The sequence below is a fragment of the Ursus arctos genome, unplaced genomic scaffold, assembly GCF_023065955.2.
Source record: "Ursus arctos isolate Adak ecotype North America unplaced genomic scaffold, UrsArc2.0 scaffold_12, whole genome shotgun sequence".
Lineage (NCBI taxonomy): Eukaryota > Metazoa > Chordata > Mammalia > Carnivora > Ursidae > Ursus > Ursus arctos.
In genome coordinates this window covers 5,620,062-6,196,777 of record NW_026622786.1, presented here as the reverse complement: position 1 = coordinate 6,196,777, position 576,716 = coordinate 5,620,062, and the positions used below count along the sequence as shown (strand labels likewise).

At 43.8% G+C, this 576,716-nt stretch overlaps 6 protein-coding genes, 3 long non-coding RNA genes, 4 other non-coding genes and 5 pseudogenes across 16 annotated transcripts; 10 read left to right on the top strand and 8 right to left on the bottom strand.

Moving 5' to 3' along the window:
- LOC130543486 (notch homolog 2 N-terminal-like protein A) overlaps positions 1-1,783 on the top strand; it is an 8,138-nt pseudogene extending 6,355 nt beyond the window's left edge.
- Positions 821-155,904, top strand: LOC125281757 (myomegalin-like). Its single transcript, XM_057310761.1, is given in 52 exon segments — positions 821-912; positions 30,441-30,534; positions 34,064-34,210; positions 39,767-39,860; positions 43,387-43,533; positions 61,002-61,175; positions 66,437-66,529; positions 66,669-66,881; positions 67,739-67,897; positions 68,812-68,925; positions 69,110-69,247; positions 69,945-69,990; positions 69,993-70,123; positions 71,983-72,177; positions 74,848-75,015; positions 75,180-75,261; positions 78,565-78,656; positions 82,045-82,161; positions 82,532-82,669; positions 83,488-83,600; positions 84,771-84,898; positions 95,465-95,553; positions 100,945-101,177; positions 104,600-105,035; positions 105,885-106,077; positions 106,961-107,077; positions 107,687-108,197; positions 109,837-110,072; positions 111,099-111,150; positions 112,204-112,427; positions 113,079-113,203; positions 113,205-113,235; positions 115,168-115,353; positions 118,613-118,864; positions 119,817-119,948; positions 120,644-120,763; positions 122,387-122,576; positions 124,064-124,188; positions 127,188-127,412; positions 129,819-129,935; positions 130,508-130,734; positions 131,885-132,028; positions 133,082-133,220; positions 133,518-133,564; positions 133,822-133,848; positions 134,592-134,643; positions 135,313-140,496; positions 141,307-141,505; positions 142,312-143,419; positions 151,978-152,103; positions 153,356-153,777; positions 155,741-155,904. Coding segments are annotated over 42 exon segments (6,297 nt in total). The 5' UTR covers positions 821-912; positions 30,441-30,534; positions 34,064-34,210; positions 39,767-39,860; positions 43,387-43,533; positions 61,002-61,133; the 3' UTR covers positions 135,411-140,496; positions 141,307-141,505; positions 142,312-143,419; positions 151,978-152,103; positions 153,356-153,777; positions 155,741-155,904.
- On the bottom strand, positions 12,290-12,500 carry LOC125282165 (small nucleolar RNA U3). Its single transcript, XR_007189323.1, has one exon. It is a non-coding gene; the product is annotated as a small nucleolar RNA U3 (small nucleolar RNA).
- Positions 26,070-62,699, bottom strand: LOC125281759 (neuroblastoma breakpoint family member 6-like). The gene is made up of 21 exons (XM_057310742.1): positions 62,539-62,699; positions 60,505-60,581; positions 51,974-52,177; positions 49,977-50,073; positions 49,008-49,210; positions 47,926-47,977; positions 46,934-47,107; positions 44,160-44,335; positions 43,060-43,111; positions 42,111-42,301; positions 41,005-41,056; positions 40,040-40,230; positions 37,526-37,765; positions 35,772-35,823; positions 34,837-35,012; positions 33,736-33,787; positions 32,783-32,973; positions 31,677-31,728; positions 30,714-30,904; positions 28,214-28,453; positions 26,070-26,182 (listed from the first exon to the last, which is right to left on the bottom strand). The coding sequence occupies exons 3-21, from the start codon at positions 52,149-52,151 to the stop codon at positions 26,070-26,072; spliced, it is 2,673 nt and encodes an 890-aa protein (XP_057166725.1). The 5' UTR covers positions 52,152-52,177; positions 60,505-60,581; positions 62,539-62,699.
- Positions 63,475-65,291, top strand: LOC125282163 (ATP synthase-coupling factor 6, mitochondrial-like; annotated as a pseudogene).
- LOC125281923 (U1 spliceosomal RNA) lies at positions 141,231-141,394 on the top strand. Its single transcript, XR_007189004.1, has one exon. It is a non-coding gene; the product is annotated as a U1 spliceosomal RNA (small nuclear RNA).
- On the bottom strand, positions 150,890-153,833 carry LOC125281899 (ATP synthase-coupling factor 6, mitochondrial-like; annotated as a pseudogene).
- An 8,693-nt stretch (positions 155,905-164,597) lies between the features above and the next one.
- On the top strand, positions 164,598-193,734 carry LOC125281913 (neuroblastoma breakpoint family member 6-like). Its single transcript, XM_048215821.2, has 22 exons — positions 164,598-164,950; positions 166,857-166,953; positions 167,720-167,934; positions 168,965-169,016; positions 169,835-169,950; positions 171,792-171,843; positions 172,605-172,780; positions 173,892-173,943; positions 174,704-174,879; positions 175,991-176,042; positions 176,803-176,978; positions 178,090-178,141; positions 178,899-179,074; positions 180,186-180,237; positions 180,993-181,168; positions 182,216-182,267; positions 183,053-183,225; positions 184,281-184,332; positions 185,107-185,297; positions 187,767-188,006; positions 190,225-190,439; positions 192,520-193,734. The coding sequence occupies exons 1-21, from the start codon at positions 164,773-164,775 to the stop codon at positions 190,428-190,430; spliced, it is 2,712 nt and encodes a 903-aa protein (XP_048071778.2). The 5' UTR covers positions 164,598-164,772; the 3' UTR covers positions 190,431-190,439; positions 192,520-193,734.
- A 62,645-nt stretch (positions 193,735-256,379) lies between these two features.
- On the top strand, positions 256,380-328,000 carry LOC125282145 (notch homolog 2 N-terminal-like protein A; annotated as a pseudogene).
- A 10,696-nt stretch (positions 328,001-338,696) lies between these two features.
- On the bottom strand, positions 338,697-338,909 carry LOC125282167 (small nucleolar RNA U3). Its single transcript, XR_007189325.1, has one exon. It is a non-coding gene; the product is annotated as a small nucleolar RNA U3 (small nucleolar RNA).
- An 11,355-nt stretch (positions 338,910-350,264) lies between these two features.
- On the top strand, positions 350,265-461,322 carry LOC125282155 (myomegalin-like). Its single transcript, XM_057310760.1, is given in 48 exon segments — positions 350,265-353,681; positions 354,379-354,445; positions 355,567-355,660; positions 359,179-359,325; positions 365,104-365,197; positions 368,709-368,856; positions 386,334-386,506; positions 391,786-391,878; positions 392,018-392,230; positions 393,087-393,245; positions 394,156-394,269; positions 394,454-394,591; positions 395,286-395,465; positions 397,317-397,511; positions 400,174-400,341; positions 400,506-400,587; positions 403,518-403,609; positions 407,003-407,119; positions 407,490-407,627; positions 408,445-408,557; positions 409,728-409,855; positions 420,359-420,447; positions 425,831-426,063; positions 429,463-429,898; positions 430,747-430,939; positions 431,823-431,874; positions 431,876-431,925; positions 432,536-433,034; positions 434,674-434,909; positions 435,936-435,987; positions 437,040-437,263; positions 437,915-438,070; positions 440,003-440,188; positions 443,431-443,682; positions 444,641-444,772; positions 445,468-445,587; positions 447,214-447,403; positions 449,069-449,193; positions 452,132-452,182; positions 452,185-452,355; positions 454,760-454,876; positions 455,449-455,675; positions 456,828-456,971; positions 458,025-458,163; positions 458,461-458,507; positions 458,765-458,791; positions 459,534-459,585; positions 460,255-461,322. Coding segments are annotated over 42 exon segments (6,348 nt in total). The 5' UTR covers positions 350,265-353,681; positions 354,379-354,445; positions 355,567-355,660; positions 359,179-359,325; positions 365,104-365,197; positions 368,709-368,856; positions 386,334-386,386; the 3' UTR covers positions 460,353-461,322.
- On the bottom strand, positions 364,308-368,712 carry LOC130543489 (uncharacterized). The gene is made up of 3 exons (XR_008958868.1): positions 368,381-368,712; positions 367,431-367,603; positions 364,308-366,375 (listed from the first exon to the last, which is right to left on the bottom strand). It is a non-coding gene; the product is annotated as an uncharacterized LOC130543489 (long non-coding RNA).
- LOC125282153 (putative neuroblastoma breakpoint family member 5) lies at positions 373,120-378,346 on the bottom strand. Its single transcript, XM_048216403.2, has 3 exons — positions 377,337-378,346; positions 375,335-375,431; positions 373,120-374,568 (listed from the first exon to the last, which is right to left on the bottom strand). The coding sequence occupies exons 1-3, from the start codon at positions 377,512-377,514 to the stop codon at positions 374,226-374,228; spliced, it is 618 nt and encodes a 205-aa protein (XP_048072360.1). The 5' UTR covers positions 377,515-378,346; the 3' UTR covers positions 373,120-374,225.
- Positions 384,578-388,764, bottom strand: LOC130543487 (uncharacterized). Its single transcript, XR_008958866.1, has 2 exons — positions 387,874-388,764; positions 384,578-385,914 (listed from the first exon to the last, which is right to left on the bottom strand). It is a non-coding gene; the product is annotated as an uncharacterized LOC130543487 (long non-coding RNA).
- Positions 390,011-390,623, top strand: LOC125282130 (ATP synthase-coupling factor 6, mitochondrial-like; annotated as a pseudogene).
- Positions 461,323-463,799: 2,477 nt separating the features above from the next.
- On the top strand, positions 463,800-497,190 carry LOC125282148 (putative neuroblastoma breakpoint family member 5). 4 transcript variants are annotated; one of them, XM_057310766.1, is made up of 14 exons: positions 463,800-464,019; positions 465,181-465,328; positions 466,256-466,454; positions 467,261-468,368; positions 472,168-472,485; positions 476,997-477,122; positions 477,743-477,846; positions 478,386-478,790; positions 480,800-480,876; positions 489,834-490,037; positions 491,958-492,054; positions 492,821-493,035; positions 494,066-494,117; positions 494,933-495,411. In XM_057310766.1, the coding sequence occupies exons 10-14, from the start codon at positions 489,860-489,862 to the stop codon at positions 495,183-495,185; spliced, it is 795 nt and encodes a 264-aa protein (XP_057166749.1). In that variant the 5' UTR covers positions 463,800-464,019; positions 465,181-465,328; positions 466,256-466,454; positions 467,261-468,368; positions 472,168-472,485; positions 476,997-477,122; positions 477,743-477,846; positions 478,386-478,790; positions 480,800-480,876; positions 489,834-489,859; the 3' UTR covers positions 495,186-495,411. The 4 variants fall into 4 exon arrangements, with proteins under 4 accessions (XP_057166749.1, XP_057166752.1, XP_057166751.1 ...); XM_057310769.1 differs by lacking the exons at positions 463,800-464,019; positions 465,181-465,328; positions 472,168-472,485 and adding an exon at positions 497,120-497,190 and having other exon boundaries at positions 465,896-468,368; positions 494,933-495,048; XM_057310768.1 differs by lacking the exons at positions 463,800-464,019; positions 465,181-465,328; positions 472,168-472,485; positions 480,800-480,876 and having other exon boundaries at positions 465,896-468,368; positions 494,933-495,412.
- LOC125282171 (U1 spliceosomal RNA) lies at positions 466,180-466,341 on the top strand. Its single transcript, XR_003313939.1, has one exon. It is a non-coding gene; the product is annotated as a U1 spliceosomal RNA (small nuclear RNA).
- Positions 497,191-518,248: 21,058 nt separating the features above from the next.
- LOC125282160 (uncharacterized) lies at positions 518,249-521,825 on the bottom strand. The gene is made up of 3 exons (XR_007189319.1): positions 521,605-521,825; positions 518,730-518,814; positions 518,249-518,472 (listed from the first exon to the last, which is right to left on the bottom strand). It is a non-coding gene; the product is annotated as an uncharacterized LOC125282160 (long non-coding RNA).
- Between the last annotated feature and the right edge of the window lie 54,891 nt (positions 521,826-576,716).

Below are 576,716 nucleotides of genomic sequence, written 5' to 3'. Positions count from 1 at the left end.
TTATTCACTCAGAAGACATGCTTTGAGAGCCTACTACAGGGATCCAGCCCATGCCCATGTTATGGGTGATATAAATGGAAACAGCAAATTTGGGCTGTGTATATACATGTGCAGATATGTGTGTGAGAGAGAATAATTTAGGGAGCTGAGAAGGGCAATAAGGTAACTTATGAGTAGAGTTGTCAAGTGGAAGTTCATTAGGTAAACAAAAAGGAAGATGGCATTCCAAAGAGAGGCGCAGCTTATGCAAAGACAAGGTGTGAGACAGTAGGGAGATCCAGACCCTTCTTTGCCCCTGAAGGGATGGCTGGAATCCTGCAAGGATGGGCTTCATATGACTAGCCTACAGTCCCTGCAATGTGCTCCACTAAGTCTTTGTATTTGCCCGAGGGTGCCAGGGAGTGACTATGTCATGTGATCTTGAGGAGGCTCTGATTTGGGCCTCCTGTGAAGTTCAGTGAGTTTAGGGAGTCTCCACACAGTAGAGCTGTTGGATGGGTGGGAGACGTGGAATGTTGAGGCTGAGGCTGGCTCCCACTTCAGTGGGGAGCACTGAGTTCTGTTCTCCTTCCATAGGTAAGCTGTGCCAGTGGACTGATGCCTGCCTGTCTCATCCCTGTGCAAATGGAAGTACCTATACCACTGTGGCCAACCAGTTCTCCTGCAAATGCCTCACAGGCTTCACAGGACAGAAGTGTGAGACTGATGTCAATGAGTGTGACATTCCAGGACAGTGCTAGCATGGTGGCACCTGCCTCAACCTACCAGGTTCCTATCAGTGCCAGTGCCCCCAGGGCTTCACAGGCCAGCACTGTAACAGCCCCTACATGCCCTGTGCACCCTCCCCCTGTGTCAGTGGTGGCACCTGCCGGCAGACTGGTGACTTCACGTTTGAATGCAACTGCCTTCCAGGTAAGGAGAACCCCTAGTGTCTTGGGGTTGGGGGAAAACACCTTCAGTGCAGAAGGAAGGTGGTGGGAGTGGCTCAGTTGCTCCTTTAGGAAATATCCTTCTGAGCAGGAAGAAGGGGAAGTAAGGATTTTGTGTGGGGTGGGTTGCTGGTGAGGGAAGAGTTTTATGAGCTAATAGGGTCCATAAACTGAGTAGGGGGTAATTTAACGTGTCAGAGTTTATGATGATGAGTGGCTAGGAAATTGTTTATTGTCCTTTTTTGGAGGAACAGCAAGAAATAAGAGAAACAGCTCTGAGAAAGAGACAGATAGGCCTATGGAATGGAAGGGAACACAATGAGAATTAGCCGTTGAAAAATATGTGTGATTAGTAAAGTGCTTTAAACTGAATTGACAATAATAGTAGGTGATCAACTTTCCTATATGCTTTCACCTCTGAAGGAATAATAGATTATTTTCCTACCTACCTAAATGCACCCTCGTACTCTTTTGTAACGTTCCCTGGGCTCCTGGCCCTCTCCATGTACCCTCTCTGACTTTGAGTAACCTTGTTCTGACGTTAAGCTAGAGAATTTTGGAACTGGGGTAATGCTGTGTTACTCAATGGGTACTTCTTGATGCATGCTGATAGATAAGGTATGGCACATCCAGACATAACTACAAGATAGAAGTCAAGAAAAGAGCAATACATGGGAGCTTGGAGCCCAGGATTCTGTAGAGATGGAGAAAGGAACAAGCCCAGCCAATTCGCTAACCCCTTGTAAAAATGATGAGGAGGTTGAAAACCGAGAATTTTGACTGGGAACAGAACACAAGCAGCTGGAGCAGATGAATTACTAAGCAACAAAGATTCCATTTTTTTTTTTTAAAGATTTTATTTATTTATTTGACAGAGACAGAGACAGCCAGCGAGAGAGGGAACACAAACAGGGGGAGTGGGAGAGGAAGAAGCAGGCTCACAGCAGAGGAGCCTGATGTGGGGCTCGATCCCAGCACGCCGGGATCACGCCCTGAGCCGAAGGCAGATGCTCAACCGCTGTGCCACCCAGGCGCCCCCAAAGATTCCGTTTTTATACAAATATCCTTAGCTCAAAAACAAAAGAAGGAAAACTGTAGGGGGGAATAAAGTGCTAAGTAAGCAGAAGTGCCTCAGAAAGCAGTTGTTCTAGCTGCTCTTTCAGAAAATGAGAATCTTAGATTCTGGTGTCATGGATGTGTTTCACATATAATGGGACTGCGTGTTTTATCTTTTGGGGGTTAAAGGTCGTATGTTGGTTCTTGGTATAAAACCCAATGGTAATTAATTCATTTCATTCACTAAAAATTTATCGACTGCCACTTGTTTTCTGGGCACTGTGCTATGTGCTTGGAAAAGAGTGATACAGGATGCTGCCACATAATAAAAAACTTCATTCCATTTAACTGTAAGCCGCAAGAACAAGCTCTTAATTGTATTGCTTTCGGTTTCTCTTTCAATGAAGACTAGGTAACGCTATCATTGTAGACACTAAGTGAATTTTATTGACTGAGTATTATTGTCATCCACATTATCTTGTAGAAGAAATAACTAAAAGATATCTTTCTTCACTCCCATATTTGTTGGCCATATGCTAAGGGTTAAAGATGGAGACAAATGTAAACAATTTAATTTTACATGTATAATAATGATCTTAATAGTCTAAGTGGCTAATAATTGAGATTAGCATGATTTATTATCGAAAGCTAAATGTGTTTTTTCATTTCAAGAAAATTATTTTTAATAGTTGCCCAGAACAAGAGGTTGATTTGGCAGAGAAATACGGTCGGGAAGTCAGAGAAGTCAATAAAGGAAGTTTTTAGCTAAGAGAGAGTGATTGTTCACTCCCATAATCTCTGCATTGTTATCCATTAGCCACGATAAGAACTTTAGGGAATTCTGAGAGTGTGTCCAGGAAAGGATCTGTCAAACCAGAATAGTATCTCCTCCTTGAGAGAGGAAATAACCAGGGATTCCACAGCTGAGAGGCTGCCAGGGCTCGTGGGATGAAAGTAAGGAGATCTTGGCTGTCTTTTACGCTCTGCTTGTACTTTAAAGCAAGACATTTGTTTACTCACTAATGAAGTGGGCCTGTGTGTGTGTGTGTATGTGTGTGTGTGTGTGTGTGTGTGTGTGTGTGTCTGTGTTGGGGTTCGGGATGGGGATGTGGGGCGGGGGAGAAGATTTGGCAAAGAGAAAACTAACATTTATCCAATGCCTTTTATGAGTTAGGCCCTGTGCCAGGTACTTCTGCCTCCATTAGCTCAATTATACAAAAACCTTGGGGAAAGGTATGATTTTTCTAGTTTTCCCAGGTGAAATAGCTCAAGTTTGGAGATGTTAAGTGATTTACCCATAGTTCAAGTTTGGAGATGTTAAGTTTTACCCAAAGTCGCACAGCTAACATGTGGTTAGGCTGAGGCCTGAAAACCAGAGACGTTATTTCTAAAGCCTCTACATCTTACCGCATCGTAATGCACTGCTTGTCTATCCCTGAAGGTACTTTGAAAATGTGTGACACTTTTTGTTAAATGCTTTGACATGTTTGGATTAAAAAAAAGAAGTAGGAGATACTTCTAATTATGATCAAATACTCTTTGTTACATATCAGCCTATATGGCACCATGCAGACATTTAAGATACTTAAGTAGACTAGTTCTTGCCTTTTGGGGTCGCATGATCTAAAACAGATGACATCAGCTTAGACAATGTATACAAAGAAATTTAAAGAGAATTCAAAACAATAGACGATGCAGTATGTATTTACACAGTTTGTAAGATTTTATGCTCATTGTTTTTATGTCCCAGGTGGAGTTTGGAAAGTATTAACTTAATTTCCATATAGGGAAATAGTGCCTGGAGATTATTTTTTCTGAGAAAGTCCTTTTCATAATGCAATACCATTCTCCTTGCCCCTCCTTCCATTGTGCTGCACACTATTCAAGAGACTAAAATGTTACTTAAAATAATAATCACTATCTCCATGTAAATAACACCCTTATTTGAAGAGAATCATAGTTTCAGTTCTAAAAATGGAGAAACCAAGTCAGCAGGAGGGATAAAGGCTTATTATGGTCTTGAGCAACTCCCGTGTGTGCTTCCTGCCACATTTCAAGTCGTTGCACTTTTAATTGAGGCCTACCCTAATCACCCTATTTCAAATAGTAACCATCTCCCTCCCCCCTTCATTATTGGCCCTGGTCTACTTTTTCTTTTCTTTTTCTGTAACACTTATCATCTGCTTAGTATATAATTTGCACTATATAATTTACTTCATTATGTCTATTGTTTATTGTCTGTCTTTTCCAAATTCTGCCGCCCCTTCCCCTCTTCAGAGTGAAAGCTAGAATCTTTGTTTTTGTTTAGTGATGTATCCCAAGCACCCCAAAACAGTGCCAAGTTCATAAGAGGCACACAAATATTTATCAACCAAGTGAGTTTAGTGTAATATCATAGTATTGAGAATGTAATTTTGGTCTTCTCCTTTTCTTCCTGGTACCATACTTCCTAGACTTAGTGTGGCTTCTCCTTTAGTTCTTGTGTACTCTGGTACTGGATAAGAATTTCAGAGTCCTTTTCAACTCTGAAAGTCAGTGAACCACACATAAGTTAGTGACTATTCAAATGGTCACGTTACACTTGTTTTCCTGCAAAGGACACTATAGTTACTGTGAGTTGATTTTTAAATTTTTATTATTGAAGTATAGTTGACATACAATGTTATATTAGTTTCAGGTGTACAACATAGTGTTTCGACAATTTTATACATTATGCAGTGCTCACCACAGTAAGTGCAGTCACTGTCCCCATACAACACTATTACGATATTACAGACTATATTCCCTCTGCTGTTCTTTTCACCTCCGTGATGTATTTATTTTATTACTGGAAGTTTGTCCCTCTTTATCCCTTTTACTTCTTTTGCCCATCCTCCCACCCCTACCTCCTTTCTGGCAACTACTGGTTTGTTCTCTATATTTAAGAGTCTGTTTTGTTTTTTAGATTCCACATATAAGTGAAATGATATGATATTTGTCTTTCTCTGTCTAACTTATTTCTTTTAACGTATAATACCCTCTAGGTCCATCCATGCTGTCACAAATGGCAAGATTTCTTTCCTTTTTATGGTTGAGTAATATGAGTGTAGTATCTGAGTATTACCGTAAGACTCATGGAGAGGGAATTAAAACTGCAAAAGTGACTCATCTTGTGTAACAGAGAAGGAAGTGTTTCTCCACAGAGGGAAGAAAAAAGGAATATATTCAAGAGGGAACTAATCGAATCAAACCAAGGAACCATATTTCATTTTCTCCTTGGATGATCAGCTGTTAATAATCCAGATCCTTTGTGGGCTACCATTAAATAAGTCTTTAGCAGAAGCCCTGAAGAGGGACACTCAGCCCGAATAATTTTAATGTAAGAGCAACATAGAAAATAAATTATTGGATCATCGATTCCCAGTATTTTTGGGTTAGGGCCGAATAGAGGGGAGAGAATGAATTAGGCTGTTTTTGTGTTTGTGAATATTTTAAAAAGTAGCACAGATGGTCAGAGAACAGTAGATTGTTTGGATCTGTTGGCTGTGCCTTGTGAGTTCGCATTTGGGTTGGCCAGTCCTCAATGTACTTTACTTTTCTTTCTCTGCTATACCTGTCTATTCCTTTATGATTTTTAAAAAATTTCCTAAGAAGCTGTCCGATCTGTCCTCTCCAAATAATGGAGGCTTATTCTTCGTGAACTACCTCTGTACTTTACAGGCTGATTATACGTGATACCCCTATATCATTAAAATAAAGCTTAAGCCTATTTTGTGGCTTTTGTGTCTGAGCTTAAAAACTGTTAGAAACAATTCCCTTTTGTATTCTCATATGCAGGGGCATGTAACTTTCTCTTGGGTATTATACTAGTCATATTTTGGCAGATTTCTCTGGAGCTGATGCAGAAATGATCATACCACTTTCCAGGGTGCATTATTTTAGTGCCAGTTTTAGTTGATGTTCCTGGAAGTCTTTCCAATTCTCCTATGCTCAGTAGTTTGGACCATGCTATCTCCTTAGCTTTCTGTCACCTTCCCTGCCCACCTTGCCTTTTTATATAGAAATTATTCTTTTGTAAAAAAAAGATTTTATTTATTTATTTATTTATTTAGAGAGTGTGAGTGGGGGAGGGGCAAAGGGAGAGAGAGAAAGAGAGAGAATCTCTAGCTGACTCCACCCGGAGCACAGAGCCTGATACGGGGCTCCATGCCACGACCCTGAGATCATGACCTGAGCCAAAATCAACAGTTGGATGCTCACCTGACTGAGCCACCCACGTGCCCCTAGAGCTTATTCTTTATGATGTGTCAAAGGCACCTCTTTCACTGAAATGCCTTCTATGTTCCCAATCCCCATGGGGATTGGAGACTTTCCCCAAGGTCTTTTGGTAACTTGTATACCTCTAGCACAGCACGTATCAAACTGATTGTTTATTTGTTCATCTTTCCCAGTAGACGCTCTCATTTTAACTCTTCCTCCCAGTACCAACTTAGTGTGTGGCACAAAATTTAGACTCAGTGAATATTTGACAAATGAATGAATTGAATGTGATAGAAAAGAGAATGTATTCCATAATTTAAATATATATACCGAATTTCTTTCTTTTGATTCACTTTATTTATTTCTTTTACTTTTTCGGTGATGAATTCAGAAGAGTGGAGATCATTAGGGAGATATCAAGAGAGGCATGTAGAGCAGCAGCCTGGGTGGGTGGTAGGGCCCAGGGATACATGGGCCAGTCATGAGGTCAGCAAGCTCATCTGGGCCCATTTGGAGAATGGAAGATGTTGGCCAAGAAAACCAGCTGGACAGATATGGGAGCAGTTTGCTTTTGTGTCAGATTTCTTCTTGGGGGCTTGGAGGAGAAAGTAGACTTGTAGCTTTTTTTTTGCCTTTGTCCAGTTTCAGACATTCCTGTTTTTTTCCCTCACTCTTTCATCGCTGTGGACTAAAGCTCTTCCGGAGGACTTTTAGCCTAGTTTAAGAGAATCCTAGTGTGTCATCTTATCTTCCTCTGTCTGCTCTCTTCTTTGTGTCTCTCCGTAAGGCTTTCCATCCTCACACATCCCGGTGTATGAAAATGGAAAGATGTGGATGCTTTCTTGAGAGATGCTGTTCTCTGTGTGGGATGACAAGTTCAAAAGATTCTTTTCTGCTCTCCACCCTCACTGTCATCATTTATCAGTTACGTGGGCCATGGTTTTATAACAGCACAGTCTTAAAATGTTCCTTCTAAGTTTAATTTCTCTCCTTTTGACCTTTTAAGGATGTGAATTGGCTTTAAGCAGTAGACCTTTTAGTATGATCATGTGAGCCTCTTTGTAAGTCTGCTACACCCATCCCACTCACAGGTCTGGAGACTTGCCTGATTCCCTTTCCCCTAGAACCTTAAAATACATTTTTAAGAAGTGATTGCACTGTAACTTATTCATATAATCCTTACCACCACCTCCCCTCCTTGGGCGGACTTTCTTACAAGAATTTGCTAGCTATTTCCAAAAAGAGGTCTGGATCTCTATTTTTAAAGCATAAATCTTGTCTTAACTCTGGAGGAGAACTGATTTGGCCTGAGTTTTCTCAGACATGGGAGATTTTATCCTTAGGTTAGTTTTGCAGATTTTTGCTAGGGAACTCTGGGGTCCCAGACAGCATAGTGATTAAAACTGGTTCAGTACTGACTCCTACCTACTAGCCATGTAAACTTGATAAGTCAGCCATATGGCCCTCAACTTCTTCATCTTTAACATGAAGGGATTAGAGTAGATAATTTCTAAGGGCTGTTTGGATTCTACTCATATGTAATACTATTAGCTAATATGTATAGATCACTTATTATGCATCAGGCATTGTTTTAAGTGTATTCCCCCCTAATGTAATAGCTTTATTGAGATACAATTTGCGTACCATATAATTTGCTCTTGGAAGTGTACAATTCAGGGGTTTTCAGTGTGTTCACAGATATGTGTAACCATCACCACAATCAATTTTAGAACATTTTTATCACTCCAGAAAAACGCCTGTACCATCAGTAGTCACATTACCTTGGTCCCTAATTCTCCCCCAGCACCAGGGAACTACTCATCTACTTTCTGTCTCTATAGATTTGCCTGTTCTGGACATTTCATATAAATGGAAACATATGTGATCATTTGTGATTGGCTCCTTTCACCTAATGTTTTCAAAGTTCGTTCATGTTATAGGAGGTATCAGTGCTTCACTCCTTTCATGGCTGAATAATATTCCATTGTAGATTTACCACATTTTCCCCTACTTTCAAAAATTGAAGTATGATTAACATACAATGTTATATTAGTTTCAGGTGTAAAACATTGGTTCAACAATCCTATGCATTACTCAGTGCTCACCACATCTTTTTTTATTTTAATGTTTTTTTCTTATGTTAGTCACCATACAGCACATCCCTGGTTTCTGATGTAAAGTTCGATGATTCATTAGTTGCGTATAACACCCAGTGCACCATGCAATACGTGCCCTTCTTACTACCCATCCCCAGCCTATCCCATTCCCCCACTCCCCCCCCCCCTGAAGCCCTCAGTTTGTTTCTCAGAGTCCATAGTCTCTCATGCTTCATTCCCCCTTCTGATTACCCCCCCTTTCTTTATCCCTTTCTTCCCCTACCAATCTTCCTAGTTCTTATGTTCCATAGATGAGAGAAATCATATGATAATTGTCTTTCTCTGCTTGATGTATTTCACTTAGCATTATCTCCTCCAGTCCCGTCCATGTTGCAGCAAATGTTGAGAACTCATTCTTTCTGATAGCTGAGTAATATTCCATTGTATACCTGGACCAGAACTTCTTAATCCAGTCATCTGTTGAAGGGCATCTCGGTTGCTTCCACGATTTAGCTGTTGTGGACAATGCTGCTATGAACATTGGGGTGCATATGGCCCTTCTCTTCACTACGTCTGTATCTTTGGGGTAAATAACCAGTAGTGCAATGGCTGGGTCATAGGGTAGCTCAATTTTTAACTTTTTAAGGGACCTCCACACTGTTTTCCAGAGTGGCTGTACCAACTTGCATTCCCACCAACAATGTAGGAGGGATCCCCTTTCTCCACATCCTCTCCAGGAATTCTTGTTTCTTGCCTTGTCAGCTTTTCCCATTCTCACTGGCGTAAGGTGGTATCTTAGTGTGGTTTTGATTTGAATTTCCCTGATGGCTAATGATTTTGAATATTTTTTCATGTGTCTGTTAGCCATTTGTATGTCATCATTGGAAAAGTGTCTGTTCATATCTTCTGCCCATTTTATGATTTGTTTATTTGTTTCTCACGTATTGAGTTTGAGAAGTTCTTTGTAGATCTTGGATACCAGTCTTTTATTTGTAGCATCATTTGCAAATATATTCTCCCGTTCCATGGGCTGCCTCTTAGTTTTTTTTGACTGTTTCCTTTGCTGTCCAGAAGCTTTTTATCTTGATGAAGTCCCACAAGTTCATTTTATCTTTTGTTTCTCTTGCCTTTGGAGATGTGTCATGAAAAAGGTTGCTTTGGCCGATGTCGTAGAAGTTGCTGCCTATGTTCTCCTCTAGGATTTTGATGGATTCATGTCTCACATCGAGGTCTTTCATCCATTTGGAGTTTATCTTTGTGTATGGTGTGAGAGAGTGGTCAAGTTTCATTCTTTTGCATGTAGCTGTCCAATTTTCCCAGCACCATTTATTGAAGAGACTGTCTTTTTTCCACTGGTTGTTTTTTCCTGCTTTATTAAAGATTAGTTGCCCAGAGAGCTGAGGGTCCATTTCTGGGTTCTCTATTCTGTTCCATTGGTCTATGTGTCTGTTTTTGTGCCAGTACCATGCTGTCTTTGTGATCACAGCTTTGTAGTACAGCTCGAAATCTGGCATTGTGATGCCCCAGCTTTGTTTTTCCTTTTCAACAGTTCCTTGGAGATTCTGGGCCTTTTCCGGTTCCACAGAAATTTAAGGACTATTTGTTCCAGTTCCTTGAAAAATGTCATCGGTATTTTGATCGGGATAGCATTGAAAGTGTAGATTGCTCTGGGTAGCATGGACATTTTAACTATGTTAATTCTTCCAATCCATGAGCATGGAATTTTTTTCCATCTTTTTGTGTCTTCCTCAATGTCTTTCAAGAGTGATTTGTAGTTTCTAGAATATAGATCCTTTACGTCTCGGTTAAGTTAATTCTAAGGTAACGTATGGTTTTTGGTGCTATTGTAAATGGGATGGATTCCCTAATTTCTCTTTTTTTCAGTCTCATTGTCTGTGTATAGAAATGTAACTGATTTCTGAGCATTGATTTTGTATCCCGCCACATTACTGAATTGCTCTATAAATTCTAATAGTTTGGGAGTAGATTCTTTTGGGTTTTCCATATAGAGTATCATGTCATCTGCGAAGAGAGACATTTTGACTTCTTCTTTGCCGATTTAGATACCTTTTATCCCTTTTTGTTGTCTGATTGCTGTTGCAAGGACTTCTAGTACCATGTTGAATAATAGTGGCGAGAGTGGGCATCCTTGTCGTGTTCCTGATCTTAAGGGAGAGGCTTCCAGTTTTTCCCCATTGAGAATGATATTTGCTGTAGGCTTTTCATAGATAGTTTTCATGAGATTGAGGAATGTACCCTCTATCCCTACACTCTGAAGGGTTTTAATCAGAAAAGGATGCTGTATTTTGTCAAATGCTTTTTCTGCATCAATTGAGAGGATCAAAGGGTTCTTGACTCTTTTCTTGTTGATATGATCTATCACACTGATCGATTTGCGAATGTTGAACCACCCTTGCATCCCAGGGATGATTCCCACTTGTTCATGATGGATAATCCTTTTCATGTACTGTTGGATCCTATTAGCTAGGATCTTGTTGAGAATGTTGGCATCCATATTCGTCAGGGATATCGGTCTATAATTCTCCTTTTTGATGGGGTCTTTGCCTGGTTTGGGGATCAAGATAATACTGGCCTCATAGAATGAGTTTGGTAGTTTTCCTTCTGTTTCTATTTTCAGTGTAATGTTCTGACACATATTGTGTCCGATAAGACAAAGCAATAAGAGAACTGGTCAAAAGATTTGAAGAAGAAATGATTCACCAAAGAAGATGCACAAATGGCCAAAAAGCACTTGAAAAGATGCTCCACTTAAACCACTTAAAAGCATAAAGTTGAACAAAAATCAAAATGGCTGCATTAATGTCTCTGCAAGGCTCAATTGTGAACTAGGTAGCCTTTTTCTTCTCTTCTGCAAACCTCTGCTCCTCCTTTCTTAGCCTTTTGTTTCAGGAACCTGGTACCACCCGAAAAACATGATGAAGGAGCTGCCAGCACCCACATAATTTCTGTCAAAACTGGCTAGATCCTATATTTCCCTATAAACCCCCCCTCTGCCCCTTCCTCCAAGGGGACTAGGCTAACAGTTTGTTTTTGTTGTTGTTGTTGTTTTAAATAATGATTTTTTTATTATGTTAGTCACCATACAGTATATCCTTAGTTTTTGATGTAGTGTTCCATGAGGCTCCCAGTTTATGAGGGCCTTAGCCTTCTGTAGCCTCCTTTGCCCGGGACAGCAATGAAGCTGTTGTTCCTCATTTTTCCAAACTCTGTGTTTGTCTTATATTTTGGCCGTGTAGCACAAAGGTCAGTTTTGCACAGCACACTCAGTCATCAGGAAGATAAATGAGTAAGACAGTGAGGTACCATTACACATCCATCCCCGTGCCTACAATTACAAAGGCTCTAAACATATGTGGTGAGAATGTAAAGTACCTAGAAGTTTCTTACACTTGTGGGAATGAAAAATGGTCCAGCCACTTAGAAAAGCCGAACCACAGATAGACATTTACCAATCACATGAACAGCCATTCCTCTCCTAAGTATTTACACAATATGTCCACACAACAAATGCACATGAATATTCCTCACAGCTGTATTCACAATGGCTAAACCCTGGAAACGACATAGATGTCCATTAATAGGTGAAGGTACAGACAGAATATATCCATACAGAGGAATACTACTACCAATGAAAATGCCTGAAGTGGTGATGCATGTAGTAATAGGGATTGATTTTCGAATCCTTAGGCTGCACAAAGGAATGTAGACATGAAAGAGTTCCATTTACATAAAGTTGTTAAAAATGCAAGGCCACCTATGATGCCAGTGGTTGCCTAGGGCTGAGGATGGAAGCAGTGATGGGCTTCAATGGTACCACCCAAGGGAAGTTGTGACCTAGAGGAAATACCCTGTGTCCTGAATGGAGCAGTAGTTTCCATTGTATGTCCCTCTGTGAAAATGTGTTTAACTGTGCAGTTAAGTTTTTTTTTTATTTTTTTATTTTGTGAAAGCACTCACACTGCATCCTCTTCTTACTCCTCCAAAGGAGGACAAGAAGGAGCATCAGTGGCAATTGGCAGTTGTGGAAACAACACCTAAAGCTAGCCTCTGGCTCAGGAGAGAACCTTGTGCCTCCTCCTCGTGGTTTCGGGTACTCTACACGTTCAGAGGAACTTCTCTAGTAACAAACTATAGAAATGATCCCTGAAAGTATAGTCTCAATTGTATACTTTCAAGTGATGCAGTCTACTGTACCTAAATTATACCTCAGTAACAGGTAACAGTAACAGGTAATCCGTTTCTCCATACTAGCAGTGGACATTTAGAAAATGAAATTTTAAAAAAAGGAAATGAAATTTGACAAACACAATAGAGATTCATGTCCGCCATCATTAAATGCATGAGAACACATATAACAAAGACCCCTGAAAACTACTGCTGAGATAAATTAATGGAAATCTAAATAAATAGAAAAACATATATCACATTTGTAGATTAGAAGACTCAATATTGTTGGAATATCAAATCAGCGTTATTCTGATTCATACTGGACATTCTAAGCTGAACTGCAAACCCAAACTTCCAATGTTTCCCCATAACCTGTCTTAAATACCAGGGATTTTTTTCCTGCTTTGTCAAAGATTAGCTGACCATATAGTTGAGGGTCCATTTCTGGGGTCTCTATTCTGTTCCATTGATCTATGTGTTTGTTTTTGTGCCAGTACCATACCGTCTAGATGACTACAGCTTTGTAATGCAGCTTTAAGTCTGGAATCGTGATGCCTCCAGCCTTGTTGTTCTTTCTCAGGATTGCTTTGGCTGTTCAGGGTCTTTTGTGGTTCCATACAAATTTGAGGAGTGTTTCTTCTAGCTATGTGAGAGATGCTGGTGGTATTTAAGTAGGGATTGCATTAAATGTGTAGATTGTTTTGGGTAGTATAGACGTTTTAACAATATTTGGTTTTCCAATCCATGAGCATGGGATGTTTTTCCATTTCTTTGTGTCCTCCTCAGTTTCTTTGCTTAAGTGTTCTGTAGTTTTCAGAGATCTTTCTTCTCTTTGGCTAGGTTTATTCCTAGGTATCTTATGGGTTTTGGTGCAATTGTAAATGGGATCGATTCCTTGATTTCTCTTTCTGCTGCTTCATTATTGGTGTATAGAAATGCAACAGACTCCTATGTGTTGATTTTGAATCCTGCAACTTACTGAATTGGTGTATCTGTTGTAGCAGTGATGTGGATGGAGCTAGAGTGTATGATGCTAAGAGAAGTACGTCAGTCAGAGAAGACAAATACTGTATGATTTCACTTACATATGGAATTTAAGAAACAAAACAGATGAACATAGGAAGGAAGGAAAGAGAGGCAAACCATAAAACGGACTCTGAACTATAGAGAATAAAGTGATGGTGGCTGGAGGGGAGGTGGGCAGGGGGATGGGTGAAATGGGTGATGGGCATTAAGGAGGGCACTTGCTGTGATGGGCACTGGGTGTTTGTCGTATGTAAGTGATGAATCACTAAATTCTACTCCTGAAACTAATATTATACCCTGTGTTAACTAGCTGGAATTTAAGTAAAAACTTGCATTAAAAAAAAAAAATAAAGCCTTTGCTGAATCTCACACAGCAGTATCATTATGCCGTATGGTTGGAGACTAGAATGGGGTGGGGAGATGATGAGCTTTCAGAAGTGGTTGATCCAATCCCATGTCTTCTCCCTTGAATGCTCAGTGCCACCTGGCCACACCCATTGCACCTTGATCTCAGCCAAGTCCAGCCACTAAGTTGAAGAGCTTGATGCTGTCAATGCAAAATAGATGAACCTTTAAGAATTTCTAAAAAACCAAGGAAGAGAGTTCTATTTGAGCCCAAATTAAGACAGCTGCCTGGGATGAGGCGCCTGGGTGGCTCAGTCATTAAGCGTCTGCCTTCGGCTCAGGGCGTGATCCTGGAGTCCTGGGATCGAGCCCCACATCGGGCTCCTCCACTAGGAGCCTGCTTCTTCCTCTCCCACTCCCGTTGCTTGTGTTCCCTCTCTCACTGGCTGTCTCTCTTTGTCAAATAAATAGATAAAATCTTAAAAAAAAAAAAAAAAGACAGCCGCCTGGGATAGGCAGTCTTCACAAAGAAGGGAGTGTTCTGGCAAAGGAACATTTGGTGTAGGGTTGTATACATTTTTACATGAAAAGTTACAAACTGTCAGACAAAAGACATTGTAGAAAGACACTGCAGTTCCAGATCTTAAGTTTCTAGTATATGAAGGGTGGTATGACTTCAATCTTATGAGAACCAGGGAAGTGTCTTCCTTTTTCTTATCTTTTCCGGAATGCTCCTTTTGGGTTATTTTCTTTAAGAAAGCAGAGGTACAATGTGTGCTTGGGGCAGAAATAGAGCCCATGCTTCGAGTTTTTGTAGATTCATTTTGACCTTGGTAAATGTGAAAGCATAGCTTCCTTGGGAGCCAGGAGCAGGACCCACAAACAGTAGAAGTTGAAAATTTCCTGTATTAGTGCTACAGTGACCTCCTAAGTCTCTGGCTCATAAGATCTAGGTGGGAACGTGTGCTGAAGAAGTGAGGAGGTGCTTCAGGGCATCCTTTTCTCCTGCCTCCCTGTTTCTCTCTTCTCAACCTCAGCTTCTATGTCACTGAACACCACTGCACACATCCACTGTGGATATCATCCATCACTGACCCATGACCTGGAACTTCCCATGCGTGGTTAGAGAAATACAACCACAGGTCAATGACATGAGGTCAACCCAAAGAAATCTATCCAATGCTGTTCCATCTTTTTAAAATTGTTTTTATATTTTTTAAAAATTTAATTTTAGTTAACTTACAATGTGACATGAGGTTCAGGTGTATAATATGGTGATTGAACATTTGTAGACATTGCCCAGTGCTCATGACCACAAGTGCACTTCTTGATCCCCATCACCTTTATCTATCCTCCGGCCCCACTCCCCTCTGGCTGCCACCAGTTTGTTCTCTATAGTCTGTTTCTTGGTTTGTCTCTCTCCCTTTTCTTTTTCCTTTGCTTATAGGTTTTGTTTCTTAAATGCCACATGTGAGTGAAATCATATGGTATTTATCTTTCTCTGACTGACTTATCTCACTTAGCATAATACACTCTGGCTCCATCCGTGTCCTTGCAAATGGCAAGATTTCATTCTTTTTTTAATGGCTGAATGAAATTCCATGGTATAAATACACCACATTGTCTTTACCATTCATCTGTCAATGGATATCTGGGCTCTTTCCATAATTTGGCTATGCTGCTGTACTTAGGGGTGCATGTATTCCTGCAAATTAGTGTTTATGTCTTTTTGGGAGTAAATATCCAGGCATTAAATATGAGGGTAAACCAAATAAGCATAGCAAAATGGCAGTAAGGTTACAAATCTTTCCAAAATTGGTGTTCATTACATGTATGATGCATATTCCTAAGCATAAATTAACCATTTGACAATTTCAAAAGAGGTCTTATGAGAGGCAAATGAAATCCATAAGTGACCTGAAATGTGGTGTTTAGTGACATGATAAAAACAACAAAGAAAGCAATTCACACAGAGAGGAGGCGTCTAGGACATAGGGATGTCAAGCATCAGTTTAATGACAAGGCAAATGGTGTCCCAGTAAGGCAAAAGAAGTCTCCTAACATAGGAATACAGCCAGAAGAATAGTGAGTCAGGACAAAACATTTTGAAAAATTAATAATGTACTCACTTAGTTTTATACTCTGCCCCTCACCCTATATTTTTGAATGGATAGAGAAAAAAAGTTGAGAAGAACATCATGACAGTCTACGACTCTGTACGACTCTGTAATTGGCAGTGTTTGTGAATGTCTGTGAATATATGAATATATATGAATACAAATATGCCATTTCCCAGCTCTGTCCACTACAAAGGCCTGGAAATACCAGTTGCAATGAGAGCCTAAGGATACACGTTATGATCTGGGAGCATGGTTTCCCATGAAATGAACCACAGATTCTTAGAGAAATGGCTGAGGCCAGGCCAGAGGCAGCAAATCTTCAACATGAGACAGAAACACCTCATCATACAGATAGCAGGAAAGGTCTCAAAAGCTATGAGGGTTTTATTGAAAGGCTATGGAAGCCAACCTGAAGTCACTTTCACTGTTGAAAGAGAGGTTAAATGGAGCAATCATAAGACCATAATACGATGGTTTAAAACACTTGGATATGATTGCATCCTTGGTTTCATATTAACACAGAAAAAAAAAATGAAGAGGAAAAGAAACTTATGGGTTACCATTAGAGATGCTAGAGGACCAGCTCCTTTAGCTGCAGTTTTCCTACAAACTGTACCACCAGGTAAATAGTATTTGGGGAAATTTCTCTTAATACAAGTGTTTATACAAGTCTTCTAGGACCCAAAACATGATGATGGAATATCATCACTGTGCTCCACAGAATCAATTGATGGATAGGCCTTGAACATGAGGGCGGCCAGCATCATTAGAACACCCGGATACGAGGTGCATCCTGATGGAAAAGCACACAGCACTTGAGAGGAAGTCTTGCCAATACGTCCAACCTCAGACTGATCAGTTTCTACATCTGCCAGGTCCAGCACAGCAGTCAGAAACAAGGGGCTACCGAATATTTGGATGAGGTTAGAAGGACCTCTTTTGTCAGAGCTGCATTTTAATTATATTTCATTTTCAGCTCCCATAAATGTAAACTTAAAAACTGAAGAAATAGTGACTATTTTTCTATTAAACACAACTTTATTTATTTATTTATTACTCTGAGGGAATTCTGTTTCCCTTAATGTGAAGCATTAAGCGGCAATATGCAAGCTTATTTTTGATTGTTGTGCGCTATACTTACTACTTTTCACTGTTCCAGCTAGAAAATCTTAAATTCCATGTGGGCCTTGCATTTTCTCTCTAATAGCACTGTTTCATAATCCACCATGAACTGAGAGGACGTATGGTGGATTGTGTTTAAGTCTATCTGGCTATAAATGCAGTCTGTGGGAATGCTCCAGAACAAACACCTCAGTATTTCCAAGAATGGGTAACAAAAAAGGAGAGAGCAATACCTGGAGAGAGAGAGAGAGAGAGAGAGAGAGAAGCAGGTTGAGAGCCAGAGGGAGAGAGAGGGAGGGAGGAGGAAGGAAAGGGAGAAACTGAGGAGAAATCTACACATAGCTAGGAGGCTTCAAGACAGGTCCTACTGATCACAGTTTGTGCATTTTGTTTGGATCCTGATCTAGAGAAAACAACTTAAAGACAACAATGGGGAATGTGAACACTGTGTATTTTATGAAAGTACATATTGTAAATTTATTGATGAATATACTTCGAAGGTTACAATGATAATCCTTTCAAAAAGTGTTCTCATTTAGGGAACATACAGATAAAACTGCAAATGAAATATGATGTCTGGCTTTTGCTTTAAATAATATAGGAAAAAGTAAGTGGGTGGGATTGTAGTAAAACAAGTTCAGCCATAAATTGATAATTGTTGAGACTGGCTGATGAGGATGGGGATGTTCTGTTATACAATTCTGTCTACTTGTGTGTACTCCCGACATTCTGTATCTAGAAAAGAGTGATGAAGAGTACAAGTCCACTGAGGATAATGGCAGCTGAACCTCTCAACACATACTTTAAAGGGTTAGGGATTAACCGAGAGAGTCAGTAACACCACTCATAACCCTGCCCCCAAACAGCCAGGGGCCAGCCAATACTGCAGACTCCGGATGGTTAGTATTTAGCCAGGTCTGGGAGCCAGACACAGCAGAGGGATTAGCACAGACCATGCACTTAGAGCAGAAGACTTCAGGGAGGGCATCTCAGCAGGGAACACAGGGGCATTATGGCAGAAAGAGAGTGCGAATGGCTCAGAATATGCCTGAGGCCTGCGGACTACAGCTTCAGCTACTTGGATCTGAAGGAAAGGGGCTGCACGGTGTAGAGGACCAGAGGTGGCACCTGGGGGAGGCACAGTCGTTGGTGCAAAGGGGCAGACCTGGAAGAAGGTAACGTCCTTTGGAGGCTTGTGGTAAAGAGAAAGAATGAAGCCACTGATAGAAATGAAAGGACCTATTGGAAGAAAACAGGATCCCAGAAGCAGAAGACACACCGCGCCTCTCCCCAGACCTTTACATCTATTAGAATGATTACACCAAAGAGAGGATCCAGACCTCCGAAGTCCACCAAGCTACTCATAGCACTCATTGTTCCTACGTGGAACTTTTGTTTCTCGTTCCACCAAACCCAGGCGTGTTAAAAAGAAAATGATAGAGCAGACCGGTATTCCAAGGTGACAGAAGAAAACAAAACAAACAGAAATAGAGAGTCAAACATTTCAGCTCACTGACATTACCCCTTAAAATCAATCACAAAACATAGGGAAACTGTAAAATGACATCCTGACCTGAATTAAGTGTACCTAACAAAGCATTTGTAGACATGACAAAGGTAAGAGTTCGCTTAACACACACACAACTCCAAAGAGAAGTGGGCAAGAAATAAGAAATGAGAATCTAGAATTGGCAGAAGTAGGAAAAAACTGAAGAAAAATACTCTGGAAAAGAGGCTGATCAACAAGATTCATCAGGGCAACAGTTGTGCAGAAGGATAGTGGACACTGAATACAGAAAAGAAAGCAGCCAAGAGAACAGAAATGAATAAAAGATACTGAGAAAGGATCAGAGAGAAAGTCATGGATGCCTGGGGGAGACAGAAGCAGAGGAGCCAACACTAAAACCTATCCTCACAGAACTAAAAGATTTTAAAGAAGAAGAAGAAAACTCCTCTGAAGCTACGGACCGGTCCCCCCAACCACCAAAAAAGACCAATTTATATCCAATGGAAAGAAAATCAATTTACATTCTCTATCCCAATCAAACATACAAAGCAAGGCAATATATATTTTTCTTTTAAAATTTTTAATTTAAATTCCATTTAATTAGCATATACTGTATCATTAGATTCAGAGGTAGAATTCAGTGATTCACGGTGCCTGGGTGGCTCAGTCAGTTAAGCGTCTGCCTTTGGCTCAGGTCATGATCCCAGGGTCCTGGGATCAAGTCCCATATCGGGTTCCCTTCTCAGCAGGGAGTCTGCTTCTCCCTGGCCCTCTCCCCCTCCCGCCTGCTTGTGTTCTCTCTCTCTCATGCTTTCTCTCTTTCAAAGAGATAAATGTTTTTTAAAAAGAATTCGATGATTCGTCAGTTGCATATGACACCCAGGGCTCATGACATCAGATGCCCTCCTTAATGCCCATCACCCAGGTACCCCATCCCCCCATCCACCTCCCTTCCAGCAATCCTCAGTTTGTATTCTGTAGTTGAGTCTTTTATGCTTTGTCTCCTTCTGTCCTTTTCCTCTTATTTTTCCTTGCCTTTCCCTATGTTCCTCTGTTTTGCTTCTTAAATACCATCTAAGAGTGAAAATACATGGTATTTGTCTTTTCGTGACTGACTTACTTCACTTAGGATAATACCTTCTGGTTCCAACCAGGTCTTTGCAAATGGCAAGATTTCATTTTTCTGGTGGCTGAGTAGTATTCCATTGTATATACCACATCTTCTTTATACATTCATATGTCGATGGACTTCTGGACTCTTTCTGTAGTTTGGCTATTGTGTACATTGTTCCTATAAACATCGGGGTGCAGGTGTCCCTTCAAAACAGTATGTTCGTATCCTTTGGATAAATACCTAGCAGTGCAATTGCTGGTTCATAGGGGAGCTCTATTTTTAACTTTTTAATTTGTTTAAAAGATTTCATTTATTTGCCAGAGAGAGAGAGAGAGCACAAGTAAGGGGAGTAGCAGGCAGAAGGTGCAGCAGGTGCCCTGCTGAGAAGGGTAATCAATGCGGGACTTATTCCCAGGACCCTGGAATCATGACCTGAGCCAAAGGCAGACACTTAACCACCTGAGCCACCCAGGCATTCTTATTTTTAACTTTTGGAGGAAACGTCATAGTGTTTTCCAGAGTGACCGTACCAGTTTGCATTCCCAGAAGGAACGTGATAGGGTTTCCCTTTTCTGCATCCTTGCCAACATGTGTTGTTTTCTGAGTCATTAATTTTAGCCCTTCTGACCACTGTGAGGTGGTATCTGGCTGCGGTTTTGATTCGTATTTCCCTGATAGGGCAATATACTTAAAAAACTCAGTAAAAACTCATTGTGCAAGTACTTTCTATTCAGCCATGATGTCCGTGTGTGCAGGTAGTAGAAAAAGAGTATTCAATACACAACACTCAGGGAGTCCTGATTCCATCACTAGGAGTCTTTGAAGGTGAACTTCATCCAATGAGAGATGACTGGGAAATTTTGGCTTTCGAACAGCTGGTCACTGTTGAATAGACTCAATTGTAGATGTAAAACAAAAGTCTGGGAGTGGAGCAGGTGGGAAAAATAGGAATAAGCAGCATCTGTTTCAGTGGGTGGAAACAATAGTATACGAAGAGTCAGGTTAAGACGGAGGTAAAGAGAAAATAGAATAATGTCAAACGTTTGAGGTTGAGGGGTCACTTACAACTTAGAAACTGAATGTGAAAAGTTTGACAAGCTAATACGGAACCAAAGATGTCCAAAAACTTTTGGTGCAATGTTCAGCCCTACCTCTACAACCTTCTTAAACACCACACTCACATATAGGCACACATAAGAAGAAAAGAAAGCAGGGGCGCCTGGGTGGCACAGCGGTTAAGCGCCTACCTTCGGCTCAGGGCGTGATCCCGGCGTTATGGGATCGAGCCCCACATCAGGCTCTTCAGCTATGAGCCTTCTTCTTCCTCTCCCATTCCCCCTGCTTGTGTTCCCTCTCTCGCTGGCTGTCTCTATCTCTGCCAAATAAATAAATAAAATCTTTAAAAAAAAAAAAAAAAGAAGAAGAAAAGAAAGCAAATACCACAGAACAACAAACAGATAAAATTTCTCCCCCATAAGTTAACTATAGCCTAAAAGAGATGGAGACTCAGTGTTAAATATGGCGAGAAGAACCAAGACGATTTACTTTACTGTATACCCTGATACATCAAATCAACATGATAGTAGGGATTAGAGCACCAGATGCAAAAAACACACGAGTCGAATCGTTGAACGCTACATCAAAAACTAAAGATGTACTATATATTGGCTCTTTGAACATATTAATTAAATAAAATTCACAAGTTCACAACGATTGTCAAAACAAATACTTTAATGATATAGAATGGGGAGGAAATATTCTTTTCCACAGCACAATGCCAGCAAATACACATTGTATAGGAAGGATAAAGTTAGATAGAATTCTTCCAATGTACAAACACAGATGCGGTTATGATGCACCACAGGGATCATTAAAGATGGCAAAATTTTAGAAAAAGACTTTAGAGAAGAAGATCTTCATACATTCTCAGAGAACCCCTTGCCAAAAATGCTAATTTTAGAAGAAAATCATGTGTCCTGCTATGAACAGATCTGATAGGCCCTCCATAGCAAAGTAACCAATGAAGCTGTCACAAGAATGGTGATGGGCAAACTTGGATCCTCTTGGTCTCCGGGTGGGCTGAGCTGGGACACACACAGCGTTAACTATGGAGTGTCCTGGCCAGAGGGTTAGGCTGAATTTAGTCAGGAGGAAATGATCAGACAACTTCAGGGTGTAGACCCTTAAGCCAAGACATCTGACTGTCCCCTACAAACAAGGAAATGTCAGCACCAGCAGACACAGCCACCTAACGGTGAGAAGATGTTTTGGGTTCAAAAGGACTAAAAAAAAAAAAAAAAGGAACACATTCTTTTTAGTCCTTTGGAACCCAAAATATCTCTTCTCGCTTGTGTTGTCTCTTCTATGTGGTGACACTGACTGTTTGAAGAAAGTCCAGTCATCTTGTTCAATAGTCTACATTCTCAAGTTGTCTGGTAACTTCCTCATGCTCAAATTCAGGCTAAACCTTACCAGCAAGAACACCACATAGTTAATGCTGTCTGCTCCTAGCACAGCCCATCTGGTGGCCCAGAATGTCCAGTTTGACTTGTGATCTTTTTCCATGGTGCTCCTGACTCAGGTTCTCTGCAGGGTGGAATTGAGAGCAGCAAGACTTAAGGTCTGTCAAAACTGTGTCATCTAGTCAGGCATTGGTCTCCTGAGGGATTTCTCACAACTGGAGCTGAAGGCTAGAATATCTCTCATCAAAGCAGTCTTTTGCAGTCAAAATCACAGAGAATGGCTTGTGATTGTGATGTTGATTCTCAGCAAAGGATCCCACCTGTGCTGTGTTTGGGCTTTAAGTTGATTTGCTGTTCTAGATTTCTTTTCATCAAGTGGAAAATGATGGGGTTTTGTGGTGGGGTTTATGATGGGGTTTTCTTTACATGAGGAATCTCTTAGTTTCTGAAGTGCTCCTGACTCAGGTTCTCTGCAGGGTGGAATTGAGAGCAGCAAGACTTAAGGTCTGTCAAAACTGTGTCATCTAGTCAGGCATTGGTCTCCTGAGGGATTTCTCACAACTGGAGCTGAAGGCTAGAATATCTCTCATCAAAGCAGTCTTTTGCAGTCAAAATCACAGAGAATGGCTTGTGATTGTGATGTTGATTCTCAGCAAAGGATCCCACCTGTGCTGTGTTTGGGCTTTAAGTTGATTTGCTGTTCTAGATTTCTTTTCATCAAGTGGAAAATGATGGGGTTTTGTGGTGGGGTTTATGATGGGGTTTTCTTTACATGAGGAATCTCTTAGTTTCTGAAGTGCTCCTGACTCAGGTTCTCTGCAGGGTGGAATTGAGAGCAGCAAGACTTAAGGTCTGTCAAAACTGTGTCATCTAGTCAGGCATTGGTCTCCTGAGGGATTTCTCACAACTGGAGCTGAAGGCTAGAATATCTCTCATCAAAGCAGTCTTTTGCAGTCAAAATCACAGAGAATGGCTTGTGATTGTGATGTTGATTCTCAGCAAAGGATCCCACCTGTGCTGTGTTTGGGCTTTAAGTTGATTTGCTGTTCTAGATTTCTTTTCATCAAGTGGAAAATGATGGGGTTTTGTGGTGGGTTTATGATGGGGTTTTCTTTACATGAGGAATCTCTTAGTTTCTGAAGTGCTCCTGACTCAGGTTCTCTGCAGGGTGGAATTGAGAGCAGCAAGACTTAAGGTCTGTCAAAACTGTGTCATCTAGTCAGGCATTGGTCTCCTGAGGGATTTCTCACAACTGGAGCTGAAGGCTAGAATATCTCTCATCAAAGCAGTCTTTTGCAGTCAAAATCACAGAGAATGGCTTGTGATTGTGATGTTGATTCTCAGCAAAGGATCCCACCTGTGCTGTGTTTGGGCTTTAAGTTGATTTGCTGTTCTAGATTTCTTTTCATCAAGTGGAAAATGATGGGGTTTTGTGATGGGGTTTATGATGGGGTTTTCTTCACATGAGGAATCTCTTAGTTTCTGAAGTACTTGGTATCTGAGAGAGAAAGAGAGAGAAATCAAATGTGAGTCTTGGTCAGATGTCACCTGGTGACAGAGGCCAGGAGCAAGCTGAACCCCTGTCCAGAGAAGGAGCCTAAAGGGGGGAGCCGCAGGCAGCCTGAGGGGGAGAGTGAGAGCCACAGGTCAGAAGTAATACCTCGCTAAACTGAGCGTCACCTGTGTTGCAGGATCCAGGGACCCCTGTGCTCCCCCACCCCCCAGCGGGAGCCTGGTGATATCCCAGCTCAAGGCTGCTGTGAGCTTTGGCCAGATCCCAACTACCCCTTCCTCAGTAGCCACTTCACTCTTGAGCCCCCTTCATCAGAATCCCAAGTGATGGCTTTCTCACGCCTCCCAGAGAGGGATGCACCTAGCACCCAGCACACATGTTCAGAAACAGACTGCTGTAGGAAGGAGGAGATCCTTGGCTGACAAACACACCCCCTTCTCACCGTTGTCCCAGTCTTCTGAGGAGGAGGCCAGGCTATGGAATGAGTCCTAGAATGTCAGAGTCAACAGGAGCCTCAGCCTATCTCCAAGTTCCTTTCTGCCATGTGCAGATGAGGACCTCTTAAAGCCATGTGACCTGTGTCTGAAAACCCTGGACTGAAACCCTGGCTCAGGCCTTGTGCAAACATGTGGGGGAAGGGAGAGGAAAGCCTCTGATCTGGAGGTGTAGGCAAGCAGTAGACATTCTTGGTCACTTAGCTGGAGAGGAACAAGCCCAAAGGGGCAGAGGGAAGAACTCAAGGAGGAGAAACTCAAAGGGGAATTCACAAAAAGAGAGTAGGGGTGTTACCATGGCCCTAGTCATTTTCACTCAGGGACACCAACATTCTCTGAAGGTAATCTCACACAGGATAGCCCTTGGGGCATTTCTAGGACTATTCTCAATGCAGAGACTCACCATACTCTGAAGTGAAAATGAAAAGGCATTCGTTTTAGCTCTCTAGATTCTCATCCCTTCTTTTCCAAAGTTTCCCTAAGGAAAGAGTCTCTCAGTGTTTACCCTGGTATAAAGAAGGACCTGCAAATGGGTTAACATAGGAGAATGAGACCTAAGGTTCTTTACTGAGATGTTGTATAAGGACAAAATTTGATTAAAATGTTCTCTTTCAATCTGCAGTGAACCTGCAGGGGGCTGTGAAATCCACTCAGTGACTAGTGAACTGTCGATTTCATTGGCATAGGAGTAGAGCACTAAATTCTTTGACCTTTGATCAGGGAAGAGATTATGTTTTGGACTCTGGGTATCTATGTAATATTTATTTTTTTCTTGTCTTTTTTTTCTTTTTTTCTTTCATTTTCTTTATTTTACTTGTTTATTATTCTATTTAGTTAGCCAGTGTATGGTACATCATTAGTTTTTGAGGTTGTGTCCAATGATTTATCAGTGATGTATAACACCCAGTGCACATCACAACACGTGCCTTCTACATTATAGGGGCTGAGGAGAAACCTAACTCCAGGCAGTCCGGTGTGGCACTCCCAGCTGTGACAGGTTCTCATTTAGTTTCTCTCATGGGGGCTCTTTCTCCTCAGCTTTAGCACTTCTTATTCACATGGAGAAGTTGAGGGTTACGTGTCCTCCTAGGTCAGATTCCCTGAAAGACCCAGGAGGTGAGTCCTTTTGCAAGTGACTCATTAAGACAGTGCTCCTGGGAGGATGAGGCCTCAGAGTTGGGCAAGCAGGGAAGGAAGGCAGAGAAGCCGAGAAAGTGTGTGATTTCTGGCAACGTTCGCGTGTTTGGCGACATGTGTAACTGATGCTGCTCTGCCGAGGAGGGCCATGAGGCCTGCTTTCCGTGGCCATGAGTGGAGGGGAGAGGGGATCTCAGGACGGCCCCAGCAGGAACACAGTAGAGTTCAGATGCAACCAGGTGATGGAGATGGCAGGGCCGGCAGAGTGGCAGTCCCTAGGGAAACAGACGGAAGCCCAGACAGAGGTAGCACTAGCTGTGGGAGTGACCAAACGAGGAAGACAAGGCAGTGTGAGTGTGTTGGAGGGGTGCAGCTATCATCTGAAGGACAGCAATAGGAATCCCTGTTTCCACGAGCCACAGGGCGTATGATTACCTCCGTTCCCTAAGCCAGAGGGGCATGGAATTTGCATGCGAGTCTCCACCGGCCAAACTGCAGTTTTCTCTTGGGAATCTTGTCTTCCATGACACCTAGGGCTTTCCTGTGACCAAAGACTTGACACTCACACTGGCTGTCCCTCGAGGCCTCAGCGGCATCGCCCTCCAGCTTGGGATGGTTCTTCACGCAGAGGGAAGCATCCAAACCCAGCTCTGGATGGAAAAGCACATCAACAGGATCTGCTGTTATTCAGGATCTTTCTGATCCTCCACCCACACTGACCTCAAAGGACGACATCGGACAGAAGGAGCAAGGCCATCCGAGTGTTCAGAGGGGAGGGGAAGCCAATGGACATGCTTTGATTATTTCCTGTTTTGTTCATCTCTCTCACACAACCTGCGTGGATAAGAATGCCAGAAGGCCAAAGTGCTTGCAGTTGACAAAAGTAAAATCAGAGAAGCAGAATTGGTAAAAACAGAGTTCCGGAGAAGAGAAGACAAAGGCAGAGCAATCAGGCTGGAAAGAGGCTGTGCTATTGGTGGGAAGAGACTGTAGACATCAGCTAAAGTGAAAGTTGAAGGGAAGCCTTTGGGGAGCAACCAGGGAAGAGAAAGCTGGGGAGCTGACACAACACGCGTCAACACGTGGTGCACTTCATACGTGTACACTCTGGATAATACACACACGGATTATACATCGTGTATGTGACCTGAGATACAAATGTGTGTGTCTGTATGTATGTATGTACCTAATTCAGTAAATGATTAAATAGGGATCTGGGGGACACGGAACCTAATATTCTAACCTCCCTTCTGGTCAGTTGAAATTGGAAAAAATACACAAATCCAAGGACAATGAGAAAGGGGGTGGAAGAAACAGGTGACTGTTCAACACCACGGAGGGATTACAGGGGGGAGCAGGTGGGAACAAAACAGAGTAAAACCATCTGCCATGGCGTGACAGTTTGTATTCGCCCCCAGTTCATAGGGGTGAATCACAATCCCCAATGTGATGGTTTTGTGGGGTGAGCATCTGGTCGGCATCCCCCCTAGAAGGGATCCGTGCCCTATAAAGGAGACCCCACAAAGCTCCCTCGCTCCTGGAAGGACAAGGGAGTCAGGCGGCCACCTCCGAACCAGGAAGGCAGCATCACCAGGCCCTAAATGTGCACCTGTTTGATTGTGGTTCTACCGTACCTACAGAACTGTGAGATCACAACTTCTGTTGTTGACAAGGCAGTCTGTCTGTGGCATTTTTTTCTCAGAGCCGGAATGCACAAAGAACCCGGCATGGAGCCTGGTTTCCCTCTTAGTCCTCTGTGGAAGTTGAGTCACAGAGAGAGGAACTGAGCAAGCGGGGTGAGTCGGGGCCACGACAGTGGGAGCATGGAGAAGTGACAGAGAGGCTCGAGGGGGAAGACAGTAAGTACGTCAAGTTCTAAGGCCCTTGTCAGGGCTGTGCTTCCCCGAACACTCCCTGAGCTCTTTCTCTGGGGCCTCTCCCCGGTGCCACATGCTGCTGCTTATGTCACCTCCAACTGAGAACTGCGTCTCCTCATTTCTTAGTTAGTTCTTACAGAGGAGCCCCAGGCCACCCCAGGCTCCAGGAAGGGACACTGAATGCAGGAGGGAAAGGAACACATGACCCAGGGGAGGGTTGGAAAGCTCAGTCTTCAGGAAATCTGAGCAGAGGTGGGTCCTGATGAAGAGGAAGCTGGGGACGAGGCCCCGGAGATGAGGGGAGATGATGAACTAGACGGAGTATCAGAGGAGAGAGTGACGTGTGCATTTCATGTAAGAAAGGGGCCCTTTATGTTCTTAGAAAAGGGAAAAAAGAAAAATAAGTGGGAGACAGCGTTGTGAGACCAGTATTACCATTGTGACTGTGAGCACCGAACAGGGAAGATTGCCTCGAAGGTGTCGTAGGAGAGAAAACTGGGCACAGGAGCCTTTCTGAGAAAGCTAGGGAAGATGGGGTCTGGTGAAGGTGGGGCCACTGACAACTGCCCCGCCCCCCATGAAACAATGCCCCGAAACCATTTGCTGAGTGCTAAAGCCCCACAGCGACCCACAAATTAGACATGACATATTCATAGATGTTGTCAAGCAATTTCTGTTGAATCAGGCCCCCTAGAATTTATGCCGTTTCTTCTTCCCCGCATCGATGGAATGGAGATACTAGTTTTGCGCTTTCCGATGAAGGGGCAGAGGGGAAACTAGGTAAGAGGATGAATAAGTTGGCCAGTTATAGAGCCAGAAAGTTGCAAACCCAAGACCTGGGGCAGAGCTGATACTAAACACCTGGCTCTTGCTGACCTCGCTGGATTGGAGCATCATGGGGTTCGACCTCACCCTGTTGCTGCCTCCAGCCACAAGCCTGTGACAACCAACACAGGGACTAGAACTTCCTACTCCCCGTCCCTCTCACCTTGGAAGAGCGGCCATTGGTTCCCAGAACCTATCTTGGCGTCCAGGCTCCCGATGGCAGAGGAGAGGCCGAGCCTGGCTCTGTTGTCACCACAATCCAACTGCTGTTCCAGCCGCTGTTGCAGAGAATTGGCCACCTGGGTGCTTGGCTGTGTCTGTGCTCCTGACATTTGCACCTCTGCCCTTTGGAAAGTCACGTTTTCACTCGATGGGCCCTGGTGACGGGGAGCCTGCATCGGGGCTGAAGCAAGAAGAGATTTCAATGGGACCCACCCCAGGGCTCCTTAGCTGAGCACTCCCAGAACACCCACGTCTGATGTCCCTTCCGGTCTGAGAGACCACCCTGCGAGCAGGTAGAAAGGTAGACACCATGTGTATGAACGAGATGTCAGTGTTATGTCCGAGCCTAGAGTTGCTGGAACGGCAGGTGCCCAGCCTGCAATGTCCCTGAGGTGAAAATCACCCCCTTCAGTCCACCAGGCGTTTGGATGGGCTCATAAGTTCATTCCTATCATTCCGTTAGTCGTAACCTTCTACGTACAGCCTAGAAAGAGTAGGTCCTAGAGAGTTCTTAGGGCATGGGGAGAAGGAGTTGTCAGTGGGAGCTGTGCAGCATTATAGGGGTGCCAGGCAGCCAAGTGAAGAGCCTCCTGGGCACCCCTCATGACAACAGAAAAGGCCTGGGAACTCTCGACTCTCATTGCTTTTGGATGAAGCCTCATGGAGACATTGATCTCTCAGAGGGGCTGCTAGACCACTGGCTCTGCTCACAGGACAGAGTGAATCACAGGATAGGAGTTGGCAGATGTGTGGCAGGGTCACAGGGATCTTTGGGGGCAGTCTTGCAACCTTTTTCTTTACATTTACAACTGTTTCAAATAATTTGGTACAAAAAAAGAGGGCAGGGCCAACCCCATCCCCACACAGGCCCTGACAGGACCGAGTGGAGACCAGTAGGCAGTCTGAGCTAGTGAGGGTCTGAGGTCCCATAACCACTGGCCGGTGTCCTGGGCAAGTGATATGACGTTGCTGAGCCTCAGCACCCTCGGCTCTCACAGGAGATGCCACACCGACTGGAGAGTGACCTCCGAGGACACGAGCGGCTCCAGCACAACAGCGCTGCTGCTGAGCGGGCACGGAAAGGGACGTGGCGGACAAACGAAGTAAAGTAACTGTGTGTTTCATTTCTGCTTCCTGAATTGCTGTAATCCTGAGGAGGCCTTTGCTTCTTGGCCCCTCCGAGAGGAATGGGAAACAGGGGAGAAGGTGGTCCTAGGGTGGAGAGACTGTTAACTGACCAAAAAGATGAAGGAACAAAATGTTTCATGGCCAATTTCACTAGACAACATTGACACAGTGAGGAACATCATACACTCCTACAAGGTGATTTGATGAAAAAGGAAAGTCGGCTAACAACGCGAATGCTTCTCCTAGAAGCAAAGTCCGAAATGTAGCCTGAGTGGGAAGAAATGAGAATTGGGTGTTAGCCTGCACTCCTGTGCGAGTGTGACCCAAGGGGGTCTTGCTGAGCAGGCAGCACTTTTCTGAAGATTCTGGAGAGGGGAACAACTCTGCTTTGCTCCAGAATGAGGCCAATACCCACGGCAGGTGCATGGACCATTGATCCTTTACATGACATTATGCTACTGAGAGCAACACTTGACGGGGAGAAAATCACTGAAGCTGCACACAGGGTGGAAAGGACACCATCCGTGGAGGATGGAAAACCAGGGCTAGAGCTTCGGCTTCACTGAAACCACGGGGTCCAGCTAGGACTGGGTCTCAGGATCTTCTATCTAAATGCTGAGCATTCTGGGCTCCCCAGAAGCCAAAACTTTGAGCTCAGCAACAATATCACAGGTGCTGCAAATATGGAGCACATGCAAATCTGTGTGGAGAGCCAGAGAGTTTGCAGGATGCTACACCAGATATACAACTGGCAATAGAATCTCATGAGTAGCAGAAGTCGGTTCTTACAAAAAAGCAAGAAAGCAAGAAAGAAAAAGGAGAGAAAAGAAAGAGTCCTGTTACCCAGATATCTACAGTTGACATAGTGGTGGCTGAAGGTTTGCTCTCTTCCGTGCATTTCTCCTCTCTAAACTGACTTGGTACCAAGGGCCTGCACTTGGGAGGGGGCTTGGTGGCAGAGGGAAGTCTGGGACAGAAGGAAAGGAAAATTGTCTGACCCACATGATGCCTTTTCTTTTTTTTATACACTCCCTGCCCAGTGTGGAGCCCAACGTGGGCCTTGAACTCACAACCCTATGATCAAGACCTGAATGGAGATCAAGAGCTGCATGCTTAACCAACTGAGCCACCCAGGTAACCCAGTGTTTTTGAAATGAAATCCAAGAGCAGAGTTCTAACCAGTTTGAGTCTCCAGGATCTGTTGGCAGGGATGCACGTCTCAGCCGATTTAGGTTGTTGGATACAGAGAAGACAGGCTTCCTGACCTCCCCTCCACCCAGGAATGTTGTGCCCCTCACAATGGGAGTACTTACCATCCACATCCGGACCCAAGAAGGTTTCCTGCTTATCAAATGTGAATGAAGCACTTGTGTAAGGTCTGCAGGTGTCTGGCGGGTCATGGCCAAATGAAGAAATCAAATAACAGTCATCCAGGGAGTCCTGCGGGTCTTCATTCTCTTCTGCCACTGGTAGCTCCCTCTGGAGCCTCGTGTGACAGGCAGGACTGGAGATGCAACAAGAAAGTTGAGTCAACATGGAGTCCCAGCTGCTTTGGGCGGCAGGGAGGAAGCACTGGGCACAGAAAAGAAATGCGAAATCTTCTTCCCATGAACCATTCTGCCTCCATCTGGGGCCAGAGTGTGGATGTACCGGGGATAGATGAGGCAGGCAGGGAGGGAGCAAGAGCTGGAGGGGCCCAGAGCATGGCCAGAATGGGAGACTAAAGGGAAGGAGTCTGAACCACCCCAGCACACACAGTCACAACACACAGCACACTCAGAAAACAATAAAACCAGCATCAACACTTTTGCATACGTTTTGTTGACATTTACAGAAAGCACCAAGACAACCCCAGACTGGCAGCATTGTAGTTTCCTAGAAAGCTCGTGTGTCCGAGGCCTACTTGTTTAAACACTGAGATATGAATTTTTTACACACTTTTCTTGCCATGAATTCCTGCCAGCGTCATAATGCGAAACCAGCAGAGACAGATGTGCATCTTAGGCTGGATTCAACACAAAGAGAGACCGTGAGAATGCAAGAAATCCTGTGATTGGTTAGTATACCTGTGTCAATGGCCTGAGCTTCCAAATTTGGGACGCATAAAGAAAGGGGCCTATATGAGTACAATAGTGAAACAGAGAACATTGCTAATGGACCATTTTATGGGTGTCTGAATGGGTGAAATAGGTACATCTAGCACCTTCCAAATTTGCCGAGAGCCAAGATCCCCAGACATCACCACTGCATTAAAGCCCATGATTCTTCAGAGTTACCTGGGGCATATCCGTCCTTGGTCTTCTTCCTCCACAAGATCATTATGACTGTCTACAAATAAATACAGACAGGGCCAGTCACGCTCAAAAACACCATGTGTACATTCCAATTAAGTATCCGATAGAACTAGCACACGGACTGTGCGCCGCTTAGTGGGGCAGCAGGATATTGGGAGAGTAACCATCCAGGAGGCCTCAGGTAGTGTCTTGGGAATGTGCCTTGGTCTGCTTTCCTGAGCCATTGGGCATGAGCTCCCTGCTGTGGTAGAGGCACATCTCAAGAGTCTGTGTACAGAGTGAAACGTGTGTTTTGCCACAGATTCTGGGGAACAGCTTACCTACATTCTAAAAACTTAGAGCAACCTTCTCTCATTACCTTATGCCATGAGATAAATGGTTTAAGGGAATTTAGACACAGAGACCAGACTGATGGATGGAATCTGCAAACCCTCATGTCAAAAGAAAGCTTTTGTGTACAATTCTTTGTGCTTACAGACATATGAGCCATGCATGGGAGGGGCAAACGCCAGAATCAGCTGTGCTTCAAGGAAACCTGCAGCAAGCTGATGGTAGAGGTGCTGATGTCCTGATACTCTGATGACAACTCAGTGTAGACAGCCAACATAGAGGACACAGACGCTGTGAGTCAGAGCAATCAGGCAGGGAAACAACAAATCGAAAGATGTAGGTAAGGCTGCCAACATCTTTGGACAGGTACAAAAATTCAAGAGACAATATTCAGCTATGAAAATGAGAGCATTGCAGATGAAGAGAGATATTTAATGGAAATCAGGAACAAAGACAGAGACCTCTGCATGTGGAGTACAAGTGAGTGTGAGCTGTCACATCTGCCTTGAATCGAATGTCCTAACTTTTGTCAGAAGCCATAAGCATGGCCTGAGATGAGGAACAAAGGGCAGGTGCCTGACTCACCTGAGGTTTGTGCTAAAAAGTGTATCCTAGAGCCTGACTCAGATCCTTATGTCTACTGGGCTTCTACAGAGCGATGACACATTTCTGCACAACCAGAGGTTGGGATCCCAAAAAGAGGGGGTCAACTTGGGAGTCCAGTTGGAGCTTTATCACCTTGACAATGGAGGACTCACTAGCTACTTCCAGAGCAGAACAGATGTCCAGATCTTCTAATGAGGTGATGTCAGCCTTGCTACAAGTCCCGAGGGAGTCAGACAGGTCAGGAAGGGCCGAATAAGTCAAATAGCATTCATCCAGGGAGTCACATGGGGTATCCTCTTCCACCTCTGGCAGCTCTGCGGTGAGCCTGGGAGGGTCGGGAGATCTGAAGTTCAACACAAGAAAAGTAGACACCCCAGCATCCTACTGGTTTTGATGGGAGGCCGAGAAGTATACTCATAACAAAGGGGCACAGCCGTGATTAACAGCAAAAACTATCCTGTTACAGGGTCAGAGTGTGACTGCTGTGGGGGCAGTAGAGTCAGAGAACAAAAGGTGCTCAGGATAGTGGCCGCAGAGCTAAGCTTCTGAGCAACAAACTGAACGACTATGGAATGGAACACATAGCTCCCAGCGCACATGGAGAATCCTAAAGGTGGCTTCAAGACTTTTGCATAAATATTGTTGATACTACCTTGGGTGACCAAGTGAACACAGGCTTTAAAAGACAATATCAACATGGAGAGACCTTGTGTCGTCGGTGCCTCTTTCTCATCCTGTGACATTACGTGAATTTTTTTTAGGTATTCTTTGGCTATAATATATCCTCGGTGTGGTAACACCAAACAGGGAGAGGCAGATAGGCCTCTCACTCTCGTTTTAGCAAAAGGAGAGAACAGGGGAATGCAGAGAATGCCAGTGACTGCTAATTCACGAAGTTCCACCCCCTGCAGGTTATTGAAGTGAAGGGGTCAGTAAATGGAACTTAACCATGTAACATGTGAAGCTACACTTCATGGTTAAACAAAGGTACTTTGTGATTGGAGAACGGATAAAACAGGCATGTCTGGCAGTTTCTGTTTCTGCCTTGAAATGCAATCCTTCAGTTTAACCACTGAAATAACAACCCAGGATTCTTCAGAGTTACCTGGGGCCTATCGGGCCTTGGTCTTCTTCCTCCTTATGAGAGATTTGATTTTCTGTAAATACATAAAGACAGGGCAGTCATTAAGCAGATCCTGCTTGGTACATTAATAATCTAGTGTCTAATGCTAGCCGGGCACTCAGATATGCTCAATGTGAGAACAGGTTTAGGCAGAAGAATATTTCAGGGTGCTTCTGATATTGTCTTATGATAAGTGGCTTGATTTCCTGGCCTGAGGCATTGGGAAAAATCTACTTTTTCTAGGAGATCATCATCACGGTTGCCCTTGTCTTAAGTCTGTACAAACACTGTACTTATCTTTTTCATACAGATTCTGGGGATCCAGCCTCTGATCATTCTAAAAGGAGTACTACAGAATTCAGCCTTCTCTCATCAGAGAGCCTGCTTGTTGAGACTTACTGGAACTTATACACTGAGAGTGAACAGATGGAATGCAATGACAAAACCTCAAATGAAAGTGAGTCTTTGGTGCTACAGAGAACGTTGGCTCAATTCGTGTTGTGGGGGAATGCAAAGCACAGCTCTGCTTCGGGAAACACACAAACAAGCTATCACTGGAGGCACTGAGGGTGGGTTTTCAGACAACTGTTTAGGAAGACAAATCAACCCAAAGGGGAGACACAAGCGGGGTTTAGAATAGCAAAACCAGTTAACCCTGGATAAGAATGCCAACTGACAGTGGCAGGCATAGATTCGTAAAGGACCTGGCTCAGAGATGAAACGTAAAGCTTATTGAAGGTGAGAAGAGAGGTTTTGTCCAAATTAGGTCTGACAGATAACTTCTGTGGTCATGTTGCTGAGGTGAGTTGAGTTTGTCCTGCCTCCTTTGGCCCAATGACCTGACAGAGAAGCCAACATGACATGGGCATGCCCTGGGACTAGGAAGAGAGCAAAGCTCCCTGACACACCTGACATCTGTGTTTAAAACTCAATCCTAGAGTCCAGTTCAGATCAATATGTCTCTACAGGGTCTCCCCACAGGGATGACCTCTCTCGGCACAGCAGAGGTCTGGGGTACAAAGAACAGGAGATCTATGTGGGTATCCAGTTGGAGCTTTATCACCTTGACAATGGCATACTCACTGGCCACTTCTAGAGAGGAACAGACTTCCAGGTCCTCAGGTGAGAAGATGGCGGTGCTCCTGTAAGGCCAGTAGGAGTCAGACAGGTCGGGAAGAACTGAATATGTCAAGTAGTGTTTATCTGGAGAGTCCCGTGAGACGTCCTGCTCTACCACCTCCAGCAGCTGTCCACTGAGCCTCCAGGGTGGGGACAACCGAAGATTAACCTGAGAGGGATCTGAAATCCTATGTCCTGTCTGACTTTGATGGAAGGGACAAAGGAATGGTCAAGAAAGCAGAGAGACTGACCCATTCAAGAGAGAAACAACTCTTCTTGTTTGAGTGGGACAAGCTCTGTTTGTCACAGGAGCAGCAGATAGAAAGGACAGTAAGTGCTCAGCGCACAGGCCAAACAGCAAGCTTGTGAGGAAGGAGCCTCAATTATCTCTGTGCCATCCAATCATGACTCACTACACACAGAGTCTCAGAATGGTGGCTTTCCTCCTTCCTGTCATTTGGCATCGAGTTCTGCATTTTGTGGCCATACGACTGTCCCAGCTATCTCATCCAGAAAGGCCTCTTTCTCTCAATATCTGGCATGATAGTATATGTTTGTCTTCTCGCTGTGATATGTTCTTGCTAGGAACACATGTCAACATGATCAATCTAACAGGCAGAAAGAAGACGTGCATCTCTCAATAAAGCATGGAGGACAGAATGAGCGAGCTCAGCGATCCCTGTGACATATTAGTTTACCTGGGTCAGCTGACTTTGGGTTACTCAACTAGAGAGGTAATTAAGAAATGGCAAGCAATCCAAGAAAACAAAAAAACAGAAAACATGGTGAAAATGGATAATTGGTCATCGACCGAATAGATAATATAGTTCTCTTCAGCACTTTCTGCTTTTCCCTGGGTGCCACTTTTGAATTCACAGCCCCCAAGTATTCAGAATTACCTGGGGGCAACTGACTCTTGTCCTTTTCGTCCCTCCTGATCAATTTGGTTTTCTGCAAATAAAGGAAGAGAAGGAGTTACATGAAGCAGATTCCCCTTCACAAATGTCCACTCTTAGGTCCCATGTAGCACAGGAGAGCAACAGAAGCAGAGTGAAAATGGGCAACCGTGAGAGAACTCATCCAGGAGGGCTTAGGAGGGCCCTGCAAGCAATCACTGGCATTGCTCTCTTCAGCCATTAAATGTCCCTGATATGACAGGCCATCATCACAGCATCCTGTCTTGAGTCTATGCCAACAACAAGTTGATTCTTTTCCCCCGAGATCCTGGGGAAGAACCCGGCTGCTTCCGATAGGGTTGCTGCAACCTCTACGACATCGGCCACAGCAACGTTTTTCGTGACACATCTCCAAAGGCAAGAGAAACAAAAGATAAAATGAACTTCTGGGACTTCATCAAGATAAAAAGCTTCTGCATAGCAAAGGAAACAGTCAAAAAAACTAAGAGGCAGCCCTGGAATTGGAGAATATATTTGCAAATGACACTACAGATAAAAGATTGGTATCCAAGGTCTACAAAGAACTTCTCAAACTCAATACACAAGAAACAAATAAACAAATCATAAAATGGGCAGAAGACACGAATAGACACTTTTCCATTGAAGACATACAAATGGCTAACAGACACACGAAAAAGTGTTCAAAATCATTAGCCATCAAGGAAATTGAAATCAAAACCACACTGAGATATCACCTTACACCAGTTCTAAGGCCCTTGTCGGGGCTGTGCTTCCCCGAACACTCCCTGAGCTCTTTCTCTGGGGCCTCTCCCCGGTGCCATAGTCTACTGCTTATGTCACCTCCACCTGAAAACTACATCTCCCCATTTCTCAGGTAGTTCTGACAGAGGAGCCCCAGGCCACCCCACGCTCCAGGAAGGGGCACTGAAGGCAGGAGGTTAAGGAACACACGACCGAGGGGAAGGTCAGAAAGCTCAGTCATTAGGAAATCTGAGCAGAGGTGGGTGCTGATGAAGAGGAAGCTGGGGTCGAGGCCCTGGACATGAAGGGAGATGATGAACTAGACGGAGGATGAGAGGAGAGAGTGACGTGTGCACTTCATGTAAGAAAGGGGCCACTTATGTCCTTAGAAAAGGGACGAAAGAAAAATAAGTGGGAGAAAGTGTTGTGAGGCCAGTATTACCATTGTGACTGTGAGCACCGAACAGGGAAGATTGCCTCGAAGGTGTCATAGGAGAGAAAACTGGGCACACAAGCCTTTCTGAGAAAACCAGGGAAGATGGGGTCTGGTGAAAGTGGAGCCGCTGACAACTGCCCCGCCCCCCATGAAACAATGCCCCGAAACCATTTGCTGAGTGCTAAAGCCCCACAGCGACCCACAAATTAGACATGACATATTCATAGATGTTGTCAAGCAATTTCTGTTGAATCAGGCCCCCTAGAATTTATGCCGTTTCTTCTTCCCCGCATCGATGGAATGGAGATACTAGTTTTGCGCTTTCCGATGAAGGGGCAGAGGGGAAACTAGGTAAGAGGATGAATAAGTTGGCCAGTTATAGAGCCAGAAAGTTGCAAACCCAAGACCTGGGGCAAAGCTGGTACTAAACCCCGGGCTCTTGCTGACCTCGCTGGATTGGAGCATCATGGGGTTCGACCTCACCCTGTTGCTGCCTCCAGCCACAAGCCTGTGACAACCAACACAGGGACTAGAACTTCCTACTCCCCGTCCCTCTCACCTTGGAAGAGCGGCCATTGGTTCCCAGAACCTATCTTGGCGTCCAGGCTCCCGATGGCAGAGGAGAGGCTGAGCCTGGCTCTGTTGTCACCACAATCCAACTGCTGTTCCAGCCGCTGTTGCAGAGAATTGGCCACCTGGGTGCTTGGCTGTGTCTGTGCTCCTGACATTTGCACCTCTGCCCTTTGGAAAGTCACGTTTCCACTCGATGTGCCTTGGTCACAGGGAGCCTGCATCAGGGCTGAAGCAAGAAGAGATTTCAATGGGACCCACCCCAGGGCTCCTTAGCTGAGCACTCCCAGAACACCCACGTCTGATGTCCCTTCCGGTCTGAGAGACCACCCTGCGAGCAGGTACAAAGGCAGACATCATGTGTATGAACGAGATGTCAGTGTTATGTCCGAGCCTAGGGATGCTGGGACGGCAGGTGCCCAGCCTGCAAAGCCCCTGAGGTGAAAATCACCCCCTTCAGTCCACCAGGCCTTGGCATGGCACACAAGTTCATTTCTATCATTCCATTAGTCGTAACCTTCTTCCTACAGCCTAGAGAGAGTAGGGCCTAGAGAGTTCTTAGGGCATGGGGAGAAGGAGTTGTCAGTGGGAGCTGGGCAGCATTACAGGGGTGCCAGGCAGCCAAGTGAAGAGCCTCCTGGGCACCCCTCATGACAACAGAAAAGGCCCAGGACCTCTCAGCTCTCAGTGCTTTTGGATGGAGATTCATGGAGACATTGATCTCTCAGAGGGGCTGAAAGAGCCACTGGCTCTGCTCACAGGACAGAGTGACTCACAGGGTAGGAGTTGGCAGATGTGTGGCAGGGTCACAGGGATCTCTGGGGGCAGTCTTGCAACTTTTTTGGTTACATTTACAACTGTTTCAAATAATTTGGTACAAAAGCAGAGAGGACAGGGCCAACCCCATCCCCACACAGGCCCTGACAGGACCAAATGGAGAGTAGTGGGCAGTCTGAGCTGGTGAGGATCTGAGGTCCCATAACCACTGGCCAGGGGTCCTGGGCAGGTGATATGACGTTGCTGAGCCTCAGCACCCTCAGCTCTCACAGGAGATGCCACACCAACTGCAGAGTGACCTCCGAGGACACGAGCAGCTCCAGCACAGCAGCGCTGCTGGTGAGCGGGCACGGAAAGGGACGTGGCAGACAAACGAAGCAAAGTAACTGTGTGTTTCATTTCTGCTTCCTGAATTGCTGTAATCCTGAGGAGGCCTTTGCTTCTTGGCCCCTCCGAGAGGAATGGGAAACAGGGGAGAAGGTGGTCCTAGGGTGGAGAGACTGTTAACTGACCAAAAAGATGAAGGAACAAAATGTTTCATGGCCAATTTCACTAGACAACATTGACACAGTGAGGAACATCATACACTCCTTGCTGCTCCTACAAGATGATTTGATGAGCAAGGAAAGTCGGCTAACAACGCAAACGCTTCTCCCAGAAGCAAAGTCCGAATTGTAGCCTGAGTGGGAAGAAATGAGAATTGGGTGTTAGCCTGCACTCCTGTGCGAGTGTGACCCAAGGGGGTCTTGCTGAGCAGGCAGCACTTTTCTGAAGATTCTGGAGAGGGGAACAACTCTGCTTTGCTCCAGAATGAGGCCAATACCCACCGCAGGTGCACGGACCGTTGATCATTTACATGACATTATGCTACTGAGAGCAACACTTGACGGGGAGAAAATCACTGAAGCTGCACACAGGGTGGAAAGGACACCATCCGTGGAGGATGGAAAACCAGGGCTAGAGCTTCGGCTTCACTGAAACCACGGGGTCCAGCTAGGACTGGGTGCTCAGGATCTTCTATCTACATGCTGAGCATTCTGGGCTCCCCAGAAGCCAAAACTTTGAGCTCAGCAACAATATCATAGGTGCTGCAAATATGGAGCACATGCAAATCTGTGTGGAGAGCCAGAGAGTTTGCAGGATGCTACACCAGATATACAACTGGCAATAGAATCTCATGAGTAGCAGAAGTCGGTTCTTACAAAAAAGCAAGAAAGCAAGAAAGAAAAAGGAGAGAAAAGAAAGAGTCCTGTTACCCAGATATCTACAGTTGACATAGTGGTGGCTGAAGGTTTGCTCTCTTCCCTGCATTTCTCCTCTCTAAACTGACTTGGTACCAAGGGCCTGCACTTGGGAGGGGGCTTGGTGGCAGAGGGAAGTCTGGGACAGAAGGAAAGGAAAATTATCTGACCCACATAATGCCTTTTCTTTTTTTCATACACTCCCCGCCCAGTGTGGAGCCCAACGTGGGCCTTGAACTCACAACCCTATGATCAAGACCTGAATGGAGATCAAGAGCTGCATGCTTAACCAACTGAGCCACCCAGGTAACCCAGTGTTTTTGAAATGAAATCCAAGAGCAGAGTTCTAACCAGTTTGAGTCTCCAGGATCTGTTGGCAGGGATGCACGTCTCAGCCGATTTAGGTTGTTGGATACAGAGAAGACAGGCTTCCTGACCTCCCCTCCACCCAGGAATGTTGTGCCCCTCACAATGGGAGTACTTACTATCCACATCCAGACCCAAGAAGGTTTCCTGCTTATCAAATGTGAATGAAGCACTTGTGTAAGGTCTGCAGGTGTCTGGCGGGTCATGGCCAAATGAAGAAATCAAATAACAGTCATCCAGGGAGTCCTGCGGGTCTTCATTCTCTTCTGCCACTGGTAGCTCCCTCTGGAGCCTCGTGTGACAGGCAGGACTGGAGATGCAACAAGAAAGTTGAGTCAACATGGAGTCCCAGCTGCTTTGGGCGGCAGGGAGGAAGCACTGGGCATAGAAAAGAAATCCGAAGTCTTCTTCCCATGAACCATTCTGCCTCCATCTGGGGCCAGAGTGTGGATGTACTGGGGATAGATGAGGCAGGCAGGGAGGGAGCAAGAGCTGGAGGGGCCCAGAGCATGGCCAGAATGGGAGACTAAAGGGAAGGAGTCTGAACCACCCCAGCACACAGCAGTCACAACACACAGCACACTCAGAAAACAATAAAACCAGCATCAACACTTTTGCATACGTTTTGTTGACATTTACAGAAAGCACCAAGACAATCCCAGACTGGCAGCATTGTAGATTCCTAGAAAGCTCGTGTGTCTGAGTCCTACTTATCTAAACACTGAGATATGAATTTTTTTACACACTTTTCTTGCCATGAATTCCTGCCAGCGTCATAATGCGAAACCAGCAGAGACAGATGTGCATCTTAGGCTGGACTCAATACAAAGAGAGACCGTGAGAATGCAAGAAATCCTGTGATTGATTAGTATACCTGTGTCAATGGCCTGAGCTTCCAAATTTGGGACGCATAAAGAAAGGGGCCTATATGAGTACCACAGTGAAACAGAGAACATTGCTAACGGACTATTTTATGGGTGTCTGAGTGGATGAAATAGGTACATTTAGCACTTTCTAGATTTGCCGAGAGCCAAGATCCTCAGACATCACCACTGCATTAAAGCCCATGATTCTTCAGAGTTACCTGGCATAAATCCGTCCTTGGTCTTCTTCCTCCACAAGATCATTATGACTGTCTACAAATAAATACAGACAGGGCCAGTCACGTTCAACAACACCATGTGTACATTCCAATTAAGTATCTGATAGAACTAGCACACGGACTGTGTGCCGCTTAGCGGGGCAGCAGGATATTGGGAGAGTAACCATCCAGGAGGCCTCAGGTAGTGTCTTGGGAATGTGCCTTGGTCTGCTTTCCTGAGCCATTGGGCATGAGCTCCCTGCTGTGGTAGAGGCACATCTCAAGAGTCTGTGTACAGAGTGAAACGTGTGTTTTGCCACAGATTCTGGGGAACAGCTTACCTACCTTCTAAAAACTTAGAGCAACCTTCTCTCATTACCTTATGCCATGAGATAAATGGTTTAAGGGAATTTAGACAGAGAGACCAGACTGATGGATGGAATCTGCAAACCCTCATGTCAAAAGAAAGCTTTTGTGTACAATTCTTTGTGCTTACAGACATATGAGCCATGCATGGGAGGGGCAAACGCCAGAATCAGCTGTGCTTCAAGGAAACCTGCAGCAAGCTGATGGTAGAGATGTTGATGACCTGATACTCTGATGACAACTCAGTGTAGACAGCCAACATAGAGGACACAGACACTGGGAGTCAGAGCAATCAGGCAGGGAAACAACAAATCGAAAGATGTAGGTAAGGCTGCCAACATCTTTGGACAGGTACAAAAATTCAAGAGACAATATTCAGCTATGAAAATGAGAGCATTGCAGATGAAGAGAGATATTTAATGGAAATCAGGAACAAAGACAGAGACCTCTGCATGTGGAGTACAAGTGAGTGTGAGCTGTCACATCTGCCTTGAATCAAATGTCCTAACTTTTGTCAGAAGCCGTAAGCATGGCCTGAGATGAGGAACAAAGGGCAGGTGCCTGACTCACCTGAGGTCTGTGCTAAAAAGTGTGTCCTAGAGCCTGACTCAGATCCTTATGTCTACTGGGCTTCTACAGAGCGATGACACATTTCTGCACAACCAGAGGTTGGGATCCCAAGAAGAGGGGGTCAACTTGGGAGTCCAGTTGGAGCTTTATCACCTTGACAATGGAGGACTCACTAGCTACTTCCAGAGCAGAACAGATGTCCAGATCTTCTAATGAGGTGATGTCAGCCTTGCTACAAGTCCCGAGGGAGTCAGACAGGTCAGGAAGGGCCGAATAAGTCAAATAGCATTCATCCAGGGAGTCACATGGGGTATCCTCTTCCACCTCTGGCAGCTCTGCGGTGAGCCTGGGAGGGTCGGGAGATCTGAAGTTCAACACAAGAAAAGTAGACACCCCAGCATCCTACTGGTTTTGATGGGAGGCCGAGAAGTATACTCATAACAAAGGGGCACAGCCGTGATTAACAGCAAAAACTATCCTGTTACAGGGGCAGAGTGTGGCTGCTGTGGGGGCAGTAGAGACAGATAGAGAACAAAAGGTGCTCAGGATAGTGGCCACAGAGCTAAGCTTCTGAGCAACAAACTGAACGACTATGGAATGGAACACATAGCTCCCAGCGTGCATGGAGAATCCTCAAGGTGGCTTCAACACTTTTGCATAAATATTGTTGATACTACCTTGGGTGACCAAGTGAACACAGGCTTTAAAAGACAACATCCATATGGAGAGACTTTCTGTCGTTGGTGCCTCTTTCTTATGACGAGAATGGTTTTTTTAGGTATTCTTTGGCTATAATATATCCTCGGTGTGGTAACACCAAACAGGGAGAGGCAGATAGGCCTGTCACTGTTCTTTTACCAAAAGGAGAGAACAGGGGAATGCAGAGAATCCCAGTGACTGCTAATTCACGAAGTTCCACCCCCTGCAGGTTATTGAAGTGAAGGGGTCAGTAAATGGAACTTAACCATGTAACATGTGAAGCCACACTTCATGGTTAAACAAAGGTACTTTGTGATTGGAGAACGGATAAAACAGGCATGTCTGGCAGTTTCTGTTTCTTCCTTGAAATGCAATCCTTCAGTTTAACCACTGAAATAACAACCCAGGATTCTTCAGAGTTACCTGGGGCCTATCGGGCCTTGGTCTTCTTCCTCCTTATGAGAGATTTGATTTTCTGTAAATACATAAAGACAGGGCAGTCATTAAGCAGATCCTGCTCGGTACATTAAAATCTAGTGTCTAATGCCTGCCGGGCACTCAGATATGCTCAATGTGAGAACAGGTTTAGGCAGAAGAATATTTCAGGGTGCTTCTGATATTGTCTTATGATAAGTGGCTTGATTTCCTGGCCTGAGGCATTGGGAAAAATTTACTTTTTCTAGGAGATCATCATCACGGTTGCCCTTGTCTTAAGTCTGTACAAACACTGTACTTATCTTTTTCATACAGATTCTGGGGATCCAGCCTCTGATCATTCTAAAAGGAGTACTACAGAATTCAGCCTTCTCTCATCAGAGAGCCTGCTTGTTGAGACTTACTGGAACTTATACACTGAGAGTGAACAGATGGAATGCAATGACAAAACCTCAAATGAAAGTGAGTCTTTGGTGCTACAGAGAACGTTGGCTCAATTCGTGTTGTGGGGGAATGCAAAGCACAGCTCTGCTTCGGGAAACACACAAACAAGCTATCACTGGAGGCACTGAGGGTGGGTTTTCAGACAACTGTTTAGGAAGACAAATCAACCCAAAGGAGAGACACAAGCGGGGTTTAGAATAGCAAAACCAGTTAACCCTGGATAAGAATGCCAACTGACAGTGGCAGGCATAGATTCGTAAAGGACCTGGCTCAGAGATGAAACGTAGAGCTTATTGAAGGTGAGAAGAGAGGTTTCGTCCAAATTAGGTCTGACAGACACCTTCTGCGCTCATCTTGCTGAGGTGAGTTGAGTTTGTCCTGCCTCCTTTGGCCCAATGACCTGACAGAGAAGCCAACATGACATGCGCATGCCCTGGGACTAGGAAGAGAGCAAAGCTCCCTGACACACCTGACATCTGTGCTTCAAACTCAATCCTAGAGCCCAGTTCACATCAATATGTCTCTACAAGGCCTCCCCACAGGGATGACCTCTCTCGGCACAGCAGAGGTCTGGGGTACAAAGAACAGGAGATCTATGTGGTTGTCCAGTTGGAGCTTTATCACCTTGACAATGGAGTACTCACTGGCCACTTCTAGAGAGGAACAGACTTCCAGGTCCTCAGGTGAGAAGATGGCGGCGCTCCTGTAAGGCTGGTAGGAGTCAGACAGCTCGGGAAGAACTGAATATGTCAAGCTGTTATTATCCGGAGAGTCCCGGGAGCTGACCTGCTCTACCACCTCTAGCAGCTGTCCGCTGAGCCTGCAGGGTGGGGACAACCGAAGATTAACCTGAGAGGGATCTGAAATCCTATGTCCTGTCTGGCTTTGATGGAAGGGACAAAGGAATGGTCAAGAAAGCAGAGAGGCTGACCCATTCAAGAGAGAAACAACTCTTCTTGTTTGAGTGCGACAAGCTCTGTTTGTCACAGGAGCAGCAGATAGAAAGGACAGTAAGTGCTCAGCGCACAGGCCAAACAGCAAGCTTGTGAGGAAGGAGCCTCAATTATCTCTGTGCCATCCAGTCATGACTCTCTACATACAGAGTCTCAGAATGGTGGCTTTCCCCCTTGCTGTCAAATGGCATCCAGTTCTGCATGGAGTGGCCAAGCGACTGTCCCAGCTATCTCATCCAGAAAGGCCTCATTCTCTCAATATCTGGCACGATAGTATATGTTTGTCTTCTTGCTGTGATATGTTCTTGCTAGGAACACATGTCAACATGATCAATCTAACAGGCAGAAAGAAGACATGCATCTCTCAATAAAGCACAGAGGACAGAATGAGCGAGCTCAGCCATCCCTGGGACATATTAGTTTACCTGGGTCAGCTGACTTTGGGTTACTCAACTAGAGAAGAAATTAAGAAATGGCAAGCAATCCCAGTACCACAAAAAAACAGAAAACGTGGTGAAAATGGATAATTGGTCATCGACCGAATAGATAATATAGGTCTCTTCAGCACTTTCTGCTTTTCTCTGGGTGCCACTTTTGAATTCACAGCCCCCAAGTATTCAGAATTACCTGGGGGCAACTGACTCTTGTCCTTTCGGTCCCTCCTGATCAATTTGGTTTTCTGCAAATAAAGGAAGAGAAAGAGTTACATGACGCAGACTCCCCTTCACACATGCCCACTCTTAGGTCCCATGTAGCACAGGAGAGCAACAGAAGCAGATTAAAAACAGGCAACCGTGAGAGAACTCATCCAGGAGGGCTTAGGAGGGCCCTGCAAGCAATCACTGGCATTGCTCTCTTAAGCCATTAAACAAGTGACCCTGGTATGACAGGCCATCATCACAGCATCCTGTCTTGAGTCTATGCCAACAACAAGTTGATTCTTTTCCCCCGAGATCCTGGCGAAGAACCCGACTGCTTCCAAGAGGGTTGCTGCAACCTCTACGACATCGGCCACAGCAACTTGTTTCATGACACATCTCCAAAGGCAAGAGAAACAAAAGATAAAATGAACTTCTGGGACTTCATCAAGATAAAAATCTTCTGCACAGCAAAGGAAACAGTCAAAAAAACTAAGAGGCATCCCTGGAATTGGAGAATATATGTGCAAATGACACTACAAATAAAAGACTGGTATCCAAGTTCTACAAAAACATCTCAAACTCAATATACAAGAAACAAATAAATCATAAAATGGGCAGAAGACATGAATAGACACTTTTCCATTGAAGACATACAAATGGCTAACAGACACACGAAAAAGTGTTCAAAATCATTAGCCATCAAGGAAATTGAAATCAAAACCACACTAAGATACCACCTTACACCAGTTAGAATGGCAAAAATTGACAAGGCAAGGAACAACAATTGTTGGAGAGGATGTGGAGAAAGGGGATTCCTCCTACATTGTTGGTGGCAATGCAAGTTGGTACTGCCACTCTGGAAAACAGTGTGGAGGTCCCTTAAAAAGTTAAAAATGGGGCTACCCTATGATCCAGCAATTTCACACTGGGTATTTACCCCAAAGATACAGACGTAGTGAAGAGAACGGCCATATGCACCCCAATGTTCATAGCAGCATTGTCCACAGTAGCTAAATCATGGAAGAAGCCAAGATGCCCTTCAACAGATGACTGGATTAAAAAGAAGTGGTCCATGTATACAATGGAATATTACTCAGCTATCAAAAAGAACGATGTCTCAACATTTGCTGTAACATGGATGGTAGTGGAGGAGATAATGCTAAGTGAAATAAGTCAAGCAGAGAAAGACAATTATCATATGGTTTCTCTCATCTGTGGAACATAAGAAATAGGAAGATCGGTAGGAGAAGAAAGGCATAAAGTAAGGGGGGTAATCAGAAGGGGGAATGGAGCAAGAGATTATGGACTCTGAGAAACAAACTGAGGGCCTCAGAGGGGAGGGGGTGGGGGAATGGGATAAGCTGGGGATGGGTAGTAGGGAGGGCACTGGGTGTTATACGCAACTAATGAATCATCGAACTTTTCATCAAAAGCCAGAGATGTACTGTATGGTGGCTAACATAATATAATCAAAAATATCATTATATAAAAAAAAGAGATACAGTGAAAATTAGGAGGTCTGGAAGTGACCTCCTGTGCCTGGGCTGGAGAGGTATATGAGTCTGGCAGGGCCACCTTGAGAGCAGTGATTGACAGTGGCCCAGACATAAAAGTGCTGTGACTTAGACAGGAGTTGAGCAAAGCTCGCTGACTCATGGAATGTCTTATATCAAACACAGTCCTACAGCCTGGATCACAACAGTTTGTAAGGATAGGATCTACTTATGGGGATTAAGACTCTGAGTCTACACAGGGTGTGAGGAACAAGGAATAGGGACACTACCTGGGGAACCACATAGACTTTCATCCCCTTTGGTATGGGACCATTCTCTGGCTAAATCCAGAACAGAGCCAATTTCCTGTTCTTCAAATGGGAACTCACCATCACTGTAAGACTGGTTGCTGTCACACCCTTCTTCCAGAACTGAAGGGGTCAAATCGCAATCATCCACTCTGTCCTGTAGGACTTCCTTCTTTTCGACTTCTTCCTGCTCCACGCTGTGCCGTGTGAGACAGGAATGACAACAGATCAAACCGGGGGGATCAGACATCATGGCTTCCTAGCTGGTTTTGATGGGAGTTATAGGGAATGGTCACTAGAAGCAATGGGCCATCGCCTGGAGAGGGAAAAAGCTATCCATCCTACAAGAGGCAAAGTGTGGCAGCCAAGATGGGGGATGAGGGGAGAGTAGCAGCAGCAGATACGCAGAGCACTGCCCACAGCAGGGCTGACGAGGAATGAGACTCTACCACCCCAGTATGGTTCAGGCACGGCATGAAGCACAGAGGGAAACCAGGCCCGGGGCAGCCAGCACGTGCCTGAGTCGTGTTGACTTTAACATAGATTGACCAAGTGGTTACAGCTCTGGAGTCACTGCAGACTGCAGAAATGTGTGGCTGCTAGGCACCTTTGTATTAATAGTGTCACATGACACCCCATGTGTTTGGTTTTGGTAAGTTACTTCTCTTGCTGGTTAATTTTGCTAGTGTCTGTGTACCAATTCCTTTGCTGGTCACCTTCCTACCAAGGCCCTTACAGAGCTGTGTAGGAAGTAGATACGCATCTTCTCCTGGTGTCCAGTCACAGGAAAGAATGGGTATTTTGTCCATATGGGGAGTCCTGAGGCTGGTGAATCCATCTTGGTTTACAGCACCACAGAGACAACAGGCAACAGGGCCATTCTTTGCTGACCACCTATAGTTTTGCTAATCCTTGCATCTGACATCTGTGACTCTCTTGACCTCACTTCCTTTTCTTTCTGAGACCCTGTCCATTTTTACCCACACATTACTGGTTACTGAACATTCATTGTCACCTGGGGGTCCATGTTTCTTCTTCATGTTCATCCTCCTCCTCGTCATAATTTTCTGCAAATAAATTCAGAAATGTCCTGTCAGCTGTTCCCACATCACCACTATGAACACAGTGGCCTCTATGGCCCGAGAGACATAAGTGTCCTTGCATGACTAGGCATCCACTGCATTTAGGGCACTGTCCTTAAGAATTGCTGTGGCATGGCTTTCTGATGCATCAGGCAGTGTGTCTCTGATTCTGAGGATCAGCATCACTGACCCTGGGCAACAACTTCTACTGTCTCTTGTTGTCCATATCAGGGGATGCTTGTCCAGTTTCAATCTTGACTTCTGCAAATTGTGTCTAGCAGCGTGCCGCGAGTCGCGCCACAGGCACAGGCTCTCTGTGCATTCACAGCTCTCACATAGAGCCTCCTCCTTGTCCTGAGGACAGGACAACCACCCTGTCCCATATGCAACCACCGGGGACTTCATGGGCCCCCGCATGGGCTCCAGTGTTACTGAGGGGTCATCTAGGAAACATGTTCCAGTCTAAACAGCGTTCCCACCTCCAAGTCCTACTGCATCAAGTTCCTCATCCAACTCCACACGGTCAGGGGCTCTACTTTGTCTAAAGTGCATTCATGAATTTTCCGTATCTGCTCACTACAGTGACAACAGGTTATTTCATATACATTACAGATGAGGAGACAGATATGGACGAAGTAAACCTCACTCTCTCACCCACAGTTCATACAGACTGGGCTGAGTCCGGGAACCTCCCACTTAGGCGGGGATCCTAGCACACTAACTAGCTGCCTCCTGTCACAGTCTTCTTTCCGGGATCTAACACTGGTGGATGCTGCCTCCTGCCCCAAGGGCTGCGTTCTCTCAGGGAGGAAGCAGACATGTGGAGCACTATGACCTCCAGCCTGTGCATTTCTCCTCTCTGTTACCACCTTCTAGTCCTGGTCCTCTCATGGCCTTGCGCACAATGGGGAACAGAGGACAGCTGCTACAAACAGTGTGAGGGCAAGTGGGAAGACTCTTGTGAGCCCAGGGCCTTGCAGCAGCTCAGTGCAATCAGGGCCTCTGGCTGCCTTACCTGAGCTGAGCTTTCGGGCAAGGCACTTGGCCAGCCTGCGTCCCTCAGCCAGTTGGTCTTGGAAGCCCTGTCCTTGGTCATCATGGGAGAGGAGGTCCTCGAGGTGTTTATCAAGGAGTTGGCAAACATCTCTCCCTTCGCGTAACTTATCATATAAACGGGTCAGCTCTTCAGTCTGGTCTTTGATCAGCAGATGGCACTGTCTACGGTGGGACAGAGAGAAAATTTAACAATGCAGAGAGTGGATCAATAGATTATAAGAGCTTTTGGGGAGATTTCTGGGAGAATTTCCCACAAGCAGCCGCCGAAACAAATTTGTGCACATGTGTGGTTACCTGCCTGTGGCAGAGAAAGAAGAAGGTAAAACAAGGCCTCCTCTGTATCAGAGAGTGTTCCTGTGAGCCCCCTTGACATCCCTTGCATCTTTTCCTTCTGGAAACAGACCCAGGGGTCCTCCTAAGCACACGTCACAGACATGTCCCTCAGCTGCTCACTCTGGGCACACCCATTTCCCTGGAAAACTCCATATAGTGCATCGTGCAGCGAATGGACACACTGGCAGACAGAGAAGTGTGGACCGTAGGGCTGGTGTTAAGTCCTGAGCTCAGGAGAATGGCAGGGTCAAGAGGACAGCATTTGCTGAAGGAACAGATGACAAGCTGTAGTCAGCCAGGTCGTGACTGTGTGAAAGGGAAATGAGGTAGTGATCTCACAACACTGTGAATGTGCTAAATGCCACGAACTGTTCCCTTGAATTTGGCGACTTTGATATTTTTTTACAAGAGAGAATGAGGCTCTGAGTCATTGGAGTCCATCATTTACCAATCACTGTTGTCTTAGTTGTTTTAGACATAGTTGTGGAACGTGCCTGCCGTGAGGGTTTCTGCCCTTCTGGCCCAGACTTGTTGCTGCCCCAGGTCAGAGATGCCCACAGCTTCCCTCCGGCCTCCCACACAGAGCCCTGCTTACCTGAGCTTCTCAGCCAATGTGTCTGCCCGCTCTCTCTTCTCCAGCTGCCCCTTCTCCCCCAGCACGGATTCGATGATATCGCTGGACTCTTCGCACTCTGAGAAACAGAGATGCCTGTCTCAGTGGAAAGCTGGATATGCTGCGGTGCTCGCTGTCTTCAAGGGAGGAGATGGGGTCCATTCCAGCGCAAATGGAACCCTGGTAACCAGGCTCTGCACGGGAAGCTCCACTTCTCATTCCTCAGCCTCCTAACTACAGGGCATTCGATTCCTCCCTGTTTCAGAGCCCAGGAAAGAACAGCCCCAAAGCTCAGAGGGGAAGTAGACGCGGTGAGTAGCAGGTATTTGGCAGAGTCAGGATTCGTATCCCCTGACACCGACCCTGATCATGGCCATAGCAAGTCTTGTGGCCTCTTAAGTAAAACACTAAGCAGGGACATGACGTAAGGCCCCCAGGACTCCAGGACCGATGGGTCCCCTGAACTAGGATTTCTATACTGAACAAGTATCTCAAAGGTAAAAATTCACCCGATACACTCGTGTGAACTAGAATGCATAAAACCAGAAGGACCTGGAAGGAATATGGCCAAATCCTAATAAAGTGTGTGTTATTAGAAGCAGTAGAATTATGAACAGAGTTTACACGGTGCCAGGCTCTGTTGTTAGAGCTTCGCAAGGAACTACTCAGTATTCATTTCGACTCAGAGAAGTAGCACGCACGATAGTAGTAGTTTAACAGAGGAGGAATCTCAGGCACAGGAAGATAGGCAGTTGGATTTGAGTCCAGGAAGCCTGGCCCAGAGCCCATGCTCTTCACCCCTGTGCTGTGTTACCTCCACCGCAAGCCCTTGGGTGATACCTGATTTCATAATCTTCACAACTGTTTTCCCAGTTAATGGGATGATTATCGGGAAAGTTGTAAATAAAACTTTGTTTGTCCTTCCCTGAAAGCTCATCATCTCTTCACTTTCCTAAATAACAGGCTTCAATTTTTACTTTTGTCTGCATGAATCATTTTTAATTATACCTCCCCTTGTTATATTGGAAGCAGATTGTGAGAAAATGAGAAAACTTCGGGCTAAGAGTTGTCAGGATTCCTTCCTATCGCTCGGCTGTGACGTGCCCCATTCTGCACCGCAGCCCCCTCTTAAAGATAAGGCCACCGAGCAACTCATTTCAGGCTGACTGTGGGGGAGAGCCTACCCCACGCACTGGCTTGGGTGGTTCCTGGGGCCGTGGTCTCCATACTCACCCTCATTCTCTCTTGGCCACATGTCTCATGGCCCAGGCCTCAAACTGTTGGGCTCCCTACATCATTGAAGGTTCCCCAGCTCAGGGAGATACAGGGGAGGTAGCAGAGGTTGTCTGATGTTCCCGGAAACACGCTCAGCCTTATCACAGGGTATCAAATGGCCTCTGTGGAGCCAGGAAGCAGAGCCTGCATGGGTTCCCTCTCACCAGGGGAGTCACTGTGTGGATGGCGTCACTCATGGATACCACAGTTTCGGAGAAAGCAGAACCCACCTCTATCTCCTTGAAAGCAGGTCATGTAACCTGCTACCCTCCCCCCATGTATACCATCAGCATGTTTCCCTAGTGTCCCTAGCTCGGTGCTTTGCCAGTGGGATATCAGAGGAACCTGACCTGATGGAGTTCTGCAGTCACTGTGATGCAGGATCTGATACAGCACAGAGACAATCCTGAGAGGACCAGGCATTTCTGTGTCTGCACCATGAATCAATAACTGGGTTGTGAACTCTAACCCCACCCTACTTGTCACAGCTAGCCTGTGGAGGTTGCTAACCTATTTGTCTTCAGTTTTCCCATCCTCAGCAAATTGAGGGTAAAATACCCACCTCTACTATTCCTGGATTGTGGTCAGAATGAAATTTATCGTGACAGTGGAAATAGAAAGGACAACATCTGGAGAGGGTTTTAGTTTCTCAGAAGGAATACAGACAGCCATCGCTTTGTTGAGCATGACCTTGTAGGACTTACTGTATTTCTGCAGCTGGTTGGCCAGGGAGTAGGCAGTAGCTTCGGATATAAGGAATTTCTCCTTGAGGTCTCGGAAGTCCTGCTTGCTTTTCTCCAGCTGGGACTGAAGGTCCTGGTTGATTTTCAGGAGGCTCTTTTCTGCCCCAGGATCGGAAAGAGGGCCAAGAGGTGCTGCCATGGTGACGTGTGGCAGAAGAGGTAGAGCTGGGGAATGAGCAGAAGAACCCCAAACACAGGATGGGTTAAAACCCAGTGAAATCAAGTAGGTTTAAATCAGGACTGAGGGTTGAGGATACAGGAATTCTCTACTTACTGTTGGGAACAATTTGAACAACACCCCACAGCACTTGAGACTCGGTAACCACAAAAACAAGGTTCAAGATGCCAGAGCTGATAGCCAAAGGCCCTGCCCCAGCTCAGACTCCAACCGGAATGACAGAGGGAGCACCCAGAATGCCAGGTAGCGGTCTGCACTTGCAATAACAGATTTGGAACATTGGGCCTTTCAATGGAACCCGGGGAGCCACTGCCTTCCAGTTGCCGAGGCCGTGCTGATACACCAGGCTGCCTGGTCTCCCCTGAAGGTCATCACTGATGGGGACCCACCCTCAGTGGCCACTCTCAATAGTTGTCCACCTTGTGCTGAGACCACAGTGCCCATCTCTTTCTAAAAAATGATGTCAGCATAGTTCTCATTCTTCATTCTTATGTGTGTATAAAATCATCAAGGCACAAATAGCTTCCCAAGAAATTTCCCTTTTTTTTTTCTTAAAGATTTATTTATTTGAGAGAGAGAATGGGGGCATGGGTAAAGGGAGAGAGTGAGACAAGGGGCTCAGTCTCACAACCCATGAGATCATCACCCTAGCCTAAACCAAGAGTCAGATGCTCAACTAACTGCACCCCTCCCAACAGGTATTCTTAAGGGCTGTCATGAACTCATCCCACTTGTCTTTAAGGTAAAACAGATCTTAAGGGAAAGATTCCAAAGTCGCAGACTATCACGATGTTCTTCTCTGTGTCTTCTCTAGTTTTTTTTTTTTCTCTAGCCATTAAAAACACAAGAAACATGCTAGTGCTTTAGTTATCTTTAGTTGCTTTGTATTTGAAAAGCTTTTAAATTTATTTAAATTTATTTAAATTTATTTAAATAGCTTCCTCTATTTACATCACATTTTTAGGATATATGTAGTAAATAAAGTTTTCTTTAAAGCAAAACAAAGAAACAAATGACAAAAAACCAAGAACATAAGAGAAAAACCAGAGTTAATCTATGCAATGAAGTTTGGAAACTGTTTCCTGTCCCTGCTCTCTCAGTGTTCTTCTTCCTGCATCTCTGTGTTATGTAGGCTACTCTTCCCCTTCTGTGGACATGTATTTTCAATTTTCTTAGCTATATACCTAGGAGCAGAATTGCTCAGTCATATGTAACCCTATGTTTAACTTTTTGAGAAACTGCCGAACTATTTTCCACAGCAAAGCGATGACACCATTTTACACTCCCCCTAAGAACTTGAAAGAATTCCATTTCTCTACAAGTCATACTAGTGGGGTGAAGTGATATCTCACTGTGCTTTAGATTTGTGTTTCCCTAATGACTGATGATACTGAGCACCATTTCATGTGTTCATTGTTGCATTGGTATTATCCTTTAGAGAAAGTCTACTCAAACTTTTTCCCATTCTTAAGTTGGCTGTCTTTTTATGGCTTAGTGTAAGAGGCTTTTTGGGTTTTGGGGTTTTTTGATTTTTTTTTTTTTTTGTATTTTTTTGTATTCTAGATAGCAAACCTCCATCAGATATACAATTTGTAAATATTTCTCCCATTGTGTGGATTGGCTTTTCACTTCCTTGATAGTGTCCTTTGAAACAAAAACCTTTTAATTTTGATGAAATCCGGGTTATCTATTTATTCTTGGGTTGCTTGTCCATTTAAGAAACTGGCTTCTAACCCCAAATCATGAAGACTTATAACTACATATTCCTCAAAACATTGCTTTTGAATGAGAACTTTCCTGGGTTTTAGGGGGTGGTGGACATTAGTTAATAATGTTTCTTGTCTCTTGATTAATTGTCTGTTGATTGATATCTCAATTGATATTCTTGTGCTTGTTTTCCCTCCTATGGAGCATGCCGTGGCCTATAACAGAGATTTTGGAAATGGTATCTAACGATATCCTGACCTTGATTCAGGGGAGAGTCCTGGTTATATAGTTGAGTTGGTCTACACCTCATGCATAGTTTCACAAATTGCCAGGGCCTATAGTGGTGAGTAGTTGATTATTTTTCTGAGGAACACTTGTCCGGTAGTCCAGATCATTCTAGGGCTAGGGTGGACTTTCTCAGTCCCCTCCAGACCGAGAAGACTGCAGGGGTTGGACCTAGTCAAGAATTTCATCTCTGGTCTTCGTGGAAAGTAAACATGCCTCAGGGTTTGGGGAAAGTTGTTCAATACAAATTGGTTCCCCTCCAATCTTCATATTATATACATGATTTCTTTGTAGAAAAGGTAAAAGGTGAAAAAAACTAAGAGGCAGCCCACAGAATGGGAGAAGATATTTGCAAATGACACTACAGATAAAAGACCGGTATCCAAGATCTATAAAGAACTTCTTAAACTCAATACATGAGAAACAAATAATCAAATCAAAAAGTGGGCGGAAGGTAGGAACAGACACTTTTCCAATGAAGACATACAAATGGCTAACGGATACATGAAAAAGTGTTCAAAATCATCAACCATCAGGGAAATTCAAATCAAAACCACATTGAGATACCACCTTATGCCAGTTAGAATGGCAAAAATGGACAAGGCAAGAAACAACAGATGTTGGAGAAGATGTGCAGAAAGGGGAACCCTCTTACACTGTTGGTCGGAATGGAAGTTGGTACAGCCACTTTGGAAAACAGTGTTGAGTTCCCTCAAAAAGTTAAAACTAGAGCTATGCTATGACCCAGCAATTGTACTCCTGTGTATTTACCCCAAAGATACGGACGTCGTCAAGAGAAGGGCCATATGCACCTGAATATTCATAGCGGCATTGTCCACAATAGCTAAATTGTGGAAGGAGCCGAGATGCCCTTCAACAGACAAATGGATAAAGATGTGGCCCATATATACAATGGAATTTTACTCAGCCATCAGAAAGGAAGATTACCCAACCTTTGCAGTACCATGGGGTGGACTGGAGGAGATTATGCTAAGTGAAATAAGCCAAGCAGAGAAAGACAATTATCATATGGTTTCACTCATTTATGGAAGGTAAGAAATAGCAGGGAGATTGGTAGGAGAAGGAAGGGAAGAATGAAGGGGGTGTAAACAGAAGGGGGAATGAACCACGAGAGACTATGGACTCTGGGAAACAAACTGAGGGCTTCAGAGGGGAGGGGGTGGGGGGATTGGGATAGGTTGGTGACGGCTATTAAGGAGGGCACATATTGCATGGGGCACGGGGTGTTATGCGCAAACAATGAATCATGGGATGGCGCCTGGGGGGCTCAGTCGTTAAGCATCTGCCTTTGGCTCAGGGCGTGATCTCAGAGTCCTGGGATTGAGCCCCACATCAGGCTCCTCCTCCGCTGGGAGCCTGCTTCTTCCTCTCCCTCTTCCCCTGCCTGTGTTCCCTCTCTCGGAGCCTCTCTCTCTGTCAAATAAATAAATAAAATCTTAAAAAAAAACAAAACAAAAACAAAACAAAAAAACACACACACAAAAACAATGAATCATGGATCACTACATCAAAAACTAAGGATGTACTGTATGGTGGCTAACACAACATAATAAGAAAATTTTTTTAAATAGTAAAGGTGAAAGGATATTTATTTTAGAACAACTTGTCTATTGTTCACCAATTGTCCGTCTGCGCTTTTAAAAATGTGTAAAGGATAATTCAAGGTCAAATACATTCTTAGCAAAAGTACAGTTCTTGCACCCTACCAGGTGATTATACTGAATCCTATGAATTGTCTTATTACTTAGATGTTATCCTTTTCCTGATGAGAAAAAAAAAAGAAATCTGAGAAATAGTACAAAGCTTCCCAAGGCCACATATCTAGTGAAGAGAGGTGGCAGCATTAGAAACCATTTCGGGGGAAACCATCCAACTCTAGACCACAGCTTAGGTCTTGATCTCAGGGTCATGAATTGGAGCCCTGTGTTGGGGTCCACTTAAAAAAAAAAAAGGCAACCAATCTAGCAGATACCCCATTGGGTTTTCATATGCTTATTATCATTTGGATGTTTTCTTTTGGGATGGGGTTTTTAAAATATTTCTGCTCATTAATATACTAGGTTGTTTCTCATTTTCTTTGTGATTTCTTAGAGTTCTTGATATATTTTGGATGAGTGTTTTGTCAGATATATGTATTGAAAATAATCATTTCTGGTCTATAGATGGCCTTTTCATTTTTGAAGAATGTCTTACAGTATACAGAAGCCTTAGGTTTCATGAACAACAATTTAATTGAATTTTTTATGGTGAGTGCTATCATGTCCTGTTTTAGAAATATTTGTCTATGCCAATATTATGAAAATACTTCCTATTTTTCTTTTATAGGCTTTGGAATTCTTGCTTTCATATCTCCAATTAATTTCAATATGTAGTGGGAAGTGTTTGTTAATATTTACTTTTTAAAAAACAAATCATCTTTTGCTCTATTGCCTTTAACAGAAAAGTCTTCCACTTCCCCAGTAAACAATATTAACATATACACACACACGTATACAAAATCAAATAGCTGTGCATATGTGGGTATATTTTTGAATCGCTGTTCTTTCACTTTGATATATTTATGTCGGTTAAGTGTCTGACATTGATTCCGGCTCAGGTCATGATCTCATTGGTGGTGAGATCCAGCCCCAAGTAGGTCTCCATGCTCAGCAGGGAGTCTGCTTGATATTCTGTCCCTCTCCTTCTCCCTCTACTGCTCCCCCACTCACTTTCTCTCCCTCTGTCTCAAATCAATCAATCTTATAAACAAAACAGAATTTCCAAACTATTTTCTAGAGTAGTTGTAAAATTTAACATGCCCATCAGCAGTGTACGAGAATTCTAGCTCCTACACATCCTTGCCAATACTTGGAATGGAGATTCTTTTCATTTTTGCCATTTTAATTGGCAGATAGTGGTTTCAATTTGCATTTTCCTAAAGTAATGATGTAGATCTTGTCATGTCCTTATATGCCTTCCGTATATATGCTTTGCTGAGCTGTTCACAAATCTTTTACCCATGTTATCGTTTTATTATATTTTTTTAAAGGTTTTATTTATTTATTTGAAATAGAGAGCAAGAGTGGGGGGGTGTGGAGGTGGGGTGGGGAGGGCAGAGGGGGAGGGAGAAGCACATTCTCTGCTCAGTGGGGAGACTGACAGAGGGGGTAGGGGCTAGATCCCAGGACCCTGAGATCATGACCTGAGCCAAAGGCAGCTGCTTCACCAACTGAGCCACCCAGGCACTTTTCTTTTACCCATTTTTCAATTGGATTGTTCGTCTTCTTCTTAACTTTTGATAGTTCTTTCAACGGTTCTATTAGGAGATCTTCACCAGATATGTAATTTATAAATATATTCTCCTTCTATTTTTTCCCCTTGACTTTGCATTCTCTCACCAATGTCTTTTGAAGAGCAGAAATTTTCAATTTTGATGAAGTCCAAAATTGTTCTTTCATTGATCACAATTTTGGTATCATATCTAAGAAACCATTATCCAGGGGCACCTGGGTGGCATAGTCAGTTAAGTGTTGTGATGCCAGGGTCCTGGGATCTAGCCCCACATCGGGCTCTTTGCCCAGTGGAGAGCCTGCTTCTCCCTCTCCCTCTGCTGCTACCCTGCTTGTGCTCTCTCACTCTGTCAAATAAATAAATAAAATCATAAAAAAACAAAAAACAAAAAGAAAGAAATCATTGTCCAACTTTAGGTTCTAAACACTTTTTTAAAGATTTATTTATTGGGGTGCCTGGGTGGCTCGGTTGGTTACTCATCTGCCTTTAGCTGAGGTCATGATCCCAGGGTCCTGGGATTGAGCCCCCTGTCGGGCTTCCTGCTCAGCAGAAAGTCTGCTTCTCCCTCTCCCTCTGCCTGCCTCTCTGCTTGTGTTCTGTCTTTCTCAAATAAACAAAATCTTTTTAAAATTATAGATTTATTTATTTAATTTGCGAGAAAGTGACAGAGAGAGAGCAAGTAGGGGGAGGGAAAGAGGGAAAGAAATTGAAGCAGACTCCCCACTGAGTGCATAGCCAACGCTGGGCCTGATCCCACCACCCATGAGCTCAGGACCTGAGTCAAAATCATGAGTCAGATGAGCCACCAACTGTGTCACCCAGGTGCTCCTAAAGACTTTTCTACTACGTTTTCTTCGAAAAGTCTTAACATTTTAAGGTTTCTATTTAGGCCCATACTCTGTTTTAGGCTAATTTCTGCATGGTGTGAGTTATGGATCCAATTTTATGTATTGATTTTCACATGCATATGCATAGGTCATATCCATATTCATGTGCTGAAAAGATTACAATTGACCACTTACTGAAAGATTATACATTTTTAAAAGATTTATTTATTTATTTTGGGGAGGGAGGGGCAGAGGGAGAGAGAGAGAGAATCCCAAGCTGACCCCCTGCTGAACATGGAGCCTGATGCAGGGCTAGATCCCAGGACCCTGAGATCATGACCTGAGCCAAAATCAAGAGTTGGACACTTTACCAACTGAGCCACCAGGACCTCCAAAAGATTATACTTCTTACAATGCTTTGCTTCTCACATTTATCAAAAACCTCTTCTCCGTATAGGTATTAGTTTCTTTTTGGAATCCGTAATCCATTTTATTGATCTGCTTACCTGTCAAATGCCAATACCAATCTGTTTCGATTACTATAACTTCAGAATAGTTCTTCAAATTAGGTACAGCTAGCCCTCAAACTTGGTTCTTTGTTTCACATGTGTTTTGGCCACACTAGGTCATTTACAGTTTTCTATGAATTTTAAAATCAACTGGTCACTTTCTACCAAGGATACAGGCTGAGATTTTGAGAGTGATTCAATTGAATGTATATATATCAGATGGGGGAAATTGATGTTTGAACAGTATTGAAGCTTGGGACCTATGAATAAGAATTTCTCTTCATTTTCTATGGCTTCATTCATTTCTCTGTGAAATATTTTGTGACTTTCACTCAGATCTATCCCTCAGTATTTCAGGCTTCATGCTATTATCAGTGGTATCACTTTTCACATTTCAGTTAGGCATTGCGATCACATAAAACACACCTGAGTTTTATATGTAGATTTTTTTAATGTTTTTTTATTATATTATGTAGTCACCATACAGTACATCCCCGGTTTCCGATGTAAAGTTCGACGATTCATTAGTTGCGTATAACACCCAGTGCACCATGCAATACCTACCCTCCTTACTACCCATCACCAGTCTATATGTAGATGTTTTATCTTGATACAAACAAATGCTTTTCAGAGTCAAGCTAGATCTGCCAGTGACCATATCTTTGGAGACTTAGGTATTTGCCAGGTGACAAGAATCTTATTCCATTCACTTGGAGTTTTCTCAGCAGCCCAAAGAAATGGTAAATAGCTCTACAAAGAGTCTTGTGGACCAATGCATGTGAAATGCTTTGTATGTTCATTAATAAACTTTCCTTAAGAGTAACCACTCAGTTGGTAAGGCTGCTAATCTATCTTGTGTTTAGATGCGATACCACAGTTGCGAAATTTAAGGGCAATGTTTTCTCTTATTATTTTACTTAGTCTTGAATAATCTACTGCCAGCATTATGTACTACCAGAAGCCTTGGGACGGTATGCAATGATATATCCATCAAATACCATGAATAGTGCCCAAATCTGATTCGTCTTCTTTCTGATGTGATCTATTATAAAATGACACCAACAGCATTAAAACAATTAATAGTGGCAGACTGAGGGCTGTGTGTGACTCAGTTGTGTGACTGAGTTACCATTGGAGACAATGGCTCCTACTTCAAATCTGAAGTAGGTGTCCACTCCCATGAGTCTGTAAGCATCAGGTCCTGATTCTGCAACAGAAGCTGTAGTCCTTTGCGTCAGCTTCATTCCCCCAAGGAAGAGAGAAAGATCTTTGGTTTAAGTTGTGAGTGGTGTGTGTAGCATATTTAAGTTACCTCTTTAGGCTTTGAACTTAACATCCTATCAGGCAAAGCTTGCTCACCTCTGTGACTCACAAGTTCAAATTCCCAGTGGCTCAGGTGACATGTCTCAAAAAAACCAAAGCATCCATTCAGTATTAGGTGTCTCTCCTAAAGTTCACCCTTGATGGCCTAAAATGTGGCACACAAACAGCTTTATATGTGTTTGATTGATATTTGTCTAATGGTTTTCCAAAGTGTAAGTACGCAAATGACTTTCGGTCCAGTTTTTGTTTCCCAATGCTCTGCCTATTTGACAGGGCTCAAGAGTCAATATAAACACAGATTTATTTCAATTTATTTATAACCAACCAATCATTGTGTACATCACATATAGTTCTATACATTCCTTCTTTTACCTGTTTACTTTTGGATTTTGAGAGGATAGGACGTTACTCGCCTCTTCCACTGACATCCTGAATTACAGTTCTGCTCTCTGTTAAAAAAAAAACAAAAAGCTGCTTGACTTGTTATTCATCAAAGTCATTGTAGGATGTGTTTAAATCTCATTATTTGTGAGCATCATTAATTTTTAAAAGATTCTATTTATTTTAGAATGAGTAGTGCGAGCTGGGAGAACAGAGGGGCAGACTCCGAGAGGGAGCAAGAATCTGAGGCAGACCCTGGGCTGAGCGTGGAGCCCAACTCGGGTCTTGACCTCACTACCATGAGATCATGACCCGAGCTGAAACCAAGAGTCAGACGCTTAACTGAATGAGCCACCCACGTGCCCTTTGGTTTTCTAAGAATGGAAAAGTCATTTCTGGCTCAAGCCAATAGTGGATAATCTGTGAAAGAACGATTGCAGTGCTCAACTTCAACCTACTCACATATTATTTTAATCTGATTGTTTTAGGTGCCTTCCCCAGACATTCTCAATTGAGGCTCTCCTGAAATCAATCTGTCCTTATGGGAAACATCAGAAATCTACGCCCAAGTAACAGGCAGAATTTGAAGTTTGTTTCACCATTCTGTACCATCATCTAATATGCCCAGAGAGAACTGTCAACAATTCTGGATACACCAAGAGGTAACTTGTACTTATCCTTACCTAGCTAATCCAGTCTCTATTCCTACCGTATTTTCTTCTTTTTTAATAATTTTTTTATTATATTATGTTAGTCACCATACAGTACATCCCTAGTTTTTGATGTAAAGTTCCATGATTCATTACTTGCGTATAACACCCAGTGCACTATGCAATACATGCCCTCCTTCATACCCATCACCAGCCTATCTCATTCCCCCACCCCTTCTCCTCTGAAGCCCTCAGTTTGTTTCCCAGAGGAGAAAATTAACTAGATACAAAGAAGTAGAGTGAATTGATGACCTTCTTCAGTACCAGTGAACAGCTTCCAACAGTAGACCTTGACTCTTTGCATTTAAAGCATATTTGTATTTGGGAGTTTTTAATTTGGGAGGAACATTGTATGCATTTTCACTTTAGCATGTTTGTGTTCAACTTCCTTTATAGTATATAGTTAACAAGGCTTCTGGACTAGTCAGTATCCCCATAATTTCATGTTGAAAACTAGTACAGTTTTATAAATCAATAACCAACCAATACACAAGGCTACTATGGTTTTCTCATTGCCCTAAGGAACCGAAGTATACCGTGTCAATTACGTACTTCAAATCTTAGACTGTCACATAAAAAGTATTTAAGATAATTAACTTATGAGAAAATATTCAACTTCGACAGTAATCAAATAACAAAGTATAAAAATTAAAATAATCATTGCATTAAAAAAAAGAATTATTGCAGACCGTGGACTAAATTTTTAGTGTCCATCGAATCCAAAATTTTGCTAGATATGTTTTCTCAAGATGGTGTAATGTTACTATGAGCCAGCTCACCTGTAACTTCAAAAGCCCCAACCCTTTTTCTCCACCACCTAAGGGATACTGTCACAAACTCAGCCCAGCCCTTTCTTCTGCCAGCGGCCAGGTCATCTGTTTTATTGCTTGACCCTCCTGGCAGAGCAACTTTCCAGCATGTTATGTGCATTAAGGGCTTCCTGTTTCTCTACGACCAATGCAAGAAAGTGGTTTGCTTTGTTATTTGGCATCTAGAGCCATGATTAGCGTCAGCTTTGTTTCCCCGGAAGTCATCAGGTGCTGTTAAATGCAATAACTTTTCTCCCACTACACTACACTTGACTCCATTCAAACATTATATTCCCTAAACCTTCACTTTCTGAGTAGATCCTTGACCCTTTCCATTCATGACCCCCAGGCAGCATTATTAAGAATATTATTAATATCATGTGGCTTCAGATGCAATGGTCCCCTACCCTGGGCCTCCCTGACCTTAGGGCAGAACTATCTGCAGTGAGAATGGACATTTACAACCCTTATCCAAACATCATTGATCCCTCTAAGCCCACACTTACGTGGAGGACATCGACCGTGAGGGCAGCTCCAAGGTCGAGGCTAGGCGTCTGGGGCAGAGCCTCATGGTCACATCCTCCTCCTCTTGGAATTGGTGCTTCCCAGCAGTTCAAACCAAGCCCGCTCCATCCTGTGGGGCTCCTCGGAAGGTGTGCAGGTTCACTGTGGCTTAAGTTACTCTCTTAGTCCTCGTTCCTCAGCTCAGGCACCTCCTTGCAGAGTCGGAAGCTGCTGTATGCATTCCGTGGTCTCCCCTGATTTCTCTGAACTCAAGTTGTCCTTCTTCTTACCTCCTGCGCCAACCACCTGCTCCACCATTGCCTTGCCCATCTTTGGGTTATTCTCATCCTCCAAACATGCTGCTTTTCTGTCTTCCATCGGCTCCCTCCATTCTCTGTTTTCAGTGTGGGCTCAGCTCAGGCTCCTGCAGGAGACACGCAGAGAAGAGACCAAGTCAGGTCTCAGCTGCAGTCCCCAGGGCTGTTTAACAGGCACCTCAGTCCCTCATGCACTCACAGAATCTGAGCAGGAGGTGACTTTGGAGAATTTGAATAACAACCTTATCTTACAGATGAGAAAACTGAGGCCCCGGGAGATTAAGACATTGCCCCAAACTCCTTCATCACTTGATGGCAGCAGAGCCCCCACAATGGCCTTGGCTGCAAGCTTCCCTGTCGAGGCACCTAACGCACCCTCCAGAAACCCACAACAGAATTTCAGGGGACACTGAAATTAAAAGTTCCCCTTAAAAATGCATAAGTAATTTTCAGGAGACCTCGGATTAAATGTAAGCATTTCCACTGTTAAAAACACCAGAAGGCCTATTTGGGGACAAATCTTTTCTCACAGCGATATAGTTCTCTTCCTTTTATTCACTTTTAAATCACTGGCTAATAGACCAGGATCACAGCACACAAGTGTATTACGTAACACTCATCATGATCACAAGTAAAATGCACTTACGTGATTATCGATCAGATATCTGACTCCTGTGCCAACATTCATTTTCCTGAGAGGTGGCATCAGTCTTCCTTGCTCAGCCATGTCCCCAGTGCCTCCATGACGGACTGCCAGGTGAAACATTCAGTAAATACTTGTCAAGTGGATAAATAACAGTTATCAGGAATGACGAACTTTTACTGATCTCCAGTCCCAACCATATTTCCATTCCAACCCTATCCCGGGTCTGTGCTGAAGCAATAAAAGCACAGCCTTCAGAGAAGCTGTCCAAGAGTCCGATAGCAGCTTCACCACAGGTCACATACGCTTTACTGGATCATTTAATTATCTCTTTGAGCATATGTATCTCGCTGTATGATAGAAAATGTATACTATAAATTAGGAAAGCCAGCATGAGCCACTGGAAAGTTAGATGTGAACTGGGACATCATGTAGCAGACAGGGCTCCAGTCCCTGGGCACCTGCTGCAGAGCTAAAGGACACCTACATCAGAGTCACTGTGGTGCTTGTTAGAATCCCCTGGGAATAAGGCAAAGAAGCTGCATTTCAGAGAAAAACTCCAAGGAGATTCTCATGTATGAAAAAAAGCCTATTTCAAACAAAGAGCCTAAGATGGAGAATCTGACGCCCCAGTGCTCACAAGACTGACTCCGCTTTGAGCAGACCAAGTGCCTCATCCAAGGTGGCTTTCAACGGAGAAAGGGGACATTTCCAGGAAGGGTTCCTACCTGATGTGGGTCCTGCTTCCATGACTTGGGTTTTTAGGGCATTTCCTCCTCGACTCCAATTACTGGGGGATGTCGGCCCTCATGGGAGTCATTTCTTTATGAAGACCTCTGTCATTTATTCTCCCCCTGGAGAAGAGACAGCAGAGATCAGTTCTGGGCTCCACAGTTCTAGCCTTCCTCCTAAGCCACCTGGGTAAACTGAAAGCATCATGACAGACACAAATCAGGGTCAGGGAAGAGGATCCCAGAGGAGTGAGATGGTGAGGGCAGCCCCTCCTGGGAGAGAGAACCACAACAAGGTCACTATCAGACCGTTTCGTGTGGGGATGACATACTGACCAATTCTGTGAGCAGAGAACCCCGCCTCGTCATTCCAGACTCCTGAGCCATAGGACTGTGAGGTAACAAATGCTCTTCGTTGCTTTAAACCACCGGTTTTCTAATTTGTTAATATGATGAGTAGAGAACTACTTCAGATGTTATCTCTACTCTCCTGGGTTTTTAATCTTTAGAAACATGTAGGCTTATCTCTATAAAGAAAAAAAATCGGTAACGCCTTGAGATCCTGGGAAGGCGGGTGAGGGCTGAGCCAGGGCCGGAAGCAGAATTGTGGGAGCAGCGGAAGCTCTGGCCTCTGCGGACTGAGTGCAAGGAAGACAATCTCCCTGATTTTTCAGAGGCTCTTCAGGTTCTCTTCTCTCATTCGGTCTACAGGCTCAGTGCATTTGAGGAGCAACACTGGTGTTCCAGCAGTGGCATCTGATAAGGAGCTTGATCCTGTACAGAAACTCTTTGTGGACACGGTTAGAGACTACAGAACGAAGCTTCTGGAGGACACGCTGATACTGGCCCAGAGCAGCAGCAAGACCTAGAGAGGGAGCTCTTCAAGTTTAAGCAAATGTATGGTGGAGCAGACATGAATACATGCCCGGACTTCAAATCTGAAGATCCTAAATTTGAAGTCATCGAAAAGCCCCAGTCCTGAAGAAGTAATGTAACATTTATTTGGTAATTTGAGCTAGATTCATTGTACAACTGGATCAGAATAAACATGCATTTCTGAACTGTCACGTGTTCTTTGAGTTCTGATTCCAAATGAATGATTTGGTGATGTTGGGTGTAAAAAAAAAGAAAATCAAAGAACCACAGTAAAAATCTGTTTGACACGTTCACATGATGTTCCCTTACCCTTGTATCATGAAGGACACTGTGAAGGGCATTTCCTATCTACAATAGGTTCTTTCTAACACTCTCTTCCTGATACCATTGGGGGTATTCTTTCTGGCTGCAAGGAATAAAAGCCCCAACTTGTTTCATGGGAGGTGTGTTCCTGGCGATTTGAGTTAAGGGAATTGTCATCGGCTAAGGCCATGCCAAGGATCAATTTTTCACTGAGACGTGGTGTGACAAATTTCCCAAAAATGAACAGAGCGTTTCAAGGTAAGATTGCTCCCTGTACTTCATCTTTTCTTATCCCTGCTGTATTTGTAACTATGGGAAATTGTATAAAACAAGATAGAAAGTTATGATAGATGGCATGTGGGATTTAATAAGAGCTGTTGGAGTGCCTGGGTGGCTCAGTCGGTTAAGTCTGCCCTCAGCTCAGGTCAGGATCCCAAGATCCTGGGATGGAGCCCCGCATTGGGCTCCTTGCTCAGCGGGGAGTATGCTTCTCCCTCTCCCTTTGCTGCTCCCCTGCTTGTGCTCTCTCTCTCTCTCTGTCTCTGTCAAATAAATAAATAAGTAAATAAAATCTTTAAAAAAAATAATGAGATCTGTTATAACACAAAGCAAAACAAGTACTCTCCGAACAGACTACTATTGGGCAATTATAGGGTCATGGATGGAGTGCCCTAGGAATCTGATCTGCCTTTGCCTTCATTAAGCCTTGAGGTAGTGGTTTACTTTGACCGCACTGTTGAAATTAGAAAAGATTGGGGGGCGGGGAGGGGGCGTCCAACTGTACTTGTCACCTGACTTCATGGTGTGGTGGTGGCCAGAATAATGCCCCCTCCCTAGGAGGTGCCCATGCTAATGCCAGGAACCTGGGCACCCTGGAATGACAAGGGGGCCTTAACACTGGAAGAGGCAGATGTTAGTCTAGAGAAACTGTAGTGTAATATAAATTGGTATTTCTAAAATCTGTACAGATGAGATCATGGAATTTATTTTCAGTTTACTAATGTGTTCGGTACTCCCTGTCTCATTTCAGACCGAGGAGTTGTACCAGGTGATTGAAGGTCAAGATGACACAGTTGCAAAGCTTCGAGAAATGCTGCACCAAAGCCAGCTGGGACAACTTCATGTATGTGAGGGTGACATAGGGCAGGAGGCGAGACTCTGTTGAGGAAGTGCCCTTTTCGGTCACAGTTCTGATTTTGTTGGTCTTCTCAGCTGCTCGGCGCTTGTCCTCCTTGTGATTATGATTTTTACTCTTTTTCCAGAACTCAGAGGGTACTGCCCCAGCTCAGCAACAGGTGGCTCTGCTTGATCTTCAGAGTGCTTTGTTCTACAGCCAGCTTGAAATACGGAAACTCCAGAGGGCAGTGTGTCAAAAAGAACGCCAGCTGGCTGATGCCAAACGATGTGTGCAGTTTGTAGAGGCTGCAGCCCAAGAAAGAGAACAGCAGAAAGAGGCATCTTGGAGACATAACCAGGTAAATCAGCAGTCGTTCTGTTGTCAGAGATGCTGACTTTGCCCTGATAATAACTTTTTATCAGGACAGTTTGTGTTGAATCCTTGAGTCACTTGCTTAATCTAAGTAATTCTGTTTGACATTTATTGCCCTCATACCATGTGCGAGAGACTGGGCTGTGTTCTGGAAATACAAGAGTCAATATCACAAGCTCTTTCCTATTATTTGTAGTGAGTATGAGACAGTCACATAAACAGAATTTTAGTGTAAATACCGAAATGAGGTATATTTGGGTCCTGTAGGAATATACAGGAGGGGCTGAGGAAGGGAAGCAGGGAAAGCTTCATGAAGGAGGAGCTATCTGGGGTTATTCTTGAAGGGTGGGTAAAGGTTAGCAAGACAGAATAGTGGGGAACAACCACCAAGGGCAAAGGAATGGCATGCACAATTAGCCACATCTTTTTTAAAAAAATAAAACAATTCTTAAGTGGTTCCTTTATCTTATTAGGTTAGAGCATATGCTATCCATTTTTTTTTAAGATGTAAAAGGATGATAGGAATATTCTATCCTTGAGCTTATCCATGGTTACAGTGGAACAGAGTTCTGCTTAGTAGTTATATAGATCTATGATTTTTAAACTAGAGAGTAAGTATTGAACTATGTAATATGAAATTTACATCTTCTTGCCATTCACCATTCCCACAATTTCCCATATCCTATTTGATTCGTGTATATTGTTTCTAGAGTAACTGTAAGAATGGCACTTTTCTGCTACTTTGTATTTTATTCCGTATGCCTTGAAAATTTTAAGGCCTCCCTATCTAGTAACGATGTGAAAATTTTAGATTGTTTGCAAAAGGGAATCTGTTTAATTCAGGAATTACGAAAAGCCTTGCTGCAGCTCCAAGGAGAATTGCAGAGTAAGAGCCAACAGCTTCGTACCCTGGAGACTGAAAAATACAATGAGATTAGAACCCATGAGCAACACATTCAGCACCTAAACCACAGTCTGAGTCACAAAGAGCAACTGCTTCAGGTGAGTCTATGTAATGATTTTAACTGAAACTGGGCCCACAGAGCTCTGAAAGTTCTGTTCATGTAATCTCAGATTAGTCCATCTGTGTTGAGTACCCGTTACATGTAGAACATTGAGAGATGGGAACCAGGAGGATTCAAAATAAGTAGAAAGTACAATTCATGAACCGCAATGCTAACCAGCAAGTGTAGGAAATAAAAATTGAGACCTGAAAGACTTAAGCAATAAATATTCAGCGAGTAGTTACTAAACACCTCTGTGAACCCGATAATATGCTGGGTGCTGGGAAGACAAAAGATATGACCACTGTTCTCAAGTCTAGTAAGTGAAGACATCTGTATAGAAATTTCCAGTTACTTATGTGATAAAATGAATGTTGGAGGGAAAAATGGAACACTGAAGACTGTGACCGGTCTCCTGCCCTAAGCTTGTCGCATTGAATCCCTTACATTCTGATGAGCATACAGTTTTTTCATAGTGTGCATGTATTGTGCATACATTTTCTCTCTGATAGAAATACTGCCCCCCCCCCCCCCCTGCTCTTCACTTGGGAAACTCCCAGTCCTTTAAGACTCTGAGCAAATGTAACCTCTTTTGTGAGCTCTTTACTGACACCTTCAGGTAGATTTAGACAGTGCATCCTGTATTCCCCTAGTAGCTAGCTAGCAGACCTGCACACCCATATATGCATAATGTGTATATGCATACTCATATGTATACACACACACACATATACACACGCGTGCAATAGTTAACAATTTGTGTGTATGTCTGTTATCTCTGCTGACCTGTGTTTTCCTTGAGCGTGATCACATTTTGTTTTATATCCTGAATAACACATTGTTTGGAGAAGTGGAGGAATTCAGTGCATATTGCATAAATGAATAAAGGGAAATATTTTTTGGTCTCATTAGGAATTTTGGGAGCTCCTGCAATATCGAGATAAGTCGGACAAAACCCTTGAAGCAGAGGAAATGTTGCTTGAGAAACTTCGGCAGCGAATACAGGACCGAGACGTTGCTCTAGCGGTATGCACCTTAATTTTATTTACGGCACTGTGGATTACTCTCTGCACATAGGTGCTTAGAAATTTGTGTCTACTTCATTTGCTGCTTTTTGGAGTTGGTCTTCCCTTCTTTTCTATTTTTATTGAATAAGTGTGATCACAATAGTGAATCCTAAGGAGCTTTAGGATCCTTGCTTTCCTTGCAGCGGGCTATAGATGAAAAGTTCTCCACTCTGGAAGAGAAAGAAAAAGAACTGCGTCAACTTCATCTCGCCGTGCGAGAGCGAGATCATGACTTAGAGAGATTGCGTGGTATTCTCTCCTCTAATGAAGCTACCATGCAGGTAAGAGCACAGTCTGCCATGACTTGATATCCCTTGTCCCACTTGGATGCTAAGCCTGAAGCATCAGCCCTTTCCCTCATTTTCTGAAAACCAAGGTATTTGCTTTATAAGGAAAAAAATATGACAACAGCAAACGTAGTTATCCGTCATTATAGATGAGGAAGTGAGAAGAGCTAGTACTTCTGCTGTGGACTTTATAGTGAATATGGATTTCTAGACCTACTTTCTGATTTGTTTCTAATCTTTGTCAATATCTATATACTTTTACAGAAGCATTGTCAGGGTACAGCTGTTACACTGTTGTTTTCTCATTAATATTATATGCATATCCCTGTATAGTCACAGAACACTTGATTATTAATATTTACTGTGGACTATATTTGGTTATGTATTTTAGAGCTTTTATATTTAACCATCTGCCACTTCTTAAAGAAGTCCTTCACTTCCTGTGTAGCATAGCCTGCCTCCTCAAAAATACTGCATTTATAATATATTTATTTTTCTAAACAAATTAGAGGAGAGTTTCTAAAACCAAAGAAAAGAGTAGTATGGCATTGTTAGATTAGATACTAAGTTTTCTACTTTTGCAAAAAATTGATACTTTATGAGATGATTTGAAGGCGGATCAAGTTTCTTGTTCATCCTATAGAGTGTGGGGTGGTCCTTTGACTTACAGTTGCTTTCTTTGTTACTGTAGAGTATGGAGAGTCTCCTGAGGGCCAAAGGCCTGGAAGTAGAGCAGTTACTGCCACCTGTCAAAACCTTCAATGGCTGAAAGAAGAAAGGGAAACCAAATTTAGCCATTGGCAGAAGGAACAAGAAAGTATCATTCAGCAGTTACAGACATCCCTGCATGACAGGAACAAAGAAGTGGAGGCAAGGCTTTAGTTAATTAAAGGCAATTTGTTCAGTGATTACATTATCTCAGTCTTGGATTGGGACTCCTTAGGTCTGGGGTGCCAGTGACCCAAGTCTTAAATTCCATCCTGTGCCAGGGCGAGTCATTGGCTTTTACTGGGACTTTTTTCCCTCCACCTCTAAACTCAAGGTGACAATTATCTTTCTCAAATAGGTCATGTGAAAATTAATGAGAACTAAAACATGCACCTATAATATGATGGCTAACTTTTATTACTGATGGTGCTCACGCTTGTTAGGCACTGTTATAATTGCTTGAAGAATGCTAACTCATTGAATCCTGACAAGTCTATGAGGTATATGTTATTATCCTTCATTGACAGACAAGGAACAGACTTCTGAAATGAAATAACTTGTGCAGAGTAACATAGTTAATAAGTGACAGAGCAAGTAAGCCGCCCAGGCACTGGGGTTCCACAGTTTTAACCACCAGCTACAACCCCTCAGGAGAAAAGTAGGAACTTCATCACCATACTCATAAATATAGTGCTCATTATTCTTTCTCAGCTTATCATTTTGTGTTTCCCCTATACAAGTTATACTGGGGAGAAAATAAATACATGGATTGTGTATCCATTTATCTTCATCTAATATTAATTATTATGTACCCCGAGCAAATAGGGAAAGGGCCTACTTCAGAAAACAATATGTGAGTTGCCATTATAAGTATTTTTCTGTATTGTTAGTGTTCTTTTGTTGAGCATGTAGCCTTCTTCTTCTTCTTCTTTTTTTTTTTTGGTGAAAATCTTGTATATTGTTCATGGCTCAAACTTGTTTTGAGGTACATTCTATTTATGCTTTGGATGAGCCTTTCAGCTCTATTTTTAAAAAACATCCATTTATTTTAGAGTATGCACGTGAGCAGGGGGAGGGGCAGAGGGAGACTCCCAGGCGGACTCCATACAGCATGGAGCCTCGATCTCACTACCTGAGCCAAAATCAAGAGCTATCAAGAGCCAGAGGCCCCTAGCCCTTCAGCTGTATGGAAAGATGGAGGGATGAACTTGTTACTTTACCAAAGTTAAATGAAGCAGATTCAAGTTAAGTAACTGGTATTTCCCATACCAAAACCCAACTTCCCCGTGCTGGGTGCCGGAGGCAAGAACTCCAACAGGGAAGGGGTGCCTGGGTGGCTCAGGTCATGATTGATTGAGCCCCCATCCGGCTCCCTGCTCAGTGGGGAGTCTGCTTCTCCCTCACCTGCCACTCATTCTTTCTCAGACAAAATCTTAAAAAAAAACACTCCAACAGGTAAGTGCCTCAGGTCAGGAAGGGGACAGAGCCTACCTGGAGAGCAGAGGGCCTGGAAGTTTCCACAGCCTGATTCTACGCATTCACTTAGCTCCCCTAGAAAACAGGAACAATTACAATATTGTACAAGGTCTCCTACTCGTGTTTTCCTAAGCATCTCAGAGTAAATTACTAGCCTGAATACAGAGTATTTAATTTGGGGTCAGACAGCAAATCAGGGTTGTGGAGCACTCCCATCTGAAGAATCTAGGAAACCAAACTCCATTTGAAACATTCCTTGTGATCCCCACCAGGAGCACAAATGCACAACTTAGACAAAACAAGAAGCCCACGGAAAGAAACCATGGTGTAGACAGAAGCAACTTCAGGACATAGGTTAAGCAGAGCATGTAGTCTTCTGTGTGCCAGGCCTGCGCTTGATCTGGGGAAACAAAAGTGAATAAAACATGATAGCTGTTCTCCAGACTCTCATAGCTCCTTCTTCTATAACAGATTCTTATAAACTCCTTGATATGTAGTAGGGGGAATTCTTTCCTCCAGAACTTACAGTGTCCCTTCTGTTTTAGGATCTTAGTGCCACGTTGCTCTGTAAACTCGGACCGGGGCAGAGTGAGGTAGCAGAGGAGCTGTGCCAGCGTCTACAGCGAAAGGAAAGGATGCTGCAGGAACTGCTGAGTGATCGAAACAAACAAGCAGTGGAACATGAAGTAGAGATTCAAGGCCTGCTTCGGTCTATGAGCACCAGGGAGCAGGAGAGCCAAGTAAGGACTGATGCACAGAGAGTGTCGCTGCATTTATAGTCTGAATAGGGAGCATTTGAACATTGTGGCGTGTGTGTGTGTGTGTGTGTGTGTGTGTGTGTGTGATTTTACAGTCCGTTGTGTTAGGGTTTCTTCCTTCAGTCTGTTACCTAGCCTATACTTTTACCTCCGTCCTCAGGAGCATGCAATATTTTTAGAGCCTCTGCATTGAGAAGGGTGCCTAAACAATACATGTACTCATTAACTTCATTCTGTACATTTTCTTTCCTTAATCTGATAACTTTGACAGAAGGGAGTACAGGGTTCTAGAGTGTTTTGATTTTGATTCTAAATTCTCAAGACTTGAGAGGTATTTTCTATTTTTTAGCCAAGGTATGAGAAACCTTACACTTGACATATTTTTTCTTAATTCTTATAAAATCTGAATCATCTTAAGAGGAAAAAAGATGGTGTTTTTTTTCAAAGGCTGTAATTAGAATAAATAATCTTATAGTAACATGGAATATATTAATCTTAAAATACTGGTACACAGGTATTACAAAAGCCAATTCTTTTTTTTTTTTTTTTTGAAGATTTTTATCTACTTTTTCGAGAGAGAGAGAGAGAGAGAGAGAGAGAGCACATGAGCGGTGGGGAGGGGCAGAGGGAAAGAGAGAAGCAGACTCCCTGCTGAGCAGGGACCCCCCCCCCGCCCCCGATGTGGGGCTCGATCCTAGGACCCTGGGACCATGACCTGAGCCGAAGGCAGATGCTTAACTGACTGAGCCATCCAGGTGCCCGTCAAAATCATTCTTAATTTATCTTCATTCCCAGGTATCTTTCTACTCAAGGCTAGAGATATGTGCTGTATTTCAGAGGCCAGATGCTCAGAATCCCCACAGCCAGTTTCAGGGAGGACTAGATTCTTCTCATTTGCCTTTTTTTATTTGACCATAATATTCTCTAATGCTTCCTTTATATTATGGGATGGTTGTCTCTTCTAGTCCTCAGGCCCACTGAAGTGAATATACATTTCCTTAGAAACATGCTGCCATGAGTTGCAGAAATTGCTTCTAGAGTAGACCTAACAAAATCACTGTGAATTATTTAAGTCTTTGGCAGAAGGCTAACAAAAGTCTTTGTTTGAGTGTTCATTTTAACCCCTTTGTAACTTGAAGGAGCTAGTTTATTTCACCTCCAGAAAGAAATATTATACACTGCTGATAGTAAAAGAGTAGAAGCTAGCAGATGACTGAAATTACAAAAGATTGATTTAACTCAAGAAAAAGAGTAATGGTTGTATTCTTCTAGATCTGCTTTTTAAATTTTATATGCAGGAGAAATTCCCCTGGATAGCTTTTTAGAAATGTAGATTCCCAGGCTTACTCCTAGGGGACAGAAATTAGGAGGTATAGATAGCACTCAAGAATTTGCATTTCTTAAAAGGTCTCAGGTGATGGTGATGCTACCAGTTCATGAGCCACACTTCGAGGACCACTGCTACAAACAACACTGCTAGAAGAAGAATGCCAAGCCAGATAGATCATATATAAATATACATAAGAGATCGTGTGTATTATTTATTACGATTTTTACCCTAGCAACTTCTACAGATTTTTATTCAGGCAAATTAATAATGTACTGTTATCTCTAAGATGGTTGTGTCCAAATCCCTAAAGGGCCCAAATTTTACTTACTAAAAATGTAAGGTTATTCTTTTATTTCCCTTAGAAATTATGACAAGAGCTCAGCTTCTCATTAAAACAGTAGTGATTGTCCCCAGTTGATGCTGATACGGCTAATATAGTCCTGATTCATCATCTTTTCCCCCTAGTAATTTTAGTCTTAGTTTATTGTTTCTGGATTTTCAGATTAAATGCAGACTTTCTATGTGGTAATGGTCACAAATAATGTTCTAGATCTTTTCCTTATTGCGCTATATCGTCTGTCTTAGAAAACTGGGACTTGAAATTAAATAAATTGGGTTTGGTGGTTTTGAGGTTCAGATTCTCCTGATTGTATGTATGGTCTGATAAAAATGTTTGCGTGTAATTGACTCATTCGATAAATATGCATTGAATGCCTACTATGTGCCCGACACTGTTCTGGGTGCTTGTGATTTATCCCTGAAGAAATATCATAGAAACTGCCCTTAGGAAACTTACACCCAGTTGACAGACAATGAACATACATCAGATAACGGTAAGTGCATTGTAAAAACTTAGCAGGACAAGGAGAACTGGGAGTAGAGAAAAGACAGCTGTTTTAGATAGGAGATGCAGAGGAGGCCAATCTGATAAGGTATCAGTAGGCAAAGATATAAAGGGAGCAAACCAAATGAATATTTGGGTAAAGAAATCCAGGCCAAAGGCACATGTATCCCAGAGTAAAGGACATCTGCTATCCCACTTCAAACCAGAATCTTAATACCTTAGCCTGATAGAGTTCTGGCAGGGCCAATTTCGGATTGTTTCATCTGTAATAGATATGTTTATATTCAGTTTCTCCAGTGTTCTTCCTCTGAGAGACTCTTTTCAGCTGTTTTTCCCTGTAAACTGAAAGCAAGGAAACTATTTTTGGTGGGGGGGCCACTGGCTTTTCATAAACAGTTGACTTTTAACGAATGACTTCAGAACACAAATTTTGTTTTATAGAGTATCTTTCTAATGGTATGTGTGATTTCCTTACTAGGCCGCTGCAGAGAAGATGGTACAAGCCCTAATGGAAAGAAATTCAGAATTACAAGCCCTGCGCCAGTATTTAGGAGGGAAAGACTTCATGGGGTCCCAAGCACTCATCTCTAACCAACCCACTGAAGTTACATCCAGCAGCCCCCACCTGGGAGAGCAGACTGATCAAGTAAGAACTGTGTGGATGTTCATGCCAACTGCCTTTTCTTTCTGTGTTTGAGGCATAAGTTTGATCATTTTAATACCAAATTGTGTGAGAACATTCCAGGGTCCTTGTCATTGTGATCATGGTTCCTGTACCTTTCTAAATCCCCTGACTCTTCCAATTTTTAGGGTTTGGTGCATATACCCTCCAAAGATGATAGCATTTCGTTGACTGCCAAAGGGGATACCAGTATACCCAGGTCCTCATTAGGTAAGTATCAAATTTAATTTCACTAAGGAATCTTCTGTCTTTCTTTCTGTAATTCTGCTAATAGGTTTGGCCAAGGCTCTCTTTTCCTACTGGAAAAAAAATAAGCTTAGATTCCCCTTGAAAGGCTGAAGACATGTCTATGCTAGAAAGAACTACCCTTATTATGTTGAATTGAGACTGTTGTTCTGGGTACACAGTTTGGCTCAGGGAGACTGCCTCCTGATTATACTTTCCAGATAGCTTTGCAGGGGTTCAGAAATGCAGGAGGCTATTGTTTCCAAACCTATACAACAGGACCATGGGGCTGACACCTTCTCCTGGGTATCTTTCAAGCGGGCCGAGGCTACTTATGGTAACTTGACATAACCTGCATTACAGTGTTGGGAGGGGGAGGCAGTATACATTAAGTTATTTGCCAAGATCACAGCCATCTAAGAGATGATTGTAGGCCTTGAACTCCCTAAAAACAAATGAATTCTGTGAAGAGTCAGAGCAAAACTTAAATGAGTGCTGGGCATTAGAGTCTCTGACTTGCACAGAGCAAAAGGTTGGGATCTAGGGTGGCTTCAAGGAAGAGATTTACCCAGTGAGTTGTAGAAATAGGGGCTCACCATTGTTAATGAAGTGGTGATTATAATGGTATAAGAAACGTTATGGACTTGGAGAATTAACTTATGATTTTTTTGATGATATTAAGAATGAAAGGGGCACCTGGGTGGCTCAGTTAAGCATCTGACTGTTGATTTCAGCTCCAGTCTTGATCTCAGGGTCATGAGTTCAAGCCCCGTGTTGGGCTCCACGCTGGGCTTTACATGGAGCTACTTTAAAAAAAAAGAAAAAGAATGTAGAAAGTTTGTGTCTGTGTTATAGTATAAGGTGTTATGGAATTCCATAGGTAAGTCATGCGAGTAGTTATTTTTTCATAGGAAAACTTTGTCAAAGAGTAAAGAATACTGGATTTGTTTAATTTACTCCCTCTTTACCTTTTTTCAAAAATTACTTTTCCACAATTTTTTATTTTGCAAATTTCAAACTTCTAGAAAAGTGGCAAAAATTGTGCAGTGAATACCCATATAGGCTTTTATTAAGATTCACCACCTATTAACATTTTGCCACATTTACACCATTTCTTCACATGCACATGCACAGATGGAATGTTTTTTCTAAGCCATTTAAAAATTACTTAGATATCATGACACTTCATTTCTAAATGCTTCATTATGTATTCCCTAAAAGCAATGGCATTTTCCTACATAACTACAGTGTAATTATCATGTTCAGGAAATTTAACCTTGGAATAGTCCTGGTACCTAATGTATAGTTTATATCCAGAGTTCCTGTGTCGCAGGAACCTTCCAGATGGTTGGGTCTCCCCCTCCAGGACCATGCATCCATTTAGTTGTCATGTCGTGTTAGTCTCTTTTAGTCTAGAAAAGTTTTCTAGCCTTTTTTGTCTTTTTTGACATTGGCATTTTTGAAAACTCTGGGCCTAGCGAATGGCCCTCGATCTGGCTCTGATTGTTTCTTCATGGTTCGATTGAAGTTAAACATTTTTGGCAAAAATACTTACAAGGGTGAGGTCTTTCTCAGTGCACCACGTCAGGAGCACATGATAGCAGTTTGTATTTTCCTTAGTTAAGGTTGTATCTGCCAGACCTCTCCATTGTGAAGGCTCATTCCTCCCTTTGTGTGGGTGACCTGCCGCCCAACACCCTGAGACGTTGACCGTCTCCCTACAGCCACTCACCCAGGGGTTCTAGCATCCTTTCAGCCTTTCCCGAAGCAGCTGTGAGGTTGGTAGTTTAAAAAAGTGATTTCTATTTTTAAAATTTCTTCCTTGTTTATTAGCACGTGTTCTTTCACAAAGAGCTGCCCTTTCCCTATTCTCCCCCACTCCATTTTTTTATATCAGTGTGTTGTAATTACACATTGTAATGTATTCTTTTTTTAAAAAAATCATTTTTTTTGCATTTCTGTTTTTGTCATTATTCCATTTGATGCCCAAGTTACCCCCAATCTGGCCAATTGGAACCCCTTCAAGCTGTTCCTCTGTCCTTTGAATATGTCGCCATCAGTTTTTCAGCACTTCCACACTTGCTGGCACAGTAAGATGTTCTGTGATTACCTTTCCCTTTCCCTGCCTCAGCCCTGGAACTGCCCGTTCCTTCAAGGAGCTCTGGTTCCCTAAAGTGGGTAATGACATTTAGGTAGGTACTAGTAATCTGGGCATGAGATGGGTTCATAGCCATACGTATGTCATTTGCTTCTAGGCCCTTTTAGGTGAACAGAGCTAAGGGAGGGGGTAATGTGTGTGTGTACTTGATACTCATTTCTCTAATTCTAATTTAACACCACAAGTTCTTTCTTTCCCTTATTTTCTATTTGTATCTGCCTTTTTTTGACCTTGAGAAACCTGGTTACCTCTAACATGAATATATGAACCTATTCACACAATATACAAAAGTAGTTTAGAATTGCTACATGAATACCACTATCAACAGTAAGTCATTTATAAATAACGTTTAAGATTTTTTATTTTTTTTTTAATCCTTAGACTATTTCCCACTGAGGGTATACAGTTAGAACAGTGAGTTCAAGAAATCATTTCAATTAATTTTTTTATTTTCTGGGTGCTTATATTATCTATTTATTATATAGGTTCATTTATTTATGTTAATACTCAGTTTTAGGCTTTTTCTTCCCCATTATTATTGAACTAACTTTATACATTAAAAATAAAACATTAACATGGTTCAAAACTCAAATATATAAAGTGTGTTCAGCAGACCCATCAACTTCCCTAGTATTTTTCTCTGGTTTTCACCCCTCCCTTGAAGGCAACCAATTTCATTTCTGGGTTATCCTTCCTATGTTTCTTTTAGCAAAGTCAGGGAGCAATCCTGTGTCTAAATGTGATGTGTATGTGTGTGGTCTTACTTCCCCCTCTCCTAATATAGGACAGACTCCACTAGATGTATTCTTTTGTACCCAACTTGTTTTACTTAACAATATATCTTTGAAATTATTCCGTATCAGTTCATAAAGAGTTGTTTCCTCATTCTTTTTGACAGTTGTATGTAGTATTTCATCGCATGGATATACCATAGTTTATTCAGTCTTCTTTTTACAGGCATGTAGATTGATTGTATATTTTGCTATTACAAATATTGCTGCAAAGAACAATCTGGCACATATTTTCGTTGTTGTGAGATTGTGTATTCGGATTGAATTCCTCAGAAACCACGCACCAGAGGTCATATGATGTTATAGTGATGAAGACGCGTGCTATGTGTTCATTTTCAGGAGACTTGGAAACAGTTGCAGGGCTGGAAAAAGAACTGAGTAATGCCAAAGAGGAACTTGAGCTCATGACTAAAAAAGAAAGAGAAAGTCGGGTGAGTGTTCTAGTGAGCCTACTTTCAAAATTCCTATGATTTTCTTCCAACATAGTTTATCTTTAAAAGAGTACACTTGTCCACGTATAATATTTAGGTCCAAATGCAAAGTAAGTCTTTTTCTTTGTGGAGAAAATTACAAATTGCTTTATGTACACATTTTCTCAAAAGTTGCTTTTATTTTTATAAATGGAGACCATTAAACTTTTTAAGTGCTGGAAAGACAAAGGCCACTTTCTCTGCTCATTGCTAACTGGAATAATTGTAAAGGACTTGTGAAAAAATGAGATACTGTATAATCGCTGCTTGGAATTATGATGTTAGATCCATGAAATTAGTTTTAGAAACATGGAACGGAAGAATTTGGGGAATGATCAAGAATGTTCATTGAATACTTGCTACTTGCAGTGTACTGTACTGGGTACTTAAATTAGCACTAAGGCTTACAGCTCTGCAAACTAAGTGGTATTGGCCCTATTTTATAGATGAAGAAGGTGAAATGCTGATTTTTTTTTTTTTTAAACATGGAGGTAGGAAGGGGCGCCTGGGTGGCTCAGTCGGATAAGCGTCTGACTCTTAGGGTCAGGTCATGGTCTTAGGGGCGTGAGATTGAAGATTCTGTCTCTCCCTCTGCGCCCACCCCCACCTGCTTACACAAGCTCTCTCAAAAAACAAAATATAACAAAACTGTGGAGGTGGGGAATTGTCATATAACTAAGACATACCAAAGCTAAGATTTAAATTTAGGTCTTTTGTGACTCAGAATACTTGCTAAGAAGTCATTACTTGGAGCAGATCATATTTGCATTATGCTGTATTTCTAGCAATAGAGTTTTCATGAATTTTCTTAGAAGAGGCCTTTTGGCCTTATAGAATCCCTTCTCTTTTTCCCTCCCTTTACAGCAGATTTTATGTCCAGCTGTGATATGGAAGAAGTATTAGGGCCACAGAACAGAGTTACCAACTAAAACCGAAAGACTTTATGTTATCATGACATCTATTTTAGGGGGTCAGCGGTATATTAAGTTTACCTGGCTAGTCTACTTGGCTTCTCAGATTCGTTCCACCTCTTTGCCAGAGTTAGATCTAGAATGTAAGACCTGTATTCATATTTGTGATAAAATTATCTTATTGTACCTCTTAATTTCTCTTCCCATTACTGTATTTCTTCTTACAACCAGACTGCTGTTATATAACTCAAGTTTTGAGGATATGAAATTGTGTGGCATTTTAAAAATACCAGTTTTAAAAATCCCCTGGCTCCCCTCCCTTGTTTTGGGTTCCACCCTAGCCATTATCTGATTACTCATGTCAGATATTTCCGTTTCCATATGCTGTTCCTGTTTTTCTCGTCTATACTTTATTCAGAGTAATGTTACTTTTGGGTTCTGTCCTGTTTGGGGGATCATAAAATTAGGACTATGAATGGTTATTTTGAGTGAGGTATATTTAGCTATATTGCTTACTTTTGTGTCCTTAATCAATTACCAGCCTCTCAGTTCAATACCGTATATATTCATTGTCGCATTCCCTCTGATACTAGGTTTATACCAAAAGCCATGTCGATGTTCCTGAATTTTAAGCATTCCCTCTACTGTCTTGAAATCATAGCAGTAGTGGTAAGAATAGTTAACATTCACTGATTGGCTACCAGGCACTTTTAAATATATTTTCTCTATTCTCACATAGCCCTAAAAAGGAGGTTTTATTTCCGTTTTACAATTCAGGAAATGAAGTTCAGGTTAAATGCAATGTAGAGAGATTATGCCAAGATTTAAAACCCAAAACTCATGTCTGCCTGACTGTAAACCTTTAGCTTGCTGCACTAATGTTTTCCTCGTGTTTGAGTTTTTCTTCCATGGAGCCGATACCCGGCTATATAATGATAGAGGTCTCTGAAGAGGGCCTCATAAGTAGCACTCCATTTCCCGTAACCAAGATCTGAACAAACGGAGAAATAAAGTAGTGGCAGAGAGTTTGGTATTTCATTGGCTGCATTACTGATAAAGGCTTAGGTAGAGAACCTAATGCAAGAATCAAGGGGCCTGCTAGCCAATCCCCAGAATTAGGCAGACTTACCTACCTAGTCACAGACGACATTGGGCCTTGGCAGACCACTCCACATGGTGAGGAAGAGCCTGCTCTTGGAGAAGCAGTGCCAAAAACAGGCTTCCTGCAGGCAGGTGCCTCCTAGAAAGAAGGAAGATGGAGCCAAGTCAAGCATGCCTGGTTTATTCCTCCCCAACATACCATTAAGATAAGTCACTTTACCTGCCTGGGGCTGACTAAAGGGGTGGAGAAATGTCAGGAGTCACACTAACTGAGGTCCTTCAACATGGAAGGAAATGGAAGGAGAAGCATTTCTTCCTAACATGCCACAGGAGTCCAGAGCATCAAATAACTTTGTGGAGTTATAAGTCATCACCACATAGTGAGCTATCAGCATTGATGGAATTCGAAGTAGTTTTTACTGCTTCTAACTTACATTTTATATCTTAAAGAAACAGGTGCTGCTTTCTTTAGGAAGCTTGGCTATACCTTAAACTAGGTTTGTGACATCTCTCTTCTTTGTCACACCTATTTCCTTTAATTATCTCCAGATAGTTCCTTACGTGGGGGTCCTGGCTGGCTCAGTCGGTTAAGCATCTTCCTTCAGCTCAGGTCATGATCTCAGGGTCATGGGATAGAGTCCTACATTGGGTTCCCTTCTCAGCAGGGAGTCTGCTTCTCCCTCTGCCTGCTGCTCCCCCTGCTTGTGCTCTCTCTCTCCCCACCCTCTGACAAATAAATAAATAAAATCTAAAAAAAAAAAAAATAGTTCCTTACAATGTGTATTTACAAATAACTTGCCATCACGATAAAGAATATATGGATGTGTTAGAATCTGCAGGAAAGGGATTGTAACCTCGTGTTCTGAGTCTGCTTCCTTGAGTTCACATTCTGGATCTCCCCCTTCCTCACTCTGTGACTTCGAACAGGTTTCTTAATTTCTCTCTGCCTCAGTCACCTCTCTGTAAACTGGGGAATAGAAGAGTAGTGATTCTGTTGGGTTGGTGAGGATTCACTCGTCTGCTAATGGTGACCCATTTTGTAAGCAACGCAATAAACTCATTCATTAAGCAAATTTGAAATGTTTCGTAGTGCTGACTAAAGTGGAGGACATCCTTAAGGCTACCGTTACAGCTTCCCATGCAACACCCTTTGGTACCACACCGTGTGGTTTATTGATGTGATCCACCAGAACACTGTAATTCAGCTTCTGGTTGGCACTCGCATTCCTGGCTGATGGTGATACAATATGGAAGAGCCTTGGCCTAGGGGTTCAAATATGAATGTGACAGATACTGTGTCCTCTGCACACTGACTTCAGGACTTCTTCTCTCCACAGATGGAACTTTCTGCACTACAGTCCATGGTGGCCGTGCAAGAGGAAGAGCTGCACGTGCAGGCTGCTGACATGGAGTCCCTGACCAGGAACATACAGATTAAGGAAGACCTCATAAAGGTCCTTCAAAGCTCTTTCAAGATCCTTGGAAATGATTACAGCTCAGAATACCTGCAGGGCATCTTCAGACAACATTTAGATATCCTGAGTCCCTTGGCCAGTACTTATTTCCTTGATGCACTGTCGGTTTGAGCCTCTTCATATCACCGTATTCTTTTTGACTTGTATTAGAGTTGCTGAGATTTCACAAAGAGTGTATTATTTCATATGGCTTATCAACATTCCACTTGAAAGTACAGCAGACTGTTTCAGGGACTTCTGCTCCTTTGCTCCTCTGCTAAATAGCAGTTTGTAGCCCCGAGATCAAGACTTGCATGCTCCACTGACTGAGCCGCCCCACATTTTTATTGATTTTTTTCTTGACCTTTAGGACCTGCAGATGCAGCTGGTTGATCCTGAGGACATACCAGCTATGGAACGCCTGACCCAAGAAGTCTTACTTCTTCGGGAAAAAGTTGCTTCAGTAGAGTCACAGGGTCAAGAAACTTTAGGAAACCGAAGACAACAGGTAAGTCATTGGACTATAAACCTTATTTTTACTGTGAAACAAACACTGAAAAAGCTGTCGATCTCAGTGATCTCTGAAGGGGAGAGATCTCTGTGCTCTAAGGTTGCCTGCCTTGGTCAGCAGCAGCAAGAGATACCCCTAACATTTGTCATTCCTTTCTAGCTGCTCCTCCATAGCTGACCTCTCTTCAGTGCCAGATTTAAAAACGACCTATTGCCTGTACTCCCTGTTATCATCTCTCTCACTAACTACTCATTTCACTCCAGTCCTGGCTTTTAACTCGAGCAGTTCAATTAAACAGACCTCTCTGCTGGTTGCGTACGTTGTGGCTCATGTTCTTAACAGCACTTACTGTATAGCTCTCTGCGACACAGGTCTGTGATTGATGGTGTCTCCTCCACCCACTAGATAGTAAGCTGATCCCTAGAACAGAGCCTGGCACATAGAATGTGCTCAATAAATATTGACTGAATGAATGAAGAATACCAATAAGTCCTACTGTATGTGTCCTTCTGGCACTTCCTCTCTTTCCCTTCCACTCCCTTCTCTTAGCTCTTTGCTGTGCTTCTGGCCTCTCTCTCCTCTTTCTTCTTCTTGCTTCCATGTTTGACTTCTGCCCTATAGAGTTTTAAAGATTAAAAAAAAGATAATGTGACATTGATTTGAAAACTGTATAATAGGAAGTTTAAGCAAGTAGTAAGATGGTGAGCTTTTTTTGGTCATAGTACATGCGAGTACATTCCTTTGGCTGCTCTCTCAGGATCCCTGTGGCTTCATGTCTCACGTCCGTTTGCGTACTGCTTCTGTTCTTTCTTCAGTTGCTGCTGATGCTCGAAGGGCTGGTGGATGAACGGAGTCGACTCAGTGAGGCTTTATAAGCAGAGAGACAGCTCTATAGCAGTCTGGTGAAGTTCCACGCCCATCCAGACAGGTAGGAGAGTGACGGCAGTGTTTACCCTTCCATTCTTCTCTAGGAGCAGGTGCTTCTGATCTCAAAGCAGGGAGAAAAAGAGAGAGAGACAATTACTAGGATTACTCAGTTTGTCATTTGTGGTGTGTGGATCTCTCAGAGCCCAGTATTTACATCTTGAGTCAGGAATAGTGCCTATCTCCTATAGCTACACAGTGATCAAATGAGAAGACTTGTCAGGAAATCAAAGACAGCAAGTAAGTCGTTGGAATATAAACTAAAATAATGCCTTGCATATAGTAAACACTCAGTGTTTTCCTTTCGTTCCTCTGCTCCATGTCCTGGGTAAGGGCTGTTCCGTTCCAAGAGTGAGGATAGAAGGGTATTGATACTCGCCAAGTATCATTGAAGAAAATATATTCACCACGATGGCTAGTATCAACCCAGGATCACTGATAGCCATCATGGTGAATATATTTGCTGGTACCTCTTGACTTTTGGTCATGTGTATTATGTCGTTCTGGTTCATTTCATATTCCCTTTATTTTTTTTCTCATTCTGCCTTCTCCCCTTGTCCCTTTTTCTCTTTCCTAATTTTTATTCTTTTACTATTCATTTTCTTCTAGTTTGTTGTTCAGTTTAAGCATCGTTTTTCTTTCTACTTCAAAGAAATGAAGGGAGAGGAAAGATACAAGAAGGACCAGTTGATTGTATTACTTTTTAAAGAATTTCTGGATCTTTAGTCTCTCTGAACTGGATTCCTTTTCAGAGCTTTGTCCAGTCTGGTTACCAAATGAGAGAACATATCTTCAGTAGCCATCGTACTTGGCTCAGTATTTCTTCGGTTTGCATTTAGCTCTTCCTGGGTTTTGTTTTTTCAGAAATTAATACTTGTCAAAAAGTAAAATTTCTCTTATGTCGGCTATAAGGGTATGAGATAAGTCTTAGGAACTATAATTTTTATGTGACATTGGCTCACAATCTAGCATAAAATGACAAGCTTTAAAGAAAGGAGCAGGCCTTGCTGATCTGTCTGCAGTGAAGGATAACAGTGCCCAAACAAAGACCGTGCTCAATTACTGTGTCCTGGAGAGCGTCCTTTAGAAAGTCTCATGGCTCTTCGGAAGTATACGTAGACTCATTACAGTTGATGGCTAATCCGTTTTCCTTCCATGTGGGATGTTTACTCAGCTCTGAGAGAGACCGAACTCTGCAGGTGGAACTAGAAGGGGCCCAGGTGATACGCGGTCGGCTGGAAGAAGTTTTTGGAAGAAGCCTGGAGCGCTTAAGCAGGCTGGAGACCCTGGCCGCCATTGGAGGTGGGGAACTGGAAAGTGTGCGAGTTCGTCACAAGCATGCCTTCTGAGCACTGGCGGGTCATCCTGCAGCCCAGGATGGAAAACCTTGTTTGCACTAACCCGAGAGCCTTGTCTGACTCTGGCAGAATTAAAATGGTGACTTGCTAATGGTAGAACTGTTGCAAGTAGCATCAGCTACAAAGTGAAACTTACTTTAGTCTACCTGTATGGCGCTGTACATATCTATCTCGGAGTTGAATGGTGGAGGTTACAAAGTGTATGTGCACCTTTTAAAGCATTCCATTTCAGTTTTCCCACCATTTCACTCTTTTCCCTGGCCCCTCCCTGTTCCCCCATCTCTTCCCATGGGCCAATGAAGTTTATTACTCCCTTGCTCTCACCGTCCATTTCATATGTTCCATATCATGTCATAAATGCATGCACGTGTATTATTTTTGCCATCTGCCAACTCCTGCTCTTTGACTGAGAGAATTAAGCTTTGATTTGACTTGATTTTTTAATCAAATAAAAGTTTCAGGGTGAAAGAGAGAGAGAGATTAAATGTCTATAAGAATGACTTTGCAAAAGTGGTATAATCCTTATCAGAAGGTAATCAAAGCCAAGTCTTGCCATTAGCAGACTCCAAGTATTGGAAGGGTCAAGTCAGAGAGAGGAGGCAAAGATAGTTGAAGTGTTCACAGTAAACCTTCTCCTCTGAAAGTGTTTCAGACATGATAATTCAGTAATAGTGATAGTGAAATTAGATTAGGTGCAGATTAAATTCCATTAATATTTTTCCTTTAAACCAAGGGTTTTATGTAGTCAGAACACGATTTCAATAAAGACTCCTTTCAGTTTTGAAACATGGAATTTGGTGAACAGGGATTGAGGCTTTCCCACATGTCTTTCAGAGTCATGATTCTTTATGTAAAAAGATAATTTCAAATGTAATGTTTCCCTTTAAATTCAGCATTTCACCAAATTGCTTATTGCAGTCAGAGGAAAGTATTGCTTCTGGTTTTTCATTTGGTAGTGGCACGAGGTGGAGTCCTGTGTTTTTCATGTTTTAGTGCTTAAACATTACTCCATTAAAATAAGTAATAAGCTTTGAGGTGTTTGAATAGTTTAGGAAGAAATGTTGTAGATCTGGGTTGGTAGGTTTGGGCCGTTGTCTCGGTGCTTTCTTATGGCAGCATGACAGGCATAAGAAAGGGGTCCTGGAGATTGTATTTCTGCTAGCTAAATGTCAAGAGTATAAAAAGTAATCAGGATTACTTTGGAGCTTTGCGGTTCAACACCATGAGGTTTCAGATTTCTGTTGGTTATAAATTTCCTAGATTAGAAGCTGAGATTTCAAGTTTGAAACATGGACTTTGCTGAACAGGGATTGAGGCTTTCCAGCATCATAAAGGTGACTGAGTACTCTTTCTCAAGGAGGGGGCGCACAATGAGTTTTCTGTTTTCCCTCCATTATTCACATGACACTTTAATTTCTTTCACATTCATCTGTTGACATGGGTTGCCTTATATTCTAAATTCTGTCCAACTTTCTGTAACCTTACCCGTGCCTGTAACAACAGATAGAGCATCAGTCAGACCAAAGTGGATAGGGAAGAAAATATTCTGCTGGAGAAGCACCCTGGGATTTTCTGATGAAGTATTTTGTAAAAGATTGATAGCCATAAGCCTTCCTCTTAATGAAATGCTTTCCAGTTTTCATGGGCTTTGGGGTGGGGAGTCATTTAAGGAGGGGGATAGGAAGTATAAGCAGAACCGTCCACTTTCTTCATCTTCCAATCTTGAGAGACGCTTTCCTACACAAAGCTTTTTGTAACTGGAAAAGGATAGAGGGAGTGATTGAACTTACAGAAATGTCAACCCGGCAAAGACTAGTCTGTCATATGATTACACGGCATTTAGGAAGTGTTTTCCCTTTATTTTGCTAACAGACCAAGGAAGCTTTATAAGTGTCCTGTTAAGATTCAACCATTGGTGATTCTTGGATTCTAATGGCTTATAGTGATTATACTAATTTCTAATTATAATCCTGCTTCTATCATCCTCCAAAAGTAGGAATTTCCCGTGGTGTCTTGAACTGTTACTAAGTGTTAGAAATTTTAAGGTAGCTGCCCGAATAATGAGGAACCCAACTTCCTATTGAAAAATGATCAAAATAGATTAGTGGGGAAAAGGAAGTGAATGCTGGTCCTGATTTGGATCCTAAAGAGACAGACTGACTTGTGCTACGGTTAATCACCTTTAATATTGGTCCTTGGGAAACATTTTAGATAAGTAAGTGATTTTTGTGGCAAAAGATAAACTTAAGAGATTGATCCTGACACTATAGATGTGACTGGAATGTGCTACTCATGTCCTGGAGTGAGGCTTGTGAACAGTGCTGCCTGGAGAGAGCTGGCCAGCCTAACAAGTTTGTGTGCTAATGTGGCATCTTATTAGAGAACTAGACTCTGATGAATTTTGTTCTATAACCCACAGACAGATGATGCTGTGATTACCCACATCACTCACAGAATTCCATCTACCATGATAGCATATGATTCCATTCTCTCCTCAGGAGCACAGACCCTTTCTCTTATGGGATTATTTGACCTTTTTCAGGCATTTTTCAGACTTAATAATTTTAGAGAAAGCATCATGGGCTTGTAGAACCTTGTGCTTGAATTAAAAAAAAAAATCTTGAATGAATTAAACCCAGGCCATGATTAATTAGGAGCATAGAACTTAATTTGTGAAAAATTCATATCAGTAGATTTGTTTTTACTTACATTTCCTTTTTGGATAATAGCAAATATGCAAAGTAATGGTTGTGAGAGTCAGGGGAGATGAAGTCTATAGTTCTTGGAGCTGTAGACTTGAAAAGGACCTCCCAGAACATTTATTTTAATAAATGAAATGGAAGTCCTTTTGATAGATATTTCCCTTACCCTTTTCTGTTGCAGAAGTCTGACGATTATTAGTGCCTAGTAAAAGTCAACATTTTTCTGGTGTTTTCTTCTTAGCTATTTAGCCAAGGTATCATTTTTTTTTAAAGGCACAACTGGGCTCTTTTAATATTGTCAGCCTTTTGCTCTGAGAGGTATGTGCTTATCCTGAATGTCACGGACCCCTCTCTCACACCCACTTCTCTTCATTCACTGCAGACAGCAGGGGTGTTGTTGGTACCTCTACTTCCCTATTCATATTTTTAAAAGATTTGTCAATGTCATTATATACAGTAAGAGATATGTAAAGATTAAGAAAATTGTGACCTGTATAGGATATTAGATCCTAGCCACAAAAAGTTTCCTGGAGGGAAGCTACTTGCATAATTTATACCTAAGTGACCTCTGGCACCGATACACATAAAAGACCTTTCACTTTCATGCTTATTTGTGCTAATTTGGTATCTGGTCTTGGGAAGTTTGGTTCACAGATTCAAAACAGTTCAAGAAAATTGATGTTAGTTCTGTCTCTCTTCCAGTTTAATCTAGGGTTTTCTGATGAGGGAAAGGAGAAGCAGGTCAGACTATACCAAAAAATTGCTCCTTTCATTGAGGAATAAAAATTGACCTACCTACAGTCACTTCCTTTTAGACTGCTAATCTTAAAGGGACAATACTTCAGTTCCTTTGCTTTCCTTGAGTAACTAATATTAACAAACTCTAGTTCCTGTTTCTTAGGATAAAGTTGTTGTTTTCTGGTTTCATGGTCTTTTTTTTTTTTAAGATTTTATTTTTATTTATTTATTTGAGAGAGAGAGAGAGCACAAGCCAGGGGAAGAGGGAGAGGGAAAAGCAGACTCCCCGCTGAGCAGGGAGCCTGACTTGACTTGATGGTTGATTCCAGGACCCTGGGATCATTACCTGACCTAAAGCAGACACCCAACCGACCGAGCCACCCAGGCACCCCTCATGGTCTTTTTATATGAAAAAGACATAGAATCTCCACATTTGATGTCCCTGAAAAACTCAAGTTGCCTCTTCAACGAGGGCCCCAGTAGTAATTCCAAGGGTCTGCAGCCAATGCCTTGGGACAGTCGTCCTATGAAGCTAGGAGGAAATAGTAGTGACCCACGCCCTGACAGTCCACTTTCCATCTTGCCTTGTAGAGATGGTAGAGGTAGAATAAATGAAATTAGCTTTCTTTTTCAGATGCTAACATCCTGTGAGAACCAAGCATATAAAAGAAAAGCATCCTCTTTTCTTTAAGGTTAAAATTTAGAGAGCTTTTCTTCTCCCTTTGGTCCTGAAGAACCATCGGTACTGTAGAAAGAGTAGTTAGGAGTATGGAGCTTATATGAGGCAACCTGGTAATAAAAAATAGAAGGAATGAGTCATTGGGACAGCATGTCAGAGTGATTTCTGTATGTTAATAATTTTTGAGTCTTAGAACATTTTGGAATATGGATTTAAGGCACCTTTTCACTAGACATTTAGAGTAATAACTTTGTTAAACAACTTTTTTATAATTAGAAGACAGGCATGTTGCTTTTAAGTAGTCTGAGTATTGACAAAAGGTAAGTCGTCAACTTCTTTCTATATAATCACATGAGCCAGGACGAGTTTCCCAAATAAAAAATCTGTGTTGTAATTTGCTTCCAGTAGAGGATGAGAAGTGGAAGGGAAACATAACATGTAAAGCTGACAATACCAATTTTACCAGATTTCAAAAAAGAATGATTAAACTTACGAAGTGATGTACTAATTCTTTTTGCATTACTTTCCCTTTATGTTGTTTAATGCCAAATTCCAGAAATAAAATTTTTTTACTTATCATACTGTTTTCCTTTTGCTAAGCCTGGAAGGATAAAGTAGGAAGTTCAGCAAGAAGATGTTCGATAGAGAATAATATGAAGAATAGGGGTGTTAAGTAGATGAACTAAGTTGGCTTCCTTGTTCCCTTTAAAAACTCATAATTGTCTAGCATATGCATGTAGCTTTGCCTTTCGTATATAACATGAGTATTGCTTCCTTTTGCAATTACCAAAATCATTGCTCTAAAATACCAACCTCTCAATCTGTAAACGTTAGAGGCATGTGTGTGTACAAGTATGTTCTATAATTCATGAATTTCTGTTTCCATGAAGTATTCAGTTTGACAATAAAAGCAGTTTTACTTCTATCACTTAAAATTTTGGTCCTAGGGCCGTTGAGAAAAAGTAAAGTGATTTCCTACCAATTTAAATGAAGAAGGAAATGACAAGTGATCCAATAACTTGGCATTAGATTATTTATAGGACTATATTCCCACCAAAATAAGTTGTATATTTTCCTCTGGAAATTCATTTCTTCCTGGCACTGTGCTGTGTTAAACTGTGTTAACATTTGTGCTAAAATGGAGAGTGTTCTTTTTAATACATAAGTGTTAGAATTTCAGCTACTTTAGTTGAGACACAGAAAATTGTTACGGATCCAATAAAAGTATCAAAGGCCAAACAGTAACCATTTGGTTTCATTCTTGAAAAGATTGATGAGAAGTAGAGAAAGCTCATGTCTTTTTTGTTTGTTTCCTTATAGGAGAACCAGTGTTATTGATCATTGTACTAAAAATCCAAGTGGAAGTGAAGGCTCCAGAATGAGTGAATGCTTTTGTAATTTATTTAACTAGAGGAGGGAAGAGGAAGAAACTGCATTATTCTTCCCTCAAAGAAGTGAGACTAAAGAAAGCATTACACTTCCCCCAGAAATGTGAAATGAACTCCTTAGGCTTAAAAACTCTTTCTTGTTCTCCTTGCTGAGGGAGAGCAGTAGCAAGCAGGACGGAGATTTGAGGAGCCACCTGTTACGGTCAGTGGTGCTACTCCCATAAAATGTTCCTGGAAAGGCCTGCTGCTTGTGTTCTTTGAGGGAAAAAAAAGAGGCCATGAGCAGGAAGAACTCCTTGACATTACAGAATTTTAAGTCCCTGGAAAATTGCTTTCTGAATAAAGTACAGGCTGGAAAGCTGCCTTAGAGATGTTGCAATATAAAGACAAAGATACACCGTAAAGGGGCTTGACTGCTGACTGCGGTTTTCTTTCCTTAGCTACCTCTGTTCCCGGAGCAGAATCTGTCTAGTGGAAGAATTTTATTTCTCAGCAGAAGCTTATGGAGGACTATATGAAATCTTAAAGTTCTTTTATGGTCCAGAAGGGAATGGATGCAGAGTTTGACAGGAGACCTTTTTTGTTTGAATCTGTCATACAGCATCATACTATTTAAATCAGGGATAGTTTAGTTGGTTCGTGACATGAACGTGTGAGTGTTCTTGTAATAATGAGCACATGGCAGGTCCCTAAGAGAGAGTGGGAGATGGCCCAGAGGATCTGGTTTGAGAGCCTGGCCCTGAGGGGAAGACCAGCCGGGAGCTTGGCACCACATGCTTACCCATGCTGTACAGTTTTCGTTCTTTGAATCCCCTTTCAAATTAGTCAAACAGGACTCCTGCTATGTTCTGAGTAATTATATGGGAAATATCACTCCTTTTCTGTTGGTTGAATATAAATAGCTAAAAGGGGAAACAATAATGACTAGAGTAGAATTCAGGGAAAAGGGTCTTGTCATAACCCAGTTTGGGCTCATTATTGAAGAATTAGCATAACACTATATGACTTTTCCTCTAAGGCTTATTCATACATGATGGAGTTTTAAGGCAGTCATAATGTAGTAACGATGAATTCTGTTTGTAAAACACCTGTTCAAAAGAATTCATCCTACTTTACTGACAACTCTGTTTTTTCAACAGTCCTGTGAAGCAGAGAGACCAAAAAGTATTATTTCAAGCCTCCTGTTGGGGGAAACAGATATTCAGAAGGAAGGCAGTGCAGATAGATGCAATCGAGATCATCCAGTTATAATGTTAGGTATTAAATTCCTCTCTGCCGATTACACTTAGGATCTGTGGACACCTTTTTTTTTTTTTAGCTCATAGACCATGTCTGCTTACCAACAACAATAATAATATTGAGTATACACTGTGTGCCAAGCACTGTTCTAAGCACTTCAAATGCAGTGAAGCCTTTGAAGTTCACTAGTGAACAACTGTATGGAGTGGATATCACTGTTAACCCTAATTAGTAAGTAAGGAAACTGAGTTACAGAAAGGTGGTGGCTTGCCTAAAGTCATATAACTAATGACAGAAGCAGAAACCAAACCTAGACAATCAGGCTCCAGGGTCCATGTTCTTAATAATTCTGCCTTCCTCAACTAAAAATCTCCACAAATTATCAATTTTTATATCAATGATTAAAAGAAAACATTTGCATAACACTTAAATTTTCACAGAAGGATTTGTAGTGTTTTAGAGGCTTTTATTTCTGTGTACTTTATCAAGTCAGATAGCTGGTGGAAAATAATTTTCTAAATCTAAAAGGGATTTGGGATACCACCTCCATTATATATATGGCTCCAAGCCTAGAAATTTGCAAGAACCACAATTTGGGAACCACCATCAAAAACTCAAGTAAAAAAAAAAAAATTTAATAAAATTTCTAGTCTAGGTGTGCCTGGGTGGCTCAGTCGGTTAAGTGTCTGACTTTGGCTCAAGTCATGATCTCAGGGTCCTGGGACTAAGTCCCCCATCAGGCTCCCTGCTCAGCAGGGAGTCTGTTCCTCCCTCTCCAACACCCCCCCACACTCATTTTCTCTAATAAATAAATCTTAAAAAAAAAATTCTAGTCTGACTTGTAAAACTTAATCTGGAGATAAAACCTGGAAACGAGAAAGTGAAATTTGAAGCGACAGGCTCTTAGTTTCCAGAGAATCTGAAATAATAACCAGAAGACCCACCAATATAAAGCATAGTACCTTTTTTTCTAACTTTTTTTTTTAGGATAGTACCTTTAAATTATAAATTTGGAACATTACAAGTTAGTTTGGAAGATAGCATTTTGTTGCCTTGTAAAAGCTTAGAAAAGGGTATTCCCTCACAAAAGAGAAATTATTTTATTGTCATTGATTTTAAAAAAATGGTAACAGAAGGGTGTCTAGTGTCAACTTACAGGGCTTCATGTGGGATAACTTATTCATTCCAATGTTTTCTATAAGATTTTTTCAACTTGATTCTAGCCGCCTCCCCCCACAGCCTTCAGCATTCTAATTCACATTGGTGAAAGACTGAGCAGCTGTTGAACTCCCCTGAAGGAGCTACAGCAGACTAAGCTAGCTAAAAATAGATAAGGAAAGCAAAACTCCTACATACTAGAATGTTGGGATGAAATGGGCATTCTTAACTTGGTCTCCATTTAACTCCTGATGAAGTCAAAACCATGGTATTGTGTCCCTGAGTGAATTAAAGAGAGAACATTATCTAAAAATGCAGATGTGGCATCAGAAAGCTACAAAGGTAAGTGGAGGGCAGAACGTATGAGATGAAAGCCTTCAAGACCAATGACAGTCACTTTTTCCAGTCATCCATTACCTTACTCCTGGAACCTAGCACAGGAATCCTCTTGGGATGTGGGGCAGCCTGGCCACACAAGCCACTGAGAATGATAATGGAGATGAGTTCAACTCATCCAGCTGAGCTTTCTTCAACCACAGGATCTTGCTCTAGCCCAGATCTCAGGGGAGAAACAATGTGAAAACTATGTTTTCTTAATCTGTCATTGAGTGGGACAGTCATTTTCTTTGCCAGAAAAAAATGAAAGATTCTGATCTCTACTGTTGTGCAGGGAAAGATTTTCCAAAATAAACATAATAAGATATGGAGGTCCACAAGTGAATTGGCATCCTGGATTTCAGTGAGTTACCAAAGCTTAGGGAGTGTGTTCATCCATCTCTCTGCAGCCAGTATTGTGAATGAGATGGTTCTGGGGCTTGTTTGAAAAAGTGTGGGAAACCCCTATTGTACACTGTTTGCCAGGGAATTCCTAAGAATGCTGAGTGGTGGAGGTACCTCCTTGTAGGTAGGACCTTATTGAAGAGGGCACAGGAACGTGGTGCAAAGTTAATACAACATTTGTGGAATGAGTCATAATATTAAGTTGTTAGGGCAACATGCTTACTACCTTTTAGTACTTTAATAAGATTGGCCTTGGTCATTGCAAATACTCTGGCATGAACTGGCAGATGACAAGAGATGGAATGAAGGTGTGAGCTGCTCCTGTTCACCTTACCTACAGAGAGGGTAGTGGATGCTCATTATTCATCCACGGATGTCTCAGCTCAGGAGCAGGTCTTTGGTCTTGGAGGAAGAGACAAAGATAAAGATCTGATTTGTCACCAGAAGGAACAGTGAGTTGCCTCTGTCTGAAGGTCAAGAGACTTGACTCCTTGGCACAGCTCTTGTCAGGACTAGCTGTATAACCTTGGACAAACCACCTAATTTTTTCGGGCACAGGTTACTCAGTGGTCAGAAGAGGAGTTTTAAAAGTTGGTTGCTGAGGCCAGGGTCAGAACTAGAGCTCAAGCTTCATTAACTTGGGCACGTTCTATAAGACCTGTTCTGTAGAGTGTCATGGTGGATTTTCTTTGGTGTTAAAATGAATTAACCATCATAAATTCCTCCATTTTCAGAAGAAATCAGTAATGTGGGCCACAGGTCTTAACCTAAAATCCGATGGACAGTCTTTTATTGTAACAGATGTGGAGAGGAAGAAATGCCCCAGCTTTGTTCTGTCCAATATGGTAGCCATGAGCCATGTGTGGCTCGTTAAATTTGAATTTGAATTTAAATTAAATTAAATTAAATTAAATTAAATTAAATTAAATTAAATTAAATAATTCAGTTCCTCAATCATCCTAGCGCATTCAAGTGCTCAGTAGCCACATGTGTCTACTGTATTGGGCAGCACATGCATAGAGTTGCAGAAAGTTCTTTTGGTCAACACTGTCTCACACCTTTGCCCAGACCACAAACTGCAGTTATTTGTCCTCCCTGAGTGCAAGACATAGATATCTGTGCCCTTGGGTGACTGTGTCCATCTTTAAGGAATGAAAGAATGTATTAAAACTCATTTGGACAAAGAAATACAAGACACCCTTCAGGCAAAAGATGTTGGCATTGAACAAGAGTTTGAGAGAGATGGGGAGGTTAAAGGAAGGAATTAGGAAACACCCAAACCATTCTGTGCCTTGAGTCTTAACTAGTCCTGAGCTTCCGTAGGACACAGAGCCCCTAGAGAGGTAATGTCACCCCATGATCCCGGAGATGGAAAAGTATGAGAAAAGGAGGTCTCCCTTAATCCCCAGGAAACCAGGGACCCTCTCAGTACTTGATGGTGGGGAAAAGGTTAGTCATGTTGGGCCCATGTTTCAAAAGAGAAGGTCGTGACAGCCAGATTGGCAGGACAAGAAATAGTTCAGGCTTTCTGGAAGTAGGTGAGAGGGGTAACCACTCTAACAGCCAGCTCCTTAGTGCAGGTCTGTGCAGTCAAAGCCAGTGAATGTTCTAAGGCTTAAGCTTCAATATTAGTAAGAAAGTATCAGTGATATAAGGCTTTTCTACAGATCTGGCACACTGGTTCCACCTTCAGCCCTACTGGCTAGGGGGCCATGCATATGGGGAAAGGAAGAAATCAGAGGCAGATGGCAAAAAGTGTAATTTTAGCTGCTGTCTGGAAGCCACCTGTAAAGGGAATCACCTTTCTCTTCTGGACTCACTTCCAGGTGCTGCTGCAGGGGACGATACCGAAGATGCTAGCACCGAGTTCACGGACAGCATTGAGGAGGAGGCTGCACACAATAGCCACCAGCAAGTAAGTCCAAGTCAGGTTCTGGGTTCCCAGGGTGGAAGGCTCATAGCCCTTTGGGGTCTGGTGGTCTCCTGTAGCCCTTGTGAGCCTAGAGTAAGAAGCTATCTTTTTATAAAAACCACTTCCCAGTCTTCTTTCCGCCCTCCCTGAGCTTCCCAGCCACCTTACCAGCCAACCCCTATCCTTACTCCACTTTTCTCTCCAATCCACCTTTTTTTTCTTTTTACTCCTTCTATCTCTTGTTCCTCCTTCCCACCTTTGCCCCTATGTACCATCTATAGCTATAGCTTCAGAAGAATTTTCACTTACAACAAGACCATGGACAGTTCCCCTCTTGGGCTTTTGTATTTGAAACACACCACAGAAGCCAGGGAGTCATCGGAGGGCTGCTTGGGGAGGTGGCAGGCCTAAGACCTGCTTCAGGAGAGTGCTCTCTGAGAGCCTCCAAGAGGACTGGAATGCTTCCAAAGCAGGGATCTGTCTTGGTGAAATCTCGTTACACAAAAGAGAATTCCGTTGGGCAACCTGACAGACCACCCAGGTTGGGACACATCAGTGACCAGCGGGTGACACTTCAAGAGCAAGCCCCCATCAAACCTCAGAACTTGGTACCCAAGGCTGAAACACTGTTCCCACCAGCCATCAGTGAAGGTGTAAGCAGCATGTTCACAAGCTCAAGAGTTGAATATCCTGGACCTCAGAGATTAAGTCACTGACATTGATCCCCTTGCACTCACTGGCACTCCTATGTGTCTCCACCTTGCCCAGTGACACTTAGCAATCATGTCTCCTGGATGAATCATGCCTGTGAGTCTCTGAGTTATGAAGGAGAAAGTGGATCATTGGTATCCATTCTTCTGCAGAAGTAGCTGGGGTTTTCCAGTAATAGCTTCCTTGGAGCTATTAAGAAAACTGCTGGGAAAATGAGGCTTTCTGGGTCTGCCTCTATACCTCCTGTAGAAGAAAAAGAGGAGACCAACAAAAAGAACCTACATGAACATTCCTTAAATCTCATAGGACTTGGCACAGTCTTTGGCTCTTGAGGACATGAGTAGTTAGTTGTCTGGGATACCTCACGTCCTCAACACCATTTCTTTACCTTCTACCAAGATCCCACTTTTGTTGCTCTAGCCACACCTGACCCTTACTTCTCCTTAAATTCTTACATGAGTTCTACTTCTCTTTTTGCTTGAACAGCTTCTTCTAAGTCCTCCTAACCAATGCTTGTGACTTTAATTATGTAAACTACTACCCCTCTGGACAGATCCCTCTGCCTCGCACTCCTTAATGTTACTGAGGAGCTTTGGGGAGAAGAGAGGGATCTGCAAGATAAGCAAATGTCCACTCCAAGAGTTAGATTGGGATGTCAGTGGTCACTGGTGGTTATTGCTGCTGTGGACAGGATTAGCTTCAGAAAAAGTGAACAAGAGACACAGATGTGAAGCATCTTCCTATAGCGTAGCATGGAGCAAATGCCCAGACCACATTTTGAGAAGGTCAGTTCAACCCTGGAATAAACCTTTACATTGGGGCATGTGTATTTCCCTTGCAATGTCTGCCCTATTACTTGGCCGAGATACTTAATAAATTATTAGTCCACCTTTCTATGAGGGCTTGACTCATGATAAACAAATTTAGGTACCTGCCAGATGAAGAATATCTTGGGGAAGCATCATTTTCTTTCCATCACCTTTCCTTGAAAATCAATCTCTAGTTTTGGGTAGGAGGAACCTTGGTGTATGATATCATTGTAAATTCACTTCAACCTTTCTGGAGTTTGAGGGCGTGACTCTCCTGCTGCCAAATAAATAAAGCTTGTTTTGCTGTAACTGTTTTGTGTCCAGATTCTCAAAACTGTGTGTGCTGGTTTCTGGGGAAATAGTCCCTTACAATCAGGCTCTGAGTTCCTCCTTGCTGTGTCCTTGGAAGGTAAACTTTACTCAACACCAAGCTACCTTCCTACCTCGGGCTTACCCAGACTTCCCCTCACAAACACATCCCACTTGGTGTTCCTTCCACAGCAAGAGCTATCTTTTGGCCAAAGCAAGTTGCTTCATCCCTATTTTTTTTTAATAATAATTTTTTATTATGTTATGTTAGTCACCATACATGTAAAGTTCCATGATTCATTACTTGCGTATAACACCCAGTGCCCCATGCAATACGTGCCCTCCTTATTTTTAGATTCATTTACATGAGGAAGTCTCAGGTCTGGCTATGTTGGTAATTTTCCCTAAGTATCTCCCAGAAAATCCCATTCTCAAGCAAATGTAAGGTCTGTAATAACTAGGAAATGCCTGTGTAACGAATCAAGCATTGCCTTTCTTCTTTTGAACTTTTTCAGTGGAAAAAAGTTAATCAAGAATCAAGATTCAAATGCAATGAAGGAGAAAAAAGTCAGTAGACTTAGTGTGAAGAACTTGAGAAAAAATCATTAATGACCTTCATGGGTGTGAGAACTGATTTACATTTACCTATGTCATAGGGTAAAAAGAAAACAACTCAATTCAAATAAGAGATCAGACATGTAGGGTCAAAGGAAACCCAGTACACACAAAAAAGGTTTAATTATACCATGGAAGCACTAGAACAGATGAATTAGGAAATGGCCAGTGGGGAGGAACCTGTAAGAGATATGATTAACAATAGACCTAAAGGATTCATCCTACCACCACATACTGAAAGCCCTGGGGTTTTATTTGGGGAAAATGTAGAAATATCGACTTTCCATGGATGAGAAAGAAAAACTGATTAAAAGCTAGATTCTGAATCATTTTTCATGCATTTACATTTTAATTTTAAAGATAGCCAAAGTAAGCTCCCTTTGACACAGAACCCAAATTAGCTTGGAAACAAATCATAGCTCTATTTTCTAATTTTAAAGTGGGAAATTAGACCAGGTGTACGTTCAGGCCCTTTCTGGTATTGACATTCTGTGGTTCTTATTTTTTTTCTTTTTAAAGAAACTAGGTATATTTAAATCAATAGAATATCACATAGATGCAGAAGGAAGTTTAAAAATAGATAGGTACAGCTGGGGCACCTGGGTGGCTCAGTCAGCTGGGCAGCCAGCTATTGATCTCCACTCAGGTCTTGATCTCGGGGTCATGAGTTCAGGCCCTGCGTTAGGCTCCTCACTGGGTGTAGAGCCTACCTTAAAAAAAAAAAAAGATAGGTATCATTAAAGTGAGGGGTTTTTTTTTTTTTAGATTTTATTTATTTATTTGAGAGAGAGAGAGAGAGCACGAGCAGGGGGTAAGGGTAGGGGGAGAGGGACAAGCAAACTCCCCTGCTGAGCAGGGATACCGACGCAGGGCTCAATCCCAGGACCCCAGGATGATGACCTGAGCCAATGGCAGACGCTTGACCAAATGAGCCACCCAGGCACCCCGAGATGAGATGTTATTTTTAAAGAGAAGGAACACTTAGGTTTTAGAGAGATATAAAGTGCCCATATTCAAAGCTGATGGCAATGTTTATTTATTTATTTATTAAAGGTTTTATTTATTTATTTGAGAGAGAGAGAGCACAAGCAGGGGCAGAAGGGGAAGCAGACTCCCCGCTGAGAAGGGAGCCCAATGTGGGGCTCAATCCCAGGACCCTGAGATCATGCACGACCTGAGCTGAAGGCAGACACTTACCCGACTGAGCCACCCAGGCGCCCTGGCAATGTTTATTTCAGTTAAGTTAGTTGGAAAGGGTTTATACAGAAAGGTGACATCACATAGTTTTAATGAGAGGTTGAGGTCCTAAATTTTCAAAAGTGGTTTTATCCAGTCTCCCGTTCTTTGTTTTGTCCCAAGTGCTTGGTGGCACATATGGAGATAGGACAGTGTAACTGAGCCCAGCAGCAGAGCCAGGGAGACAAATGTCAGGCTCAGAGCCCTAAGAATGCCTGGGAAATGAGCAACTGTGTCTATGCATCTTTCTTCATTCTCTTTCTTTGCAACCTCAACTGCTGTGCTACTAAACGCCATGGCACATACATGCCATGAACCAACTCCACCCATACAGCCTACGTCTTACTACACTCAGTTACAAGCAAAAGTCTATGGCTTTGTGCCAGGCCAAGCAGCTCTGTCAATCATAGATCCGTTTAAGCTGCTCTGGGCCCTGTTCTGTTCAATATATTTGTGACCTGAATGAAGATACAAAGCATATAATTAATTCTACAAATCATCCCCAACTGAGTGGGTACTACTTGATTTATGGAGAGCCACATAAAATATTTTGAGGACTTGGATCATTGAGAAATGATTCTGGATAGCCAGAATGCATTTGCCAGCAACAAGTACAAGTCACACTATTAATACAGATAGAAGGAACAGCAAGAGCTAGAAATATATGTGGGAGAGAGGTGGAAAACTGGGAGATCAAAATAGACCCGAAGCTAAGTAGAACCCCAAAGTGCAGTCACAGAGCGGAGAAAGAAGCCACATGGCTTTGGGATGTATTAAATGTATTAAAATTCATATTGGATGGATGGACAAGAAATGCTTGCACCAAAATACTTAGTCATACAGTGAGTGCGTTCTCATACTCAGGTTTTAGTTTCTCATACTTTTAAAAGTGTGGGGGAAACTGGAGAGGAGCCCAAGATGAACAATAAGACAGTCTTAAAAAAATTCTTTGAGGAAAAGCTACATGATCTCCTTGAGTTGACGCACTGAAGAGTCACTTCAGGAGTATCCCCAAAACATAGAAAGGTGTTGGGAAGTTATTTCCGCCTTGTTTTCTTCTCAGGTGCTTAGATTTGTAGAGAGAATTTGCCTGGCAGCGTCAGCACAAGGGTGATAACCAACACGTGGGCAGGTGGCCTCACTTTACCTTCTCTGTAGTTATAGGGCGTGATTCTCCTGCTGCCAGTGAAATTAAGCTGCTGTTTTACTTGTAGCTGAGTGCCTTCTGTCTTCGTCTTCCTTTTTAGGGCCTGAGGGGCAGACATGGCCTTAGGCTTTGAGAGCTGGTGTCTCAAGCCGAGGTCTTTGTAGTCAAGGACTCAGATGTTGTGGAGTCAAGGAAGTTTCCCATCTTGTAAGAAGCCTCTCAGGGGACTCTGTCTCCCAGGAAGAGAAGAATCACAGCACCCACACTCTCCAGTCCTGTGTAAACCTCATGTGTTTGCACTGGGTTTTGATATATGATGTGCTTGTGTTTTTTTCTCACCAACATCTGGATGCTGCTCTTCCTGCCCATGGCAGCAATCCCCCCTGCCCTCTTGTGTCCTCCCCACCCAGACCAGTCTCCAGAACCCTTATGGCTGAGGAAGTCCTTAGGGCGAGCTCATTTTAGGGCTGCCTTTTTTGTTCCTATTAAAGGCTGCCTTTGCAATCTGATGTTCCTCTTGGATCCTCTCTCCTGACCTAACTTCTTTAAATTATGATTTTCTTTCAGATCATCAAGGTGGCCTTGGAGAAGAGCCTGGCAGCTGTGGAGACCCAGAATGTATGTCTTCCCCCTCCTTCCTCAACAGGAGGGGACAATAACAGAGGTCTTCAGGAGGAAATGCTCCACCTGAGGGCTGAGATCCACCAGCACTTAGGGGAGAAGAGGAGAGCTGAGGGGGAACTGAAGGAGCTAAAGGCTCAAATTGAGGAAGCAGGATTCTCCTCTGTGGCCCACATCAGGTAGGACACCACCCAGAGAAGGAAAGCCTGTCCACCGAGAGGCCACCATAGCCAAGGAGTTCACCTTGCTGCAGCCAAGGCATTTGTGCTGCTGTAGGGCTTCTTGGTCCACATCAAGCTCCATGTGTTAATGGTTCAAATTCTTTAGAGAAAACTCAATAATATTGGATAATGGTGATCATTCAAATTATTTAAATCTGGTCTTAATTCAGTACAATAGTGCCCATTATTAGCCATGTATTCATGAGTGAAAATCTCCCAGTTGTATGACAGGTGTTGCTCTTTTGCATTGACTGGAACATAGGAGAAATCTCCTACTACCCATGATGCTTCACTGCTGTGTGTGGAACCCAAATAGTCCATGAGGGAGGAGGATTTTTACAGGGGCCCCTTTGTTTCCACTCAGCTCTCTCTTAGCAGCATGAATCCCTAAATCATGGAATAGCAATGTTAATAATCTCTGCTGTTTTGTTAACTTTACAAAAGTGGTATATAGCTGATTCATTGGTTAGATTGGCCACTCTGTTTTTTTAAAATATTTTATTTATTTATTTGAGAAAGAGAGAGACAGAGATAGGGTGAACAGAGGTGGGGAGGAGAGGGAGAAGCAGACTCCCTGCTGAGCAGGGAGCCCGATGTGGGGCTCAGTCCCAGGACCCTAGGTTCATGACCTGAGCCGAAGGCAGGCACTTAACCAACTGAGCCACTTGGGTGCCCCTGGCTACTCTGTTTTTAAAGGCATTTTTTCAAAAGATGCTTGGGGAGCATGCTGATAATGTAGGGCTAATCCATTCACTCCTTCATTCATCCCTGAGGGTCATAATCATTGTGGCCTGTTGTTTAGAACACAGCAGTGCAAAAGTACAAATTTAAATCCATGCCCTATTGTTTCCCTTCCTATTATGTGCCACGTAAACATCCCCACGTCATAGAATAATCTTAGCGCTGAAGAGGACCTTGGCGTCTAGCCTAATCCTTATTTCAAAGTCAAGAAAACTCTGGTCTAAAAAGTTCTAGCAACTTGCTCAAAGTTGCATATTAGTCCATGGCTAGACCCCTGCCTCCCAATTTTTAATATCTAAGCCTATTCTTCTATGCTATATACTTTGTCAAACAATCTTGGAAGTATTCTTGTGATCATCCTTCATGCTGGTTCTTTCACTCTGAATTACCATGATATTTCTCCTCCTCCTCCTCCTCCTCCTCCTCCTCCTCCTCCTCCTCCTTCTTCTTGTTCTTCAGAAAGAGAGATCAAGTGGGGGAGGGGTGGAGGGAGAAGGAGACAGAGTCTTAAGCAGGCTCCATGCCTGGTGTGGAGCTTGATGTGGGGCTCAGTCTCACAACCCTGAGATCATGACCCGAGCTGAAATCAAGAGTTGGACGTTTAACTGACTGAGTCACCCAGGCACCCCCATGATATTTCTTTCTACTGAAGTGAAATTCTACTTAAGCGAAAGCGTAAGGTTTTTGTTTTTGTTTTTAAAATAAGCTCTATGCCCAACATGGGGCTTGAAGTCATAACCTCAAGATCAAGAGTTGTGTGCTCTACTGACTGAACCAGCCAGGTGCCACAAGCAAAGTTTTGCTTCACTTTTTTTATGTGTAAACTTGATTAAGCTCATGGGTAAGAACAGTACATCTCTTTTGATCATACAGCTGAATATACAATCAAACCAAATGCAGATACCTCCATGGACTATTTTCTTTTTTCTCCGGAGTTACTAAACTGAAACTCTGAGCTCTCCACACAACCTTAAGAATCACAGATACTGTGGAAGACAGAATCTATCAAACGAAGAGCCTATCTTTTGAGGACACTTTGTTGAGCTTTGCTTTCATCGGTTTGTGTCGTGAAAACAGTGGAGTTTTTCCCCAAAACATGAAGCTAGAACATAATATCAAATATTCTTTTCCATACTACACATGTGTTGCCTTCTCTCCATCTTACACCTCAGTTTTGGCAAAATGTCGCCCTTCCTCTCCATTGAGGAAACTCTCCTGGATAGTCTATCTGATTCCTGTGTCCTAAAGTATTTTCTTCCTTGATTCACACTAGATAAGCCCTGCTCTTGGTTCCAAGACTTCAGGATTCTAATCTAACTGTGCATCCTTCCAGGTGTGAATCACTTGTTTTCTTTGCCTCTTCTAGTCAGCGGTTCTCAAAGTAGCGTGCTAAGGATCACCCAGAGAACCTGAGTAAAATGTAGATCCGTAAGCCTTAGCTCTAAAGTTGTTGTTTTTTTTTTTTAAAGCACCTCATAGGATTCTGATGGTAGTACTTTTCAAGTCTGAAGCTAGTACAGCAGAATAAAAGGACTGCTCTGTTGAAGACCCTGAGCTTACCAGACCATATATGCTAGTTCATTTAAGCATCCAGTAACTCTACTAGGTACGAGTTATCCTCATGTTATGTAAAAGGAGACTGAGGCTCAAAGAGGTTAAGCAAACTGCCTACTTAAATGAATTGCCTTGTTAAAGCCATGGTTGTTTTTTTTAATCATTTCCATCCAAACTTGGTGAAGGGTATGGTGGGAAGTAAGGATGGAATCTAGAATGTCTTGGTGAAAATTAGTTGTTTATCCATTTTATTTCTTCTGCAAATGTGAATGTTCTATGTGGCAGGATTTGTGAAGGCTCTGGGGATACAGGTGAACAGGACAGAAAGAGTCCCTGACCTCATGAAGATGATCCATCACAAGAGCCAGACATAAAGCAAAGAATTACAGAAGTGCAATTGATTGTAGTTCTAGATTGGTATTATTTAATTCTTTTGTTCCTAGGTCCCACTTTCTCATCCAGTGGTTGAAAACTGACTGATGATAACTAATAGAATTGTAGAATCCATAATAAATTTGTCTAGGCAAGGTCTTTCTTATTGTTTTGTCTTCCTTAACACTGTAAGTACCCTTGTTTATTCCAGAAGCCACTGAAAATTAGAACATGAGGCTGAGGGGATGCCTGGGTGGCTCAGTCAGTTGAGCATCGATCATCAGCTCAGGTCATGATCCCAGGGTCCTAGGACTGAGCCCCGCGTTGGGCTCCTGCTCAGCGGGAGCCTGCTTCTCCCTCTCCCTCTGCTCCCACTTGTGCTCTTTCTATCTCAAATAAATAAAATCTTAAAAAAAAAAAACAAAAAAAAACATGAGGCTGAATGACCAGGGTAAAGACAACTAGACCGGGTGTGTTGAGTCCAAGATTTTTAGGGACTGTGTTGTCACCAGGTGGCTATGGAAGTGTGGGCAAGTCTCTCCTCTTCTTGAGTTTTGGTTTCCTTGTCTATCAAATAAGGGAGTCCTTGTTGGTCTCTGAGGTGGCTTCATGCTTTGGGGGTATCTCTGAGTCTCTGCTGGACCAAGATGGGGACTACAGGAAGCGAGGCCGAGAGCGGAGCCAGCCCCTCATTGTGTGTGTGTTTCCTGCAGGAACACCATGCTGAGCCTTTGCCTTGAGAATGCAGAGCTGAAAGAGCAGATGGGAGAAGAAATGTCTGATGGATGGGAGACCGAGGAAGACAAGGAGAAGGGCGAGGTGACAGTGGAAACTGTGGTAGCCAGAGGGGGTCTGAGTGAGAATAGCCTTCAGGCTGAGTTCAGAAAGCTCCAGGGAAAACTGAAGAATGCCCACAACATCATCAACCTCCTCAAAGAACAGCTGGTGCTAAGCAGCAAGGACGGAAATAGTAAACTTAGTCCAGAGCTCCTTGTGCACCTGGCCCGGGAGATTGACAGAATTAATACAGCGCTGGTCTGTTCTCCTGAGAAGCCCCAACGCCAAGAAGAGGAGCCCGTGACCATAAGGCCCTGCCCCAGACCCCAGGGCCTTGACCTTGGGGCTGCACTCATAGTGGATGGCCACCAAGTAAGTGCGGGATTAGATGGAATGAAAGACCTGTGGAGAAGGGCTGGAGGTAACAGTGTTTACCTTAAACAGTTCTGCCCCATGGGTCATGAGGGTCTGAGGAAGGGCACCTTTGCCCCCAAGCAGTGGTAATAATATTGTATACACATTCAGCCTTTATAAAAGCTTTTACAACCTTATCTCATAAATATTAATTGGGTGATTACTTTTTCATAAATATTTCTTCAGCACTTAATTTTCCAGATGACACAGTAGGCATTGGGCAGCAGGCAGTAAGACCTGGTCTCTGCCCTGTAAGTACGCAGTACGGTGGGGAAAGATGGCACGAAACAGATCATTTCAATAGGATGTGGTATAGGGATGCCTGGGGGTTAAGGCAGCCCAGACAAGTGGTGTGTAATGACATCTCTCCTTATCCCTGCCATTTTCATCACAGCTCATCCCAGGTGTCTGTTCCTGAGCCACAGGAGGGGCTGTCAGGATCCTCATAATGGGAGGGGCTTTGCTGAGTATTGAGTAAATAGGGAATATAGAGGATTTGGGGGGGGGGGGACAAGGGTGGGGCAGGAGCACAGGGAGAGATGAGGAGAGGTGTCTACCCTTCTCTTTTCAACCACTGCACCAACATATACTGAGAGCTCCTCACTGGACTCTACTGGCGCTGTAGTATGTGCTGTAGATACAGAGATGAATAAAACACGATCCTAGCTCTGCAGGAGCTCGGAGCTGGAAAGCAAGCCACTACCAAAGGCTGTGAGGAATGCTGTAACAAACCCATGAGTAAAGTCCACAGGTTCAGAAAGGGAAGGAGCCGTGACTGGCTGGTCCCTGTGCTGGCTCTTTTCACAGCTGGATAACTGGCCCCAGGCCCGAGACCCTGGGCCTCAGTCAGAATTTAGCCTTCCTGGATCCACCAAGCACCTGCACTCCCAGTTGGCCCAATGCAAACAACGCTATCAGGATCTCCAGGAGAAGCTGCTGATATCAAAAGCCACAGTCTTTGCCCAGGCCAACCAGCTGGAGAAATACAGAGTCATGCTTAGTAAGTCTTAGGTTCACCATCACCAAGGTGTCTGTCTTCTCCCTGAGAAACTACATGCTTTGCAGACTTCCCTTTTCTTTCCCAGCCTCAAAACAAATTTAATCCTGACCAGGTCCTAGAACTGTGGAAATGCATATTTAACTTCAGTTTTTGCACCTGGCAGAGAAGAATAAAGAACAAAGCAAGTTTGCAGTGACCATATAGGGAGGAAATGGGCCAACATTTGGGTTTGCTGATTTCTGGTATAGTCAGCAAAATGCTTTACATCTCTCAACATATACTGATAGTTCCTCTACTCCTCTTGGCACCAAACCATATTCTTCAAAAATATGTCATCACCATTGGTTTAGAATCCATGCTTTCTAGTAGAGCTTCCTGGGGTGATGGAAATGCTTATGGGGCACGTGAAATGTGGCTAGTTCAACTTGGGAGTTTTATTTAATTTTTATTAATTTAATATGAAGTAGTCACATGTGGCTGATAGCTATCTTATAGAACAGTATGGATCTCGATGTTTTAGGACTCTAAATTAGTTCAGCTCCATTCACGTATTTACTGAGCCTCTGTGGATAAAGCAGTTGCTGGTTTCACTGGGGCTTCTAGGGATGATGATTTGTATAATACCCAACTTAAAGATGTCTGGTCCCTACAAAGTCTCAGTTGTTGGAGGTGAGATCATCAGTGGCAAACAGGCTCATCCTGGTGCAAGGAAGTCCTGCCTGGAGTGGGTGGTCTTTTCTCCCACTTGAGTCCAAAGAACCATCCATCCCACTCTGGCTCTGACCTCCCTGTCCCCTGAGGGCTAGGGCACATGCCACTGAGGTTGAGGGGGTACGTGGGACATTCAGAGCCTCCGTGACACCCTCTGTCTCTTCCCACGCAGGTGAATCCTTGGTGAAGCAGGACAGCAAGCAGGTGCAGGTGGACCTCCAGGACCTGGGCTATGAGACCTGCGGCCGAAGTGAGAATGAGGCTGAGCGGGAGGAGAGCACCAGTCCTGGTAGGAACACAAGGGAAGGGCTCACCTGGCCTCCCTGGAGTCGGCCTTCACATCTAGGAGCTGTTAACCAGTCCCACACCTGATGAGGAGTAGGGCTGAGGGGGTGCTGTAGACTGAAGGGGACCCCAGGACTAGCAAGGCACAGTAAGTTTGGCAGAGAAGTCTTATCCAATCTGAGGCTGAGTGTGAGTTGGAATGTCTCTAGTTTTCAACATACTCTGTTAATTAAGAGAAGAAAAGTTTTATCCAACAGATGATCGTCTAAGGCTGACTTTTTCATGAAGAAACCAGATGAGCTTTCGGAGATATGCAAACCCTCAGCTAAAAAGACCTGTTTTTCCATCATTAAAGGACTTTGACTGTAGGGACACCCACCAAACTAAATCGAGAAAAGAAAAAACACTCCGTGCAGTAGAAGGTGACTGTGCCTCATCTGCAGGGCTGTTGAGTGGATAAGAAATACCAGGTTTGAATGCTAGTAAAGTGCAGGGCTGAATAAAGTCCCGCTTCAACTTTTTCTCTAGGACTTCTTATCCCTAGCACCAAAGCTGCTCCAGCTACAGCAGCATGCATAGCTTTATTCAGGAGGATGTCTTTGTCTTTTCTCAGAGTGTGAGGAGCATAACAGCCTCAGGGAAACCATCCTGATGGAGGGGCGCCTGGGCTCCCCAGCGGCCAGCTCCCCAGGGAAGAAACCCTTGGAGAGCCCTCGAGGGAAGCAGGAGGAGTTCCAGGCATATGGAAAGTCGGAAGACATCTCTGTCCTACATAAGGACAACAGAGACCTGAAGGCCCAGCTGCAGAATGCCAACAAGATCATTCAAAACCTCAAGAGCCGGGTTCGGTCCCTCTCAGTTACAAGCGATTATTCATCTAGTCTGGAGAGACCTCGAAAGCTGAAGGCCGTTGGCACCCTCGAGGGATCCTCACCTCACAGTGTCACTGATGAAGATGAGGGGTGGCTCTCTGATGGCACTGGGGCTTTCTACCCCCCGGGGCTTCAGGCTAAAAAGGATCTGGAGAGTCTGATCCAGAGAGTGGCCCAGCTGGAGGCCCAGCTCCCGAAAACTGGAGTGGAAGGGAAGCTGGCAGAGGAGCTGAGATCAGCCTCATGGCCTGGGTAAGAGGGGCACTCTTTGGACCCTTATTTGATTGATGATGTCTAAGTTTGTGTTGGAGGTGGGCTAGCCCAGGCAGGTAGAAGAGAGAACCTATCAGGGCAATCAGAAGAACACCCGCTTAAATGCTAGGCCTAGATCTGAAGACAGGTCAGTAGGCCCTGCTGGGAGACACCAGGTCTCTGAGATCTCCTCTCAGGAATCTATTAGTAAAGCGACCGGATATGTGGTGTCGTAGTAAGACTGGAGCCAGACTGCCTGGGTCTGAATCCTAGCTCTGACTTCCTAACTGTATAACTTACTTAGACTTTCTGGGCCTCTTTCCTTACCTATTAAATGAGGAGAGTAAGAGAACCTATCTCAAAGGGTAGTTATTGGGTTTAAATGAATTAGTATAAGTGCTTATAATTGCTTAACATATATTAAGCTCTCAGTACTACTTACCATAACTGATACTGTTATTGATACTTTGTATTGAAAAACACTGGGTAGACTTCTATCTAGGTATCTGTCCTTGTTATTTGCACTGAATGTCAAACCATCCAAAAGCTTAGTGGCCTCAAACAATAATTTATGTGGATTGACGGGGCTCAGCAGAGTGGCTCTCACTTGGGGGTCTCTCATGGGGCTGCTGTCCAGTGGTGGCTGGAGATGGACATAGCTTCTTCCTTGATGTGTCTGGCAATGTGGTGCTCCTTGGCGTCTCCCTTTCCACCCTTGGCTTCTCGTCTTCCAGGGCCTTTCTTCCTGGGGTGGGCCTCTCACAGTATGGTGGTCCCAGGGTGGTTCCACTTCTACATGGCAGCTGGCTTCCAACTGACAGGAAGTAGAAGTTGCCAAGACAGTTAAGAGCTACTCCTGGGCTTGGCACAATGTCGCTTCCATCATTACCTCGGTCGTGGTGGTCACAGAGCTTGCCCAAATTTAAGGAGGTGGAGAACAGCCTCTACCTGCTAATGAGAGAAGGGACAAAGGCACATTTACAAAACATCATGTGGAACAGGAACTTGCGTAACAGCCATCTTGGCAAAATACAGTCTGCCGTAATATAGACGGTCTTCCAAATAGAAGGCACGAAAGATCCTATCTAGACTTAAGGATTAAGTGATTCCTTCCCCTCCCCCCATGTTGGTTTGTTTGTTTATTTTACATATGCTCTCCACCCAATGTGGGGCTTGAACTCACGAACCTGATATCAGGAGTCGTGTGCTCTTCTGACTGAGCCAGCCTGGTGTGCCAGGATTAAGTGATTCTAATCGCTGAATTTATTTTTATTTATTGTGTTTGTTGAGTATCTACTCAATAAATACATTTAGTGTTTCTTGAGTATCAACGGTGAATCTACACTCTACTAGTCCTGTGAGGAATGTAAAATTTGGCATTGTATTTACATCCACAGGACTTAGGATTCTTCTGGACATATGACTAATACGTATAAAACAGCGTAAGAACGATGGCACACTAAATTGATGTCGCGTATCAGAGCAGGATTTACTCTTAAATACCTTCTTTGGTTTCTGTGCCAGAATTTGGCGTGGGGGACCTCCTTAGAGATGTTCTCACGGAAATCTCTATTGAAGGCCCATAATTTAACATTCACTCATTTTCCTTCTTATTTTTTCCTCTTGTCTCCTGTATTAGGAAATATGACTCCCTGATTCAGGATCAGGCCCGAGAGCTGTCGAACCTACGCCAAAAGATGCGAGAAGGCAGAGGTATCTGTTATCTTCTCACCCAGGATGCCAAAGATACAGTAAAATCTTTTAAGGACCTTCTTGGGAGCAATGACATTGACTACTACCTGGGGCAGAGCTTCCGGGAGCAGCTCACCCAGGGAAGCCAGCTGACAGAGAGGCTTACCAGCAAACTCAGCACCAGTAAGTTGACCATACAGCTTTGGCACACACTCAGTCACTCCCACAGCTCCAGGCCCAGGTGGCCACCACACCTCCACCACAGCCTTTTCACCCAGGTCCTGCTTCCACTTCATTTCCTGGGGCCATCGCAGGATCAGGACTGGCTGGTGGGGAGCACTGAGGAGGAACACAGGGTTGGGGAGTTCATGATTGCAATGGCAGAAACTGGAGCACTCGTGGCAAGTGGCCTTTAGGAAAGCAGGCTGTGTCCATCCAGTGCTAAGGGGGAGAAAGGGAGAAGAGATCGGAGGACCTCGTCATAGTGAAAAGAGTCTGACCTGAGAATTGCAAGACTCAAGCTGTGCCCTGGATGCCGCCATTAACTTGCTTTGGGCAATGACTTAGCCTTTCAGTGTCTGTCTCTTTGTTTATTTCATGGTGTCGTACATGAATATAACCCCAATATAGTGAAAGCACCCTGCCCTTTGGATGTGATTTGGACACTGAATGTCATAGTGCAAGGGCTAGGAATGTTGGTTATCATTGGAGCTCTTTACTTAGAAAACATTTCCTGGGAGTAACCCAGGGAGTACAGCAGGATCCGAGTTGGGGGCCAGACATCCCACATGCTGGTGGCAGGTGCAGAGGTGGGACAGGGCGGTTTGTCATCTCCTCGGAGCAAGAGTGGGTTCCACATGAATGCTGTGATGGGACACACAGCATACATCTGCGAGTCAGTCTGTGGCAGGCTTGGAAGCTGGAATGGTCCAGAGAGAAGCTGGGCAAGTGCCTTTTAAACTTCTTTGCATTGATTTAGGGCAGAGGAAGTCATGATGCTGTTCACCAGGTCAGGGGAGGTCTGCCTGGTGAGCTCAAGAGAGCCTAAAGGTCTCCCCTCCGAGGATACAGTCTGCAGCCTTCCCAAGTAATTCTCCTACATGTCCTGGACATACACAGAGGAGTCACCATTCTGTACTTGTGCATTTATAATGTGGGAAGTGGGACCTGTTTAATTTCTTACCATTTCTTTCTGAATTTGGCTTACAGAGGATCATAAAAGTGAGAAAGATCAAGGTGGACTTGAACCGCTGGCCCTCAGGTAATTTGAAATAGGATCAGGAACAAGGCCCAAGGGGTCCAGGGTGGCTGCAACTTCGCAGATCAGGGAGGGGAAATGCTGATTATAATGAATTCATTTATTCATGGAACACCTTAGCCTAATTCTTTACGCTCTTTTGCCATAATTCTGTTGATTTCTATTTGCATATTTATTCTCCAGGCTTGGTAAACTAGAGTTGGTCTGACCCAACAGTAAACTAACCAGGGTCCAGGGGCCCTTGGCACCCCCAGAGTTCTCCTCTGCTTTCCTCCTTTGTGCTACTAAGTTGGCTTACCCTGAGTTGAGTTGGCAGCTAGTTTAATAATCGTTCAATTTCCTTGGGGGAAAAAAAGAATCAAAGAACCACAGTACAGTTCCTAGGGGGGAAAGGCCTGGACGTTGCAGATGCCTGGGAGGCTGCAGTATCTCAGGAACCAGTTTTCCATGAATCACTGCATAGACTCTTATCATGTGTAGTAAAATACAGGCTCAAAATCTGTTGTAGCCACCAGTTCAAGCCCCTCTGTGTCAGAAGTGTGCTTTAGACCACTTTTTAGACCATTCTCAGAATACCTGTCATGAAGAGCAAAGTGTTTTGGTTCTGTTTTCATTTCTGATCCATCACAGACACATACGTGGGCTGTACCCTCAATCAGCCAGATGATTCCACGCATCCTGCTCTTGGTTGTCAGTGGCAATGCCAAGATGCTGTATGTTTCTCACTGCTCACCTTCAGTTACTGTACTTACCTTCTTGGAGACTGATAACCAACAGCTCTGCTGGGGCCACACTTGGAGCAGCTGTGCTTTAGAGGGCTGGCTGGGGCTCCGCTAGTCCCCAGCATCTCATGGGGCCAGTGCCCTGGGTGGCTATTGCACCTCCTCCTCCCTCTGCACCCCACCTACCCTCCGCCCCTAATCAGTGATAGGTTACTTTGATCGTTCTTTGCCAGAATGGTTCCCTTGACTCCTGCAGCTTTTCCCGTGTGCCTTAGTCAGGACTAGTTGGTCCGGTGACCTTGGCTTCACCTGTTGTCCCCCTTCACCCTATTAGGCTCAGCAGGGAGCTGCAGGAGAAGGAGAAAGTGATTGAGGTCCTGCAGGCCAAGGTGGATGCCCGGTCCCTCACGCCCTTCAGTAGCCATGCCTTGTCGGACTCCCAGCGCTCTCCCAGCAGCTCCTCCTTCCTGTCTGATGAGCTGGAAGCCTGCTCTGACATGGATGTAGCCAGCGAGTACACGCACTATGAAGAGAAGAAGGCTCTGCCTGGCCACTCAGGTAGCCTCTGCTTTCTGGGTGGTACCACTTTTCTCCAGGCGGAGAGGAGACTTCTGTAGCCAGGCCTTATAGCTCCACCTCGGTGTGTATCAGGCTGAATGTGGCTCTGGGACCAAGCACCAAGCACACACCCCAGTGGCTCAGGATCTTTGCTGTGCTCCTGACTCCACAGGGTGTCACTGGGTCTCCACTGGATGTGCATGCTGGTAGACCCAAGGGGAACTGCAATAGGAAGAAGGAGAAGATCCTGGAAGGCTTTTCTTCCCCATTGCTTCATGAGCATAGACTGCTGACTTCCTTCTTAAAATGGGACATCTTCTCCCTCCTGCAGTGGCCTTGCTCACTCCATTTCCTGAGCCAGTATCCCCTGAGTATCTGTCAGTGGCCACAGATGGTGTCAGTTCCACCTGGTATTCTTGGAAACGCCATTTCCATGGGTTTCCATGTCTGGGCCCCACTCTCACCTCTAAGGTGGTTTGCTTCCCTCAAGAAGCTATCTGCAAACAAGGAAATGAACCCTGCTCACAGTGCTTGTGCTTGGTGCTTTCCCAGAAAGCAAGGCTCTGCCCTGGTACCGCTGGTTAAATATAAGGCCAGATTCCAGTTCTTTGTCGACCACCAAACATTTTCTTTCATTCATGGGTTTTGTAGATTCCATCCATCATTTGAGTCATTCCGCTGTACTGTCTTCTAAGTCATCAGCAACCAGTGCACCTCAGGGGGTTAAGGCCGAACCCAGCAGCAAACCCATCAGCTTGCCAGCTCCCCAGAACCCCCCCCCCCCAGGAGGCCAGCCAGGCCCATCCAGGTATGCGACAGCCAACACGGCCAGAGCTTTGTCTCCTCTTCCTCAGCAGCCTGTTTGACTCTTCTTCAAGGACGAATGTTTCCACTGTCAGGGGCTTCTCTGCAGCAAATCCTAGACGAAATCAAGAGGCCATCATAGTTCACCAACTGTGTCTGCATTTTCTTTGTTTTAAATATTGTAGACAAATCAGAGATCCACATAGACTTGGATCTGCATCCCAATTTTGACCAGTAGTTGGCAAATCATTTTAAAGTAAACATTTTCATTCTTTCATTTCACTCTGGGGAGCAAAATGTTTCTCCCAGGATTGCAGTAGCCAAAGAACAAAAAGAAAGTCCCTTCTGCTGCTCGCCTCTAAGAATTACCCATTTTATCTGCACGGTGGGTCTCTGCAGCAGCTTGGGATGTCCATGTCCTCAGACTAGCTTCTGTTCACATCACACGATCACTCACGGATTTATGAACTGGCTGGCAGCCCTTGGTATGTACCTAGTGCATGTCCTGCACCCAGTTGGAGGGATACATTTCATTTACCTGCCCCAACCTAATTGCCAGGGGTTCTGCTGTTAATTAGGGCCCCACACCAGTGATGGCAGGGCAAAGGCAAACCTTGTCCTCGCCTCCTACCTCCTGCCATCACCAGCTGGCTGCCTTCAGTGTGGCTTGTGGTAAGGTGCCCGAAGAAACACGGTGCTTTCCTTCTGCTGCCCCTGTCTCTCCTGAGAACAAGTCAACCAAAATCTTAAGAAGGGGTTGTGTCTGGCTCTTTCTGAGCCGGGGCTCAATGTTTCTGGGCCAGAGTAGACAGCAGCTGGCCCAGGAAGTCATGGGGAAAAGCTATTTGCCTAGCCCTGTAGACATCTGTGTAAATGCTTTGGGGTCAAACAGGGCAGAAGGCCAGGGATTTTAAAATCAGAACGCCTCCCTGAAGGATGCCTGGCCTGTGTTACTTGGCAATGTGGGTGTCCTTGCCATGCTGCTCTGATAACGTGTCAGCATTCTGGGGCGAGGGATGTGATTAGAATGTATTCATTCTCTTCCTTGGAAGGCATTCTCCGCAGGTCAGCCTTGGTTTCTGCTCCCTCCGTGGGCTTCCTGCCATATAACTGTTTTTAGGAAAGAGGAGATGGATTCAAACATCAGAACATTGCAGGGTCCCTAGAGACCTGTCTGTAGATGGGCTGTATCATGCTCATCTGTGAAGATTTATTTTAAATGCAAATTTCTAAGCCCCCCTCCCAAAGTTTATGACTTAGTAGATCAGGGCCTGAAGAATCTGCACGTATTAAGAATTTTTCCTGAGGGATTTGAATGCCCAGCAGGCATGCAAGCTATTGTGTCTGAGTCACTGCAGCAAGACCTTTATTTTTCATTTGGTGAATGAACCCATTGATTTGAGATTCTGAGGTTTGTTTCCATGATGCTCTTGAATTACATGCATGAGGAATGCACATTTCCCCACAGTGGTAGCCCGCTCCTGCCCTCCTCAGGGTGAGCCTTCATGCTCTCAGAGGAGTTCTAGTTGTCGGGAGTCTTGTCACAGGAGCAAGGACCGACTCATGCCCGGGGCACTTGAGAACACTGAGGCACAGCCGTCCTGACCCATCTGTACCTGGGATGGCTGGGAGTGGCTCCCATAGCTGCCTGGGTTACAGTTCTGCCACCTTGCCTTCTAGAGCCAGTGGTTTCCAAGATGAGCATAGAATATGTATGCCGGATATCCCTGGCAAGGGAGAAGGAGGAGCGGTCAACTAAGCCAGCCTCTTGGATAGCAATGCTTGCCTTTTGCCTTGTCCGCCAGCACCACGCGTAATGATAGCCACCCCGCAGGGAGACATCTGCACAAGAAATAGTTTCATCTTCTCCATCTTTTCCCCGTTCCTTTCTCTCACTTTCTTTCTAATGACTTGTCTCCTTTCTTCCCAACTCTAGGCCTTCATTGTCCCTCCATACCCACGCTGGTTAGACTTCCCCAGGCAACACTGCCCTCAGCTCCCCCCAGCTTCCTGCCTTTCAGCTCCACTGGCCCTCCCCTCCTTGGCTGCGGTGAGACACCCGTGGTCTCCTTGGCAGAGGCTCAGCAGGAGCTGCAGATGCTGCAGAAACAGTTGGGAGAAAGTGAGCACTTCCTGCTGCATCTGTGTGCTTGGGCATGGCAGCCCCACCCTGCGTGGCTCTGCATGGCTTTGGCTTGGTGGCAGAGTTCTTAAAAACAACATAGGGTGTACACGTTGCCAGCAGATGGTTGACAGATGGCCCAGTGCTTTTTTTGGGAAATATATTTACTGTTGTCTTGCTGGTGTGTGTGTCTCATCGCTTCACCAGGCCCTAGAGCTGCTCCTCTCCTGCTGCTGACAGTGTGGGGTACCAACGAGTATGCTGAAGGCCTGACACGCCGGTGATGTGTTTGTAGGCAGGGCATGGGCCACAGCTTTTGTGTTGCCTATGTGAGACGAAGAGGCCATGAGAAAGACGGCCACTTTCCGGGGAATCCTTTCCAGGCCTGTTATATTCTCCTCCTGTGAAAAATGTTCTTAATAAAGGTCAGATCCTGACATCATCAGGTGGAGAGCCAAAAGGGTAGTAGTAGTAGTAGAGGATTCAGAAGAGGTGACTAAGCCCCTCTTCCTATGGCACAAGGTTCATTTCCACCCCTGGACAGGTGACACGTGGGCGGCTAGAACCAGAAGCACAGACTGTGATACCTGATTGTAAATTCTGTCCTCTGACTCCCAGAGATCATTGATCTTATCAGTTACAGACTATGTGCAGTCAGTCAGCTTTTTGGAAAGGCTTTGATATATGTATGGGCTGGATGCCTCATAAAGATTTTGTGTGTGATCAATTATAGCTTAGAAAAAAAATAAGGAAAACCCTCACATGAGGAATTTGCTCTCTAGTAATGCTAAAACGAAAACAAAAACAAAAACAAAAACAGCACCTAGAAATCAGTTCGATGTTACCTTAAAACCACATTCTGTGCCTTAAAAAAAAAATAACTCAGGTGAGCCAGAGATTGATGGTAAGGGTCACCAGGTGCTGTGTTGAGTAACCTAAGACCACAACTGAGAGTCATACACCTGAAACCCCAGTTGTCATTTACCCCACCTTATTTCTTTTGTCAACGCTGAAAATGAATACACTGTCTAGTCTACTCTGTTCCACTTTGATTCCCAGAACCAATTAGGTAAAACCCTTTTTAGGAGAGTTTGCACATGTTCCTTTTTTGCAGGCAGGGAAGTCTAGAAGACTGCCTCCTGCTTATTGCAGCTTCAAGCAGGGGTAGCAGTCTAGGCTTACCCAGCAACACGAACCTGGTCTTCCCTGAGCCTCACACCACTTGCGTGATAGGTAGAGTCAGAGTAGGGGACTAAGGCTTAGGGGAGTAGAGCTACTTGTTGAAGGTTACTAGTAAGTGGGAGAGACGGGCTTGAATCCAGGTCCTCTGCTCCCAGTCCTGTTTTTCCATGATACCTTTTCTGTCTAGGATGGTTTTGTTACCATCCTGCTCAGAGCTAAGCTCGACAGATTCTGGAAGCCCCTTGTAACAACCTTTTCTGTTTCTCTTTAGAGATCAGTAGAAGGTTCTGATGTCTCTGATCTAGAACTTGTTATTTTAGCAGTTCTGGAACCAACAGTTGATGGATAACAAACTTGTCCCATATCAAAAGGGCAAGAATGTTCTCTAGCTTACTTTTCTTTTCCTGTACCTTTCCATACTTGTCAGTTTGTCTTTGTCCCAAAGGAAAAATAGGACACATCTGTACATGATAAAGGGTCTGTTGATATGTGTTGAAGTCATACCTAGTCAGAGCCATTGACCAGAGTTTGGATGGTCCCAGCTTTGGTGAGCAAGATTATAGCCCTGTCTTGTCTGTCTGACCTGAAGCACAGCTCTCTCTGAGGGTCTACAGCTTACCAGTGTTCCTTGTTTGCTTTGAACAAAGCTTCCATGTGGACAGTGGTGCATGGCGGCTTCTCGGGTCACCGTGGGGCAAAAATCTCCATGTGCTAGAATCTGTCCAGTGTCTTTGCATGGTTTAGGGCATGTGCTCTATGTTGTGTGACCAGGGCAAACTGGAACATGAGAATACTGATTGCTGTTACTGATAGACTTGGAACCTTCTACGACCTTGGTTAAAAAGTAAGCTGTCAACAACCCCTGATTTCCCCCTTTGCGTTGTGTTGGGCTGGGGAGGAAGGGGGTGTGGAAGAGGTAGGAAATCACATCTTTACTGAATCCCAACTAAAATTTAGATGCTGAGGGGCGTGTGGATAGCTCAGTTGGCTAAGCATCTGGCTCTTGTTCTCAGCTCAGGTCTTGATTTCAGGGTCATGGGTCCAAGCCCCACGTTGGGTTCCACACTGGGCATGGAGTTTACTTAAAAAAAAAAAAAATTCAGATGCTGACATTTCTCATCGCTCTCTTTAATTCCCAGTGATCCTAATGAACATCTAGTATTTTGCAAATTGTGGAGGGAGAGACCCAGGACAGTACTGCTCAAACTTTGCTGCCTATTAGAATCACCTGGGAGAACTTTAAACCATCCAGTGCCTAAGCTGTACCCCCAGTTAAGTCAAAATCTCTGGGAGGTCTGGGCTTCAGTGTATATTTGTTTACATTTTCCAAGGTGACTCTAATATGTAGCCAAATTTGAGAGCCAGTTACAACTGGAGATAAAAATTGACAAGTGCCAGTTGCATTATCCCCTCAGAGGAGTTTGGCTTGGTTGGAAGGAATGATGACCTCTTCCTCTTTGCTTCGGGTGAGCTATCTGTTTACTCTGCTGTCCATGCTGATAATCCCTAAAAGAAAGCAGTCTTCTGAATGTAAATATCCTAAACTGCAGCCCTGCCCATCTCTCTCTGTCTCTCCCAGAGACTTCTTTTTACATAGAAGCAGAGATGATTTGGCTTAGGGGAAGGCCGATGATTTCCCAAGATCTATGAAAGCATAAGCCTATGTTAAATGAAAGGTCCTACATCCCTCCATGGATGCTAGTACTGAGCACATCTGTAAATAGGAATGTGCTATATCCCCTGTCTTTGGGACTGAGTTCTCCTGGAATTTTCCTGGGCTCTATCAGGAGGAATTATAATAGAAGCCAGGAGTGGGGCCGCTGGACTTTTCCTTTTCCTGGTGACTTTCAGATACTTTATCCATCCTCTGCCTCTTGGTGTCTCATGCCAGCAAACACATGGGGTGAAAGTTATGGCCTCTAGGGTATGGTCTTCATCTAACTGGTATTCTGCAACATACTGGGATCTCTGACATTGCACATGTCCCCTTTAGTGTCCATTCTTAACAATCCCACACTTCCTTGCTGGTCCTTCCCTTCCAATCCTCTCTTCCTCACTCCGGTTTCTTTCTGCCCAGGTGTCAGCACCGTCCATCCTCCTTCCCCAGCTGCATTGCCAAGCAACCATTTAGAAGCCACCTCTTCCCACTATCTGAACCCCGCCCAGCCCCACTCTCCTCTGAGGGGCAGCACAGAACTGGGCAGAATCCTGGAGCCTGGCTACCTGGGCAGCAGCGGCCAGTGGGATGTGATGAGGCCTCAGAAAGGGAGTGTATCAGGCAACCTGTCCTCAGGATCCTCTGTGTGTCAGCTTGACTCCAAACCCACAGGTAAAACATGAAGCTGAATGGGTCAGCCTATGAAACGAAATCTCATTGAGAGTCTACCCCTCTCCTACCTGGGCAGGGGCATTTTTCATCTCTCTAGTCCCCGGCTCACGGAGTGGGGATAAAATGAAAGGGCTGGACCTTTCTAAGTGGCCCCCTTCGGCCACCCTGCACAGGGCCTCAGTGCTATTCAGGGGACTGGGAAAGTCTGGGACACATCCTGTGCTCTCACACTCATGTCATTAGCCACACGGGAGAAGTTCATGTCCATGGACTTTTATCTCCTCTCTGAGGCTGGAGGAAGGGCTTGATGCCTCATTAAAGAATGTTCAGTCAAGAGTCAGTAAGAGGAACGGTATCAGGGCAGAGTGAGGTCTTCCCTAATGCACTCAGGAGAGAAAGTCACACTTAGGTCACCACACCTTTCCAGATACTTCAGTTATTTCTCTAAACCATGTGGAACTCCCTCGCACCAGTTACACTGGTCACTGCACACTTATATTTAAAACTCCCTCACACTTTCGGGTGCCTGGGTGGCTCAGTCGGTTAAGCATCTGCCTTCAGCTCAGGTCATGATCCCAGAGTCCTGGGATCGAGTCCCACATTGGGCTCCCTGCTCAGCGGGGAGCCTGCTTCTCCCTCTCTCTCTGCCTCTCTGCTCTGCTCATGCTCTCTCTCTCAAATAAATAAGTAATCTTTAAAACTCCCTCATGCTTACTGTGTGTAGGAGGAGGCTTTGCACCAGGCTGTCCTGGGGCAGAAAGCCAGTTTGGTCTTAGAGCAGAGTCGCCATGTTCCTGAGTGCCCATGTGAGAGAATGCAGTTAGTGGAAGGATGGGGATGTTTAGGGATCCTGCTGAGGAGCTGCTGGCTGAGCCCCACCCCCACCTGGGCCCCACTAGCGACCAGGTTCCCCACCTCCCACCTCTTCCATGTCCTGGCGGGATGGTTGCAGGGGCTGACCTGCTGGAAGAACATCTTGGTGAAATCCGGAACCTGCGTCAGCGGCTGGAGGAGTCCATCTGCATTAATGACCGCCTGCGGGAGCAGCTCGAACACCGGCTCAGCTGCACGGCCCGTGGGAATGGTAGGAGAGGCCAGAGCTGCCCACTTCTGTCACGACTGGGGAACTTCCGAAGGGAGGGCCCTTAAGCTGAGCTTCACGCTTTTCAAAGCACCGTGCTAGGATTTTCTCTACCTGCCCCTTCCAAACAGTCTGCCAAGGCAGGTGGGGCCCGTCCTCTTATCCTCACTTTGTAGATAGACTGGAGCTAAGAGAGAACTTTCCTGATGGCAGAACTAACAAGGTGTGTCCATAGTGTCTGACTTCTCATCCCATCCTTAATCTTCTCATATAAGTGCCTACTGACCTCCCTGTGCCTTGCCATGTGATTGGCAGGTGGTAGAGCCAGGTCAGCGGGCGCCCTCCCCCAGCCACTCACTGAGGTGGCCTTTCTCCCGCTACTCTCCTCTCTGCTGTCCCTTGGAGGCCATTCCTTCTACACACCCTCATCCTGCCCACAGCACAGAAGCTGCTATTGCAGGGCCAGAGCCTCTGGAACAGCTGCAAGCTAGGGCACGTAGTGGGGCCCGCACAGAACCCACTGGTAGGAGGCACACAGAAACCAGGCATTTGGCCCACCAGGCTTGGGGTCCAGGCCTCGAGTACCCAAGCACTGCTGCTGGGTTGGGACAGTATTTCTGGAGGCACAGAATGGGTAGCTTCTTGAAAGTGTCTCTTACCCAAATGTGTAACTTGTCTGCTTGCACTTTCTGGGACAGGATCCAGCTCTAATTTCTACGGTCCTGGCCTGGAACCCACATCCCAGCTCTACAACGAGAACAGAGTCCTTAAGGAAGAAAACCGGAGCCTTCAGGCTCAGCTGAGTCATGTTTCTAGAGGTGGGTGGTAAAAGCCACACACTGTGCTCATTCCCGGTCCCTTTCCCCCTGGGCACACCAATCATGACTTGAAGCCAAGAGAAGAAGGTGGAGACAACAGCTAACCAGATCCGCCAACCCAAAGTCCCATGGCTGTCCTCAGTCTAGAAGGGGCTGCTTCCTGAGAGGTCCTAACCATGGGCCCTCACACTCCGAGTCTCTAGGGACAGAAATAGCTCTGGGAAATCCACAACCTCTGTGCAACCCATAGATACTCAGATATTCAGTCATTAGTTATGAAACTGGATACTAGTTGGGTGTCTGTTCTACCTGTCCAGACTTCACTGCAGCCTCATGTGTCTCTCCCGGTACTGAGCTGCCATCCCCATCTCCTCACTACCTCCCCTTACTCACCCACTCGGGCTCCTCTCTGCTCAGTAATCCTCAGGACTTTGTGTCTGGAGGCACCAGCCAAATGTCCTCCAGAGCTTTCCCAGCACTATTCGATGGGCATCCAAGGGGGAGAGGGCATCATTTCCTCTGTGACCTGGGGGGCAGCTGACCTTAGTGTCAATTGACTTGATCAAATCAATATATGATCAATAACAAATTACATTTATCTGCAAATATTTATTGAATAGCCATAAAAGACTAATAGTTTCCTAAAGGATTAAACCCAGAATGAAAGAATGCTTGTGAAACGGGAAGAGACATCAAGTGGTATTTCTAAATTTGCCTCTTCAGAGCAGGAAGATGTGAGGGGAAAGGTCACTGATGGGGAAGTAACGAGTCGTCACAGATAAGAAAGAAGGCACAACTGCTAAACCACCATTGCATGCCGGGACAGGCTAGCACAGACCTCACAGGGGAGAAGACACTAAGATGTGAGCAAGCACAGTCGACCAGGCCCAGGGACTTCCCGCCGGACCACTGACAGCACCTACAGCCTGATTCTCAGCGTGCCTGTCCTTAGTCTCTGAGAAATCATGTAGATCATTGAGATGCCACAAGCCCAGAAAAGAGCAGATGTCCCCATTTTCAAATTGACGAACATAATACATTCTAAAAACCGTAGACAAGAAATCTTGATGTTGCTCTTTGGCAAAATTCAAGAACGGATTATCACACAGAGGGTGTGTGAACTTAAAAACAGTGAGCATTAGAAACCACAGTGTTTTTGGCGCTTGGGTGGCTCAGTTGGTTAAGCATCTGTCTTTGGCTCAGGTCATGATCCTGAGGTCCTGGGATTGAGCCCCGTGTCAGGCTCCCTGCTCAGTGGGGAGGGGAGTCTGCTTCTCTCTGTCCCTCTGCCTCCTCCTTGCTGCTCCTGCTCTGTGTCTGTCTCTCTCAAATAAATAAATAAAATCTTAGAAAGAAAGAAACTGCAGCATTTTCTCCAAAAGCAGGGTAGACCTTATAGACCTTATGAAATCAGAAGATCAAGAGCATTGCCCAGATGGAGGCTCCCCATTCCCCAGGGAGTGTGGATGTAGTGACCTGACACCCTCTGCCTCCCTAAGCAGCTGCAGCATTAGCTGCCCTCCTGTTGCCTTAGTTCTCTGTGTCAGGATGGGTGAGCCTGGGCTTCTCTTCCTGATGACTGTTGGCCCCACGGTAGAAATCCTCCTGTGTTCTGCTCACCAGAGCGCTCCCAGGAGACAGAATGCCTGAGGGAGGCTCTGCTGTCCTCTCGATCACGGCTTCAAGAGCTGGAGATGGAGCTGGACCACCAAAAGGGGGAAAGGCAGCAGCTTCTGGAAGACTTGAAGGAGAAGCAGCAGGAGATCTTGCATTTCCAGGAGGAACGCCTGTCCCTCCAGGAGAAAGATTCCAGGTAAGAGGGAGCCCAGTAAGAAGGAAGGTGGCCCTGTTTGCAGATTTAGAAGAAGGGATATTGGCAAGACAGGTATTGGCGCCTTTGGGGACTCTCAGTTTCCCCTCTGCTAGTCCTGATTTATGGATGACTTTGAGCAGAGGGAAGGACTTCTCTGGGAATGCCTTTTTCATGCCAGAGTTGGGAGAGTAACACCCTGTTTTAGAAGGCTTCAGCATATCAGGGGCACCTGGGTGGCTCCGTCAGTTTTGTGTCTAGCTCAGGTCATGATCTCAGGGTCCTGAGAACGAGCTTGGTGCTCAGCTTGGAGTCTGGTTGGGATTCTTTCCCTCTTCCTCTCCTTCCTCCTCTGCCCCTCCCACTGCTTGCAAGCATGTACTGTCTCTCTCAAATAAATGAATAAATAAATAAATCTTTTAAATCATAATAAATGTTAGTAATGTGAAAAAAAAAAAGATTCTCTCTCCTTCTCCCTCTGCCCCTCCCCCCAACACTTTCTCTCTTAAAAATAAATAAAAAATATAGATAGAGGTTTGAAAATTTTTCTACTGTTTTGTGATTTTTGTGGCCCAAAGTAATGGCAACATGCCCATATATCAAAATCTCTTATGTGTGAACACTTAAAATACTTAGAAATAGAAAAATCTAAACTGTTAAAAAAATTTCCAAATAAAGAGTTTCAGGGCTTTTGAATTCATTTGTTAAAAGAATAAAGAATTCCCATTAGAAGAAAATTTGCTAGCCAAATTTCAACAAAATTTTGGCATATTTGGTAGATAAGATAGAAAAAATTGGAATCATAATTCAGTTAATAGTCAATGATGAACTACTATTTAGAGCTTTGAATTTTTGTATTACACCTCTTTCTGCTATATTAGCCATAAAACCCAGATTCTAAGGAAATTGAGCTTAAAAACCAGACCATCAGATCATATTATCAGAAAGGGTTAAGCAATGATTACAATAAAATGAAGCTTTTTGCTTCCAAAAACTGTGTATTATCTTGTGCTATTAATAGGCTTTTGTATTTAATGATAACAAATAACAATAAATAAAAAATTTTAACAAAGATTAAAAAAAAAGGTTTTCAGCATATCAGATCCTGGAGAAAAAAATCCTTCCAGTTAGTTTAAGGATATTAGTCTCACCGTGGTGTAGGAAGCATCCACACCCTCTGTCATGAGCATCCCCAGCATAAACCCTAGAACTGTCTGTCACTGTGAGAAGAGCACCAAGGGGCAGTAAGAATACAGGGCTAGTGGGTCTGCTCTCAGCTAATGTAGCTAATGGCATGACTTCAAGCAAAGTTACTTCACCTCTCAGAGCCTCTGTTTCCATATCTGTAAAGTAAAAGTAATGGTCTTCATGACCCCTGCGTTGGCATCTAGGGCTAATACATTGTGATGCAAAGGCTGGCTGACAGCTGATTGTCCTGGAGTGGCCCAGGGGCCCTGGCCTCTCAGCAGGCCCTTGTCTCTCCCCTGCAGGCTGCAGCATAAGCTGGCCCTCCTGCAGCAATGATGTGAAGAGAAACAGCAGCTCTTCCAGTCTCTCCAGTCAGAGCTACAGATCTACGAGGCGCTTTATGGCAATTCCAAGAAGGGGCTGAAAGGTATGTGTTCTCCCTATTCCCCTCCCCCATGAGCTCCCTGCCCTTGCTTAGGATATTGGTGAGGTCTTTACCTTGGGAGTTGCAGAGCTCTGGAAAGCTACAGAGTTCTGCCTCAGAAACTCCCAGCCAGGTCTAGGGCTCCCAATAAGAAGAGAGGGGGTTCTCTCATGTGCAAAGCCCAAGGTTGGTGACATGAGCAAGATCCAGCCAAGACATCCTTAAAAGTAGGCCACAAGAGTCCAACTCTACCTACCTAGATGGCCAGAGAAAAGTTGATCGAAGTCCAAATTATACAGTGATTTTTATTTTTAATTCAGAGAACTGTTCTGACGGCACCATCATGTGAGAAGGTCTGGAATATTGTGAATAATCATATTGGCCACCCATGCAGCCAGTACAGCAGGCAACCAGCTCCCACCCTGACCCATTTTCTCCCCCAGGGAGAAAATTAAAAGATGCAAAACAATTTACAGAAATGCCTCTAATAGGATCTAAATTTCAAGACTGGATTTAAATTTTAAACCGTTATATTGAGGACTTTTGCCACCTGCTAAAATACTGCTCTAATGTTGGAAAATCTGCTTCTATTTCCCCCTTGTTGTTCAAATGGGGGGGGGATTCTAAACATCAAGTTAATAACTCCAGCCAGGCTGGAACTGAGGATTGAAGTCAATATGATGAAATTTAGAAAAGATAAAACAAAAAAACAACCCTGAGCTTGGTTAAAAATATCAGTGGTAGAGGTAAGGGGATGGGGAGGCCTGAGCCATTCGTGGGCTTGAGGATGCGGAGTTAGTTAAAAACCCGCTGGGACAAAGAACTTGTAGGCAAAGGTTGCTACAAAAGGCAATTCAACTTGAGACCGCAGTAGGGTAAGAGTGGTGTCCATATGGAGAGACCATGTTGGAAATATTGTTAGATTGTGGGGCACCATCTTGTAAAAGAGACATTGGCAAACCAGGGACCATAGTGAAGGAGGTCCCTCCACGCCAAGGGACCAGAAATCTTCAACTGTCAAAGAAACTAACAATTTTAGGCCTGGAAAAGATCACAAGGAAATGAGAACTGGCTTTAAATATTTGAACAATTATCAGGTGAAAAAGAGCTGATGTGTTTGGTGTCCCTTTAGAAGGCTGAACAAGGGTCAGAGGATGAAGGGCAGTGGAATTTGGACTTAATAATTAAGCCTTCCTTACCACTAGAGCCTTCGAGTGATGGATTGCTAGTTTGTGAAGGAATAAGCTTCCCATCCAAGCCTCCTTGAAATAGAAAAGGATGACTTGTCAAGGATCCCATAGAAGCAGCTCTTGCTTTGGATGGGATGTTAGCTCTCTAAGCCTTTCAATTGTAATTTTTTTTTGATCATATGTTTAAAAATTCCTTAAGCAATATGGAATTTTCAGTATTCAGCCAAATTTGAATTTTCATAAAACCTGATTGGATTTCCTAATTTGCTGATGAGAAGGTGAACCAGAACTTGAAGAAGTATCAGGTGTACCATATGGGTTTCCTCATTTGCTGATGAGAAGGTGAACTAGAACTTGAAGAAGTATTAGGCTTACCGCAGACTGAGAGAATAGCTTACTTGGGCTCCTGGGAGCGTCTGGTTCAACCTGCCTGTGAGAGAGCTTTGTAACAGGGAGTGTGAGAAGTCAGGTCAGTTGACGAGACAGCCGCCAGCATATAGAGGACCTACGAAGTACGTTGAAAGTTTGCAAGCCATGGAAAATGAGTACGTTTTTCCAAGCAAAATAGGTACTTGATGGGAGCAGAACTGTCAGATGGTAGGACTACTGGGACACGCTGGAGTCAGGAGACATTCGAATCAGGGAAACCACAGAATGGGTGCAGTTATAGGGCATTTACGTGAGGAGACTCTGATCCAAGGTGCTGTTGGGAAGATAAAGAGGAATGGATAGATGGACAACATTTTTTAAAAATAAGCAAAACTTTGTGAGAATTTGGATATAGGGAAAGAAACAGGAAGGAGCTTCATGGAGCTTTGGGGTTAGTGTCTAGAAACCACTTTATCCTGACTACATCTTCTTTCATGCCTTTCTCCTTTCTTATAAGTGTTTTAGGAGTCATTTCAAAACTACTACCACTAAAGCCCCATGGTGTCTTATCCTTAATTCTATAATCGCATGAGAACCATGAATTCTGTGATATCTCTTTCATATACTCATTTGGTCACTAAAGCTGTCTGAACTGACCAGAAGGGTATTCACAGCCGTCACTTACCCCGCTCAGTGATAACGTTCACCCAGCTCATCACAGAAATAGGACTGTATTTGACTAAAGGCCTGTGGCCCAGGTGCATCCCGGTGCGTGCGCTACATGATAGATGGTATACGGATCCTGCTGCCTTCCTAAATGCCAGAAAAATTCTACTTTTTGAAATACATTTGGCTTCAAGATTTCAGAAAAGATATATGGTCTTGTAGAGTATTTCTTAGCTCTCTTCATTCCCAGTATGAAGAAATGGACTGTGTGTGGCAAATGGAGGTAAAAAAACATGGTGAAGTGGAACAATTCAGTGAGTTGTGACCCTGGCCTCTAGTGGAGACTCCCGTTCCTACACGCTGCCAAAGGCCTGGTGCCTTCGTCTCCTCTCCGTGGGGACTCCTGAACATGGGGGCATCAACTCTCCTTCTCCCTCATCCCCTGCCCTTCTCTAGTCCAGTGCTGACCCCCTATCTCGGAAAACCTTGCTCGCAGGCCTGTAGGACTAGGGTTACCGTGGAAGTAGAATACTAATAGGCCTTGACCCCATCTTCTCATCAAAGGCTCTCTAGATGCAGGTGAGCCTCAGGGAAATTCCAGTGTGTGGTATCTCACTCAGTGTGCGCCAGGCCCCACACAGGGAAAGTGGCAGCTCTATCCCAGGTGGGTTGCCTGGGACCCTGAGAGGCCAGTGGAATGTCCCAGCGGAGTGTTCTGACCAATGCTTGGAAAAGCTTGGATCCGAGCCACCAGGCCCCACCTCTCTCTTCTTTCAGCTTCCACCTGGGATGCCTGTCACCAGGTCCCTTTGAGCAGTGACTTGAGCCACCTGGTGGCAGAGATTCGAGCTTTGCGAGGGCAGCTGGAGCGAAGCATCCAGGTGAACAACTGTCTGCGACTGCAGCTGGAGCAGCAGTTGGAGGGCGGGGGGAGCAAAGCCAGCCTCAGCCCCTTTTCCGCCAACCAGGAGGACCCCGGAAACAAGCAACCGGTCTTCCAAGGTAGGAAGGACAACGGGACCAGGAAGCCCGTAGCCAGTGGGGTGGTGGCCAGGATGTCTGTGGTGGAAGGGACTGTCTTCCCTCTTCCACGCTCCTTAGGGTCAGGGTGAAATCGGAGGCCTTTCAATCTACAGCCTCGGGTGAGAGGGCAAATTTTGGGTCACAGCTGGCTTGGGCTCCAGATTCGGAGTCTGGGCATATAGGTTGCTTGCCTTGGGCAAGGTGTTTGAAGTCTCAGGTACTTAAGCCTTACTTTCCTCATCTTCAGGGTGAGGATAATAATCATATAGATGTTGTATGGTCATTTGGAGCATTAAGTGAAATAATTTACAAGTGTCTGACACGATAAGGATGGCTCAACAGTTAATAGCTGTGTATGTTAATATCTATTCCTTGTATTTGTGGAGTGCTTTACAATTTACCATGAATTTTCAAACAATTTTTCAAACTGTTTTATCCGAGGTAAGGGAGGTTTTATTCTCGGTATTTCAATGTGGGAAAACTTCGGCCTTGAGACATTAACCAGGACACTAAAGTTTGCAGCAGCTAAGACACCGACCCAGGATTCAAACCAGATGTTTTGGTTTCCAGCCCCTGTCCCTCCTCCTCACTATGCTCTTGCTCTGTCTCGGTCTCGCTGGCCTTCCAGATTCCCATTCCCTGATTTGAGGGGAACTCAGCTGAGTGGAAACTGTTCCTGTCCTGGAGGCAGTGCTGGCTGTGGAAAGCAGGGGGGGAGGGAGGACAGCCTCGTTTATTCCCCTTGGCTGTCATCCCCTTCCCTGCCCTCTTTGTCAGTCCTTCCAGATACTGCCTTGCCTGCTCTCTCCCTCTCTTCTCAAAGTCCTTCATCCAGCCCCCTTCGCCTAGCTTCAGTCTGAATGTTAATACTGCCCCCCCATCTTGACACACTCATTTCAACTTCCTCTTCTTTCTTTTCTTTTTTTAATTCACCATCTCCTCTCACCTCCAGAGCCCTATTTTCAATTGTGTTTCAATAGGAGGCATTTCTGCTCAGGATTATCTAAAGCGGAGTTTCAAACGCGTTCATGCCTGCTTTTCCTGGGCATGTTAATCTTAGTTTGTCCCCCTGGTCCTGCTAGATTGTCATTGATTAGACAATGACCTCACTTGTCAAATGATGTGAGGCTCCCAAGATCCAGTGTTGTGGCCATTAGATAAGAAAGTGTCCCGTGGACTGTGGCCCATAGAAACTGCTTGACCACAATAGGTGGATGCCAGGCTCCACCCGGGCTGCCGTGATGCTTGTAGTGTTCACTTAGGACTCCCTGCTCTGCCATCCTACCCGGCTTTCCCTTTTCACTGCGTCCCCACGACCCCAGACAGGACTCAGCCCCGGTGACTCCGCCACTGCTCCTGTTCCTCGCCCACCAGAGAGGCCTGAGCTGGAGAGCTGGTTCTAAGCCACCTTTGCCTGAGCGGGATTGTTCCTGTCTTCTCTGGTATTTTCCAATACCAGGTCTTGGTATTGCTACCTGGTCTGCAGGGGGACGTCTCTAACCCTCCACGCCCTCTGTCTCTACTCTTCTCCTCCTACTACATTTTTTCCAGCACTAACTCATCAGAATGGTGATTGGAATGCTAGTTTAATTGTCCACAAGTCCATTCATCCTTTGATTCAGTATTTTTGACACATATACCCACATATGTGATGTGGAAATATTGGGGTTCAGAGCTGACGGCCAAGAAAGAATGTCTTGAGACATTTTCGGTGCGAAAAGGGCTTTTTATTATAGCACAGGGACAGGACCTATGGGCAGAAAGAACTACACTGGGGTGGTGAGGAGCCATTGATTACATGCTTTGGAGTTGGGGGAGGTACAGGCAAAGGGAAGTTTCCAAAAGGACTTTAATATGCTAAAGAAGATTCATGGGATACTGGAAGCCTGGCTGTTGTCAAGCTAGGACTGTTTTTCCCTCTAGTAGGTCATAAGACAGTTGGGAGTTCCTGAAGTAATGTCTTACTCTGCCTGCCTCAAGTATTTGTCAATGGGTTGTAGGTTATAAGGAAATTTAACTTTATCTACATTTCCTTTTGCCTTTGTTCTCCACCTCATGGTATGCATATTTATATTTAGTTACAAGGCATTGTATTAGAAATTGCCCACATAATTATATTCAAAATGCAGGTTAGAAAAATGCACCTAATAATTTTTCAAACCAAAAGTTGCTTCTCATGGAACACGCTTCCGTTAAAGGAACATGTGTTTGTTCCAAACTAAGGGATGTGTTTGCTGTTGCTTACAATCACAGTCTGGGAGTGATGATTGTGTAAGAGACAAACCACGCTGCCTTAGATCTCTGCTGGTGAAGACTAAGCTGTGCATGGGCTTGGTGAGCAGTGTTCCAGGGTTGCTGAAAATTGTTCTTGTCTTTATGCCCTAGACTCCATTGCTTCCCCTCCAGTCCGAGATGTTGGCCTGAATTCTCCAGCGCTCGTGTTCCCCAGCCTTTCTCCTGCTGCTCCTGGCTCAGAGACCGCCACTTTCAATAGGACAAATGGTTAATATGGCAACTGAACGATTCAGGGACTGATGATGAAAAATTACCAATGCAAGTAACCTTTGGTTACTAATGGACACATTATCTGATTGTAGACATTTTTCTCCCTGGGTCCCAAGGTCTTTAGCCCTACTCATTGCACCTTCTGTGGCCACCTTTCTTGCCATTATTCTTCCTCCTGTGGTTTTCCTATTGCTCTGTTGTGCTTCATTGCCCAGTGATCTCTCCCTCCTTGGAAGTGCTCTCTGTGTCCAGCTTAATTAATTTCTTTCTGTGTCTTCTTAACCGGAAATTAAAATTTTTTTATTAAAATAATATTTGTCCTGGATATTTCATTTGTCAGTAAGGATAAAATTTGCCTCCTGGCAATTTTGTCATTATGAGATGATGTAAGAAAGATTATAAAAACATAGAACCCAGCAATCTATGGACTTCACACCTTGCTTGTACTTTCCCAGGGTGCCTTTCCTGTTCCTGGCCTCTTTCACTATTTGATGTCTATTTTAGAATGAAGTGGACTGAGGGTATGCTTATCACTGTGGATTCTACGTTGTTCTGGTTTTGTTTTTCAGAGCTGGATTTGGTGGCTTCTCCAGTAATGAAGAACCCTCCCAAGCTAGAGGGCGAAGCTACTGATGGCTCCTTTGCCAATAAGTATGGCCGCCATGTCATTGGCCACATTGATGACTATAGTGCCCTAAGACAGCAGATACGGGAGGGCAAACTGCTGATCAAAAAGATAGCAGCTCTTGTGAAATCAGCCTGCACCTTCCCTGGCCTGGAAACTCAGGGCACAGAGGTAATCATGCTGTAGGTCTTAGGGGCTCCTTTTCCTTGTGCCCTTTCTCCTTCTGATTGTAGCTTCTTCTCCCACTGGCCATCTCCCACAGCTGAGGCTACATCTTCTGCTTATGCCCAGCCAGGCCCTTCTTCTCCATCTCCTGTTTTCTCTGTCCACTCTGCTCTAACTGTTATTTGCTCTCAGAAACACAGAAAAGCCTGAGGAGCATTGTCATCCTCATATGTAGAGCATTTGCTGAGTATTGGCTTATGTGTCGTGCTCTTCTGAGTACCCTTTGGTCACTTATTATCTGGTCCCATCACCCCGGCACATGGTCATCAATGGGCAGAGTAAAGTCACTTAATCATGTGGCTGGAAATTCAAGATTTGCATCCAGATGAACCCCATGTTTTGGAAGGGCTGAGAAGCCTGGCAGCCATGGGATTTCTCTGTGCAGACTGAGCAGGGAAGACGAGTGGGCAGCATGCCTTCTCAGAGTATTTCCCCACTCAGAGAACAGCTACCAGCTGCTGTGCTGAGCCACTGGAGATGCATGGACATGCAGGGACAGCCCTGCCCCAAAAGCCCCCACTCCAGAGAGAACCCCACACATCCAAGGAAATAAGGGCAACAGGGGTCTGGGCTTAGTACCAGAAGCCATCCTCTGAGTTGTGAGTGCACAGACACAGAAGGGGTCATTGTGCCAGGCCAGGAAAGTCCCAGAGTCCTTAGAGGAACCACTAGGGGGACATGCAGGCTCTGAGTGATGGAGGAGAGCGTTCCAGGTAAAGGGAATGGCTTCTCAGTCCTTGGAGCTACAAATGGTTCAGCCCAGTTGAAGCAGAAAGTAGGATTTAGAGATTTGCATGGGGGTGCCAGTGCAAAAATCAGGGACCTTAGACTTGAGAGCATGGAGTAGGACTAGAAGCTTACGGAGAGTATGAGAGAAGTCAGAATCTAGTGATTCTTGCAAGTTGGAGGTCACTGCTGAGGTGGAGATCTTGGGCTTCCAGGTTAAAAAAGGGTTTCACAGGGTCAAGCAGGCCCATGCCTGTGCCTCACTCACCAAGGAAACCTGAGCCCTGTGCTGTGGGAGCGGGGGGTGGGGGTGGGAGAGAGTGATCTCTCAGCCTCGGTGGTGTCCAGGGCTATCTCCCCCTTCTCCCAGGTGCCGGGCAGCGAAGGCATCCATGAACTTGGGAGCAGTGCCCAGGCCCTGCTGCACATGCTGGAGGAGTCAGCCTCCCTCCTCACCATGTTCTGGCGAGCAGCCCTGCCAAGCTCCCTGAGCCCTGCCCTGTCTGGCAACACGGTGAGTGGCAGCCTCCTTCACCGCTTCTGCCCCAAATGCCATTCTGCCTCCTCCATCCCACAAGTCCTAAAGGTCAGGAGCCAGAGAGTTGAGTTGGGACAGAGGGGCCTCAGGGGACTGTTCCCAGAGGAAGACCTGTCATCCATGCTGGCGGCTGGCAGTACAGCTCTGATGACATCCCTCCTCCCACCCCCAGCAATGAGGGAAGGACAGAATATGGAGAGGGAAGACACATGAGAACCCTGGCCACCAGGAATGTTCAGGTTCTTTCACTTTCTGAACTTAGCTGAGCTGAAAAATTTAGGGACCTGTGAAAGTGTTAACATGTCCTTTCCCCCTATGTCACCCCCACAGAATGTCACCATGAGATGACCAGCCTCCTTTAGCCACCCACTGCATCCCAACACACAGCTTCCCTCCACATCTTGGGGCCAGGCCTGGGAGAGTCAGCCTCCCTACCCATCAGGTGCTCTCGGATATGAGGCCTGGACTCTGGTTGATGGGAGCCTGGACAGGAAGTTTTCTCAATCTGCCCTCCTCCCCCTCCACACCCCCACCCCCAGAATTCTAGGCCAGATTAAAGTCACTGACACCGTATGGGCCCAAACTATGCCAGTTCCAAGGGAGAGGTGGTTTTGCCATCTTGAAGTTGGTCCCAAGATTTACAACATGGCAGACTGTCTCCCCAGGCATAACATTCCCAGCTAGAAGTCTGATCTGTGATGCCAGGGTGCTAGAACTGATGGGGCACTACATGTGAGCTCTTGTTCCACCGCTGGGAGTCCTGGTGCTGCCCTGGAGTCAGGTTCTCTTCCGCAACAGGAGTGGAGGCCTGTGTCCCTCTGCATGGGGGCTCCCAGGTTCTCCGTGTTCCGACCGAATGGCCTCATTCTAAGCTGGCCTCAGCTGGAGGGTTTTAGAGGCTTTCATGGAGAGACTCCAGTCCAGAAATAGTGCAGAACATTGTAGAATCCCACTTGTGACTTTCAAGAGCCACAGAGCATGGGGTGCTTTAGACCTTCTGACCTTTGACAGCCTGTTTCCCTTCCCCAGGGACAGTCCATGAGAAGGGAACTTCTGGAACTGAGAACCAAATTGTCCAAACAGGAGAGTCTCCTTCAGAGCACAGCAGAGCGTCTGAAGACTGCCAACCAGCAGAAGGAGAGCATGGAGCAGTTCATCTTCAGCCAGTGTGGGTGCCCCCGAGCCAGGGGATGGGAGAGGAAATTGGGGAAGGGGGGGGACTTCCAGACTGCCCACTTGTGCTACAGATGGATGGTGACCCGACAGACCGGAGGTGGGGGGTGCACACTGATGTCATGTCCCCAAACCTCCTGTGCCCTGAGTAATTGTGGATGCAGAGGGAGGGGCGCATGGAGGCAGCAGGAGACCCTGAGCTGAGCGGCCAATAAGACACACTTTAGAACACACCAGGCAAGTATGGGCCCAGCTGGTCACTGCTGCCTGTTGGGCTGTTTTATTGTTTCAGTGACCAGGACACATGATGTTTTGAAGAAGGCAAGGACTAATTTGGAGGTAAGGAGACCACTGCACCCACCAGAGACCCCAGCCCAAATCCAACCCCACCTGTCTTCAGAGTCTGCGAATATCGCCGACCCACTCTGACCTTCCAGGAGAAGATTTCCGGTCCACTCCTAGGACTCGGGTCCTCATTAAGTGTCCTTCTGCTTCGCTCCCCATCCCCTCTCCATCCCAGTCCCTCCCCTGCCATCTCATCTCCCTGTCACATCGTCACCCTCTTCTCTCCTCACCCCACTTCTTCCCTCCTTTAGGCCAAGGCAGGAGTCCGAGGAAAGCAAGTGAGTAGATTCCCAAGATCAGAAGACATGGGGAGTCCGCCTCTGAATTACCTTCCAGGAAAGGGTCTCTCTGGCCAGCTCTAGTGTCTCCTGTAGCACTTTTCAGTTCAGGAAAAAATAAACCCGAGATGCAATCTAGTTGGTTGATTCTACTGCACACTCAGAGAAGAGCAATTCAATTTTCACACATCTTTCTCCAAAGAAAACCACTGGGTCTTCTTGACCTAAAGGAGAATTTGATAATAAATAAAAATGAAACTTGAAGGGAAACATTCTATCTGTATGGCAGGTTTTCTGTACTTTTATGTATAATACTAACACTTTCCCTAGCAGTAAGCTGAAGTGTAGCAAATAGCTTATAAATCAGAAACTAAACCTTTCGGGCCACCTGGGTGGCTCAGGCAGTTGAGCATCTGCTTGATCTTGGCTCAGGTCTTGATCTCATGGTTGTGGGTTCAAGCCCTGTGTTGGGCTTCTCGCTGGGCATGGAGATTTCTTTCAAAAGAATAAAGAAAGAAACCAAGCCTTTCACTTGGATTTTAAAGCTCTGCCCTAAGCAGTTGGGCCTATTCCTGGGAATGTTCCTCATGTAACCTGAGAGCGTGTTGATCCCACAGCGTGAAAACGGGTCGGACCATGCCTTCACCCTCCTTTTCTTTTTCTTTTTCTTTTTTTTTTTTGGGGGGGGGCTAATTCCCTTTTGTTTTTCTCTGATGATTCCTTTCTTTCCTGAGCCTCTTTAGAAGAACACTTACAAGATGGCCTCTGTAAAGCCTTATTCCTGTCCCAGCAAAGGTAACCCAACAGCCCCACACACCCACTGGCTTCCCTGTGTTTGGAAGTTTCCTCTGCACTTCCCAGAGACCAATGGAAAGGGCCTGAGGCCTGGGTTCTAATCCCGGGCTTGTCACTAACCGACCCTGTGGCTGACCCCTCAGGGACGATGAGCCCACCACCCCTCATCTGAAAGAGGTGGCACTAGACGCAGGGAGTCTCTGAGCTCGCTGCTGCCTGGGCCCCTCCCTCTCCACATCAAGTAAGGGGGACATGAACTTAACAGGGGACTTCCCTGTACAATGTCCTCTCCTTCCTGCAACAGGCTGCTTCTACGTGGGCATGTTTCATACTAAGCGCTTCGGTTCCTGGGAGGTCACAGAAGCCATCATTTTGCTCTGAGTGAACTGGGGAGTGACCTGGCCCCTGAAGAGGGCGTGTGGGATGCGGGCACCTCGTGTGCAGTGGCTCTGAGCAGGGCCGTCACCCGCCCGACGTGGTGGGGAACTTTCCTTCTCACCTGGTGGCACCAGTGGCTCCTCAGGACTGCACCCCTTCCCCTGGGCGCATCCTCCTGACAGGCTCTCCTTGAGCTCCTGGCTCTGCCACCGCCCACTGCTCACTGCAGCTCTGGGAGCCACCAGCAGGGCCTGACAGTAGCCTCTCACCTTGTTGCATTTTTGTCTCCAGGTGAAGTCCTTAAGGGCCCTGCCCTGCACCGCAGTCTTGTGACCCTTGCCTTCCACGAGCCACGCAAGAAGAGGAGCCACCAGAGGTCCTTCAAATAGCAGGAAGGCTGGGCCTTCCCCCCTTTTGTGCAGACCCCAATCTGTTGAGGAGACCTGGACCCCACTTCTCCACACCTGCTGGAGTGTCCAGGAGGAGTCAGAGGCCGGCCTGGTGGAGGAGGGCGAAGGGCAGACAGCCTCTCCTGCGGCTGAGGAAAAGCATCCGCCAGGGTCTGCTCAGCCCAGCCCTGAGCAAAACACGCAGGATTTGTAGAGGAGCTCGTGACACTGCTTCTAAGCACCGCACTGGGCTGGGAACTGCAAATGGCCATTTCTCGCTCTAGCGCCTGTCCTCAGATGGCCAGCTCGGGGGACACAGGACCCTGCTTCCTACAGATGGGACAACTGGTCTCCACAAGGTAGCTCCTGGGCCCACTCTGAAGCCCACGAGTGACAGCAGTGGCCTGAGGGCCAGTGGGGCTCAGCCCGCACCACCCCCAGATCCACGCTTCGCCGGGGCCAGCTCAGCCGGGCCACCGTCAGCCTGGGCGTCAGTCTACACCGGGGCTCCTGAGTGCTTTGGATCCACGTGGTGAAAGTGGTGGCTCCCCACATGCCATCTCCTGCTTAGCCTAGCACCTCCTATTTCCATTCTTTTATGCTCTCTGAAGTGTGGCCACCTCAGTCTAAATATGCTGTCCCCTCGCATCACCCTAGCTCCTCTCTGGGGAACTGGGGCTCATGGCCAGGCCAAGGCCAGTGAAAGTCCTGTGTAAGACAAGCCAGCGATCATTTTGAAGTGGCACCTGAGAGGCCCCCAGATATGGGAAAGCCTAGTCTGTGTCCTGACAGTGTTTTGAGAAGGTGTGTACGTGTGTATAAATGTACGATAGATATTTTATCTATGTTGCTATGGCAGTATGTCAAGGGCAGCATAACTGGTGGACAGGGTCTGTTAGAGAAAATGAAACACAGTCGCTTTGGTGGCTATGAAAGTAAAATGTGTGTAAAGAGATAAAACGTTCTTCCTCACCTGCTCTGCTTCTGATTTTGGCACCAGTCTCTAGGCTGAATGTGTAAGAGTAGGAAAGACACCCTGTCCCTCAGAAGGTCATAGTCTAACGCTTCAAGTCTAACTTTAAAAGGAGAACTTTTGCCTTCTCTTTCATTTTGTAAAAATCCCCAATCTCAAAATATAAGAGAGTGGTTCTTAGATTTGGAGAGCCTTAGAATCAGCAGTGGAGATCACAGAAGGCACTTCCTGGGTCCCAATCCCAAGAGACTTCCTTGGTGTGGGTGCCCAAAATCTGCATTTCTTACGTTAATACCCTTGTGATTCTGATGCAGGTGGGCTGCAGACCACGCTGTAAAACTGTTGTGCTCTAACAGTCACCCAAAAGTGTAAACACAGGTTTCTTTTTGAAGATTTTATTTATTTATCTGACACTGAGAGAACACAAGAAGGAGAGAGGCAGGCAGAGGGGGAAGGAGAAGCAGGCTCCAGCTCTGTGGGGAGCCTGATCCCAGGACCCTGGGACCATGACCTGAGCCTAAGACAGACACTTAACCAACTGAGCCACCCAGGCGTCCCCAGTTGTATTACTTTGATCGATAACCTTTCATTGAAAGTGTAGGGGGCTCCTGGGTGGCTCAGTCATTAAGCCTATGCCTTTGGCTCAGGTCATGATCCCGGGGTCCTGGGATCAAGCCTGCATCAGGCTCCCTGATCAGTGGGAAGCCTGCTTCTCCCTCTCCCACTCCCCCTGCTTGTGTTGCCTCTCTCCCTGTCTCTCCCTCTGTCGAATAAATAAATAAAATCTTAAAAAAAGAAAGAAAGAAAGAAAGAGAAAGAAAGAAAGAAAGAGAAAGAAAGAAAGAAGAAAGAAAGAAAGAAAAAGAAAGAAAGAAAGAAAGAAAGGGAAAGAAAGAAAGAAAAAAGGAAAGAAAAAGAAAAGTGTGTAAGTCCTTCCATAAATGTTGGCATAGAGATCTGCAAATATTCCCTGGGAAGTGGCCTTACTTATGTCCTTTTGCCTTCCAAGAATTACTATTAAGCTATCAATTATTTCCTAGAAAGTGTTAAAACCACGGCCAATAACAACAAACAAAACCCTCAAACACTCTCCTCACAACCATCACCACGACCACCAGTAACAAGAAGACCCAAGAAAAGACCCATTTGAGGGAGCAATGCCTCCTACTTTTCTAGTGGATGGAGTGACCCCACATCTGCCCTAATGCTCTGTTGTTCAAGTGTTTCCACGAAGGCCTTTGGCTGTCCATATAGAGGAACTCGCTGGCCCGATCAGCAGAATGGATGAATGTCAGTAAACTATTAAGGCAAAGAAAGCAGGCACCTGGGTGGCTCAGTGGGTTAAGTGTCTGCCTTCAGCCCGTGGTCCCGATCCCAGGGTCCTGGGATCCAGCCCCACATTGGGCTGCTTTCTCAGCAGGAGCCTCCTTCTCCCTCTACCTCCTGCTCCGGCTCCTTGTACTCTCTCTCTGTCTATCAAATAAACAAATAAAATCTTTAAAAAAAAAGGTCTTAAAAAAAAGATTTTATTTATTTATTTGACAGAGAGAGACAGCCAGCAAGAGAGGGAACACAGGCAGGGGGACTGGGAGAAGAAGAAGCAGGCTCCCAGAGGAGGAGCCTGATGCGGGGCTCGATCCCAGAACACTGGGATCACGGCCTGAGCCAAAGGCAGATGCTTAACGACTGCACCACCCAGGCACCCCAATAAATAAAATCTTAAAAAAAAAAAAAGGAAGACAAGGAAACCAAGTGGGAGACCATGTTGCCCTGTGCTTATGCCAGCACCCCAGCAATTCCTCCTCCATCCCTGTGCCACCAGGGCTGGTGCGCCCTGATGGGATCGTCAGTAATCAATGGACAACACAGATAGTGCTTCTACAAAATTCATTTGAGGTACATAACATTTAGGAAAGCAATAGCATATGACATCATATAAACCTCACTCTGCTCAGGATCCAGTCACAGCTCTCTTTTGGGGAAAAGCCCTAAAACTGTTGCATTTCACCCTTTGTGAAAGGTGGAACAGTGGGTCTGTGCCTTAAGAGACCTCGTTGCAACAAAAATGGACCTTTGAGGGGAGAATCATCCAATATTCACCTTTCTGTAAGGTCTATCCTACCCCTCCCTGTGAACAAAGCCCACTCTTAAAAATTAAAAATCCTTCTGGGTGACCACCAATGGCTTCCACTTTGCATCATTCACGTAAGAAGCTTGCTGAGCCCCCGCAGGGAAGAGACTGTGAGTCCCACAGAAAAGAATGGAAAGAAAAAAGACGGCAGGTGATGGGGAGAACAAAGGCCAATGAAATGTAGAGAAAAGTAAATGTCCTTGGCACCTGCAGCCCATGAGTACAAAACCCAGACAGAGCAGGACAGTCTTCCAGGAACTCACAAGTGCACTACTGGTAATGCTTTGCTGGAGGTAAAAAGTAACCTCTGCTGGACAGAAGCCAGACCTCCAGGACCCTGGAAGTCTCCTTGAACACCTAGAAATCCCTTTGGAAACCTCCTTATCTCTTCCCTCCGCCCCCAATGTACAGGATATGATCATTCGCTCCTCAAAATCCCAGGGCAGCTCTTCTTGCCCAGGGGTCCCATCCCGGAGCTTCAGTACAAACACCCTTTTGCCCTGGAGACCCCTCAAGAGCTCTTTGCTGACCATTCGCTCCTGGCCCACATCACATCAGCAGGTACCTAAGCGTAACACGTAAACACTAATTAAACTAGCCCTTGACCTGTAGACCTAAGACAGACAACCTGCAGAATTTGTAGAGAATTTATTGCCTCCCCCAGATCTATTTACCGCTGAGCTGAAGGAGGTAGACCCTTACATTGGTTTTCTATTCCTGTGATACTAAGTCGCCAGAAACGTAGCGCCCTAAAGAGAACACATTTTTTATCTTCCAGTTCTGAGGGTGCAAAGTCCCAACAAGGATCTCACTGGACTAAAATCCAGATGCCCACAGGGCCACCTTCCCTTCTGGAGGCTCTAGGAGAGGGTGGAAATTGGTCAGGGGAAGCCTCACTAACATGCAGTTGGGAGGTTTTAGCAAGGGAGCTCCTCTGCCCTCCTTACCTCCTAGGGCATTGCAGCCCCAAGGGGAAGAGACTGATCTGACCTGACAGGGACTTGACATTGCACATGGATACGCCCCCACTAACCCCGCCAGAGGAAGAAACGCTAGCCTCGTCCCCCAAGGAGACACCAGCACACAGCACACTTGCAACTTACGGTTTACCCCCATGGACTTTTAGAACAGCCTTCCCAACTGACCCCTTTGCTCCAAAAAGAAGAGCTTACCTCCCCTTTGTTCTCCGAACTCAAATATGGTTTTGCCACAGCTGGTTTGTCCCAGATCGCCTTTCCCTTTTATTCCCCACGAATCGACGCGGTGTCCATTCTTTAGGTTCACAAGACAGTGTGTCTCTTTGCCTGTTGCATCTGTTAGAGGCCCCTCCTCCATCCTCAGCCCCAGCCCCAGCCCCAGCCTCAGCAGGCAGGGTCCTCCTCACACAGCATCCTTCTGACCTCCTTCTCTGCCTCTTCCAGTGTTAAGGCTCCCTTGTCATTCCAGGGTGCCCAGGTTCCTGGCATTAGCATGGGCACCTCCTAGGGAGGGGGCATTATCCTGCCCACCACCACACCATGAAGTCAGGTGACAAGTACAGTTGGACGCCCCCTCCCAGCCCCCCAATCTTTTCTAATTTCAACAGTCCGGTCAAAGTAAACCACTACCTCAAGGCGCAATCAAGGCAAAGGCAGATCAGACCCCTAGCGCACTCCATCCATGACCCTATAATTGCCCAATACTAGTGTGTTCAGAGAGTACTTGTTTTGCTTTGTGTTCCAGACCTGGCTTTTTTCCCTCGAAAGGCCGACTTTGACTGCAGAAATCTCATCGAAGGGGAAGCGCCCAGCGGTGGACGGACAGAAGGCAGTGGCAGAGTGGGGCGCCTGGGACCCCACCAAGCCCCTGCTGTGAACTCAGCCCTGAGGAAGTGAGCAGAAGGAATGGTTTCCTCTGGCCCTGCCCTGGACTGCGGAATCCTTGGGCGCCTACCCCGGGCGGCCAGGAGGGGGCGCCGAGACCCTGCCCTAGGAGCCCTCCAGGTGAAGCAGCAGGCCCGGGGATGTTTCCAGCCTGTGGGATGTTGCCGGCAGGTGTCAGCCCCAGTGCCCAGAGGAGGCGGACCTTTGTTCCCCAGGCCCCCCACCCCCCGGGGTGTCCAGACCTGAAGGGGGGTGGCTGGCTTGGAGGCTGAGCTCCTGAGGTGCAGCCATCGCTCTCGGTTTCCTCCAAACCAGGTTCTGAGGAGAGGGAGAGAGGGCGGGGGGAGACGTATCGGCTCTTGGAGGGCTGGTGGCAAGTCCTCCCTCTGTTCCTCCCAGGCTGGCTCAGCCTTCCCTGTGCTGGGCGCTGGGGGGAGGGGTGTGTGTGTGTGTGTGTGTGTGTGTGTGTCTGAATGGGAGTGTGGAGGGGTCGGGAGCCAGAGCTGCAGGGAGAGGGTGGAGGAGTGGTAACCAAAGCAGGGTGGAGGGAAGGAGGCGGAGGAGACTGTGAAGGCGATGACTGAGGGGAGAGCCGTGACGTCACGGACGGGGCGTGTCCGATGTAAATCAGGCAACGTTTAGGTGCGGTTCTGTGCGGTTGTATTGCCAGGGCTGTGGAAGTAGCAGAAGTAGCAGCGCTGTTGTTTCCAAGGTATTAGGAAGAACTGGGTGGAGGGTGAGGATGCTTGGGACAGGAGTGGGTGCCGAGGGTTTTGGGGTGTGGCTAGGCGAGTGAGCTTGTGTGTAAGGTGAAAGGCGGGTGTGGCTGGAGTGGGTTGGTGGCAGCGGGAGTCATACTTACCTGGCAGAAGAAATACCATGATCAAGCATTTAGTTTTCCCAGGCTGAGGCTCACCCATTGTACTGCAGGTGTGCTGACTCCTGTAACTTCCCCAAATGGCAGAAGCTCGGCTACATAATTTGTGACAGTGGGCGACTCCATCCGCGCTCTCCCCTGGTGCTAGCTCTGTAACAGAAGTTTTTTGTTTGTTTGTTTGCTGTCTTGTTCTGTTTGGTCTTCTGGTCAGACCAAGCAGCGGATTCTGGAGACTTCAGACCTCAGTGTTGGGTAATATTCTCTTTTGCTGTTGCTCATCAAGAGTGCATGGTGGTCAGTGACTGTCCACAGCTCTCACTTGCCTGACATTTTGGGTGTTGGGTTTTTCATGTTGTTGTTCCTCCTGCAGCGAGGTGCCAGGTGCCCACCAGTGCTCTTTACTATCTCTGCTTATACAGTAGCTGGCTTGCAGTCCTGTCATCCTGCAGAAGTGCTTTCTTTCACTTCCCATGGAACACTGGTCAGTGTTCCTTCTCCTTTCTGCCCTTCCCACATACCTGGCCAGTCACCCTACAAAGCCTCATCCAATGCCCAGACTGCCTGACCTTAATGAGGCCACGTTGTAGCCTACCAAGATAAGCCTTCCTCCCGAGGACCCTTCGGAGACTAGAGATGGTCCAGCTTGACCTACTTCGTTTATTGTAAGTTTACTTGTGGAAGTGATCTCTACACCCAAAGTAGGGATTGGGCTCCCGAAACCAGCTCCAGAGTTCTGTGCTCTGCCAATGGAGCCAGCTAGGCGCCCCTTGAGGGGCTTTGGAAGAGGCAAGTCTGTGCACTTGCAAAGGACCCATTGGGGTGGCACCAGAGACGTTTCCCAAGCAGCAGGCTAGCTCTTGGGCAAGGGGCCATGGGGCTTCTGCATGCTCTCGGGCTCAAGCAAAGACTGTCCTTAGAGCTGTACCTGCATTGTTGTGCAATTCCAAGCTGGAAGAGGTTTCTGGCTTCATGCTTTCGCCAGAGCTGGGGCTTTTTCTCTACTCAGTAAAAGCCTCTGTTCAGAATCTACACTGACCTGTTCCAACTTTTTCTCTTAGCAGAGCCACACCAATAGGGACTCACAGGAACTGGGTTACTCTTCTACCTGAAGCAACAAAACAACACTGCAACAGCACCACACAAGATGCCCGAAATGCAGATTTCCAAGATCCTGGGCATCAGGTAAAGAGGACAGCCATCCCAGACACGTGGAAACACCCAGGGAAGCGGAGCCCTACAAGTGCTCCAAGGTACTGCCTCCAGAGAGTTTCCAAGCAAGGCACCGGAGGGAAAGGCTGCTGAAGAGGAGCCCTGCAGACCTCGTAGAGTTGAGGACACTGGTCTGAGAGACCCCTGGACAGAGGAGAGACGGGGAGGACAGGGCTGTGCAAAGTCACCTAGCCAGAGCTGTGTTGGGGCCCTAGGGTGGTGTGCAGTGAGGTCCTGCTCAGGGCCTCCATGGAGGCAAGGCCAGCAAGTCAGGCAGCCATCCTTTGCACAGGGCCTGGTGCTCACACAGCGCTGGGAGCAGAGCCTGTGCCCCAGAGACAGACTGAGCAAAAGGCGAACCCTCCTAATTCCCAAGGCATAGGGTGGAGGACTCAGGGAGGACTTGCAACAGTACTGGGAGCTCATCGTTAGCCCTCCACGGAGCACTGCTCTGGACCACTGAACTAATCGTTAAAGCAACACCAGAAATGACCACACTGTTCCCAAGTAATTTAAATGCATCTCTGAACAAAGCTCGATATTATAGAAAACACAAAAATAGCCAGCAACCAACAAGGTAAATTCACAGTGTCTGGCATTCCATCCGACAGTCTGAGGTATGCAGAGAAGCAGGGGAAATGAGCCTCCTGGAGGAGACAGATCACTCCTCTGAAAATGACGCAGAGCCGACACCAAGGTGAGACTCACCAGAGAAGGACCAGAAAGCGTTTGTTTTAACCGCATCCCATCGGTTCAAAAGAGTCATCAGATTCATGGAAAATGTAAAAAAAAAGATCTAATCTCACGTTAAGAGATGAAAACCACCCTGACTGAAGGAAACATACTGCAAGGGGCTGACGGCGACTAGAGAAGGCAGAAGAAAAAAGTTGGATAGGAATCCTGCGGAGTCTGCAGTTGGTGGTGTTGCCATCTTAACCACCTTAACCCTTCCAATTGGTGAGCACAGGATGTCTTTCCACTTGTTTAGGTCTTCTGGAATCTCTTGCAGCAATGCTGTGTAGTTTTCAGTGTACAGCTTTTGTGCCTCCTTGACTCGACTATTCCTAGATGCTATTTTCTGGTGGGTCCTGTTGGAAATGAAATTGTTTTCTTAATTCCCTTTTCGGATTGTTCATTGCTAGGGTATAGAAGCACCTGATTTTGTCTGTCTTGTGCTCTGCAACTCTGCGGAATTAGGTTATGCACTCTAGTAGCTGGTTGTGTGTGTGTGTGTGTGTGTGTTTGGATTTTTCTCTAAATAGGGGCATGGTATCTGCCAATACAGATACAATTTGACTCTTGAACAACCTGGGGGTTAGGGGTACAGATTCTCACACTTGAAAAATCTGTGTGTCACTTTTGACTCCCCCAAAACATAACTACCACTGAAGCCTTACTGATCACAAAACAGTTGATTCACACATATTTTGTGTGCTGTTTGTATCATATACTTTATTCTTATACCACAGCGAGTTAGAGTAAAGAAAATGTCATTGAGAAAATCACGAGGAAGAGAAAATACATCAACACTACTATACTATATTTATCTAAAAAAATATTCCACCTCCAAGTGGATGCACGTTGTTCTGTTCAATTGAAACCCACGTTATTCCCCAGTCAATGACAGTTTTATTGGTTCCTTTTCAAATGTTTTCCCCTCACCTGCAGGGTTTTTTTAATTGATTTATAGTTGATACAACATGTGACGTCAGTTTCACATGACAACACAGTGATTGGACAGCTCTACAGATTATATTATGCTCATTAGATGTGTAGCTACTCTTCGTCACCATGCAGAGCTGTTCCTGTACCACCGAGTATATAATGTGATCTCTGTCCTCTTAACATTTTTTAAAATCCTCACCGTGGACGATGTTTTGACAGAGTGTAGAATTCTATGCCCTATCCCCCCAACCCACCACTACCGTGGGCCACCTGTGGACTTTGCCAAAGAGAAGCAGTGACAGACCGGAGGTTCCTTATGTCAGGTCATGGCAGGCCCTGATCTTGGACGAGGATGCTCAGCCTAGGCCAGGGAAATACAGATGAGCAGGAACCATTCTTTGCAAGCCCAGCACCAATTTGAAAGACCAGGGTGACCCTTCTAGACCCCTGCAGGGATGGCTCAGCACCTAGGAGCTGGCCCTATATAGATGTCCAGAAAAAGGCAGGTCCCCAGCCTGGTCCCAACTCCCTGACTTAGACATAGGAGAAGGTTAATGGTGCCACAAGCTCTTTTTCCTACGCTGATGGGGGGAGGGGAGCCTCAGTGCCAGTGCAGGAGGGAGCATCAAAGGGAACCTTTAGCTGTTGACCTAAAGGTCGGTGGGAAGAGCCCACCCAGGGGACCAAGTGTACTTAAGATCCACCCAGGGGACCTGGGTGACTCAGTCGGTTAAGCGTCTGCCTTCAGCTCAAGTCATGATCCTAAGGTCCTGGAATGGAACCCCCCATCACGCTTCCTGGTCCACAGGAAGCCTGTTTCTCTCTCTCCTCTGCCTGCTGCTCCCCCTGATTGTTGTCTCTCTTTGTTTGTCAAATAAATAAAGATAGAAATGTTAAAAAAAAATCATCCAGATCTTGCCAGCTGCTTTCCTGTGTCCTGCAGCTCTCACTTTCTCCCCGAATCTCCAGCCAGCTGGGTATCCCCTGTCTTTGCCTTCTGCCCCCTGGTCTCCTTGTGCCACCTGGAGGTCTCCTCCCTTAGGTCGCCTGCCCCCTTGTGGATTCCAGGGGAACTGCCAGGGCCAGAGGCTGAAGGCATAGGCCCTGAATCCCTGACTCCAATGTGAGGTCAGAAACCAGGCTCTAAGTCACCCCCTGCTGGGACTCCAGGATGTGGCACCTCACCAGGGAGTGTTTGCCTGGGGACACCAGGACCCATTGATGTGGGACTGTTACCTTTTTTCTTTTTCTTTTTCTTTTGGTGAAATTTACATGCAATCACGTTCACCCATTGTGGAAGTCCCCTAGGATAGCACAGTTGTTCAGCTAGTACCCTAGTTTGTTTTAGAGTCTCCTTCCCCTTCCCACACCCCCTCCAGCCCCTCTGCAGACAATCTCCACTCCGTCCTCCAGCCCCAAGCAACCTTGATCTGCTTTCTGTCTCCATACAGTGCTCCTTTCTGGACAGTTTACAGAAATCGAAGGAGACAACACGTAGTTCTTGGTGACTGGCTTCTTTCTCTGAGCATGCTTGTAGGGTTCTTCCACGCTGTTGCTTGGACCAGATTTCTCTGCCTTTTGTTGCTGAATAGATTCCATGGTACAGATAGGCCACATTTTGTTTGTCCATTCACCAGTCGATGGCACTTCGTGTTGCTGTCAAGTTTTCTCCTATTGTGAATAATGCTGCCCCGAATCTTTCTGAATGAGGCTTGCATGAACAACTGTTTTTATTTCTCTCAGATAGATTTCTAGTTGTGGAATTGCTGGGACCTATGGAAAGCTTGTGTTTCACTCTTAAGAACTCTCAAGGTGGCTTCCAAAGCGGTTCTTTTATTTTACGTTCCCACCAGCAATATAGGAGGGTCCAGTTTCTCCACATTCTCAGCAACACTTGGCACTGTCTTTTGAACATAATCGCACTAGTTGGTGTAAAGTGGTACCTGGTTTTACTGGCATTTCGTGAGGACTAATAAGGTTGATTACTTTTTTGTGTGCTTATGAGCCATTTATTGGTCTTCTTTGGTAATGTGTGTATTCAAGTGTTCTACTGGCTTTAAAAAGTGTGTAGCTTCTGCCCATTGAGTGAGTTCAAAGTACTCTTGCCTCTTGTGAATGTGAGTCCTCATTGGGTATTTAATCTGCAAATATTTTCTCCTAATCAGTGGCTTCTCTGTTCCTTTTCTCAGTGGTATCTTCTGATGCAAAGAAGTTCATCTCAAGCTTTTCTCTTCCATACTGTGCTCTTGCTGTAGTGACTTAGAACTCTTTGCCCAATGCAAACTCCTGACCATTTTCTCCTATGTGTGCCCCTTGAATGGTTGTTTTGGCTCTTACACTTAGCTCTGTGGCCAGTTTGAGTTCATTGCTGTGTATGGTGTGATCTCCAGCAACAGCCGTGGGGGAGCTTTGTCCTGCCAGGTGCAGGAGAACCTGGAGGTAACCTGGAGGTAGCTTGTCTGTACAGGGCAGTCCTACTCCTCTCCTTGGCCCCACCTACAGGTTAATCTCCCCCAGGCCAGGAAAGGGGATTTCACCTTCCCACACCTGTTAGTGATGGGCTGAGTACCTTTGGGGAGGCGAGATAAATGGGGCTGGTGGTCCCATACTACGTATACTCCCCATTCTCTGGGACTAGGTACAGAGGAGCTCCAAGAGCCCCAGGGCAGTCCTAGTCAGAGGTGTCTTTAGGAGCCCAAACACACTGAGAGCAGGAGAAGATTACACAGAAAGGATACAAGGGATCCCAGGGGATCTGGGTTGGGTTCCTAGAGGGTCTTCTATGGGTAGGTGGGAAAGAGGACTCGCAGACAGCAGGAACTCAGGAAATAGGTCCAAAGGGAGTGGAGCAGATTGGAGGCATTTCCCAGAGTTTGAACTATTTTTGCCAACCTGAAATTCATGGTGTGTGCTGGACCATCAAAGGTGCCTGGAGGGACACATGGCTGGCTCCGTGGGGGAAAATGTGCAACTCTTGATCTCAGAGTCATGAGTTGGAGCCCATGTTGGTGATGGAGCCTAGCTGAAATTTAAAATAATAATACTAAAAAATAAAAAATACGCAGGTGCATGCATCAGGAATCCAGAGTTACTCCCTCTAAGGAAAGGATGGGACAGCTACCTCGGTCCTTGCAGATCAAGAGCCATGCTGAGCTGGAGAATCCTCAACGTTGCCTGACTTTTCCCAAGATCAACCCAGAGACTCTGCACTTTTAATATTTGTTGGGTTTCCCGTGTGTGGCCTGAGGTCCACTGGCAGACAAAAGTTGACACCCTAAGTACAGAAGTAGACCAAGAAACGGAAGAGTACCTGGATGCACCACATTACTCTCTGCCCGCACTGCAGCCTCACTGAAAACGGGAATGGGCATTCGAAATCCCTGGTATGCAACAGAGGTTATGAAAAAAATGGAAAGTTTGGGTTAACAGTTTAAATGATTGTGCCCTCAGACTGAATTTGATGGCAATTGCAGACTGTTGAACATTTTCTAGGTTCTGCAGGTGGAAATGGGAGACTACGGGACAAAGCAATTATACAACTCAGAATAACTTTGGTAACTTAGTATCTTCATACTTGACACAGTTTTGGTATTTTGTCTGATCCGAGGGTCTCATGCTTGAATCTAAGCATATTTGTACAAGGAAGTGAATATCAATACCTCACCTAAAATCCATACCACTAAATGTGCCAGTGCTCATTCCTAACGGTAGTTTAGGCTCCTTTCTGACTGCCTGTATTTACCTTGACTGATTCTGAAGGCAGCCCATTCTAGCCCCCTGTGTACTTCTCCTTGGCCCCACGTACAGCTTAAGCAGAACATCTGAGCAGGCTCCATCAGTGAGGGAAGGATATAGGTCAGACAGGTAACAAAGAGAAATGGGGGCACTGGGGTCCGCAGAAAGAAAGTATGCCTATAAGTGGGTTGATTCCAGAGAGGGCCATTTCATTGCTTTTTAAAAAATATTTTATTTACTTATTTGAGAGAGAACATGAGAGAGAGCAATGGTGGTGTGGAGGAGGGGAGAAGGAGCGAGAGAAGCAGACTCCCCACCCAGCAGGGAGCTGGACTTGGGGCTTATCCCAGGACCCTGGGATCCTGACCTGAGACAGAGACTGACTCTTAACCAATTGAGCCACCCAGGCACCCCCTAAAATAATTTTTAAAAAATTCCGGTGTACTTAACATATAGTGTTACATTAGTTTCAGGTAAGATCATGGTATTTATTTTTTAACTTCCATTTTTTAAAGATTTTATTTCCTTATTTAAGTAGAGGAAGGGTGGGGGCAGAGGCAGAGGGAGAAAAATCCCAAGCAGACACTGCAATGAGCATGAAACCGAAACTGGGGCTTGTTCCCACGACCCTGAGATCACGAACTGAGCTGAAATCAAGAGTCAGAGGGTTCAACAACTAAGCCACCCAGTTGCCCCTTGGAATTTCTAAGAATAATATGTTTAGTGTTCTCTCTGAAATGGGCACTGAGTATTGAGCAATGCTGAGAGAAACCATGGTACCCATAGGCGCCAAGGTCAGATGGGCCAAAATGTAACACAGTGGCATATTGATTATTTTGAATTGAAGCTACTTGAAGAGCAACTGGTGCAAGGACACTCGAACCCTCTTCTGTCTTCCTGAACGCAGGAAACCAATCTCCCGTATGTAAAAGGCACCTCATGTACTAAGAAGTAAAAAAACTTCCTTCTCACCAGGGACTTTAAAGCAGAGATTCTAAATTCTGCTTAGAACTCCCTTCAAATTAAAACTCCCAAACATCCCTCAGAAATGTACTGTGTCCTTGTCTAAAATACATAAAAACTGCCTTAATACTTTATATTTCTTTAAAGGTCTCCATTTCAATATCAGTTCTTCGTAGGCATGCAATGTCTCAGATAAACTTAATTTTTAGTTTAGCTGGAAGACCTTGAGAGGTAAAGGAGGAACTTTTCCTTCCTTACATACCTTTGCCCAGGGAAATGAAATTGGGCTCTTGCTGATTTAGAAGTTACACCTACGCAATGTGGGGAAAAGAAGGGAAACAGCGTTCCTTGCAGCTACTCATTTCCCATCAGTGGAGGTGGCCTGGAAAGAAAGAAAGAAAGAAAGAAAGAAAGAAAGAAAGAAAGAAAGAAAGAAAGAAAGAGGAAGGAAGGAAGGAAGGAAGGAAGGAAGGAAGGAAGGAAGGAAGGAAGGAAGGAAGAAAGAAAGAAAGAAAGAAAGAAAGAAAGAAAGAAAGAAACCAAGCAAGCAGGAGAGAGAGGAGGGGAGGGAGGAAGAAAGGAAGAAGGAAGGAAGAATGAATGGATGCATGGATGGAAGGAAGGAAGGAAGGAAAAGAAGGAAAGAGAGAGAGGGAAAGAGGAAGGAAAGAGAGGGAGGGAGGAAGGGAGGGAGCGAGGAAGGAAAGAAGGAAGAAAAGAAGGAATGTATCCTGGTCAATTTTCCTAGTAAACATCTAGTGAAGAACCAGTTGGTAAACACCCAAATGGTGGTGACTGTTCGGAGGGTCCCTCCATGACATGCTTTCAGGAGGGTGTATCTGACGTGTATAAAACTATTTAGAGAACCAAACCTAGAATCTGTGGATTAATACAGCTTCATTCCCTAGAACTGGTCCCAAGAGCTATGTAAGCATAGCCATGGGAAATCACCCCAAACAGCTCCACTTTGTGTGGTGAGCTCACACATCACTTGAGACCATATATGTTTCGTCTGTGCCAGAACATGTCCTCATGTGGGAAGCAGGTTCTTGCAGTTAGTGTTGGTGGTCTCAGTTGCTTTGCTGGTACCTCATAATTTTACCCTTGAAAATGTAAGTAAAACTTGATAGTGCTTAAGATTTATGATTTGGGGCAACTGATTTGGCAAAGCAACCCTTTCTATCATCCCCATATTTGTTGGATGTGCTCTTACGCAATTCTCTGGTCTTTCTTGAAATAGTTGCCATTGGCCAAAGTTAAGGCAGGATAATCTGTGTACAGCGTAACTGTTGGATCATGGATTAAATGTTTCGTGGCCATTATGGCCAAATTTTTTGCTAAGGTATCTTCCAAAACCATGTATCGTTCTTTTGCACGTGCCCATTTGCAACTCCAAAAGCCCACAGGGATGTTTCCCTGCTACCTTGTAGTCCTTGTCATCAATTCCCTGTTAGTTCAGGATTATAACAGATCTCATTATTTTTTTTAAAAAGATTTTATTTATTTATTTATTTGACTGAGACAGAGAGAGAGAGAGAACAAGCAGGGGAGCAGCAGAGGGAGAGGGAGAAGCATACTCCCCGCTGAGCAGGGAGCCCAATGCGGGGCTCCATCCCAGGATCTTGGGATCCTGACCTGAGCTGAGGGCAGACTCTTAACCGACTGAGCCACCCAGGCGCCCCAACAGCTCTTATTAAATCCCACATGCCATCTATCATAACTCTCTATCTTGTTTTATACAATTTCCCATAGTTACAAATACAGCAGGGATAAGAAAAGATGAAGTACAGGGAGCAATCTTACCTTGAAACGGTCCGTTCATTTTTGGGAAATTTGTCACACCACATCTGGGTGAAAAATTGATCCTTGGCATGGCCTTAGCCGATGACAATTCCCTTAACTCAAATCGCCAGGAACACACCTCCCATGAAACAAGTTGGGGCTTTTATTCCTTGCAGCCAGGAAGAACACCCCCCATGGTCTCAGGAAGAGAGCGTTAGAAACCCCCCATGGTCTCAGGAAGAGAGCGTTAGAAAGAACCTATTGTAGATAGGAAATGCCCTTCACAGTGTCCTTCATGTTATAAGGGTTAGGGAACATCATGTGAACGTGTCGAACAGATTTTTACTGTGGTTCTTTGATTTTCTTTTTTTTTTACACCCAACATCACCAAATCATTCATTTGGAATCAGAATTCAAAGAACACGTGACAGTTGAGAAATGTATGTTTATTCTGATCCAGTTGTACAATGAATCTAGGTCAAATTACCAAATAAATGTTACATTATTTCTTCAGGACTGGGGCTTTTCGATGAATTCAAATTTAGGATCTTCAGATTTGAAGTCCGGGCACGTATTCATGTCTGCTCCACCATACATTTGCTTAAGCTTGAAGAGCTTCCTCTCTAGGTCTTGCTGGAGCTCTGGGCCAGTATCAGCATGTCCTCCAGAAGCTTCGTTCTGTAGTCTCTAACCCTGTCCATGAAGAGTTTCTGTACAGGATCAAACTCCTTATCAGATGCCACTGCTGGAACACCAGTGTTGCTCCTCAAATGCACTGAGCCTGCAGACCGAATGAGAGAGGAGAACCTGAAGAGCCTCTGAAAAATCAGGGAGATTGTCTTCCTTACACTCAGTTCGCAGAGGCCAGAGCTTCCGCTGCTCCCACAATTCTGCTTCCGGCCCTGGCTCAGCCCTCACCCGCCTTCCCAGGATCTCAAGGCGTTACCGATTTTTTTTCTTTATAGAGATCAGCCTACATGTTTCTAAAGATTAAAAACCCAGGAGAGTAGAGATAAGCATCTGAACTAGTTCTCTACTGATAGTATTAACAAATTAGAAAACCGGTGGTTTAAATCAACGAAGAGCATTTGTTACCTCACAGTCCTATGGCTCAGGAGTCTGGAATGACAAGGCTGGGTTCTCTGCTCACAGAATTGGTCAGTATGTCATCCCCACACGAAACGGTCTGATAGTGACCTTGTTGTGGTTCTCTCACCCAGGAGGGGCTGCCCTCACCATCTCACTCCTCTGGGATCCTCTTCCCTGACCCTGATTTGTGTGTATCATGATGCTTTCAGTTTACCCAGGTGGCTTAGGAGGAAGGCTAGAACTGTGGAGCCCAGAACTGATCTCTGCTGTCTCTTCTCCAGGGGCAGAATAAATGACAGAGGTCTTCATAAAGAAATGACTCCCATGAGGGCTGACATCCCCCAGCAATTGGAGCCGAGGAGGAAACGCCCTAAAAACCCAAGTCATGGAAGCAGGACCCACATCAGGTAGGAACCCTTCCTGGAAATGTCCCCTTTCTCCGTTGAAAGCCACCTTAGATGAGGGACTTGGTCTGCTCAAAGCGGAGTTAGTCTTGTGAGCACTGGGGCGTCAGAATCTCCATCCTAGGCTCTTTGTTTGAAATAGGCTTTTTTTCATACATGAGAATCTCCTTGGAGTTTTTGTCTGAAATGCAGCTTCTTCGCCTTATTCCCAGGAGATTCTAACAAGCACCACAGTGACTCTGATGTAGGTGTCCTTTAGCTCTGCAGCAGGTGCCCAGGGACTGGAGCCCTGTCTGCTGTATGATGTCCTAGTTCACATCTAACTTTCCAGTGGCTCATGATGGCTTTCCTAATTTATAGTATACATTTTCTATCATACAGGAGATACATATGCTCAAAAAGACAATTAAATGATCCAGTAAAGCGTATGTGAAGCTGGTATCGGACTCTTGGACAGCTTCTCTGAAGGCTGTGCTTTTATTGCGTCAGCACAGACCCGGGATAGGGTTGGAATGGAAATATGGTTGGGACTGGAGATCAGTAAAAGTTCGTCATTCCTGGTAACTGTTATTTATCCACTTGACAAGTATTTACTGAATGTTTCACCTGGCAGGCTGTCATGGAGGCACTGGGGACATGGGGTGAGCAAGGCAGACCGATGCCAGCTCTCAGGGAAATGAATGTTGGCACAGGAGTCAGATATCTGATCGATAATCACATAAGTGCATTTTATTTGTGATCATGATGAGTGTTACGTAATACACTTGTGTGCTGTGATCCTGGTCTATTAACCAGTGATTTAAAAGTGAATAAAAGGAAGAGAACTATATCGCTGTGAGAAAAGATTTGTCCCCAAATAGGCCTTCTGGTGTTTTTAACAGTGGAAATGCTTACATTTAATCCAAGGTCTCCTGAAAATTACTTATGCTTTTTTAAGGGGAACTTTTAATTTCAGTGTCCCCTGAAATTCTGTTGTGGGTTTCTGGAGGGTGTTAGGTGCCTCGACAGGGAAGCTTGCAGCCAAGGCCAGTGTGGGCGTTCTGCTGCCATCAAGTGATGAAGGAGTTTGGGGCAATGTCTTAATCTCTCCGGACCTCAGTTTCCTCATCTGTAAGATAAGGTTGTTATTCAAATTCTCCAAAGTCACCTCCTGCTCAGATTCTGTGAGTGCATGAGGGACTGAGGTGCCTGTTAAGCAGCCCTGGGGACTGCAGCTGAGACCTGACTTGGTCTCTTCTCTGCGTGTCTCCTGCAGGAGCCTGAGCTGAGCCCACACTGAAAACAGAGAATGGAGGGAGCCGATGGAAGACAGAAAAGCAGCATGTTTGGAGGATGAGAATAACCCAAAGATGTCCAAGGCAATGGTGGAGCAGATGGTTGGCACAGGAGGTAAGAAGAAGGACAACTTGAGTTCAGAGAAATCAGGGGAGACCACGGAATGCATACAGCAGCTTCCGACTCTGCAAGGAGGTGCCTGAGCTGAGGAAGGAGGACTAAGAGAGTAACTTAGGCCACAGTGAACCTGTGCACCTGCCGAGGAGCCCCACAGGATGGAGAGGGCTTGGTTGGAACTGCTGGGAAGCACCAATTCCAAGAGGAGGAGGATGTGACCATGAGGCTCTGCCCCAGACGCCTAGCCTCGACCTTGGAGCTGCCCTCACGGTCGATGTCCTCCACGTAAGTGTGGGCTTAGAGGGATCAATGATGTTTGGATAAGGGTTGTAAATGTCCATTCTCACTGCAGATAGTTCTGCCCTAAGGTCAGGGAGGCCCAGGGTAGGGGACCATTGCATCTGAAGCCACATGATATTAATAATATTCTTAATAATGCTGCCTGGGGGTCATGAATGGAAAGGGTCAAGGATCTACTCAGAAAGTGAAGGTTTAGGGAATATAATATTTGAGTGGAGTCAAGTGTAGTGTAGTGGGAGAAAAGTTATTGCATTTAACAGCACCTGATGACTTCTGGGGAAGCAAAGCTGACGCTAATCATGGCTCTAGATGCCAAATAACAAAGCAAACCACTTTCTTGCATTGGTCGTAGAGAAACAGGAAGCTCTTAATGCACATAACATGCTGGAAAGTTGCTCTGCCAGGAGGGTCAAGCAATAAAACAGATGACCTGGCCGCTGGCAGAAGAAAGGGCTGGGCTGAGTTTGTGACAGTATCCCCTTGGTGGTGGAGAAAAAGGGTTGGGGCTTTTGAAGTTACAGGTGAGCTGGCTCATAGTAACATTACACCATCTTGAGAAAACATATCTAGCAAAATTTTGGATTCGATGGACACTAAAAACTTAGTCCATGATCTGCAATAATTCTTTTTTTTTAATGCAATGATGATTTTAATTTTTGTACTTTGTTATTTGATTACTGTCAAAGTTGAATATTTTCTAACTTAATTATCTTAAATACTTTTTATGTGACAGTCTGTCTAAGATTTGAAGTACGTAATTGACACAGTATACTTCGGTTCCTTAGGGCAATGAGAAAACCATAGTAACCTTGTGTATTGGTTGGTTATTGATTTATAAAACTGTACTCGTTTTCAACATGAAATTATGGGGAATTGACTAGTCCAGAAGCCTTGTTAACCATATACTATAAAGGAAGTTGAACAAAAACATGCTAAAGTGAAAATGCATACAATGTTCCCCCCAAATTAAAAACTCCCAAATACAAATATGCTTTAAATGCAACGAGTCAAGGCCTACTGTTGGAAGCTGTTCACTAGTACTGAAGAAGGTCATCAATTCACTCTACTTCTTTGTATCTAGTTAATTTTCTCCTCTGGGAAACAAACTGAGGGCTTCAGAGGAGAGGGGGTGGGAGAATGGGATAGGCTGGTGATGGGTATGAAGGAGGGCATGTATTGCATAGTGCACTGGGTGTTATACGCAAGTAATGAATCATGGAACTTTACATCAAAAACTAGGGATGTACTGTATGGTGACTAACATAATATAATAAAAATATTATTTAAAAAAAAAGAAAATACGGTAGGAATAGAGACTGGATTAGCTAGGTAAGGATAAGTACAAGTTACCTCTAGGTGTATCCAGAATTGTTGACGGTTCCCTCTGGGCATATTAGATGATGGTATAGAATGGTGAAACAAATTTCTAATTCTGCCTGTTACTTGGGCGTAGATTTCTGATGTTTCCCATAAGGACAGACTGATTTCAGGAGAGCCTCAATTGAGAATGTCTGGGGAAGGCACCTAAAACAATCAGATTAAAATAATATGTGAGTAGGTTGAAGTTGAGCAATGCAATAGTTCTTTCACAGGTTATCCACTATTGGCTTGAGCCAAAAATGACTTTTCCATTCTTAGAAAACCAAAGGGCACCTGGGTGGCTCATTCAGTTAAGCATCTGACTCTTGGTTTCAGCTCGGGTCATGATCTCATGGTAGTGAGGTCAAGACCCGAGTTGGGCTTCACGCTCAGCCCAGGGTCTGCCTCAGATTCTTGCTCCCTCTTGGAGTCTGCCCCTCTGTTCTCCCAGCTCGCACTACTTTTTCTAAAATAAATAGAATCTTTTAAAAATTAATGATGCTCACAAATAATGAGATTTAAACACATCCTACGATGACTTTGATGAATAACAAGTCAAGCAGCTTTTTGTTTTGTTTTGTTTTAACAGAGAGCAGAACTGTAATTCAGGATGTCAGTGGAAGAGGCGAGTAACGTCCTATCCTCTCAAAATCCAAAAGTAAACAGGTAAAAGAAGGAATGTATAGAACTATATGTGATGTACACAATGATTGGTTGGTTATAAATAAATTGAAATAAATCTGTGTTTATATTGACTCTTGAGCCCTGTCAAATAGGCAGAGCATTGGGAAACAAAAACTGGACCGAAAGTCATTTGCGTACTTACACTTTGGAAAACCATTAGACAAACATGAATCAAACACATATAAAGCTGTTTGTGTGCCACATTTTAGGCCATCAAGGGTGAACTTTAGGAGAGACACCTAATACTGAATGGATGCTTTGGTTTTTTTGAGACATGTCACCTGAGCCACTGGGAATTTGAACTTGTGAGTCACAGAGGTGAGCAAGCTTTGCCTGATAGGATGTTAAGTTCAAAGCCTAAAGAGGTAACTTAAATATGCTACACACATCACTCACGACTTAAACCAAAGATCTTTCTCTCTTCTTTGGGGGAATGAAGCTGACGCAAAGGACTACAGCTTCTGTTGCAGAATCAGGACCTGACGCTTTCAGACTCATGGGAGTGGACACCTACTTCAGATTTGAAGCAGGAGCCACTGTCTCCAACGGTAACTCAGTCACACAACTGAGTCACACACAGCCCTCAATCTGCCACTATTAATTGTTTTAATGCTGTTGGTATCATTTTATAATAGATCACATCAGAAAGAAGACGAATCAGATTTGGGCACTATTCATGGTATTTGATGGATATATCATTGCATACCGTCCCAAGGCTTCTGGTAGTACATAATGCTGGCAGTAGATTATTCAAGACTAAGTAAAATAATAAGAGAAAACATTGGCCCTTAAATTTTGCAACTGTGGTATCGCATCTAAACACAAGATAAATTGGCAGCCATACCAACTGAGTGGTTACTCTTAAGGAAAGTTTATTAATGAACATACAAAGCATTTCACATGCATTGGTCCACAAGACTCTTTGTAGAGCTACTTACCTTTTCTTTGGGCTGCTGAGAAAACTCCAAGTGAATGGAATAAGATTCTTGTCACCTGGCAAATACCTAAATCTCCAAAGATATGGTCACTGGCAGATCTAGCTTGACTCTGAAAAGCATTTGTTTGTATCAAGATAAAACATCTACATATAGACTGGGGATGGGTAGTAAGGAGGGCACGTATTGCATGGTGCACTGGGTGTTATACGCAACTAACGTATCGTCGAACTTTACATCGGAAACCGGGGATGTACTGTATGGTGACTACATAATATAATAAAAAAACATTAAAAAAAACCTACATATAAAACTCAGGTGTGTTTTATGTGATTGCAATGCCTAACTGAAATGTGAAGTGATACCATTGATAATAGCATGAAGCCTGAAATACTGAGGGATAGATCTGAGTGAAAGTCACAAAATAGGGGCGCCTGGGTAGCGCAGTCGTTAAAGCGTCTGCCTTCGGCTCAGGGCGTGATCCTGGCGTACCGGGATCGAGTCCCACATCGGGCTCCTCCTGGGAGCCTGCTACTTCCTCTCCCACTCCCCCTGCTGTGTTCCCTCTCTCGCTGGCTGTCTCTCTGTCACATAAATAAATAAAATCTTAAAAAAAAAAAAAAGAAAGTCACAAAATATTTCACAGAGAAATGAATGAAGCCATAGAAAATGAAGAGAAATTCTTATTCATGGGTCCCAAGCTTCAGTACTGTTCAAACATCAATTTCCCCCATCTGATATATATACACTCAATTCAATCACTCTCAAAATCTCAGCCTTTATCCTTGGTAGAAAGTGACCAGTTGATTTTAAAATTCATAGAAAACTGTAAATGACCTAGTGTGGCCAAAACACGTGTGAAACAAAGAACCAAGTTTGAGGGCTAGCTTTACCTAATTTGAAGAACTATTCTGAAGTTATAGTAATCGAAACAGATTGGTATTGGCATATGACAGGTAAGCAGATCAATAAAATGGATTACGGATTCCAAAAAGAAACTAATACCTATACGGAGAAGAGGTTTTTGATAAACGTGGGAAGCAAAGCATTGTAAGAAGTATAATCTTTTGACTTAAAGCAGTAGCTTAAGTAATATCCTCTGCCTTCTTCACAGAGACTAGCACATGGAAGTGGTAGCTGGGCACCTGGGTGCCTTCCTTCTATGAAAACAGAAAAGTGTTTAATATACTTCATAGTCATTTTAATCAAAAGCAAATCATCTTAATAAAAACACATAACTGGCCTTAAAAATAAATTGTAACAAACTGTGAAAGGAAAAAAAAAAAGAAGAAGTATAATCTTTTGGAGGTCCTGGTGGCTCAGCTGGTGAAGTGTCCAACTCTTGATTTTGGCTCAGGTCATGATCTCAGGGTCCTGGGATCTAGCCCTGCATCAGGCTCCATGTTCAGCAGGGGTCAGCTTGGGATTCTCTCTCTCTCTCCCTCTGCCCCTCCCTCCCCAAAATAAATAAATCTTTTAAAAATGTATAATCTTGGGGCGCCTGGGTGGCTCAGTCGTTAAGTGTCTGCCTTCGGCCCAGGGCGTGATCCCAGAGTCCTGGGATCGAGTCCCACATCAGGCTCCTCCGCTGGGAGCCCGCTTCTTCCTCTCCCACTCCCCCCACTTGTGTTCCCTCTCTCTGCTGGCTGCCTCTCTCTCTGTCAAATAAATAAATAAAATCTTTAAAAAAATGTATAATCTTTCACTAAGTGGTCAAGTGTAATATTTTCAGCACATGAATATGGATATGACCTATGAATATGCATGTGAAAATAAATACATAAAATTGGAATCATAACTCACACCATGCAGAAATTAGCCTAAAATAGAGTATGGGCCTAAATAGAAACCTTAAAATGTTAAGACTTTTTGAAAAAAACGTAGTAGAAAAGTCTTTAGGAGCACCTGGGTGACACAGTTGGTGGCTCATCTGACTCATGATTTTGACTTAGGTCCTGAGCTCATGGGTGGTGGGATCAGGCCCAGAGTTGGCTATGTACTCAGTGGGGAGTCTGCTTCAATTTCTTTCCCTCTTTCCCTCCCCCTACTTGCTCTCTCTCTGTCACTTTCTCACAAATTAAATAAATAAATCTATAATTTTAAAAAGATTTTGTTTATTTGAGAGAGACAGAACACAAGCAGAGGGGCAGGCAGAGGGAGAGGGAGAAGCAGACTTTCTGCTGAGCAGGAAGCCCGACAGGGGGCTCAATCCCAGGACCCTGGGATCATGACCTCAGCTAAAGGCAGATGAGTAACCAACCGAGCCACCCAGGTACCCCAATAAATAAATCTTTAAAAAAGTGTTTAGAACCTAAAGTTGGACAATGATTTCTTTGTTTTTTTTTAATGATTTTATTTATTTATTTGACAGAGTGACAGAGCACAAGCAGGGGAGAGGCAGAGGGAGAGGGAGAAGCAGGCATTCCGCTGGGCAAAGAGCCCGATGTGGGGCTAGATCCCAGGACCCTGGCATCACAACACTTAACCGACTATGCCACCCAGGCACCCCCGGACAATGGTTTCTTAGATATGACACCAAAATTGTGATTAATGAAAGAACAAATTTGGACTTCATCAAAATTGAAAACTTCTGCTCTTCACAAGACATTGGTGAGAGAATGCAAAATCAAGGGAAAACATAGAAGGAGAATATATTTATAAATCACATATCTGGTGAAGATCTCCTAATAGAACTGTTGAAAGAACTCTCAAAAGTTAAGAAGAAGACAAACAATCCAATTGAAAAATGGGTAAAAGTGCCTGGGTGGCTCAGTTGGTGAAGCAGCTGCCTTTGGCTCAGGTCATGATCTCAGGGTCCTGGGATCTAGCCCCTACCCCCTCTGTCAGTCTCCCCACTGAGCAGGGAATATGCTTCTCCCTCCCCCTCTGCCCTCCCCACCCCATCTCCACACCCCCCCACTCTTGCTCTCTGTCTATTTCAAATAAATAAATAAAAGCTTTAGAAAATAAAATAAAACGATAACATGGGTAAAAGATTTGTGAACAGCTCAGCAAAGCATATATACGGAAGGCATATAAGGACATGACAAGATCTACATCATTACTTTAGGAAAATGCAAATTGAAACCACTATCTGCCAATCAAAATGGCAAAAATGAAAAGAATCTCCATTCCAAGTATTGGCAAGGATGTGTAGGAGCTAGAATTCTCGTACACTGCTGATGGGCATGTTAAATTCTACAACTACTCTAGAAAATAGTTTGGAAATTCTGTTTTGTTTATAAGATTGATTGATTTGAGACAGAGGGAGAGAAAGTGAGTGGGGGAGCAGTAGAGGGAGAAGGAGAGGGACAGAATATCAAGCAGACTCCCTGCTGAGCATGGAGACCTACTTGGGGCTGGATCTCACCACCAATGAGATCATGACCTGAGCCGGAATCAATGTCAGACACTTAACCGACATAAATATATCAAAGTGAAAGAACAGCGATTCAAAAATATACCCACATATGCACAGCTATTTGATTTTGTATACGTGTGTGTGTATATGTTAATATTGTTTACTGGGGAAGTGGAAGACTTTTCTGTTAAAGGTAATAGAGCAAAAGAGGATTTGTTTTTTAAAAAGTAAATATTAACAAACACTTCCCACTACATATTGAAATTAATTGGAGATATGAAAGCAAGAATTACAAAGCCTATAAAAGAAAAATAGGAAGTATTTTCACAATATTGGCATAGACAAATATTTCTAAAACAGGACACGATAGCACTCACCATAAAAAATTCAATTAAATTGTTGTTCATGAAAAATAAAGGCTACTGTATACCATAAGACATTCTTCAAAAATTAAAAGGCCATCTATAGACCAGAAATGATTATTTTCAATACATATATCTGACAAAACACTCATCCAAAATATATCAAGAACTCTTATAAATCACAAAGAAAATGAGAAAAAACCTAGTATATTAATGGGCAGAAATATTTTAAAAAGCCCATCCCAAAAGAAGACATCCAAATGATAATAAGCATATGAAAACCCAATGGGGTATCTGCTAGATTGGTTGCCTTTTTTTTTTAAGTGGACCCCAACACAGGGCTCCAATTCACGACCCTGAGATCAAGACCTAGGCTGAGGTCCAGTTGTATGGTGCCCCCGAAATGGTTTCTAATGCTGCCTCCTCTCTTCACTAGATATGTGGCCTTGGGAAGCTTTGTAATATTTCTCAGGTTTTTTTTTTTTTTCTCATCAGGAAAAGGATAACATCTGAGTAATAAGACAATTCATAGGATTCAGTATAATCACCTGGTAGGGGGCAAGAACTGTACTTTTGCTAAGAATGTATTTGACCTTGAATTATCCTTTACACATTTTTAAAAGCACAGACAATTGGCGAAGAACAGACAAGTTGTTCTAAAATAAATATCCTTTCACCTTTACTTTTTTTTAAAAAATTTTTTATTATGTTGTGTTAACCACCATACAGTACATCCTTAGTTTTTGATGTAGTGTTCCATGATTGTTTTTGTGTGTGTGTGTTTTGTTTTTGTTTTGTTTTTTGTTTTTTTTAAAGATTTTATTTATTTATTTGACGGAGAGAGAGGCACCGAGGGAGGGAACACAGGCAGGGGAAGTGGGAGAGGAAGAAGCAGGCTCCCAGCAGAGGAGGAGCCTGATGTGGGGCTCAATCCCAGGACTCTGGGATCACGCCCTGAGCCAAAGGCAGATGCTTAACGACTGAGCCACCCAGGCGCCATTCCATGATTCATTGTTTGCGCATAACACCCCGTGCCCCATGCAATTCGTGCCCTCCTTAATACCCATCACCGGCCTATCCCAATCCCCTCCCCCCCTCCCCTCTGAAGCCCTCAGTTTGTTTCTCGGAGTCCATAGTCTCTCATGGTTCATTCCCCCTTCTGTTTACACCCCCTTCATTCTTCCCTTCCTTCTCCTACCAATCTCCCTGCTATTTCTTACCTTCCATAAATGAGTGAAACCATATGATAATTGTCTTTCTCTGCTTGGCTTATTTCACTTAGCATAATCTCCTCCAGTCCAGCCCATGGTACTGCAAAGGTTGGGTAATCTTCCTTTCTGATGGCTGAGTAAAATTCCATTGTATATATGGGCCACATCTTCTTTATCCATTTGTCTGTTGAAGGGCATCTCGGCTCCTTCCACAATTTAGCTATTGTGGACAATGCCGCTATGAATATTGAGGTGCATATGGCCCTTCCCTTCACTATGTCTGTATCTTTTAGGTAAATACACAGGAGTACAATTGCTGGGACATAGGGTAGCTCTAGTTTTAACTTTTTAAGGGACCTCAACACTGTTTTCCAAAGTGGCTGTACCAACTTCCATTCCCACCAACAGTGTAAGAGAGTTCCCCTTTCTGCACATCTTCTCCAACATCTGTTTTTTCTTGCCTTGTCCATTTTTGCCATTCTAACTGGCATAAGGTGGTATCTCAATGTGGTTTTGATTTGAATTTCCCTGATGGTTGATGATTTTGAACACTTTTTCATGTATCCGTTAGCCATTTGTATGTCTTCATTGGAAAAGTGTCTGTTCCTACCTTCTGCCCACTTTTTGATTTGATTATTTGTTTCTCATGTATTGAGTTTAAGAAGTTCTTTATAGATCTTGGATACCAGTCTTTTATCTGTAGTGTCATTTGCAAATATCTTCTCCCATTCTGTGGGCTGCCTCTTAGTTTTTTTCACCTTTTACCTTTTCTACAAAGAAATCATGTATATAATATGAAGATTGGAGGGGAACCAATTTGTATTGAACAACTTTCCCCAAACCCTGAGGCATGTTTACTTTCCACGATGACCAGAGATGAAATTCTTGACTAGGTCCAACCCCTGCAGTCTTCTCGGTCTGGAGGGGACTGAGAAAGTCCACCCTAGCCCTAGAATGATCTGGACTGCCGGACAAGTGTTCCTCAGAAAAATAATCAACTACTCACCACTATAGGCCCTGGCAATTTGTGAAACTATGCATGAGGTGTAGACCAACTCAACTATATAACCAGGACTCTCCCCTGAATCAAGGTCAGGATATCGTTAGATACCATTTCCAAAATCTCTGTTATAGGCCACGGCATGCACCATAGGAGGGAAACCAAGCACAAGAATATCAATTGAGATATCAGTCAACAGACAATTAATCAAGAGACAAGAAACATTATTAACTAATGTCCACCACCCCCTAAAACCCAGGAAAGTGCTCATTCAAAAGCAATGTTTTGAGGAATATGTAGTTATAAATCTTCATGATTTGGGGTTAGAAGCCAGTTTCTTAAATGGACAAGCATCCCAAGAATAAATAGATAACCCGGATTTCATCAAAATTAAAAGGTTTTTGTTTCAAAGGACACTATCAAGGAAGTGAAAAGCCAATCCACACAACGGGAGAAATATTTACAAATTGTATATCTGATGGAGGTTTGCTATCTAGAATACAAAAAACAAAAACATAACAAAAAAACCAAAAAACCCCAAAACCCAAAAAGCCTCTTCCAACTAAGCCATAAAAAGACAGCCAACTTAAGAATGGGAAAGAGAGTTTGAGTAGACTTTCTCTAAAGGATAATACCCATGCAACAACGAACACATGAAATGGTGCTCAGTATCATCAGTCATTAGGGAAACACAAATCTAAAGCACAGTGAGATATCACTTCACCCCACTAGTATGACTTGTAGAGAAATCGAATTCTTATACATTCTTAGTTGGAGTGTAAAATGGTGTCGTCGCTTTGCTGTGGAAAATAGTTTGGCAGTTTCTCAAAAAGTTAAACATAGGGTTACATATGACATAGCAATTCCACTCCTAGGTATATAGCTAAGAAAATTGAAAATACATGTCCACAGAAGGGGAAGAGTAGCCTACATAACACAGAGATGCAGGAAGAAGAACACTGAGAGAGCAGGGACAGGAAACAGTTTCCAAACTTCATTGCATAGATTAACTCTGGTTTTTCTCTTATGTTCTTGGTTTTTTGTCATTTGTTTGTTTGTTCTGCTTTAAAGAAAACTTTATTTACTACATACATCCTAAAAATGTGATGTAAATAGAGGAAGATCCAAATAAATTTAAAAGCTTTTCAAATACAAAGCAACTAAAGATAACTAAAGCACTAGCATGTTTCTCGCGCTAGAGAAAAAAAAAAAACTAGAGAAGACACAGAGAAGAACATCGTGATAGTCTGCGACTTTGGAATCTTTCCCTTAAGATCTGTTTTACCTTAAAGACAAGTGGGATGAGTTCATGACAGCCCTTAAGAATACCTGTTGGGAGAGGTGCAGTTAGTTGAGCATCTGACTCTTGGTTTAGGCTAGGGTGATGATCTCATGGGTTGTGAGACTGAGCCCCTTGTCTCACTCTCTCCCTTTACCCATGCCCCCATTCTCTCTTTCAAATAAATAAATCTTTAAGAAAAAAAAAAAGGGAAACTTCTTGGGAAGCTATTTGTGCCTTGATGATTTTATACACACATAAGAATGAAGAATGAGAACTATGCTGACATCATTTTTTAGAAAGAGATGGGAACTGTGGTCTCAGCACAAGGGTGGACAACTATTGAGAGTGGCCACTGAGGGTGGGTCCCCATCAGTGACGACCCTCAGGGGAGACCAGGCAGCCTGGTGTATCAGCACGGCCTTGGCAACTGGAAGGCAGTGGCTCCCCAGGTTCCATTGAAAGCCCCAACGTTCCAAATCTGTTATTGCAAGTGCAGACCGTTACCTGGCATTCTGGGTGCTCCCTCTGTCATTCCGGTTGGAGTCTGAGCTGGGGCAGGGCCTTTGGCTATCAGCTCTGGCATCTTGAACCTTGTTTTTGTGGTTACCAAGTCTCAGGTGCTGTGGGGTGTTGTTCAAATTGTTCCCAACAGTAAGTAGAGAATTCCTGTATCCTCAACCCTCAGTCCTGATTTAAACCTACTTGATTTCACTGGGTTTTAACCCATCCTGTGTTTGGGTTTCTTCTGCTCATTCCCCAGCTCTACCTCTTCTGCCACACGTCACCATGGCAGCACCTCTTGGCCCTCTTTCCGATCCTGGGGCAGAAAAGAGCCTCCTGAAAATCAACCAGGACCTTCAGTCCCAGCTGGAGAAAAGCAAGCAGGACTTCCGAGACCTCAAGGAGAAATTCCTTATATCCGAAGCTACTGCCTACTCCCTGGCCAACCAGCTGCAGAGATACAGTAAGTCCTACAAGGTCATGCTCACCAAAGCGATGGCTGTCTGTATTCCTTCTGAGAAACTAAAACCCTCTCCAGATGTTGTCCTTTCTATTTCCACTGTCACGATAAATTTCATTCTGAACACAATCCAGGAATGGTAGAGGTGGGTATTTTACCCTCAGTTTGCTGAGGATGGGAAAACTGAAGATAAATAGGTTAGCAACCTCCACAGGCTACTTGTGACAAGTAGGGTGGGGTTAGAGTTCACATCCCAGTTATTGATTCTTGGTGCAGACACAGAAATGCCTGGTCCTCTCAGGATTGTCTCTGTGCTGTATCAGATCCTGCATCACAGTGACTGCAGAACTCCATCAGTCAGGTTCCTCTGATGTCCCACTGGCAAAGCACCGAGCTAGTGACACTGGGGAAACATGCTGATGGTACACATGGGGGGAGGGTAGCAGGTGACATGATCTGCTTTCAAGGAGATAGAGGTGGGTTCTGCTTTCTCTGAAACTGTGGTATCCATGAGTGATGCCATCCACACAGTGACTCCTCTGGTGAGAGGGAACCCGTGCAGGCTCTGCTTGCTGGCTCCACAGAGGCCATTTGATACCCTGTGATAAGGCTGAGCATGTTTCCAGGAACATCAGACAACCTCTGCTACCTCCCCTGTATCTCCCTGAGCTGGGGAACCTTCAGTGATGTAGGGAGCCCAACAGTTCGAGGCCTGGGCCATGAGACATGTGGCCAAGAGAGAATGAGGGTGAGTGGGGGAGACCACGGCCCCAGGAACCACCCAAGCCAGTGCGTGGGGTAGGCTCTCCCCCACAGTAAGCCTGAAATGAGGAGCTCGGTGGCCTTATTTTTAAGAGGGGGCTGCAGTGCCCGAGGAATCATGAGAATGGGGCACGTACACAGGAAGGAATCCTGACAACTCTGAGCCGGGAGTTTTCTCATTTTCTCACAATCTGCTTTCAATATAACAAGGGGAGGTATAATTAAAAACAATTGATGCAGACAAAAGTAAAAATTGAAGCCTGTTATTTAGGAAAGTGAAGAGATGATGAGCTTTCAGGGAAGGACAAACAAAGTTTTATTTGCAACTTTCCTGATAATCATCCCATTAACTGGGAAAGCAGTTGTGAAGATGATGAAAACAGGTGTCACCCGAAGACTTGTGGTGGAGGTAACACTGCACAGGGATGAAGAGCATAGGCTCTGGGCCAGGCTTCCTGGACTCAAATCCAACTGCCTATCTTCCTGTGCCTCAGATTCCTCCTCTGTTAAACTACTACTATCGTGGGTGCTACTTCTCTGAGTCGAAATGAATACTGAGTAGTTCCTTGTAAAGCTCTAACAGCAGAGCCTGGCACCATGTAAACTCTGTTCATAATTCTACTGCTTCTAATAACACACACTTTATTAGGATTTGGCCATATTCCTTTCAGGTCCTTCTGCTTTTATGCATTCTAGTTCACATGAGTGTATCGGGTGAATTTTTACCTTTGAGATACTTGTTCAGTATAGAAGTCCTAGTTCAGGGGACCCATCGGTCCTGGAGTCCTGGGGGCCTTACGTCATGTCCCTGCTTAGTGTTTTACTTAAGAGGCCACAAGACTTGCTAGAGTGGCCATGATCAGGGTCGGTGTCAGGGGATACGAATCCTGACTCTGCCAAATACTTGCTACTCACCGCGTCTACTTCCCCTCTGAGCTTTGGGGCTGTTCTTTCCTGGGCTCTGAAACAGGGAGGAATAGAATGCCCTGTAGTTAGGAGGCTGAGGAATGAGAAGTGGAGCTCCCCATGCAGAGCCTGGTTGCCAGGGTTCCATTTGCGCTGGAATGGACCCCATCTCCTCCCTTGAAGACAGCGAGCACCACAGCATATCCAGCTTTCCACTGAGACAGGCATCTCTGTTTCTCAGAGTGCGAAGAGTCCAGCGACATCATCGAATCCGTGCTGGGGGAGAAGGGGCAGCTGGAGAAGGGGGAGCGGGCAGACACGTTGGCTGAGAAGCTCAGGTAAGCAGGGCTCTGTGTGGGAGGCCGGAGGGAAGCTGTGGGCATGTCTGACCTGGGGCAGCAACAAGTCTGGGCCAGAAGGGCAGAAACCCTCATGGCAGGCACGTTCCACAACTATGTCTAAAACAACTAAGACAACAGTGATTGGTAAATGATGGACTCCAATGACTCAGAGCCTCATTCTCTCTTGTAAAAAAATATCAAAGTCGCCAAATTCAAGGGAACAGTTCGTGGCATTTAGCACATTCACAGTGTTGTGAGGTCACTACCTCATTTCCCTTTCACACAGTCACGACCTGGCTGACTACAGCTTGTCATCCGTTCCTTCAGCAAATGCTGTCCTCTTGACCCTGCCATTCTCCTGAGCTCAGGACTTAACACCAGCCCTACGGTCCACACTTCTCTGTCTGCCAGTGTGTCCATTCGCTGCACGACGCACTATATGGAGTTTTCCAGGGAAATGGGTATGCCCAAAGTGAGCAGCTGAGGGACATGTCTGTGACGTGTGCTTAGGAGGACCCCTGGGTCTGTTTCCAGAAGGAAAAAATGCAAGGGATGTCAAGGGGGCTCACAGGAGCACTCTCTGATACAGAGGAGGCCTTGTTTTACTTTCTTCTTTCTCTGCCACAGGCAGGTAACCACACATGTGCACAAATTTGTTTTGGTGGCTTCTTGTGGGAAATTCTCCCAGAAATCTCCCCAAAAGCTCTTATAATCTATTGATCCACTCTCTGCATTGTTAAATTTTCTCTCTGTCCCACCGTAGACAGTGCCATCTGCTGATCAAAGACCAGACTGAAGAGCTGACCCGTTTATATGATAAGTTACGCGAAGGGAGAGATGTTTGCCAACTCCTTGATAAACACCTCGAGGACCTCCTCTCCCATGATGACCCTGAGCATTGCCAAGGACAGGGCTTCCAAGAGCAACTGGCTGAGGGATGCAGGCTGGCCAAGTGCCTTGCCCGAAAGCTCAGTTCAGGTAAGGCAGCCACAGGCCCTGATTGCACTGAGCTGCTGCAAGGCCCTGGGCTCACAAGAGTCTTCCCACTTGCCCTCACACTGTTTGTAGCAGCTGTCCTCTGTTCCCCATTGTGCGCAAGGCCATGAGAGGACCAGGACTAGAAGGTGGTAACAGAGAGGAGAAATGCACATGGTGGAGGTCATAGTGCTCCACATGTCTGCTTCCTCCCTGAGGGAACACAGCCCTTGGGGCAGGAGGCAGCATCCACCAGTGTTAGATCCCGGAAAGGAGACTGTGACAGGAGGCAGCTAGTTAGTGTGCTAGGATCCCCGCCTAAGTGGGAGGTTCCCGGACTCAGCCAAGTCTGTATGAACTGTGGGTGAGAGAGTGAGGTTTACTTCGTCCATATCTGTCTCCTCATCTGTAATGTATATGAAATAACCTGTTGTCACTGTAGTGAGCAGATAAGGAAAATTCATGAATGCACTTCAGACAAAGTAGAGCCCCTGACCGTGTGGAGTTGGATGAGGAACTTGATGCAGTAGGACTTGGAGGTGGGAACGCTGTTTAGACTGGAACATGTTTCCTAGATGACCCCTCAGTAACACTGGAGCCCACGCGGGGGCCCATGAAGTCCCCAGTGGTTGGATGTGGGACAGGGTGGTTGTCCTGTCCTCAGGACAAGGAGGAGGCTCTATGTGAGAGCTGTGAATGCACAGAGAGCCTGTGCCTGTGGCGCGACTCGTGGCACGCTGCTAGACACGGTGTGCAGAAGCCAAGATTGAAACTGGACAAGCATCCCCTGATATGGACAACAAGAGACAGTAGAAGCTGTTGCCCAGGGTCAGTGATGCTGATCCTCAGAATCAGAGACACACTGCCTGATGCATCAGAAAGCCATGCCACAGCAATTCTTAAAGACAGTGCCCTAAATGCAGTGGATGCCTAGTCATGCAAGGACACTTATGTCTCTCGGGCCATAGAGGCCACTGTGTTCATAGTGGTGATGTGGGAATAGCTGATGGGACATTTCTGAATTTATTTGCAGAAAATTATGATGAGGAGGAGGATGAACATGAAGAAGAAACACGGACCCCCAGGTGACAATGAATGTTCAGGAACCGGTAATGTGTGGGTAAAAATGGACAGGGTCTCAGAAAGAAAAGGAAGTGAGGTCAAGAGAGTCACAGATGTCAGATGCAAGGATTAGCAAAACTATAGGTGGTCAGCAAAGGACGGCCCTGTTGCCTGTTGTCTCTGTGGTGCTGTAAACCAAGATGTATTCACCAGCCTCGGGACTCCCCGTATGGACACCATACCCATTCTTTCCTGTGACTGGACACCAGGAGGAGATGCGTATCTACTTCCTACACAGTTCTGTAAGGGCCTTGGTAGGAAGGTGACCAGCAAAGGAATTGGTACACAGACACTAGCAAAATTAACCAGCAAGAGAAGTAACTTACCAAAACCAAACACGTGGGGTGTCATGTGACACTATTAATACAAAGGTGCCTAGCAGCCACACATTTCTGCAGTCTGCAGTGACTCCAGAGCTGTAACCACTTGGTCAATCTATGTTAAAGTCAACACGACTCAGGCACGTGGTGGCTGCCCCGGGCGTGGTCTCCATCTGTGCTTCAATCCGTGACTGTACCATACTGGGGTGGTAGAGTCTCATTCCTCGTCAGCCCTGCTGTGGGCAGTGCTCTGCGTATCTGCTGCTGCTACTCTCCCCTCATCCCCCATCTTGGCAGCCACACTTTGCCTCTTGTAGGATGGATAGCTTTTTCCCTCTCCAGGCGATGGCCCTTTGCTTCTAGTGACCATTCCCTATAACTCCCATCAAAACCAGCTAGGAAGCCATGATGTCTGATCCCCCCTGTTTGATCTGTTGTCATTCCTGTCTCACCCGGCACAGTGTGGAGCAGGAAGAAGTCGAAAAGAAGGAAGTCCTACAGGACAGAGTGGATGACTGTGATTTGACCCCTTCAGTTCTGGAAGAAGGGTGTGACAGCGACCAGTCTTACAGTGATGGTGAGTTCCCATTTGAAGAACAGGAAATTGGCTCTGCTCTGGATGGAGCAGTCCCATACCAAAGGGGATGAAAGTCTATGTGGTTCCCCAGGTAGTGTCCCTATTCCTTGTTCCTCACATCCTGTGTAGACTCAGAGTCTTAATCCCCATAAGTAGATCCTATCCTTACAAACTGTTGTGATCCAGGCTGTAGGACTGTGTTTGATATAAGACATTCCATGAGTCAGCGAGCTTTGCTCAACTCCTGTCTAAGTCACAGTACTTTTATGTCTGGGCCACTGTCAATCACTGCTCTCAAGGTGGCCCTGCCAGACTCATATACCTCTCCAGCCCAGGCACAGGAGGTCACTTCCAGACCTCCTAATTTTCACTGTATCTCTTTTTTTTATATAATGATATTTTTGATTATATTATGTTAGCCACCATACAGTACATCTCTGGTGTTTGATGAAAAGTTCGATGATTCATTAGTTGCGTATAACACCCAGTGCCCTCCTTACTACCCATCCCCAGCTTATCCCATTCCCCCACCCCCCTCCCCTCTGAGGCCCTCAGTTTGTTTCTCAGAGTCCATAATCTCTTGCTCCATTCCCCCTTCTGATTACCCCCCTTACTTTATGCCTTTCTTCTCCTACCGATCTTCCTATTTCTTATGTTCCACAGATGAGAGAAACCATATGATAATTGTCTTTCTCTGCTTGACTTATTTCACTTAGCATTATCTCCTCCACTACCATCCATGTTGCAGCAAATGTTGAGACATCGTTCTTTTTGATAGCTGAGTAATATTCCATTGTATACATGGACCACTTCTTTTTAATCCAGTCATCTGTTGAAGGGCATCTTGGCTTCTTCCATGATTTAGCTACTGTGGACAATGCTGCTATGAACATTGGGGTGCATATGGCCCTTCTCTTCACTACGTCTGTATCTTTGGGGTAAATACCCAGTGTGAAATTGCTGGATCATAGGGTAGCTCCATTTTTAACTTTTTAAGGGACCTCCACACTGTTTTCCAGAGTGGCAGTACCAACTTGCATTGCCACCAACAATGTAGGAGGAATTCCCTTTCTCCACATCCTCTCCAACAACTGTTGTTTCTTGCCTTGTCAATTTTTGCCATTCTAACTGGTGTAAGGTGGTATCTTAGTGTGGTTTTGATTTCAATTTCCTTCATGGCTAATGATTTTGAACACTTTTTCGTGTGTCTGTTAGCCATTTGTATGTCTTCAATGGAAAAGTGTCTATTCATGTCTTCTGCCCATTTTATGATTTGTTTATTTGTTTCTTGTATATTGAGTTTGAGATGTTTTTGTAGAACTTGGATACCAGTCTTTTATTTGTAGTGTCATTTGCACATATATTCTCCAATTCCAGGGATGCCTCTTAGTTTTTTTGACTGTTTCCTTTGCTGTGCAGAAGCTTTTTATCTTGATGAAGTCCCAGAAGTTCATTTTATCTTTGGTTTCTCTTGCCTTTGGAGATGTGTCATGAAAAATGTTGCTGTGGCCGATGTCGTAGAGGTTGCAGCAACCCTCTTGGAAGCAGTCGGGTTCTTCGCCAGGATCTCGGGGGAAAAGAATCAACTTGTTGTTGGCATAGACTCAAGACAGGATGCTGTGATGATGGCCTGTCATACCAGGGTCACTTGTTTAATGGCTTAAGAGAGCAATGCCAGTGATTGCTTCCAGGGCCCTCCTAAGCCCTCCTGGATGAGTTCTCTCACGGTTGCCTGTTTTCAATCTCCTTCTGTTGCTCTCCTGTGCTACATGGGACCTAAGAGTGGGCATGTGTGAAGGGGAGTCTGCGTCATGTAACTCTTTCTCTTCCTTTATTTGCAGAAAACGAAATTGATCAGGAGGGACCGAAAGGACAAGAGTCAGTTGCCCCCAGGTAATTCTGAATACTTGGGGGCTGTGAATTCAAAAGTGGCACCCAGGGAAAAGCAGAAAGTGCTGAAGAGAACTATATTATCTATTCAGTCGAGGACCAATTATCCATTTTCACCATGTTTTCTGTTTTTTTTGTGGTACTTGGATTGCTTGCCATTTCTTAATTTCTTCTCTAGTTGAGTAACCCACAGTCAGCTGACCCAGGTAAACTAATATGTCCCAGGGATCGCTGAGCTCGCTCATTCTGTCCTCTGTGCTTTATTGAGAGATGCATGTCTTCTTTCTGCCTGTTAGATTTATCATGTTGACATGTGTTCCTAGCAAGAACATATCACAGCGAGAAGACAAACATACACTATCGTGCCAGATATTGAGAGAATGAGGCCTTCCTGGATGAGATAGCTGGGACAGTCGCTTGGCCACTCCATGCAGAACTGGATGCCATTTGACAGCAAGGGGGAAAGCCACCATTCTGAGACTCTGTATGTAGAGAGTCATGACTGGATGGCACAGAGATAATTGAGGCTCCTTCCTCACAAGCTTGCTGTTTGGCCTGTGCGCTGAGCACTTACTGTCCTTTCTATCTGCTGCTCCTGTGACAAACAGAGCTTGTCGCACTCAAACAAGAAGAGTTGTTTCTCTCTTGTATGGGTCAGCCTCTCTGCTTTCTTGACCATTCCTTTGTCCCTTCCATCAAAGCCAGACAGGACATAGGATTTCAGATCCCTCTCAGGTTAATCTTCGGTTGTCCCCACCCTGCAGGCTCAGCGGGCAGCTGCTAGAGGTGGTAGAGCAGGTCGGCTCCCGGGACTCTCCGGATAATCACAACGTGACATATTCAGTTCTTCCCGAGCTGTCTGACTCCTACCAGCCTTACAGAAGCGCCGCCATCTTCTCACCTGAGGACCTGGAAGTCTGTTCCTCTCTAGAAGTGGCCAGTGAGTACTCCATTGTCAAGGTGATAAAGCTCCAACCGGACACCCACATAGATCTCCTGTTCTTTGTACCCCAGACCTCTGCTGTGCCGAGAGAGGTCATCCCTGTGGGGAGGCCTTGTAGAGACATATTGATGTGAACTGGGCTCTAGGATTGAGTTTGAAGCACAGATGTCAGGTGTGTCAGGGAGCTTTGCTCTCTTCCTAGTCCCAGCGCATGCCCATGTCATGTTGGCTTCTCTGTCAGGTCATTGGGCCACACTCAACTCACCTGAGCAAGATGGGCGCAGAAGGTGTCTGTCAGACCTAATTTGGATGAAACCTCTCTTCTCACCTTCAATAAGCTCTGCGTTTCATCTCTGAGCCAGGTCCTTTACGAATCTATGCCTGCCACTGTCAGTTGGCATTCTTGTCCAGGGTTAACTGGTTTTGCTATTCTAAACCCCACTTGTCTCTCTCCTTTGATGCCTGACAGCCTTGGCAGGCTTTCCTATATCTTTGGAGGTGTCACTCCCCTGGTGCGTTCCCTTCCTTTAGTCTGTCTCTTCGTTTATCTTCCCTCATCTCAAGTTAGCTGAGAAGCAGAACTGGACCAATGTTATCGGACAGTGTATGTTTCTCTTGAGCCGCGCAGGATCCTGAAACACACGTACGCCATGAAAGGCCCCAGTATCTATGCAGCCTTGAAGATTGTTCTGCTTTGATGGTGTACAGATTCCATTCATGGGTTTAATCTCAATGGCTTCTTCCTCTCAACCATTCACCAACAGCATTTCAGATGACAAAAGCCTGAATATTGCAGCAACCGTCTAGGAAGCAACCGGGTTCTTCCCCAGGATCTCGGGGGGAAAAGAATCAACGTGTTGTTTGCATACACTCAAGACAGGATGCTCTGATGATGGCCTGTCATACCAGGGTCACTTGTTTAATGGCTTAAGAGAGCAATGCCAGTGATTGCTTGCAGGGCCCTCCTAAGCCCTCCTGGATGAGTTCTCTCACGGTTGCCTGTTTTCAATCTGCTTCTGTTGCTCTCCTGTGCTACATGGGACCTAAGAGTGGGCATTTGTGAAGGGGAGTCTGCGTCATGTAACTCTTTCTCTTCCTTTATTTGCAGAAAACGAAATTGATCAGGAGGGACCGAAAGGACAAGAGTCAGTTGCCCCCAGGTAATTCTGAATACTTGGGGGCTGTGAATTCAAAAGTGGCACCCAGGGAAAAGCAGAAAGTGCTGAAGAGAGCTATATTATCTATTCGGTCGATGACCAATTATCCATTTTCACCATGTTTTCTGTTTTTTTGTGGTACTTGGATTGCTTGCCATTTCTTAATTTCTTCTCTAGTTGAGTAACCCACAGTCAGCTGACCCAGGTAAACTAATATGTCCCAGGGATCGCTGAGCTCGCTCATTCTGTCCTCTGTGCTTTATTGAGAGATGCATGTCTTCTTTCTGCCTGTTAGATTTATCATGTTGACATGTGTTCCTAGCAAGAACATATCACAGCGAGAAGACAAACATACACTATCGTGCCAGATATTGAGAGAATGAGGCCTTCCTGGATGAGATAGCTGGGACAGTCGCTTGGCCACTCCATGCAGAACTGGATGCCATTTGACAGCAAGGGGGAAAGCCACCATTCTGAGACTCTGTATGTAGAGAGTCATGACTGGATGGCACAGAGATAATTGAGGCTCCTTCCTCACAAGCTTGCTGTTTGGCCCGTGCGCTGAGCACTTACTGTCCTTTCTATCTGCTGCTCCTGTGACAAACAGAGCTTGTCGCACTCAAACAAGAAGAGTTGTTTCTCTCTTGAATGGGTCAGCCTCTCTGCTTTCTTGACCATTCCTTTGTCCCTTCCATCAAAGCCAGACAGGACATAGGATTTCAGATCCCTCTCAGGTTAATCTTCGGTTGTCCCCACCCTGCAGGCTCAGCGGACAGCTGCTAGAGGTGGTAGAGCAGGTCGGCTCCCGGGACTCTCCGGATAATCACAGCTTGACATATTCAGTTCTTCCCGAGCTGTCTGACTCCTACCAGCCTTACAGAAGCGCCGCCATCTTCTCACCTGAGGACCTGGAAGTCTGTTCCTCTCTAGAAGTGGCCAGTGAGTACTCCATTGTCAAGGTGATAAAGCTCCAACCGGACACCCACATAGATCTCCTGTTCTTTGTACCCCTGACCTCTGCTGTGCCGAGAGAGGTCATCCCTGTGGGGAGGCCTTGTAGAGACATATTGATGTGAACTGGGCTCTAGGATTGAGTTTGAAGCACAGATGTCAGGTGTGTCAGGGAGCTTTGCTCTCTTCCTAGTCCCAGCGCATGCCCATGTCATGTTGGCTTCTCTGTCAGGTCATTGGGCCACACTCAACTCACCTGAGCAAGATGGGCGCAGAAGGTGTCTGTCAGACCTAATTTGGATGAAACCTCTCTTCTCACCTTCAATAAGCTCTGCGTTTCATCTCTGAGCCAGGTCCTTTACGAATCTATGCCTGCCACTGTCAGTTGGCATTCTTGTCCAGGGTTAACTGGTTTTGCTATTCTAAACCCCACTTGTCTCTCTCCTTTGATGCCTGACAGCCTTGGCAGGCTTTCCTATATCTTTGGAGGTGTCACTCCCCTGGTGCGTTCCCTTCCTTTAGTCTGTCTCTTCGTTTATCTTCCCTCATCTCAAGTTAGCTGAGAAGCAGAACTGGACCAATGTTATCGGACAGTGTATGTTTCTCTTGAGCCGCGCAGGATCCTGAAACACACGTACGCCATGAAAGGCCCCAGTATCTATGCAGCCTTGAAGATTGTTCTGCTTTGATGGTGTATAGATTCCATTCATGGGTTTAATCTCAATGGCTTCTTCCTCTCAACCATTCACCAACAGCGTTTCAGATGACAAAAGCCTGAATATTGCAGCAACCGTCTAGGAAGCAACCGGGTTCTTCCCCAGGATCTCGGGGGGAAAAGAATCAACGTGTTGTTTGCATACACTCAAGACAGGATGCTCTGATGATGGCCTGTCATACCAGGGTCACTTGTTTAATGGCTTAAGAGAGCAATGCCAGTGATTGCTTGCAGGGCCCTCCTAAGCCCTCCTGGATGAGTTCTCTCACGGTTGCCTGTTTTCAATCTGCTTCTGTTGCTCTCCTGTGCTACATGGGACCTAAGAGTGGGCATTTGTGAAGGGGAGTCTGCGTCATGTAACTCTTTCTCTTCCTTTATTTGCAGAAAACGAAATTGATCAGGAGGGACCGAAAGGACAAGAGTCAGTTGCCCCCAGGTAATTCTGAATACTTGGGGGCTGCGAATTCAAAAGTGGCACCCAGGGAAAAGCAGAAAGTGCTGAAGAGAGCTATATTATCTATTCGGTCGATGACCAATTATCCATTTTCACCATGTTTTCTGTTTTTTTGTGGTACTTGGATTGCTTGCCATTTCTTAATTTCTTCTCTAGTTGAGTAACCCACAGTCAGCTGACCCAGGTAAACTAATATGTCCCAGGGATCGCTGAGCTCGCTCATTCTGTCCTCTGTGCTTTATTGAGAGATGCATGTCTTCTTTCTGCCTGTTAGATTTATCATGTTGACATGTGTTCCTAGCAAGAACATATCACAGCGAGAAGACAAACATACACTATCGTGCCAGATATTGAGAGAATGAGGCCTTCCTGGATGAGATAGCTGGGACAGTCGCTTGGCCACTCCATGCAGAACTGGATGCCATTTGACAGCAAGGGGGAAAGCCACCATTCTGAGACTCTGTATGTAGAGAGTCATGACTGGATGGCACAGAGATAATTGAGGCTCCTTCCTCACAAGCTTGCTGTTTGGCCTGTGCGCTGAGCGCTTACTGTCCTTTCTATCTGCTGCTCCTGTGACAAACAGAGCTTGTCGCACTCAAACAAGAAGAGTTGTTTCTCTCTTGAATGGGTCAGCCTCTCTGCTTTCTTGACCATTCCTTTGTCCCTTCCATCAAAGCCAGACAGGACATAGGATTTCAGATCCCTCTCAGGTTAATCTTCGGTTGTCCCCACCCTGCAGGCTCAGCGGACAGCTGCTAGAGGTGGTAGAGCAGGTCGGCTCCCGGGACTCTCCAGATAATCACAACGTGACATATTCAGTTCTTCCCGAGCTGTCTGACTCCTACCAGCCTTACAGAAGCGCCGCCATCTTCTCACCTGAGGACCTGGAAGTCTGTTCCTCTCTAGAAGTGGCCAGTGAGTACTCCATTGTCAAGGTGATAAAGCTCCAACCGGACACCCACATAGATCTCCTGTTCTTTGTACCCCTGACCTCTGCTGTGCCGAGAGAGGTCATCCCTGTGGGGAGGCCTTGTAGAGACATATTGATGTGAACTGGGCTCTAGGATTGAGTTTGAAGCACAGATGTCAGGTGTGTCAGGGAGCTTTGCTCTCTTCCTAGTCCCAGCGCATGCCCATGTCATGTTGGCTTCTCTGTCAGGTCATTGGGCCACACTCAACTCACCTGAGCAAGATGGGCGCAGAAGGTGTCTGTCAGACCTAATTTGGATGAAACCTCTCTTCTCACCTTCAATAAGCTCTGCGTTTCATCTCTGAGCCAGGTCCTTTACGAATCTATGCCTGCCACTGTCAGTTGGCATTCTTGTCCAGGGTTAACTGGTTTTGCTATTCTAAACCCCACTTGTCTCTCTCCTTTGATGCCTGACAGCCTTGGCAGGCTTTCCTATATCTTTGGAGGTGTCACTCCCCTGGTGCGTTCCCTTCCTTTAGTCTGTCTCTTCGTTTATCTTCCCTCATCTCAAGTTAGCTGAGAAGCAGAACTGGACCAATGTTATCGGACAGTGTATGTTTCTCTTGAGCCGCGCAGGATCCTGAAACACACGTACGCCATGAAAGGCCCCAGTATCTATGCAGCCTTGAAGATTGTTCTGCTTTGATGGTGTATAGATTCCATTCATGGGTTTAATCTCAATGGCTTCTTCCTCTCAACCATTCACCAACAGCATTTCAGATGACAAAAGCCTGAATATTGCAGCAACCGTCTAGGAAGCAACCGGGTTCTTCCCCAGGATCTCGGGGGGAAAAGAATCAACGTGTTGTTTGCGTACACTCAAGACAGGATGCTCTGATGATGGCCTGTCATACCAGGGTCACTTGTTTAATGGCTTAAGAGAGCAATGCCAGTGATTGCTTGCAGGGCCCTCCTAAGCCCTCCTGGATGAGTTCTCTCACGGTTGCCTGTTTTCAATCTGCTTCTGTTGCTCTCCTGTGCTACATGGGACCTAAGAGTGGGCATTTGTGAAGGGGAGTCTGCGTCATGTAACTCTTTCTCTTCCTTTATTTGCAGAAAACGAAATTGATCAGGAGGGACCGAAAGGACAAGAGTCAGTTGCCCCCAGGTAATTCTGAATACTTGGGGGCTGTGAATTCAAAAGTGGCACCCAGGGTAAAGCAGAAAGTGCTGAAGAGAACTATATTATCTATTCGTTCAATGACAAGTTATCCTTTTTCACCATGCTTTCCGTTTTTTTGTGGTACTTGGATTGCTTCCCATTTCTTAGTTATCTCTCTCATTGAGTAACCCACACTCAGCCGACCCAGGTAAACTAATATGTCGCAGGGATCACTGTGCTCGCTCATTCTCCCTGTGCTTTATTGAGAGATGCATGTCTTCTTTCTGCCTGTTAGATTTATCATGTTGACATGTGTTCCTAGCAAGAACATATCACAGCGAGAAGACAAACATTCACTATCGTGCCAGATATTGAGAGAATGAGGCCTTCCTGGATGAGATAGCTGGGACAGTCGCTTGGCCACTCCATGCAGAACTGGATGCCATTTGACAGCAAGGGGGAAAGCCACCATTCTGAGACTCTGTATGTAGAGAGTCATGACTGGATGGCACAGAGATAATTGAGGCTCCTTCCTCACAAGCTTGCTGTTTGGCCTGTGCGCTGAGCGCTTACTGTCCTTTCTATCTGCTGCTCCTGTGACAAACAGAGCTTGTCGCACTCAAACAAGAAGAGTTGTTTCTCTCTTGAATGGGTCAGCCTCTCTGCTTTCTTGACCATTCCTTTGTCCCTTCCATCAAAGCCAGACAGGACATAGGATTTCAGATCCCTCTCAGGTTAATCTTCGGTTGTCCCCACCCTGCAGGCTCAGCGGACAGCTGCTAGAGGTGGTAGAGCAGGTCGGCTCCCGGGACTCTCCAGATAATCACAACGTGACATATTCAGTTCTTCCCGAGCTGTCTGACTCCTACCAGCCTTACAGAAGCGCCGCCATCTTCTCACCTGAGGACCTGGAAGTCTATTCCTCTCTAGAAGTGGCCAGTGAGTACTCCATTGTCAAGGTGATAAAGCTCCAACCGGACACCCACATAGATCTCCTGTTCTTTGTACCCCTGACCTCTGCTGTGCCGAGAGAGGTCATCCCTGTGGGGAGGCCTTGTAGAGACATATTGATGTGAACTGGGCTCTAGGATTGAGTTTGAAGCACAGATGTCAGGTGTGTCAGGGAGCTTTGCTCTCTTCCTAGTCCCAGCGCATGCCCATGTCATGTTGGCTTCTCTGTCAGGTCATTGGGCCACACTCAACTCACCTGAGCAAGATGGGCGCAGAAGGTGTCTGTCAGACCTAATTTGGATGAAACCTCTCTTCTCACCTTCAATAAGCTCTGCGTTTCATCTCTGAGCCAGGTCCTTTACGAATCTATGCCTGCCACTGTCAGTTGGCATTCTTGTCCAGGGTTAACTGGTTTTGCTATTCTAAACCCCACTTGTCTCTCTCCTTTGATGCCTGACAGCCTTGGCAGGCTTTCCTATATCTTTGGAGGTGTCACTCCCCTGGTGCGTTCCCTTCCTTTAGTCTGTCTCTTCGTTTATCTTCCCTCATCTCAAGTTAGCTGAGAAGCAGAACTGGACCAATGTTATCGGACAGTGTATGTTTCTCTTGAGCCGCGCAGGATCCTGAAACACACGTACGCCATGAAAGGCCCCAGTATCTATGCAGCCTTGAAGATTGTTCTGCTTTGATGGTGTATAGATTCCATTCATGGGTTTAATCTCAATGGCTTCTTCCTCTCAACCATTCACCAACAGCATTTCAGATGACAAAAGCCTGAATATTGCAGCAACCGTCTAGGAAGCAACCGGGTTCTTCCCCAGGATCTCGGGGGGGAAAGAATCAACGTGTTGTTTGCGTACACTCAAGACAGGATGCTCTGATGATGGCCTGTCATACCAGGGTCACTTGTTTAATGGCTTAAGAGAGCAATGCCAGTGATTGCTTGCAGGGCCCTCCTAAGCCCTCCTGGATGAGTTCTCTCACGGTTGCCTGTTTTCAATCTGCTTCTGTTGCTCTCCTGTGCTACATGGGACCTAAGAGTGGGCATTTGTGAAGGGGAGTCTGCGTCATGTAACTCTTTCTCTTCCTTTATTTGCAGAAAACGAAATTGATCAGGAGGGACCGAAAGGACAAGAGTCAGTTGCCCCCAGGTAATTCTGAATACTTGGGGGCTGTGAATTCAAAAGTGGCACCCAGGGTAAAGCAGAAAGTGCTGAAGAGAACTATATTATCTATTCGTTCAATGACAAGTTATCCTTTTTCACCATGCTTTCCGTTTTTTTGTGGTACTTGGATTGCTTCCCATTTCTTAGTTATCTCTCTCATTGAGTAACCCACACTCAGCCGACCCAGGTAAACTAATATGTCGCAGGGATCACTGTGCTCGCTCATTCTCCCTGTGCTTTATTGAGAGATGCATGTCTTCTTTCTGCCTGTTAGATTTATCATGTTGACATGTGTTCCTAGCAAGAACATATCACAGCGAGAAGACAAACATTCACTATCGTGCCAGATATTGAGAGAATGAGGCCTTCCTGGATGAGATAGCTGGGACAGTCGCTTGGCCACTCCATGCAGAACTGGATGCCATTTGACAGCAAGGGGGAAAGCCACCATTCTGAGACTCTGTATGTAGAGAGTCATGACTGGATGGCACAGAGATAATTGAGGCTCCTTCCTCACAAGCTTGCTGTTTGGCCTGTGCGCTGAGCACTTACTGTCCTTTCTATCTGCTGCTCCTGTGACAAACAGAGCTTGTCGCACTCAAACAAGAAGAGTTGTTTCTCTCTTGAATGGGTCAGCCTCTCTGCTTTCTTGACCATTCCTTTGTCCCATCCTTCAAAGCCACCAGGACATAGGATTTCAGATCCTCTCAGGTTAATCTTCGGTTGTCCCCACCCTGCAGGCTCAGCGGACAGCTGCTAGAGGTGGTAGAGCAGGTCGTCTCACGGGACTCTCCAGATAAACACTACTTGACATATTCAGTTCTTCCCGAACTGTCTGACTCCTACTGGCCTTACAGAAGCGCCGCCATCTTCTCACCTGAGGACCTGGAAGTCTGTTCCTCTCTAGAAGTGGCCAGTGAGTACTCCATTGTCAAGGTAATAAAGCTCCAACCAGACACCCACATAGATCTCCTGTTCTTTGTACCCCAGACCTCTGCTGTGCCGAGAGAGGTCATTCCTGTGGGGAGGCCCTGTAGAGACATATTGATGTGAACTGGGCTCTATGATTGAGTTTGAAGCACGGATGTCAGTTGTCTCGGGAAGCTTTGCTCTCTTCTTAGTCCTAGGGCTTGCCCATGTCATGTTGGCTTCTCTGTCAGGTCATTGGGCGAAGGAGGCAGGACAAACTCAACTCACCTCAGCAAGATGAGCGCAGAAGGTGTCTGTCAGACCTAATTTGGATGAAACCTCTCTTCTCACCTTCAATAAGCTCTACGTGTCATCTCTGAGCCAGGTCCTTTAGGAATCTATGCCTGCCACTGTCAGTTGGCATTCTTATCCAGGGTTAACTGGTTTTTCTCTTCCCAACCCCTCTCTGTCTTTCCTTTGTGTTGACTTGTCTTCCTAAACAGTTGTCTGAAAACCCACCCTCAGGGCCTCCACTGATAGCTTGTTTTTACGTTTCCCAAAGCAGAGCTGTGCTTTGCATTACCCCACTACACAAATTGAGCCAATGTTCTCTGTAGCACCAAAGACTCACTTTCATTTGAGGGTTGTCTTTGCATTCCATCTGTTCACTCTCAGTGTATAAATTCCACTAAGTGTTTAACAAGCAGGCTCTCTCATGAGCAGAGGCTGAATTCTGCAGTAATCCTTTTAGAATGCACGGAGGCTGGATCCCCAGAATCTGTATGAAAAAGGTAAGTAAAGTGTTTGCACAGACTTAAGCCAAGGGCAACCGTGATGATGATCTCCTAGAAAAAGTAAATTTTTCCCAATGCCTCCGGCCAGGAAATCAAGCCACTTATCATACAACAATATCAGAAGCACCCTGAAATATTCTTCTGACTAAACCTGTTCTCACACTGAGCATATCTGAGTGCCTGGCTAGTATTAGATTCTAGATTATTAATGTACCGAGCAGGATCTGCTTAATGACTGCCCTGTCTTTATGTATTTACAGAAAATCAATTCTCTCATAAGGAGGAAGAAGACCAAGGCCCGATAGGCCCCAGGTAACTCTGAAGAATCCTGGGTTGTTATTTCAGTGGTTAAACTGAAGGACTGCATTTCAAGGAAGAAACAGAAACTGCCAGACATGCCTATTTTATCCGTTCTCCAATCACAAAGTACCTTTGTTTAACCATGAAGTGTGGCTTCACTTGTTACATGGTTAACTTCCATTTACTGACCCCTTCATTTCAATAACCTGCAGGGGGTGGAACTTCGTGAATTAGCAGTCACTGGGATTCTCTGCATTCCCCTGTTCACTCCTTTTGTAAAAAGAGTGAGAGGCCTATCTGCCTCTCCCTGTTTGGTGTTACCACACCGAGGATATATTATAGCCAAAGAATACCTAAAAAAAATTTCACGTCATGTCACAGGATGAGAAAGAGGCACCGATGACACAAGGTCTCTCCATGTTGATGTTGTCTTTTAAAGCCTGTGTTCACTTGGTCACCCAAGGTAGTATCAACAATATTTATGCAAAAGTGTTGAAGCCACCTTGAGGATTCTCCATGTGCGCTATCAGCTATGTGTTCCATTCCACAGTCGTTCAGTTTGTTGCTCAGAAGCTTGGCTCTGCGGCCACTATCCTGAGCACCTATTGTTCTCTCTCTGTCCCTACTGCCCCCACATCAGCCACACTCTGCCCCTGTAACAGGAGAATAGTTTTTGCTGTTAATCATGGCTGTGCCCCTTCGTTATGAGTATACTTCTCGGCCTCCCATCAAAACCAGTAGGATGCTGGGGTGTCTACTTTTCTTGTGTTAAACTTCAGATCTCCCGACCCTCCCAGGCTCACTGCAGAGCTGCCAGAGGTGGAAGAGGATACCCCATGTGACTCCCTGGATGAATGCTATTTGACTTATTCGGCCCTTCCTGACCGGTCTGACTCCCTCGGGACTTGTAGGAAGGCTGACATCACCTCATTAGAAGATCTGGACATCTGTTCTGCTCTGGAAGTAGCTAGTGAGTCCTCCATTGTCAAGGTGATAAAGCTCCAACTGGACCCCCAAGCTGACCCCCTGTTTTTGGGATCCCAACCTCTGGTTGTGCAGAAATGTGTCATTGCTCTGTAGAAGTCCAGTAGACATAAGGATCTGAGTCAGGCTCTAGGATACACTTTTTAGCACAGACCTCAGGTGAGTCAGGCACCTGCCCTTTGTTCCTCATCTCAGGCCATGCTTATGGCTTCTGACAGAAGTTAGGACATTCGATTCAAGGCAGATGTGACAGCTCACACTCACTTGTACTCCACATGCAGAGGTCTCTGTCTTTGTTCCTGATTTCAATTAAATATCTCTCCTCATCTGCAATGCTCTCATTTTCATAGCTGAATATTGTCTCTTGAATTTTTGTGCCTGTCCAAAGATGTTGGCAGCCTTACCTACATCTTTCGATTTGTTGTTTCCCTGCCTGACTGCTCTGACTCCCAGTGTCTGTGTCCTCTATGTTGGCTGTCTACACTGAGTTGTCATCAGAGTATCAGGTCATCAACACTTCTACCATCAGCTTGCTCGTAGGTTTCCTTGAAGCACAGCTGATTCTGGCCTTTGCCCCTCCCATGCATGGCTCATATGTCTGTAAGCACAAAGAATTGTACACAAAAGGTTTCTTTTGACATGAGGGTTTGCAGATTCCATCCATCAGTCTGGTCTCTGTGTCTAAATTCCCTTAAACCATTTATCTCATGGCATAAGGTAATGAGAGAAGGTTGCACTAAGTTTTTAGAATGTAGGTAAGCTGTTCCCCAGAATCTGTGGCAAAACACACGTTTCACGCTGTACACAGACTCTTGAGATGTGGCTCTACCACAGCAGGGAGCTCATGCCCAATGGCTCAGGAAAGCAAACCAAGGCACATTCCCAAGACACTACCTGAGGCCTCCTGGATGGTTACTCTCACAATATCCTGCTGCCCCGCTAAGCGGCGCACAGTCCGTCTGCTAGTTGTTTCGGATACTTAATTGGAATGTACACATGGTGTTGTTGAACGTGACTGGCCCTGTCTGTATTTATTTGTAGACAGTCATAATGATCTTGTGGAGGAAGAAGACCAAGGACGGATTTATGCCAGGTAACTCTGAAGAATCATGGGCTTTAATGCAGTGGTGATGTCTGAGGATCTTGGCTCTCGGCAAATCTAGAAAGTGCTAAATGTACCTATTTTACCCATTCAGACACCCATAAAATGGTCCGTTAGCAATGTTCTCTGTTTCACTGTGGTACTCATATAGGCCCCTTTCTTTATGCGTCCCAAATTTGGAGGTTCAGGCCATTGACACAGGTATACTAATCAATCACAGGATTTCTTGCATTCTCATGGTCTCTCTTTGTATTGAGACCAGCCTAAGATGCACATCTGTCTCTGCTTGTTACGTATTATGACGCTGGCAGGAATTCATGGCAAGAAAAGTGTGTAAAAAAATTCATATCTCAGTATTTAGACAAGTAGGCCTCGGACACACGAGCTTTCTAGGAATCTACAATGCTGCCAGTCTGGGGTTGTCTTGGTGCTTTCTGTAAATGTCAACAAAACGTATGCAAAAGTGTTGATGCTGGTTTTATTGTTTTCTGAGTGTGCTGTGTGTTGTGACTGCTGTGTGTTGGGGTGGTTCAGACTCCTTCCCTTTAGTCTCCCATTCTGGCCATGCTCTGATCCCCTCTAGCTCTTGCTCCCTCCCTGCCTGCCTCATCTATCCCCGGTACATCCACACTCAGGCCCCAGATGGAGGCAGAAAGGTTCATGGGAAGAAGACTTCACATTTCTTTTCTGTGCCCAGTGCTTCCTCCCTGCCGCCCAAAGCAGCTGGGACTCCATGTTGACTCAACTTTCTTGTTGCATCTCCAGTCCTGCCTGTCACACGAGGCTCCACAGGGAGCTGCCAGTGACAGAAGAGAATGAAGACCCACAGGACTCCTTGGATGACTGTTATTTGACTTCTTCATTTGGCCATGACCTGCCAGACACCTGCAGACCTTACACAAGTGTTTCATTCACATTTGATAAGCAGGAAACCTTCTTGGGTCTGGATGTGGATGGTAAGTACTCCCATTGTGAGGGGCACAACATTCCTGGGTGGAGGGGAGGTCAGGAAGCCTGTCTTCTCTGTATCCAACAACCTAAATTGGCTGAGACATGCATCCCTGCCAACAGACCCTGGAGACTCAAACTGGTTAGAACTCTGCTCTTGGATTTCATTTCAAAAACACTGGGTTACCTGGGTGGCTCAATTGGTTAAGCATCCAGCTCTTGATCTCCATTCAGGTCTTGATCATAGGGTTGTGAGTTCAAGGCCCACGTTGGGCTCCACACTGGGCAGGGAGTGTATAAAAAAAAGAAAAGGCATCATGTGGGTCAGACAATTTTCCTTTCCTTCTGTCCCAGACTGCCGTCTGCCACCAAGCCCCCTCCCAAGTGCAGGCCCTTGGTACCAAGTCAGTTTAGAGAGGAGAAATGCAGGGAAGAGAGTAAACCTTCAGCCACCACTATGTCAAGTGTAGATATCTGGGTAACAGGACTCTTTCTTTTCTCTCCTTATTCTTTCTTTCTTTCTTTCTTTCTTTCTTTCTTTCTTTCTTTCTTTCTTTTTCTTTCTTTCTTTCTTTCTCTTTCTTTCTTTCTTTCTTTCTTTCTTTCTTTCTTTCTTTCTCTCTCTCTCCCTCTCTCTCTCTCTTTCTTTCTTTCTTTCTCTTTCTTTCTTTCTTTCTCTCTCTCTCTCTCTCTCTCTCTCTCTTTCTCTCTTTCTTTCTTTCATTTGTAAGAACCGACTTCTGCTACTCATGAGATTCTATTGCCAGTTGTATATCTGGTGTAGTGTCCTGCAAACTGTCTGGCTCTCCACACAGATTTGCATGTGCTCCATATTTGCAGCATCTGTGATATTGTTGCTGAGCTCAAAGTTTTGGCTTCTGGGGAGCCCAGAATGCTCAGCATTTAGATAGAAGATCCTGAGCACCCAGTCCTAGATGGACCCCATGGTTTCAGTGAAGCCAAAGGTCTAGCCCTGGTTTTCCATCCTCCACGGATGGTGTCCTTTCCACCCCGTGTGCAGCTTCAGTGATTTTCTCCCCGTCAAGTGTTGCTCTCAGTAGCATAATGTCATGTAAAGGATCAATGGTCCGTGCACCTGCCGTGGGTATTGGCCTCATTCTGAAGCAAAGCAGAGTTGTTCCCCTCTCCAGAATCTTCAGAAAAGTGCTGCCTGCTCAGCAAGACCCCCTTGGGTCACACTCGCACAGGAGTGCAGGCTGACACCCAATTCTCATTTCTTCCCACTCAGGCTACAATTCGGACTTTGCTTCTGGGAGAAGCATTTGCGTTGTTAGCCGACTTTCCTTGCTCATCAAATCACCTTGTAGGAGCAGCAAGGAGTCTATGATGTTCCTCACTGTGTCAATGTTGTCTAGTGAAATTGGCCATGAAACATTTTGTTTCTTCATCTTTTTGGTCAGTTAACAGTCTCTCCACCCTAGGACCACCTTCTCCCCTGTTTCCCATTCCTCTCAGAGGGGCCAAGAAGCAAAGGCCTCCTCAGGATTACAGCAATTCAGGAAGCAGAAATGAAACACACAGTTACTTTGCTTCGTTTGTCCGCCACGTCCCTTTCCGTGCCCACTCACCAGCAGCTCTGTTCTGCTGGAGCCCCTTGTGTCCTCATAGGACATTCTCCAGTCGGTGTGGCATCTCCTGTGAGAGCCGAGTGTGCTGAGACTCAGCAACGTCATGTCACTTGCCCAGGACCCCTGGCCCGTGGTTAGTAGGATCTCAGACCCGCACCAGCTCAGACTGCCCACTACTCTCCACTCGGTCTTGTCAGGGCCTATGTGGGGATGGGGTTGGCCCTGTCCTCTCTGCTTTTGTACCAAATTATTTGAAACAGTTGTAAATGTAAACAAAAATTTGCGAGACTGCCCCCAGAGATCCCTGTGACCCTGCCACACATCTGCCAACTCCTACCCTGTGAGTCACTCTGTCCTGTGAGCAGAGCCAGGGGCTCTTCCAGACCCTCTGAGAGATCAATGTCTCCATGAGGCTCCATCCAAAAGCAATGAGAGCTGAGAGGTCCTGGGCCTTTTCTGTTGTCACAAGGGGTGCCCAGGAGGCTCTTCACTTGGCTGCCTGGCACCCCTGTAATGCTGCCCAGCTCCCACTGACAACTCCTTCTCCCCATGCCCTAAGAACTCTCTAGGACCTACTCTCTCTAGGCTGTAGGAAGAAGGTTATGACTAACGGAATGATAGGAATGAACTTGTGTGCCCATGCCAAGGCCTGGTGGAGTGAAAGGGGTGATTTTCACCTCAGGGACTTTGCAGGCTGGGCACCTGCCATCCCAGCATCCCTAGGCTCGGACATAACACTGACATCTCCTTCATACACATGATGTTTGCCTTTGTACCTGCTCGCAGGGTGGTCTTTCAGACCGGAAGGGACATCAGATGTGGGTGTTCTGGGAGTGCTCAGCTAAGGAGCCCTGGGGTGGATCCCATTGAAATCTCTTCTTGCTTCAGCCCCAATGCAGGCTCCTCGTCACCAGGGCCCATCGAATGGAAACGTGACTTTCCAAAGGGCAGAGGTGCAAATGTCAGGAGCACAGACACAGCCAAGCACCCAGGTGGCCAATTCTCTGCGACAGCGGCTGGAACACCAGTTGGATTGTGGTGACAACAGAGCCAGGCTCGGCCTCTCCTCTGCCATCGGGAGCCTGGATGCCAAGATGGGTTCTGGGAACCAATGGCCACTCTTCCAAGGTGAGAGGGAGGGGAGTAGGAAGTTCTAGTCCCTGTGTTGGTTGTCACAGGCTTGTGGCTGGAGGCAGCAACGGGGTGAGGTCGAACCCCATGATGCTCCAATCCAGCGAGGTCAGCAAGAGCCCGGTGTTTAGTATCAACTCTGCCCCAGGTCCTGGGTTTGCAACTTCCTAGCTCTTTAAGTGGCCAACTTATTCATCCTCTTACCTAGTTTCCCCTCTGTCCCTTCATCGGAAAGCGCAAAACTAGTATCTCCATTCCATCGATGCGGGGAAGAAGAAATGGCATCAATTCTGGTGGGCCTGATTCAACAGAAATTGCTTGACAACATCTATGAATTTGTCATGTCTAATTTGTGGGTCGCTATGGGGCTTTAGCACTCAGCAAATGGTTTCGGGGCATTGTTTCATGGGGGGCGGGGCAGTTGTCAGCGGCTCCACATTCACTGGACCCCATCTTCCCTAGCTTTCTCAGAAAGGCTCCTGTGTCCAGTTTTCTCTCCTATGACATTTTCAAGGCAATCTTCCCTGTTCGGTGCTCACAGTCACAATGGTAATACTGGCCTCACAACACTGTCTCCCACTTATTTTTCTTTTTTCCCTTTTCTAAGGACATAAGTGGCCCCTTTCTTACATGAAGTGCACACGTCACTCTCTCCTCTGATCCTCCATCTAGTTCATCATCTCCCCTCATCTCCGGGGCCTCGTCCCCAGCTTCCTCTTCATCAGGACCCACCTCTGCTCAGATTTCCTGAAGACTGAGCTTTCTGACCTTCCCCTGGGTCGTGCGTTCCTTACCCTCCTGCATTCACTGCCCCTTCCTGGAGCCTGGGGTGGCCTGGGGCTCCTCTGTCAGAACTACCTGAGAAATGAGGAGATGCAGTTCTCAGGTGGAGGTGACATAAGCAGCAGACTGTGGCACCGGGGAGAGGCCCCAGAGAAAGAGCTCAGGGAGTGTTCGGGGAAGCACAGCCCCGACAAGGGCCTTAGAACTTGAAGTACTTACTCTCTTCCCCTTCGAGCCTCTCTGTCTCTTCTCCATGGCGCCCACTGTCGTGGCCCCGACTCACCCCGCTGGCTCAGTTCCTCTCTCTGTGACTCACCTTCCACAGAGGCCTGAGCAGGAAACCAGGCTCCATGCCGGGTTCTTTGTGCATTCCGGCTCTGAGAAAAAAATGCCACAGACAGACTGCCTTGTCAACAACAGAAGTTGTGATCTCACAGTTCTGCAGGTGCGGTAGAACCACAATCAAACAGGTGCACATTTGGGGCCTGGTGACGCTGCCTTCCTGGTTCGGAGGTGGCTGCCTTCTTCCTTGTCCTCCCAGGAGCGAGGGAGCTTTGTGGGGTCTCCTTTATAGGGCACGGATCCCTTCTAGGGGGCATCTGCCTACCAGATGCTCACCCCACAAAACCATCACATTGGGGATTGTGATTCACCCCTATGAACTGGGGGCGAATACAAACTGTCACGCCATGGCAGATGGTTTTACTCTGTTTTGTTCCCACCTGCTCCCCCCTGTAATCCCTCCGTGGTGTTGAACAGTCACCTGTTTCTTCCACCCCTTTTCTCATTATCCTTGGATTTGTGTATTTTTTCCAATTTCAACTGACCAGAAGGGAGGTTAGAATATTAGGTTCCGTGTCCCCCAGATCCCTACTTAATCATTTACTGAATTAGGTACATACGTACATACAGACACACACATTTGTATCTCAGGTCACATACACGATGTATAATCCGTGTGTGTATTATCCAGAGTGTACACGTGTGAAGTGCACCACGTGTTGATGCGTGTTGTGTCAACTCCCCAGCTTTCTCTTCCCTGGTTGCTCCCCAAAGGCTTCCCTTCAACTTTGATTTTAGCTGATGTCTACAGTCTCTTCGCACCAATAGCACAGCCTCTTTCCAGCCTGATTGCCCTGCCTTTGTCTTTTCTTCTCCGGAACTCTTTGTTTTTACCAGTTCTGCTTCTCTGATTTCACTTTTGTCAACTGCAAGCACATTGGCCTTCTGTCATTCTTATCCCTACAGGTAGTGTGAGAGAGATGAACAAAACAGGAAATAATCAAAGCATGTCCATTGGCTTCCCCTCCCCTCTGAATACTCGGATGGCCTTGCTCCTTCTGTCCGATGTCGTCCTTTGAGATCAGTGTGGGTGGAGGATCAGAAAGATCATGAATAACAGCAGATCCTACTGATGTGCTTTTCCTTCCAGAGCTGGGTTTGGATGCTTCCCTCTGCGTGAGGAACCCTCCCAAGCTGGAGGGCGATGCCACTGAGGCCTCGAGGGACAGCCAGTGTGAGTGTCAAGTCTTTGGCCATAGGAAAGCCCTCGGTGTTATGAAAGAGAAGATTCCCAAGAGAAAACTGCAGTTTGGCCAGTGGAGACTCGCATGCAGATTCCGTGGCCCTCTGGCTTAGGGAACGGAGGTAATCACGCCCCCTGTGGCTCTTGGGGCACGGATTCCTATTGCTGTCCTTCAGATGATAGCTGCACCCCCCAACACACTCACACTGCCTTGTCTTCCTCGTTTGGTCACTCCCACAGCTGGTGCTACCTCTGTCTGGGCTTCCGTCTGTTTCCCTAGGGACTGCCACCCTGCCGGCCCTGCCATCTCCATCACCTGGTTGCATCTGAACTCTGCTGTGTTCCTGCTGGGGCCATCCTGAGATCCCCTCTCCCCTCCACTCATGGCCATGGGGAAGCAGGCCCCATGGCCCTCCTCAGCAGAGCAGCATCAGTTACACATGTCGCCAAACACGCGAACTTTGCCGGAAACCACACACTCTCTTGGCTTCTTTGCCTTCCTTCCCTGCTTGCCCAACTCTGAGGCCTCGTCCTCCCAGGAGCACTGTCTTAATGAGCCACTTGCAAAAGGACTCACCTCCTGGGTCTTTCAGGGAATCTGACCTAGGAGGACACGTAACCCTCACCTTCTCCATGTGAATAAGAAGTGCTAAAGCTGAGGAGAAAGAGCCCCCATGAGAAAAACTAAATGAGAACCTGTCACAGCTGGGAGTGCCACACCGGACTGCCTGGAGTTAGGTTTCTCCTCAGCCCCTATAATGTAGAAGGCACGTGTTGTGATGTGCACTGGGTGTTATACGTCACTGATAAATCATTGAACACTACCTCAAAAACTAATGATGTGCCATACACTGGCTAACGAAACAGAATAATAAGTAAAAAAAGAAAATGAAAGGAAAAAAGAAAAAAAAAGACAAGAAAAAAATAAATATTACATAGATACTCAGAGTCCAAAACAGAATCTCTTCCCTGATCAAAGGTCAAAGAATTTAGTGCTTTCTTTCCTCCTATGACAATGAAATCGACAGTTCACTAGTCACTGAGTGGATTTCACAGCCCCCTGCAGGTTCACTGCAGATCAAAAAAAATATTTTAATCAAATTTTGTTCTTATACAGCATCTCAGTAAAGAAGCTTAGGTCTCTTTCTCCTATGTTAATCTATTTGCAGGTCCTTCTTTATACCAGGGTAAACACTGAGAGACTCTTTTCTTAGGGAAACTTTGGAAAAGAAGGGATGAGAATCTAGAGAGCTAAAACGAATGCCTTTTCATTTTCACTTCAGAGTTTGGTGAGTCTCTGCATTGAGAATAGTCCTAGAAATGCCCCAAGGGCTATCCTGTGTGAGATTACCTTCAGAGAATGTTGGTGTCCCTGAGTGAAAATGACTAGGGCCATGGTAACACCCCTGCTCTCTTTTTGTGAATTCCCCTTTGAGTTTCTCCTCCTTGAGTTCTTCTCTCTGCCCCTTTGGGCTTGCTCCTGTCCAGCCAAGTGACCAAGAATGTCTACTGCTTGCCCACACCTCCAGATCAGAGGCTTTCCTCTCCCTTCCCCACATGTTTGCACAGGGCCTGAGCCAGGGTTTCAGGCCAGGGTTTTCAGACACAGGTCCTCATCTGCACATGGCAGAAAGGAGCTTGGAGATAGGGTGAGGTCCCTGTTGGCTCTGACATTCTAGGTCTCATTCCATAGCCTGGCCTCCTCCTCAGAAGACTGGGACAAGGGTGAGAAGGGGGTGTGTTTGTCTGCCAAGGGTCCCCTCCTTCCTACAGCAGTCTGTTTCTGAACGTGTGTGGTGGGTGCTAGGTGCATCCCTCTCTGGGAGGTGTGAGAAAGCCATCACTTGGGCTTCTGATGAAGGGGGCTCAAGAGTGAAGTGGCTACTGAAGAAGGGGTAGTTGGGATCTGGCCAAAGCTCACAGCAGCCTGGAGCTGGGATATCACCAGGCTCCTGCTGGGGGGTGGGGGAGCACAGGGGTCCCTGGATCCTGCAACACAGGCTGACGCTCAGTTTAGCGAGGTATTACTTCTGACCTGTGGCTCTCACTCTCCCCCTCAGGCTGCCTGCGGCTCCCCCCTTTAGGCTCCTTCTCTGGACAGGGGTTCAGCTTGCTCCTGGCATCTGTCACCAGGTAGCCACCCCTCCAGGCTCAGCCATCTGACCAAGACTCACATTTGATTTCTCTCTCTTTCTCTCTCAGATACCAAGTACTTCAGAAACTAAGAGATTCCTCATGTGAAGAAAACCCCATCATAAACCCCATCACAAAACCCCATCATTTTCCACTTGATGAAAAGAAATCTAGAACAGCAAATCAACTTAAAGCCCAAACACAGCACAGGTGGGATCCTTTGCTGAGAATCAACATCACAATCACAAGCCATTCTCTGTGATTTTGACTGCAAAAGACTGCTTTGATGAGAGATATTCTAGCCTTCAGCTCCAGTTGTGAGAAATCCCTCAGGAGATCAATGCCTGACTAGATGACACAGTTTTGACAGACCTTAAGTCTTGCTGCTCTCAATTCCACCCTGCAGAGAACCTGAGTCAGGAGCACCATGCAAAAAGACCACAAGTCAAACTGGACATTCTGGGCCACCAGATGGGCTGCGCTAGGAGCAGACAGCATTAACTATGCGGTGTTCTTGCTGGAAAGGTTTAGCCTGAATTTGAGCATGAGGAAGTTATCAGACAACTTGAGAATGTAGACCATTGAACAAGATGACTGGACTGTCTTTCTTCAAACAGTCAGTGTCACCACATAGAAGAGACAACACAAGTGAGAAGAGATATTTTAGGTTCCAAAGGACTAAAAAGAATGTGTTCCTTTTTTTTTTGTCTTTTTAGTCCTTTTGAACCCAAAACATCTCCTCACCGTTAGGTGGCTGTGTCTGCTGGTGCTGACATTTCCTTGTTTGTAGGGGACAGTCAGATGTCTTGGCTTAAGGGTCTACATCCTGAAGTTGTCTGATCATTTCCTCCTGACTAAATTCAGCCTAACCCTCTGGCCAGGACACTCCGTAGTTAACGCTGTGTGTGTCCCAGCTCAGCCCACCCGGAGACCAAGAGAGTCCAAGTTTGCCCATCACCATTCTTGTGACAGCTTCATTGGTTACTTTGCTATGGAGGGCCTATCAGATCTGTTCATAGCAGGACACATGATTTTCTTCTAAAATTAGCATTTTGGCAAGGGGTTCTCTGAGAATGTATGAAGATCTTCTTCTCTAAAGTCTTTTTCTAAAATTTTGCCATCTTTAATGATCCCTGTGGTGCATCATAACCGCATCTGTGTTTGTACATTGGAAGAATTCTATCTAACTTTATCCTTCCTATACAATGTGTATTTGCTGGCATTGTGCTGTGGAAAAGAATATTTCCTCCCCATTCTATATCATTAAAGTATTTGTTTTGACAATCATTGTGCACTTGTGAATTTTATTTAATTAATATGTTCAAAGAGCCAATATATAGTACATCTTTAGTTTTTGATGTAGCGTTCAACGATTCGACTCGTGTATTTTTTGCATCTGGTGCTCTAATCCCTACTATCATGGTTGATTTGATGTATCAGGGTATACAGTAAAGTAAATCGTCTTGGTTCTTCTCGCCATATTTAACACTGAGTCTCCATCTCTTTTAGGCTATAGTTAACTTATGGGGGAGAAATTTCATCTGTTTGTCGTTCTGTGGTATTTGCTTTCTTTTCTTCTTATGTGTGCCTATATGTGAGTGTGGTATTTAAGAAGGTTGTAGAGGTAGGGCTGAACATTGCACCAAAAGTTTTTGGACATCTTTGGTTCCGTATTAGCTTGTCAAACTTTTCACATTCAGTTTCTAAGTTGTAAGTGACCCCTCAACCTCAAACGTTTGACATTATTCTATTTTCTCTTTACCTCCGTCTTAACCTGACTCTTCGTATACTATTGTTTCCACCCAGTGAAACAGATGCTGCTTATTCCTATTTTTCCCACCTGCTCCACTCCCAGATTTTTGTTTTACATCTACAATTGAGTCTATTCAACAGTGACCAGCTGTTCGAAAGCCAAAATTTCCCAGTCATCTCTCGTTGGGTGAAGTTCACCTTCAAAGACTCCTAGTGATGGAATCAGGACTCCCTGAGTGTTGTGTATTGAATACTCTTTTTCTACTACCTGCACACACGGGCATCATGGCTGAATAGAAAGTACTTGCACAATGAGTTTTTACTGAGACTCCGTGCTGGGTGTGGAGCCTGCTTGAGATTCTGTCTCTCTCCCTCTGGCCCTCCCCGCCACCCCCCCTCCCCCCCACCTTAAATAAGGGATGGGAAGGGGAAAAGGCAAATGAAACAGAAAAACAAAATAAAGGAAAAACAGGAAGATTCTAGCAATATATGGTGAAGACATCGGAGAAAAGGAAGAGAGATAATACAGCAAATGAAATTGATTCTTTAGGGCAGAAACAATTGGAAGTAAGAAGGTGAAGAGGGAGAAGAGATTAAGATGTGGAGACAAATTTGACTTGAAGAGAAAGTACAAAAGTCAAATAGACTGGCAGATATCGGTCTGGGGATGTTTTCAGTTGGCCACAGAGGCCTCACGCTTGTATATTGTATGGATAATATTAAGCGAGCTTTTCATGTCACTCAACCCCTTGCCAAATTGCCATCTGAAAACGTGACTCCAGTTCAATTATATATACCTTGACCACCATGCCATATAAAGTAAGACATATTTTACCATGCTAGAGTTAAGAAACTGGTTTGGGGCGCCTGGGTGGCTTCGTCAGTTAAGCACCCGACTCTTGATTTCGGCTCGGGTCATGATCTCAGTTGTGAGATTGAGCCCAGTGTGGGGCTCAGTGCAAAGTTTGAGATTCTCTCTCTCCCCCTCTGCCCCTCTCCTGCTTGCGTGCACTCTTTAAATAAATAAATAAATAAATAAATAAATAAATAAATAAATAAATAAATAAAATCTTAAAAAAGAACTTAAAAAAAAAAACTGGTTTAAGGCTTAGTTGTGAGCAACTGATGGCAGTTTGCACCTGCCAAACTCCCAGTGATGCCCTTGCAAGTAGTGTGGGTAGGCAGTGAGGTTTGTTGGGCTGGGCATGCAGAGGCAGGTAGTAAGCCCTATAAAAGTGAGGACTGAAGAGCATATTTATTTGCCTTTTGTTTGGCCATTTACATTAATATGGAAAGTGTGTTATTTGCACAGTTAGAACTTTAGAATGAAAGTACGTTGACTCTCGAGCTGGTTTTTCTTGATTGTTTTCATCTTTTTTTTTTCAATCATTATTTTTTCTTTCATCTTTCTCAAAACTCAGTTTTCCCCATAGCAGAGTTGGGACTTATTATTGCAGAAGTCTGCTTGCTGAAGATTCTTAAAAACAAAACAAAACACTAAAGAACTTTTGAGCAAAAGTTTAAGAAGTTCTGCTACAGCCCATCCACTTGCTTGTGGGATTTATGTAGATATGTTTGTTTTTGTCCTTTTTGCTGCAATAACAGTGTAGCCTTGCTAGAATTATACAGAACAGTATATTTATTTTCATCAGTTAGGTAAACAGCGTAGTGTAAAATGGACATTACTGGAAAAGGATAGCGATTTATATGAAACCACAACAGAGACAAACTACCGCCGTCACATGCAGCAGTGGTCTGTGGGGAACGTGGTGGGGAAGGCTGGAAAATACTGAACCCAGAGCCAGGAGACTTGGTTTCTAAATCCAGCTTGCCAGTCTGTAGCTATAAGGCTTAAGGTTACCGAGGTACCATGTGCCTCAGTGTCCTATGGTTGGAAAGTGGGAATGAGACCTGCTTCACCCACTTCACGTGCACTATTTGAGGATAAAAGCAGGTAAAAATGCAATGACGGTCGTGAAGATTTTATGAACCATGAAGGAATCTCTAAGTACCACAGTGTATCACTATTATCATGACTATTCTAACTGTTCAAGGAAAGCAGTGGTGATCGATGCAATTCTGCTCGTTCCTCTGGAAACTAACGACCTTGTTTTGTGATCACTTTATTACTGATGGGGCCGTTTTCTCCCTGGTCTGGTTGTGTGGCAGTATTCAGGTCCATTTCTCGGGCTATTTCTCGGGCTATGATTTCATGTTCCCAGAAGAGGGCAGCAAAACTCCAGTCTGAAGACTGCCACTTCCTCAAAGTGTCTAATGTAGTGTTTGGAAAACAACTATACTGAAAAGAGAAGAGCTTTTAAAAAATTATGGTCTTTATGTGACAGACAAGGCAAATCTTATTGCTATAAATAAATACCATAACAAAAATACACTCATTTAAAATAATTGTTTGCCTTTTCTTCGTCCTCTGAGGAAAATAATTTGGGATATTTCTTTAATCTCAGTTTAATGATTTGACCTGTACAACCAAAAACCTCTGGCCATGTTTTTCCATTTAACCCCAGATTTTTAGATCTCACAGAGCACCAATTCTTAAATAATTTTTTTTAAGCATGAAGAAAGTAAGTTGTTCAGGGCTGATTCTTTCCATTTAAGATGACTGGTTAAGTCCAAAGAAAGATTCCCAACAGTGTCTAAAAACGTCTGCCATAACATGCGTCTGTGTCATTCAGAGCAAATGTCATCTGTATCTAATATTTCTTATTCAAATTTGTTTAAAAATATGCTTGTGCTTGTATACCTTGTAAGAACATCAGCAGCTAACATTTGAACTGTTCTTCTCAAATTTTTTTTACTTTAATTTTTTAAATTATGTTATGTTAGTCACCATATAGTACATCATTAGTTTTTGATGTAGTGTTCCATGATTCATTGTTTGCATTTTTTTTTTTTTAGAGAGAGAGAGAGTGTGAGTGAGGGGAGGGATGGAGGGGAGGGAGAGAGAGAATCTCAAGCAGGCTCCATGCTCAGTGCAGAGCCCAACGTGGGGCTCGATCCCAGGACCCTGAGATCATGACCTGAGCTGAAATCAAGAGTTGAACGCTTAACCGTCTGAGCCACCCAGGCAACCGTGAACTGTTCTTAAATAGCATGTAAGGTGCTTTTCTACATGTTATCATGTATGTTGATAGCCACTATCCCCATCTTACCGATAAATTTTCTCATCCGTGATTAGAATAGCTGTTCTTTGCTTGAAGAGAAAAGTGCAGGCGGGGGTCCCTTGTGGCAAGAGAGTCCTGAGGTGAGTATTTTCTCTCCCCAAATAGGTGGTACAAGAGGTGGTACAATTCTGAATCTGATCCTTTTTCTGTGTGCTTTACTGTAATTAGAGATGGGGTAGAACGGCTTTCAGGTATAGTTTTTCAATCCCTTCTGCTTTTGTCAGCTCATTGCTAGCTCTGCTCTTTGAAAAAAAAAAACCTACTCTGTTTCCCACTCCACTCCCTCTACCACCTCCCTCAAGTCAGAGTCCTCGTCCCATCCCAGCTAAACCTCTTCCTGTTCCTAAGAATTGCCTCACATTCTTGGCTTAATGTAGACCAACACCCCTACACTGGCACCAGGGAGTGTACAGACCTCCTTTATTGGTTGAAAGTTCTTGTCTGGTGAGCATGGAGTAAGTCACCCACTTCTTGACTTCCAGCCCTGGCTGAATTTGCATCTGGAAAAGAAAATATTCCTTGGATTTGTGTTTGCTTGCTTATAAATATCCTTCACTTCACCCCTACCCTGGAAGGAGGAAGATTTTACCAAGTAGGTAAAGCGTGGAAGGGCATTTGAGGGAGAGGAAACAGTCGGCACGCCTTGCTATTTCTAATTCTTCACTTCTCCCTCTCTCACACACAGACTAATCTGGCACCGACTCACACTGTACAGACGGGGATTTCATGAAGGACAGTAATGTCCCCCATTACTAAACCTGGTGGCTATATCAATCTTTGTCTTACCTGACACTGAGCAGAAACGGACACCATCAATCTCCTCGATAGACTCACCGTCTTCCTGTGGTTTCCACACACTGTTATTCCCCCCTACCTTCCTCATGGATCCTAGGCACCTTTGCAAGCTCTCTACCAACTCCTTAGGTGTTGGTGTTCCTCAGGACCCTGTCCTATGTCAGCCTGTCTTCCCTCTACACATCATCTGAGAAATCTCCTCTCTTCCATGGCTTTATGAGAGTTATATGCCGGTGACTCCCAAATCTCATCTCCCCTGAACTCCACACTAATATAACAACTACCTTCTGGAACCTGTCTGATTGGATATTCCTAAGTCATATTAATCAACTCACTTTCTCAGACTATTCCTCTTCTGATGTTCCTTTTCCTAATATATGCCACAACATCCACCCAGTTGCCCTAGCTAGAAACCAGGGATTCATCTTTGATTTCTCTTTTGCTCACTCTCTCCATTCAATCAATAACCAAGTCCAGTAAAATCGACTTCTTTGAATCTACCCACTTATTCTCATCCTCACCTGGCCTAAGCAGTCACCTCTGGACTTTTGTAAGTCTTTGCTGGTTTCCTGCTTCTAGTTTTTCTCCCCTTGGATCATTTTCCACCAGCTACGAGAAAGGTTTTTTTATAAATGCACTTCTGGTAAATTCACCTCCTCCATATAAAATCATTTAGTTGCTTCCCACTATCCTTAGGCTAGAGTCCAAACGTCTTAGCATGGCTCGTAAGCTCTCCACGATCAGTCACCTGCCTAGCTGCCATCAGCCTGCGCTCCACTCATGCTGGGCTCCGTGGTGCAAACACACACTGCCTTCTCTTGCTTCTAGGCCTTCACAAACTCTTTTTCCTTTGCCTGGGCCTCAAACCTGTCTAATCTAAATTCTACCCCCAAATTGTCATTTATCTTATTCCTGAATCAGACCTGAATTTGGATACTTAATTTTAAACTATTTCTTGAATTAAAACCCCAGTTCACCTCATCTCACCTATAGATTTCTTATTTCTTTGAAAAATACCTCCAAAGGTATGTTCCAATGAAAATATATTTGAGCTGATTAACTTAGATCAGGATTGACTTTTACCATAGCTGAATGTGAGCTGGAACATATTTTTTAAATTACTGGAATGTTTTCTGGATTGTTATTCATCATGGCATTCTATCTTGGGAATTTTTTCTTCATTTCCAGCTGGCTTACACCACTCTCCTTTCTCACCTCTCAGCCCTTTCTTCCCCTCGGGTTGCCCTACACTTGCCCCCCGATGGACCCAGTTTGCATGCAGCGGTAGCTGCTGTGGGGCTGTGGTTAAATAGAACTGCTCAGACTGCAACAGGAAAGCACTGAATCGAAAGCAAAGGGGAGGAAGCACAAACCGATACCCACCACAAAGCTGCTGAGTGCCCAGCATGACCCAAGCCGCACCCTCTGATGAGGAGCCTTGTGGAGGAGGAAGAAGCCACAGCGTTTAATAAATCATCAGCACAGCCTGTCCTCCACTTCCCCTGAGCCAGCCTTCCTGGGTCACCCATGAGTGTCCCCAGGTCTGGCCTAAGTAGGTGGGTGATGACAGCAAAGCCACCAGAGAGGCAGAGGCTGGGGGAAAGTCCCTGAAATGAATGACTGTGGACCTTCCGTCTCAGACGCTCCACCTGGTCCAGCTCTGTGCATGTTTCGAAGGAGCTCTCTGTGTGGGATGGTCAGATGAAGGACCCCGTGGTCCCTAAAAGTCCTTTGGCTACCTGCCTGACAAGCTGTTTCTCGTGGTGGCCGAAACTGTTTTATTTTGTAAGGAAAGATCAAGTCCCTATGAGCTACCGTTTGAGAACTTGAAATTCACACTCACGTACACATGACTATTTGCAGACTCTTTGCTGACTTCAGGAGAGGGAGCAGGAGAAAGGAACGAGATGGCACATCAGAGAAATGTTCCACCTACTTTCTGAGTTTGCCCATCGCCTACCCTGGCTTTTCACACTTGTCCCCTTTGTTGTCAAAGGAGGTACTGATTGTTCAGCAGCCTGAATTATAGGGAAGCAGGTGGAAAGTGCAGGGAAGTGGGTAGTAGCTATGTTTAGATTTGAAACGCTGGTAAGTTTGGGAACTCCGTGGACTGCTAGAGCCTCGTAGTGGCTCATTCCCTCTGGATCTGGGGAGGTGGGAGCCGGGCCCTGCTTCTGCAGCTGGAGAAGCAGAGCACTGAGAAGAGGCACAGCCATCTCAATCTGGAGGAAAGGCCGCTTTGCTTGGCTGAAAGTGGGCACTGCGTCTTCACAGAGTGCCAGACTCACACTTCACATAAGAGAACAGGAAATATGGTTCGTGCAGCTGGGAGGGGAGAGAGAACTCACTGTGGACCAAGGCTGTGAACTCACTCATGGCCTTCTGTCACCCCATTTTCCTCTCCTGTAAGTGACCAGGACTGACTCCTGGGAGCACTGGGGAGCAGGTGAAGCATGCCTTTGGGCAAACCCCCTTCCCTTCTGCTGGCTCACCTCTGCTGATAGGCTCCACTTTTGTGTTCTCTTCATCCCAGAAAATCTTCCAAGATCTAGATCGTTAATGAAATTTCAATGGAGGAATGGTAGGTACTTTGATAGGAGGTGAGGTGAGGGAAAGAGTTCTTCTCTTACAAGGCCAGATCTACAAGTGGCAAAAACGTGGTCTCTGTTTTAGCAGCCCCAACAGCAGTGAGTTGGAATGGATCCTAATAAAGGAAAAAGGGAATGGAGTCTGTAGTCAGATGATTTTGCTTTGAAACGATCCTTGCCTCCCTCCCTCCCTCCTTCTTTCCTTTCTTCCTCCCTTTCAGAGAGGAAGGATGGGGAAGTAGCCAAGAATCGGAAGCTCCTTGAAGCTCAGAGGAATGCTACAAGCTTCCCAAGCCTGCCCAGAGGTTGCCCGCCGACTTGAGTGGTCAAGGACTCATTCTGTTAAACCCACAAGTTGTGTTTAACAACCAGGCATGATCCAAGCTGTACAGAGCGCCTGACCGTGCTCCCCAGGTGCTGTCTGTCAGCTTGTGACCTGCCCTGCCACACTACATTACTTACACAGGGAAATAGACAAAATGAGTGCAAAGAAGGGGAGATGATGAGTGTGAGCTGCTTTTGAAAAAGCTTCCTCAGGAGGAGAGAGATGAGTTGGCTGGAGGGCACGTGAAGTAAAGAATGGATTTCATTTTTTTTAGACCGAGAGAGGTTTAGGTATGTTTACATACTTGAGGAGAGATCTCACTTCATTCCTAAATTTTGATTCTCTCCCCTGGGGAGAAAAAAGAAGAGGTTTCTCTGAAGATTAATATTAAATGAAAATCAAATGCACGGTGGTGGCATTTATACCACAAAGCCCTTTACACATGCTAATTATTATAACTATCATCATCTAGCGTCTGTACAGATGAGTAAGCCCTGGTCACAGCTGATCTGTCTCGGGCTTTTCTACCCTATGTGACGTGCTGTGAGGAGGAGGTGGGCTCTTGAGTAGGCAAGGCCATGACCTGCCAGGGACAGGCTAATAGTGGTGTGACCTGTATCTCGCCATGCTTTGAACTTTGGGGAGACAGTGTGTGCCTCCATGAGTGTGTGCGTCTTACTAGATACAAGTTTCTTATTTTAAAATCCTCATTTAAAAATGGACACAATTCAGATCCAACATCTCTCTAAAAAGCTTTGATTTAGGGAAAACATTTTTAGAAATTAAAAATACCCTTCTTGAGAGGCAAGAGATATACAAATAGGATTATAAATGTGGATTTCTGCTTAGACAAAGAAGCAGTTTCCTAAAAGTTACCTCATGTTAATTCACAGCTTTGTTAAGAAGGGTCAACACTTTATCTTTTCTGGCTATTTGCAGAATCGCATTATAATTGTGCTTTGATACAAATTTGGCAACAGCAGCATGATTCCTTTCCCAATTATCTACAGTGCTCGCATACTTCACCGAGTAATTTCCATCAGCTCTACACAGCATGATACACATAGCGAATCAGTGAAGTTTTTATTCTTTTAATTATTTGCTTTGCAGTTTTGCTCTGAACCATCCCACCTCCATTCCTATAGCGTAAAGATACCCTGCAAATTCCATTCCCACATTTCCTCTCCCTTTCCCGCCCGGCTTTCCAACCTTAGGACGATTTATGTCATCATTTCTGGGTGCATCTCTTTGCCTATTCCTTATCATCCCTCCCCCGTCCCTTATGCTGTCCTCCTCTTCCCCTGGCCCCTCTCTGTCTCCAGCTTTTATTACTAGCGACCCTGTAGGCCAGTCCCATTGCATGTTCCTTCATGCATTACACGAACTAATTTTTTGAGGGCACTGAACAGAACAATGTGGTGTCATTTTCCCAGAACAAGCAGCCACTTCTTAGAAATAGCTGTACTGAGATAAATGTATATTCTGTAAAGCTCACCCCTTTAAAGTACACCATTCAATGATTTTAGTATATAGTGTTTTGCACCCATCACCTTAATGTTAGAACATTTGCATTATCCCAAAAAGAAACCTGTACCAGTTAGCACTCACGCACCGTTTCCACTCCCCCACCCCTCTTTTGCTCTCCCTAATCCTAGGCAACCACTAATCTACTTTCTGTTTCTATGGATTTACCTGCACTAAACATTTTATATAGATGAGCTCACACGATAGGTGGTCTTTTGTGCCCGGCGTCATTCACCTAGCAAAATGTTTCTGAAGCTCCACCATATTGTAGCCTGTTTCTGTACTTCGTGGCTTTTTATTACCAAAGAGTATTGCACTGTATGGCTGTGTCACATTTCGTTTATCCATTTGTTGGCTGCGGTACATTTGGGTAATTTCCTTTTTTTATTATGCGAATAAAGCTGCTATGAACATTCACGTACAAGTTTTCGTGTGGGCATATGTTTTCATTCTCTTCGGTAGATAGCCAGGATTGGAATTGCTAGGTCATATGGTAACTCTATTTTTAGCATTGAGAGGGACTGCCAAACCATTTTCCAAAGTGGCTACACCATTTTACTTTCCCATCACCAGTGTATGAGATTTCAATTTCTCCACATCCTCACCAAAAATTGTTATTGTCTGCCTTTTTTTATTTAGCCATTCTAGTGGGTGAAATTGCATTTCCCTAATGACTTTCTGTGTTATTTGCCATTTGTATGTTTTCTCTGGAAAAGAGTCTCTTGTAACTGCCCATTTTTAAGTTGAATTGTCTTTTTATTATTGAATTGTAAGAGTTTTAAATATTCTAGATACAAGTCCCTTATCAGATTTATGATTTGCAAATATTTTCTCTCATTCTCTGGGCTGTCCTTTCAGCTTTTCTCAAGGCATTCTCTGAACACAATAGCTTTTAATTTTGATGAAGTTCAACACATCAATCTTTTGTATTGGTGTTCTCTCTGAGAAACCATTGCCCAATCCAAGACCACAAAGACTTACTCTGAAGGTTTCTTTTAAAAGTCTGATAGTTTTGGGGCACCTGGGTGGCTCAGTCGGCTAAGCGTCTGCCTTGGGCTCAGGTCATGATCCCAGAGTCAGTGGGGAGTCTGCTTCTCCCTCTCCCTTTACACCTCTCCCCTGTTCATGTGCTCGCGCTCTCTGTCAAAATAAATAAATAAATAAATAAATAAATAAATAAATAAATAAATTATTAAAAAAATAAAAGTCTTACAGTTTTAGCCCCTACATTTAGGTCTGTGATTCATTTTGAGTTAATTTTTGTGTATGATATTTACTAGAGGTCCAGCTTAGTTTGTTTGCATGTGGATACTCAGTTGTTCCAGCACCATTTGTTGAAAAGGCTATTCTTTTCCTATTGAATTTTCTTGGCCTCGTTGTCAAAAATCAACGGACTATAATTGTTAGGGTTTACTTGTGGATTCTTAAATCATTCCATCAATCCAAATGTTTATCCTTATGCCAGTATCACACCGTCTTGATTACTGAAGTCTTTCAGCATGAGTCTACCAACTTTGTTACATTTCCAAGATCGTCTGGCTATTCTGAGTTTCTTGCATTTCTGTACGAAATTTAGGACCAGCAGAAATTGACAAACTGGTCTTGCAATCCATAAGAATGCATCTGCCTCTAATACATAATGAAAACATTTTCTTCCATACCAGAATGAAATTGGATAAGGAAGACTGAGCAAGTCCGCTCTGGAATGGTAGAAAGCAAGGGCATCCTTTGACAGGGGAACCAAATGGATGGGGGACGGGAATAAACCGAGTCAAAAAGTTTGTGAACTTCCCACCCTGGTGAGAGGAATGTTTGTTCAGGGAGGCAGTTTGATCTAGCACCAGGGGACAGTGTGGAAGATAATTGAAATTGTTAAGTCCATTGATCTCCCCAGAAGGAAAAAAAAGGGGGGTCTCCAAGTCAGCAGTATTGTTAGTTTGTTGATTCTTACAGAAGATTCTCATCTAACTGAGGGAAGCAGCTGGCCCTTTCTCAGGGCTGTAAGACCCTGAGGAAAAATGAAGAAAAAAGATGAAGAAATCCCTCCATGTCTTTGCTCACCTCTGTCCGTAGCCAGCACTAAACTTTGTCTATCTTTGTTACCCTTCCCCTTTATAAGTTCCTCAAAAGGAGAAGGAGGAGAGGGCAAAAAAGAAGAAAACCCTAGTGGGAGAGAGGGTGAGATGCTGGCGATAGGAGAGGAATTCCGGAGCATCTTAAATGAAGGATCTTTCAGGCCCTGCTGGCGGAGCCTACTAAGGAGGAGACAGTATGGAACAAGAGGCATAACGATGGTTCCCTTCTCTGACTCAGTGATCCAGCTCCGGGAGTTCATCCTAAGGAAAGAAGACATGCAAAGAGTGTGAGTAGCAATGTGAATAAAAAGATGATCTGTGATAATGCCCGCTGGGACACCTAGATCCCACAATAGATGCTCTGCGACACCCGGGCACGTGAGACAGGAGGTGATCACCCTGTTCCCACTGTCAACATACACCCTGAGTTGCCTCGCTCCTCACTGCACCCTCCACTTCCCCAGGTCCCGGTCACACCTTCTGTCACCCGAATTATTGCAACGACCTCTCAATGTGTCTTTCTGCTTCCGCCCCGCTCCCCATCCCCTGGTCTACTCTCAACGCCGTAGTCACGGGGATCGTTTCGAAAATGAAAACGTGTTGATCCTCCACTCAAAAGCTTCCACGGCCGCCTTCTCATTCAGCAGAAAAGCTGGTGTTTTTCTTGGTCCCATGCCCTGGCTCATCTGGCCCCCCTTACTCTCTGACTCCATCGGATACTCTTTCCTCTTGCGCATTCCACTCTGGCCCAAAGGGTTCCTAACTGTTTTTGAACACACCAGGCCTTCTCCTGCCTCAGTGACTTTGAACTTGCCCTTCCCTCTTCTCCCAGATACCCATTTGGCTTTTTCCCTCAGCACCTTCAGATCTGCTCAGATGTCACGGAGGAGACTTTCCTTCTCTGACCATCCCATTTAGAATTGCTATCCTTCCCCACCCCCGGCTCACGTTTCCTATTCCCCAGCCTTGTTTTGTTCTCCCCCTGCTGCCCTGCCTCGCGCCCTCGCACTTGTTACCTTGACTGACTTACCGATTTGGGTTATCGACTGCGTCCGCCCATGGAAGCTGTGCTCTCCGGGAGCGGGGATCCGTGCACAATGCTCCCGGCTATAGCTTCAGCGTCTTGATCATGCCTGGCGTGGAGAAGCTGTTTAATAAATATTTGTTGCATGAATGATTATGTCCACAAAGTAATACTTATGAAAACGAGGTTGTGATTTTGAAAGCGGGAAAGTATAAAGGTATAAACTGTGACACGCGCAGTGACCACGGCAATGTGGTGTCAGGCCCTCTGGAGGCTGCAGCATTGGAGAGATTTGGATTCGAATCCTGACCCCACCGCTTCTGAGTCATGTGACCTTGGTCAAGTGCGCTTAACCTCTAGGTTTCACCCTCTGCAAAACAGGTATAATAATGCCTCCCTCATGGTGTTGTGAAAATTCCACCACGAAATAATGTCGCGAACACCTGCCACATAGTAGGTGCTCTGGGAACACTGAATCCCTTTCTTCTCCTGAGGAAGCACAGCTAGCCCGTGGATGAGAACTGAGCGGAAGCAAGCACAAGTGGAAATAGTTAAACAGAGTGCTTAAGCATATTTATAAACATTTTCTTTCTGTTTTCGTTTCCTCCCCGTGCCTGGGTCTATGTAAGCAGCGGTCGGTGGGAGCAAGTTTCCTCCAGTTAATCTCCGGGTCTGGCTTCACCTCTGACACTCACAAGATATGTGACATTAAGCAAGTCCTAACCTCTCTGGGCCTGTTTCCTTATCTATAAGACGAGGCGGTTGAATTTAGTAACTTTTAGTCCTCTCGAGGCTTTAAATTCCATAGTTCAAATAGGCAGGCCATTCCACCTGGCTCTGCGCACTTCAGCCCAGCCTTGCTCAAACGTGAGGGCCAGATGTTTCTAATCTTCGGCATAAAAGACTCTATTCTTTGGCTTTCAGAGGCCAAAAGAAACTGGAAAGTTTAGGAAAAAGTTCTACGCAGATGAGATTTCCTTCTCTCCGACTCCTAAACGGCCGCGTTCATACTGTTCAAACTTGAGAAAACAAGAAAAGCAAAGCAGGCAAATATATACCTTTGGGTCTGAATCAGCTATGTGAAGCTTTAAGTCATGAAGGAAAGCGTACGTGTGGTTTTTGTTTTTTTGTTTTTTGTGTTTTTTGTTTTGTTTTTAAAACAACAACCAAAAAGGAGACGGACGTCAGCAGTTCTCAATTTGTAACTGTAACCTTGTCCCCAAGAGGCTGTGAGCCGAGGGAGGGGGCTCGGCTGGAGACTCCCTGCTCTGGAAAGCTAGTGGTTTGGTTTTCTTCGGGTTGCCCCCCTGAGGCGGAGGAGAGGAGGATGTTTGGGTTTGCAGGCCGCTGGCCACTGTCAGCAAGTTTGCAGCCCTGGCCTCACTTCCCTGAAGCTGGGGGGGGGGGGGGGTGGTCAGCTGCCCTGGCCTCCCTCCAGCGGCCGAGCCACAGCGGATTCAAATACCCCATCAGCTGCAAGGCTCTGGCTTTACCCAGCTGAAAACGGACAATCTCATCTGGGAAGGGTCAGTTCAAAAATGACAGAACTGCCCAAAGTCAACAGAGGGAACAACCACAACAGAAACGTTCTCTGCAATATTTCCTTGTAATTACCGGCCCAGCCCACCAGAGCTCTGGCCAGAGTCGCCATCCACTGTCGCTGGGGCCCCCACGCGGCCTTTTCCGAGTGAGCCCCCACCGACCCAAGCAGCGCCTCCAGTGCTCCTGCCGTGCTAGGCCGCTTGCTCCGACAGCAGGGAGAGTCCAGACTGTGGCGCGTTTAGCAAATAGTCAACAAGAAGACCCTGTAGAGCTCGTTTATTAAGATCCCTAAGAGATAAGGAACCTCAGCTCAAATGATGTGTCCAGATTCGCAGCGTGTAAGTGCGGGCAGAGCTGGTCTCCTTATTCTTCACCTGGCACTCTTTCCAGACTCATACACCCAAAATAGCGAGGGTAACTTTAAAGTTCTCTTTCTCCACCTTTTCTTTCCAACCAGATCCTACTTTGTTGACCCTCAAGGCTGTGTAGAGAAGCATAGTTTGAATTTAGACTTGAGGACAATGACTACATCTTACACGATGTGTAAGGGTACCTTGTGCATACCTCAGGGTTCACGTTACCTAGTTGCCCACCCCCGGGCAGCACTGGGTGGTCAGCAGGGAGTGCAGTGGGTAGAGTAGGGGCTTAGTTTCCACACCTGCAAAATGGGAACGATCATAGCATCTACTTCATCACGTTGTCATGAGGAGCTCATGAGATGATTCGTGTACTGCACAATGAAAAACCCAACACATGTTAGCAGTTGTTAATATCCTAGAGGGCATTTTTCAAAAAAGATTTCATTTATTTATTTGAGAGCAAGAGTGAGCATGGGTGGGGTGGGGGAGGGAGAGGGGGAGGGAGAAGCAGACTCCCCACTGAGCAGGGATCCCAAAGCAGGGCTTGATCCCAGGACCCGTGAGCTGAAGGCCGATGCTTAACAGACTGAGCCACTAAGGCACCCCTATCCTAGAAGGCATTTATTATTCCACTTTACGGATGAGAAAATTGAGGCTCAGAGAAGCTGAGGGACTGTAGTCATACCTTTGGTTAGCAAGAGAGCCAGGATTCAGTGTCCTGCCTCCACATCCATGGCACTTGCCACTCCGCTGTTGATTGTATGGACAGTCAAAGGTAGTTCTGGGCCATGTGTCAGACGTGTCTGTCCCTAACATCATGGGATGGCATGTTTCCCAGCCTGAGGTGCTGGGAAATGGATGCTTCAGAGGGGACAGAGGCCCCCATTTGCAGCCTTTTTATCAAGCAGTCTTTGCACAAACACCAGCCAAGGAACTGAAGCCCGGATTGATGTGTGGCCCAAGCTGGGCTCAGGATCTAGGTCAGGAGCCCTTGAATATTCTCAGCTTTCCTTTCTTTTTGCAATGCTTCCACAATCCTCTAAGAATACTCTGCTCACTCTGATGTGACAGGCCTCTTCACACTTTTTTGTGGTATAGTATTTTGGGGTATCCATCTGATTCCCCTATTGGAGCCATGCTCAAGGGGGTGCCAAAGGTGATATACTGAGGTGTGGGAAGACAATATGTGAACACTTGTTTTTATTATTCTTTAAGATACTAAGAAAATTAAGCTTTACCAATATTCAAAAACCAGTACAGTAGAGCTTATATTATTTATAATAAATATGCAGTTGTTGGGTATGTGATTTTTTTTTTTATTTTTTGGCTTGAGTGGCATGATGAAAAGAGTTTGGAGCAACTATTCTAGAAAGTAAGCTTCTACAGAGCAAGAAATATATGTAGTTCTGATTTGTAGCTCACCCTTGTCCTCATTATCTAGCATTAAATGACCATTCCCCAAATAAATGATTGGCCCCTACATGAACTTGTCTTTCTTTGTTTCTTCTCCTTTTGTCATCCATCTAATACTATGTCTTATTCAATATTTTCCCAAGACATCAGCAAGTAATAAAGCCAGGTTTGAGAAGTAATACAAATTGCCATGAGAAGATTGGAAAGTGCAAAACTGGTAGTCCCAGAAAAGAGTTAATGGAATATTACTCAGCCATAAAAAAGAATGCAATCTTGCCATTTGCAACAGCATGGATGGAGCTAGAGAGGATAATGCTAAATGAAATAAGTCAGTCAGAGAACGACCAATACCGTATGATTTCATTCATATGTGGAATTTAAGAAACAAAACAAATGAACAAAGGGGAAAAAAAAGAGACCAACTGAAAACAGACTCTCTTAACTATAGAGAACAATCGATGGTTAGCAGAGGGAGGTGGGGGGATGGGTGAACTAGGTGAAGGGAATTAAGAGCACACTTATCACAATGAGCACTGATACAGTGAACTGTCGAATCACTATATTGCCCCTAAAACTAAAATAACACTGTATGTTAACTCTACCGGAATTAAAATTAAAGAAGAATTAAAGGAGGTTAGAAAGGCGTGCAGAAGGCAAGAGTAAAACTTCACGGCAGAGCTCATAGGCAGCAAGTCAGGCATGGAGCACCAGCCCTGCTGTCTGAGAAATTGAGTGTGATCTGAACATCTGAGTGTTTACAAAGAGAACACTGCCCTCCCTCTTCCTCTTAAAGTTGCAGAAAGCAACACAATGCGATGAGCACGGGTCTTAGAGAAGTACCAGCTCTATTACTCTCCTGGCTTGGTGATCTTGGGTGAAGCCTCTAACCACCTGCTTTCCCCCCACCCCCAGAACTATTTCAGTTCTTGATCCACAAATGAGGTTGGACTAGATGACTTTGGAGTTCCCGTCATGCTTTGAAGCAGTCCCGAATATAGACGACGTTGGTAGGTTTCTGTGCTGGAGGTTCAAGCAGCGGGGATGGGCATCTGGACTCGGGGTGTCCCCTCCCAGCAGCGTTACCCTTCACGCCCTTGTTCTGCAGCATAACTCGAGAAGGCGTTTCTGGCTCGCTGCTAAACCTGGGGTCTCCAGTCCTCCTGCAGCACCTGTGAACCACCCGATATCCCTTCATAAATTCATCTTCTGCTTAAATTAATTGGAGTTTGTTTTTGTGGCTTGCAACCCAAACCCCTGACCAGTACGTCCATTGTTTTTCTAAAACATACACTTGATTGAAAAAGAGCAAGTAAAAAACAATATTTAAGACAGAAACAACAACATCTCCTTCCCTTTCTTGGCCTCTTACTGTGCCACTTTCCTTCTTGAGAGGTAGTCAAAGTAGCTAGTTTCTTATATATTCCTCCAGAGATAGTCTCTGTGTATGTAAACCTATCAATGTCTGTAAGAAAAAATACTTTATGGGGCGCCTGGGTGGCTCAGTCAGTGAAGTGTCTGCCTTCGGCTCAGGTCATTATCCCAGGGTCCTGAGATCGAGCCCCGCAATGGGCTCCCTGCTTGCCAGGGAGCCTGCTTCTCCCTTTCTTTTCCTCTCATGCTCTCCCTGGCTATCTCTCTCTCTCTCAAATAAAGAAGTAAAATCTTAAAATAAAATACTTTCTAAAAACCACCATGCAGACCAGTGGGGTCATTCTATGCACACAGTTCGTTATTCTGCTTTTAAACTTAATCTATGTTGGAGACTATTCCATAAATATAAAGGAGTCTCGTTCTTTTGAATGGCTGCTTAGTATTTCACTGAATGAAGATTCCATAATCTATGTAGCCAGTCTTCTGTGAACATTTGCATTGCTTAGGGTTTTTATGACTACCAATAAGGCTGTAATGAATATCGTTGTAAATATGCCTTTGATATGTCTTAATGCCCAGTGCAAGCATACACATAAGACAAATTTCTGGTAGTGAAGTTGCTGGGCCAGAGGGTATAACTTTGAAACTTTGGACAGATAGTATCCAACTGTACTACAAAGAGGCTGCACCAACTTTTAATCCTACTAAAAATGTCTTAGTCTCCCTGTTTTCCATATCCTTACTTCATCAGTGTGTATTATAAGATTTTTATAATGTTGTCATTCTGGTAGGTGAAAAATGGTTCTCGTTTTAAGATTTTATTTATTTATTTGCCAGAGAGAGAGTGAGAGAGCACAAGAAGGGGGAGCAGCAGAGGGAGAGAGAGAAGCAGGATCCCCACTGAGCAGGGAGCCCAATGCGGGGCTCCATCCCAGGACCCTGGGATTGTGACCTGAGCTGAAGGCAGATGCTTAACCGACTGAGCCACCCAGGCGCTCCTGGTTTCTCATTTAATTTTTTTTAAGATTGTATTTATTTATTTGAGAGAGAGAGCACACAAGAAGGGGGAGAAGTAGATAGAAAGGGAGAAGCAGACTTTCCCCCTGAAAAGGGAGCCTGATGCGGGGCTTGATCCTAGCACCCTGGGATCATGATCTGAGCCGAAGGCAGATGCTTAACTGACTGAGCCACACAGGCACACCTGGTTTCTTATTTTAATGTTGATTCATTAAACCATGAGTGGGGTAGAGCATTTTCATATACTTAAAAGGTACTTGTGGGGCGCCTGGGTGGCTCAGTTGTTAAGCGTCTGCCTTTGGCTCAGGTCATGATCCCAGCATCCTGGGACTGAGCCCCGCATCAGGCTCCCTGCTCTGCTGGGAGCCTGCTTCTTCCTCTCCCACTCCCCCTGCTTGTGTTCCCTCTCTTGCTGGCTGTCCCTCTGTCAAATAAATAAATAAAATCTTAAAAGAAAAAGGTACTTGTAAATACCTGTGTATTCTATAGATTTCCTTTGTCTATTATTCTCAATTGGATTTCAATCTGTTCTTAATTCTTGTGTAAGAACTCCAGATTTTAAGAAACTGTACCTTTTTCATATTTGTTGAAAAGATTTTTTCCCAATTTGTTTTTGGTTTTCTGACATTATTTCATGATTTTGTTTTGGGCCTTGCAGAAATTTTTAATTTTCAGAGTCAAATTTGTCCATATTTTTGCTTGTAGCTTCTGAACGTGCTTAGAATGGCTTTTGGTGGGAAGCTTTGCATGGTCTCAACCCCGAGAATGCTGATTTAGAAGAATAACACTTGAGACTTCCAGGTAAAGAGAAGAGATTAGACACACACATTGTGCTCCACTCCCTCCTAGAACGTAACCTAAAGTTAAGTAATATATTCACATGGTTCTAAAACCAAAAAAATGTAAAAAGGCTCAGAGGAAAAAAGTTTCCCTCATCTACATCTCCCATTGGCCTGGGTCCCACTGTCTTCCTGTCCATTGTAAGCTTTTCACTAGTTTGTTACGTGTGTCTCTGGGATTTTTCTTTTCTTTTTTCTTCTTTTTTCTTTTCTTCTCTTCTTTCTTTCTTTCTTCTTTCTTTCTTTCTTTCTTTCTTTCTTTCTTTCTTTCTTTCTTTCACAGAAAGCAAGAGAGAGAGAGAGCATAAGTAGGGGGAGCAGCAGAGGGAGAGGGAGAAGCAGGCTTCTCACTGAGCAGGGAGCCCCATGTGGGCCCAATCCCAGGACCCCAGGACCCCGGGATCATGACCTGAGCAGAAGGCAGATGCATAACCGACTGAGCCACCCAGGCGCCCCAGTCTCCAGAATTACTTCATGCATACATAAGCAAACAAGAATTTAAGTAAATGGATTTTTTTTTAAGGCTAAACCTACAAGGACAAAGAGAATATGAAAAGGGTAACCGCAGGATAATTTTAAAACCTGGAACGTAGATGAATGTGTGGTAACTGAACCAAGAGACCCAAGTAAGGTGAATTCTAAGCCAGTGGAACAGAAAGCTAATGTCACTTGCTTTATACTTCAGAATTCTCTACGCACTCAGCAATTTGTGGCACCAGGAACTTTGGTATTTTGTGAATAAAGCTGTGGCTAAAAAGAGTAAGATGAGTTGAAATTTCAAGAAGCAAAGAGGTCCCCCCAACTCTCCCTTTCCCCTTGCGTCTCTCAAGTGGACTGACCCTTCCCCACAGTGGCCAAAAAATGGAGCTTTTTTCATTCTTTGGGACAGTAAGACAGAAGGAGGACCAGGCACAGTTGTGAGAAGGATAATATACTGAAGAAAAAAGGAGATTACTTACAGACCCCCTGCCTTCTTCCTTTACATAGATTGTAACCCTGACACCCAGCCTGGAGATTTTCTGAGAACCCGACACACTGGGGAGAAATTCCCTAAAGATCATTTGGAAGTGGCATCATCTCTGAGAGAAAAAGAAAGCAAAAAATTATCAGTATCCTCAGAGAGATGAGACAGGATAGTCTATTTTTTAAAAATAGTTTTTTATATTTATATGTATTTCTATATGCCATTTTAAATTTAATTTTATTTGCTTAAATTTTATTTTTTTATTTAAAAAATTTTTTATTTGAATTCAATTTAGTTAACATGTAGTGTATTATTAGTTTCAGGGATAGAACTTAGTGATTCATCAGTTGCATACAACACCCAATGCTCATTTCATCAAGTGCCCTCCTTAATGCCCATCACCCAGTCATCCCATCCCCCCACCCACTTCCCCTCCAGCAACCCTCAGTTTGTGTTCTAGAGTTGAGTCTCTTATGGTTTGTCTCCCTCTCTGTTTTTATCTTATTTTCTTTTTCCTTCCCTTCCCCTATGTTCCTCTGTTTTGTTTCTTAAATTCCACATAGGAGTGAACGTATGGTATTTGTCTTTCTCTCACTGACCTATTTCACTTAGCATGATGCTGTCTAGTTCCATCCACGTCATTGGAAATGGCATGATTTCCTTCTTTTTGATGGCTGAGTAACATTCCAGTGTGTGTGTGTGTATGTGTGTGTGTGTGTGTATCACATCTTCTTTATCCATAGGATACAAAAATAATGATTTGGAGGGGAACCTGCACACCAATGTTTATAGCAGCAATGTCCACAATAGCCCAAATATGGAAAGACCCCAGATGTCCATTGACAGTTGAATGGATTAAGTGCTATTTTTTAAAAGGAACAGAGAACAAAAAAAAATCTTAGAAATTTAAATACGATCCCAGAAGAAAAGAACTCACCAGAAGATGTGAAAAGTAGAAAGTACAGCAAAAAGATAAGACATGGGATAGAAGATATAAGAGCAAAAGCAATTTATTTGGGAGATGATCCAGGAAACACCTCTAGGACCGTGGGGAAGTGAAACAAGGAAGCTACTATATCTAGTAAGTTATTGTGAACACCTGGAACTTGATTCCTTGCAGAGACTCTCGGAGACCAGTGTGGAAATCATGGCTCAAAGTTATCCCCACTCAGGGCTGAGTAAGCTGAGGGATTTATTCCACTAACCCTCATTGCTCATTGGTTAAGAGCTACTCCCTGGGAGAAGGGGGTTGATTATCCCTAACTCTTCATGAGCAAACCTTTGCTGTCCAGAAGAAGCCCTCAGACAAAGAGACATTTGTACTGGTAATTTTTTAAAAGATATTTATTTATTTATTTATTTGGCAGAGAGATTACAGGCAGGGGGAACAGCAGGCAGAGGAAGAGGGAGAAACAGGTTCCCTGCTGAGCAGAGAGCCTGATGTGGGCCGTGATTCCAGGGCCCTGGGATCATGACCTGAGCTGAAGGCAGATGCTCAACCGACTGAGCCACCCAGGCGCCCCTGTATTGGTAATTTAGACTGCACGGATGTGGCAGGTGCCAGGAGAATATGGGCAGGGCACTCATGGTGTGTTATGTCTTCCCTGCTTTCTTTCTTAGGAAGCTACTGGAGGATGCGCTCCACCAAAACAATGGCGTGAATCAAGAAAGAGGAAGAGGTGGAATTCAAGAACCAGAATACTCAACATAAGAGATGAAGGGAATCCCCAGGATGTGGTGAAAGGGTGGAGTGGGGAACTACTAGTTATTAATATAGAACTACTTGATTCTGTCGACTTTGTGCATGTTTAGTTTTGATATAAATTAAAATCAGTAATTTGTCTTTTTTCTTCTGCTGCCTGAGAAAGGGAGGAGGTGAGACGGCGAATGTGGATCCTTCCTAGCTGATGAGAAGCTGAGAAGGTAACGTGAGACTTTTTTGTTCCTTGGGTCCGTCAGTCCAACAGGGCCATTGTCTTTCCATCTCCCGTTGAGGCAGGAAGAAGAATTCTGAGCAACTGGGAAATTAAGACTTAAAATATTGAAAAGAGCTGTTGGTGCCAAACTGACCTGAAATCTGGGGCTGCCCTGGAGGGTTCTGACCCAAGGAAGCAATCCAAGGTAAATGCAAAGAAAGGATTCTATCAAATTAAAAACCAAAACCAGGATTACATTAAGGGGACCATGAATTGCACTAAAGTGTTATTGGGATCAATTCTTAATTGTGTCTGGATAGGAATTTCCTGAAATTTTACTTTAAATGCCTATTGCCTTGAAATCCAGAATTTAAAAATATGACTATTTTAATGTATAGTTTTAATTTGAAAAAAACCACGGAAATGCTGTGGGCAGAGTTTTTGACTAATCATATCTCTGACTGATATTGCACTGTTTTAGGTCTGTGGCCCTATAAAGACACCAGAGTCTACCACTTTCCGATCGCAGGCAAGACAGTCGCAGGAATGAGGCCTCCTGAAAGCTGACTTAGTCCTACTTTCTCTTCCTGTCTTGGAGGTCTGTCCAGTGGATCCCTCTCCTCAGCTGAGAAAAATGCTCAAAAATGCCCCCATCTAAAAGAAAAATAAACAAAGCCATTTTCCTTTTAGCTATCACCCGTTTTCTCTTCTTCATCATAGTGCTTCTGAAAAGAATATATGCTAACTTCCTCCTCTTCCTTTACTTCCTCCCCACACGCTGCTTCTTGACCCCGTGCAAGCTAGCTTTCACTCTGACCTCAGTCAGAGGCCTCACAGGACTGTTCAGCTGTCAAATCCTTTGGTCCTGTTTAGACCTCATCCTTCTCTCTGAATCCCCCCTCTGCACCTGGGCCCTGTCCCTCTTCTTTCCTGGTGTTCCCACCTCTCCTACCCTCTCTCTGACTGCCCTCTCCCCTGTGACTGCCTGGGCAGTACAGGCAGCCACAGAGATCTCCTGACCCCCTACAAGATCTGGTATCAGCCGGGTTCTCCAGCAGGAACTCAGGTACCATTGGGTTGCTCTAGGACACCCAGCTCTGATTGTCTTTGGTTGATTCCCTCTACCTGGGATCCTCTTCCCCGCCCCTCCACCTCCACCCTCCCTCTGGCCATTTCCAACTTGACTTTCAGGTCTCGGCCACTGTCATTTCCCCAGAGTGCCCCCGCCTCAGCATTTCCCTTCCCATCCCCACAAAACTAAATCCATTTCCCCACTCTTCTCTCTCAGAAATCATTTTTTTCTTCAAATTATTTACTTAGTTTCTAACGACAGGCTTCAGGAGTGCATTTCTTTCCTTCAGTATCTACCTTTCTCACCAGGACGTAAGTTGTGTGAGGACAGGAGCTGTGTCACTTCTGTTTCCTGCTGCATCCTTAGCATCAGCGCAGCCCCCAGGAGCCACAGACGGGGAGTATCTGTGGCTTGCGTGCATGAGGGGTTTTCTTCAGTCCAGGCACCACAGCAAGCCCTTTACACGTATCACCTCGTTTTTATTCTCACGGCGACCCTGTGAATAGGTACTATAATCAGGCGCATTTTCAGCCAAGGAAACTGAAACTTAGAGAGACTGAGTAATAATGCCCGAGATCGTACAGAAACACGAGAGTCAGAGCTGGAATTTGAAAACAGATTTCTCTGAGTCTGTGTGGGACTTCTTAATGACCATACCGCAGTGCTTCCTAGCTGACAGATCTTGTACACTCACCTTCCGAACTTCCCTCACACTCGTTCCCTCTTGTCTGCGTCTCTGCAGCTCTCCCAGGCAGGATGAGGGTATGGGTGGGGAGCTGGGCCTGGAGGGCCTGGGAGGTCCTGGCAGCTTTCCTTTTCTAACACCTGTTTCTGGGAAGTACTTAGAAAACCTGTGAGGTAGGCAAACCATGATGATGGTCCATGTTCTCACAGCTCTCCTGCCCTTTCTATATGTTCTTTCCATTTCCTGCCTTCCCCCCGTAGCTTTGGGTTGCTCCCCAAGGTGATGCCCCACCCAGGCCTTCCACCCTGCCCACATATGCCCTGGGCAACTTCCAGTCCCCTTCCGTGACAAAAATGCACCTGTCCCAGAAAATGATCACAATAGAATGGTGAGTGGAAAAAAAATAGAGATGAAATATTGTGTAAATAGTTGTTATGGGTTGAATTGTGTTCTCCCCACCCCAACTGATATGTTGGAGTCCTAACCCCCAGTTCCCTGGAACGCCAACTTATTTAGAAATTGCGTCATTGTAATTGTAATTATTCAAGTGAAGATGTGGTCATGGTGGAGTAGGGTGGGTCCCTAACCCAATACAACTGTTGTCCTTATAAAAATACTGTCATGTGGAGAGCCAGGCAGACAGAAGAGCAGGTGAAGGTGAAGGCAGAGAAGAAGCCAAGGAACAGGAAAGATGGCCAGAAACCCCCCGCCCCCGATGCTAGGGGAGGAGCCTGGAGCACAGTCTCCCTCATAGCCCTGGGGAGAACCAATCCAGCAGACGCCTTGGTCTCAGACTTCTAGCCTCTGGAACCAGAGAGAATTGAGTTCTGTTGTTTAAGCCACTCAGTTTGTGGTACATTATTGTGTTGTGGCGCCCTAGCAAACTAATAAAAGTAGTATCATCCCAATTTTGTAAAACAAAACAAACCCCATATATGTCATGGATTATTCTCTCTCTCTCTTTCACACACACACACACACACACAGTGAAAGGAAGTATATAAAGAAGTGAACAGGGACGCCTGGGTGGCTCAGATGGTTGGGCATCTGCCTTTGGCTCAAGTCATAATCTCCAGGTCTGGGGGTCAAGTCTCACATCTGGCTCCCAGCTCAGTGGGGAGCCTGCTTCTCCCTCTGCCTCTCCCCTTGCTTGTGCTCTCTCTGTCACTCAGATAAATAAATCTTAAAAAAGAAAAAAACAGAAGTGAACAGTGGCTCCGAGGGAAGGGTGGGTGATGGGTAATTTTTCTTTGTACCTTTCTCTGCAACTTTGGGTTTTTCATCAGTTCCCTTACGTCCTATATGAGTTCTATATGAGTACATGCACACATCTCTGGGCTTCAGTTTCCTCATCTGTAATTGGAGAATAGCCATACCAATCGTCCAGCATTGTCGTGAGGCATGAGGTGCCCGATGTGCCTGGCTGCTGGTCAGTTGGTGTGGTTTAAAATGGGGATAGAGAGCAGCTCCAAAGAAGTAAAGCAGGGTATAATATCTGTGTTCTCCTACCTCTCATTAGGGGATAGCTCTGTTCTCACAAGAAGGCTTCACCCTGGCTGCTAAGCAGGGCATGTGGGCGCCACTTGCCATTGGCCTCTGTGTGAGGCAGGGGTGGATGTGGAGAGTGAGCCGGCGCAGAGGAGCTGGCTGGACACCTGGGGTTTGGGAGGGTCCGAGAAGGAAAGCAAGAGAGGTTGGAAGGTGGATTGGGGAAAGGTTGGTAACATGAGGACAACTTAATCTGTTTGGGGTAACATTTCTTAGTTCGGTGTAGGGGGGTCTGATGGGGCAATTGAAAAGGAAAGAAGAAGCATGAGAAAGTAGGAAACACAGCTAGGAAGCCAAACAATTCCCTCCAGCAGGAATAAAGAATGCCCTGCCTCCTCATTTCTTCTCTGAAAACTCTCCGGGAATGGAATGGGTAATGTAACTTACTTATTATAACTTTCCACAGCGCATGGGAAAATGTTCCTTCCCGTGGAGCAGTGCTCCCCAAACACCCCTCTTTCTGGCCATATCTGTGATAAGGTGCTCTTTTCTGGAGACTGTCTAGGCAGGTGCTACCAAAGCATTTAGCCTTGCCTCTGACTTAACAGGGGGGTTGTCTTGAATCTTGAATCCGGCCATTTGTGACTTCAAATTAATCCTTCGTCTCCAAAAATTCTGGGCTGCTTTGCTTCTTTGTGGTCAGCTATGCCTTCTCTATCCCCATTTTAAACCTCAGCAACTTGGGGAAGAGTTGTGTCCCCACAAATGATATTCCTAATCCATTTGTTTATGGGAGGTCACGGATGGCTTTTGGCTCTCCCCTTGCCAAAGTCTACATGTTTCTTTCATTTTATATCTGCTAGTTATGTAGCAACATTTAATATAATATTAAATAGTGAAAAGAAGAGAATGCAAGAATTGCATGTAAATTATGATTCTGGCCATGTAAAAACAAACAAAAAATACACATACACCCATACAAAGAAAATAGCATATGGAAGTAAAAAACCCTGAATAATTAATAAATTAATAATGTTATGTTACGAGTACCAGGATTTTGGATTTTTTTTCTTATTCTCTATTTCCCTAAACATTTTCATGAAATGGAAAAATACTTTTATAATTAAGAACCAGACTTACAAAGATAAGGTAAGAGGCAAATGAGTATCAAAGTTGGACAAAATAAGTAAAACAAGTCATCTAGTTGTAGATAAGGTTTTCTGGAAGTAAATATACATAGCTCTTAGTCCAACGTGTGTTAACTGATGGAGAAATATGACCACAGAATGCTCATGGAAGACATTTAACCACGTGTCACCCTTGTCTACTCTGGGAATGACCCAAAGGAAGAACAGCATGAGACTTCAAACCTTTTGGGCATTCGAGGGGACCTGGGGAGGGGAGGCTAAGACTCCAGGCACATTAGAGGTTTGGAAGCTGTAGGGAGACTGTAGACTTTACAAAACGTGGGGGTTTCCGGGAAGGGCTTCAAGCATGACATAGTGAGGCTCTGATATTGTTTATTTTTAGAAGTCCTGTTGAGAGGAGTATCTTTCACCTCTCAGCAGATTAACTATGCTCCTTGGAACCATGGACATCCTTCTGCTGTAGCAGCAGTAGGATCAAAGCACGTGTTTAGAAAGAGAAGTGAAAAACACCAGATGTGAGCAAAACCACAAGGGGAATTTCAGACAGGCAGCATGCACCGGATTACCCAATTTGGAATGTGGCCCAGGTCCCGGGACAGGCAGCCCCTCTAAGGATCAGGCTGGGGAGACAGAGGTTATTGATCCTGATTTAAGCCAAATGCCGCTAACTTGACCTGTGACCTTGCTCAAGCCAATGACTTCCTCCAAACCACTTTCACCGTCTGTTAACTGGAAGGAGTGGCTCATTTCCTCTCAGGAATTGCTAATGGAAACCATGCTAAAAACTAGAGGTAAGAATGAGGCATGATCTTGAGGACTGACGGTGAATTACATAGGAGTACATAAATACCACACCATATACACACTTAGATGTGTAGATACAAGTATTTTGTGGGAAGGACACATGTAAAAAAAAACCTAAATAAACATAGGATTAAAGATTGTGTCACATCAATTCACAGACTAAATAATTGGAGGGGTTGTGACAGGATATATATTTTTCCCTCACCCATAGCTCTTTAGGTCTCCTGGGGTCACCCCAGATCTAGACTAAAGCATACTACCTAGTACAGAGTGCTGAATAACTGTTAGTATAGGATAGAGCTGAAGCTTCAAATGCCAGCTTTTCTTTTTTAGGATTTAACTTATTTATTTGAGAGAGAGGGAGAGAGCATGAGATGGGGCAGGGTCGGAGGGAGAAGCAGACTCCCCGCTGAGTGGGGAGCCTGATGCAGACTCGATCCTGGGACTTCACTCTGGGATCATGACCTGAGCCGAAGGCAGCTGCTTAACTGACTGAGCCACACAGGCGCCCACATTCCAGATTTCTTTACCACTTAGTTGTGTGTAGCCTTGGGTAAGTTACTCCATAGTTTTTATCTTGGTTTCCTTACATGTAAAGTGGATATAATACTAATATCTACCTCAAAGACTTGTTGTGAGGCCTAAATAAAGTAAAATATCTAAAGAGCTTAGAAGAGTGCTGAGTGGGTCATGTTTGCTCTTATTATGTCTCCAGACCTTCAGGATGGACATAAAAGCTCTCTGCATTTCTTCATTTTGTCTCAGTTTTCTCATCCAAATATTTCCCGCATTGTTGTTCCATTCAAGAATATTTCCTGTCTGTCTTGTTCATCCACGTAGTTCACTGTTCCCACTGGGCTTTAAAGCAGCCTTACTCACCCCCCACAAAAGCCATTAATTTGTTCCTATTCCTGCCAGCTTTGAGTCAATCTCTAAGTTGACCCCCCTGCCAGAAACCTATGAAGCATCACTAAGTCCTCTGTTCTCCCCCTCTTGGGCTTTATATAACCAGATGCTCTCTTAAACAGGGGAGGGGCCCCACTAAAGATTAAAAAGCATGTTTCACTCCTCTTTAACAGACATAGTTGTCAGCCATGGCAGTCACAGTGTAGAACAGGGAATCCCCTTGGAATCACTGAGCATGGCCATCTTCAGGAGTCATGGGTATAGTGAACCCCTCGACCCTTTGGTGAGTTGTCCCTGGAGAGGAAGAGGAATGCGGTACTGGGTCCAGGAAGGCAGAAGCTGGAATTCATCTCAGTGCTCATATACTCGGGAAGTGGCTGCATATGAGAACAGGGAAAAAGAAAAAATAACCTGACTAGTGAGGGTTATGCTATTTTGGGCCATTGGAAGATGATGGGGCAACTGCTGAGCAGAGTGTTGTGTGGGGGAGTCACCTTTGCTAAAGTGCAAATGCGAATGGACTCTACTTTGGCATGCAGGACCCAGCCACCATAGCCCTTCCCTGGACAACTCTGTCACCAGCTCTAGTGTCATTCCTTCCCGCGAGTGTCCTTGCCTCTGGTCACTACCAAGTTTGATTATGTGGTCGCTGTTATTGTTCTTATCACTCTCAACTTCAGATCACTTAGCCTTTTTTTCATCTTCCACCATATCATTCTCTAGGGTGTTTTTACTACATGATCATAGGGGTCCCTAAAGCTGATTTGATTCCAGAGAAATGTTTGAGCCCCTACTCCACAAGCCTAAATCCTAGGGAACACAAAGATGAGTATAACACGGTTACTGGTCTCAAGGAGCTGATATCATATGATTTAGGTGGCTTCGCTAACTAACATTTAATCCAGTGATGGCCTGGATTCCCCTAATTATCTTCCCTATTGGCCCATTCATTTATTTAACACATACTTATCGAGCACCAACAATGCACTAGGCACTGGGCTAGACTTAGGATGCAACAACAAATAAAATAAACATCATCCTTATCTTTAAAGAGCATAAGTACAATGTAAAAGGACCAGGCTTGATGATATACGTGTCTCACTACAAAAAGAAAAGGTAAGACATCGTGTTCCTGTCTCTCCTCCCATAGAGTGGGGTGCACACCACCGTACCCCCCTCTCCCAGCTGTTATACAGTGAGCTTGCAGTTGAAGCCTGTTAGGTTCTCATTTGAGTTGGACTTCAGGGGCACCTCAGTGGAACAGGAGGCGGAAGGACCAATCTCCACTACAATAATGAGTAGCTGGTTATTCCGTGCCCTGGGCTCCTTCCTCACCAATATTCTCATCGTCTCTCTTCTCATCAAGCAAGTACCTCTCATACTACTTCCTGAGTCTAGGTGGGTTAGAATCTTTCAAATATATAAAGTGAAATATCTTTGCTCTGTTGATGAACAGTCTTCAGTAACTGAAGGTAAAGTCAGTTATGCAAACATTAAGTTTCTAAGGAAGGATAAGTGAAGGGCCTCCAAGGAAATGTTTTTCTTATTGGAAGAGGCATGTAAGATGAAGGCAAGTATCAGATTTCTCCTGATGGCAATAAAACTACTTCTTAGAATGTCAGGAGGGCTAGCTAATGTCATGGTGACCAAATAAGGGATGTACTGGATCTCCTCAGGGCCTCTGACTCCTCAGAATAAGACCCCGTGGAATGACTCACTGTAACAAACTCAGGCAACTATTGATTAACTGTGCTTACAGAAGAGCATAATATTAGAATAAAAAGGAGCATTACAGACTGTATTGGATTACTAGTCCAAGCGTAAATAAAGTTCGGAGTCAGATGGTCCTAGGTGCAAATTTCAGCTCAGATTCCTCTTTGCCACCTGAGCCTGGGGCAATTCATTTAGCTTTTAGCTTTCCTGTCCCTTTATTTTCTCATTTACATAACACAGATAAAAATTCCTATCAAGTAGAGTTTTTTTTTTAAAGGACTAAATAAAGTGACATAATTGAAGGCCCTTGGAACAGAGTAGGTACTCCGTAAATGCTCCTTTCTTCTTTTTGTATTACAGATTAAAAACCAAAGGCTGAAACACTGACCCAAGGTGCCTGAGGGCCCAAGACTGACCAGTGTCCTACCTGGACGAAAGCCCCTGGCTTCCTGACTTCTCATCCAGCTGGCTTTCGATTGTTTTCATAGTGGAAGTTGAGCAAAGATCATTGAAAACACATTTATCTCTGCTTTTCTAAAGCTCAAGGGGGATAAAATTTTTAAAAAGTAGGTGGAGTGGCAGGTGTAAAAAGCAGACTGACTGCTGAGTTTGCATTGCTTGAACGCACGCCCCACATGGTGGAGGGAGCAGCAGGCCATAGCCAGCGTGGGATTAAAGACTGTGTCACATTAATCCACAAAGTAAGTAATCCACATGTCCCCAAGGGAAGGGGGAGTGACAGGGTGTCATTTTTTTCCTTCACCCACATAACCCTTTGGGTCTCCTTCAGGCCATCCTAGATCTAGACTAGTTTTCAGAAGGTCCTATGTAAACCTTTTCCCTAGGGTCCTGAACTTGCTAATGTGTGGATTTGGCAAACAAGTGCAAATCAAAGTAGTTATGCATGAAAAATCATTTGTAACCTGCCAATTATGTCAGTGTGGGACAGGCGATCCACGTGCCGGAATGGAAAGGACCTGGGACAGGGATGGGATGCCCGGCTCCTCTGGCACTACCACTCACTAGCTGGGGGGACCCAGAAGAGGAAGCTAACTTCTCTAGGCATATGTGTTGTCACCTGTAAAATACCATCAAGTATTGGTTGCAAATCAATGACCACATTTCATTTTCCTTTATCCTTGTAATAACACCACGAGGTAACTAGTTAGTACTCTCTCCGTATCAGAGGTGAACAAAGAGAGGCATAGAGGTATTGCGATTTGCCCAGGGACATTCAGCTAGTGAGTGGCAGAATCTGATAGAGTTGGATATTGAACCCAGACTGTGCTCTTAACCTCCAAGACAGGCTGCCTCTATTGGGAATGGGAAAGTGGATAGTAAAGCTCAAAGCACTTTCATGAAGTTTAACCAACTGTTTATTACAGTCATTTACAGGGGACATAATCCTTAGGCGGTGCCTCTATTCAAGTCATTTTCAGCTCATTGACTTTCTTATTCATTGCTTCTCATCTGATCTGAGAGCATCAAACCACAGTTATCCTCTTTCACCTCATTTGTTTTGGTGTCAGGTCCCCTCCCACACTGGCTGCACTGAGGGGAGCCAGAGCCGCTTCTTGCCAAGTGGGGGAGTGTAAGTGTAGGAAGCCACTCTCACACACTCATAAGCATGTACACAAACACCCACACACATAAACACACACACAGGCGCGCACAAGTACCTATTCACATGCATTTGTTAGACACATCCACGGTTTTGGACACTGACAGTTTAAGAATCCGTCATTCTGAAGCCAGTGCATACAGCGGGAATAAATAATTTCCCAGAGTTGAGGTTTGGAGTAGAGAAAATGCTGTGATAAAGTGACAGAAAGTGGAGACACATGTACTAAGGAGAATACCAAGACTCAGACTCATTGGCTTCAGCTCCAACCCTGAATTCTGCAATAAGCTTATGAATTTCTCCCAGCGCATTCAGGCTCCTGAAAGACCCTCACTCTTGGTGGGCGGTAAGTCCGACACAATGTCAGTGCCTCTTCATGAACTGATCCTGAGCTTTCACTCAGGGGTCTATGTATGCGTGCCAGGCAGTGGTGGTCATCAGACTGTAAACTTGGGAGAGTCAGGGTCACTTCTATGGAAGTCTCCCTTCAGCGGTTTGTCATTACATGCACTTAGCAGTTTCGCGATGACACCACTGCATTCTGGCCACTGCATTTGTTTGGTTTGCTCAGGAGACAGATACAAATGAATGTATTTATTTATTTATTACATGCGCACTTATTGAACACCGTGGTGATACTATTTCATTTTTACATTAACCCTTAATGGTTACAGAGCACATTCATGATGGGGATCGCACTCAGACTTCCCAAGAATCCTTTGCAATAAAAATATTACCTACCTCATGGTGTTTGTGAGGATTAAATGCAACCGACTGCAAAAAGCACTTAGTACTGGGGGCTGGCACAGAGAAAACATTATTAAATGTTACGATTAGCATCACTACAGACATGATTAAGTATCACTGGCCCATATTACCAATGAGGAACCACAGCTCAGGGAAGCTAAGTCACTTGCTCAGGATAAGTAGGTAGAGTCAAGTGGTCGAATTCAGTTAATAATCGAAATCTCCACACTCTAAGACCATTTTAGGAAATTATCGGTTGAGATTGCGATCATGGAAGGAAGCAAGCAGAGCCTCAAAGAGCTTACATGACAGGTTTTATGGTTGGTGAGTAGGCAGAAGTGTTTAGGGACAAAACACTGCGTAAGGGGGAGGGGGAGGCCCAAGTCACAGACCACAAGCGGCTGTACGATTCATTTTTGCTTCCCCAGATGCTGTGTTCTCTCAGAGCCCTCACATATGCTGTCCTCCTTCCCGCTGTCTTTCCCCTCTTCTCAACCCTTCACCTGAACAATGCTCATGCGTCCATTCTATTGGCCAGTGCAAGTCAACTGCCAAGCCAGATTATCAAAGAGGCAGAAATGTATTTCCCTCCCATAGGCTCCATAGGCAGGGGCAGCAAATATTCTCAACAATTTTATTATTATGTTCCGTTAACCAATGTATGGTACGTCATTACTTTTTGGTGTAGTGTTCAATGATTCATTAGTTGCGTACAACACCCAGTGCTCATCACAACACGTGCCCTCCTTAATACCAATCACCCGGTTTATTTTTTTTTAAAGATTTTATTTATTTGACAGAGAGAGAGCAAGAGAGCACAAGCAAGGAGAGCAGCAGAGTTAGAGGGAGAAGCAGGCTCCTTGGTAATCAGGGAGCCTGATGTGGGGCTCGACCCCAGTATCCTGGGATCGTGACCTGAGCTGAAGGCAGATGCTTAGCCAACTGGGCCACCCAGGCACCCTGGAGAGAAGGTTTAGAAGGAGAAAAGCCCAGGTTTTGTTTTGACCCAATGGACAGGAGGTGTCGTTGGAACAACCATGTAGAAATCTATAGCAGACAAATGAATATATGGAAATGGCTCCTGAGAGAGTACTGAGCTACAAAGATCGAAGATTGAGCAGTATATAAGTATTACTAAATAATAGCTATTATGATTATGTTTATTGAGCACTTACTATGTCAGGCACTGTGGAAAGCAATTTACATAAATTTTCTTATTTAATTCTACAGTCCTACGAGCTAGTTGGTGTTATTTATCCTCTTTATGTAGGTAAAGATATTAAACCTAAAGAAGCTTAAAAAAAAACCCACAAAACTTCACTCAAGTCTCACAGCTAGGAAAAAAGCACCCAGGTGCTTTGTCTTCACAGCCAACGTTTCAACCAGTTATGCTTAGCTGGAATAATGATGGCAATGAGAGCATCCAGGCACTATGGAAAGAAAGGGAAGAGAAGGGCAGGGGGTCAAGGGCAGGACCCTGAGAAATATGAATATTTAAGGATCAGAAAGAAGAAGAGCCCTTGAGGAAGGCAGAGAAGGAGCAGGTAGGAGATCAGAAGATTACAAAGCCTCAGAAGCCAAATGTGTAGAGTCACACCAAACAGAGTTTCTAACAGTCAGGGACAGCTGAATACTTGAAGAGCTGGACTGAGAAAGGTCCACTGATGTTGACAGTTAGGCCTAGTCCCTGACAGTACATCTAACCTCACGGAAGTGTCTATTACCAGCTGTATTCCCCACCTGGAATGCCAGGAATGAAAAATGAACCACTGTTGGCTAGTCACAAGCTGACTTTGGAAACACCAACCTGTTGCTGGCTCACTCTTTTTGAACTCCGCCGCCAGAGACTGCCTTGACTTTTTGACCTGTTTGGGTAGTTCTTTGTTTCTGGGTCTCGGTGTCCTGAATTTTACACTCCGTACCTGTGTGTACTTGTCTGAGGTTCTGGACGATTCTCTCAGCTTAGAAAACCCAACCTTACAGCACATCCCTACTCTTGGTTACTATCTACTCCCATCTTGATGAAGTGGGGTTGAACACTGTCCCTCAATTCATAAGGCTGTGTCTCCTGCTAATTTTCTGTAATTCGGCTTCCAGAGAGGAAATGAGGATTTGTGGTCTCAGACGGTGGCCACTGTATCTGCTCTGCAGATGTGGCAAATTACTGACAATAGGGCTGCTGGTTTTGAGATCATAGGTTGCTGGTCAGACCTTGCCAAACCTTGCAAAGCCTATTGTCAGAGCAGACTTACCATTCTTATTTTTTTCTGGTGGGCAGCAAAGCAAAGTTTATTGAGTAATAAGTTCAAAGCTCCTGAAGAGGGAGGGGACCTGACAGGGTTGCCTCCTAGAAGAGACTTTCTGTCTTCAGGTGAGCCTCCAAGTTGTCACACTTTTTAATCCAGCCCCAGCTGTTTATGAAGATATAAGATTTATTTGTGGTCACAAGAGGACACTTATGACATGAGATTTCTCCTTTCTGCTTGGAAAGCAGGATGCTGGACAACTGTCCAACTGTGGCTGTGAGAAAGTCCCAGTGGTGTCCATAGAGTGGCTCTTGCCCTTGATGTCCATGGAGTAAGCCAACTACAACATTACAGTGGGTAAGTATCCAGACACTTGAACTGAATGAACTGCTCTGAGGTGAGGGCACCAGCTAGCATCTTGCTCTTTGTGGTCAGTTGGAGTTTGTGCATATCCATCACAACCCGCCCCCCCCAGCAACGACCTCCTAAAGAAAGAGAAGGAAGTTGGCCTGATGTGCTGAGCTTGGCACTATTTTTTGGACATCCCAAGACTCCCTTCACCTCTGCTCCATTATAGCACCAGCAGGCACTTACTATGTGCCAGATATTTGTCTAAGTACTTTAATTATATTGACAAATTTAATGCTTATAATAACCCTACGAGGCATGGGCTGTTGTTTTTGCTGTTTTAGAGATGAGGAAACTGAGACAGAGGGATAGAGTAATTCCTCTAAGGTCACATAGGTAAAAAAGTGGCTCAGAAGTAGAAGCCGAGATTTGAATGTGGGCAATCCAGATCCAGAGTCTGTCCTCCTAACTCGTGTGGCAACTCTAGCCAGCTAACTCTAATTCAACCTTACCCTGTTGGGACCAATGCTGCCAACATGATGGAGGGGGCCATCCTGCTGAGGAGGAGCCCTAGCCTGTCCTCTGTTATCCTCATTTGGGAAGGAGAATGGCTTGCTGTTACAACGTCTCCAAGGCCTAGAGGGCCTAAGGCATGATAGTCTGCATAGAACTCAGTCCACAGTATCCTGGAACAGCTAGTACAAACCTAGAAGCTTAGCTCATGCTATGCAGGGTGGTCTGCCTTATCTTATGAGCCTTGGGTGCTCCATCAGGCAACACATACAGCAACAGAACCACAGAGCAGATGGTCTATGTTGTAAGCCTGGGTATAAGGGAGTAGCAGAGAGACTCAACCTTGGAAGATTCTAGCTTGAGTATTTCAGTCATTCGGCCCAAACTGTCTTTCAGACATCTACATATGGTCCTAATCCACATCTAGGGCCTCTTGGAAGCAACTTATAGAGGTGTAAGATACTAGTAAGGCCTCTATAAGAGTAGGGTGGTGCACATCCCACAGGAAGGCCTGATGCAGCATTAGCTTTGCCACCTACCTGTTATGCTACTAAAACACAACCTGTGGCCCTGTCCGGTGTGTGTTTTGGTACGCTACCATGATGACACCTGGACCTCAAGTGAAGAGAAGCTGCGCTTCCCAAAGAAAGCTGTTATTGTCACTGCTGCAGACTTTGCTTCCAGAATTTATTGTTTCCCTCCTTCCAGGACTGCGTTGCTGTGCAACAATAGTTTTCATCCTTATCATCTTCTTGTGCCCTTTTCCCTAACACTAGAGAGAACCTGGGAAGGGGTGAAGCAACTCGAAGGAACCTCAATGAGCATACGAAGTTCTGGCTGACAGAGGACTTCAAGAGAAGGTTTGCCTATAGGATGCCATCCAGCTTTCCCCTAGCATATTCATCCTATCTACTGAATGTGAAACCTGGAGGACTGCTAATAATAAGAATGCCAGCAACAACAGCTGTCACTTACTGAGCACTTACTCTGGGCTATGCACCGTGCTAAATGCTTTGCATATATTTTCTGACTTAATCCTCACAATAACGCAATAAGGAGGATAATGTTCTACCTCCAATCTACAGCTGAGAAAATTGGCCTTACCAAATGAGTAAGTGGTAGAGCCAAATTTCCAATCTCAGTTAACTGAAAGCCTGGGCATTCAGCCGCTCTGCTGTCATTGTCATATGCCAGCATCAGCTGACTTCCCCCATGCCTAGTCTCCCAGCTTCTTCAATTCTTTTCTCTTCTCCTAATTCTCTAGCCACTACCCCAATGACAAGGGAGGATAAACATGAATTGAATTCCCAAGTGGGGGTAGACTCATTATGACACCATGACTGAGGTCACCAACTGACCATGGGAAGAAGTGAGGGCATGAGGAATTGTTTTGATTTGGTCCTTTGAAACAGAGACCCTACCTGAAGTAATAAAGTGTTTGTTGTAACTACTTTCCTGTTTTGTTCACTGTTGGATCCCAAACACCTAGAACCATGCCTAGCTAATAGTAGGTGCCCAACAAGCTTTAGCAAGGGAATCCAGGAAGTTGGGGTTGCCTGATGAAGAACACAGGAGCATTAGTAAATCTAGGTGGCAGAAAAGTGGCTTTTAGTTGAGCCAGATGACAGGATCTTTGTAACACTGGTGCACCATTTCTGAGCTACTCCTTGCAGGTTTGCTTCCTTCTATCCTATTCCAACTAACAAATTCTGTTTACTATTCATGTATTTTTTCTACTGCATGATTGCTGCTTATTCATAAATTCTGCTTTCTTATCAGACTGTTTTGCCTCCTCATAGATTTGGTTTGCATGACCCTCCATTGCCCTTACTCCATTGTATGACATTCATTCAACTTCAGAGTCCATGCTAACTGACCTTATTATTTCCATGTTTCCCAATTCAAATCCTAGAAGAAGAGAATCTGATACACCCAATTCATCTTTTCCATTTGAGCTCTGATTTTTGGAGGGCAGCCCTAATGTCAGGGGCCAATCCCTGGTCCAATCAGGAGCCATCCCTTGGTAAAGAACAACCTAGCTCTGCTTCTCAGAGCAGGGGGCTGTGGGTGGGGCAGTTTCATTTGAAGAGGAAGTTGGGTGTGGCAGGCACTTTGTTGACATATCCAGTATAGGAGTGCTCCTGGGAGCCCATCTCTCATTTTTGAAAAGTGACTTGGTAAGTTAGGACTTTTCATCAGGCACTCCTAGGAAAGCCCAGCTAAATGCAGCTGGTGACTTGCTGAGTTTGGAGTTCTTGGCCTGCCATCTCCTTGCACTCTTCCTTCTGGAACTACCTTGGTTTGTCAGCTTATTACCTGTTTGGAGTTGGCTTGTTTCTGGACTCTTTCTTCTACTTAGGTGAGTTGGCTTCCAACTAGACTGCTTGACTCTTGGATATGGTGAGTGTTTGGATTCAACTTTGGTTCTGGATCATGCTTTTAGCTTGGATGTAAATTGCCTCACTTCTTGCTCCCTTGCCACTCCCCTCTTCCACCCAAATCCACTGTGCTCAAAGTTGTCATTTACCTGAGGGTGCCTTCCCTTCCCAGCCCACCCACATATTCCTGAGGGAATGACATTAAGAAATAGTTGGTGGCTTCAGTGAGAGCAATTTTAGAGGAATGGTTGGGGCAGAAACCAGACAGAAGCAAGTTGAGGAAGTGGAAATAGTGAGTATATGACTATTCTTCTGAGAAGTTTAGATGAAAAGGAGGGGAAGAAAACAGATAGGTGTCAAGAGGGATTTTTTATTATTATTTTAAGAATTTGCTTCTGATTATATAATACATAATTTTGTAAAACATTTTGAAAAATTAAAATCATAAAGACTCAATTTATAATCCCCCATAATTTAACTACCTACATAATTATGATAGTTATTAATTTTTGAGCACCTACTACATAGAGGAATTCTGCTAGTCACTTTATGAATAGTGTTTCTATTTACTGTGTAATACAAAGTCCCAGCTGGGCCACAAATATGTCTGTGATACAGAGTAAGACAATATCCTTTCCCCTCAAGCAATGACTGGCATCCATTGATTTACAAGAGGGTTGAGAAGTTTGCTGAGGGGAAACCTCAGAGCCTTCGGTAGGGTTTTAGTCATGCATGGACATGTCCAGGGGGAGTTCCAGAGGTAAGCAGATTACTGGCAGGTATAGTGGGCCCCCCAGGGAGAGCACAGCCTGTTGAGGCAGGAGTCTGCAATGGTAAGTCTGGGCTTAGTCCTGGAAGGTCATGGCCAGTCCGGCTGTCATGGGGTAGGGCCTAATTCAGCTTCCCTGTATGTGTCTTCCCAGAAGAAAACAAAGAAGGGCCTCTGTGTAATAGAAAGAGTCATTTAGTGAAGCTCCGTAATGCCCTAGGGCCTATTACCCGGTGGGTAACTGAGTGTAGCATCTCCAGGAAGAGAGCTTTTCCTTTTTCACTTGGAAAGATGATGTTGACAGGCATCACAGGGCTTATCCAGCTCTAAATTTCCCACAAAACTAGCATCACAGGGCCAACCATGGTGGCAGAAAAAGTCTTTGTTAGTAAGGTAACAGTACGTGACCTCCGTTAGCTCAGTAACACTTTACCTTGAACGTTAATTAGTCTGACAAAAATGGACTCTCTTACTTCCTGTTTTTCAAAGCATCATTGACTAGAGGAACAATGCAGGCTCGAATGAGGCACTGCTGTGGGCTTCTAGCTCACGGTGGTGCTGCCAGAGCCAGCATCATGGCGTCCGGCTAACTGTGCCAATAAATGATTCAAGAACACAGGTAACATCTGTGCATTAATGACTCACTCAATGTCTTTGCACAAACAACACCTTCTCAATGAGACCACTCTGTATAAAACTGAACACCCCCTACTCCCGCTGTCCCACCCCAATCTTCTCTGCACAGCACTCATCACCATTTCACATACCATAATTTTTCCTATTTCTCCTACTTCTTTTTTTTTTTTGAAAGAGAGAGAGTGAGCAGGGGGGAGGGGCAGAGGGAGAGAAAGAATCTCAAGCAGACTCTGCACTAAGCACAGAACCCTACAACAGCTTCAATCTCAGGACCCTGAAATCATGATCTGAGCTGAAATCAAGAATCGGTGCTTAACCATCTGAGCCACCCAGGTGCCCTTCCCTTTTCTTCTTTTAAAACAAATTCTCACCTTTCTTATCTAGGATATAAACTCCATGAAAGTAGTATCCATGTGTTCATTGCTGTGTCCCCCAGAGCCTAGATCAGTGATTGGCACAGAACATTTAATATCCATTAAGTTGGTCCATTATGTGGGTTTCCTGAAAATATTTGGGGAAGGATGAGAACCATTTTAAGGTTTCTTTTTTAAAGATTTTATTTATTTATTTGACAGAGATAGAGAGAGCCAGCGAGAGAGGGTACACAAGCAGGGGGAGTGGGAGAGGAAGAAGCAGGCTCATAGCGGAGAAGCCTGATGTGGGGCTCGATCCCATAACGCCAGGAGCACACCCTGAGCTGAAGGCAGATGCTTAACGACTGCGCCACCCAGGCGCCCCATGATTTTTAATTAACATCTGGATTTACAGCCTGAGAGAACTTGGGATATTTGCTTATATTTATAATAACCTTGTAATGCATATACTATAATAAGCCTATTTTACAGATGAAGAACAAATTAGAGCAAAAGGAACTTGCCCAGACCCCATAGATAGCAAGGTCAAGGGCCTTATTATAAACTGGGATAATAAGTAAGAAGACCATATAGGAGGTCCTCCTATAGCTTAGTCAAGAGTTAACGAAAGCCTTAATCGATATGGTAGAAAAGGGATCGTAAAACAAAATGTTGGAAAGGAAAGAAACTGTACAGATTGATAAGAAGCATGGGAGAGAGTGTTTAATACACTGCTGGAAGGAGCCCATAAAAATCAGATGAGGACAGGAAAGTTCTTCTAAGAGGGAATTAACTTCAATTTCCAGAAAGACAAGATTGGCTAGTTGAAAAACAAGAAAGAAACAGACCAGGTTAAGTCAAGTCCTTGCAACTTTGAGCAAATCCATGACAAAATTATCTTAATGTGGATTTCATATTTGGATTTTAACGGCAAAACAGATGAGAGTAAGATGACTTATGGCAAAAAGAGTCAAAGTTGAGTCATGACATGGAGAAGACTGTGGCAATTGTGTCCAAGGAATGAGTCAGGAAGCAGTGCAAAGCCTTGGGGAGAGGGGATACTCAATGTTACGACTCAGGGTTGTTAATCAGGAGGTTCCTGGGCAATATAGGAGACCCTTGAAACAGGCCTTGGCTTAGGGAGAGGGAGCTGTAGGACAGGGGTAAAGAAGGTCTGGCCACCTCCACCACCCCCCTACCCCTGGCCCATCAGCTGGTGTTGCAGGCTATGCTGTGATCCACCCAGGGATTTTGGAAGGGGAATCAGGGTCAGAGGACTGGATCAGAAGGGCCAGCCAAGACGGTCAGCCATACATGGTGAGAGGTAAGGAAACTGAAGATTAATGAATCCAAGAAGCCTCAGGAGGATAGGTCCATCCCAACTCACTGGATACTGTTTATGGGAGTGGCAGCCTATTTATTCATTCAAGCAGTATTTACTGAGTGTTTTTTATGTGCTGGGCACTGTGCCAGGCATTGGACTAGGTGCTGGGAATTGAGGTATGAATAAACTATTTCCTGATTTCTCCCCTCTCTTTTGGAGCAAGAACTGGAATAACATCTGGCTCTCATTGGCACAAGGATTGGGCAGGGCTGCATCTGCAGGAGGCAAACATCAGCTTGGTCAGAGGGGTCAGGTTGGGGACAGCATGACCTGGCTGATACAATACTTTTATTTGTGTTTATTTTCTATGTTTGGCTGGGCACTCTTGACTTATATTTGATAAGCAAATTAACTACTTTATGTTTTCTTATAAATAATTTCTAGATACACAGTTATGGCATTGGTTGGGGGAGAGGGCTTTTGATTTCCAGTCGTAAAAGCAACAGTGTGCCTAAATTGCTGCCTTTGACAATCACCTAAAACAAGGGCATTTCAAATCATCAGTAGAAGCAGCAAAGAGGGGAGAGGGAATGATCCATCTCTCCTATAAGGCCAAACTATGAATCATAGTGGGGAAACCACAGTAGAATGTAAGGATTTTGAATCACTACAAGAGTAGAGGTCAGTGTGCAGATGTCTGGAGAGATGATCCCACCCATAACCCTTTAAGACACAACACTTGCCCTTAACTCATAAGGGCAAGCTGGCGATAAACTTCCCAAGTTGGGGTGCGTACCCCATTTCACTCAGCCTGCAAGTAGGCTCACCAGATCAGCCCTTTTTCCCAGGTAAGAGTATTCCTTTCAGTTACTGGAAGGAAACTGATGAAACAGAACTGGTGTCATCAACAATCCTAGGCCCTTTACTTATTTAATAGAATGGAGCTGAATACTCAATTTTTTGCCTTTAGTGGAATGTGTTTTCCCTAGCAACACTGTTGGGCACAATTAGAAGATTTCTGTTAATAGTCTCTCTAACTCTGAATACTGTATATGTGTATAGTTGATTTATATAAAGCACCTCACCCAGCATCTTTACTATAACTGGAACTCAAATTATATTAATTGAAGAAAATGTTACACCATAGAAAAAGGGGACAAGAGTAGGAGACTAAATAAGAGGAGGGGCCCAAATGAAAGTTAACTATTTAACTGGCTTTAATTTTGGCTATATGATTATAGGTATGGGTTCTAGCTGAAAAGATTTCAGTCTCTGCTTTGATGTCAACAATAAGGATTCCAGGAGACAGAAGATTTTAGGAGTCGCTTTTAAAAGTTTCTAGATCTGTGGTCTGTATTATTTCAGTCTCAATCCTATACCCCCTTCAAAATTTAGGCCATTCATTGCTACAAAGAATTTTAAAAGCCTGTGATGCCAGTAACCCCGTGGGCTTTGACTTAGCTAAGCGTGGACTCTGTGTTTAGTTGCTTGGTTTGTTCTTAAGAGAAGAAGCTAACAGGGTGGATTGGGGTCTCAGGATCTCCTCTAAACAAACAAGATGTGTAGTGTAGCAATTCCACCTCTAGGCTCAGCCTCCTGAAATGCTCCTTTCTCCACCCCTCAGCGTGCCCATCCTTGACTGGTCCATCTCTCTGAAGCTGTTATTTAAAACAGGGCTTGTTCTCATTGGCTCATTTACCCCCGAACCTATTAAGAGCATCTAATTTTCATTTGTTGAACTGCATATAAAATATATTTGGGGACATAAGATTAATAGTCTTTAGGAATCAAAAAGTCTTCTGGCTGGGTCACCATGACACAACAGAAAGTTCTCAAATTCATAGCACATTTCGAACCAAAATACACTATCTAAAATTTAAACAGAGTATAATTTATGTCATGAAGAAAGTCGAAATAACATTCTTTAGGAAAATTCCCAATATACAGGCTGAACTTGCTGTCCCTTTCCTTATCTCCAAAGTGAGATGATTACAAGAAAAAATTTTGGTACCTTGCGCAAGAAATAATAATGGGAAGAAGAAGTGTTGTCACTGGAGATGAGTTTCTCCGCCCAATCACAGATCCAGAAGCTGAAGAAAAAGAGCATGATAAGCGTTACTGCAATGTTAAGATATCATATATTATTAAATAATCTGAATGCTTTACCATCCACTTCTTTTTCCCAGTTTTTCCTAAGGGTATCAAGTGTGTAAAAGCTAGTGTTACATCAAACTTGGAAGAAATGAGAGGGAATTATGTACTGATGAGAAAAATGGCAGATGAGAAAAATGAAAGGGGGGCGCCTGCGTGGCTCAGTCGGTTAAGCATCTGCCTTTGGCTCAGGTCATAATTGTGGGATCCTGGGATCAAGCCCCGCATTGGGCTCCCTGCTCAGTGGAGAGCCTGCTTCTCCCTCTCCCTCCACCGCTCCCTCTGCTGCTGCCTCTGCTTGTGCTCTCTTCCTCTCTCTCTCTCTGTCTCCCAGATAAATACATAAAATCTTTTTAAAAAATCTTTTGAAAAAAGGAAGAAAAATGAAAGATACCATTTGTCATAGAAGAAGATTTCAGTGCACACAAATAAATTTTATCTTTTCTTCATTGGTGTATAGGTTGCCTTCTCATTACTGGCAACTGATACCTGTTAAGAACAAGGTAGGGCAATGCTGGCCCGGCTTATGTGAGAATGGTCCTCCACCATTTGTCCTCACAGAAGTAACTCTACACTTATTTCATTTCTCAAAAAGTTACTATCCAAACAACCATGTCTTGAGACATCAGCAAGTCACTCTGTGCTTCAATTTCCTCATCTATAATATGGTGGCTTACTCAAGATCATCTTTCAGTTCTCTTTTGCTCTAATATTCTGTAATGCTATCTATAAGGGAGGTTCCTTTTTTTAAAGTTTGCAGTCAATATTTGGCAATACAAATAACAAATCTGTCTCCAGTTTATAGAGGTGAGTGTCAAGAGCTTAGTGCACCATGAAGCACAAGTTGAACCAAGTTATATAAACCACTCTCTGAACAGTTGGCAATGATTCCGGTTGCTGATATCTCATTGAGCCTGACCCAGAGCTCAGTTCCCTTGACTCTCAGACCCACACAGCAGCACCAACACCATGTAGCCTCTCTCCCATTGCTTGTGTGCGTTTGGCACTGGGAAGATAAAAATGAAAGAGACATAATACTTGACATCGAGGAGCTCAAATCCAATAGAAAAAAAAGCACATTATACTGCACTCTTTAAATTGTTGGTAGAATGATCTTTCTAAAGATATGAATTGAAACATTTTGTCTGTCCCTGTAGTAGCTCCTCTTTGCCTATATGGAAAATCCTCCTACTTGTTCTCCAACGTCCTGTCTAACTGCATCTATACTGATGCCCAAGATCACCCATAGAGGACCAATTGCTTCTCCCTAAACAGCACATGCTGTTTTGTCCTGCCAGGTCTTTGCTCATGCTGTCCTCTGCCTGCAAAGCCCTCCTCTCATCATCTTCCAGGAGGGTTGTCTCTTTTATGACGTATTTCCTCATTACTCTCCTCCAATCTCCAATCTCACAATTAGAATTGTCTATTTCTACCTTTGTTTATTGTCCACTGTGTGCTGTCTATACTTCTACAGCACCTGTACAATTTGTAACATCGACTTCTTAAAAATCAATAATGTATTTGCTATTTACACTTATGTCTTTCTCTACTAATTGACTGTCTTTGATAGTAGGACCATCTTCTTTGTACCTTTAGAACATAGTCCAGCATCTGGCTATAAAAACTCCTTTGAGGGAACTGCCCACAGAGGACCTTGCAAAGTACTATGGCAATGTGATGGAAGGTGCACCAGCCCATGCTTGGAGGAGAGAAAGCATAGGTGCCAATTCGTAGATGAGCAGTACCCTATCAAGGCAGAGGGCAGGGGTTGGTTCATACCTGCTGGCAAGAATAGAATGCACAAAGGTACAGAGGCCTGAGAAATGGTGGAAAAGGTGGCACATTTGATATGTGGTGATTTGTTCATTGTTAAGCTAGAAGAGTCTACAAAAGTCAGTCAGGGCCCCTGTGTGAAAGTCCTGGTAATCCATTACAGAAAGGAATTTTTATTGGATTATAAGGAGCTAGAGAAGGAAGAGACATGAAAGTCAATATTCCAGAGTATGAATGACTGGATGTGCCTGTCAAGAGAAAGGGCAATGCAGCAACTGAGTAGAGGTTGCTCTAGAAAGGGTGGGCCTGACATCTCTGAGTCCAGGTATGACATTGTTGATATGGGGGTTTGGAGAACTGAGAATGGTCCTGGTGAGAAGTGAGAGAGCCTGAAACAAGGCAGTGAAGGTGGAGACAAAGAGAATGATTGGGCAAGCAAACAGTGTTGGAACAGTGAGTGGTGACTTGTTGAAGATGAGGAATGAGGGAAAGGGGAGAGTCAAGGATGCTTTCAAGCACTTATCTTGAATGTTTAAATGGATGGCAGTGTTCTGATATGGAATGCAGGAAGAAGAGGTTTTGTAAAATAACATTAAGTTGAGTTCATGACATTTGTGAGATACTTACATGAAGATGTTGAGAAAGCAGTTGGAATTATGAGTCTTATACTCAGGAAGTCATGAGTATATCTAGTTGATAACTGAGTCCACAGGAGAGGATGAGATCATCTGGAGATCATGAGAGTGAGTAAAAGAGGTCTAGGATGAGGCCTTTGGGAAAGGAGGAGAGGGAGAAGGAGATTTTAAGGACTAAACTGGAATAGACCAAGAAGTAGGAACAAATCCAACGTGGAGTCATGGAAGCCATAGGCAAAGAGACATTATTCACAGGGAAGAAAGAATTAGTGGTGTCAAAAACACAGAAAGGATGAGGAGAATGAGGATTGAAAAAGAATCCTGGAAGAGCTGTAATATAAGGCTGTTAAATGTAGTTGGTGGTGGTTGGAGGAAGTCCAGCATAAGCCACATCAGCATTGGGCCAGTGAATCAGAGACAAAAGGCTCCTTCTATTTCCTTGTCTCATCTAGTTCATAAGCCTGAAGTTGACTTAACATAGGATTTATGCTAAATAGCTCCACCTACTTAGGGCTAATGAAATTGAAGTGGTTGAGCCATCTCCACCAAGAACTTGATAAAGAATTGAAGAGCTTTCACATTTTCTTCTTCATATGTATGAGTTGGGGGTAGATTAAGGAGGTAGCTGATGAAAGAAGTAAAAGGAAAACATGAAAAAGAAGAGGAAATAAGTATGTGCCAAACAGCAGTGGAAGAGCTCTTCATTCACCTACCTCCACATACTCTAGGGTCTATTTATAGGAAAACTGTAAGCTAGCAAGGCCAATATAGGTTTCAGTGGGCTAGTAAGTAATGCAATCACCATATAATTTGTTCCAAATTCCTCAAAACAGTTTTACTAAGGGATTTAGTATATGTGGGGACTTGAAGGGTGGTCTGTGGGTAGTGTTGAAATTGAGAGTACAGAAATCGAAAAAGTGCTTAGATGTTTTCAGAACAAATAAAGAATGCTGTGACATATAAGCACATCATCAGTGGACTCATGTCACCAAGTGGGTATAGAAGAGTTTGGGTGCTGTGAAATTCACACAGGGAGTCATATGGGGTGTGCATGACCTGAGCACTAGTCATGTGCAGGAAGACCAGGTATCAGACCACAATAGTTGGGAAATGTTTAAGAAACAACCCACACATAGTATGAGAAGCACTGCTTTAGATCACAACCTGCTTGTAAGACTTCTTAGCTTGGGACAAGCTAGTTGACAGCCTGAGCACACACCAAAAAATCTAGATATAAAGTCGGGAAATTAGCAGTCATTGTAGAAGATGTGAATTAGTGCTAGAAAACTCTGAAGTTACCTTCTAAAGACCTCCTAGATTGAATGTAGGCTAGTTTATTTTTTAAATTGCTTTGTTCATTATAATATCCTCAAGGTCTGTAATAGGCCCTGGCATTAAATAAATGTCTGTTGAATATCGAATAGTTGTTCTAACTATAACGTACAGAATGGATTAAGGAAGAGAGAGGTTAGCATTAGAAAATGTGGCTAGGAGAACTTAAAGACAGTCTAAATATAGGTTGATGGGGCTAATCAGCCTACTGGACACAGGAATAAAGAAAACATGAATCTAAGAAATATTGAGAGGATCCTCCAGTTTTTCCCATCTCAGTAGGCAGCCCAGCTATCCACTAAGATGCAACTCAAAAATCTAGGTTTATCCTTGACTCTTCCCTTTGTCTTTGTCACCAGTATTCTGTCACTCTCTGAGTGTTAAATATCTCTTTATTCTGACTTCTCCTATTTACACTGCTTTAGTCCAAGTTGGGGCACTTTCCCCAAGATGTTTGCAACAGCTTCCTAAATAGTCACCCTGTCCCAGGCTCTTCCCCATTCACCCTTTCTTCCAAAATTGAAAATCTGGTGTTTTTATGTTTTTGTTTAATACGCTGGAATGCCTCCTGATTTATCTTCTAAGCATAAGCAGCACTTCAGCTCCACGGTAGGGTAGCACCTTACAAGGCCCTATATCATCCAGTACTTGCGTCACATTCCAGTCTTTTCTTCTGCTCCTTGAACCTAAGCAACACTAAACTACTTGCAACTCCTGCCCCAAGGGTGTGCCATGATAGTTTGTGCCTCTGTGCCTTTGCTTATGCCATTCCTTTTTTTTGGTATGTATGTATGTATTATTATTATTATTATGTTATGTTAGTCACCATACAGTACATCCTTAGTTTTTGATGTGTTCCATGATTCATCGATGCCATTCCTTTTGCCTGAAATGCTCTCCACCCCTGCACCCTGCCTGTTGCTCCATCTGTGGCAGTTTCCTTTTACTGTTGTAACAAATCACCACAAACTTAGTGGCTTAAAAATGACACAATTCTATTATCTTACTCTTTTGGAAATCAGAAAATGAGTCTTATGAGGCTAAAACCAAGGTGTTGGCAGAGCTGTACACCTTCTGGAGGTTCTAGGAAAGAATCTGTTCTTTGCTTTCTCTAGCTTCTTGAGGTTTCTCTTATTTTTTGGCTGATGGCCATGTCACTCCAACCCCTGCTCCTGTTGTCACATCTTCTCTGCCTCAGACACTGTTGTTTCCCTTTTATATAAAGATGCTTATAATTACTTCGAGTTCACCTGGATAATCTGTAATCTTTCCATCTTCCTTGAAATTTTTTTAAAGATTGTACTTATTTATTTGAGAGAGAGCATGAAAGAGAGAGTACGAGCAGGGAAGGGGCAGAGGGTGAGGGAGAAGCAAACCCCCCACTGAGCAGGGAGCCCAACACAGGGCTGGATCCAAGGACCCCAGGATCATGTACTGAGCCAAAGGCAGATGCTTGACTGACTGAGCCACCCAGGTGCCCCTCATCTTCCCTGAATTTAATCACATCTGCAAAGTCCTTATCACTAAGTAAGGTAACATATTAATAGGTTTAGGATGTGGGTGTCTTTGGGGGGCCCTTATTCTGCCTCCCAAACCACAAAGCTTTAGATCATCTCTTAAGACTCAGCTCAGATAACACTTTTTTTTTCTGAAGCATCCTCTGTTAATCCTTCCACTCAGAGCCAGTCACTGTTTATTTTGTGTCCTATACATGTTACCATCACTGCATGGATTAGCTTGTATTGCATATATTAATTTTTTGAACACGTCTGTCTCCCTACTATACTTTGAGCTCTTGAAGGAGAAGCTTATTTATCTTTGTATCGTTAGCTCCTAGCACAGTGCATGACATAAAGTAAATACGAGCTATGTTTATTTTTAAAAAGTGAATGTGCTAGGCATTGTGATGACGTGCTCCTACTTCCCTTCAAGTCACATGGACTTCCTAACCCCTCTTGATCATGCCATTCCTTTCCCATCCTCAACCATCTGTAATGCTCTTCTTTCAACTATTCTGTTTTATGAATCCTTATTCATTCTTCAAGGCACAAAGTAAAAAAAAAATCCTCTGTGATGTCTTTTGCGATCTCTTCAAGACAGAATTAATGACCTCCTCAATTGGGTTGCTTAAATATTTTGTAAATATCTCCATTTCATATCTCAAATTGTGTTTCACTTGGTTATATACACGTCTGTTCCTCCACAAGAATATGCAAGGACCATATCCTGTTTATACCAGTATTAGACACATAACAAGGGCTCAAATGTTTATTAACTTAAATTGAAGCATGGAGGGGAGGGGCATAGAAGGCAATAGAAAGGAACCAAAGATAAAGGATGCTCTTGAGTAGAGGGAAGGAGGGAGGAGAAGACTGAGAAGACACTTGTAAAGCATGTTCAGAAGACTCAAGGAAGCAGAGTGTGATGAAGACCAGAGTCAGAATGACTGACCTCTAATTAAAGAAGAGAGTGTGAGCAACAGTACCAAATGCCACTGAGATGCTGACCTGGGAAATCAATGAGAAAGGTTGTTGGACTTGACCTTTAAGAGATCCTAAGTGCTTTAGGAAGCACAGCTCCGAGAGCACTTAGTCAGGGCCCTGGATCTGCTCCTGATTTTAGGTCAGGAGGGGAAGGATCTCCAGAAGATAAATGACTTGAGGAAAAGGAAAATCAGACTTATCCGATCACCCTGATGAATTCCTGAGGACATAAACCCCTTAGCACAGTTCCAGGTCAGGTTTAAAGGCTTGGTTCTTTCATCTGATACAGAGGGATCAAAGTACTGGGAGAAGTGGGTGGTTCTCAAGGAATGCAGGGACCAACTTGACATGTTCCCCTATGATAATCAGAGATTTTCATCAATGGGGCACATTCAGCTTGGCAGTCTAAGGGCATTTTAGAATTAAAGGCAAATGTCTAGTCTGCCTACAGACCTGAGAGGAACTTCCCTTCCATGGAGCTTTTCTTGATATTGGGATTTCTCTGTATGAGGCATTCTCTGACCCAGTGGACCAATATTCTCCTGCCTCTGCCTGCCTTGAACCATGTTCTCCTGTTTTCCACCAAAACTGCCTTTTCCAACCTATGTCCTATTTGGCTAAACTTTATGGCCTGCTGTCTGTCCTGACCCATGCTAAGCTTAATCTAGACGTACTCTTATGTCTGCCATCTTCCTGGATTTTCTTCCCAAATTGATTTCATCTAGCATTTAGTTCTGTGATCTGCTTCTGTTGTGTCCCAAATCAAACTACTCTGGTCTGACAGGTCATGCATTCTCAACAGGAGTAAGAATGGTTCTTAGGGGATGAAAAGCAACTTAATTTTTTAATGTGTAAAGTACAGATATAAACACAGAACATCAACTGATAAAACAATTTGTCTGTGGTATTAAAATGCCATGTGGGAGAGCGATTTAAAAATGTCTGAAAAGACTCTTTAGGAGGGCAATAATGGGAAAAAAGGTTCAGAAACACCATGTTAGGTAATGAAGCTGAAATTCAAGCTACGAGAGGAACATAAGAAGTGTGGATAGTGAGGAAACAGAGACAGTCAACGTTGGTTACCTGACTGAGTAGATCATGGAGAAGATTCCAACCTAGCAAACAAATTTTGAGCATTTAGTATGTGCCCTGAGCTATGTGAAACCCTTTCACATTCGTTAGCAGAAAGACTGCTGATGGGTAGTAAGGAGGGCACGTATTGCATGGTGCACTGGGTGTTATACGCAACTAATGAATCATCGAACTTTATATCGGAAACCAGGGATGTACTGTATGGTGACTAACATAATATAATAAAAAAATAAAAAAAAAAGAAAGCTTCTCCTTATTTGAGTCTCAACGTACCTGTTTCCTGCAGGAACAATAGCAACATTTTCCATTGAGACAGTATCCCACCTACCTCCTCTCTCCTTCAGCACCTTTTATGCTAATCAAACACTTGGAGGTAACTCCTCATTCACATTTTGCAACATAAGAAAATGAAAAACACAGTCCACTTGTGTTTGTAGAAGCTCCTTTCATGGCAGCCTTTCAACGGGTTGGGCAATTTAAAAGTTGCAACTGTAATCGTGACTAACTCATTCAGATGCTTGAGGGAAATCTGAACATCCTTAACCTACTTTTGAAAAGAGAGGCAAGGAAAATACAGGATTGGGAAGAATCCGAGGAAAACAACTCCAAGTCTTTGAACAATAGACTCTAAAACCTCCTTAGCTGGGCTTGAGGTAGGCTAGGACAGGAAACAAAATGTTGCTCAAAGGAAGCCCAGCAATCATTTGTGTCTACTTGCTCTCCTAGAGCATGACCTTTATTTGGTTGATTGTTTTGAGTTTTAAAATACTCTTCTTTGTTCTCTTATAGCATTCATTAAGAATTTATCACCAAGTCTTTGCATTTTATCTTAGTCAGATTGTCTATACTATGTATGCATCCCCTGTGCTTGACTCCCTAAGCTCTCCTTTCCTGCTTTCCTTCTCTTGTCATGAGTGCTGAAGCAGAGATGACACTGTTGGGGTGGAAAGCTGACGGGGGAAGATGGATGAGCCAGTGTCCACTTAGAATCTAGCGCCAACTCTTGGCAGCTTATCCGTGGTAAATCGTGTTTTCGGCTTCTTCTTGACTTTATCACCCACTTTGTGTGCTTAGCTCTCTGATGGATGTTATCATCAGCTCTGTTTATTCACAATGCCAAGAGCACCAGTTGAATAGGAAAATATTCAGGAAAACCTACTCTTTAAGTGTCAAGTTGACCAGAAAAAAGAAACATCATTGTTTTATTGAATTTGGCATTGTTTTATAAATAAACAATCATTTATATGTTGTCAAACTAGTTGTGCCTGTAGTCATGGTCTTATCCCTCCTTTTTGGTCATACTTTGTGCTCCAGAAGGAAAAGAAGAAGGGAAGATTTTTAAAACACTGCTTTGAGTGGGAGTCTGAACCACAGGTAAATGTTACTTTAGGGGATAGGGAAGCAGGTCTCCTTAGGTGCTCGCAACTGAAAGGGACGATTGACTACAAGGAGAATTGAGACAAGGGACACTGGTGGCTAATTAGACAGCTTTTCCAGATCTGGGTCATTTTCACATTATAGCCTCAATGTATTTTTTAAGTTTTGTAAATTCTTGGAACATCAAACATACGCATTTGAACAATTCCTTCAATATAGTAGATATTTGTAGGCTGTCTTGGAAATCAGGACACCCTGAACTTAATTCCTGCTGTGACATTGGCTGACTCTATAACTTATAGCCTTTTCATTTCTCCAAGATGACATAAATAATGGAAAACATAGAGACTTTGGAATTATTACAATATGGATTCATCTACTCCTGCCACTTATTCATCCTACCCCTACCGCTTATTAGCTTGTTGACCTTAGATAATTTGTTTAACTTCTTTGAGTGGCTTAACTTATTTGCGTGGCTTAAAAGAAAAATTTTTTGAGTGTAGTTGGACACATGATGTTACATCTTTATTTGTTAAATGGAGATAAAGACATCTACCTTGCAGGAATGTTGTGAGGATCTAATGGGATCATGTGGGCAAAACACCTAGCACATACAAATCACTGAAAAATGGCTACTCTCATAGGGGTATCTGCATCCAGAGATGGGAGAAGGCTAGGTGACAGAAGGCCTGGAGGTTCTGAGCTCATTAGCTGCTAGATGCTTCCTTAACATGATGGTATGAGAGAACGAGGAGAATGCAAGCTGGTCACATAGAAATCCAGGCCTGTTTTATTTCTGGTCACCACAGCAATCAGAATGTACAGGGGCAAAGCAGAAAGACAGGGAGAAAGAGAAAGAGAGAGGAAGGGAGGGAGGGAGAGAGAGAGCAAGAGTGAGGGAAGCATGGAAAGGATCTCTTCTTCCTAAAGGCAGAGAATCTCCAGCATTCCTTTAGCAGTAGGACAGGAATAAAAGGTAAATAGTTGCCTGCTGGTGGTATGCTCACCAAGCCAAGTAACCAAAGTGCTTCCTGCTCAGTCTCCACAGATGTTGATCCTTAGCTCTGGATAAGTCCCTTGGAGAGTATTTTGCCAAAAGCAAGAAAGGCAGCTGCATAACTGCCCAGTCCATGGAGCTGACAAACTGGCGTGTCATCAAAGAAAGAGAGAGTCATGCGAAGTAAAAGCCTGTGGTTCAACCTCTCAGTCAGAGAATCAGATGGTTGTGAGGTAGCACATTTGACTCTTGCTCATTAACAAAGTTTGTCTTTATGTCCTCTTCCTCTTTGCCTGCCTACCCACTGCTAGGTTCCACTGGGTAGGCAGTGGGTGCCTACCTAAATCACTACTTATTTATTGAGTGTGTCCTATGTACCCAACATTCATTCAACACATCTATATTGAATGTCTTGTATGAAAATAACAAAAATAATAAATAGACTATGTACTCAACAAAGTCCCAATATCACAGTCATATGTTCAACTAATTGTTAAATGGTGTGTATAGTACACAGAAACCAATGTTAGAGGGACTCAGGGAAAGGCACAACAAATCTGAAAAAGGCTTCACAGAGGAGATGACATTTGAGCTAGGCCTAGAGCTAGGATTTCAGAGATCAAGAGGAGAGTGGGGTGGAGGAAAGAAGGGAGTAAGGGCATGCCCTGCAAAGGAAAGTGCGTATGTAGTGCTGAAGAGCACATGAGCCCACAGTGTGTCCGGGGATTGGCCTATAGTCTGACGTTCTTGGAACATAGGCTGTGCAACACTGGGGCAGGGAGAAGAGGTAAATATGGCCAGAATGCCAGGAGTTTTCTGTGTCAGCCTATGGAGACTGGGTGCCAATTACAGGGAATGGGAGCCACTGGTGGGTTTTAAGTACAGAGTTATAGGATTATACTTATATTTTGGATCGTCCTGTGGGCTGCAGTATAGTGAATGTACAAAGGAAGGTGAGACTGACAGCTGGAAGACCAGTTGAGAAAATCATCAATTGCGTCAAATGCTGAAAATGGTTAAGGAGGATGAGGACTGAGAAGGAGTTCATTGCATTTGACAGTTGAAGGTCTTTGGTGAGACCTAAAAGTAATTTCACTAGAATAATTTAAGCAGAAGCCAAGTTGCTAAGCCAGTGGTTCTCAAATTGTTGTCTTCAGACCAAAGGCAAAAGCATCACTTGGGAACTTGCTAGGAAAGGAAACTACCCAGCCTCATCCCATACCTTACCACAAAACTCTGGGAGAGGAGTACCCCCTGGGTGATTCTGATGCATGCCAAAGTTTGAGAACTACTGGCCTGAAGAAGTCTTTCTCCATCTGTTCTCTAAGCAGTCTTATCAGGAACCAGCTCTTCCAAAATTGAGCTGATGCCCTAAATACTCATCAATGGCATGGTTTCTCAGCATTCTGAGTAAGTTATTCTCTCCATCAATTGTATGCTCTTACATCTTTCTCTCTGTATAGATACATGTATAGTCTCTACCTGGAAAATCTGAACTCATTGTTCAAGGCCTAACTCAAATGCCACCTCCCTAGGAAGTCTTTCTAATTTCCTCCAGGCAGGCCTTCTATGGCTCCTTTTGCACATATCCCTATTATGGCATTTATTTTATTGTGTTCTTTGATTTACTGTCTTCCCCACTAGCTAGAAGCTCCTCAGGAGCAGGGACTGCCTTGTTCATCTATTTCCCCATTGTTTTCACATAGTAGATGCTCAATAAATGTAGAAAAAGAAAGCTGTAATGGGTTGAGGAAGTAAGAGCAGCAAGGGAGAAACTACTCTTTTAAGAGGTTTATGAGTGAAAGAAAGAGAAATTTGTTTGAGCCTACAATAGAAAGTAATTGTGTGTGTGCACACATGTGTGCATTAAGGCTGGAAGAAAATTGCTGGCTGAGAGGATTAAGCCTATAGAGGGGAAGAAATAAATGACAGTGAGAGTGGGGGCAGATGGATAATGAATGGCAAGATGGCCTTGGAAAGTCAGAAGGGGATGAAATCAATGGCCAATGCAGAAGGATTAGCATTGGAATAAAGGAAAGACTTTTCTCTGAGATATAATAAGGGCAGGAAGGAAAGGTGGGAGCATAGAGCTAAGTTGTGAGGTTAAAGGAGAGAGGTTGGGGAGCTCTTTGTTGGTCTGCCAGTATAGAAACAGGGAGGGCTAGGGACAGTTTTACAGGGGAGGGGATATTTGAGCTAGGAGGTGTATTTATTGAAGTGGGAAGTGAGGCCTTTTGCTGGGGAGGAAACAGGGAACAGATAGAGGGAAAGAGGCCCAAGGAGAGTGGTAAAGGCCTGCACATGCCTTAGAGGTAGGAGGTGGGGTAGTGAGGTTAGAGAGCAGCAGTGTGGGTGGGGGGTATTCTTTGGTGCTGATCCATTATAGGTGCTGCAGGGCCCACCCATTCACTCCACTGTCTTTGGCAAGGGAAGCAGTATGAATGGACTGTCTTCGGGCACTGCCTCTGCAATACAATGGAAGACTGGATACAGATCCCAATACCAACACAGAAAGCATTCTAGTTCTACCTATCATCAATGCTGGAATATAATGCAGACAATAACAATATTACATAGGACAACCATGTAGCAACACAGGAAAAGATTTATGATACATGAATTAGCTGAGAGAGCAGGATACAAACTGTATGTATATCATGATTAGGACTCTGAAAGATGCCTATGAAGGAATACCTGAATAAAATATAGCAAGATGTTATTAGCAATGGTATTATAGGGGATTTTCCTTTAATTAAAAATATATATTAATAATATATATTTATATTTATATATTATATATATTACATATAATATATAATATATATTATATTTATATTTATATATAAATATAAATATATACGTATTTTAAAAATATGGAAATAAATGGAATTGGTTCTTTCCCTACTGCCTTTGTCTTTTATTAGGTATGTTTAGAAGACAGTATTTCAAAATAAAATGTTGTAGTGTGGAACCAACCTATAGAATTGTTTGAGCTTCTCTCATCCGAGTGGCAGAGGCAAAGACCTGAAATCCTTGAGTTGTTCCAGGGCCGGAGGCTGGCAAGCAAGAGATTGGGCGTCACGCTGTAGGGGAGCACAAAGGAGGTATGTGATGAAGCCCTTGTTTCAATAAACTTGGGAAACCAGGCTTACAATAAATGATTAGTGGACAACTTATTCCGTGCTCAGGCGAGTAGTCCAAATGATGGATGGGACTGAATCTCTGAGGCAGAGACCTGTGGGCAGGCATACACACTTTGCAGAAGTCACTTGTGTGCCACTGGAGGTGGCCAGATGGACCTGGGCTGTGCCTCTGTTTAGCAGCTGTGTGCTCTTGGGCAACTTCTCAGGCTTCACTTTCTGCCTGTGACGTGGGAATCATCATACCTACTGATAAGCTGGTTGGAGCATTACAAACAATAAAGCAGGTGAAGTGCTTAATACAGTGCCCAACAGACAGTGTTCCATTAATGTTTCCTGCCATTATCATTATTAATGTGATAAATGTTATTATTATCCATAAATATTTATGATAGAGGGAACTGATTTGCACTGGGGCACTTTTAATTCTTTGGAGGGAATTCAGGGAGGTGTCCTCAGTGTGCTTCTCTCTCACCTCTAGAGCAATGCTATGGGTTCACTCCAGGCCTTCAGGAGAAGAGGGAAATATGCAAGGAGGAACTCCATGTTGGTTCTTCTTTTGCTAGTATTTGTGCTACTTCCCCCCTTCTAAACAGGTGCGTATTACTCCAGAGCATGCTTTCACCTTCCTCTCCCACTCTTCTGTTCTGTTTTTCTTCTTTTCAACTCTTCTTACTTCCCTTTTCCCCTCAAAACCCCAAGTAGTGGATGAGTAAGGAACTACACTACCTTTTGCATGTTCATAGTTTGCTTTTTGAAACTTGAAGGCTGTCTCCTAGTTGCAGCACTTGGAGTTTACATAAGTCAGTCTGTGTTCCCGCTATTCATTCCTCTCCTTAGAAAGGATCTATGCCCCCAACTGCAGTCTTTAGTAAATACTTTTAAAATGATAGTCATCTGTAGACAGGCAAGTATTCCAGACCATAAAAGTTCAGTTAAGGAAGGCTCTTTTGAGGTAACTATCTCTTGCAAAAGAAACCAACAGAGGTGTGAACTGTCCACAGGGCCCTTTTAGGCAATGAGGTGTATTTTCCTGGACTCAGATGTAGATCTTAATGTGGGAACCATTCTCTGTCTTGCTAGCATCTGTTCTTCTTTTCTTGCTTAGACATTTAATAAGTGGGATAAAAGGGAAAAAGTCAAAGTTTTGAAAGAAAAATGCTTAGACCAGTTGTCTAGGCAAGAGAGCAGAGTAGTCATACTACATTCTTCTTAACAAAAATCAGAATGATTAAAAACAAAAACAAGTTAGTATCCAGATCAGGTACAACCACCACTCACCTTCTGAATTCCAATTTTACATTCCTTCCCACATTCATGAGTAATAATGATGTACTTTCAGCTTTGTTGGAAACCCTATTTGTATATTTTACAAGGTCATTACCTTCAGTAACAGATACCTGCTCTGAGCCCAGCAATTACCACCTCTGTCTCTGCACACATTAACACACATACACACCACTGATTTGTACTTTCCTATAAAATTACTCTTTCCCTTTTTAATTAGAATGTTTTCAGAAGCAAACCCTATCGTTAAGGCCATGTACGCTTCTATTATAAATACCTGTTGCCAGCCATTAATTACCTCCTGATGAATTACTTTAGAAGATTTTTTAATGCTTACTTTTAGAAGTGGGATTTCTTTTCCTTACTTGTGATGCCCCCATCTTCACACTTAGCCCACTTCGAATTCCACATAAGAAAATGTTCCCTTTTCTTCTGCTTCAGGGGACTTAGATGTGATCTGTCCTCATTTAGTACGAAGATTTTTCTCATACTTTAAAGTGGAAACTTTCTGTATGCCTGGACCTCACTGTTCAAGAATTTCTTGGCTAATTGTGAGGGAAGAATATAAGAATGTTGGGTAGAAACACCTGAATAGTCTCTGAGAACAAAACACCTTAACATTGCATAAATATCTACAGTTGCATAACCATTTTAGTGACTGAAGTGCTGCGAGTCATCCAATAATATTGTGGTTTAGTAATTACACAGTTGTGGATTTATGCTGCGTTTGAATTGGGGAGATGTCCCGGTTCATACAGGCCAATCCTTTTTTGTGTCATTATATATAAATGTATACATCCACTTAGCAATTGAACTGTGATACCTCCCAGCATAAAATACTTAGAAAATTTTAAGTTAGCTAGTGCTAAAGTGAGTGTTCCTGTACTAGGTTTCCTGCTTATCTCATGGATGGCAGAGAATTTTGGATTCCTAGTTAAGATACCATTCATCATGTAGTACATGCACATGAGGAACAGCTCATTATACAAGGACAATCTCAAATTTTCCTCTTCTTGACATCAATTAAATTGAAATAGTCACATTCCTACAAGGGCAACAATATGTCAAGAAGCCCAAATTATAATTTCTTATATTATTTATACCCTTAATCAGAGCAGAGACAATTAGTTGAAGAGTCTGGCTCCTAATTCTCAGAACTAGTTTGAATCTTAAGATTAGCTCCTGCCTTCTGGAACTTGTCCTCTGTTTGACTGAACCTGGTGGACCTCTCAGAATGTGGGTCTTCATTGTGCACTTACTCCATGCTCTATGCAAGATAAACAACCAGCTACTGTGGGGTTTACAAACATGAGTGAGAGATGGTTCCTGTGTTCATACTGTTTACAGTCCAGTTTGTATAGGCCACCTCAGTTCATTCCTATCTTGTAGGCTGGGGACAGGATGAAATGAAGTAGCCTTAGAATCAATCACAATGCTCTCTACTTTCCTACAGCCCCATGCTTTATCTCTGTCGTAGCTATGTTATTCGTATGTTGGCTTTCCTGAATGCACTGTGATCTCCAGAGAACAAGGGCTGGGTCTGATACATGTCTGTAGGGCCACAGAGTCAAGGATGTGCTTTGCAGAGGGTAGGCTCTCAAAAAAATGTGTTTAAATCAAAGAATGTATTTGCTTGCTTGGCCTTCCTAATTACAGTGAGTCAGCTTGTGTTGTACCAATATGGTGGACTTCACCAGTATGGTGAAGCTGGTGGACCTTTGCCCAGAGGTGTCCACACTTAAGATTGTCTTGGATGTTCTTCATTACTGTTGCAGGAAGAGAAAGTAGAATGAGACTGAATAAGAAGTCAGAAACAGCAGGAGTTTTGTCTCAGCTGTCATTAATTACTTACTTGACCTTGGGCAAGGCACTTAAACTCTATCTCAGTTTCTTCATCTGTGAAATGGGGGTTAATACTGACTCGCTTGGCTGTTTCCCATGACTGCTTTGTGAATCAAATGAGATAATATACTTCAAAGTGTTCTGAAAAGCCTAAAGCACTGCACAAGTGCAAGGTATTATTTTGCAAAGAAATCTTCCTTTTAATTCTTGTTTCCACAAACACTTTATCACACACCTCCAGGTTCCTGGTTTATGTGGTGAGATGTGTGGAGTAGCTCAACCTAAGCTTGATACGTACACCAGAATCTCTTCTTCTATAGATGTTGAACATCTATAGCATTGAACTGATTCAGCCTAGGAGTCTCCAAAAGACCTAGACAGTTATGCACCTCTCTCCAATTCATATAGATATATATGCCCCTCATTCAGCATTTATTCAAAACATATACCATGAGCACTTACGTGTACTATTGTGTGAGGAACTGGGGCAAAATGGACAACATAGTTTCTCTGTCTTTGAGGGGTTTGGTAGCCTACAGGATCTGAGAGAATAGACTTGAGAACAAATAAGTGCCTAATTCTACATTTGTCTTGGGAGGCAATTTTACCTGAGTTTACATTAGTAAAGACATCTATGTATATTTTTAGTTTTAACTAAAATGAAAGCTAGTGCTGGCCCTTATTCATGTTTTTCTACTGCTAATGGTCTGTTGATTTTAATGGGGCCCCAGAGACTGAGGTTCTTTTGTTTATTTATTCAGATGAAAGTTTGCGGGATCCCATTTTTCTTTGGTTTGGTGAAATTATGCAACTTCAAGAAATAGCAATAGCTAATTAGTTATGGGATCACCTGGATATTTTCCTGCCAATTTTTCCTATAAAGTAGGATTTGCTTTGATTAGAGGCACTGTCCTGGGGAAGACCACTCCCAAGTCCAGTTGAGTAATTAAACTGCAGAGTACATTTGGGGCTGACATCTCCAGGCAGATTCTGGCATTTCAAGTCTTTGGCTGCTACTCAAGTTTTGAGACACTACCACATGACCCCCTGGCTCCTGACAGGGATTAGGGAACTAGTCACCTAACTGCACACAGTAGAATTTCAGCTTAGCTTTGGGGAGAGCTCAACAGGAGAAAATATATTTCAGTTCAATTCCATCCTGCTAATCAGTCAGTTTCGTAAAGTAATGAACAGCTGTGGGGCTGCTCTACCCAAACATAACTCTCCCCCTTTCAGCTACATTGATCTCTTGCCAGTTTTATCTACTCTACCAAACCTCCTTTTCCTTCTCTTATATTTTCTGTATCTGAGAATAGCCCATGATGCTCCAAGATACTGAGGTCATTGCTGATTCTTTGACCCATATTTCCTCTCTCATCTAAGCAATTACAAGGCTTAGGAGCCAATGCCCATCTTTTCTGCATCCCCACAGCTCCTGCTGTTCCTATCTTGCCGCATTAGGGAGTAGGCTCAGGTCTTTATTGTTTGCCTGTGTCTCTACTTGTTCCCTACGTCTGAAAAAGCCTTAGACCTCTAAACATGAGAAAGCTCTTCTTTACCTGATTAATCTTTTGGTTCTTCAATTCTTAGTCCAGGTGTCCAGGTCTTCCCAGAAGCCTTCCCTGCCCATTCCTAGGCTGGGACAGGACTCATAGTCCATCAGCTGTGAACCCACAACATTCTACTTGTCATACCGGGTTTTCATTGCTGGCGACCGGTCTGTCTTTATTCCTCAGCTACTCACACAGGATTTGGCCCATGGTAATATTCACCAAAATGCTATAGGATGGGTCGGACTGACTTGTTCCCCTCTCAAAGTGTTTGCCAACTCCAGTTTTTCCCTTGATTTTCAGCTCCCATTTTGTTTTGTTTTGACTACTTTATATCCATAGCTTCCTTCAAGACATGTCTTTTAAAACACCTCTTTGGTCATAAACTTCTCCTACTTTCATTCATAACATCTAATCTTTATTCCTCTTGTCCTTATGGGATGTATCCGATAAGTTTAAAATGATAACAAATCCAACAAAAGTTATATGTGAACATAATAATTATCTTATAATAATAAAGTCTTAAAATCTTAAAACAGTCACCTTGGGAAACCGCACACCTATTTTAATTAGTCACAGCCACAGTCATTTCTGGAGACACTCTTTGGGGATGAGTACCTTCACATTTTTCTGAATATATTTTAATAGTGACAAATCTAGTCTTTGCAGGTGATGTTTAAAATTTGTATACAGCCAAGTCACCATGAACTATATTTAGTGAGTAAAGAGAATGCTCTAACTGGTAACTCTATGGGTCACAACCAAAAAGTAATGTTATTATCTTTCTCTGAACATATTTGCGCAAGGGAAATTCCAAAGCTATTTTGACTAATTATGTTATTTTTGAAAAGAGTTTCTAGCATCCCAAGGTGACTACTTTCAATAATAGTACTTGCTTATTTATTGTAAAGTGCTTATTCAAATCCAGTTTGGAACTTTATAAGCCTATACTCATACCGACTTGTACTTGTGTAGTGTTGTTTTACATTCTAGTTCAACCTCTATTATGTGATAGACACTGGGAATCAGTAAGGCCACGATCTGTGCCCATAAGGACCTCCTAATTAGTTGAGAAGACAGAAATACCAACAGTCCTGTGTAAAAAAGAGATATTTTAATAAGATAAGGAAGCAGTCCAGTGGAGAGACTGTTTGTGAGAGGGAGGAATTTGTTACAGTGTCAGCAAAACCTTTTCAGGACTGAAGGATTAATGATGATTAGAAATTCACTAAGACAAGGAGGGAAAGGAAGGAAGGACAAGAGTCCTTCCAAACCGAGGGAACAGAAGGTACAGAGACGGAAACAAGAAGATGTATTTGGGGGAATCTCAAGTCGTTCAATACTGTTATTGTGTAAAGTTCACAATGGGGGCAGAGAGGATGAGATGGGGCCCAATGAAGTAAAGACCTTGTATCTACCGCTTTTAAAAGTTTGGACTTTATCCTGTAAGAGGCAGGGAGATGTTCTGTGGGTAGAATTTTCCTTTCCACTAGGATTGTAAACTCTCACATCCAATTAGTCACATAGGTTTGCACCCCCCCCCCCCCCCGCCAAGATTGTCTCAGATCCCTCTCTTCCTTTCCATTCTGACATTTACTTCATTAGTTCAGGCCTTCATCTCCCCATGCCTGGAGTGTTTCACAAACTCCTGAACGGTCCTTGGGCTCCAGTTCACCTTTTGCTCCTGACAATCAATTTTACACATGATTATCAGAGCAATTTTCCTTTCCATCAAGTCTCACTCCTGTTCAAAAGCCTTCAGTGGTTTTCTATGATCTGAGATATAACTACTCCTCCCCCTTCTTGGCTTGTCCTTCAAGATCTCACCAATCTGGTGCCAAGCCCCCTTCCCTCCTTGACTCCTGTCACTGCAAATAGTGCCAGAACTCATCTACTTATTCCCTTATCTGTACCTTTGCTTTTATGGTGGCTGGGCCCTGGAATGTTACAACCACACAAAACTTTTTGCTTGTTCTATTTTCAGCTGTTTTCCTTACAGATAGTAAGCCCACAGGTACCCATGCTTGATCATATCTCGCATTCTCCTCCCTGGAAGTAACCACTATTCTGGCTATATTCTATTACTATATATTGCATGGTATGCATCCATAAATAATATATAGTATTGTTTTGAAAAAATTTAAACATACATGAATGATACACTTTATATCTCCTTTTGCACTGAGCTTTTCAGTGTCATTTTATTCTTGAGTTATCCCTATTGTATATATGCATGTAGTCTCTTCAATTGCTGTATTTCATTACATTTTATAAATATACCATACATTATTCATAGGTGGGATTTAGGCTGTTTCCTATTGTTGGCTTTTACAGGGATTCGGGGTGTCATATATGTCCATTGTTGGTTTTTACAAACAATGTTACAATGAATATCTTTAGCAAAACCTTCCTTGAATCCTGCAGGATTCTCTTCAAAAGTGCATCCTGCGTCTTTTGTATCATCCCATTGTGCTGAGCACACTGATACACAAAGTAAGGGAGTTAAAGAAATATTTGCTGAATGAATGAATGAATGGTGTAGCACAACCTAGTTGATGGCCATGTTCCTTTTCAATGGGCTTTGGCGCCTGAGCCCCCATTTCCTTCTTTGACAGCGCTGGACCTTCCCCACCGCATTCCTCCAGCTGGTCCGGGAGTGAGTGTAAGTGTGGGTGTGTGGGGGCGATACCTATCTCACTGGAAGAGGTCTGTCTTTCCGGCAAGTTCAGGATCTTGGCAACCCTAGCGTCTGAAGTTCAGGGTCCTATCACCCACTTACTGCAGCAGAGGCCCGGCCCAGAGGGGCAGTCCAGCGTTGACGGAGTTAAGGCGCGACAAGTACCGACGCCGGTTGGAGAAAGCTGGGGGCAGTCGAGGACTCGTAGTAGATCCCTCCGCGCGCAGCTCGGGCCGGCGCTTCTTCCTGCGTGAAACCCCTGGGTGCCGAAGGCAGCGAGGCCCGGCCGTGGCGACAGGGGCGCGGGGTTTGCGGTGGGAGGAGGCGGCCGAGGCGGGAGGAACACGAGGCTGCTTCGCTGCACAGTCAAGAAAGTTTCAGCCAAACTTCGGGCGGCGGCTGAGGCGGCGGCCGAGAAGCGGCAGGCTTGGGGTGCGGGGAGTGGGGGCATTTACTCCTGAGCTTCGGGGCACCGCGCGAGGCCGTGAGCTGCAGAAGCAGAAGGAGGAGAGGAGCGAGTGGGGGACACTGTGGGGACCCCCCTCATGTGGATCTGCGCAGGCGGCGGCGGCGGAGGCGGCGACCGAGAAGATGCCCGCCCTGCGCCCCGCTCCGCTGTGGGCGCTTCTGGCGCTCTGGCTGTGCCGCGGCCCCCGCGCGTGGTGAGTATCGGGCCGAGGGGTGCTGTCCCCTGCGCCGGGGCCCGCGCACCGCCTCCCCGGCCCGGCCGGCCACCTGGGGCGATCAGTGCCCCCCCCCTTCCGTCCTCCTCTCTGCGAGAAGGCCGGGCTCCGAGCGAGGACACTCGGTTCCCCAAAGTTTGGACACCGTCAGGGCCTCCTCCCCCGCACTCCCCGCCGCCTCCTACGCCCCTCGGCCGGTAGCCCCACACACGCCTCCTCCGCAGAAGTGGGGCCGCGCCGCGAGCCTCAGAAACTCGCTTTCCCAGGCAGTTGAGTTCGGGGAGTTGGGGTGTTTTGCCCTTTCGTTCTGCGTTTCCTGGGGTCGAGGGAGAGCTGAGTGCCGGTTGTCCGGGACGAACCCTCGCCGGCCGGGGACCGCAGATGGGCTGAGCAAAAGAATGCCAGATTCTGGCGTGGAGGGAGCGGGGGCAGGGCCTCCGAGCCGCTCAACGGCTTATACCTCCACTGCCAGACTTAGCTTTACCAAAGGGAGGCACACAGTCCGGGTTGGGTGGGTTTGGTTGGCATGGGGACAGGGTTTCGTGGTGCGCCTGAGTCCTGACACTCCGAATCCCTGGTCCCCATGAATCCAGTGTGTTTTGCTCGAGTCTTTGAAAGGTGGAGGCAGGAGCAGTAGGGAAACTGGTGTGGCTGCAATGCTGAGCTACATGATTTGAAAATCTCAACTGCTATTCTTTCCGAGGCGCTGAGCTCTGGCGCTGTTTCAGAGTCTGTGTCCAGCCCCAGGAATGTGGTGTGAGGATCACCAACTCCTCCAACGGGGCAGCAGCTTTTGCTGTGCTTTTGGCCTGGTTGGGGGTGGGGCAGGGGCGGGTGAGGAAAAGTGGATAAGTCAATTCAAAGTGCTTCCTTGGAAAGCCTCTTTATGGTTGGATATTAGCAACAGTCTTTCTGAACACGGTTGGACCAAGGAAGGGGAAATCGAATCACGTCTTATCCATACCCCCCCCCCCCCAGTCTTAGATTCCGAATTTCTTCAGACTGTTTAGTAGAAAGAGCTTGGGTTTTGGAGCCCTCTGTAATCCTGGGTTCAAATCCAGCTCTGCTTCGTGAACTCACCAATCAAATGGCAATGAAATTACCCAGCTAATAGGATTAATTAAGAGGATGTATATTAAACCCATGGCAGTCAAAAGGTATTCAGAAAGTCCTTTCAGGGCAGGGCTGTGTTTTTTTTTTTTATGAACTCTGCTTCCAGAGGGTTGGTAGCTTTTGCATGTTTGTTAAACTGATTTGGACTTCTTTTCCTGGTCTAATCCGAGGGAAGATTTTACCTTTACCAAAAAACTAGTACATGAACTATGTCTTTTTGCAAAGAAAAGGTTAAGAAGATGATGAGCTTCAGAAAAATTTGCTCTTTGTTCATTGTTAACAGAGAGTTGGCATGCCAATCACAGATAAGTTTAAAAGAGAACAAGGTTTTTTGTTGCTGTTGTTTTGTTTTTTTAAGTCTTTTTATCACAGTACAGAGTTGTTCAGCACCAACCAGATCCTTCTTGGACAGCTCAAATTCCATGCACCTCTATGTCCCTACGAATTTCAGAAGTGGACCAGGAGGCTGTGTGATGATGAACCAAAAATATTGTTTCAGAAGCATTTAACGAAACAGGATGGCATTTTTGCCTTTTCTTTTTCTTTTGAGTGAAAGCTTCTTTTTCTTTTAAGTGTAGATTTATGATAAAAAGGACTATAAACAGTGGGCTAGTCTGATGATTACAGTCCTCGGTTTCTACCATTAACTTGCTTTAGTAAATAACTTAATCTTCATGATAGGTACTCTCCCCACCTATGAAAAGAACTAAAGAAATAATCTCCTTTAGAGAGTTGGAGGGAATAATAAATAGGATTGCAAAGTGATTTGCAAAATTAAGTGTTAAATGGTAAGATCAATGTCAGAAATTGGATTACTTTGACACATAGGGCTTTTCTCATTCTAGGACCTCAGTACATAGAATGATAGCCTCTTTCATACTTCTGTACTGATGAGGTATTGCTATTACCAGCTAGCTGTTAGGTGGGCAAGTTGAGTGTTAGTCCATTACTTCAAAGGACTAGATATGGATATTTGATTTTTAGACTGGTGTTCTTCAGATGCGAAACTACTGCAATAAAAGAGATTAAAGAACCTGTTTTTTGGTATAAATCTTAAATCTTTTCAGAGCCTAGCAGAGAAGTCTTCTTGAATCTTCTTAATCTGTTACTGTGTTTTTGTCAAGGTACCAATTATAACACACTCTTCCAAATTTTTGAGTGTTCCTGTGTTTGGGATTGGGGCCAGTTGTTAATTTAAGTGTCACTGAGTTCCTAAGTCAAGCAGTCAACCCATCTGTCTAATTGTCTAAACAGCTATCCAAGACCACCTCTTGCTCCTTGTTTTCTTTTGCTTTGTAATGGGAAGTGATTCCCTGCTTTTGAAGCCTGCTAGATAATTTCTCAGCTGAATTCTTCTGTTGCTTAAAAAAAAAAAAAAATCACAAACAGCATTTTTTTTTTTCTTTTGGACGACAATGAAGTTTATCCTAAAACTATTTTCCTTTTTCTTTCTTCTTGTTCTTTCTATGTTATTATTCTTTTGCAGGGGTGGAGGGCGGAGGAAGGAGAGTGATTATCTCTTGTCTCTCTTTTCTTTTTCCTGATGTTTTGATTTTTGAAAATATTTACCCACATCTCCTTGGCATTCCTCTGCGCTATTCCCACCCTACTGTCTCTTCCATAGGCTTCCTGTGGTATAGAGGAATAACTTTTGGTTTACCTGAATTGTATTTGCTGAACTTGTATTTGCTGACTTCAGGACCTTTAGAAAATGTTTAAATTGAGTGGGATATGCTTGGATGCTTCAGAGCAGCCTTACAATACATTTTAAAAATATCACACCCGCAGAAATTCTATTTTGCCCACAAAATTTGCATTGATCTAGTTCTCACTCTGATGCCATTCCTAGTGGTTCTTCTCCTTACCCTGTCTGCTGTGGTAGAACAAATCTCCATGCCCTGGCTGCATCAAAAACAGCTGAGGTGACTCTTGGACTCAGCACCCAGGGATTCTGATACAGTAGGTCTGAGAATCTGTATTTTTCAAGGTTTACAGTAACTTTTTGGAACCCACTGATAGTTCATTATTCTGCCTTGAAGTGTATATAGTGTATGGGGGTCTTTCCTTCTTAATTTTAATAATTTCAAGAATTAATCTAACCTTAGCTATTTCAGTGTTTAACCCTCTGCCTATCAAAGATTTTTAAAATTGCTAACATAAAAGCTGTTGAGTATAATGCCATTTCTTCTTGTTCCCTGGACACAATGGGTCCCCATTGTCTCTTTATAGGGCTTCATATATTTGAATGATATAATATAAATCCTCTCCCTGATCCTTTTCTTCTCTGTTGTCTTTTTTCCCCTCAAGCTTCATTCATATATGTAGTTTTGGGCTCTCTTTATTTGTCCTTAGTGGTTTTAGAGTAAAAAATCCTAAGCCATGATTTGAATGAAAATATAATAAGAGATTTTACATTATCCTTATATTGTGTTTCCAGTCGTTATTTAAGTGCTTTCTTTCTTGACATCTTTATCTGGATTTCACAACTTGAACCTTTCATTTTCCTCCTACTTTTTCCTGATTCTCCTTCTCCTGTCTTCTTCCCCTTCTTTGCAAGTGACTTGAAACTTGAAGGTTTTATTTTCTTCTACTCTGCTCTTTTTATTGGTCTACCATATGGATAATATTTTGGAAAGATCACTGGACTGGGAGCCAGAAGACCAGCATTCTCTTCCAGGCCTGTATTTAATTAGTGTTGTAATCTTGTGGGAGGGATTTTGGTCCTCCATTTGCTCAGGTATGTTGTCCATAGTCACTGAGCCAATTAGAGTCGAGACTAGAATTTCTCTCGTTTGGTCCTCAGTCCAGTGCCTCCTCCACTCTCTACACCACTTCTGTCTTTTGTACAAATGAGCTCATGTACATGAAAACACTTAGAACATCCTCAAGTGCTTATTGTTAACGTGTACTTCTTGAGGAAGAGAATTGTGTTTTTTCATTTATGTGTTTTTTTCTAATACCTTTACCCTGTAGCTGGCACAGTGCCTTAGCATCTAATAGACACTCAATAAATATTTGTTCCATTGAACAATTACTTTTAGTCATTTTCTTATTCTAGACTACTATGGTAATCCAAGACCATTATTATTATTTTTTTGGTAGTATCTGCAAGAGTCATTGCTTACCTTACATTTGGGGAAAAACCAAATGTTTCCCTTCCCCAGATGTTTTATTTAAACTTGCCATTTTGAATTTCAGTGTGTGTGTGTGGTTTCTTCTCTCTTTCTTTTTTTTTCTGATCACTTCTGCAAATCATAAAGGTCACTGTGACTTTGGAATTTAATCCCAAAGTGCTGGCATCCACCCCCTGCCTCTCACTTGAGTTGTTTCTACTGTTTCCTTTATTACCTAGACCAGCAATTTCTGTTATTTTGTTCAGAGTTGCCACACTTTATTGTAATTTGGTCATTTGGGGAATTATTTGAATGGTATTTTTAAAATTAGAGTTAACTAAGTTTATGTTTGTTTTGATGATTTTTTTTTGAGTTTTTTTTTTTTTTCATTATGAGCTGGATATCGCTAACTAGTATTAGACTAAAAAGATATATACATTTAGTAAAGGCTTTTTCCTACCAAGAGAGGTCCCTAAAAACCACTACCACAAACAAAACTCTAAAGATGAGAGGTGATAAATAAAACTCTGGCAGAACCATATAATGCCTGAGCTATCTCTGCAACAAGATTTGCTCCTTGAGGGTAGGCACTGTGTCACGCACGTCCCTTCTCTGGTCCATAAAACTTGTTTGGCATATGCCCAACATGTAGAGTCATCCAAGCAGCAGGTCGGTGTCACAGCACCTGGGACTCCTGCTCTGCCCTCCCCACCTTTGGGACATTCTGGAGGAGAGGCTGATGGTGAATCAGGGGTGTGTCTTTATGCTCCTTTCTTTGAAGAGAGAAGATCAGTTGAAAGCTGACCCCACCTACAGACTTTATACTATCTCTTTTTATAAGTTAATGGGTAGCTGAAATTTTCCTCTTTGTTGACTTATGTGTTGGCAGAAACTTTAAACTTCATCTAGTCCTTCTATCCTTTCCATGCTGTATCTGCTCCTCTTACAACATCCTGGTCAAGAGGTAGTCTGCGTTTGTGCTTGAACACCTCTTGTGGTAGCTTCCTGCTTTTGGAAGCAGCTTAGTTCATCTCTGGACAACTCTGATTTTTAGAAAGATTTTCTTATATTCAGTTGTAACCTGTCTCCATATGGCTTGTGGCCCTTGGCATCTTCTCAAGAATTTGCCTTATAGAGTCCTGAGCCGTGCATGAGTAACAAGGATCCAAAGGGGTACTCTTTACTGAAGTGATACCTCTCCCTCCATAAAAGGAGTTAGACCTAGTGAGGGGCGTGAAGATGATTCCATCTGGGTTGTTTTCCTGGAGATTCTGATTCAGTGGGTCTGAAATAGTATCTGGGAATTTGTAGATTTAAGAAATAGCCAGTTAATTTATATATTAGGGAAATTTGGAATCACTGCAGAATGAATCTGGGGAAACCAAGGATTTTTTGGTTTAGTTTTTGTTTGTTTGTTCTTTGATAGTACTAGAGATAGGTTGCTCTGTTTGGGTGTTGTGGTCATTTTTTTATCCTTGAAAGTGCTTGCTTCTTGCTACATGCCTAGCTTGCTGGTGAAGTTGCTCTGGTATCCCTATAAGGCTAGTAAAGTTGTTCGTTTTGTCTTAAAAAAGTAATCTACAAACTATTCAGAATCTTAGGGCTGCTGTGGATGTGTTGTATATGACTTTGGTGGAAGCTTCCTTATCCACTTCATCAGAATGTTAGCAGAGATGCCAGAATACATAGGTGTTCCATGATTTTTTGGTGTCCACTAAGAAATTCTGTTCTAGTCCTTGTGCCGACACTGCCTTTGAGGATGTCTGCTGTGTTCACCCGTGAACACATATCTGGTGTCAGGAATTTCCCTCAGATGTGTTAGTGCAAAAAGATATAAAGATCACTCATTTCCTGCAGTCTTGCCTTTGGGCTGTCTGGGCTGTTGCAGCAAATGGAATAAGGAAGGGAGAATAAAGAAGGAATCAAGGGTCTCTTGAGTAGAACAGAGCATTCATCAAGAAGGGGCCCAGGAGTGCTCCTCTGACAAAGACACTTAATGTTGCTGTCCTTTACAGGAAGTAGAGAGTGGCTTCAGATATGAAAGGTTAGGCTCATGGCCTCTGGATGGGACAAACTGCAGTGTTCATTTGTAGTGGTAGGTTTGCTGCAGATCCGTGCTTCCTGTCTTCTCCTTTTTGAGGCAAATACCAGTTGTGTGGCAGAAAATACATTGTGACCTTAAAAAGAAGAGTAAAGCCAAGAAGGGGGGGGCATGATAAAAGCCAGAGCTTGGAGTGAGAAAAGTGAGGTGATTATTGTATTAATTTATTTGTATGTGTAAATATGTAAGCTTCTATATAAAACTCTGGTAGGAGCCCTAGCTGTTCGCTCAGAGATTTATTATCTTCGTAGCTCTGCTGTCCCAGTGGTGTGTTAGGGAGGATTGTGGTGTGTTGTTATCCTTAATTTGTGTGTTTCATCATGTGGTAGGGAGTAAAGGGGTTCTGCTTTTGTAGATGTGTGGGAATCATTGACCAAGCAGAAGATAGGGCTCTGCCCCCAAGGAGCTGACATCATTGGGGAGATAAGGCAGATGAGCACACAATTAGGAATATGAAATACAAGTCATTTAAGTCACTTATCTACAGTCTCAGAAAGCAGTTTCCTGCAGTCAGGGTGACTGAGAGCTGTAGGGTCTAGGGGAGTAAGCTGCAGGTCTACTAAGGAATAGTGACTCCCATCGCATTCCTGCTAGGCTTGTCTGCTATTCTCCCCTTTCTCTTTTGTAATTTGGAGGTATCAAAACTTAACTTGGGGAAAAGATAAAGACCCCTTTGTCTGGTGGGGGTCTAAAGGTAAATTTGGCATATGTTGTGGTATCTATTCTATCAGTGGGTTTGTGGCAAGAGAGAGGGCTGTGTTCTTAGTCCTGGATGCCAGACCTGATGTAGGACAAGTCAAGGTGGAGATATCTTCTTTGGAAGATCTAGTTCTCAGTGGCAGTAGCTGAAGGAACTTCTTGTCATGGCCAGGCAATGACTGAGGTACAGTATGGACACCCCCAGAGCTGCTGCCTCAGGTGGCATTGATTAATCATACTAACATCTCCCTCACCCACTGTGCTTGTCTTGGCAAAACCCTGTTCCACCAGCTCCTCAAAGTTTGTGTTTTACTAGATATGATTGAGCAAGTCTTGGGGGTCATTTTACTGTCCTTTGCCACTCTTGAGCTGTGGGCCAGTTACCTTGGTCCAGCTCTGGTGCCCTTGGACTTTGGCCATTCAGTGAGTGGCCTTGGACTTTCTTCTCATTGGACTGAAGCACCTTCCCCAGAGGCCTGCCTGAGGCAGTTTCTAGTCTTCAAGTCAGTTGCTTTCAGAATGTTGGCACCTGGGCAGTGACTCTGGGTCTTTGAATACATCAGTCAAACATCATGCCAAGATGGACTCATCGCTTCACAAAGACAGGTTGGATCTATGGGTGTTGCAGAACCTGTTTCTGGGTTAAGAGTAGCTCTCCCTCCCTTGTACATATTTAATCATATGAAGAAAGCATGTGTGTATTTTATGAAGTAAGGAAAACATGATGATAATATTTTGATTGGAGTCAGATATCGTCTCCTTAATAATATATTGTCTTTTAACAAATAGCATCACTTTAAAATACAATTTTCCTTGCTGAATAAAGTGTTGTACAAGACGCTGTGGTTACGTTCTAAAGTATACCACCTTGTTCAGAGGCAGATGCATTTTACAATTGTTGCTGTTTGCTTCTTTTTCGTCTCGTTTTACTCTCATCTGTCTTTTTTTAAATGATTTTTATTATCTTATGTTAGTCACCATACAGTACATCCCTGGTTTCCGATATAAAGTTCGATGATTCATTAGTTGCATATAACACCCAGTGCACCATGCAATACGTGCCCTCCTTACTACCCATCACCAGTCTATCCCATTCCCCCACCCCCCTCCCCTCTGAGGCCCTCAGTTTGTTTCTCATAGTCCATAGTCTCTCATGTTTCATTCCCCCTTCTGATTACCCCCCCTTTCTTTATCCCTTTCTTCCCCTACTGATCATCCTAGTTCATATGTTCCATAGATGAGAGAAATCATATGATATTTGTCTTTCTCTGCTTGACTTATTTCACTTAGCATTATCTCCTCCAGTGCCGTCCATGTTACAGCAAATGTTGAGAATTCGTTCATTCTGATAGCTGAGTAATATTCCCTTGTATATATGGACCACAACTTCTTAAATCTTTTTTTTTTTTTTAAAGATTTTATTTATTTATTTATGTGTCAGAGAGACAGCCAGCGAGAGAGGGAACACAGCAGGGGAGTGGGAGAGGAAGAAGCAGGCTCCCAGCCAAGGAGCCCGATGTGGGACTCGAACCCGGAACGCCGGGATCACGCCCTGAGCCGAAGGCAGACGCTTAACGACTGCGCTACCCAGGCGCCCCGGACCACAACTTCTTAATCCAGTCATCTGTTGAAGGGCATCTTGGCTCCTTCCACGATTTAGCTATTGCGGACAATGCTGCTATGAACATTGGGGTGCATATGGCCCTTCTCTTCACTACTGTCTGTATCTTTGGGGTAAACACCCAGTAGTGCAATGGCTGGGTCATAGGGTAGCTCAATTTTTAACTTTTTAAGGGACCTCCACACTGTTTTCCAGAGTGGCAGTACCAACTTGCATTCCCACCAACAATGTAGGAGGGATCCCCTTTCTCCCCATCCTCTCCAACAATTGTTGTTTCTTGCCTTGTCTATTTTTGCCATTTTAACTGGCGTAAGGTGGTATCTTAGTGTGGTTTTGATTTGAATTTCCCTGATGGCTAATGATTTTCAACATTTTTTCATGTGTCTGTTAGCCATTTATATGTCTTCATTGGAAAAGTGTCTATTTATATCTTATGCCCATTTTATGATTTGTTTATTTGTTTCTCGTGTATTGAGTTTGAGAAGTTCTTTATAGATCTTGGATACCAGTCTTTTATCTGTAGTGTCATTTGCAAATATATTCTCCCATTCCGTGGGCTGCCTCTTAGTTTTTTTGACTGTTTCCTTGGCTGTGCAGAAGCTTTTTATCTTGATGAAGTCCCATAAGTTTACTCTCATCTGTCTTGTGAGGAGATTCTGGAAAGTTTTTAAGCCTTGAGAGTTAAAGAGTGTATTTTCCCTAGACCCTAAGAGGGGCAGGTTGCTATGCTGGCGTAATTATCCAACATTCAAGTAAGAATAATTGGATAGTGTTTACTCACTAATATCTTCTGTTGAGTTTCTGAATATGAATAGTCAGAAAACTAGACAGTGCTAATGTGTTAACTTCTCTAAATGGTAATTGTAGTAAGCTGCAAAGAAACTGCTGTTTAATTCTCTGCTTTCACATGCTTTTGTCTGTCCAGAAAGTGTTGAGACTCGTTGAAGTTTGAGGATGTGTATATTTTGATTATGATGTTTATTATGTTTTTCTTTGCTGTGAACATGCCTTTATTTATTTGCTAGATCTTCTTTAATTGGAAATGTTGAGGACATTTACTTTATTACAACATTTAAAGCACTTTCTAAGCTTTATGAGGATTATTAGAGAAAAGCCATATCTTGTGAATCATTCAAGTCCTTGGTCCTGTGTTACTATTCAAAGTAAGTGAGAATATTTCATGACTCCTGTGACATATACTTCCTAAGAGATTTAAGGAAAATGGTTGTAACTAAAAACAAACATTGTAATATTTTAAGGTAGGTTTAAGTAGTAATAATTATTCCTCGTGTTTATACATAATTAACTTATACTTTGTTGATTTTCTCTGGCACCTTTACAAGATTATTTTGGAGAGGGAGTTTACTTAAAAATTAATACATTTAAAAGTAGTTAAGGACATTGAAAAATCTAGGAAAGTGTGAGAAAAATAGTCACAATCATACCACTCTTAATATTTTGGTGTACATCTTTTGGTCTTTTTTTTTCTACCTTTAGTTTTAAAGTGTTGTTGATTCATAATATATACAAAATTTTCTGTACTGCCTTTCTTTGATGGTTATAAATATTTCTTATATTTTTAAACATTTTTCATAAATTGAATTTTATTGTTTAAATAATATTCTTTTTTTAATATTCTTATTTTCTAAAAGACTTTTGTTAAGATTTATTTTAGAGAGGCATGGAGGGGCAGAGGGAGAGGGAGAGAGAGAGTCTTTTTTTTTTTATAATTTTTCTTTTGTTATATTAGTCACCATACAGTACATCCCCAGTTTTTGATGCAATGTTCCATGATTCATTATTTGCGTGTAACACCCAGTGCACTAAAAAAGACAATTATCATATGGTTTCACTCATTTATGGAATATAAGAAATAGGAAGATCTGGTAGGAGAAGGAAGGGAAGAATGAAGGGGGGTAAACAGAAGGGGGAATGAACCATGAGAGACTGTGGACCCTGGGAAACAAACTGAGGGCCGGTGATGAGAGAGTCTTAAGCAGACTTTGTGCTGAGTGTGGAGCCTGATGCAGGGCTTGATCACATGACCCTGAGCTGAAACCAAGAGTTGGGTTATTAACTGACTGTGCCACCCAGGTGCCCAATAATATTCTTATTAGTAGGGTTACTATGTTTTGACCATTCTTTGGTTTGATTGCGTATTTAGTTGGTTCCATTTTTTCCCTATATAAATGATACTCATCTTCATAGAGAAAAAAAATTCCTCATTAGGATTTTTCCTCATTAAGCTAGATTTGCAGAAGAAAAATTGCTATGTCAGAGTGATTTTAAAAAATTGGGAAACAGAATTTAAAAACAGGAAAATAAAAGAAAATTAAAATCTCCAATAATTCCATCACCTCCAACCAAAACCCACTAATATTTTGATACATTGTAGACAGTTTTTTTTCTGTGTCTATTATTGCAGTTGGGATTTTAGCATATGTATAGTTTTATCATCTGCTTCTGCACTACTTAAAATACTGTGAATGTTTTCCTATATATATAAGTGTTCTTTAACAATATTAAAGGCTGCATACTGTTCTGTCTTAAGGATCAGTTATATATATAATTTAAACTGAAATCAGTTCTTAGTTTGTAATTTTTCATAATTATAAATAATGCTATAATGAAATTCTTATATATAAATCTTGGTAGGAATATTTATTTTGTTAACACTAAGCTCTCAGAAGTCAAGTTATTGCATCAAAGAGTATGGATCTTTTTGTGACTTTGATACACACTGCCAAATTCCCTTCCATTATAGTTTGACCAAGCTATAGTTCCATCAGCAGAATATGAAACTGTCAGTGTTGCCAACTGTGTTCAACACTGGTTTTTGTTTTTAAAACTTAACCAATTCGGTAGGTGGTAAACGCTACCTCACCTTAATTTGCCTCCCTGATTACACAGTGATATTGAATGGTTTCGCATATGGTCAGTGGCCACTTCTGATTTACTTATTTTGGTAAACTGTGTCTTTTACCCCTCATGTATTCATTTTTTGGTTACTGATTTGAAAAAGCTATTTCTATACATTAAGGATATTAGTCCTTTGTCTTGAATGTGTTGCAACATTTCAGATTGCTACCAGTATATGTATTTTTTTCTTCCAAATATTTATTTAAATTCTAGTTAGCATAGAGTGTAATATTGGTTTCAGGAGTAGAATTTAGTGATTCATCACTTACATATAACACCCAGTGCTCATCTTAACAAGTGCCCTCCTTAATACCCATTGCTACCAATGTTGATATCAAAAACGGTTTATTCATAGGTTAATTTTTTAATCCTTTACTTGAAATGAGCTTGTTCAGTTTTCCTTGTATTTGTTAACTGGTATTTTCTTTAGCCAATTTAAAATTCTAATATGTATCATCAAACAACAAGCTGTCAGTTGTATGTGCTCAGGAATTGCACATTTAACATTTTATAAAAAGATCCTGGAGGAAAACAGTATATTCTGGAGCTAAATATGTGGGTTTTTGTGGGTTGAGGGTAATCTGCTTATGTCCTGTCTTCCTCGATAGCCAAGGTTTTTCAAGTATGTAACATCCGTAAAAGGCAGGGCTTGTGCACTGCTAAATCTGACATTTTGACCTAATTGATAATTGTACCGTGGTCTAGCCAGTCAGTTTGGTCAGACAACAGGATGACTAAGATTCCCTCCCCTCTCTCCTCACCAAATTGATTAGTTGTGGGACAGAACTGACTGAATCAACCTGTTGTTTTGGCACCCCATGGACACCACCGGTTTCTTCCATTTCTCCCTCCAGCTTCCCACTGCCTTAGTGTAGTGCTGTGTGTGCAGTGGGTAGAAGATCCATGTTGTTGCTGAAGAATGTTGCAATAAAGAAGAGTAGACTGCTTGTTTTTCAAGCTTGTATGTTCTTAAGGTATCCTGCTGCTTTTGACATTAAGAGCTCCAGCTGAACTGTTGTATGTGGAAGTCCTGCCCGTCTTAAGTGTTAGATTCAGAGTAATTTCAGACAATATGAATGCTTTCTTAAGTATCATTGGAATTTACTAGGTTGGTTGTTTGCCAGCTTTTGCCATATTTAGCATGAAGAGACCTGGGGAACAAGGACATTTCTGACCAACCAAAGAAGGCAACCTTTCTGAAGAGGATTGTGACTCTTTTTGTTTTGTTTTGTTTTGTTTTGTTTCTTAGGTGTGGTTTAAAGAATGCCAGTTAAGAGATTTGGTTTGTGTCCACTGGTCTTTGTTTCTGTGCCCCATCCACAAAATTAATTTATGTGTGGGAAGAGAGATTTGATAGTGAAGCTCTTTCTTACCCTGAAGTCTAATATTATTTCTGGGAGGTAATTAGAGAATTCTTACGCCTAGACTGTGCATTGAGAGGCTTAATCAGCAGGTGAAGCTGTTGATTAAAAACAGGTTGATGGGTGCTTATTCTCATCTTTCTTCTTGAAGGCTTATTCGTTTTCTGCTCTGTCACAGTCTGAATTTATTTTGGCCCAGTCCTTTTCTTCATCCTTCTTTTGGAATGATCAGCCTTCCCTCTATGGCTTAAAAGTTCTCTGCCTGTTTTTCCATTTAAGATGAAGATAGTATTTGGAAGGGCATCAGTCAATATAACTAACATACAACTTATTTTCATAAAGTAAAACAGCCCCAACATTTACATAGCAATGTAGAGTTTACAGAACCCTCTTACATAATTACCTCCTTTATTCTTCACAAAACCTTGGTGGAAACTGAGCCTCAGAGGAGTTACTGGCTTGTGTACCATTGTTTAGCTCTAGATAATAAGTGACAGAGCTGGGACTAAAACTTGTGGTTTGACTTTTTAAACCTCAGCTTTTTTTCTTTTAAACATTTTATTGAATTCTTACTATGTGTCTGTCATTTTGCTGGGGCTTTACATGTATTTCCTCATTTAATTCACATGGCTGTCCTTTGGGGTAGACAGTATATAACTGTTTTACAGATAAGGAATTTGGAACTTGGATTCATAGCTTTGGGTGTGGAGGTGAATAATGTTCTTAATGAAGAATGGAGCCAGGATTCAGACCTCTGGCTCCAGGGCCTCTACAGTCAACCTTGGCGCTTTACGTGCATTCATTAGTTCTACCGCACAACACCTCTACGAGATGGGGAGTAGATTAAGTGGGGAAACTGAGGCTTATAAAATGCCCAGGATAATGCAGTTAAGTGGCAGAGTTGGGATTTAAAGCTATGTCTGTCTGGCTCAGCAGTCCTTACTCATTCCAGTATACTAAAGATGCATGTTTTTGTGATATGAATTAGTTCATTAGACTGGCAGTTCTTTGAATGTAGAGGTCAGCTATTAGTACTCCTTTGTATCTTCTGAATAAAAAAGAAATGGATGCAGGTTGGTTGACTGATGGCCCTTGACTTCCTTCAGTTGATTTCTATCACTAGGACAAGCAAATTGAATTTGGGTTGAGAGGAGGGGAGTTGTCATTAAGGATGAGTCTTTAAGCCAAAATGGGCCAGAGCTATGAGATCTTCAGAGGACTGTTCTCAGGAGCCATGGTCTGACTCCTGAGGGTGCTGCCTGGGGACATTCCTGGCTGTGTTTCTGGAGACTTCCTTGAGAGGGGATTGTCACTATGGAGAGAGAAGGTGAGGATATGTTTAAGTCTGGCTCTGAACATACTGGCCCCATGTCCTTGGGCAAGTTTCTTAAGCACTCTGTGCCTCAAATTCATTATTAATAAAATGAAGATTATAGGAGCATGTAATTATTAGGGTTGTTATGAGGGTTAAATAAATTAATAAAAGTGTATAATGTAATAATAATTCATATTACAATGCCTGGCACATAGTAAGAGTGCAGTAAATAGTAGTTGTTGGTGGTGGTATTATTTTATGTTGCAATATGGACTTTTTGTTGCTTTCACTTTATTCAAAAGTGTTTGAGTGATTTGGACCCTTGGTGAGAAATAGGAGCCTCACCTTTGCAGCATGTAGATTCTTCACTGGTTTTCAGTGACCCTATAAATATTTAGGGGTATCGTATTTGAGTCTGTTCCCTTAATGGTTTGTACTTGCAACTTGGAGAAATTTTGTCTGTTACACAAATTTCACTGATAGGTATTAATTCATTTCCCCATTATTTACTAATCAGACATTTGTGGTTGGATGTTATGCTTACTACAGAAATGGCGATTTTTCTGAGGTGTATCTTTCAGGATAATATCAGTTGTTCCCCAGTTTCATATGATGTGGCAAACATCATCACATGGCATTCTGTTTCCCCATGTGCAATACTAGTCTAAACCCCAAATATTTAATGTTTTGATTAGCCTTATAGCCCTTAATGGGCTATCTCTGTTAGCTATTTTGAAATAATGAAAATATCCTATAGTCTGTTATTACACCTTTGGGGGCTCCTGGAAATTTGGGGAATCTCAGGGGATTACCCATCTAGTCCATCCTTGTTTTATAGATGTGGAAACCAAAGCCCAAAGAAGTGACTGGCCAAAGAACCCAGAGCTAGGTCAAGGTTGGGGCCTGAATCCAAGCTCTTATTTTCTAGTGATCTTTCCTCTGCATTCATTATTCAAATGGTCTGTCAGTTTAGCGACCATCTTTTTTTTTTTTTTTTTTCTTGAGATCCAAAGAGGGAACAGAGAAGGAGTGGAAGATAGGCGGAGGGGAGAGGTGTGGCCATATTGAAAATGTCAGTGACAGCAGAGAAAATATTTGCCCGTGAGCCCCTGCCTGTCCCTTTGGACTTCTCTGTAGTGGTTAAGACAAGCCAGCGGGGCTGATGTCCTTAGTGATTCAGGATTGGATTAGCCAGGACTGGTGGAGTTACTTTCTCAGAAAAGGGTTTCGTATTTTAACATTTGTTTCCCATGACAGTTTGCTTATTCTCAAGTTTTGGCAGCCTTGACCAAATGGTTGTCAGGTTTTTGTTTTGTTTTGTTTTAAGACAAAACTCCACATTTTATGTTGCTGATTTAGTAAACTGTCTTCTACGTACCACTCCCTTCTGCTCCCTCTATAATTATTTCTAAGACTTTGTTTTTCAGTTGTGGGAATACTATGAAAGGTTTTCTTTTATAGTCTGAGATATTTATAATGATGTGTAAGCACACTGTTTACAGAAAATGTAAGTGGTGCATATGGTAACTCAAATACTCTTAAAACACTTAAAATATTTTCCAATAATTTAAATCTTTCCAAAGAAACAGCTGAAAGCACTTATGGTAGAAGAGAGGAGGTGTACACTAAGGATAGCAGCATTTGAACGTAATTAATGTAGATAAAAGTGAATGTCACTTTGGAGGAACGGGGAGTATATGCCTGAAAGTGGACCGAGGCGTGCCTCCTTCTTAATAAAGTGAACAAAGCAGACAAAAATCTCTGTCCTTATGGAGCTTATATGCAGTAACAATAGCTTTCCTATACTGAGGATTTATTGTGTGACAGATGCATGACAGTACTTGGTCAAAGTACTTCAGCTGTTTCCTTTGGTCCTTATAGTAGGTATTTGATTCCTATTTACTGAGAGGTTAAGGGATGGTCATCTAGGCCACTCAGCTGATCATTGGTATAGGCCAGCAATTGGAACCCCTCTTGTACAACTCCAGAGCGCACACACTTAACCACTATAAATAATGCCATCGTTGGATTTGGTGGAATCCTGTAGTCACAGATAATGTAACTTTGGATGTAATAATATTTTGTGTACCAAACTGACTTAAGTTGTACCCTTCTTAACATGTTACCGCTGAATGAACATTTGCATTATATGGGAATTATTTAAACTTCAAAATTCCATTTTGAGGATTTGCAGTCCTTTCTACATCTTTTTGAAAGTGGGAAGAATGGCTTTATGTTTGTCATAATCCAAGGAAAGTTGTTTAGCATTTCTTTCCCTTTTATTTCTTGATCCTAAAAGAAATTCTTTAGTAGATTAAGATCAGGAATGAATGGGTAGCTTCTTTTTTTTTCCTTAATAAAAAACATTTTGAAAGATTGAAAATGGCCATCCAGAGTCATATTTGTGCCAGCCTTTTTAGTTACGGATAGCTTTTTTTTTTTTTTCTTCAGATAGCTCTTTCTTGACTGTGCACATGCACGTGTATTCTTATTTAATTTTGAAAGGGATGTAAGAAACCACATAAAACAATTGGAATTCCCCAGCATATGAACAATGGACATAGCCAATTACTGAAACTACCCAGTACTAACTTATTTTGACCTGGGAAGTGCAGCATTTCTACATATATCATTATAGAAAAAGCACACTCTTTTCTGCGAACTTTTTCCGTATTATTATCTCCTTTGTTACTCATAGTCAATAGTCGTCTGTACTAATAGATGAGAGAATGTGTCAGACACCAACAGATAATTCCAGATAATCCTGTCTGTTTTAAAATAGAGCCCTACACATGCATCCTCACACATGTGGGTCCTTTCAAACATACTGGACTCTGCTCAAGGTTTAGTTGTGTTAGCTGCCCTTTGAATGGTGAAGGGGAGAATGCTCAGAGATATTACGGAAATGAAAGAGGTAAATGACAGTGTAGGTTGATTGTTTGTTTTTAATTCTCTCTTGGATTGATTTTAGGTACCCTTTCCTACTACTTTTTGATTTTTGCTTTATCATAGCTGGTGAGTTTGGGAACCTCCTAGACGTGGCTCTGATTCTTAGTTAAGAATATTGTGCAAGCCACTTAACTTCTCTAAGTCTCGGTTCCTTATTTATGTAGCAGGGATAATAGTAATACCTAATTTGCAGGATTATTTGCAGAGATATTAGAAACAACATGTTTAATTGCATGGTTCTAGGCACAAAACAGACACTCAAGTTTAAAACTTCATTAGCCTCGTGGTAATTCCCCTCTTTGGAAGATATGGTCTGGAAGTACTTGTCTCTGACCCTTCTTGTTTCAGTTTCTTCCAAGGATTCCCTTTAGACTCTGCTTCATTGCCAAGACAAAATTATGGATCACCTGAAGAGCAGACTAAAGCTCTATTGTCTAGTAATTTCAAATTTGTAAATTAACTTCATGTGAATTAAAAGCCTTTCTGTTTCTAACATTTTGTCAACTCAAGTTTGCAGCATCTTGCACCTGTCCCTTCAGAAACAGTTGATTCATAGAAAAAATTATTTAGTATTTCAAGTTAAAGCCAGATAACTTTTTTAATAAGGAAGATCTAGTTGGTTGGCTTTTTTGTTTCCATCTTTCTACTCTGAGTCTTAATGGAAATCAGGTTTGAAATGTTAGAAGCAGTTGGTTTTCAGCATTGGGAAAGCTTATCTAATCAGGCATGTGAAGTGGCCTGTGTTGGATTTCTGTGCCAGAGAAGGCTAGGGGAGGTTGAGGAGATTATCACTCTTGCTTATAATTCCTGAGCATTGTCGAGACACTGGGTGAGCAGTAGGGATATTTAAAAAAAAATGTTGAACTTAGACCAGTCCAACACACATCCCACTCCCATTTGTGCTGGTCTCATAACACAGGTGTAGGTGAGCAAATTTGAATCATGTAAAAGTTTGTCATTTCTGGGCTTGATGGTGAGGATTTCCTGTTTCACAGAATTTCGGATTGGAAGTTTTACATTAAATAGTGCTTTCTGGTGTATAGTCACTTTTGTAAACATGATCCCATTTGAGCCACAAATAAAGTCTTCTAAGGAGGGAGGGCTGGTGACATTACTTTAGTTTTACACGTGAGAATAGTTAAGTCGCAAATAGCTCAAAGGAATTCCTCTAGATCACATGGTGAGTATAGAGCAAAGCTGGGGTTCGAACTCAGGTCCTGATTTCTAGGGCAGTTCTTGCTTCATTATACCACACTGCTTCCTGCATAATGTACCTAAATCTGAATTCTGTGCCCCAAGATAGGAAAGGATTCTCTTCCTTTCTGTTTGATTAGCCGTGGCAGAGCATGGCTGCAGTGAAGCAGAAGTTGAGGATTCTTTCCCCAGATGATCGGTTAGCTTTTCCTAAAGCTATTCTGTGTCCCCAGTTGTTACTCTTACCACTGTTACCTGGACAGGATGTTGATCCAAAGTGAAATAGGCAGGAGAGTGTGGCTGACTCAGCTTAGGCCATCACAGCTTTCCATGTGTTCTGCCAGTGGGTCTGTAATGTCATGTTCGTTTACACGCATTTTATGTGCTCTGGGGTCTATTTCTTAGTATTTTTCTCAGCTGTTTTTAATGTCTCAAGCCTTAGTTCTTCCTGAGTGGCCTGAAGTGACTTTCCTGTTCCTTACAGTTTCTCTAAAATCTCTCAAGAGCGTGCAGCATGGGCTTCTCCTCGATGTAATTTTATTTCATAGCCCCTGGCAGTTCTCTGCTTAACTTAAGCAGAATATAAATTGTGAATGCAGATAGGCGTGTCAGTATTGCACTGTCACTTATGTAAGTGCACTTTAGCTTTTCTTCTTTCCTTTTAACCAAAATGAGGAAATAGAGAATGTTTTGTTATGGTAGTTTTACACACACACCCGCGAGGAAATGCGGAGTTAGCTTCTGTGGGAAATGTAACTGATACATTTCAGGGAACAAAGTGCATGGTGGCTAAAATTTTAAGTCTGCCAAATGTTCATAGGGAAGGAAAGAAAAATGACCAAGCTCTCATATTGTACTTCAGTTTAGCTTATTAATTCCAAGGTTAATGATTTATAGGCGTCTCTGCCTTATTTACACCTGTCAGTATATGAAAGTATGCTTGTCTTTCCACAGAATCCATTTCACAAGTTGTGCTTTTCATTCAAGGGAGCTATCTCAACAAGTGTTCTTTCAAGGGGAACAGCGTAGGAAAGCTTTCCACCCAGTGGCCAACTGGTTGAAGGTTTGATACCTCAATATCAGCAAAATGTCAAGTGGACCATTTTGACCCCTCCAGCAATCCAGCTGGACATTTGGCTGTGCCCTGTGGTCAGCTGATAGCTTCCTTGCTGAAGGTGACTGTCATCCAGCCACACCAGGGCCATGCACCCTTCCTCACTAGGAAGTCTTTGAGACCTGGGATTCCCCAGTCTCTATCACCCTGAGGAGAGCTTTACTAGCACAGGGATAGCAGTGTTGCTCCTGAGGTACATAGCTTATTCAAAATGAATATAATTTGTTCTTAGAAAGTTGGGAATTGATTACAGTTTTTCTTCATGACGGGTTGAAATGAACAGACTTATAACATTCACTCAAGTAAAAGAATATTCATGGTTTTGGTAAAGTGTTAAATTTCGAATTTGATAACTTGGAATTTGAATTAAACAAACGTCCCTAATTTGTGTGTGTGTGTGTGTGTGTGTCTTTCGGGAGGAGGAATAGACCTTGGAACTGTTAAAAGAATGTTTTTTAGGGGCGCCTGGGTGGCGCAGTCGTTAAGTGTCTGCCTTTGGCTCAGGGTGTGATCCCGGCGTTATGGGATCAAGCTCCACATCAGGCTCCTCAGCTATGAGCCTGCTTCTTCCTCTTCCACTCCCCTTGCTTGTGTTCCCTCTCTCGCTGGCTGTCTCTATCTAAAAAAAAAAAAAGAATTTTTTTATAATAGTGCCCATTCTCAGTGGCGGAGAATAGCTATCCAAATGTTGCTCAGGTCTAGCAAAAAGATTTAGGGAAGTTGTAAGGAGTTTAATAACCATTGTGGAGTGACATAGATCGACACACCCAATTACACAAGACCTGAGTCTGAGAACTGTTGATATGCAATCATCCCATCAGCATCTGCTCATTATTATCAACAATAATAATGGCTCGACTATTTCTTTGGGGCCACATGAAAAGACAGTGTACCCATAGTAAAGGGTAAGTCAGACCTGACAAAAACATAGCTCTCCCTAAGCCTCTGTTCCCAAACTTCTCTTTATACGTTTCGTTTTGTTTGGTCTTGAAATATCTCACGTTATTTCTTGCTTGTCATTCATTTTCCTACTTAAATATCATGTCTTTCTAGCTCAAATTTTTTTTTTTTAAAGATTTTATTTATTTATTTGACAGAGATAGAGACAGCCATCGAGAGAGGGAACACAAGCAGGGGGAGTGGGAGAGGAAGAAGCAGGCTCATAGCGGAGGAGCCTGATGTGGGGCTCGATCCCAGAATGCCGGGATCACGCCCTGAGCCGAAGGCAGGCGCTTAACCGCTGTGCCACCCAGGCGCCTCTCTAGCTCAAATTTTTGCCAAAACCATGAAGGGCCAATGTGTCTGGGTTATTTTTCTAATCCATTTCTTTGTCATTTGAAAGCCTTCATGTCTCTGGCTTCATGCTGCTTTATGTGTCCAAAGGTATTCAGTATCTTTTCTAGTTTACATTTTTGTTACAACTGCTGTCAAACCACTTCTGAGCTCTTTCTAATATAAATCAATTTGGTCACTGTGAGTGGGAGGGGAGGAATCGGTTCACAGGAATAAATTTGCATGTTGAGAAGATAATATGTAATAGTTTTCAAAGCACTTTCAAGTGCACTGTATCTTTTATAAGACTATGTGTTCATTTCTGGAGATTGCAAGAGAGACCCTCTGAGACCTATTCGAAAGTCACGCTGTCAAGTCCCAGGACTGGCTGGAGAATCAAAGCCAGGTCTTTATTCTCTTCCTTGGCGTATAACTGGATCATTATTTTATTGGCAGGAATATGGAATCTTTCAGTTTTTAAAAGGTATTTGCTTGCCTTTTGGAAGGTATGTTAGCAGCCCTTTCCAGAGTGGAAAGAAGATAGTTATATTTTCCAGCCTTTTGATAAAATATCTTTGTGTTATCTCCAGATCTTGTTGTTTCTAACTAGAGTCTGATGGCACTGCTTGGCTTCTGACTAAGTTACCTTTTGGAAAATTAAGGTTTTATAGAAATTAGTGTGCCTTTCCATGACTTTCTGAAGGAAGAGACTCAATCTAGTGATATAAATGTGTTCTTTGATTTCTTAACACATTATAAACTTTAATTTTGGGGTTTTAGTATTTGATTAACTTCTTTCTGAAGCATGTGTTTGTACACAAAATGGATGCTTATCTAGTGCTCATTGATTTCAGCAATTGGCCAAATGCAAGATGAGTATTGGTACAACAGTATCGTACAACTTCAGTGCCAGAGTTGCTGTGTGCAGACTGGCTGTGAGACCTACTTTACCTTTTGAGAACAAATGTAGATTTTTCAGAAATCACCCCAAGCCTGTGGTCCAGAAGTCTCGGAACGGGGCACAGTAAGCCCAGGGAATGTACTTAGGTAAGAGAATATTTAGGGAGTAAGTTTTGTATTCCTTCTAAGAGTTAGGCCTTGTGCTGAATGTTAAAGTAATCGTTTCAGAGGTTTTCGTTTTGTTTTGTTTTGGTTGTCTAGTTTAGGCTCCTAGTGGTGAGCTGAGGAGAAGCAAAAGAGAAGAAGCCATTCTAGGGGATTTCCTTGGAGATTGTAGCTGGCTCTAAAGAGCCCTGGTTGAACTAGATGAGTAACTGGTTCCTATGACTAATGAACTTTGCAGGAGTCCTTTTGGTTGCACATGTAGCTCTCTGGGATTGCTATAAGGTTCCAAGTCATCACAGTTTGGAATAATGGTTTTCAAACTTGAGTGGGCATTTGGAAGGTTTATTAGAACACAGATTCCTGGGCCCAGGGCCCACCCCTCGAGTTTCTGATTCTGTAGGCCTTCAGTGGGACCTGATAATTTGCATTTCTGACAAGTTCCCAGATGCTGCCGCTGCTGTTTTGGAAATTATACTTTGAGAACCATTGGCTTAGAGCAACATCAGGTGTTTGAGTTTTGGGGCAAAGAGAGCTATGCAAGCTTGGCTGGGATCTTTTCACAGCTCTTCCAGTGCACAGAGATGAGCCTCCAGATGTATTAATTAATTCATCCAACAAGTACGTGAGTGTCCGCCATGTGTCAGCCACTGTTATAGTTGTTGGGGGATACTGTGAAGAAAGCACACAAAAATCCCTTTGTTTGTGGAACTTCCATGAGCATAGGTTGGAATTAACTTGATATCAGTCCTGCTGCTCATTGATGCTTGCAGGCGAGCCTGTTCCTTTTCTTAGCTCCCTTCTACTTATTTTACTTTCTTTTGGAATCTTTGAATTTAGTAATAATGACATCGATATTACTAATCATCACCACCACTTTTTATTGAGTGCTTGTTCTGTGTTAGAAACAGTGTAGTTATAGGTGGAGCTAGGTCTGTCTGATTGCAAGGCCATACTCTTTACTGCCCTGCTGTAGTCCAGGGTTTTTAAACTGCAGATTGTGACCGCTAGTGGGTCATGAAACCAATTTGGTGTAGGTCTCAGGCAGCACTGTGGGGGGGGTGGGTTGGTGGTGGCGGGAATTGGAACCGAATAGAAAATATCACATAGGATAAGCATTGCTTTTTGAAATTTTTTCTGAGTATGTATATGTGTGAATATTGAGTTCTGACTTAAAATATATTTCTTACTGTAGATCACAGTAAGAACTGTTTGCAAACTACTGCTGTGGGACCATAGGTCATCACTTAAAAAAAAAGATTAGAAAATTTAAGCCTTAGAAAAATAAGTAATTTTTCAAGGGCACAGAATAGTCAGTGGCAGTACCAAGACAAGGTATTTGAGTTTTAGCCCCTGGTTCACTGCTTCCTTTCTCACACCATGCCGCTTCCTTAAAAGGGCACTATATTGCCTGGGAATTGAGTCTTATCTTTTCACGTGATGTAAATATGCCATGGAATCTTTAGAGATGCTGACAAAACCTGAAAAGGGAAGTTGAATGTCCATCTGTTCTGAATAGGTGATAATTCTGCCATGAAACCCCCAAAGTGTGCAGATGAAGATGTAACATTTCTCCTGTTAGTTGTATACTTGGTAGAATGAGGATGATGATATTAACTAACAGTACCAGACTCTAAGCGTGTTTCATATGTTAACTCATGTAATTACTAATAATTTTGGCATGGCCGTGGCTGGGACATGATTTCGGCGGTTTGGAGTGAGACGGGGCATCCTACCAGCATGAGTTAATACTTCTCTATGCTGTCCCCAGTTCCTCATTTTGTTCTTGTCGAATTCAGGGCTATTTTCCTCATAGCCTGGCTTACCTAGGCATGGTTTCAGCTTCGCTTTGTTTTCTTTCTTTTCTTTTCTTTTTTCTTTTCTTTTCTTTTCTTTTCTTTTCTTTTCTTTTCTTTTCTTCTTTTTTTTTTCTTTCTTTTTTTTCTAGAATATATACCTTCATTATGTGGCAATTTAGGTACCTAATACTTTAACCCTTTAATCAGTGCATTGCTGGTTTGTATCAGGGGCAGGGCTGTGGATTGTCAGCATGATCAGGTGGTGATATATGTCAGTCGTTCTAGAGAATGCTGCCCCTACACTTTATATCAAGGGGCTTAACGGTCTGTCCAAGAGTAATGGGAGACACTTGGAAATAACTTGAGAATGCTTACAGACCCTTCCAGCAAGTGCCCTTTGTGTATCATACCAATGGTCCATGGAAGCTGAGGATATGCAAAGTCAAGGCCTCATCAGGAGGGCGGCAGGGATGGAGATTGGTGGGGAGGAGAGGCTAATAATTCTTGTTAAGAAAATGACAGGTAGAAGTAGGTAGGGATGGGATGAAAATCTTAACTTGTGTATCGTAAAATTCAAGTGAGAAGGAGCCTAAAAGGCCTGGAGGAGTGAGGTGCTTGGCCTTCAGTCAGATGGCTAGATGATAGGGAGCGGGCAGGGTACCTAGGTTATCATTCTGTGGCCCCTTTCATTCTAAGACATGTTCACCAGTGTTGTCTTCCAAAGCACCTGGTCACAGGAAAGAGTGAGTGTCACTTACCCTACAGGGAATGAAATAGAGGCACCAGGAACATGTACCAGGTTTATCTTTGCATTTTCTCCAGTTTGTTTGCTTTTTCCCTCAAATGCTGTATACTCGCAGGGCTATGTGTGTCCTATTTCATGAAATGCAGGGGTAAAGCAAAAACCTCCAAACTTTTAATAAAATGTATGCCCCAAGAGAAACAATTTTTTTGAGCATGGATGCCCTCCTCCAACTAGGTAAATAAATATTTTCAAATTATATACATGTACAACTATTAAACCATACATGCATATGTTAACTCTTAGTAAAGCTTAGTTATGTGTGTTTTAGACTGTAAATATTTAGACAGTCATAAAGTGCTTCTTGTGCCCCATGGGATCGTCGTGCACCCCTCTACTTCTGGGATATACACATCTCATTTTGCAGACCACTGGTCCAGAATGAAAATTGAAGAGTTTAATGTCAAAGCTATTGGTTCTTTCATTAAATAGATTTTTTACTCTCAATATTTCTAATGTCCCTCTAGAAAATAGTTTTTGAATGTAAGTTTTGAATTAAAATGCTATCTTTGGGTGATGGACATTAAGGAGGGCATGTGATGTGATGAGCACTGGGTATTCTATGCAACTGATAAATTATTGAACACTACATCTGAAACTAATGATGTATTATAAGTTGGCTAATTGAATTAAAAAAAAAAAAAGGCTTTCTTTCCAGAGTGGATTATGTGAGAATGGAGGATGTACATGAATTAAGTTGAATCTTTGAGAAAGAATGCTGGTTTTGATCTAAGGAAAATGAACAACCCCCCTTTTCTTCCAGTTAAAATTTTTTTGTTTTTGTGTTTTAAAGTAAACTCTTACTCCCAGCGTGAGCCTCGAACTCACGACTTGGAGATGAAGAATCTCATATTCCATGGATGGAGCCAGCTAGGTACCCTACAACTTTCCCTTTCTTGGTCTGTGTTGGTACAAAACCCTTGTTTGATGTCATGAAGACTTCCCTCCCACCATTATACTGATTAAGCTCATACTCTGTATTAGGGCTTGGTAAATGTTTGCTGATTTTTAAAAAAATTCCTTCAGTCTTAACTGGAGAGCAAACTAGAAATGACAGCGGTACAATGGACAGTATACCACACTTTGCTGTGGAGCTGCTGGTAAATGTATTGGTAACACGCAATGGTTGTTGAATTGTTGTAGGCCTTCTACGGTATCACCCAAAGTTGAGCAGGACTTGTAATCAGAAGTAAAGAAAATAAATTCGTTCATTTCATTTCAGACTTTGGAAGCCCAGGACTATGGGGATTAGTTAAGACAAAGATATACTGAGTAAATGCAGTGAAAGATTATTTTGGTAATTAGAAGAAATTTCATTTTCGTAATGAAGTAAGAAGGAATAACACTGGTCATTATTTGTGGAGAGACTGCAGAGCAAATTAGAGAGGAATAAAACTCATTTTGGCTACACAGCAGAGCCAGACAAGCGCAGGGACATGTATTCTATATATATAGATATTTCCAAATATTTTTTCAGTTGTGAGGATGCAAATCATTAGAATATTAGAGCAGCTTGCTTAGTTACTGTTACTGGAAAAACGAGTTAAACCAAGCACATGTCCTACTGAGGGTGAGTCAACAGTGTCATTTTAACATAAGGAGGGACAGTACATTAAGTGAGTTATTCCAAGTCCTGTGGTTTTCCTCCAGCTGAGCAAAGACAGCTCTTGTTTCAGAAGTGGGGCTTACGTGCAAAAAAAGAAGTTGCCCATTTCCTTTCTTTCTCAATTATAGCTGGCTTTCTTTTTGCCCGACACTTTTCAAAACTCCATTTTCTCCTTAGATTTATATCATTTGATTTTCTGAATTTTGATGGAATATTTATTTGTGGAAAGTACATTATTTATTATAGACCAATTGTATTTTAAAGTTTTATTTCAAATTCATCTACCAGTTCATAGACCAAGGTTCGTATATGGTGTCAGATGTCCTTTAAAAAAATGTCGTAAAATAGACAAGGCAAGAAATAAGAATTGCTGGAGAGGATGTGGAGAAAGGGGATCCCTCCTACATTGTTGGTGGGAATGCAAGTTGGTACAGCCACTCTGGAAAACAGTGTGGAGGTCCCTTAAAAAGTTAAAAATTGAGCTACCCTATGACCCAGCCATTGCACTACTGGATGCTTACCCCAAAGATACAGACGTAGTGAAGAGAGGGCCATATGCACCCCAATGTTCATAGCAGCATTGTCCACAATAGCTAAATCGTGGAAGGAGCCGAGATGCCCTTCAACAGATGACTGGATTAAGAAGTTGTGGTCCATATATACAATGGAATATTACTCAGCTATCAGAAAGAACGAATTCTCAACATTTGCTGCAACATGGAGGGCACTGGAGGAGATAATGCTAAGTGAAATAAGTCAAGCAGAGAAAGACAAATATCATATGATTTCTCTCATCTATGGAACATAAGAAATAGGATGATCGGTAGGGGAAGAAAGGGATAAAGAAAGGGGGGTAATCAGAAGGGGGAATGAAGCATGAGAGACTATGGACTCTGAGAAACAAACTGAGGGCCTCAGAGGGGAGGGGGGTGGGGGAATGGGATAGACCGGTGATGGGTAGTAAGGAGGGCACGTATTGCATGGTGCACTGGGTGTTATACGCAACTAATGAATCATCAAGCCTTACATAGGAAACCGGGGATGTACTGTATGGTGACTAACATAATATAATAAAAAATCATTAAAAAAAATGTCGTAAGAGATACAGAAAAGTAATCTATTTTAACATGTCATTATTTTTCTAAGTTTTTTAGTGGTATGGACATAAAATAGGGTGGTATTTTATGGAACATTATACCAAACTGTAATGATGAAATTTATCCTTTTGACTTTGGAAGACGAGAGTCTGGTGTTCCGAGACTTGTGGAAAAATAGTGCTGTGAGATGTTTGAGGTTTCCTCAAACGGGATCCAAAATGATTAAGGGTATGTGTCTGGATACTGTATTCCTTGGTTTGGGAAGGTGAGTTTTTGTCTTTTTTTCCGTCTCAGTTGATTTCCTTTAATTAGGAGAGAAGCAGACCAGATGAAGAAAATATTCTGTGTCTTATGGCATTCTTGGTTTACCACATTAGTTATTACATGCCTTCTCTGACTAGCAGGCCACACTTTTTCTGTTTAGAGGTTCAGTTTTCACTAAGTTAACTGCAGATGTGTTCTTGGAGGAATTTATTTCCGATCAGTTGAATGATGGGTAGCTTGATCAAATTATGATGGGTTGCCTACTATTAATAGGGTCACTGTTCTTAAGAGTAAAATCTTGTCAACATAGGATGTGATCATTCTTATGATCTGATTCATAATTTCCTTTTGCTTCTTGATGCTACACTGAATTGAGAAGAAATGGTATCTAATTATAATTTTGCAAAGGAAGAACTCTGTACAATTCCACCCATTCTTTTACCTCATAGGGTAGTTTGTTTTTGTGTTTTTCCTGAGAAATAATACATATCAGTATATTGAATCCTAGAGTTGGCAAGTTTTCAAAAGTGGGGTTCTTTTGTTGTGGAGGTAGGAGTGATACTAATGAATGTCCTTGTTAGGGCATGTGCATGAAGAGTGGTTCTGAAATACAGCGTTGGTGGCCCCTCTTATCCTAGGAACTCTGTCTTGTTTTGGTTTTTGACAAGCATGTGGCCATTAGCTGGTCTTTGGCATAAATGTGTTTTATGTACATAGCTGGTATGTGGGTGCTTATCTGCATGAGAATATTCTGTTAATGAGGTTCGCAGGTTTGGGTGGACATCAGGTTTTTTGACTGCATTTCAACAGATGTAGTGAGTGGAAGGATGCTGGACTGGTAGATAAAAGGCTTGTGTTCTGGTACAGGTTTGGCCATCTTGAATGACTTTGGGCAAGTTCCTTATTTCTTTGAGTTGCAGTTTCCTCTTCTGTAAATGGTGCTAATAGCAATTTGCATGCCTTAAAGGGTTGTTGTGGGGATCAAATGAAATCATTTGTATGAAAATGTTTTGTAAACTATGAGGGTATTTTTATTGTAGCATTGCCTTTGGTCAGACTTCTCAGGGGTGAGAAAGCAAGAGTTTTGGGAGCTAAGGTTCTGATTTGTTTGGCCAGTGTTCACATTGGTCTTAGAATACTTGTAGGTTTGGGTGGGGGAACATAGCTGGAAATCAGCTAGAAATCCCTGCCCACTAGAAGCTGAGATGTTAATCCTAAGCATGTGTTGCCAAGTCAATACCACCTCCATCTTTAGGTACAGCAGGTGTTTGTTACTCTCATTTTACTGGAAGGACACCGACCAGCCAACTAACCTCGGATGTGACCGGCTACTTTCTGAATCCACATCATTAGAATTACTCCTTAAGGTTAAGATATTGTATTGTAGGAAGGTTGCTGATTTGGGGGTATTTTCAGTGGAGTTGGAAGAGCACATACAGAAGCCCACTGTGTGCAAATTTATAAACTTGTTCTATTTAACTCAAAAATCCAGATCACATGAGGAGGAGGATACTTGATTCACTTGACATTTTTAATATAAAACTTAAAGTATTTGAGACTTTCCATGGTAACTTCTATTTAGGCTTATAGCCAAAGTGATTACAATGCCTTGGTTTTCGTATTTTCGATGAGGTAATGTGTGCTTTGGTGGGAAAGAGGAGAAATGTTTAATATTTAATCACCAGCACTACGCTAATAACCGCATTAGCTAAATCCTTTGTCCCTTTGCTTGAACTCAGGGTTACTTGCTTTAATACTGGTTTTCCAAAGGACTTAATCCTGTTAATGTGAAGAGGTGATGGTGGGAAGGACATTCGCACTGGGCCTGGAGTGGTGTAACTGGTAAAACTCCCTTTCTAAATCCCTCTTGTTCTATATGAATATCACTCCCATGTCCCTAAAGTGGAATGAATTTTTACTGAGGAGAGTATTTTAAGAGTGATAGACAAAAGAGATGAAAATATCTCCTCTGCCAGGTCTTTGTGACCTTAGAAAGCTAGAGTAAACTATCATTTTGCAGATTTTATTTTTGTCTTCTTTTGTGGGAAATTAGGGACTTGTTTAGGGAGATAGAAAACTGGCCAGATCTTTCAACAGTTTGGCTTTAAAAACATTTTCCAAACATTTACCATATGCCTAGCATTACATAGCTGGGTTGAACCTAGGTAGGACAGACGTGGTTATAGGTATTGCGGAGTCCAAAATCTGTCTTTTGCTGGACCCCCTTGGGCTGCCAGGCAGGAGGAGTGGCAGCAAGGGAGATGAAATGGGTGGTAGGTTAGGGCATCTGCTTTTTTTTTTTTTTTTTAATTCCTTAGGAATTTATGACTCCTTTATGGTAGTTGGGGAAGACCAGGCTCCAGAAAGCCAATACCCCTTATAGGATTTACCCCCTCCAATTTTAATTTAATATATTGAGGTTTAGATTATTTTTGTAGCTCTTGCTGAAAACTCTGGACTGAAGCTGAAACAAGAGAAGTCACTTGGCCTCTCTAGAACGAAGAAAACTTTCGTCGAAGGCAACATAAATCTTGGGTTTGCCAAATCAGGTGTTGCTGCAAATGGAGAGATGTAGATTTCCTTCCCGTTTTAAAAAACACAAACATGGAATGCTCAAGTTCTGATATGGTCCTGTATTAAAGGAAGCAAAATTTTCTGTCTTTGCTGCCTTTCTTTGCTCATCCAGCAAGAACTGGATGAGCAAGAACGGCTGTGCCCATTTGCAGACCAGGTTGTGGCTGTCAGTGTGTGGGGCTGTTTTTGTTAAAATGACTGTTACAATTCCGTAGAAATGTAGGTAGGCTTAGAGATAAATTCTTAACCTACATTCACAGTAAAGAAAGAATATGAGTAGTCGAAAGGTTTGTGAGTCAGGAGAGGAATTTTAAAGAGGCTTGATTAAACATTGAAATTATCAGCTCTTCATCAAATATCTTTAAGTGTATGTTATTACTACCTTTTTCTGTTGACCCTGGGACCCAAGTTCTGTTGGTGTGAATTGGCATTGATGTGTGTTTGAAGAGATAATTGAGAAGAAGGGAGCAATTGAAAACAAAACTAAATAAAAATTAAAGTTTGGAGCTATAGTACGTGTTTTCTTCCCTCAGTAGTTAATAAAAATTTGATATTTTCCTAGTGTTTACCTTCTTCTATTCCAGGGTTGTTGTCCCAGACATGTTCTCTGGAAATGGAAACAATATGCATTTACCATCTCCAGATTGAGACATTTTACTCACAATGCTGGTTTCTGTGCTTATCTGGAATATTCTGGGTACGAGCCCAGGGTTTAGGGCCTTTTGAGCGCTTGAGTTGAAACAATTGTCAGTGGAACACAATAAAAACTAAATAAATTAATTAAAAAAAGCCAAACAGTTCTCAGTGATGTGAGTTTTGTATTGAATATTGCCCACAGGTGAATAGGGTTTGGTTTTGGCTGAAGGTGTAGAACCTCTGTCACCCACATAATATAGAAATAACCCAAGTGTTAGGACCTTAGTTTTTGCAAGCCCTGGCTTCAGAACAGTTAGCTAGAATGGAATGGTGCTTTATGCTGGACTCAGATTTTTTGTCATACAATGACACTTTATGGTTTTCTGGTGACCTCATTCTTGGGATTAGCCTTAATTGCTACAATGAAAGTTTTTAAAAAAGGCCGTGGGGAAGGATACTCATGAGGAAATCTGGGGCTGTTCTCTGGATTTTTCCCCATTTGGTTTTGGGAAGTCTCCTTGATTTTATTTTTTTATTTATGATTTTTTTAAAATTTGATTTTATTTAAATTCAAGTAATTAACATAGAGTGTATTGTTAATTTCAGAGGTGGAGTTCAGTGATTCATCAGTTGCGCATAACACCCAGGGCTCATTACATTATGTGCCCTCCTTAATTCCTTGATTTTATATAATGTAACAATCTTAGGTTTTTCCATTTTTATTTTTAACATAATTTTGTCCCTTATTCTTTCTTTTTGGAGTCTACCTCTAGATAAATAATAGAAATTGTCTACTCCATTTTAAAAGTTTCCTGAACAATTTAAGCTAAAAGAACACTTTGTTTGTTTTGGGTGGGTAGCAAGAAGATTATATATATTTATAAAATTCTTTTCCAGCAAGGGTACTTAAAAGCATGTATTTAAAATTAAGAGCTTTTAAAAAAAATGAAGCTGTACTTAACAAAATTGTCTTTAAAAAGCTTTAAAAAGGGAGCGTTTACTAAAAGCACAGGAAATTGGGGACAGGCTGAATTTGTTTCTGATAACAGAACAGATAGATCATAGAGGAGATGATAGAAGGTAGAGGACAATAGGATATCACCTCAGATTGGCCTTTTTTGACCACTATATATAGAGAAATGAACTTCTTCATAGAGAATAATTAAACTTCTAGATTCGGTATAGCTTCTTCCCTTTTCATAGAGGATAATTTAACTTCTAAATCCAATATAGCTTCTTCCGTCTTGGGTTTTATTACACCGAGATCTTGAACCTTTTGGATATAAAAATCCTGTAATTGTTTTGGCCAGTGTCATTTTACAAAGTGTTAGATACTTAATAGAAAAGAAATACATCGGGGCTACTTTGGATCAGATCGGCGCTTAGCTTTCTATGGATGTGTATCAGTGCATGTACTCATGGGGAAAATGGTACTATATAATGAAAACATGATTTTAGCTTACCATTCACTTGAAATTTTTCTTACTGTGTTTTCTGCATTTGCCGTTTAGATGTAAATTATTTTGGTTTCTGTTCATCCCATTTAAATCAATTCTTAACCACAATAGACATGGCTTAAGATTCATGGGGAAGAGTAGGGGAGTATGTATTATCTTTATGCAAATTTTAAGGCAGGAATTTCCAAATATGTTTCAGTTTTATGAAGATTAGAAAAGTATAGTTCCACTTTCTCAACTTCTCATCCTTGTTAAGGGCCAGGAAATTTGCACCATTTTTTCCTTCTTATTTTACTTTTCTCCTGCTTATACAAAATGAAATCAGAATTATTAGACACAGTCACATTTGGGTATCACTATGCTTATTAAAATTGAAGCCTTAGAAAATTCTGAACACATAAAGTGGTTGTTGACTTTGTCAAAAGGTTTTGTGTTAAAGATAGTTCAGTGAATATCTTATGAGTATTGACTATACCTGCTATGGTCCAGGCACTGTGCTAGGTCCTGGGTATACAAAGATGAGCCAATTATGATCACGGTCTTTAGAGAATTTACACAGAGGTAGGGGAGAGAGACAGGTGAGCCAGCACTTTATTAAATCTGCCTAGGAAGTAATGGGAGTACAGAGGAGGAACATCTAAATCAGATTGGAGGGTGTCTGAGGGCTTCTTAAGGAAGGTAATGTTTTTTTCTATGATTTGCAATGTAGGTGGGAGTAAGCGAGATGGATAAGAAAGGGAGGGGAAGTATTTTCCAAATGAAAGAATGTATGTATGTGTAGAGGTGATTATTAACAAATTTACCACATCTGATTTATAAATATGTTTTTATATTTTTCCATTTTATTTAACTCAAATTAAAAATTTTCTGCAGTCTTTAAGAAGACAGAAAAATGAAGGAAATAACACAGTGTATAGTATATGTCAGTAGAGCACAGCAAATATTGATGAATTTTGCTCTTTGCAATAAATAAATCCAGTAGTATAAAATAGGACAAAATCGTAACTTTTTAAATCAAAGATTATTCTAGACTCATCAACTCAGTAGGACAAATATCTTTATAAAACAAAAATTCTAATAATGTCGAAAACACCCTTATGTTATTTATAACTTCAGTTTTTGTTGGTTATATTTTCTTTAGTCAAGATATACCTGTTGTTGAAAAGCAGTAATATTTTGCTATGAACTCTGTAGCCTATGCCTTAATCTCTATGGGTCTGATATCAGCATCTCTTAAGTGGGAAACACATTTTCTATTAGATGATATCTGTAAAGGACAGAGAAATCCTTGTAACACTGTCAGGAAAATAAAATTGGTATCTCCCTTGTTGCATTCATTTGCCTTTTAATCAAGAGGAATTTCAAGGAGGAAGACAGATGTTTCTCTACTTTGTTTTTATTTAAATATACCACTTGGGATTTGAAGCTTCTGCACTTCTGTTTGTTTGTTTGTTTGTTTTCATGGCTTGATCCCCAAAAATGGAGTAAAAAAATTAGTGGAAGTTTGTTGTTTGAAATCACAGGGTGCTATGAGAATTATTGCAAATCCCTGATGTCTCTCTGCCTGCCCTCAACTCTCTTACTTTTGGTAATAATGCAAGCAGTCATTTTAGAAAACCTTGCTTTGTTGTTTTTACTGAGCCCCTTCCAAACACCATGTGCCTGAAGCAACAGCAGCCAGCTGTAGCCAAGTTCCTAGGGCATAAACTCAGACTTCTTCTCTCTCAAATGCTGCTACTTGAGATTTGCATAAACGTTGAAGAGAAAATTAAAAGGGCCCTGTATGCTGTCTCTTCACATATTTTAGGAACCCCACCCATTTAAGATATTAAAACGTCTTTTGAGTGAGCGGTGGATATGAACACAGATATCACACTGCAGACTGACAGAGCAGGATATGGAAAAAAAAATCATGTGAGATAGACAACAGACAGAGGCTTATTTGAAGAGGCTGCAAAGCAACAAGTAATGCCAATTTACACCGATTACATGTTAATGTAACAAGTGAAACACATTGAAGGCTGCTCAGATTACAGCCAGCTGGGGTGCAGACTTAATTACTCGTGTTAGAGATTCCTAAAACAAAGGCAGGCTTTTAAACCAGTGATATATAACTGTCATGATACTGAAAAGCCCTAGAAAACCTAGGCAAATGCCTGGATGAAATTTTAAGGATGATTCCAATCTATCAGGATACTTTGGGCCAGTCCCTAAATGGGCTTATTCCTGAGGTGCTAGAACTGGTTAAAATCAATGACAGTTTATTCTGTTGTTTGCAGTATTTATAGACAAATGAGGCCAATAAACTTGAGTAAATACTAGGACCTTGTCTGTACTGAGTTACACAGTGCTAAGCACAAGGGTTTGGGTTGTATTTCTTTTTTCCTTTTTCTTTTCTTTTCTTTTTTTTTTTTTTTTACAGATTTTATTTATTTATTTGACAGAGAGACAGCGCGAGAGGGAACACAAGCAGGGGGCATGGGAGAGGAAAAAGCAGGCTCCCAGCAGAGGAGCCCGATGCGGGGCTCGATCCCAGGACCTTGGGATCACGCCCTGAACCGAAGTCAGACGCTTAACGATTGAGTCACCCAGGCGCCCCTGGGTTGTCTTTCTTAGAGGTTCTTTCTGGGGTGGTCCTGAAATTGACATTTAGAGGGTCTGCTAAAGTTATTTAATAAAAGCAATTTTTATTTTGTTTATATTTATCTTAGAGTCATTTGGGTAAATCATATTCTCTTTGCCCCTGTCCCTAACTTCCCTCCATTATGCTGTATGGACTGTAAGGATAGGAATTGTTTTACTTCTGTTTGATTTCCATTCTATGCCTAGTAGAGGGCCATGCTCACAATAAGTTCTTCAACAAATATAGAACTGTATTAAAATTGAAAGGCATTTTTGCTCATATATAGTGTTTATTTTACCTTTACTGTGTCACTTCTTATTCCTACAGTGCTACACCTTTTTTTTAAAAAGCGGTGACCTCTGATTTTTTTTTTTTTTTTTTTGTAGTTGTAGTTGTAGTAGTAGTTCAGTATTTCTTTCATTAGACTGTTAGTGATGGCAGCTGGGAAGAATTTATTCCACTTATTGATATTACATCTTAAATCCCCAGGGCTCTTCTATTTTTCCAGATTTCTCAGTTTGTTTAAACTGGGGTGTGATTGATTTAACAAGTTTATCATGCATTCATTTAACAAGTTTATCATGATAGCATTTATCATGCATTCATTCAACTTACCAAGAATTTAAGTACCTACTATGTGAGCTAGGCTTTTTTGAGCTCTTACTGTGTATCAGGCATTCGAGGTTGTTTAAGTGTATTAATTCAGTTAGTTCTTACAGGGCTCTGAGAGATGATTTTACAGGTGAAGAAACTAAAAGAGAAAGAGATACAGATATAGATAGTAAATGGAGGAGCTAGAATCCAAACTCAGATCCTGATTTTAGCATCTGTGCATGAAATTATATTGCCTCAAATATACAGAAAAGAAGAAATGTTTTCTATCCTCTAGGAACTTAAACATGGAAAAATAGAGAAGACAGCATAGAATTAAGTGCTAAACTGTGAGTGAGTTATGAATGTCTTAAGAGTCAGGGGCTCTGAGGGTGAGGAGGGAGGTGGGCTGGGCCTCAGTCGAATGAATAGAGTGTCCATAGTGGAGGGAAAGTGGCAGCCAAGGAAGCTGAGATGTGGGTAGACATGGAGCTAAGTGCAGTGGTGATCCATGCCAGCAAGAGACTGCATTTTATTATGGTGGGAGGATCCCGGGAGTGTAAGGTGGGCTGTAATCTTGAAGGTGAGCCTGAGGGTTTAGACTGGAAAAAGAAATGGCTTGTCCCTGGAAAAAGTGCCGTCTGTGCCATTATGTGAAGGTACTGTATAGACCTCTCAGCTGGTTCTTCTGAAGCCGAGCTGAGAGTAAGTTCTGAGAATTAAGAACTGAAAGCCAATGCAGATTAGAGAGTGCTGTACCAACACTTTGCAAGTGGGGCTTCTGGGAGGTTGGATGAGATTAGAATAAAATCCTTACCACTTTGGGGGAGCTGAGAAAATAGATGTCTTCAACTTAGTTTAAAAAGGGCTGACTTGAATAAGCTTATATAAAAAGGAAAAAAAGCCCCTTTACTCACTGAAACATTTTACAAATGTGACCATTTTCCTTCCTTCCTTCCTTCTTTCCTTCCTTCCTTCTTCTTTCTTTTTTCTTTTCTTTTCTTTTCTTTTCTTTTCTTTTCTTTTCTTTTCTTTTCTTCTTTCTTTCTCTCTTTCTTTCCCAAAGATTCATTTATTTCAGTGAGAGAGAGAGCGAGCGCAGTGGGGAGGAGCAATGGTAGAGGGAGAGAGAATCTCAAGCCGACTGCATGCTGAGTTTGGAGGCTGATGTGGGGCTTGATCCCAAGACCCTGAGATCAGACCTGAGCTGAAACCAAGAGTCAGACACTGAACTGACTGCACCACCCAGGCGCCCCTACAATTGTGACTGTTTTCAAACACAAATCTGATTGTGTCATTTTCCTTGCTTAAAGCTGAGCAGTACTTACCCTTGCACTTAGACCAGAAGCCGGGGTCCAACCCCTGCCTTCCTCCTATTACTTTCCCTCCTTGCTTAATAGTCTCCAAGCACGTGAACTTGGAATACCAGTCTCATTCCCATCTTAAGGCCTCTGCACTTGCTCTTTCTTCAGTTTGGGATTGCTCTTTCCCGCATCTTCATGATTCTTCTTCATTTAAATCTTAGCTCAAAGGTACCTTCTGAGAGAGGCCTTTCCTACTCATCCTATCTAAAGGAGGTCTCTATATGTCCAGCCGTTGTGATTACTCTGTCTCCCATATCTGGGTTCTGTTTCCAACAGAATCTATCACTTAGCACTGTCTAAAATGACATCATTTATTTATTCATGTATTATCTATCTTTCCCTAATAAAAGGTTCATGGGGACAGGAACTTTATTCTGTTAAGTATGGAATCCCTGACATTAGGGTCTGCACCTCATGGAGTAGATGCTTTGTAAATATGTTCATTTTTTTAAAATTATATGTTAGTCACCATACAGTACATCCCTGGTTTTTGATGTAAGGTTCGATGATTCATTAGTTGCGTATAACACCCAGTGCACCATGCAATACGTGCCCTCCTTACTACCCATCACCAGCCTATCCCATTCCCCCACCCCTCTCCCCTCTGAAGCCCTCAGTTTGTTTCTCAGAGTCCATAGTCTCTCATGCTTCATTCCCCCTTCTGTATGTTCTGAATATTAGAAGCCCATTCCCTAAAATGTTGCACAGAAAATGTGTGAAAATTAAAATTGGTCTCTAAATTTTGTGTCACATTGCCAAGTTGATGGAGTGATGAAACTGGAATCTCCTGCTTCTCTTGACTTTTGCCCTTTTTTGGGGGGAGGGAGGCATGCACACGGAGACACACACACACAGTATATGAGATTGATTCCAGTCAACAGTGTTTATTGAGTGATCACTGTGGCTTAAGATGAAAACTCCTTTTGTGAGTGACTCATTTCTCTGAGTCTACTAAAACATCAGTTAAGCATCTGTTCTCTAAATGGGATATGATTGAGCATTTCGTTTTTTACTCTACAAATAGAAAGGTGCTTTCAATTTCACTGTTAAATTTAAATGTTTTACATTGGAAAAAGAGCACACTGAATTTTAAAATGAGATCTTTTCTGGTTTCACTGTAATTTTTTGAGTTATCAAAGTTTTAATTTCTCTTTGAATGGCAAAGAATTACAGTATTCCTTTAGAAATACCCCTGAGCAAAGTCACAAGTCTCAAATTTTACTTTATTTTTCTTTTGTCTATTCAGGCAGTATATTGCTGTCTAGATTACACAAGACCTCTAGTGGATTCTGTAGTCCTAGGGGATTCCTTAACATGCGCACTCATGCTTTAGTTGTTCTCAAAGTATGGTTCCTCAGACTTGTAGCATCAGCATCACCTGGGAACATGTTAGGAATGCAAGTGCCCAGGCCCCCTCTAGACCTCCTCAATCAGAAACTCTGGCGGTGGTGTCTGGGAAGCCCTCCAGTTGATTCTGATGCACACTTTGAGCACCATGGCTTAGTAAATGTTAAAGGGTCAAGGTAGCATGATCCTACAGATTAGCCAAATGGCATTAATTATTAGCTCTGTAAGCCCACCTCCTTTTTGGTCACTGAATTTGATTGGTTCACTGAGGCTAGGCTGTAAAGTTATTTGCTTGATGGGTTGCCACATATTGACTTTGGGTTGTTTGTATTTCTCTGAACCTGTCACTGTAATGATTTGCCAGGACACTTAATAGGAACAGACTGTAATTTTTTTGCACCCATGGCTTTCTGAGTCATGGGTGGCTAGGCTCTTCATGTCTTTCTGTGTAGATTTCTCCAGGTACCAGGCATGCCTTTCACATGCTTTTAATGAGGGAGGTGTCACTGTTGGATCATAGGAGACCTTCAAGAGCATTTAGTTCTCCCCAGTTTAGTTTACTGGTAGGGAAATTGAGCCCCCATGAGGTTGTGCTTTACTTACAGTAGTACAGCTAGTTAGTGGTAGAGGTAAGATTTCAGGTTTCTGGACTCCACTGAGCCAGGATTCCTGCAGGGGGAGGACAGAGCTGCAGCTTAACTTGCTCTGTGCCTGCAGGACATTCCTTTCCTACTGACAGGTTTTCTTTTTTATTTAGAGGAAAAGAAAGCAAGTAGAAAAAAGTCAGGAAGTTCTCATTGAAACTAATAAAAGTGTCTAAAGAGAATGAAAAAAGCAGTTTGAGAACTTTGGTATGGAGGAAATAACCTGACATTAACTCTTTGAATTATAGTTGTCGCATTGGCCTTATCATAAGGTGTGGGAAGAGGGAGCATTTGAGCCCTACAGGGAAGTGGGATATGGACAACAAGATGACCCTCTTCCTGAATCTGCCTGTTCGGGCTGCAACTTAGTGACTGTGTGATCCCAGCAGCTGTCAGAGATGGGGCTGGACTCAGCAAGAGACCTGGGTCTCAGGCCTAACACTGCCACAGTTAGTGGTGTGGTGTTCCATGAGGAGGTCACCTAACCTCCTTGGCCTGCACTTTCTAGTAAATGGGTATAACAATGCCTATCCTGCCCATCTGAGAAGAAAAATGTCAGATGGTGGGAAACAGTGTATCACTGTAGTTAGGAGCACAGACTCTCTTGCAGGTTCCAGACTCCCTAAGGTTCAAATTCTGGCTCTTTAACCCACTGGTGTGGTAGTAGCAGGTCACTTAGCCTTTTTTGTGGAACACAGATAATGAAATTAACTGCTTCACAGCATTGTAGGGAACATTGTATTAGTTAGTCTGTGTAAAATGCATAAAATAGTATCTGGGATTTAGTAAGCGCAATGTGTTAGCTGCAGTGGTTATTACTATTTTAAAAATCTTATTTTAAGAGATGAGATTTCTGTAAACATGTTCTCAAATGATTCCATCGCTTGGTAATGGGTACTGGGCAAATAGCGGGTTCTTATGCAGTACTTTTATTTTTTAAGGAAAGCACTTCATTTTTTTTTTTAAGATTTTATTTATTTGAGAGAGAGAGAGAGAGCATGCACACACACACACACACACACACACACACACGCACAAGAGAGACACAAGCAGGGGGAGGAGCAGTAGGAGAGGGAGAAGCAGGCTTTCCACTGAGCAGGGAGCCCGATGCGGGACTCGATCCCAGGACTCTGGGATCATGACCTGAGCCGAAGACAGAGGCTTAACCAACTGAGCCACCCAGGTGCCCATCTTATGCAGTAATTGTTAATGGAGGAATTGTTCTAGCGTCCAGCTTGTGCCTGGGCTCCCCTGTGAAGCAGCTGATTTTGATGCCCTAGAATGTCAGGCCTAGAGCCTGTGATATTGAGCAGTTTATTCATAGAATGGTATGGCTAGAGAAAAGTCACAGGTGGAGACTTCTCAATTTTGCTTTCAGGTATTTGTATATAAACCGTCCTAGCAGATGGACATCTTAATAATCTTATAGAAAAAGTTCATTAACTTCATTTTTAGCTTTTGTTGTTTGACTAGGTTTCTTTCTGGCTTGCCTTTCCAGTTGTTGTAAGGATTCTTGGTAAGGATTTTGGTAATGAAAATTCTAATTCTAAAAGCTAAATAATCAAGTTATCCAGCAAGTGAGTGGTAGACTTTAGGAGTCTTTCTCCTCTTGTGGCTGAAATCCATGAAAATTTCTACTACTGCTGTTTATCTCTGAGTAGTCTGTTTTTGGAAGGGATTATGGTGTGAGGTGCCTTTTCACTGCCTTGTAAAAGGACTGGAGTTTCAGAATTTGAGAATTGTTGTTCTATCTGCATATATAAAATTAGCTTTTTAGGGGCGCCTGGGTAGCGCAGTCGTTAACGCGTCTGCCTTCGGCTCAGGGCGTGATCCCGGCATACCGGGATCGAGTCCCACATCGGGCTCCTCCGCTGTGAGCCTGCTTCTTCCTCTCCCCCTCCCCTGCTGTGTTCCCTCTCTCGCTGGCTGTCTCTGTCAAATAAATAAATAAAATCTTTAAAAAAAAAATTAGCTTTTTATTTTCTTTACTTTCACCCTCCCCCCCTACAATAATCTGTATTCATGGTCTACTCCCCCATCTTTGTGTGAATCCCTTAAGGCTAGAGGTTATGCTGTATTGATTTCTTATGTATTCCATTTCTCCTTTTCCTCTGGATCCTAATATTGTGCCAGGCATATACTAGGCTCTCAATTACAGTTTGTTCAATGAATATCGTTGATGTTTCTGATTAGTTATTAAAGTGGCCTGTTCTGAAACCTCACTTGAAGGCTTAAGTAATTCATTTGTATCATGGTGACCTCGTATTTACCCAGGTCTTCCTAAATATTCACTGAGGAATCCTTATATTATTTATCTGAAGTATTCAAATTTCAAGATGCTTATGGCATGTCATGTTTGTTAAGAGCTTTAGTTTTCTTGTTGCAGCAAATGTTGAGAAATCGTTCTTTTTGATGGCTGAGTAATATGCAACATGGACAGGACTGGAGGAGATAATGCTAAGTGAAATAAGTAAAGCAGAGAAAGACAATTATCATATGGTTTCACTCATCTATGGAACATAAGAAGTAGGAAGATCGGTAGGAGAAGAAAGGGAAGAAGAAAGGGGGGGTAGGCAGAAGGGGGAATGAACCATGAGAGACTATGGACTCTGGGAAACAAACTGAGGGCTTCAGGGTGGTGGGGGAATGGGATAGGCTGGTGATGGGTAGTAAGGAGGGCACGTATTGCATGGTGCACTGGGTGTTACACGCAAGTAATGAATCATGGAACTTTACACCAAAAACTATGGATGTACTGTATGGTGACTAACATAATAACAAAATATTATTTTTAAAAAAAGAGCTTTAGTTTTCTTGAGTATCGTTAGAAGATAGGGATGCAATTGCTGGGAAGCTAGAGGCACAGAGAATTAAGAGCATCATTCAAGATTGTAAAGTAGTTATTGAAGGAAGAGACTCCTAGGATGAGCTTCCATGCTTCTATGACCCCAGAAGCCAAAGGACAAATACAAAACAAAACAAACAAACCAAAAAACCTGATGAAAGCTCTAAAGGGAAACCCAGATCAGGTTGGATATGGGAACGGATGTTGACCTGAATTGGGTAACATTTCTTTGCTGTCTGATTAGTGACTTATTTCTAATGTGCATTTGTTTTTATTTTTAGCATTGCAGTGTCGGGATGGCTATGAGCCCTGTGTAAATGAAGGAGTGTGTGTTACCTACCACAATGGCACAGGATTCTGCAAGTAAGCTTTTCTCTGTTTCTTTGTTTTTTTCCTTTTTATACATTTTATTTTTCCTCAGTGGAACCCTGGACAAGATTTGGTTCTACTAATTCTATTTTCAGTACTTCTGTGAAATGTTACTGGATCTTTAACTTTTCTGCTGTAGTCTTTGTGGGGGATAAGGATGGAAGGATGTAGATGTCAGATAAATGGTTAACAAGAACTTCTTATTATCTTATCACTATCTTTTTCATTATGAAAAAGACTTTTCAGTGAGTGGCTAGTTAATGTATGTTGAGTACATTCTTAGAATCACCCCTCAACATGTTAGTTACGATCTTGTTTTTAAGTCACACCACAATAGATACTAACTTTAGTTCTGCCTAGCATAAGTGAATATTACAACATGAAACTATGTTTCTAGTTTAAAAAAGTCTAGTTCCTAAAAGAGACCGTGAGAAAGATGCATATGCACCTGTAGGGATGGGATGGGGAGCAGGCACTGTGGAAATGTCATTATATGGGTTTACAAGACAAAGGGTATGGACAGTATTAGGGAGTATAGGCTGGTTCTTAAGAGCATTTTTTTCTTTTTCTCCAACACCTAGTTTAGCTATACTTTTTGTTTCTTTGAGGAGGCCTGTGAGATTATCTCATAAATAGCTCCTCTTTGTGTCCTGTGGACCACATTTTTTTCCTTCTGGCTCTAGCTCAATGGAAAAAAAATTTTTTTAAAGATTTTATTTATTTGTCAGAGTACACGTGCACAAGCAGAGGGAGAGGCAGGCAGAGGGAGAAGCTCAGAAGGGAGTCCCAAGTGGTACTCTGTCCCAAGGACGCTAGGAGCATGACCTGAGCCAAAGGCAGACACTTAACTGACAGAGCCACCCAGGTGTCCCTCAATTGAAAATTTTTGACAGAAACGTGTATCCTTTGTACTTATATCATGGAAAATAAGATTGATCATATAACTTTTCTTTAACACTTGCATAGGGTATACTTGTTCTCTGCTTTGGTAGCAGTACTTGCTTAATAAGCATTTTAAATGAGTTTATGCAACATGCTTTTCTTTCTTTTCTGGATATTTAATTGAATAACGTAAATATAATAATGATATTGGTTCCAGTCAAGTCCATTCTGACACCAGGATCTAAGTGCTTTTTTTTTTTTTTAAAGATTTATTTATTTACTTATTGGAGAGAGAGAGCGTGCAAGCCTGCACGCACAAGGAGGGAGAGCAGCAGGCAGAGGGAGAAGCAGGCTCCCCGCTGAGCAGGACCCTGAGATCATGACCTGAGCTGAAGGCAGACACTTAACCTGGTGAGCCACCCTGGCATCCCAGGATCTAAGTTCTTTAATGTCATAAGTGAGGATTTTTGCAAGTCAGGGAAGATGCTCTTGAGCAAAGTGACAATATTTTAGGCTATGATGACAGTAGAGTTGTTTTTTAGTTAAAGATTTTTATTTATCTGAGAGAGAGAATGAGAGAGAAAGCACAAACTGGGGAAGAGGGGCAGAGGGAAAGGGAGAGGCAGGCTCAGCAGGGAGCCCGAGGTGGGGTCTTGGGGACTCAGGGGATGCAGTGGACCCGGGGGACACAACCTGGGGCTCGATTCCAGGACCCTGGGCTCATGACCTGAGCTGAAAGCAGCCGCTTAACCAGCTGAGCCACCCCAGTGCCCCAGATGACAGTAAAGTTTCACCGTAGGTTGTTTGGATTGGAATAAAGATAATACTGGAAATGAAATGTTTTTTGTGACTGATAATGAGCTGCTCATGTAGTTTTTCTAACTGGAAAATAAAAAACAAAAACATGTGATGTAGTCTTCTCTCCGAATGGTAACACAGCTGGAGATAATAAAGGGGAGGAACTATTGAGTTAGAACTGGCTACCAAAATCTTCAGTCCCTTTTTGGCACCTGCTGTCATAGATCCTTGCTTTATTCTATCATTCAGCTCTCTGTGGTAGTTAACCCATTAAATTATGATCATTTGTGAATGTGTTTGTTTCTCCTACTGGATTTTGAGGTCCTTGTCTTATGTGTTTTTGTATAGTTAGTGCTTAATATAGTGCCTGGTATGTAGCTAGAGCTTAACAATGCGTTTCTTGAACCAAAAGGTGCTCGACAGATTTCCTCATTCACATGTTTTTTTTTAATCTATGTCTTAAATAAGAAGGTACTGTCCTCTCCTCTGAGAATTTTATTTGCTTCACACAGCATCTAGGATGGTAGTACTATACCGAGAAGCACTTTAGTTCTATTTGGACATAATTCAACGTGGTGACTTACGTAGGGGGAATTTCAAGTAGGTTCTAATTGTTGGCCTACATATTTGTGGTCTGCTGTGGGAAGAGAGACTAGTCTCTGAGCACTCACCAGGAGAGGACACCAAGGGTCACTTTTGGGAGAAAAGACTGCTATCTATTAAAATGCTCTTTGGTCGAGAAAACTAAATTGAAAAACTTGAAACTTCTCTCTTCTTTTTCTTAATGGAAAATGAACAAGTCCAGACAGGTTTTATGCAGCTGTGAAATTGAGACAGGTCAAATTCAACAACTTCTGATAAATTTTGCTGCCAGCCCAAAAGTCACACGTTGTTAAACATAGTGCCTTACATTTGCATAGTGAGTTACAGATGTACAGATGTATGTCCCGTGAGGCTTTCCTTATTTAGGACATGAGATCTGGACACTTCAACAGTACCATTCCTAAGTGATTCTTCTTATTAACACTATGTGTTTGAAAAATACTTTAACAAATATATTAGGTGTCCCTGAGGAATTTTTTATTAAGTAAGTCTTGATTATCAGCTTCTTATAGAACAATGGGATTCCCATACTCTTTTCAACTAATCTTTATTCTTCAGGTTGGAACCTTTATAAACTTCAGTGTTAGGTAAAGAAGTAGGAGAGGGTGATTCTTAAACTCTGCCTGTATCCTTTTTGCCTGTCTTGGGTCATTGCCAATAAGTTAAATCAACTAATTTTGTCCTGCAAACCTGGCATGAATAGATGTGGGTTTAGCTAGGCTTCTTTCAACACAGTCCCCATTAACCGTAATCCTCTATAAAGTTTCTTTCTTACTGTTCCATTGTGGCATGTCAGCACCATCAATTTCACGTAGGAATTCTTTTCTCCCTTTTTTTCTTGTGACTAAGCAGGATGAGAAATATTTTTCTTCCAGGATCTGGAGTAGCTTAATTAAGTACTTCACTTTAAATTTTGGCTGTCTATCTTTCATCAAGGCCAGCAAGATTGAATACAGAGGGGTGGGGATATCAGAATGTGATAAAAATGTAATTATCTAAAAATTTCTGAATACTTTTTTTTTCGTTAAGCTACCATAAATATGTGGGCATGAAGGAGGTTTTCTTTAAGTGCTCTTCTAAATGTCCCATAACTAGGAATTTTGTAGCTAGGAATAAAGTTTGGTGTCTCCTCCATCCCTACAGTCTCGTGTGTGTGTGTGTGTGTGTGTGTGTGTGCGCGTGTGTGTGTGTGAGATGTGAGTTTTTTTGTTTTTGTGTTTGTCTTAGTTGTGTTTTACTTTACATTTCGATGTAAGGTAAATTACAATTTCTCTGGGGTTCCCCAAAGTTTTTTATATTCTATTTACCTATTATCAGTAATTTTTGCTAGCACTTCATACTGTATGTCCAAAAATGTCTTACTGACTTTTATACTGATGCTTTCAGGCTTCCCTTATTAATGCAATTACCTTCTGTTTAAAATGGTCCTCTCCTAAGCAAACTATTACTTCAATCTTTATCAAAAGGCTTTTATGAAAGAAAAGTGAAAGCAAAGACTAAGAAAGGCATTATTTCAGTGACGGGTGCTATTACTCAGTGAACCCATCCAACTGGAACATCATATCCAGTTTTTTTTCTTCACGTAAGTATGAGGAGAAGGTAGGTGGTAATGAGAAAATAACCTGATTAGGACTTGTGTAGGATAGTGGCATTTAGGGTACTGAAGCTCTACAGATTCAGGCCACTTTCCTATACTTGCTCTGTCTATAATCCTGTATCCTGAACACTGAACGTCAGGTGGACTGAAGCACTGAGTGATTCTTCCTCTTGGTCTCAGTCAGCTCAGGCTGCTATAACAAACTACCACAGACTGGGTGGCTTAAACGGGAGACATTTATTTCTCATAGTTCTGGAGGCTGAGAAGTCTAAGATCAAGGTCCTGGCAGATTCAGTTCCCTGTGAGATGGCCACCTTCTCACTGTATATATTTTCACATGGTAGGGAGAGAAAGCTCTAATCCGATCACGAGGACCCTACCCTCATGATTTTATCTACCTAATTACCTCCCAAAGGCCCCACCTCCAGATATCATCATATTGGGGATTAGAATTTCACTATATGAATTGGGGGGGGGGATGCAAACCTTCAGTCCATAGCACTCTTCAAACAAAAGTTTAATTTTCATCAAACTAGTATTTATTGAGCTGGCTACACTGACTGAGCACTGTGCTAGGTATTGTGAATAGACATAAAGGACCAAGAGGCCTGTGCTCTCTGACTTACTTATTTATGAGTATAAAATACCTTGGGAGTGTCTGCTAATGAATGTCATGTTTCTCTCACATAAAACACGGTGGCAGTCCTCTGACATCTTGCCATCTTGTTAGGGAGATGAAGCATACATATATGTATAAAATATAGTAGTCTGTAACTACCCGATGTGTCAGCACAGATGATAAGAACTATGGTGATTCAGACAAGGGAACAACTACTGCAGGACAGAAGACTAAAATCAGGATTTTTAGTGGCTCACTTAGATTATAAATCTGAGAATATTGACGGAGATGGGTAGTAGAAGGATGGAAGTAGAGAGACTGAGGGGACCAGAAGGGCTGTTGTTTCCTGGAATAATCATTACCAGTATCTTCATCATTTTGTTCTTAATGACATAGTTTTAAAACTTTTCTACATCTTGGTTGCTCTCGTCTGTCTATACTTTAATATGTGTGAGGTTTTACTAAACTAGTATGTGGAGTCATCTGGTTTCATGGTGATAGATAACTGATTTTAAAAATATCATTCCTTTAACACATGTTGGCTTGAATGCTTGAAGATAGAATGTCTAGAATGAGGAGTAGAGGGGAAGACTAGGGGACAGGAAAGGAGGGCAGCTGGGAGCAATCACCTCTCCTACTCCTAGAACTTTTTGGTTTTGACTTGATTTTTATGCTGCTTTCAGAAGCAGCCAGGTAAGCTCGTCGACACCATTTACAAGGGAATTCAGAATCCAGGAATCTCTGAGGCAAGGAAAAGAATGGGTTAAGATAGCAGAATGATTGAAAAACAGACACTGAAAATAGGATCAGTTGTCATCTATGGCATAGTTCATTCTCCTTGCTGAGAATTTGGGTATCCCGTCCTCTGACCTCTTCTGTCCAGCATATCATTGGCCTGATCTAGTTTGTTGCAGGGATCCAGAGTAAGCAAGTATCTGTTAGCCAAATCTTTGGTTAGTCCAGATTACCTCATGTCCTTTACTGCTTGTTTCCTTTGATTATATAGTACATATCCAAACCCTCACTTATCCAGAATAAAGCAGGGCTGCCTATTCTGTGTGGAAAACGTTTGGCAATGGTTATGATTCTCTTGGCTAGACCGTGGTAGGGCCTTAGCCATTTAACTGCCTGTCCCTTTAAGATTTTGAAATGCCTGTTCTTGTGTAAGCCAGGCACATCTCCTTGATGAATTATTTTACTGGGCCCCTTCTGAAACTTCAGTCATCCTGAAAAATACCTCAGGAACCTCTTTGACTTTAATTCTCTGTCTTAGTCCTATTTGTATATAATATTTGTGGTATCTGATTCTCTGCCTCATATCGCTAAAACTCATGGCCTTGCATTTCTGGGTCACTCTTAAAAAAATGGAGGCAACTTGATTACTAATGAAAAGTTGACTCATTTCCTTCCAGGCAAAGGCTGACACTGAGTATCAAGAGTTCATAATTAGTCTCCACAGAAGCAATCTCTTTAATTGTAGGGCATCACTTATTCTTTCTTAAATTTTATAAGAATTAATGAGAGCATCAAGAGTGGAAAAAATGATTAAGATAGGCATTTATGCTGTGTTGAGGGGATATATAAAAATGGTATCTGGAAAAAGGTCCCACATGAATTTAAGTGGTTTATTCCCTGCAAGTTTGAATTTGGAGCAGATCTTCCCAGACCATTGTTTTATACGCGCATCATTTTTAGCCTTGTGAAATTTATCAGCAGGTCAGATTCCATAAAGAGATTTGCGGTGTCTACCACCGTTCTGGTCTGAAGAAAATAGGCTGTCATGGTTTGGCCAGTTTGTTTTGGAGAAGATGGTAAGACCTTTCTTTCCCTTTTAGGTTCAGGATTCTTATTTATTCTCCATATCTTGTTTAAATGTATTGTTCTTTGCCTCTCTGTACTTCCTGTGAGGGGTTAGCTGAAGTGTGAGTTGTGCAGCAGTTCATTTACACCAGTGAGCACCGAACTGTCTGTGCATTTAGAACAGTGATTGGTAGGCAGTGTGGAGGACATAAGAGACACAAGGCACAAATTTTGTGCCAGGAGCCTGTCTCGGAGTGGGTCAATGGTCAAGACACACACACAAGCGCTGACTCCAGGTGTTAACATTAGCAAGTATAGTTATCCTTGGGCAGTATTGCTGAGGGAGTTCAAAGCCAAAATTGTAGAGTTATCATACTTAGGAGGTTAAAAGGGCTTCGACAAGCACTTTGCCTACTCACTTGGTTTATATGTGAGGAGCCCAGGGCTTACTCTGGCCAAGTGACCTCCCCTGGATTACATAACTGATTAGAATGTAGACTGGGACTAAAAATTGTTCCTGAGACCCCTCTAGGCAATCTAAAGATTCAGCACTATTTCCTCGCATTCTTGGTACCAACCCTCAAGGAACTAATGTGGGTGAACACGTATATGTGTATGTGTGTATAGATGCATCCGTATCTCTAAATAGAGCTATGTATGTATCTATCTAACGATATATAAAGAGACAAAAATGGAATAAAAAAAACCTTAGTGCTTTGTGAGGCAATTTTAAAGTCCAAGAATTTGAACTCTAGCTATACATTTTATTTTTTAACATTCCATGAAATGAAACAGTGTGCAAATTCTTTTCGGTGCCTCATAAGGGAGGTCTATCCTATATTAGTATCCCAGGGGCCATGGAACATACAAAATGGAATCATACAATTTTAGCGCTAAAGGGAATATTAGAGTTTTTTGGCCTAGGATGTTTTAATGCATGAGGAGGCTGAAGCTCAGAGAATTAAAGTGGGCTGGTACAAGGTTAATTTCTAGTGGCTATCAAAAAGATCTGGGGACATGCTCAAGTCTTCGGTAAGAGATTTGTAAAACAATATACTAGTTACATTTTCATTCTTATTCAGATAAAAAATAAACTCATGACTTTATATGTATATATGTAATACCTATATTTTAGAAAATATATTTGTTCAAGTATGCCCTAAATACATCTCACCTGCCACTAGGCAAGGGTTTTTTAAGCAGAATGATACAGGAGAATGTAGCCACGTCAGGTATGGCTTTACCTTGACTCAGTTTAGTAGGCAAAGTGCCTCCTCAGAGTTAGTGTGAAAACATGGGTTGGGCTGTGATTTATATTATGGTATCTACCATAGTGCTGTTTTTTATTTAGATTTGGGAGATTTTATTTAGAACTTCAACTTGGTTGCTAAGTACAGGTCCAGCCTGGGCCATTTCAGGGTTCATAGTGTCTGTTTTACTTACTGCTCCATCTTTTTGGGGTAATGCATTTGTCTTCACTTTGAGTAAACTTGAGTGTACACTTTCAGGATGCTTGTTTGAGACTCAGTTTCTCTGGTTTGGAGGGCTATAATCACTGTAATATCTAAGTTTTTTTTTTTTTTTTGATCCCTTGGGCCATGGTCCTCTTAAGGTAAGTAGTGGTTTTTGTCATAAGTCACCGTATGAGGGTTATACACCATAATTTTTTCCCATGATGTCCATTATTTTTATTATCTTTGGTTCTAATTATGCAGAGATGCGGCCGTTGACAGTGATGATTTTTTGACCATTCGATTGCCTCTCTGAAATTAAACATACTTCATTACAAGTGCTACTAAAGTTGCCTGACTTCTAGTAAACAAAAAGTTACCTAAATTTCAAGCATATGTTTTGAAAGTGTTTTCGCCTACGTATACTTTAATGCTGCCATGGGCTTAGAGCAGGGATCAGTAAACTAGTAAATGTTTTAGGCTTTGCTGGCCAAGAGGCACATTGAGGATATTAGACAGGTACTAGTATACCCCTTTAAAATGTAACCATTACAAAAATGTCAAAGCCAGCTCCTGGGGTGGAGATCCAAAAACAGCTGGTCTTCACCCAGGGCAATATTTGCGGACCTTTGCCTTAGAGCCTAATAGCCACTGGAAACATCTTTCAAGTGCGTATGGTATAAACTGGAAGAACCATTCTTTGTGGTAGGTTTTTTGTTTTGTTTTGTTTTTGTTTTTGTTTTTAGCATACAAAAGAAGTTCTTGAAGCAGATGTTGCTGAAGTTAGAACAAAGAATTTTGTCTGAGTCCTCCTGTGTTAGTTTTTGGTCGATGCTGCTTTTCTAGTTGAGATGATCTATACTGGAGGTCTACACAAAAGTAAGATTCTGTTAAATTAATGAGTGGTATTAATAAAATAAATGAAAACATTACATTTTTTTGACAAGAACTGTTCTATTAATGCCATAAAAGTAATAAATGCTGATGTCATTAACTTTGTGAAAGTTATCCTTTGTGTGGAAAGATTTTGGGTGATTATTGTGATGGTGATGGTTTTAATAAATGTTCTCAAAAGCTTATAATCTAGAAGAAAGCATAAATAAAGCAAATCTAATCCCAGCAGTATAGTTAGTGTAGAGTATGCTTCCAAGGATAGGCACCAGTAGGCTAAGACTCAGATGCGCTGCTAGTATCTTCCATATGAGGAGGGTTTTTGGGCTTTGCTGTTGTTTTTGTTGTTACAAGACTGCAAGAATATGTAAAATAATGATAGTGTTGTATCTTTACAAGAAATAATCTGTATGGTATCTAGATGTGTGTCAAATAAATTTTCTCGTTAGACCACTATTTAGTTTTGCAGGATTTTCACTTTGTTCCTGTGGAGGCATAGACTTGGATTTTATACAGCAGATCAGATACAGAGGAAGGAATTTCCAAAGCTGAGGAACACTTTATTTTCAAGACACTTGAATTTGAATATGTAGTTGACCCTTGAACAACACAGGGCTTTGGGGCAGTGACGCCTGCACAGTTGAAAATCCCCATAACTTTTGACTCCCCAACAAACTATGATTGCCTACTATTAACCAGAAGCCTTAGTGATAACCTAAACAGTCAATTAACACATATTTTGTATATGTATTATATGCTGTATTCTTAAAGTAAGTTGGAGAAGAGATTATGTTATTAAGAAAATCATAAGAGAAAATACATTTATGGTACTGTACTGTATCGAAAGAAATCTGCTTGTATGTAAATGGACCTGCCAAGTTCAAACTCCTGTTGTTCAAGGATCAACTGTGTAGTAATACAGGCATCATTTGTGGGAAACTTTTCTATTCTGTTAACATTTATGAGCATTGTGAAGTGCCAGATCGTAGGCTAAGAATTACTTTATTTGTATATGCTTTCTCAGTGTTTTTCAGTCTTTTTATCATTATCACTTTTGCCCCAAAGAAGTCTTTTAGATGTTTTTCCCTAATTCCCCCATGCTCCCAAAGCAGTTTTAATATCACAGATATACCGCACTTTTTTTTAATCTACTCTGGCTCTTTGGAAGGCCATAAACCATGGTAATATCTAAGAATGACCCCCAAGAACCATTTTTTTACCCCTTGGGCCATGATCTTATCTTAAGGGAAGTTTTTTTCTTGAAGTAGGGTTAGTCACTGTTAATTTCTTTCCCCGTGATGTCCACTATTTTTTATTATCTGTGGTTCTAATTAAGGAAATTTAAGTTGGGTTTTGTAGTGTTTCAGGGCATTCTGAAATTATATTTAATTTCCAATTATCCATGGGAGAATTTTTGCATACCTGCATGTGTGAGTCTCCCCCTCCCCCCTTTTTTGGGGAGAATGATTTATTTAGAACCTATAAAGGAGTATTTTTTATCCTCCTCAAGTTTAAAGAAATGCAGATTTTTCTCCAGCCTTCTCTTACATTCAGGTTTGGTTTGATAGGATTTGGGTGCAATTATCATCATTTATTTTTTGGGGGGAAGGGGAAAGGAGAGAGAGAATCTCAAGCGGACTTCACGCCCAACGTGGAGCCCAATGCGGGGCCCAAACCGACAACCCTGAGATCATGACCTGAGATGAAATCAAGAGTTGGATGCTCACCCAACTGAGCCACCCTGGTGCCCCTGGGTACAATTATTTTTGAACTAGGAATCTTTTCAGACCAAACCATAAGCTTTTGGAGCTGTTTCACTTTCAGACTTTTTTTTGGACTTTAGAACTTTGAAGGCAGTCATCCACTCGTGCTGGGGAACAGAAAGCAGGCACCCATACTCATTTTTCTTCTCTGAAATTTTGTTTAATTTTTACTGTTCAGTCTTTTAAGAATCTAGCAGTTCATGCTACTGAGGCTACTTCGTAGGATGTTCTATTCCTCAGGATTCCAGGCTTCTGGTGGTTCATATAACCAATGTTTTATCAAAGATTAATAAAAGATTAATAGAAGTACAAGAGAAAAAAAGGTGCTGTGTGTGTGTGTATGTGCTTGCACGCTCATGCGCGTACACACACATGCATGTTTTAGGTAACTTCATATTTGGGGGGAAAACGTGATTTAAAAAATCTCCATGTGGAGCTGACTAGTCCATTTTGAATGATTTAGGGGTGAGTGAGGGTTAAGAAGTCCTCTCTGTATTAGGAATCTTAATTAGGTTTGATAATTCTTTGGATAAATAGTTCAACCTGATGGTTCCCAAACTTTGAGCCTTTTTAGGATTCCATGGACCCTTGCATTTTCCTTTGTACTTCCATTAAGAATGTGAGCACCGCATAATTGAAAGCTTTCTATGTGCTAATTACTGTGTTAGTGTGGTGATGAACAGTTCTTAGTCTGTTGGGAAGACAAATAATCAAAATAAAGGATAATGAGTGCCAAACACCACTAAAAAAATCAATAGCCACTATATAATACCTTTATATGTTAATAATCCTAATAATATCTGCAGTCCATTTAAATAAGGATACAGAACATTCTTTAGTAGTCTAGAGAATGCTCTGTAAGTGTTTGCAGACTCCTTGCAGTGCTAGTACAGTGAAAAGCTTGGGAAAAACTGGCTTCAGTCATTCATTTTTGCCTATTATTGTGGAGGGTGCTTTTTGTAAACTCAGATGTTTAGAGTATGTTTGCCATGTTGTAATCAGAAGTAGACATTTTCTCAGGGTCTAGTGCAGTAGAATATGGCAAGGCACTGAATAAGTGCTGGAAGACAGAGGGAAGACCACCTTCTATTATATCAGCAATGCAAGTCTTTTAGCACTGTTTGTGTGCCCTTGCCCAGTCTTTCAAGTGATGATTGAAGAGCCTGGGTGCTTGGTTCAGCTTTTGAGTTCTGATAAATGAGCCCCGACTGTAAACTGGAAGATAAGGGTGTTTGCAAATTCTTGTGTAAATAAAGCATGGTTTCCCATTGCAGTGGTTACTGATTTCATAGTCTCTGATGAAGATGAATGATGCCCTGAATTAACAGCTTTAAAACTAGTACCACTGCAGCTTCTTTTTTTTTTGGTTTGCATTCATTAAAATACATGTGTGTTTATTGCTTTATTTGAATGGAGAAGGGGGTGAAAAACCTGCACACATAGAAACCAAGTGAGGTGGAGTTTCAGAAGATAATTCCCAGCCACACAGTTCCCCGTAAAATTCTTTTCCTGTGGGAAACTTTTAATTTGGAAGCTTTCAGCCTAATGTGGGAACCAAGATTAACATTTTCTGAAATACTTCTACAAGAAAAGCAGAAATGTACTGTTCAGGAAGCTGAATTTACATAGTAGAAAAATGGGCTGTCCTGCAGTATTTGGTAGTCTTTGTTTATTGTGGTAAAAACTTCTGTGTGCGTGTGCATGAGTTTGTGTGTGTGTGTGTGTGTGTGAGAGAGAGAGAGAGAAAGTATTGATTGTATATTTGTCTTTATTTCCTTTACATCAAACCAGCAAAGCCCTAGAAAGTGTGTTTTACCACAAACCAGCCCAGTACTGGGCCCTAAGCATACACAAATACTTTTTTTTTTTTTTTAGCTCTTTTTGTTTTCTCTTCTTGCTGAGTAAGCTGTAGTATTTCCTTTTCTTTCTTTCTTTCCCTCTTTCTTTCTTTCTTTCTTTCTTTCTTTCTTTCTTTCTTTCTTTCTTTCTTTCTTTTTGGGGGAAGGGAGTGATTGTGGGAGTAGGAATGGCAAGAAGTCAACGTGACGGAGCTTCTTCCCTTTTCTTCCCCACTTTACCAGGAAGTTAACTAGGAGTCTTCCTGTGTTGTTTTTTAATACCAAGTCAGTAATTAGCGTAACCCAGTTAGTTATCTTTACACAGAGTTATAGAATGAAAAAGTTGACAGTCTGATGAGATATCAAACTGGAGGCATGGAGTAGGGGGACAATGAGGTTAGACTAGTGGGATGGTCCTCTTGAATGCCACCCTCGGTGTATGTAGGCTTGATTCCGTAGGCTCTGGGGCATCTAGAAGTATGTAGCTGGAGCCTTGGCAATTAAATGCTATAGAGGAACTTTCACTGGTTACAGTTAGCCTTGGCTGTTAGCAATTATTTTTATCTACTTAACATGGGGAGCAGGGGAGGGGGCAGGAAACTAAACTGGCATTATGGTCACAGGAAAGAACAGACTGATTTGGGGACTTTTCAAACTGCAGACCTTTGTTACTGACCAATGCTTTATTTGGTTTCTGGGTTTTGTTATTTTTTTCTCCTGCCTTTACCTCATTTACCTTAAGGACAGCTTCCCCCCTCTAGAGCTCAGCTAGGGCAGGCTGCCACTGTGGATTGGGGGGCCGAGAGGTCCAGAGCAAGAAGAAAGTGGGTTGAAAGCAGAGTTCTGTTTAAAGAATTTTCTGCTGGAAACTAGCCCAGAGGGAGTAAAGAGGCGCTTTAATTGCGGGGCCGACGCAACCCACATGAAACATTTTTTCCCCCTCCGTTCCACATTCTGTATAGTTTTTTAAAAAATCATGATTTTGAAATAGCTGTTTTGTGAAGCACGCATCTCTTTTTCTGCTTCTCATGTGTGGTGGGGTTTTGCTTTGTTGTTTTATTTTCTTAATGACCAAATCCTCACTAAAAAAAGCTAAAGGCAGAGCTGCAGCAAAGCCCTGGGTGCAATTTGGGCTCACCCTGCTGATACAGAACATTCGGTCAAGAAAACAAGGAGAGAGAACACTGGCTTTTATTTGGAAAAGGGTGCTTATTTCCTGCTCAGGCTTCAGTCATCTTGGAGCTGACACAAGCTGCTACAGTGTTTTAAGCTTTTCTCTAGACGAGTGGCTATTCACTTAGGAAACTCGAAAGAACAACATTTTCTTTCTTTTTTTTTTTTTTTTTAAAGATTTTATTTATTTATTTGACAGAGAGAGACAGCCAGCGAGAGAGGGAACACAGCAGGGGGAGTGGGAGAGGAAGAAGCAGGCTCATAGCAGAGGAGCCTGATGTGGGGCTTGATCCCATAACGCCAGGATCACGCCCTGAGCCGAAGGCAGACGCTTAACTGCTGTGCCACCCAGGCGCCCCAGAACATTTTCTGTCCTGTATTACTGGGGAGACTGGTGCTGAGCTGCAGCCATTGTCAGATAGGTTGGAATTGCTATTCAAATCCCAGCTTCCTTGAAATCTGTAAAGTGGCTACATGTAAATGTATCCAGGCTGCTGGTGACATGTGAGAGTTGGGGTCTGTTTCTCATCTGTTTTACTGGGGGGGGGGGCAGTATGGGCATCCTTCCAGTTGGAATACTTTCTAGTTCCAGGAGGAGGAATCCCTTGTTTTTCTCTTCCTTCCTTCTCTCCCCCCTGCCCCAGTCCCCTTGTGTGTTTGAACAGTGACAATGAAAGAGTGGACTTCTTCATGTCAGAAATGGCAGACTTTTTCAGAAGAAAGGCAAGTATGTATCTGTGTATGGGCCTGCTAAATATTCAGATTAGTTTATGGAATTATTTTACGGGAAAAAGCCCCCCAAAACTTTTCCTGTATTCACAGCCTCCTCTGTTAACTGTATTCTTTCAGAGTTCCAAAACTAGAGAAGGGGGACAGAACAGAAGGAAGTCACTGAGAGAACTACTAAAATAAGTGAAAAATTCCCTTCAGAAGGGAGGCATTCAGACAGTTTTGGGAACAAAAGGCAGCTGTTAGATTTATTTGTTTATTTTTTTTTTTAAGAAATTTTTTAACACATACCTCTAGTTCAAGATACAGGCTATTTTCCAAAAATTATACTTGAGGTAATAACTTACTAGAACTACAGATTTCTGAGAGAATTTGGATGATTAGCCCATGTTTCCAGCCTCTGACCAAACTCAACTTGAGCCATCTCAAGAAGGGAGCTATGGAAGTTCTTCTTTTCAGGCAGAGAGTCTTAATTTCCACTCAGACTAACATGGTATATGGTATAGTTGTATTACATTTGAACAGGGATTTGCAAATTTGAAAGGTCTCCTGCCTTAGGAAATAGGGGTCCTTTATTTCTGTCTCATTTACCCATTTATCCCCTTTCTTCCCATGTCCGTAATTCTCCTTAGCCTCCTGGGGCATGAGGATAATCTTATACCTCAGAATGATTCTTCGGGTTGATTTGGCCCATGTTCTACCAGGCAGAGCACAGTGTGGGTTTGGTAGGGGATTTGGAAACATATTTGGATCGAGAGACCGACTTTATCTATCACATGAAATTTAACCTTTTTTGGAACCAGTTGCTTAGGAGCTCATGGTATTCAAGGTACCTGTACCAAGTATCTAAAGACATGCCCTTCTGTACAAGATATGAAATGGGAGCCTGAGAGAAACTCAGGAAAGACATAACGTAACAGTGGCTTAAAGTAGTGCCATACTGGTAGAGAGATGGGTGAGATGGTTTGGAGAGGGCTTAATGGAAGACATAGATTTTGAGCAGTTCTTTGAAGCAAGGATGGAAGAAAGGAGCATAAATTAGAGACATATCAGATGGAAAAGTTTTAGAAGATTTTTATATAGGGAACAGTAGACAAGAGTACGAAAGTAATCTGGAGTGTTTTACTAAGGAGTAAGGGAGTTGATATATAGGGAACAGTAGACAAGAGTACGAAAGTAATCTGGAGTGTTTTACTAAGGAGTAAGGGAGTTGATGATAGAAGTGGGGCAGACAAGTAGGCCATAGATTCTAAGAAACTTGGATATGAAGGGCTGGATGCTAATGCTGGTTTCTGAGCAGAGAAGTGACATGATCAAAATTATGCTTGAAAAGGATTTTCTGTAAGTAGTATGCTTAGTTTTAGCAAGGGATTTCCTGGCTATCCTTATGGAGAGATGTAAATTAGGATGCTGGTGCAGCCAAGATGGTAGAGCTGACTGAATAGATGCCAGTGTTGGGCAAGACCTAGTTCAGTTAAGTACTGTTTTATGTTTTGATAAAAGATCTAGGTAAAGATAGAGATATAGTTGTAGATGGTGCAAAACTGGGGGAAATTGCTAGATTCACAGACAGCAAATTTGGGGCAGGTCACTTAGCTTTGGTGTTCTTATCAGTAAACTAGCGGTTCAGACTAGTTGATTTCTGAGATATGGTGCAGTGCTGAAATTCTGTGATTATAGAAATAAAGTGTAAAAGTTATCTCAGTCAAAGAAACTTGGGGTAAAGATTCAGCATGGTGACAGTTCCAATTATTGCGTTCAAAAACGTGTTGTAGGGGTGCCTGGGTGGCTCAGCCGTTAAGCGTCTGCCTTCAGCTCAGGGCATGATCCCGGCTTTCTGGGATCGAGCCCCGCATCAGGCTCCTCTGCTGGGAGCCTGCTTCTTCCTCTCCCACTACCCCTGCTTGTGTTCCCTCTCTTGTTGGCTGTCTCTCTCTCTGTCAAATAAATAAATTAAAAAAAAAAGTGTAAAGTATAGGATGCAAGAAATATAGCATGAGTAGTTCGTGTGAAAAAAAAAAGATCTGGCATTTTAACTGTATGTTCAGTAGCTCATAATAGTATTTTGTGGCTTCTAAAAAAGTGAACACAGCTTTATGCTGCAATAGTAAAAATACAGTGTCCAGATAGTCCAAGCTCTGTGCTGTGCTGGTAAGATCATGTGTGTTTTTTTCCCCCTCATTTGTGGCCCTTTGTTTGTTGTTTTGTTTTTTAAGATTTTATTTATTTATGAGAGAGAGAGAGAGAGAGAAAGAGAGAGAGAGAGAGAGAGCATGAGCCGGGGTTGGGGGTAGAGCAGAGGGAGAGGGAGAAGCAGCCTTCTTGCTGAATAGGGAACCCTGAGATCATGACCTGAGCCGAAGGCAGATGCTTAACGGACTGAGCCACCCAGTGCCCCTGGGGACCTATGTTTTAAAGAGGTTTTTGATGAACTAGAATCATCTCGTAGGAGGAGCCAGGATGGCCCAGTGTTTGGGGTACATGGGCTTTGGAGTCATATGTGGGTTTGAACTCTGCCTCTGCTATCTCTTAGCTGTGAAATCTTAATCCTTCTAAGCTTCAAGGTCCTCATATGCAGAATGTGGATCATAATGTACCAATACTGTTATAGGGAATAATAAAAGAGATAATAGCTGTAAAATGCATGGCAAATACATAATACACAGTAAGTGCTTTAAAAATGTTGGTCACTGTTATTACTATTATTAACTTAAGCATAGAAGAGCCACCTAAAATGGTGAGGAGATCTGGAAATAATTTTATACTAAGAAATAGTCCAAAGTACTGAATCCTGTAAAAAAGACCAAAGGGTCAATATAACTATATTTAAGTTCTTAAAGGACTACACGTTAGAGAAGCAGAAGGCTCATTTTTTATTCTAGAGAATGGTGAAAGCCACTAAGTGAAAATTTTAGGGAGGCAAAAAATTTTTAGATGAGGTATAATTCACATAGTATTAGATTTACCCTTTTAAAGTGTGCAGTTCAGTGGTGTTTAGTATATTCCAGATATGTGTAACCATCAGCAGTATCTAGTTTCAAAATATTTTTTATTATCCGCACCCTCAAGAAGCTCTCTGTGGTTTCTGTTGTCCCCTCCTCCCAGCCCCTGGCAACAATAATCTCTTCTAACTCTGTGGATTTGCCTATTCTGGACGTTTCTTAAAAATGAAATCATACACCATGTGGTGTTTTGTGTCCGGCTTCTTTCAGTTAGCATTATGTTTTCAAGGTTCATCCATGTCATAGCATGTATCAGATCACCATTCCTTTTCATGGCCAAATAATATTTTATGGTATGGATATACCACATTTTATGTATTCACTTATCCATTTTTTTAATCCATTTTTAAATTTTATTTATCCATTTATCAGCTTATGGACATTTGGGTTGTTTCTACTTTTTGCTATTATGACTAATACTACTATGAATATTCTTTACAAATTCTTGTGTGGACTTACATTTTTAGCTATCTTGGGTATATACCAAGGAGGAGAGGCAGAATTTAAGACATCAGAAAGAAAAAGCTTTCTTTTTTTTCCTTTTTCATTTGTCTATTTTTTAATTTAAATTCAATTAATTAACATATATTATTGATTTCAGAGGTAGAGGTCAGTGATTCATCCGTCTTATGTAATACCCAGTGCTCATTACATCCCATGCCCTCCCTAATATCCATCACCCAGCTACCCCATCCCCCTAGTTACCCCATTCCCCCAGCTCCCTCCCCTCTAGCAACCCTCAGTTTGTTTCTTATGATTAAGAGTCAAAAAGAGCTTTCTGATAATGCAGTCCACCCACACTGAAAACTGTTCTGTTGTTGAAGTAGTGAGCCGTTAATTTTATTTTACTTAACAAATGCATGGTGCCAGATACCATTCTAAGCACTTTACAATTATTTAAAAACCCTATGAGGTAAGCACTATTATTAAATCCATTTTACAACAAGGAAGTTTAATAACTTGCTCAGGGTCACACATCAAGTAAATGTGGAGCTGTAATTGAAATCCATGTGCTCTGGTTCTAGAATCTGTACTCTCAATAGCAAGAACAATAATAACTTCAAGCATTTATTCAATTCTTACTACTACTCAGGCACCATGCTTAACTGCTTACATTCAAGTAGAGACTGGCAATCATCTTCTAAGGATATCTTAGAAAGAATTATCTCATTGGGTAGAGATTACCTTAGGGTGCGTTGAGTCCCAAGATTCTGTTATTCCAAGGATAATATCTGGCCTGAGGCTTTTAAGATGATCAGAATTGATATCAAAAAGGAAACTGTAAATATGAATGGGGAGTGTTGTAGGAATTCACTTAATAAGACTTGTCAGAATATGATAATGTTACATATAACTTAAAAGCAGTAACCAAAAGTGGCTTTTGAGATTGTGAATGGAGACCTTAGAAAAATGGAAGAATTAAAGTTTCATGTGAAAATGATCCTACTTTTCAAATGTTCAGTTTCAAGTACTGCAGAGTATATTAGGGTAGGTAGATGACGTTTAGTAAACGGAACATATGGAGCTGGAGCTGTTCATGTGGGTACATGAAGGTAGTTCTTCAGAACCAAATCAACAGCAACAACAGTAAGAAATGCATATGAGAGGAAAGAGCAGTGCATCCCAAACTTAAAGTTTCCCCATAATTGATGGGGAAGAAGGAGAAGAGGAATCAGCAATCTAGACTAAGAATTTACCAAGCTTTGAGATAGAGGGAGTCCTAGAAACCAAATGTAAAAAGATTAAAATGATAGGAGGTGTGGTCAGAGACACCTCCTATAGGACAGAGAATTTCTTTAAATATTTTTAGGTTTGTTCTTAATTAATCAACTTATTTAGAGAAGGGGTGGGGAGGGGTAGAGGCAGAGAGAGAGAGAATCTCAAGCAGGCTTCACGCCCAGCTTGGAGGAGCCCAACTCGAGGCTCTCTCTCACAGCCCTGAGATCATGACCTGAGCCGAAATCAAGAGTCAGCTGAGCCACCCAGGTGCTCCAGGAAAGAGAATTTCTTTATGATGAAATTTCAGACTCAACTTGACAAAGGGAAAGTCATTGCTCTGAGAGCATAATTTCTGGGTGATAATTAGAATGAAAGTTTTGTTGTAAAGGGACAAGTAAGAACTAGATGGAAGAGAAAGGGAAACTCTCTGTAAAATTAGGCCGCAGTTACAGGAGTTTGGTTGTGATGGAAGAAGAATTTGGAAAGGGAAATAGGGCTTAGCGAAAAATGTTCACTAAAACATTTTAAAAGAGATTTGTTAATTTAAGAGATTTGCTAGGTTAAAAGAGATTTGTACATGTTTTAAGGTAAAGGAATAGGCTGATTGATGTCTAGCCCTCTAGAACATTTTAAATAAGAAACTGAGTATTGTTATATTAACAGTAGGTTTAGTTTCACATAGAAATAAGATCTAGTTCTGTTTATGGACTTTGGGAGAGTAAGTCAGTTGTACGTTATATTATCTTACCTAGAGTAAAAACCTCAAGCTTTCTTCATGGTGGTCTACAGACTCCTCATGATCTGCCTCACAGTACGGCTCTCATCCATTTATCTGCTACTCTTTTTCTTAATCCTTTTGGGAGAGCCACAGAGGTCTCCTTGCTATTCCCAAACATGCCAGGACTGTTTCCTATTTTAGGTCCATTGCATTTGCTGTTCCCTCCTCCTTGAACACACTTCCCCTGCATGGCTAGTCCTTCACCTCATTTACGTGTTGACTGAAATGTGCCTTCTCAGTGAGGCCTTCTCTGATTTTCCTATTTAAAATCAAAATATTTCATTTAACTACATCCTACTGTTCCCACTTCCATCCCTTCCCATCCCCCATTTCCTGTTTTATTATTTTTTTCATAGCACTTAACTCTACCAAACAAATTATGTATTTTACTTACTAATCTTATTTTTTGTCTTCTGTGACTAGAATTTAAACTCCACAAGTTCAAGGACTTTCCTAGCACTAGAACAATATCTGGCACATAATAGGCACTTACTAAATGTTTGTTTCATGAATGAATGAGTGCAATATTCTTTGAAGAAACTGAAATGAGAACATTCTTCTTTGTCATCATTAACATCATTATTAATAAGCATGTTGGATGCTCTATATAGCATTGGGCATCATATATTTTCTTATCGAGGAGTTGGCAAACTTTCTTTTTCTTTTATTTATTTATTTTCTTTTATTTATTTAATTGAGAGAGAGAGAGCGCGAGAGATAGAGCACAAGTGGGGAGAGGGGTAGAGGGAGAGAGAAAAGCAGACTCCCCGCTGAGCAGGGAGCTCAAGGTAGGACTCGATCCCAGGACCTTGGGATTGTGACCTGAGCCAAAGGCAGATGCTTAACCGACTGAGCCACCCAGGCACCCGTCAAACTTTTCTATAAAGCACCATATAGTAAATATTTTTCAGGCTAAATGGTCTCATCACAACTACTTAACTCAGTAATGTGTAGGTAGCCATAGACAATCCATAAATGAATGAGTGTGACTGTGTTCCAGTATGACTATTTATGGACACTGAAATTGAATTTTACATAATTTTCAAATGTCACAGAATATTATCTTTTTTTTCTGGCATTTTTCTAACCATTCAAAAATGTGAAAACTACTCTTAGCTCATGGGCCATACAAAAATAGGCAGTGGACCATAGTAGGTCTACAAGCTGTATTTGCCCACCTCTGCTTTTACTGGTTTCTTTCTTTTTTTTTTTTTTTTAAGATTTTATTTATTTATTTACTTGACAGAGATAGAGACTCCAGCGAGAGAGGGAACACAAGCAGGGGGAGTGGGAGAGGAAGAAGCAGGCTTCCAGAGGAGGAGCCTGGTGTGGGGCTCGATCCCAGAACGCCGAGATCACACCCTGAGCTGAAGGCAGACGCTTAATGACTGAGCCACGCAGGTGCTCCTGCTTTTACTGGTTTCTTAAACATACCTTAGTTGAAACTTATTTTCCTGTACTTGGTAGGGAACAACAATGAAGATTAAACCCTAGTGACGTATAATTCAGGAATATTCTTCTTTGGTTCCAGAAAGTTTCATATTGTTTCAGTTCTGTTTTCCTGGGAACCTTATGTTTTCTTTACATGCTTATGATACTAACATTTAAATAAACTTGCATTCTCTGAGCAGATGCCATCTGATAGTGTTGGGGAGGTGGTGGTGGTGTAATAGTCCAGGAGCAAAGCTGGGAAAAGCCCACCCAGGTTTAAAAGTTTGCCATTATTTATAAGGTGAATAATTTCCATATGGGTGAATCTAGAGTTGTCAGCCAGGCTTAACGCCCATAGGACTGCCACTGTGAGTGAGAATTGTGTTGCAGTTTTTAACATCATCCATAACAGACTTCTTACATAACTTACAAATACTTTTAATAATATAGCTCAGGGATAATTTTGGCTATGCTACATTCACAGTTTTTGTTCTTCTCCTTTAAAAAAATCAGAAAATAACCTATTATCAAATCAAGCTGTGATTTGAATAAAGCATCATATTTTCCTCAGTAAGTTTAAAGAGAGAAAAAATGTTTTTCATTTGCAAAACTTTTTAACATACGGCTCTTCACATACTTGATTTTGTTCAGTTCTTACAACAATGTAGGTAGCTTTATTAACTATTTAAAATGTGAGAGAACTAACAGTGAAGTTAAGTAACACGTCTAAGGTCACAGCACCAGGACTCACTCCAAACAGACCTTCTGACTGTATGAGATGCAGACGCCTCACAGACACTTCAGCCAGCCTTTGGTTTTAGTGCTGTGCCCCCTCCTTACTGCCTCTCCATTTCTAGCTTCACCTGCTCATGAAGATGCTCAGAACTCGAGCTGCTCCTGGCTCTGCCATGCTTACTGTATTCAGGTCTAGGAAGAGGGGAGGAGTATGTCACCAGTTACATCACTACCACTGGAGCTACCTACCAGCTCTGTTTCCTCCTCCAGCCATGTTAACTACTGCACAATTCTTCTGGGCGTGTTCTGTCTTAGTTCCTTAATATCTGGTCCCCCTCCTTTTCTCAATAACTGGGACCTCTGAAGACCTCACCTTGCCAACCAGTGCCTAATGAAACATCTTGGATATGATTCGGCAAAGATAGGAAGGAGGAAAACACAACCCCGGTGCTTTAAGTGTGGGCGATAGGGAGAATCAGGACATAGGATCTGCACATAGGGAGGGGTGATGGGAGCTGGTTTTGAGGGGGGGAGTTTTATTGGTTTAAGTGTGTCATCTTTGAGGTAATGATGGAGCAGTCTTGTAGACCTAGTTTTCTATCCTCCAAAATGTAAAATGGAGAAATAGGTTTAACCAAATATCTGAGGCGACAGCCACGTGGTAAAATTTATAGTTAGAATCAAAGTCTTTGTGTTACGTTTGAATGCTTCTTAGAGGTCTCATTTAAATAACCTCTATATTAGGAAAATGGGACTATCCATGCCTTTTTTTTTTTTTAATGCTGTTTAGAGAATGTAGGATTGTTGTAAATACTACACACAATTTGGGATGGTTGCATATCTTATGAATCAATGGGTGCATATAAAAAGATTCCTCAACACACCACATGGAGAATGTTATAGAATGTTATTCTTGAATTGTTTTCTCTTCTTCACTTTGGCATTTGCATGGTACCTTAGATATTTTTGTGTTATTTTCATTATATTTTGTGCTTTTTTATTTGGTTAAAAAAAGCTGCCTGCTATTTATATCTGAACAGATTTAAGTTTTTAAAAAGCTCCTTTGAATCCTTCCCCTTTCCTGTACCGCCTTTTTCTTTCTCCATCGTAGAGAAATGTATCCCCTGAACATAACCCAGAAATCTAGATACAGGCCAGTTGATGTCTCAATAGAAACAAGAAAAGAACTTACTATTTCTCAGTGCTTAATTGAGAGAAAGTGCATGATATTTTCTATATTCTAAATTGGAGAGGAGAAGTGGGTCAGTCCATGCATTATCACGTGAATGTCTTAATCCTAACAAATGACTTAGTCAAAATGAGAAAGGTAATGAATTTAAACAGACAAGTATCAACAATGCTGCACAAAAAAGTGCTGGTACACCATACCAGCCTATACCTACATGAGAAAAGCTGTGGTTGCATTTTCCCTTGATAAAGATTATGCTGACCGGCCATGGCAGACCATGCTGGGTCACCCACCTGGTATTCTGTCACCTACCAAGACTTGAAAGGACAGGAGAGTGTGTGGTTAAGTTCTCTAAGCACTTTTTTTTTTTTTAAGTTTTTGTTTATTTGAGAGAGAGAGAGTAGGAGCAGGGGGAGGGGCCAAGGGAGAGGGAAAGGGAGAAGCAGACTCCCCGCTGAGCATAGAGCCTGATGCTGGTCTCCTCCCAAGAGAGATCATGACCTGAGCCGAAGTCAGACTCTTAACCAACTGAGCCACCCAGGCACCCCAGCCTTAGTATTTATTTATTTATTTATTTATTTATTTATTTATTGTATTATATTATATTATATTATATTAGTCACCATACAGCACATCCCTGGTTTTTGATGTAAAGTTCGATGATTCATTAGTTGCGTATAACACCCAGTGCACCATGCAATCCGTGCCCTCCTTACTACCCATCACCAGCCTATCCCATTCCCCCACCCCCCTCCCCTCTGAAGCCCTCAGATTGTTTCTTAGAGTCCATAGTCTTTTGTGCTTCTGAACAAAGGCAGTTTTATAGGTTGCACCTTTAGGTCTCTCAGTTCACAGTCTAGTGTTTTCTTGAATGCACTGTGTTATCTTTTAATTTTTGGACTTACAAGAAGTCGGGTGTTTTCATGGACTCCTGCTCTCTTTTCCAGATGTCAGGAGGGTTTCTTGGGAGAATATTGTCAACATCGAGACCCCTGTGAGAAGAACCGCTGCCAAAATGGTGGCACGTGTGTGGCCCAGGCCATGTTGGGGAAAGCCACATGCCGATGTGCCCTGGGGTTCACTTGAGATGATTGCCAGTACTCGACCGCTCATCCCTGCTTTGTTTCTCACCCCTGCCTGAATGGAGGCACCTGCCACGTGCGTAGCTGGGATGACTATGAGTGCACCTGCCAAGTTGGTTTCCCAGGTAACAAATGTGACTCTGGGCTATATTTTCCTATTCTCAGCAGATACCTTTCCTTAGCATCTCTTAGATCTTGACATGTAGTTCTTAAGGATCCTCTAACTCTGGTGTATGTTTAACATTATGATAAGGAACTAGAGTGTTCCAGACAACTATCTTTAACTTCCTTTTGAGATTTCTAAGAGGAGAGAAAGAGAAAGGCAGAAATATTTGACTGCCTAAAGTATATATGTCAAGATTGGGGATCAGAACTTTATTTCACCATCCCTAGAAGAAAAGCTGTCTGTGCTATTGATTACTTGCTGCTTGAAATCTCTCCCTAGACATTCAGGGCCCTGGTTTTCTGGTTTTCTGTACTCTGACTATTCCTTTAGCTTCTGCATTGCCTTGTCCTCATCCATGAAATTTTTGTGTTCCTTGGAACTCTGTTTTGAGCCCTCTTTTGAGCCTTATCACAGCTCCCCCAGCTATCTCCAGTGGCTTCAGCTGTCATTATCTTCATCAGTTGCTGGTGACTCTTCTAGTCATCCATTTCACTCCCCCCCTACCCTACATTCAGGCTCATATTTCTAGCTATGTGCTGCATATTATCCTTGGAAACTTGACAAGTACCTCACATTCAACATGTTGATATAAATGGGGTGGTAGTGATGTATAGTCCGTGTATTTCAAACTAGATCCCCCTTCTCCCTTACCCCACTTAGAGTCAGGCCCCTAACCTAGCCCCTGAAGCACCTCTCACCTGTTACTCTTCTCCATTTCCTCTCCTGCTCTGCAGTTGAGGTCTACCCTGTCCACGTTGGTGACAGGTCAGCCCTCACCTGGGCTTCTGCAGTTGTTTCCTAACTGGTTTCCTTGCTGTTACTTTCTCCCCATCTTGTTCATCTGTCCCATTGCCACATCTTTGATCGTGGATGCCAGTCATCTCACAAACTCACCTGCTTACAATGTCTAATGACTTTTTATCATCTGTAGAGTCGACTGCAAACCCTTTTACATGGCTTCCATAGCCTGTCATGGTCTCGGCCTTACATCTTTTTATAGCTTTACTTCCCACAAGCATCTAGCTCTAGTCACACCAACATTCTCATCATTTCCTGAAAATGTCATATTTCCTGTTGCCTCCATGCTGTTGCACACCCCTTTGCCTGGAATGCCCTCTTCTACAATTGGTGATTGCCCAATGTTATTTAAAATTCTGTCTTAGTGACTTTTTTGTGTGTGATTCCTTTAAGCAGTCTCTATGTTCTATTATCTTATGTATCACATTTTATTGTAATATTTTTTTATATGTCTCTCATCTGACTAGATTGTGAGTTCTTCAAAGGTGGGTCTGAGCTTTATTCAAAATGAACCATAGATGTTTATTAAGTTAGATGAGGAAAGCAGAACCATTCAATATCTTGTTGCCCGCTACACTAGCAATTCTGTAAATCTGATGAACAAAAATTAAAAATGTACTCAGTAAACTAGACTGGATTGGTTAGTTTGGAACACTTGTTTTATTGATTTTTCATTAAAAGATGTTGGTGGTGGTAGAGGATAGTTAGAATGGTCCATTATCTTCATCACGACCATGACAGAATTGTGATTCATTGAAGAGATTTGGTGGTTAAAAGAATAATTTTTTCGTGATTGTCAGTTTTGAATTGTTTTGTTCCACAGGCGAAGGGAAGGCATAGCCATTTAAAACATTTTAATCCTGACTAGTGAAAATGGCAATAATGTCTTCTTAATAATTAAGATGTTACTCTGAAATGATCTCCATATTAAAACTTCTTCCTTTGCCCTTAAAAGGATCTCTTCTTGGTGTTTTGCAGGGCTCTGATTATTTTCACACATCTGCCACTTTTGTCTGTCTTTAGGAATTACAACAGTTAAGTTTACCCTTTTGGTTTTGTGGTAGCCCTTATACCCCACCTAGTCAGACCTTCTTGGGTTTATCTCCACTCATAGTTGAAGAAGCAGAGGTGGGAAGTTAGTGCCTGTACGTAGCACAGGTTCAGGGACCTTTCTGTTTCAGTTGTAGGCAAATACTCTATATACACAGTTGCCAGAAGGAACCATTTTTATCTCTTCCCTATTGTAGGTAAGTTCCTCTCAGAGGAATGAAGAAAAAATAGGAAGAAGAATTTTAGTTCCTTCTTTTTCTCTCTGCTTAACATCTTGAGATACATGTGCTGTGCCCAGTTTTTTTTTTTTTTTAAGATTTTATTTATTTATTTGAGAGTGGGAGAGAGAGAGCTCGCGTGCACACGCATAAGTGGGGGAAGGGGCAGAGGGAGAAGCAGACTCCCTGCTGACCAGGGAGCTGGACATGGGGCTTGATCCCAGGACCTCAGGATCATGACCTGAGCTGAAAGCAGATGCTTAACTGACTGAGCCACACAGGCGCCCCTGCTGTGCCCAAATTTTTAATGTACCTTTCCCCTTTGATGTGACATTCCTTGATAGAGAACACTTCTGCGTGCTCATGTGTCACCTCCTTCTTCCTTTTAGAAAAGCTGTCATGGCTTTCATTTGTTTTTCTATGGGGGTCAGATATTTGGATGTTTACCTAGACAACCAATTGGAATACTAACAAGTTCAGGGGGTTCTCGTAATCTTAGGTAAAAACAAAAAGCTTAAGCTAATGAAAACAAAAATCCATATGAATACCAGATTTACTAATAGCATGGGAATTTTTCTTTTTTCTCTGTCTTTCTGCCTCAAAGACGTGCCTTAGGATCCAACACATCAGAGTCTTCGGGCTTCCTCTTATATTTTCCTACTTCAGAGTCCACAAGACGTACCTTTCTAGACCTTTATTCTCATAACAGCTTCTAGTTTTTTTCATAGATAAGTAGCCAGAGATTCTTCATCCTCTTCAAACACATCAAGCAGTATTTATAGCAAGACCACAATTAATAAAATGTTTCCCAGAATACGTGTGTGGGTTGTGTTTAAAGAAAATAAAAGTAGCATTGACTTGTTTCTATCATATAAGAGGTCTGTTAGTGATTGTATATTGTGGAAAAGATCAATGCATTTTATTCACTCAGAAGACATGCTTTGAGAGCGTACTACAGGGATCCAGCGCATGCCCATGTTATGGGTGATATAAATGGAAACAGCAAATTTGGGCTGTGTATATACATGTGCAGATATGTGTGTGAGAGAGAATGATTTAGGGAGCTGAGAAGGGCAATAAGGTAACTTATGAGTAGAGTTGTCAAGTGGAAGTTCATTAGGTAAACAAAAAGGAAGATGGCATTCCAAGGAGAGGCGCAGCTTATGCAAAGACAAGGTGTGAGACAGTAGGGAGATCCAGACCCTTCTTTGCCCCTGAAGGGATGGCTGGAATCCTGCAAGGATGGGCTTCATATGACTAGCCTACAGTCCCTGCAATGTGCTCCACTAAGTCTTTGTATTTGCCCGAGGGTGCCAGGGAGTGACAATATCAGGTGATCTTTTTTTTTTTTTTTTAAAGAATTTATTTATTTATTTGACAGAGAGAGACAGCCAGCGAGAGAGGGAACACAGCAGGGGGAGTGGGAGAGGAAGAAGCAGGCTCCTAGCGGAGGAGCCTGATGTGGTGCTTGAACCCAGAACGCTGGGATCACGCCCTGAGCCGAAGGCAGATGCTTAACCACTGCGCTACCCAGGCGCCCTTATATCAGGTGATCTTGAGGAGGCTCTGATTTGGGCCTCCTGTGAAGTTCAGTGAGTTTAGGGAGTCTCCACACAGTAGAGCTGTTGGATGGGTGGGAGACGTGGAATGTTGAGGCTGAGGCTGGCTCCCACTTCAGTGGGGAGCACTGAGTTCTGTTCTCCTTCCATAGGTAAGCTGTGCCAGTGGACTGATGCCTGCCTGTCTCATCCCTGTGCAAATGGAAGTACCTATACCACTGTGGCCAACCAGTTCTCCTGCAAATGCCTCACAGGCTTCACAGGACAGAAGTGTGAGACTTATGTCAATGAGTGTGACATTCCAGGACAGTGCCAGCATGGTGGCACCTGCCTCAACCTACCAGGTTCCTATCAGTGCCAGTGCCCCCAAGGCTTCACAGGCCAGCACTGTAACAGCCCCTACATGCCCTGTGCACCCTCCCCCTGTGTCAGTGGTGGCACCTGCCGGCAGACTGGTGACTTCACGTTTGAATGCAACTGCCTTCCAGGTAAGGAGAACCCCTAGTGTCTTGGGGTTGGGGGAAAACACCTTCAGTGCAGAAGGAAGGTGGTGGGAGTGGCTCAGTTGCTCCTTTAGGAAATATCCTTCTGAGCAGGAAGAAGGGGAAATAAGGATTTTGTGTGGGGTGGGTTGCTGGTGAGGGAAGAGTTTTATGAGCTAATAGGGTCCATAAACTGAGTAGGGGGTAATTTAACATGTCAGAGTTTATGATGATGAGTGGCTAGGAAATTGTTTATTGTCCTTTTTGGAGGAACAGCAAGAAATAAGAGAAACAGCTCTGAGAAAGAGACAGATAGGCCTATGGAATGGAAGGGAACACAATGAGAATTAGCTGTTGAAAAATATGTGTGATTAGTAAAGTGCTTTAAACTGAATTGACAGTAATAGTAGGTGATCAACTTTCCTATATGCTTTCACCTCTGAAGGAATAATAGATTATTTTCCTACCTACCTAAATGCACCCTCGTACTCTTTTGTAACGTTCCCTGGGCTCCTGGCCCTCTCCATGTACCCTCTCTGACTTTGAGTAACCTTGCTCTGACTTGAAGCTAGAGAATTTTGGAACTGGGGTAATGCTGTGTTACTCAATGGGTACTTCTTGATGCATGCTGATAGATAAGGTATGTCACATCCAGACATAACTACAAGATAGAAGTCAAGAAAAGAGCAATACATGGGAGCTTGGGGCCCAGGATTCTGTAGAGATGGAGAAAGGAGCAAGCCCAGCCAATTCGCTAACCCCTTGTAAAAATGATGAGGAGGTTGAAAACCGAGAATTTTGATTGGGAACAGAACACAAGCAGCTGGAGCAGATGAATTACTAAGCCACAAAGATTCCATTTTTTTTTTTAAAGATTTTATTTATTTATTTGACAGAGACAGAGACAGCCAGCGAGAGAGGGAACACAAGCAGGGGGAGTGGGAGAGGAAGAAGCAGGCTCACAGCAGAGGAGCCTGATGTGGGGCTCGATCCCAGCACGCCGGGATCACGCCCTGAGCCGAAGGCAGATGCTCAACCGCTCAACCGCTGTGCCACCCAGGCGCCCCCAAAGATTTCGTTTTTATACAAATATCCTTAGTTCAAAAACAAAAGAAGGAAAACTGTAGGGGGGAATAAAGTGCTAAGTAAGCAGAAGTGCCTCAGAAAGCAGTTGTTCTAGCTGCTCTTTCGGAAAATGAGAATCTTAGATTCTGGTGTCGTGGATGTGTTTCACATATAATGGGACTGCGTGTTTTATCTTTTGGGGGTTAAAGGTCGTATGTTGGTTCTTGGTATAAAACCCAATGGTAATTAATTCATTTCATTCAGTAAAAATTTATCGACTGCCACTTGTTTTCTGGGCACTGTGCTATGTGCTTGGAAAAGAGTGATACAGGATGCTGCCACATAATAAAACTTCATCCCATTTAACTGTAAGCCGCAAGAACAAGCTATTAATTGTATTGCTTTCGGTTTCTCTTTCAATGAAGACTAGGTAACGCTATCATTGTAGACACTAAGTGAATTTTATTGACTGAGTATTATTGTCATCCACATTATCTTGTAGAAGAAATAACTAAAAGATATCTTTCTTCACTCCCATATTTGTTGGCCATATGCTAAGGGTTAAAGATGGAGACAAATGTAAACAATTTAATTTTACATGTATTATAATGATCTTAATAGTCTAAGTGGCTAATAATTGAGATTAGCATGATTTATTATCGAAAGCTAAATGTGTTTTTTCATTTCAAGAAAATTATTTTTAATAGTTGCCCAGAACAAGAGGTTGATTTGGCAGAGAAATACTGACGGGAAGTCAGAGAAGTCAATAAAGGAAGTTTTTAGCTAAGAGAGAGTGATTGTTCACTCCCATAGTCTCTGCATTGTTATCCATTAGCCACGATAAGAACCTTAGGGAATTCTGAGAGTGTGTCCAGGAAAGGATCTGTCAAACCAGAATAGTATCTCCTCCTTGAGAGAGGAAATAACCAGGGATTCCACAGCTGAGAGGCTGCCAGGGCTCGTGGGATGAAGTAAGGAGATCTTGGCTGTCTTTTACGCTCTGCTTGTACTTTAAAGCAAGACATTTGTTTACTCACTAATGAAGTGGGCCTGTGTGTGTGTGTGTGTGTGTGTGTGTGTGTGTGTCTGTGTTGGGGTTCGGGATGGGGATGTGGGGCGGGGGAGAAGATTTGGCAAAGAGAAAACTAACATTTATCCAATGCCTTTTATGAGTTAGGCACTGTGCCAGGTACTTCTGCCTCCATTAGCTCAATTATACAAAAACCTTGGGGAAAGGTATGATTTTTCTAGTTTTCCCAGGTGAAATAGCTCAAGTTTGGAAATGTTAAGTGATTTACCCATAGTTCAAGTTTGGAGATGTTAAGTTTTACCCAAAGTTGCACAGCTAACATGTGGTTAGGCTGAGGCCTGAAAACCAGAGACGTTATTTCTAAAGCCTCTACGTCTTACTGCATCGTAATGCACTGCTTGTCTATCCCTGAAGGTACTTTGAAAATGTGTGACACTTTTTGTTAAATGCTTTGACATGTTTGGATTAAAAAAAAAAGTAGGAGATACTTCTAATTATGATCAAATACTCTTTGTTACCTATCAGCCTATGTATGGCACCATGCAGACATTTAAGATACTTAAGTAGACTAGTTCTTGCCTTTTGGGGTCGCATGATCTAAAACAGATGACATCAGCTTAGACAATGTATACAAAGAAATTTAAAGAGAATTCAAAACAATAGACGATGCAGTATGTATTTACACAGTTTGTAAGATTTTATGCTCATTGTTTTTATGTCCCAGGTGGAGTTTGGAAAGTATTAACTTTATTTCCATATAGGGAAATAGTGCCTGGAGATTATTTTTTCTGAGAAAGTCCTTTTCATAATGCAATACCATTCTCCTTGCCCCTCCTTCCATTGTGCTGCACACTATTCAAGAGACTAAAATGTTACTTAAAGTAATAATCACTATCTCCATGTAAATAACACCCTTATTTGAAGAGAATCATTGTTTCAGTTCTAAAAATGGAGAAACCAAGTCAGCAGGAGGGACAAAGGCTTGTTATGGTATTGAGCAACTTCCATGTGTGCTTCCTGCCACATTTCAAGTCGTTGCACTTTTAATTGAGGCCTACCCTCATCACCCTATTTCAAATAGTAACCATCTCCCTCCCCCCTTAATTATTGGCCCTGGTCTACTTTTTCTTTTCTTTTTCTGTAACACTTATCATCTGCTTAGTATATAATTTGCACTATATAATATACTTCATTATGTCTATTGTTTATTGTCTGTCTTTTCCAAATTCTGCCGCCCCTTCCCCTCTTCAGAGTGAAAGCTAGAATCTTTGTTTTTGTTTAGTGATGTATCCCAAGCACCCCAAAACAGTGCCAAGTTCATAAGAGGCACACAAATATTTATCAACCAAGTGAGTTTAGTGTAATATCATAGTATTGAGAATGTAATTTTGGTCTTCTCCTTTTCTTCCTGGTACCATACTTCCTAGACTTAGTGTGGCTTCTCCTTTAGTTCTTGTGTACTCTGGTACTGGATAAGAATTTCAGAGTCCTTTTCAACTCTGAAAGTCAGTGAACCACACATAAGTTAGTGACTATTCAAATGGTCACGTTATACTTGTTTTCCTGCAAAGGACACTATAGTTACTGTCAGTTGATTTTTAAATTTTTATTTTTGAAGTATAGTTGACATACAATGTTATATTAGTTTCCGGTGTACAACATAGTGTTTCGACAAGTTTATACATTATGCAGTGCTCACCACAGTAAGTGTAGTCACTGTCTCCATACAACACTATTACGATATTACAGACTATATTCCCTCTGCTGTTCTTTTCACCTCCGTGATGTATTTATTTTATTACTGGAAGTTTGTCCCTCTTTATCCCTTTTGCTTCTTTTGCCCATCTTCCCACCCCTACCTCCTTTCTGGCAACTACTGGTTTGTTCTCTATATTTAAGAGTCTGTTTTGTTTTTTAGATTCCACATATAAGTGAAATGATATGGTATTTGTCTTTCTCTGTCTGACTTATTTCTTTTACCCTCTAGGTCCATCCATGTTGTCACAAATGGCAAGATCTCTTTTTTTTATGGTTGAGTAATATGAGTGTAGTATTTGAGTATTACCGTAAGACTCATGGAGAGGGAATAAAAACTGCAAAAGTGACTCATCTTGTGTAACAGAGAAAGAAGTGTTTCTCCACTGAGGGAAGAAAAAAGGAATATATTCAAGAGGGAACTAATCGAATCAAACCAAGGAACCATATTTCATTTTCTCCTTGGATGATCAGCTGTTAATAATCCAGATCCTTTGCGGGCTACCATTAAATAAGTCTTTAGCAGAAGCCCTGAAGAGGGACACTCAGCCCGAATAATTTTAATGTAAGAGCAACATAGAAAATAAATTATTGGATCATCAATTCCCAGTATTTTTGGGTTAGGGCCAAATAGTGGGGAGAGAATGAATTAGGCTGTTTTTGTGTTTGTGAGTATTTTAAAAAGTAGCACAGATGGTCAGAGAACAGTAGATTGTTTGGATCTGTTGGCTGTGCCTTGTGAGTTCGCATTTGGGTTGGCCAGTCCTCAATGTACTTTACTTTTCTTTCTCTGCTATACCTGTCTATTCCTTTATGATTTTTAAAAAATTTCCTAAGAAGCTGTCTGATCTGTCCTCTCCAAACAATGGAGGCTTATTCTTCGTGAACTACCTCTGTACTTTACAGGCTGATTATACGTGATACCCCCATATCATTAAAATAAAGCTTAAGCCCATTTTGTGGCTTTTGTGTCTGAGCTTAAAAACTGTTAGAAATAATTCCCTTTTGTATTCTCATATGCAGGGGCATGTAACTTTCTCTTGGGTATTATCCTAGTCATACTTTGGCAGATTTCTCTGGAGCTGCGGCAGAAATGATCATACCACTTTCCAGGGTGCATTATTTTAGTGCCAGTTTTAGTTGATGTTCCTGGAAGTCTTTCCAATTCTCCTATGCTCAGTAGTTTGGACAATGCTATCTCCTTAGCTTTCTGTCACCTTCCCCTGCCCACCTTGCCTTTTTATATAGAAATTATTCTTTTTTTTAAAAAAGATTTTATTTATTTATTTATTTAGAGAGTATGAGTTGGGGAGGGGCAAAGGGAGAGAGAGAAAGAGAGAGAATCTCCAGCTGACTCCACCCGGAGCACAGAGCCTGATACGGGGCTCCATGCCACGACCCTGAGATCATGACCTGAGCCAAAATCAACAGTTGGATGCTCACCTGACTGAGCCACCCACGTGCCCCTAGAGCTTATTCTTTATGATGTGTCAAAGGCACCTCTTTCACTGAAATGCCTTCTATGTTCCCAATCCCCATGGGGATTGGAGACTTTCCCCAAGGTCTTTTGGTAACTTGTATACCTCTAGCACAGCACGTATCAAACTGATTGTTTATTTGTTCATCTTTCCCAGTAGACGCTCTCATTTTAACTCTTCCTCCCAGTACCAACTTAGTGTGTGGCACAAAATTTAGACCCAGTGAATATCTGACAAATGAATGAATTGAATGTGATAGAAAAGAGAATTATTGTATTCCATAATTTAAATATATATACCGAATTTCTTTCTTTTGATTCACCTTATTTATTTCTTTTACTTTTTCGGTGATGAATTCAGAAGAGTGGAGATCATTAGGGAGATATCAAGAGAGGCATGTAGGAGCAGCAGCCTAGGTGGGTGGTAGGGCCCAGGGATACATGGGCCAGTCATGAGGTCAGCAAGCTCATCTGGGCCCATTTGGAGAATGGAAGATGTTGGCCAAGAAAACCAACTGGACAGATATGGGAGCGGTTTGCTTTTGTGACAGATTTCTTCTTGGGGGCTTGGAGGAGAAAGTAGACTTGTAGCTTTTTTTGCCTTTGTCCAGTTTCAGACATTCCTGTTTTTTCCCTCACTCTTTCATCGCTGTGGACTAAAGCTCTTCCGGAGGACTTTTAGCCTAGAGAATCCTAGTTGTGGGGCGCCTGGGTGGCGCAGTCGTTAGGTGTCTGCCTTTGGCTCAGGGCGTGATCCCGGCGTTCTGGGATCAAGCCCCACATCAGGCTCCTCCCCTGGGAGCCTGCTTCTTCCTCTCCCACTCTGCCTGCTGTGTTCCCTCTCTTGCTGGCTGTCTCTATCTCTGTCAAATAAATAAATAAATAAATCTTAAAAAAAAAAAAAGCTTTAAGAGAATCCTAGTTGTGTTATCTTATCTTCCTCTGTCTGCTCTCTTCTTTGTGTCTCTCCATAAGGCTTTCCATCCTCACACATCCCGGTGTATGAAAATGGAAAGATGTGGATGCTTTCTTGAGAGATACTGTTCTCTGTGTGGGATGACAAGTTCAAAAGATTCTTTTCTGCTCCCCACCCTCACGGTCATCATTTATCAGTTACGTGGGCCATGGTTTTATAACAGCACGGTCTTAAAATGTTCCTTCTAAGTTTAATTTCTCTCCTTTTGGCCTTTTAAGGATGTGAATTGGCTTTAAGCAGTAGACCTTTTAGTATGATCATGTGAGCCTCTTTGTAAGCCTGCTATACCCATCCCACCCACAGGTCTGGAGACTTGTCTGTTTCCCTTTCCCCTAGAACCTTAAAATACATTTTTAAGAAGTGACTGCACTGTAACTTATTCATATAACCCTTACCACCACCTCCCCTCCTTGGGCGGACTTTCTTACAAGAATTTACTAGCTATTTCCAAAAAGAGGTCTGGATCTCTATTTTTAAAGCATAACTCCTGTCTTAACTCTGGAGGAGAACTGATTTGGCCTGAGTTTTCTCAGACATGGGAGATTTTATCCTTAGGTTAGTTTTGCAGATTTTTGCTAGGGAACTCTGGGGTCCCAGACAGCATAGTGATTAAAACTGGTTCAGTACTGACTCCTACCTACTAGCCATATAAACTTGATAAGTCAGCCATATGGCCCTCAACTTCTTCATCTTTAACATGAAGGGATTAGAGTAGATAATTTCTAAGGGCTGTTTGGATTCTACTCATATGTAATAGTATTAGCTAATATGTATAGATCACTTATTATGCATCAGGCATTGTTTTAAGTGTATTCCCCCCTAATGTAATAGGTTTATTGAGATACAATTTGCATACCATATAATTTGCTCTTGGAAGTGTACAATTCAGGGGTTTTCAGTGTATTCACAGATATGTGTAACCATTACCACAATCAATTTTAGAACATTTTTATCACTCCAGAAAAAACCCTGTACCATCAGTAGTTACATTACCTTGGTCCCTAATTCTCCCCCAGCACCAGGGAACTACTAATCTACTTTCTGTCTCTATAGATTTGCCTGTTCTGGACATTTCATATAAATGGAAACATATGTGATCATTTGTGATTGGCTTCTTTCACCTAATGTTTTCAAAGTTCGTTCATGTTATAGGAGGTATCAGTGCTTCACTCCTTTCATGGCTGAATAATATTCCATTGTAGATTTACCACATTTTCGCCTACTTTCTAAAAATTGAAGTATGATTAACATACAATGTTATATTAGTTTCAGGTGTAAACATTGGTTCAACAATCCCATGCATTACTCAGTGCTCACCACATTTTTTTTATTTTAATGTTTTTTTCTTATGTTAGTCACCATACAGCACATCCCTGGTTTCTGATGTAAAGTTCGATGATTCATTAGTTGCGTATAACACCCAGTGCACCATGCAATACGTGCCCTTCTTACTACCCATCCCCAGCCTATCCCATTCCCCCACTCCCCTCCCCTCTGAAGCCCTCAGTTTGTTTCTCAGAGTCCATAGTCTCTCATGCTTCATTCCCCCTTCTGATTACCCCCCCTTTCTTTATCCCTTTCTTCCCCTACCGATCTTCCTAGTTCTTATGTTTCATAGATGAGAGAAATCATATGATAATTGTCTTTCTCTGCTTGATGTATTTCACTTAGCATTATCTCCTCCAGTCCCGTCCATGTTGCAGCAAATGTTGAGAACTCGTTCTTTCTGATAGCTGAGTAATATTCCATTGTATACTTGGACCACAACTTCTTAATCCAGTCATCTGTTGAAGGGCATCTCGGCTCCTTCCACGATTTAGTTGTTGTGGACAATGCTGCTATGAACATTGGGGTGCATATGGCCCTTCTCTTCACTACGTCTGTATCTTTGGGGTAAATACCCAGTAGTGCAATGGCTGGGTCATAGGGTAGCTCAATTTTTAACTTTTTAAGGGACCTCCTCCACACTGTTTTCCAGAGTGGCTGTACCAACTTGCATTCTCACCAACAATGTAGGAGGGATCCCCTTTCTCCACATCTTCTCCAGCAATTCTTGTTTCTTGCCTTGTCAATTTTTGCCATTCTAGCTGGCGTAAGGTGGTATCTCAGTGTGGTTTTGATTTGAATTTCCCTGATAGCTAATGATTTTGAACATTTTTTCATGTGTCTGTTAGCCATTTGTATGTCTTCATTGGAAAAGTGTCTGTTCATATCTTCTGCCCATTTTATGATTTGTTTATTTGTTTCTCGTGTATTGAGTTTGAGAAGTTCTTTGTAGATCTTGGATACCAGTCTTTTATTTGTAGCATCATTTGCAAATATCTTCTCCCATTCCGTGGGCTGCCTCTTAGTTTTTTTTGACTGTTTCCTTTGCTGTGCAGGAGCTTTTTATCTTGATGAAGTCCTACAAGTTCATTTTATCTTTTGTTTCTCTTGCCTTGGGAGATGTGTCATGAAAAAGGTTGCTTTGGCCGATGTTGTAGAGGTTGCTGCCTATGTTCTCCTCTAGGATTTTGATGGATTCATGTCTCACATCGAGGTCTTTCATCCATTTGGAGTTTATCTTTGTGTATGGTGTGAGAGAGTGGTCAAGTTTCATTCTTTTGCATGTAGCTGTCCAATTTTCCCAGCACGATTTATTGAAGAGACCGTCTTTTTCCCACCGGATGTTTTTTCCTGCTTTATTAAAGATTAGTTGCCCAGAGAGCCGAGGGTCCATTTCTGGGTTCTCCATTCTGTTCCATTGGTTTATGTGTCTGTTTTTGTGCCAGTACCATGCTGTCTTTGTGATCACAGCTTTGTAGTACAGCTCGAAATCCGCCATTGTGATGCCCCCAGCTTTGTTTTTCCTTTTCAACAGTTCCTTGGAGATTCTGAGCCTTTTCCGGTTCCACACAAATTTAAGGACTATTTGTTCCAGTTCCTTGAAAAATGTCATCGGTATTTTGATCGGGATAGCATTGAAAGTGTAGATTGCTCTGGGTAGCATGGACATTTTAACTATGTTAATTCTTCCAATCCATGAGCATGGAATATTTTTCCATCTTTTTGTGTCTTCCTCAATGTCTTTCAAGAGTGATATGTAGTTTCTAGAATATAGATCCTTTACGTCTCGGTTAAGTTAATTCCAAGGTAACGTATGGTTTTTGGTGCTATTGTAAATGGGATGGATTCCCTAATTTCTCTTTTTTCAGTCTCATTGTCTGTGCGTAGAAATGCAACTGATTTCTGAGCATTGATTTTGTATCTCGTCACATTACTGAATTGCTCTATAACTTCTAATAGTTTGGGAGTGTATTCTTTTCGGTTTTCCATATAGAGTATCATGTCATCTGCGAAGAGAGACATTTTGACTTCTTCTTTGCCAGTTTGGATACCTTTGATCCCTTTTTGTTGTCTGATTGCTGTTGCAAGGACTTCTAGTACTATGTTGAATAATAGTGGCGAGAGTGGGCATCCTTGTCGTGTTCCTGATCTTAAGGGAAAGGCTTCCAGCTTTTCCCCATTGAGAATGATATTTGCTGTAGGCTTTTCATAGATAGTTTTCATGAGATTGAGGAATGTACCCTCTATCCCTACACTCTGAAGGGTTTTAATCAGAAAAGGATGCTGTATTTTGTCAAATGCTTTTTCTGCATCAATTGAGAGGATCATACGGTTCTTGACTCTTTTCTTGTTGATACGATCTATCACACTGATCGATTTGCGAATGTTGAACCACCCTTGCATCCCAGGGATGATTCCCACTTGTTCATGATGGATAATCCTTTTAATGTATTGTTGGATCCTATTAGCTAGGATCTTGTTGAGAATGTTGGTGTCCATATTCGTCAGGGATATCGGTCTATAATTCTCCTTTTTGATGGGGTCTTTGCTTGGTTTGGGGATCAAGATAATACTGGCCTCATAGAATGAGTTTGGTAGTTTTCCTTCTGTTTCTATTTTCAGTGTAATGTTCTGACACATATTGTGTCCGATAAGACAAAGCAATAAGAGAACTGGTCAAAAGACTTGAAGAAGAAATGATTCACCAAAGAAGATACACAAATGGCCAAAAAGCACTTGAAAAGATGCTCCACTTAAACCACTTAAAAGCATAAAGTTGAACAAAAATCAAAATGGCTGCATTAATGTCTCTGCAAGGCTCAATTGTGAACTAGGTAGCCTTTTTCTTCTCTTCTGCAAACCTCTGCTCCTCCTTTCTTAGCCTTTTGTTTCAGGAACCTGGTACCACCCGAAAGACATGATGAAGGAGCTGCCAGCACCCACAACATTTCTGTCAAAACTGGCTAGATCCTATATTACCCTATAAACCCCCCCTCTGCCCCTTCCTCCAAGGGGACTAGGCTAACAGTTTGTTTTTGTTTTTGTTGTTGTTGTTTTAAATAATGATTTTTTATTATGTTAGTCACCATACAGTATATCCTTAGTTTTTGATGTAGTGTTCCATGAGGCTCCCAGTTTATGAGGGCCTTAGCCTTCTGTAGCCTCCTTTGCCCGGGACAGCAATGAAGCTGTTGTTCCTCATTTTTCCAAACTCTGTCTTCGTCTTATATTTTGGCCGTGTAGCACAGAGGTCAGTTTTGCACAGCACACTCAGTCATCAGGAAGATAAATGAGTAAGACAGTGAGGTACCATTACACATCCATCCCCGTGTCTAAAATTACGAAGGCTCTAAACATATGTGGTGAGAATGTAAAGTACCTAGAAGTTTCTTACACTTGTGGGAATGAAAAATGGTCCAGCCACTTAGAAAAGCCGAACCACAGATAGACATTTACCAATCACATGAACAGCCATTCCTCTCCTAAGTATTTACACAATATGTCCACACAACAAATGCACACGAATATTCCTCACAGCTTTATTCACAATGGCTAAACCCTGGAAACGACATAGATGTCCATTAATAGGTGAAGGTACAGACAGAATATATCCATACAGAGGAAGACTACTACCAATGAAAAAGACTGAAGTGGTGATCCATGTAGTAATAGGGGTTGATTTTCGAATCCTTAGGCTGCACAAAGGAATGTAGGCATGAAAGAGTTCCATTTACATAAAGTTGTTAAAAATGCAAGCCCACCTATGATGCCAGTGGTTGCCTGGGGCTGAGGATGGAAGCAGTGATGGGCTTCAATGGTACCACCCAAGGGAAGTTGTGACCTAGAAGAAATACCCTGTGTCCTGAATGGAGCAGTAGTTTCCATTGTATGTCCCTCTGTGAAAATGTGTTTAACTGTACAGTTAAGTTTTTTTTTTTAATTTTATTTTGTTGTGAAAGCACTCACACTGCATCCTCTTCTTCTTACTCCTCCAAAGGAGGACAAGAGGAGCATCAGTGGCAATTGGCAGTTGTGGAAAGAACATCTAAAGCTAGCCTCTGGCTCAGGAGAGAACCTTGTGCCTCCTCCTCATGGTTTCGGGTACTCTACACGTTCAGAGGAACTTCTCTAGTAACAAACTATAGAAATGATCCCTGAAAGTATAGTCTCAATTGTATACTTTCAAGTGATGCAGTCTACTGTACCTAAATTATACCTCAGTAACAGGTAACAGTAACAGTAATCTGTTTCTCCATACTAGCAGTGGACATTTAGAAAATGAAATTTTAAAAAAAGGAAATGAAATTTGACAAACACAATAGAGATTCATGTCCGCCATCATTAAATGCATGAGAACACATATAACAAAGACCCCTGAAAACTACTGCTGAGATAAATTAATGGAAATCTAAATAAATAGAAAAACATATATCACATTCGTAGATTAGAAGACTCAATATTGTTGGAATATCAAATCAGCGTTATTCTGCTTCATACTGGACATTCTAAGCTGAACTGCAAACCCAAACTTCCAATGTTTCCCCATAACCTGTCTTAAATACCAGGGATTTTTTTCCTGCTTTGTCAAAGATTAGCTGACCATATAGTTGTGGGTTCATTTCTGGGGTCTCTATTCTGTTCTATTGATCTATGTGTTTGTTTTTGTGCCAGTACCATACCGTCTAGATGACTACAGCTTTGTAATGCAGCTTTAAGTCTGGAATCGTGATGCCTCCAGCCTTGTTGTTCTTTCTCAGGATTGCTTTGGCTGTTCAGGGTCTTTTGTGGTTCCATACAAATTTGAGGAGTGTTTCTTCTAGCTATGTGAGAGATGCTGGTGGTATTTAAATAGGGATTGCATTAAATGTGTAGATTGTTTTGGGTAGTATAGACGTTTTAACAATATTTGGTTTTCCAATCCATGAGCATGGGATGTTTTTCCATTTCTTTGTGTCCTCCTCAGTTTCTTTGCTAAGTGTTCTGTAGTTTTCAGAGATCTTTCTTCTCTTTGGTTAGGTTTATTCCTGGGTATCTTATGGTTTTTGGTCCAATTGCAAATGGGATCGATTCCTTGATTTCTCTTTCTGCTGCTTCATTATTGGTGTATAGAAATGCAACAGACTCCTATATGTTGATTTTGAATCCTGCAACTTACCGAATTGGTGTATCTGTTGTAGCAGTGATGTGGATGGAGCTAGAGTGTATGATGCTAAGAGAAATACGTCAGTCAGAGAAGACAAATACTGTATGATTTCACTTACATATGGAATTTAAGAAACAAAACGGATGAACATAGGAAGGAAGGAAAGAGAGGCAAACCATAAAACGGACTCTGAACTATAGAGAATAAAGTGATGGTGGCTGGAGGGGAGGTGGGCAGGGGGATGGGTGAAATGGGTGATGGGCATTAAGGAGGGCACTTGCTGTGATGAGCACTGGGTGTTTGTCGTATATAAGTGATGAATCACTAAATTCTACTCCTGAAACTAATATTATACCCTGTGTTAACTAGCTGGAATTTAAGTAAAAACTTGCAATAAAAAAAAAAATAAAGCCTTTGCTGAATCTCACACAGCAGTATCATTATGTTGTATGGTTGGAAACTAGAATGGGGTGGGGAGATGATGAGCTTTCAGAAGTGGTTGATCCAATCCCATGTCTTCTCCCTTGAATGCTCAGTGCCACCTGGCCACACCCATTGCACCTTGATCTCAGCCAAGTCCAGCCACTAAGTTGAAGAGCTTGATGCTGTCAATGTAAAGTAAATGAACCTTTAAGAATTTCTAAAAAACCAAGGAAGAGAGTTCTATTTGAGCCCAAATTAAGACAGGTGCCTGGGATGGGGCGCCTGGGTGGCTCAGTCATTAAGCGTCTGCCTTCGGCTCAGGGCGTGATCCTGGAGTCCTGGGATTGAGCCCCACATCGGGCTCCTCCACTGGGAGCCTGCTTCTTCCTCTCCCACTCCCGCTGCTTGTGTTCCCTCTCTCACTGGCTGTCTCTCTTTGTCAAATAAATAGATAAAATCTTAAAAAAAAAAAAAAAAAAAGACAGCCGCCTGGGATAGGCAGTCTTCACAAAGAAGGGAGTGTTCTGGCAAAGGAGCATTTGGTGTAGCGTTGTATACATTTTTACATGAAAAGTTACAAACTGTCATACAAAAGACATTGTAGAAAGACACTGCAGTTCCAGATCTTAAGTTTCTAGTATATGAAGGGTGGTATGACTTCAGTCTTATGGGAACCAGGGAAGTGTCTTCCTTTTTCTTATCTTTTCCGGAATGCTCCTTTTGGGTTATTTTCTTTAAGAAAGCAGAGGTACAATGTGTGCTTGGGGTAGAAATAGAGCCCATGCTTCGAGTTTTTGTAGATTCATTTTGACCTTGGTAAATGTGAAAGCATAGCTTCCTTGGGAGCCAGGAGCAGGACCCACAAACAGTAGAAGTTGAAAATTTCCTGTATTAGTGCTACAGTGACCTCCTAAGTCTCTGGCTCATAAGATCTAGGTGGGAACGTGTGCTGAAGAAGTGAGGAGGTGCTTCAGGGCATCCTTTTCTCCTGCCTCCCTGTTTCTCTCTTCTCAACCTCAGCTTCTATGTCACTGAACACCACTGCACACATCCACTGTGGATATCATCCATCACTGACCCATGCCCTGGAACTTCCCATGCGTGGTTAGAGGAATACAACCGCAGGTCAATGATATGAGGTCAACCCAAAGAACTCTATCCAACGCTGTTCCATCTTTTTAAAATTGTTTTTATATTTTTTAAAAATTTAATTTTAGTTAACTTACAATGTGACATGAGGTTCAGGTGTATAATATGGTGATTGAACATTTGTAGACATTGCCCAGTGCTCATGACCACAAGTGCACTTCTTGATCCCCATCACCTTCACCTATCCTCCAGCCCCACTCCCCTCTGGCTGCCACCAGTTTGTTCTCTATAGTCTGTTTCTTGGTTTGTCTCTCTCCCTTTTCTTTTTCCTTTGCTTATAGGTTTTGTTTCTTAAATGCCACATGGGAGTGAAATCATATGGTATTTATCTTTCTCTGACTGACTTATCTCACTTAGCATAATACACTCTGGCTCCATCCGTGTCCTTGCAAATGGCAAGATTTCATTCTTTTTTTTATGGCTGAATGAAATTCCATGGTATATATACACCACATTGTCTTTACGCTCTTTCCATAATTTGGCTATGCTGCTGTACATAGGGGTGCATGTATTCCTGCAAATTAGTGTTTATGTCTTTTTGGGAGTAAATATCCAGGCATTAAATACGAGGGTAAACCAAATAAGCATAGCAAAATGGCAGTAAGGTTACAAATCTTTCCAAAATTGGTGTTCATTACATGTATGATGCATATTACTAAGCATAAATTAACCATTTGACAATTTCAAAAGAAGTCTCGTGAGAGGCAAATGAAATCCATAAGTGACCTGAAATGTGGTGTTTAGTGACATGATAAAAACAACAAAGAAAGCAATTCACACAGAGAGGAGGCGTCTAGGACATAGGGATGTCAAGCATCAGTTTAATGACAAGGCAAAATGGTGTCCCAGTAAGGCAAAAGAAGTCTCCTAACATAGGAATACAGCCAGAAGAATAGTGAGTCAAGACAAAACATTTTGAAAAATTAATAATGTACTCACTTAGTTTTATACTCTGCCCCTCACCCTATATTTTTGAATGGATAGAGAAAAAAAGTTGAGAAGAACATCATGACAGTCTACGACTCTGTAATTGGCAGTGTTTGTGAATGTCTGTGAATATATGAATATATATGAATACAAATATGCCATTTCCCAGCTCTGTCCACTACAAAGGCCTAGAAATACCAGTTGCAATGAGAGCCTAAGGATACACGTTATGATCTGGGAGCATGGTTTCCCATGAAATGAACCACAGATTCTTAGAGAAATGGCTGAGGCCAGGCCAGAGGCAGCAAATCTTCAACATGAGACAGAAACACCTCATCATACAGATAGCAGGAAAGGTCTCAAAAGCTATGAGGGTTTTATTGAAAGGCTATGGAAGCCAACCTGAAGTCACTTTCACTGCTGAAAGAGAGGTTAAATGGAGCAATCATAAGACCATAATACGATGGTTTAAAACACTTGGATATGATTGCATCCTTGGTTTCATATTAACACAGAAAAAAAAATGAAGAGGAAAAGAAACTTATGGGTTACCATTAGAGATGCTAGAGGACCAGCTCCTTTAGCTGCAGTTTTCCCTACAAACTGTACCACCAGGTAAATAGTATTTGGGGAAATTTCTCTTAATACAGGTGTTTATACAAGTCTTCTAGGACCCAAAACATGATGATGGAATATCATCACTGTGCTCCACAGAATCAATTGATGGATAGGCCTTGAACATGAGGGCGGCCAGCATCATTAGAACACCCGGATACGAGGTGCATCCTGATGGAAAAGCACACAGCACTTGAGAGGAAGTCTTGCCAATACGTCCAACCTCAGACTGATCAGTTTCTACATCTGCCAGCTCCAACACAGCAGTCAGAAACAAGGGGCTACCGACTATTTGGATGAGGTTAGAAGGACCTCTTTTGTCAGAGCTGCATTTTAATTATATTTGATTTTCAGCTCCCATAAATGTAAACTTAAAAACTGAAGAAATAGTGACTATTTTTCTATTAAACACAACTTTATTACTCTGGGCGAATTCTGTTTCCCTTAATGTGAAGCATTAAGCGGCAAGATGCAAGCTTATTTTTGATTGTTGTGCGCTTATACTTTTTACTTTTCACTGTTCCAGCTAGAAAATCTTAAATTCCATGTGGGGCTTGCATTTTCTCTCTAATAGCACTGTTCCATAATCCACCACGAACTGAGAGGACGTATGGTGGATTGTGTTATAGTCTATCTGGCTATAAATGCAGTCTGTGGGAATGCTCCAGAACAAACACCTCAGTATTTCCAAGAATGGGTAACAAAAAAGGAGAGAGCAAGACCTGGAGAGAGAGAGAGAGAGAGAGAGAGAGAGAGAGAGAGAAGCAGGTTGAGAGCCAGAGGGAGAGAGAGGGAGGGAGGAGGAAGGAAAGGGAGAAACTGAGGAGAAATCTACACATTGCTAGGAGGCTTCAAGACAGGTCCTACTGATCACAGTTTGTGCATTTTGTTTGGATCCTGATCTAGAGAAAACAACTTAAAGACAACAATGGGGAATGTGAACACTGTGTATTTTATGAAAGTACATATTGTAAATTTATTGATGAATACTTCGAAGGTTACAATGATAATCCTTTCAAAAAGTGTTCTCATTTAGGGAACATACAGATAAAACTGCAAATGAAATATGATGTCTGGCTTTTGCTTTAAATAATATAGGAAAAAGTAAGTGGGTGGGATTGTAGTAAAACAAGTTCAGCCATAAATTGATAATTGTTGAGACTGGCTGATGAGGATGGGGATGTTCTGTTATACAATTCTGTCTACTTGTGTGTACTCCCGACATTCTGCATCTAGAAAAGAGTGATGAAGAGTACAAGTCCACTGAGGATAATGGCAGCAGAACCTCTCAACACATACTTTAAAGGGTTAGGGATTAACCGAGAGAGTCAGTAACACCACTCATAACCCTGCCCCCAAACAGCCAGGGGCCAGCCAATACTGCGGACTCCGGATGGTTAGTATTTAGCCAGGTCTGGGAGCCAGACACAGCAGAGGGATTAGCACAGACCATGCACTTAGAGCAGAAGACTTCAGGGAGGGCAACTCAGCAGGGAACACAGGGGCATTATGGCAGAAAGAGAGCGCGAATGGCTCAGAATATGCCTGAGGCCTGCGGACTACAGCTTCAGCTACTTGGATCTGAAGGAAAGGGGCTGCACGGTGTAGAGGATCAGAGGTGGCAGCTGGGGGAGGCACAGTCGTCGGTGCAAAGGGGCAGACCTGGAAGAAGGTAACGTCCTTTGGAGGCTTGTGGTAAAGAGAAAGAATGAAGCCACTGATAGAAATGAAAGGACCTATTGGAAGAAAACAGGATCCCAGAAGCAGAAGACACACCGCGCCTCTCCCCAGACCTTTACATCTATTAGAATGATTACACCAAAGAGAGGATCCAGACCTCCGAAGTCCACCAAGCTACTCATAGCACTCATTTGTTCCTACGTGGAACTTCTGTTTCTCGTTCCACCAAACCCAGGCGTGTTAAAAAGAAAATGATAGAGCAGACCGGTATTCCAAGGTGACAGAAGAAAACAAAACAAACAGAAATAGAGAGTCAAACATTTCAGCTCACTGACGTTACCCCTTAAAATCAATCACAAAACATAGGGAAACTGTAAAATGACATCCTGACCTGAATTAAATGTACCTAACAAAGCATTTGTAGACATGACAAAGGTAAAAGTTCGCTTAACACACACACGACTCCAAAGAGAAGTGGGCAAGAAATAAGAAATGAGAATCCAGAATTGGCAGAAGTAGGAAAAAACTGAAGAAAAATACTCTGGAAAAGAGGCTGGTCAACAAGATTCATCAGGGCAACAGTTGTGCAGAAGGATAGTGGACACTGAATACAGAAAAGAAAGCAGCCAAGAGAACAGAAATGAATAAAAGATACTGAGAAAGGATCAGAGAGAAAGTCATGGATGCCTGGAGGAGACAGAAGCAGAGGAGCCAACACTAAAACCTATCCTCACAGAACTAAAAGATTTTAAAGAAGAAGAAGAAAACTCCTCTGAAGCTACGGACCGGTCCCCCCAACCACCAAAAAAGACCAATTTATATCCAATGGAAAGAAAATCAATTTACATTCTCTATCCCAATCAAACATACAAAGCAAGGCAATATATATTTTTCTTTTAAAAATTTTAATTTAAATTCCATTTAATTAGCATATACTGTATCATTAGATTCAGAGGTAGAATTCAGTGATTCACGGTGCCTGGGTGGCTCAGTCAGTTAAGCGTCTGCCTTTGGCTCAGGTCATGATCCCAGGGTCCTGGGATCAAGTCCCATATCGGGTTCCCTTCTCAGCAGGGAGTCTGCTTCTCCCTGGCCCTCTCCCCCTCCCGCCTGCTTGTGTTCTCTCTCTCTCATGCTTTCTCTCTTTCAAAGAGATAAATGTTTTTTAAAAAGAATTCGATGATTCGTCAGTTGCATATGACACCCAGGGCTCATGACATCAGATGCCCTCCTTAATGCCCATCACCCAGGTACCCCATCCCCCCATCCACCTCCCTTCCAGCAATCCTCAGTTTGTATTCTGTAGTTGAGTCTTTTATGCTTTGTCTCCTTCTCTCCTTTTCCTCTTATTCTTCCTTGCCTTTCCCTATGTTCCTCTGTTTTGCTTCTTAAATACCATCTAAGAGTGAAAATACATGGTATTTGTCTTTTCGTGACTGACTTACTTCACTTAGGATAATACCTTCTGGTTCCAACCAGGTCTTTGCAAATGGCAAGATTTCATTTTCCTGGTGGCTGAGTAGTATTCCATTGTATATACCACATCTTCTTTATACATTCATATGTCGATGGACTTCTGGACTCTTTCTGTAGTTTGGCTATTGTGTACATTGTTCCTATAAACGTTGGGGTGCAGGTGTCCCTTCAAAACAGTATGTTCGTATCCTTTGGATAAATACCTAGCAGTGCAATTGCTGGTTCATAGGGGAGCTCTATTTTTAACTTTATAATTTGTTTAAAAGATTTCATTTATTTGCCAGAGAGAGAGAGAGAGCACAAGTAAGGGGAGTAGCAGGCAGAAGGTGCAGCAGGTGCCCTGCTGAGAAGGGTAATCAATGCGGGACTTATTCCCAGGACCCTGGAATCATGACCTGAGCCAAAGGCAGACACTTAACCACCTGAGCCACCCAGGCATTCTTATTTTTAACTTTTGGAGGAAACGTCATAGTGTTTTCCAGAGTGACCGTACCAGTTTGCATTCCCAGAAGGAACGTGATAGGGTTTCCCTTTTCCGCATCCTTGCCAACATGTGTTGTTTTCTGAGTCATTAATTTTAGCCCTTCTGACCACTGTGAGGTGGTATCTGGCTGCGGTTTTGATTCGTATTTCCCTGATAGGGCAATATACTTAAAAAACTCAGTAAAAACTCATTGTGCAAGTACTTTCTATTCAGCCATGATGTCCGTGTGTGCAGGTAGTAGAAAAAGAGTATTCAATACACAACACTCAGGGAGTCCTGATTCCATCACTAGGAGTCTTTGAAGGTGAACTTCACCCAACGAGAGATGACTGGGAAATTTTGGCTTTCGAACAGCTGGTCACTGTTAAATAGACTCAATTGTAGATGTAAAACAAAAATCTGGGAGTGGAGCAGGTGGGAAAAATAGGAATAAGCAGCATCTGTTTCACTGGGTGGAAACAATAGTATACGAAGAGTCAGGTTAAGACGGAGGTAAAGAGAAAATAGAATAATGTCAAACGTTTGAGGTTGAGGGGTCACTTACAACTTAGAAACTGAATGTGAAAAGTTTGACAAGCTAATACGGAACCAAAGATGTCCAAAAACTTTTGGTGCAATGTTCAGCCCTACCTCTACAACCTTCTTAAACACCACACTCACATATAGGCACACATAAGAAGAAAAGAAAGCAAATACCACAGAACGACAAACAGTCAAAATTTCTTCCCCATAAGTTAACTATAGCCTAAAAGAGATGGAGACTCAGTGTTAAATATAGCGAGAAGAACCAAGACGATTTACTTTACTGTATACCCTGATACATCAAATCAACCATGATAGTAGGGATTAGAGCACCAGATGCAAAAAACACACGAGTCGAATCGTTGAACGCTACATCAAAAACTAAAGATGTACTATATATTGGCTAATTGAACATATTAATTAAATAAAATTCACAAGTGCACAATGATTGTCAAAACAAATACTTTAATGATATAGAATGGGGAGGAAATATTCTTTTCCACAGCACAATGCCAGCAAATACACATTGTATAGGAAGGATAAAGTTAGATAGAATTCTTCCAATGTACAAACACAGATGCGGTTATCATGCATCACAGGGATCATTAAAGATGGCAAAATTTTAGAAAAAGACTTTAGAGAAGAAGATCTTCATACATTCTCAGAGAACCCCTTGCCAAAAATGCTAATTTTAGAAGAAAATCATGTGTCCTGCTATGAACAGATCTGATAGGCCCTCCATAGCAAAGTAACCAATGAAGCTGTCACAAGAATGGTGATGGGCAAACTTGGACCCTCTTGGTCTCCGGGTGGGCTGAGCTGGGACACACACAGCGTTAACTATGGAGTGTCCTGGCCAGAGGGTTAGGCTGAATTTAGTCAGGAGGAAATGATCAGACAACTTCAGGATGTAGACCCTTAAGCCAAGACATCTGACTGTCCCCTACAAACAAGGAAATGTCAGCACCAGCAGACACAGCCACCTAACGGTGAGGAGATGTTTTGGGTTCAAAAGGACTAAAAAAAAAAAAAAAGGAACACATTCTTTTTAGTCCTTTGGAACCCAAAATATCTCTTCTCGCTTGTGTTGTCTCTTCTATGTGGTGACACTGACTGTTTGAAGAAAGTCCAGTCATCTTGTTCAATAGTCTACATTCTCAAGTTGTCTGGTAACTTCCTCATGCTCAAATTCAGGCTAAACCTTTCCAGCAAGAACACCGCATAGTTAATGCTGTCTGCTCCTAGCGCAGCCCATCTGGTGGCCCAGAATGTCCAGTTTGACTTGTGGTCTTTTTGCATGGTGCTCCTGACTCAGGTTCTCTGCAGGGTGGAATTGAGAGCAGCAAGACTTAAGGTCTGTCAAAACTGTGTCATCTAGTCAGGCATTGGTCTCCTGAGGGATTTCTCACAACTGGAGCTGAAGGCTAGAATATCTCTCATCAAAGCAGTCTTTTGCAGTCAAAATCACAGAGAATGGCTTGTGATTGTGATGTTGATTCTCAGCAAAGGATCCCACCTGTGCTGTGTTTGGGCTTTAAGTTGATTTGCTGTTCTAGATTTCTTTTCATCAAGTGGAAAATGATGGGGTTTTGTGATGGGGTTTATGATGGGGTTTTCTTCACATGAGGAATCTCTTAGTTTCTGAAGTACTTGGTATCTGAGAGAGAAAGAGAGAGAAATCAAATGTGAGTCTTGGTCAGATGTCACCTGGTGACAGAGGCCAGGAGCAAGCTGAACCCCTGTCCAGAAGGAGCCTAAAGGGGGAGCCGCAGGCAGCCTGAGGGGGAGAGTGAGAGCCACAGGTCAGAAGTAATACCTCGCTAAACTGAGCGTCAGCCTGTGTTGCAGGATCCAGGGACCCCTGTGCTCCCCCACCCCCCAGCAGGAGCCTGGTGATATCCCAGCTCCAGGCTGCTGTGAGCTTTGGCCAGATCCCAACTACCCCTTCCTCAGTAGCCACTTCACTCTTGAGCCCCCTTCATCAGAAGCCCAAGTGATGGCTTTCTCACGTCTCCCAGAGAGGGATGCACCTAGCACCCAGCACACACGTTCAGAAACAGACTGCTGTAGGAAGGAGGGGACCCTTGGCCGACAAACACACCCCCTTCTCACCCTTGTCCCAGTCTTCTGAGGAGGAGGCCAGGCTATGGAATGAGTCCTAGAATGTCAGAGCCAACAGGAGCCTCAGCCTATCTCCAAGTTCCTTTCTGCCATGTGCATATGAGGACCTCCTAAAGCCATGTGACCTGTGTCTAAAAACCCTGGACTGAAACCCTGGCTCAGGCCCTGTGCAAACATGTGGGGGAAGGGAGAGGAAAGCCTCTGATCTGGAGGTGTGGGCAAGCAGTAGACATTCTTGGTCACTTGGCTGGAGAGGAACAAGCCCAAAGGGGCAGAGGGAAGAGCTCAAGGAGGAGAAACTCAAAGGGGAATTCACAAAAAGAGAGCAGGGGTGTTACCATGGCCCTAGTCATTTTCACTCAGGGACGCCAACATTCTCTGAAGGTAATCTCACACAGGATAGCCCTTGGGGCATTTCTAGGACTATTCTCAATGCAGAGACTCACCAAACTCTGAAGTGAAAATGAAAAGGCATTCGTTTTAGCTCTCTAGATTCTCATCCCTTCTTTTCTAAAGTTTCCCTAAAGAAAGAGTCTCTCAGTGTTTACCCTGGTATAAAGAAGGACCTGCAAATGGGTTAACATAGGAGAATGAGACCTAAGGTTCTTTACTGAGATGTTGTATAAGGACAAAATTTGATTAAAATGTTCTCTTTCAATCTGCAGTGAACCTGCAGGGGGCTCTGAAATCCACTCAGTGACTAGTGAACTGTGGATTTCATTGTCATAGGAGTAGAGCACTAAATTCTTTGACCTTTGATCAGGGAAGAGATTATGTATTGGACTCTGGGTATCTATGTAATATTTATTTTTTTCTCGTCTTTTTTTTTTCTTTTTTTCTTTCATTTTCTTTATTTTACTTGTTTATTATTCTGTTTCGTTAGCCAGTGTATGGTACATCATTAGTTTTTGAGGTTGTGTCCAATGATTTATCAGTGACGTATAACACCCAGTGCACATCACAACACGTGCCTTCTACATTATAGGGGCTGAGGAGAAACCTAACTCCAGGCAGTCCGGTGTGGCACTCCCAGCTGTGACAGGTTCTCATTTAGTTTTTCTCATGGGGGCTCTTTCTCCTCAGCTTTACACTTCTTATTCACATGGAGAAGTTGAGGGTTACGTGTCCTCCTAGGTCAGATTCCCTGAAAGACCCAGGAGGAGAGTCCTTTTGCAAGTGACTCATTAAGACAGTGCTCCTGGGAGGATGAGGCCTCAGAGTTGGGCAAGCAGGGAAGGAAGGCAAAGAAGCCGAGAAAGTGTGTGATTTCCGGCAAAGTTCGCGTGTTTGGCGACATGTGTAACTGATGCTGCTCTGCTGAGGAGGGCCATGGGGCCTGCTTCCCCGTGGCCATGAGTGGAGGGGAGAGGGGATCTCAGGACGGCCCCAGCAGGAACACAGCAGAGTTCAGATGCAACCAGGTGATGGAGATGGCAGGGCTGGCAGGGTGGCAGTCCCTAGGGAAACAGACGGAAGCCCAGACAGAGGTAGCACCAGCTGTGGGAGTGACCAAACGAGGAAGACAAGGCAGTGTGAGTGTGTCGGGGGGGTGCAGCTATCATCTGAAGGACAGCAATAGGAATCCCTGTTTCCAAGAGCCACAGGGCGTATGATTACCTCAGTTCCCTAAGCCAGAGGGACATGGAATTTGCATGCGAGTCTCCACCGGCCTAACTGCAGTTTTCTCTTGGGAATCTTCTCTTCCATGACACCGAGGGCTTTCCTGTGGCCAAAGACTTGACACTCACACTGGCTGTCCCTCGAGGCCTCAGCGGCATCGCCCTCCAGCTTGGGAGGGTTCTTCACGCAGAGGGAAGCATCCAAACCCAGCTCTGGATGGAAAAGCACATCAGCAGGATTTGTTGTTATTCGTGATCTTTCTGATCCTCCACCCACACTGATCTCAAAGGACGACATCGGACAGAAGGAGCAAGGCCATCCGAGTATTCAGAGGGGAGGGGAAGCCAATGGACACGCTTTGATTATTTCCTGTTTTGTTCATCTCTCTCACACTACCTGCATGGATAAGAAAGCCAGAAGGCCAAAGTGCTTGCAGTTGACAAAAGTGAAATCAGAGAAGCAGAATTGGTAAAAACAGAGTTCCGGAGAAGAAAAGACAAAGGCAGGGCAATCAGGCTGGAAAGAGGCTGTGCTATTGGTGGGAAGAGACTGTAGACATCAGCTAAAATCAAAGTTGAAGGGAAGCCTTTGGGGAGCAACCAGGGAAGAGAAAGCTGGGGAGTTGACACAACACGCGTCAACACGTGGTGCACTTCACACGTGTACACTCTGGATAATACACACACGGATTATACATCGTGTATGTGACCTGAGATACAAATGTGTGTGTCTGTATGTACGTATGTACCTAATTCAGTAAATGATTAAATAGGGATCTGGGGGACACGGAACCTAATATTCTAACCTCCCTTCTGGTCAGTTGAAATTGGAAAAAATACACAAATCCAAGGACAATGAGAAAGGGGGTGGAAGAAACAGGTGACTGTTCAACACCACGGAGGGATTACAGGGGGGAGCAGGTGGGAACAAAACAGAGTAACGCCATCTGCCATGGCGTGACAGTTTGTATTCGCCCCCAGTTCATAGGGGTGAATCACAATCCCCAATGTGATGGTTTTGTGGGGTGAGCAGCTGGTCGGCATCCCCCCTAGAAGGGATCCGTGCCCTATAAAGGAGACCCCACAAAGCTCCTCACTCCTGGAAGGACAAGGGAGTCAGGCGGCCACTCCGAACCAGGAAGGCAGCATCACCAGGCCCTAAATGTGCACCTGTTTGATTGTGGTTCTACCGCACCTGCAGAACTGTGAGATCACAACTTCTGTTGTTGACAAGTCAGCCTGTCTGTGGGATTTTTTTCTCAGAGCCGGAATGCACAAAGAACCCGGCATGGAGCCTGGTTTCCCTCTTAGTCCTCTGTGGAGGTTGAGTCACAGAGAGAGGAACTGAGCCAGCGGGGTGAGTCGGGGCCACAACAGTGGGCGCCATGGAGAAGTGACAGGCTCGAGGGGGAAGACAGTAAGTACGTCAAGTTCTAAGGCCCTTCTCGGGGCTGTGCTTCCCCGAACATTCCCTGAGCTCTTTCTCTGGGGTCTCTCCCCGGTGCCACAGTCTGCTGCTTATGTCACCTCCACCTGAGAACTGCGTCTCCTCATTTCTCAGGTAGTTCTGACAGAGGAGCCCCAGGCCACCCCAGGCTCCAGGAAGGGGCACTGAATGCAGGAGGGAAAGGAACACATGACCCAGGGGAGGGTTGGAAAGCTCAGTCTTCAGGAAATCTGAGCAGAGGTGGGTCCTGATGAAGAGGAAGCTGGGGACGAGGCCCCAGAGATGAGGGGAGATGATGAACTAGACGGAGGATCAGAGGAGAGAGTGACATGTGCACTTCATGTAAGAAAGGGGCCACTTATGTCCTTAGAAAAGGGAAAAAAGAAAAATAAGTGGGAGACAGTGTTGTGAGGCCAGTATTACCATTGTGACTGTGAGCACCGAACAGGGAAGATTGCCTCGAAGGTGTCTTAGGAGAGAAAATTGGGCACAGGAGCCTTTCTGAGAAAGCTAGGGAAGATGGGGTCTGGTGAAGGTGGAGCCACTGACAACTGCCCCGCCCCCCATGAAACAATGCCCCGAAACCATTTGCCGAGTGCTAAAGCCTCACAGCAACCCACAAATTAGACATGACAAATTCATAGATGTTGTCAAGCAACTTCTGTTGAATCAGGCCCCCTAGAATTTATGCCGTTTCTTCTTTCCCGTAGCGATGGAATGGAGATACTAGTTTTGCGCTTTCCGATGAAGGGACAGAGGGGAAACTGGGTAAGAGGATGAATAAGTTGGCCAGTTATAGAGCCAGAAAGTAGCAAACCCAAGACCTGGGGCAGAGCTGATACTAAACACTGGGCTCTTGCTGACCTCGCTGGATTGGAGCATCATGGGGTTCGACCTCACCCCGTTGCTGCCTCCAGCCATAAGCTTGTGACGACCAACACAGGGACTAGAACTTCCTACTCCCCGTCCCTCTCACCTTGGAAGAGCGGCCATTGGTTCCCAGAACCCATCTTGGCATCCAGGCTCCCGATGGCAGAGGAGAGGCCGAGCCTGGCTCTGTTGTCTCCACAATCCAACTGCTGTTCCAGCTGCTGTTGCAGAGAATTGGCCACCTGGGTGCTTGGCTGTGTCTGTGCTCCAGACATTTGCACCTCTGCCCTTTGGAAAGTCACGTTTCCACTCGATGGGCCCTGGTGACGGGAAGCCTGCATCGGGGCTGAAGCAAGAAGAGATTTCAATGGGATCCACCCCAGGGCTCCTTAGCTGAGCACTCCCAGAACACCCACGTCTGATGTCCCTTCCGGACTGAGACCCCACCCTGCGAGCAGGTACAAAGGTAGACATCATGTGTATGAAGGAGATGTCAGGGTTATGTCCGAGCCTAGGGATGCTGGGATGGCAGGTGCCCAGCCTGCAAAGTCCCTGAGGTGAAAATCACCCCCTTCAGTCCACCAGGCGTTTGGATGGGCCTATGACTTCATTCCTATCATTCCGTTAGTCGTAACCTTCTACCTACAGCCTAGAGAGAGTAGGTCCTAGAGAGTTCTTAAGGTATGGGGAGAAGGAGTTGCCAGTGGGAGCTGTGCAGTATTACAGGGGTGCCAGGCAGCCAAGTGAAGAGCCTCCTGGGCACCCCTCGTGACAACAGAAAAGGCCCGGGACCTCTCAGCTCTCATTGCTTTTGGATGGAGCCTCATGGAGACATTGATCTCTCAGAGGGGCTGGAAGAGCCCCTGGCTCTGCTCACAGGACAGTGTCTCACAGGGTAGGAGTTGGCAGATGTGTGGCAGGGTCACAGGGATCTCTGGGGGCAGTCTCGCAACCTTTTCCTTTACATTTACAACTGTTTCAAATAATTTGGTACAAAAAAAGAGGGCAGGGCCAACCGCATCCCCACATAGGCCCTGACAGGACTGAGTGGAGAGTAGTGGGCAGTCTGAGCTGGTGTGGGTCTGAGGTCCCATAACCACTGGCCAGGGGTCTTGGGCAAGTGACATGACGTTGCTGAGGCTCGGTTCCCTTGGCTCTCACAGGAGATGCCACACCGACCGGAGAGTGACCTGTGAGGACATGAGGGGCTCCAGCACAACAGCACTGCTGGTGAGCGGGCACGGAAAGGGACGTGGCGGACAAACGAAGCAAAGTAACTGTGTGTTTCATTTCTGCTTCCTGAATTGCTGTAATCCTGAGGAGGCCTTTGCTTCTTGGCCCCTCCGAGAGGAATGGGAAACAGGGGAGAAGGTGGTGCTAGGGTGGAGAGACTGTTAACTGACCAAAAAGATGAAGGAACAAAATATTTCATGGCCAATTTCACTAGCAACATTGACACAGTGAGGAACCTCATAGACTCCTTGCTGCTCCTACAAGGTGATTTGATGAGCAAGGAAAGTCGGCTAACAATGCAAATGCTTCTCCCAGAAGCAAAGTCCGAATTGTAGCCTGAGTGGGAAGAAATGAGAATTGGGTGTTAGCCTGCACTCCTATGCAAGTGTGAACCAAGGGGGTCTTGCTGAGCAGGCAGCACTTTTCTGAAGATTCTGGAGAGGGGAACAACTCTGCTTTGCTCCAGAATGAGGCCAATACCCACGGCAGGTGCACGGACCGTTGATCCTTTTCATGACATTATGCTACTGAGAGCAACACTTGACGGGGAGAAAATCACTGAAGCTGCACACAGGGTGGAAAGGACACCATCCGTGGAGGATGGAAAACCAGGGCTAGAGCTTCGGCTTCACTGAAACCACGGGGTCCAGCTAGGACTGGGTGCTCAGGATCTTCTATCTAAATGCTGAGCATTCTGGGCTCCCCAGAAGCCAAAACTTTGATCTCAGCAACAATATCACAGATGCTGCAAATATGGAGCACATGCAAATCTGCGTGGAGAGCCAGAGAGTTTGCAGGACATTACACCAGATATACAACTGGCAATAAAATCTCATGAGTAGCAGAAGTCGGTTCTTACAAAAAAGAAAGAAAGCAAGAAAGCAGGAAAGAAAAAGGAGAGAAAAGAAAGAGTCCTGTTACCCAGATATCTACAGTTGATATCATGGTGGCTGAAGGTTTGCTCTTTTCCCTGCATTTCTCCTCTCTAAACTGACTTGGTACCAAGGGCCTGCACTTGGGAGGGAGCTTGGTGGCAGAGGGAAGTCTGGGACAGAAGGAAAGGAAAATTGTCTGACCCACATGATGCCTTTTCTTTTTTTTATACACTCCACGCCCAGTGTGGAGCCCAACGTGGGCCTTGAACTCACAACCCTATGATCAAGACCTGAATGGAGATCAAGAGCTGGATGCTTAACCAACTGAGCCACCCAGGTAACCCAGTGTTTTTGAAATGAAATCCAAGAGCAGAGTTCTAACCAGTTGAGTCTCCAGGGTCTGTTGGCAGGGATGCACGTCTCAGCCGATTTAGGTTGTTGGATACAGAGAAGACAGGCTTCCTGAACTCCCCCCCACCCAGGAATGTTGTGCCCCTCACAATGGGAGTACTTACCATCCACATCCAGACCCAAGAAGGTTTCCTGCTTATCAAATGTGAATGAAGCACTTGTGTAAGGTCTGCAGGTGTCTGGCAGGTCATGGCCAAATGAAGAAGTCAAATAACAGTCATCCAGGGAGTCCTGTGGGTCTTCATTGTCTTCTGCCACTGGTAGCTCCCTGTGGAGCCTCGTGTGACAGGCAGGACTGGAGATGCAACAAGAAAGTTGAGTCAACATGGAGTCCCAGCTGCTTTGGGCGGCACCGAAAAGAAATGCGAAGTCTTCTTCCCATGAACCTTTCTGCCTCCATCTGGGGCCAGAGTGTGGATGTACTGGGGATAGATGAGGCAGGCAGGGAGGGAGCAAGAGCTGGAGGGGCCCAGAGCATGGCCAGAATGGGAGACTAAAGGGAAGGAGTCTGAACCACCCCAGCACACAGCAGTCACAACACACAGCACGCTCAGAAAACAATAAAACCAGCATCAACACTTTTGCATACGTTTTGTTGACATTTACAGAAAGCACCAAGACAACCCCAGACTGGCAGCATTGTAGATTCCTAGAAAGCTCGTGTGTCCGAGGCCTACTTGTCTAAACACTGAGATATCAATTTTTTTACACACTTTTCTTGCCATGAATTCTTGCCAACGTCATAATGCGAAACCAGCAGAGACAGATGTGCATCTTAGGCTGGACTCAATACAAAGAGAGACCGTGAGAATGCAAGAAATCCTGTGATTGGTTAGTATACCTGTGTCAATGGCCTGAGCTTCCAAATTTGGGACGCATAAAGAACGGGGCCTATATGAGTACCACAGTGAAACAGAGAACATTGCTAACGGACCATTTTATGGGTGTCTGAATGGGTGAAATAGGTACATTTAGCACTTTCTAGATTTGCCGAGAGCCAAGATCCCCAGACATCACCACTGCATTAAAGCCCATGATTCTTCAGAGTTACCTGGGGCATATCCGTCCTTGGTCTTCTTCCTCCACAAGATCATTATGACTGTCTACAAATAAATACAGACAGGGCCAGTCACGTTCAACAACACCATGTGTACATTCCAATTAAGTATCCGATACAACTAGCACACGGACTGTGCGCCGCTTAGCGGGGCAGCAGGATATTGTGAGAGTAACCATCCAGGAGGCCTCAGGTAGTGTCTTGGGAATGTGCCTTGGTCTGCTTTCCTGAGCCATTGGGCATGAGCTCCCTGCTGTGGTAGAGCCACATCTCAAGAGTCTGTGTACAGCGTGAAACGTGTGTTTTGCCACAGATTCTGGGGAACAGCTTACCTATATTCTAAAAACTTAGTGCAACCTTCTCTCATTACCTTATGCCATGAGATAAATGGTTTAAGGGAATTTAGACACAGAGACCAGACTGATGGATGGAATCTGCAAACCCTCATGTCAAAAGAAACCTTTTGTGTACAATTCTTTGTGCTTACAGACATATGAGCCATGCATGGGAGGGGCAAAGGCCAGAATCAGCTGTGCTTCAAGGAAACCTACGAGCAAGCTGATGGCAGAGGTGTTGATGACCTGATACTCTGATGACAACTCAGTGTAGACAGCCAACATAGAGGACACAGACACTGGGAGTCAGAGCAGTCAGGCAGGAAAACAACAAATCGAAAGATGTAGGTAAGGCTGCCAACATCTTTGGACAGGTACAAAAATTCAAGAGACAATATTCAGCTATGAAAATGAGAACATTGCAGATGAAGAGAGATATTTAATTGAAATCAGGAACAAAGACAGAGAACTCTGCATGTGGAGCACAAGTGAGTGTGAGCTGTCACATCTGCCTTGAATCAAATGTCCTAACTTCTGTCAGAAGCCATAAGCATGGCCTGAGATGAGGAACAAAGGGCAGGTGCCTGACTCACCTGAGGTCTGTGCTAAAAAGTGTATCCTAGAGCCTGACTCAGATCCTTATGTCTACTGGGCTTCTACAGAGCGATGACACATTTCTGCACAACCAGAGGTTGGGATCCCAAAAATAGGGGGTCAGCTTGGGAGTCCAGTTGGAGCTTTATCACCTTGACAATGGAGGACTCACTAGCTACTTCCAGAGCAGTACAGATGTCCAGATCTTCGAATGAGGTGATGTCAGCCTTGCTACAAGTCCCGAGGGAGTCAGACAGGTCAGGAAGGGCCGAATAAGTCAAATAGCATTCATCCAGGGAGTCACATGGGGTATCCTCTTCCACCTCTGGCAGCTCTGCGGTGAGCCTGGGAGGGTCGGGAGATCTGAAGTTTAACACAAGAAAAGTAGACACCCCAGCATCCTACTGGTTTTGATGGGAGGCCGAGAAGTATACTCATAACAAAGGGGCACAGCCGTGATTAACAGCAAAAACTATCCTCCTGTTACAGGGGCAGAGAGTGGCTGCTGTGGGGGCAGTAGAGACAGATAGAGAACAAAAGGTGCTCAGGATAGTGGCCGCAGAGCTAAGCTTCTGAGCAACAAACTTAACGACTGTGGAATGGAACACACAGCTCACAGTGCGCATGGAGAATCCTAAAGGTGGCTTCAACACTTTTGCATAAATATTATTGATACTACCTTGGGTAACCAAGTGAACACAGGCTTTAAAAGACAACATCCATATGGAGAGACCGTGTGTCGTCGGTGCCTCTTTCTCATCCTGTGACGTGATGTGAATTTTTTTTAGGTATTCTTTGGCTATAATATATCCTCAATGTGGTAACACCAAACAGGGAGAGGCAGATAGTCGTCTCACTGTCCTTTTACCAAAAGGAGAGAACAGGGGAATGCACGAATCCCAGTGACTGCTAATTCACGAAGTTCCACCCCTTCAGGTTATTGAAATGAAGGGGTCAGTAAACGGAACTTAACCATGTAACATGTGAAGCCACACTTCATGGTTAAACAAAGGTACTTTGTGATTGGAGAACGGATAAAACAGGCATGTCTGGCAGTTTATGTTTCTTCCTTGAAATGCAGTCCTTCAGTTTAACCACTGAAATAACAACCCAGGCTTCTTCAGAGTTACCTGGGGCCTATCGGGTCTTGGTCTTCTTCCTCCTTATGAGAGATTTGATTTTCTGTAAATACATAAAGACAGGGCAGTCATTAAGCAGATCCTGCTCGGTACATTAATAATCTAGTGTCTAATGCTAGCCGGGCACTCAGATATGCTCAGTGTGAGAACAGATTTAGGCAGAAGAATATTTCAGGGTGCTTCTGATATTGTCTTATGATAAGTGGCTTGATTTCCTTGCCTGAGACATTGGGAAAAATTTATTTTTTCTAGGAGATCATCATCACGGTTGCCCTTGTCTTAAGTCTGTACAAACACTGTACTTATCTTTTTCATACAGATTCTGGGGATCCAGCCTCTGAGCATTCTAAAAGGATTACTGCAGAATTCAGCCTTCTCTCATCAGAGAGCCTGCTTGTTGAGACTTACTGGAACTTATGCACTGAGAGTGAACAGATGGAATGCAACGACAAACCCTCAAATGAAAGTGAGTCTTTGGTGCTACAGAGAATGTTGGCTCAGTTCGTGTGGTGGGGGAATGCAAAGCACAGCTCTGCTTTGGGAAACACACAAACAAGCTATCAGTGGAGGCACTGAGGGTGGGTTTTCAGACAACTGTTTAGGAAGACAAGTCAACCCAAAGGGGAGACACAAGCAGGGTTTAGAATAGCAAAACCAGGGGCGCCTGGGTGGCGCAGCGGTTAAGCGTCTGCCTTCGGCTCAGGGCGTGATCCCGGCATTCTGGGATCGAGCCCCACATCAGGCTCCTCCGCTATGAGCCTGCTTCTTCCTCTCCCACTCCCCCTGCTTGTGTTCCCTCTCTCGCTGGCTGTCTCTATCTCTGTCAAATGAATAAATAAAATCTTAAAAAAAAAAAAAAAAAAGAATAGCAAAACCAGTTAACCCAGGACAAGAATGCCAACTGACAGTGGCAGGCATAGATTCGTAAAGGACCTGGCTCAGAGATGAAACGTAGAGCTTATTGAAAGTGAGAAAAGAGGTTTCATCCAAATTAGGTCTGACAGACAACTTCTGTGCTCATGTTGCTGAGGTGAGTTGAGTTTGTCCTGCCTCCTTTGGCCCAATGACCTGACAGAGAACCCAACATGACATGGGCTTGCCTTGGGACTAGGAAGAGAGCAAAGCTCCCTGACACACTTGACATCTGTGTTTAAAACTCAATCCTAGAGTCCAGTTCAGATCAATATGTCTCTACAGGGCCTCCCCACCGGGATGACCTCTCTCGGCACAGCAGAGGTCTGGGATACAAAGAACAGGAGATCTATGTGGGTGTCCAGTTGGAGCTTTATCACCTTGACAATGGAGTACTCACTGGCCACTTCTAGAGAGGAACAGACTTCCAGGTCCTCAGGTGAGAAGATGGCGGTGCTCCTGTAAGGCCAGTAGGAGTCAGACAGCTCGGGAAGAACTGAATATGTCAAGTAGTGTTTATCTGGAGAGTCCCGTGAGACGTCCTGCTCTACCACCTCTAGCAGCTGTCCACTGAGCCTGCAGGGTGGGGACAACCGAAGATTAACCTGAGAGGGATCTGAAATCCTATGTCCTGTCTGAGTTTGATGGAAGGGACAAAGGAATGGTCAAGAAAGCAGAGAGGCTGACCCATTCAAGAGAGAAACAACTCTTCTTGTTTGAGTGCGACAAGCTCTGTTTGTCACAGGAGCAGCAGATAGAAAGGACAGTAAGTGCTCAGCGCACGGGCCAAACAGCAAGCTTGTGAGGAAGGAGCCTCAATTATCTCTGTGCCATCCAGTCATGACTCACTACACACAGAGTCTCAGAATAGTGGCTTTCCCCCTTCCTGTCAAATGGCATCGAGTTCTGCATTTGTGACCAAGTGACTGTCCCAGCTATCTCATCCAGAAAGGCCTCTTTCTCTCAATATCTGGCATGATAGTATATGTTTGTCTTCTTGCTGTGATATGTTCTTGCTAGGAAACCATGTCAACATGATAAATCTAACAGGCAGAAAGAAGACGTGCATCTCTCAATAAAGCACGGAGGACAGAATGAGCGAGCTCGGCGATCCTTGTGACATATTAAGTTTACCTGGGTCAGCTGACTGTGGGTTACTCAACTAGGGAGGTAATTAAGAAAAATGGAAGCAATCCAAGTACCATAAAAAAGCAGAAAACATGGTGAAAATGGATAATTTGTCATCGACCAAATAGATAATGTAGTTCTCTTCAGCACTTTCTGCTTTTCCCTGGGTGCCACTTTTGAATTCACAGCCCCCAAGTATTCAGAATTACCTGGGGGCAACTGACTCTTGTCCTTTCGGTCCCTCCTGATCAATTTCGTTTTCTGCAAATAAAGGAAGAGAAAGAGTTACATGACGCAGACTACCCTTCACAAATGCCCACTCTTAGGTCCCATGTAGCACAGGAGAGCAACAGAAGCAGATTGAAAACAGGCAACCGTGAGAGAACTCATCCAGGAGGGCTTAGGAGGGCCCTGGAAGCAATCACTGGCATTGCTGTCTTCAGCCATTAAATAAATGTCCCTGATATGACAGGCCATCATCACAGCATCCTGTCTTGAGTCTGCCAACAACAAGTTGATTCTTTTCCCCCGAGATCCTGGGGAAGAACCCGGCTGATTCCGAGGGGTTGCTGCAACCTCTACGACATCGGCCACAGCAACGTGTTTCGTGACACATCTCCAAAGGCAAGAGAAACAAGAGATAAAATGAACTTGTGGGACTTCATCAAGATAAAAAGCTTCTGCATAGCAAAGGAAACAGTCAAAAAAACTAAGGCAGACCTGGAATTGGAGAATATATTTGCAAATGACACTACAGATAAAAGACTGGTATCCAAGGTCTACAAAGAACTTCTCAAACTTAATACACAAGAAACAAATAAACAAATCATAAAATGGGCAGAAGACATGAATAGACACTTTTCCTTTGAAGACATACAAATGGCTAACAGACACACAAAAGAATGTTCAAAATCATTAGCCATCAAGGAAATTGAAATCAAATCCACACTGAGATACCACCTTACACCAGTTCTAAGGCCCTTGTCGGGGCTGTGCTTCCCCGAACATTCCCTGAGCTCTTTCTCTGGGGCCTCTCCCCGGTGCCACAGTCTGCTGCTTATGTCACCTCCACCTGAGAACTACATCTCCCCATTTCTCAGGTAGTTCTGACAGAGGATCCCCAGGCCACCCCAGGCTCCAGGAATGGTCACTGAATGCAGGAGGGTAAGGAACGCACGACCCAGGGGAAGGTCAGAAAGCTCAGTCTTTAGGAAATCTGAGCAGAGGTGGGTCCTGATGAAGAGGAAGCTGGGGACGAGGCCCCAGAGATGAGGGGAGATGATGAACTAGACGGAGGATCAGAGGAGAGAGTGACATGTGCACTTCATGTAAGAAAGGGGCCACTTATGTCCTTAGAAAAGGGAAAAAAGAAAAATAAGTGGGAGACAGTGTTGTGAGGCCAGTATTACCATTGTGACTGTGAGCACCGAACAGGGAAGATTGCCTTGAATATGTCATAGGAGAGAAAACTGGGTACACGAGCCTTTCTGAGAAAGCCAGGGAAGATGGGGTCCGGTGAAAGTGGAGCCTCTGACAACTGCCCCGTCCCCCATGAAACAATGCCCCGAAACCATTTGCCGAGGGCTAAAGCCCCACAGCGACCCACAAATTAGACACGACAAATTCATAGATGTTCTCAAGCAATTTCTGTTGAATCAGGCCCCCCAGAATTTATGCCGTTTCTTCTTTCCCGTAGCGATGGAATGGAGATACTAGTTTTGCGCTTTCCGATGAAGGGGCAGAGGAGAAACTAGGTAAGAGGATGAATAAGTTGGCCAGTTATAGAGCCAGAAAGTTGCAAACCCAGGACCTGGGGCAGAGCTGATAGTAAACACCGGGTTCTTGCTGACCTCGCTGGATTGGAGCATCATGGGGTTCGACCTCACTCCGTTGCTGCCTCCAGCCACAAGCCTGTGACAACCAACACAGGGAGTAGAACTTCCTACTCCCCGTCCCTCTCACCTTGGAAGAGCGGCCATTGGTTCCCAGAACCCATCTTGGCATTCAGGCTCCCAATGGCAGAGGAGAGGCCGAGCCTGGCTCTGTTGTCTCCACAATCCAACTGCTGTTCCAGCTGCTGTTGCAGAGAATTGGCCACCTGGGTGCTTGGCTGTGTCTGTGCTCCAGACATTTGCACCTCTGCCCTTTGGAAAGTCACGTTTCCACTCGATGGGCCCTGGTGACGGGGAGCCTGCATCGGGGCTGAAGCAAGAAGAGATTTCAATGGGATCCACCCCAGGGCTCCTTAGCTGAGCACTCCCAGAACACCCACGTCTGATGTCCCTTCCGGTCTGAGAGACCACCCTGCGAGCAGGTACAAAGGCAAACATCACGTGTATGAAGGAGATGTCAGTGTTGTGTCCTAGCCTAGGGATACTGGGACGGCAGGTGCCCAGCCTGCAAAGTCCCTGAGGTGAAAATCACCCCCTTCAGTCCACCAGGCCTTGGCATGGGCACACAAGTTCATTTCTATCATTCCATTAGTCGTAACCTTCTTCCTACAGCCTAGAGAGAGTAGGTCCTAGAGAGTTCTTAGGGCATGGGGAGAAGGAGTTGTCAGTGGGTGCTGTGCAGCATTAGAAGGGTGCCAGGCAGCCAAGTGAAGAGCCTCCTGGGCACCCCTTGTCACAACAGAAAAGGCCCGGGACCTCTCAGCTCTCACTGCTTTTGGATGAAGCCTCATGGAGACATTGATCTCTCAGAGGGGCTGGAAGAGCCCCTGGCTCTGCTCACAGGACAGAGTGACTCACAGGGTGGGAGTTGGCAGATGTGTGGCAGGGTCACAGGGATCTCTGGGGGCAGTCTTGCAACCTTTTTGTTTACATTTACAACTGTTTCAAATAATTTGGTACAAAAGCAGAGAGGACAGGGCCAACCCCATCCCCACACAGGCCCTGACAGGACTGAGTGGAGAGTAGTGGGCAGTCTGAGCTGGTGCGGGTCTGAGATCCTACTAACCACTGGCCAGGGGTCCTGGGCAAGTGACATGACGTTGCTGAGCCTCAGCACCCTCGGCTCTCACAGGAGATGCCACACCAACTGGAGAGTGACCTCTGAGGACACGAGCCGCTCCAGCACGACAGCGCTGCTGCTGAGCGGGCACGGAAAGGGACGTGGCGGACAAATGAAGCAAAGTAACTGTGTGTTTCATTTCTGCTTCCTGAATTGCTGTAATCCTGAGGAGGCCTTTGCTTCTTGGCCCCTCCGAGAGGAATGGGAAACGGGAGAAGGTGGTCCTAGGGTGGAGAGACTGTTAACTGACCAAAAAGATGAAGGAACAAAATGTTTCATGGCCAATTTCACTAGACAACATTGACACAGTGAGGAACCTCATAGACTCCTTGCTGCTCCTACAAGGCGATTTGATGGCAAGGAAATTTGGCTAACAACGCAAATGCTTCTCCCAGAAGCAAAGTCCGAATTGTAGCCTGAGTGGGAAGAAATGAGAATTGGGTGTTAGCCTGCACTCCTGTGCGAGTGTGACCCAAGGGGGTCTTGCTGAGAAGGCAGCACTTTCTGAAGATTCTGGAGAGGGGAACAACTCTGCTTTGCTCCAGAATGAGGCCAATACCCACGGCAGGTGCACGGACCGTTGATCATTTACATGACATTATGCTACTGAGAGCAACACTTGACGGGGAGAAAATCACTGAAGCTGCACACAGGGTGGAAAGGACACCATCCGTGGAGGATGGAAAACCAGGCCTAGAGCTTCGGCTTCACTGAACCACGGGGTCCAGCTAGGACTGGGTGCTCGGGATCGTCTATCTAAATGCTGAGCATTCTGGGCTCCCCAGAAGCCAAAACTTTGATCTCAGCAACAATATCACAGATGCTGCAAATATGGAGCACATGCAAATCTGTGTGGAGAGCCAGAGAGTTTGCAGGACACTACAACAGATATACAACTGGCAATAGAATCTCATTAGTAGCAGAAGTCGGTTCTTACAAAAAAGAAAGAAAGCAAGAAAGCGGGAACGAAAAAAGAAAAGAAAGAGTCCTGTTACCCAGATATCTACAGTTGACATCGTGGTGGCTGAAGGTTTTACTCTTTTCCCTGCATTTCTCCTCTCTAAACTGACTTGGTACCAAGGGCCTGCACTTGGGAGGGGGCTTGGTGGCAGAGGGAAGTCTGGGACAGAAGGAAAGGAAAATTGTCTGACCCACATGATGCCTTTTTTTTTTTTATACACTCCCCGCCCAGTGTGGAGCCCAACGTGGGCCTTGAACTCACAACCCTATGATCAAGACCTGAATGGAGATCAAGAGCTGGATGCTTAACCAACTGAGCCACCCAGGTAACCCAGTGTTTTTGAAATGAAATCCAAGAGCAGAGTTCTAACCAGTTTGAGTCTCTAGGATCTGTTGGCAGGGATGCACGTCTCAGCCGATTTAGGTTGTTGGATATAGAGAAGACAGGCTTCCTGACCTCCCCTCCACCCAGGAGTGTTGTGCCCCTCACAATGGGAGTACTTACCACCCACATCCAGACCCAAGAAGGTTTCCTGCTTATCAAATGTGAATGAAGCACTTGTGTAAGGTCTGCAGGTGTCTGGCGGGTCATGGCCAAATGAAGAAGTCAAATAACAGTCATCCAGGGAGTCCTGCGGGTCTTCATTCTCTTCTGCCACTGGTAGCTCCCTGTGGAGCCTCGTGTGACAGGCAGGACTGGAGATGCAACAAGAAAGTTGAGTCAACATGGAGTCCCAGCTGCTTTGGGCGGCACCGAAAAGAAATGCGAAGTCTTCTTCCCATGAACCATTCTGCCTCCATCTGGGGCCAGAGTGTGGATGTACTGGGGATAGATGAGGCAGGCAGGGAGGGAGCAAGAGCTGGAGGGGCCCAGAGCATGGCCAGAATGGGAGACTAAAGGGAAGGAGTCTGAACCACCCCAGCACACAGCAGTCACAACACACAGCACGCTCAGAAAACAATAAAACCAGCATCAACACTTTTGCATACGTTTTGTTGACATTTACAGAAAGCACCAAGACAACCCCAGACTGGCAGCATTGTAGATTCCTAGAAAGCTCGTGTGTCCGAGGCCTACTTGTCTAAACACTGAGATATCAATTTTTTTACACACTTTTCTTGCCATGAATTCTTGCCAACGTCATAATGCGAAACCAGCAGAGACAGATGTGCATCTTAGGCTGGACTCAATACAAAGAGAGACCGTGAGAATGCAAGAAATCCTGTGATTGGTTAGTATACCTGTGTCAATGGCCTGAGCTTCCAAATTTGGGACGCATAAAGAACGGGGCCTATATGAGTACCACAGTGAAACAGAGAACATTGCTAACGGACCATTTTATGGGTGTCTGAATGGGTGAAATAGGTACATTTAGCACTTTCTAGATTTGCCGAGAGCCAAGATCCCCAGACATCACCACTGCATTAAAGCCCATGATTCTTCAGAGTTACCTGGGGCATATCCGTCCTTGGTCTTCTTCCTCCACAAGATCATTATGACTGTCTACAAATAAATACAGACAGGGCCAGTCACGTTCAACAACACCATGTGTACATTCCAATTAAGTATCCGATACAACTAGCACACGGACTGTGCGCCGCTTAGCGGGGCAGCAGGATATTGTGAGAGTAACCATCCAGGAGGCCTCAGGTAGTGTCTTGGGAATGTGCCTTGGTCTGCTTTCCTGAGCCATTGGGCATGAGCTCCCTGCTGTGGTAGAGCCACATCTCAAGAGTCTGTGTACAGCGTGAAACGTGTGTTTTGCCACAGATTCTGGGGAACAGCTTACCTACATTCTAAAAACTTAGTGCAACCTTCTCTCATTACCTTATGCCATGAGATAAATGGTTTAAGGGAATTTAGACACAGAGACCAGACTGATGGATGGAATCTGCAAACCCTCATGTCAAAAGAAACCTTTTGTGTACAATTCTTTGTGCTTACAGACATATGAGCCATGCATGGGAGGGGCAAAGGCCAGAATCAGCTGTGCTTCAAGGAAACCTACGAGCAAGCTGATGGCAGAGGTGTTGATGACCTGATACTCTGATGACAACTCAGTGTAGACAGCCAACATAGAGGACACAGACACTGGGAGTCAGAGCAGTCAGGCAGGGAAAGAACAAATCGAAAGATGTAGGTAAGGCTGCCAACATCTTTGGACAGGCACAAAAATTCAAGAGACAATATTCAGCTATGAAAATGAAAGCATTGGAGATGAAGAGAGATATTTAATGGAAATCAGGAACAAAGACAGAGACCTCTGCATGTTGAGCACAAGTGAGTGTTAGCTGTCACATCTGCCTTGAATCGAATGTCCTAACTTCTGTCAGAAGCCATAAGCATGGCCTGAGATGAGGAACAAAGGGCAGGTGCCTGACTCACCTGAGGTCTGTGCTAAAAAGTGTATCCTAGAGCCTGACTCAGATCCTTATGTCTACTGGGCTTCTACAGAGCGATGACACATTTCTGCACAACCAGAGGTTGGGATCCCAAAAATAGGGGGTCAGCTTGGGAGTCCAGTTGGAGCTTTATCACCTTGACAATGGAGGACTCACTAGCTACTTCCAGAGCAGAACAGATGTCCAGATCTTCGAATGAGGTGATGTCAGCCTTGCTACAAGTCCCGAGGGAGTCAGACAGGTCAGGAAGGGCCGAATAAGTCAAATAGCATTCATCCAGAGAGTCACATGGGGTATCCTCTTCCACCTCTGGCAGCTCTGCGGTGAGCCTGGGAGGGTCGGGAAATCTGAAGTTTAACACAAGAAAAGTAGACACCCCAGCATCCTACTGGTTTTGATGGGAGGCCGAGAAGTATACTCATAACAAAGGGGCACAGCCGTGATTAACAGCAAAAACTATCCTCCTGTTACAGGGGCAGAGAGTGGCTGCTGTGGGGGCAGTAGAGACAGATAGAGAACAAAAGGTGCTCAGGATAGTGGCCGCAGAGCTAAGCTTCTGAGCAACAAACTGAACGACTATGGAATGGAACACATAGCTCACAGCGCACATGGGGAATCCTAAAGGTGGCTTGAACACTTGCATAAATATTGTTGATACTACCTTGGGTGACCAAGTGAACACAGGCTTTAAAAGACAACATCCATATGGAGAGACCTTGTGTCGTTGGTGCCTCTTTCTTATGACGTGAGTGCTTTTTTTAGGTATTCTTTGGCTATAATATATCCTCAGTGTGGTAACACCAAACAGGGAGAGGCATATAGGCCTCTCACTCTCATTTTACCAAAAGGATAGAACAGGGGAATGCAGAGAATCCCAGTGACTGCTAATTCACCAAGTTCCATGCCCTTCAGGTTATTGAAGTGAAGGGGTCAGTAAATGGAACTTAACTATGTAACATGTGAAGCCACACTTCATGGTTAAACAAAGGTACTTTGTGATTGGAGAACGGATAAAACAGGCATGTCTGGCAGTTTATGTTTCTTCCTTGAAATGCAGTCCTTCAGTTTAACCACTGAAATAACAACCCAGGATTCTTCATAGTTACCTGGGGCCTATCGGGTCTTGGTCTTCTTCCTCCTTATGAGAGATTTGGTTTTCTGTAAATACATAAAGACAGGGCAGTCATTAAGCAGATCCTGCTCTGTACATTAGTAATCTAGTGTCTAATGCTAGCCAGGTACTCAGATATGCTCAATGTGAGAACAGGTTTAGTCAGAAGACTATTTCAGGGTGCTTCTGATATTGTCTTATGATAAGTGGCTTGATTTCCTTGCCTGAGGCATTGGGAAAAATTTATTTTTTCTAGGAGATCATCATCACGGTTGCCCTTGTCTTAAGTCTGTGCAAACACTGTACTTATCTTTTTCATACAGATTCTGGGGATCCAGCCTCTGAGCATTCTAAAAGGATTACTGCAGAATTCAGCCTTCTCTCATCAGAGAGCCTGCTTGTTGAAGACTTACTGGAATTTATATACTGAGAGTGAACAGATGGAATGCAACGACAAACCCTCAAATGAAAGTGAGTCTTTGGTGCTACAGAGAATGTTGGCTCAGTTCGTGTGGTGGGGGAATGCAAAGCACAGCTCTGCTTTGGGAAACACACAAACAAGCTATCAGTGGAGGCACTGAGGGTGGGTTTTCAGACAACTGCTTAGGAAGACAAGTCAACCCAAAGGGGAGATACAAGCGGGGTTTAGAATAGCAAAACCAGTTAACCCAGGACAAGAATGCCAACTGACAGTGGCAGGCATAGATTCGTAAAGGACCTGGCTCAGAGATGAAACGTAGAGCTATTGAAGGTGAGAAGATATATTTCATCCAAATTAGGTCTGACAGACAACTTCTGTGGTCATGTTGCTGAGGTGAGTTGAGTTTGTCCTGCCTCCTTTGGCCCAATGACCTGACAGAGAACCCAACATGACATGGGCATGCCCTGGGACTAGGAAGAGAGCAAAGCTCCCTGACACACCTGACATCTGTGCTTAACCTCAATCCTAGAGCCCAGTTCAGATCAATATGTCTCTACAGGGCCTCCCCACAGGGATGACCTCTCTCGGCACAGCAGAGGTCTGGGATACAAAGAACAGGAGATCTATGTGGGTGTCCAGTTGGAGCTTTATCACCTTGACAATGGAGTACTCACTGGCCACTTCTAGAGAGGAACAGACTTCCAGGTCCTCAGGTGAGAAGATGGCGGCGCTCCTGTAAGGCCAGTAGGAGTCAGACAGCTCGGGAAGAACTGAATATGTCAAGTAGTGTTTATCTGGAGAGTCCCGTGAGACGTCCTGCTCTACCACCTCTAGCAGCTGTCCACTGAGCCTGCAGGGTGGGGACAACCGAAGATTAACCTGAGAGGGATCTGAAATCCTATGTCCTGTCTGACTTTGTTGGAAGGGACAAAGGAATGGTCAAGAAAGCAGAGAGGCTGACCCATTCAAGAGAGAAACAACTCTTCTTGTTTGAGTGCGACAAGCTCTGTTTGTCACAGGAGCAGCAGATAGAAAGGACAGTAAGTGCTCAGCGCACGGGCCAAACAGCAAGCTTGTGAGGAAGGAGCCTCAATTATCTCTGTGCCATCCAGTCATGACTCTCTACATACAGAGTCTCAGAATGGTGGCTTTCCCCCTTCCTGTCAAATGGCATCCAGTTCTGCATTTTGTGGCCAAGTGACTGTCCCAGCTATCTCATCCAGAAAGGCCTCTTTCTCTCAATATCTGGCATGATAGTATATGTTTGTCTTCTTGCTGTGATATGTTCTTGCTAGGAACACATGTCAACATGATAAATCTAACAGGCAGAAAGAAGACGTGCATCTCTCAATAAAGCACAGAGGAGAGAATGAGCGAGCTCAGCGATCCCTGTTACATATTAGTTTACCTGGGTCAGCTGACTGTGGGTTACTCAACTAGAGAAGTAATTAAGAAGTGGGAAGCAATCCAAGTACCACAAAAAATCAGAAAACATGGTGAAAATGGATAATTTGTTGTCGACCAAATAGATATTATAGTTCTCTTCAGCACTTTCTGCTTTTCCCTGGTTGCCACTTTTGAGTTCACAGCCCCCAAGTATTCAGAATTACCTGGGGGCAACTGACTCTTGTCCTTTCGGTCCCTCCTGATCAATTTGGTTTTCTGCAAATAAAGGAAGAGAAAGAGTTACATGAAGCACATTCCCCTTCACAAATGCCCACTCTTAGGTCCCATGTAGTACAAGAGAGCAACAGAAGCAGAGTGAAAACAGGCAACCGTGAGAGAACTCATCCAGGAGGGCTTAGGAGGGCCCTGGAAGCAATCACTGGCATTGCTCTCTTCAGCCATTAAAGAAATGTCCCTGATATGACAGGCCATCATCACAGCATCCTGTCTTGAGTCTATGCCAACAACAAGTTGATTCTTTTCCCCCGAGATCCTGGGGAAGAACCCAGCTGCTTCTGAGAGGGTTGCTGCAACCTCTACGACATCGGCCACAGCAACGTGTTTCGTGACACATCTCCAAAGGCAAGAGAAACAAGAGATAAAATGAACTTGTGGGACTTCATCAAGATAAAAAGCTTCTGCACAGCCAAGGAAACAGTCAGAAAAACTAAGAGGCAGCCCACGGAATGGGAGAATATATTTGCAAACGACACTACAGATAAAAGACTGGTTTCCAAGATCTACAAAGAACTTCTCAAACTCAATACACAAGAAACAAATAAACAAATCATAAAACGGGCAGAAGACATGAATAGACACTTTTCCATTGAAGACATAATATTGGCTAACAGACACACGAAAAAATGTTCAAAATCATTAGCCATCAAGGAAATTGAAATGAAAACGACACTGAGATACCACCTTACACCAGTTAGAATGGCAAATTGACAAGGCAAGAAACAACAATTGTTGAAGAGGATGTGGAGAAAGGGGATCCCTCCTACATTGTTGGTAGGAATGCAAGTTGGTACAGCCACTGTGGAAAACAGTGTGGAGGTCCCTTAAAAAGTTAAAAATGGAGCTACCCTGTGATCCAGCAATTGCCCTACTGGGTATTTACCCCAAAGATACAGACATAGTGAAGAGAAGGGCCATATGCACCCCAATGTTCATAGCAGCATTGTCCACAGTAGCTAAATGATGGAAGGAGCCGAGATGCCCTTCAACAGATGACTGGATTTAAAAGAAGTGGTCCATATATACAATGGAATATTACTCAGCTATCAAAAAGAATGATGTCTCAACATTTGCTGCAACATGGACGGCACTGGAGCAGATAATTCTAGGTGAAATAAGTCAAGCAGTGAAAGAGAATTATCATATGGTTTCTCTCATCTATGGAACATAAGAACTAGGAAGATCGGTAGGAGATGAAAGGATAAAGTAAGGCGGGGTAATCACAAGGGGGAATGAAGCATGAGAGACTATGGACTCTGAGATACAAACTGAGAGCTTCAGAGGGGAGGGTGGTGGGGGAATGGGATAGGCTGGGGATGTGTAGTAAGGAGGGCATGTATTGCATGGTGCACTGGGTGTTATACGGAACTAATGAATCATCGAACTTTTCATCAAAAACCAGAGATGTGCTGTATGGTGGCTAATATAATATAATAAAAAATATTATTATATAAAAAAAAGAGAGAGATACAGTGAAAATTAGGAGGTCTGGAAGTGACCTCCTGTGCCTGGGCTGGAGAGGTATATGAGTCTGGCAGGGCCACCTTGAGAGCAGTGATTGACAGTGGCCCAGACATAAAAGTGCTGTGACTTAGACAGGAGTTGAGCAAAGCTCGCTGACTCATGGAATGTCTTATATCAAACACAGTCCTACAGCCTGGATCACAACAGTTTGTAAGGATAGGATCTACTTATGGGGATTAAGACTCTGAGTCTACACAGGGTGTGAGGAACAAGGAATAGGGACACTACCTGGGGCAGCACATGGACTTTCCTCCCCTTTGGTATGGGACCATTCTCTGGCTAAATCCAGAGCAGAGCCGATTTCCTGTTCTTCAAATGGGAACTCACCATCACTGTAAGACTGGTCGCTGTCACACCCTTCTTCCAGAACCGAAGGGGTCAAATCGTAATCATCTACTCTGTCCTGTAGGACTTCCTTCTTTTCGACTTCTTCCTGCTCCACGCTGTGCCGGGTGAGACAGGAATGACAACAGATCAAACCGGGGGGATCAGACATCATGGCTTCCTAGCTGGTTTTGATGGGAGTTATAGGGAATGGTCACTAGAAGCAAAGGGCCATCGCCTGGAGAGGGAAAAAGCTATCCATCCTACAAGAGGCAAAGTGTGGCTGCCATGGTGGGGGATGGGGGGAGAGTAGCAGCAGCAGATATGCAGAGCACTGCCCACAGCAGGGCTGACGAGGAATGAGACTCTACCACCCCAGTATGGTACAGTCACGGCATGAAGCACAGAGGGAGACCAGGCCCGGGGCAGCCACCACGTGCCTGAGTCGTGTTGACTTTAACATAGATTGACCAAGTGGTTACAGCTCTGGAGTCACTGCAGACTGCAGAAATGTGTGGCTGCTAGGCACCTTTGTATTAATAGTGTCACATGACACCCCATGTGTTTGGTTTTGGTAAGTTACTTCTCTTGCTGGTTAATTTTGCTAGTGTCTGTGTACCAATTCCTTTGCTGGTCACCTTCCTACCAAGGCCCTTAGAGAACTGTGTAGGAAGTAGATACGCATCTCCTGGTGTCCAGTCACAGGAAAGAATGGGTATTTTGTCCATACAGGGAGTCCTGAGGCTGGTGAATCCATCTTGGTTTACAGCACCACAGAGACAACAGGCAACACGGCCATTCTTTGCTGACCACCTACAGTTTTGCTAATCCTTGCATCTGACATCTGTGACTCTCTTGACCTCACTTCCTTTTCTTTCTGAGACCCTGTCCATTTTTACCCACACATTACCGGTTCCTGAACATTCATTGTCACCTGGGGGTCCGTGTTTCTTCTTCATGTTCATCCTCCTCCTTCTCATAATTTTCTGCAAATAAATTCAGAAATGTCCCGTCAGCTGTTCCCACATCACCACTATGAACACAGTGGCCTCTATGGCCCGAGAGACATAAGTGTCCTTGCATGACTAGGCATCCACTGCATTTAGGGCACTGTCTTTAAGAATTGCTGTGGCATGGCTTTCTGATGCATCAGGCAGTGTGTCTCTGATTCTGAGGATCAGCATCACTGACCCTGGGCAACAGCTTCTACTGTCTCTTGTTGTCCATATAAGGGGATGCTTGTCCAGTTTCAATCTTGACTTCTGCAAACCATGTCTAGCAGCGTGCCGCGAGTCGCGCCACAGGCACAGGCTCTCTGTGCATTCACAGCTCTCACATAGAGCCTCCTCCTTGTCCTGAGGACAGGACAACCACCCTGTCCCACATCCAACCACCGGGGACTTCATGGGCCCCCGCGTGGGCTCCAGTGTTACTGAGGGGTCATCTAGGAAACATGTTCCAGTCTAAACAGCGTTCCCACCTCCAAGTCCTACTGCATCAAGTTCCTCATCCAACTCCACATGGTCAGGGGCTCTACTTTGTCTAAAGTGCATTCATGAATTTTCCGTATCTGCTCACTACAGTGACAACAGGTTATTTGATATACATTACAGATGAGGAGACAGATATGGACGAAGTAAACCTCACTCTCTCACCCACATTTCATACAGACTGGGCTAAGTCTGGGAACCTCCCACTTAGGCGGGGATCCTAGCACACTAACTAGCTGCCTCCTGTCACAGTCTCCTTTCCGGGATCTAACACTGGTGGATGCTGCCTCCTGCCCCAAGGGCTGCGTTCCCTCAGGGAGGAAGCAGACATGTGGAGCACTATGACCTCCAGCCTGTGCATTTCTCCTCTCTGTTACCACCTTCTAGTCCTGGTCCTCTCATGGCCTTGCGCACAATGGGGAACAGAGGACAGCTGCTACAAACAGTGTGAGGGCAGGTGGGAAGACTCTTGTGAGCCCAGGGCCTTGCAGCAGCTCAGTGCAATCAGGGCCTCTGGCTGCCTTACCTGAGCTGAGCTTTCGGGCAAGGCACTTGGCCAGCCTGCGTCCCTCAGCCAGTTGCTCTTGGAAGCCCTGTCCTTGGCAATGCTCAGGGTCATCATGGGAGAGGAGGTCCTCGAGGTGTTTATCAAGGAGTTGGCAAACATCTCTCCCTTCGCGTAACTTATCATATAAACGGGTCAGCTCTTCAGTCTGGTCTTTGATCAGCAGATGGCACTGTCTACGGTGGGACAGAGAGAAAATTTAACAATGCAGAGAGTGGATCAATAGATTATAAGAGCTTTTGGGGAGATTTCTGGGAGAATTTCCCACAAGCAGCCGCCGAAACAAATTTGTGCACATGTGTGGTTACCTGCCTGTGGCAGAGAAAGAAGAAAGTAAAACAAGGCCTCCTCTGTATCAGAGAGTGCTCCTGTGAGCCCCCTTGACATCCCTTGCATCTTTTGCTTCTGGAAACAGACCCAGGGGTCCTCCTAAGCACACGTCACAGACATGTCCCTCAGCTGCTCACTTTGGGCATACCCATTTCCCTGGAAAACTCCATATAGTGCATCATGCAGCGAATGGACACACTGGCAGACACAGAAGTGTGGACCGTAGGGCTGGTGTTAAGTCCTGAGCTCAGGAGAATGGCAGGGTCAAGGGGACAGCATTTGCTGAAGGAACGGATGACAAGCTGTAGTCAGCCAGGTCGTGACTATGTGAAAGGGAAATGAGGTAGTGATCTCACAACACTGTGAATGTGCTAAATGCCACGAACTGTTCCCTTGAATTTGGTGACTTTGATATTTTTTTACAAGAGAGAATGAGGCTCTGAGTCATTGGAGTCCATCATTTACCAATCACTGTTGTCTTAGTTGTTTTAGACATAGTTGTGGAACGTGCCTGCCGTGAGGGTTTCTGCTTTTCTGGCCCACACTTGTTGCTGCCCCAGGTCAGAGATGCCCACAGCTTCCCTCAGGCCTCCCACACAGAGCCCTGCTTACCTGAGCTTCTCAGCCAACGTGTCTGCCCGCTCCCTCTTCTCCAGCTGCCCCTTCTCCCCCAGCACGGATTCGATGATGTCGCTGGACTCTTCGCACTCTGAGAAACAGAGATGCCTGTCTCAGTGGAAAGCTGGATATGCTGCAGTGCTCGCTGTCTTCAAGGGAGGAGATGGGGTCCATTCCAGCGCAAATGGAACCCTGGCAACCAGGCTCTGCGCGGGGAGCTCCACTTCTCATTCCTCAGCCTCTTAACTACAGCGCATTCTATTCCTCCCTGTTTCAGAGCCCAGGAAAGAACAGCCCCAAAGCTCAGAGGGGAAGTAGACGCGGTGAGTAGCAGGTATTTGGCAGAGTCAGGATTCGTATCCCCTGACACCAACCCTGACCATGGCCACTCTAGCAAGTCTTGTGGCCTCTTAAGTAAAACACTAAGCAGGGACATGACGTAAGGCCCCCAGGACTCCAGGACCGATGGGTCCCCTGAACTAGGATTTCTATACTGAACAAGTATCTCAAAGGTAAAAATTCACCCGATACACTCGTGTGAACTAGAATGCATAAAAGCAGAAGGACCTGAAAGGAATATGGCCAAATCCTAATAAAGTGTGTGTTATTAGAAGCAGTAGAATTATGAACAGAGTTTACACGGTGCCAGGCTCTGCTGTTAGAGCTTTACAAGGAACTACTCAGTATTCATTTCGACTCAGAGAAGTAGCACCCACAATAGTAGTAGTTTAACAGAGGAGGAATCTGAGGCACAGGAAGATAGGCAGTTGGATTTGAGTCCAGGAAGCCTGGCCCAGAGCCCATGCTCTTCACCCCTGTGCTGTGTTACCTCTACCGCAAGCCCTCGGGTGATACCTGATTTCATAATCTTCACAACTGCTTTCCCAGTTAATGAGATGATTATCGGGAAAGTTGTAAATAAAACTTTGTTTGTCCTTCCCTGAAAGCTCATCATCTCTTCACTTTCCTAAATAACAGGCTTCAATTTTTACTTTTGTCTGCATAAGTCGTTTTTAATTATACCTCCCCTTGTTATATTGAAAGCAGATTGTGAGAAAATGAGAAAACTTCGGGCTAAGAGTTGTCAGGATTCCTTCCTATCGCTCGGCTGTGACGTGCCCCATTCTGCACCGCATCCCCCTCTTAACGATAAGGCCACCGAGCTCCTCATTTAGGATGACTGTGGGGGAGAGCCTACCCCACGCACTAAGGCTTGGGTGGTTCCTGGGGCCGTGGTCTCCCCCACTCACCCTCATTCTCTCTTGGCCACATGTCTCATGGCCCAGGCCTTGAACTGTTGGGCACCCTACATCATTGAAGGTTCCCCAGCTCAGGGAGATACAGGGGAGGTAGCAGAGGTTGTCTGATGTTCCCGGAAACACCCTCAGCCTTATCACTGGGTATCAGATGGCCTCTGTGGAGCCAGGAAGCAGAGCCTGCACGGGTTCCCTCTCACCAGGGGAGTCACTGTGTGGATGGTGTCACTCATGGATACCACGGTTTCGGAGAAAGCAGAACCCACCTCTATCTCCTTGAAAGCAGGTCATGTCACCTGCTACCCTCCCCCCATGTGTACCATCAGCATGTTTCCCCAGTGTCCCTAGCTCGGTGCTTTCCCAGTGGGACATCAGAGGAACCTGACCTGATGGAGTTCTGGAGTCACTGTGATGCAGGATCTGATACTGCACAGAGTCAATCCTGAGAGGACCAGGCATTTCTGTGTCTGCACCATGAATCAATTACTGGGTTGTGAACTCTAGCCCCACCCTACTTGTCACAGCTAGCCTGTGGAGGTTGCTAACCTATTTGTCTTCAGTTTTCCCATCCTCAGCAAACTGAGGGTAAAATACCCACCTCTACCATTCCTGGATTGTGGTCAGAATGAAATTTATCGTGACAGTGGAAATAGAAAGGACAACATCTGCAGAGGGTTTTAGTTTCTCAGAAGGAATACAGACAGCCATCGCTTTGGTGAGCATGACCTTGTAGGACTTACTGTATTTCTGCAGCTGGTTGGCCAGGGAGTAGGCAGTGGCTTCGGATATAAGGAATTTCTCCTTGAGGTCTCGGAAGTCCTGCTTGCTTTTCTCCAGCTGGGACTGAAGGTCCTGGTTGATTTCCAGGAGGCTCTTTTCTGCCCCAGGATCGGAAAGAGGGCCAAGAGGTGCTGCCATGGTGACGTGTGGCAGAAGAGGTAGAGCTGGGGAATGAGCAGAAGAAACCCAAACACAGGATGGGTTAAAACCCAGTGAAATCAAGTAGGTTTAAATCAGGACTGAGGGTTGAGGATACAGGAATTCTCTACTTACTGTTGGGAACAATTTGAACAACACCCCACAGCACTTGAGACTCGGTAACCACAAAAACAAGGTTCAAGATGCCAGAGCTGATAGCCAAAGGCCCTGCCCCAGCTCAGACTCCAACCGGAATGACAGAGGGAGTACCCAGAATGCCAGGTAACGGTCTGCACTTGCAATAACAGATTTGGAACGTTGGGGCTTTCAATGGAACCCGGGGAGCCACTGCCTTCCAGTTGCCGAGGCCGTGCTGATACACCAGGCTGCCTGGTCTCCCCTGAAAGTCATCACTGATGGGGACCCACCCTCAGTGGCCACTCTCAATAGTTGTGCACCCTTGTGCTGAGACCACAGTTCCCATCTCTTTCTAAAAAATGATGTCAGCATAGTTCTCATTCTTCATTCTTATGTGTGTATAAAATCATCAAGGCACAAATAGCTTCCCATGAAGTTTCCCTTTTTTTTTCTTAAAGATTTATTTATTTGAGAAAGAGAATGGGGGCATGGGTAAAGGGAGAGAGTGAGACAAGGGGCTCAGTCTCACAACCCATGAGATCATCACCCTAGCCTAAACCAAGAGTCAGATGCTCAACTAACTGCACCCCTCCCAACAGGTATTCTTAAGGGCTGTCATGAACTCATCCCACTTGTTTTTAAGGTAAAACAGATCTTAAGGGAAATATTCCAAAGTCGCAGACTATCACGATGTTCTCTGTGTCTTCTCTAGTTTTTTTTTTTTTCTCTAGCCATTAAAAACACGAGAAACATGCTAGTGTTTTAGTTATCTTTAGTTGCTTTGTATTTGAAAAGCTTTTAAATTTATTTGGATCTTCCTCTATTTACATCACATTTTTAGGATGTATGTAGTAAATAAAGTTTTCTTTAAAGCAAAACAAACAAACAAATGACAAAAAAACAAGAACATAAGAGAAAAACCAGAGTTAATCTATGCAATGAAGTTTGGAAACTGTTTCCTGTCCCAGCTCTCTCAGTGTTCTTCTTCCTGCATCTCTGTGTTATGTAGGCTACTCTTCCCCTTCTGTGGACATGTATTTTCAATTTTCTTAGCTATACACCTAGGAGCAGAATTGCTCAGTCATATGTAACCCTATGTTTAACTTTTTGAGAAACTGCCGAACTATTTTCCACAGCAAAGCGACGACACCATTTTACACTCCCACTAAGAACGTGTAAGAATTCCATTTCTCTACAAGTCATACTAGTGGGGTGAAGTGATATCTCACTGTGCTTTAGATTTGTGTTTCCCTAATGACTGATGATACTGAGCACCATTTCATGTGTTCATTGTTGCATTGGTATTATCCTTTAGAGAAAGTCTACTCAAACTTTTTCCCATTCTTAAGTTGGCTGTCTTTTTATGGCTTAGTTGGAAGAGGATTTTTGGGTTTTGGGGTTTTTTGATTTTTTTGTTTTTGTTTTTGTTTTTTGTATTCTAGATAGCAAACCTCCATCAGATATACAATTTGTAAATATTTCTCCCATTGTGTGGATTGGCTTTTCACTTCCTTGATAGTGTCCTTTGAAACAAAAACCTTTTAATTTTGATGAAATCCAGGTTATCTATTTATTCTTGGGTTGCTTGTCCATTTAAGAAACTGGCTTCTAACCCCACATCCTGAAGATTTATAACTACATATTCCTCAAAACATTGCTTTTGAATGAGAACTTTCCTGGGTTTTAGGGGGTGGTGGACATTAGTTAATAATGTTTCTTGTCTCTTGATTAATTGTCTGTTGATTGATATCTCAATTGATATTCTTGTGCTTGTTTTCCCTCCTATGGAGCATGCCGTGGCCTATAACAGAGATTTTGGAAATGGTATCTAACGATATCCTGAGCTTGATTCAGGGGAGAGTCCTGGTTATATAATTGAGTTGGTCTACACCTCTTGCATAGTTTCACAAATTGCCAGGGCCTATAGTGGTGAGTAGTTGATTATTTTTCTGAGGAACACTTGTCCGGTAGTCCAGATCATTCTAGGGCTAGGGTGGACTTTCTCAGTCCCCTCCAGACCGAGAAGACTGCAGGGGTTGGACCTAGTCAAGAATTTCATCTCTGGTCTTCGTGGAAAGTAGACATGCCTCAGGGTTTGGGGAAAGTTGTTCAATACAAATGGGTTCCCCTCCAATCTTCATATTATATACATGATTTCTTTGTAGAAAAGGTAAAAGGTGAAAAAAACTAAGAGGCAGCCCACAGAATGGGAGAAGATATTTGCAAATGACACTACAGATAAAAGACTGGTATCCAAGATCTATAAAGAACTTCTTAAACTCAATACACGAGAAACAAATAATCAAATCAAAAAGTGGGCAGAAGGTAGGAACAGACACTTTTCCAATGAAGACATACAAATGGCTAACGGATACATGAAAAAGTGTTCAAAATCATCAACCATCAGGGAAATTGAAATCAAAACCACATTGAGATACCACCTTATGCCAGTTAGAATGGCAAAAATGGACAAGACAAGAAAAAACAGATGTTGGAGAAGATGTGCAGAAAGGGGAACCCTCTTACACTGTTGGTCGGAATGGAAGTTGGTACAGCCACTTTGGAAAACAGTGTTGAGTTCCCTCAAAAAGTTAAAACTAGAGCTATGCTATGACCCAGCAATTGTACTCCTGCGTATTTACCCCAACGATACGGACGTAGTCAAGAGAAGGGCCATATGCACCTCAATATTCATAGCGGCATTGTCCACAATAGCTAAATTGTGGAAGGAGCCGAGATGCCCTTCAACAGACAAATGGATAAAGAAGATGTGGCCCATATATACAATGGAATTTTACTCAGCCATCAGAAAGGAAGATTACCCAACCTTTGCAGTACCATGGGCTGGACTGGAGGAGATTATGCTAAGTGAAATAAGCCAAGCAGAGAAAGACAATTATCATATGGTTTCACTCGTTTATGGAAGGTAAGAAATAGCAGGGAGATTGGTAGGAGAAGGAAGGGAAGAATGAAGGGGGTGTAAACAGAAGGGGGAATGAACCACGAGAAACTATGGACTCTGGGAAACAAACTGAGGGCTTCAGAGGGGAGGGGGTGGGGGGATTGGGATAGGTCGGTGACAGGTATTAAGGAGGGCACATATTGCATGGGGCACGGGGTGTTATGCGCAAACAATGAATCATGGAATGGCGCCTGGGTGGCTCAGTCGTTAAGCATCTGCCTTTGGCTCAGGGCGTGATCCCAGAGTCCTGGGATTGAGCCCCACATCAGGCTCCTCCTCCGCTGGGAGCCTGCTTCTTCCTCTCCCTCTTCCCCTGCCTGTGTTCCCTCTCTTGGAGCCTCTCTCTCTGTCAAATAAATAAATAAAATCTTTAAAAAAAACAAAACAAAAACAAAAGACACACACACACAAAAACAATGAATCATGGAACACTACATCAAAAACTAAGGATGTACTGTATGGTGGCTAACACAACATAATAAGAAATTTTTTTAAAAAAAGTAAAGGTGAAAGGATATTTATTTTAGAACAACTTGTCTATTGTTCACCAATTGTCCGTCTGCACTTTTAAAAATGTGTAAAGGATCATTCAAGGTCAAATACATTCTTAGCAAAAGTACAGTTCTTGCACCCTACCAGGTGATTATACTGAATCCTATGAATTGTCTTATTACTTAGATGTTATCCTTTTCCTGATGAGAAAAAAAAAAAATCTGAGAAATAGTACAAAGCTTCCCAAGGCCACATATCTAGTGAAGAGAGGAGGCAGCATTAGAAACCATTTCGGGGGAAACCATCCAACTCTAGACCTCAGCTTAGGTCTTGATCTCAGGGTCATGAATTGGAGCCCTGTGTTGGGGTCCACTTAAAAAAAAAAAAAGGCAACCAATCTAGCAGATACCCCATTGGGTTTTCATATGCTTATTATCATTTGGATGTCTTCTTTTGGGATGGGGTTTTTAAAATATTTCTGCTCATTAATATACTAGGTTGTTTCTCATTTTCTTTGTGAATTGTTAGAGTTCTTGATATATTTTGGATGAGTGTTTTGTCAGATATATGTATTGAAAATAATCATTCCTGGTCTATAGATGGCCTTTTCATTTTTGAAGAATGTCTTACAGTATACAGAAGCCTTTAGTTTTCATAAACAACAATTTAATTGAATTTTTTATGGTGAGTGCTATCGTGTCCTGTTTTAGAAATATTTGTCTATGCCAATATTATGAAAATACTTCCTATTTTTCTTTTATAGGCTTTGGAATTCTTGCTTTCATATCTCCAATTAATTTCAATATGTAGTGGGAAGTGTTTGTTAATATTTACTTTTTAAAAAACAAATCATCTTTTGCTCTATTACCTTTAACAGAAAAGTCTTCCACTTCCCCAGTAAAGAATATTAACATATACACACACGTATACAAAATCAAATAGCTGTGCATATGTGGGTATATTTTTGAATTGCTGTTCTTTCACTTTGATATATTTATGTCGGTTAAGTGTCTGACATTAATTCCGGCTCAGGTCATGATCTCATTGGTGGTGAGATCCAGCCCCAAGTAGGTCTCCATGCTCAGCAGGGAGTCTGCTTGATATTCTGTCCCTCTCCTTCTCCCTCTACTCCCCCACTCACTTTCTCTCTCTCATTCAAATCAATCAATCTTAAAAACAAAACAGAATTTCCAAACTATTTTCTAGAGTAGTTGTAGAATTTAACATGCCCATCAGCAGTGTACGAGAATTGTAGCTCCTACACATCCTTGCCAATACTTGGAATGGAGATTCTTTTCATTTTTGCCATTTTAATTGGCAGATAGTGGTTTCAATTTGCATTTTCCTAAAGTAATGATGTAGATCTTGGCATGTCCTTATATGCCTTCCGTATATATGCTTTGCTGAGCTGTTCACAAATCTTTTACCCATGTTATCATTTTATTTTATTTTTTTAAAGGTTTTATTTATTTATTTGAAATAGAGAGCAAGAGCGGGGGCGGTGTGGAGGTGGGGTGGGGAGGGCAGAGGGGGAGGGAGAAGCACATTCCCTGCTCAGTGGGGAGACTGACAGAGGGGGTAGGGGCTAGATCCCAGGACCCTGAGATCATGACCTGAGCCAAAGGCAGCTGCTTCACCAACTGAGCCACCCAGGCACTTTTCTTTTACCCATTTTTCAATTGGATTGTTTGTCTTCTTCTTAACTTTTGAGAGTTCTTTCAACGGTTCTATTAGGAGATCTTCACCAGATATGTAATTTATAAATATATTCTCCTTCTATGTTTTCCCTTGATTTTGCATTCTCTCACCAATGTCTTTTGAAGAGCAGAAATTTTCAATTTTGATGTAGTCCAAAATTGTTCTTTCATTAATCACAATTTTGGTATCATATCTAAGAAACCATTATCCGGGGGCACCTGGGTGGCATAGTCGGTTAAGTGTTGTGATGCCAGGGTCCTGGGATCTAGCCCCACATTGGGCTCTTTGCCCAGTGGAGAGCCTGCTTCTCCCTCTCCCTCTGCTGCTCCCCTGCTTGTGCTCTCTCACTCTGTCAAATAAATAAATAAAATCGTAAAAAAAAAAAAAAAAAGAAATCATTGTCCAACTTTAGGTTCTAAACACTTTTTTAAAGATTTATTTATTGGGGTGCCTGGGTGGCTCGGTTGGTTACTCATCTGCCTTTAGCTGAGGTCATGATCCCAGGGTCCTGGGATTGAGCCCCCTGTCGGGCTTCCTGCTCAGCAGAAAGTCTGCTTCTCCCTCTCCCTCTGCCTGCCTCTCTGCTTGTGTTCTGTCTTTCTCAAATAAACAAAATCTTTTTAAAATTATAGATTTATTTATTTAATTTGCGAGAAAGTGACAGAGAGAGAGCAAGTAGGGAGAGGGAAAGAGGGAAAGAAATTGAAGCAGACTCCCCACTGAGTGCATAGCCAACGCTGGACCTGATCCCACCACCCATGAGCTCAGGACCTGAGTCAACATCATGAGTCAGATGAGCCACCAACTGTGTCACCCAGGTGCTCCTAAAGACTTTTCTACTACGTTTTCTTCGAAAAGTCTTAACATTTTAAGGTTTCTATTTAGGCCCATACTCTATTTTAGGCTAATTTCTGCATGGTGTGAGTTATGGATCCAATTTTATGTATTGATTTTCACATGCATATGCATAGGTCATATCCATATTCATGTGCTGAAAAGATTACAATTGACCACTTACTGAAAGATTATACATTTTTAAAAGATTTATTTATTTATTTATTTTGGGGAGGGAGGGGCAGAGGGAGAGAGAGAGAGAATCCCAAGCTGACCCCCTGCTGAACATGGAGCCTGATGCAGGGCTAGATCCCAGGACCCTGAGATCATGACCTGAGCCAAAATCAAGAGTTGGACACTTTACCAACTGAGCCACCAGGACCTCCAATAGATTATACTTCTTACAATGCTTTGCTTCTCACATTTATCAAAAACCTCTTCTCTGTATAGGTATTAGTTTCCATTTGGAATCCGTAATCCATTTTATTGATCTGCTTACCTGTCATATGCCAATACCAATCTGTTTCGATTACTATAACTTCAGAATAGTTCTTCAAATTAGGTACAGCTAGCCCTCAAACTTGGTTCTTTGTTTAACACGTGTTTTGGCCACACTAGGTCATTTACAGTTTTCTGTGAATTTTAAAATCAACTGGTGACTTTCTACCAAGGATACAGGCTGAGATTTTGAGAGTGATTCAATTGAATGTATATATATCAGATGGGGGAAATTGATGTTTGAACAGTATTGAAGCTTGGGACCCATGAATAAGAATTTCTCTTCATTTTCTATGGCTTCATTCATTTCTCTGTGAAATATTTTGTGATTTTCACTCAGATCTATCCCTCAGTATTTCAGGCTTCATGCTATTATCAATGGTATCACTTTTCACATTTCAGTTAGGCATTGCGATCACATAAAACACATCTGAGTTTTATATGTAGATTTTTTTTAATGTTTTTTTATTATATTATGTAGTCACCATACAGTACATCCCCGGTTTCCAATGTAAAGTTCGACGATTCGTTAGTTGCGTATAACACCCAGTGCACCATGCAATACGTACCCTCCTTACGACCCATCCCCAGTCTATATGGAGATGTTTTATCTTGATACAAACAAATGCTTTTCAGAGTCAAGCTAGATCTGCCAGTGACCATATCTTTGGAGACTTAGGTATTTGCCAGGTGACAAGAATCTTATTCCATTCACTTGGAGTTTTCTCAGCAGCCCAAAGAAATGGTAAATAGCTCTACAAAGAGTCTTGTGGACCAATGCATGTGAAATGCTTTGTATGTTCATTAATAAACTTTCCTTAAGAGTAACCACTCAGTTGGTAAGGCTGCTAATCTATCTTGTGTTTAGATGCGATACCACAGTTGAGAAATTTAAGGGCCAATGTTTTCTCTTATTATTTTACTTAGTCTTGAATAATCTACTGCCAGCATTATGTACTACCAGAAGCCTTGGGACGGTATGCAATGATATATCCATCAAATACCATGAATGGTGCCCAAATCTGATTCGTCTTCTTTCTGATGTGATCTATTATAAAATGATACCAACAGCATTAAAACAATTAATAGTGGCAGGCTGAGGGCTGTGTGTGACTCAGTTGTGTGACTGAGTTACCCTTGGAGACAATGGCTCCTACTTCAAATCTGAAGTAGGTGTCCACTCCCATGAGTCTGTAAGCATCAGGTCCTGATTCTGCAACAGAAGCTGTAGTCCTTTGCGTCAGCTTCATTCCCCCAAAGAAGAGAGAAAGATCTTTGGTTTAAGTCGTGAGTGGTGTGTGTAGCATATTTAAGTTACCTCTTTAGGCTTTGAACTTAACATCCTATCAGGCAAAGCTTGCTCACCTCTGTGACTCACAAGTTCAAATTCCCAGTGGCTCAGGTGACATGTCTCAAAAAAACCAAAGCATCCATTCAGTATTAGGTGTCTCTCCTAAATTTCAGCCTTGATGGCCTAAAATGTGGCACACAAACAGCTTTATATGTGTTTGATTCATGTTTGTCTAATGGTTTTCCAAAGTCTAAGTACGCAAATGACTTTCGGTCCAGTTTTTGTTTCCCAATGCTCTGCCTATTTGACAGGGCTCAAGAGTCAGTATAAACACAGATTTATTTCAATTTATTTATAACCAACCAATCATTGTGTACATCACATATAGTTCTATACATTCCTTCTTTTACCTGTTTACTTTCGGATTTTGAGAGGATAGGACGTTACTCGCCTCTTCCACTGACATCCTGAATTACAGTTCTGCTCTCTGTTAAAACAAAACAAAAAGCTGCTTGACTTGTTATTCATCAAAGTCATTGTAGGATGTGTTTAAATCTCATTATTTGTGAGCGTCATTAATTTTTAAAAGATTCTATTTATTTTAGAATGAGTAGTGCGAGCTGGGAGAACAGAGGGGCAGACTCCGAGAGGGAGCAAGAATCTGAGGCAGACCCTGGGCTGAGCGTGGAGCCCAACTCGGGTCTTGACCTCACTACCATGAGATCATGACCCGAGCTGAAACCAAGAGTCAGACGCTTAACTGAATGAGCCACCCAGGTGCCCTTTGGTTTTCTAAGAATGGAAAAGTCACTTTTGGCTCAAGCCAATAGTGGATAATCTGTGAAAGAACGATTGCAGTGCTCAACTTCAACCTACTCACATATTATTTTAATCTGATTGTTTTAGGTGCCTTCCCCAGACATTCTCAATTGAGGCTCTCCTGAAATCAATCTGTCCTTATGGGAAACATCAGAAATCTACGCCCAAGTAACAGGCAGAATTTGAAGTTTGTTTCACATTCTGTACCATCATCTAATATGCCCAGAGGGAACCGTCAACAATTCTGGATACACCAAGAGGTAACTTGTACTTATCCTTACCTAGCTAATCCAGTCTCTATTCCTACCGTATTTTCTTTTTTTTTAATAATTTTTTTATTATATTATGTTAGTCACAATACAGTACATCCCTAGTTTTTGATGTAAAGTTCCATGATTCATTACTTGCGTATAACACCCAGCGCACTATGCAATACGTGCCCTCCTTCATACCCATCACCAGCCTATCCCATTCCCCCACCCCTTCTCCTCTGAAGCCCTCAGTTTGTTTCCCAGAGGAGAAAATTAACTAGATACAAAGAAGTAGAGTGAATTGATGACCTTCTTCAGTACCAGTGAACAGCTTCCAACAGTAGGCCTTGACTCTTTGCATTTAAAGCATATTTGTATTTGGGAGTTTTTAACTTGGGGGGAACATTGTATGCATTTTCACTTTAGCATGTTTGTGTTCAACTTCCTTTATAGTATATAGTTAACAAGGCTTCTGGACTAGTCAGTATCCCCATAATTTCATGTTGAAAACTAGTACAGTTTTATAAATCAATAACCAACCAATACACAAGGCTACTATGGTTTTCTCATTGCCCTAAGGAACCGAAGTATACTGTGTCAATTACGTACTTCAAATCTTAGACAGACTGTCACATAAAAAGTATTTAAGAAAATTAACTTATGAGAAAATATTCAACTTCGACAGTAATCAAATAACAAAGTACAAAAATTAAAATAATCATTGCATTAAAAAAAAGAATTATTGCAGATCGTGGACTAAATTTTTAGTGTCCATCGAATCCAAAATTTTGCTAGATATGTTTTCTCAAGATGGTGTAATGTTACTATGAGCCAGCTCACCTGTAACTTCAAAAGCCCCAACCCTTTTTCTCCACCACCTAGGGGATACTGTCACAAACTCAGCCCAGCCCTTTCTTCTGCCACCAGCCAGGTGATCTGATTTATTGCATGACCCTCCTGGCAGAGCAACTTTCCAGCATGTTATGTGCATTAAGGGCTTCCTGTTTCTCTACGACCAATGCAAGAAAGTGGTTTGCTTTGTTATTTGGCATCTAGAGCCATGATTAGCATCAGCTTTGTTTCCCCGGAAGTCATCAGGTGCTGTTAAATGCAATAACTTTTCTCCCACTACACTGCACTTGACTCCACTCAAATATTATATTCCCTAAACCTTCACTTTCTGAGTAGATCCTTGACCCTTTCCATTCATGACCCCCAGGCAGCATTATTAAGAATATTATTAATATCATGTGGCTTCAGATGCAATGGTCCCCTACCCTGGGCCTCCCTGACCTTAGGGCAGAACTATCTGCAGTGAGAATGGACATTTACAACCCTTATCCAAACATCATTGATCCCTCTAAGCCCACACTTACGTGGAGGACATCGACCGTGAGGGCAGCTCCAAGGTCGAGGCTAGGCGTCTGGGGCAGAGCCTCATGGTCACATCCTCCTCCTCTTGGAATTGGTGCTTCCCAGCAGTTCAAACCAAGCCCGCTCCATCCTGTGGGGCTCCTCGGAAGGTGTGCAGGTTCACTGTGGCCTACGTTACTCTCTTAGTCCTCATTCCTCAGCTCAGGCACCTCCTTTCAGAGTCGGAAGCTGCTGTATGCATTCCGTGGTCTCCCCTGATTTCTCTGAACTCAAGTTGTCCTTCTTCTTACCTCCTGTGCCAACCACCTGCTCCACCATTGCCTTGCCCATCTTTGGGTTATTCTCATCCTCCAAACATGCTGCTTTTCTGTCTTCCATCGGCTCCCTCCATTCTCTGTTTTCAGTGTGGCCTCAGCTCAGTCTCCTGCAGGAGACACGCAGAGAAGAGACCAAGTCAGGTCTCAGCTGCAGTCCCCAGGGCTGTTTAACAGGCACCTCAGTTCCTCATGCACTCACAGAATCTGAGCAGGAGGTGACTTTGGAGAATTTGAATAACAACCTTATCTTACAGATGAGGAAACTGAGGCCCGGAGAGATTAAGACATTGCCCCAAACTCCTTCATCACTTGATGGCAGCAGAGCCCCCACAATGGCCTTGGCTGCAAGCTTCCCTGTCGAGGCACCTAACGCACCCTCGAGAAACCCACAACAGAATTTCAGGGGACACTGAAATTAAAAGTTCCCCTTAAAAATGCATAAGTAATTTTCAGGAGACCTTGGATTAAATGTAAGCATTTCCACTGTTAAAAACACCAGAAGGCCTATTTGGGGACAAATCTTTTCTCACAGCGATATAGTTCTCTTCCTTTTATTCACTTTTAAATCACTGGCTAATAGACCAGGATCACAGAACACAAGTGTATTTCGTAACACTCATCATGATCACAAATAAAATGCACTTACGTGATTATCGATCAGATATCTGACTCCTCTGCCAACATTCATTTTCCTGAGAGCTGGCATCGGTCTGCCTTGCTCAGCCATGTCCCCAGTGCCTCCATGACAGCCTGCCAGGTGAAACATTCAGTAAATACTTGTCAAGTGGATAAATAACAGTTACCAGGAATGACGAACTTTTACTGATCTCCAGTCCGAACCATATTTCCATTCCAACCCTATCCCGGGTCTGTGCTGAAGCAATAAAAGCACAGCCTTCAGAGAAGCTGTCCAAGAGTCCGATAGCAGCTTCACCACAGGTCACATACGCTTTACTGGATCATTTAATTGTCTCTTTGAGCATATGTATCTCCTGTATGATAGAAAATGTATACTATAAATTAGGAAAGCCAGCATGAACCACTGGAAAGTTAGATGTGAACTGGGATATCATGCAGCAGACAGGGCTCCAGTCCCTGGGCACCTGCTGCAGAGCTAAAGGACACCTACATCAGAGTCACTGTGGTGCTTGTTAGAATCCCCTGGGAATAAGGCAAAGAAGCTGCATTTCAGACAAAAACTGCAAGGAGATTCTCATGTATGAAAAAAAGCCTATTTCAAACAAAGAGCCTAGGATGGAGATTCTGACGCCCCAGTGCTCACAAGACTAACTCCGCTTTGAGCAGACCAAGTCCCTCATCCAAGGTGGCTTTCAATGGAGAAAGGGGACATTTCCGGGAAGGGCTCCTACCTGATGTGGGTCCTGCTTCCATGACTTGGGTTTTTAGGGCGTTTCCTCCTCGGCTCCAATTGCTGGGGGATGTCAGCCCTCATGGGAGTCATTTCTTTATGAAGACCTCTGTCATTTATTCTGCCCCTGGAGAAGAGACAGCAGAGATCAGTTCTGGGCTCCACAGTTCTAGCCTTCCTCCTAAGCCACCTGGGTAAACTGAAAGCATGATGACAGACACAAATCAGGGTCAGGGAAGAAGATCCCAGAGGAGTGAGATGGTGAGGGCAGCCCCTCCTGGGAGAGAGAACCACATCAAGGTCACTATCAGACCATTTCGTGTGGGGATGACATACTGACCAATTCTGTGAGCAGAGAACCCAGCCTCATCATTCCAGACTCCTGAGCCATAGGACTGTGAGGTAACAAATGCTCTTCGTTGATTTAAACCACCGGTTTTCTAATTTGTTAATATGATGAGTAGAGAACTACTTCAGATGTTATCTCTACTCTCCCGGGTTTTTAATCTTTAGAAACATGTAGGCTGATCTCTATAAAGAAAAAAAATCGGTAACGCCTTGAGATCCTGGGAAGGCGGGTGAGGGCTGAGCCAGGGCCGGAAGCAGAATTGTGGGAGCAGCGGAAGCTCTGGCCTCTGCGGACTGAGTGCAAGGAAGACAATCTCCCTGATTTTTCAGAGGCTCTTCAGGTTCTCTTCTCTCATTCGGTCTGCAGGCTCAGTGCATTTGAGGAGCAACACTGGTGTTCCAGCAGTGGCATCTGATAAGGAGCTTGATCCTGTACAGAAACTCTTTGTGGACACGGTTAGAGACTACAGAACGAAGCTTCTGGAGGACACGCTGATACTGGCCCAGAGCTCCAGCAAGACCTAGAGAGGGAGCTCTTCAAGTTTAAGCAAATGTATGGTGGAGCAGACATGAATACATGCCCGGACTTCAAATCTGAAGATCCTAAATTTGAAGTCATCGAAAAGCCCCAGTCCTGAAGAAATAATGTAACATTTATTTGGTAATTTGACCTAGATTCATTGTACAACTGGATCAGAATAAACATACATTTCTCAACTGTCACGTGTTCTTTGAATTCTGATTCCAAATGAATGATTGGTGATGTTGGGTGTAAAAAAAAAGAAAATCAAAGAACCACAGTAAAAATCTGTTCGACACGTTCACATGATGTTCCCTTACCCTTGTAACATGAAGGACACTGTGAAGGGCATTTCCTATCTATAATAGGTTCTTTCTAACACTCTCTTCCTGAGACCAAGGGGGGTGTTCTTTCTGGCTGCAAGGAATAAAAGCCCCAACTTGTTTCATGGGAGGTGTGTTCCTGGCGATTTGAGTTAAGGGAATTGTCATCGGCTAAGGCCATGCCAAGGATCAATTTTTCACCCAGATGTGGTGTGACAAATTTCCCAAAAATGAACGGAGCGTTTCAAGGTAAGATTGCTCCCTGTACTTCATCTTTTCTTATCCCTGCTGTATTTGTAACTATGGGAAATTGTATAAAACAAGATAGAAAGTTATGATAGATGGCATGTGGGATTTAATAAGAGCTGTTGGGGCGCCTGGGTGGCTCAGTCGGTTAAGAGTCTGCCCTCAGCTCAGGTCAGGATCCCAAGATCCTGTGATGGAGCCCCGCATTGGGCTCCTTGCTCAGCGGGGAGTATGCTTCTCCCTCTCCCTCTGCTGCTCCCCTGCTTGTGCTCTCTCTCTCTCTGTGTCTGTCAAATAAATAAATAAATAAATAAATAAATAAATAAATAAAATCTTTAAAAAAAATAATGAGATCTGTTATAACACAAAGCAAAACAAGTACTCTCCGAACAGACTACTATTGGGCAATTATAGGGTCATGGATGGAGTGCCCTAGGAATCTGATCTGCCTTTGCCTTCATTGAGCCTTGAGGTAATGGTTTACTTTGACCGCACTGTTGAAATTAGAAAAGATTGGGGGGCGGGGAGGGGGCGTCCAACTGTACTTGTCACCTGACTTCATGGTGTGGTGGTGGGCAGAATAATGCCCCCTCCCTAGGAGGTGCCCATGCTAATGCCAGGAACCTGGGCACCCTGGAATGACAAGGGGGCCTTAACACTGGAAGAGGCAGATGTTAGTCTAGAGAAACTGTAGTGTAATATGAATTGGTATTTCTAAAATCTGTACAGATGAGATCATGGAATTTATTTTCAGTTTACTAATGTGTTCGGTACTCCCTGTCTCATTTCAGACCGAGGAGTTGTACCAGGTGATTGAAGGTCAAGATGACACAATGGCAAAGCTTCGAGAAATGCTGCACCAAAGCCAGCTGGGACAACTTCATGTATGTGAGGGTGACATAGGGCAGGAGGCGAGACTCTGTTGAGGAAGTGCCCTTTTCGGTCACAGTTCTGATTTTGTTGGTCTTCTCAGCTGCTCGGCGCTTGTCCTCCTTGTGATTATGATTTTTACTCTTTTTCCAGAACTCAGAGGGTACGTCTCCAGCTCAGCAACAGGTGGCTCTGCTTGATCTTCAGAGTGCTTTGTTCTACAGCCAGCTTGAACTACAGAAACTCCAGAGGGCAGTGCGTCAAAAAGAACGCCAGCTGGCTGATGCCAAAGGATGTGTGCAGTTTGTAGAGGCTGCAGCCCAAGAAAGAGAACAGCAGAAAGAGGCATCTTGGAGACATAACCAGGTAAATCAGCAGTCGTTCTGTGGTCAGAGATGCTGACTTTGCCCTGATAATAACTTTTTATCAGGACAGTTTGTGTTGAATCCTTGAGTCACTTGCTTAATCTAAGTAATTCTGTTTGACATTTATTGCCCTCATACCATGTGCGAGAGACTGGGCTGTGTTCTGGAAATACAAGAGTCAATATCACAAGCTCTTTCCTATTATTTGTAGTGAGTATGAGACAGTCACATAAACAGAATTTTAGTGTAAATACCGAAATGAGGTATGTTTGGGTCCTGTAGGAATATACAGGAGGGGCTGAGGAAGGGAAGCAGGGAAAGCTTCATGAAGGAGGAGCTATCTGGGGTTATTCTTGAAGGGTAGGTAAAGGTTAGCAAGACAGAATAGTGGGGAACAACCACCAAGGGCAAAGGAATGGCATGCACAATTAGCCACATCTTTTTTAAAAAAATAAAACAATTCTTAAGTGGTTCCTTTATCTTATTAGGTTAGAGCATATGCTATCCATTTTTTTTAAGATGTAAAAGGATGATAGGAATATTCTATCCTTGAGCTTATCCATGGTTACAGTGGAACAGAGTTCTGCTTAGTAGTTATATAGATCTATGATTTTTAAACTAGAGAGTAAGTATTGAACTATGTAATATGAAATTTACATCTTCTTGCCGTTCACCGTTCCCACAATTTCCCATATTCTATTTGATTCGTGTATATTGTTTCTAGAGTAACTGTAAGAATGGCACTTTTCTGCTACTTTGTATTTTATTCCGTATGCCTTAAAAATTTTAAGGCCTCCCAATGTAGTAACGATGTGAAAATTTTAGATTGTTTGCAAAAGGGAATCTGTTTAATTCAGGAATTACGAAAAGCCTTGCAGCAGCTCCAAGGAGAATTGCAGAGTAAGAGCCAACAGCTTCGTACCCTGGAGACTGAAAAATACAATGAGATTAGAACCCATGAGCAACACATTCAGCACCTAAACCACAGTCTGAGTCACAAAGAGCAACTGCTTCAGGTGAGTCTCTGTAATGATTTTAACTGAAACTGGGCTCACAGAGCTCTGAAAGTTCTGTTCATGTAATCTCAGATTAGTCCACCTGTGTTGAGTACCCGTTACATGTAGAACATTGAGAGATGGGAACCAGGAGGATTCAAAATAAGTAGAAAGTACAATTCATGAACCGCAATGCTAACCAGCAAGTGTAGGAAATAAAAATTGAGACCTGAAAGACATAAGCAATAAATATTCAGCAAGTAGTTACTAAACACCTCTCTGAACCCGATAGTATGCTGGGTGCTGGGAAGACAGAAGATATGACCACTGTTCTCAAGTCTAGTAAGTGAAGACATCTGTATAGAAATTTCCAGTTACTTATGTGATAAAATGAACGTTGGAGGGAAAAATGGAACACTGAAGACTGTGACCGGTCTCCTGCCCTAAGCTTGTCGCATTGAATCCCTTACATTCTGATGAGCATACAGTTTTTTCATAGTGTGCATGTATTGTGCATACATTTTCTCTCTGATAGAAATACTGCCCCCCCCACCTGCTCTTCACTTGGGAAACTCCCAGTCCTTTAAGACTCTGAGCAAATGTAACCTCTTTTGTGAGCTCTTTACTGACACCTTCAGGTAGATTTAGACAGTGCATCCTGTATTCCCCTAGTAGCTAGCTAGCAGACCTACACACCCGTATATGCATAATGTGTATATGCATACTCATATGTATACACACACACACATATACACCCGTGTGCAATAGTTAACAATTTGTGTGTATGTCTGTTATCTCTGCTGACCTGTGTTTTCCTTGAGCGTGATCACATTTTGTTTTATATCCTGAATAACACATTGTTTGGCGAAGTGGAGGAATTCAGTGCATATTGCATAAATGAATAAAGGGAAATATTTTTTGGTCTCATTAGGAATTTTGGGAGCTCCTGCAATATCGAGATAAGTCGGACAAAACCCTTGAAGCAGAGGAAATGTTGCTTGAGAAACTTCGGCAGCGAATACAGGACCGAGACGTTGCTCTAGAGGTATGCACCTTAATTTTATTTACGGCACTGTGGATTACTCTCTGCACATAGGTGCTTAGAAATTTGTGTCTACTTCATTTGCTGCTTTTTGGAGTTGGTCTTCCCTTCCTTTCTATTTTTATTGAATAAGTGTGATCACAATAGTGAATCCTAAGGAGCTTTAGGATCCTTGCTTTCCTTGCAGCGGGCTATAGATGAAAAGTTCTCCACTCTGGAAGAGAAAGAAAAAGAACTGCGTCAACTTCATCTTGCCGTGCGAGAGCGAGATCATGACTTAGAGAGATTGCGTGGTATTCTCTCCTCTAATGAAGCTACCATGCAGGTAAGAGCACAGTCTGCCATGACTTGATATCCCTTGTCCCACTTGGATGCTAAGCCTGAAGCATCAGCCCTTTCCCTCATTTTCTGAAAACCAAGGTATTTGCTTTATAAGGAAAAAAATATGACAACAGCAAACGTAGTTATCCGTCATTATAGATGAGGAAGTGAGAAGAGCTAGTACTTCTGCTGTGGACTTTATAGTGAATATGGATTTCTAGACCTACTTTCTGATTTGTTTCTAATCTTTGTCAATATCTATATACTTGTACAGAAGCATTGTCAGGGTACAGCTGTTACACTGTTGTTTTCTCATTAACATATGCATATCCCTGTATAGTCACAGAACACTTGATTATTAATATTTACTGTGGACTATTTTTGGATATGTATTTTAGAGCTTTTATATTTAACCATCTGCCACTTCTAAAAGAAGTCCTTCACTTCCTCTGTAGCATAGCCTGCCTCCTCAAAAATACTGCATTTATAATATATTTATTTTTCTAAACAAATTAGAGGAGAGTTTCTAAAACCAAAGAAAAGAGTAGTATGGCATTGTTAGATTAGATACTAAGTTTTCTACTTTTGCAAAAAATTGATACTTTATGAGATGATTTGAAGGCGGATCAAGTTTCTTGTTCATCCTACAGAGTGTGGGGTGGTCCTTTGACTTACAGTTGCTTTCTTTGTTACTGTAGAGTATGGAGAGTCTCCTGAGGGCCAAAAGCCTAGAAGTAGAGCAGTTATCTGCCACCTGTCAAAACCTTCAATGGCTGAAAGAAGAAAGGGAAACCAAATTTAGCCATTGGCAGAAGGAACAAGAACGTATCATTCAGCAGTTACAGACATCCCTGCATGACAGGAACAAAGAAGTGGAGGCAAGGCTTTAGTTAATTAAAGGCAATTTGTTCAGTGATTACATTATCTCAGTCTTGGATTGGGACTCCTTAGGTCTGGGGGGCCAGTGACCCAAGTCTTAAATTCCATCCTGTGCCAGGGCGAGTCATTGGCTTTTACTGGGACTTTTTTCCCTCCACCTCTAAACTCAAGGTGACAATTATCTTTCTCAAATAGGTCATGTGAGAATTAATGAGAACTAAAACATGCACCTATAATATGATGGCTAACTTTTATTAGTGATGGTGCTCACACTTGTTAGGCACTGTTATAATTGCTTGAAGAATGCTAACTCATTGAATCCTGACAAGTCTATGAGGTATATGTTATTATCCTTCATTGACAGACAAGGAACAGACTTCTGAAATGAAATAACTTGTGCAGAGTAACATAGTTAATAAGTGACAGAGCAAGTAAGCCGCCCAGGCACTGGGGTTCCACAGTTTTAACCACCAGCTACAACCCCTCAGGAGAAAAGTAGGAACTTCATCACCATAGTCATAAATATAGTGCTCATTATTCTTTCTCAGCTTATCATTTTGTGTTTCCCCTATACAAGTTATACTGGGGAGAAAATAAATACATGGATTGTGTATCCATTTATCTTCATCTAATATTAATTATTATGTACCCCGAGCAAATAGGGAAAGGGCCTACTTCAGAAAACAATATGTGAGTTGCCATTATAAGTATTTTTCTGTATTGTTAGTGCTCTTTTGTTGAGCATGTAGTCTTCTTTTTTTTTTTTTTTTGGTGAAAATCTTGTATATTGTTCATGGCTCAAACTTGTTTTGAGGTACATTCTATTTATGCTTTGGATGAGCCTTTCAGCTCTATTTTTAAAAAACATCCATTTATTTTAGAGTATGCACGTGAGCAGGGGGAGGGGCAGAGGGAGACTCCCAGGCGGACTCCATACAGCATGGAGCCTCGATCTCACTACCTGAGCCAAAATCAAGAGCTATCAAGAGCCAGAGGCCCCTAGCCCTTCAGCTGTATGGAAAGATGGAGGGATGAACTTGTTACTTTACCAAAGTTAAATGAAGCAGATTCAAGTTAAGTAACCGGTATTTCCCATACCAAAACCCAACTTCCCAGTGCTGGGTGCTGGAGGCAAGAACTCCAACAGGGAAGGGGTGCCTGGGTGGCTCAGGTCATGATTGATTGAGGCCCCATCCGGCTCCCTGCTCAGTGGGGAGTCTGCTTCTCCCTCACCTGCCACTCATTCTTTCTCAAATAAAATCTTAAAAAAACAAACTCCAACAGGTAAGTGTCTCAGGTCAGGAAGGGGACAGAGCCTACCTGGAGAGCAGAGGGCCTGGAAGTTTCCACAGCCTGATTCTACTCATTCACTTAGCTCCCCTAGAAAACAGGAACAATTACAATATTGTACAAGGTCTCCTACTCGTGTTTTCCTAAGCATCTCAGAGTAAATTACTAGCCTGAATACAGAGTATTTAATTTGGGGTCAGACAGCAAATCAGGGTTGTGGAGCACTCCCATCTGAAAAATCTAGGAAACCAATCTCCATTTGAAACATTCCTTGTGATCCCCACCAGGAGCCCAAATGCACAACTTAGACAAAACAAGAAGCCCACGGAAAGAAACCATGGTGTAGACAGAAGCAACTTCAGAGCATAGGTTAAGCAGAGCATGTAGTCTTCTGTGTGCCAGGCCTGTGCTTGATCTGGGGAAACAAAAGTGAATAAAACATGATAGCTGTTCTCCAGACTCTCATAGCTCTTTCTTCTATAACAGATTCTTATAAACTCCTTGATATGTAGTAGGGGGGATTCTTTCCTCCAGAACTTACAGTGTCCCTTCTGTTTTAGGATCTTAGTGCCACGTTGCTCTGTAAACTCGGACCGGGGCAGAGTGAGGTAGCAGAGGAGCTGTGCCAGCGTCTACAGCGAAAGGAAAGGATGCTGCAGGAACTGCTGAGTGATCGAAACAAACAAGCAGTGGAACATGAAGTAGAGATTCAAGGCCTGCTTCGGTCTATGAGCACCAGGGAGCAGGAGAGCCAAGTAAGGACTGATGCACAGAGAGTGTCGCTGCATTTATAGTCTGAATAGGGAGCATTTGAACATTGTGGCGTGTGTGTGTATGTGTGTGTGTGTGTGTGTGTGTGTGATTTTACAGTCCGTTGTGTTAGGGTTTCTTCCTTCAGTCTGTTACCTAGCCTATACTTTTACCTCCGTCCTCAGGAGCATGCAATATTTTTAGAGCCTCTGCATTGAGAAGGGTGCCTAAACAATACATGTACTCATTAACTTCATTCTGTACATTTTCTTTCCTTAATCTGATAACTTTGACAGAAGGGAGTACAGGGTTCTAGAGTGTTTTGATTTTGATTCTAAATTCTCAAGACTTGAGGGGTATTTTCTATTTTTTAGCCAAGGTATGAGAAAACTTACACTTGACATATTTTTTCTTAATTCTTATAAAATCTGAATCATCTTAAGAGGAAAAAAGATGGTGTTTTTTTTCAAAGGCTGTAATTAGAATAAATAATCTTATAGTAACATGGAATATATTAATCTTAAAATACTGGTACACAGGTATTACAAAAGCCAATTCTTTTTTTTTTTTTTTTTTGAAGATTTTTATCTACTTTTTCGAGAGAGAGAGAGAGAGCACATGAGCGGTGGGGAAGGGCAGAGGGAAAGAGAGAAGCAGACTCCCTGCTGAGCAGGGACCCACGCCCCCCCCCCCCCCCGATGTGGGGCTCGATCCTAGGACCCTGGGACCATGACCTTAGCCGAAGGCAGATGCTTAACTGACTGAGCCATCCAGGTGCCCCTCAAAATCATTCTTAATTTATCTTCATTCCCAGGTATCTTTCTACTCAAGGCTAGAGATATGTGCTGTATTTCAGAGGCCAGATGCTCAGAATCCCCCCAGCCAGTTTCAGGGAGGACTAGATTCTTCTCATTTGCCTTTTTTATTTGACCATAATATTCTCTAATGCTTCCTTTATATTATGGGATGGTTGTCTCTTCTAGTCCTCAGGCCCACTGAAGTGAATATACATTTCCTTAGAAACATGCTGCCATGAGTTGCAGAAATTGCTTCTAGAGTAGACCTAACAAAATCACTGTGAATTATTTAAGTCTTTGGCAGAAGGCTAACAAAAGTTTTTGTTTGAGTGCTCTTTTTAACCCCTTTGTAACTTGAAGGAGCTAGTTTATTTCACCTCCAGAAAGAAATATTATACACTGCTGATAGTAAAAGAGTAGAAGCTAGCAGATGACTGAAATTACAAAAGATTGATTTAACTCAAGAAAAAGAGTAATGGTTGTATTCTTCTAGATCTGCTTTTTAAATTTTATATGCAGGAGAAATTCCCCTGGATAGCTTTTTAGAAATGTAGATTCCCAGGCTTACTCCTAGGGGACAGAAATTAGGAGGTATAGATAGCACTCAAGAATTTGCATTTCTTAAAAGGTCTCAGGTGATGGTGATGCTACCGGTTCATGAGCCACACTTCGAGGACCACTGCTACAAACAACACTGCTAGAAGAATGCCATGCCAGATAGATCATATATACATATACATAAGAGATCGTGTGTATTATTTATTACGATTTTTACCCTAGCAACTTCTATAGATTTTTATTCAGGCAAATTAATAATGTACTGTTATCTCTAAGATAGTTGTGTCCAAATCCCTAAAGGGCCCAAATTTTACTTACTAAAAATGTAAGGTTATTCTTTTATTTCCCTTAGAAATTATGACAAGAGCTCAGCTTCTCATTAAAACAGTAGTGATTGTCCCCAGTTGATGCTGATACGGCTAATATAGTCCTGATTCATCATCTTTTCCCCCTAGTAATTTTAGTCTTAGTTTATTGTTTCTGGATTTTCGGATTAAATGCAGACTTTCTATGTGGTAATGGTCACAAATAATGTTCTAGATCTTTTCCTTATTGCGCTATATCGTCTGTCTTAGAAAACTGGGACTTGAAATTAAATAAATTGGGTTTGGTGGTTTTGAGGTTCAGATTCTCCTGATTGTATGTATGGTCTGATAAAAATGTTTGCGTGTAATTGACTCATTCGATAAATATGCATTGAATGCCTACTATGTGCCCGACACTGTTCTGGGTGCTTGTGATTTATCCCTGAAGAAATATCATAGAAACTGCCCTTAGGAAACTTACACCCAGTTGACAGACAATGGACATACATCAGATAACGGTAAGTGCATTGTAAAAACTTAGCAGGACAAGGAGAACTGGGAGTAGGGAAAAGACAGCTGTTTTAGATAGGAGATGCAGAGGAGGCCAATCTGATAAGGTATCAGTAGGCAAAGATATAAAGGGAGCAAACCAAATGAATATTTGGGTAAAGAAATCCAGGCCAAAGGCACATGTATCCCAGAGTAAAGGACATCTGCTATCCCACTTCAAACCAGAATCTTAATACCTTAGCCTGATAGAGTTCTGGCAGGGCCAATTTTGGATTGTTTCATCTGTAATAGATATGTTTATATTCAGTTTCTCCAGTGTTCTTCCTCTGAGAGACTCTTTTCAGCTGTTTTTCCCTGTAAACTGAAAGCAAGGAAACTATTTTTGGTGGGGGGGCCACTGGCTTTTCATAAACAGTTGACTTTTAACGAATAACTTCAGAACACAAATTTTGTTTTATAGAGTATCTTTCTAATGGTATGTGTGATTTCCTTACTAGGCCGCTGCAGAGAAGATGGTACAAGCCCTAATAGAAAGAATTTCAGAATTACAAGCCCTGCGCCAGTATTTAGGAGGGAAAGACTTCATGGTGTCCCAAGCACTCATCTCTAACCAACCCACTGAAGTTACATCCAGCAGCCCCCACCTGGGAGAGCAGACTGATCAAGTAAGAACTGTGTGGATGTTCATGCCAACTGCCTTTTCTTTCTGTGTTTGAGGCATAAGTTTGATCATTTTAATACCAAATTGTGTGAGAACATTCCAGGGTCCTTGTCATTGTGATCATGGTTCCTGTACCTTTCTAAATCCCCTGACTCTTCCAATTTTTAGGGTTTTGTGCATATACCCTCCAAAGATGATAGCATTTCGTTGACTGCCAAAGGGGATACCAGTATACCCAGGTCCTCATTAGGTAAGTATCAAATTTAATTTCACTAAGGAATCTTCTGTCTTTCTTTCTGTAATTCTGCTAATAGGCTTGGCCAAGGCTCTCTTTTCCTACTGGAAAAAAAATAAGCTTAGATTCCCCTTGAAAGGCTGAAGACATGTCTATGCTAGAAAGAACTACCCTTATTATGTTGAATTGAGACTGTTGTTCTGGGTACACAGTTTGGCTCAGGGAGACTGCCTCCTGATTATACTTTCCAGATAGCTTTGCAGGGGTTCAGAAATGCAGGAGGCTATTGTTTCCAAACCTCTACAACAGGACCATGGGGCTGACACCTTCTCCTGGGTATCTTTCAAGCGGGCCGAGGCTACTTATGGTAACTTGACATAACCTGCATTACAGTGTTGGGAGGGGGAGGCAGTATACATTAAGTTATTTGCCAAGATCACAGCCATCTAAGAGATGATTGTAGGCCTTGAACTCCCTAAAAACAAATGAATTCTGTGAAGAGTCGGAGCAAAACTTAAATGAGTGCTGGGCATTAGAGTCTCTGACTTGCACAGAGCAAAAGGTTGGGATCTAGGGTGGCTTCAAGGAAGAGATTTACCCAGTGAGTTGTAGAAATAGGGGCTCACCATTATTAATGAAGTGGTGATTATAATGGTATAAGAAACGTTGTGGACTTGGAGAATTAACTTATGATTTTTTTGATGATATTAAGAATGAAAGGGGCACCTGGGTGGCTCAGTTAAGCATCCGACTGTTGATTTCAGCTCCAGTCTTGATCTCAGGGTCATGAGTTCAAGCCCCGTGTTGGGCTCCACGCTGGGCTTTACATGGAGCTACTTTAAAAAAAAAGAAAAAGGATGTAGAAAGTTTGTGTCTGTTTTATAGTATAAGGTGTTATGGAATTCCATAGGTAAGTCATGTGAGTAGTTATTTTTTCATAGGAAAACTTTGTCAAAGAGTAAAGAATACTGGATTTGTTTAATTTACTCCCTCTTTACCTTTTTTCAAAAATTACTTTTCCACAATTTTTTATTTTGCAAATTTCAAACTTCTAGGAAAGTGGCAAAAATTGTGCGGTGAATACCCATATAGGCTTTTATTAAGATTCACCACCTATTAACATTTTGCCACATTTACACCATTTCTTCACATGCACATGCACAGATGAAATGTTTTTTCTAAGCCATTTAAAAATTACTTAGATGTCATGACACTTCATTTCTAAATGCTTCATTATGTATTCCCTAAAAGCAATGGCATTCTCCTACATAACTACAGTGTAATTATCATGTTCAGGAAATTTAACCTTGGAATAGTCCTGGTACTTAATGTATAGTTTATATCCAGAGTTCCTGTGTCGCAGGAACATTCCAGATGGTTGGGTCTCCCCCTCCAGGACCATGCATCCATTTAGTTGTCATGTCGTGTTAGTCTCTTTTAGTCTAGAAAAGTTTTCTAGACTTTTTTGTCTTTTTTGACATTGGCATTTTTGAAAACTCTGGGCCAGCGAATGGCCCTCGATCTGGCTCTGATTGTTTCTTCATGGTTCGATTGAAGTTAAACATTTTTGGCAAGAATACTTACAAGGGTGAGGTCTTTCTCAGTGCACCACGTCAGGAGCACATGATAGCAGTTTGTATTTTCCTCAGTTAAGGTTGTATTTGCCAGACCTCTCCATTGTGAAGGCTCATTCCTCCCTTTGTGTGGGTGACCTGCCGCCCAACACCCTGAGACGTTGACCGTCTCCCTACAGCCACTCACCCAGGGGTTCTAGCATCCTTTCAGCCTTTCCCGAAGCAGCTGTGAGGTTGGTAGTTTAAAAAAGTGATTTCTATTTTTAAAATTTCTTCCTTGTTTATTAGCACGTGTTCTTTCACTAAGAGCTGCCCTTTCCCTATTCTCTCCCACTCCATTTTTTTATATCAGTGTGTTGTAATTACACATTGTAATGTATTCTTTTTTTAAAAAAATCATTTTTTTTTGCATTTCTGTTTTTGTCATTATTCCATTTGATGCCCAAGTTACCCCCAATCTGGACAATTGGAGCCCCTCCAAGCTGTTCCTCTGTCCTTTGAATATGTCGCCATCAGTTTTTCAGCACTCCCACACTTGCTGGCACAGTAAGATGTTCTGTGATTACCTTTCCCTTTCCCTGCCTCAGCCCTGGAACTGCCCGTTCCTTCAAGGAGCTCTGGTTCCCTAAAGTGGTTAATGACATTTAGGTAGGTACTAGTAATCTGGGCATGAGATGGGTTCATAGCCACACGTATGTCATTTGCTTCTAGGTTCTTTTAGGTGAACAGAGCTAAGGGGGGGGGGGTAACGTGTGTGCGTACTTGATACTCATTTCTCTAATTCTAATTTAACACCACAAGTTCTTTCTTTCCCTTATTTTCTATTTGTATCTGCCTTTTTTTGACCTTGAGAAACCTGGTTACCTCTAACATGAATATATGAACCTATTCACACAATATACAAAAGTAGTTTAGAATGGCTACATGAATACCACTATCAACAGTAAGTCATTTATAAATAACGTTTAAGATTTTTTATTTTTTTTTAATCCTTAGACTATTTCCCACTGAGGGTATAGAGTTAGAACAGTGAGTTCAAGAAATCATTTGGATTAATTTTTTTATTTCCTGGGTGCTTTTATTATCTATTTATTATATAGGTTCATAAAGAGTTGTTTCCTCATTCTTTTTGACAGTTGTATGTAGTATTTCGTTGCATGGATATACCGTAGTTTATTCAGTCTTCTTTTTACAGGCATGTAGGTTGATTGTATATTTTGCTATTACAAATATTGCTGCAAAGAACAATCTGGCACATATTTTCGTTGTTGTTGTGAGATTGTGTATTCGGACTAAATTCCTCAGAAACCACGCACCGGAGGTCATATGATGTTATAGTGATGAAGACGCGTGCTATGTGTTCATTTTCAGGAGACTTGGAAACAGTTACAGGGCTGGAAAAAGAACTGAGTAATGCCAAAGAGGAACTTGAGCTCATGGCTAAAAAAGGAAGAGAAAGTCGGGTGAGTGTTCTAGTGAGCCTACTTTCAAAATTCCTATGATTTTCTTCCAACATAGTTTATCTTTAAAAGAGTACACTTGTCCACGTATAATATCTAGGTCCAAATGCAAAGGAAGGCTTTTTTCTTTGTGGAGAAAATTACAAATTGCTTTATGTACACATTTTCTCAAAAGATGCTTTTATTTTTATAAATGGAGACCATTAAACTTTTTAAGAGCTGGAAAGACAAAGGCCACTTTCTCTGCTCATTGCTAACTGGAATAATTGTAAAGGACTTGTGAAAAAATGAGATACTGTATAATCGCTGCTTGGAATTACGATGTTAGATCCATGAAATTAGTTTTAGAAACATGGAACGGAAGAATTTGGGGAATGATCAAGAATGTTCATTGAATACTTGCTACGTGCAGTGTACTGTACTGGTTACTTAAATTAGCACTAAGGCTTACAGCTCTGCAAACTAAGTGGTATTGGCCCTATTTTATAGATGAAGAAGGTGAAATGCTGATTTTTTTTTTTTTTTAAACATGGAGGTAGGAAGGGGCGCCTGGGTGGCTCAGTCGGATAAGCGTCTGACTCTTAGGGTTTCAGCCCAGGTCATGATCTTCGGGGCGTGAGATTGAAGATTCTGTCTCTCCCTCTGCGCCCACCCCCACCTGCTTACACAAGCTCTCTCAAAAAACAAAATTTAACAAAACTGTGGAGGTGGGGAATTGTCATATAACTAAGACATACCAAAGCTAAGATTTAAATTTAGGTCTTTTGTGACTCAGAATACTTGCTAAGAAGTCATTACTTGGAGTAGATCATTTTTGCATTATGCTGTATTTCTAGCAATAGAGTTTTCATGAATTTTCTTAGAAGAGGCCTTTTGGCCTTACAGAATCCCTTCTCTTTTTCCCTCCCTTTACAGCAGATTTTATGTCCAGCTGTGATATGGAAGAAGTATTAGGGCCACAGAACAGAGTTACCAACTAAAACCGAAAGACTTTATGTTACCATGACATCTATTTTAGGGGGTCAGCGGTATATTAAGTTTACCCGGCTAGTCTACTTGGCTTCTCAGATTCGTTCCACCTCTTTGCCAGAGTTAGATCTAGAATGTAAGACCTGTATTCATATTTGTGATAAAATTATCTTATTGTACCTCTTAATTTCTCTTCCCATTACTGTATTTCTTCTTACAGCCAGACTGCTGTTATATAACTCAAGTTTTGAGGATATGAAATTGTGTGGCATTTTAAAAATACCAGTTTTAAAAATCCCCTGGCTCCCCTCCCTTGTTTTGGGTTCCACCCTAGCCATTATCTGATTACTCATGTCAGATATTTCCGTTTCCGTATGCTGTTCCTGTTTTTCTCATCTATACTTTATTCAGAGTAATGTTACTTTTGGGTTCTGTCCTGTTTGGGGGATCATAAAATTAGGACTATGAATGGTTATTTTGAGTGAGGTATATTTAGCTATATTGCTTACTTTTGTGTCCTTAATCAATTACCAGCCTCTCAGTTCAATACCGTATATATTCATTGTCGCATTCCCTCGGATGCTAGGTTTATACCAAAAGCCATGTCGATTTTCCTGAATTTTAAGCATTCCCTCTACTGTCTTGAAATCATAGCAGTAGTGGTAAGAATAGTTAACATTCACTGATTGGCTACCAGGCACTTTTAAATATATTTTCTCTATTCTCACATAGCCCTAAAAAGGAGGTTTTATTTCCGTTTTACAATTCAGGAAATGAAGTTCAGGTTAAATACAATGTAGAGAGATTATGCCAAGATTTAAAACCCAAAACTCATGTCTGCCTGGCTGTAGACCTTTATCTTGCTGCACTAATGTTTTCCTCATGTTTGAGTTTTTCTTCCATGGAGCCGATACCCGGCTATATAATGATAGAGGTCTCTGAAGAGGGCCTCATAAGTAGCACTCCATTTCCCGTAAGCAAGGTCTGAACAAACGGAGAAATAAAGTAGTGGCAGAGAGTTTGGTATTTCATTGGCTGCATTACTGATAAAGGCTTAGGTAGAGAACCTAATGCAAGAACCAAGGGGCCTGCTAGCCAATCCCCAGAATTAGGCAGACTTACCTACCTAGTCACAGACGACATTGGGCCTTGGCAGACCACTCCACATGGTGAGGAAGAGCCTGCTCTTAGAGAAGCAGTGCCAAAAACAGGCTTCCTGCAGGCAGGTGCCTCCTAGAAAGAAGGAAGATGGAGCCAAGTCAAGCATGCCTGGTTTATTCCTCCCCAACATACCATTAAGATAAGTCACTTTACCTGCCTGGGGCTGACTAAAGGGGTGGAGAAATGTCAGGAGTCACACTAACTGAGGTCCTTCAACATGGAAGGAAATGGAAGGAGAAGCATTTCTTCCTAACATGCCACAGGAGTCCAGAGCATCAAATAACTTTGTGGAGTTATAAGTCATCACCACATAGTGAACTATCAGCATTGATGGAATTCGAAGTAGTTTTTACTGCTTCTAACTTACATTTTATATCTTAAAGAAACAGGTGCTGCTTTCTTTAGGAAGCTTGACTATACCTTAAACTAGGTTTGTGACATCTCTCTTCTTTGTCACACCTATTTCCTTTAATTATCTCCAGATAGTTCCTTACGTGGGGGTCCTGGCTGGCTCAGTCGGTTAAGCATCTTCCTTCAGCTCAGGTCATGATCTCAGGGTCATGGGATAGAGTCCTACATTGGGCTCCCTTCTCAGCAGGGAGCCTGCTTCTCCCTCTGCCTGCTGCTCCCCCTGCTTGTGCTCTCTCTCCCCCCACCCTCTGACAAATAAATAAATAAAATCTAAAAAAAAAATAGTTCATTACAATGTGTATTTACAAATAACTTGCCATCATGATAAAGAATATATGGATGTGTTAGAATCTGCAGGAAAGGCATTATAACCTCGTGTTCTGAGTCTGCTTCCTTGAGTTCACATTCTGGATCTCCCCCTTCCTCACTCTGTGACTTTGAACAGTTTCCTTAATTTCTCTCTGCCTCAGTCACCTCTCTGTAAACTGGGGAATAAAAGAGTAGTGATTCTGTTGGGTTGGTGAGGATTCACTCGTCTGCTAATGGTGACCCATTTTGTAAGCAGCACAATAAACTCATTCATTAAGCAAATTTGAAATGTTTCATAGTGCTGACTAAAGTGGAGGACATCCTTAAGGCTACCGTTACAGCTTCCCATGCAACACCCTTTGGTACCACACCGTGTGGTTTATTGATGTGATCCACCAGAACACTGTAACTCAACTTCTGGTTGGCACTCGCATTCCTGGCTGATGGTGATACAATATGGAAGAGCCTTGGCCTAGGGGTTCAAATATGAATGTGACAGATACTGTGTCCTCTGCACACTGACTTCAGGACTTCTTCTCTCCACAGATGGAACTTTCTGCACTACAGTCCATGGTGGCCGTTCAAGAGGAAGAGCTGCAGGTGCAGGCTGCTGACATGGAGTCCCTGACCAGGAACATACAGATTAAGGAAGACCTCATAAAGGTCCTTCAAAGCTCTTTCAAGATCCTTGGAAACGATTACAGCTCAGAATACCTGCAGGGCATCTTCAGACAACATTTAGATACCCTGAGTCCCTTGGCCAGTACTTATTTCCTTGATGCACTGTCGGTTTGAGCCTCTTCATATCACCGTATCCTTTTTGACTTGTATTAGAGTTGCTGAGATTTCACAAAGAGTGTATTATTTCATATGGCTTATCAATATTCCACTTGAAAGTACAGCAGACTGTTTCAGGGACTTCTGCTCCTTTGCTCCTCTGCTAAATAGCAGTTTGCAGCCCCGAGATCAAGAGTCGCATGCTCCACTGACTGAGCCGCCCCACATTTTTATTGATTTTTCTCTTGACCTTTAGGACCTGCAGATGCAGCTGGTTGATCCTGAGGACATACCAGCTATGGAACGCCTGACCCAAAAAGTCTTACTTCTTCGGGAAAAAGTTGCTTCAGTAGAGTCACAGGGTCAAGAAACTTTAGGAAACCGAAGACAACAGGTAAGTCATTGGACTATAAACCTTATTTTTACTGTGAAACAAACACTGGAAAAGCTGTCGATCTCAGTGATCTCTGAAGGGGAGAGATCTCTGTGCTCTAAAGTTGGCTGCCTTGGTCAGCAGCAGCAAGAGATACCCCTAACATTTGTCATTCCTTTCTAGCTGCTCCTCCATAGCTGACCTCTCTTCAGTGCCAGATTTAAAAACGACCTATTGCCTGTACTCCCTGTTATCATCTCTCTCACTAACTACTCATTTCACTCCAGTCCTGGCTTTTAACTCGAGCAGTTCACTTAAACAGACCTCTCTGCTGGTTGCGTACGTCGTGGCTCATGTTGTTAACAGCACTTACTGTAGAGCTCTCTGCGACACAGGTCTGTGATTGATGGTGTCTCCTCCACCCACTAGATAGTAAGCTGATCCCTAGAACAGAGCCTGGCACATAGAATGTGCTCAATAAATATTGACTGAATGAATGAAGAATACCAATAAGTCCTACTGTATGTGTCCTTCTGGCACTTCCTCTCTTTCCCTTCCACTCCCTTCTCTTAGCTCTTTGCTGCGCTTCTGGCCTCTCTCTCCTCTTTCTTCTTCTTGCTTCCATGTTTGACTTCTGCCCTATAGAGTTTTAAAGATTAAAAAAAAGATAATGTGACATTGATTTGAAAACTGTATAATAGGAAGTTTAAGCAAGTAGTAAGATGGTGAGCTTTTTTGGTCATAGTACATGTGAGTACATTCCTTTGGCTGCTTTCTCAGGATCCCTGTGGCTTCATGTCTCACGTCCGTTTGCGTACTGCTTCTGTTCTTTCTTCAGTTGCTGCTGATGCTCGAAGGGCTGGTGGATGAACGGAGTCGGCTCAATGAGGCTTTGCAAGCAGAGAGACAGCTCTATAGCAGTCTGGTGAAGTTCCACGCCCATCCAGACAGGTAGGAGAGTGACGGCAGTGTTTACCCTTCCATTCTTCTCTAGGAGCAGATGCTTCTGATCTCAAAGCAGGGAGAAAAAGAGAGAGAGACAATTACTAGGATTACTCAGTTTGTCATTTGTGGTGTGTGGATCTCTCAGAGCCCAGTGTTTACATCTTAAGTCAGGAATAGTGCCTATCTCCTATAGCTACACAGTGATCAAATGAGAAGACTTGTCAGGAAATCGAAGACAGCAAGTAAGTCATTGGAATATAAACTAAAATAATGCCTTGCATATAGTAAACACTCAGTGTTTTCCTTTCGTTCCTCTGCTCCATGTCCTGGGTAAGGGCTGTTCCGTTCCAAGAGTGAGGATAGAAGGGTATTGATACTCGCCAAGTATCATTGAAGAAAATATATTCACCACGATGGCTAGTATCAACCCAGGATCACTGATAGCCATCATGGTGAATATATTTGCTGGTACCTCTTGACTTTTGGTCATGTATATTATGTCGTTCTGGTTCATTTTATATTCCCTTTATTTTTTTTTCTCATTCTGCCTTCTCCCCTTGTCCCTTTTTCTCTTTCCTAATTTTTATTCTTTTACTATTCATTTTCTTCTAGTTTGTTGTTCAGTTTAAGCATCATTTTTCTTTCTACTTCAAAGAAATGAAGGGAGAGGAAAGATACAAGAAGGACCAGTTGATTGTATTACTTTTTAAAGAATTTCTGGATCTTTAGTCTCTCTGACTGGATTCCTTTTCAGAGCTTTGTCCAGTCTGGTTACCAAATGAGAGAACACATCTTCAGTAGCCGTCGTACTTGGCTCAGTATTTCTTCGGTTTGCATTTAGCTCTTCCTGGATTTTGGTTTTTCAGAAATTAATACTTGTCAAAAAGTAAAATTTCTCTTATGTTGGCTATAAGGGTATGAGATAAGTCTTAGGAACTATAATTTTTATGTGACATTGGCCTACAATCTAGCATAAAATGACAAGCTTTAAAGAAAGGAGCAGGCCTTGCTGATCTGTCTGCAGTGAAGGATAACAGTGCCCAAACAAAGACCGTGCTCAATTACTGTGTCCTGGAGAGCATCCTTTAGAAAGTCTCATGGCTCTTCGGAAGTATACGTAGACTCATTACAGTTGATGGCTAATCCATTTTCCTTCCATATGGGATGTTTACTCAGCTCTGAGAGAGACCGAACTCTGCAGGTGGAACTAGAAGGGGCCCAGGTGATACGCGGTCGGCTAGAAGAAGTTTTTGGAAGAAGCCTGGAGCGCTTAAGCAGGCTGGAGACCCTGGCCGCCATTGGAGGTGGGGAACTAGAAAGTGTGCGAGTTCGTCACAAGCATGCCTTCTGAGCACTGGCGGGTCATCCTGCAGCCCAGGATGGAAAACCTTGTTTGCGCTAACCCGAGAGCCTTGTCTGACTCTGGCAGAATTAAAATGGTGACTTGCTAATGGTAGAACTGTTGCCAAGTAGCATCAGCTACAAAGTGAAACTTACTTTAGTCTACCTGTATGGCGCTGTACATATCTATCTCGGAGTTGAATGGTGGAGGTTACAAAGTGTATGTGCACCTTTTAAAGCATTCCATTTCCGTTTTCCCACCATTTCACTCTTTTCCCTGGCCCCTCCCTGTTCCCCCATCTCTTCCCATGGGCCAATAAAGTTTATTACTCCCTTGCTCTCACCGTCCATTTCATATGTTCCATATCATGTCATAAACGCATGCACGTGTATTATTTTTGCCATCTGCCAACTCCTGCTCTTTGACTGAGAGAATTAAACTTTGATTTGACTTGATTTTTTAATCAAATAAAAGTTTCAGGGTGAAAGAGAGAGAGAGATTAAATGTCTATAAGAATGACTTTGCAAAAGTGGTATAATCCTTATCAGAAGGTAATCAAAGCCAAGTCTTGCCATTAGCAGACTCCAAGTATTGGAAGGGTCAAGTCAGAGAGAGGAGGCAAAGATAGTTGAAGTGTTCACAGTAAACCTTCTCCTCTGAAAGTGTTTCAGACGTGATAATTCAGTAATAGTGATAGTGAAATTAGATTAGGTGCAGATTAAATTCCATTAATATTTTTCCTTTAAACCAAGGGTTTTATGTAGTCAGAACACGATTTCAATAAAGACTCCTTTCAGTTTTGAAACATGGAATTTGGTGAACAGGGATTGAGGCTTTCCCACATGTCTTTCAGAGTCATGATTCTTTATGTAAAAAGATAATTTCAAATGTAATGTTTCCCTTTAAATTCAGCATTTCACCAAATTGCTTATTGCAGCCAGAGGAAAGTATTGCTTCTGGTTTTTCATTTGGTAGTGGCACGAGGTGGAGTCCTGTGTTTTTCATGTTTTAGTGCTTAAACATTACTCCATTAAAATAAGTAATAGGCTTTGAGGTGTTTGAATAGTTTAGGAAGAAATGTTGTAGATCTGGGTTGGTAGGTTTGGGCCGTTGTCTCGGTGCTTTCTTATGGCAGCATGACAGGCATAAGAAAGGGGTCCTGGAGATTGTATTTCTGCTAGCTAAATGTCAAGAGTATAAAAAGTAATCAGGATTACTTTGGAGCTTTGCGGTTCAACACCATGAGATTTCAGATTTCTGTTGGTTATAAATTTCCTAGATTAGAAGCTGAGATTTCAAGTTTGAAACATGGACTTTGCTGAACAGGGATTGAGGCTTTCCAGCATCATAAAGGTGACTGAGTACTCTTTCTCAAGGAGGGGGCGCACAATGAGTTTTCTGTTTTCCCTCCATTATTCACATGACACTAATTTCTTTCACATTCATCTGTTGACATGGGTTGCCTTACATTCTCAATTCTGTCCAACTTTCTGTAACCTTACCCGTGCCTGTAACAACAGATAGAGCATCAGTCAGACCAAAGTGGATAGGGAAGAAAATATTCTGCTGGAGAAGCACCCTGGGATTTTCTGATGAAGTATTTTGTAAAAGATTGATAGCCATAAGCCTTCCTCTTAATGAAATGCTTTCCAGTTTTCATGCGCTTTGGGGTGGGGAGTCATTTAAGAGGGGCATAGGAAGTATAAGCAGAACCATCCACTTTCTTCGTCTTCCAATCTTGAGAGACCCTTTCCTACACAAAGCTTTTTGTAACTGGAAAAGGATAGAGGGAGTAATTGAACTTACAGAAATGTCAACCCGGCAAAGACTAGTCTGTCATATGATTACACGGCATTTAGGAAGTGTTTTCCCTTTATTTTGCTAACAGACCAAGGAAGCTTTATAAGTGTCCTGTTAAGATTCAACCATTGGTGATTCTTGGATTCTAATGCCTTATAGTGATTATACTAATTTCTAATTATAATCCTGCTTCTATCATCCTCCAACAGTAGGAATTTCCCATGGTGTCTTGAACTGTTACTAAGTGTTAGAAATTTTAAGGTAGCTGCCCGAATAATGAGGAACCCAACTTCCTATTGAAAAATGATCAAAATAGATTAGTGGGGAAAAGGAAGTGAATGCTGGTCCTGATTTGGATCCTAAAGAGACAGACTGACTTGTGCTACGGTTAATCACCTTTAATATTGGTCCTTGGGAAACATTTTAGATAATAAGTGATTTTTGTGGCAAAAGATAAACTTAAGAGATTGATCCTGACACTATAGATGTGACTGGAATCTGCTACTCATGTCCTGGAGTGAGGCTTGTGAACAGTGCTGCCTGGAGAGAGCTGGCCAGCCTAACAAGTTTGTGTGCTAATGTGGCATCTTATTAGAGAACTCGACTCTGATGAATTTTGTTCTATAACCCACAGACAGATGATGCTGTGATTACCCACATCACTCACAGAATTCCATCTACCATGATAGCATATGATTCCATTCTCTCCTCAGGAGCACAGACCCTTTCTCTTATGGGATTATTTGACCTTTTTCAGGCATTTTTCAGCCTTAATAATTTTAGAGAAAGCATCATGGGCTTGTAGAACCTTGTGCTTGAATTAAAAAAAAAAAATCTTGAATGAATTAAACCCAGGCCATGATTAATTAGGAGCATAGAACTTAATTTGTGAAAAATTCATATCAGTAGATTTGTTTTTACTTACATTTCCTTTTTGGATAATAGCAAATATGCAAAGTAATGGTTGTGAGAGTCAGGGGAGATGAAGTCTATAGTTCTTGGAGCTGTAGACTTGAAAAGGACCTCCCAGAACATTTATTTTAATAAATGAAATGGAAGTCCTTTTGATAGATATTTCCGTTACCCTTTTCTGTTGCAGAAGTCTGACGATTATTAGTGCCTAGTAAAAGTCAACGTTTTTCTGGTGTTTTCTTCTTAGCTATTTAGCCAAGTTATCATTTTTTTTTAAAGGCACAACTGGGCTCTTTTAATATTGTCAGCCTTTTGCTCTGAGAGGTATGTGCTTATCCTGAATCTCACGGACCCCTCTCCCACACCCACTTCTCTTCATTCACTGCGGACAGCAGGGGTGTTGTTGGTACCTCTACTTCCTTATTCATATTTTTAAAAGATTTGTCAGTGTCATTATATACAGTAAGAGATATGTAAAGATTAAGAAAATTGTGACCTGTATAGGATATTAGATCCTAGCCACAAAAAGTTTCCTGGAGGGAAGCTACTTGCATAATTTATACCTAAGTGACCTCTGGCACAGATACACATAAAAGACCTTTCACTTTCATGCTTATTTGTGCTAATTTGGTATCTGGTCTTGGGAAGTTTGGTTCACAGATTCAAAACAGTTCAAGAAAATTGATGTTAGTTCTGTCTCTCTTCCAGTTTAATCTAGGGTTTTCTGATGAGGGAAAGGAGAAGCAGGTCAGACTATACCAAAAAATTGCTCCTTTCATTGAGGAATAAAAATTGACCTACCTACAGTCACTTCCTTTTAGACTGCTAATCTTAAAGGGACAATACTTCAGTTCCTTTGCTTTCCTTGAGCAACTAATATTAGCAAACTCTAGTTCCTGTTTCTTAGGATAAAGTTGTTGTTTTCTGGTTTCATGGTCTTTTTTTTTTTAAGATTTTATTTTTATTTATTTATTTGAGAGAGAGAGAGAGAGAGCACAAGCCAGGGGAAGAGGGAGAGGGAAAAGCAGACTCCCCGCTGAGCAGGGAGCCTGACTTGACTTGATGGTTGATTCCAGGACCCTGGGATCATTACCTGACGTAAAGCAGACACCCAACCGACCGAGCCACCCAGGCACCCCTCATGGTCTTTTTATATGAAAAAGACATAGAATCTCCACATTTGATGTCCCTGAAAAACTCAAGTTGCCTCTTCAACGAGGGCCCCAGTAGTAATTCCAAGGGTATGCAGCCAATGCCTTGGGACTGTCGTCCTATGAAGCTAGGAAGAAATAGTAGTGACCCACGCCCTGACAGTCCACTTTCCATCTTGCCTTGTAGAGATGGTAGAGGTAGAATAAATGAAATTAGCTTTCTTTTTCAGATGCTAACATCCTGTGAGAACCAAGCATATAAAAGAAAAGCATCCTCTTTTCTTTAAGGTTAAAATTTAGAGAGCTTTTCTTCTCCCTTTGGTCCTGAAGAACCATCCGTACTGTAGAAAGAGTAGTTAGGAGTATGGAGCTTATATGAGGCAACCTGGTAATAAAAAATAGAAGGAATGAGTCATTGGGACAGCATGTCAGAGTGATTTCTGTACGTTAATAATTTTTGAGTCTTAGAACATTTTGGAATATGGATTTAAGGCACCTTCTCACTAGACATTTAGAGTAATAACTTTGTTAAACAACTTTTTTATAATTAGAAGACAGGCATGTTGCTTTTAAGTAGTCTGAGTATTGACAAAAGGTAAGTCGTCAACTTCTTTCTATATAATCACATGAGCCAGGAGGAGTTTCCCAAATAAAAAATCTGTGTTGTAATTTGCTTCCAGTAGAGGATGAGAAGTGGAAGGGAAACATAACATGTAAAGCTGACAATACCAATTTTACCAGATTTCAAAAAAGAATGATTAAACTTACGAAGTGATGTACTAATTCTTTTTGCATTACTTTCCCTTTATGTTGTTTAATGTCAAATTCCAGAAATAAATTTTTTTTACTTATCATACTGTTTTCCTTTTGCTAAGCCTGGAAGGATAAAGAAGGAAGTTCAGCAAGAAGATGTTCGATAGAGAATAATATGAAGAATAGGGGTGTTAAGTAGATGAACTAAGTCGGCTTCCTTGTTCCCTTTAAAAACTCATAATTGTCTAGCATATGCATGTAGCTTTGCCTTTCGTATATAACATGAGTATTGCTTCCTTTTGCAATTACCAAAATCATTGCTCTAAAATACCAACCTCTCAATCTGTAAACGTTAGAGGCATGTGTGTGTACAAGTATGTTCTATAATTCATGAATTTCTGTTTCCATGAAGTATTCAGTTTGACAATAAAAGCAGTTTTACTTCTATCACTTAAAATTTTGGTCCTAGGGCCGTCGAGAAAAAGTAAAGTGATTTCCTACCAATTTAAATGAAGAAGGAAATGACAAGTGATCCAATAACTTGGCATTAGATTATTTATAGGACTATATTCCCACCAAAATAAGCTGTATATTTTCCTCTGGAAATTCATTTCTTCCTGGCACTGTGCTGTGTTAAACTGTGTTAACATTTGTGCTAAAATGGAGAGTGTTCTTTTTAATACATAAGTGTTAGAATTTCAGCTACTTTAGTTGAGACACAGAAAATTGTTACGGATCCAATAAAAGTATCAAAGGCCAAACAGTAACCATTTGGTTTCATTCTTGAAAAGATTGATGAGAAGTAGAGAAAGCTCATGTCTTTTTTGTTTGTTTCCTTATAGGAGAACCAGTGTTATTGATCATTGTACTAAAAATCCAAGTGGAAGTGAAGGCTCCAGAATGAGTGAATGCTTTTGTAATTTATTTAACTAGAGGAGGGAAGAGGAAGAAACTGCATTATTCTTCCCTCAAAGAAGTGAGACTAAAGAAAGCATTGCACTTCCCCCAGAAATGTGAAATGAACTCCTTAGGCTTAAAAACTCTTTCTTGTTCTCCTTGCTGTGGGAGAGCAGTAGCAAGCAGGACGGAGATTTGAGGAGACACCTGTTATGGTCAGTGGTGCTACTCCCATAAAATGTTCCTGGAAAGGCCTGCTGCTTGTGTTCTTTGAGGGAAAAAAAGAGGCCATGAGCAGGAAGAACTCCTTGACATTACAGAATTTTAAGTCCCTGGAAAATTGCTTTCTGAATAAAGTACAGGCTGGAAAGCTGCCTTAGAGATGTTGCAATATAAAGACAAAGATACACCGTAAAGGGGCTTGACTGCAGACTGCGGTTTTCTTTCCTTAGCTACCTCTGTTCCCGGAGCAGAATCTGTCTAGTGGAAGAATTTTATTTCTCAGCAGAAGCTTATGGAGGACTATATGAAATCTTAAAGTTCTTTTATGGTCCAGAAGGGAATGGATGCAGAGTTTGACAGGAGACCTTTTTTGTTTGAATCTGTCATACAGCATCATACTATTTAAATCAGGGATAGTTTAGTTGGTTCGTGACATGAACGTGTGAGTGTTCTTGTAATAATGAGCACATGGCAGGTCCCTAAGAGAGAGTGGGAGATGGCCCAGAGGATCTGGTTTGAGAGCCTGGCCCTGAGGGGAAGACCAGCCGGGAGCTTGGCACCACATGCTTACCCATGCTGTACAGTTTTCGTTCTTTGAATCCCCTTTCAAATTAGTCAAACAGGACTCCTGCTATGTTCTGAGTAACTATATGGAAAATATCACTCCTTTTCTGTTGGTTGAATATAAATAGCTAAAAGGGGAAACAATAATGACTAGAGTAGAATTCAGGGAAAAGGGTCTTGTCATAACCCAGTTTGGGCTCATTATTGAAGAATTAGCATAACACTATATGACTTTTCCTCTAAGGCTTATTCATACATGATGGAGTTTTAAGGCAGTCATAATGTAATAACGATGAATTCTGTTTGTAAAACACCTGTTCAAAAGAATTCATCCTACTTTACTGACAACTCTGTTTTTTCAACAGTCCTATGAAGCAGAGAGACCAAAAAGTATTATTTCAAGCCTCCTATTGGGGGAAACAGATATTCAGAAGTGAGGCAGTGCAGATAGATGCAATCGAGATCATCCGGTTATAATGTTAGGTATTAAATTCCTCTCTGCCGATTACACTTAGGATCTGTGGACACCTTTTTTTTTTAGCTCATAGACCATGTCTGCTTACCAACAACAATAATATTATTGAGTATACATTGTGTGCCAAGCACTGTTCTAAGCACTTCAAATGCAGTGAAGCCTTTGAAGTTCACTAGTGAACAACTGTATGGCGTGGATATCACTGTTAACCCTAATTAGTAAGTAAGGAAACTGAGTTACAGAAAGGTGGTGGCTTGCCTAAAGTCATATAACTAATGGCAGAAGCAGAAACCAAACCTAGACAATCAGGCTCCAGGGTCCATGTTCTTAATAATTCTGCCTTCCTCAACTAAAAATCTCCACAAACTATCAATTTTTATATCAATGATTAAAAGAAAACATGTGCATAACAGTTAAATTTTCACAGAAGGATTTGTAGTGTTTTAGAGGCTTTTATTTCTGTGTACTTTATCAAGTCAGATAGCTGGTGGAAAATAATTTTCTAAATCTAAAAGGGATTTGGGATACCACCTCCATTATATATATGGCTCCAAGCCTAGAAATTTGCAAGAACCACAATTTGGGAACCACCATCAAAACCTCAAGTAAAAAAAAATTTAAATAAAATTTCTAGTCTAGGTGTGCCTGGGTGGCTCAGTCGGTTAAGTGTCTGACTTTGGCTCAAGTCATGATCTCAGGGTCCTGGGACTAAGTCCACCCCCCCCCCCACTCATTTTCTCAAATCTTAAAAAAAAAAACTTCTAGTCTGACTTGTAAAACTTAATCTGGAGATAAAACCTGGAGACGAGAAAGTGAAATTTGAAGTGACAGGCTCTTAGTTTCCAGAGAATCTGAAATAATAACCAGAAGACCCACCAATATAAAGCATAGTACCTTTTTTTCTAACTTTTTTTTTTAGGATAGTACCTTTAAATTATAAATTTGGAACATTACAAGTTAGTTTGGAAGATAGCATTTTGTTGCCTTGTAAAAGCTTAGAAAAGGGTATTCCCTCACAAAAGAGAAATTATTTTATTGTCATTGATTTTAAAAAAATGGTAACAGAAGGGTGTCTAGTGTCAACTTACAGGGCTTCATGTGGGATAACTTATTCATTCCAATGTTTTCTATAAGATTTTTTCAACTTGATTCTAGCCGCCTCCCCCCACAGCCTTCAGCATTCTAATTCACATTGGTGAAAGACTGAGCAGCTGTTGAACTCCCCTGAAGGAGCTACAGCAGACTAAGCTAGCTAAAAATAGATAAGGAAAGCAAAACTCCTACATACTAGAATGTTGGGATGAAATGGGCATTCTTAACTTGGTCTCCATTTAACTCCTGATGAAGTCAAAACCATGGTATTGTGTCCCTGAGTGAATTAAAGAGAGAACATTATCTAAAAATGCAGATGTGGCATCAGAAAGCTACAAAGGTAAGTGGAGGGCAGAACGTATGAGATGAAAGCCTTCAAGACCAATGACAGTCACTTTTTCCAGTCATCCATTACCTTACTCCTGGAACCTAGCACAGGAATCCTCTTGGGATGTGGGGCAGCCTGGCCACACAAGCCACTGAGAATGATAATGGAGATGAGTTCAACTCATCCAGCTGAGCTTTCTTCAACCACAGGATCTTGCTCTAGCCCAGATCTCAGGGGAGAAACAATGTGAAAACTATGTTTTCTTAATCTGTCATTGAGTGGGACAGTCATTTTCTTTGCCAGAAAAAAATGAAAGATTCTGATCTCTACTGTTGTGCAGGGAAAGATTTTCCAAAATAAACATAATAAGATATGGAGGTCCACAAGTGAATTGGCATCCTGGATTTCAGTGAGTTACCAAAGCTTAGGGAGTGTGTTCATCCATCTCTCTGCAGCCAGTATTGTGAATGAGATGGTTCTGGGGCTTGTTTGAAAAAGTGTGGGAAACCCCTATTGTACACTGTTTGCCAGGGAATTCCTAAGAATGCTGAGTGGTGGAGGTACCTCCTTGTAGGTAGGACCTTATTGAACAGGGCACAGGAACGTGGTGCAAAGTTAATACAACATTTGTGGAATGAGTCATAAGATTAAGTTGTTAGGGCAACATGCTTACTACCTTTTAGTACTTTAATAAGATTGGCCTGGGTCATTGCAAATACTCTGGCATGAACTGGCAGATGACAAGAGATGGAATGAAGGTGTGAGCTGCTCCTGTTCACCTTACCTGCAGAGAGGGTAGTGGATGCTCATTATTCATCCACGGATGTCTGAGCTCAGGAGCAGGTCTTTGGTCTTGGAGGAAGAGACAAAGATAAAGATCTGATTTGTCACCAGAAGGAACAGTGAGTTGCCTCTGTCTGAAGGTCAAGAGACTTGACTCCTTGGCACAGCTCTTGTCAGGACTAGCTGTATAACCTTGGACAAACCACCTAATTTTTTCGGGCACAGGTTACTCAGTGGTCAGAAGAGGAGTTTTAAAAGTTGGTTGCTGAGGCCAGGGTCAGAACTAGAGCTCAAGCTTCATTAACTTGGGCAGGTTCTATAAGACCTGTTCTGTAGAGTGTCCTGGTGGATTTTCTTTGGTGTTAAAATGAATTAACCATCATAAATTCCTCCATTTTCAGAAGAAATCAGTAATGTGGGCCACAGGTCTTAACCTAAAATCCGATGGACAGTCTTTTATTGTAACAGATGTGGAGAGGAAGAAATGCCGCAGCTTTGTTCTGTCCAATATGGTAGCCATGAGCCATGTGTGGCTCGTTAAATTTGAATTTGAATTTAAATTAAATTAAATTAAATTAAATTAAATTAAATTAAATTAAATAATTCAGTTCCTCAATCATCCTAGCGCATTCAAGTGCTCAGTAGCCACATGTGTCTACTGTATTGGGCAGCACATGCATAGAGTTGCAGAAAGTTCTATTGGTCAACACTGTCTCACACCTTTGCCCAGACCACAAACTGCAGTTATTTGTCCTCCCTGAGTGCAAGACATAGATATCTGTGCCCTCGGGTGACTGTGTCCATCTTTAAGGAATGAAAGAATGTATTAAAACTCATTTGGACAAAGAAATATAAGACACCCTTCAGGCAAAAGATGTTGGCATTGAACAAGAGTTTGAGAGAGATGGGGAGGTTAAAGGAAGGAATTAGGAAACACCCAAACCATTCTGTGCCTTGAGTCTTAACTAGTCCTGAGCTTCTGTAGGACACAGAGCCCCTAGAGAGGTAATGTCACCCCATGATCCCGGAGATGGAAAAGTATGAGAAAAGGAGGTCTCCCTTAATCCCCAGGAAACCAGGGACCCTCTCAGTACTTGATGGTGGGGAAAAGGTTAGTCATGTTGGGCCCATGTTTCAAAAGAGAAGGTCATGACAGCCAGATTGGCAGGACAAGAAATAGTTCAGGCTTTCTGGAAGTAGGTGAGAGGGGTAACCACTCTAACAGCCAGCTCCTTAGTGCAGGTCTGTGCAGTCAAAGCCAGTGAATGTTCTAAGGCTTAAGCTTCAATATTAGTAAGAAAGTATCAGTGATATAAAGCTTTTCTACAGATCTGGCACACTGGTTCCACCTTCAGCCCTACTGGCTAGGGGGGCATGCATATGGGGAAAGGAAGAAATCAGAGGCAGATGGCAAAAAGTGTAATTTTAGCTGCTGTCTGGAAGCCACCTGTAAAGGGAATCACCTTTCTCTTCTGGACTCACTTCCAGGTGCTGCTGCAGGGGACGATACCGAAGATGCTAGCACCGAGTTCACGGACAGCATTGAGGAGGAGGCTGCACACAATAGCCACCAGCAAGTAAGTCCAAGTCAGGTTCTGGGTTCCCAGGGTGGAAGGCTCATAGCCCTTTGGGGTCTGGTGGTCTCCTGTAGCCCTTGTGAGCCTAGAGTAAGAAGCTATCTTTTTATAAAAACCACTTCCCAGTCTTCTTTCCGCCCTCCCTGAGCTTCCCAGCCACCTTACCAGCCAACCCCTATCCTTACTCCACTTTTCTCTCCAATCCACCTTTTTTTTCTTTTTACTCCTTCTATCTCTTGTTCCTCCTTCCCACCTTTGCCCCTATGTACCATCTATAGCTATAGCTTCAGAAGAATTTTCACTTACAACAAGACCATGGACAGTTCCCCTCTTGGGCTTTTGTATTTGAAACACACCACAGAAGCCAGGGAGTCATCGGAGGGCTGCTTGGGGAGGTGGCAGGCCTAAGACCTGCTTCAGGAGAGTGCTCTCTGAGAGCCTCCAAGAGGACTGGAATGCTTCCAAAGCAGGGATCTGTCTTGGTGAAATCTCGTTACACAAAAGAGAATTCCGTTGGGCAACCTGACAGACCACCCAGGTTGGGACACATCAGTGACCAGCGGGTGACACTTCAAGAGCAAGCCCCCATCAAACCTCAGAACTTGGTACCCAAGGCTGAAACACTGTTCCCACCAGCCATCAGTGAAGGTGTAAGCAGCATGTTCACAAGCTCAAGAGTTGAATATCCTGGACCTCAGAGATTAAGTCACCGACATTGATCCCCTTGCCCTCACTGGCACTCCTATGTGTCTCCACCTTGCTCAGTGACACTTAGCAATCATGTCTCCTGGATGAATCATGCCTGTGAATCTCTGAGTTATGAAGGAGAAAGTGGATCATTGGTATCCATTCTTCTGCAGAAGTAGCTGGGGTTTTCCAGTAATAGCTTCCTTGGAGCTATTAAGAAAACTGCTGGGAAAATGAGGCTTTCTGGGTCTGCCTCTATACCTCCTGTAGAAGAAAAAGAGGAGACCAACAAAAAGAACCTACATGAACATTCCTTAAATCTCATAGGACTTGGCACAGTCTTTGGCTCTTGAGGACATGAGTAGTTAGTTGTCTGGGATACCTCACGTCCTCAACACCATTTCTTTACCTTCTACCAAGATCCCCCTTTTGTTGCTCTAGCCACACCTGACCCTTACTTCTCCTTAAATTCTTACATGAGTTCTACTTCTCTTTTTGCTTGAACAGCTTCTTCTAAGTCCTCCTAACCAATGCTTGTGACTTTAATTATGTAAACTACTACCCCTCTGGACAGATCCCTCTGCCTCGCACTCCTTAATGTTACTGAGGAGCTTTGGGGAGAAGAGAGGGATCTGCAAGATAAGCAAATGTCCACTCCAAGAGTTAGATTGGGATGTCAGTGGTCACTGGTGGTTATTGCTGCTGTGGACAGGATTAGCTTCAGAAAAAGTGAACAAGAGACACAGATGTGAAGCATCTTCCTATAGCGTAGCATGGAGCAAATGACCAGACCACATTTTGAGAAGGTCAGTTCAACCCTGGAATAAACCTTTACATTGGGGCATGTGTATTTCCCTTGCAATGTCTGCCCTATTACTTGGCCGAGATACTTAATAAATTATTAGTCCACCTTTCTATGAGGGCTTGACTCATGATAAACAAATTTAGGTACCTGCCAGATGAAGAATATCTTGGGGAAGCATCATTTTCTTTCCATCACCTTTCCTTGAAAATCAATCTCTAGTTTTGGGTAGGAGGAACCTTGGTGTATGATATCATTGTAAATTCACTTCAACCTTTCTGGAGTTTGAGGGCGTGACTCTCCTGCTGCCAGATAAATAAAGCTTGTTTTGCTGTAACTGTTTTGTGTCCAGATTCTCAAAACTGTGTGTGCTGGTTTCTGGGGAAATAGTCCCTTACAATCAGGCTCTGAGTTCCTCCTTGCTGTGTCCTTGGAAGGTAAACTTTACTCAACACCAAGCTACCTTCCTACCTCGGGCTTACCCAGACTTCCCCTCACAAACACATCCCACTTGGTGTTCCTTCCACAGCAAGAGCTATCTTTTGGCCAAAGCAAGTTGCTTCATCCCTATTTTTTTTTAATAATAATTTTTTATTATGTTATGTTAGTCACCATACATGTAAAGTTCCATGATTCATTACTTGCGTATAACACCCAGTGCCCCATGCAATACGTGCCCTCCTTATTTTTAGACTCATTTACATGAGGAAGTCTCAGGTCTGGCTATGTTGGTAATTTTCCCTAAGTATCTCCCACAAAATCCCATTCTCAAGCAAATGTAAGGTCTGTAATAACTAGGAAATGCCTGTGTAACGAATCAAGCATTGCCTTTCTTCTTTTGAACTTTTGCAGTGGAAAAAAGTTAATCAAGAATCAAGATTCAAATGCAATGAAGGAGAAAAAAGTCAGTAGACTTAGTGTGAAGAACTTGAGAAAAAATCATTAATGCCCTTCATGGGTGTGAGAACTGATTTACATTTACCTATGTCATAGGGTAAAAAGAAAACAACTCAATTCAAATAAGAGATCAGACGTGTAGGGTCAAAGGAAACCCAGTACACACAAAAAAGGTTTAATTATGCCATGGAAGCACTAGAACAGATGAATTAGGAAATGGCCGGTGGGGAGGAACCTGTAAGAGATATGATTAACAATAGACCTAAAGGATTCATCCTACCACCACATACTGAAAGCCCTGGGGTTTTATTTGGGGAAAATGTAGAAATATCGACTTTCCATGGATGAGAAAGAAAAACTGATTAAAAGCTAGATTCTGAATCATTTTTCATGCATTTACATTTTAATTTTAAAGATAGCCAAAGTAAGCTCCCTTTGACACAGAACCCAAATTAGCTTGGAAACAAATCATAGCTCTATATTCTAATTTTAAAGTGGGAAATTAGACCAGGTGTACGTTCAGGCCCTTTCTGGTATTGACATTCTGTGGTTCTTATATTTTTTCTTTTTAAAGAAACTAGGTATATTTAAATCAATAGAATATCACATAGATGCAGAAGGAAGTTTAAAAATAGATAGGTACAGCTGGGGCACCTGGGTGGCTCAGTCAGCTGGGCAGCCAGCTATTGATCTCCACTCAGGTCTTGATCTCGGGGTCATGAGTTCAGGCCCTGCGTTAGGCTCCTCACTGGGTGTAGAGCCTACCTGAAAAAAAAAAAAAAAGATAGGTATCATTAAAGTGAGGGTTTTTTTTTTTTTTTAGATTTTATTTATTTATTTGAGAGAGAGAGAGAGAGAGCACGAGCAGGGGGTAAGGGTAGGGGGAGAGGGACAAGCAAACTCCCCTGCTGAGCAGGGATACTGACGCAGGGCTCAATCCCAGGACCCCAGGATGATGACCTGAGCCAATGGCAGACGCTTGACCAAATGAGCCACCCAGGCACCCCGAGATGAGATGTTATTTTTAAAGAGAAGGAACACTTAGGTTTTAGAGAGATATAAAGTGCCCATATTCAAAGCTGATGGCAATGTTTATTTATTTATTTTTTAAAGGTTTTATTTATTTATTTGAGAGAGAGAGAGCACAAGCAGGGGCAGAAGGGGAAGCAGACTCCCCGCTGAGAAGGGAGCCCAATGTGGGGCTCAATCCCAGGACCCTGAGATCATGCACGACCTGAGCTGAAGGCAGACACTTACCCGACTGAGCCACCCAGGCGCCCTGGCAATGTTTATTTCAGTTAAGTTAGTTGGAAAGGGTTTATACAGAAAGGTGACATCACATAGTTTTAATGAGAGGTTGAGGTCCTAAATTTTCAAAAGTGGTTTTATCCAGTCTCCCGTTCTTTGTTTTGTCCCAAGTGCTTGGTGGCACATATGGAGATAGGACAGTGTAACTGAGCCCAGCAGCAGAGCCAGGGAGACAAATGTCAGGCTCAGAGCCCTAGGAATGCCTGGGAAATGAGCAACTGTGTCTATGCATCTTTCTTCATTCTCTTTCTTTGCAACCTCAACTGCTGTGCTATTAAATGCCATGGCACATACATGCCATGAACCAACTCCACCCATACAGCCTACGTCTTACTACACTCAGTTACAAGCAAAAGTCTATGGCTTTGTGCCAGGCCAAGCAGCTCTGTCAATCATAGATCCGTTTAAGCTGCTCTGGGCCCTGTTCTGTTCAATATATTTGTGACCTGAATGAAGATACAAAGCATATAATTAATTCTACAAATCATCCCCAACTGAGTGGGTACTACTTGATTTATGGAGAGCCACATAAAATATTTTGAGGACTTGGATCATTGAGAAATGATTCTGGATAGCCAGAATGCATTTGCCAGCAACAAGTACAAGTCACACTATTAATACAGATAGAAGGAACAGCAAGAGCTAGAAATATATGTGGGAGAGAGGTGGAAAACTGGGAGATCAAAATAGACCCGAAGCTAAGTAGAACCCCAAAGTGCAGTCACAGAGCGGAGAAAGAAGCCACATGGCTTTGGGATGTATTAAAATTCATATTGGATGGATGGACAAGAAATGCTTGCACCAAAATACTTAGTCATACAGTGAGTGCGTTCTCATACTCAGGTTTTAGTTTCTATACTTTTAAAAGTGTGGGGGAAACTGGAGAGGAGCCCAAGATGAACAATAAGACAGTCTTAAAAAAATTCTTTGAGGAAAAGCTACATGATCTCCTTGAGTTGACGCACTGAAGAGTCACTTCAGGATTATCCCCAAAACATAGAAAGGTGTTGGGAAGTTATTTCCACCTTGTTTTCTTAGGTGCTTAGATTTGTAGAGAGAATTTGCCTGGCAGCGTCAGCACAAGGGTGATAACCAACACGTGGGCAGGTGGCCTCACTTTACCTTCTCTGTAGTTATAGGGCGTGATTCTCCTGCTGCCAGTGAAATTAAGCTGCTGTTTTACTTGTAGCTGAGTGCCTTCTGTCTTCGTCTTCCTTTTTAGGGCCTGAGGGGCAGACATGGCCTTAGGCTTTGAGAGCTGGTGTCTCAAGCCGAGGTCTTTGTAGTCAAGGACTCGGATGTTGTGGAGTCAAGGAAGTTTCCCATCTTGTAAGAAGCCTCTCAGGGGACTCTGTCTCCCAGGAAGAGAAGAATCACAGCATCCACACTCTCCAGTCCTGTGTAAACCTCATGTGTTTGCACTGGGTTTTGATATATGATGTGCTTGTGTTTTTTTCTCACCAACATCTGGATGCTGCTCTTCCTGCCCATGGCAGCAATCCCCCCTGCCCTCTTGTGTCCTCCCCACCCAGACCAGTCTCCAGAACCCTTATGGCTGAGGAAGTCCTTAGGGCGAGCTCATTTTAGGGCTGCCTTTTTTGTTCCTATGAAAGGCTGCCTTTGCAATCTGATGTTCCTCTTGGATCCTCTCTCCTGACCTAACTTCTTTAAATTATGATTTTCTTTCAGATCATCAAGGTGGCCTTGGAGAAGAGCCTGGCAGCTGTGGAGACCCAGAATGTATGTCTTCCCCCTCCTTCCTCAACAGGAGGGGACAATAACAGAGGTCTTCAGGAGGAAATGCTCCACCTGAGGGCTGAGATCCACCAGCACTTAGAGGAGAAGAGGAGAGCTGAGGGGGAAATGAAGGAGCTAAAGGCTCAAATTGAGGAAGCAGGATTCTCCTCTGTGGCCCACATCAGGTAGGACACCACCCAGAGAAGGAAGGCCTGTCCACCGAGAGGCCACCATAGCCAAGGAGTTCACCTTGCTGCAGCCAAGGCATTTGTGCTGCTGTAGGGCTTCTTGGTCCACATCCCAAGCTCCATGTGTTAATGGTTCAAATTCTTTAGAGAAAACTCAATAATATTGGATAATGGTGATCATTCAAATTATTTAAATCTGGTCTTAATTCAGTACAATAGTGCCCATTATTAGCCATGTATTCATGAGTGAAAATCTCCCAGTTGTATGACAGGTGTTGCTCTTTTGCATTGACTGGAACATAGGAGAAATCTCCTACTACCCATGATGCTTCACTGCTGTGTGTGGAACCCAAATACTCCATGAGGGAGGAGGATTTTTACAGGGGCCCCTTTGTTTCCACTCAGCTCTCTCTTAGCAGCATGAATCCCTAAATCATGGAATAGCAATGTTAATAATCTCTGCTGTTTTGTTAACTTTACAAAAGTGGTATATAGCTGATTCATTGGTTAGATTGGCCACTCTGTTTTTTTAAAATATTTTATTTATTTATTTGAGAAAGAGAGAGACAGAGATAGGGTGAACAGAGGTGGGGAGGAGAGGGAGAAGCAGACTCCCTGCTGAGCAGGGAGCCCGATGTGGGGCTCAGTCCCAGGACCCTAGGTTCATGACCTGAGCCGAAGGCAGGCACTTAACCAACTGAGCCACTTGGGTGCCCCTGGCTACTCTGTTTTTAAAGCCATTTTTTCAAAAGATGCTTGGGGAGCATGCTGATAATGTAGGGCTAATCCATTCACTCCTTCATTCATCCCTGAGGGTCATAATCATTGTGGCCTGTTGTTTAGAACACAGCAGTGCAAAAGTACAAATTTAAATCCATGCCCTATTGTTTCCCTTCCTATTATGTGCCACTTAAACATCCCCACGTCATAGAATAATCTTAGCGCTGAAGAGGACCTTGGCGTCTAGCCTAATCCTTATTTCAAAGTCAAGAAAACTCTGGTCTAAAAAGTTCTAGCAACTTGCTCAAAGTTGCATATTAGTCCATGGCTAGACCCCTGCCTCCCAATTTTTAATATCTAAGCCTTTTCTTCTATGCTATATACTTTGTCAAACAATCTTGGAAGTATTCTTGTGATCATCCTTCATGCTGGTTCTTTCACTCTGAATTACCATGATATTTCTTCTCCTCCTCCCCCTCCTCCTCCTCCTCCTCCTCCTCCTCCTCCTCCTCCTTCTTGTTCTTCAGAAAGAGAGCTCAAGTGGGGGAGGGGTGGAGGGAGAAGGAGACAGAGTCTTAAGCAGGCTCCATGCCTGGTGTGGAGCTTGATGTGGGGCTCAGTCTCACAACCCTGAGATCATGACCTGAGCTGAAATCAAGAGTTGGACGTTTAACTGACTGAGTCACCCCCATGATATTTCTTTCTACTGAAGTGAAATTCTACTTAAGCGAAAGCGTAAGGTTTTTGTTTTTGTTTTTAAAATAAGCTCTATGCCCAACATGGGGCTTGAAGTCATAACCTCGAGATCAAGAGTTGTGTGCTCTACTGACTGAACCAGCCAGGTGCCACAAGCAAAGTTTTGCTTAACTTTTTTTATGTGTAAACTTGATTAAGCTCATGGGTAAGAACAGTACATCTCTTTTGATCATACAGCTGAATATACAATCAAACCAAATGCAGATACCTCCATGGACTATTTTCTTTTTTCTCCGGAGTTACTAAGCTGAAACTCTGAGCTCTCCACACAACCTTAAGAATCACAGATACTGTGGAAGACAGAATCTATCAAACGAATAGCCTATCTTTTGAGGACACTTTGTTGAGCTTTGCTTTCATCGGTTTGTGTCGTGAAAACAGCGGAGTTTTTCCCCAAAACATGAAGCTAGAACATAATATCAAATATTCTTTTCCATACTACACATGTGTTGCCTTCTCTCCATCTGACACCTCAGTTTTGGCAAAATGTCGCCCTTCCTCTCCATTGAGGAAACTCTCTCCTGGATAGTCTATCTGATTCCTGTGTCCTAAAGTATTTTCTTCCTTGATTCACACTAGATAAGCCCTGCTCTTGGTTCCAAGACTTCAGGATTCTAATCTAACTGTGCATCCTTCCAGGTGTGAATCACTTATTTTCTTTGCCTCTTCTAGTCAGCGGTTCTCAAAGTAGCGTGCTAAGGATCACCCAGAGAACCTGAGTAAAATGTAGATCCGTAAGCCTTAGCTCTAAAGTTGTTGTTTTTTTTTTTTTTAAGCACCTCATAGGATTCTGATGGTAGTACTTTTCAGGTCTGAAGCTAGTACAGCAGAATAAAAGGACTGCTCTGTTGAAGACCCTGAGCTTACCAGACCATATATGCTAGTTCATTTAAGCATCCAGTAACTCTACTAGGTACGAGTTATCCTCATGTTATGTAAAAGGAGACTGAGGCTCAAAGAGGTTAAGCAAACTGCCTACTTAAATGAATTGCCTTGTTAAAGCCATGGTTGTTTTTTTTAATCATTTCCATCCAAACTTGGTGAAGGGTATGGTGGGAAGTAAGGATGGAATCTAGAATGTCTTGGTGAAAATTAGTTGTTTATCCATTTTATTTCTTCTGCAAATGTGAATGTTCTATGTGGCAGGATTTGTGAAGGCTCTGGGGATACAGGTGAACAGGACAGAAGATGATCCATCACAAGAGCCAGACATAAAGCAAAGAATTACAGAAGTGCAATTGATTGTAGTTCTAGATTGGTATTATTTAATTCTTTTGTTCCTAGGTCCCACTTTCTCATCCAGTGGTTGAAAACTGACTGATGATAACTAATAGAATTGTAGAATCCATAATAAATTTGTCTAGGCAAGGTCTTTCTTATTGTTTTGTCTTCCTTAACACTGTAAGTACCCTTGTTTATTCCAGAAGCCACTGAAAATTAGAACATGAGGCTGAGGGGATGCCTGGGTGGCTCAGTCAGTTGAGCATCGATCGTCAGCTCAGGTCATGATCCCAGGGTCCTAGGACTGAGCCCCGCGTTGGGCTCCCTGCTCAGCGGGAGCCTGCTTCTCCCTCTCCCTCTGCTCCCACTTGTGCTCTTTCTATCTAAAATAAATAAAATCTTAAAAAAAAAAAAAAAACATGAGGCTGAATGACCAGGGTAAAGACAACTAGACCGGTGTGTTGAGTCCAAGATTTTTAGGGACTGTGTTGTCACCAGGTGGCTATGGAAGTGTGGGCAAGTCTCTCCTCTTCTTGAGTTTTGGTTTCCTTGTCTATCAAATAAGGGAGTCCTTGTTGGTCTCTGAGGTGGCTTCGTGCTTTGGGGGTATCTCTGAGTCTCTGCTGGACCAAGATGGGGACTACAGGAAGCGAGGCCAAGAGCGGAGCCAGCCCCTCATTGTGTGTGTGTTTCCTGCAGGAACACCATGCTGAGCCTTTGCCTTGAGAATGCAGAGCTGAAAGAGCAGATGGGAGAAGAAATGTCTGATGGATGGGAGATCAAGGAAGACAAGGAGAAGGGCGAGGTGACAGTGGAAACTGTGGTAGCCAGAGGGGGTCTGAGTGAGAATAGCCTTCAGGCTGAGTTCAGAAAGCTCCAGGGAAAACTGAAGAATGCCCACAACATCATCAACCTCCTCAAAGAACAGCTGGTGCTAAGCAGCAAGGACGGAAATAGTAAACTTAGTCCAGAGCTCCTTGCGCGCCTGGCCCGGGAGATTGACAGAATGAATACAGCGCTGGTCTGTTCTCCTGAGAAGCCCCAACGCCAAGAAGAGGAGCCCGTGACCATAAGGCCCTGCCCCAGACCCCAGGGCCTTGACCTTGGGGCTGCACTCATAGTGGATGGCCACCAAGTAAGTGCGGGATTAGATGGAATGAAAGACCTGTGGAGAAGGGCTGGTGGTAACAGTGTTTACCTTAAACAGTTCTGCCCCATGGGTCATGAGGGTCTGAGGAAGGGCACCTTTGCCCCCAAGCGGTGGTAATAATATTGTATACACATTCAGCCTTTATAAAAGCTTTTACAACCTTATCTCATAAATATTAATTGGGTGATTACTTTTTCATAAATATTTCTTCAGCACTTAATTTTCCAGATGACACAGTAGGCATTGGGCAGCAGGCAGTAAGACCTGGTCTCTGCCCTGTAAGTACGCAGTACGGTGGGGAAAGATGGCACAAAACAGATCATTTCAATAGGATGTGGTATAGGGATGCCTGGGGGTTAAGGCAGCCCAGACAAGTGGTGTGTAATGACATCTCTCCTTATCCCTGCCATTTTCATCACAGCTCATCCCAGGTGTCTGTTCCTGAGCCACAGGAGGGGCTGTCAGGATCCTCATAATGGGAGGGGCTTTGCTGAGTATTGAGTAAATAGGGAATATAGAGGATTTGGGGGGGGGGGACAAGGGTGGGGCAGGAGCACAGGGAGAGATGAGGAGAGGTGTCTACACTCCTCTTTTCAACCACTGCACCAACATATACTGAGAGCTCCTCACTGGACTCTACTGGCGCTGTAGTATGTGCTGTAGATACAGAGATGAATAAAACACGATCCTAGCTCTGCAGGAGCTCGGAGCTGGAAAGCAAGCCACTACCAAAGGCCGTGAGGAATGCTGTAACAAACCCATGAGTAAAGTCCACAGGTTCAGAAAGGGAAGGAGCCGTGACTGGCTGGTCCCTGTGCTGGCTCTTTTCACAGCTGGATAACCGGCCCCAGGCCCGAGACCCTGGGCCTCAGTCAGAATTTAGCCTTCCTGGATCCACCAACCACCTGCGCTCCCAGTTGGCCCAATGCAAACAACACTATCAGGATCTCCAGGAGAAGCTGCTGATATCAGAAGCCACAGTCTTTGCCCAGGCCAACCAGCTGGAGAAATACAGAGTCATGCTTAGTAAGTCTTAGGTTCACCATCACCAAGGTGTCTGTCTTCTCCCTGAGAAACTACATGCTTTGCAGACTTCCCTTTTCTTTCCCAGCCTCAAAACAAATTTAATCCTGACCAGGTCCTAGAACTGTGGAAATGCATATTTAACTTCAGTTTTTGCACCTGGCAGAGAAGAATAAAGAACAAAGCAAGTTTGCAGTGAGCATATAGGGAGGAAATGGGCCAACATTTAGGTTTGCTGATTTCTGGTATAGTCAGCAAAATGCTTTACATCTCTCAACATATACTGATAGTTCCTCTCCTCCTCTTGGCACCAAACCATATTCTTCAAAAATATGTCATCACCGTTGGTTTAGAATCCATGCTTTCTAGTAGAGCTTTCTGGGGTGATGGAAATGCTTATGGGGCACATGAAATGTGGCTAGTTCAACTTGGGAGTTTTATTTAATTTTAATTAATTTAATATGAAGTAGTCACATGTGGCTGATAGCTATCTTATAGAACAGTATGGATCTCGATGTTTTAGGACTCTAAATTAGTTCAGCTCCATTCACGTATTTACTGAGCCTCTGTGGATAAAGCAGTTGCTGGTTTCACTGGGGCTTCTAGGGATGATGATTTGTATAATACCCAACTTAAAGATGTCTGGTCCCTACAAAGTCTCAGTTGTTGGAGGTGAGATCATCAGTGGCAAACAGGCTCATCCTGGTGCAAGGAAGTCCTGCCTGGAGTGGGTGGTCTTTTCTCCCACTTGAGTCCAAAGAACCATCCATCCCACTCTGGCTCTGACCTCCCTGTCCCCTGAGGGCTAGGGCACATGCCATTGAGGTTGAGGGGGTACGTGGGACATTCAGAGCCTCCGTGACACCCTCTGTCTCTTCCCACGCAGGTGAATCCTTGGTGAAGCAGGACAGCAAGCAGGTGCAGGTGGACCTCCAGGACCTGTGGCCGAAGTGAGAATGAGGCTGAGCGGGAGGAGAGCACCAGTCCCGGTAGGAACACAAGGGAAGGGCTCACCTGGCCTCCCTGGAGTCGCCCTTCACATCTAGGAGCTGTTAACCAGTCCCACACCTGATGAGGAGTAGGGCTGAGGGGGTGCTGTAGACTGAAGGGGACCCCAGGACTAGCAAGGCACAGGAAGTTTGGCAGAGAAGTCTTATCCAATGTGAGGCTGAGTGTGAGTTGGAATGTCTCTAGTTTTCAACATACTCTGTTAATTAAGAGAAGAAAAGTTTTATCCAACAGATGATCGTCTAAGGCTGACTTTTTCATGAAGAAACCAGATGAGCTTTCGGAGATATGCAAACCCTCAGCTAAAAAGACCTGTTTTTCCATCATTAAAGGACTTTGACTGTAGGGACACCCACCAAACTGAAATCGAGAAAAGAAAAAACACTCCGTGCAGTAGAAGGTGACTGTGCCTCATCTGCAGGGCTGTTGAGTGGATAAGAAATACCAGGTTTGAATGCTAGTAACGTGCAGGGCTGAATAAAGTCCCGCTTCAACTTTTTCTCTAGGACTTCTTATCCCCAGCACCAAAGCTGCTCCAGCTACAGCAGCATGCATAGCTTTATTCAGGAGGATGTCTTTGTCTTTTCTCAGAGTGTGAGGAGCATAACAGCCTCAGGGAAACCATCCTGATGGAGGGGCACCTGGGCTCCCCAGCGGCCAGCTCCCCAGGGAAGAAGCCCTTGGAGAGCCCTCGAGGGAAGCAGGAGGAGTTCCAGGCATATGGAAAGTCGGAAGACATCTCTGTCCTACATAAGGACATCAGAGACCTGAAGGCCCAGCTGCAGAATGCCAACAAGATCATTCAAAACCTCAAGAGCCAGGTCCGGTCCCTCTCAGTTACAAGCGATTATTCATCTAGTCTGGAGAGACCTCGAAAGCTGAAGGCCGTTGGCACCCTCGAGGGATCCTCACCTCACAGTGTCACTGATGAGGATGAGGGGTGGCTCTCTGATGGCACTGGGGCTTTCTACCCCCCGGGGCTTCAGGCTAAAAAGGATCTGGAGAGTCTGATCCAGAGAGTGGCCCAGCTCCCGAAAACTGGAGTGGAAGGGAAGCTGGCAGAGGAGCTGAGATCAGCCTCATGGCCTGGGTAAGAGGGGCACTCTTTGGACCCTTATTTGATTGATGATGTCTAAGTTTGTGTTGGAGGTGGGCTAGCCCAGGCAGGTAGAAGAGAGAACCTATCAGGGCAATCAGAAGAACACCCGCTTAAATGCTAGGCCTAGATCTGAAGACAGGTCAGTAGGCCCTGCTGGGAGACACCAGGTCTCTGAGATCTCCTCTCAGGAATCTATTAGTAAAGCGACCGGATATGTGGTGTCGTAGTAAGACTGGAGCCAGACTGCCTGGGTCTGAATCCTAGCTCTGGAACTTCCTAACTGTATAACTTACTTAGACTTTCTGGGCCTCTTTCCTTACCTATTAAATGAGGAGAGTAAGAGAACCTATCTCAAAGGGTAGTTATTGGGTTTAAATGAATTAGTATAAGTGCTTATAATTGCTTAACATATATTAAGCTCTCAGTACTACTTACCATAACTGATACTGTTATTGATACTTTGTATTGAAAAACACTGGGTAGACTTCTATCTAGGTATCTGTCCTTGTTATTTGCACTGAATGTCAAACCATCCAACAGCTTAGTGGCCTCAAACAATAATTTATGTGGATTGACGGGGCTCAGCAGAGTGGCTCTCACTTGGGGGTCTCTCATGGGGCTGCTGTCCAGTGGTGGCTGGAGATGGACATAGCTTCTTCCTTGATGTGTCTGGCAATGTGGTGCTCCTTGGCTTCTCCCTTTCCACCCTTAGCTTCTCGTCTTCCAGGGCCTTTCTTCCTGGGGTGGGCCTCTCACAGTATGGTGGTCCCAGGGTGGTTCCACTTCTACATGGCAGCTGGCTTCCAACTGACAGGAAGTAGAAGTTGCCAAGACAGTTAAGAGCTACTCCTGGGCTTGGCACAATGTCGCTTCCATCATTATCTCGGTCGTGGTGGTCACAGAGCTTGCCCAAATTTAAGGAGGTGGAGAACAGCCTCTACCTGCTAATGAGAGAAGGGGCAAAGGCACATTTACAAAACATCATGTGGAACAGGAACTTGCGTAACGGCCATCTTGGCAAAATACAGTCTGCCGTAATATAGACGGTCTTCCAAATAGAAGGCACGAAAGATCCTATCTAGACTTAGGATTAAGTGATTCCTTCCCCTCCCCCCATGTTGGTTTGTTTGTTTATTTTACATATGCTGTCCACCCAATGTGGGGCTTGAACTCACGAACCTGATATCAGGAGTCGTGTGCTCTTCTGACTGAGCCAGCCTGGTGTGCCAGGATTAAGTGATTCTAATCGTTGAATTTATTTTTATTTATTGTGTTTGTTGAGTATCTACTCAATAAATACATTTAGTGTTTCTTGAGTATCAACGGTGAATCTACACTCAACTAGTCCTGTGAGGAATGTAAAATTTGGCATTGTATTTACGTCCACAGGACTTAGGATTCTTCTGGACATATGACTAATACATATAAAACAGCATAAGAATGATGGCACACTAAATTGATGTCGCGTATCAGAGCAGGATTTACTCTTAAGTACCTTCTTTGGTTTCTGTGCCAGAATTTGGCGTGGGGACCTCCTTAGAGATGTTCTCACGGAAATCTCTATTGAAGGCCCATAATTTAACATTCACTCATTTTCATTCCTATTTTTTCCTCTTGTCTCCTGTATTAGGAAATATGACTCCCTGATTCAGGATCAGGCCCGAGAGCTGTCGAACCTACGCCAAAAGATGCGAGAAGGCAGAGGTATCTGTTATCTTCTCACCCAGGATGCCAAAGATACAGTAAAATCTTTTGAGGACCTTCTTGGGAGCAATGACATTGACTACTACCTGGGGCAGAGCTTCCGGGAGCAGCTCACCCAGGGAAGCCAGCTGACAGAGAGGCTTACCAGCAAACTCAGCACCAGTAAGTTGACCATACAGCTTTGGCACACACTCAGTCACTCCCACAGCTCCAGGCCCAGGTGGCCACCACACCTCCACCACAGCCTTTTCACCCAGGTCCTGCTTCCACTTCATTTCCTGGGGCCATCGCAGGATCGGGACTGGCTGGTGGGGAGCACTGAGGAGGAACACAGGGTTGGGGAGGTCATGATTGCAATGGCAGAAACTGGAGCACTCGTGGCAAGTGGCCTTTAGGAAAGCAGGCTGTGTCCATCCAGTGCTAAGGGGGAGAAAGGGAGAAGAGATTGGAGGACCTCATCATAGTGAAAAGAGTCTGACCTGAAAATTGCAAGACTCAAGCTGTGCCCTGGATGCCGCCATTAACTTGCTTTGGGCAATGACTTAGCCTTTCAGTGTCTGTCTCTTTGTTTATTTCATGGTGTCGTACATGAATATAACCCCAATATAGTGAAAGCACCCTGCCCTTTGGATGTGATTTGGACACTGAATGTCATAGTGCAAGGGCTAGGAATGTTGGTTATCATTGGAGCTCTTTACTTAGAAAACATTTCCTGGGAGTAACCCAGGGAGTACAGCAGGATCCGAGTTGGGGGCCAGACATCCCACATGCTGGTGGCAGGTGCAGAGGTGGGACAGGGCGGTTTGTCATCTCCTCGGAGCAAGAGTGGGTTCCACATGAATGCTGTGATGGGACACACAGCATACATCTGCGAGTCAGTCTGTGGCAGGCTTGGAAGCTGGAATGGTCCAGAGAGAAGCTGGGCAAGTGCCTTTTAAACTTCTTTGCATTGATTTAGGGCAGAGGAAGTCATGATGCTGTTCACCAGGTCAGGGGAGGTCTGCCTGGTGAGCTCAAGAGAGCCTAAAGGTCTCCCCTCCGAGGATACAGTCTGCAGCCTTCCCAAGTAATTCTCCTACATGTCCTGGACATACACAGAGGAGTCACCATTCTGTACTTGTGCATTTATAATGTGGGAAGTGGGACCTGTTTAATTTCTTACCATTTCTTTCTGAATTTGGCTTACAGAGGATCATAAAAGTGAGAAAGATCAGGGTGGACTTGAACCGCTGGCCCTCAGGTAATTTGAAACAGGATCAGGAACAAGGCCCAAGGGGTCCAGGGTGACTGCAACTTTGCAGATCAGGGAGGGGAAATGCTGATTATAATGAATTCATTTATTCATGGAACACCTTAGCCTAATTCTTTACGCTCTTTTGCCATATTCTGTTGATTTCTATTTGCATATTTATTCTCCAGGCTTGGTAAACTAGAGTTGGTCTGACCCAACAGTAAACTAACCAGGGTCCAGGGGCCCTTGGCACCCCCAGAGTTCTCCTCTGCTTTCCTCCTTTGTGCTACTAAGTTGGCTTACCCTGAGTTGAGTTGGCAGCTAGTTTAATAATCGTTCAATTTCCTTGGGGGGAAAAAAGAATCAAAGAACCACAGTACAGTTCCTAGGGGGGAAAGGCCTGGACGTTGCAGATGCCTGGGAGGCTGCAGTATCTCAGGAACCAGTTTTCCATGAATCACTGCATAGACTCTTATCATGTGTAGTAAAATACAGGCTCAAAATCTGTTGTAGCCACCAGTTCAAGCCCCTCTGTGTCAGAAGTGTGCTTTAGACCACTTTTTAGACCATTCTCAGAATACCTGTCATGAAGAGCAAAGTGTTTTGGTTCTGTTTTCATTTCTGATCCATCACAGACACATATGTGGGCTGTACCCTCAATCAGCCAGATGATTCCACACATCCTGCTCTTGGTTGTCAGTGGCAATGCCAAGATGCTGTATGTTTCTCACTGCTCACCTTCAGTTACTGTACTTACCTTCTTGGAGACTGATAACCAGCAGCTCTGCTGGGGCCACACTTGGAGCAGCTGTGCTTTAGAGGGCTGGCTGGGGCTCCGCTAGTCCCCAGCATCTCACGGGGCCAGTGCCCTGGGTGGCTATTGCACCTCCTCCTCCCTCTGCACCCCACCTACCCTCCGCCCCTAATCAGTGATAGGTTATTTTGATCGTTCTATGCCAGAATGGTTCCCTTGACTCCTGCAGCTTTTCCCGTGTGCCTTAGTCAGGACTAGTTGGTCCAGTGACCTTGGCTTCACCTGTTGTCCCCCTTCACCTTAATAGGCTCAGCAGGGAGCTGCAGGAGAAGGAGAAAGTGATTGAGGTCCTGCAGGCCAAGGTGGATGCCCGGTCCCTCACGCCCTTCAGTAGCCATGCCTTATCGGACTCCCAGCGCTCTCCCAGCAGCTCCTCCTTCCTGTCTGATGAGCTGGAAGCCTGCTCTGACATGGATGTAGCCAGCGAGTACACGCACTATGAAGAGAAGAAGGCTCTGCCTGGCCACTCAGGTAGCCTCTGCTTTCTGGGTGGTACCACTTTTCTCCAGGCGGAGAGGAGACTTCTGTAGCCAGGCCTTATAGCTCCACCTCGGTGTGTATCAGGCTGAATGTGGCTCTGGGACCAAGCACCAAGCACACGCCCCAGTGGCTCAGGATCTTTGCTGTGCTCCTGACTCCACAGGGTGTCACTGGGTCTCCACTGGATGTGCATGCTGGTAGACCCAAGGGGAACTGCAATAGGAAGAAGGAGAAGATCCTGGAAGGCTTTTCTTCCCCATTGCTTCATGAGCATAGACTGCTGACTTCCTTCTTAAAATGGGACATCTTCTCCCTCCTGCAGTGGCCTTGCTCACTCCATTTCCTGAGCCAGTATCCCCTGAGTATCTGTCAGTGGCCACAGATGCTGTCGGTTCCACCTGGTATTCTTGGAAACGCCATTTCCATGGGTTTCCATGTCTGGGCCCCACTCTCACCTCTAAGGTGGTTTGCTTCCCTCAAGAAGCTATCTGCAAACAAGGAAATGAACCCTGCTCACAGTGCTTGTGCTTGGTGCTTTCCCAGAAAGCAAGGCTCTGCCCTGGTACCGCTGGTTAAATATAAGGCCAGATTCCAGTTCTTTGTCGACCACCAAACATTTTCTTTCATTCATGGGTTTTGTAGATTCCATCCATCATTTGAGTCATTCCGCTGTACTGTCTTCTAAGTCATCAGGAACCAGTGCACCTCAGGGGGTTAAGGCCGAACCCAGCAGCAAACCCATCAGCTTGCCAGCTCCCCAGACCCCCCCGCCCCAGGAGGCCAGCCAGGCCCATCCAGGTATGCGACAGCCAACACGGCCAGAGCTTTGTCTCCTCTTCCTCAGCAGCCTGTTTGACTCTTCTTCAAGGACGAATGTTTCCACTGTCAGGGGCTTCTCTGCAGCAAATCCTAGACGAAATCAAGAGGCCATCATAGTTCACCAACTGTGTCTGCGTTTTCTTTGTTTTAAATATTGTAGACAAATCAGAGATCCACATAGACTTGGATCTGCATCCCAATTTTGACCAGTAGTTGGCAAATCATTTTAAAGTAAACATTTTCATTCTTTCATTTCACTCTGGGGAGCAAAATGTTTCTCCCAGGATTTCAGTAGCCAAAGAACAAAAAGAAAGTCCCTTCTGCTGCTCGCCTCTAAGAATTACCCATTTTATCTGCACGGTGGGTCTCTGCAGCAGCTCGGGATGTCCATGTCCTCAGACTAGCTTCTGTTCACATCACACGATCACTCACGGATTTATGAACTGGCTGGCAGCCCTTGGTATGTACCTAGTGCATGTCCTGCAGCCAGTTGGAGGGATACATTTCATTTACCTGCCCCAACCGAATTGCCAGGGGGTCTGCTGTTAATTAGGGCCCCACACCAGTGATGGCAGGGCAAAGGCAAACCTTGTCCTCGCCTCCTACCTCCTGCCATCACCAGCTGGATGCCTTCAGTGTGGCTTGTGGTAAGGTGCCCGAAGAAACACGGTGCTTTCCTTCTGCTGCCCCTGTCTCTCCTGAGAACAAGTCAGCCAAAATCTTAAGAAGGGGTTGTGTCTGGCTCTTTCTGAGCCGGGGCTCAATGTTTCTGGGCCAGAGTAGACAGCAGCTGGCCCAGGAAGTCATGGGGAAAAGCTATTTGCCTAGCCCTGTAGACATCTGTGTAAATGCTTTGGGGTCAAACAGGGCAGAAGGCCAGGGATTTTAAAATCAGAACGCCTCCCTGAAGGATGCCTGGCCTGTGTTACTTGGCAATGTGGGTGTCCTTGCCATGCTGCTCTGATAACGTGTCAGCATTCTGGGGCGAGGGATGTGATTAGAATGTATTCATTCTCTTCCTTGGAAGGCATTCTCCGCAGGTCAGCCTTGGTTTCTGCTCCCTCCGAGGGCTACCTGCCATATAACTGTTTTTAGGAAAGAGGAGACGGATTCAAACATCAGAACATCGCAGGGTCCCTAGAGACCTGTCTGTAGATGGGCTGCATCATGCTCATCTGTGAAGATTTATTTTAAATGCAAATTTCTAAGCCCCCCTCCCAAAGTTTATGACTTAGTAGATCAGGGCCTGAAGAATCTGCACGTATTAAGAATTTTTCCTGAGGGATGTGAATGCCCAGCAGGCATGCAAGCTATTGTGTCTGAGTCACTGCAGCAAGACCTTTATTTTTCATTTGGTGAATGAACCCATTGATTTGAGATTCTGAGGTTTGTTTCCATGATGCTCTTGAATTACATGCATGAGGAATGCACATTTCCCCACAGTGGTAGCCCGCTCCTGCCCTCCTCAGGGTGAGCCTTCATGCTCTCAGAGGAGTTCTAGTTGTCGGGAGTCTTGTCACAGGAGCAAGGACCGACTCATGCCCGGGGCACTTGAGAACACTGAGGCACAGCCGTCCTGACCCATCCGTACCTGGGATGGCTGGGAGTGGCTCCCATAGCTGCCTGGGTTACAGTTCTGCCACCTTGCCTTCTAGAGCCAGTGGTTTCCAAGATGAGCATAGAATATGTATGCCGGATATCCCTGGCAAGGGAGAAGGAGGAGCGGTCAACTAAGCCAGCCTCTTGGATAGCAATGCTTGCCTTTTGCCTTGTCCGCCAGCACCACGCGGAATGATAGCCACCCCGCAGGGAGACATCTGCACAAGAAATAGTTTCATCTTCTCCATCTTTTCCCCGTTCCTTTCTCTCACTTTCTTTCTAATGACTTGTCTCCTTTCTTCCCAAGTCTAGGCCTTCATTGTCCCTCCATACCCACGCTGGTTAGACTTCCCCAGGCACCACTGCCCTCAGCTCCCCCCAGCTTCCTGCCTTTCAGCTCCACTGGCCCTCCCCTCCTTGGCTGCGGTGAGACACCCGTGGTCTCCTTGGCAGAGGCTCAGCAGGGGCTGCAGATGCTGCAGAAACAGTTGGGAGAAAGTGAGCACTTCCTGCTGCATCTGTGTGCTTGGGCATGGCAGCCCCACCCTGCGTGGCTCTGCATGGCTTTGGCTTGGTGGCAGAGTTCTTAAAAAGAACATAGGGTGTACACGTTGCCAGCAGATGGTTGACAGATGGCCCAGCTTGCTTTTTTTGGGAAATATATTTACTGTTGTCTTGCTGGTGTGTGTGTCTCATCGCTTCACCAGGCCCTAGAGCTGCTCCTCTCCTGCTGCTGACAGTGTGGGGTACCAACGAGTATGCTGATGCCTGACACGCCGGTGATGTGTTTGTAGGCAGGGCATGGGCCACAGCTTTTGTGTTGCCTATGTGAGACGAAGAGGCCATGAGAAAGACGGCCACTTTCCGGGGAATCCTTTCCAGGCCTGTTATATTCTCCTCCTGTGAAAAATGCTCTTAATCAAGGTGAGATCCTGACATCATCAGGTGGAGAGCCAAAAGGGTAGTAGTAGTAGTAGAGGATTCAGAAGAGGTGACTAAGCCCCTCTTCCTATGGCACAAGGTTCATTTCCACCCCTGGACAGGTGACATGTGGGCGGCTAGAACCAGAAGCACAGACTGTGATACCTGATTGTAAATTCTGTCCTCTGACTCCCAGAGATCATTGATCTTATCAGTTACAGACTATGTGCAGTCAGTCAGCTTTTTGGAAAGGCTTTGATATATGTATGGGCTGGATGCCTCATAAAGATTTTGTGTGTGATCAATTATAGCTTAGAAAAAAATAAGGAAAACCCTCACATGAGGAATTTGCTCTCTAGTAATGCAAAAACGAAAACAAAAACAAAAACAAAAACAGCACCTAGAAATCAGTTCGATGTTACCTTAAAACCACATTCTGTGCCTTAAAAAAAAAATAACTCAGGTGAGCCAGAGATTGATGGTAAGGGTCACCAGGTGCTGTGTCGAGTAACCTAAGACCACAGCTGAGAGTCATACACCTGAAACCCCAGTTGTCATTTACCCCACCTTATTTCTTTTGTCAACGCTGAAAATGAATACACTGTCTAGTCTACTCTGTTCCACTTTGATTCCCAGAACCAATTAGGTAAAACCCTTTTTAGGAGAGTTTGCACATGTTCCTTTTTTGCAGGCAGGGAAGTCTAGAAGACTGCCTCCTGCTTATTGCAGCTTCACGCAGGGGTAGCAGTCTAGGCTTACCCAGCAACACGAACCTGTTCTTCCCTGAGCCTCACACCACTTGCATGATAGGTAGAGTCAGAGTAGGGGACTAAGGCTTAGGGGAGTAGAGCTACTTGTTGAAGGTTACTAGTAAGTGGGAGAGACGGGCTTGAATCCAGGTCTTCTGCTCCCAGTCCTGTTTTTCCATGATAACTTTTCTGTCTAGGATGGTTTTGTTACCATCCTGCTCAGAGCTAAGCTCGACAGATTCTGGAAGCCCCTTGTAACAACCTTTTCTGTTTCTCTTTAGAGATCAGTAGAAGGTTCTGATGTCTCTGATCTAGAACTTGTTATTTTAGCAGTTCTGGAACCAACAGTTGATGGATAACAAATTTGTCCCATATCAAAAGGGCAAGAATGTTCTCTAGCTTACTTTTCTTTTCCTTTACCTTTCCATACTTGTCAGTTTGTCTTTGTCCCAAAGGAAAAATAGGACACATCTGTACATGATAAAGGGTCTGTTGATATGTGTTGAAGTCATACCTAGTTAGAGCCATTGACCAGAGTTTGGATGGTCCCAGCTTTGGTGAGCAAGATTATAGCCCTGTCTTGTCTGTCTGACCTGAAGCACAGCTCTCTCTGAGGGTCTACAGCTTACCAGTGTTCCTTGTTTGCTTTGAACAAAGCTTCCATGTGGACAGTGGTGCATGGCGGCTTCTCGGGTCACCGTGGGGCAAAAATCTCCTTGTGCTAGAATCTGTCCAGTGTCTTTGCATGGTTTAGGGCATGTGCTCTATGTTGTGTGACCAGGGCAAACTGGAACATGAGAATACTGATTGCTGTTACTGATAGACTTGGAACCTTCTACGACCTTGGTTAAAAAGTAAGCTGTCAACACAACCCTTTGCGTTGTGTTGGGCTGGGGAGGAAGGGGGTGTGGAAGAGGTAGGAAATCACATCTTTACTGAATCCCAACTAAAATTTAGATGCTGAGGGGCGTGTGGATAGCTCAGTTGGCTAAGCATCTGGCTCTTGTTCTCAGCTCAGGTCTTGATTTCAGGGTCATGGGTCCAAGCCCCACGTTGGGTTCCACACTGGGCATGGAGTTTACTTAAAAAAAAAAAATTCAGATGCTGACATTTCTCATCGCTCTCTTTAATTCCCAGTGATCCTAATGAACATCTAGTATTTTGCAAATTGTGGAGGGAGAGACCCAGGACAGTACTGCTCAAACTTTGCTGCCTATTAGAATCACCTGGGAGAACTTTAAACCATCCAGTGCCTAAGCTGTACCCCCAGTTAAGTCAAAATCTCTGGGAGGTCTGGGCTTCAGTGTATATTTGTTTACATTTTCCAAGGTGACTCTAATATGTAGCCAAATTTGAGAGCCAGTTACAACTGGAGATAAAAATTGACAAGTGCCAGTTGCATTATCCCCTCAGAGGAGTTTGGCTTGGTTGGAAGGAATGATGACCTCTTCCTCTTTGCTTCGGGTGAGCTATCTGTTTACTCTGCTGTCCATGCTGATAATCCCTAAAAGAAAGCAGTCTTCTGAATGTAAATATCCTAAACTGCAGCCCTGCCCATCTCTCTCTGTCTCTCCCAGAGACTTCTTTTTACATAGAAGCAGAGATGATTTGGCTTAGGGGAAGGCCGATGATTTCCCAAGATCTATGAAAGCATAAGCCTATGTTAAATGAAAGGTCCTACATCCCTCCATGGATGCTAGTACTGAGCACATCTGTAAATAGGAATGTGCTATATCCCCTGACTTTGGGACTGAGTTCTGGAATTTTCCTGGGCTCTATCAGGAGGAATTATAATAGAAGCCAGGAGTGGGGCCACTGGACTTTTCCTTTTCCTGGTGACTTTCAGATACTTTATCCATCCTCTGCCTCTTGGTGTCTCATGCCAGCAAACACATGGGGTGAAAGTTATGGCCTCTAGGGTATGGTCTTCATCTAACCAGTATTCTGCAACATACTGGGATCTCTGACATCGCACGTCCCCTTTAGTGTCCATTCTTAACAATCCCACACTTCGTTGCTGGTCCTTCCCTTCCAATCCTCTCTTCCTCACTCCGGTTTCTTTCTGCCCAGGTGTCAGCACCGTCCATCCTCCTTCCCCAGCTGCATTGCCAAGCAACCATTTAGAAGCCACCTCTTCCCACTATCTCAACCCCGCCCAGCCCCACTCTCCTCTGAGGGGCAGCACAGAACTGGGCAGAATCCTGGAGCCTGGCTACCTGGGCAGCAGCAGCCAGTGGGATGTGATGAGGCCTCAGAAAGGGAGTGTATCAGGCAACCTGTCCTCAGGATCCTCTGTGTGTCAGCTTGACTCCAAACCCACAGGTAAAACATGAAGCTGAATGGGTCAGCCTATGAAACAAAATCTCATTGAGAGTCTACCCCTCTCCTACCTGGGCAGGGGCATTTTTCATCTCTCTAGTCCCCGGCTCACGGAGTGGGGATAAAATGAAAGGGCTGGACCTTTCTAAGTGGCCCCCTTCGGCCACCCTTCACAGGGCCTCAGTGCTATTCAGGGGCCTGGGAAAGTCTGGGACACATCCTGTGCTCTCACACTCATGTCATTAGCCACACGGGAGAAGTTCATGTCCATGGACTTTTATCTCCTCTCTGAGGCTGGAGGAAGGGCTTGATGCCTCATTAAAGAATGTTCAGTCAAGAGTCAGTAAGAGGAATGGTATCAGGGCAGAGTGAGGTCTTCCCTAATGCACTCAAGAGAGAAAGTCACACTTAGGTCACCACACCTTTCCAGATACTTCAGTTATTTTTCTAAACCATGTGGAACTCCCTCGCACCAGTTACACTGGTCACTGCACACTTATATTTAAAACTCCCTCACACTTTCGGGTGCCTGGGTGGCTCAGTCGGTTAAGCATCTGCCTTCAGCTCAGGTCATGATCCCAGAGTCCTGGGATCGAGTCCCACATTGGGCTCCCTGCTCAGTGGGGAGCCTGCTTCTCCCTCTCTCTCTGCCTCTCTGCTCTGGTCATGCTCTCTCTCTCTCTCTCAAATAAATAAGTAATCTTTAAAACTCCCTCATGCTTACTGTGTGTAGGAGGAGGCTTTGCACCAGGCTGTCCTGGGGCAGAAAGCCAGTTTGGTCTTGGAGCAGAGTCGCCATGTTCCTGAGTGCCCATGTGAGAGAATGCAGTTAGTGGAAGGATGGGGATGTTTAGGGATCCTGCTGAGGAGCTGCTGGCTGAGCCCCACCCCCACCTGGGCCCCACTAGCGACCAGGTTCCCCACCTCCCACCTCTTCCATGTCCTGGCGGGATGGTTGCAGGGGCTGACCTGCTGGAAGAACATCTTGGTGAAATCCGGAACCTGCGTCAGCGGCTGGAGGAGTCCATCTGCATTAATGACCACCTGCGGGAGCAGCTCGAACACCGGCTCAGCTGCACGGCCCGTGGGAATGGTAGGAGAGGCCAGAGCTGCCCACTTTTGTCAGGACTGGGGAACTTCCGAAGGGAGGGCCCTTAAGCTGAGCTTCACACTTTTCAAAGCACCATGCTAGGATTTTCTCTACCTGCCCCTTCCAAACAGTCTGCCAAGGCAGGTGGGGCCCGTCCTCTTATCCTCACTTTGTAGATAGACTGGAGCTAAGAGAGAACTTTCCTCATGGCAGAACTAACAAGGTGTGTCCATAGTGTCTGACTTCTCATCCCATCCTTAATCTTCTCATATAAGTGCCTACTGACCTCCCTGTGCCTTGCCATGTGATTGGCAGGTGGTAGAGCCAGGTCAGCGGGCGCCCTCCCCCAGCCACTCACTGAGGTGGCCTTTCTCCCGCTACTCTCCTCTCTGCTGTCCCTTGGAGGCCATTCCTTCTACACACCCTCATCCTGCCCGCAGCACAGAAGCTGCTATTGCAGGGCCAGAGCCTCTGGAACAGCTGCAAGCTAGGGCACGTAGTGGGGCCTGCACAGAACCCACTGGTAGGAGGCACACAGAAACCAGGCATTTGGCCCACCAGGCTTGGGGTCCAGGCCTCGAGTACCCAAGCACTGCTGCTGGGTTGGGACAGTATTTCTGGAGGCACAGAATGGGTAGCTTCTTGAAAGTGTCTCTTACCCAAATGTGTAACTTGTCTGCTTGCACTTTCTGGGACAGGATCCAGCTCTAATTTCTACGGTCCTGGCCTGGAACCCACATCCCAGCTCTACAATGAGAACAGAGTCCTTAAGGAAGAAAACCGGAGCCTTCAGGCTCAGCTGAGTCATGTTTCTAGAGGTGGGTGGTAAAAGCCACACACTGTGCTCATTCCCGGTCCCTTTCCCCATGGGCACACCAATCATGACTTGAAGCCAAGAGAAGAAGGTGGAGACAACAGCTAACCAGATCCGCCAACCCAAAGTCCCATGGCTGTCCTCCGTCTAGAAGGGGCTGCTTCCTGAGAGGTCCTAACCATGGGCCCTCACACTCCGAGTCTCTAGGGACAGAAATAGCTCTGGGAAATCCACAACCTCTGTGCAACCCATAGATACTCAGATATTCAGTCATTAGTTATGAAACTGGATACTAGTTGGGTGTCTGTTCTACCTGTCCAGACTTCACTGCAGCCTCATGTGTCTCTCCCGGTACTGAGCTGCCATCCCCATCTCCTCACTACCTCCCCTTACTCACCCACTCGGGCTCCTCTCTGCTCAGTAATCCTCAGGACTTTGTGTCGGGAGGCACCAGCCAAATGTCCTCCAGAGCTTTCCAAGGGGCATCTATTCGATGGGCATCCAAGGGGAGAGGGCATCATTTCCTCTGTGACCTGGGGGGCAGCTGACCTTAGTGTCAATTGACTTGATCAAATCAATATATGATCAATAACAAATTACATTTATCTGCAAATATTTATTGAATAGCCATAAAAGACTAATAGTTTCCTAAAGGATTAAACCCAGAATGAAAGAATGCTTGTGAAACGGGAAGAGACATCAAGTGGTATTTCTAAATTTGCCTCTTCAGAGCAGGAAGATGTGAGGGGAAAGGTCACTGATGGGGAAGTAACGAGTCGTCACAGATAAGAAAGAAGGCACAACTGCTAAACCACCATTGCATGCCGGGACAGGCTAGCACAGACCTCACAGGGGAGAAGACACTAAGATGTGAGCAAGCACAGTCGACCAGGCCCAGGGACTTCCCGCCGGACCACTGACAGCACCTACAGCCTGATTCTCAGCGTGCCTGTCCTTAGTCTCTGAGAAATCATGTAGATCATTGAGATGCCACAAGCCCAGAAAAGAACAGATGTCCCCATTTTCAAATTGACGAATATAATACATTCTAAAAACCGTAGACAAGAAATCTTGATGTTGCTCTTTGGCAAAATTCAAGAACGGATTATCACACAGAGGGTGTGTGAACTTAAAAACAGTGAGCATTAGAAACCACAGCGTTTTTGGCGCTTGGGTGGCTCAGTTGGTTAAGCATCTGCCTTTGGCTCAGGTCATGATCCCGAGGTCCTGGGATTGAGCCCCGTATCAGACTCCCTGCTCAGTGGGGAGGGGAGTCTGCTTCTCTCTGTCCCTCTGCCTCCTCCTTGCTGCTCCTGCTCTGTGTCTGTCTCTCTCAAATAAATAAATAAAATCTTAGAAAGAAAGAAACTGCAGCATTTTCTCCAAAAGCAGGGTAGACCTTGTAGACCTTATGAAATCAGAAGATCAAGAGCATTGCCCAGATGGAGGCTCCCCATTCCCCAGGGAGTGTGGATGTAGTGACCTGACACCCTCTGCCTCCCTAAGCAGCTGCAGCATTAGCTGCCCTCCTGTTGCCTTAGTTCTCTGTGTCAGGATGGGTGAGCCTGGGCTTCTCTTCCTGATGACTATTGGCCCCACGGTAGAAATCCTCCTGTGTTCTGCTCACCAGAGCACTCCCAGGAGACAGAATGCCTGAGGGAGGCTCTGCTGTCCTCTCGATCACGGCTTCAAGAGCTGGAGATGGAGCTGGACCACCAAAAGGGGGAAAGGCAGCAGCTTCTGGAAGACTTGAAGGAGAAGCAGCAGGAGATCTTGCATTTCCAGGAGGAACGCCTGTCCCTCCAGGAGAAAGATTCCAGGTAAGAGGGAGCCCAGTAAGAAGGAAGGTGGCCCTGTTTGCAGATTTAGAAGAAGGGATATTGGCAAGACAGGTATTGGCGCCTTTGGGGACTCTCAGTTTCCCCTCTGCTAGTCCTGATTTATGGATGACTTTGAGCAGAGGGAAGGACTTCTCTGGGAATGCCTTTTTCATGCCAGAGTTGGGAGAGTAACACCCTGTTTTAGAAGGCTTCAGCATATCAGGGGCACCTGGGTGGCTCCGTCAGTTTTGTGTCTAGCTCAGGTCATGATCTCAGGGTCCTGAGAACGAGCTTGGTGCTCAGCTTGGAGTCTGGTTGGGATTCTTTCCCTCTTCCTCTCCTTCCTCCTCTGCCCCTCCCACTGCTTGCAAGCATGTACTGTCTCTCTCAAATAAATGAATAAATAAATAAATCTTTTAAATCATAATAAATGTTAGTAATGTGAAAAAAAAAAAGATTCTCTCTCCTTCTCCCTCTGCCCCTCCCCCCAACACTTTCTCTCTTAAAAATAAATAAAAAATATAGATAGAGGTTTGAAAATTTTTCTACTGTTTTGTGATTTTTGTGGCCCAAAGTAATGGCAACATGCCCATATATCAAAATCTCTTATGTGTGAACACTTAAAATACTTAGAAATAGAAAAATCTAAACTGTTAAAAAAATTTCCAAATAAAGAGTTTCAGGGCTTTTGAATTCATTTGTTAAAAGAATAAAGAATTCCCATTAGAAGAAAATTTGCTAGCCAAATTTCAACAAAATTTTGGGATATTTGGTACATAAGATAGAAAAAATTGGAATCATAATTCAGTTAATAATCACTGATGAACTACTATTTAGAGCTTTGAATTTTTGTATTACACCTCTTTCTGCTATATTAGCCATAAAACCCAGATTCTAAGGAAATTGAGCTTAAAAACCAGACCATCAGATCACATTATCAGAAAGGGTTAAGCAATGATTACAATAAAATGAAGCTTTTTGCTTCCAAAAAAATGTGTATTATCTTGTGCTATTAATAGGCTTTTGTATTTAATGATAACAAATAACAATAAATAAAAAATTTTAACAAAGATTTAAAAAAAAGGTTTTCAGCATATCAGATCCTGGAGAAAAAAATGTTCAGCATATCAGATCCTGGGAAAAAAAAAAGGTTTTCAGCATATCAGATCCTGGAGAAAAAAAAAGCTATTAATAGGCTTTTGTATTTAATGATAACAAATAACAATGAATAAAAAATTTTAACAAAGATTTAAAAAAAAAGGTTTTCAGCATATCAGATCCTGGAGAAAAAAATCCTTCCAGTTAGTTTAAGGATATTAGTCTCACCGTGGTGTAGGAAGCATCCACACCCTCTGTCATGAGCATCCCCAGCATAAACCCTAGAACTGTCTGTCACCTTGAGAAGAGCACCAAGGGGCAGTAAGAATACAGGGCTAGTGGGTCTGCTCCCAGCTAATGTAGCTAATGGCATGACTTCAAGCAAAGTTACTTCACCTCTCAGAGCCTCTGTTTCCATATCTGTAAAGTAAAAGTAATGGTCTTCATGACCCCTGCGTTGGCATCTAGGGCTAATACATTGTGATGCAAAGGCTGGCTGACAGCTGATTGTCCTGGAGTGGCCCAGGGGCCCTGGCCTCTCAGCAGGCCCTTGTCTCTCCCCTGCAGGCTGCAGCATAAGCTGGCCCTCCTGCAGCAACAATGTGAAGAGAAACAGCAGCTCTTCCAGTCTCTCCAGTCAGAGCTACAGATCTACGAGGCGCTTTATGGCAATTCCAAGAAGGGGCTGAAAGGTATGTGTTCTCCCTATTCCCCTCCCCCATGGGCTCCCTGCCCTTGCTTAGGATATTGGTGAGGTCTTTACCCTGGGAGTTGCAGAGCTCTGGAAAGCTACAGAGTTCTGCCTCAGAAACTCCCAGCCAGGTCTAGGGCTCCCAATAAGAAGAGAGGGGGTTCTCTCATGTGCAAAGCCCAAGGTTGGTGACATGAGCAAGATCCAGCCAAGACATCCTTAAAAGTAGGCCACAAGAGTCCAACTCTACCTACCTAGATGGCCAGAGAAAAGTTGATCGAAGTCCAAATTATACAGTGATTTTTATTTTTAATTCAGAGAACTGTCCTGACGGCACCATCATGTGAGAAGGTCTGGAATATTGTGAATAATCATATTGGCCACCCATGCAGCCAGTACAGCAGGCAACCAGCTCCCACCCTGACACATTTTCTCCCCCAGGGAGAAAATTAAAAGATGCAAAACAATTTACAGAAATGCCTCTAATAGGATCTAAATTTCAAGACTGGATTGAAATTTTAAACTGTTATATTGAGGACTTTTGCCACCTGCTAAAATACTGCTCTAATGTTGGAAAATCTGCTTCTATTTCCCCCTTGTTGTTCAAATGGGGGGGGGGTATTCTAAACATCAAGTTAATAACTCCAACCAGGCTGGAACTGAGGATTGAAGTCAATATGATGAAATTTAGAAAAGATAAAACAAAAAACAACCCTGAGCTTGGTTAAAAATATCAGTGGTAGAGGTAAGGGATGGGGAGGCCTGAGCCATTCGTGGGCTTGAGGATGTGGAGTTAGTTAAAAACCCACTGGGACAAAGAACTTGTAGGCAAAGGTTGCTACAAAAGGCAATTCAACTTGAGACCGCAGTAAGGTAAGAGTGGTGTCCATATGGAGAGACCATGTTGGAAATATTGTTAGATTGTGGGGCACCATCTTGTAAAAGAGACACTGGCAAACCAGGGACCCTAGTGAAGGAGGTCCCTGCCATGCCAAGGGACCAGAAATCTTCAACTGTGAAAGAAACTAAACAATTTTAGGCCTGGAAAAGATCACAAGGAAATGAGAACTGGCTTTAAATATTTGAACAATTATCAGGTGAAAAAGAGCTGATGTGTTTGGTGTCCCTTTAGAAGGCTGAACAAGGGTCAAAGGATGAAGGGCAGTGGAATTTGGACTTAATAATTAAGCCTTCCTTACCACTAGAGCCTTCGAGTGATGGATTGCTAGTTTGTGAAGGAATAAGCTTCCCATCCAAGCCTCCTTTAGATAGAAAAGGATGACTTGTCAAGGATCCCATAGAAGCAGCTCTTGCTTTGGATGGGATGTTAGCTCTCTAAGCCTTTCAATTGTAATTTTTTTTGATCATATGTTTAAAAATTCCTTAAGTAGTATGGAATTTTCTGTATTCAGCCAAATTTGAATTTTCAGAAAACCTGATTGGATTTCCTAATTTGCTGATGAGAAGGTGAACTAGAACTTGAAGAAGTATTAGGCTTACCGCAGACTGAGAGAATAGCGTACTTGGGCTCCTGGGAGCGTCGGGTCCAACCTGCCTGTGGGAGAGCTTTGTAACAGGGAGTGTGAGAAGTCAGGTCAGTTGACGAGACAGCCGCCAGCATATAGAGGACCTACGAAGTACGATGAAAGTTTGCAAGCCATGGAAAATGAGTACGTTTTTCCAAGCAAAATAGGTACTTGATGGGAGCAGAACTGTCAGATGGTAGGACTATTGGGACACGCTGGAGTCAGGAGACATTCGAATCAGGGAAACCACTGAATGGGTGCAGTTATAGGGCATTTACGTGAGGAGACTCTGATCCAAGGTGCTGTTGGGAAGATAAAGAGGAATGGATAGATGGACAACATTTTTTAAAAATAAGCAAAACTTTGTGAGAATTTGGATATAGGGAAAGAAACAGGAAGGAGCTTCATGGAGCTTTGGGGTTAGTGTCTAGAAACCACTTTATCCTGACTACATTTTCTTTCATGCCTTTCTCCTTTCTTATAGGTGTTTTAGGAGTCATTTCAAAACTACTACCACTAAAGCCCCATGGTGTCTTATCCTTAATTCTATAATGGCATGAGAACCATGAATTCTGTGATATCTCTTTCATATACTCATTTGGTCACAAAAGCTGTCTGAACTGACCAGAAGGGTATTCACAGCCGTCACTTACCCCGCTCAGTGATAACGTTCACCCAGCTCATCACAGAAATAGGACTGTATTTGACTAAAGGCCTGTGGCCCAGGTGCATCCCGGTGCGTGTGCTACATGATAGATGGCATACGGATCCTGCTGCCTTCCTAAATGCCAGAACAAATTCTACTTTTTGAAATACATTTGGCTTCAAGATTTCAGAAAAGATATATGGTCTTGTAGAGTATTTCTTAGCTCTCTTCATTCCCAGTATGAAGAAACAGACTGTGTGTGGCAAATGGAGGTAAAAAAAACATGGTGAAGTGGAACAATTCAGTGAGTTGTGACCCTGGCCTCTAGTGGAGACTCCCGTTCCTACACGCTGCCAAAGGCCTGGTGCCTTCGTCTCCTCTCCGTGGGGACTCCTGAACATGGGGGCATCAACTGTCCTTCTCCCTCATCCCCTGCCCTTCTCTAGTCCAGTGCTGACCCCCTATCTCGGAAGACCTTGCTCTCGGGCCTGTAGGACTAGGGTTACCGTGGAAGTAGAATACTAATAGGCCTTGACCCCATCTTCTCATCAAAGGCTCTCTAGATGCAGGTGAGCCTCGGGGCAATTCCAGTGTGTGGTATCTCACTCAGTGTGCGCCAGGCCCCACACAGGGAAAGTGGCAGCTCTATCCCAGGTGTGTTGCCTGGGACCCTGAGAGGCCAGTGGAATGTCCCAGCGGAGTGTTCTGACCAATGCTTGGAAAAGCTTGGATCCGAGCCACCAGGCCCCACCTCTCTCTTCTTTCAGCTTCCACCCGGGATGCCTGTCACCAGGTCCCTTTAAGCAGTGACTTGAGCCACCTGTGGCAGAGATTCGAACTTTGCGAGGGCAGCTGGAGCGAAGCATCCAGGTGAACAACTGTCTGCGACTGCAGCTGGAGCAGCAGTTGGAGGGCGAGGGGAGCAAAGCCAGCCTCAGCCCCTCTTCCGCCAACCAGGAGGACCCCGGAAACAAGCAACCAGTCTTCCAAGGTAGGAAGGACAACGGGACCAGGAAGCCCGTAGCCAGTGGGGTGGTGGCCAGGATGTCTGTGGTGGAAGGGACTGTCTTCCCTCTTCCACGCTCCTTAGGGTCAGGGTGAAATCGGAGGCCTTTCAATCTACAGCCTCGGGTGAGAGGGCAAATTTTGGGTCACAGCTGGCTTGGGCTCCAGATTCGGAGTCTGGGCATATAGGTTGCTTGCCTTGGGCAAGGTGTTTGAAGTCTCAGGTACTTAAGCCTTACTTTCCTCATCTTCAGGGTGAGGATAATAATCATATAGATGTTGTATGGTCATTTGGAGCATTAAGTGAAATAATTTACAAGTGTCTGACACGATAAGGATGGCTCAACAGTTAATAGCTGTGTATGTTAATATCTATTCCTTGTATTTGTGGAGTGCTTTACAATTTACCATGAATTTTCAAACAATTTTTCAAACTGTTTTATCCGAGGTAAGGGAGGTTTTATTCTCGGTATTTCAATGTGGGAAAACTTCGGCCTTGAGACATTAACCAGGACACTAAAGTTTGCAGCAGCTAAGACACCAACCCAGGATTCAAACCAGATGTTTTGGTTTCCAGCCCCTGTCCCTCCTCCTCACTATGCTCTTGCTCTGTCTCGGTCTCGCTGGCCTTCCAGATTCCCATTCCCTGATTTGAGGGGAACTCAGCTGAGTGGAAACTGTTCCTGTCCTGGAGGCGGTGCTGGCTGTGGAAAGCAGGGGGGGAGGGAGGACAGCCTCGTTTATTCCCCTTGGCTGTCATCCCCTTCCCTGCCCTCTTTGTCAGTCCTTCCAGATACTGCCTTGCCTGCTCTCTCCCTCTCTTCTCAAAGTCCTTCATCCAGCCCCCTTCACCTAGCTTCAGTCTGAATGTTAATACTGCCCCCCCATCTTGACACACTCATTTCAACTTCCTCTTTCTTTTCTTTTTTTAATTCACCATCTCCTCTCACCTCCAGAGCCCTATTTTCAATTGTGTTTCAATAGGAGGCATTTCTGCTCAGGATTATCTAAAGCGGAGTTTCAAACGCGTTCATGCCTGCTTTTCCTGGGCATGTTAATCTTAGTTTGTCCCCCTGGTCCTGCTAGATTGTCATTGATTAGACAATGACCTCACTTGTCAAATGATGTGAGGCTCCCAAGATCCAGTGTTGTGGTCATTAGATAAGAAAGTGTCCCATGGACTGTGGCCCATAGAAACTGCTCGACCACAATAGGTGGATGCCAGGCTCCACCCGGGCTGCCGTGATGCTTGTAGTGTTCACTTAGGACTCCCTGCTCTGCCATCCTACCCGGCTTTCCCTTTTCACTGCGTCCCCACGACCCCAGACAGGACTCAGCCCCAGTGACTCCGCCACTGCTCCTGTTCCTCGCCCACCAGAGAGGCCTGAGCTGGAGAGCTGGTTCTAAGCCACCTTTGCCTGGGCGGGATTGTTCCTGTCTTCTCTGGTATTTTCCAATACCAGGTCTTGGTATTGCTACCTGGTCTGCAGGGGGACGTCTCTAACCCTCCACGCCCTCTGTCTCTACTCTTCTCCTCCTACTACATTTTTTCCAGCACTAACTCATCAGAATGGTGATTGGAATGCTAGTTTAATTGTCCACAAGTCCATTCATCCTTTGATTCAGTATTTTTGACACATATACCCACATATGTGATGTGGAAATATTGGGGTTCAGAGCTGACGGCCAAGAAAGAATGTCTTGAGACATTTTCGGTGCGAAAAGGTGTTTTTATTATAGCACAGGGACAGGACCTATGGGCAGAAAGAACTACACTGGGGTGGTGAGGAGCCATTGATTACATGCTTTGGAGTTGGGGGAGGTACAGGCAAAGGGAAGTTTCCAAAAGGACTTTAATATGCTAAAGAAGACTCATGGGATACTGGAAGCCTGGCTGTTGTCAAGCTAGGACTGTTTTTCCCTCTAGTAGGTCATTAAGACAGTTGGGAGTTCCTGAAGTAATGTCTTACTCTGCCTGCCTCAAGTATTTGTCAATGGGTTGTAGGTTATAAGGAAATTTAACTTTATCTACATTTCCTTTTGCCTTTGTTCTCCACCTCATGGTATGCATATTTATATTTAGTTACAAGGCATTGTATTAGAAATTGCACACATAATTATATTCAAAATGCAGGTTAGAAAAATGCACCTAATAATTTTTCAAACCAAAAGTCGCTTCTCATGGAACACGCTTCCGTTAAAGGAACATGTGTTTGTTCCAAGCTAAGGGATGTGTTTGCTGTTGCTTACAATCACGGTCTGGGAGTGATGATTGTGTAGGAGACAAACCACGCTGCCTTAGATCTCTGCTGGTGAAGACTAAGCTGTGCATGGGCTTGGTGAGCAGTGTTCCAGGGTTGCTGAAAATTGTTCTTGTCTTTATGCCCTAGACTCCATTGCTTCCCCTCCAGTCCGAGATGTTGGCCTGAATTCTCCAGCGCTCGTGTTCCCCAGCCTTTCTCCTGCTGCTCCTGGCTCAGAGACCGCCACTTTCAATAGGACAAATGGTAAATATGGCAACTGAACGATTCAGGGACTGATGATGAAAAATTACCAATGCAAGTAACCTTTGGTTACTAATGGACACATTATCTGATTGTAGACATTTTTCTCCCTGGGTCCCAAGGTCTTTAGCCCTACTCATTGCACCTTCTGTGGCCACCTTTCTTGCCATTATTCTTCCTCCTGTGGTTTTCCTATTGCTCTGTTGTGCTTCATTGCCCAGTGATCTCTCCCTCCTTGGAAGTGCTCTCTGTGTCCAGCTTAATTAATTTCTTTCTGTGTCTTCTTAACCGGAAATTAAAATTTTTTTATTAAAATAATATTTGTCCTGGATATTTCATTTGTCAGTAAGGATAAAATTTGCCTCCTGGCAATTTTGTCATTATGAGATGATGTAAGAAAGATTATAAAAACATAGAACCCAGCAATCTATGGACTTCACACCTTGCTTGTACTTTCCCAGAGTGCCTTTCCTGTTCCTGGCCTCTTTCACTATTTGATGTCTATTTTAGAATGAAGTGGACTGAGGGTATGCTTATCACTGTGGATTCTACGTTGTTCTGGTTTTGTTTTTCAGAGCTGGATTTGGTGGCTTCTCCAGTAATGAAGAACCCTCCCAAGCTGGAGGGCGAAGCTACTGATGGCTCCTTTGCCAATAAGCATGGCCGCCATGTCATTGGCCACATTGATGACTATAGTGCCCTAAGACAGCAGATACGGGAGGGCAAACTGCTGATCAAAAAGATAGCAGCTCTTGTGAGATCAGCCTGCACCTTCCCTGGCCTGGAAACTCAGGGCACAGAGGTAATCACGCTGTAGGTCTTAGGGGCTCCTTTTCCTTGTGCCCTTTCTCCTTCTGATTGTAGCTTCTTCTCCCACTGGCCATCTCCCACAGCTGAGGCTACATCTTCTGCTTACGCCCAGCCAGGCCCTTGTTCTCCATCTCCTGTTTTCTCTGTCCACTCTGCTCTAACTGTTATTTGCTCTCAGAAACACAGAAAAGCCTGAGGAGCATTGTCATCCTCATATGTAGAGCATTTGCTGAGTATTGGCTTATGTGTCGTGCTCTTCTGAGTACCCTTTGGTCACTTATTATCTGGTCCCGTCACCCCGGCACATGGTCATCAATGGGCAGAGTAAAGTCACTTAATCATGTGGCTGGAAATTCAAGATTTGCATCCAGATGAACCCCATGTTTTGGAAGGGCTGAGAAGCCTGGCAGCCATGGGATTTCTCTGTGCAGACTGAGCAGGGAAGACAAGTGGGCAGCATGCCTTCTCAGAGTATTTCCCCACTCAGAGAACAGCTACCAGCTGCTGTGCTGAGCCACTGGAGATGCATGGACATGCAGGGACAGCCCTGTCCCCAAAAGCCCCCACTCCAGAGAGAAGCCCACACATCCAAGGAAATAAGGGCAACAGGGGTCTGGGCTTAGTACCAGAAGCCATCCTCCGAGTTGTGAGTGCACAGACACAGAAAGGGGTCATTGTGCCAGGCCAGGAAAGTCCCAGAGTCCTTAGAGGAACCACTAGGGGGACATGCAGGCTCTGAGTGATGGAGGAGAGCGTTCCAGGTAAAGGGAATGGCTTCTCAGTCCTTGGAGCTACAAATGGTTCAGCCCAGTTGAAGCAGAAAGTAGGATTTAGAGATTTGCATGGGAGTGCCAGTGCAAAAATCAGGGACCGTAGACTTGAGAGCATGGAGTAGGACTAGAAGCTTACGGAGAGTATGAGAGAAGCCAGAATCTAGTGATTCTTGCAAGTTGGAGGTCACTGCTGAGGTGGAGATCTTGGGCTTCCAGGTTAAAAAAGGGTTTCACAGGGTCAAGCAGGCCCATGCCTGTGCCTCACTCACCAAGGAAACCTGAGCCCTGTGCTGTGGGAGCGGGGGGTGGGGGTGGGAGAGAGTGATCTCTCAGCCTCGGTGGTGTCCAGGGCTATCTCCCCCTTCTCCCAGGTGCTGGGCAGCGAAGGCATCCATGAACTTGGGAGCAGTGCCCAGGCCCTGCTGCACACGCTGGAGGAGTCAGCCTCCCTCCTCACCATGTTCTGGCGAGCAGCCCTGCCAAGCTCCCCGAGCCCTGCCCTGTCTGGCAACACGGTGAGTGGCAGCCTCCTTCACCGCTTCTGCCCCAAATGCCATTCTGCCTCCTCCGTCCCACAAGTCCTAAAGGTCAGGAGCCAGAGAGTTGAGTTGGGACAGAGGGGCCTCAGGGGACTGTTCCCAGAGGAAGACCTGTCATCCATGCTGGCGGCTGGCAGTACAGCTCTGATGACATCCCTTCTCCCACCCCCAGCAATGAGGGAAGGACAGAATATGGAGAGGGAAGACACATGAGAACCCTGGCCACCAGGAATGTTCAGGTTCTTTCACTTTCTGAACTTAGCTGAGCTGAAAAATTTAGGGACCTGTGAAAGTGTTAACATGTCCTTTCCCCCTATGTCACCCCCACAGAATGTCACCATGAGATGACCAGCCTCCTTTAGCCACCCACTGCATCCCAACACACAGCTTCCCTCCACATCTTGGGGCCAGGCCTGGGAGAGTCAGCCTCCCCACCCATCAGGTGCTCTCAGATATGAGGCCTGGACTCTGGTTGGTGGGAGCCTGGACAGGAAGTTTTCTCAATCTGCCCTCCTCCCCCTCCACACCCCCACCCCCAGAATTCTAGGCCAGATTAAAGTTACTGACACCGTATGGGCCCAAACTATGCCAGTTCCAAGGGAGAGGTTGTTTTGCCATCTTGAAATTGGTCCCAAGATTTACAACATGGCAGACTGTCTCCCCAGGCATAACATTCCCAGCTAGAAGTCTGATCTGTGATGCCAGGGTGCTAGAACTAATGGGGCACTACATGTGAGCTCTTGTTCCACCGCTGGGAGTCCTGGTGCTGCCCTGGAGTCAGGTTCTCTTCCGCAACAGGAGTGGAGGCCTGTGTCCCTCTGCATGGGGGCTCCCAGGTTCTCCGTGTTCCGACCGAATGGCCTCATTCTAAGCTGGCCTCAGCTGGAGGGTTTTAGAGGCTTTCATGGAGGGACTCCAGTCCAGAAATAGTGCAGAACATTGTAGAATCCCACTTGTGACTTTCAAGAGCCACAGAGCATGGGGTGCTTTAGGCCTTCTGACCTTTGACAGCCTGTTTCCCTTCCCCAGGGACAGTCCATGAGAAGGGAACTTCTGGAACTGAGAACCAAACTGTCCAAACAGGAGAGTCTCCTTCAGAGCACAGCAGAGCGTCTGAAGACTGCCAACCAGCAGAAGGAGAGCATGGAGCAGTTCGTCTTCAGCCAGTGTGGGTGCCCCCGAGCCAGGGGATGGGAGAGGAAATTGGGGAAGGGGGGGGACTTCCAGACTGCCCACTTGTGCTACAGATGGATGGTGACCCGACAGACTGGAGGTGGGGGGTGCACACTGATGTCATGTCGCCAAACCTCCTGTGCCCTGAGTAATTGTGGATGCAGAGGGAGGGGCGCATGGAGGCAGCAGGAGACCCTGAGCTGAGCGGCCAATAAGACACACTTTAGAACACACCAGGCAAGTATGGGCCCAGCTGGTCACTGCTGCCTGTTGGGCTGTTTTATTGTTTCAGCGACCAGGACACATGATGTTTTGAAGAAAGCAAGGACTAATTTGGAGGTAAGGAGACCACTGCACCCACCAGAGACCCCAGCCCAAATCCAACTCCACCTGTCTTCAGAGTCTGCGAATATCACCGACCCACTCTGACCTTCCAAGAGAAGATTTCTGGTCCACTCCTAGGACTCGGGTCCTCATTAAGTGTCCTTCTGCTTCGCTCCCCATCCCCTCTCCATCCCAGTCCCTCCCCTGCCATCTCATCTCCCTGTCACATCATCACCCTCTTCTCTCCTCACCCCACTTCTTCCCTCCTTTAGGCCAAGTCAGGAGTCCGAGGAAAGCAAGTGAGTAGATTCCCAAGATCAGAAGACATGGGGAGTCCGCCTCTGAATTACCTTCCAGGAAAGGGTCTCTCTGGCCAGCTCTAGTGTCTCCTGTAGCACTTTTCAGTTCAGGAAAAAATAAACCCGAGATGCAATCTTATTGGTTGATTCTACTGCACACTCAGAGAAGAGCAATTCAATTTTCACACATCTTTCTCCAAAGAAAACCACTGGGTCTTCTTGACCTAAAGGAGAATTTGATAATAAATAAAAATGAAACTTGAAGGGAAACATTCTATCTGTATGGCAGGTGTTCTGTACGTTTACGTATAATACTAACACTTTCCCTAGCAGTAAGCTGAAGTGTAGCAAATAGCTTATAAATCAGAAACTAAACCTTTCGGTCCACCTGGGGGGCTCAGGCAGTTGAGCATCTGCTTGATCTTGGCTCAGGTCTTGATCTCATGGTTGTGGGTTCAAGCCTTGTGTTGGGCTTCTCGCTGGGCATGGAGATTTCTTTCAAAAGAATAAAGAAAGAAACCAAGCCTTTCACTTGGATTTTAAAGCTCTGCCCTAAGCAGTTGGGCCTATTCCTGGGAATGTTCCTCATGTAACCTGAGAGCGTGTTGATCCCACAGCGTGAAAACGGGTCGGACCATGCCTTCACCCTCCTTTTCTTTCTTTTTTTTTTTTTTTTGTGGGGGGGGGGCTAATTCCCTTTTGTTCTTCTCTGATGATTCCTTTCTTTCCTGAGCCTCTTTAGAAGAACACTTACAAGATGGCCTCTGTAAAGCCTTATTCCTGTCCCAGCAAAGGTAACCCAACAGCCCCACACACCCACTGGCTTCCCTGTGTTTGGAAGTTTCCTCTGCACTTCCCAGAGACCAATGGAAAGGGCCTGAGGCCTGGGTTCTAATCCCGGGCTTGTCACTAACCGACCCTGTGGCTGACCCCTCAGGGACGATGAGCCCACCACCCCTCATCTGAAAGAGGTGGCACTAGACGCAGGGAGTCTCTGAGCTCGCTGCTGCCTGGGCCCCTCCCTCTCCACATCAAGTAAGGGGGACATGAACTTAACAGGGGACTTCCCTGTACAATGTCCTCTCCTTCCTGCAACAGGCTGCTTCTACGTGGGCATGTTTCATACTAAGCGCTTCGGTTCCTGGGAGGTCACAGAAGCCATCATTTTGCTCTGAGTGAACTGGGGAGTGACCTGGCCCCTGAAGAGGGCGTGTGGGATGCGGGCACCTCGTGTGCAGTGGCTCTGAGCAGGGCCGTCACCCGCCCGACGTGGTGGGGAACTTTCCTTCTCACCTGGTGGCACCAGTGGCTCCTCAGGACTGCACCCCTTCCCCTGGGCACATCCTCCTGACAGGCTCTCCTTGAGCTCCTGGCTCTGCCACCGCCCACTGCTCACTGCAGCTCTGGGAGCCACCAGCAGGGCCTGACAGTAGCCTCTCACCTTGTTGCATTTTTGTCTCCAGGTGAAGTTCTTAAGGGCCCTGCCCTGCACCGCAGTCTTGTGACCCTTGCCTTCCACGAGCCACGCAAGAAGAGGAGCCACCAGAGGTCCTTCAAATAGCAGGAAGGCTGGGCCTGCCCCCCTTTTGTGCAGACCCCAATCTGTTGAGGAGACCTGGACCCCACTTCTCCACACCTGCTGGAGTGTCCAGGAGGAGTCAGAGGCCAGCCTGGTGGAGGAGGGTGAAGGGCAGACAGCCTCTCCTGCGGCTGAGGAAAAGCATCCGCCAGGGTCTGCTCAGCCCAGCCCTGAGCAAAACACGCAGGATTTGTAGAGGAGCTCGTGACACTGCTTCTAAGCACCACACTGGGCTGGGAACTGCAAATGGCCATTTCTCGCTCTAGCGCCTGTCCTCAGATGGCCAGCTCGGGGGACACAGGACCCTGCTTCCTACAGATGGGACACCTGGTCTCCACACGGAGCTCCTGGGCCCACTCTGAAGCCCACGAGTGACAGCAGTGGCCTGAGGGCCAGTGGGGCTCAGCCCGCACCACCCCCAGATCCACGCTTCGCTGGGGCCAGCTTAGCCGGGCCACCGTCAGCCTGGGCGTCAGTCTACACCGGGGCTCCTGAGTGCTTTGGATCCACGTGGTGAAAGTGGTGGCTTCCCACATGCCATCTCCTGCTTAGCCTAGCACCTCCTATTTCCATTCTTTTATGCTCTCTGAAGTGTGGCCACCTCAGTCTAAATATGCTGTCCCCTCGCATCACCCTAGCTCCTCTCTGGGGAACTGGGGCTCATGGCCAGGCCAAGGCCAGTGAAAGTCCTGTGTAAGACAAGCCAGCGATCATTTTGAAGTGGCACCTGAGAGGCCCCCAGTTATGGGAAAGCCTAGTCTGTGTCCTGACAGTGTTTTGAGAAGGTGTGTACGTGTGTATAAATGTACGATAGATATTTATCTATGTTGCTATGGCAATATGTCAAGGGCAGCATAACTGGTGGACAGGATCTGTTAGAGAAAATGAAACACAGTCTCTTTGGTGGCTATGAAAGTAAAATGTGTATAAAGAGATAAAACGTTCTTCCTCACCTGCTCTGCTTCTGATTTTGGCACCAGTCTCTAGGCTGAATGTGTAAGAGTAGGAAAGACACCCTGTCCCTCAGAAGGTCATAGTCTAACGCTTCAAGTCTAACTTTAAAAGGAGAACTTTTGCCTTCTCTCTCATTTTGTAAAAATCCCCAATCTCAAAATATAAGAGAGTGGTTCTTAGATTTGGAGAGCCTTAGAATCAGCAGTGGAGATCACAGAAGGCACTTCCTGGGTCCCAATCCCAAGAGACTTCCTTGGTGTGGGTGCCCAAAATCTGCATTTCTTACGTTAATACCCTTGTGATTCTGATGCAGGTGGGCTGCAGACCACGCTGTAAAACTGTTGTACTCTAACAGTCACCCAAAAGTGTAAACACAGGTTTCTTTTTGAAGATTTTATTTATTTATCTGACACTGAGAGAACACAAGAAGGAGACAGGCAGGCAGAGGGGGAAGGAGAAGCAGGCTCCAGCTCTGCGGGGAGCCTGATCCCAGGACCCTGGGACCATGACCTGAGCCTAAGACAGACACTTAACCAACTGAGCCACCCAGGCGTCCCCAGTTGTATTACTTTGATCGATAACCTTTCATTGAAAGTGTAGGGGGCTCCTGGGTGGCTCAGTCATTAAGCCTATGCCTTTGGCTCAGGTCATGATCCCGGGGTCCTGGGATCAAGCCTGCATCAGGCTCCCTGCTCAGTGGGAAGCCTGCTTCTCCCTCTCCCACTCCCCCTGCTTGTGTTGCCTCTCTCCCTGTCTCTCCCTCTGTCGAATAAATAAATAAAATCTTAAAAAAAGAAAGAAAGAAGAAAGAAAGAAAGAAAGAAAGAAAGAAAGAAAGAAAGAAAGAAAGAAAGAAAGAGAAAGGAAGAAAGAAAGAAAGAAAGAAAGAAAGAAAGAAAGAAAAAAGGAAAGAAAAAGAAAAGTGTGTAAGTCCTTCCATAAATGTTGGCATAGAGATCTGCAAATATTCCCCGGGAAGTGGCCTTACTTATGTCCTTTTGCCTTCCAAGAATTACTATTAAGCTATCAATTATTTCCTAGAAAGTGTTAAAACCACGGCCAATAACAACAAACAAAACCCTCAAACACTCTCCTCACAACCATCACCACGACCACCAGTAACAAGAAGACCCAAGAAAAGACCCATTTGAGGGAGCAATGCCTCCTACTTTTCTAGTGGATGGAGTGACCCCGCATCTGCCCTAATGCTCTGTTGTTCAAGTGTTTCCATGAAGGCCTTTGGCTGTCCATATAGAGGAACTCGCTGGCCCGATCAGCAGAATGGATGAATGTCAGTAAACTATTAAGGCAAAGAAAGCAGGCACCTGGGTGGCTCAGTGGGTTAAGTGTCTGCCTTCAGCCCGTGGTCCCGATCCCAGGGTCCTGGGATCCAGCCCCACATTGGACTGCTTTCTCAGCAGGGAGCCTCCTTCTCCCTCTACCTCCTGCTCCGGCTCCTTGTGCTCTCTCTCTGTCTATCAAATAAACAAATAAAATCTTAAAAAAAAAAAGGTCTTAAAAAAAAGATTTTATTTATTTATTTGACAGAGAGAGACAGCCAGCAAGAGAGGGAACACAGGCAGGGGGACTGGGAGAAGAAGAAGCAGGCTCCCAGAGGAGGAGCCTGATGCGGGGCTCGATCCCAGAACACTGGGATCACGGCCTGAGCCAAAGGCAGATGCTTAACGACTGCACCACCCAGGCACCCCAATAAATAAAATCTTAAAAAAAAAAAAAAAGGAAGACAAGGAAACCAAGTGGGAGACCATGTTGCCCTGTGCTTATGCCAGCACCCCAGCAATTCCTCCTCCATCCCTGTGCCACCAGGGCTGGTGCGCCCTGATGGGATCGTCAGCAATCAATGGACAACACAGATAGTGCTTCTACAAAATTCATTTGAGGTACATAACATTTAGGAAAGCAATAGCATATGACATCATATAAACCTCACTCTGCTCAGGATCCAGTCACAGCTCTCTTTTGGGGAAAAGCCCTAAAACTGTTGCATTTCACCCTTTGTGAAAGGTGGAACAGTGGGTCTGTGCCTTAAGAGACCTCGTTGCAACAAAAACGGACCTTTGAGGGGAGAATCATCCAATATTCACCTTTCTGTAAGGTCTATCCTACCCCTCCCTGTGAACAAAGCCCACTCTTAAAAATTAAAAATCCTTCTGGGTGAACACCAATGGCTTCCACTTTGCATCATTCACGTAAGAAGCTTGCTGAGCCCCCGCAGGGAAGAGACTGAGTCCCACAGAAAAGAATGGAAAGAAAAAAGACGGCAGGTGATGGGGAGAACAAAGGCCAATGAAATGTAGAGAAAAGTAAATGTCCTTGGCACCTGCAGCCCATGAGTACAAAGCCTAGACAGAGCAGGACAGTCCTCCAGGAACTCACAAGTGCACTACTGGTAATGCTTTGCTGGAGGTAAAAAGTAACCTCTGCTGGACAGAAGCCAGACCTCCAGGACCCTGGAAGTCTCCTTGAACACCTAGAAATCCCTTTGGAAACTTCCTTATCTCTACCCTCCGCCCCCAATGTACAGGATATGATCATTTGCTCCTCAAAATCCCAGGGCAGCTCTTCTTGCCCAGGGGTCCCATCCCGGAGCTTCAGTACCAACACCCTTTTGCCCCGGAGACGCCTCAAGAGTTCTTTGCTGACCGTTCGCTCCTGGCCCACATCGCATCAGCAGGTACCTAAGCGTAACACGTAAACACTAATTAAACTAGCCCTTGACCTGTAGACCTAAGACAGACAACCTGCAGAATTTGTAGAGAATTTATTGCCTCCCCCAGATCTATTTACCGCTGAGCTGAAGGAGGTAGACCCTTACATTGGTTTTCTATTCCTGTGATACCAAGTCGCCAGAAACGTAGCGCCCTAAAGAGAACACATTTTTTATCTTCCAGTTCTGAGGGTGCAAAGTCCCAACAAGGATCTCACTGGACTAAAATCCAGATGCCCACAGGGCCACCTTCCCTTCTGGAGGCTCTAGGAGAGGGTGGAAATTGGTCAGGGGAAGCCTCACTAACATGCAGTCAGGAGGTTTTAGCAAGGGAGCTCCTCTGCCCTCCTTACCTCCTAGGGCATTGCAGCCCCAAGGGGAAGAGACTGATCTGACCTGACAGGGACTTGACATTGCACATGGATACGCCCCCACTAACCCCGCCAGAGGAAGAAACGCTAGCCTCGTCCCCCAAGGAGACACCAGCACACAGCACACTTGCAACTTACGGTTTACCCTGATGGACTTTTAGAACAGCCTTCCCAACTGACCCCTTTGCTCCAAAAAGAAGAGCTTACCTCCCCTTTGTTCTCCGAACTCAAATATGGTTTTGCCACAGCTGGTTTGTCCCAGATCGCCTTTCCCTTTTATTCCCCACGAATCGACGCGGTGTCTATTCTTTAGGTTCACAAGACAGTGTGTCTCTTTGCCTGTTGCATCTGTTAGAGGCCCCTCCTCCATCCTCAGCCCCAGCCCCAGCCCCAGCCCCAGCAGGCAGGGTCCTCCTCACACAGCATCCTTCTGACCTCCTTCTCTGCCTCTTCCAGTGTTAAGGCTCCCTTGTCATTCCAGGGTGCCCAGGTTCCTGGCATTAGCATGGGCACCTCCTAGGGAGGGGGCATTATCCTGCCCACCACCACACCATGAAGTCAGGTGACAAGTACAGTTGGACGCCCCTTCCCCGCCCCCCAATCTTTTCTAATTTCAACAGTCCGGTCAAAGTAAACCACTACCTCAAGGCGCAATCAAGGCAAAGGCAGATCAGACCCCTAGCGCACTCCATCCATGACCCTATAATTGCCCAATACTAGTGTGTTCAGAGAGTACTTGTTTTGCTTTGTGTTCCAGACCTGGCTTTTTTCCCTCGAAAGGCCGACTTTGACTGCAGAAATCTCATCGAAGGGGAAGCGCCCAGCGGTGGAGGGACGGAAGGCAGTGGCAGAGTGGGGCGCCTGGGACCCCACCAAGCCCCTGCTGTGAACTCAGCCCTGAGGAAGTGAGTAGAAGGAATGGTTTCCTCTGGCCCTGCCCTGGACTGCGGAATCCTTGGGCGCCTACCCCGGGCGGCCAGGAGGGGGCGCCGAGACCCTGCCCTAGGAGCCCTCCAGGTGAAGCAGCAGGCCCGGGGATGTTTTCAGCCTGTGGGATGTTGCCAACAGGTGTCAGCCCCAGTGCCCAGAGGAGGCGGACCTTTGTTCCCCGGGCCCCCCACCCCCGGGGTGTCCAGACCTGGAGGGGGGCGGCTGGCTTGGAGGCTGAGCTCCTGAGGTGCAGCCATCGCTCTCGGTTTCCTCCAAACCAGGTTCTGAGGAGAGGGAGAGAGGGCGGGGGGAGACGTATCGGCTCTTGGAGGGCTGGTGGCAAGTCCTCCCTCTGTTCCTCCCAGGCTGGCTCAGCCTTCCCTGTGCTGGGCGCTGGGGGGAGGGGTGTGTGTGTGTGTGTGTGTGTGTGTGTGTGTGTGTCTGAATGGGAGTGTGGAGGGGTCGGGAGCCAGAGCTGCAGGGAGAGGGTGGAGGAGTGGTAACCAAATCAGGGTGGAGGGAAGGAGGTGGAGGAGACTGTGAAGGCGACGACTGAGAGGAGAGCCGTGACGTCACGGACGGGGCGTGTCCGATGTAAATCAGGCAACGTTTAGGTGCGGTTCTGTGCGGTTGTATTGCCAGGGCTGTGGAAGTAGCAGAAGTAGCAGCGCTGTTGTTTCCAAGGTATTAGGAAGAACTGGGTGGAGGGTGAGGATGCTTGGGACAGGAGTGGGTGCCGAGGGTTTTGGGGTGTGGCTAGGCGAGTGAGCTTGTGTGTAAGGTGAAAGGCGGGTGTGGCTGGAGTGGTTTGGTGGCAGCGGGAGTCATACTTACCTGGCAGAAGAAATACCATGATCAAGCATTTAGTTTTCCCAGGCTGAGGCTCACCCATTGTACTGCAGGTGTGCTGACTCCTGTAACTTCCCCAAATGGCAGAAGCTCGGCTACATAATTTGTGACAGTGGGCGACTCCATCCGCACTCTCCCCTGGTGCTAGCTCTGTAACAGAAGTTTTTTGTTTGTTTGTTTGCTGTCTTGTTCTGTTTGGTCTTCTGGTCAGACCAAGCAGTGGATTCTGGAGACTTCAGACCTCAGTGTTGGGTAATATTCTCTTTTGCTGTTGCTCATCAAGAGTGCATGGTGGTCAGTGACTGTCCACAGCTCTCACTTGCCTGACATTTTGGGTGTTGGGTTTTTCATGCTGTTGTTCTTCCTGCAGCGAGGTGCCAGGTGCCCACCAGTGCTCTTTACTATCTCTGCTTATACAGTAGCTGGCTTGCAGACCTGTCATCCTGCAGAAGTGCTTTCTTTCACTTCCCATGGAACACTGGTCAGTGTTCCTTCTCCTTTCTGCCCTTCCCACATACCTGGCCAGTCACCCTACAAAGCCTCATCCAATGCCCAGACTTCCTGACCTTAATGAGGCCACGTTGTAGCCTACCAAGATAAGCCTTCCTCCCGAGGACCCTTCGGAGACTAGAGATGGTCCAGCTTGACCTACTTCGTTTATTGTAAGTTTACTTGTGGAAGTGATCTCTACACCCAAAGTAGGGATTGGGCTCCCGAAACCAGCTCCAGAGTTCTGTGCTCTGCCAATGGAGCCAGCTAGGCGCCCCTTGAGGGGCTTTGGAAGAGGGAAGTCTGTCCACTTGCAAAGGACCCATTGGGGTGGCACCAGAGACGTTTCCCAAGCAGCAGGCTAGCTCTTGGGCAAGGGGCCATGGGGCTTCTGCATGCTCTCGGGCTCAAGCAAAGACTGTCCTTAGAGCTGTACCTGCATTGTTGTGCAATTCCGAGCTGGAAGAGGTTTCTGGCTTCATGCTTTCGCCAGAGCTGGGGCTTTTTCTCTACTCAGTAAAAGCCTCTGTTCAGAATCTACACTGACCTGTTCCAACTTTTTCTCTTAGCAGAGCCACACCAATAGGGACTCACAGGAACTGGGTTACTCTTCTACCTGAAGCAACAAAGCAACACTGCAACAGCACCACACAAGATGCCCGAAATGCAGATTTCCAAGATCCTGGGCATCAGGTAAAGAGGACAGCCATCCCAGACACGTGGAAACACCCAGGGGAGCGGAGCCCTACAAGTGCTCCAAGGTACTGCCTCCAGAGAGTTTCCAAGCAAGGCACCGGAGGGAAGGGCTGCTGAAGAGGAGCCCTGCGGACCTCGTAGAGTTGAGGACACTGGTCTGAGAGACGCCTGGACAGAGGAGAGACGGGGAGGACAGGGCTGTGCAAAGTCACCTAGCCAGAGCTGTGTTGGGGCCCTAGGGTGGTGTGCAGTGAGGTCCTGCTCAGGGCCTCCATGGAGGCAAGGCCAGCAAGTCAGGCGGCCATCCTTTGAACAGGGCCTGGTGCTCACACAGCGCTGGGAGCAGAGCCTGTGCCCCACAGACAGACTGAGCAAAAGGCGAACCCTCCTAATTCCCGAGGCACAGGGTGGAGGACTCAGGGAGGACTTGCCACAGTACTGGGAGCTCATCGTTAGCCCTCCACGGAGCACTGCTCTGGACCACTGAACTAATCGTTAAAGCAACACCAGAAATGACCACACTGTTCCCAAGTAATTTAAATGCATCTCTGAACAAAGCTCGATATTATAGAAAACACAAAAATAGCCAGCAACCAACAAGGTAAATTCACAGTGTCTGGCATTCCATCCGACAGTCTGAGGTATGCAGAGAAGCAGGGGAAATGAGCCTCCTGGAGGAGACAGATCACTCCTCTGAAAATGACGCAGAGCCGACACCAAGGTGAGACTCACCAGAGAAGGACCAGAAAGCGTTTGTTTTAACTGCATCCCATCGGTTCAAAAGAGTCATCAGATTCATGGAAAATGTAAAAAAAAAGATCTAATCTCACGTTAAGAGATGAAAACCACCCTGACTGAAGGAAACATACTGCAAGGGGCTGACGGCGACTAGAGAAGGCAGAAGAAAAAAGTTGGAAAGGAATCCTGCGGAGTCTGCAGTTGGTGGTGTTGCCATCTTAACCACCTTAACCCTTCCAATCGGTGAGCACAGGATGTCTTTCCACTTGTTTAGGTCTTCTGGAATCTCTTGCAGCAATGCTGTGTAGTTTTCAGTGTACAGCTTTTGTGCCTCCTTGACTCGACTATTCCTAGATGCTATTCTGGTGGGTGCTGTTGGAAATGAAATTGTTTTCTTAATTCCCTTTTCGGATTGTTCATTGCTAGGGTATAGAAGCACCTGATTTTGTCTGTCTTGTGCTCTGCAACTCTGCGGAATTAAGTTATGCACTCTAGTAGCTGGGGTGTGTGTGTGTGTGTGTGTGTGTGTGTGTGTGTGTGTGTGTGTGTGTGTTTGGATTTTTCTCTAAATAGGGGCATGGTATCTGCCAATACAGATACAATTTGACTCTTGAACAACCTGGGGGTTAGGGGTACAGATTCCCACACTTGAAAATCTGTGTGTCACTTTTGACTCCCCCAAAACATAACTACCACTGAAGCCTTACTGATCACAAAACAGTTGATTCACACATATTTTGTGTGCTGTTTGTATCATATACTTTATTCTTATACCACAGTGAGTTAAAGAAAATGTCATTGAGAAAATCACGAGGAAGAGAAAATACATCGACACTACTATACTGTATTTATCTAAAAAAATATTCCACCTCTAAGTGCATACACATTGTTCTGTTCAATTGAAACCCACGTTATTCCCCAGTCAATGACAGTTTTATTGGTTCCTTTTCAAATGTTTTCCCCTCACCTGCAGGGTTTTTTTAATTGATTTACAGTTGATACACCATGTGACGTCAGTTTCACATGACAACACAGTGATTGGACAGCTCTACAGATTATATTATGCTCATTAGATGTGTAGCTACTCTCTGTCACCATGCAGAGCTGTTCCTGTACCACCGAGTATATAATGTGATCTCTGTCCTCTTAACATTTTTTAAAATCCTCACCGTGGACGATGTTTTGACAGAGTGTAAAATTCTATGCCCTCCCCCCCAACCCACCACTACCGCGGGCCACCTGTGGACTTTGCCAAAGAGAAGCAGTGACAGACCAGAGGTTCCTTATGTTAGGTCATGGCAGCCCCTGATCTTGGACGAGGATGCTCAGCCTAGGCCAGGGAAATACAGATGAGCAGGAACCATTCTTTGCAAGCCCAGCACCAATTTGAAAGACCAGGGTGACCCTTCTAGACCCCTGCAGGGATGGCTCAGCACCTAGGAGCTGGCCCTATATAGATGTCCAGAAAAAGGCAGGTCCCCAGCCTGGTCCCAACTCCCTGACTTAGACATAGGAGAAGGTTAATGGTGCCACAAGCTCTTTTTCCTACGCTGATGGGGGGAGGGGAGCCTCAGTGCCAGTGCAGGAGGGAGCATCAAAGGGAACCTTTAGCTGTTGACCTAAAGGTCGGTGGGAAGAGCCCACCCAGGGGACCAAGTCTACTTAAGATCCACCCAGGGGACCTGGGTGACTCAGTCAGTTAAGCGTCTGCCTTCAGCTCAGGTCATGATCCTAAGGTCCTGGAATGGAACCCCCCATCGCGCTTCCTGGTCCACAGGGAGCCTGCTTCTCTCTCTCCTCTGCCTGCTGCTCCCCCTGATTGTTGTCTCTCTTTGTTTGTCAAATAAATAAAGATAGAAATGTTAAAAAAAAAAAAAAAGTCATCCAGATCTTGCCAGCTGCTTTCCTGTGTCCTGCAGCTCTCACTTTCTCCCCAAATCTCCAGCCAGCTGGGTATCCGCTGTCTTTGCCTTCTGCCCCCTGGTCTCCTTGTGCCACCTGGAGGTCTCCTCCCTTAGGTCGCCTGCCCCCTTGTGGATTCCAGGGGAACTGCCAGGGCCAGAGGCTGAAGGCATAGGCCCTGAATCCCTGACTCCAATGTGAGATCAGAAACCAGGCTCTAAGTCAACCCCTGCTGGGACTCCAGGATGTGGCACCTCACCAGGGAGTGTTTGCCTGGGGACACAAGGACCCATTGATGTGGGACTGTTACCTTTTTTCTTTTTCTTTTTCTTTTTGGTGAAATTTACATGCAATCACGTTCACCCATTGTGGAAGTCCCCTAGGATAGCACAGTTGTTCAGCTAGTACCCTAGTTTGTTTTAGAGTCTCCTTCCCCTTCCCACACCCCCTCCAGCCCCTCTGCAGACAATCTCCACTCCGTCCTCCAGCCCCAAGCAACCTTGATCTGCTTTCTGTCTCCATACAGTGCTCCTTTCTGGACAGTTTACAGAAATCGAAGGAGACAACACGTAGTTCTTGGTGACTGGTTTCTTTCTCTGAGCATGCTTGTAGGGTTCTTCCACGCTGTTGCTTGGACCAGATTTCTCTGCCTTTTGTTGCTGAATAGATTCCATGGTACAGATAGGCCACATTTTGTTTGTCCATTCACCAGTCGATGGCGCTTCGTGTTGCTGTCAGGTTTTCTCCTATTGTGAATAATGTTGCCCCGAATCTTTCTGAATGAGGCTTGCGTGAACAACTGTTTTTATTTCTCTCAGATAGATTTCTAGTTGTGGAATTGCTGGGGCCTATGGAAAGCTTGTGTTTCACTCTTAAGAACTCTCAAGGTGGCTTCCAAAGCGGTTCTTTTATTTTACGTTCCCACCAGCAATATAGGAGGGTCCAGTTTCTCCACATTCTCAGCAACACTTGGCACTGTCTTTTGAACATAATCGCACTAGTTGGTGTAAAGTGGTACCTGGTTTTACTGGCATTTCGTGAGGACTAATAAGGTTGATTACTTTTTTGTGTGCTTATGAGCCATTTATTGGTCTTCTTTGGTAATGTGTGTATTCAAGTGTTCTACTGGCTTTAAAAAGTGTGTAGCTTCTGCCCATTGAGTGAGTTCAAAGTACTCTTGCCTCTTGTGAATGTGAGTCCTCATTGGGTATTTAATCTGCAAATATTTTCTCCTAATCAGTGGCTTCTCTGTTCCTTTTCTCAGTGGTATCTTCTGATGCAAAGAAGTTCATCTCAAGCTTTTCTCTTCCATACTGTGCTCTTGCTGTAGTGACTTAGAACTCTTTGCCCAATGCAAACTCCTGACCATTTTCTCCTATGTGTGCCCCTTGAATGGTTGTTTTGCCTCTTACACTTAGCTCTGTGGCCAGTTTGAGTTCATTGCTGTGTATGGTGTGATCTCCAGCAACAGCCGTGGGGGAGCTTTGTCCTGCCAGGTGCAGGAGAACCTGGAGGTAACCTGGAGGTAGCTTGTGTGTACAGGGCAGTCCTACTCCTCTCCTTGGCCCCACCTACAGGTTAATCTCCCCCAGGCCAGGAAAGGGGATTTCACCTTCCTGCACCTGTTAGTGATGGGCTGAGTACCTTTGGGGAGGCGAGATAAATGGGGCTGGTGGTCCCATACTACGTATACTCCCCATTCTCTGGGACTAGGTACAGAGGAGCTCCAAGAGCCCCAGGGCAGTCCTAGTCAGAGGTGTCTTTAGGAGCCCAAACACACTGAGAGCAGGAGAAGATTACACAGAAAGGATACAAGGGATCCCAGGGGATCTGGGTTGGGTTCCTAGAGGGTCTTCTATGGGTAGGTGGGAAAGAGGACTCGCAGACAGCAGGAACTCAGGAAATAGGTCCAAAGGGAGTGGAGCAGATTGGAGGCATTTCCCAGAGTTTGAACTATTTTTGCCAACCTGAAATTCATGGTGTGTGCCGGACCATCAAAGGTGCCTGGAGGGACACATGGCTGGCTCCGTGGGGGAAAATGTGCAACTCTTGATCTCAGGGTCATGAGTTGGAGCCCATGTTGGTGATGGAGCCTAGCTGAAATTTAAAATAATAATACTAAAAAATAAAAAATACGCAGGTGTATGCATCAGGAATCCAGAGTTACTCCCTCTAAGGAAAGGATGGGACAGCTACCTCGGTCCTTGCAGATCAAGAGCCATGCTGAGCTGGAGAATCCTCAACGTTGCCTGACTTTTCCCAAGATCAACCCAGAGACTCTGCACTTTTAATATTTGTTGGGTTTCCCGTGTGTGGCCTGAGGTCCACTGGCAGACAAAAGTTGACACCCTAAGTACAGAAGTAGACCAAGAAACGGAAGAGTACCTGGATGCACCACATTACTCTCTGCCCGCACTGCAGCCTCACTGAAAACGGGATTGGGCATTCGAAATCCCTGGTATGCAACACAGGTTATGAAAAAAATGGAAAGTTTGGGTTAACAGTTTAAATGATTGTGCCCTCAGACTGAATTTGATGGCAATTGCAGACTGTTGAACATTTTCTAGGTTCTGCAGGTGGAAATGGGAGACTACGGGACAAAGCAATTATACAACTCAGAATAACTTTGGTAACTTAGTATCTTCATACTTGACACAGTTTTCGGTATTTTGTCTGATCCGAGGGTCTCATGCTTGTATCTAAGCATATTTGTACAAGGAAGTGGATATCAATACCTCACCTAAAATCCATACCACTATATGTGCCAGTGCTCATTCCTAACGGTAGTTTAGGCTCCTTTCTGACTGCCTGTATTTACCTTGACTGATTCTGAAGGCAGCCCATTCTGGCCCATGTGTACTTCTCTTTGGCCCCATCTACAGCTTAAGCAGAACATCTGAGCAGGCTCCATCACTGAGGGAAGGATATAGGTCAGACAGGTAACAAAGAGAAATGGGGGCACTGGGGTCAGCAGAAAGAAAGTATGCCTATAAGTGGGTTGATTCCAGAGAGGGCCATTTCATTGCTTTTTAAAAAATATTTTATTTACTTATTTGAGAGAGAACATGAGAGAGAGCGTGGGGGAGGGGAGAAGGAGAGAGAGAAGCAGACTCCCCACCCAGCAGGGAGCTGGACTTGGGGCTTATCCCAGGACTCTGGGATCCTGACCTGAGACAGAGACTGACTCTTAACGAATTGAGCCACTCAGGCACCCCTTAAAATAATTTTTAAAAAATTCTGGTGTACTTAACATATAGTGTTACATTAGTTTCAGGTAAGATCATGGTATTTATTTTTTAACTTCCATTTTTTAAAGATTTTATTTCCTTATTTAAGTAGAGGAAGGGTGGGGGCAGAGGGAGAGGGAGAAAAATCCCAAGCTGACACTGCAATGAGCATGAAGCCGAAACTGGGGCTTGTTCCCACGACCCTGAGATCACGAACTGAGCTGAAATCAAGAGTCAGAGGGTTCAACAACTAAGCCACCCGGTTGCCCCTTGGAATTTCTAAGAATAATATGTTTAGTGTTCTCTCTGAAATGGGCACTGAGTATTGAGCAATGCTGAGAGAAACCATGGTACCCATAGGCGCCAAGGTCAGATGGGTCAAAATGTAACACAGTGGCATATTGATTATTTTGAATTGAAGCTACTTGAAGAGCAACTGGTGCAAGGACACTCGAACCCTCTTCTGTCTTCCTGAATGCAGGAAACCAATCTCCCGTATATAAAAGGCATCTCATGTACTAAGAAGTAAAAAATTTTCCTTCTCACCAGGGACTTTAAAGCAGAGATTCTAAATTCTGCTTAGAACTCCCTTCAAATTAAAACTCCCAAACATCCCTCAGAAATGTACTGTGTCCTTGTCTAAAATACATAAAAACTGCCTTAATACTTTATATTTCTTTAAAGGTCTCCATTTCAATATCAGTTCTTCGTAGGCATGCAATGTCTCAGATAAACTTAATTTTTAGTTTAGTTGGAAGACCTTGAAGGGTAAAGGAGGAACTTTTCCTTCCTTACATACCTTTGCCCAGGGAAATGAAGTTGGCCTCTTGCTGATTTAGAAGTTACACCTACGCAATGTGGGGAAAAGAAGGGAAACAGCGTTCCTTGCAGCTACTCATTTCCCTTCAGTGGAGGTGGCCTGGAAAGAAAGAAAGAAAGAAAGAAAGAAAGAAAGAAAGAAAGAAAGAAAGAAAGAAAGAAAGAAGAAAGAAAGAAAGAAAGAAAGAAAGAAAGAAAGAAAGAAAGAAAAAGGAAGGAAGGAAGGAAGGAAGGAAGGAAGGAAGGAAGGAAGAAAGAAAGAAAGAAAGAAAGAAAGAAAGAAAGAAAGAAAGGAAGAAAAAAGAAAGAAACCAAGCAAGCAGGAGAGAGAGGAGGGGAGGGAGGAAGGAAGGAAGAAGGAAGGAAGAATGAATGGATGAATGGATGGAAGGAAGGAAGGAAGGAAGGAAGGAAGGAAGGAAGGAAGGAAGGAAGGAAAAGAAGGAAAGAGAGAGAGGGAAAGAGGAAGGAAAGAGAGGGAGGGAGGAAGGGAGGGAGCGAGGAAGGAAAGAAGGAAGGAAAGAAGGAATGTATCCTGGTCAATTTTCCTAGTAAACATCTAGTGAAGAACCAGTTGGTAAACACCCAAATGGTGGTGACTGTTCGGAGGGTCCCTCCATGACATGCTTTCAGGAGTGTGTATCTGACGTGTATAAAACTATTTAGAGAACCAAACCTAGAATCTGTGGATTAATATGGCTTCATTCCCTAGAACTGGTCCCAAGAGCTATGTAAGCATAGCCATGGGAAATCACCCCAAACAGCTCCACTTTGTGTGGTGAGCTCACACATCACTTGAGACCATATATGTTTCGTCTGTGCCAGAACATGTCCTCATGTGGGAAGCAGGTTCTTGCAGTTAGTGTTGGTGGTCTCAGTTGCTTTGCTGGTACCTCATAATTTTACCCTTGAAAATGTGAGTAAAACTTGATAGTGCTTAATATTTATGATTTGGGGCAACTGATTTGGCAAAGCAACCCTTTCTATCATCCCCATATTTGTTGGATGTGCTCTTACGCAATTCTCTGGTCTTTCTTGAAATAGTTGCCATTGGCCAAAGTTAAGGCAGGATAATCTGTGTACAGAGTAACTGTTGGATCATGGATTAAATGTTTCATGGCCATTATGGCCAAATTTTTTGCTAAGGTATCTTCCAAAACCATGTATCGTTCTTTTGCACGTGCCCATTTGCAACTCCAAAAGCCCACAGGGATGTTTCCCTGCTACCTTGTAGTCCTTGTCATCAATTCCCTGTTAGTTCAGGATTATAACAGATCTCATTATTTTTTTAAAAAAGATTTTATTTATTTATTTATTTGACTGAGACAGAGAGAGAGAGAGCACAAGCAGGGGAACAGCAGAGGGAGAGGGAGAAGCATACTCCCCGCTGAGCAGGGAGCCCAATGCGGGGCTCCATCCCAGGATCTTGGGATCCTGACCTGAGCTGAGGGCAGACTCTTAACCGACTGAGCCACCCAGGTGCCCCAACAGCTCTTATTAAATCCCACATGCCATCTATCATAACTCTCTATCTTGTTTTATACAATTTCCCATAGTTACAAATACAGCAGGGATAAGAAAAGATGAAGTACAGGGAGCAATCTTACCTTGAAATGGTCTGTTCATTTTTGGGAAATTTGTCACACCACATCTGGGTGAAAAATTGATCCTTGGCATGGCCTTAGCCGATGACAATTCCCTTAACTCAAATCGCCAGGAACACACCTCCCATGAAACAAGTTGGGGCTTTTATTCCTTGCAGCCAGAAAGAACACCCCCCTTGGTCTCAGGAAGAGAGCGTTAGAAAGAACCTATTGTAGATAGGAAATGCCCTTCACAGTGTCCTTCATGTTACAAGGGTTAGGGAACATCATGTGAACGTGTTGAATAGATTTTTACTGTTTTTCTTTGACTTTCTTTTTTTTTTACACCCAACATCACCAAATCATTCATTTGGAATCAGAATTCAAAGAACACGTGACAGTTGAGAAATGTATGTTTATTCTGATCCAGTTGTACAACGAATCTAGGTCAAATTACCAAATAAATGTTACATTATTTCTTCAGGACTGGGGCTTTTCGATGACTTCAAATTTAGGATCTTCAGATTTGAAGTCCGGGCATGTATTCATGTCTGCTCCACCATACATTTGCTTAAGCTTGAAGGGCTCCCTCTCTAGGTCTTGCTGGAGCTCTGGGCCAGTATCAGCATGTCCTCCAGAAGCTTCGTTCTGTAGTCTCTAACCGTGTCCACAAAGAGTTTCTGTACAGGATCAAGCTCCTTATCAGATGCCACTGCTGGAACACCAGTGTTGCTCCTCAAATGCACTGAGCCTGTAGACCGAATGAGAGAAGAGAACCTGAAGAGCCTCTGAAAAATCAGGGAGATTGTCTTCCTTGCACTCAGTCCGCAGAGGCCAGAGCTTCCGCTGCTCCCACAATTCTGCTTCCGGCCCTGGCTCAGCCCTCACCCGCCTTCCCAGGATCTCAAGGTGTTACCGATTTTTTTTCTTTATAGAGATAAGCCTACATATTTCTAAAGATTAAAAACCCAGGAGAGTAGAGATAAGCATCTGAACTAGTTCTCTACTGATAGTATTAACAAATTAGAAAACTGGTGGTTTAAATCAACGAAGAGCATTTGTTACCTCACAGTCCTATGGCTCAGGAGTCTGGAATTACGAGGCTGGGTTCTCTGCTCACAGAATTGGTCAGTATGTCGTCCCCACACGAAGCCGTCTGATAGTGACCTTGTTGTGGTTCTCTCTCCCAGGAGGGGCTGCCCTCACCATCTCACTCCTCTGGGATCCTCTTCCCTGACCCTGATTTGTGTCTGTCATCATGCTTTCAGTTTACCCAGGTGGCTTAGGAGGAAGGTTAGAACTGTGGAGCCCAGAACTGATCTCTGCTGTCTCTTCTCCAGGGGCAGAATAAATGACAGAGGTCTTCATAAAGAAATGACTCCCATGAGGGCTGACATCCCCCAGCAATTGGAGCCGAGGAGGAAACGCCCTAAAAACCCAAATCATGGAAGCAGGACCCACATCAGGTAGGAGCCCTTCCCGGAAATGTCCCCTTTCTCCGTTGAAAGCCACCTTGGATGAGGGACGTGGTCTGCTCAAACCGGAGTCAGTCTTGTGAGCACTGGGGCGTCAGAATCTCCATCCTAGGCTCTTTGTTTGAAATAGGCTTTTTTTCATACATGAGAATCTCCTTGGAGTTTTTGTCTGAAATGCAGCTTCTTTGCCTTATTCCCAGGGGATTCTAACAAGCACCACAGTGACTCTGATGTAGGTGTCCTTTAGCTCTGCAGCAGGTGCCCAGGGACTGGAGCCCTGTCTGCTACATGATGTCCCAGTTCACATCTAACTTTCCAGTGGCTCATGCTGGCTTTCCTAATTTATAGTATACATTTTCTATCATACAGGAGATACATATGCTCAAAGAGACAATTAAATGATCCAGTAAAGCGTATGTGACCTGTGGTGAAGCTGGTATCGGACTCTTGGACAGCTTCTCTGAAGGCTGTGCTTTTATTGCTTCAGCACAGACCCGGGATAGGGTTGGAACGGAAATATAGTTCGGACTGGAGATCAGTAAAAGTTCGTCATTCCTGGTAACTGTTATTTATCCACTTGACAAGTATTTACTGAATATTTCACCTGGCAGGCTGTCATGGAGGCACTGGGGACATGGCTGAGCAAGGCAGACTGATGCCAGCTCTCAGGAAAATGAATGTTGGCACAGGAGTCAGATATCTGATCGATAATCACGTAAGTGCATTTTATTTGTGATCATGATGAGTGTTACGTGATACACTTGTGTTCTGTGATCCTGGTCTATTAGCCAGTGATTTAAAAGTGAATAAAAGGAAGAGAACTATATCGCTGTGAGAAAAGATTTGTCCCCAAATAGGCCTTCTGGTGTTTTTAACAGTGGAAATGCTTACATTTAATCCAAGGTCTCCTGAAAATTACTTATGCATTTTTAAGGGGAACTTTTAATTTCAGTGTCCCCTGAAATTCTGTTGTGGGTTTCTCGAGGGTGTGTTAGGTGCCTCAACAGGGAAGCTTGCAGCCAAGGCCAGTGTGGGGGTTCTGCTGCCATCAAGTGATGAAGGAGTTTGGGGCAATGTCTTAATCTCCCGGGGCCTCAGTTTCCTCATCTGTAAGATAAGGTTGTTATTCAAATTCTCCAAAGTCACCTCCTGCTCAGATTCTGTGAGTGCATGAGGGACTGAGATGCCTGTTAAGCAGCCCTGGGGACTGCAGCTGAGACCTGACTTGGTCTCTTCTCTGCGTGTCTCCTGCAGGAGCCTGAGCTGAGCCCACACTGAAAACAGAGAACGGAGGGAGCCGATGAAAGACAGAAAAGCAGCACGTTTGGAGGATGAGAATAACCCAACGATGTCCAAGGCAATGGTGGAGCAGGTGGTTGGCGCAGGCGGTAAGAAGAAGGACAAGTTGAGTTCAGAGAAATCAGGGGAGACCACGGAATGCATACAGCAGCTTCCAACTCTGCAAGGAAGGAGGACTAAGAGAGTAACGTAGGCCACAGTGAACCTGTGCACCTGCCGAAGAGCCCCACAGGATGGAGCGGGCTTGGTTTGAACTGCTGGGAAGCACCAATTCCAAGAGGAGGAGGATGTGACCATGAGGCTCTGCCCCAGAAGCCTAGCCTCGACCTTGGAGCTGCCCTCATGGTCGATGTCCTCCACGTAAGTGTGGGCTTAGAGGGATCAATGATGTTTGGATAAGGGTTGTAAATGTCCATTCTCACTGCAGATAGTTCTGCCCTAAGGTCAGGGAGGCCCAGGGTAGTGGACCATTGCATCTGAAGCCACATGATATTAATAATATTCTTAATAATGCTGCCTGGGGGTCATGAATGGAAAGGGTCAAGGATCTACTCAGAAAGTGAAGGTTTAGGGAATATAATATTTGAGTGGAGTCAAGTGTAGTGTAGTGGGAGAAAAGTTATTGCATTTAACAGCACCTGATGACTTCCGGGGAAACAAAGCTGACGCTAATCATGGCTCTAGATGCCAAATAACAAAGCAAACCACTTTCTTGCATTGGTCGTAGAGAAACAGGAAGCCCTTAAGGCACATAACATGCTGGAAAGTTGCTCTGCCAGGAGGGTCATGCAATAAAACAGATCACCTGGCCAGTGGCAGAAGAAAGGGCTGGGCTGAGTTTGTGACAGTATCCCCTAGGTGGTGGAGAAAAAGGGTTGGGGCTTTTGAAGTTACAGGTGAGCTGGCTCATAGTAACATTACACCGTCTTGAGAAAACATATCTAGCAAAATTTTGGATTCGATGGACACTAAAAATTTAGTCCATGATCTGCAATAATTCTTTTTTTTAATGCAATGATGATTTTAATTTTTGTACTTTGTTATTTGATTACTGTCGAAGTTGAATATTTTCTCTTAAGTTAATTATCTTAAATACTTTTTATGTGACAGTCTGTTTAAGATTTGAAGTACATAATTGACACAGTATACTTCGGTTCCTTAGGGCAATGAGAAAACCATAGTAGCCTTGTGTATTGGTTGGTTATTGATTTATAAAACTGTACTAGTTTTCAACATGAAATTATGGGGATATTGACTAGTCCAGAAGCCTTGTTAACCATATACTATAAAGGAAGTTGAAGAAAAACATGCTAAGGTGAAAATGCATACAATGTTCCCCCCAAATTAAAAATTCCCAAATACAAATATGCTTTAAATGCAAAGAGTCAAGGCCTACTGTTGGAAGCTGTTCATTAGTACTGAGGAAGGTCATCAATTCACTCTACTTCTTTGTATCTAGTTAATTTTCTCCTCTGGGAAACAAACTGAGGGCTTCAGAGGAGAGGGGGTGGGGGAATGGGATAGGCTGGTGATGGGTATGAAGGAGGGCACGTATTGCATAGTGCGCTGGGTGTTATACGCAAGTAATGAATCATGGAAGTTTACATCAAAAACTAGGGATGTACTGTATCGTGACTAACATAATATAATAAAAATATTATTTAAAAAAAAGAAAATATGGTAGGAATAGAGACTGGATTAGCTAGGTAAGGATAAGTACAAGTTACCTCTAGGTGTATCCAGAATTGTTGACGGTTCCCTCTGGGCATATTAGATGATGGTACAGAATGGTGAAACAAATTTCTAATTCTGCCTGTTACTTGGGCGTAGATTTCTGATGTTTTCCATAAGGACAGATTGATTTCAGGAGAGCCTCAATTGAGAATGTCTGGGGAAAGCACCTAAAACAATCAGATTAAAATAATATGTGAGTAAGTTGAAGTTGAGCACTGCAATCATTCTTTCACAGATTATCCACTGTTGGCTTGAGCCAAAAATGACTTTTCCATTCTTAGAAAACCAAAGGGCACCTGGGTGGCTCATTCAGTTAAGCGTCTGACTCTTGGTTTCAGCTCGGGTCATGATCTCATGGTAGTGAGGTCAAGACCCGAGTTGGGCTCCACGCTCAGCCCAGGGTCTGCCTCAGATTCTTGCTCCCTCTCGGAGTCTGCCCCTCTGTTCTCCCAGCTCGCACTACTCTTTCTCTCTAAAATAAATAGAATCTTTTAAAAATTAATGACGCTCAGAAATAATGAGATTTAAACACATCCTATGATGACTTTGATGAATAACAAGTCAAGCAGCTTTTTGTTTTGTTTTGTTTTGTTTTGTTTTGTTTTGTTTTGTTTTGTTTTGTTTTGTTTTAACAGAGAGCAGAACTGTAATTCAGGATGTCAGTGGAAGAGGCGAGTAACATTCTATCCTCTCAACATCCAAATGTAAACAGGTAAAAGAAGGAATGTATAGAATTATATGTCATGTACACAATGATTGGTTGGTTATAAACAAATTGAAATAAATCTGTGTTTATATTGACTCTTGAGCCCTGTCAAATAGGCAGAGCATTGGGAAACAAAAACTGGACCGAAAGTCATTTGCATACTTAGACTTTGGAAAACCATTAGACAAACATGAATCAAACACATATAAAGCTGTTTGTGTGCCACATTTTAGGCCATCAAGGGTGAACTTTAGGAGAGACACCTAATACTGAATGGATGCTTTGGTTTTTTTGAGACATGTCACCTGAGCCACTGGGAATTTGAACTTGTGAGTCACAGAGGTGAGCAAGCTTTGCCTGATAGGATGTTAAGTTCAAAGCCTAAAGAGGTAACTTAAATATGCTACACACACCACTCACGACTTAAACCAAAGATCTTTCTCTCTTCCTTGGGGGAATGAAGCTGACGCAAAGGACTACAGCTTCTGTTGCAGAATCAGGACCTGACGCTTACAGACTCATGGGAGTGGACACCTACTTCAGATTTGAAGTAGGAGCCATTGTCTCCAACGGTAACTCAGTCACACAACTGAGTCACACACAGCCCTCAGCCTGCCACTATTAATTGTTTTAATGCTGTTGGTATCATTTTATAATAGATCACATCAGAAAGAAGACGAATCAGATTTGGGCACCATTCATGGTATTTGATGGATATATCATTGCATACCGTCCCAAGGCTTCTGGTAGTACATAGTGCTGGCAGTAGATTATTCAAGACTAAGTAAAATAATAAGAGAAAACATTGGCCCTTAAATTTTGCAACTGTGGTATCGCATCTAAACACAAGATAGATTAGCAGCCTTACCAACTGAGTGGTTACTCTTAAGGAAAGTTTATTAATGAACATACAAAGCATTTCACATGCATTGGTCCACAAGACTCTTTGTAGAGCTATTTACCTTTTCTTTGGGCTGCTGAGAAAACTCCAAGTGAATGGAATAAGATTCTTGTCACCTGGCAAATACCTAAATCTCCAAAGATATGGTCACTGGCAGATCTAGCTTGACTCTGAAAAGCATTTGTTTGTATCAAGATAAAACATCTACATATAGACTGGTGATGGGTAGTAAGGAGGGCATGTATTGCATGGTGCACTGGGTGTTATATGCAACTAATGAATCATCAAACTTTACATCGGAAACCGGGGATGTACTGTATGGTGACTACATAATATAATAAAAAAAACATTAAAAAAACATCTACATATAAAACTCAGGTGTGTTTTATGTGATTGCAATGCCTAACTGAAATATGAAAAGTGATACCATTGATAATAGCATGAAGCCTGAAATACTGAGGGATAGTCTGAGTGAAAATCACAAAATATTTCACAGAGAAATGAATGAAGCCATAGAAAATGAAGGGAAATTCTTATTCATGGGTCCCAAGCTTCAGTACTGTTCAAACATCAATTTCCCCCATCTGATATATAGACACTCAATTGAATCACTCTCAAAATCTCAGCCTTTATCCTTGGTAGAAAGTGACCAGTTGATTTTAAAATTCATAGAAAACTGTAAATGACCTAGTGTGGCCAAAACACGTGTGAAACAAAGAACCAAGTTTGAGGGCTAGCTGTACCTAATTTGAAGAACTATTCTGAAGTTATAGTAATCGAAACAGATTGGTATTGGCATATGACAGGTAAGCAGATCAATAAAATGGATTACGGATTCCAAAAAGAAACTAATACCTATACGGAGAAAAGGTTTTTGATAAACGTGAGAAGCAAAGCATTGTAAGAAGTATAATCTTTTGACTTAAAGCAGTAGCTTAAGTAATATCCTCTGCCTTCTTCACAGAGACTAGCACATGGAAGTGGTAGCTGGGCACCTGGGTGCCTTCCTTCTATGAAAACAGAAAAGTGTTTAATATACTTTATAGTCATTTTAATCAAAAGCAAATCATCTTAATAAAAACACATAACTGGCCTTAAAAATAAATTGTAACAAATTGTGAAAAGAAAAAAAAAGAAGAAGTATAATCTTTTGGAGGTCCTGGTGGCTCAGTTGGTGAAGTGTCCAACTCTTGATTTTGGCTCAGCTCATGATCTCAGGGTCCTGGGATCTAGCCCTGCATCAGGCTCCATGTTCAGCAGGGGGTCAGCTTGGGATTCTCTCTCTCTCTCCCTCTGCCCCTCCCTCCCCGAAATAAATAAACAAATCTTTTAAAAATGTATAATCTTGGGGCGCTTGGGTGGCTCAGTCATTAAGTGCCTGCCTTCGGCCCAGGGCGTGATCCCAGAGTCCTGGGATCGAGTCCCACATCAGGCTCCTCCGCTGGGAGCCCGCTTCTTCCTCTCCCACTCCCCCCACTTGTGTTCCCTCTCTCTGCTGGCTGCCTCTCTCTCTGTCAAATAAATAAATAAAATCTTTAAAAAAATGTATAATCTTTCACTAAGTGGTCAAGTGTAATATTTTCAGCACATGAATATGGATATGACCTATGTATATGCATGTGAAAATAAATACATAAATTGGAATCATAACTCACACCATGCAGAAATTAGCCTAAAATAGAGTATGGGCCTAAATAGAAACCTTAAAATGTTAAGACTTTTTGAAAAAAACGTAGTAGAAAAGTCTTTAGGAGCACCTGGGTGACACAGTTGGTGGCTCATCTGACTCATGATTTTGACTTAGGTCCTGAGCTCATGGGTGGTGGGATCAGGCCCAGAGTTGGCTATGCACTCAGTGGGGAGTCTGCTTCAATTTCTTTCCCTCTTTCCCTCCCCCTACTTGCTCTCTCTCTGTCACTTTCTCGCAAATTAAATAAATAAATCTATAATTTGAAAAAGAATTTGTTTATTTGAGAGAGACAGAACACAAGCAGAGGGGCAGGCAGATGGAGAGGGAGAAGCCGACTTTCTGCTGAGCAGGAAGCCTGACAGGGGGCTCAATCCCAGGACCCTGGGATCATGACCTCAGCTAAAGGCAGATGAGTAACCAACTGAGCCACCCAGGCACCCCAATAAATAAATCTTTAAAAAAGTGTTTAGAACCTAATGTTGGACAATGATTTCTTTCTGTTTTTTTTTTAACAATTTTATTTATTTATTTGACAGAGTGAGAAAGCACAAGCAGGGGAGCAGCAGAGGGAGAGGGAAGAGCAGGCCCTCCGCTGGGCAAAGAGCCCGATGTGGGGCTAGATCCCAGGACCCTGGCATCACAACACTTAACCGACTATGCCACCCAGGCGCCCCCGGACAATGGTTTCTTAGATATGACACCAAAATTGTGATTAATGAAAGAACAAATTTGGACTTCATCAAAATTGAAAACTTCTGCTCTTCAGAAGACATTGGTGAGAGAATGCAAAATCAGGGGAAAACATAGAAGGAGAATATATTTATAAATTACATATCTGGTGAAGATCTCCTAATAGAACCGTTGAAAGAACTCTCAAAAGTTAAGAAGAAGACAAACAATCCAATTGAAAAATGGGTAAAAGAAAAGTGCCTGGGTGGCTCAGTTGGTGAAGCAGCTGCCTTTGGCTCAGGTCATGATCTCAGGGTCCTGGGATCTAGCCCCTACCCCCTCTGTCAGTCTCCCCACTGAGCAGGGAATGTTCTTCTCCCTCCCCCTCTGCCCTCCCCACCCCACCTCCACACACCCCCCCCCACTCTTGCTCTCTGTCTATTTCAAATAAATAAATAAAACCTTTAAAAAATAAAATAAAATGATAACATGGGTAAAAGATTTGTGAACAGCTCAGCAAAGCAAAGTATATATACGGAAGGCATATAAGGACATGCCAAGATCTACATCATTACTTTAGGAAAATGCAAATTGAAACCACTATCTGCCAATTAAAATGGCAAAAATGAAAAGAATCTCCATTCCAAGTATTGGCAAGGATGTGTAGGAGCTACAATTCTCGTACACTGCTGATGGGCATGTTAAATTCTACAACTACTCTAGAAAATAGTTTGGAAATTCTGTTTTGTTTTTAAAATTGATTGATTTGAGAGAGAGGGAGAGAAAGTGAGTGGGGGAGCAGTAGAGGGAGAAGGAGAGGGACAGAATATCAAGCAGACTCCCTGCTGAGCATGGAGACCTACTTGGGGCTGGATCTCACCACCAATGAGATCATGACCTGAGCCAGAATCCATGTCAGACACTTAACCGACATAAATATATCAAAGTGAAAGAACAGCGATTCAAAAATATACCCACATATGCACAGCTATTTGATTTTGTATACGTGTGTGTATATGTTAATATTCTTTACTGGGGAAGTGGAAGACTTTTCTGTTAAAGGTAATAGAGCAAAAGATGATTTGTTTTTTAAAAAGTAAATATTAACAAACACTTCCCACTACATATTGAAATTAATTGGAGATATGAAAGCAAGAATTCCAAAGCTTATAAAAGAAAAATAGGAAGTATTTTCACAATATTGGCATAGACAAATATTTCTAAAACAGGACACAATAGCACTCACCATAAAAAATTCAATTAAATTGTTGTTCATGAAAACTAAAAGCTTCTGTATACTGTAAGACATCCTTCAAAAATGAAAGGCCATCTATAGACCAGAAATGATTATTTTCAATACATATATCTGACAAAACACTCATCCAAAATATATCAAGAACTCTTATAAATCACAAAGAAAATGAGAAAAAAACCTAGTATATTAATGGGCAGAAATATTTTAAAAAGCCCATCCCAAAAGAAGACATCCAAATGATAATAAGCATATGAAAACACAATGGGGTATCTGCTAGATTGGTTGCCTTTTTTTTTTAAGTGGACCCCAACACAGGGCTCCAATTCACGACCCTGAGATCAAGACCTAAGCTGAGGTCAAGAGTTGGATGGTGTCCCCCAAAATGGTTTCTAATGCTGCCTCCTCTCTTCACTAGATATGTGGCCTTGGGAAGCTTTGTAATATTTCTCAGGTTTTTTTTTTTTCTCATCAGGAAAAGGATAACATCTGAGTAATAAGACGATTCATAGGATTCAGTATAATCACCTGGTAGGGTGCAAGAACTGTACTTTTGCTAAGAAGGTATTTGACCTTGAATGATCCTTTACACATTTTTAAAAGCACAGACAATTGGCGAAGAACAGACAAGTTGTTCTAAAATAAATATCCTTTCACCTTTACTTTTTTAAAAACATTTTTTATTATGTTGTGTTAGCCACCATACAGTACATCCTTAGTTTTTGATGTAGTGTTCCATGATTCATTGTTTTTGTGCGTGTGTGTTTTGTTTTTGTTTTGTTTTTTTTTTTTATATTTTATTTATTTATTTGACAGAGACAGAGACACCAAGAGAGGGAACACAGGCAGGGGAAGTGGGAGAGGAAGAAGCAGGCTCCCAGCAGAGGAGGAGCCTGATGTGGGGCTCAATCCCAGGACTCTGGGATCATGCCCTGAGCCAAAGGCAGATGCTTAACGACTGAGCCACCCAGGCGCCATCCCATGATTCATTGTTTGCGCATAACACCCCGTGCCCCATGCAATATGTGCCCTCCTTAATACCCGTCACCGGCCTATCCCAATCTCCCCACCCCCTCCCCTCTGAAGCCCTCAGTTTGTTTCCCAGAGTCCATAGTCTCTTGTGGTCCATTCCCCCTTCTGTTTACACCCCCTTCATTCTTCCCTTCCTTCTCCTACCAATCTCCCTGCTATTTCTTACCTTCCATAAATGAGTGAAACCATATGATAATTGTCTTTCTCTGCTTGGCTTATTTCACTTAGCATAATCTCCTCCAGTCCAGCCCATGGTACTGCAAAGGTTGGGTAATCTTCCTTTCTGATGGCTGAGTAAAATTCCATTGTATATATGGGCCACATCTTCTTTATCCATTTGTCTGTTGAAGGGCATCTTGGGTCCTTCCACAATTTAGCTATTGGGGACAATGCCGCTATGAACTTTGAGGTGCATATGGCCCTTCCCTTCACTACGTCCGTTTCTTTGGGGTAAATACACAGGAGTACAATTGCTGGGTCATAGGGTAGCTCTAGTTTTAACTTTTTGAGGGACCTCCACACTGTTTTCCAAAGTGGCTGTACCAACTTCCATTCCCACCAACACTGTAAGAGGGTTCCCCTTTCTGCACATCTTCTCCAACATCTGTTGTTTCTTGCCTTGTCCATTTTTGCCATTCTAACTGGCATAAGGTGGTATCTCAGTGTGGTTTTGATTTGAATTTCCCTGATGGTTGATGATTTTGAACATTTTTCCATGTGTCTGTTAACCATTTGTGTGTCTTCATTGGAAAAGTGTCTGTTCCTACCTTCTGCCCACTTTTTGATTTGATTATTTGTTTCTTGTGTATTGAGTTTAAGAAGTTCTTTATAGATCTTGGATACCAGTCTTTTATCTGTAGTGTCATTTGCAAATATCTTCTCCCATTCTGAGGGCTGCATCTTAGTTTTTTTCACCTTTTACCTTTTCTACAAAGAAATCATGTATATAATATGAAGATTGGAGGGGAACCCATTTGTATTGAACAACTTTCCCCAAACCCTGAGGCATGTCTACTTTCCACGAAGACCAGAGATGAAATTCTTGACTAGGTCCAACCCCTGCAGTCTTCTCGGTCTGGAGGGGACTGAGAAAGTCCACCCTAGCCCTAGAATGATCTGGACTACCGGACAAGTGTTCCTCAGAAAAATAATCAACTACTCACCACTATAGGCCCTGGCAATTTGTGAATCTATGCATGAGGTGTAGACCAACTCAACTATATAACCAGGACTCTCCCCTGAATCAAGGCCAGGATATCATTAGATACCATTTTCAAAATCTCTGTTATAGGCCACGGCATGCTCCATAGGAGGGAAAACAAGCACAAGAATATCAATTGAGATATCAATCAACAGACAATTAATCAAGAGACAAGAAACATTATTAAATAATGTCCACCACCCCCTAAAACCCAGGAAAGTTCTCATACAAAAGCAATGTTTTGAGGAATATGTAGTTATAAATCTTCATGATTTGGGGTTAGAAGCCAGTTTCTTAAATGGACAAGCAACCCAAGAATAAATAGATAACCCGGATTTCATCAAAATTAAAAGGTTTTTGTTTCAAAGGACACTATCAAGGAAGTGAAAAGCCAATCCACACAACGGGAGAAATATTTACAAATTGTATATCTGATGGAGGTTTGCTATCTAGAATACAAAAAACAATAACAAAAAAACCAAAAAACCCCAAAACCCAAAATAGCCTCTTACACTAAGCCATAAAAGGACAGCCAACTTAAGAATGGGAAAAAGAGGGGCGCCTGGGTGGCACAGCGGTTAAGCGTCTGCCTTCGGCTCAGGGCGTGATCCCGGAGTTCTGGGATCGAGCCCCACATCAGGCTCCTCCGCTATGAGCCTGCTTCTTCCTCTCCCACTCCCCCTGCTGTGTTCCCTCTCTCGCTGGCTGTCTCTGTCTCTGTCAAATAAATAAATAAAATCTTAAAAAAAAAAAAAAAAGAATGGGAAAAAGAGTTTGAGTAGACTTTCTCTAAAGGATAATACCAATGCAACAATGAACACATGAAATGGTGCTCAGTATCATCAGTCATTAGGGAAACACAAATTTAAAGCACAGTGAGATATCACTTCACCCCACTAGTATGACTTGTAGAGAAATGGAATTCTTACACATTCTTAGTGGGAGTGTAAAATGGTGTCGTCGCTTTGCTGTGGAAAATAGTTTGGCAGTTTCTCAAAAAGTTAAACATAGGGTTACATATGACATAGCAATTCCACTCCTAGGTATATAGCTAAGAAAATTGAAAATACATGTCCACAGAAGGGGAAGAGTAGCCTACATAACACAGAGATGCAGGAAGAAGAACACTGAGAGAGCTGGGACAGGAAACAGTTTCCAAACTTCATTGCATAGATTAACTCTGGTTTTTCTCTTATGTTCTTGGTTTTTTGTCATTTGTTTGTTTGTTTTGCTTTAAAGAAAACTTTATTTACTACATACATCCTAAAAATGTGATGTAAATAGAGGAAGATCCAAATAAATTTAAAAGCTTTTCAAATACAAAGCAACTAAAGATAACTAAAGCGCTAGCATGTTTCTCGTGTTTTTAATGGCTAGAGAAAAAAAAAAAAACTAGAGAAGACACAGAGAAGAACATCGTGATAGTCTGCGACTTTGAATCTTTCCCTTAAGATCTGTTTTACCTTAAAGACAAGTGGGATGAGTTCATGACAGCCCTTAAGAATACCTGTTGGGAGAGGTGCAGTTAGTTGAGCATCTGACTCTTGGTTTAGGCTAAGGTGATGATCTCATGGGTTGTGAGACTGAGCCCCTTGTCTCACTCTCTCCCTTTACCCATGCCCCATTCTCTCTCTCAAATAAATAAATCTTTAAGAAAAAAAAAAGGGAAACTTCATGGGAAGCTATTTGTGCCTTGGTGATTTTATACACACATAAGAATGAAGAATGAGAACTATGCTGACATCATTTTTTAGAAAGAGATGGGAACTGTGGTCTCAGCACAAGGGTGGACAACTATTGAGAGTGGCCACTGAGGGTGGGTCCCCATCAGTGATGACCTTCAGGGGAGACCAGGCAGCCTGGTGTATCAGCACAGCCTCGGCAACTGGAAGGCAGTGGCTCCCCGGGTTCCATTGAAAGACCCAATGTTCCAAATCTGTTATTACAAGTGCAGACCGTTACCTGGCATTCTGGGTGCTCCCTCTGTCATTCCGGTTGGAGTCTGAGCTGGGGCAGGGCCTTTAGTTATCAGCTCTGGCATCTTGAACCTTGTTTTTGTGGTTACTGAGTCTCAAGTGCTGTGGGGTGTTGTTCAAATTGTTCCCAACAGTAAGTAGAGAATTCCTGTATCCTCAACCCTCAGTCCTGATTTAAACCTACTTGATTTCACTGGGTTTTAACCCATCCTGTGTTTGGGTTTCTTCTGCTCATTCCCCAGCTCTACCTCTTCTGCCACACGTCACCATGGCAGCACCTCTTGGCCCTCTTTCCGATCCTGGGGCAGAAAAGAGCCTCCTGAAAATCAACCAGGACCTTCAGTCCCAGCTGGAGAAAAGCAAGCAGGACTTCCGAGACCTCAAGGAGAAATTCCTTATATCCGAAGCTACTGCCTACTCCCTGGCCAACCAGCTGCAGAAATACAGTAAGTCCTACAAGGTCATGCTCACCAAAGCGATGGCTGTCTGTATTCCTTCTGAGAAACTAAAACCCTCTGCAGATGTTGTCCTTTCTATTTCCACTGTCACGATAAATTTCATTCTGACCACAATCCAGGAATGGTAGAGGTGGGTATTTTACCCTCAGTTTGCTGAGGATGGGAAAACTGAAGACAAATAGGTTAGCAACCTCCACAGGCTAGCTGTGACAAGTAGGGTGGGGTTAGAGTTCACATCCCAGTTATTGATTCCTGGTGCAGACACAGAAATGCCTGGTCTTCTCAGGATTGTCTCTGTGCTGTATCAGATCCTGCATCACAGTGACTCCAGAGCTCCATCAGGTCAGGTTCCTCTGATGTCCCACTGGCAAAGCACCGAGCTAGTGACACTGGGGAAACATGCTGATGGTACACATGGGGGGAGGGTAGCAGGTGACATGACCTGCTTTCAAGGAGATAGAGGTGGGTTCTGCTTTCTCTGAAACTGTGGTATCCATGAGTGACGCCATCCACACACAGTGACTCCCCTGGTGAGAGGGAACCCATGCAGGCTCTGCTTCCTGGCTCCACAGAGGCCATTTGATACCCTGTGATAAGGCTGAGCGTGTTTCCGGGAACATCAGACAACCTCTGCTACCTCCTCTGTATCTCCCTGAGCTGGGGAACCTTCAATGATGTAGGGAGCCCAACAGTTTGAGGCCTGGGCCATGAGACATGTGGCCAAGAGAGAATGAGGGTGAGTGGGGGAGACCACGGCCCCAGGAACCACCCAAGCCAGTGCGTGGGGTAGGCTCTCCCCCACAGTAAGCCTGAAATAAGGAGCTCGGTGGCCTTATTTTTAAGAGGGGGCTGCGGTGCCCGAGGAATCATGAGAATGGGGCACGTGCACAGCCGAGCGATAGGAAGGAATCCTGACAACTCTGAGCCCGAAGTTTTCTCATTTTCTCACAATCTGCTTTCAATATAACAAGGGGAGGTATAATTAAAAACGATTCATGCAGACAAAAGTAAAAATTGAAGCCTGTTATTTAGGAAAGTGAAGAGGTGATGAGCTTTCAGGGAAGGACAAACAAAGTTTTATTTACAACATTCCCAATAATCATCCCATTAACTGGGAAAGCAGTTGTGAAGATGATGAAAACAGGTATCACCCGAGGGCTTGCGGTGGAGGTAACACAGCACAGGGGTGAAGAGCATGGGCTCTGGGCCAGGCTTCCTGGACTCAAATCCAACTGCCTATCTTCCTGTGCCTCAGATTCCTCGTCTGTTAAACTACTACTCTCGCGGGTCCTAGTTCTCTGAGTCGAAATGAATACTGAGTAGTTCCTTGTAAAGCTCTAACAGCAGAGCCTGGCACCGTGTAAACTCTGTTCATAATTCTACTGCTTCTAATAACACACACTTTATTAGGATTTGGCCATATTCCTTTCAGGTCCTTCTGCTTTTATGCATTCTAGTTCACACGAGTGTATTGGGTGAATTTTTACCTTTGAGATACTTGTTCAGTATAGAAATCCTAGTTCAGGGGACCCATCGGTCCTGGAGTCCTGGGGGCCTTACGTCATGTCCCTGCTTAGTGTTTTACTTAAGAGGCCACAAGACTTGCTAGAGTGGCCATGGTCAGGGTTGGTGTCAGGGGATACAAATCCTGACTCTGCCAAATACCTGCTACTCACCACGTCTACTTCCCCTCTGAGCTTTGGGGCTGTTCTTTCCTGGGCTCTGAAACAGGGAGGAATCGAATGTCCTGTAGTTAGGAGGCTGAGGAATGAGAAGTGGAGCTCCCTGCGCAGAGCCTGGTTGCCAGGGTTCCATTTGCGCTGGAATGGACCCCATCTCCTCCCTTGAAGACAGCGAGCACCACAGCATATCCAGCTTTCCACTGAGACAGGCATCTCTGTTTCTCAGAGTGCGAAGAGTCCAGCGACATCATCGAATCCGTGCTGGGGGAGAAGGGGCAGCTGGAGAAGAGGGAGCGGGCAGACACGTTGGCTGAGAAGCTCAGGTAAGCAGGGCTCTGTGTGGGAGGCCGGAGGGAAGCTGTGGGCATCTCTGACCTGGGGCAGCAACAAGTCTGGGCCAGAAGGGCAGAAACCCTCACGGCAGGCACGTTCCACAACTATGTCTAAAACAACTAAGACAACAGTGATTGGTAAATGATGGACTCCAGTGACTCAGAGCCTCATTCTCTCTTGTAAAAAAATATCAAGGTCGCCAAATTCAAGGGAACAGTTCGTGGCATTTAGCACATTCACAGTGTTGTGAGATCACTACCTCATTTCCCTTTCACACAGTCACGACCTGGCTGACTACAGCTTGTCATCCGTTCCTTCAGCAAATGCTGTCCTCTTGACCCTGCCATTCTCCTAAGCTCAGGACTTAACACCAGCCCTACGGTCCACACTTCTGTGTCTGCCAGTGTGTCCATTCGCTGCACGATGCACTATATGGAGTTTTCCAGGGAAATGGGTGTGCCCAGAGTGAGCAGCTGAGGGACATGTCTCTGACATGTTCTAAGGAGGATCCCTGGGTCTGTTTCCAGAAGAAAAAGATGCAAGGGATGTCAAGGGGACTCACAGGAACACTCTCTGATACAGAGGAGGCCTTGTTTTACTTTCTTCTTTCTCTGCCACAGGCAGGTAACCACACATGTGCACAAATTTGTTTCGGCGGCTTCTTGTGGGAAATTCTCCCAGAAATCTCCCCAAAAGCTCTTATAATCTATTGATCCACTCTCTGCATTGTTAAGTTTTCTCTCTGTCCCACCGTAGACAGTGCCATCTGCTGATCAAAGACCAGACTGAAGAGCTGACCCGTTTATATGATAAGTTACGCGAAGGGAGAGATGTTTGCCAACTCCTTGATAAACACCTCGAGGACCTCCTCTCCCATGATGACCCTGAGCATTGCCAAGGACAGGGCTTCCAAGAGCAACTGGCTGAGGGACGCAGGCTGGCCAAGTGCCTAGCCCGAAAGCTCAGCTCAGGTAAGGCAGCAACAAGCCCTGATTGCACTGAGCTGCTGCAAGGCCCTGGGCTCACAAGAGTCTTCCCACCTGCCCTCACACTGTTTGTAGCAGCTCTCCTGTGTTCCCCATTGTGCGCAAGGCCATGAGAGGACCAGGACTAGAAGGTGGTAACAGAGAGGAGAAATGCACAGGCTGGAGGTCATAGTGCTCCACATGTCTGCTTCCTCCCTGAGGGAACGCAGCCCTTGGGGCAGGAGGCAGCATCCACCAGTGTTAGATCCCGGAAAGGAGACTGTGACAGGAGGCAGCTAGTTAGTGTGCTAGGATCCCCGCCTAAGTGGGAGGTTCCCGGACTCAGCCCCGTCCGTATGAAATGTGGGTGAGAGAGTGAAGTTTACTTCGTCCATATCTGTCTCCTCATCTGTAATGTATATCAAATAACCTGTTGTCACTGTAGTGAGCAGATACGGAAAATTCATGAATGCACTTCAGACAAAGTAGAGCCCCTGACCGTGTGGAGTTGGATGAGGAACTTGATGCAGTAGGACTTGGAGGTGGGAACGCTGTTTAGACAGGAACACGTTTCATAGATGACCCCTTGGTAACATTGGAGCCCACGCGGGGGCCCATGAAGTCCCCAGTGGTTCGATGTGGGACAGGGTGGTTGTCCTGTCCTCAGGACAAGGAGGAGGCTCTATGTGAGAGCTGTGATCGCACAGAGAGTCTGTTCTTGTGGTGCGACTCGTGGCACGCTGCTAGACACAGTTTGCAGAAGTCAAGATTGAAACTGGACAAGCATCTCCTGATATGGACAACAAGAGACAGTAGAAGCTGTTGCCCAGGGTCAGTGATGCTGATCCTCAGAATCAGAGACACACTGCCTGATGCATCAGAAAGCCATGCCACAGCAATTCTTAAAGACAGTGCCCTAAATGCAGTGGATGCCTAGTCATGCAAGGACACTTATGTCTCTCGGGCCATAGAGGCCACTGTGTTCATAGTGGTGATGTGGGAACAGCTGACGGGACATTTCTGAATTTATTTGCAGAAAATTATGATGAGGAGGAGGATGAACATGAAGAAGAAACACGGACCCCCAGGTGACAATGAATGTTCAGGAACCGGTAATGTGTGGGTAAAAATGGACAGGGTCTCAGAAAGAAAAGGAAGTGAGGTCAAGAGAGTCACAGATGTCAGATGCAAGGATTAGCAAAACTGTAGGTGGTCAGCAAAGGACGGCCCTGTTGCCTGTTGTCTCTGTGGTGCTGTAAACCAAGATGTATTCACCAGCCTCGGGACTCCCCGTATGGACACAATACCCATTCTTTCCTGTGACTGGACACCAGGAGATGCGTATCTACTTCCTACACAGTTCTGTAAGGGCCTTGGTAGGAAGGTGACCAGCAAAGGAATTGGTACACAGACACTAGCAAAATTAACCAGCAAGAGAAGTAACTTACCAAAACCAAACACATGGGGTGTCATGTGACACTATTAATACAAAGGTGCCTAGCAGCCACACATTTCTGCAGTCTGCAGTGACTCCAGAGCTGTAACCACTTGGTCAATCTATGTTAAAGTCAACACGACTCAGGCACGTGGTGGCTGCCCCGGGCCTGCTCTCCATCTGTGCTTCATGCCGTGACTGTACCATACTGGGGTGGTAGAGTCTCATTCCTCGTCAGCCCTGCTGTGGGCAGTACTCTGCGTATCTGCTGCTGCTACTCTCCCCCCATCCCCCATCTTGGCAGCCACACTTTGCCTCTTGTAGGATGGATAGCTTTTTCCCTCTCCAGGCGATGGCCCTTTGCTTCTAGTGACCATTCCCTATAACTCCCATCAAAACCAGCTAGGAAGCCATGATGTCTGATCCCCCCGGTTTGATCTGTTGTCATTCCTGTCTCACCCGGCACAGCGTGGAGCAGGAAGAAGTCGAAAAGAAGGAAGTCCTACAGGACAGAGTGGATGATTGTGATTTGACCCCTTCGGTTCTGGAAGAAGGGTGTGACAGCGACCAGTCTTACAGTGATGGTGAGTTCCCATTTGAAGAACAGGAAATCGGCTCTGCTCTGGATGTAGCCAGAGAATGGTCCCATACCAAAGGGGATGAAACTCCATGTGGTTCCCAAGGTAGTGTCCCTATTCCTTGTTCCTCACACCCTGTGTAGACTCAGAGTCTTAATCCCCATAAGTAGATCCTATCCTTACAAACTGTTGTGATCCAGGCTGTAGGACTGAGTTTGATATAAGACATTCCATGAGTCAGTGAGCTTTGCTCAACTCCTGTCTAAGTCACAGCACTTTTATGTCTGGGCCACTGCCAATCACTGCTCTCAAGGTGGCCCTGCCAGACTCATATACCTCTCCAGCCCAGGAACAGGAGGTCACTTCAAGACCTCCTAATTTTCACTGTATCTCTCTCTTTTTTTTATATAATAATATTTTTGATTATATTATGTTAGCCACCATACAGTACATCTATGGTTTTTGATGAAAGGTTCGATGATTCATTAGTTGCATATAAAACCCAGTGCCCTCCTTACTACCCATCCCCAGCTTATCCCATTCCCCCACCCTCCTCCCCTCTGAGGCCCTCAGTTTGTTTCTCAGAGTCCATAGTCTCTTGCTTCATTCCCCCTTCTGATTACCCCCCCTTACTTTATCCCTTTCTTCTCCTACCGATCTTCCTAGTTCTTATGTTCCATAGATGAGAGAAAGCATATGATAATTGTCTTTCTCTGCTTGACTTATTTCACTTAGCATTATCTCCTCCAGTGCCGTCCATATTGCAGCAAATGTTGAGACATCGTTCTTTTTGATAGCTGAGTAATATTCCATTGTATATATGGACCACTTCTTTTTAATCCAGTCATCTGTTGAAGGGCATCTTGGCTTCATCCATGATTTAGCTACTGTGGACAATGCTGCTATGAACATTGGGGTGCATATGGCCCTTCTCTTCACTACGTCTGTATCTTTGGGGTAAATACCCAGTAGGGCAATTGCTGGATCACAGTGTAGCTCCATTTTTAACATTTTAAGGGACCTCCACACTGTTTTCCAGAGTGGCAGTACCAACTTGCATTCTCACCAACAATGTAGGAGGAATCCCCTTTCTCCCCATCCTCTCCAACAAATGTTGTTTCTTGCCTTGTCAATTTTTGCCATTCTAACTGGCGTAAGGTGGTATCTCAGTGTGGTTTTGATTTCAATTTCCTTGATGGCTAATGATTTTGAACATTTTTTCGTGTGTCTGTTAGCCATTTGTATGTCTTCAAAGGAAAAGTGTCTATTCATGTCTTCTGCCCTTTTATGATTTGTTTATTTGTTTCTTGTGTATTGAGTTTGAGATGTTCTTTGTAGATCTTGGATACCAGTCTTTTATCTGTAGTGTCATTTGCAAATATATTCTCCAATTCCAGGGCTGCCTCTTAGTTTTTTTGACTGTTTCCTTTGCTATGCAGAAGCTTTTTATCTTGATGAAGTCCCAGAAGTTCATTTAATCTTTTGTTTATCTTGCCTTTGGAGATGTGTCATGAAACAAGTTGCCGTGGCCGATGTCGTAGAGGTTGCAGCAACCCTCTCGGAAGCAGCCGGGTTCTTCCCCAGGATCTCGGAGTGGGGGGGAAGAATCAACTTATTGTTGGCATAGACTCAAGACAGGATGCTGTGATGATGGCCTGTTTTATCAGGGACATTTATTTTTTTTAGATTTTATTTATTTATTTGAAAGAGATAGAGACAGCCAGCAAGAGAGGGAACACAAGCAGAGGGAGTGGGAGAGGAAAAAGCAGGCTGATAGTGGAGGAGCCTGATGTGGGGCTCGATCCCATAACGCCAGGATCACCCCCTGAGCCGAAGGAAGACAGTAAATCGCTGTGCCACCCAGGCGCCCCCTATCAGGGACATTTAATTAATGGTTTAAGAGAGCAATGCCAGTGATTGCTTCCAGCGCCCTCCTAAGCCCTCCTGGATGAGTTCTCTCATGGTTGCCTGTTTTCACTCTGCTTCTGTTGCTCTCCTGTGCTACATGGGACCTAAGAGTGGGCATTCGTGAAGGGGAGTCTGTGTCATGTAACTCTTTCTCTTCCTTTATTTGCAGAAAACCAAATTGATCAGGAGGGACCGAAAGGACAAGAGTCAGTTGCCCCCAGGTAATTCTGAATTCTTGGGGGCTGTGAATTCAGAAGTGGCACCCAGGGAAAAGCAGAAAGTGCTAAAGAGAACTATATTATCTATTCGGTCCATGACAAGTTATCCTTTTTCACAATGCTTTCCGTTTTTTTGTGGTACTTGGATTGCTTCCCATTTCTTAGTTACCTCTCTCGTTGAGTAACCCACAGTCAGCCGACCCAGGTAAACTAATATGTCCCAGGGATCGCTGTGCTCGCTCATTCTCTCCTCTGTGCTTTTTTTGAGAGATGCATGTCTTCTTTCTGCCTGTTAGATTTATCACATTGACATGTGTTCCTAGCAAGAACATATCAGAGCAAGAAGACAAACATATACTATCGCGCCAGATATTGAGAGAAAGAGGCCTTTCTGGATGAGATAGCTGGGACAGTCGCTTGGCCACTCCATGCAGAACTGGATGCCATTTGACAGGAAGGGGGAAAGCCACCATTCTGAGACTCTGTATGTAGTGAGTCATGACTGGATGGCACAGAGATAATTGAGGCTCCTTCCTCACAAGCTTGCTGTTTGGCCTGTGCGCTGAGCACTTACTGTCCTTTCTAACTGCTGCTCCTGTGACAAACAGAGCTTGTCGCACTCAAACAAGAAGAGTTGTTTCTCTCTTGTATGGGTCAGCCTCTCTGCTTTCTTGACCATTCCTTTGTCCCTTCCATCAAAGCCAGACAGGACATAGGATTTCAGATCTCTCTCAGGTTAATCTTCGGTTGTCCCCACCCTGCAGGCTCAGCGGACAGCTGCTAGAGGCGGTAGAGCAGGTCGGCTCCCGGGACTCTCCGGATAATCACAACGTGACACATTCAGTTCTTCCCGAGCTGTCTGACTCCTACCGACCTTACAGAAGCGCCGCCATCTTCTCACCTGAGGACCTGGAAGTCTGTTCCTCTCTAGAAGTGGCCAGTGAGTACTCCATTGTCAAGGTGATAAAACTCCAACTGGACACCCACATAGATCTCCTGTTCTTTGTACCCCAGACCTCTGCTGTGCCGAGAGAGGTCATCCCTGTGGGGAGACCTCGTAGAGACATAGTGATCTGAACTGGGCTCTAGGATTGAGTTTTAAGCACAGATGTCAGGTGTGTCAGGGAGCTTTGCTCTCTTCCTAGTCCCAGGGCATGCCCATGTCATCTTGGCTTCTCTGTCAGGTCATTGAGCCACACTCAACTCACCTGAGCAAGATGAGCGCAGAAGGTGTCTGTCAGACCTAATTTGGATGAAACCTTTCTTCTCACCTTCAATAAGCTCTACGTTTCACCTCTGAGCCAGGTCCTTTACGAATCTGTGCCTGCCACTGTCAGTTGGCATTCTTGTCCAGGGGTAACTGGTTTTGCTATTCTAAACCCCACTTGTCTCTCTCCTTTGATGCCTGACAGCCTTGGCAGGCTTTCCTATATCTTTGGAGGTGTCACTCCCCTGGTGCGTTCCCTTCCTTTAGTCTGTCTCTTTGTTTATCTTCCCTCCTCTCAAGTTAGCTGAGAACCAGAACCGGACCAATGCTATCGGACAGTGTATGTTTCCCTTGAGCCGTGCACGATCCTGAAACAGACGTACCCCATGAAAGGCCCCAGTATCTATGCAGCCTTGAAGATTGTTCTGCTTTGATGGTGTATAGATTCCATTCATGGGTTTAATCTCAATGGCTTCTTCCTCTCAACCATTCACCAACAGCATTTCAGATGGAAGAAAGCCTGAATATTGCAGCAACCGTCTAGGAAGCAACCGGGTTCTTCCCCGGGATCTCGGGGGGAAAAGAATCAACGTGTTGTTTGCCTACACTCAAGACAGGATGCTCTGATGATGGCCTGTCATACCAGGGTCACTTGTTTAATGGCTTAAGAGCGCAATGCCAGTGATTGCTTGCAGGGCCCTCCTAAGCCGTCCTGGATGAGTTCTCTCACGGTTGCCTGTTTTCAATCTGCTTCTGTTGCTCTCCTGTGCTACATGGTACCTAAGAGTGGGCATTTGTGAAGGAGAGTCTGTGTCATGTAACTCTTTCTCTTCCTTTATTTGCAGAAAACCAAATTGATCAGGAGGGACCGAAAGGACAAGAGTCAGTTGCCCCCAGGTAATTCTGAGTTCTTGGGGGCTGTGAATTCAGAAGTGGCACCCAGGGAAAAGCAGAAAGTGCTGAAGAGAACTATATTATCTATTCGGTCCATGACAAGTTATCCTTTTTCACAATGCTTTCCGTTTTTTTTGTGGTACTTGGATTGCTTCCCATTTCTTAGTTACCTCTCTCGTTGAGTAACCCACAGTCAGCCGACCCAGGTAAACTAATATGTCCCAGGGATCGCTGTGCTCGCTCATTCTCTCCTCTGTGCTTTTTTGAGAGATGCATGTCTTCTTTCTGCCTGTTAGATTTATCACGTTGACATGTGTTCCTAGCAAGAACATATCACAGCAAGAAGACAAACATATACTATCGTGCCAGATATGGAGAGAAAGAGGCCTTTCTGGATGAGATAGCTGGGACAGTCGCTTGGCCTCTCCATGCAGAACTGGATGCCATTTGACAGGAAGGGGGAAAGCCACCATTCTGAGACTCTGTATGTAGTGAGTCATGACTGGATGGCACAGAGATAATTGAGGCTCCTTCCTCACAAGCTTGCTGTTTGGCCTGTGCGCTGAGCACTTACTGTCCTTTCTATCTGCTGCTCCTGTGACAAACAGAGCTTGTCGCACTCAAACAAGAAGAGTTGTTTCTCTCTTGTATGGGTCAGCCTCTCTGCTTTCTTGACCATTCCTTTGTCCCTTCCATCAAAGCCAGACAGGACATAGGATTTCAGATCCCTCTCAGGTTAATCTTCGGTTGTCCCCACCCTGCAGGCTCAGTGGACAGCTGCTAGAGGTGGTAGAGCACGTCAGCTCCCGGGACTCTCCGGATAATCACAACGTGACATATTCAGTTCTTCCCGAGCTGTCTGACTCCTACCGGCCTTACAGGAGCGCCGCCATCTTCTCACCTGAGGACCTGGAAGTCTGTTCCTCTCTAGAAGTGGCCAGTGAGTACTCCATTGTCAAGGTGATAAAGCTCCAACTGGACACCCACATAGATCTCCTGTTCTTTGTACCCCAGACCTCTGCTGTGCCGTGAGAGGTCATCCCTGTGGGGAGGCCTTGTAGAGACATATTGATCTGAACTGGGCTCTAGGATTGAGTTTTAAGCACAGATGTCAGGTGTGTCAGGGAGCTTTGCTCTCTTCCTAGTCCCAGGGCATGCCCATGTCATCTTGGCTTCTCTGTCAGGTCATTGGGCCACACTCAACTCACCTGAGCAAGATGAGCGCAGAAGGTGTCTGTCAGACCTAATTTGGATGAAACCTTTCTTCTCACCTTCAATAAGCTCTACGTTTCACCTCTGAGCCAGGTCCTTTACGAATCTGTGCCCGCCACTGTCAGTTGGCATTCTTGTCCAGGGGTAACTGGTTTTGCTATTCTAAACCCCACTTGTCTCTCTCCTTTGATGCCTGACAGCCTTGGCGGGCTTTCCTATATCTTTGGAGGTGTCACTCCCCTGGTGCGTTCCCTTCCTTTAGTCTGTCTCTTTGTTTATCTTCCCTCCTCTCAAGTTAGCTGAGAACCAGAACTGGACCAATGCTATCGGACAGTGTATGTTTCCCTTGAGCCGCGCACTATCCTGAAACAGACGTACCCCATGAAAGGCCCCAGTATCTATGCAGCCTTGAAGATTGTTCTGCTTTGATGGTGTATAGATTCCATTCATGGGTTTAATCTCAATGGCTTCTTCCTCTCAACCATTCACCAACAGCATTTCAGATGGAAGAAAGCCTGAATATTGCAGCAACCGTCTAGGAAGCAACCGGGTTCTTCCCCGGGATCTCGGGGGGAAAAGAATCAACGTGTTGTTTGCCTACACTCAAGACAGGATGCTCTGATGATGGCCTGTCATACCAGGGTCACTTGTTTAATGGCTTAAGAGAGCAATGCCAGTGATTGCTTGCAGGGCCCTCCTAAGCCCTCCTGGATGAGTTCTCTCACGGTTGCCTGTTTTCAATCTGCTTCTGTTGCTCTCCTGTGCTACATGGGACCTAAGAGTGGGCATTTGTGAAGGAGAGTCTGTGTCATGTAACTCTTTCTCTTCCTTTATTTGCAGAAAACCAAATTGATCAGGAGGGACCGAAAGGACAAGAGTCAGTTGCCCCCAGGTAATTCTGAGTTCTTGGGGGCTGTGAATTCAGAAGTGGCACCCAGCGAAAAGCAGAAAGTGCTGAAGAGAACTATATTATCTATTCGGTCCATGACAAGTTATCCTTTTTCACAATGCTTTCCGTTTTTTTGTGGTACTTGGATTGCTTCCCATTTCTTAGTTACCTCTCTCGTTGAGTAACCCACAGTCAGCCGACCCAGGTAAACTAATATGTCCCAGGGATCGCTGTGCTCGCTCATTCTCTCCTCTGTGCTTTTTTGAGAGATGCATGTCTTCTTTCTGCCTGTTAGATTTATCACGTTGACATGTGTTCCTAGCAAGAACATATCACAGCAAGAAGACAAACATATACTATCGTGCCAGATATGGAGAGAAAGAGGCCTTTCTGGATGAGATAGCTGGGACAGTCGCTTGGCCACTCCATGCAGAACTGGATGCCATTTGACAGGAAGGGGGAAAGCCACCATTCTGAGACTCTGTATGTAGTGAGTCATGACTGGATGGCACAGAGATAATTGAGGCTCCTTCCTCACAAGCTTGCTGTTTGGCCTGTGCGCTGAGCACTTACTGTCCTTTCTATCTGCTGCTCCTGTGACAAACAGAGCTTGTCGCACTCAAACAAGAAGAGTTGTTTCTCTCTTGTATGGGTCAGCCTCTCTGCTTTCTTGACCATTCCTTTGTCCCTTCCATCAAAGCCAGACAGGACATAGGATTTCAGATCCCTCTCAGGTTAATCTTCGGTTGTCCCCACCCTGCAGGCTCAGCGGACAGCTGCTAGAGGTGGTAGAGCAGGTCGGCTCCCGGGACTCTCCGGATAATCACAACGTGACATATTCAGTTCTTCCCGAGCTGTCTGACTCCTACCGGCCTTACAGGAGCGCCGCCATCTTCTCACCTGAGGACCTGGAAGTCTGTTCCTCTCTAGAAGTGGCCAGTGAGTACTCCATTGTCAAGGTGATAAAGCTCCAACTGGACACCCACATAGATCTCCTGTTCTTTGTACCCCAGACCTCTGCTGTGCCGAGAGAGGTCATCCCTGTGGGGAGGCCCTGTAGAGACATATTGATCTGAACTGGGCTCTAGGATTGAGTTTTCAGCGCAAATGTCAGGTGTGTCAGGGAGCTTTGCTCTCTTCCTAGTCCAGGGCATGCCCATGTCATCTTGGCTTCTCTGTCAGGTCATTGGGCCACACTCAACTCACCTGAGCAAGATGAGCGCAGAAGGTGTCTGTCAGACCTAATTTGGATGAAACCTTTCTTCTCACCTCCAATTAGCTCTACGTTTCATCTCTTAGCCACGTCCTTTACGAATATATGCCTGACACTGTCACTTGACTTTCTTGTCCTGGGTTAACTGGTTTTGCTCTTCCAAGCCCCGCTCTGTCTTTCCTTTGGGTTGACTTGTCTTCCTAAACAGTTGTTTGAAAACCCACCCTCAGTCCCTCCACTGATAGCTTGTTTTTATGTTTCCCAATGCAGAGCTGTGCTGTGCTTTTCCCCACCACATGAATTGAGACAATGTTCTGTGTAGCACCAAACACTCACTTTCATTTGAGGGTTTTTCTTTGCATTCCATTTGTTCACTCTCAGTGTAGAAATTCCACTACGTCTTTAAGAAGCAGGCTCTCTGATGAGCAGAGGCTGAATTCTGCAGTAATCCTTTTAGAATGCATGGAGGTTGGCTCCCCAGATCTGTATGAAAAAGGTAAGTAAAGTGTTTGCACAGACTTTAACCAAGGGCAACCGTGATGATGATCTCCTAGAAAAAGGAAATTTTCCCCAATGCCTCAGGCCAGGAAATCAAGCCACTTATCATAAGACAATATCAGAAGCACCCTGAATATTCTTCTGACTAACCTGTTCTCACATTGAGCATATCTGAGTGCCTGGCTAGCATTAGACACTAGATTATTAATGTACCGAGCAGGATCTGCTTAATGACTGCCCTGTCTTTATGTATTTACAGAAAATCAGATCTCTCATAAGGAGGAAGAAGACCAAGACCCGATAGGCCCCAGGTAATTCTGAAGAATCCTGGGTTGTTATTTCAGTGGTTAAACTGCATTTCAAGGAAGAAACAGAAACTGCCAGACATGCCTGTTTTATCCGTTCTCCAATCACAAAGCACCTTTGTTTAACCATGAAGTGTGGCTTCACATGTTACATGGTTAAGTTCCATTTACTGACCCCTTCACTTCAATAACCTGCAGGGGGTGGAACTTCGTGAATTAGCAGTCACTGGGATTCTCTGCATTCACCTGTTCACTCCTTTTGGTAAAACGAGAGTGAGAGGCCTATCTGCCTCTCCCTGTTTGGTGTTACCACACCGAGGATATGTTATAGCCAAAGAATACCTAAAAAAAATTTCACGTCATGTCACAGGATGAGAAAGAGGCACCGACGACACAAGGTCTCTCCATGTTGATGTTGTCTTTTAAAGCCTGTGTTCACTTGGTCACCCAAGGTAGTATCAACAATATTTAAGCAAAAGTGTTGAAGCCACCTTTAGGATTCCCCATGTGCGCTGTGAGCTATGTGTTCCATTCCATAGTCGTTCAGTTTGTTGCTCAGAAGCTTAGCTCTGTGGCCACTATCCTGAGCACCTTTTGTTCTCTATCTGTCCCTACTGCCCCCACAGCAGCCACACTCTGTCCCTGTAACAGGAGGATAGTTTTTGCTGTTAATCACGGCTGTGCCCCTTTGTTATGAGTATACTTCTCGGCCTCCCATCAAAACCAGTAGGATGCTGGGGTGTCTACTTTTCTTGTGTTAAACTTCAGATATCCCGACCCTCCCAGGCTCACCGCAGAGCTGCCAGAGGTGGAAGAGGATACCCCATGTGACTCTCTGGATGAATGCTATTTGACTTATTCGGCCCTTCCTGACCTGTCTGACTCCCTCGGGACTTGTAGGAAGGCTGACATCACCTCATTCGAAGATCTGGACATCTGTTCTGCTCTGGAAGTAGCTAGTGAGTCCTCCATTGTCAAGGTGATAAAGCTCCAACTGGACTCCCAAGCTGACCCCCTGTTTTTGGGATCCCAACCTCTGGTTGTGCAGAAATGTGTCATCGCTCTGTAGAAGCCCAGTAGACATAAGGATCTGAGTCAGGCTCTAGGATACACTTTTTAGCACAAACCTCAGGTGAGTCAGGCACCTGCCCTTTGTTCCTCATCTCAGGCCATGCTTATGGCTTCTGACAGAAGTTAGGACATTCGATTCAAGGCAGATTGACAGCTCACACTCACTTGTGCTCCACATGCAGAGGTCTCTGTCTTTGTTCCTGATTTCCATTAAATACTCTCTTCATCTGCAATGTTCTCATTTTCATAGCTGAATATTGTCTCTTGAATTTTTGTGCCTGTCCAAAGATGTTGGCAGCCTTACCTACATCTTTCGATTTGTTGTTTTCCTGCCTGACTGCTCTGACTCCCAGTGTCTGTGTCCTCTATGTTGGCTGTCTACACTGAGTTGTCATCAGAGTATCAGGTCATCAACACCTCTACCATCAGCTTGCTGTAGGTTTCCTTGAAGCACAGCTGATTCTGGCCTTTGCCCCTCCCATGCATGGCTCATATGTCTGTAAGCACAAAGAATTGTACACAAAAGGTTTCTTTTGACATGAGGGTTTGCAGATTCCATCCATCAGTCTGGTCTCTGTGTCTAAATTCCCTTAAACCATTTATCTCATGGCATAAGGTAATGAGAGAAGGTTGCACTAAGTTTTTAGAATGTAGGTAAGCTGTTCCCCAGAATCTGTGGCAAAACACACGTTTCACGCTGTACACAGACTCTTGAGATGTGGCTCTACCACAGCAGGGAGCTCATGCCCAATGGCTCAGGAAAGCAGACCAAGGCACATTCCCAAGACACTACCTGAGGCCTCCTGGATGGTTACTCTCACAATATCCTGCTGCCCCGCTAAGGGGCACACAGTCCATGTGCTAGTTGTATCGGATACTTAATTGGAATGTACACATGGTGTTGTTGAACGTGACTGGCCCTGTCTGTATTTATTTGTAGACAGTCATAATGATCTTGTGGAGGAAGAAGACCAAGGACGGATTTATGCCAGGTAACTCTGAAGAATCATGGGCTTTAATGCAGTGGTGATGTCTGGGGATCTTGGCTCTCGGAAAATCTAGAAAGTGCTAAATGTACCTATTTCACCCATTCAGACACCCATAAAATGGTCCGTTAGCAATGTTCTCTGTTTCACTGTGGTACGTGTATAGGACCCTTTCTTTCTGCGTCCCAAATTTGGAGGCTCAGGCCATTGACACAGGTATACTAACCAATCACAGGATTTCTTGCATTCTCACGGTCTCTCTTTCTATTGAGTCCAGCCTAAGATGCACATCTGTCTCTGCTCGTTTCACATTATGACGCTGGCAGGAATTCATGGCAAGAAAAGTGTGTAAAAAAATTCATATCTCAGTATTTAGACAAGTAGGCCTCGGACACACGAGCTTTCTAGGAATCTACAATGCTGCCAGTCTGGGGTTGTCTTGGTGCTTTCTGTAAATGTCAACAAAACGTATGCAAAAGTGTTGATGCTGGTTTTATTGTTTTCTGAGTGTGCTGTGTGTTGTGACTGCTGTGTGCTGGGGTGGTTCAGACTCCTTCCCTTTAGTCTCCCATTCTGGCCATGCTCTGGGCCCCTCCAGCTCTTGCTCCCTCCCTGCCTGCCTCATCTATCCCCGGTACATCCACACTCTGGCCCCAGATGGAGGCAGAAAGGTTCATGGGAAGAAGACTTCGCATTTCTTTTCTATGCCCAGTGCTTCCTCCCTGCCGCCCAAAGCAGCTGGGACTCCATGTTGACTCAACTTTCTTGTTGCATCTCCAGTCCTGCCTGTCACACGAGGCTCCACAGGGAGCTGCCCGTGACAGAAGAAAATGAAGACCCACAGGACTCCCTGGATGACTGTTATTTGACTTCTTCATTTGGCCATGACCCGCCAGACACCTGCAGACCTTACACAAGTGCTTCATTCACATTTGATAAGCAGGAAACCTTCTTGGGTCTGGATGTGGATGGTAAGTACTCCCATTGTGAGGGGCACAACATTCCTGGGTGGAGGGGAGTTCAGGAAGCCTGTCTTCTCTGTATCCAACAACCTAAATTGGCTGAGATGTGCATCCCTGCCAACAGATCCTGGAGACTCAAACTGGTTTGAACTCTGCTCTTGGATATCATTTCAAAAACACTGGGTTACCTGGGTGGCTCAGTTAGTTAAGCATCCAGCTCTTGATCTCCATTCAGGTCTTGATCACAGGGTTGTGAGTTCAAGGCCCACGTTGGGCTCCACACTGGGCGGGGAGTGTATAAAAAAAAGAAAAGGCATCATGTGGGTCAGACAATTTTCCTTTCCTTCTGTCCCAGACTTCCCTCTGCCACCAAGCCCCCTCCCAAGTGCAGGCCCTTGGTACCAAGTCAGTTTAGAGAGGAGAAATGCAGGGAAGAGAGCAAACCTTCAGCCACCACTATGTCAACTGTAGATATCTGGGTAACAGGACTCTTTCTTTTCTCTCCTTTTTCTTTCTTGCTTTCTTGCTTTCTTTCTTTTTTTGTAAGAACCGACTTCTGCTACTCATGAGATTCTATTGCCAGTTGTATATCTGTTGTAGTGTCCTGCAAACTCTCTGGCTCTCCACACAGATTTGCATGTGCTCCATATTTGCAGCATCTGTGATATTGTTGCTGAGATCAACGTTTTGGCTTCTGGGGAGCCCAGAATGCTCAGCATTTAGATAGAAGATCCTGAGCACCCAGTCCTAGCTGGACCCCGTGGTTTCAGTGAAGCCGAAGCTCTAGCCCTGGTTTTCCATCCTCCACGGATGGTGTCCTTTCTACCCTGTGTGCAGCTTCAGTGATTTTTCTCCCCGTCAAGTGTTGCTCTCGGTAGCATAATGTCATGTAAAGGATCAATGGTCCGTGCACCTGCCGTGGGTATTGGCCTCATTCTGAAGCAAAGCAGAGTTGTTCCCTCTCCAGAATCTTCAGAAAAGTGCTGCCTGCTCAGCAAGACCCCCTTGGATCACACTCGCACAGGAGTGGAGGCTAACACCCAATTCTCATTTCTTCCCACTCAGGCTACAATTCGGACTTTGCTTCTGGGAGAAGCGTTTGCGTTGTTAGCCGACTTTCCTTGCTCATCAAATCACCTTGTAGGAGCAGCAAGGAGTCTATGATGTTCCTCACTGTGTCAATGTTGTCTAGTGAAATTGGCCATGAAACATTTTGTTCCTTCATCTTTTTGGTCAGTTAACAGTCTCTCCACCCTAGGGCCACCTTCTCCCCTGTTTCCCATTCCTCTCGGAGGGGCCAAGAAGTAAAGGCCTCCTCAGGATTACAGCAATTCAGGAAGCAGAAATGAAACACACAGTTACTTTGCTTCGTTTGTCCCCCACGTCCCTTTCCGTCCCCGCTCAGCAGCAGCGCTGTTGTGCTGGAGCCCCTCGTGTCCTCACAGGTCACTCTCCAGTCGGTGTGGCATCTCCTGTGAGAGCCAAGGGAACCGAGCCTCAGCAACGTCATGTCACTTGCCCAAGACCCCTGGCCAGTGGTTATGGGACCTCAGACCTCACCAGCTCAGACTGCCCACTACTCTCCACTCGGTCCTGTCAGGGCCTATGTGGGGATGGGGTTGGTCCTGTCCTCTCTGCTTTTGTACCAAATTATTTGAAACAGTTGTAAATGTAAACAAAAAAGTTGCAAGACTGCCCCCAGAGATCCCTGTGACCCTGCCACACATCTGCCAACTCCTACCCTGTCAGTCACTCTGTCCTGTGAGCAGAGCCAGTAGCTCTTCCAGCCCCTCTGAGAGATCAATGTCTCCATGAGGCTCCATACAAAAGCAATGAGAGCTGAGAGGTCCCGGGCCTTTTCTGTTGTCACGAGGGGTGCCCAGGAGGCTCTTCACTTGGCTGCCTGGCACCCCTGTAATGCTGCCCAGCTCCCACTGGCAACTCCTTCTCCCCATGCCCTGAGAACTCTCTAGGACCTACTCTCTCCAGGCTGTAGGAAGAAGGTTACGACTAACGGAATGATAGGAATGAACTCGTGTGCCCATGCCAAGGCCTGGTGGAGTGAAAGGGGTGATTTTCACCTCAGGGACTTTGCAGGCTGGGCACCTACCATTTCAGCATCCCTAGGCTCGGACACAACACTGACATCTCCTTCATACACATGGTGTCTACCTTTGTACCTGCTCGCAGGGTGGGGTCTCAGTCCGGAAGGGACATCAGACGTGGGTGTTCTGGGAGTGCTCAGCTAAGGAGCCCTGGGGTGGATCCCATTGAAATCTCTTCTTGCTTCAGCCCCGATGCAGGCTCCCCATCACCAGGGCCCATCGAGTGGAAATGTGAGTTTCCAAATGGCAAAGGTGCAAATGTCAGGAGCACAGACACAGCCAAGCACCCAGGTGGCCAATTCTCTGCGACAGCGGCTGGAACAGCAGTTGGATTGTGGTGACAACAGAGCCAGGCTCGGCCTCTCCTCTGCCATCGGGAGCCTGGACACCAAGATGGGTTCTGGGAACCAATGGCCGCTCTTCCAAGGTGAGAGGGACGGGGAGTAGGAAGTTCTGGTCCCTATGTTGGTTGTCACAGACTTGTAGCTGGAGGCAGCAACGGGGTGAGGTCGAACCCCATGATGCTCCAATCCAGCGAGGTCAGCAAGAGCCCGGTGTTTAGTATCAGCTCTGCCCCGGGTCCTGGGTTTGCAACTTCCTAGCTCTTTAAGTGGCCAACTTATTCATCCTCTTACCTAGTTTCCTCTCTGTCCCTTCATCGGAAAGCGCAAAACTAGTATCTCCATTCCATCGATATGGGAAAGAAGAAACGGCATAAATTCTGGGGGGCCTGATTCAACAGAAATTGCTTGACATCATCTATGAATTTGTCATGTCTAATTTGTGGGTCGCTGTGGGGCTTTAGCACTCGGCAAATGGTTTCGGGGCATTGTTTCATGGGGGGTGGGGCAGTTGTCAGCGGCTCCACATTCACTGGACCCCATCTTCCCTAGCTTTCTCAGAAAGGCTCCTGTGCCCAGTTTTCTCTCCTATGACATCTTCAAGGCAATCTTCCCTGTTCGGTGCTCACAGTCACAATGGTAATACTGGCCCCACAACACTGTCTCCCACTTATTTTTCTTTTTTCCCTTTTCTAAGGACATAAGTGGCCCCTTTCTTACATGAAGTGCACACGTCACTCTCTCCTCTGATTCTCCGTCTAGTTCATCATCTCCCCTCATCTCTGGGGCCTCGTCCCCAGCTTCGTCTTCATCAGGACCCACCTCTGCTCAGATTTCCTGAAGACTGAGCTTTCTGACCTTCCCCTGGGTCGTGCGTTCCTTAACCTCCTGCATTCAGTGCCCCTTCCTGGAGCCTGGGGTGGCCTGGGGCTCCTCTGTCAGAACTGCCTGAGAAATGAGGAGATGCAGTTCTCAGTTGGAGGTGACATAAGCAGCAGACTATGGCACCGGGGAGAGGCCCCAGAGAAAGAGCTCAGGGAGTGTTCGGGGAAGCACAGCCCCGACAAGGGCCTTAGAACTTGACGTACTTACTGTCTTCCCCCTCGAGCCTCTCTGTCACTTCTCCATGGCGCCCACTGTCGTGGCCCCGACTCACCCCGCTGGCTCAGTTCCTCTCTCTGTGACTCAACTTCCACAGAGGCCTGAGCAGGAAACCAGGCTCCATGCCGGGTTCTTTGTGCATTCTGGCTCTGAGAAAAAAAATGCCACAGACAGACTGCCTTGTCAACAACAGAAGTTGTGATCTCACAGTTCTGCAGGTGCGGTAGAACCACAATCAAACAGGTGCACATTTGGGGCCTGGTGACGCTGCCTTCCTGGTTCGGAGGTGGCTGCCTTCTTCCCTTGTCCTCCCAGGAGTGAGGGAGCTTTGTGGGGTCTCCTTTATAGGGCACGGATCCCTCCTAGGGGGGATGCCGACCAGATGCTCACCCCACAAAACCATCACATTGGGGATTGTGATTCACCTCTATGAACTGGGGGCGAATACAAACTGTCACGCCATGGCAGATGGTTTTACTCTGTTTTGTTCCCACCTGCTCCCCCTGTAATCCCTCCGTGGTGTTGAACAGGTTACCTGTTTCTTCCACCCCTTTTCTCATTGTCCTTGGATTTGTGTATTTTTTCCAATTTCAACTGACCAGAAGGGAGGTTAGAATATTAGGTTCCATGTCCCCCAGATCCCTATTTAATCATTTACTGAATTAGGTACATACGTACATACAGACACACACATTTGTATCTCAGGTCACATACACGATGTATAATCCGTGTGTGTATTATCCAGAGCGTACACGTATGAAGTGCACCACGTGTTGACACGTGTTGTGTCAACTCCCCAGCTTTCTCTTCCCTGGTTGCTCCCCAAAGGCTTCCCTTCAACTTTGACTTTAGCTGATGTCTACAGTCTCTTCTCACCAATAGCACAGCCTCTTTCCAGCCTGATTGCCCTGCCTTTGTCTTTTCTTCTCCGGAACTCTGTTTTTACCAATTCTGCTTCTCTGATTTCACTTTTGTCAACTGCAAGCACTTTGGCCTTCTGGCATTCTTATCCATGCAGGTAGTGTGAGAGAGATGAACAAAACAGGAAATAATCAAAGCGTGTCCATTGGCTTCCCCTCCCCTCTGAACACTCGGATGGCCTTGCTCCTTCTGTCCGATGTCCTCCTTTGACGTCAGTGTGGGTGGAGGATCAGAAAGATCATGAATAACAGCAGATCCTATTGATGTGCTTTTCCTTCCAGAGCTGGGTTTGGATGCTTCCCTCTGCGTGAAGAACCCTCCCAAGCTGGAGGGCGATGCCGCTGAGGCCTCGAGGGACAGCCAGTGTGAGTGTCAAGTCTTTGGCCACAGGAAAGCCCTCGGTGTCATGGAAGAGAAGATGCCCAAGAGAAAACTGCAGTTTGGCCGGTGGAGACTCGCATGCAGATTCCGTGGCCCTCTGGCTTAGGGAACGGAGGTAATCACGCCCCCTGTGACTCTTGGGGCACGGATTCCTATTGCTGTCCTTCAGATGATAGCTGCACCCCCCAACACACTCACACTGCCTTGTCTTCCTCGTTTGGTCACTCCCACAGCTGGTGCTACCTCTGTCTGGGCTTCCGTCTGTTTCCCTAGGGACTGCCACCCTGCCGGCCCTGGCATCTCCATTACCTGGTTGCATCTGAACTCTGCTGTGTTCCTGCTGGGGCCGTCCTGAGATCCCCTCTCCCCTCCACTCATGGCCACGGGGAAGCAGGCCCCATGGCCCTCCTCAGCAGAGCAGCATCAGTTACACATGTCGCCAAACACGTGAACTTTGCCGGAAATCACACACTTTCTCGGCTTCTTTGCCTTCCTTCCCTGCTTGCCCAACTCTGAGGCCTCATCCTCCCAGGAGCACTGTTTTAATGAGTCACTTGCAAAAGGACTCTCCTCCTGGGTCATTCAGGGAATCTGACCTAGGAGGACACGTAACCCTCAACTTCTCCATGTGAATAAGAAGTGCTAAAGCTGAGGAGAAAGAGCCCCCATGAGAAAAACTAAATGAGAACCTGTCACAGCTGGGAGTGCCACACCGGACTGCCTGGAGTTAGGTTTCTCCTCAGCCCCTATAATGTAGAAGGCACGTGTTGTGATGTGCACTGGGTGTTATACGTCACTGATAAATCATTGGACACAACCTCAAAAACTAATGATGTACCATACACTGGCTAACGAAACAGAATAATAAGTAAAAAAAGAAAATGAAAGAAAAAAAGAAAAAAAGACAAGAAAAAAATAAATATTACATAGATACCCAGAGTCCAAAACAGAATCTCTTCCCTGATCAAAGGTCAAAGAATTTAGTGCTCTACTCCTATGACAATGAAATCGACAGTTCACTAGTCACTGAGTGGATTTCACAGCCCCCTGCACGTTCACTGCAGACTGAAAAAAAAATATTTTAATCAAATTTTGTCCTTATACAACATCTCAGTAAAGAACCTTAGGTCTCATTCTCCTATGTTAACCCATTTGCAGGTCCTTCTGTATACCAGGGTAAACACTGAGAGACTCTTTCTTTAGGGAAACTTTAGAAAAGAAGGGATGAGAATCTAGAGAGCTAAAACGAATGCCTTTTCATTTTCTCTTCAGAGTTTGGTGAGTCTCTGCATTGAGAATAGTCCTAGAAATGCCCTAAGGGCTATCCTGTGTGAGATTACCTTCAGAGAATGTTGGCGTCCCTGAGTGAAAATGACTAGGGCCATGGTAACACCCCTGCTCTCTTTTTGTGAATTCCCCTTTGAGTTTCTCCTCCTTGAGTTCTTCCCTCTGCCCCTTTGGGCTTGTTCCTCTCCAGCCAAGTGACCAAGAATGTCTACTGCTTGCCCACACCTCCAGATCAGAGGTTTTCCTCTCCCTTCCCCCACATGTTTGCACAGGGCCTGAGCCAGGGTTTCAGGCCAGGGTTTTCAGACACAGGTCACATGGCTTTAGGGGGTCCTCATATGCACATGGCAGAAAGGAACTTGGAGATAGGCTGAGGCCCCTGTTGGCTCTGACATTCTAGGACTCATTCCATAGCCTGGCCTCCTCCTCAGAAGACGGGGACAAGGGTGAGAAGGGGGTGTGTTTGTCGGCCAAGGGTCCCCTCCTTCCTACAGCAGTCTGTTTCTGAACGTGTGTGCTGGGTGCTAGGTGCATCCCTCTCTGGGAGGTGTGAGAAAGCCATCACTTGGGATTCTGATGAAGGGGGCTCAAGAGTGAAGTGGCTACTGAGGAAGGGGTAGTTGGGATCTGGCCAAAGCTCACAGCAGCCTTGAGCTGGGATATCACCAGGCTCCCGCTGGGGGGTGGGGGAGCACAGGGGTCCCTGGATCCTGCAACACAGGCTGACGCTCAGTTTAGTGAGGTATTACTTCTGACCTGTGGCTCTCACTCTCCCCCTCAGGCTGCCTGCGGCTCCCCCCTTTAGGCTCCTTCTGGACAGGGGTTCAGCTTGCTCCTGACATCTGTCACCAGGTAGCCACCCCTCCAGGCTCAGCCATCTGACCAAGACTCACATTTGATTTCTCTCTCTTTCTCTCTCAGATACCAAGTACTTCAGAAACTAAGAGATTCCTCATGTGAAGAAAACCCCATCATAAACCCCATCACAAAACCCCATCATTTTCCACTTGATGAAAAGAAATCTAGAACAGCAAATCAACTTAAAGCCCAAACACAGCACAGGTGGGATCCTTTGCTGAGAATCAACATCACAATCACAAGCCATTCTCTGTGATTTTGACTGCAAAAGACTGCTTTGATGAGAGAGATTCTAGCCTTCAGCTCCAGTTGTGAGAAATCCCTCAGGAGACCAATGCCTGACTAGATGACACAGTTTTGACAGACCTTAAGTCTTGCTGCTCTCAATTCCACCCTGCAGAGAACCTGAGTCAGGAGCACCATGGAAAAAGACCACAGGTCAAACTGGACATTCTGGGCCACCAGATGGGCTGCGCTAGGAGCAGACAGCATTAACTATGCGGTGTTCTTGCTGGAAAGGTTTAGCCTGAATTTGAGCATGAGGAAGTTACCAGACAACTTGAGAATGTAGACTATTGAACAAGATGACTGGACTTTCTTCAAACAGTCAGTGTCACCACATAGAAGAGACAACACAAGCGAGAAGAGATATTTTGGGTTCCAAAGGACTAAAAAGAATGTGTTCCTTTTTTTTTTTTTTTTTTTTTAGTCCTTTTGAACCCAAAACATCTCCTCACCGTTAGGTGGCTGTGTCTGCTGGTGCTGACATTTCCTTGTTTGTAGGGGACAGTCAGATGTCTTGGCTTAAGGGTCTACATCCTGAAGTTGTCTGATCATTTCCTCCTGACTAAATTCAGCCTAACCCTCTGGCCAGGACACTCCATAGTTAACGCTGTGTGTGTCCCAGCTCAGCCCACCCGGAGACCAAGAGGGTCCAAGTTTGCCCATCACCATTCTTGTGACAGCTTCATTGGTTACTTTGCTATGGAGGGCCTATCAGATCTGTTCATAGCAGGACACATGATTTTCTTCCTAAAATTAGCATTTTGGCAAGGGGTTCTCTGAGAATGTATGAAGATCTTCTTCTCTAAAGTCTTTTTCTAAAATTTTGCCATCTTTAATGATCCCTGTGGTGCATCATAACCGCATCTGTGTTTGTACATTGGAAGAATTCTATCTAACTTTATCCTTCCTATACAATGTGTATTTGCTGGCATTGTGCTGTGGAAAAGAATATTTCCTCCCCATTCTATATCATTAAAGTATTTGTTTTGACAATCATTGTGCACTTGTGAATTTTATTTAATTAATATGTTCAATTAGCCAATATATAGTACATCTTTAGTTTTTGATGTAGCGTTCAACAATTCGACTCGTGTATTTTTTGCATCTGGTGCTCTAATCCCTACTATCATGGTTGATTTGATGTATCAGGGTATACAGTAAAGTAAATCGTCTTGGTTCTCCTCGCCATATTTAACACTGAGTCTCCATCTCTTTTAGGCTATAGTTAACTTATGGGGGAGAAATTTCATCTGTTTGTCGTTCTGTGGTATTTGCTTTCTTTTCTTCTTATGTGTGCCTATATGTGAGTGTGGTGTTTAAGAAGGTTGTAGAGTTAGGGCTGAACATTGCACCAAAAGTTTTTGGACATCTTTGGTTCCGTATTAGCTTGTCAAACTTTTCACATTCAGTTTCTAAGTTGTAAGTGACCCCTCAACCTCAAACGTTTGACATTATTCTATTTTCTCTTTACCTCCATCTTAACCTGACTCTTCGTACACTATTGTTTCCACCCAGTGAAACAGATGCTGCTTATTCCTATTTTTCCCACCTGCTCCACTCCCAGATTTTTGTTTTACATCTACAATTGAGTCTATTCAACAGTGACCAGCTGTTCGAAAGCCAAAATTTCCCAGTCATCTCTCGTTGGGTGAAGTTCACCTTCAAAGACTCCTAGTGATGGAATCAGGACTCCCTGAGTGTTGTGTATTGAATACTCTTTTTCTACTACCTGCACACACGGACATCGTGGCTGAATAGAAAGTACTTGCACAATGAGTTTTTACTGAGACTCCGTGCTGGGTGTGGAGCCTGCTTGAGATTCTGTCTCTCTCCCTCTGGCCCTCCCTGCCTCCCCCCTCCCCCCCCACCTTAAATAAGGGATGGGAAGGGGAAAAGGCAAATGAAACAGAAAAACAAAATAAAGGAAAAACAGGAAGATTCTAGCAATATATGGTGAAGACATCGGAGAAAAGGAAGAGAGATAATACAGCAAATGAAATTGATTCTTTAGGGCAGAAACAATTGGAAGTAAGAAGGTGAAGAGGGAGAAGAGATTAAGATGTGGAGACAAATTTGACTTGAAGAGAAAGTACAAAAGTCAAATAGACTGGCAGATATCGGTCTGGGGATGTTTTCAGTTGGCCACAGAGGCATCACGCTTGTATATTGTATGGATAATATTAAGCGAGCTTTTCATGTCACTCAACCCCTTGCCAAATTGCCATCTGAAAAAGTGACTCCAGTTCAATTATAAATACCTTGACCACCATGCCATATAAAGTAAGACATATTTTACCATGCTAGAGTTAAGAAACTGGTTTGGGGGCCTGGGTGGCTTCGTCAGTTAAGCACCCGACTCTTGATTTCGGCTCAGGTCATGATCTCAGTCGTGAGATTGAGCCCAGTGTGGGGCTCAGTGCAAAGTTTGAGAGTCTCTCTCTCCCCCTCTGCCCCTCTCCTGCTTGTGTGCACTGTCTAAATAAATAAATAAATAAATAAATAAATAAATAAATAAAAAAAATCTTAAAAAAAGAACTTAAAAAAAAACTGGTTTAAGGCTTAGTTGTGAGCAACCGATGGCAGTTTGCACCTGCCAAACTCCCAGTGACGCCCTTGCAAGTAGTGTGGGTAGGCAGTGAGGTTTGTTGGGCTGGGCATGCAGAGGCAGGTAGTAAGCCCTATAAAAGTGAGGACTGAAGAGCATATTTATTTGCCTTTTGTTTGGCCATTTACATTAATATGGAAAGCGTGTTATTTGCACAGTTAGAACTTTAGAATGAAAGTACGTTGACTCTCGAGCTGGTTTTTCTTGGTTGTTTTCATCTTTTTTTTTTTCATCATTATTTTTTCTTTCATCTTTCTCAAAACTCAGTTTTCCCCATAGCAGAGTTGGGACTTATTATTGCAGAAGTCTGCTTGCTGAAGATTCTTAAAAACAAAACAAAACACTAAAGAACTTTTGAGCAAAAGTTTAAGAAGTTCTGCTACAGCCCATCCACTTGCTTGTGGGATTTATGTAGATATGTTTGTTTTTGTCCTTTTTGCTGCAATAGCAGTGTAGCCTTGCTAGAATTATACAGAACAGTATATTTATTTTCATCAGGTAAACAGCGTAGTGTAAAATGGACATTACTGGAAAAGGATAGCGATTTATATGAAACCACAACAGAGACAAACTACCGCCGTCACATGCAGCAGTGGTCTGTGGGGAACGTGGTGGGGAAGGCTGGAAAATACTGAACCCAGAGCCAGGAGACTTGGTTTCTAAATCCAGCTTGCCAGTCTGTAGCTGTAAGGCTTAAGGTTACCGAGGTACCATGTGCCTCAGTTTCCTATGGTTGGAAAGTGGGAATGAGACCGGCTTCACCCACTTCACGTGGACTATTTGAGGATAAAAGCAGGTAAAAATGCAATAACAGTCGTGAAGATTTTATGAGCCATGAAGGGATCTCTAAGTACCACAGTGTATCACTATTATCATGACTATTCTAACTGTTCAAGGAAAGCAGTGGTCATCAATGCAATTCTGCTCGTTCCTCTGGAAACTAACGACCTTCCTTTGTGATCATTTTATTACTGATGGGGCCGTTTTCTGCCTGGTCTGGTTGTGTGGCAGTATTCAGGTCCATTTCTCGGGCTATTTCTCGGGCTATGATTTCATGTTCCCAGAAGAGGGCAGCAAAACTCCAGTCTGAAGACTGCCACTTCCTCAAAGTGTCTAATGTAGTGTTTGGAAAACAACTATACTGAAAAGAGAAGAGCTTTTAAAAAATTATGGTCTTTATGTGACAGACAAGGCAAATCTCATTGCTATAAATAAATACCATAACAAAAATACACTCATTTAAAATAATTGTTTGCCTTTTCTTTGTCCTCTGAGGAAAATAATTTGGGCTATTTCCTTAATCTCAGTTTAATGATTTGACCTGTACAACCAAAAACCTCTGGCCATGTTTTTCCATTTAACCCCAGATTTTTAGATCTCACAAAGCACCAATTCTTAAATAATTTTCTTTAAGCATGAAGAAAGTAAGTTGTTCAGGGCTGATTCTTTCCATTTAAGATGACTGGTTAAGTCCAAAGAAAGATTCCCAACAGTGTCTAAAAACGTCTGCCATAACATGCGTCTGTGTCATTCAGAGCAAATGTCATCTGTATCTAATATTTCTTATTCAAATTTGTTTAAAAATATGCTTGTGCTTGTATACCTTGTAAGAACATCAGCAGCTAACATTTGAACTGTTCTTTTCAAAAATTTTTTACTTTAATTTTTTAAATTATGTTATGTTAGTCACCATATAGTACATCATTAGTTTTTGATGTAGTGTTCCATGATTCATTGTTTGCATTCTTTTTTTTTTTAGAGAGAGAGAGAGTGTGAGTGAGGGGAGGGATGGAGGGGAGGGAGAGAGAGAATCTCAAGCAGGCTCTATGCTCAGTGCAGAGCCCAACGTGGGGCTCGATCCCAGGACCCTGAGATCATGACCTGAGCTGAAATCAAGAGTTGAACGCTTAACCGACTGAGCCACCCAGGCAACTGTGAACTGTTCTTAAATAGCATGTAAGGTGCTTTTCTACATGTTATCATGTATGTTGATAGCCACTATCCCCATCTTACCGATAAATTTTCTCATCTGTGATTAGAATAGCTGTTCTTTGCTTGAAGAGAAAAGTGCAGGCGGGGGTCCCTTGTGGCAAGAGAGTCCTGAGGTGAGTATTTTCTCTCCCCTAATAGGTGGTACAAGAGGTGGTGCAATTCTGAATCTGATCCTTTTTCTGTGTGCTTTACTGTAATTAGAGATGGGGTAGAACGGCTTTCAGGTATAGTTTTTCAATCCCTTCTGCTTTTGTCAGCTCATTGCTAGCTCTGCTCTTTGAAAAAAAAAAACCTACTCTGTTTCCCACTCCACTCCCTCTACCACCTCCCTCAAGTCAGAGTCCTCGTCCCATCCCAGCTAAACCTCTTCCTGTTCCTAAGAATTGCCTCACATTCTTGGCTTAATGTAGACCAACACCCCTACACTGGCACCAGGGAGTGTACAGACCTCCTTTATTGGTTGAAAGTTCTTGTCTGGTGAGCATGGAGTAAGTCACCCACTTCCTGACTTCCAGCCCTGGCTGAATTTGCATCTGGAAAAGAAAATATTCCTTGGATTTGTGTTTGCTTGCTTATAAATATCCTTCACTTCACCCCTACCCTGGAAGGAGGAAGATTTTACCAAGTAGGTAAAGCGTGGAAGGGCATTTGAGGGAGAGGAAACAGTCGGCATGCCTTGCTATTTCTAATTCTTCACTTCTCCCTCTCTCACACACAGACTAATCTGGCACCGACTCCCACTGTACAGACGGGGATTTCATGAAGGACAGTAATGTCCCCCATTACTAAACCCGGTGGCTATATCAATCTTTGTCTTACCTGACACTGAGCAGAAATGGACACCATCAATCTCCTCGATAGACTCACCGTCTTCCTGTGGTTTCCACACACTGTTATTCCCCCCTACCTTCCTCATGGATCCTAGGCACCTTTGCAAGCTCTCTACCAACTCCTTAGGTGTTGGTGTTCCTCAGGACCCTGTCCTATGTCAGCCTGTCTTCCCTCTACACGTCATCTGAGAAATCTCCTCTCTTCCATGGCTTTATGAGAGTTATATGCCGCTGACTCCCAAATCTCATCTCCCCTGAACTCCACACTAATATAACAACTACCTTCTGGAACCTCTCTGATTGGATATTCCTAAGTCATATTAATCAACTCACTTTCTCAGACTATTCCTCTTCTGATGTTCCTTTTCCTAATATATGCCACAACATCCACCCAGTTGCCCTAGCTAGAAACCAGGGATTCATCTTTGATTTCTCTTTTGCTCACTCTCTCCATTCAATCAATAACCAAGTCCAGTAAAATCGACTTCTTTGAATCTACCCACTTATTCTCATCCTCACCTGGCCTAAGCAGTCACCTCTGGACTTTTGTAAGTCTTTGCTGGTTTCCTGCTTCTAGTTTTTCTCCCCTTAGATCATTTTTCACCAGCTACGAGAAAGGTTTTTTTTATAAATGCACTTCTGGTAAATTCACCTCCTCCATTTAAAATCATTTAGTTGCTTCCCACTATCCTTAGGCTAGAGTCCAAACGTCTTAGCATGGCTCATAAGCTCTCCACGATCAGTCACCTGCCTAGCTGCCATCAGCCTGCACTCCACTCATGCTGGCCTCCCGTGGTGCAAACACACGCTGCCTTCTCTTGCTTCTAGGCCTTCACAAACTCTTGTTCCTTTGCCTGGGCTTCAAACCTGTCTAATTTAAATTCTACCCCCAAATTGTCATTTATCTTATTCCTGAATCAGACCTGAATTTGGATACTTAATTTTAAATTATTTCTTGAATTAAAACCCCAGTTCACCTCATCTCACCTATAGATTTCTTATTTCTTTGAAAAATACCTCCAAAGGTATGTTCCAATGAAAATATATTTGAGCTGATTAACTTAGATCAGGATTGACTTTTACCATAGCTGAATGTGAGCTGGAACATATTTTTTAAATTACTGGAATGTTTTCTGGATTGTTATTCATCATGGCATTCTATCTTGGGAATTTTTTTCTTCATTTCCAGCTGGCTTACACCACTCTCCTTTCTCACCTCTCAGCCCTTTCTTCCCCTCGGGTTGCCCTACACTTGCCCCCCGGTGGACCCAGTTTGCATGCAGCGGTAGCTGCTGTGGGGCTGTGGTTAAATAGAACTGCTCAGACTGCAACAGGAAAGCACTGAATCGAAAGCAAAGGGGAGGAAGCACAAACCGATACCCACCACAAAGCTGCTGAGTGCCCAGCATGACCCAAGCCGCACCCTCTGATGAGGAGCCTTGTGGAGGAGGAAGAAGCCACAGCATTTAATAAATCATCAGCACAGCCTGTCCTCCACTTCCCCTGAACCAGCCTTCCTGGGTCACCCATGAGTGTCTCCAGGTCTGGCCTAAGTAGGTGGGTGATGACAGCAAAGCCACCAGAGAGGCAGAGGCTGGGGGAAAGTCCCTGAAATGAATGACTGTGGACCTTCCGTCTCAGACGCTCCACCTGGTCCGGCTCTGTGCATGTTTTGAAGGAGCTCTCTGTGTGGGATGGTCAGATGAAGGACCCCGTGGTCCCTAAAAGTCCTTTGGCTACCTGCCTGACAAGCTGTTTCTCATGGTGGCCGAAACTGTTTTATTTTATAAGGAAAGATCAAGTCCCTATGAGCTACCATTTGAGAACTTGAAACTCACACTCACGTACACATGACTATTTGCAGACTCTTTGCTGACTTCAGGAGAGGGAGCAGGAGAAAGGAACGAGATGGCACATCAGAGAAATGTTCCACCTACTTTCTGAGTTTGCCCATCGCCTACCCTGGCTTTTCACACTTGTCCCCTTTGTTGTCAAAGGAGGTACTGATTGTTCAGCAGCCTGAATTATAGGGAAGCGGGTGGAAAGTGCAGGGAAGTGGGTAGTAGCTATGTTTAGATTTGAAACGCTGGTAAGTTTGGGAACTCCGTGGACTGCTAGAGCCTCATAGTGGCTCATTCCCTCTGGATCTGGGGAGGTGGGAGCCGGGCCCTGCTTCTGCAGCTGGAGAAGCAGAGCACTGAGAAGAGGCACAGCCATCTCAATCTGGAGGAAAGGCTGCTTTGCTTGGCTGAAAGTGGGCACTGCGTCTTCACAGAGTGCCAGACTCACACTTCACATAAGAGAACAGGAAATATGGTTCGTGCAGCTGGGAGGGGAGAGAGAACTCACTGTGTACCAAGGCTGTGAACTCACTCATGGCCTTCTTTCACCCCATTTTCCTCTCCTGTAAGTGACCAGGACTGACTCCTGGGAGCACTGGGGAGCAGGTGAAGCATGCCTTTGGGCAAACCCCCTTCCCTTCTGCTGGCTCACCTCTGCTGATAGGCTCCACTTTTGTGTTCTCTTCGTCCCAGAAAATCTTCCAAGATCTAGATCGTTAATGAAATTTCAATGGAGGAATGGTAGGTACTTTGATAGGAGGTGAGGTGAGGGAAAGAGTTCTTCTCTTACAAGGCCAGATCTAAAGTGGCAAAAACGTGGTCTCTGTTTTAGCAGTCCCAACAGCAGTGAGTTGGAATGGATCCTAATAAAGGAAAAAGGGAATGGAGTCTGTAGTCAGATGATTTTGCTTTGAGACGATCCTTGCCTCCCTCCCTCCCTCCTTCTTTCCTTTCTTCCTCCCTTTCAGAGAGGAAGGACGGGGAAGTAGCCAAGAATCGGAAGCTCCTTGAAGCTCAGAGGAATGCTACAAGCTTCCCAAGCCAGACTGCCTGCCCAGAGGTTGCCCACTGACTTGAGTGGTCAAGGACTCATTCTGTTAAACCCACAAGTTGTGTTTAATAACCAGGCATGTTCCAAGCTGTACAGAGCGGGCTGACCGTGCTCCCCAGGTGCTGTCAGCTTGTGACCTGCCCTGCCACACTACAGTACTTACACAGGGAAATGGACAAAATGAGTGCAAAGAAGGGGAGATGATGAGTGTGAGCTGCTTTTGAAAAAGCTTCCTCAGGAGGAGAGAGATGAGTTGGCTGGAGGGCACGTGAAGTAAAGAATGGATTTCATTTTTTTAGACCGAGAGAGGTTTAGGTATGTTTACATACTTGAGGAGAGATCTCACTTCATTCCTAAATTTTGATTCTCTCCCCTGGGGAGAAAAAAGAAGAGGTTTCTCTGAAGATTAAAATTAAATGAAAATCAAATGCACGGTGGTGGCATTTATACTGCAAAGCCCTTTACACATGCTAATTATTATAACTATCATCATCTAGCGTCTGTACAGATGAGTAAGCCCTGGTCACAGCTGTTCTGTCTTGGGCTTTTCTACCCTATGTGACGCACTGTGAGGAGGAGGTGGGCTCTTGAGTCGGCAAGGCCACGACCTGACAGGGACAGGCTAATAGTGGTGTGACCTGTATCTCGCCATGCTTTGAACTTTGGGGAGACAGTGTTTGCCTCCACGAGTGTGTGCATCTTACTAGATACAACAAGTTTCTTATTTTAAAATCCTCATTTAAAAAAATGGACACATTTCAGATCCAACAACTCTCTAAAAAGCTTTGATTTAGGGAAAACATTTTTAGAAATTAAAAATACCCTTCTTGAGAGGCAAGAGATATACAAATAGGATTATAAACGTGGATTTCTGCTTAGACAAAGAAGCAGTTTCCTAAAAGTTACCTCATGTTAATTCACAGCTTTGTTAAGAAGGGTCAACACTTTATCTTTTCTGGCTATTTGCAGAATCGCATTATAATTGTGCTTTGATACAAATTTGGCAACAGCAGCATGATTCCTTTCCCAATTATCTACAGTGCTCACATACGTTCACGGAGTAATTTCCATCAGCTCTACACAGCATGATACACATAGCGAATCAGTGAAGTTTTTATTCTTTTAATTATTTGCTTTGCAGTTTTGCTCTGAACCATCCCACCTCCATTCCTATAGCGTAAAGATACCCTGCAAATTCCATTCCCACATTTCCTCTCCCTTTCCTGCCCGGCTTTCCAACCTTAGGACGATTTATGTCTTCATTTCTGGGTGCATCTCTTTGCCTATTCCTTATCATCCCTCCCCCGTCCCTTATGCTGTCCTCCTCTTCCCCTGGCCCCTCTCTGTCTCCAGCTTTTATTACTAGCGACCCTGTAGGCCAGTCCCATTCCATGTTCCTTCATGCATTACACGAACTAATTTTTTGAGGGCACTGAACAGAACAATGTGGTGTCATTTTCCCAGAACAAGCAGCCACTTCTTAGAAATAGCTGTACTGAGATAAAATGTATATTCTGTAAAGCTCACCCCTTTAAAGTACACCATTCAATGATTTTAGTATATAGTGTTTTGCACCCATCACCTTAATGTTAGAACATTTGCATTATCCCAAAAAGAAACCTGTACCAGTTAGCACTCACACACCGTTTCCACTCCCCCACCCCCCTTTTGCTCTCCCTAGTTCTAGGCAACCACTAATCTACTGTTTCTATGGATTTACCTGCACTAAACATTTTATATAGATGAGCTCACACGATAGGTGGTCTTTTGTGCCCGGCATCATTCACCTAGCAAAATGTTTCTGAAGCTCCACCATATTGTAGCCTGTTTCTGTACTTCGTGGCTTTTTATTACCAAAGAGTATTGCACTGTATGGCTGTATCACATTTCGTTTATACATTTGTTGGCTGCGGTACATTTGGGTAATTTCCTTTTTTTTATTATGTGAATAAAGCTGCTATGAACATTCACGTACAAGTTTTCGTGTGGGCATATGTTTTCATTCTCTTCGGTAGATAGCCAGGATTGGAATTGCTAGGTCATATGGTAACTCTATTTTTAGCATTGAGAGGGACTGCCAAACCATTTTCCAAAGTGGCTACACCATTTTACTTTCCCATCACCAGTGTATGAGATTTCAATTTCTCCACATCCTCACCAAAAATTGTTATTGTCTGCCTTTTTTTATTTAGCCATTCTAGTGGGTGAAATTGCATTTCCCTAATGATTTTCTGTGTTATTAGTCATTTGTATGTTTTCTTTGGAAAAGAGTCTCTTGTAACTGCCCATTTTTAAGTTGAATTGTCTTTTTATTATTGAATTGTAAGAGTTTTAAATATTCTAGATACAAGTCCCTTATCAGATTTATGATTTGCAAATATTTTCTCTCATTCTCTGGGCTGTCCTTTCAGCTTTTCTCAAGGCATTCTCTGAACACAATAGCTTTTAATTTTGATGAAGTTCAACACATCAACCTTTTGTATTGGTGTTCTCTCTGAGAAATCATTGCCCAATCCAAGACCACAAAGACTTACTCTGAAGGTTTCTTTTAAAAGTCTGATAGTTTTGGGGCACCTGGGTGGCTCAGTCGGCTAAGCGTCTGCCTTGGGCTCAGGTCATGATCCCAGAGTCAGTGGGGAGTCTGCTTCTCCCTCTCCCTTTACGCCTCTCCCCTGTTCATGTGCTCGCGCTCTCTGTCAAAATAAATAAATAAATAAATAAATAAATAAATAAATAAATAATCTATAAAAAAATAAAAGTCTTACCGTTTTAGCCCCTACGTTTAGGTCTGTGATTCATTTTGAGTTAATTTTTGTGTGTGATATTTACTAGAGGTCCAGCTTAGTTTGTTTGCATGTGTTTACTCAGTTGTTCCAGCACCATTTGTTGAAAAGGTTATTCTTTTCCTATTGAATTTTCTTGGCCTCATTGTCAAAAATCAACGGACTATAATTGTTAGGGTTTACTTGTGGATTCTTAAATCATTCCATCGATCCAAATGTTTATCCTTATGCCAGTATCACACCGTCTTGATTACTGTAGTCTTTCAGCATGAGTCTACCAACTTTGTTCATTTCCAAGATCGTCTGGCTATTCTGAGTTTCTTGCAATTCTGTATGAAATTTAGGACCAGCAGAAATTGACAAACTGGTCTTGCAGTCCATAAGAATGCATCTGCCCCTAATACATAATGAAAATTTTTTTCCATACTTAGAATGAAATTGGATAAGGAAGACTGAGCAAGTCCGCTCTGGAATGCTAGAAAGCAAGGGCATCCTTTGACAGGGGAACCAAACGGATGGGGGAGGGGAATAAACCGAGTCAAAAAGTTTGTGAACTTCCCACCCTGGTGAGAGGAATGTTTGTTCAGGGGAGGCAGTTTGATCTAGCACCAGGGGACATTGTGGAAGATAATTGAAATTGTTAAGTCCATTGATCTCCCCAGAAGGAAAAAAAAGGGGGGGTCTCCAAGTCAGCAGTATTGTTAGTTTGTTGATTCTTACAGAAGATTCCATCTAACTGAGGGAAGCAGCTGGCCCTTTCTCAGGGCTGTAAGACCCTGAGGAAAAATGAAGAAAAAAAATGAAGAAATCCCTCCATGTCTTTGCTCACCTCTGTCCGTAGCGAGCACTAAACTTTGTCTATCTTTGTTACCCTTCCCCTTTATAAGTTCCTCAAAAGGAGAAGGAGGAGAGGGCGAAAAAGAAGAAAACCCTAGTGGGAGAGAGGGTGAGAGATGCTGGCGATAGGAGAGGAATTCCGGAGCATCTTAAATGAAGGATGTTTCAGGCCCTGCTGGCGGAGCCTACTAAGGAGGAGACAGTATGGAACAAGAGGCATAACAATGGTCCCCTTCTCTGACTCAGTGATCCAGCTCCAGGAGTTCATCCTAAGGAAAGAAGACATGCAAAGAGTGTGAGTGGCAATGTGAATAGAAAGATGATCTGTGATAATGCCCGCTGGGACACCTAGATCCCACAATAGATGCTCTGCGACACCCGGGCACGTGAGACAGGAGGTGATCACCCTGGTCCCACTGTCAACATACACCCTGAGTTGCCTCGCTCCTCACTGCACCCTTCACTTCCCCAGGTTCCGGTCACACCGTCTGTCACCCGAATTATTGCAACGACCTCTCAACGTGTCTTTCTGCTTCCGCCCCGCTCCCCATCCCCTGGTCTACTCTCAACGCCGTAGTCACAGGGATCGTTTTGAAAATGAAAATGTGTCGATCCTCCACTCAAAAGCTTCCACGGCCGCCTTCTCATTCAGCAGAAAAGCTGGTGTTTTTCTTGGTCCCATGCCCTGGCTCATCTGGCCCCCCTTACTCTCTGACTCCATCTGATACTCTTTCCTCTTGCGCACTCCACTCCGGCCCTAAGGGTTCCTAACTGTTTTTGAACACACCAGGCCTTCTCCTGCCTCAGTGACTTTGAACTTGCCCTTCCCTCTTCTCCCAGATACCCATTTGGCTTGTTCCCTCAGCACCTTCAGATCTGCTCAGATGTCACAGAGGAGACTTTCCTTCTCTGACCATCCCATTTAGAATTGCTATCCTTCCCCACCCCCGGCTCACAATGTTTCCTATTCCCCAGCCTTGTTTTGTTCTCCCCCCACCCCTGCTGCCCCGCCTAGCGCCTTCGCACTTGTCACCTAGACTGACTTACGGATTTGGGTTATCGACTGCATCCGCCCATAGAAGCTGTGCTCTCCAGGAGCGGGGATCCGTGCACAATGCTCCCAGCTATAGCCTCAGCGTCTTGATCGTGCCTGGCGTGGAGAAGCTGTTTAATAAATATTTGTTGCATGAATGATTATGTCCACAAAGTAATACTTATGAAAACGAGGTTGTGATTTTGAAAGCGGGAAAGTATAAAGGTAAAAACTGTGACACGCGCAGTGACCACGGCAATGTGGTGTCAGGCCGTCTGGAGGCTGCAGCATTGGAGAGATTTGGATTCGAATCCTGACCCCACCGCTTCTGAGTCATGTGACCTTGGTCAAGTGCACTTAACCTCTACGTTTCACCCTCTGCAAAACAGGTATAATAATGCCTCCCTCATGGTGTTGTGAAAATTCCACCACGAAATAATGTCGCGAACACCTGCCACATAGTAGGTGCTCTGGGAACACTGAATCCCTTTCTTCTCCTGAGGAAGCACAGCTAGCCCGTGGATGAGAACTGAGCGGAAGCAAGCACAAGTGGAAATAGTTAAACAGAGTGCTTAAGCATATTTATACACATTTTCTTTCTGTTTTCGTTTCCTCCCCGTGCCTGGGTCTATGTAAGCAGCGGTCGGTGGGAGCAAGTTTCCTCCAGTTAATCTCCGGGTCTGGCTTCACCTCTGACACTCACAAGATATGTGACATTAAGCAAGTCCTAACCTCTCTGGGCCTGTTTCCTTATCTATAAGACGAGGCGGTTGAATTTAGCAACTTTTAGTCCTCTCGAGGCTTTAAATTCCATAGTTCAAATAGGCAGGCCATTCCACCTGGCTCTGCGCACTTCAGCCCAGCCTTGCTCAAACGTGAGGGCCAGATGTTTCTAATCTTCGGCATAAAAGACTCTGTTCTTTGGCTTTCAGAGGCCAAAAGAAACTGGAAAGTTTAGGAAAAAGTTCTATGCAGATGAGATTTCCTTCTCTCTGACTCCTAAATGGCCGCGTTCATACTGTTCAAACTTAAGAAAACAAGAAAAGCAAAGCAGGCAAATATATACCTTTGGGTCTGAATCAACTATGTGAGCTTTAAGTCATGAAGGAAAGCGTACGTGTGGTTTTTTTTGTTTTTTGGGTTTTTGTTTTGTTTTTAAAGCAACAACCAAAAAGGAGACGTCAGCAGTTCTCAATTTGTAACTGTAACCTTGTCCCCAAGAGGCTGTGAGCCAAGGGAGGGGGCTCAGCCGGAGACTCCCTGCTCTGGAAAGCTAGTGGTTTGGTTTTCTTTGGGTTGCCCCCCTGAGGCAGAGGAGAGGAGGATGTTTGGTTTGCAGGCCTCGGGCCACTGTCAGCAAGTTTGCAGCCCTGGCCTCACTTCCCTGAAGCTGGGGGGGGGGATGGGTCAGCAGCCTGGGCCTCCCTCCAGCGACCGAGCCACAGCGGATTCAAATACCTCATCAGCTGCAAGGCTCTGGCTTTACCCAGCTGAAAACGGACAATCTCATCTGGGAAGGGTCAGTTCAAAAATGACAGAACTGCCTAAAGTCAACAGAGGGAACAACCACAACAGAAACTTTCTCTGCAATGTTTTCTTGTAATTACCGGCCCGGCCCACCAGAGCTCTGGCCAGAGTCGCCATCCACTGTTGCTTGGACCCCACGCAGCCTTGTCTGAGTGAGCCCCCGCCGACCCAAGCAGCACCTCCGGTGCTCCTGCCGCGCTAGGCCGGTGCTCCTGCCACGCTAGGCCACTTGCCCCGACAGCAGGGAGAGTCCAGACTGCGGCGCATTTAGCAAATAGTCAACAAGAAGACCCCGTAGAGCTCATTTATTAGGATCCCTAAGAGATAAGGAACCTCAGCTCAAATGATGTGTCCAGATTCGCAGCGTGTAAGTGCGGGCAGAGCTGGCCTCCTTATTCTTCACCTGGCGCTCTTCCCAGACTCATACACCCAAAATAGCGAGGTAACTTTAAAGTTCTCTTTCTCCACCTTTTCTTTCCAACCAGATCCTACTTTGTTGACCTTCAAGGCTGTGTAGAAAAGCATAGTTTGAATTTAGACTCGAGGACAATGACTACATCTTACACGATGTGTAAGGGTACCTTGTGCATACCTCAGGGTTCACGTTACCTAGTTGCCCACCCCCGGGCAGCACTGGGAGGTCAGCAGGGAGTGCAGTGGGTAGGGTATGGGCTTAGTTTCCACACCTGCAAAATGGGAATGATCATAGCATCTACTTCATCACGTTGTCATGAGGAGTTCATGAGATGATTCATGTACTGCACAATGAAAAACCCAACACATGTTAGCAGTTGTTAATATCCTAGAGGGCATTTTTCAAAAAAGATTTCATTTATTTATTTGAGAGCAAGAGTGAGCATGGGTGGGGTGGGGGAGGGAGAGGCGGAGGGAGAAGCAGACTCCCCACTGAGCAGGGAGCCCAAATCAGGGCTTGATCGCAGGACCCGTGAGCTGAAGGCAGATGCTTAACAGACTGAGCCACTAAGGCACCCTATCCTAGAAGGCATTTATTATTCCACTTTACGGATGAGAAAATTGAGGCTCAGAGAAGCTGAGTTATACCTTTGGTTAGCAAGAGAGCCAGGATTCAGTGTCCTGCCTCCACATCCATGGCACTTGCCACTCCGCTGTTGATTGTGTGGACAGTCAAAGGTAGTTCTGGGACATGTGTCAGACGTGTCTGTCCCTAACATCATGGGATGGCATGTTTCCCAGCCTGAGGTGCTGGGAAATGGATGCTTCAGAGGGGACAGAGGCCCCCATTCGCAGCCTTTTTATCAAGCAGTCTTTGCACAAACACCAGCCAAGGAACTGAAGCCCGGATTGATGCGTGGCCCAAGCTGGGCTCAGGATCTAGGTCAGGAGCCCTTGAATATTCTCAGCTTTCCTTTCTTTTTGCAATGCTTCCACAATCCTCTAAGAATACTTTGCTCACTCTGATGTGACAGGCCTCTTCACACTTTTTTGTGGTATAGTATTTTGGGGTATCCATCTGATTCCCCTATTGGAACCATGCTCAAGGGGGTGCCAAAGGTGATATACTGAGGTGTGGGAAGACAATATGTGAACACTTGTTTTTATTATTCGTTAAGATACTAAGAAAATTAAGCTTTACCAATATTTAAAAATCAGTACAGTAGAGCTTATGTAACTTATAATAAATATGCAGTTGTTGGGTGTGTGATTTTTTTTTTTTTTTTGGCTTGAGTGGCATGATGAAAAGAGTTTGGAGCAACTGTTCTAGAAAGTAAGCTTCTACAGAGCAAGAAATATATCTAGTTCTGATTTGTAGCTCACCCTTGTCCTCATTATCTAGCATTAAATGACCATTCCCCAAATAAATGATTGGCATCTACATGAACTTGTCTTTCTTTGTTTCTTCTCCTTTTGTCATCCATCTAATACTATGTCTTATTCAATATTTTCCCAAGACATCAGCAAGTAATAAAGCCAGGTTTGAGAAGTAATACAAATTGCCATGAGAAGATTGGGAAGTGCAAAACTGGTAGTCCCAGAAAAGAGTTAATGGAATATTCAGCCACAAAAAAGAATGCAATCTTGCCATTTGCAACAGCATGGATGGAGCTAGAGAGGATAATGCTAAATGAAATAAGTCAGTCAGAGAATGACCAATACCATATGATTTCATTCATATGTGGAATTTAAGAAACAAAACAAATGAACAAAGGGGAAAAAAAGAGACCAACTGAAAAACAGACTCTCTTAACTATAGAGAACAATCGATGGTTAGCAGAGGGAGGTGGGGGGATGGGTGAACTAGGTGAAGGGAATTAAGAGCACACTTATCACAATGAGCACTGATACAGTGAACTGTCGAATCACTATATTGCCCCTAAAACTAAAATAACACTGTATGTTAACTCTACCGGAATTAAAATTAAAGAAGAATTAAAGGAGGTTAGAAAGGCGTGCAGAAGGCAAGAGTAAAACCTCACGGCAGAGCTCATAGGCAGCAAGTCAGGCATGGAGCACCAGCCCTGCTGTCTGAGAAATCGAGTGTGATCTGAACATCTGAGTGTTTACAAAGAGAACACTGCTCTCCCTCTTCCTCTTAAAGTTGCAGAAAGCAACACAATGCGATGGGCACGGGTCTTAGAAAGAGAAGTACCAGCTCTATTACTCTCCTGGCTTGGCGATCTTGGGTGAAGCCTCTAACCACCTGCTTTGCCCCCGCCCCCAGAACTATTTCAGTTCTTGATCCACAAATGACGTTGGACTAGATGACTTTGGAGTTCCCGTCATGCTTTGAAGCAGCCCCAAATATAGACGACGTTGGTAGTTTTCTGTGCTGGAGGTTCAAGCAGCAGGGATGGGCATCTGGACTCTGGGTGTCCCGTCCCAGCAGCGTTACCCTTCACGCCCTTGTTCTGCAGCGTAACTCGAGAAGGCGTTTCTGGCTCGCCTCTAAACCTGGGGTCTCCGGTCCTCCTGCAGCACCTGTGAACCACCAGATATCCCTTCATAAATTCATCTTCTGCTTAAATTAATTGGAGTTTGTTTTTGTTGCTTGCAACCCAAACCCCTGACGAGTACGTCCAGTGTTTTTCTAAAACATACACTTGATTGAAAAAGAGCAAGTAAAAAACAATAATTAAGACAGAAACAACAACATCTCCTTCCCTTTCTTGGCCTCTTACTGTGCCACTTTCCTTCTTGAGAGGTAGTCAAAGTAGCTAGTTTCTTATATATTCCTCCAGAGATATTCTCTGTGTATGTAAACCTGTCAATGTCTGTAAGAAAAAATACTTTATGGGGCGCTGGGTGGCTCAGTCAGTTAAGTGTCTGCCTTCGGCTCAGGTCATTATCCCAGGGTCCTGAGATCGAGCCCCGCAATGGGCTCCCTGCTTGCCAGGGAGCCTGCTTCTCCCTTTCTTCTCCTCTCATGCTCTCCCTGGCTATCTCTCTCTCTCTCTCAAATAAAGAAGTAAAATCTTAAAAAAAAATACTTTCTAAAAACCACCATGCAGACCAGTGGGGTCATTCTATGCACACAGTTCGTTATTCTGCTTTTAAACTTAATCTATGTTGGAGACTATTCCATAAATATAAAAGGTTCTCGTTCTTTTGAATGGCTGCTTAGTATTTCACTGAATGAAGATTCCATAATCTATGTAGCCAGTCTTCTGTGAACATTTGCATTGCTTAGGGTTTTTATGACTACCAATAAGGCTGTAATGAATATCCTTGTAAATATGTCTTTGATATGTCTTAATGCCCAGTGCAAGCATACACATAAGACAAATTTCTGGTAGTGAAGTTGCTGGGCCAGAGGGTATAACTTTGAAACTTTGGACAGATAGTATCCAACAGTACTACAAAGAGGCTGCACCAACTTTTAATCCTACTAAAAATGTCTTAGTCTCCGTTTTCCATATCCTTACTTCATCAGTGTGTATTATAAGATTTTTATAATGTTGTCATTCTGGTAGGTGTAAAATGGTTCTCGTTTTAAGATTTTATTTATTTATTTGACAGAGAGAGAGTGAGAGAGCACAAGCAGGGGGAGCAGCAGAGGGAGAGAGAGAAGCAGGATCCCCACTGAGCAGGGAGCCCAATGTGGGGCTCCATCCCAGGACCCTGGGATTGTGACCTGAGCTGAAGGCAGATGCTTAACCGACTGAGCTACCCAGGTGCTCCTGGTTTCTCATTTAATTTTTTTAAGATTTTATTTATTTATTTGAGAGAGAGAGCACACAAGCAGGGGGAGAAGTAGATAGAAAGGGAGGCACAGACTTTTCCCCTGAGAAGGGAGCCTGATGTGGGGTTTGATCCTAGCACCCTGGGATCATGATCTGAGCTGAAGGCAGACGCTTAACTGACTGAGCCACCCAGGCACACCTGGTTTCTCATTTTAATGTTGATTCATTAAACCATGAGTGGGGTGGAGCGTTTTCATATACTTAAAAAGTACTTGTAGGGGCGCCTGGGTGGCTCAGTTATTAAGCGTCTGCCTTTGGCTCAGGTCATGATCCCAGCATCCTGGGATCGAGCCCCACATCAGGCTCCCTGCTCTGCTGGGAGCCTGCTTCTTCCTCTCCCACTCCCCCTGCTTGTGTTCCCTCTCTCACTGGCTGTCTCTCTGTCAAATAAATAAATAAATAAAATCTTTAAAAAAAAGGTACTTGTAAATACCTGTGTATTCTATAGATTTCCTTTGTCTATTGTTCTCAATTGGATTTCAATCTGTTTTTAATTCTTTTGTAAGAACTCCAGATTTTAAGAAACTGTACCTTTTCATATTTGTTGAAAAGATTTTTTCCCAATTTGTTTTTGGTTTTCTGACATTATTTCATTTGATTTTGTTTTGGGCCTTGCAGAAATCTTTAATTTTCACAGAGTCAAATGTGTCCATATTTTTGCTTGTAGCTTCTGAACGTGCTTAGAATGGCTTTTGGTGGGAAGCTTTGCATGGTCTCAACCCTGAAGATGCTGATTTAGAAGAATAACACTTGACCCTTCCAGTTAAAGAGAACAGATTAGACACACACATTGTGCTCCACTGCCTCCTAGAACGTAACCCAAAGTTAAGTAATATATTCACATGGTTCTAAAACCAAAAAAATGTAAAAAGTCTCAGAGGAAAAAGTTTCCCTCATCCACATCTCCCACTGGCCTGGGTCCCACTGTCTTCCTGTCCATTGTAAGCTTTTCACTAGTTTGTTACGGGTGTCTCTGGGATTTCTTTTCTTTTCTTTCTTTTCTTTTCTTTGCTTTGCTTTTCTTTGCTTTTCTTCTCTTCTTTCTTTCTTCTTTCTTTCTTTCTTTCTTTCTTTCTTTCTTTCGTTCTTTCTTTGACGGAAAGCAAGAGAGAGAGAGAGAGCATAAGCAGGGGGAGCAGCAGAGGGAGAGGGAGAAGCAGGCTTCTCACTGAGCAGGGAGCCCCATGTGGGCCCAATCCCAGGACCCCAGGACCCCGGGATCATGACCTGAGCAGAAGACAGATGCATAACCTATTGAGCCACCCAAGTGCCCCAGTCTCCAGAATTACTTCATGCATACATAAGCAAACAAGAATTTAAGTAAATGGATTTTTTTTAAGGCTAAACCTACAAGGACAAAGAGAATATGAAAAGGGTAACAGCAGGATAATTTTAAAACCTGGAATGTAGATGAATGTGTGGTAACTGAACCAAAAGACCCAAGTAAGGTGAATTCTAAGCCAGTGGAAGAGAAAGCTAATGTCATTTGCTTTATACTTCAGAATTCTCTACACGCTCAGCAATTTGTGGCACCAAGAACTTTGGTATTTTGTGAATAAAGCTGTGGCTAAAAAGAGTAAGATGAGTTGAAATTTCAAGAAGCAAAGAGGTCCCCCCAACCCTTCCTTTCCCCTTGCATCTCTCAAGTGGACTGACCCTTCCCCACAGTGGCCAAAAAATGGAGCTTTTTTCATTCTTTGGGACAGTAAGATAGAAGGAGGACCAGGCACAGTTGTGAGAAGGATAATATACTGAAGAAAAAAGGAGATTACTTACAGACCCCCTGCCTTCTTCCTTTATATAGATTGTAACCCCGACACCCAGCCTGGAGATTTTCTGAGAACCCGACACACTGGAGAGAAATTCTCTAAAGATCATTTGGAAGTGGCATCATCTCTGAGAGAAAAAGAAAGCAAAAAAATTATCAGTATCCTCAGAGAGATGAGACAGGATAGTCTATTTTTTAAAAATAGTTTTTTATATTTATATGTATTTCTATATGCCATTTTAAATTTAATTTTATTTGCTTAAATTTTATTTTTTTATTTAAAAATTATTTATTTGAATTCAATTTAGTTAACATGTAGTGTATTATTAGTTTCAGGGATAGAACTTAGTGATTCATCAGTTGCATACAACACCCAATGCTCATTTCATCAAGTGCCCTCCTTAATGCCCATCACCCAGTCACCCCATCCCCCCACCCACTTCCCCTCCAGCAACCCTCAGTTTGTGTTCTAGAGTTGAGTCTCTTGTTTGTCTCCCTCTCTGTTTTTATCTTATTTTCTTTTTCCTTCCCTTCCCCTATGTTCCTCTGTTTTGTTTCTTAAATTCCACATAGGAGTGAACGTATGGTATTTGTCTTTCTCTCACTGACCTATTTCACTTAGCATGATGCTGTCTAGTTCCATCCACGTCATTGGAAATGGCATGATTTCCTTCTTTTTGGTGGCTGAGTAATATTCTAGTGTGTATGTGTGTATGTGTGTATGTGTGTGTGTGTGTGTGTGTGTGTGTGTGTATCACATCTTCTTTATCCATAGGATACAAAAATAATGATTTGGAGGGGAACCTGCACACCAATGTTTATAGCAGCAATGTCCACAATAGCCCAAATATGGAAAGACCCCAGATGTCCATTGACAGTTGAATGGATTAAGTGCTATTTTTTAAAAGGAACAGTCAGAGAACAAAAAAAAAATCTTTGAAATTTAAATACGATCCCAGAAAAAAAGAACTCACCAGAGGATGTGAAAAGTAGAAAGTACAGCAAAAAGATAAGACATGGAAGATAGAAGACATAAGAGCAAAAGCAGTTTATTTGGGAGATGATCCAGGAAACGCCTCTAGGACCATGAGGAAGTGAAACAAGGAAGCTACTATATCCAAGAAGTTATTGTGAACACCTGGAACTTGATTCCTTGTGGAGACTCTCGGAGACCGGTGTGGAAATCATGGCTCAAAGTTATCCCCACTCAGGGCTGAGCAAGCTGAGGGATTTATTCCGCTAACCCTCATTGCTCATTGGTTAAGAGCTACTCCCTGGGAGAAGGGGGTTAATTATCCCTAACTCTTCATGAGCAAACCTTTGTTGTCCAGAAGAAGCCCTCAGACAAAGAGACATTTGTACTGGTAATTTTTTAAAAGATATTTATTTATTTATTTATTTATTTGGCAGAGAGATTACAGGCAGGGGGAACAGCAGGCAGAGGAAGAGGGAGAAACAGGTTCCCTGCTGAGCAGAGAGCCTGATGTGGGCCTTGATTCCAGGCCCTGGGATCATGACCTGAGCTGAAGGCAGATGCTCAACCGACTGAGCCACCCAGGCGCCCCTGTATTGGTAATTTAGACTGCACGGATGTGGCAGGTGCCAGGAGAATATGGCCAGGGCTCTCGTGGTGTGTTACGTCTTCCCTGCTTTCTTTCTTAGGAAGCTACTGGAAGATGCGCTCCACCAAAACAATGGTGTGAATAAGAAAGAGGAAGAGGTGGAATTCAGGAACCAGAATACTCAACATAAGAGATGAAGGGAATCCCCAGGATGTGGTGAAAGGGTGGAGTGGGGAACTACTAGTTATTAATATAGAACTACTCGATTCTGTTGACTTTGTGCATGTTTAGTTTTGATATAAATTAAAATCAGTAATTTGCCTTTTTTTCTTCTGCTGCCTGAGAAAGGGAGGAAGTGAGACGGCGAATGTAGATCCTTCCTAGCTGATAAGAAGCTGAGAAGGTAACGTGAGACTTTTTTGTTCCTTGGGTCCGTCAGTCCAGCAGGACCATTGTCTTTCCATCTCCCATTAAGGCAGGAAGAAGAATTCTGAGCAACTGGGAAATTAAGACTTAAAATATTGAAAAGAGCTGTTGGTGCCAAACTGACCTGAAATCTGGGGCTGCCCTGGAGGGTTCTGACCCAAGGAAGCAATCCAAGGTAAATGCAAAGAAAGGATTCTATCAAGTTAAAAACCAAAACCAGGATTACATTAAGGGGACCATGAATTGCACTAAAGTGTTATTGGGATCAATTCTTAATTGTGTCTGGATAGGAATTTCCTGAAATTTTACTTTAAATGCCTATTGCCTTGAAATCCAGAATTTAAAAATATGACTATTTTAATATATAGTTTTAATTTTAAAAAACCACGGAAATGCTGTGGGCAGAGTTTTTGACTAATCATATCTCTGACTGAAATTGCACTGTTTTAGGTCTGTGGCCCTATAAAGACACCAGAGTCTACCACTTTCTGATCGCAGGCAAGACAGCCGCAGGAATGAGGCCTCCTGAAAGCTGACTTAGTCCTACTTTCTCTTCCTGTCTTGGAGATCTGTCCAGTGGATCCCTCTCCTCAGCTGAGAAAAATGCTCAAAAATGCCCCCATCTAAAAGAAAAATAAACAAAGCCATTCTCCTTTTAGCTATCACCTGTTTTCTCTTCTTCATCATAGTGCTTCTGAAAAGAATATATGCTAACTTCCTCCTCTTCCTTTACTTCCTCCCCACACGCTGCTTCTTGACCCCGTGCAAGCTAGCTTTCACTCTGACCTCAGTCAGAGGCCTCACAGGACTGTTCAGCTGTCAAATCCTTTGGTCCTGTTTAGACCTCATCCTTCTCTCTGAATCCCCCCTCCGCACCTGGGCCCTGTCCCTCTTCTTTCCTGGTGTTCCCACCTCTCCTACCCTCTCTCTGACTGCCCTCTCCCCTGTGACTGCCTGGGCAGTACAGGCAGCCACAGAGATCTCCTGACCCCCTACAAGATCTGGTATCAGCCAGGTTCTCCAGCAGGAACTCAGGTACCATTGGGTTGCTCTAGGACACCCAGCTCTCATTGTCTTTGGTTGATTCCCTCTACCTGGGATCCTCTTCCCCGCCCCTCCACCTCCACTCTCCCTCTGGCCATTTCCAACTTGACTTTCAGGTCTCGGCCACTGTCATTTCCTCAGAGTGCCCCCGCCTCAGCGTCTCCCTTCCCATCCCCACAAAACTAAATCCATTTCCCCACTCTTCTCTCTCAGAAATCATTTTTTCCTTCAAATTATTTACTTAGTTTCTAATGACAGGCTTCAGGAGTGTATTTCTTTCCTTCAGTATCTACCTTTCTCTCCAGGACATACGTTGTGTGAGGACAGGAGCTGTGTCACTTCCGTTTCCTGCTGCGTCCTTAGCATCAGCGCAGCCCCCAGGAGCCGCAGACGGGGAGTATCTGTGGCTTGCGTGCATGAGGGGCTTTCTTCAGGCCAGGCACCACAGCAAGCCCTTTACACCTATCACCTCGTTTTTATTCTCACGGCGACCCTGTGAATAGGTACTATAATCAAGCGCATTTTCAGCCAAGGAAACTGAAACTTAGAGAGACTGAGTAATAATGCCCGAGATCGTACAGAAACACGAGAGTCAGAGCTGGAATTTGAAAACACATTTCTCTGAGTCTGTGTGGGACTTCTTAATGACCATACCGCAGTGCTTCCTAGCTGACAGATCTTGTACACTCACCTTCCCGAACTTCCCTCACACTCGTTCCCTCTTGTCTGCGTCTCTGCAGCTCTCCCAGGCAGGATGAGGGTATGGGTGGGGAGCTGGGCCTGGAGGGTTTGGGAGGTCCTGGCAGCTTTCCTTTTCTAACACCTGTTTCTGGGAAGTACTTAGAAAACCCTTGAGGTAGGCAAACCATGATGATGGTCCATGTTCTCACAGCTCTCCTGCCCTTTCTATATGTTCTTTCCATTTCCTGCCTTCCCCCCGTGGCTTTGGGTTGCTCCCCAAGGTGATGCCCCACCCAGGCCTTCCACCCTGCCCACATATGCCCTGGGTAACTTCCAGTCCCCTTCCGTGACAAAAATGCACTTGTTCCAGAAAATGATCACAATAGAATGGTGAGTGGAAAAAAAATAGAGATGAAATATTGTGTAAATAGTTGTTATGGGTTGAATTGTGTTCTCCCCACCCCAACTGATATGTTGGAGTCCTAACCCCCAGTTCCCTGGAACGCCAACTTATTTAGAAATCGCGTCATTGTAATTGTAATTATTCAAGTGAAGATGTGGTCATGGTGGAGTAGGGTGGGTCCCTAACCCAATACAACTGTTGTCCTTATAAAAATACTGTCATGTGGAGAGCCAGGCAGACAGAAGAGCAGGTGAAGGTGAAGGCAGAGAAGAAGCCAAGGAACAGGAAAGATGGCCAGAAACCCCCCGCCCCCGATGCTAGGGGAGGAGCCTGGAACACAGTCTCCCTCATAGCCCTGGGGAGAACCAATCCAGCAGACGCTTTGGTCTCAGACTTCTAGCCTCCAGAACCGGAAAGAATTGAGTTCTGTTGTTTAAGCCACTCAGTTTGTGGTACATTATTGTATTGTGGCGCCCTAGCAAACTAATAAAAGTAGTATCATCCCAATTTTGTAAAACAAAACAAACCCCATATATGTCATGGAGTATTCTCTCTCTCTGTTTCACACACACACACACACACACACACACACACACACACAGTGAAAGGAAGTATATAAAGAAGTGAACAGGGACGCCTGGGTGGCTCAGATGGTTGGGCATCTGCCTTTGGCTCAAGTCATAATCTCCAGGTCTGGGGGTCAAGTCTCACATCTGGCTCCCAGCTCAGTGGGGAGCCTGCTTCTCCCTCTGCCTCTCCCCTTGCTTGTGCTCTCTCTGTCACTCAGATAAATAAATCTTAAAAAAGAAAAAAACAGAAGTGAACAGTGGCTCCGAGGGGAGGGTGGGTGATGGGTAATTTTTCTTTGTACCTTTCTCTGCACCTTTGGGTTTTTCGTCAGTTCCCTTATGTCCCTGCAATATTCTATATGAGTACATGCACACATCTCTGGGCTTCAGTTTCCTCATCTGTAATTGGAGAATAGCCATACCAATCGTCCAGCGTTGTCGTGAGGCATGAGGTGCCTGATGTGCCTGGCTGCTGGTCAGTTGGTGTGGTTTAAAATGGGGATAGAGAGCAGCTCCAAAGAAGTAAAGCAGGGCATAATAGTTGTGTTCTCCTACCTCTCGTTAGGGGATAGCTCCATTCTCACAAGAAGGCTTCACCCTGGCTGCTAAGCAGGGCATGTGGGCGCCACTTGCCATTGGCCTCTGTGTGAGGCAGGGGTGGATGTGGAGAGTGAGCCGGCGCAGGGGAGCTGGCTGGACACCTGGGGCTCTGTGGGAGGCAGGGGTGGATGCGGAGAGTGAGCTGGCTGGACACCTGGGGTTTGGAGGGTCCGAGAAGGAAAGCAAGAGAGGTTGGAAGGTGGACTGGGGAAAGATTGGTTACATGAGGACAGCTTAATCTGTTTGGGGTAACATTTCTTAGTTCGGTGTAGGGGGGTCTGATGGGGCAATTGAAAAGGAAAGAAGAAGCATGAGAAAGTAGGAAACACAGCTAGGAAGCCAAACAATTCCCTCCAGCAGGAATAAAGAATGCCCTGCCTCCTCATTTCTTCTCTGAAAACTCTCCGGGAATGGAATGGGTAATGTAACTTACTTATTATAACTTTCCACAGCGCATGGGAAAATGTTCCTTCCCGAGGAGCAGTGCTCCCCAAACACCCCTCTTTCTGGCCATATCTGTGATAAGGTGCTCTTTTCTGGAGACTGTCTAGGCAGGTGCTACCAAAGCATTTAGCCTTGCCTCTGACTTAACAGGGGGGTTGTCTTGAATCTTGAATCCGGCCATTTGTGACTTCAAATTAATCCTTCGTCTCCAAAAATTCTGGGCTGCTTTGCTTCTTTGTGGTCAGCTATGCCTTCTCTATCCCCATTTTAAACCTCAGCAACTTGGGGAAGAGTTGTGTCCCCACAAATGATATTCCTAATCCATTTGTTTATGGGAGGTCACGGATGGCTTTTGGCTCTCCCCTTGCCAAAGTCTACACGTTTCTTTCATTTTATATCTGCTAGTTATGTAGCAACATTTAATATAATATTAAATAGTGAAAAGAAGAGAATGCAAGAATTGCATGTAAATTATGATTATGGCCATGTAAAAACAAACAAAAAATACACATACACCCATACAAAGAAAATAGCATATGGAAGTATAAAACCCTGAATAATTAATAAATTAATAATGTTATGTTACGAGTACCAGGATTTTGGATTTTTTTTCTTATTCTCTATTTCCCTAAAACATTTTCATGAAATGGAAAAATACTTTTATAATTAAGAAACAGACTTACAAAGATAAGGTAAGAGGCAAATGAGTATCAAAGTTGGACAAAATACATAAAACAAGTCATCTAGTTGTAGATAAGGTTTTCTGGAAGTAAATATACATAGCTCTTAGCCCAACGTGTGTTAACTGATGGAGAAATATGACCACAGAATGCTCATGGAAGACATTTAACCACGTGTCACCCTTGTCTACTCTGGGAATGACCCAAAGGAAGAACAGCATGAGACTTCAAACCTTTTGGGCATTCGAGGGGACCTGGGGAGGGGAGGCTAAGACTCCAGGCACATTAGAGGTTTGGAAGCTGTAGGGAGACTGTAGACTTTACAAAACGTGGGGGTTTCCGGGAAGGGCTTCAAGCATGACATAGTGAGGCTCTGATATTGTTTATTTTTAGAAGTCCTGTTGAGAGGAGTATCTTTCACCTCTCAGCAGATTAACTATGCTCCTTGGAACCATGGACATCCTTCTGCTGTAGCAGCAGTAGGATCAAAGCACGTGTTTAGAAAGAGAAGTGAAAAACACCAGATGTGAGCAAAACCACAAGGGGAATTTCAGACAGGCAGCATGCACCGGATTACCCAATTTGGAATGTGGCCCAGGTCCCAGGACAGGCAGCCCCTCTAAGGATCAGGCTGGGGAGACAGAGGTTATTGATCCTGATTTAAGCCAAATGCCGCTAACTTGACCTGTGACCTTGCTCAAGCCAATGACTTCCTCCAAACCACTTTCACCGTCTGTTAACTGGAAGGAGTGGCTCATTTCCTCTCAGGAATTGCTAATGGAAACCATGCTAAAAACTAGAGGTAAGAATGAGGCATGATCTTGAGGACTGATGGTGAATTACATAGGAGTACATAAATACCACACCATATACACACTTAGATGTGTAGATACAAGTATTTTGTGGGAAGGATACATGTAAAAAAAAAAACCCAAATAAACATAGGATTAAAGATTGTGTCACATCAATTCACAGATTAATTAATTGGAGGGGTTGTGACAGGATATATATTTTTCCCTCACCCATAGCTCTTTAGGTCTCCTGGGGTCACCCCAGATCTAGACTAAAGCATACTACCTAGTACAGAGTGCTGAATAACTGTTAGTATAGGATAGAGCTGAAGCTTCAAATGCCAGCTTTTCTTTTTTAGGATTTAACTTATTTATTTGAGAGAGAGGGAGAGAGCATGAGATGGGGCAGGGTCGGAGGGAGAAGCAGACTCCCCGCTGAGTGGGGAGCCTGATGCAGACTCGATCCTGGGACTTCACTCTGGGATCATGACCTGAGCTGAAGGCAGCTGCTTAACTGACTGAGCCACACAGGCGCCCACATTCCAGATTTCTTTACCACTTAGTTGTGTGTAGCCTTGGGTAAGTTACTCCATAGTTTTTATCTTGGTTTCCTTACATGTAAAGTGGATATAATACTAATATCTACCTCAAAGACTTGTTGTGAAGACTAAATAAAGTAAAATATCTAAAGAGCTTAGAAGAGTGCTGAGTGGGTCATGTTTGCTCTTATTATGTCTCCAAACCTTCAGGATGGACATAAAAGCTCTCTGCATTTCTTCATTTTGTCTCAGTTTTCTCATCCAAATGTTTCCCGCATTGTTGTTCCATTCAAGAATATTTCCTGTCTGTCTTGTTCATCCACGTAGTTCACTGCTCCCACTGGGCTTTAAAGCAGCCTTACTCACCCCCCACAAAAGCCATTAATTCATTCCTATTCCTGCCAGCTTTGAGTCAATCTCTAAGTTGACCCCCCTGCCAGAAACCCGTGAAGCATCACTAAGTCCTCTGTTCTTCCCCTCTTGGGCTTTATATAACCAGATGCTCTCTTAAACAGGGGAGGGGCCCCACTAAAGATTAAAAAGCATGTTTCACTCCTCTTTAACAGACATAGTTGTCAGCCATGGCAGTCACAGTGTAGAACAGGGAATCCCCTTGGAATCACTGAGCATGGCCATCTTCAGGAGTCATGGGTATAGTGAACCCCTCGACCCTTTGGTGAGTTGTCCCTGGAGAGGAAGAGGAATGCGGTACTGGGTCCAGGAAGGCAGAAGCTGGAATTCATCTTAGTGCTCATATACTCGGGAAGTGGCTGCATATGAGAACAGGGAAAAGAAAAACTAACCTGACTAGTGAGGGTTATGCTATTTTGGGCCATTGGAAGATGATGGGGCAACTGCTGAGCAGAGTGTTGTGTGGGGGAGTCACCTTTGCTAAAGTGCAAATGCGAATGGACTCTACTTTGGCATGCAGGACCCAGCCACCATAGCCCTTCCCTGGACAACTCTGTCACCAGCTCTAGCGTCATTCCTTCCCGCGAGTGTCCTTGCCTCTGGTCACTACCAAGTTTGATTATGTGGTCGCTGTTATTGTTCTTATCACTCTCAACTTCAGATCACTTAGCCTTTTTTTCATCCTTCCACCATATCATTCTCTAGGGTGTTTTTACTACATGATCATAGGGGTCCCTAAAGCTGATTTGATTCCAGAGAAATGTTTGAGCCCCTACTCCACAAGCCTAAATCCTAGGGAACACAAAGATGAGTATAACACGGTTACTGGTCTCAAGGAGCTGATATCATATGATTTAGGTGGCTTCGCTAACTAACATTTAATCCAGTGATGGCCTGGATTCTCTTAATTATCTTCCCTATTGGCCCATTCATTTATTTAACACATACTTATCGAACACCAACAATGCACTAGGCACGGGGCTAGACTTAGGATGCAACAACAAATAAAATAAACATCATCCTTATCTTTAAAGAGCATAAGTACAATGTAAAAGGACCAGGCTTGATGATATACGTGTCTCACTACAAAAAGAAAAGGTAAGACATCGTGTTCCTGTCTCTCCTCCCATAGAGTGGGGTGCACACCACCGTACCCCCCTCTCCCAGCTGTTATACAGTGAGCTTGCAGTTGAAGCCTGTTAGGTTCTCATTTGAGTTGGACTTCAGGGGCACCTCAGTGGAACAGGAGGCGGAAGGACCAATCTCCACTGCAATAATGAATAGCTGGTTATTCCGTGCCCTGGGCTCCTTCCTCACCAATATTCTCATCGTCTCTCTTCTCATCAAGCAAGTACCTCTCATACTACTTCCTGAGTCTAGGTGGGTTAGAATCTTTCAAATATATAAAGTGAAATATCTTTGCTCTGTTGATGAACAGTCTTCAGTAACTGAAGGTAAAGTCAATTATGCAAACATTAAGTTTCTAAGGAAGGATAAGTGAAGGGCCTCCAAGGAAATGTTTTTCTTATTGGAAGAGGCATGTAAGATGAAGGCAAGTATCAGATTTCTCCTGATGGCAATAAAACTACTTCTTAGAATGTCAGGAGGGCTAGCTAATGTAACGGTGACCAAATAAGGGATGTACTGGATCTCCTCAGGGCCTCTGACTCCTCAGAATAAGACCCCATGGAATGACTCACTGTAACAAACTCAGGCAACTATTGATTAACTGTGCTTACAGAAGAGCATAATATTAGAATAAAAAGGAGCATTACAGACTGCATTGGATTACTAGTCCAAGCGTAAATAAAGTTCAGAGTCAGATGGTCCTAGGTGCAAATTTCAGCTCAGATTCCTCTTTGCCACCTGAGCCTAGGGCAATTCATTTAGCTTTTAGCTTTCCTGTCCCTTTATTTTCTCATTTGCATAACACAGATAAAAATTCCTATCAAGTAGAGTTTTTTTTTAAAGGACTAAATAAAGTGACATAATTGAAGGCCCTTGGCACAGAGTAGGCACTCTGTAAATGCTCCTTTCTTCTTTTTGTATTACAGATTAAAAACCAAAGGCTGAAACACTGACCCAAGGTGCCTGAGGGCCCAAGACTGACCAGTGTCCTACCTGGACGAAAGCCCCTGGCTTCCTGACTTCTCATCCAGCTGGCTTTCGATTGTTTTCATAGTGGGAGTTGAGCAAAGATCATTGAAAACACATTTATCTCTGCTTTTCTAAAGCTCAAGGGGGATAAAATTTTTAAAAAGTAGGCAGAGTGGCAGGTGTAAAAAGCAGACTGACTGCTGAGTTTGCATTGCTTGAATGCACGCCCCACATGGTGGAGGGAGCGGCAGGCATAGACAGCGTGGGATTAAAGACTGTGTCACATTAATCCACAAAGTAAGTAATCCACATGTCCCCAAGGGAGGGGGGAGTGACAGGGTGTCATTTTTTTCCTTCACCCACATAACCCTTTGGGTCTCCTTCAGGCCATCCTAGATCTAGACTAGTTTTCAGAAGGTCCTATGTAAACCTTTTCCCTAGGGTTCTGAGCTTGCTAATGTGTGGATTTGGCAAACAAGTGCAAATCAAAGTAGTTATGCATGAAAAATCATTTGTAACCTGCCAATTATGTCAGTGTGGGACAGGCGATCCACGCGCCGGAATGGAAAGGACCTGGGACAGGGATAGGATGCCCAGCTCCTCTGGCACTACCACTCACTAGCTGGGGGGACCCAGAAGAGGAAGCTAACTTCTCTAGGCATGTGTGTTGGCACCTGTAAAATACCATCAAGTATTGGTTGCAAATCAATGACCACATTTCATTTTCCTTTATCCTTGTAATAACGCCACGAGGTAACTAGTTAGTACTCTCTCCGTATCAGAGGTGAACAAAGAGAGGCATAGAGGTATTGCGATTTGCCCAGGGACATTCAGCTAGTGAGTGGCAGAATCTGATAGAGTTGGATATTGAACCCAGACTGTGCTCTTAACCTCCAAGACAGGCTGCCTCTATTGGGAATGGGAAAGTGGATAGTAAAGCTCAAAGCACTTTCATGAAGTTTAACCAACTGTTTATTACAATCATTTACAGGGGACATAATCCCTAGGCGGTGCCTCTATTCAAGTCATTTTCAGCTCATTGACTTTCTTATTCATTGCTTCTCATCTGATCTGAGAGCATCAAACCACAGTTATCCTCTTTCACCTCATTTGTTTTGGTGTCAGGTCCCCTCCCACACTGGCTGCACTGAGGGGAGCCAGAGCCGCTTCTTGCCAAGTGGGGGAGTGTAAGTGTAGGAAGCCACTGTCACACACTCATAAGCATGTACACAAACACCCACACACATAAACACACACACAGGCGCGCACAAGTACCTATTCATGTGCGTTTGTTAGACACATCCACGGTTTTGGACACTGACAGTTTAAGAATCCGTCATTCTGAAGCCAGTGCATACAGCGGGAATAAATAATTTCCCAGAGTTGAGGTTTGGAGTAGAGAAAATGCTGTGATAAAGTGATAGAAAGTGGAGACACATGTACTAAGGAGAATACCAAGACTCAGAAGCCCTCCTGCGCGCCGCCCGCACGGGGCCTGCGGGGCCGTGTGGCTCCCACAGAGCTGCTGGCCGAGCTGCTGGACATGGCCACAGACAGACGAGGTCTCACACGTGCCGACGCACAGCACAGCTCTGCCCAGAGCGGCGGCTCCGCTGACGTTGGGGAGCGCGGTCTAGCTCTACAATGCTCTGCTGCGTAGGTTTTCTCACATCACTCTGACCACCACCCATGAAGAACGCAGAGCAGGTGTTTTTGTGTCCATTTTGCAGATGAGTCAACAGCCTCAGGATGTTCAACAGACTTGCCCAAGTTCTCACAGCTAGTCAGTGGTAAAGGCCATTTTCCCACCTCCTGTTCAGTGGGCTTTCTGTTACTCCACGCGACCACAAGAAGCCAGGCAGACAGGTTCCGAGTTTTATCTCTGAAAGAGAGCTCTTCCTTCCAGGTTTAACCTGGCTTTAATCCGTCTTCCACTCAGGCAGGGGTGTAGGGAGAACCACTTTGGTCTTGGGACTTTTGAATCTTGTTTCCTCTCCCTTGCCAGCCATGTGCCTCGGAGCTGTGTGATTTTGAACTGTGATTTTTTTCCCTCAATATTCGCTTCCATATGCATAAAGTGGCGATACCGTCATCTAAGCTGCAGAGCTGAGAATAACAGTAAACACCAGCTGACTGCTTTCTATACCCTAGGCTCAGTTCTAAGCACCTTATGTGCATTGACTTACTGAATTCTCAACGACCCTATGTTATTTCATATATGCTATGTTATTGCATTTTATAGATAAAGACTCAACGGCAGAGAAGTAAAGAAACCGACCCCAGGTCACACAGCAAACAAAGAGCAGAACCAGGATTCCAACCCAGGCTGTAAGACACCAGAGCCAGGTGCCTAATCTCCATGTTAGACCGACTATGCCGATTGTATTTACCATCCACAGTAGGTACTGTTGTGAGGAATTAGTGCAGGACTGGCTTGATTTATAAGCAAAACGTAGTGCTAATCAACCACCTGAACTAATTAGGTAAATCAAAGGGCCTGTCCACTCAAAAATCTCTTCAGTTTACTCTGCCGTGGTTTCTAACTTCCCACCACTAGAGTCTCCCTTTACGGCAGGAAGACACCTCAGGGATGTCTTGGCAATGTTGGGAGACATTTTTGGTTGTCATAACTGTGGGAGCGCTACTGGCATCGAATGGGTAAGGCGAGGGATGCGGCTGAACACCCTACATGGCACAGGGCGGTCCCTACAACAAAGAATGATCTGTTCTAAAAGGCTCAGCTTTAGAAACTGCTTTACTATTGACTAAAGTAGTCTTGAAGGACCCTGTTAATACACACACTTGTCACATAGAATGGCAAAGTAATGCCCTGTTTAACATCTATTAATCCGTTAACACAGTTCAGTATATGCAATCATTGGTTATTACCTATTGTTATTGTTACTCTTTTTGTTGCCAAGCAAAGCAGATATGCCCTAGAAATGGTCAGGCTGATTTGGGGCTTGTGGTAGAGTTAGAAAATTGAAGCTGTTTTTCTGTCAAGCAATGTCACCGACCTCCAAATTGCTGACATTTCTTCCAATATGTTGAAGTAGGTCATAAATAAGCTCAGAGCCATGCCATTTCCTTTCAGCATGCAACTCTATTAATTCCTGATATCTCTCGGTTCAGTCAGCTCCTGCTTTGACCCCCCATCCCCCCCATTATGTAAGTATCAAAAAAATTTTTTTTTAGATCTAATTTTCTTGGCCTCTTCTGGAAAATCATTTAGCTACTGACATCTTCAAAATGGCAACAATTTACTTTACCAATCAGAACTTTGTCCAAAAGAAGAATCTTGGTACCTCGTATGAGTTATCTGTGATGCTTGGCGACACATCTAGCTCTGTTACTTTGCTGGAGAACATTGTGCCTCACATCATTATGACTCGCTGATTTCCGTATCTTCATACATTTGCTTCAAAGACTATGAATAATACTGAAAGGGGTTGTATCAGTTAGTTTATGCTAGGTTATGATGCAGTAACAAAGGATCCTAATATCATAACAACAAAAAAGATTTATTTCTTGTTCACATTCCTATACATCATAAATTGACTGCTGCCCTGTTTCATCTTTTTCATTCATGATTTAGGCTAAGGGAGCAGGCCCTATTTGGGACATGGTAGTGTCACAGCAGGGGGGGGAAAGAGCAATGGTGGAAACATGTGATGACTTTTACAGCTTCCACTCACAATTGCTTACAAATACTCAGAACCGGCATGTGTCATATATTCTTACATTCTACTGGTCAGTGCAAGTCAACTGCCAAGCCAGATTATCAAAGGGGCAGAAATGTATTTCCCTCCCATAGGCTCCATAGGCAGGGGCAGCAAATATTCTCAACAATTTTATTATTATGTTCCATTAGCCAATGTATGGTACGTCATTACTTTTTGGTGTAGTGTTCAATGATTCATTAGTTGCATACAACACCCAGTGCTCATCACAACACGTGCCCTCCTTAATACCAATCACCCAGTTTATTTTTTTTTTTTAAGATTTTATTTATTTGACAGAGAGAGAGCAAGAGAGCACAAGCAAGGGGAGCAGCAGAGTTAGAGGGAGAAGCAGGCTCCTTGCTGATCAGGGAGCCCGATGCGGGGCTCGACTCCAGTATCCTGGGATCGTGACCTGAGCTGAAGGCGGATGCTTAGCCGACTGAGCCACCCAGGCACCCTGGAGAGAAGCTTTAGAAGGAGAAAAGCCCAGTTTTTGTTTTGACCCAATGGACATGAGGTGTCGTTGGAACAACCATGTAGAAATCTATAGCAGACAAATGAATATATGGAAATGGCTCCTGAGAGAGTACTGAGCTACAAAGATCGAAGATTGAGCAGTATTACTAAATAATAGCTATTATGATTATGTTTATTGAGCACTTACTATGTCAGGCACTGTGGAAAGCAATTTACATAATTTTCTTATTTAATTCTACAAGCTAGTTGGTGTTATTTATCCTCTTTATGTAGGTAAGGATATTAAACCTAAAGAAGCTTAAAAAAAACCCCACAAAACTTCACTCAAGTCTCACAGCTAGGAAAAAAGCACCCAGGTGCTTTGTCTTCACAACCAACATTTCAACCAGTTATGCTTACCTGGAATAATGATGGCAAATGAGAGCATCCAGGCACTATGGAAAGAAAGGGAAGAGAAGGGCAGGGGGTCAAGGGCATGAGAAATATGAATATTTAAGGATCAGAAAGAAGAAGAGCCCTTGAAGAAGGCAGAGAAGGAGCAGGTAGGAGGAGATCAGAAGATTACAAAGCCTCAGAAGCCAAATGTGTAGAGTGACACCAAACAGAGTTTCTAACAGTCAGGGACAGCTGAATACTTGAAGAGCTGGACTGAGAAAGGTCCACTGATGTTGACAGTTAGGCCTAGTCCCTGACAGTACATCTAACCTCATGGAAGTGTCTATTACCAGCTGTATTCCCCACTTGGAATGCCAGGAATGAAAAATGAACCACTGTTGGCTAGTCACAAGCTGACTTTGGAAACACCAACCTGTTGCTGGCTCACTCTTTTTGAACTCTGCCACCAGAGACTGCCTTGACTTTTTGACCTGTTTGGGTAGTTCTTTGTTTCTGGGTCTCGGTGACCTGAATTTTACACTCCGTACCTGTGTGTACTTGTCTGAGGTTCTGGACGATTCTCTCAGCTTAGAAAACCCAACCTTACAGCACATCCCTACTCTTGGTTACTGTCTACTCTCATCTTGATGAAGTGAGGTTGAACACTGTCCCTCAATTCATAAGGCTGTGTCTCCTGCTAATTTTCTGTAATTCGGCTTCCAGAGAGGAAATGAGGATTTGTGGTCTCAGACGGTGGCCACTGTATCTGCTCTGTAGATGTGGCAAATTACTGACAATGGTGCTGCTGGTTTTGAGATCATAGGTTGCTGGTCAGACCTTGCCAAACCTTGCAAAGCCTATTGTCAGAGCAGACTTATTATTCTTATTTTTTTCTGGTGGGCAGCAAAGCAAAGTTTATTGAGTAATAAGTTCAAAGCTCCTGAAGAGGGAGGGGACCTGACAGGGTTGCCTCCTAGAAGAGACTTTCTGTCCTCAGGTGACCCTCCCAGTTGTCACACTTTTTAATCCAACCCCAGCTGTTTATGAAGATGTAAGATTTATTTGTGGCCAAGAGGACACTTATGAAATGAGATTTCTCCTTTCTGCTTGGAAAGCAGGATGCTGGACAACTGTCCAACTGTGGCTGTGAGAAAGTCCCAGTGGTGTCCATAGAGTGGCTCTTGCCCTTGATGTCCATGGAGTAAGCCAACTACAACATTACAGTGGGTAAGTATCCAGAGACTTGAACTGAATGAACTGCTCTGAGGTGAGGGCACCAGCTAGCATCTTGCTCTTTGTGGTCAGTTAGAGGTTGCGCATGTCCATCACCCTCCCTTGACCACACTCCCCCCAGCAAGAGTTATCAGAGTTATTAAATAAAAATACAGGATACCCAGTTAAATTTGAATTTTAGATAAACGACAAATACATTTTTAGTATAAGTATAGCCACACAACATTCGGTGCATACTTACACTAAGAAATGATTCACTGCTGGGGCGCCTGGGTGGCACAGCGATTGGGCGTCTGCCTTCGGTTCAGGGCATGATCCTGGCATTATGGGATCGAGCCCCACATCAGGCTCCTCCGCTATGAGCCTGCTTCTTCCTCTCCCACTCCCCCTGCTTGTGTTCCCTCTCTCGCTGGCTGTCTCTATCTCTGTCAAATAAATAAATAAAATCTTGAAAAAAAAAAAGAAACAAATGATTCACTGTTTATTGGAAGTTCAAATTTAACTAGGTGTCCTGTATTTTACCTGGCAACCGTATGGGCATCACAATATCCATAACCTGAAATGCAATAGGAAGTCATAGGCCTGGGATCCAATGGACCTCTACTCCTCCCAAGAGGGCACTGGGGCACTTTGTGAAAAAAGAAAAACAGGAAATAGATCTTTGCTAGGACTCCTGGGGTCCTGAACCTGTCTGGTCCCCTCACAGTCCTGGGCCAGCTCTAGGGGTCCATGAAATTAGTTGTTCTGAGTGCCTATAACCTTGTTTCCTTTTATCAGTTGCATTTGGAAGATGGCTTTCTAGAAGTATCCAGACAGTTTGGGGAGATCATGATGCTCCTTGACCTGTGGCAGCACCAAATGATCAGTATCATGCATGACTTTCTAGGGAAGGTTTTTGCACTTCCTGGACAATGTCCTAACATATCCTCAAAACAACTCCACACATACCCTGCCCAGCTGTGCCTCATATAATCCTCTAGTCCAGGAATCCTGGGTTACCTATAGCATCAGCACCTCCAAAACAGTCTCCAGACTACTCCAGTTTGGTGTAGCCAGGTGTCTATGATTCTAGAGTAAGAGATCCTCTGGTTACTTGAGGACACCTAGACATTCCAAAACATTCTTGATACCATTTTGTCCTTTTCTGTGCAACTGACCTAGTAACGACCTCCTAAAGAAAGAGAAGGAAGTTGGCCTGATGTGCTGAGCTTGGCACTATTTTTTGGACAACCCAAGACTCCCTTCACCTCTGCTCCATTATAGCACCAGCAGGCACTTACTATGTGTTAGATATTTGTCTAAGGACTTTAATTATATTAACAAATTTAATGCTTATAATAACCCTACGAGGCATGTGCTATTGTTTTTGCTGTTTTAGAGATGAAGAAACTGAGACAGAGGGATAGAGTAATTCCTCTAAGGTCACACAGGTAAAAAAGTGGCTCAGAAGTGGAAGCTGAGATTTGAATGTGGGCAATCCAGATCCAGGGTCTGTCCTTCTAACCCGTGTGGCAACTCTAGCCAGCTAACTCTAGTTCAACCTTACCCTGTTGGGACCAATGCTGCCAACATGATGGAGGGGGCCATCCTGCTGAGGAGGAGCCCTAGCCTGTCCTCTGTTATCCTCATTTGGGAAGGAGAATGGCTTGCTGTTACAACATCTCCAAGGCCTAGAGGGCCTGAGGCATGATAGTCTGCATAGAACTCAGTCCACAGTATCCTGGAACAGCTAGTAGAAACCTAGAAGCTTAGCTCATGCTATGCAGGGTGGCCTGTCTTATCTTATGAGCCTTGGGTGCTCCATCAAGCAACACATACAGCAACAGAACCACAGAGCAGATGGTCTATGTTGTAAGCCTGGGTATAAGGGAGTAGCAGAGAGACTCAACCTTGGAAGATTCTAGCTTGAGTATTTCAGTCATTCAGTCCAAACTGTCTTTCAGACATCTACATATGGTCCTAATCCACATCTAGGGACTCTTGGAAGCAACTTATAGAGGTGTAAGATACTAGTAAGGCCTCTATAAGAGTAGGGTGGTACACATCCCACAGGAAAGCCTGATGCAGCATTAGCTTTGCCACCTACCTGTTCTGCTACTAAAACACAACCTGTGGCCCTGTCCGATGTGTGTTTTGGTACGCTACCATGATGACACTTGGACCTCAAGTGAAGAGAAGCTGCGCTTCCCAAAGAAAGCTGTTATTGTCACTGCTGCAGACTTTGCTTCCAGAATTTTTTGTTTCCCTTCTTCCAGGACTGTGTTGCTGTGCAACAATAGTTTTCATCCTTATCATCTTCTTGTGCCCTTTTCCCTCACACTAGAGAGAACCCGGGAAGGGGTCAAGCAAGTCGAAGGAACCTCAATGAGCATATGAAGTTCTGGCTGGCAGTGGACTTCAAGAGAAGGTTTGCCTGTAGGATGCCATCCAGCTTTCCCCTAGCATATTCATCCTATCTACTGAATGTGAAACCTGGAGGACTGCTAATAATAAGAATGCCAGCAACAACAGCTGTCACTTACTGAGCACTTACTCTGGCCATGCACTGTGCTAAATGCTTTGCATATATTTTCTGACTTAATCCTCACAATAACGCAATAAGGAGGATAATGTTCTACCTCCAATCTACAGCTGAGAAAATTGGCCTTACCAAATGAGTAAGTGGTAGAGCCAAATTTCCAATCTCAGTTAACTGAAAGCCTGGGCATTCAGCCGCTCTGCTGTCATTGTCATATGCCAGCATCAGCTGACTTCCCCCATGCCTAGTCTCCCAGCTTCTTCAATTCTTTTCTCTTCTCCTAATTCTCTAGCCACTACCCCAATGACAAGGGAGGATAAACATGAATTGAATTCCCAAGTGGGGGTAGACTCATTATGACACCATGACTGAGGTCACCAACTGACCATGGGAAGAAGTGAGGGCATGAGGAATTGTTTTGATTTGGTCCTTTGAAACAGAGACCCTACCTGAAGTAATAAGGTGTTTGTTGTAACTACTTTCCTGTTTTGTTCACTGTTGGATCCCAAACACCTAGAACCATGCCTAGCTAATAGTGGGTGCCCAACAAGCTTTAGCAAGGGAATCCAGGAAGTTGGGGTTGTCTGATGAAGAACACAGGAGCATTAGTAAATCTAGGTGGCAGAAAAGTGGCTTTTAGTTGAGCCAGATGACAGGATCTTTGTAACACTGGTGCACCATTTCTGAGCTACTCTTTGCAGGTTTGCTTCCTTCTATCCTATTCCAACTAACAAATTCTGTTTACTATTCATGTATTTTTTCTACTGCATGATTGCTGCTTATTCATAAATTCTGCTTTCTTATCAGACTGTTCTGCCTCCTCATAGATTTGGTTTGCATGACCCTCCATTGCCCTTACTCTATTATATGACATCCTTTCAACTTCAGAGTCCATGCTAACTGACCTTATTATTTCCATGTTTCCCAATTCAAATCCTAGAAGAAGAGAATCTGATACACCCAATTCATCTTTTCCATTTGAGCTCTGATTTTTGGAGGGCAGCCCTAATGTCAGGGGCCAATCCCTGGTCCAATCAGGAGCCATCCCTTGGTAAAGAACAACCTAGCTCTGCTTCTCAGAGCAGGGGGCTGTGGATGGGGCAGTTTCATCTTGAAGAGGAAGTTGGGTGTGGCAGGCACTTTGTTGACATATCCAGTATAGGAGTGCTCCTGGGAGCCCATCTCTCATTTTTGAAAAGTGACTTGGTAAGTTAGGACTTTTCATCAGGCACTCCTAGGAAAGCCCAGCTAAATGCAGCTGGTGACTTGCTGAGTTTGGAGTTCTTGGCCTGCCATCTCCTTGCACTCTTCCTTCTGGAACTACCTTGGTTTGTCAGCTTATTACCTGTTTGGAGTTGGCTTGTTTCTGGACTCTTTCTTCTACTTAGGTGAGTTGGCTTCCAACTAGACTGCTTGACTCTTGGATATGGTGAGTGTTTGGATTCAACTTTGGTTCTGGATTATGCTTTTAGCTTGGATGTAAATTGCCTCACTTCTTGCTCCCTTGCCACTCCCCTCTTCTACCCAAATCCACTGTGCTCAAAGTTGTCATTTACCTGAGGGCCCTTCCCTTCCCAGCCCACCTACATATTCCTGAGGGAATGACATTAAGAAATAGTTGGTGGCTTCAGTGAGAGCAATTTAAGAGGAATGGTTGGGGCAGAAACCAGACAGAAGCAATTTGAGGAAGTGGAAATAGTGAGTATACGACTATTCTTCTGAGAAGTTTAGATGAAAGGAAGGGGAAGAAAACAGATAGGTGTCAAGAGGGATTTTTTATTATTATTATTTTAAGAATTTGCTTCTGATTATATAATACATAATTTTGTAAAACATTTTGAAAAATTAAAATCATAAAGACTTAATTTATAATCCCCCATAATTTAACTACCTACATAATTATGATAGTTATTAATTTTTGAGCACCTACTAAATAGAGGAATTCTGCTAGTCACTTTCTGAATAGTGTTTCTATTTACTGTGTAATACAAAGTCCCAGCTGGGCCAGAATTAAGACAAATATGTCTGTGATACAGAGTAAGACAATATCCTTTCCCCTCAAGGAATGACTGGCATCCATTGATTTACAAGGGGGCTGAGAAGTTTGCTGAGGGGAAAACTCAAAGCCTTCGGTAAGGTTTTAGTCATGCATGGACATGTCCAGGGGGAGTTCCAGAGGTAAGCAGATTACTGGCAGGTATAGTGGGGGGAGAGCACAGTCTGTTGAGGCAGGGAGTATGCAATGGTAAGGCTGGGCTGAGTCCTGGAAGGTCATGGCCAGTCTGGCTGTCATGGGGTAGGGCCTAATTCAGCTTCCCTGTATGCATCTTCCCAGAAGAAAACAAAGAAGGGCCTCTGTGTAATAGAAAGAGTCATTTAGTGAAGCTCCGTAATGCCCTAGGGCCTATTACCTGGTGGGTAACTGAGTGTAGCATCTCCAGGAAGAGAGCTTTTCCTTTTTTCTTGGAAAGAAGATGTTGACAGGCATCACAGGGCTTATCCAGCTCTAAATTTCCCACAAAACTAGCATCACAGGGCCAACCATGGTGACAGAAGAAGTTTTTGTTAGTAAGGTAACAGTACGTGACCTCCGTTAGCTCAGTAACACTTTACCTTGAACGTTAATTATTCTGACAAAAATGGACCATCTTACTTCCTGTTTTTCAAAGCATCATTGACTAGAGGAACAATGCAGGCTCGAATGAGGCACTGCTGTGGGCTTCTAGCTCACAGTGGTGCTGCCAGAGCCAGCATCATGGCGTCCGGCTAACTGTGACAATAAATGATTCAAGAACACAGGTAACATCTGTGCATTAATGACTCACTCGATGTCTTTGTACAAACAACACCTTCTCAATGAGACCACTCTGTATAAAACTGAACACCCCCTACTCCCGCTGTCCCACCCCAATCTTCTCTGCACAGCACTCATCACCATTTCACATACCATAATTTTTATTTCTCCTACTTCTTTTTTTTTTTTTGAAAGAGAGAAAGTAGCAGGGGGGAGGGGCAGAGGGAGAGAAAGAATCTCAAGCAGACTCTGCACTAAGCACAGAACCCTACAACAGCTTCAATCTCAGGACCCTGAAATCATGATCTGAGCTGAAATCAAGAATCAGTGCTTAACCATCTGAGCCACCCAGGTGCCCTTCCCTCTTCTTCTTTTAAAACAAATTGTCACCTTTCCTATCTAGGATGTAAAGTCCATGAAAGTAGTATCCATGTGTTTATTGCTGTGTCCCCCAGAGCCTAGGTGAGTGATTGGCACAGAACATTTAATATTCATTGAGTTGGTCCATTATGTGGGTTTCCTGAAAATATTTGGGGGAGGATGAGAATCATTTTAAGATTTTTAATTAGCATCTGGATTTATAGCCTGAGAGAACTTGGGATATTTGCTTATATTGATAATAACCTTGTAATGCATATACTATAATAAGCCTGTTTTACAGATGAAGAACAAATTAGAGCAAAAGCAACTTGCTCAGACCCCATAGATAGTGAGGTCAAGGGCCTTATTATAAACTGGGGTAATAAGTAAGAAGACCATATAGGAGGTCCTCCTATAGCTTAGTCAAGAGTTAACGAAAGCCTTAATCGATATGGTAGAAAAGGGATCGGAAAACAAAGGGTTGGAAAGGAAAGAAACTGTGCAGATTGGTAAGAAGCATGGGAGAGAGTGTTTAATACACTGCTGGAAGGAGCCCATAAAAATCAGATGAGGACAGGAAAATTCGTCTAAGAGGGAATTAACTTCAATTTCCAGAAAGACAAGATTGGCTAGTTGAAAAACAAGAAAGAAACAGACCAGCTTAAGTCAAGTCCTTGCAACTTTGAGCAAATCCATGACAAAATTATCTTAATGTGGATTTCATATTTGAACTTTAACTGCAAAACAGATGAGAGTCAGATGACTTATGGCAAAAAGAGTCAAAGTTGAGTCATGACATGGAGAAGACTGTGGCAATTGTGTCCAAGGAATGAGTCAGGAAGCAGTGCAAAGCCTTGGGGAGAGGGGATACTCAATGTTACGACTCAGGGTTGTTAATCAGGAGGTTCCTGGGCAATATAGGAGACCCTTGAAACAGGCCTTGGCTTAGGGAGAGGGAGCTGTAGGACAGGGGTAAAGAAGGTCTGGCCACCTCCACCATCCCCCTACCCCTGGCCCATCAGCTGGTATTGCAGGCTATGCTGTGATCCACCCAGGGATTTTGGAAGGGGAACCAGGGTCAGAGGACTGGATCAGAAGGGCCAGCCAAGACGGTCAGCCATACATGGTGAGAGGCAGGTAAGGAAACTGAAGATTAATGAATCCAAGAAGCCTCAGGAGGATAGGTCCATCCCAACTCACTGGATATTGTTTATGGGAGTGGCAGCCTATTTATTCATTCAAGCAGTATTTACTGAGTGTTTTTTATGTGCTGGGCACTATGCCAAGCATTGGACTAGGTGCTGGGAATTGAGGTATGAATAAACTATTTCATGATTTCTCCCCTCTCTTTTGGAGCAAGAACTGGAATAACATCTGGCTCTCATTGGCACAAGGATTAGGCAGGGCTGCATCTGTAGGAGGCAGACATCAGCTTGGGCAGAGGGGTCAGGTTGGGGACAGCATGACCTGGCTGATACAATACTTTTATTTGTGTTTATTTTCTATGCTTGGCTTGGCACTCTTTACTTATATTTGATAAGCAAATTAACTACTTTATGTTTTCTTATAAATAATTTCTAGATACACAGTTATGGCATTGGTTGGGGGAGAGGGCTTTTGATTTCCAGTCCTAAAAGCAACAGTGTGCCTAAATTGCTGCCTTTGACAATCACCTAAAACAAGGGCATTTCAAATCATCAGTAGAAGCAGCAAAGAGGGGAGAGGGAATGATCCATCTCCCCTATAAGGCCAAACTATGAATCATAGAGGGGAAACCACAGTAGAATGTAAGGATTTTGAATCACTACAAGAGTAGAGGTCAGTGTGCAGATGTCTGGAGAGATGATCCCACCCATAACCCTTTAAGACACAACACTTGCCCTTAACTCATAAGGGCAAGCTGGTGATAAACTTCCCAAGTTGGGGTGCGTACCCCATTTCACTCAGCCTGCAAGTAGGCTCACCAGATCAGCCCTTTTTCCCAGGTAAGAGTATTCCTTTCAGTTACTGGAAGGTAACTGATGAAACAGAACTGGTGTCATCAACAGTCCTAGGCCCTTTACTTATTTAATAGAATGGAGCTGAATACCCAATTTTTTGCCTTTAGTGGAATGTGTTTTCCCTAGCAACACTGTTGGGCACAATTAGAAGATTTCTGTTAATAGTCTCTCTAACTCTGAATACTGTATATGTGTATAGTTGATTTCTATATAGCACCTCACCCAGCATCTTTACTATAACTGGAACTCAAATTATATTAATCGAAGAAAATGTTACACCATAGAAAAAGGGGACAAGAGTAGGAGACTAAAGAAGAGGAGGGGCCTAAATGAAAGTTCACTATTAAACTGGCTTTAATTTTGGCTATATGATTATAGGTATGGGTTCTAGCTGAAAAGATTTCAGTCTTTGCTTTGATGTCAACAATAAGGATTCCAAGAGACAGAAGATTTTAGGAGTCGCTTTTAAAAGTTTCTAGATCTGTGGTCTGTATTATTTCAGTCTCAATCCTATACCCCCTTCAAAATTTAGGCCATTCATTGCTACAAAGAATTTTAAAAGCCTGTGATGCCAGTAACCCCGTGGGCTTTGACTTAGCTAAGCGTGGACTCTGTGTTTAGTTGCTTGGTTTGTTCTTAAGAGAAGAAGCTAACAGGGTGGATTGGGGTCTCAGGATCTCCTCTAAACAAACAAGATGTGTAGTGTAGCAATTCCACCTCTAGGCTCAGCCTCCTGAAATGCTCCTTTCTCCATCCCTCAGCGTGCCCATCCCTGACTGGTCCATCTCTCTGAAGCTGTTATTTAAAACGGGGCTTGTTCTCATTGGCTCATTTACCCTGAACCCATTAAGAGCATCTAATTTTCATTTGTTGAACTGCATATAAAATATATTTGGGGACATAAGATTAATAGTCTTTAGGAATCAAAAAGTCTTCTGGCTGGGTCACCATGACACAACAGAAAGTTCTCAAATTCATAGCACATTTTGAACCAAAATACACTATCTAAAATTTAAACAGAGTATAATTTATGTCATGAAGAAAGTCGAAATAACATTCTTTAGGAAAATTCCCAATATACAGGCTGAACTTGCTGTCCCTTTCCTTATCTCCAAAGTGAGATGATTACAAGAAAAAATTTTGGTACCTTGTGCAAGAAATAATAATGGGAAGAAGAAGTGTTGTCACTGGAGATGAGTTTCTCCTCCCAATCACAGACCCAGAAGCTGAAGAAAAGAGCATGATAAGAGTTACTGCAATGTTAAGATATCATATATTATTAAATAATCTGAATGCTTTCCCATCCACTTCTTTTTCCCAGTTTTTCCTAAGGGTATCAAGTGTGTAAAAGCTAGTGTTACATCAAACTTGGAAGAAATGAGAGGGAATTATGTACTGATGAGAAAAATGGCAGATGAGAAAAATGAAAGAGGGGCGCCTGCGTGGCTCAGTCGGTTAAGCATCTGCCTTTGGCTCAGGTCATAATTGTGGGATCCTGGGATCAAGCCCCGCATTGGGCTCCCTGCTCAGTGGAGAGCCTGCTTCTCCCTCTCCCTCCACCGCTCCCTCTGCTGCTGCCTCTGCTTGTGCTCTTTTCCTCTCTCTCTCTCTGTCTCCCAGATAAATACATAAAATCTTTTTAAAAAATCTTTTGAAAAAAGGAAGAAAAATGAAAGATACCATTTGTCATAGAAGAAGATTTCAGTGCACACAAATAAATTTTATCTTTTCTTCATTGGTGTATAGGTTGCCTTCTCATTACTGGCAACTGATACCTGTTAAGAACAAGGTAGGGCAATGCTGGCCCGGCTTATGTGAGAATGGTCCTCCACCATTTGTCCTCACAGAAGTAACTCTACACTTATTTCATTTCTCAAAAAGTTACTATCCAAACAACCATGTCTTGAGACATCAGCAAGTCACTCCGTGCTTCAATTTCCTCATCTATAATATGGTGGCTTACTCAAGATCATCTTTCAGTTCTCTTTTGCTCTAATATTCTGTAATGCTATAAGGGAGGTTCCTTTTTTTAAAGTTTGCAGTCAATATTTGGCAATACAAATAACAAATCTGTCTCCAGTTTATAGAGGTGAGTGTCAAGAGCTTAGTGCATCATGAAGCACAAGTTGAACCAAAGGTTATATAAACCACTCTCTGAACAGTTGGCAATGATTCCGGTTGCTGATATCTCATTGAGCCTGACCCAGAGCTCAGTTCCCTTGACTCTCAGACCCACACTGCAGCACCAACACCATGTAGCCTCTCTCCCATTGCTTGTGTGCGTTTGGCACTGGGAAGATAAAAATGAAAGAGACATAATACTTGACATCAAGGAGCTCAAATCCAATAGAAAAAAAAGCACATTATACTGCACTCTTTAAATTGTTGGTAGAATGATCTTTCTAAAAATATGAATTGAAACATTTTGTCTGTGCCTGCAGTAGCTCCTCTTTGCCTATATGGAAAATCCTCCTACTTGTTCTCCAACCTCCTGTCTAACTGCATCTATGCTGATGCCCAAGATCACCCATAGAGGACGAATTGCTTTTCCCTAAACAGCACATGCTGTTTTGTCCTGCCAGGTCTTTGCTCATGCTGTCCTCTGCCTGCAAAGCCCTCCTCTCATCATCTTCCAGGAGGGTTGTCTCTTTTATGACGTATTTCCTTACATTACTCTCCTCCAATCTCCAATCTCACAATTAGAATTGGCTATTTCTGCCTTTGTTTATTGTCCACTGTGTGCTGTCTATACTTCTACAGCACCTGTACAATTTGTAACATTGACTTCTTAAAAATCAATAATGTATTTGCTATTTACACTTATATCTTTCTCTACTAATTGACTCTCTTTGATAGTAGGACCATCTTCTTTGTACCTTTAGAACATAGTCCAGCATCTGGCTATAAAAACTCCTTTGAGGGAACTGCCCACAGAGGACCTTGCAAAGTATTATGGCAATGTGATGGAAGGTGCACCAGCCCATGCTTGGAGGAGAGAAAGCATAGGTGCCAAGTCGTAGATGAGCAGTACCCTATCAAGGCAGAGGGCAGGGGTTGGCTCATACCTGCTGGCAAGAATAGAATGCACAAAGGTACAGAGGCCTGAGAAATGGTGGAAAAGGTGGCACATTTGATATGTGGTGATTTGTTCATTGTTAAGCTAGAAGAGTCTACAAAAGTCAGTCAGGGCCCCTGTGTGAAAGTCCTGGTAATCCATTACAGAAAGGAATTTTTATTGGATTATTAGGAGCTAGAGAAGGAAGAGACATGAAAGTCAATATTCCAGAGTATGAATGACTGGATTTGCCTGTCAAGAGAAAGGGCAATGCAGCAACTGAGTAGAGGTTGCTCTAGAAAGGGTGGGACTGACATCTTTGAGTCCAGGTATGACATTGTTGATATGGGGGTTTGGAGAACTGAAAATGGTCCTGGTGAGAAGTGAGAGAGCCTGAAACAAGGCAGTGAAGGTGGAGACAAAGAGAATGATTGGCCAAGCACAACAGTGTTGGAACAGTGAGTGGTGACTTGTTGAAGATGAGGAATAAGGGAAAGGGGAGAGTCAAGGATGCTTTCAAGCACTTATCTTGAATGTTTAAATGGATGGCAGTGTTCTGAAATGGAATGCAGGAAGAAGAGGTTTTGTAAAATAACATTAAGTTGAGTTCATGACATTTGTGAGATACTTACATGAAGATGTTGAGAAAGCAGTTGGAATTATGAGTCTTATACTCAGGAAGTCATGAGTATATCTAGTTGATAACTGAGTCCACAGGAGAGGATGAGATCATCTGGAGATCATGAGAGTGAGTAAAAGAGGTCTAGGATGAGGCCTTTGGGAAAGGAGGAGAGGGAGAAGGAGATTTTAAGGACTAAACTGGAATAGACCAAGAAGTAGGAACAAATCCAACGTGGAGTCATGGAAGCCATAGGCAAAGAGACATTATTCACAGGGAAGAAAGAATTAGTGGTGTCAAAAACACAGAAAGGATGAGGAGAATGAGGATTGAAAAAGAATCCTGGAAGAGCTGTAATATAAGGCTGTTAAATGTAGTTGGTGGTGGTTGGAGGAAGTCCAGCATAAGCCACATCAGCATTGGGCCAGTGAATCAGAGACAAAAGACTCCTTCTATTTCCTTGTCTCGTCTAGTTCATAAGCCTGAAGTTGACTTAACACAGGATTTATGCTAAATAGCTCCACCTACTTAGGGCTAATGAAATTGAAGTGGTTGAGCCATCTCCACCAAGAACTTGATAAAGAATTGAAGAGCTTTCACATTTTCTTCTTCATATGTATGAGTTGGGGGTAGATTAAGGAGGTAGCTGATGAAAGAAGTAAAAGGAAAACATGAAAAAGAAGAGGAAATAAGTATGTGCCAAACAGCAGTGGAAGAGCTCTTCATTCACCTACCTCCACATACTCTAGGGTCTATTTCTAGGAAAACTGTAAGCTAGCAAGGCCAATATAGGTTTCAGTGGGCTAGTAAGTAATGCAATCACCATATAATTTATTCCAAATTCCTCAAGACAGTTTTACTAAGGGATTTAGTATATGTGGGGACTTGAAGGGTGGTCTGTGGGTAGTGTTGAAATTGAGAGTACAGAAATCGAAAAAGTGCTTAGATGTTTTCAGAAGAAATAAAGAATGCTGTGACATATAAGCACATCATCAGTGGACTCATGTCACTAAGTGGGTATAGAAGAGTTTGGGTGCTGTGAAATTCACACAGGGAGTCATATGGGGTGTGCATGACCTGTGCACTAGTCATGTGCAGGAAGACCAGGTATCAGACCACAATAGTTGGGAAATGTTTAAGAAACAACCCACACATAGTATGAAAAGCACTGCTTTAGATCACAACCTGCTTGTAAGACTTCTTATACTTAGCTTGGGACAAGCTAATTGACAGCCTGAGCACACGCCAAAAAATCTAGATATAAAGTCGGGAAATTAGCAGTCATTGTAGAAGATGTGAATTAGTGCTAGAAAACTCTGAAGTTACCTTCTAAAGACCTCCTAGATTGAATGTAGGCTAGTTTATTTTTTAAATTGCTTTGTTCATTATAATATCCTCAAGGTCTGTAATAGGCCCTGGCATTAAATAAATGTCTGTTGAATATCGAATAGTTGTTCTAACTATAACGTACAGAATGGATTAAGGAAGAGAAAGGTTAGCATTAGAAAATGTGGCTATGAGAACTTAAAGACAGTCTAAATATAGGTTGATGGGGCTAATCAGCTTACTGGACACAGGAATAAAGAAAACATGAATCTAAGAAATATTGAGAGGATCCTCCAGTTTTTCCCATCTCAGTAGGCAGCCCAGCTATCCACTAAGATGCAACTCAAAAATCTAGGTTTATCCTTGACTCTTCCCTTTGTCTTTGTCACCAGTATTCTGTCACTCTCTGAGTCTTAAATATCTCTTTATTCTGACTTCTCCTATTCACACTGCTTTAGTCCAAGTTGGGGCACTTTCCCCAAGATGTTTGCAACAGCTTCCTAAGTAGTCACCCTGTCCCAGGCTCTTCCCCATTCACCCTTTCTTCCAAAATTGAAAATCTGGTGTTTTTATGTTTTTGTTTAATACGCTGGAATGCCTCCTGATTTATCTACTAAGCATAAGCAGTACTTCAGCTCCACGGTAAGGTAGCACCTTACAAGGCCCTATATCATCCAGTACTTGCATCACATTCCAGTCTTTTCTTCTGCTCCTTGAACCTAAGCAACACTAAACTACTTGCAACTCCTGCCCCAAGGGTGTGCCATGATAGTTTGTGCCTCTGTGCCTTTGCTTATGCCATTCCTTTTTTTTGGTATGTATTATTATTATTATTATTATTATTATTATTATTATTTTATGTTAGTCACCATACAGTACATCCTTAGTTTTTGATGTGTTCCATGATTCATTGATGCCATTCCTTTTGCCTGAAATGCTCTCCACCCCTGCACCCTGCCTGCTGCTCCATCTGTGGCAGTTTCCTTTTACTGTTGTAACAAATTATCACAAACTTAGTGGCTTAAAAATGACACAATTCTATTATCTTACTCTTTCGGAAATCAGAAGTCTGAAATGAGTCTTATGAGGCTAAAACCAAGGTGTTGGCAGAGCTGTACACCTTCTGGAGGTTCTAGGAAAGAATCTGTTCTTTGCTTTCTCTAGCTTCTTGAGGTTTCTCTTATTTTTAGCTGATGGCCATGTCACTCCAACCCCTGCTCCTGTTGTCACATCTTCTCTGCCTCAGACACTGTTGTTTCCCTTTTATATAAAGATGCTTATAATTACTTCGAGTTCACCTGGATAATCTGTAATCTTTCCATCTTCCTTGAAATTTTTTTAAGATTGTATTTATTTGAGAGAGAGCATGAAAGAGAGAGTGCGAGCGGGGAAGGGGCAGAGGGTGAGGGAGAAGCAAACCCCCCACTGAGCAGGGAGCCCAACACAGGGCTGGATCCAGGGACCCCAGGATCATGTGCTGAGCCAAAGGCAGATGCTTCACTGATTGAGCCACCTAGGTGCCCCTCATCTTCCCTGAATTTAATCACATCTGCAAAGTCCTTATCACTAAGTAAGGTAACATATTAATAGGTTTAGGATGTGGGCATCTTTGGGGGGCCCTTATTCTGCCTCCCAAACCACAAAGCTTTAGTTCATCTCTTAAGACTCAGCTCAGATAACACTTTTTTTTTCTGAAGCATCCTCTGTTAATCCTTCCACTCAGAGCCAGTCACTGTTTATTTTGTGTCCTATACATGTTACCATCACTGCATGGATTAGCTTGTATTGCATATATTAATTTTTTGAACACGTCTGTCTCCCTACTATACTTTGAGCTCTTGAAGGAGAAGCTTATTTATCTTTGTATCGTTAGCTCCTAGCACAGTGCATGACATAAAGTAAATACGAGCTATGTTTATTTTTAAAAAGTGAATGGGCTAGGCATTGTGATGACGTGCTCCTACTTCCCTTCAAGTCACATGGACTTCCTAACCCCTCTTGATCATGCCATTCCTTTCCCATCCTCAACCATCTGTAATGCTCTTCTTTCAACTATTCTGTTTTATGAATCCTTATTCATTCTTCAAGGCACAAAGTAAAAAAAAAAAATCCTCTGTGATGTCTTTTGCGATCTCTTCAAGACAGAATTAATGACCTCCTCAATTGGGTTGCTTAAATATTTTGTAAATATCTCTATTTCATATCTCAAATTGTGTTTCACTTGGTTATATACACGTCTGTTCCTCCACAAGAGTATGCAAGGACCATATCCTGTTTATACCAGTATTAGACACATAATAAGGGCTCAAATGTTTATTAACTTAAATTGAAGCATGGAGGGGATGGGCATAGAAGGCAATAGAAAGGAACCAAAGATAAAGGATGCTCTTGAGTAGAGGGAAGGAGGGAGGAGAAGACTGAGAAGACACTGGTAAAGCATGTTCAGAAGACTCAAGGAAGCAGAGTGTGATGAAGACCAGAGTCAGAATGACTGACCTCTAATTAAAGAAGAGAGTGTGAGCAACAGTACCAAATGCCACTGAGATGCTGACCTGGGAAATCAATGAGAAAGGTTATTGGACTTGACCTTTAAGAGATCCTAAGTGCTTTAGGAAGCACAGCTTCGAGAGTGCTTAGTCAGGGCCCTGGATCTGCTCCTGATTTTAGGTCAGGAGGGGAAGGATCTCCAGAAGATAAATGACTTGAGGAAAAGGAAAATCAGACTTATCCGATCACCCTGATGAATGCCTGAGGACATAAACCCCTTAGCATCGTTCCAGGTCAGGTTGAAAGGCTTGGTTCTTTCATCTGATACAGAGGGATCAAAGTACTGGGAGAAGTGGGTGGTTCTCAAGGAAGGCAGGGACCAACTTGACATGTTCCCCTATGATAATCAGAGATTTTCATCAATGGGACATATTCAACTTGGCAGTCTAAGGGCATTTTAGAATTAAAGGCAAATGTCTAGTCTGGCTACAGACCTGAGAGGAACTTCCCTTCCATGGAGCTTTTCTGGATATTGGAATTTCTCTGTATGAGGCATTCTCTGACCCAGTGGACCAATATTCTCCTGCCTCTGCCTGCCTTGAACCATGTTCTCCTGTTTTCCACCAAAACTGCCTTTTCCAACCTATGTCCTATTTGGCTAAACTTTATGGCCTGCTGTCTGTCCTGACCCATGCTAAGCTTAATCTAGACGTACTCTTATGTCTGCCATCTTCCTGGATTTTCTTCCCAAATTGATTTCATCTAGCATTTAGTTCTGTGATCTGCTTCTGTTGTGTCCCAAATCAAACTACTCTGGTCTGACAGGTCATGCATTCTCAACAGGAGTAAGAATGGTTCTTAGGGGATGAAAAGCAACTTAATTTTTTAATGTGTAAAGTACAGATATGAACACAGAACATCAACTGATAAAACAATTTGTCTGTGGTATTAAAATGTCATGTGGGAGAGCGATTTAAAAATGTCTGAAAAGACTCTTTAGGAGGCCAATAATGGGAAAAAAGGTTCAGAAGCACCATGTTAGGTAATGAAGCTGAAATTCAAGCTACGAGAGGAACATAAGAAGTGTGGATAGTGAGGAAACAGAGACAGTCAACGTTGGTTACCTGACTGAGTAGATCATGGAGAAGATTCCAACCTAGCAAACAAATTTTGAGCATTTAGTATGTGCCCTGAGCTATGTGAAACCCTTTCACATTCGTTAGCAGAAAGACTGATGATGGGTAGTAAGGAGGGCACGTATTGCATGGTGCACTGGGTGTTATACGCAACTAATGAATCATCGAACTTTATATCGGAAACCAGGGATGTACTGTATGGTGACTAACATAATATAATAAAAAAACATAAAAAAAAAAAAGAAAGCTTCTCTTTATTTGAGTCTCAACGTACCTGTTTCCTGCAGGAACAATAGCAACATTTTCCATTGAGACAGTAGCCCACCTACCTCCTCTTTCCTTCAGCACCTTTTATGCTAATCACACACTTGGAGGTAACTCCTCATTCACATTTTGCAGCATAAGAAAATGAAAAACACAGTCCACTTGTGTTTGTAGAAGCTCCTTTCATGGCAGCCTTTCAACGGGTTGGGCAATTTAAAAGATGTAACTGTAATCGTGACTAACTCATTCAGATGCTTGAGGGAAATCTGAACATCCTTAACCTACTTTTAAAAAGAGAGGCAAGGAAAATACAGGATTGGGAAGAATCCGAGGAAAACAACTCCAAGTCTTTGAACAATAGACTCTAAAACCTCCTTAGCTGGGCTTGAGGTAGGCTAGGACACGAAACAAAATGTTGCTCAAAGGAAGCCCAGCAATCATTTGTGTCTACTTGCTCTCCTAGAGCATGACCTTTATTTGGTTGATTGTTTTGAGTTTTAAAATACTCTTCTTTGTTCTCTTATAGCATTCATTAAGAATTTATCACCAAGTCTTTGCATTTTATCTTAGTCAGATTGTCTATGCTATGTATGCATCCCCTGTGCTTGACTCCCTAAGCTCTCCTCTCCTGCTTTCCTTCTCTTGTCATGAGTGCTGAAGCAGAGATGACACTGTTGGGGTGGAAAGCTGACGGGGGAAGATGGATGAGCCAGTGTCCACTTAGAATCTAGCGCCAACTCTTGGCAGCTTATCCGTGGTAAATAGTGTTTTCGGCTTCTTCTTGACTTTATCACCCACTTTGTGTGCTTAGCTCTCTGATGGATGTTATCATCAGCTCTGTTTATTCACAATGCCAAGAGCACCAGTTGAATAGGAAAATATTCAGGAAAACCTACTCTTTAAGTGTCAAGTTGACCAGAAAAAAGAAACATCGTTGTTTTATTGAATTTGGCATTGTTTTATAAATAAACAATCATTTATATGTTGTCAAACTAGTTGTGCCTGTAGTCATGGTCTTATCCCTCCTTTTTGGTCATACTTTGTGCTCCAGAAGGAAAAGAAGAAGGGAAGATTTTTAAAACACTGCTTTGAGTGGGAGTCTGAACCACAGGTAAATGTTACTTTAGGGGATAGGGAAGCAGTTCTCCTTAGGTGCTTGCAACTGAAAGGGACGATTGACTACAAGGAGAATTGAGACAAGGGACACTGGTGGCTAATTAGACAGCTTTTCCAGATCTGGGTCATTTTCACATTATAGCCTCAATGTATTTTTTAAGTTTTGTAAATTCTTGGAACATCAAACATACCCATTTGAACAATTCCTTCAATATAGTAGATAATTGTAGGCTGTCTTGGAAATCAGGACACCCTGAACTTAATTCCTGCTGTGACATTGGCTGACTCTATAACTTATAGCCTTTTCATTTCTCCAAGATGACATAAATAATGGAAAACATAGAGACTTTGGAATTATTACAATATGGATTCATCTACTCCTACCACTTATTCATCCTACCCCTACCGCTTATTAGCTTGTTGACCTTAGATAATTTGTTTAACTTCTTTGAGTGGCTTAACTTATTTGCGTGGCTTAAAAGAAAAATTTTTTGAGTGTAGTTGGATACTTGATGTTACATCTTTATTTGTTAAATGGAGATAAAGACATCTACCTTGCAGGAATGTTGTGAGGATCTAATGGGATCATGTGGGCAAAACACCTAGCACATACAAATCACTGAAAAATGGCTACTCTCATAGGGGTATCTGCATCCAGAGATGGGAGAAGGCTAGGTGACAAAAGGCCTGGAGGTTCTGAGCTCATTAGCTGCTAGATGCTTCCTTAACATGATGGTATGAGGGAACGAGGAGAATGCAAGCTGGTCACATAGAAATCCAGGCCTGTTTTATTTCTGGTCACCACAGCAATCAGAATGTACAGGGGCAAAGCAGAAAGACAGGGAAAAAGAGAAAGAGAGAGGAAGGGAGGGAGGGAGAGAGAGAGCAAGAGCGAGAGAAGCATGGAAAGGATCTCTTCTTCCTAAAGGCAGAGAATCTCCAGCATTCCTTTAGCAGTAGGACAGGAATAAAAGGTAAATAGTTGCCTGCTGGTGGTATGCTCACCAAGCCAAGTAACCAAAGTGCGTCCTGCTCAGTCTCCACAGATGTTGATCCTTAGCTCTGGATAAGTCCCTTGGAGAGTATTTTGCCAAAAGCAAGAAAGGCAGCTGCATAACTGCCCAGTCCATGGAGCTGACAAACTGGCGTGTCATCAAAGAAAGAGAGAGTCATGCGAAGTAAAAGCCTGTGGTTCAACCTCTCAGTCAGAGAGTCAGGTGGTTGTGAGGTAGCACATTTGACTCTTGCTCATTAACAAAGTGTGTCTTTATGTCCTCTTCCTCTTTGCCTGCCTACCCACTGCTAGGTTCCACTGGGTAGGCAGTGGGTGCCTACCTAAATCACTACTTATTTATTGAGTGTGTCCTATGTACCCAACATTCATTCAACACATCTATATTGAATGTCTTGTATGAAAATAACAAAAATAATAAATAGACTATGCACTCAACAAAGTCCCAATATCACAGTCATATGTTCAACTAATTGTTAAATGGTGTGTATAATACACAGAGACCAATGGTAGAGGGACTCAGGGAAAGGCACAACAAATCTGAAAAAGGCTTCACAGAGGAGATGACATTTGAGCTAGGCCTAGAGCTAGGATTTCACAGATCAAGAGGAGAGTGGGGTGGAGGAAAGAAGGGAGTAAGGGCATGCCCTGCAAAGGAAAGTGCGTATGTAGTGCTGAAGAGCACATGAGCCCACAGTGTGTCCGGGGATTGGCCTATAGTCTGACGTTCTTGGAACATAGGCTGTGCAACACTGGGGCAGGGAGAAGAGGTAAATGTGGCCAGAATGCCAGGAGTTTTCTGTGTCAGCCTATGGAGACTGGGTGCCAATTACAGGGAATGGGAGCCACTGGTGGGTTTTAAGTACAGAGTTATAGGATTATACTTATATTTTGGATCGTCCTGTGGGCTGCAGTATAGTGAATGTACAAAGGAAGGTGAGACTGACAGCTGGAAGACCAGTTGAGAAAATCATCAATTGCGTCAAATGCTGAAAATGGTCAAGGAGGATGAGGACTGAGAAGGAGTTCATTGCATTTGACAGTTGAAGGTCTTTGGTGACACCTAAAAGTAATTTCACTAGAATAATTTAAGCAGAAGCCAAGTTGCTAAGCCAGTGGTTCTCAAATTGTTGTCTTCAGACCAAAGGCAAAAGCATCACTTGGGAACTCGCTAGGAATGCAAACTACCCAGTCTCATCCCATACCTCACCAAAAAACTCTGGGAGAGGAGTACCCCCTGGGTGATTCTGATGCATGCCAAAGTTTGAGAACTACTGGCCTGAAGAAGTCTTTCTCCATCTCTTCTCTAAGCAGTCTTATCAGGAACCAGCTCTTCCAAAATTGAGCTGATGCCCTAAATACTCATCAATATCATGGTTTCTCAGCATTCTGAGTAAGTTATTCTCTCTGTCAATTGTATGCTCTTACATCTTTCTCTCTGTATAGATACATGTATAGTCTCTACCTGGAAAATCTGAACTCATTGTTCAAGGCCTAACTCAAATGCCACCTCCCTAGGAAGTCTTTCTAATTTCCTCCAGGCAGGCCTTCTATGGCTCCTTTTGCACATATCCCTATTATGGCATTTATTTTATTGTGTTCTTTGATTTACTGTCTTCCCCACTAGCTAGAAGCTCCTCAGGAGCAGGGACTGCCTTGTTCATCTATTTCCCCATTGTTTTCACATAGTAGATGCTCAATAAATGTAGAAAAAGAAAGCTGTAATGGGTTGAGGAAGTAAGAGCAGCAAGGGAGAAACTACTCTTTTAAGAGGTTTATGAGTGAAAGAAAGAGAAATTTGTTTGAGCCTACAATAGAAAGTAATTGTGTGTGTGCACACATGTGTGCATTAAGGCTGGATGAAAATTGCTGGCTGAGAGGATTAAGCCTATAGAGGGGAAGAAATAAATGACAGTGAGAGTGGGGGCAGATGGATAATGAATGGCAAGATGGCCTTGGAAAGTCAGAAGGGGATGAAATCAATGGCCAATGCAGAAGGATTAACATTGGAATAAAGGAAAGACTTTTCTCTGAGATATAAGGGCAGGAAGGAAAGGTGGGAGCATAGAGCTAAGTTGTGAGGTTAAAGGAGAGAAGTTGGGGAGCTCTTTGTTGGTCTGCCAGTATAGAAACAGGGAGGGCTAGGGACAGTTTTACAGGGGAGGGGATATTTGAGCTAGGAGGTGTATTTATTGAAGTGGGAAGTGAGGCCTTTTGCTGGGGAGGAAACAGGGAACAGATAGAGGGAAAGAGGCCCAAGGAGAGTGGTAAAGGCCTGCACATGCCTTAGAGGTAGGAGGTGGGGTAGTGAGGTTAGAGAGCAGCAGTGTGGGTGGGGGGTATTCTTTGGTGCTGATCCATTATAGGTGCTGCAGGGCCCACCCATTCACTCCACTGTCTTTGGCAAGGGAAGCAGTATGAATGGACTGTCTTCGGGCACTGCCTCTGCAATACAATGGAAGACTGGATACAGATCCCAATACCAACACAGAAAGCATTCTAGTTCTACCTATCATCAATGCTGGAATATAATGCAGACAATAACAATATTACATAGGACAACCATGTAGCAACACAGGAAAAGATTTATGATATATGAATTAGCTGAGAGAGCAGGATACAAACTGTATGTATATCATGATTACGACTCTAAAAGATGCCTATGAAGGAACACCTGAATAAAATATATCAAGATGTTATTAGCAATGGTATTATAGGGGATTTTCCTTTAATTTAAAAAATATATATATTAATAATATATATTTATATTTATATATTATATATATTACATATAATATATAATATATAATATATATTTTTATATAAATATAAATATATATGTATTTTAAAAATATGGAAATAAATGGAATTGGTTCTTTCCCTACTGCCTTTGTCTTTTATTAGGTATGTTTAGAAGACAGTATTTCAAAATAAAAAGTTGTAGTGTGGAACCAACATATAGAATTGTTTGAGCTTCTCTCATCCGAGTGGTAGAGGCAAAGACCTGAAATCCTTGAGTTGTTCCAGGGCCGGAGGCTGGCAAGCAAGAGATTGGGCATCACGCTGTAGGGGAGCACAAAGGAGGTATGAGATGAAGCCCTTGTTTCAATAAACTTGGGAAACCAGGCTTACAATAAATGATTAGTGGACAACTTATTCCGTGCTCAGGCGAGTAGTCCAAATGATGGATGGGACTGAATCTCTGAGGCAGAGACCTGTGGGCAGGCATACACACTTGGCAGAAGTCACTTGTGTGCCACTGGAGGTGGCCAGATGGACCTGGGCTGTGCCTCTGTTTAGCAGCTGTGTGCTCTTGGGCAACTTCTCAGGCTTCACTTTCTGCCTGTGACGTGGGAATCATCATACCTACTGATAAGCTGGTTGGAGCATTACAAACAATAAAGCAGGTGAAGTGCTTAATACAGTGCCCAACAGACAGCGTTCCATTAATGTTTCCTGCCATTATCATTATTAATGTGATAAATGTTATTATTATCCATAAATATTTATGATAGAGGGAACTGATTTGCACTGGGGCACTTTTAATTCTTTGGAGGGAATTCAGGGAGGTGTCCTCAGTGTGCTTCTCTCTCACCTCTAGAGCAATGCTATGGGTTCACTCCAGGCCTTCAGGAGAAGAGGGAAATATGCAAGGAGGAACTCCATGTTGGTTCTTCTTTTGCTAGTATTTGTGCTACTTCCCCCCTTCTAAACAGGTGCGTATTACTCCAGAGCATGCTTTCACCTTCCTCTCCCACTCTTCTGTTCTGTTTTTCTTCTTTTCAACTCTTCTTACTTCCCTTTTCCCCTCAAAACCCCAAGTAGTGGATGAGTAAGGAACTACACTACCTTTTGCATGTTCATAGTTTGCTTTTTGAAACTTGAAGGCTGTCTCCTAGTTGCAGCACTTGGAGTTTACATAAGTCAGTCTGTGTTCCCGCTATTCGTTCCTCTCCTTAGAAAGGATCTATGCCCCCAACTGCAGTCTTTAGTAAATACTTTTAAAATGATAGTCATCTGTAGACAGGCAAGTATTCCAGACCATAAAAGTTCAGTTAAGGAAGGCTCTTTTGAGGTAACTATCTCTTGCAAAAGAAACCAACAGAGGTGTGAACTGTCCACAGGGCCCTTTTAGGCAATGAGGTGTATTTTCCTGGACTCAGGTGTAGATCTTAATGTGGGAACCATTCTCTGTCTTGCTAGCATCTGTTCTTCTTTTCTTGCTTAGACATTTAATAAGTGGATAAAAGGGAAAAAGTCAAAGTTTTGAAAGAAAAATGCTTAGACCAGTTGTCTAGGCAAGAGAGCAGAGTAGTCATACTACATTCTTCTTAACAAAAATCAGAATGATTAAAAACAAAACCAAGTTAGTATCCAGATCAGGTACAACCACCACTCACCTTCTGAATTCCAATTTTACATTCCTTCCCACATTCATGAGTAATAATGATGTACTTCCAGCTTTGTTGGAAACCCTATTTGTATATTTTACAAGGTCATTACCTTCAGTAACAGATACCTGCTCTGAGCCCAGCAATTACCACCTCTGTCTCTGCACACATTAACACACATACACACCACTGATTTGTACTTTCCTATAAAATTACTCTTTCCCTTTTTAATTAGAATGTTTTCAGAAGTAAACCCTATCGTTAAGGCCATGTGCGCTTCTATTATAAATACCTGTTGCCAGCCATTAATTACCTCCTGATGAATTACTTTAGAAGATTTTTTAATGCTTACTTTTAGAAGTGGGATTTCTTTTCCTTACTTGTGATGCCCCCATCTTCACACTTACTTAGCCCACTTCGAATTCCACATAAGAAAATGTTCCCTTTTCTTCTGCTTCAGGGGATTTAGATGTGATCTGTCCTCATTTAGTACGAAGATTTTTCTCATACTTTAAGGTGGAAACTTTCTGTATGCCTGGACCACACTGTTCAAGAATTTCTTGGCTAATTGTGAGGGAAGAATATAAGAATGTTGGGTAGAAACACCTGAATAGTCTCTGAGAACAAAACACCTTCACATTGCATAAATATCTACAGTTGCATAACCATTTTAGTGACTGAAGTGCTGCGAGTCATCCAATAATATTGTGGTTTAGTAATTACACAGTTGTGGATTTATGCTGCGTTTGAATTGGGGAGATGTCCTGGTTCATACAGGCCAATCCTTTTTTGTGTCATTATATATAAATGTATACATCCACTTAGCAATTGAACTGTGATACCTCCCAGCATAAAATACTTAGAAAATTTTAAGTTAGCTAGTGCTAAAGTGAGTGTTCCTGTACTAGGTTTCCTGCTTATCTCATGGATGGCAGAGAATTTTGGATTCCTAGTTAAGATACCATTCATCATGTAGTACATGCACATGAGGAACAGCTCATTATACAAGGACAATCTCAAATTTTCCTCTTCTTGACATCAATTAAATTGAAATAGTCACATTCCTACAAGGGCAACAATATGTCAAGAAGCCCAAATTATAATTTCTTATATTATTTATACCCTTAATCAGAGCAGAGACAATTAGTTGAAGAGTCTGGCTCCTAATTCTCAGAACTAGTTTGAATCTTAAGATTAGCTCCTGCTAATCCTCTGTTTGACTGAACCTGGTGGACCTCTCAGAATGTGGGTCTTCATTGTGCACTTACTCCATGCTCTATGCAAGATAAACAACCAGCTACTGTGGGGTTTACAAACATGAGTGAGAGATGGTTCCTGTGTTCATACTGTTTACAGTCCAGTTTGTATAGGCCACCTCAGTTCATTCCTATCTTGTAGGCTGGGGACAGGACGAAATGAAGTAGCCTTAGAATCAATCACAATGCTCTCTACTTTCCTACAGCCCCATGCTTTATCTCTGTCGTAGCTATGTTATTCGTATGTTGGCTTTCCTGCATGCACTGTGATCTCCAGAGAACAAGGGCTGGGTCTGATACATGTCTGTAGGGCCACAGAGTCAAGGATGTGCTTTGCAGAGGGTAGGCTCTCAAAAAAATGTGTTTAAATCAAAGAATGTATTTGCTTGCTTGGCCTTCCTGATTACAGTGAGTCAGCTTGTGTTGTACCAATATGGTGGACTTCACCAATATGGTGAAGCTGGTGGACCTTTGCCCAGAGGTGTCCACACTTAAGATTGTCTTGGATGTTCTTCATTACTGTTGCAGGAAGAGAAAGTAGAATGAGACTAAATAAGAAGTCAGAAACAGCAAGAGTTTTGTCTCAGCTGTCATTAATTACTTACTTGACCTTGGGCAAGGCACTTAAACTCTATCTCAGTTTCTTCATCTGTGAAATGGGGGTTAATACTGACTCGCTTGGCTGTTTCCCATGACTGCTTTGTGAATCAAATGAGATAATATACTTCAAAGTGTTCTGAAAAGCCTAAAGCACTGCACAAGTGCAAGGTATTGTTTTGCGAAGAAATCTTCCTTTTAATTCTTGCTTCCACAAACACTTATCACACACCTCCAGGTTCCTGGCTTATGTGGTGAGATGTGTGGAGTAGCTCAACCTAAGCTTGATATGTACACCAGAATCTCTTCTTCAACATCTATAGCATTGAACTGATTCAGCCTAGGATTCTCCAAAAGACCTAGACAATTATGCACATCTCTCCAATTCATATAGATATATATGCCCCTCATTCAGCATTTATTCAAAACATATACCATGAGCACTTACATGTGTTATTGTGTGAGGAACTGGGGCAAAATGGACAACATAGGCTCTCTGTCTTTGAGGGGTTTGGTAGCCTACAGGATCTGAGAGAATAGACTTGAGAACAAATAAGTGCCTAATTCTACATTTGTTTTGGGAGGGAATTTTACCTGAGTTTTAATTAGTAAAGACATCTATGTATATTTTTAGTTTTGACTAAAATGAAAGCTAGTGGTGCCCCTTATTCATGTTTTTCTACTGCTAACGGTCTGTTGATTTTAATGGGGCCACAGAGACTGAGGTTCTTTTGTTTATTTATTCAGATGAAAGTTTGCGGGATCCCATTTTTCTTTGGTTTGGTGAAATTATGAAACTTCAAGAAATAGCAATAGCTAAATAGTTATGGGATCACCTGGATATTTTCCTGCCAATTTTTCCTATAAAGTAGGATTTGATTTGATTAGAGGTACTGTCCTGGGGAAGACCACTCCCAAGTCCTGTTGAGTAATTAAACTGCAGAGTACATTTGGGGCTGACATCTCCAGGCAGATTCTGGCATTTCAAGTCTTTGGCTGCTACTCAAGTTTTGAGACACTACCACATGACCCCCTGGCTCCTGACAGGGATTAGGGAACTAGTCACCTAACTGCACACAGTAGAATTTCGGCTTAGCTTTGGGGAGAGCTGAACAGGAGAAAATATATTTCAGTGCAATTCCATCCTGCTAATCAGTCAGGTTCCTAAAGTAATGAACAGCTGTGGGGCTGCTCTACCCAAACATAACTCTCCCCCTTTCAGCTACATTGATCTCTTGCCAGTTTTATCTACTCTACCAAACCTCCTTTTCCTTCTCTTATATTTTCTGTATCTGAGAATAGCCCATGATGCTCCAAGATACTGAGGTCATTGCTGATTCTTTGACCCATATTTCCTCTCTCATCTAAGCAATTACAAGGCTTAGGAGCCAATGCCCATCTTTTCTGCATCCCCACAGCTCCTGCTGTTCCTATCTTGCCGCATTAGGGAGTAGGCTCAGGTCTTTATTGTTTGCCTGTGTCTCTACTTGTTCCCTACGTCTGAAAAAGCCTTAGACCTCTAAACATGAGAAAGCTCTTCTTTACCTGATTAATCTTTTG

Coding starts and splice junctions, on each gene's coding strand:
- LOC125281759 (XM_057310742.1), bottom strand. CDS start 52,151: ATGGCAGCACCTCTTGGCCCTCTTTCCGATCCTGGGGCAGAAAAGAGC. Junction 37,766..40,039: donor CTTGGGTCTGGATGTGGATA/GTAAGTACTCCC, acceptor TTCTTGCTTCAG/CCCTGATGCAGGCTCCCTGT. Junction 31,729..32,782: donor TTCTGCTCTGGAAGTAGCTA/GTGAGTCCTCCA, acceptor ATTTATTTGTAG/ACAGTCATAATGATCTTGTG.
- LOC125281913 (XM_048215821.2), top strand. CDS start 164,773: ATGGCAGCACCTCTTGGCCCTCTTTCCGATCCTGGGGCAGAAAAGAGC. Junction 171,844..172,604: donor CAAGAGTCAGTTGCCCCCAG/GTAATTCTGAAT, acceptor CCCACCCTGCAG/GCTCAGCGGGCAGCTGCTAG. Junction 180,238..180,992: donor CAAGAGTCAGTTGCCCCCAG/GTAATTCTGAAT, acceptor CCCACCCTGCAG/GCTCAGCGGACAGCTGCTAG.
- LOC125282153 (XM_048216403.2), bottom strand. CDS start 377,514: ATGGCAGCACCTCTTGGCCCTCTTTCCGATCCTGGGGCAGAAAAGAGC. Junction 375,432..377,336: donor CAACCAGCTGCAGAAATACA/GTAAGTCCTACA, acceptor TCTGTTTCTCAG/AGTGCGAAGAGTCCAGCGAC. Junction 374,569..375,334: donor ACGTTGGCTGAGAAGCTCAG/GTAAGCAGGGCT, acceptor GTCCCACCGTAG/ACAGTGCCATCTGCTGATCA.
- LOC125282148 (XM_057310768.1), top strand. CDS start 489,860: ATGGCAGCACCTCTTGGCCCTCTTTCCGATCCTGGGGCAGAAAAGAGC. Junction 490,038..491,957: donor CAACCAGCTGCAGAAATACA/GTAAGTCCTACA, acceptor TCTGTTTCTCAG/AGTGCGAAGAGTCCAGCGAC. Junction 493,036..494,065: donor AGCCCGAAAGCTCAGCTCAG/GTAAGGCAGCAA, acceptor ATTTATTTGCAG/AAAATTATGATGAGGAGGAG.